The following is a 406720-nucleotide window of genomic DNA, read 5'->3' on the forward strand; positions in this document are numbered from 1 at the left end:
CAATAATCTCCACTTAGTAAAGCAGATTGTGAGTCGCAGATATAATATTCCAACTTGCCCGTACAGATGCTAACAAGTGCTTCACCTGGAAGGAGTGTTTGCAGGTAAGGGCTGTTACTTTTGGAAAAGGAGTTGAACATTTTATGATCACCAGCAATAGTCTGGTCAATGGTGCAAAAAAAAGCCAGTGCAAAGTCTGATATTGCAAAGGGAGAATGTGGAAAGATAGAAATCCCATTGTCTGGAGAATGTACAGTGAGCATGTTATGGGATATAGAAGAGTAGTCAGAGAATTTTTTGAATGGAAGGAGGACACAACCGTGGCTGACAAGTGAAGACAGAGCCAAAGCAAAAGCAAAAGAGAGGGCATACAAGGAAGCCAATGCTAGTGGGAAAATAGAGGATTGGGAATTTTTTTTAAACTTGCAGAAGGAAACTAAGAAGCTCATTAGGAAGAAAAAATGAATTATGATAAGAAGCTGGCGACTAATATCAAAGAAGATACTGAAAGCTTTTTTAAGTATATAAAGGGTAAAAGAGAGTTGAGGGTAGATATAGGACCAATAAAAAATTATGCTGGAGATATTGTAATGAGAAATGCAGAGATGGCAGAGGAACTGAATGCATATTTTTCATCAGTCTTCACAGTGGAAGACTTCTGCAGTACACTGGACATTCAAGGGTGTCAGGGAAGTGAAGTATGTGCAGTGAAAATTACGACTGAGAAGGTGCTCAGGTCTGAGGGTGGATCTATCTCCTGAACCTGATGGAATGCACCCTCAAGTTCTGAAGGAAGTAGCTGGAGAGATTGCGGAGGCATTAACAATGATCTTTCAAGAATCGATAGATTCTGGCATTGTATTGGATGATTGGAAAACTGCAAATGTTACTCCGCTATTTAAAAAGGATGGGAGGTAGCAGAAAGGAAACAATAGACCTGATAGCCTGACATCAGTGGTTGGGAAGTTGTTGGAATCGATTGTTAGGGATGAGATTATGGAATACCTGGAGGCATATGACAAGATAGGCCAAACCCAGCATGGTTTCCTGAAAGGAAAATCCTGCCTGACTAACCTACTGAACATTTTGGAGGAAATTACAAACAGGGTAGACAAGGGAGATGTAGTAGACGTGGTGTACTTGGATTTTCAGAATGCCTTTGACAAGGTGCCACACATGAGGCTGCTTAGCAAGATAAGAACCCATGGAATTACAGGGAAGCTACTAGCATGTGTGGAGCATTGGCTGATCAGCAGAAAACAGTGAGAATAAAGGGATCCTATTCTGGCTGGCTGCTGGTTACCAGTGGAGTTCCACAGGGGTCAGTGTTGGGACCACTGCTTTTTACAATGTATGCCAATGATTTAGACTATGGGATTAATGGATTTGTGGCTAAATTTGCCAGTGATACAAAGATAAGTGGAGGAGTGGGTAGTGTTGAGGAAACAGAGAGACTTAGATAGTTTAGGAGAATGAGCAAAGAAGTGGCAAATGAAATAATGCTGGAAAGTGTATGGTCATGCACTTTCGGTGGAAGAAATAAACAGACAGACTATTATTTAGATAGGGAGAGAATTCAAAATGCAGAGATGCAAAGGGACTTGGAAGTCCTTGTGCAGAATACACAAAAGGTTAACCTCCAGGTTGAGTCGGTGGTGAAGAAGGCAAATGGAATGTTGGCATTCATTTCTAGAGGTATAGAATATAAGAGCAGGGATATGATGTTGAGGCTCTATAAGGGACTTATAGAGTATTGTGTGCAGTTTTGGGCTCCTTATTTTAGAAAGGTTATACTGACATTGGAGAGGGTTCAGAGAAAATTCATGAGAATGACTCCAGGAATGAAAGGGTTACCATATAAGGAACGTCTGGCAGCTCTTGGGCTGTATTCCCTGGAGTTCAGGAGAATGAAGGGAGATCTCATAGAAACATTCCGAATATTAGAAGGCCTGAACAGATTAGATATTGCAAAGTTATTTCCCATGGTAGGGGAGTCTAGGACAAGAGGACATGACTTCAGGATTGAAGGACGTCCATTTAGAACAGAGATATGGAGAAATTACTTTAGTCAGAAGGTGGTAAATCTGTGGAATCTGTTGCCACGAGCGGCTGTGGAGGCCAAGTCATTGGGTGCATTTAGGGCAGAGTTAGATAGGTTCTTGATTAGCCAGGACATCAAAGGGTATGGGGAGAAGGCAAGGGAGTGAGGATGACTGGAAGAATTAGATCAGCCCATGATTGAATGACAGAATGGACTCGATGGGTCAAATGGCCTACTTCTGCTCCTATATCTTATGGTCTGATGATCTTATACCCAGTTTTAGTTTCTCCAGAATCACTCAGCTCCAGAGCACATCACAAGGTTGGCCCAAATACTGACCACAGAACTGAATTTCAGAAATGAGATGAGGATGGCAGCCTTTGACATCAAGGCAGCATTTCACAAAGTGTTGCATCAAAAGCACTTAGAGAAATAGCTACTGAGTGGAAAACATTCAGAATCAGATTTATTATCTCTGAAATACATCATGAAATATGTTCTTCTCCAACTGTACAGTGCAAATACATAAAAATTACTATAAATCACAAAAGAATATATAACAAATAAATAGTGCAAAAAGAGAGTAAAATGTGAGGTGGTGTTCATGGGTTCAGGGACCATTCAGAAATCTGATGGCAGATGAGAAGAACCTGTTCTTAAATTGTTGTGTGTGTTTCATCAGGCTCCTGCACTTACTCTTTCATGGTAGTAATGAGAAGAGAGTATGTCCTGGATGGTGAGAGTCCTTCATGATTGATGCCACCTTCTTGAGGTACCTCCTTTTGAAGATATCATCAACGATGGGGAAGCGAGTGTCCAAGATGGACCTGGCTGAGTTTACAAACCCTTTTGAGCCTGTGCAATGGTGCGTGCATACCAGAGGGTGGTACAGACAGTCGGAATGCTCTCCAGAGTACATCTGCAGAAACTAGCTGGAATCCCTGGTGACAGACCAAATCCCCCCTAACTTCAAATGAAATACAGCTGCTGGCATGCATCCTTCGTAATTGCAACATTATGTTGGGCCTCAGATAGATCTTCAGAGATGCTGACACCCAGAAACTTGAAACTGCTTCCTCTTTCCTCTGCGGATTCTGATTGAGGATTGCTGTATGGCCTCCTGACTTCCTCCTTCCTGAGGCTCACAATCAATTCCTCTGTCTTACTGACACAGGCCACATGGTCCTTATCGTAGAACCACTCAACCAGCTGATCTATCTCGCTCCATGCCTTCTCATCACCATAGGAAATTCTGTCAACACAGTTGTTTCATCGGCAAATTTATAGATGGCATCTGAACTGTGCCCAGCCACGCAACCATGAAAGTAGAGCAGTGGGCTAAGCACGAATCCTTGAGACGTGCCTGTGTTGATGGTCAGTGGGGAGGAAATGTCATTTCTGATCCACACCAACTATGGTCTCCCGATGAAGAAGTCAAGGATCTAGTAACCATATAACCATATAACAATTACAGCACAGAAACAGGCCATCTCGGCCCTTCTAGTCTGTGCTGAACACTTACTCTCACCTAGTCGCACTCAACCCATAACCCTCCATTCCTTTCCTGTCCATATACCTACCCAATTTTACTTTAAATGACAATACCAAACCTGCCTCTACCACTTCTACTGGAAACTCATTCCACACAGCTCCCACTCTCTGAGTAAAGAAGTTCCCCCTCATGTTACCCCTAAGCTTTTGCCCCCTAACTCTCAACTCATGTCCTCTTGTTTGAATCTCCCCTAACCTCAATGGAAAAAGCTTATCCATGTCAACTCTATCTATCCCCCTTATAATTTTAAATACCTCTATCAAGTCCCCCCTCAACCTTCTACGCTCCAAAGAATAAAGACCAAACTTGTTCAACCTTTCTCTGTAACTTAGGTGCTGAAACCCAGGTAACATTCTAGTAAATCTTCTCTGTACTCTCTCTATTTTGTTGACATCTTTCCTATAATTCGGTGACCAGAACTGTACACAATACTCCAAATTTGGCCTTACCAATGCCTTGTACAATTTTAACATTACATCCCAACTCCTATACTCAATGCTCTGATTTATAAAGGCCAACATACCAAAAGCTTTCTTCACCACCCTATCCACATGAGATTCCACCTTCAGGGAACTATGCACCATTATTCCTAGATCACTCTGTTCTACTGCATTCTTCAATGCCCTACCATTTACCATGTATGTCCTATTTTGATTAGTCCTACCAAAATGTAGCACCTCACACATATCAGCATTAAACTCCATCTGCCATCTTTCAGCCCACTCTTCTAACTGGCCTAAATCTCTCCGCAAGTTTTGAAAACCTGCTTCATTATCCACAATGCCACCTATCTTAGTATCATCTGTGTACTTACTAATGCAATTTACCACCCCATCATCCAGATCATTAATGTATATGACAAACAACATTGGGCCCAGTACAGATCCCTGAGGTACACCACTAGTCACTGGCCTCCAACCTGATAAACAGTTATCCACCACTACTCTCTGGCATCTCCCTTCCAGCCACTGTTGAATCCATTTTACTACTTCAATATTAATACCTAACGATTGAACCTTCCTAACTAACCTTCCGTGTGGAACTTTGCCAATGGTTAGATGATATCTCATAGAGAACATGTTTACTGTGGTCATCAAAGGCATTAAAATTCTGAGCCACAGGCCATTACTGCAAACATTCCTCGATCTAATATCGTAAGACAGCCATCTTTCACTGGAAGGTGAGAAGTGGAGATATTTGCTGATGATTGCATGATATTTCATTCCATTTGCAATTGAAGCAGTCTACATTCTGCAAACAGCAAGAACATATTCATTATAGGGCTAATTAATATGAGTAATGAAAAAGTGTAGTCAAGGTTGCCGAGGAAATCACTGATAGTTATAAAAATATTCATTTAATAATAACATGGAAGGAATATACACTTTTAAAAAATTTATTGTCCCATCTTTTCAGGGTTTGTTACAGAATCTGGCATTCAACTCTGTTTTTGTCCATTACTACTTGGTTTCATTCTCCTCCATGGAAAAGGCTGCCTTTATGATGATACCATTTATAACCTTACAAATGCTTTTGGAATTGTAGTAGGTAGTTTTTTACTGCCTAGGTACAATCTCACGTTCTTCAATATCTATCTTCCTTAGTTTATAATTCATTAATTTAACAGGAATTTACACATTTTACCACAGACGGGTTTGATGTGAATTAATGTCCAGTCAGGCAAATGGGTAGATTGTGGTAGCTGCTTTCAACTACAAGAACGTCAGATCAGTCTCTTCCTGAGAACTGATAAATTTGTCAGATTTCTAGTACATCATCACAGAGTTATAGTTGAACTGGTAAAAGCCTAAGAACTGCAATGCAACAGAACAGATGGGCTAAATCCTGCCTGTCCTAAATAGAGTGGACAGAATCTAGGTCAAGTAAACACTTGAAGAGGCCTTAAGTAACTGACCTCAAACAAAAGCTTTCCTGCACTGGAGAAAAGTATTTGGGCCATGGTTTGTGGAGATGAGGTATGAATGAAAGGGCAGAGAGAGGAGTGCTTAGGAATATTGGAAGAAGGGAAACTGTGGGAAGCATTGGCTTCAGATGATGAAATGTCCTTGTCAGATAATGTAAGGGTTGGATGAGTCAGCGTCATTCTCAGACATGTGATTGGGTCAGGGTTCATAGGGTGGTTCAGACTAGCAGCCAGCAACTAACGTCAGCAGCCAGAAGTGGAACAAGATATTAAGTCATATACTTGAAAGAAGAGCTACCCACATGAAGATGAATGCCTTGTATTCCATGTTCAGGCATGCATTGTTCTCTCCAGCTAATATTAATGAGGTTTCACCTCTCCATTCAAGATCTGCTTCAGTGTATGGCTCACACCATTTATCAGCCTCAGATATGTATGAAGACCAGCTTGAGTCACTGTTTATCTGGCACACTAAACTCTAACTATGTATGAGTTTAAGAAATGATTGCACTTATGTAAGATTTGGGGGCACCACCGTGGTGTAGCAGTTTACATGGCACTATTGCAGCTCAGTGCTCCGGAATTTGGAGGTCATATCCATATCTGTAAGGAGTTTGCACATCCTCCCCAAGAATGCATGGCTTTCCTCCAGATGCTCTGGTTTCCTCCCATAGTCCAAAGACTGGTTAGTAGGTTAATCATCCTGTGATTAGGCTAGGGTTAAATAGGTGGATTGTTGGGCAGGAAGGGCCTGTTCAGCCCTTGTATCTCTAAATAGAATAAACATGGGCTTGTCTGTGTTCAACAACACTAAAGCAACCGTTCCCCTAATTAATCTAAATGAAATATTTACCGGTAGTTAAAATGCAAATCAGTGCAGGAAACATTTCTGCACACAGCAAAACGATGATTTTGTGACATCAATATTATTTAGCTCAGTGCCCTGGAGGAATTGTTAGTGAGTCACTTCCTCCAAGAAAACATCTCCCATTCATTTGTCACACCTTTGGAATTTTTATGTGTTCTCTTTAAAAAATGTAGAGATGAGTGGGATTCAATGTGATGAATTCTGATGAAAGAACAGCTCAGACATTTGCAACTCAGTTGGAAGTTGAAATTTCCTTATGTGACGTATGCCATAACTGAATTCTGAGAATTCAGTTGTAACTAGCAGAAAGGAGTCACAAGCAAGTTTCTGCTAGTGTACGTATTGCTGTGAAATTCCTATAAAGCATTGATAAGCAAATGAACCTTTGGGAAACCTGTTTGTCCTTTGAAAAGCATGATGAGGACCAGCAAAGTAAAGCAGAGTGGTAACTCTGATTATTCACAGATTACTTCACCCAGTTTGCAACAGGAATTTGAATATACACAAAGCAAGTTACAGTTACTCACCAGTGTCATCGGAAAACAGAAATAAGAAATAAGAAAAAAAACCAGTGAAAAATAAACAACGGTTTTCTGATTTTTCTTTCCTGGAGCCAACATGTTAGCTTGTGTTCAACCCACAATCCTTCTTTGACATTTATTTGCTTTATTTCTGCAGAGGTTTTACTTCTGTTTGGGATGCTGAGTCTATCACAGAGCTTGCATGTTAACGCTTCCTGTTATTGTTGATACCTTATTTCTCAAGGATTAAGACAGACCATGAAACAGGGACAAGAATGACTTCAGGAGGAGGAAGCTGGAGGGGCATAACCAAGTCTTCACTGGGGGATCAGAGGTGGAGAGGGCCAACAACTTTAAATTCCTCAGTCCTAACATTAGAAAAGATTTGGCCTGGGCCCAGCACATAAGTGCTATTATGAAGAAAGCTACTTCCTTAAAAGTTTGCAAAGATTCGGTATGTCATCTAAAATCTTGACGAGCTTGTATAGATGCATGCTGGAGAATATGCTGACTGGATGCATCATGGCCTGGTTTGGAAATTCAAATGGCCTTGAATAGAAAGTCCTACGAAGAGTAATGGATATGGCCCAGCCTATCATGGTTAAAGCCCTTCCCATGATTGAGCAAATCTACATGGAGCACTGTTACAGGAAAACAGCATCCATCATCAAGGGCCCCTACCACAAAGTTCATGCTTTCTTCACGCTGCTACCTTCAGGAAGAAGATAAAGGAGCCTCTACACCACTAGGTTCAGGAACAGTTATTACCCCTCAACCACTGGGTTCTTGAAACAAAGAGGATAATTTCACTTGCCCCATCATTGAACTTTCCCATGTCCTATGGGCTTGTTTTCAAGAACTCTTCATCTCGCAGTCTCGATATTTATCGCTTATTTATTTAGGTGTCTATCTGTCTGTTTGCCTGTTTATTTATTTATTGTATTTGCACAGTTTGTTGTCTTGCACATTGGTTGTTTGTCCATCCTGTTGGATGAGGTCTTTCAACAATTCTGTTGTGTTTCTTAGATTTACTGTGTATGTCCACAAGGAAACAAATCTCAGGTTTGTATGTGGTGACATATATGTACTTTGATAGTAAATTTACTTTGAACTTAGAGCATTTATCAAGTATGTGATGAAGAATTCATGGAGAGAATAAACATGAAGCTTGATGGCGTCTTGCCAATCTTACAATGCAGATACTGATGCACCATCAATAACTCTCGGAGACGTGAGGTGAGATATAGGCTTTTATTGGCTGGAAGAAAGAACAAGCAGCAATTGACCACCACACAACATCCTGGAGACTGAGGCCGGGGCTGTGTCTCCAATCGCCTTTATACCGGGGTCTGTGGGAGGAGCCACGGTCAGTGGGAGGAGCCACAGGAGCAGTCAGTGGGGGGTGGGGGGGGCGTGTCCAGACAGGTATATGTAGTTCACCACAGATACTAAGTTCAATCTTGTGTTCTTACCAGTACTTTAAATTAAGAGTGATTTTTTAAAAAAGCAGCTGCTTCTGACTGATTACTGTAAGATGTTAACTTGGCCTTGTTAATGGAATGATCTCTCTATGACTGTGATGCTGGTAACCACAACGAGCACAAGATAGAACAATCCCATAAGCATTAACGCAGAAGCATCTCACTTGAGTGAATCAGAGAAACAGGAGAGCATGTGGTGGGGCATCAATTGCAAGAAAATGATGATCAATATGGAGAGGAAGAGAGAGGAGCCCACTGTGGTACTCATGGAAACTCAGCTTAAAGGCTATACTGATTATAAGATATTGGAGCAGAATTAGACAATTTTGACCTTCAAGTCTGCTCCACCATTTCGTCATGGCTGATCCATTTCCCTGTCAGCCCCAATCTCCTGCCTTCTCCCCGTATCCCTTCATGTCCCGAATAATCAAGAATCTATCAATCTCTGCCTTAAATATACCCAATGACTTGGCCTCTACAGCTATCTGTGGCAATGAATTCCATTGGTTCACCACTCTCTAGCAAAAGACATTCCTCTTTATTTCCATTTTAAATGGACATCCCTCTGATCTGCAGCTGTGTCTTCTGGTCTATGATTCCCCTACCACAGGAAAAATCCCCCACCTCCACCTAGGCCGTTCAACATACAATTGATTTCAAAGAGATTCCCCCCCCCCCCCCATTCTTCTTAATTCCAATAAGTAGAGGCTCAGAACCAACAAATGCTCCTCATTTGATAAGCCTTTCAATCCTGGAATCATTTTTGTGAACCTTCTTTGAACCCTCTCCAATGTTAGCTGATCATTTCTTACATAGGGGGCCCAAAACTGCTCACAATACTCCATGTGAAGCCTCATCAGTGCCTTATAAAGCCTCATCATTACATCCTTGTTTTTATATTCTAATCCTCTTGAAATGAATGCTAACATTGCATTTGCCTTCCTCACTACTGACTCAACCTGCAAATTAACCTTTAGGGAATCCTGCAGAAGGACTTGCAAGTCTCTTTACACCTCTGATTTAAAAAAAAAATTCTCTCCATTTATAAAATAGTCTATGGTTTCATTTTTTCTGTCGAAGTGTATGACCATACGCTTCCTGACACTGTATTCTATCTGCCACTTCTTTGCCTATTTTCCTAATCTAAGTCTTCTTGTAGCCTCTTTGCTTCCTCAACACTAACTGCCCCCGACCTATCTTTGTATCAGCTGCAAACTTTGCTATTAATTCTGTCATCCAAATCATTGACATAATGGAAAAAGAATCAATTCCAAAACAGACCCCTGTGGCCCACCACTAGCACAGGCGGCCCACACTCCTTCCAATCAGCCACTGCTTTATCCATGCAAGTATCTTTCCTGCAATATCATGGGTTCTTAACTTGATAAGTGGCCTCATGTGTGCACCTTGTCAAAGCCTTCTGAAAATCCAACTGCACAGCATCAACTGATTCTCCTTTGTCTGTCCTGCTTGTTATTTCTTCAAAGAATTCCAACTGATTGATAGGGAAGATTTTCCCTTGTGGAAACCATGCTGACTTCAGCCTATTTTATCATGTGCTTCCAAGTACCCCGAAACCACCCCCTTAACAATCAACCCCAACATATTCTCAACCACTGAGGTCAGAATAACTGGGTTATAATTTCCCTTCTTCTGCCTCTCTCCCTTCTTGAAGAGTGGAGTGACATTTTTGATTTTCCAGTCCTCCAGAATCATTCCAGAATCCATTGATTCTTGAAAAATCATTGCTAATGCCTCCACAATCTCTTCAGCCACCTCTTTCAGAACCCTGAGGTGAAGACCACCTGGTCCAGGTGACTTACTGTGTGTGCCTTCAGACCTTCTCCCTAGTAATGGCAATTTCGCTCATTTCTGCCTCCTGACACTCTCGAACTTCCAAGACATTGCTAGTGTCTTCCAGAGTGAAGACTAATGTTCAGTTTACCTGCCATTTCCTTGTCCCCCATTACTACCTCTCCAGCATCATCTTCCAGCAGTCTGATATCTACTTTCACTTCTCTTTTACACTTTACACTTTATGCATCTGAAGAAACATTTGGTATCCTGTTTAATATTATTGGCCAGCTTATCTTCATATTCCATCTTTTCCTTCTTTATGACTTTTTTAGTTGCCTTCTGTTAGTTTTTAAAAGCTTCCCAGTCCTTTAATTTCCCATTAAATTTTGCTCTATCGTATATATCCTGTTTGACTTTTATGTACTGTACTGTCATCATCATCATCAGGTGTCATGCCCAGGTTGAGCTTTGACTGCCATGGCCCACACACTCCTGTTTCAGGTCAAGTGGATCAATTCATTGGTATTCATTTCCAGTTCTCTGGCTGCTGTCTCCATCATCATTTGTTTTTGCCTTCCTCTTGCTTTCTTCCCTTCAATCTTTCCCATAATTACCGTGCATTCTAACTCCTCTTTCCTAATCACGTGTCCAATGAAGTTACGTTGCCTTTTCATGATCTCACACATTACTTCTCTTTTTGTGCTTGCTCTGTTCATGACATCCTCGTTAGATATTCGTTTTTTCCATGATATTCTTTGCATCCTCCTCAAAAACCACATCTCTGCTGCTTCAATTTGTTTCCTCATATTACTAGATATTGTCCAACATTCTGAGCCATATAACATAACTGGATAAACGTAGCATTTCAGTACTCTGAGGCGGATTGTCATGCCTAGTTTAGTGTTGGTCAGTATATTCTTCGTTCTCGTAAAAGGGTCCTTTGCCATCCCTGTTCTTCTTTTGATGTCCATGTCGCACCTACCATCTGATGTCATCCAGCTTCCTAAGTAGCAAAAGTTCTGTACTTGTTTTATGTCTTCCCCATTTATTCTCGGCCTGCAGATAGGATTCTCTTTCTTTTTGGATATCACCATACATCCTGTCTTTTTGCAATTGATAGATAGACCCATGTTTGCACTTTCTTCAACAAGTATATCAATTAAGTTTTGTAGTTCTTCTCCATACCTGCAATTAACACAGTGTCATCAGCATATCTGAAATAATTGATGTTTTCACCACCAACGTTGATTTCCAAAATGTCTCTTATTTTTTGTAATATTGTTTCACTGTACACATTAAACAAATCAGGGGAGGAAACACACCCTTGTCTGACACCTCTCTTGATTTTCATAAACTGACTCACTTCTCCATCTATTCTTACAGCGGCAGTTTGTCCCCAGTACAGATTTCTGATTAGGCGGAGGTCTTTCTAATCTAGATCAAGAGTTTCCTGTAATATTTCAAATAACTTATAATGCTTCACTTTATCAAATGCTTTTATGTAGTCAATAAAACAACCAAATCTTTTTGCACTTGAATAGCTCGTTCTGTTAGTATCCTTAACATCAATATCACATTTCTTGTACCTTTGTCTTTCACAAAACCACATTGTTCTTTACCTACTTCAGCTTGTATCTTACTCTTACCTCTTGTCATCAAGATTCTTAGACGTACTGTATCTTGGTGATATGACTCATTAAACTGATGGTCCTATGTAATTCACATTCTATTGCTCCAGATTTCTTAGGAAGAGTGATAAATACTGATTTTTTTCATCTCTTCTGGTATTATTCCAGTCTCATAAATGTCATTGATTAAATCAATAAGTTTTTCAATTCCATAATCTTCAAGGCCGATAATTTGTTCTATTACTAATTCATCAGGACCTGCTGCCTTTCCTTTCTTCATCTTATTTATTGCAGTATGAACTTCAGATTTTATAATACTTGGACTTTCAATGTCTAGAAATAGAATCTGTTGAAGATGATAGCAATCATGTAGAAATGAAGTTTAACTCTCTAAGGGATGCCTTGGTTGAATCAGCAAAGTCAGAGATTCCTAAAACAGAAAAAAGCACAAAGAATAAATGGATGACAGATGAAATCAAAAATCTAATGGAAGAAAGGAAACGGAAGAAAGCAAATCCTATAGAATACAAGTCCTTAGATAAAAAAGTTAAAAGCTTATGTCAAAAAGCCAAAGAGGAATGGTTAAACCAGGAATATGAGCAACTAGAAAGAATCCCTATTACTGATCCAAAAAGGTTACTTCAACAAATCAAGAATATCTCCGGTAAAAAGCTCCTCCGTTCTTCAGGTGGATGCTTGAAAGCAAAGGACTTTTATCATGGAAAAAAATGAGATTATGATCAGATGGACTGAGGATATTCAGGAATTGTTTGAAGAAGATCAAGGCGAAAAACCAGAAATTAAGGAGTACTGTACTGTAGGGACTCTGAAAATATTCTGCTCTCGCCTCAGAGAATAGCAAACAATAGAAGGTATTTTAACTGAAAATCCTATCAGTTAATCCACTGGCCAGCCATGTACCACCTTCCCTTTCCTACTTTACCAGCGGCGCTGCAAGTACGTCTTACATTTTCTTTAGCAGCATCTACATTGTCAATATGAGGCTTGGTAACAACACCAGAAATAAATAGGATAGCAATTGGATCTCACAAAATGCCTGTAAAATGGGTGCATTGTAGTCCACCTCTATGGAGCAGTACATGCCTGTAAAATGGCTGACCTAATCTTGAGTACTGCCTAAAATATCCAGGCCTTGACAACAGACATGTTGATCAGTAATCTTTGAAGTAACTTTCTCCTTTTTTTAATATATTTTTCCTGTACACTCCACTACTTTGCTAATGCATTTAAAGAAACAGAGGTAATTTACCATGCATCAATTCAGGGAACAACATGTCCAATGACACTCCCTTACACTCATAACATAAGCTGTGTTATGAAGTCATAAGGTTTGCTTTTACAAATTGTTTAGTTAGTGTCACAGATTCCTATGGGAAATGTATAGAAGCAAACTCATTTTAATGTTTGTCACTGGGACATGTCAAAGCACATTGAGATACAAAGGCACACAAGCATTATTAATCTACTCAAGCCTTTACACTTAATTGAAAGCTCCAGGAAAAGCTTTTATTCTTCCAACATACTGACTTCTGGGATGTTACATCTGTTCTGACTCTTAAATGGCAGTGACTCATTCTTCCGTGAAGTACCTCAGCAGTCATATAATTAATATTATGGCAACAGCAAAGTTACAGAAGAACAAATTAACTCACTTTATTTGTCACAGCTTGAGAAATATACAGGTTTATGTTATTTGTTTGCAATAAACTACTTTAGCTTATCATAAATATTCTAGAATTCTCAGTCTGCTGCTTTCTAAAGAGGCAAGTCTCATTCCAAACTTGGCAAAGCTATTGTTGAATGAAAGCCAGTCTTTAAGTGTTATGAATAGCAGTGATCATGGGACTATAAAAATCTACAATTTAATTATTTTGTTATCAATAATGCAAAACAGTGTGCAATTATACAAGGTCCTAATTCTATTGTAATGTACAGTATATAATAATTTACATTAGAAGAATGTGCTTTGCCCTGGTTTATAAAATTCCAATGAGCTTTGTTCATTTTTTAGTCCAAATTATGTTTTCTCTTGTACAATTTTTGTATAATTTATGTATAATTTGTTTAATTTATGTTTTTTCTGAATATTATGCATCTAAAGCTATGTACCTGCAGCTTCCATTACATTTGCACATACATGCACTTGTGCACATGACAATAAACTCAACTTGATTTGAAATCAATGGAGAAGTTTTGCCAGGTGATGGCAAGCACTTCCATTATTAAAACAGGACAGCTAACTGTAATGTAGGGAACTACTTCTAGCACACTGACTCCCCTCAGTACTAATTATTGACTGGTAACTTGCCCATGCGGAGAGGTCTGCTGTTTTCTCCCTGCAAAGTGAATATACCGGTTAACCTCACCTCCACGTGCATGCTTTTATTTAGTCGTACAGACACAGCACTAACAATAAAATAACCACCTAAAGATTTTTGTACAGTTTCTAGATTTGGTTATTGGAGTTTGAGATTTGGAGCCCCATTCACTGCGCTTGACTGCTCATTTGAGGAGATGGAATTTCTTTTAGTACTGTATCCTATTTCGACCCCTAGCAATAACCAGAATAATTATCATCTTCCCAGTGCCTTTGTAGTATATGCCTGGGTCTTTATCTCTTGCATCAAGGTAGCTAATTAAGTCTGGAGTCCCTCACGTCATGCGATCTTTGAATGTGTAAGTGTGCACCATGCACCTCCCACAACCTGTTGCAGTACAATCACCTTCACTTCAAGAACTGCTGTGTGTCCCTGGATTGTGTCAACTATTCATAAACGTGGACCCATATTGAGGCTAACAAACAGAGCAATAACCCTGACTGCACGTGGCCAGTGTGTAAATGAACAGGCTGGGGTCACGAAGTTGGGGTCTAGTCTGTAATGGAAGCAAGACGTGGGTTCATTGCACATTATGATTGATGCACTGTCTTTAGAGTCTTTTCAATAGACCCACCGCGGGTCAATTCCAGCTACTTGTAAAGAGGATCACAGCCTACCTGAAAATGAAAATGAAGTGGTAATGAATCTTAAATTTTCACAATAATTTTCATGAAGTATTCTCTGACAATCCTTTATAAATTTGTTCATAAGTTTAATTTTATCGAAAAGCACCTTTTGTCAAACTTATATACTGTATAATTAAGGGAGAATCCTAAAACTTGGAACTGATCCTGTCATTACCTCAGGAAATGGTTTTGGAGAGTTAAACATGATTAACATTGTTTTGTTTTGTGTCCTACAAATATTCCCTGAAATACCGTTGGGTCATTTCTAACTTTTGCACTCCAGGCTCTTATACCTAAGATCATTCTCATCTAAAATAACATTATCCCTAAAGTAGATGCTTTAAATTTGTCTTGTTTTTATTCTTTGTTTTGTCACTGCTAATAATTAATCTTGAAAATGTTAACACATTCCTCCCCTTTAATTGTTCTAAACTAAAAACTTCTTTTTTCTCATTGCAATAGAACTATCCTCTCTGTGGCCTGAGAACCACTTGCAGAATTTACTTCCACTGGACTATCCCTTTTCTTTCAATCTACAAGCAAACTCTCAGTCTTATACTGATTCATCCAATACAGCACTGTCTGGGTTTCAATATTTCTCTCCAGCCGGTAAAACACAGAAGATGGAAGATTTTGTTAGAACCTGAATTTGGCTTAACATACTCTGACCTTGAAATTCCTTCAAATCAAGTTTACCCTTGTTCTAATTTGTCCTGTAGGCCTAACAGAGACAGATAAAGCTAAGCCAAGTGAAGTTTCAAATTGTGATTTTTTTCCCCCAAAGCCTTTCATGAATAATTTCTGAAATATTTTGTACTGGTTGGTGTTATCACCAATGATAAAATAAAATAAGATGACTGGACCCAGGGTTCACATACCCTTACGACTCAACCACACTTTATTTTACTTGTACACAAGGAGAACAGCATGGTTCCCCCATCACCATGCTGTTCTCCATCTTCCTTGCCTTGGCTCCCTGCACTCTGTCACTAGCCTGGGTATTATGTTAACCCTTGCCTCACTGCAGCTTCCACACTGTATATTTCCTTCACTAATCAGTTCAGGTCTCATTTATAAAAGCAGCCACGGCCCAGACAAATTCTGCAGGAATCTATTTGTTTTACTGGTTAGGGAAACATTTCAAACTGCACCAGTTACTGCGCACATTGTTAAACCAATCATATCAAAATTAAGCAACACACACAAATGCTGGAAGAACTCATCAGGCCAGACAGCATCTATGGAAAATGGTAAACAGTTGACATTTTGGGCTGAGAAAGGTCTCCAGCATCTGCAGATTTTCTCTTGTTTGTGATATCAAAAGTAACCAAGGTACATCAACAAGATCAATAAAGGTTTTTGAAACTCTCTTAACCATTATTTAAAATCAGTTTCCTCAAGAAATGGAGGGCTATACATAAGAGTTCTGATGAAGAGTCTTGGCCCAAAACATCGACTGTTTACTCTTTTCCATGGATGCTGTCTGACCTGCTGGATTCCTCCAGCATTTTGTGTGTGTTGCTTGGATGTCCAGCATCTGCAGAATTTCTCTTGTTTGTGGCTATACATAGAGCATGTGTTCTCAGTAACAATTGCTTTTTCAAGTGTATTAATTTATGTTAAGTATTATGTAAATCAACACTTGTCAAGTCAAACTTATTGTCTTATGCACAAGTACAATGAGGTTCAGGTACCAAGCAAACTTACTTGCATATCACAAACAACACACAGAATATTAATTATTAAAAATATACATAAAATTATATCATACTGTTAAAAATAGACACAATCATAGACAAGTCCATGGTAGTGCTGGAGGTGTTTCCATTTCTAAGGCAGGATTGGGTTTGTGCAAGCAGTTTCAAGAACCTGATGGTTGCAGAAATATAGCTGTTCCTGAACCTGTTGGTGAGGACTTGATACATCAAAAAAAGTTTAAATGCTCCTGCTGATTACTGGTAGATTTTAGACACGCAATGAAAAGCAATTTAAATTGAAACGAACAAAACAGAATTGCATTTGGATTAGTCTTAATGAAGGGTCTCGACATGAAACCTTTTCCTTTTTCCATAGATGCTCCCTGGCCTGCCGAGTTCCTCCAGCATTTTGCAGGACATGAACCTGAGCATTTTGTGTGTGCTGCTTGCATCTGGATTGCTGATTGAGCATATAGAGGAATCTTACTTCTCATCATTTTTATAATCTTTCCCTTAACTAAATCACAGTGCTTTTGCCCAACTGAGAATAGAGCTACATCCTAATGTGAAATGCTTGTTAAATGTCTGATTTTTCTCTATCAATTTGTGTATCATTCTCCTGCTGGAATTGGCTTTGTTACTTTTCACAATTGAAATATTCTCAGCATTGAATAATTTTTCTCATTGATGTTGTCCCTACCTTGAGACATGTTGTAGTAAAATAGGTGTGAGTGACAGACTTTGGCTGGAATAATAGTGGTTCTATCAAGAACTATTCATCTTGGGGAAAGAAAGAAATATACATATTAAAGCTATTATGAACTCCATGGAGCATGTGGGGATCTTCCGATATCCAGGCATTCTTTCCTTCTTTCTTTTTTTCTTCTCTTTTTTTCTTTCTTTCTATAGGGATATGTTAGGGGGGAGGGTTAAGGGGAGGGGGGAAGGGTTGATAATTTGAAAACTCAATAAAAAAATTAATTTAAAAAAGAACTATTTGTCTGAGATGTGTGAGGATGTCAATTTACCAATTACGTTAAAGTTTAAAGAATAAAATCATACAGTCGTGTTTTCTACAAGCTCTAGGTAACAAGCTGGTCTTCCTTAGGTATAAGGCACTGATACCCACTTGTTCTCCTATTTTTAATCTGAAGGCTTTCACCAGGAATTAATGACTGCAATCTAGCCAATCAGAATTATTTATCTTTTTTTTATAAAGCATTTACAAAATTGGGACAAAGTGATAACTAAAGTTACTGAAATCAAAGAACAATTTCACAACCCTTCGTCAGCCTCATCAAGAGAGCAGAACAAAAACTTTCTATTCTGAAATAAATTCCAAAGTCCAGGACTTTTATAATTTTAGTCTGTCTTTGCTTTTAATAACAATATTACTGGTCATTTCTGTTTTACTACCCCAAACAGAAAAGGAACTTGTTTTCAAGCAAACATTCATATAGTTCAATACCTTGCTAAAGTAACCTCATCAATCAACAGCTTAAGAACAATTACAATGACACTATGAAAGAGACAAAATCTGTCAGTGCAACACACAAAATGCTGGAGGAACTCAGGACGCCAGGCAGCATCTATGGAAAAGAGTAAACAGTCAACGTTTCAGGCTGAGACCCTTCTTCAGTGATGCACCATCAATAACTCACTCTGAGACATAGGAAACGAGGTATCGGCTTTTATTGACTGGAAGAATGAACAACACTACATCCTGGAGAATGAGGCTGGGCTCAGGCCTCAGTCGCCTTTATACAGGGGTCTGTGGGAGGAGCCACAGAAGCAGTCAGCAGGGGTCTGTGGGAGGAGTCACAGGAGCAGTCCAGACAGGTATATGTAGTTCACCACATTCAGACGGAGAAGGAAAGGGGAAGATGTCTGAATAAAAATGTGGGGGGAGGGTGAAAGAGGCTATCTGGAAGGTGATAGGTGAAGCCAGGTGGGTGGGAAAGGTCAAGGGCTGGAGAAGAAGTAATCTGATAGGAGAAGAGAGTGGACCATTGGAGAAAAGGAAAGAGGAGAGGATCCAAGGGGAGTAATAGGCAGATGAGAAGAAGTAAAAGGTCAGAGTGGGGAATAGATGAAGGGAATGGGGAAGGAGAAATCAATATTCAAATCACCAGGTTGGAGGATACCCAGACAATACACTGTATACAATAGATAAATACTTTATCGAACCCAAAGGAAATACTACAGTGGCACAGTAGTATTACAAGTGCACAGATATAAATATTAGAAGAGAAGTAGAAAGAATAAAAAAATGTTACAACGAACAGTCTAGCAGCAGAGGGTCATCACTTCCCTGACTATAGGTTGACTCATTACAGAGCCCAATGGCTGAGGGTAAGAATGACCTCCTATAGCGCTCTTTGGAGCAGCGATGTTGTTCCTTCACCCTGAGGGTGGCCCCATTTTGGCACAAGAGGAGGCCATGGACTGACACGTCGGAACGAGAATGGGAATCGGAATTAAAATATCTGGCCACTGGGAAGTCTTGCTTTTGGTGGATGGAGCAGAGGTGCTTGAAGAAGCAATCCCCTAATTTACGACGGATCTCATCAATGTGGAAGAGGCCACGTTGGGAGGACTGGATATTCTCTTCAATAGCTTGATAAAGTAACCTCATCAATCAACATTTTAAGAATGATTACAATAAATAATCCCATTAAAGAAACAATATGTACAAGTGAATAAACTTTATGAATTGTCAATACAGGAACCATTGAGACAGAAAATACTGTAATATTTATTTCTATCTGTTCCATGAAGTGATATCTTTAACAAGGAAAACATACTGTTCAGAAGAAATATTTCTTTACAGTATAAATTCTTCCAGCTATTCTAAATACATGGATGGGCATTAACTTGTTTCTGTCTTCAGCTCCATTAAATTCAATGGAATTGAATATGCAGAAATGAGAACATCTGTGATTAATTATCATCCATTTGGCACCATCAACCAAGGTCGAATTTCATCCTGAATATTATTAAGAAAAATATAAGAATATTCAAGTCTGAACATGGACATGGCTGTTTGAAGCATCTGGGGATTTTTGATGTGCCTAGTATACTCCTAGTCCCTTGCAGTAACATGCACTGGTTAAACCCAAATGGCAGCATTCTTGTTCAAGGTTCACTCCTTGGGTTGGGCCATTAAGGTTCAGGCAGATACTTCAGGTAGAAAACTGCAGCATTGAGGGTGCTGGTTTTCAGATCAGAGGTGAAACTGTCTTGTTTCTTTCAGAGGGGCATATGAAAAATAACATAAAATCTTGCATGGTACTAATTTAAAGAAGAGCTGTGAAATTAAACATCCCTTAATTCATTCCTTCGGCAGCATGACTAAAGCAGTTAATCTGATTATCATCACATTGTGGTTTGAGGAGGCTAGCTGTACATCAATTTGTGTTTCTTAAATTACAACTGTGAAAATATTTCACAATAGACATCACTGACAGTAATATATTTTGGGATGCCCAAGGTTGTGAAAGGCATAAAACTGAAAATTTATCTTTTAGTCTGCTGCCCAAACCATGCATTAATTATTCATATCTTAAAACCTTCTTCTGCCTAAATCTGAGTTACTTTCGGTATTATCCAGTGTAAACTTGAGTTGTACTAAAACTGAATGTAGAACTTATTAGCAGGGAGAAGCCAAAGAACACAGTTCTTAGCAATAGTAGTTCCCAGAACCTGAAGAAAATGCACAGGAATCTGTTTCTTCTAACTGCAGCACAACAGCCTCATTCTTATCTCCCAAGCTACTTCACCGTGAGCTTTGCACAATCCGCACTGAGATTCTCGTTAAACACTACATTCTGTTTTCCTCTTCAGTCCTCAAGGAACCCATGTGTGGAATGATCAATCTTGATGGCACACAAACAAAAGCTCTTCACTGTGTCTCGAGTGCATATGACAATAAAAACCAACCACCAACCAACATATGGTTTGTTAGCAAATCTTTCAATGACACAAAGAGCAGAAGTTGTTTTGTTTAGAGAAGTAGTACAAAAGTTTCAGGATCGTTTTAATCCGAACCTGTGAGACAATTATGGAGAGCCACAACTATAGGTTACAGTTAAGTGCTGGCAAATGCGTATCATAGATAGACAGCTTTTAGATGATCCAAAGGTCCAAGGACACACATTGTACAGAAAGGATAGGCAAGTAGGCAGAGGGGGTGAGGTGGCTCTACTGGTAAAAAAATAAATCAACTCCTTAGAAGAGGTGACATAGGATCAGAGTACATAGAATCCTTGTGGGTAGAGTTAAGAAACTACAAGAATAAAAGACCCGGAAGGGAGCTATATTACAAGTCAAGTTAAGTCATTTTTTATTTTGATTTTGACCATAACTGCTGGTACAGTACATAGTAGAAATGAGACAACATTTTTCAGGACCATGGTGTTACATGACACAGTACAAAAACTAGACTGAACTACGTAAAAAACAACCCAGAAAAAAAACTACTCTAGACTGTAGTTACACTAGACTCATGTCCTAACTACATGAGGTTTAGGAAGCAAGGATCAGATGGGTCTATTGAGGAATATAGGGTAGCAAGAAAGGAGCTTAAGAAGGGGCTGAGAAGAGCAAAAAGGGGGCATGAGAAGGCCTTGGCGAGTAGGGTAAGGGAGAACCCCAAGGCATTCTTCAATTATGTGAAGAACAAAAGGATGACAGGAGTGAAGGTAGGACCAATTAGAGATAAAGGTGGGAAGATGTGCCTGGAGGCTCTGGAAGTGAGCAATGTCCTCAATGAATACTTCTCTTCGATATTCACCAATGAGAGGGATTTTATGACGGTGAGGACAATATGAGTGAGGTTGATGTTCTGGAGCATGTTGATATTAAGGGAGAGCAGGTGTTGGAGTTGTTAAAATACATTAGGACGGATAAGTCCCTGGGGCCTGACGGAATATTCCACAGGCTTCTCCACGAGGCGAGGGAAGAGATTGCTGAGCTTCTGGCTAGGATCTTTATGTCCTCATTGTCCACGGGAATGGTACCGGAGGATTGGAGGGAGGCGAATGTTGTCCCCTTGTTCAAAAAAGGTAGTAGGGATAGTCCGGGTAACTATAGACCAGTGAGCTTTACGTCTGTGGTGGGAAAACTGTTGGAAAAGATTCTTAGAGATAGGATTTATGGGCATTTAGAGAATCATGGTCTGATCAGGGACAGTCAGCATGGCTTTGTGAAGGGCAGATCGTGCCTAACAAGCCTGATAGAGTTCTTTGAGGAGGTGACCAGGCATATAGATGAGGGTAGTGCAGTGGATGTGATCTACATGGATTTTAGCAAGGCATTTGACAAGGTTCCACACGGTAGGCTTATTCAGAAAGTCAGAAGGCATAGGATCCAGGGAAGTTTGGCCAGGTGGATTCAGAATTGGCTTGCCTGCAGAAGGCAGAGGGTTGTGGTGGAGGGAGTACATTCAGATTGGAGGGTTGTGACTAGTGGTGTCCCACAAGGATCTGTTCTGGTAACTCTACTTCTCATGATTTTTATTAACAACCTGGATATGGGGGTAGAAGGGTGGGTTGGCAAGTTTGTAGACGACACAAAGGTTGGTGGTGTTGTAGATAGTGTAGAGGATTGTCGAAGATTGCAGAGAGATATTGATAGGATGCAGAAGTGGGCTGAGAAGTGGCAGATGGAGTTCAACCCGGAGAAATGTGAGGTGGTACACTTTGGAAGGACAAATTCCAAGGCAGAGTACAAAGTAAATGGCAGGATACTTGGTAGTGTGGAGGAGCAGAGGGATCTGGGGGTACATGTCCACAGATCCCTGAAAGTTTCCTCACAGGTAGATAGGGTAGTTAAGAAAGCTTATGGGGTATTAGCTTTCATATGTCGAGGGATAGAGTTTAAGAGTCGTGATGTAATGATGCAGCTCTATAAAACTCTGGTTAGGCCACACTTGGAGTACTGTATCCAGTTCTGTTCGCCTCACTATAGGAAGGACGTGGAAGCATTGGAAAGGGTACAGAGGAGATTTACCAGGATGCTGCCTGGTTTAGAGAGTATGCATTATGATCAGAGATTAAGGGAGCTAGGGCTTTACTCTTTGGATGAAGGAGGATGAGAGGAGACATGATGGAGGTGTACAAGATATTACGAGGAATAGATAGAGTGGATAGCCAGCACCTCTTCCCCAGGGCACCACTGCTCAGTACAAGAGGACATGGCTTTAAGTTAAGGGGAGGAAAGTTCAAGGGGGATATTAGAGGAAGGTTTTTTACTCAGAGAGTGGTTGGTGCGTGGAATGCACTGCCTGAGTCAGTGGTGGAGGCAGATACACTAGTGAAGTTTAAGAGACTACTAGACAGGTATATGGAGGAATTTAAGGTGGGGGGTTATATGGGAGGCAGGGTTTGAGGGTCGGCACAACATTGTGGGCTGAAGGGCCTGTAATTTGTTGTACTATTCTATGTTCTGTGTTAGACTACAGACCTACCCAGGACTGCATAAAGTGCACAAAACAGAGCAGGCATTACAATAAATAATAATAAAGACAATAGGGCAGTAAGGTGTCAGTCTAGGCTCTGGGTATTGAGGATTCTGATAGGAAGAAACTGCTACATAGTCTGGTCTTGAGAGCCCGAATGCTTCGGAGCCTTTTCCCAGACGGCAGGAGGGAGAAGAGTTTGTATGAGGGGTGCGTGAGGTCCTTCATAATGCTGTTTGCTGGATGCAGTGTGTAGTGTAAATGTCTGTAATGGCAGGAAAAGAGACCCCGATGCTCTTCTCAGCCGACCTCACTATTCGCTGCAGGGTCTTGCGATCCGAGATGGTGCAATTTCCGAACCAGGCAGTGATGCAGCTGCTCAGGATGCTCTCAATACAACCCCTGCAGAATGTAATGAGGATGGGGGGGTGGGAGATGGACTTTCTTCAGCCTTCGCAGAAAGTAGAGATGCTGATGGGCTTTCTTTGCTATGGAGCTGGTGTTGAGGGACCAGGTGAGATTCTTCGCCAGGTGAACACCAAGAAATTTGGTGCTCTTAACGATCTCTACCGAGGAGCTGTCAATGTTCAGCGGGGAGTGGTCGCTCTGTGCCCTCCTGAAGTCAACCATCTCTTTTGTTCAGATTCAGAGACAGGTTGTTGGCTCTGCACCAGTCCGTTAGCCGCTGCACCTCCTCTCTGTAAGCTGACTCGTCGTTCTTGCTGATGAGATCCACCACGGTCATGTCATCGGCGAACTTGATGATGTGGTTCGAGCTGTGTGTTGCAGCAGTCATGGGTCAGCAGAATGAACAGCAGTGGACTGAGCACACGGCCCTGGGAGGCCCCCATGCTCAGTGTGATGGTGTTGGAGATGCTGCTCCCGATCTGGACTGACTGACGTCTCCCAGTTAGAAAGCTTTTTAAAAGCCAACAGAAGGCAACCAGAAAGCCATAAAGAGAGAAAAAAATGAAATGTGAAGGTAAGCTAGCCAATAATAGAAAAAAAGGATAGAAAAAGATTTACTTCAGATATATAAGAAGTAAAAGAGAAACAGAATGGATATCGAACTGCTGAAGAATGATGCTGGAGAGATAGTAATTGGGAACAAAGACGTGGCAGACAAACATAATAAGCCTTTTGCATCAGTCTTCATTGTGGAAGACACTAGGAGAATGCTCGATATGCGGGAGTGTCAGGGGCAGAATTGAGTGTAGTTGCTATTACTAAAGAGAAGGTGCTTGAGAAACTGAAAAGTCTGAAGGTAGATAAGTCACCTGGACCAGATGGACTACACCCAAGAGTTCTGAAAGAGGGAGCTGAAGAGATTGTGGAGTTACTAGTAATGATCTTTCAAGAAGCACTAGATTCTGGAATGGTTCCTGAGCACTGGAAAATTACAAATGTCACTCCACTCTTTAAGAAAGGAGGGAGGCAGAAGAAAGGATATTATAGGCCAGTTCACCCAACTTCAGTGGTTGGAAAGATGCAGAAGTTTATTATTAAAGTTGAAGTTTCAGGGTACTGGAGACACATGATAAAATAGGTAAAAGTCAGCATCGTTTTCTAACAAATTTGTTGTAATTCCTCGAGGAAATAACAGGCAAGATAGAAAAATGAGAGTTAGTACACGTTATTTATTTTGATTTTTAGAAGGGCTTTGATAAGGTGCCACACACAAGGCCGTTTAACAAAATAAGAGCCCATAGTGTTACGGAAAAGGAGACTAGTCTCTCCTCCTGTCTCTCTCTCTCTCCCCCCCACCCCCCGGCACCCCCCCATCTCTCTTTCTCTCCCCGTCTATCTTTGCAAAGAGTGGGATAAAGGGGTTTTTTCTGGTTGGCTGCTGATGACTAGTGGTGTGCCACAGGGTTTGGTGTTGGTTCTGCTTCTTTTTACGTTTATGTCAATGATTTGGATGAAGCCATTGATGGCTTTGTGGCCAAGTCTGTGGACTATATGAAGATAGGTGGAAGGGTAGGTAGAGTTGAGGAAGTAGGGTAGAAGCAGAAGGACTTAAACAGTTTAGGAGAATGGCAAAGAAGTGACGAATGGAATATAATATAGGCAAGTGGATGGTCATGCATTTTGGCAGAAGGGATAAAGGCATGGATTATTTTGTAAATAGGGAGAAATTCAGAAATCAGAGATGCAAAGGTACTTAGGATTCCTCATGCAGGATTCCCTAAAGGTTAACTTGCAGATTGAATAGGTGATAAGGCTGCCGGTAATGGTGGTGGAGACGGATATGATAGGGTCTTTTAAGAGACTTTTGGATAGGTACACGGAGCTTAGAAAAATAGAGGGCTATGGGTAAGCCTAGTAATTTCTAAGGTAGGGTCATGTTCAGCACAACTTTGTGGGCCGAATTGTGCTGTATTGTGCTGTAGGTTTTCTATGTTTCTATGTTTCTACAGATGGATTACACATAAATAAACAAAGTGCCTAAATTAAATTCTGTAAGGTACAGAACAGATTAACCAGTGACACTTCAAATGTGATGTGACAGGGAGTCCAGAAGCGTAATGGGGTGAGGGAAGAAACTTTCCCATCCTGGCCATTCTTGTCTTTATGCATCGGAGCCTCCTGCCTGATGGCAGAAAGTCAAAGAGGATGTTGGATGGGTGATTTGAGGGAAGAAGGCAAGAGTATGTTTTAGTTGTTAGTGCATTGATATATTAGGAGATCGCTCAATTATGGATAAGAATAGAAAGCTAAATCAGTTCAGACATTTACTATTAATAATAGTGAATATGTGTTGCTGGAAACTAAATAATATAAACTGCAATTGTGGATCCTGTTTGTAAAGGTTGCTTCACAATCATAAAGGTCAAGACTTCATCTATTTCAATGACATGATCAAATATAGAAGATAGAAACAAAATCAGTTGTTTTGTCAAGAGCAACACACAAAATGCTGGAGGAACTCAGCAGGCCAGGCAGCATCTATGGAAATGAATACAGTGTTTCAGGTCTAGACTCTTCATCAGGACTGGAAAGGAAGGGGGAAGAAGCCAGAACAAGAAGGTGGGGGAAGGTAGTAGGTGGAAAAGGTAAAATCTGAAGGCTTCCCTTCCAGTGAAGATGGGAACGGAACAGAAGAGATGGTTTGCACATAAACTGGAGGGGAACTAATAACCTTGCAGGAAGGTTTGCTAGTACTGCATGGGAGAGATTTGAACTAGAGTTACAGAAGGTTGGAGCCAGAACAGGTAGTGGAGTGGAGACAGATGCTGTTAAGACCTCAGACAAAGTCAGGAATCAAAAGGTTGAGCATGGTGGGACTAATGCTCTGATATTTCAATGCAAAAAGTATCGCAGAAAAGGCAGATGAGTTCAGGATATGGACCAACACATGGACTTATGATACTGTAGCTACTAGTGAGACTAGTTTACAGGAGGGGCAGGACTGGCAGCTCAATGTCCTGCAGTTCCGTAGAGTGGGATGGATTAAAGAGGGAGGGGTGGTGCTGCAAGTCACAAAAAGTGTCACAGCAGTGCTCAGTCAGGGCATGCTGTAGGGCTCATCTGGTGAGGCTTTATGGATGGAACTGAGGAATAAGAAAGGTATGACCACATTAACATTGCTAGATTATAGACCACCCAACAGTCAACTGGATTTAGAGGAACAAATTTGTAGAGACATCACATAAGGTGGTGATGGTAGGTGATTTTAACTTTCCACCTATTGATGAGACTCACATACTGTAAAAGGGCTGGATGGGATAGAGTTTTTCAAATGAGTTCAGTAAAGTTTCCTTAATCTGTACATAGACGTCCCAATGAGAGAGTGTGCAATACTTGATCTCCTGTTGGGGAATGAGACAGGGCAGGTGACAAAAGTTTGTGCAGGGAAACACTTTGCAACTAGTGACCATAATACCATTAGTTTCATGGTAATTATGGAAAAGGATAGATCTGGTCCTTGGGTTGAGATTCTAAATTGGGGGAAACTTAATTTTAATGAAATCAGAAAGAATCTGGCAAGCGTGGACTGGGACAGGCTTTTATTCTGGCGAAGACGTACTTAGTAAGTCAGAGACTTTCAAAAGTGAAATTTTGAGAGTACAGAGTTTGTATGTTCCTGTCCGAATAAAATGCAAGGATAATAGGTTTAGGGACCTTTGTCTTGAGGCCCTGGTTTAGGGAAAAAAGAGGCGTATAGCAGCTATAGGCAGGTAGGAAAGTATGAGGTACTTGAAGAGTATAAAAATGCAAGACAACGCTTAAGAAAGAAATCAGGAGGGCTAAAAGAAGGCATGAGTTTGCTCTACCAGACAATGTGAAGGAGAATTCTAAGGGCTTCTACAGATATGTTAAGAGCAAAAGGATTGGTCCTCTGGAAGATCGGAATGGTAATCTATGCTTGGAGCCAAAAGAGATGGGGGAGATCTTAAATGGATATCTTGCATTTGTATTTAATGGGAGATGGACACAGAGTTTATAGAAGTGAGGCAAAACAGCAGCGACATCATGGACAACAGATGACAGAGGAGGAGGTGATTACTGTCTTGAGGCAAATTAGGGTGGATAAATCCCCAGGGCCTGTCAAAGTGTTTCTCTCAGACCCTGCGGGAGGCATGTGCAGAAATTGCAGGGGCCCTAGCTGAGATACTTAAATCATGCTTTGCAACAGGTGAGGTACCAGAGGGTTGGAGAATAGTTGATGTTGTTCTGCTGTTTAAGGAAAGCTTTAAGAATAAGCCAGGAAATTATAAGCCAGTGAGCCTGACAACAGTAGTAGAAAGTTATTGGAAGGTATTCTAAAGGACCGGATGTATGAGTACTTGGATGGACAGGGACTGATTGAGGATGGTCAACATGGCTTTGTGCATGGTAGGTCAGGTCTAACCAATCTAATAGTTTATCAAGGAAGTTACCAGAAAAGTGGAAGGCAAGGCAGTGAATGTTGTTTACACAGGCTTCAGCAAGGCATTTGACAAGGTCCTGCATGGGAGGTTGGTTAAGAAGGTTCATTCACTTGGCATTCAAGATGAGGTTGTAAATTGAATTACACATTGGGTTAGAGGGTGGTGGTAGATTTTTCCTCTCTGACTGGAGGCCTGTGACTAGTGGAGTGCCACAAGGATTGGTGCTGGGTCCATTGTTGTTGTTTGTCATCTATATCAATGATCTGGATGATGATGTGGTTAAATTGATCAGCAAATTTGTAGATGACACCAAGATTGGGGGTGTAGTAGACAGTGAGGAAGATAATCAAAATTTGCAACAGGATCTAGATCAGGATAGATCTTACACGGTGTGCAGTAGAACACTGAGGAGTGTGGTAGAACAAAGGGATTTGCGTATACAGTCCATAATTCATTGAAAGTGGTGTCACTGGTAGATAGGGTCATAAGGAAAGCTTTTGGTATATTGGCCTTCATAGATCAAAGAGTACAGGAGTTGGGATGTTGTGTTGAAGTTGTATAAGGCATTGGTGAGGCCTAATTTGTAGTATTGTGTACAGTTTTGGTCACCTACCCACAGGAAAGATGTAAATAAGACTGACGAGTACAGAGACTGGACTGGAGGACTGAATTATAAGGAAAGATTGAATAGGTTAGATCTTTATTCCTTAAGACATAGAAGATTGAAGGAAAATTTGATAGAGGTAGACAAAATTATGAGGGGTTTAGACAGGGTAACTGCAAGCAGACTTTTTCCAGAGTTTGGTTGAGACTACAACTAGAGGTCATGGGTTAAGCGTGAATGGTAAAATGTTTAAAGGGAACATACGGGGAAACTTCTTCACTCAGAGGGTCATAAGAGCATGGAATGAGCTGCCAGCACAAGTGGTGGATGAGATTTTGATTTCAACTTTAAGAAAAATACTTTTAGAGCGTATGGTCCAGGTGAAGGTGAATGAGTCTTAGCAGTTTAAATGGTTTCAGCATGTACTATATGGGTTGAGGGTCTGTTTCTGTGTTGTAGTTTTTTTATGATTCAATGACTCTATATGGAATCTGATATGAGAGAACAGTGGATCATGGGAGAAAGGGAAGGAGGAGGGGTACCAGAGGGAGGTGATAGGCAGGTGAGGAGAAGAGAAGATAAGGGGGAGCAGGGAAGAGAGAATGTGAAATATTACTGGAATTTGGTGAAACCCATATTCATTCCATCAGGCTGGAGGCTACCCAGACAGAATATGAGGTGTTGCTTCTCCAACCTCATTATGCCCATAGAGGAAGCCATAGACTGACATGTCAGAATGGAGTAGGGGTTGGATTTTAAACCATTGGCCACCGGGAAATCCTGCTTTTGACGGATAGAGTCAAGATGCTCAGCAAAGTGAGCATCTTCATGTACATTGAGTCTCACCAATGTAGAGGAGGCCACATCTAGAGTACTAGATACTGTAGAGGACCTCAACAGATTCAAAGGTGGAGTGTTGCCTCACTGGCAAGGACTACTTAGGGCCTTGATAGAGGTGAGGGAGGAGGTGATTGGGCAAGTATATCACTTCTGCTATCAGGGATATGTGCCATGAGGGAGATTAGTCGGGAGACACAAATGAACAAGGAGAAACTACGAGTACACAGACAGAAAGCTTATGCCGGAAATTTGGAGCAACACGCTATTGACTGGATCTCTTGGAATCACCTATTGCCCACCAGGGCATTATTACCCTTCCCCTGCCATTTTGACCTGGCTATTTCTTCTCTTTCTTTTCAGTCCCGATGAAGAGTCTCAGCCCAACATGTCAGCTAATCATTTCCCTCAGTATATGCGACTGATGTGTGTTGCAAATTAAAGTACGAGTTGTTATCAGAACAGTGTTATGTTAAATGGGGTTTTAGATATATCCCACCAAAATTTTAGGAGAGTTTAATGTGAACATAGTGGGATTGTGAGTATGATGAATATATTACCAGAAGCATCGTTTATTGAAATACATTGCAGAGTTCATGACAGGTCTCCTATCTGTCAAGATTGCTGGCCCAAGCCATTGAAGAAACATTAACAGTGGAAGAAATTATCAAAGACACTTAAGTTATTTTGAGAAGGGGATAAATAGTCTTAAATAGTTTCTCAAAATGGACTGAGGTGGAAACAGAAATAATGTACCATTGAAGAATTGAGATCAATTTTAACACATCATGGCTAACCAGAAGATCATTGTCTGTCTTGGGGAATAACCTGCTTCATTCCTTTTTATTTAAGGGCACTATGAAATAAGATGGTATGAAGCAGAGAGTTATTTTACCATTGCATTCAGTGTCAGTTGCTTGGATGAAAAATATCACGGAAGAAACAAATCTTGCAAGGGTGCTCAAATTGAACAACAAATCATCAAAAGTCTTGCTAAACTACAAAATGACATCTCAATCTAAGATTATTGTGTGGAAGATTGAGGGCATGGTTGAACATACTTCAGACAAATAATGAAAGAATTGAGACAGAAACAAAATCATTCTCTTTCTGTAAGTTGTGAAAACAGAGAATTCAATCAATGTAGTACAACACCACCATCTAATAAATCTGATATTTGGCAAGTGAAACTTATAGGGAATATTAAGGAATAGCTCATCAAAATAGGAAGGAAGATCAGAAGCAAATGGGAACTATTTTTATTTACTGATTTGGTCATCAATAGCAAGGCCAGCATTTATTGCTTTTCCTTACTTTCCACTGAGAAGGTGTAACTTATTGAACCATCAAGGTCCTTCTGGTAATTGGGAATTCCTGGAGTGAGATCCATCAAATGACAAGATTGGATGGTGTGTAACTTTGAGGAGAGCAGGTAGGTGATCATGTTCTCAAGTGACCTTGTTACATCAGTATGCTCTTATTGACTACAGCTTGGCATTCATTACTATCATCCCCTCAAAAATAAATCAATAAGCTTCAAGACCTTGGCCTCAATACCTCCTTGTGCAATTAAATTCTCAATTTCCTCACTGGCAGACCCCAGTCAGCTGAGATTACCAACAACATTTCCTCCACAATCTCAATCAACACAGGTGCACAATGAGGCTGTCTGCTTAGCCCCCAGCTCTCCTTGCTTTACACTTACAGCTGCGGCTAAGCACAGCTCCAATGCTATTTTTAATTTGCTGATGATATCATTGTCGTAAGCTGAATCAAAGGTGGTGATGAATTAGCATATAGGGGTGAGGTTGAAAATCTGGCTGAGAGTTATCATAACAACAACCTCTCTCTCAATGTCAGCAAGACTATCACGCTGATTAATGACTTCAGAAGAAGGAAATTAGATGTCCATCAGCCAGTCTTCATCAGGGGATCAGAGGTGGAGAGGATCAGCAACTTAAAATTCCTCAGTGTTACCATTTCAGAGGACATGTCCTGGGCCCAGCACGTAAGTGCAATGACAAGGAAAACACGACATCACCTCTAATTCTTTAGAAGTTTTCAAAGATTTGGCTCTTTTCTCTCTGCTGCCATCAGTAAAAAGGTACAAGAGACTCAGGATTCTTACTACCAAGTTCAAGAACAGTTAATACCCCAATCATCAGGCTCTTGAACAGGTGGTGAGAACTTCACTTGCCCCATCACTGAACTGTTCCAACAACATAGGGGCTCACTTCCAAAGACTCTTCATCTCAGGTTCTCTGTTTATTGCATATTTATTTATTATTATTATTTCTTTTCCTTTTGTATTTGTATAGTTTGTTATCTTTTGCCCATTGGAAGTTTGTCTGCCTTGTTGAATGTAACCTTTTATCGATGCTTGGATTTGTTGAGTATGCCCGCAGGAGAACAAATCTCAGGGTTGTATATGGTGATATATTTATGCTTTGATAATAAATTTTCTTTGAACTTTGTTCTTCTTACTTATAGACAAGTGGGCTTTGGGGGTGCTATTGGAATAGCATAAGTGAGTAACTGCTGTGCATTTTATTGATGGTACATATTGCAGGGAATGACTATTTAAGTTGTTTGGTGGATCCAATCAAGCAGACTCTTTTATAGTAAATGATAGCATTCTGCTTGAGATTTTTTGGTATTGTACACAGTTAAGCAAGTGGATTGCATCACACTCGTGAGTTATGTCTTATAACTGATGAAAACAACTTATGATTGTCAGGACGTAAGTCACTTGATGCAATGTAAACAGTGCTGACTGTAATTATATGGTAGGTCCAGTTGAAGTTCTGGGCACTCCATAATATCACGGAATTTTTCCTCAAACCCCTGGGTAAAGCTTTGCCAGCAACACAGTTATACCTCAATGGATAAGGATAGGTTTAGTGATAGAAAATATCCAGCCCTACTTCGGTCATTGCATGGAGGTCAAGACATCTTCTAGGTAGGTCCTCTTGCTTCCTGCTTTTTCTTTGGTCCTGAACTATATTACCAATGTGCTCATGATTAACTATCTCATGAAACTACTTCCAATCCTCTCCCCGACCAACAACTGTTCCGATCCCAAACAATTCCCAGCCAGTGATTTCTACCTCCCTTATTAGTTTCCATCAATAAATCGCTTTCCCATAACTGACCCAGCATTCTTTCAGATTCTATGACAACCTGAAAGACACACCGTAACACACACAGTCTGCTATCTCCCTTCTGTCTCTAAGCTAACCCTCTCCCCATGAATATCCCACCGCAGTCCTTCCACTGTCCCAATCCAATGTCCATTTTATCTGCTCCACAATGTCCGCTCTTCCCAAATGACGGATTTTATGGAGAAGAAGTTTTTATGTGATTTGCTATCTACAGTATGACCTATTCTATCCCACAAGATATCATGAATATTGTGGGCAAAAGAATATTGTTCCTTGGGAGCCGCACTCAAAATTGCCCCTGTATTACTTGGTACTTCACCAAATAAGATTTTGGGAAGAAGTTAGTCCTTAGTCACTCAAACAATGCACAGCACACTAGGTTCAGTCTAAAAATATCTCTTTGTTCGTAATATATCTATAGAAGCTCTTGGGATTCTCTTTCACCTTGTCTGTCAGAGCAACCTCATGTCTTCCTCATTTCCTTCTTCACTGTTCCCTTGCATTTCTTACAGTCCTCTCACGCCTCATCTGTTCCTTGCTGCCTATATTTGCCATGCACCTCCTTCTTCCTAACCAGGGTTCCCTAAAATTACTGGCTTTGTCTTTTATTCTAACCAAAAAGAAACTCTGTTCTCTCAATATTTCACTTTTGAGGGCCCCCCACTTACTAAGCATCCCTGTCAAAAAAAAATCAAACCCTAAACACTCCTGCCACATCCTTTCTGATGCCATCAGAGGTGGCCTTACCCCCGGTTTAAAATCTCAACCCGAGATCCAGCCCTATCCTTCTCTGTAATTACTGTATCTTGAAATTAATGGCATAATGATTAGTAGTCTCAAAGTGTTCCCTTACACACACATCTGTCACCTACCCTGTCTCATTCCCTTATAGGTGATCCGGTATCACACTCTCTCTGGTTGATAAAGGAAACTTTACTGAACACATTTGACAAACTCTATCCCATCCACAGTATGGGAGTCTGGCTCAGTACGTGGAAAGTTAAAATCACCCACTATTACAACCTTATTTTTCTTGCAACTGTCTGCGATCCCTCTACAAATTTGCTCCACTATATCCCAATGACTATTGGGTGGTCTACAATTTAATTCCATTAGTGTGCTCATTCCTTTCTATTCCTCAGTTCGTCCTATATAGCTTCAGTGGAGAAGCCCTCACATCTGTCCTGACATTTTCCCTGACTAGTAATGCCACCCCTGCCTCTTTAGTACCTGCCCTTCTATTATTCCTAAAACAACGGAACCCCAGAACATTGAACTGCCAGTCCTGACCGTCCTGCAACTAAGTTTCACTAATGAATACAATGTCATAATTCCATGTGCTGATCCATGCTCTCAGCTCATTTGCCTTACCTACAATACTCATTGCATTGAAATAAGTGCAACTCAGAATATTAGTCCCACCACACTGAACCTTCCAGTCCCTGTCTTTGTATGTGGACTTAATATCTACTTTCCCCATAACCACTCCACAATCCGCCCTGGCACTCTGGTTTCCATCCCTTCGCAAATCTAGTTTAAACCCCCTGGAGCAGCAATAGCAAAATTTCCCACAAAGTCCCCTTCCAGTTCAAGTGCAAACTGTCCCATTTGTACAGGTCCTAGCTCCCCCAGAAGAGAGCCCAATGATCCAGAAATCTGAAATCCTCTCTCCTGCACCATCTGCTTCGCCTGTGTTCGGCTGTATTATCTTCCTACTTCTAGCCTCACTAGCAAGTGCCATGGATAACAGCCCTGAGCTAACCACCCTGGAGGTCCTTTAACATAGCACTTCAACTCACTTTGCAGTATCTCATCATTGGTATTGATATTGACCACCACCTCTGGCTGCTCACCCTCCCTCTTTAGAATGTTATTTATTAATTACTAACTACTGAAAATAAATTTTAATTCCATGATCTTTTCTCCAATTTTTTTAACAACATGCAGAGAGGCAATACACAAGCATCCTGAACAACTGCATCGCTGCCTGGTTTGGAAATTGCACCATCTTGGATCACAAGACCCTGCAGCGGATAGTGAGGTCAGCTGAGAAGATCATCGGGGTCTCTCTTCCCGCCATCACAGACATTTACACCACACGCTGCATCCGGAAAGCAAACAGCATTATGAAGGACCCCACGCATCCCCCATACAAACTCTTCTCCCTCCTGCCGTCTGGGAAAAGGCACTGAAGCATTCGGGATCTCACAACCAGACTATGTAACAGTTTCTTCCCCCAAGCTATCAGACTCCACAATACCCAGAGCCTGGACTGACACCTTATTGCCCTATTGTCTTGTTTATTATTTATTGTAATGCCTGCACTGTTTTGTGCACTTTATGCAGTCCTGGGTAGGTCTGTAGTCTGGTGCAGTTTCTTTTTTTCTGTGTTGTTTTTTACCTAGTTCAGTCTAGTTTTTGTACTGTGTCACATAACACCATGGTCCTGAAAAACGTTGTCTCATTTTTACTATGTACTGTACCAGCAGTTATGGTCGAAATCACAATAGAAAGTGACTTGACTTGACTAGTAAACACGAGGAAATCTGCAGATGCTGGAAATTCAAACAACACACACAAAATGCTGGTGGAACACAGCAGGCCAGGCATCATCTATAAGGAGAAGCACTGTCGACGTTTCGGGCCGAGACCCTTCGTCAGGACTTACTGAAAGGAAAGATACTAAGAGATTTGAAAGTATTGGGGGGAGAGGGAAATGCGAAATGATAGGAGAAGACCGGAGGGGGTGGGATGAAGCTAAGAGCTGGAAAGGTGATTGGTGAAAGTGATACAGAGCTGGAGAAGGGAAAGGATCATGGGACGGGAGGCCTCAGGAGAAAGAAAGGGGGAGGGCGGGAGCACCAGAGGGAGATGGAGAACAGGCAGAGTGATGGGCAGAGAGAGAGAGAAAAAAAAAACAACTAAATATGTCAGGGATGGGGTAAGAAGGGGAGGAGGGGCATTAACGGAAGTTAGAGAAGTCAATGTTCATGCCATCAGGTTGGAGGCTACCCACCTGGTATATAAGGTGTTGTTCCTCCAACCTGAGTATGGCTTCATCTTGACAGTAGAGGAGGCCATGGATAGACATATCAGAATGGGAATGGGACGTGGAATTAAAATGTGTGGCCACTGGGAGATCCTGCTTTCTCTGGCGGACAGAGTGTAGGTGTTCAGCGAAACGGTCTCCCAGTCTGCGTCGGGTCTCACCAATATATAAAAGGCCACACTGGAAGCACTGGACGCAGTATACCACACCAGCCGACTCACAGGTGAAGTGTCACCTCACCTGGAAGGACTGTCTGGGGCCCTGAATGGCGGTGAGGGAGGAAGTGTAAAGGCAGGTGTAGCACTTGTTCCGCTTACAAGGATGTGCCAGGAGGGAGTTCGGTGGGAAGGGATGGGGGGGGGGGGGGGGGAACGAGTGGACAAGGGGGTCGCGTAGGGAGCGATCCCTGCGGAAAGCAGAAAGAGGGAGGGAGGGACAGATGTACTTGGTAGTGGGATCCCGTTGGAGGTGGCAGAAGTTACAGAGAATTATACGTTGGACCTGGAGGCTGGTGAGGTGGTAGGTGAGGACAAGGGGTACCCTATCCCAAGTGGGGTGGCGGGCGGATGGGGTGAGGGCAGATGTGTGGGAAATGGGAAAGATGCGTTTGAGAGCAGAGTTGATGGTGGAAGAAGGGAAGCCCCTTTGTTTAAAAAAGGAAGACATTTCCTTTGCCCTGGAATGAAAAGCCTCATCCTGAGAGCAGATGTGGCGGAGACAGAGGAATTGTGAGAAGGGGATAGCATTTTTGCAAGAGACAGGGTGGGAAGAGGAATAGTCCAGGTAGCTGTGAGAGTCTGTTGGCTTATAGTAGATATCAGTAGATAAATCGTCTCCAGAGATAGAGACAGAAAGATCAAGAAAGGGGAGGGAGGTGTTGGAAATGGACCAGGTAAATTTGAGGGCAGGGTGAAAGTTGGAGGCAAAGTTAATGAAGTCAACGAGCTCAGCATGCGTGCAGGAGTTACTTGACTAGTAACTAGTTTTATCTTTGGAAAAGTAAAAGCCCCTAATCTATACCTATCATTGTGCATTTAATGGTGTGGATTAAAATATTTCCATTTTTGGAGTTACAATCAATCCCCAACTAGTTTGAATGCCTCTATCGAATTGCCCCACGTCTAACAATTTCTGAAGAGGCAAAAGCTCATATTTTAGAGAACCAACATTTAAGCTGCTATGGTTTCACATGGGCCTTCTCCAAATCTTTTCTATAATTACTGTATCACTTTGTTTATGAAGGAACCAAAACCGGATACAGAATTCAAAAGGGGATCTAAATATTGTCTTGGATTTTAAGAAAATATTCGGCTTTATTTTTACTGCAAAGGACAAAAGGAAATATGAAAAGGTCATTTTGGTTTAATGTGGCAATTACTATGCAAGTAATAAAGGCCTTTAAATTTATCAAGAGAAGGTGCAAAGTGAAAAGCTTACTTTTTCCAATTTCTTTCCCAGTGTATTCATACACCTGAAATTTTACTTGAATCAGTTAATACTATGTATGTAAATATGTGGTAGAAAACTGGAAAAATAAAATTCAGTACTCGAATAGTTAAAGTAGGTGTTTCAACATCAGTCCAAGCAAACAATCTACTTTTGGGAATTTACTGGTTCCTTTTTCTTCATGTTCATCTTTCATTTTCTATTGTAACTTGCAGCTTCCAGTATTTGAGAGGCACTGAATTTTTTGAGAGTTTGACATTTTAAAATTAGGGGATCATTTAGTTTACAAGCGCTGCTAATATACAGGGCATATTATTCATTTGATAACTTGTTATCCAGTTCTGTCCCAAAGCCTTTTGTGGAATCAAACACAAAAATGCATTCTTAATCAATGATATTGCTATTGCAAGATCAACTGTTCTGGTTTTGTGTTGCAACATTGGAAGAGGATCCGAAAAGAATTGCTTTGGGTAGACAGTTTGTCTACCCAGAACAATTCTTGCCCTCTTCTCCATGAATACAGAAAATGGGGACACATTTCCTTGTTGTGAGCTTTCTATTCTTACTCCAATAGAGAAGTAGGTATCCATTGCTGCTCTGTCAAAGATATCTACTTTGAACCTGTTAAAGGAAAGGCTGCCATAAATCCTGGGTAGAATCTGCTAAGTAATTGAAAATTAAAGTATAGCTTCTTATTAAAAGATCTTCTTGAAAGTACTGCAGGAGTTAGGAAGGAACTGTGTTTTACTCACCCAACACACCCACAGCTAGCTTTATGAATAAAACCTCATCTTATTTCCCAAGTAGGCATTGACTACAGCCTTCCAAATTAATCACTGAGTACTAATGAAGGGTCATTAATCTGAAAATGTAACTTTGTTTCTCTCTTTAATAGAGCACTACCCAGGCTGCTAAATATTTACAGCACCTTGTGACAAATTAAATAATTAGTTATTCCAGAAATTGCATTTTACATTTCCATTGCTTGTGGTTGTTCTTCTGGTAATTTCAAATAATTTTTCAACTTCTACCAGTCAAGTCTTCTCTTACTCACTGAACACCCTTATTACCTATTTTACATCACGCAATCACTCTTACTGTTGCTTAATTACTAATGTCTTCCACCACATAAAATACCAGCAGTTGTCTGCCTTCACTTCCCCTCCCCCCACATGGTCCACCTGCCTTTCTTCCCCCTGTCTGCCTCCAACTATCATCCAGCTGCTTCGGTCTCCCATCCCTACCCTGATTCCATCTGTCCATCATCCTTCAGCCGTCCTTATCTACCAATCTTCAATCAGCCGCCATCTCATAACCACCCCTCTCTGCTTTCTACTATCTTCCCTTTCCACTCTCTGTCCTGATGTAGGGGTTCATTCCAAATTGCTGACAAGTCATTTCATCCCCAGCTGCTTAATCTTCTGAGTTGTGCTGTACTTTCCCTTTGGCTCTCTCTTCCTTCTCCTCTTCCCCGGCCATTTAACAGAAAAGTTTTATCTCCAAAAATTCCTAGCCCTGAAGAAAAAGATATCAACTAAAATGTTAAGATTTCGTTTCTCTCTCCATCAATGCTGTCTGCTAATATTTTTGTTTCAGATTCCCAATATCTTCAGTAACTTATCACGGTAACTTTGCAAAATGTCTCAATAACCTTTACATGTCTTGGGGATGCCAACCAAAGTACCAGGCAAAGCACATAGTCACAGGGAATAGGCAATAATTTCACAAATGCAGAATAATAGGCCCACTTTGCCATCAATAGATGTAGGGATTAAATTGTGAATTTCCAAAAATGGGAGTTGGAATTTGTGGACACAAGAATCATGGGGCTTGATAGCTTAAAGGAAGGGATAATTGTTTCCCCTGAATGGGATATCTGTATCCACAAGATTAGCCATTCAGGATAGAGATCAGAAGAAATTTCTTCACTCAGGGGAATTTGTAGCCAGACTGCTGTGAAAGCCCAGTTGTTGAATGTATTCCAGATAGAGATTGATATGTTTTTAGCTTTAGAGGAAACAAGGCATATATGGTTAGTTCAGGAAAGTGGAATTCAAGAAAAAAAGTCAGCTAAGGTCTCATTAATTGATGAAGTAGCCAAATGCTTGTCCCTGCTTCAATTTATATTCTACTTTTGTTTAACCTACCCTTATTTTGATTCAAATGCATGCATCAAAGTGACTTTATTGTTGTAGGTTGTAGCCAGTATAAAATGGATCAAACGTGTGTTTAAAAGACAAAAACCATGTACAAAATTAAAATTCACATCATTCAAATGGTTCAATTTAATATCAGAGAATGTATACAGTACACAACCTGAAATTCTTACTCTTCACTGACATTGACGAAACAGAAAAATACCCCAAAGGATGAATGATAGAAAAGTCAGAACCCCAAAGCCCCATCCCCCCCACGCACAAGCAGCAATACTGACGATCTCCCTACCCCACCCTTACTTGCGCCAGCAAAAGCACTGATCCCACCCCCCCACCACCATGCGAGAAATTGTAAAAGCACCCAAAGAGACCTTCATCTGGAGCCCATCAAAAAAAAACTACAAAGGTTGTAAGGTAACCAGGAGATATATGAAAAGGACTCATTAAAGGAAATTAGTATTAGTTTAAAATAGTGCTGCAGTAATTAATAAAACTGAAAGTCAATAAATCCCTCAAGCCTGATAATTTGCATTAGCGGCGTGGGCAGAAATAGATAGTTCCTGAAAACTGGAGGTGAGGGGTGGGGGGCAATAAGGTAATAGAGAAAAACCTGGGAGCTTCAGATCAGTATTAGGGAAACTGTTCAAATCCATGAAAGCAGATTGCAATTCTGAAAATGCCAGAAAAAATCAATGGGAAAAGTCAACATAGATTTATATTAGAAAAAAAATTGCTATTCAGCAGTCTGCTGGGTCTTTTTTTATGAGTATGCAACTGATAGACAAAAGACAAGCAGAGTATTTGAGGTTTCATTGGGTCTTTGGCTCTGTTTATGAATGTTTAGACTATAAGACATAAGAACAGAATTAGGCCATTCAGCCCATCAAGTCTGCTCTGCCATTTCATCATGGGTGATCCTAAATCCTGCTCAACCCCATACACCTGCCTTCTTGCCATATCCTTTGATGCCCTGGCCAATCAGGAAATGATTAACTTCTGCATTAAAGATACCCATGGACTTGATTTCCACCGCAGTCTGTGGCAGAGCATTCCACAGATTCACCACTCTCTAGCTAAAAAAAAATCCCTCCTTACCTCTGTTCTAAAAGATCACCCCTCAGTTTTGAGGCAATTCCCTCTAGTTCTGAATACGCCCACCATAGGAAACATCCACTCCATGTCCGTGCTATCTAGTCCTTTCAATGTTCAGTAGGTTTCAATGAGATCCCCAGGCATTCTTCTAAATTCCAGTGAGTACAGGCCCAAAGCTACCAAATACTCCTCATCAGTTAACCCCTTCATTCCCAGAATAATCCTTGTGAACCTCCTCTGGAATCTCTCCAATGACAACACATCCTTTCTAAGATACAGGGCCCAAGACTGTTGGAAATACACCAAGTGCAGCCTGTCTAGTGTCCTATAAAGTCTCAGCATTATGTCCTTGCTTTTATATTCTATTCCCTTGAAATAAACGCCAACATTGCATTTGCATTCTTTACGACAGACTCAACCTGTGAACTAACTTTCTGTGAACCTTGCATGAGGACTCCTAAGTCCCTTTGCACTTCTGATGTTTGAACATTCTCCCCATGTAGATAATAGTCCACACTATTGTTCCTTTTACAAAAGTTTATTATCATACATTTCCCAGCACTGTATTCCATCTGCTGCTTTTTTGCCCATTCTCCAATTTGTCTATGTCCTGCTGCAATCGCATTGCTTCCTCAACACTACCTACCCCTCCACCTGTCTTCATATCATCCACAAATTTTGTCACAAAGCCATCAATTCTATCATCCAAATCATTGACAGACAATGTGAAAAGTAGCAGTCCCAGTACTGATCCCTGAGGAACACCACTGGCCACAGGCAGCCAACCAGGAAAGGCCCCTTTATTCCCACACACCGACTACTACCTGTTGGCCATTCCTCTACCCATGCCAGTATCTTTCCTGTAGTGTCATAGCATTTTACCTTGTTAAGCAGCCTCATGTGTGGCACCTTTTCAAATGGCTTCTGAAAATCCAAGTAAATGACATCCACTGCCTCTCCTTTGTCCACCCTGCTTGTTACTTCCTCAAAGAATTCTAACAGATTTGTCAGGTAAAATTTCCCTTGACAGAAACCATGCTGATTTTGACTTACTTTATTATTAGTCTCCAAGTACCTTGAAATACCATCCTTAATAATAGACTCCAACACTTTCCCAGCCACTGAGGTTAGGCTAACTGGCCTATCATTTCATTTCTTTTGCCTTTTTTTCTTTCTTAAAGAGTGGAGTGACATTTGCAATCTTCCAGGACCATGCTAGAATCAAGTGATTTTTGAAAGATCATGACCAATGCATCTGTTATCTCTTCAGCAACCTCTCTCAGGACTCTGGAATGTAGTCTATCTGGTCCAAGTGACTTATCCACCTTAAGAGCATTCAGTTTGCCTAGCACTTTTTCCTTTGTAATAGCAATGGCACTCACTCCTGTTCCCTGACACTCACAGACCTCTGGCACACAGCTAGTGTCTTCCACAGTGAAGACAGATGCAAAGTACTCATTAGGTTCATCTGCCATCTCTTTGCCCTCCTATTACTAATTCACCAGCAACATTTTCCAGTGGTCCAATATCAACTCTCACCTCTCTTTTACTTTTTATATAACTGAAAAAAACCTTTAGTATCCTGTTTTATATTATAGGCTAGTTTGCCCTCATATTTCATCCTTTCCCTTCTTATAGCTTTTTTAGTTGCCTTTTGTTGGATTTTAAAAGCTTCCCAATCATCTAACTTCCCACTCACTTTTGCCTCATTATATGCCCTTTCCTTTGCTTTTATGCAATCCTTAACATCCCTTGTCAACCACAGTTGCCTACCCCCTGCCATTTGAGAACAACCTCTTCTATGGGACATATCTCTCTTGCATCTTGTGAACTACTCCCAGAAACTTCAGCCACCTATGCTCTGCCGTCATCCCTGCCAGTATCCTCCTCTAATCCAGCTGGGCAAGCTCCTCTCTGATGCCTCTGTCATTCCATTGTGATACTGATATATGTGACTTATGCTTCTCCCTCTTGAATTGCAGTATAAGTTCAATCTTATCATGACTACTGTCATAAGAACTAGAACTAGAGTTCCTTTATGTTAAGCTCCCCCATAAGATCTGTGTTTTTACACAACACTAAATCTAAGATAGCCTTTTTTCTAGTAGGCTCAAGCACAAGTTGCTCTAAAAATTCTTTTCATAGGCATTCAACAAGTTCCCTCCCTTGCAATCTGACACCAACCTGATTTCCCCAAACTCCTTTCATATTGAAGTCCCCTATTACAATTGTGACATTACCCTTATTACATGCCTTTTCCACCTCCCTTTGCCATCTCAACCCCACATCTTGACTAATATTTGACTAATCATATATAGATATGATTCACTTAATGGTTCTTTTACCCTTGCAGTTTCTTAACTACACCCACAAAAATTCAATGTTCTCTGACCCTATGTCACTTCTTTCTAATAATGTAATTCAGAATCAGAATCAGGTTACCAACTCTTACCAACAGAGCTACACCACTGCCAAAACCTGTCCTTCCCATACAAAGTATATCCTTTGATGTTAGGCCCCTAACTATGACCTTCTTTCAGCTATGACTCAGTGATGTCCACAACATCATACTGACCAACCTCTAATCACACAATGAGTTTGTTTGCCTCATTCCAAATGCTATGTGCATTTAAATACAGCAGCTTCAATCCTGCATTCTTCGCCCTTTTGAATTCTGCCTCTGTGGTACAATTGAACTGTTTGCTCTGTCTGCATTTGTACCCAGTCATTGGCTTGTCCTTCCTTACATTCATGTTATATCCATCACTTACTTGTAAACCTGCTGGCTCATTCTCAGCTCTATCATACCAGTTCCCATCCCCCTGCCATATTAGTTTAAACCACTCCCAACAGCTCTAGTAAACCTGCCTGTAGGAATATTGATCCCCCTTGGATTCAAGTGCAACCCATCCCTTTTTTACAGGTCACACCTGTCCCAGAAGAATTCTTAAAGCATTTACAACAACAAAAGTATTGGCATGGGTATTATGGAAACATGACTATGGAGTGAACAAACCTGGGAACTGAATATTCTAAGGTAGTGGATACTTAAAGGACAGGCAAAAGCAAAGCAGAGTGGCATAACCCAACTGGTAAGAGAGGAGGTCAATGCATTGATGAGAAATGATTTTGACTTGACAGATAATGATGTAGAGCTAAAATCAATCTGAGTCAAACAATTACAAGTATGATTCACCCAGTCTATATACAGGTTAAGGTCTGGCACGATTACTGTATTAGTCTATTTCCTGATGTACACAACGCTCAGTAATACAACAGCTATTTGGTGGTCTACAGATAACACTTCTTATTTCCCAAACTCCAAAGAGTACAGACTGGTTCAACTTTTCATCATAACTCAGTCCCTCCAAATATGAGATTAATTCTGGCGTACCTGGGCGGTGAGGGCCCCTGATGATCGATGCTACTTTCCTGCAACGGTGCTCCTTGTAAGTGCGCTCAATGGTGGGGAGGCCTTTACCCGTGATGGACTGGGAAGTATCCACTATTTTTTGTAGGACTTTCTGTTCAAGGGAATTGGTGATTCCATACCAGACTGTGATGCAGCCAGTCAATATACTGTCCACCACACATCTTTGGAAGTTTGTCAAATCTTCACAAACTCTGAAGGAAGTAGAGAGGCTACTGTGCTTTCATCATACTTGCACTTATGTGCTGCCCGGTGAACCATGGTGCCATTCTGCAGGCTCCATACAATAGTTCCTAATAAAAATTAGTATCCAAATCAGGTTTAATATTGTCAGCTAATGTCTTGAAATTTGTTAATTTGTTAACTTTATGACAACAGTACAATGAAATACATGATAAATAAATATAGAGAAAAAATAAATAAATTAAAAAATATATATAGTAGTTAAATTAAAGTAAGTAATGCCAAAAAAAAGTGGGCTAATGTTCATGGGATCAACGTCCATTTAGAAACAGGATGGCAGAAGGGAAGAAGCTGTTCCTAAATCACTGAGCATGTGCCTTCAGGCTTCTGTACCTCCTTCCAACAGTAACCATAGAACCATAGAACATTACAGCACAAAAACAGGCCTTTTGGCCCTTCTTGGCTGTGCCGAACCATTTTTCTGCCTAGTCCCACTGACCTGCACCTGGACCATATCCTCCTATACACCTTTCATCCATGTACCTGTCCAAGTTTTTTTTAAATGTTAAAAGTGAGCCTGCATTTACCACTTCATCTGGCAGCTCATTCCACACTCCCACCACTCTCTGTGTGAAGAAGAACCCCCCCAATGTTCCCTTTAAACTTTTCCTCCTTCACCCTTAACCCATGTCCTCTGCTTTTTTTTCTCCCCTGTCCTCAGTGGAAAAAGCCTGCTTGCATTCACTCTATCTATACCCTTCATAATTTTATATACCTCTATCAAATCTCCTCTCATTCTTCTAAGCTCCAGGGAATAAAGTCCTAACCTATTCAACCTTTCTCTGTAACTCAGTTTCTCAAGTCCCGGCAACATCCTTGTAAACCTTCTCTGCATTCTTTCAACCTTATTAATATCCTTCCTGTAATTTGGTGACCAAAACTGCACACGATAGTCCAAATTCAGCCTTATACAACCTCACCATAACATTCCAACTCTTATACTCAATTCTTAGTTTATAAGGCCAATGTACTCTCTTTGCTATCCTATCTACAATGTTTGTACCTGTGACGCCACTTTTAGGGAATTTTGTATCTGTATTCCCAGATCTCTCAGTTCTACTGCACTCCTCAGTGCCCTACCATTTACCTTGTATGTTCTACCTTGGTTTTTCTTCCAAAGTGCAATACCTCACACTTGTCTGTATTAAACTCCATCTGCCATTTTTCAGCCCATTTTTCCAGCTGGTCCAAATCCCTCTTCAAGCTTTGAAAACCTTCCTCACTGTCCACTACACCCCCGGTCTTTGTATCATCAGCAAATTTGCTGATCCAATTTACTACATTATCATCCAGATCATTGATATAGATGACAAATAACAATGGACCCAGCACTGATCCCTGTGGCACACCACTAGTCACAGGCCTCCACACAGAGAAGCAATCATCCACTACCACTCTCTGGCTTCTCCCAGTGAGCCAATGTCTAATCCAATCTATCTTTATCCGTGATCAAGTTGAAACTAATGTTGTTATGATCACTGGAACCACAGTGTTCCCCTACACACACTTCCGTCACCTGTCCTAACTCGTTTCCTAATAGGAGATCTAATATTGCATCCTCTCTAGTCGGTACCTCTATATATTGATTTAGAAAACTTTCCTGAACACATTTTACAAACTCTAACCCATCTAGACCTTTAACAGTATGGGAGTCCCAATCAATATGTGGAAAATTAGAATCCCCTACTATCACCACTTTGTTTCCTGCTACCTCTCTGCAGATTTACTCCTCCAATTCTTGCTGACTATTGGGTGGTCTATAATACAACCCCATTAATGTGGTCATACCTTTCCTGTCTGTCAGCTCCACGCATATGGCCTCGGTAGACAAGCCCTCTAATCTGTCCTGCCTAAGCACTGCTGTAACATTTTTCCCGACTAGCAATGCCACCCCCCACCCTTCATCCCTCTGCCTCTATCACATCTGAAACATCGGAACGCTAGAACATTAAGCCTCCAGTCCGCCCCTCCTGTCGCCAAGTTTCACTAATGGCTATAACGTCGTAATACTATGTGTCAATCCACGCCCTCAGCTTGTCAGCCTTCCGCACGATACTCCTCGCACTGGAATAGATACACCTCAGAAGATTATTACCACCACACACAACCCTTCTATTTGTGGCTTTACATGAACTTTTAACATCATTTATTTTCACTCCCACTCCACTATCTGCTCTGGCACTCTGGTTCCCATCCCCCTGCAAATCTAGTTTAAACCCCCCCCCCCTCCCCCACCAATAGCACTAACAAATCTCCCTGCAAGGATATTGGTCCCCTTGTAGTTCAGGTGTAACTCGTCTCTCTTGTACAGGTCCCACCTGCCCCAGAAGAGGTCCCATGACCCTGAAATCTGAAACCCTGTCCCCTACACCAGTTCCTCAGCCACGTGTTCATCCGCCAGAGCATCCTATTCTTACCCTCACTGGCACGTGGCACGTCGCAATCCTGAGATTACCACCCTCGAGGTCCTGCTTTTTAACTTCCTACCAAGCTCTCTATACTCACTCTTCAGGACCTCCTCACTCTTTCTTCCTACGTCGTTGGTACCGATGTGCACCATGACATCTTGCTGCTCACCCTCCCATTTCAGAATGATGTGCACGTGATCAGAGACATCCCTGACCCTGGCACCCGAGAGGCAACAAACCATCCGGTAGTCTCTGTCACGACCAGAGAACCTCCTGTCTGTTCCTCTATCTATCGAGTCCCCTATCACTACTGCTCTCCTCTCTTTCCACCCTCCCTTCTGCATTGCAGAACCAGACTCAAAGCCAGAGTAACAATGAGAAAAGGTCATGTCCTGAGAAGTGCGGGTCCTGTGGTGAACTACATACACCTGTCTGGACACGCCCCCCCCCCCCCCCCGCTGACTGCTCCTGTGGCTCCTCCCACAGACCCCTGTATAAAGGCGATTGGAGGCACTGCTCCTCCCTCAGTCTCCAGGATGTTGTGTGGTGGTCGCTTGCTGCTGACGGTGCTTTCTTCCAGTCAATAACAGCCTACCTTGACTCATGTCTCCAAGAGTTATTGATGGTGCATCAGGTCCTTAATAATGGATGCAATCTTCCTTAGGCACCACTCCTTCAAGATGTCTTCAATACTATGGACGCCATGATGAAGATGACTAATTTTACAATTTTCTGCAACTTACTTCAACGTCGTGCAGTAGTTCCACCCCTCCCCCACCATACCATACAGTGTTGCAGCCAGTCAGAATGCTCTCCACAGTACATTTGTAGAAATTTTGGAGTGTTTCAGTTGACAAACCAAATCTGCTCAAACTCCAAATGAAATATAGCCACCATCTTGCCCTCTTCATAGTGGTATCGATATGCTGGGACCAGGTTAGATCCTCAGAGATCTTAACACCGAGGAACTTGAAACTGCTCACTCTCTCCACTTCTGATCCCTCTGTGAGGATTGGTTTGTGTTCCCTCGCCTTCCCCTTCCTGAAGTCCACAATCAGCTCTTTGGTTTTGCTGATGTTGCGTGCAGGGTTGTTGCTGCAACACCACTCAACTGGTACATCTCACTCCTGTACACCCTCTCATCGCCATCTGAAATTCTGCCAACAATGGTTGTATCATTAGCAAATTTACAGATGGCATTTGAGCTATGCCTAGACACATAGTCATGAGTGTAGAGAGAGTAGAGCAGTGGGCTAAGCACACATGCCTGTGGTGCATCACTAGATTTCCCAAATACCTGCTGTAGCTTCATGCTAGCACTCTGTGTTTATTGTGCAAGGAATCCCGAGTACCTTTGAGCTGCAGTCTTAAGAGATTATTTAAATAATCATCTTTTAATCGTTCTCTTTTCTAAACCAAACAACTTCATATTTTCCCACAGTATTCTTCTTGTGCCAAAATTTTTGCCACTCTCTTAATTTATCTCTGTAAACTGATTCCTCCTCACAACTAGTAACACGTGGTGCATGTGCAACAGAACAGAGAGGGTAAAGAAGAGGAAGAAGTTAGCCATTATTGTTTCGCTGCAATGTATGAGAAGAACCCATGAGAGGGAGATGAGGCCAGAATGAATCCTATTCCGTCTAGTCACTTTCTGCCTCATCCCTATATCCAATTCACAACTAATCAATTGCTTCTTCATTCTCATGCACCAATCTATTACTTTTGCCCAGTGCACCCAGGAATATTAGTATGTTCCACACATGGGGCCATGAATTGCATGATTCCAAGGAAAATCGCTCTACCATTTCGAGGTGGTGGAGAATGGGAGAGAAATGGGCTTGGAATGAGGATGTTGCATATTCTAGATCAGCACCACTGACTCATCAAGGAATTATGAGCCAGGAGATTTTTTTTCCTGGCGAGTGGTTTCAAGTGAGTGTTACCACCTCCCTGGATCTGTCCTGGGCCCAACATATTGATGCAATTACAGAGAAGACACAACAGTGGCTGTATTTCATTCCGAATTGATATGTCAGCATGGACACTCACAGATTTGCCATGGAGAGCATGCTAACAGATTTCAGCACTGAATGGTATAGAGGGGACACTGCACAGGATCAGAAAAGGCTGTATTCAGTTGTCATCTTAGCCAGCTCCATCATGGGCACTGGCCTCTCCAGCATCCAGGAAAACTTCAAATGGCGATGCCTTGTAACGGTAGCATCTATCATTAAGGACCATCAACCAGAACGTGCTCTCTTCTCATTGCTACCATTAAGGAGGATGTAGAGAAGCCTGAAGACACACACTCACTTTTCAGAAACAGCTTCTTTTCCTCTGCCATCAGATTTTTGAATGGACAATGAACCCATGAACACTTCCTCAGAATGTTTTTTTATTCCCTTTTTGCACAACCAATTCAATTATGTTTAATGTATACTTCTCACTGTAATTTATAGTTTCTATTATTTTGTGTTACAATATACTGCTGCTGCACAACAACAAATTCCTTGAAATATACCAGTGATATTAAACCTGATTCTGGTGCTGACCTTTTAACCAACTCCACAATAAATACAACGCTCCCCTCCTATGTAACCCATAATCCTCCATTTTTTTACATCCATGTGCAGATCTAATGGTCTCTTAAGTGTCCCAGTTGTATTAATCTCTACCACCAGAGCTTCATTGCACTGGCATGTTTGCAAAGAAATTCTTGTTCCAATTTTTCTGAAGTGCCTTTGAGAGGGTAGTCCCTGTCACAGAGAAGACCCTGCATCCATGATAAATGCTGGGATTCCAGGCTCTCAAAATGTAAAGGATTTCAAGAGCAATTTGGACTACCAGAAATGCTGGAAATACTAAGTTTCCAGCACTAAATTTACTCTTCTGCAGTCTAAGGATTTATTCAAGACATAATAACCAGATTCAACACCACATGACTGGAAGAAGAAAATAATGATACAGAAGTATTAAACTTTTGTATGGGAGACTTTTTCTTAATATCCTAACTATTAACAACCAACATCAGTGAAACAGTTCACCTGGTCATTTCCTTGATGTTTAAGGGAGTTTGTAATGCATGAACTCTTACATTATGATGACAGCAATGAATGAATACAGTTCATAAAGTACCAATTAACTAGAGAGCACTTCAGTTCTCTGGAATTGTGTATGGTTAGAGATCCATGCTGCTTTTTCACAATTAAATAATAGATAATTAAATGAATATAAGCTAAACAATTAATAGAATTAATCTTTCACCTTACTGGGTTAGATTTTTCCCTGGTGAATGTCTTAAGCCAATAGCTTCCAGGGTGTAACAGCAAGCTGCCTGGCCCTTTCCTCCTCAAAAACATGCTAAGATTTACCTTTGGGATCCCCTTTAGCAGTACCTCATCTAGAAGCAGTCAGCATCACATTGACGTAACGAGTGGGGTACTTGTATAACAGAGAACCCGCGTTTACAAAAGGGATTTGATCAGACACTCTGGGCACTCAATCACAGGGAACACTGCTGTGTCCAGAGTAACATGTCCATGCGTAGACCCACCCCTGATAGACAGCTACGTGAGTGATCTTCTCTCTCTCACTTGAAATCAAAACACGTTGGTTTAGTCTAATGTTTGCTAAACCATGACTGATAGCCTTGAGTCAGCTGTTTTCTGAGCAATCTAAAACATGCCCTTTAAACGTTTTTGCTGAAATGAGGTTCTTGGAGTTTACAGCCCACTTCTCGCAAAGCTGATGAAGATTGGAGTGACCTGGAGCAGTGGTGTTCTGAGCTGCGAAGATAAGCATGGTGTTTGATGCTCCAGCTTTAATGGTATCTGAATTTTGCAGAGAAGGCTTTTGGAATTTTGTCACTTGCACCTAACACCTCCCAGCTTCTGACACTATTCCCACTCTTCTTTTCCCCATCTGCGTATCACCCTCCACCGCACACTTTCTGTATCCACCTATCATCTTCCAGCTCTTGCTCCATCCCTTCCCTCCACCTCTTTATACTGGCTATTTCCCCTCCGGCTTATAGTCCAAATGAAGGGTCAAAATCCAGAATGTCCACTGTCCACCTCACTCCACAGCTGATCCACTGGGTCCACCAGGTTTGCATGTGTTACTCTAGGTTTCAGCATCTGCAGTCTTTTGTGTCTTGACGTTCTTAGAACCTCTGACGTAGGAAAATGTGATTTGCTTTTCATGTGACTTCACATTATGTCACATTCTGTAAAAATCTTGGAGTTTAGACTGAAAATGATTGCGGGGAATCACAATTTATAATTAGCCTTCACTTATAGATTACATTGTATGCACCATGCCAAATTTGGGCAGCTTTCTCATGTAAGTGATTGCCTGAGTATAGCCATTCCGTCCGTAGAATAATTGATATTCCTTGTAGGGCATTGTGAAATACCCTTAGAGAGTAAGACCATATATTTTGGATATATACCTCAAGAATGGTTGAAAAGAGATAAATATTTAATGAATATACTGTTGGTGGCTGGTAAAAAGACTCATACTAGGAAATGGTTATCACAGGAGAGCCCAACTTTAAATACATTGATGGAAATTACAATGGACATTTACAAAATGGAGAAGATAACAGCATCTGTTAATCATAAGCTGGAACAATTTGATTCATACTGGGAAAAATGGTTTAACTACATAATGCCTCATAGGCCTGATTTTATTCTCACAAATCAATGAATCTGTTGTAAAAAAAAAGATCACTGCCTACTTGTACATAGTTCTTTCTTTATGCTTGTCTACTCTTTTCTATAAGTGTATACCTCAGATAAATACTTTGTGGAGATCTGTGATATATATGATTATATGATATATATGTACAATGTCTGAAATACATCTTATGAAAATGTTTGTTTGATGAACTTCAATAAAATAATAAATTACCAAAAAAAAAGAATAATTGATATTCCTGAAACCAGACCATACCTTTTAACTGGAAGGTGCATTGTGTCTGCACCAAAAGCAGACATGCATTCTGGAACTCATTCTAACAGTTGAAGAGAGGTAAAGTAAGAGCTATGGTTTTATTACATGACTCTAATGCAGGAGAGCAGACAAGTTTTTGTAGAGGGCCAGCAGGCAAGCATGGAGATACCTAGAATATCCAGTAGATCTAAAGACATTTATTAAAAGTTGAAAACTGTTTGACATTTCAAAACAGTTGGTCAAAGGCATCTCAAAATCATATTTTAATATTACATTCTGTCAACTGCAGTACAAGCCCCAGGTACAAGCCAAAGTACATACAGTATATAACATATCTTGGCTACTAATAATCTTGATCAATTGTTTCTCTTATTCTGCCTTCACATGTCCCACCATATTTCAAAGCTTTCACATATTGCCAGTTATTCAACACTGGCAAGCAACCACTCATAGATTCTTCAGTGCGCGTACTTGTGTCAGTCCTGTAGACGCAGCTAACAGCAGATTAAACATCAACATCACATTCCCACGAATGTCGTGGTGTTTATTATCATCAGCATGCTCAAAGCTCAAAGCTCAATCACTATAAAAGAATCAATGAAAGACCACACCAGCAGGGTGGACAACCACCGTGCAAAATTGTGCAAAATGTAAATTGTGCAAATACAAAACAAAAGAAAAATAATGATAATAATAATAATAGGAGAATGCATGGCTCAGAGTTGAAGACATCTTCCCAGAAACAGAACAGTTCCCTGCGGCAGTACAGGACCAGGTGGTTAACACAGAAAAATATCAAAAATACATAATAAAAGACCAACAAATTCAAGATGATAAATGTATAAAATGCCAAGAAAAATACAGAAATGATACAACACCTTACAGGATCCTATAGTAGTTTAACACAATCTGATTACAATGAAGTGGCAAACATCATTTGACAAAATCTTGCTTTAGAATACAAATTCATAAATGAAATCTCACTATACCATAAGTGCACAACTGATCCAGTTATAGAATCCAAATCCCACAAATTACATTATGATAGATCTGTTATTACACATAGGACAATCCATAATAACCATCTGGATATAATATTGCAGGATAAACAAGTAAGAAAGACTTACTTAATAGATATAGTCATTCCAAACACACATAGCTTACAGAAATAAGTAAGTGAAAAGCACCAGAAATATGCTGAATTAAAAGAAGAAACTGAAAGACTTTCAAACCTGAACAGGGTATACATAGTCCCCATATTAATATCAACAACTGGTATCATTCCAAAGGCACTACACAATAGCATTAAACAATTAGGGGTACACAGTAATATCCTTGTAAATCTTCAGAAAACCACAATACTAAACATCAATAGAATTGTCCAAAAGTTCCTATAATTGAAAAACAAACATGTTTGGTCATGCCTGTACCACAGGTTTTACCAGCTTCAGCTGAGAAAAAAAAAAAAGAATAACGATAAATAAGGAATAAAGAACATGAAGTGTCCTTGAAAGTGAGTCCATAGGTTGTGGGCACAGTTCAGTGATGGGGCAAGTGAAGTTAACCCCTCTGGTTCAGGAGCCTGATGATAAAGTGGTAATAATTATTCCTGTACCTGCTTGTGTGAGTCAAGAGGTTCCTATACCTTCCTCCTGATGGCAACAGTGAGAAGAGAGCATGAGCTAGGTGGTGGCGATTTCTGATGATGGATGCTGCTTTCCTGAGACAACACTCCGTATTGAGGTGTTCAAAGATGGGAACAGCTTTACCCATGATGGACTGGATCATATCGTGACTTTTTGTAGGATTTTCCGTTCAAGGGCATTGGTGTTTCCATGTCAGGCTGTGATGCAGCCAATCAATATATGATCCACCACACACCTATAGGAGTTTATCAAAGTTTTAGATGTCTTGCTGAATCTTTGCAGACTTCTAAGGAGGTAGAGGCACTGCCATGCTTTCTTCATTATTGCACTTACATACTGGGCCTAGGACAGGTCCTCTGAAATGATAACACTGAAGCGTTTTAAGTTGCTGACCCTCTCCACTTCTGATGCCCTGATGAGGACTGGCTCATGGACCCCTAGTTTCCTCCGCCTGAACTCAATAATCAGCTCCTTGGTCTTGCTGACATAGAGAGCACGGTTGTTGTTATGGCACCACTCAGCCAGATTTTCAATCTTGCTCCTATATACTGATTCATCACCACCTTTGATTCAGCTTACGACAGTGGCGTCATCAGCAAAAACTTAAATATGGTATTGGAGCTGTGCTTAGCCACACAGTCATAAGTGTAAAGCAACCAGAGCACAGGCTAAGCACACAGCCTTGTAGTGCTCCTGTACTGATGGAGATTGTGGAGGAGATGTTCTTGCCAATCCAAACTGACTGGGGCCTGCAAGTGAGGAAATCGAGGATCCAATCACACAAGGAGGTATTGAGACCACAGTTTTGAAGCTTATTGATTAGCTTTGAGTGTATGATGGCATTGAATGACAAGTAGTAGTCATTAAAGAGCATACTGATGTATTCACCTTTCCTGTCCAGATGTTACAGGGTTGAGTGAAGAGCCAATGAAATGACATCTGCAGTGGACCTGTTGTGCCAGTAGGGAAACTGGAGCTGATCCAAGTTGCTTCTCAAGCAGGAGGATATGTCTCATCACCAACCTCTCAAAACACTTCATCACAGTGGATGTAAGTGCACTGGACGATAGTCATTGAGGCAGGTTACCATGCTCTTCTTAGGCATCAGTATAATTGAAGCCCACTTGAAGCAGATGGGTACCTCACACTGCTGAAGCGAGAGGTTAAAGATCTCAGTGAGCACTCCACCAACTGATCAACACAAGTCTTTAGTATTGACCAGGTACCCCATCTGGGCCAGATGCTTTCCAGAAGGATACTCCCACATCAGCCTCAGAGACTGAAATCACAGCATTATCAGGGGCTGTGGGAGTTTGTGATAGTTCCTTCGTGTTTTGACAGTCATTGAACTCATCTGGAAGTGAAGCACCGTTGTCGCCTATTTTGCTTGATTTCACTTTGTAAGAGGTGATAGCATTCAAGCCTTGCCACACACAGCCATCGAGCATCTTTCATTGATTCAAGTTTACTCCAGAGTTGCCATTACGCCTGTGAGATGGCTTTCCAGGTCATCAATCGTGGACCTCTTGTAGCTTTCTTGGTCACCAGGCTTGAACGCCTTAGATCTGGCCCTCAGCAGATTGCAGATCCCATGGTTCATGCAAGGCTTCTGGTTGGGGAAGACTTTGAATGATTTTGTAGGGATCTGTTCATCAATGGCATGCTGGATTCATGCATAATTCTACTCCTTGCATCTAACTCTTCCTGAGACAGCACTTTCTGCTTTTATTTACAGATGTATAACTTGAAATAAATTGAGATATTAACCTGTTACAAACTTATCTGTCATGAAATAAAGGCAGGAAGTGCTGGAAAAGTTCAGCCAGTCAGGCAGCATCTGTGAAAAGAGAAACAGAGTTAACATTAACCCTTCTTCAGTAGAGGGAAAGTAAGAAAGTAAGTTGTAGGGTGTAGAGAGGGTAATGGTGGTGGGGGAGGACAGGTAGAGAGCAAATGATAGAGCTGTGAAAAGATGACTTTTGGATTGCCTGGGTTTCAGAGACATCTAGTTGATAAGAGTCGTAAAAGCAGGAATGGGGAGAGAAAACAGGCAAAGGAGCATGCATGGCTGTGAAACGTGGATTGGAGTCATTGCTGATCCTTGACACAAAAAGGGAATTGCCTAAAATACCCATCAAATCAGAAACTGTCTGCAGAAAGAGAAAAGCAGAGTTAATGTTACAGATTGATAACTTTTCCATAGAACTGACTAGTTCTGTTACGTGTAAATCTTGAATTTATTATTGTATTTCAAAGGCTACAGCATATCCAGATTGAAGATGAGGTACTATTCCTTTAGCTTAAGCTGGGATAACTGGAACATTAGAGGAGGTAGATAGGTCAGAGTGGGAATGCAGCAGAGAATTAAAAGAACTATTGGCTGTCACAATCTTCACCAATTGGATATCCTATTCAGCATTCATCCATGTTCCTCCATATCTCACAGCTTTCATGTATTTCCAGTTCAAGTTGATCTGTCTGTACATATATACAACTAAACAAAACAATATTCTTCCGGACCCCCATCGTGCACCTACAAAACATATAACACATATAGCACATAAAACAAAATATTACCATCAATATGCTAATAAAATTCAAAATGCATGTAGTGTACAGCACAGGAAAAGAGTAAACACCTAGTGACGAGACCTCGGTGGTGGCAGGGTATCCATTAGTCTCACAACCTGAGGGAAGAAGCTGTTACACAGTCTGCCAGTTCTAATCCTAATGTTTCTGTACCTCCTTCCTGATGCTAGTGGGTCAAAGAGATTGTGAGAAGGGTGACAGGGATTCTCAACAATGCTTTGGGCACTTCAACTGCAAAGCTCCCAGTAAATGTCACAAATAGGAGGAAGGGGGACCTTGGTGATCCTCTTGGCAGTTTTTACTACCCTCTGTAGCATCTTGCAGTGTCTGTGCCAAACAATGATGCAACCAGAAAGTACACTCAATGGTGCTCCTATACAAAGTTGTTAGAATGGGACAGGGTGCCTTGCATGCCTCAGTCTCCTCAAAAATGCAGACACCGCTATGCCTTTTGACTAGTGAGGAGGTGTTGAGGGTCCATATTCGATTATCTATTATGGGCACACCAGGGAACTTAGTGCTCTTCACTCTCCCCACAGCAGAGCCATTGATGTGCAATGGAGATTGGTCGACCCATGCCTTCCTGAAGTTCACAATCATCACTTTTGTCTTGTCCATGTTGAGACTCAGGTTGTTGTTCTTGCACCATTTGAGAAGCCTCTCTACCTCCTCTCTGTATGCCAGCTCATCATTGTTGCTGATGAGGCCGACCACTGTGGTGTCATCAGCGAACTTGATGTTGCGGTTTAAGCTGAATCTGGCAGTGCAGTTGTGAGTCAAGTGGGCACCAATGCTCAGCGTGACAGAGCTTGAGATATTGCTGCCAACTCGGACAGACCGGGGTCACTCTGTCTAGAAGTTCAAGATCCAGTTACAGAGTTGCATCCCAAAAAGGAACAGTTCACCCACCAGCCTCTGAGGGATGGTCTTGTTAAATGTCAAGCTGATGTCAATGAACAACATACTGGCATATGAGAATTCATTTTCAAGGGGGGACAAGATGGAGTGGAGAGCCAGGACTATGGCATCATCAATGGATTGGTTTGAGTGGTAGACAAATTGGAAAGGGTCCAACGTAACTGAAAGGTGGTATTTCATATGATCCATTACCAGCTGCTCAAAACACTTCACGATTGGTGAGGTCAGTACCATTGGGCAGGAATCGATTAGGCCAGTTACCGTCACTCTCTTGGGCACCAGAATGATGGTGGCTGTCTTGAAGCCTACATGGACAGTGGACCATATGAAAGAGATATTAAAGATGTCCATCAAGACCTCTGTTAGCTAGACAGCACAGTCTCTCAGAACCCACAGCTTGGTATGGCTTTACCTTGAGCTTTCCAAATAGAAGCTCAAGAATCCTCCTCTATACTGATAATGGGTATTCTGCTAGGTGCTAGAAGAGACCACACTGTACTCTAGATTAGAAGAGTATGGGTGAATTGCTGCCTCATTTGGAAAGATTGCTGAAACGTTGAATGGATGGAAGGTAAGAGATAAAAGGGTAAGTGTTGTATCTCCTGAATTTGCATGGGAAAGTCCTGCAAGAAGTGAGAAGGTAGGGTGGATCACAAAATTGGAGAAACTTTCTTCAAAACAATGGAAGGGAGGGGGGAAGGGAAGATGTGTCTAGTGGTAGAATCTTATTGAAAGTGAGTTAAGTGGAACTGGGAGAATGGAATGCTCACATGAGATCTGATGGGAGAAAGTATACATAGAAACATAGAAACCATGCATGCATGGGATGACCCCATGCACCCCTCATACAATCTCTTTTCCCTCCTGCCGTCTGGGAAAAGGCACCAAAGCATTCGGGCTCTCACGACCAGACTATATAACAGTTTCTTCCCCCAAGCTATCGGACTCCTCAATACCCGAAGCCTGGACTGACACCTTGCCCTACTGACCTGTTTATTATTTATTGTAATGCCTGCACTGTTCTTGTGCACGTTATGCAGTCCAGTGTAGGTCTATAGTCTAGTGTAGCTTTCTCTGTGTTGTTTTTTTTTACGTAGTTCAGTCTAGTTTTTTGTACTGTGTCATGTAACACCATGGTCCTGAAAAACGTCGTCTCATTTTTACTATGTGCTGTACCAGCAGTTATGGTCGAAATGACAATAAAAGTTGACTTGACTTGAAAATCTACAACACATTACAGGCCCTTCGGCACACAATGTTGTGCCAACCATGTAACCTACCCTAGAGGTTGCCCAGAATTTCCCTCCCGCTTAACCCTCTATACTACTGTGTGGTGCAGACAGCTGTGAGAGTGTTGGCTTAAAGGATTTAAACAAAGAACAGGACAGGCCCTTTGGCCCACAACATTCTGCCAATATTAAAGTTACATGGCCTAAGTATACTATTCCTTCTGCTTGCACACAGTCTATGTCACTCTACTGTTATTATTAGAGATACAGCACAGTAAAAGGCCCTTCCTGCCCACCGAGTCCGTGCTGCCCAGTTACACCCACGTAACCATTTAACCTACCACCCCGTACATCTTTGGAATGTGGGAGGAAATCGGAGCACCAGAGGAAATCCATGTCGTCGTGGGGAGGTCATACAAACCAGCGTGGCTGGCACTGTAGTGCTAGTTGTCCATCGATTTCGGTGATGACGATAGGAACCTATGCAGAAAAGCTTTTAAAGTGGAAAAGCTGCTGCATTGGGGCAGTTCCACTCTCTCAACCTCAGAGGCCCTATTCCAGTGGTATAAATAATCATTGCAACCAGACCTCTTTGGTTGCAGTGGATAGAGCATAGAAATCTACTACCTATTACAGGCCCTTCGGCCCACAATGTTATTCCAACCATGTAAGCTATTCTAGAAACTGCCTAGGATTTCTCTACTGCATAGCCCTCTATTTTTCTGAGTTCCAAGTACCTATCTGAGAGTCTCTTAAAAAACCCCATTGCATCCCCCTCTACCACCACCGCTGGCAGTGCATTCCACGCCCCCACCACTCTGTGTGTGAAAAAACTTACCTCTGACATCCACCCTGTATCTACTGCCAAGCACATTAAAACTATTCCACCTCCTGCCCTTGACAGAGTCATGCCGACTGTCCTTAATCAGATTATGTCTCTCCAAATGCTCAAAAAATCCTGCCTCTCTGGACCTTCTCCAAAAACTTGTCCACCACTGAAGTAAGACTCACTGGCCTATAATTTCTTGGGTTATCTCTACTCCCTTTCTTGAATAAGGGAACATTTGCAACCCTCCAAACCTCAGGTACTTCTCCCGTCCCTATTGATGATGCAAAAATAATCACCAGAGGCTCAGCAATCTCCTCCCTCGTTTCCCACAGTAGCCTAGGGTATATTTCATCCGGACCCGGTGACTTATCTAACTTAATGCTTTTCAAAAGCTCCAGCACATCCTCTTCTTTAATGTGTATATGCTCAAGCATTTCAGTCTGCTGCAGATCATCCTCTTAAATACCAAGGTCCTTTTCTCAGGTGAATACTGAAGCAAAGTGTTCATTAAGTACCTCCACTACCTCCTCCAACTCCATGCACATGTTTCCACTATTGCACCTGATTGGTCTATTCTCACACGGCTCATCCTCTTGCTCTTCACATACTTGTAGAATGCCTTGGAGTTTTCCTTAATCCTGCTTGCCAAGGCCTTCTCATGGCCCCTTCTGGCTCTCCTAATTTCATTCTTAAGCTCCTTCCTGGCACCCTTGTAATTTATAATCTAAAGCTCTAACTAATTCTAGTTTCTCGAACAATTTGTAAGCTTTTCCTTTCTTCTTAACTAGATTTTCTACATCCTTTGTATGCCTTGGTTCTTTTACCCTACCGTCCTTTCCCTGCCTCGATGGAACACACCTATGCAGAACCATCGCCATGATATCTTCTGTGCCTCGCCACGTCCTTCACTCTTCATGGAACATTGCAAAACTGCGTTCACGGCCACTGGACCTCACTGGTGACCTCATCCTCCCAGTCCACCAAAACTGACTTTCCGTGCTTGGATAGGCATATCCCTATCTCACCAGCGTTTGAGGAAAACTGGCTAAGCTCATCTTTAGCCTGCCTGTTGAAGCGGTGTTCCAGGGTACGGCAGTTGTTGCATGCAAACAGCTACTTGGAGCCACAGGTGAGAGCTGAGTGTCAGGTGAGGACTAAAGATAAATGAGCTGTCCCCTGAGGGACAGGACATGCCCTCTCATCAGAGGTGCTACCCATACATTCCAACAATGTTACACCGTCGTGGTGTTATACTAATGCTACACTATTGTGCCACTCACAAATGCGCCTATCTAGGAGTCTGTTAAATGCCTCTATCTACCTTCACCTCCACCCCTGGCTGCACCTTTCAGGCACCCACCAATCTCTGATTAAAAAAAGGTCCCAGACATATCTTTTTATTTTATCCCCTCTCACCTTAAATAAATGCCCTCAACCATTAGGCATTTTAATCCTGGGAAAAAGTTACCCGCTGCCCATCATAACTTTGTAAACTTTTATCAGGTTTCCCCTCTACCACTGCTACTAGAGGAAACAACCCTAGTTTGTCTAACCTCTCCTTATAGCACACATGCCCTCTAATCCAGGCAGTATTCTGGTAAACCTCTTCTGTAGATCTCCAGAGCCTCTACATCCTTCCTATAATGGGGTGACCAGAATTGAATATAATAATCTACATGTGGCCTAACTACAGTTGTATAAAGCCGTAACATCCTGGCTCTTGAGCTCAATTCCTCGACCTATCCCTTAGGTGGAAAGATCCAGAAAAGGAAGTGAAAGGACTGTGTGCAAGTGAGAATGGGGTGTGGCTGGTGAGTGGAAGGGGTAGTGGTAATTGGCAGCACAAGCAATGTCAATTTTGAATTCTGTATAAGCACAGAAAGCAGCACTGATCCATTTATCAATGCACTGAAACAGGAGCTGAGGGAAGTGGTTTGAATAGGACTGAAACTAGGACTGCTTCATACATCCCATGAAGAGACAGGTATAGGGCCATGTGCGTTCCCTGAACCAATTAGACCGTAAAAAGGGAGTGGAGCTAAAGGAGATGTTTAAAGTGAGGACACCCTGTTGGTACAGGAATATTTGTTGGACCTCTGTTCAAAGAAGAAGCAGAGGCCCTCAGACCATCCTGGTGTGGGATGTTGGTACGGAATGATTCTAGTTCCATGGTGAAGATGAACTAGCTGGGGCTAGGAAAATGGAAATTCTCAAAGCGTCAGAGAACAGCAGATATATCTCAGATGTTCAATGGAGCAAGGGGCAAACCTGAAAGAAACTTTTTTAATGTTTTGAAACACATTTATTCCCAACTCATTATAGGTCAAGAGCGTTGATTCTCACTATAGGTGAGAAAACAAAATTCGGAAAAGAGGAATCTAGCTACAGATTAAATATTATGTGTTCAGTAGACTTCGGTATTAGTGAAATGGTTAAAGATTTCTGAGATGCTGCACACAGTAGCTCTGGATGCTCAAATCTTGTTATCTTTGCAATTTCTTCAGCCTCAAAAACTGCACAAAAACCACAAGTTGGCTTGTGGTATTAATGTATGGTCTGCTGCACATTAAAAATAAAACTCAAAGAAGACAAGTGAAACAGAAAACTACAGAGTGATAAAGACTACTAGAAACCATGTTTTAAAAAAACACTTTCTCCCCTTAGTTCAGTGCAAGCCCCAGCTAGTGAAATTTCTCCTGTTTACAGAATAAAGATGGGGCACAGCCTAACCGCAGTGAATACATCTGAATAATTTTACAGTTACATTTGATTTTATCTCCAGTTTTCTGTGATCTGCACAAGTGCGCGTTCTATAGATTCTCCTACCCCCAGGACATGCCCATTCATCTACACCAGAACCAGAATCACAACCAGAATCAGAATCAGGTTTATTATCACTGGCATATGTCATGAAATTTGTTAATTTAGCAGCAGCAGTTCAATCCAATACATAATATAGAAGAAGAGGAAAAAAATAATAATAAATAAGTAAATCAATTACAGTATATGTATATTGAATAGATTAAAATAGTGCAAAAAACCAGAAATAATATATATTAAAACACTGAGGTGGTGTTCACGTGTTCAATGTCCATTTAGGAATTGGATGGCAGAGGGGAAGAAGCTGTTCCTGAATCGTTGAGTGTGTGCCTTCAGGCTTCTGTACCTCCATCCTGATAGTAACAGTGAGAAAAGGGCATGACCTGGGTGCTGGAGGTCCTTAATAATGGATGCTGCCTTTCTGAGACACCGCTCCCTGAAGATGACCTGGGTACTTTGTAGGCTAGTACCCAAGATGGAGTTAACTAGATTTACAACCCTCTGCAGCTTCTTTCAGTCCTGTGCAGTAGCCCCTCCATACCAGACAGTGATGCAGCCTGTCAGAATGCTCTCCACATTACATCGATAGAAGTTTTTGAGTGTATTTGTTGACATACCAAATCTCTCCAAACTCCTCACGAAGTATAGTCGGTGTATTGCCTTCTTTAGAACTGCTTCAATATGTTGGGACCAGGTTAGGTCCTCAGAGATCTTGACATCTAGGAACTTGAAACTGCTCACCCTCTCCACTTCTGATCCCCCTATGAGGATTGGTATGTGTTCCTTCATCTTACCCTTCTTGAAGTCCACAATCAGCTCTTTTGTCTTACTGACGTTGAGTGCCAGGTTGTTGCTGTGACACCACTCCACTAGTTGGCATACCTCACTCCTGTACGCCCTCTCATCTCCATCTACCAACAATGATTGTATCATCAGCAAATATATCATTGGTATTTGAGCTATGCCTAGCCACACAGTCATGGGTATAGAGAGAGTAGAGCAGTGGGCTAAGCACACACCCCTGAGGTGCACCAGTATTGATCATCAGCGAGGAGGAGATATTATCACCAAACCGCAGAGATTGTGGTCTTGTGGTTAGGAAGTCGAGGATCCAATTTCAGAGGGAGGTACAGAAGCCCAGGTTCTGTAACTTCTCATTCAGGATTGTGGGAATGATGGTGTTAAATGCTGAGCTGTAGTCGAATGAACAGCATCCTGACATAGGTCTTCGTGTTGTCCAAGTGGTTTAAGGCTGTGTGAAGAGCCATTGAGATTGCATCTGCCATTCACCAGTTGTGATGATAGGCAAATTGCATTGGTCCAGGTCCTTGCTAAGGTAGGAGTTCTGTCTAGTCATGACCAACCTCTCAAAGCACTTAATCACTGTAGATGTGAGTGCTACCGGGCGATAGTCTTTAAGGCAGCTCACATTATTCTTCTTAGGCACTGATATAATTGTTGCCTTTTTGAAGCAAGTGGGAACTTCCACCCATAGCAATGAGAGGTTGAAAATGTCCTTGAATACTCCCACTAGTTGGTTGGCAGAAGTTTACAGAGCCTTACCAGGTACTCCTTCGGGACCTTCCGCCTTGTGAGGGTTCACCCTCTTTAAAGACAGTCTAACATTGGCCTTTGAGACAGAGATCACAGGGTCACCGGGTGCAGCAGGGATCTTCACAGCTGTAGTTACATTCTCCCTTTCAAAGTGGGCATAGAAAGCATTGGGTTCATCTGGTAGTGAAGTATCACTGCCGTTCATGCTATAGGATTTCGCTTTGTAGGAAGTAATGTCTTGAAAACCCTGCCAGAGTTGTCATACATCTGAATGGCCTCCAACCTCGTTCAAAATTGTCTCTTCGCCCTTGAAATAGCCCTCCACAAATCATACCTTGTTTTCGGGTACAGACCTGGGTTGCCAGACTTGAATGCCACAGATCTAGCCTTCAGCAGACGATGGTTCATCCACGGCTTCTGGTTTGGGAATTTACAGTAAGTCTTTGAAGGCACACACTCATCCACGCAGGTTTTAATGACTGTAAATGCATTGTATTCACAATTGAATAGAACTATTATAGTTTCTCAAAGATCTTCTGCAATTTAGGTCAATGCATTCCTTCAGGATTTTGTTTGACAATATGTGTGAAAGCAGTGTTGTAAGTAATTGCTGTGAATTATTTTGTATTCACTGGCAGTTTCACTGAATGTTTACTATCTACCCAGGCTGCTAACACTCCATCCAATAATTACTTTCATTCCACTGGTACTCTGAAGCTCAATCTGCTGGCAACTAATGATCTCTCTGAGTCTTCAGCTTCACTTACAATTTTCCCATTTCCCTGAACATGAGCACGTTTCTGTTTGTCAGCTACACTGACATAGCCAACTGTCAATAGCAAAGCGCTCAGTAAAGTCCTTGCTGCTAGGCTGAACCAAAAGATGAACCTATTTGGGATGTTTGGTAACTTGGTGGACTAGAGTCAAAAATTTGTAGATGACAGAGGGTAGCCATGGAGGGGCAAAACCTAGAGCAGTACAGCACAGTGTCTTTGGCACACGCCAAACACCATGCCAAATGAAATAAAGTCTCTTCAGCCTGAACATAATCCATGTCCCTCCATTTGTTGCAAATTGATGTGCCTATCTAAAAGGCTCTTAAACACTACTATCATACCTGCTTCCAGTACCGTCCCTGGCAGCCTGATCCAGGAACTCACCACTCTCTTGTGTAAAAAAAACATGTTCTGCACATCTCCTTTGAACTTTTCCCCCTCACTTTAATCACATGTCCTCTAGTATTTGATATTTCTATCCAGAGGAAAAGATTCTGACTTTCTATCCTTTAATACCTCTCATAATGTTCTAAATTTCTATCAGATATCCCCTCAGCTCCAATGTTCCAGATAAAACAACCCAGGTTTGTTCAGCCTCTCCTTTAAGCTAATGCCCTCTAATCCTGGCTGTGTCTTTTCTATGTTTTCCAAAGCCTTCACATGCTTCCTGGGATGCACAACTGCCGTCTAAGAAAGTTCAACTTAATGGCTTCATGACTTTCTTACTCTTGTACTCAATGCCCATCCAGTGAAGATAAGCATTCCATATGCCTTCTTTACTCAGGGAGCTATGGACTTGAACATCAACACTGTTAAGGATCCTGCCACTAACTGTATACTTTCCAGATACATTTTACTTCATGAACTACAACACTTTACACTTGCCCAGATTAAACTTCATCTGCCATTTTTCCACCCATATCTGTAGCAGATCTATATCCTGCTGTATCCCTTGACAACCTTCTTCACTGTCAAGAACTCCCACCAATCATTATGTAGTTTGCAACCCACTTGTCTACATTTTCATCCTTGTAGTAAGGTAATCCTTGTGTAGGCCACTGCAAGTGCCTAGCTGACACTTCTTTGAGAGGATGTTCAGTAGAAGTAGAAATTTGTTTTATTCTAAGTTATGTGGAAAGAATGAGAGAAGGAGAAGTAATAAATAGCATCATCAGGAGACAAATGTTAGGGCTTAATTGAACATTGACTGAAGGAAGTAGGTATGACAAACTTTTGAAAGTAGCTTAGGAAAGAGTAAAGTACATCTAAGCTTCACCATCCTCAGTCAAAGTTTCCCACAGCTTCAGCATCATCTTTGAGGACAAGGAAATCCCTTTTCTCATAATCCACCCACCCTGCATAAATCCTAATTGTGAAGTAATTATTATCACCAAGCTCAGGTCTAAGAACTGAAAATGCTAGAAAGACTCAGCAGGTCATTTGTGGCAATAGAGAGAACGTTAATGTTCAGAACTGGGGGTCTGACCACACAATCTATCTCGCTATGACCTTGTACCCCCTGGTGCACCTGCACTGCATTTTCTCTGTAGCTTCTTATGCTTTTCTGTTATTGGTTTAACTTGTACCACTTCAATGAACAGTGTAATGCGTTGATCTGTATGAACAATATGCAAGACAAGCTTTTCAATGTACCTGGCTCCCAGCAGCTTGTTACTAACTTGTCCCTCCCCCTAGTTAAGACCAGATGTTCTGCAGTCTTCTGTACTATCCCTCCATTTTAGCCATTCTCATATCAATGTCTTATTCCTAAGCAATCTTCTCTGCATTTCTCATACCGACCTCTGCAAGCCTTGCTCACCTCAGTACCTCTTGGTCACATTATGCCAGCATTACTTTGGACCACACAATAGTTCTTACAGGCTTACCAATTGTTTCCTTTCCATCACGGTTACTTCCATCAGTGTCACAAAAAAAACCACCCCTACTTTCTCTGATTGTTAGCCAGACTAGCAGCAACAATAGCTTCTATACCACCCTCTAATTTCACCACTGGAATTTCTCAATGACATATTTCTGCTGTCTTTGATCAAGAGGATTAGATTTCAGAGTTAGCCAGAGCTATGCGTTAATGCGGCCATTTCTGTAATGCAACCTAAGCACTGGCTGTGAGTCACTGCTTTGTGCAAAAATTCACATCCGATCACCAGTGCTAATTTTCAAAGTTCATCACCTGTGTGAGATCACACCCTCATTCTGAAACGTTCACTCTACTTCTATCTCTGCAGTCTCAGAATAAGGGATTTGCATTTTGGCTAAACCCGAAGACATTTCTTGGCTCGGAACATACTTTATTGTCTGGATTTCTCTACCCAAGAAGACTGTGGAAACGGAGTATATTCAAGAAACAGATGAATAACTTTTAAAGTGGCAAGAGAGTCAAGGGTGACTGCAGGAGAGTGGTACAGAGGAAGATCAGCCATGAGAAATAGAATGTCCAACTCCTTCTTCTTTTGCTTATGTCATATCATTTTATGCTCTCCACAGATGTCATTCAAGAACTTTCATTATTCTCCGTAAAGTGTAATTTTCGATATTATCGTCAACCACATTACAAGAATAACATCTTGGCAGGATAGACACACAGCACCATCTAGTGAATGCAATTTTTTCCAACATATTGTCCCCTATTGTCTGATCTGAGCATTGAACTTTGAGGGTGACTTTATTAAGTTATATAAAATCATGAAGGACATATTAGGTTGAATGTTCACTGTTTCTTTCCCCATGGTAGGGGGATCTAGAACAAGAGGGCACAGGTTTAAGGTGAGAGGGGAAGATTTCAACAGGTTCTGAGAAGAAAGCTTCTTCATACAGTGAGGCCTTCAGAATGAGCTGCCAGGTTAAGTTTTAGAGGCAAGTATAATTACATTTAAAAGACATTTGGACAGGACCATAGATAGGGAAATTTTACAGTGATATGCAACAAATGCAGGCAAATGGGATTGACTCCGGCCTGGACACGCTGAGGTGCTGCAATGCTGTATAATTCTCTGATTCACAATGACTGAGCCTTTTGGTGAAATTGAGGCTAGTGTCTGCACAGCTCCCACACAAGGTCCCAAAGCAACATCAGGAATCCAGTCCACAGTTTCCCCTCATTTACTCCAGCAGTTCTTCTTCAGGCACGTACACAGGAATGGTTCCACTCCCTCCAGTAATTCCTGATCAGCCATACCAACTCGTTCATCTGCCATCTGAACTGACCCAAAAACCCATTCCCAGCATCTGACAGTTCCCCAGATTGTTAATCCCAATCCTCAACTGCCAGTTGAGCCCTCCCAAATGACAACACCTCAACCTGCTCATAACACACCGAGCTGTAATTCAGGAGCCCGATCAAATACTCTTCACTTGCCACAAGGCCAGCTCCAGAAATACTAAAGAAATTTGATCCCTTCCCAGAAAAGGCAGCTCATCCAATGATCTCAGCATTCATTCCACCCTTGGCTTCAGAGTACACTCACTGGGTTTATTTTCCAAGGCCAGTGTTTGTTGCCCATTCCTATTTAATCTTAACAAGTGGATGATGAGCCAACTTTTTGACCTGCTGCAGTCCTTTTTGTGACAGTGCTCTTACAGTATTCTTGGGTGGAGTGTTCCATAACATAGATCCAATCACGATGAATGATTGGCAATGTATTTCTAAGGTCCATGACTTCGAGAGGAACCTGCAGATGGTGGAACGCTCGTACGCCTGCTGCCTACGCCAAATTTAGTGGTGGAGGTTGCAAGTTTGGTAGGGACTAGGCTTGACTGGAGTATAATTCGGGTGGTAGGGTGGAGATACGTCTCTGCCAACGGAGCTGTAAGGTGCAAACTCCACCACTAAATTTGGTCAAAAGAGATGATGAGCAAAATTAAATAACGTATACAGCTTTCTTGTGACAGCATGGTTCTTGAAGCAATCAGTACTTGTCGAAAAACAAGTTGAGCCACATCTTGAAAACATACCACTTGTCATGAAGTAACCAGGCTGTAATCTCAGTGTGGTTGATGGTGGAATGAAGGCACCATAGCTACTGCAAGGCAAATAGCAGAGCCTTGCGTTAGTTGAGTGTCTTCTGGGTGCTGAAGGTGTAGTGTCACTTTCAGTTTACAGGAATACATGGATGGATCGCAAGATAATGCGCTCTGTCCTGTACTATTTGTAGCCTTGGGGAGGTGTGGACCACAAATCAATATTACTAATCAGCTTGCCTACACATGATCACATTACCCAGTGGCACGCAGCAAGCTTCCACAAGTGTCTGTGTATCTGCTGCAACACCTCTAAAGTATTCAGTTGTCTCTGCAGAGCTTTGGGCTATCCCGTAAGACACATTTTAGTTGTTTCCTTTCTTCATAACTCAAATCAAGAAATTTGCTTAGACACATGACCAAATTCAATCGTATGACAATATTTTATTATTAAATGTATCAAATGCAAACCTCAACTATCACAGTGTAGAAAAAATATTAGAGCACTCCATTTAAAATTCTTTAGTACTTGTACTGTACATACACGCTTAGATCCTTTCGTAACATTGCTTTCTCTTCTGAAATTTATGTAATACGCTCATATAATAACATTCTGAACGAGTGTAAGTGCTTCAGACCAGAGTAAAAAGCTACAAAGTATAGAGTCACACGGTCTCAAAAGTAACAATACCACAAACACGGCTGGCATGCTCGTACATGAACTGGGCATCAACAGCAACAAAAGACAATACAAGGCATGACGCCTGCGTCACTAATAAAAAATAATTGTGCAGCCTAATATCAAGGCAAGAGAGTAAGTGTTTTTTTTCCTCCCAGTTGCGTGCAGTTTATATGCAGGGCTTTTCCAAGTTCAACAGTTATTGAAACAGATGACATCCATTATGATGAAAGTGCAAAGCTCTTCTGGCTAATGAAAAGTCCTTCCTTAGCAAGACAGTAATGTAATAACATTAAGCTGTTCCTGTTCTTGGTTCTGGCCGGGAGACAGCCTCTGGATCTAGGATCCATTTCCTTTAGAGTTTAATTCTGTAGTGTTCCTTCTTTGATCTGTTGAATGAAAAGGTTTTTCTCATCGTCTGGAGTTCTCCCATTCTGAGCTCGGACTATACACGTAGGCCTGTGCAGGTTCAGCATGTAAATCAGCTGCTGCTTCTCAGTTTTGAGTTCCTCTATTTGTGCTTTCAGTTCTGCGTTCAAAGATTCCAGTTTTTCAGACTCCTAGAGACAAGATTTTCCTGAGTTAGGATTCTTTATGTCAATGAACAAAGGCACTGTTTTAAAAGTTATTCTTCAAAAGATACAATTTCAATAGACAGCCACAGTGGTAAACAGACATAAATGGAAGTGACAAAACAGTTATTGAAGGTTGTATGAGTACAATGTAAAGAGTGTTTGGCAACTTGGAGTGACTTGCAAGTGGCGTGCCCATCAGTGTCCAAAGTTATGGAAAGACTGAACAATTTCCCAGATTGTGTTCAGGGATATAGTCACTGACTCTTGAAAATCAAAGGTTACTTTCAAAGAAATATTCCATTAACTCCCAGGGATTGTGTCAAAATCATTATAGAGAGAAGAGAATGTAGCCATTGTATTTTAAAAGCAGTAACAAAACAGAAAAATAGTGTTTTCAAAAGTATAGTTCAGTAAGCCAATTTCAACTGCTAGATAAAATATGAATAGGTTGTACTGAAACAGCGTTAGGAAACAGGAATGTGAAGTGTTCGAAGCAGGTTGACAATGCTTCTTTTGGGGCTGGTAGTGAGGTGGTATAGACAGAGGACTGGCAAACACCTCTTACATTTCAGAAATGCTGCAGTGGACGGATAACTGGAGCCTTTGGCATTTATATAGAGAACTTTAAAAAAAACACCATCTATGAGAAATAAACACGATTAATTTGTTTCCGACTTGCATTGTCGAATATGTGGCTCCAATATCAAATCACATAGCATAACCACCATGAATTTGGAGGCAAAAAATGGTCAGCTGAAGGTTGTGCCAGTGCTTTAGATGTTGTGAGTGCCTTATTGCCTGATTGGTGATGGATGTAGAATACCCTTTAACTGTGTAGAAGAAACTTTGTGTACTTTGAAGTATAACTCAATCCAAAATGGCAATTTTTACACAATTATATGGTCTTGAAATAAAAAGTGGAAAATGAATTTTGCATCATGCTTGCATAGACTCAACTTGGCTTAAGAAATTGTCTATTCAGCAAGAGATAATTAGAAAATAATTGGTCACATATAATAATTAGACACCCACAAAGAGGGGCAAGAATCGTGCATATAAATAGTCTTAGATTGTTCACTACTTCAAGTTTACATCAAGGTACCACTATCTTGAGAGGTGCAATAACAGAACCAAGAGCTAACGGTGGTGGCATCACTCAGATTTACTCCAGTGCAATATTAATCCTATACATCCCAACATAAACTTCAGTTTTTCCCCTAATCTCTCAAAGATTTAACCCAAAGGAATTAATTATTTAATTGCAACATTTCCACAAAAGCAACATCAGCCAATTAAAACCAGAATTTACTGTCTTCATATTCTGTCTAATGTCACAGGACAAAGTTATTCTATTTGAGGAATAATACCTGTGATCAAGGATCAGCTTTCAGACCTTAGTCACTCTCACAAACATGGCACATGTTTATACTATCTGATCAAGTAGCGCTACTGCTTTGGAAAATAAACATTCACTACAGCAGTTTTTGGCCACATCACTGACACCAGCTCAGTTTCAAAGCAGAGTAATGCAGCATTCATACGTCAGAACAAATGGAATGTACTTATTGATTTGCACACGGACTTACTTTTTGCAGTGTGTCTGTCCTTTCCTTCTTTTTATTTCGACACTTAGCTGCTGCTATTTTATTTCTTTCCCTTCTCCTTCTTCTCCTCTCATCTTCTTGTGGCGTCATCTGCAAGAATGAACATGCAAATTAATTTTCTAAGAGGTGCCTGATGGATGTAATGCCGAAACATCAAACAAGATCATCTGTGCTGGTCATATTTTGACAACAGCATTGACTGTATTGTAGACTTACTTTAATACACTGAGATACATGTCTTTTTTAAACATACCCGCCTTTCCACTGTGTCACTCGAGCTCTCACTTCCCATCACAAATTCCATTGTTGGTGCTCCATTTGATATCCGTTTGCTTTGAATGGCAAATCGCAGCTCTTCCTTGACCAAAGGCGTAATGTTCGTAAAGTCATCAAATACCAAAGACATCGAGGGTGAGGTACATGGAACAACCGCTGCTGTACTGACGTCTGATGCAGATCCTTGTCCAACGTGTTGGAGCATGTTGGTTTTGTCTATTCAAAAGAATATCGAAGATTAAATTACTTTGTGCAATTTAGTTAATGTTTCAAATATTTGTTTCCCTTTCCCAGTTCTCTTTGGTTACATCCCATACCTCCCTGTTATATACCAAAGTAGCTAGTGGACAAGTACTTCAACTTGTATCCACTCCAAACAAAAGTTAGAACTGAAAACTCTTGATGGTTTTCAATTGGATAGGGCTTTGGGGATTCAAAAACCACAGGCCATAGATCTGGACTTCACCCCAAAATGCAACAATTCAAGATCTTTTAAGATGATTACCACAAACTAGGTAGCTTTTATGAAGCAACTCAAAAGAAGCAGAGGTGGAACTGCTTAGGAAGAAAATTCCAGAGGTTAGAATCTTCACTTAGCCACCAGTGATGGAGTGAGTAAAATGAAGGAGCGATCACTGAACAGAATGGGAAGAGAACGGACATCCAGAAAGCTTGAGGAAATTACAGAGAAAGCAAGGGGCCAGGCCATAAATGTGAATAACAGGGTGATTGATGTTGATTGATCAAAACAGAGTTGTTGTTAAACCAAGAGTATGATACTTGAATAGAAACAACTAAAATAGGGCATGGGGTTGTGAATGGCACAAGTTTGGACAGAAATCTAATGAAATAGTCAAATTTGGAAAGTAAAAATGCATGAATGGGGATTTCTGTAGATAAAATGAGATGGGGAGAGAGACAATGTTACCCCTGAGGTAGAAATACACAGTCTCATTGATGCTGTATATGTTGCAAAGCTTATCGTAAAATGACAATATTATAAATGATTTGAATTTATACAATTGCCAGAAGGAGATATAGTATTGGTGTCCAGGGGTCAGAGTTATGACAAGCTCAAAGCCAAAAGTTTTGATCTTCCCAATACACACTCGCCAATGTGCTGGACTGAAGCTGTGGCTTGCAACTGATGGGCTCCTGGACTGGGAGTGACTGGCTTCATGGCTGTGTACTCAATTTCGTGAACTTCATTTCTCAATGTTACTTGCCTACTTTTATTGTTTGCACAATTTGTATTTTTTCCCCTACACATTGGGTGTTTGATCTTTATACACTAGAATGCTGAAATCAAGAAATACTTCTAACCCATTTATTTTGAAGAGGTTAAAACCTCTGTTGTTACTACACAAGCCCTGGCCCAGTATGCATGGTGCTCTAATCTAATACAATTATATGCTTAGATAGAGGTTTGTAAGATAAATAATTTAACAGGTTATGCAAAGCAGCTAATTTCTTTTTTGCAACAAAATGTTCTTAAGGTCTTTGTATGATTTATAATGCAAGTGATTGATATCAACATGGGAGACTGAAATGGCCCATGGACACAGTTGCAAAGAGGACTAAAGAGGACCTAAATTGAATTTAGCTTGGTGAAATCATATGGTGTGTCCTACTGTGGGGCACAAGTTTAAACAACCATTTTACGGGATTTACAATCTCAGCCTGCCACTGTTAAACCCTCTTTGTGCGCAGGAAGGAAAAAGGACAGAAGTGATCCGTGACCAAACAGCACTCACTGTATGGTGATTTGCTGTTCTGTACAACTTTTCTATGGAAAAGAATAAACAGTCGACATTTCGGGCTGAGTACCTTCAACTGTTTACTCTTTCCCATGGATGCAGCCTGACCTGCTGAGTTCTTCTCGTGTGTGTTTCTTTGGCTTTACAGCCTCTGTAGATTTTCTCGTGTTCAACTTTTCAGTACAAACTGCAAGACTCAATTCCGAGGGCCCATTTTAGGAACGTGCACCTGGCAGTAATCAACAATTTCCCATCCATTAAAATAGGCAAGATCCAGTTTTATGTATCTAATGAGCACGGATGACCTTGAAATGTATCAGAAATAAGTCTTATAAAGTTCAATTCATATTCCTAATAATTTTTTCTACAGGGAAACAGATCTGTGTTCAGGTATAGTTATCGTTCAATCAGCTACTAATAAAAGCCCCTACAGAGATTGGTTTAGAAATCCATTCTCCAGTTCTATTGTTCAAAAATATTTTTTATATATGAACCTCAAAATTGAAAATCATTCTCCCTTTACACGTTGTTGCTTTTTATAGCATAGGGTACTGAGGCAATTGCCGGCATAACGAATTTCATTACAGACTGAAATCAGGTTAATAAGCACAGAGCAGAGACTCCACCGTTCTATGTTTCAGCTGTTTCTTAGATACAGTCATGCCAGATAACAAGAGAGCATACGGATAATGAAACTGGAGCAATGATGGATGGAAAAAATAAAAACTATTTTCAGTATGAAGTGCTTTCCATAGAGTTTTCCTTCCCACTCTAACCCTTCTCAAGATACTTCCATCATTCCAGTGTATATTGATGGAACCTGCACTAGTTCTAAAAGATGAAGTACAATTGCACTGGAGTCTACCAATTCTGCCAGTGGGTAGAGTTATACTTTAGTCTCTAATGAATGAAAACCTTTTCCAGCAGATGTTGCCAGTAAATGAATTATACTGGAACTGACATCATGCAAATCTGTCAAAGGACAATCTAAAGAATGTTGTATACATGCAACAGAGAGTTGTCAATGAAGGAATGTGATGTCACACCACAAGTGGTTTTATAAAAATCTAATATAGCTAAGAGATTAGAAGACAGCTGCTCGTTGACAGCTCAACATGAACATTTGCTGGATGTAGCCCTGTCATCACCTCAGCAAACAATTTATTACTGTTACACAAGCACCTAGGAATGTTTAGTGCCAGAACTCAGTGTTCCATTCAGTACATAGCACTTTAACCTCCATTCTTAACTATTACAACCACCAATTATCAACTACACCATACACAGCAAAAAAGTGTATGTCATCCCCCTTATTTGTGTCCTTATTGGAAATCCTTGGAATAGAAATATGGATACTTCATATTCCAAGGAGAATGGGGTTGAGTGGGAAAATAAATCAGCCAAGATTGAATGGTGGAGTAGACCATAGATGAGCCATAGGGCCTAATCCTGCACTTATGTCCACGGTCTTACATTGAAAGACGGGGGATAAAACACGGAAACAAGCACATTTTCTTACTGTTTACTTCAAAATAGAGGGATAACTCATTCAGCATTTCTGTAAATAACCCACAGCCACTGAATAAAAAGAGAAAAACACCCCCTACAATGCACATCTTAAATTTGTGGAAATAACAGGCCCATATGTTTTATTGTATGTTTACTGTATTACACAAGTAGTATCATTTCATTAAGTGATATTCATAGCAACACTAAGTATAGACAATGAGAAGAATATTTGGGATGCATCTCCACAGATCTCTAGAGGTAAAATGGACAGGCAGCACAGAACGTTGTGCACTAAGGCCTTTATTGGACAAAATACAGAGCCGTGAAGTCATGCTCAAATTGCACAAAACCTACTTAGACCATCATTAAGAGTTTAACACGTATCCTGTAATATATGATCAGAATACAAACAAAAGCACCTAATATGGTGAAGAGATTTATAAGAACTACCAGAGCTGAAGAATGTTAGTTATGAAGAGAAATTAGATAGAAGTTCCTTCCATTGATACAAGAATAGAGACAAAAAGGACATTTTATTAAGGTATGTATAATTAAATATGCGTCAGGTCAGGCAAGAGGTAACTATCACAAACAAGAGAAAATCTGCAGATGCTGGAAATCCAAGCAACATACACAAAATGCTGGGGGAACCTAGCAGGCCAGGCAGCCTCTGCAGTAAAGAGGAAACAGTCGACATTTCAGCCGATGAAGGGTCTCAGCCTGAATCGTCAACTTTTTAACTCTTTTCCATAGATGCTGCCCGTCTTGCTGAGTTCCTCCAGCACTTTCTGTGTGTTGCTTGAAGAGGTCATTAGTGTAATGATTGGAGGATTCTTTTTCCCTCAAAGAAAGGAGAACTCTCTACCTGGAAGAATATAATTAGAAACCAATTTTTTTTTTTTTTTTAAAAAGGTACCTGAATGAGCACTTGAAATGTCATAGCCTGCAACACTATAGGCTAAAGTAATGGATGTATTCTGGAATGCACTGGTCAAAGTTGGATCACTGACAGCATTTAAGAGGAGTGTAGATGAACACTTGAATCTCTTAGGCACAGAAGACTGGAGGATGGGATGTGTCCATTCTGTATGATTCTGACTAAAAGCTAAGAAATGGGATTTTCTACCTTCCTTTTGGCTTAGAAAAATGCAAGTCCCCTTCTACACCTTAACTTCTAAATTTCTCCCCAATCCAGATGTTGCCGAAGAGGGGAAAAAACAGGCAACAGGAAGGTATCTTTATGATTTGGCTTGTCTGTTGACAGAAGAGATGAACTGATAAAAATATTAATATCAAAATGAGCAGGCTGGAAAATAAAACAATGCAAGATGTTTTTTTTAAAATCAATTTCCAGCTGGGTGCCAGGATTTGCATGATTATGCTCTTTTAAACGGCATTGAAAAGGGCATGGAGGTGGCAACTGAGAGGAACAAAACCAGTGGTGGGAATAGGTGGAGATTACATTTAGTATAGCCAAAAGACAAGCTCCTGCCGCTCATTGTAATTGTCATCAAATTGGCTATCTGGCAGGTAACTGTTAAAGAGTAGTCAGGAATTATGTCAATATAGCAGATATTAATCAAAACAAGAACCAGACTTCAGTTTTTATTGTAAATTGCAATCAGTAGATTGAAGTTAAAAGCACAAACTGACCCAGTAAGAAACTGCATGTACCTCAGCTGAACATTAAAGAATGGAGATGTGCTAATTGGCCTGCATCAATCCAGACGTCTATGGATTTATGTAATTTGCACCATTGTAAATAAGTTCAGAGAACAATGTCATTGTATCAACTGAAACTGTGTTGAATTGTCTATTGATCTTAAGGGTATAAATATGTTATATACTTTTGAGTTTGGGAGATTCTACCAAGTCACCACCTTCAGTGTCTCTCCAGTGACTTTGATGACAATACCAATGTACTTTTATTAGATACATGTGGATCAGATGTCTATTAAAATTGGGAATGCTGTTCCTAGAGCATTGTTGCATAATGGCTTATGGTAAATAAATTAGGTAATTACAACGATCTACTGAAACCTCTCAGGCAAGAGGCTTCCTCAAGAAGCAAGGGCAAGTGAGTTACTCTTGTTCTTCATAATCCAAACCGGATTATCACAATGCTCTTGTTCTTCACAATCACTATATCCTGGATACATGAAGCTGACAGCTCTCCAATCTCTGTCCGTGTCAAAAGTTGGAGAGGTTGTCAGCTTTAAGAGTTTATAAGTTAGACTGAAGTTAGGAATCAGATCAGAGAATGGTAGAAATTTGGAACATGTATACAAATGGTAATTCATATTCATTACATTTATAGATGTTAATAGATGGTCATAGAGAAGTACAGCACAGAAACAGGCCTAAAGAACATCTAGTCCATGCTGAATTTAAGCTGCTTACTCCCATCAACCTACACCAGGACCATTGTCCTCCATAACCCTAATATCCATGTACGTATCCAAACTTCTCAAACATTGAAATCAAGGTCACATACACTACTTGTACTGGCAGCTCATTCCACACTCTCATGACCCTCTGAGTGAAGAAGATTTCCTTCATGTTCCCCTTAAACTTCTCACCTTTCACCTTTAACCCATGACCTCTGGTTGTAGTCCCAACTAACCCCAGTGGAAAAAGCCTGCTTGCATTTATCCTATCTATACCTCTCATAATTTTCTCAATCTTTTATGTTCTAAATTAGTGGTTGCCAACCCGTCGATCGCGATCGACTGGTCAATCTTTGAGACTTTCCCCAGCAGATCCCAAAAAAAAATAAATACACAAATACATTATGCCTGACAAACGTTTTGATGCAAATATGTAGTAACTTCTACTTTGAAAAAGGACTACTCGACAACTTCATGCCCAAAAGGAACAACTTTATCTAGGATGGTAAAATGATATTCGCATACAGAGGTTTTCACTAATGCGCACTGGGCTGAAAAGACCGGAAGGAAAACCCTGCAACCCCAGAAACAGTCTCTCTTTACAAACAGTTTCTGTAGCGGGAGTATTGCTATATTACCATGATCCTAATTGGTATTAATTTATCCTTATACTCACATTATAAACCTTCTCCCCCTTTAAATTCCAACATTCCAAATGTACAAGAAATAGGAAACAAAAACAGTGGTGTCATTAGCTTGCGTACCCCTGAAACTTATACTAGTGTCTCAGTAAGTTTACCAATACCAGGAAAGTTAAGGAGCTGAAATCGGGGTTGAAGGCCCAGCAAACATGCTGCTCAGAGGACGTGGATCGACAAGTGTTAAAGGACTTGTCACTCCGTGAATATTTTTTCACGACAGTTTGATGAATCCCTGGATGTAATGCAAACAGCTCAGCCTGTTGTATTTGTCAGAATGGCTTTCCAGGATTTTACAAAAAAGGACTTCTTCACTCTTTTGCACTTAAAGGAGAGAACGAGAGGTGAGGATATTTACAATGAGTTTTTAAAAAAGTCTGTGAAAATGACATCCCCATTCATAAACTGGTGGCAATTACTACAGATGGGGCCCCAGCAATGCGCGGTGTGCGCATTGGTTTTTATAGCACTGTACCGTAATGACTCTGATTTTCCCGACTTCCTGGATTATCACTGTGTGATTCATCAGCAGGCCTTGGCTGGGAAGGTCGTGGACTTTTCTCATGTAATGACACTGGTGGTCAAACTGATAAACTTGATTCGAGCAAAATTGCTTCAGCACCGCTTATTCAAGGCGTTAATGGATGAGCTCGATGCCGCTATGGCCTGTTCAATATGCTAGTTACAGTGTTTTCTTGGTTACATTAATTTGAAAGTCTGACAAAAGCATTTTATGTAATTAAATACAATCAGCCCAAATAAAGGGCCTCAAGTTGGAAGCACAATCTGAGCTGTTTTCTCTCTAAGTCGAGCTCTAGGTCGATCTTGCCTTTCACTAAGGCGGAGGTAGGGGATCTTGGGCTTAAAAAGGTTGGCGACTACTATTCTAAATAATACACCCCTAACCTGTTCAATCTTTCCTTATAGCAAGTCTTCAAGACCTGGCAACATCCTTGTAATATTTGTAACCCTTTGTTCTACCACACTCTTCAGTGCCCTAGTGAACACTGTGCAAGACCTACCCTGGTTGGTCCTATCGAAGTGCAAAACCTCACACATGTCTGCATTAAGTTCCATCTGCCATTTTTCAGCCTGTTTTTCCAGATAGTTTAAATGCAGTCAATTTATTTTCCAATGTTACATGTTTAAATTCAAACCTTAAAACACATTTAAAACTCAGAGTACTTCTAACTTATAAGACTTTCAAATTGAAAATCATTTCTAAAACAAAGGATTTCCAAAACACAGAACAATTTCTATAAGCTAAAAAGACATACCCATGAGCTGCAGACAAACCAGTTGTCTGTGGCAGAAAATGAAGGCATCATTCTGTTAGCAAAATTTAGTTTTACTGGTAATCTCATCAACTGAGAAGGTAAAACCTGTACTAAAGTCATGCTCAGGGAAATCAGCTTGGACTGATCTCACGGTGCTCATCAGTTTTTTTAATAAACCTATTATTTTGAATGCCAAATCTGCGTGGCCGTTCAGTTTGCACCTACAATGGCATTGAAGGAAACAGGAAATGTGGACTGCATATGAGGTTAAATCACAGACCAATCTTGATCTTGTTCTACTAGGAAATGTCAGAATTGAAGGTTGTGTCAAAATCTCACTGATCAGTATCACGGGGAACATAGGCTGTCAGTTCAGTACAGTTGATGCTAGGGTTCAGATGAAAACTGAAATAAAAAGAGATCTTACTGACTAATCGAGTAGGGTTTGAATAGGGTATACCTTTCCCAGTGAATCCATTTCCAGTATTAGTCTGTGGTTTGGTTAAATTTGAGATCAGGCATTCCTGCTGTTGTCATCGAAAATTAACTCAGTATTTGCCAGCATATTAGAATGAAAACAGACTCACAATTTTCACCCTCCTAGGCATTACCAATTTGTCATGAAAGTCCAAAATCCTCTTTAAGAGGCACTTTTCCATCACAAGTAGCCAGTTACAGAAGTGAGGTGTATACATTAACAGGTAGCTATTGCAATCATATCCCAATCAATTGAGTATATCTTTAAAAAACAGAAAGTTTTTTAAAAAGTGAAAACGTCACTGTTTGTGCAAAGTACAAGATATAACCACTACAGTGACATTTTCTCGGAAATGCTCGACACAAGCTTACAGGAAGAATCAGTTTGTACAGTATCAATATTTGATTTGTTCATGAACATTCACACAGCAATGAGGCAACACCTAAAAATGTTGCATCATCAGGCAAGATCAAACAGATGGATGGCAATGACTAGCATGTACATTGTAAAAAGGAAATTAGGAGAGCCAACGGGGACATGAGAAGGCCTTGGCGGGCAGGATTAAGGAAAACCCCAAGTCATTCTACAAGTACGTGAAGAGCAAGAGGATAAGGCGTGAAAGAATAGGACCTATCAAGTGTGACAGTGGGAAAGTGTGTATGGAACCAGAGGAAACAGCAGAGGTACTTAATGAATACTTTACTGCAGTATTCACTATGGAAAAGAATCTTGGTGATTGTAGTGATGACTTGCAGCAGACTGAAAAGCTTGAACATGTAGATATTAAGAAAGAGGATGTGCTGGAGCTTTCGGAAAGCATCAAGTTGGATAAGTCACCGGGACCGGATGATATGTACCCCAGGCTACTGTGGGAGGCAAGGGAGGAGATTGCTGAGCCTCTGGTGATGATCTCTGCATCATCAATGGGGACTGGAGAGTTTCCAGAGGATTGGAGGGTTGTGGATGTTGTTCCCTTATTCAAGAAAAGGAGTAGAGATAGCCCAGGAAATTATAGACCAGTGAGTCTTACTTCAGTGGTTGGTAAGTTGATGGAGAAGATCCTGAGAGGCAGAATTTATGAACATTTGGAGAGGTATAATATGATTAGAAATAGTCAGCATGACTTTGTAAAGGGCAGGTCGTGCCTTATGAGCCTGATTGAATTTTTTGAGGATGTGACTAAACACATTGATGAAGGAAGAGCAGTAGATGTAGTGTACATGGATTTCAGTAAGGCATTTGATAATGTAGCCCATGCAAGGCCTACTGAGAAAGTAAGGAGGCATGGGATCCAAGGGGGCATTGCTTTGTGGTCCAGAACTGGCTTGCCCACAGAAGGCAAAGAGTGGTTGTAGAGGGGTCATATTCTGCATGGAGATTGGTCACCAGTGGAGTGCCTCAGGGATCTGTTCTGGGACTCTTACTCTGTGATTTTTATAAATGAGCTGGATGAGGAAGTGGAGGGATGGATTAGTAAGTTTGCTGATGACACGAAGGTTGGAGAAAGTGTGGAGGGCTGTCAGAGGTTACAGCGGGACATTGATAGGATGCAAAACTGGGCTGAGAAGTTGCAGATGGAGTTCAACCGAGATAAGTGTGAAGTGGTTCATTTTGGTAGGTCAAGTATGTTGGCAGAATATAGCATTAATGGTAAGACTCTTGGCAGTGTGGAGGATCAGAGGGATCTTGGGGTCCGAGTCCATAGGGCACTTAAAGCAGCTGCACAGATTGACGCTGTGGTTAAGAAGACATACGGTGTATTGGCCTTCATTAATTGTGGAACTGAATGTGGAAAGGTAATGTTGCAGTTATATAGGACCCTGGTCAGACCCCACTTGGAGTACTGTGCTCAGTTCTGGTCGCCTCACTACAGGAGGGATGTGGAAGCCATAGAAAGGGTGCAGAGGAGATTTACAAGGATGTTGCCTGGATTGGGGAGCATGTCTTATGAAAAGAGATTGAGTGAACTCGGCCTTTTCTGCTTGGAGCGACAGAGGATGAGAGGTGACCTGATAGAGGTGTATAAGATAATGAGAGAGAGGCATTGATCGTGTGGATAGTCGGAGGCTTTTTCCCAGGGCTGAAATGGTTGCCACAAGAGGACACAGGTTTAAGGTGCTGGGGAGTAGGTACATTGGAGATGTCAGGGGTAAGTTTTTTACTCAGAGAGTGGTGAGTGTGTGGAATGGGCTGCCAGCAACAGTGGTGGAGGCGGGTACGATAGGGTCTTTTAAGAGACTTTTAGGTACATGGAGCTTAGAAAAATAGAGGGCTATGGGGAAGTCTTGTAATTTCTATCGTAGAGACATATTCGGCACAATATGGGCTGAAGGGCCTGTATTGTGCTGTAGGTTTTCTACGTTTCTATGACTGGCAGTGAGATATTTCTGATTAAATGGGTGAGAAGTTAGAGCCATCACTTAATACAACTGCTGTCACCTACTGCACTTGGCATTAGAACTGAAATTAATAGAAAAATGAACCATGGCACAGAGACTGAAACGTTCCTTGGAGCATAACTCGGATAAGGTTTTTTGAACAGATTTATAACAATTTAAAAGCTGAAACACCTAACTTGTGTTACTACATAATCTAAAACATTACAAGGTTTAAATTCAAGGAGCAAAAGCCATGACACCACACAGACATGAAAATAAAAACTTTCTGATGACAGTTAGAGCTTCTGCTCAGCCTTCATCACGGAAATACAGTAGAAGTATTCATTAAATCTAGTTTGAAGTTCTGCCCCTTTCATTTAAAAAAATCTTCCACTTTACTTACTGTGGGGAAACTTGTCAAATTCTTTCCAAGAAAGTTGACAGCCACATGGCTTTTAGGGTTAGAATAGTTTGCACTGAAAAAACTTGCTGGGTTTCAGTGACATAACTTTGATGACAATGTCACATTAACTCTCATTGCAGGCACTATTTGCCCTTATTTCACAGGAGACAATAATAAAGACCTGCTCTTAATCAGTTCCATTACATCAGTGAAGCGGTCTGGCTATCAAAGTCTCTAGAACCTTCGGTAGAATAATCATGATTATTTGCTTTCATATAATGACATTGGACCTCAGCACTGCAACTGCATAAAAATACTCACAGCTTCTTTAAATAGCAGAATTTTGCAGGAAGAAAGTTAAATTTCTTCTGTGCAATACTTTAGATTAAATGTTTCTGAAATTAATTCAGAAGTTCGGTCTAAGTCTTTTGAATTCCAAGATTAATACATTGAAAATCAATAGACACATTTAACCAACAGAAATGCATTGATTTTTTTCCCAGTAACATCCTACCCTAATCATATAAACATTGCCGATAGTGGTGCTCTGAGTGTAAGACAACAAAAGCAGCACTCTCAATATGGTGACCATTGGGGGACCTCTTTAAAGTTCTCATCTTATTGGGTCCCATCCATAGCAAAGCCACATTTGCAGACAATTTTTGCAAGCTGTGTGCTATTGAGGTTACTTCACTGCTAGATTTACCCTATCAGCCAGGTTACTCAACATCAACAAAACAGTATCTGAGACTAGCCTCAAATTATTCCAAACCCTACACTTCTGGGGCTGATAGAAGCACATCCTGCTCCAGGTAGGACTACAACTAGAAACCTTAGTTTCTGCAAGGAATTCTGACCATCAAATCTTTTCAGCCTCTTTGCCATTGGTGCACATTTGGATCATGTGATTTCTTCCCAAAAGAATTTAGTAAACTGTCACAAGTTTTCTGTTAAATAACTCTTTTAATATTGAAAACAATGCTTCTAAAATGGAAAATTGAGGACAGTTTGGGCATGTGTGAAAGGAACAAAGCCTTTTGCTGAAATGTGGCCAGATAACCATGATGACTAATGTGCCTGTGAATACAAATCGTCTGACATGGCCTCTGATGAATAATTTTCTTCCTGGAAAGCCCAGTAAATTCCATTTCCCTTAAGATCAAATGAATGTCTTCTGTCAAATAGTATGTTTAATGCTTGTACAAAATGAAAATTCAACAGTTTTACAAATTCCAAGAAAAAAATTTAATACATTAAAAAGCATTTTAAGGGTCAGTTGCCATACTTTGTTAATTTTCCTGCTGCACAAAATAACAATGTTTACAATTCTTAAGTTTAAGATTTCCTCATACAAATAGGATCGATTTGCGCTTATGTTTCGAGATATAAAATTGTAAATGAAAATTACAGATAGAAATAATTTTGCAGGGTTTGAAATGTTAATACCCTATTCCTGTGGAGGTCCAGCCCATTATGAAATTGTCTACTGTTTCCTCCCAAACAATGCACAGCAATAGCCACCACATACCGTCAGGACATGCACAGGTAGCATTCTAAAACCACCCCTAAATAGAGAGAGAACCATAATAACAATTTCTTAAAGCAAGTATGTCCTAACTTTACAATTTTTACAATGATTTCTGATTTGGCATTAGCAGAAAGTATAAGAGATTTATCAGACAAAATAAAGGCTAAATCAAATTTCTAAGTGGAAAAATAATTCAGGATAGCTCAATTGTGGTGATTAGATGACGAACATTAAATTTTGATTTTGTCCCAGTGCAGGAAGTGAAATAGCCAGCCGGTAGTGTAGTGGCAACTGCAATGGACTTTGAGGCGAGTGGTCCCATATTCAAATCTGGCCGACTCCTTGCTTGCTTTCCATCCTTACTGGATGGAACAACTTCTTTACAGTTATAAGAAGGAAACATCTACACATCAGTGTAGCCACATCCAGATTAATCAAGTATCAAAGGGATAAAGGAATAATAGCAAGAATAAGTGGAAGAAAAATTCTTAGATGGAATGGCCCATTTCTCCACTATAACTTGTGCTCTCTGCAATAGTCTTAATGTTATTGCTGCAGAGTATCACGTGGTCAGAAATTGAATGTATTCGAGTTGCTCATATAAGCAAGTTACACGAACAAACTTGTATACATTTGTCAGCGTGTTGACACACCATTGTTAAAAATGTCCATGCCTTAAACTCAGGACTTCAGGACAAATACCTTTTTGACACCAAGGGCATATTGGAATAAAAGCTTGTTGCTAAGGCTTCTCAGTCAGGTGGAGGAACAGATTTCAACAAAAAGGTCAAAATTTTAAACCTACAAGTTTAAGATGAACTTTAATGCACAGGATATTTTTGACAGATACGCAGGTTTCATCACATTTGATTTCTTCTGCTGAGTAAACAGAAGTTTCTTCAAATGAGAGTCAGAAACAGAGTGGCTTAATATTTGATCACAAGAAAACATGTGGGCTGCTTTGGTCCTTTACCATTACGGTGGTCTTTCCCCCAACTATAAATACACATTTTACCTCCCACCCATGCATCCAAAAGCCTTAAATGCCTTTGTTTTTAAAGTAATATCGAGCACAAATGTTAAAGCTGTCTATTTCCATTTGAAGAAGAATTCCACACTTCATTGAAATTTACCACCTGAGGAAGTTATTCGATCATGGGTTTGCTACTAGCCAACAGTGAATGGACTTTAGATTAATCCCACCTCTCATCTCATAGTTCATCGCTCCTCAAGTGCATGTAACAGTGGATCTTCCAACTCTTGCCAGAAAGGTATTGTTTTTGTCTGTGTTTAACAGGTAAAATAAGAGAAGGAAAGCAATATCTATCATATACGTGAGTATTTTAGCCATAGCATTACAATAAAAATATTATGAATATGAAATATGAAAGCTTGTTGCTAATGCTTCTCAGTCAGGTGGAAGAATTAATTTCAGCAGCAAGAGTGAAATTTTAAACTTACAAATTCAACATGAAGTTTAATGTACAAGATATTTTAGGCAAAAAACAAGAGATTTCATGATTCTCCAACTGAGATAGCAAGGCACTATAACTTATTATCTTAAATGTTCACTTTTCACTTTCTAGCTTAGTGCAACCCAAGAATGACTAAATAAATTGGATTTTCCTCTTATTTTAATCCCAAAATGGTGATGACTATACGTTGTGGAATTTCCTCTTGAGAACAAATAGCTAAATAGAAAATAGGCACTAGTATTTATCATCTTTAACAATGACTAATCAAGATTAACCCTTCTAAAAAAAGTGATGCCAGTCCCTAATTTTAATAATCAAATCTACATTACAAGCAATTAACTATATAGTTTTTATATACATGTGTAGACTTAAAGTGGAGATTCACCCTCCTGCCACTTACCCCTGCAAATTAGCCCAAGTGCTATACCTACCCATTCACCTCCTCCCTCACCTCCACTCAGGGCCTCAAAAAGTTCTTCCAAGTGAGGCAGCACTTCAACTGCAGACCTGCTGGGGTTGTCTAGTGTGACCTCCTCTGCAATAGTGAAACCCATGGTAAATTGGGGACCGCTTCATCGAGCACCTCCGCTCCATCTGCCAAAAGCAGAACTACCCGGTCGGTAGTCAACATTTTAATTCCAATTCCCATTCTGATGTGTTGGCCATGGCCTTCCCTTTTGCCAAGCTGAGGCCACACTCAGGGCAGAGGAGCAATACCTTATATTCCATCTGGGTAGCATCTAACCCAATAGCATGAATGTTGATTTCTTCTTCTGGTAAATTTTTTCCCCTCCTCTCTTCTATCCCCACTCAGGCTTTTTACCTCTTCTCACCTGCCTATCACCTTCCCCTGAGTCCCCTCCTCCTCCCCTTTCTCCTATGATCCACTCTCCTCTCATATCAGATTCCTTCCTCTGCGCCCAATTGGATTCACCTATCACCTTCCAGCTATCCTTCTCCCCTCCCCCATGCCTTTTTATTCTGGTGTCTTCCCCCTTCCTTTTCAGTCCTGAAGAAGGGTTTTGGCCCAAAATGTCGACTCTTTATTCATTTCCATGGGTGCGACATGCCCTGCTGAGTTCCTCCAGTATTTTGTGTGTGTTGCTTTAGATTTCCAGTATCTGCAGACTCTTTCATGTTTATGAGTTTGTTATTGATTTTTTTTCCTGTTCTGCTATGTTGAAAGCAAGAGCTTTGTATTACATTAATTAACTCCACCATGGACAGTCGCAAGCCCAGCTGCAAAAGGAAGAGGGTTGGGCATGGGGCTAGCAACCGCAGCCCGTAAAAACAATGATAAGGAAACACCAACGGCAGTTCCAAAGACCTAAACCCTGGGACAGACAGGATCCACCAAGAAGGTGGGCTACTCCTAGAGACAACTTGCAAGACTGACCCAGGACAGAGGACTCTGGCAAGGTGCTGTGGGCTACCTGTGCCCCAAAGGTGAAGGGACTTAACCACTACATTGATTATATCAGACCACTTCCCAATTAAACTTTCTCCAAAATGTACTACAATGACTCTGCAATTACAATTGTATGGTAGTATCTAAGGTAATGACCATTCCCAGCCCAACCCATGCAATTATTTCATTATTATTTAGCCTGCTCATTCTCAACACATATTAATTAACTGAAAAGAAATAAAGAGATGCTATACACATCAAAATATTGCTTTGGAAGTCTTTGATGATATTTGAATACATGTTATTTTCAGTATAAATTTGGTATCAATAATACAATAAATGAAACTCATTATGTACTCTCAGAATACTTAGTAAAAATATTTACCACTCTTAACATACTATTGAAACTTTACAGTTTTTACAACCACCAGTTTCTACATCCACGATTGCCAAATTTGAAACTCAGAAACTCTAACAGGAGTAAAGTCCAATCTAGAAAGGTTAATGCACCCTAATGGTGCATTGAAATGGTGGAGATGCAGTGGAACAAATCAGCATTACAACTTTCATACACAAGATGTGCTTTCTTGAACTGATATCCTACATTAGTGGCTATTGATGATGGCAATGGGCAAGGAAAACAATCAAGAAATTGATGACCACTTGAGATGGGGAGTGGAGGGAAGCAGCATGGCATTTGGTGTGAGAAAAGGAAGATTTGCAGCATTTGGTGAGGAGATGGACTGTAGTGGGGAGTGATTGTTCAGGAACCCAAATGTTGGATTGGTGATCAGGTTACTAGCTATACATTAAGGAGAAAGGAAGGGAGTTAGTAGATTTGGAGAAGGGGAGAAGGGGACAGTAAATTGATAGGGGAGGACCCTCCCCCCCCAACTTCCCTAATGATTTAGCCAAGAATTTTATTTACCAGCATAACTCCTGCATCAGGGTTGTGGATCTAACTCTGTTAATCCAGCATTATGCTGCAACAGGCACTCCCAAAACAACTACGCTTCAAGTTGAAGACGCTCCTCTTCACCCTATCACATATACTCCCTTTGTTCTCTCTGCAACCTGTAACATGAACGCCTTCCCCTTCTTCCAATTCTGACGTGGGTTCAGCAATCTGTAACATTGCTGGCTGACCTACTGAAGAATTTGAGTACTTTGTATTTTCATTTTCTAAATCTACAGTAAGTGCCCGGTTGAATTTCACAACTGGCATGATTTGACATGAAAGCAGTCCAAAGAAGAAAGGAACACTCCTGGTTCACTCAGTGTTCAACTGCATACCGCTAAAAGTCGTATGATTTGAACTTTTAGGGAAAGTGAAGTACCAAATAGAAAGCAGATGCACATTAAGCAATTAAGGGCAAAATGATACTAAGCTGAAACATTACACAATTCAATTAAGCCATTTAAATATTTTGCATTGCTGCTTTTCCATTACAGTGCTATGCATGATTACATATTTATAAATGTATATGGCAATAATATACACATAAAATACCACAATGGAAAAGTGATCTACTGTCATGGCTCTTAATATTTTAACTCACTACACAGGAAAATATTGCCGATCTAAGCATGAGGCAAGATTTTTTTTGCCTTGAGAATACAGAATGTATCAGTCATTCTTCCTGTTATTCATGTTGACACAATGAAAGCCATCAGCCCCTTGACCGAAATAACAGGACACAACTTTAAAATCTCTATTTTGAAAACTGATGTCCAATTCCTAAGATATAAGACACTAAAGATGAGAATGACCTCTGGCTATTTCTTAATGGAAAGTAATGGCTCTTTTGCATTCTAGCCCACTCACATCTCAACACAAAACACCCTTTTTGAACCAAGATTGCACTTTCACAAGAAAAACAATCATTTAAGCTATTCATCTTTGAATTCCTACCTCCAGAAAGCTTCTCCCTTAAAATCTGCACTTTAAACATGATTTATTTGATAAATCTTTCATTTCTTGAGCACATGGTCTCACATAAACTTGTCCATCACTGACTTTGACCCTGAGGAGCACTGATTACATGTTTATATAGATGTCAGCTCTTCACCCAGTTTTCCTTTCCACAGATGCTGCCTGATTTGCTGAGTTTTTCCAGCAGTTCTGCTTCTATTTCAGCTTTCCAGTATGCAGTTTACTTGCACATGTGGTCTCATCATTAGGAATATTGAATGCTAATCGGTGGGTTGCTAAATGTTTGAAAAATTCCTAAAGAATAGTCCGGGCCTGAAAAGTCAAAACAATCATTGCCATAGATAACACAAAAAGTACACTGCAGATGCTGTGGTCAAATCAAAACGTACAAACAAACTGGAGGAACTCAGCAGGTCGGGCAGCATCCGTGGAAACGAGCAGTCAATGTTTTGGGCTGAGACCCTTCATCAGGACTGAAGGAGGAGGGGGCAGGGGCCCTATAAAGAAGGGGAGGGGGCAGGGGCCCTATAAAGAAGGTGGGGGGAGGGTGGAAGGTACCAGGTGAAAAACCAATCAGAGGAAAGATCAAGGGGTGGCGGAGGGGACGCAGGGAGGGGATAGGCAGGAGAGGTGAAGAAGGAATGTAAGGGGCAAGCACTGTGGGTAGTAGAAGAAGGCAGAATCATGAGAGAGGTGATAGGCAGCTGGATGAGGAGGCAGAGTGAAAGTGGGATAGGGGAAGGGAGAGGGAGGGAATTACCGGAAGTTGGAGAATTCGATGTTCATTGCCATAGATGCTGCCTGGCCTGCTGAGTTCTGCTGCATTTTGTGTGTGTTGCAACTGATCCAGAGAACAACTCTTAATCCTGAGCAACACACAAAAATGTTGGATGCATTAAACTTAAGAGCACATATGGAATTTATTAAAGGGAGAATCTGTTCAACTTTTACACTAACCCTAGCAAGCATCTATGGAGAGGAATAAACAATCGACATTTCCGGCTAAAATCCTTTAACAGGACAATCTCGTGTCTAATTATTCACAGATAATACAACTAACCACATCCAGGAGCTACACATGGGTCAATATATTTACGTAAGAGGAGTACATTTGGTAGTTATTTGAAATGAGGAGGACGTTGTGAATAGGCTTTCTGGAAGGGACTATCTCTCCAGGAGGCGAATAGGTTTTACTGAAGCCTGCCTTGTTTGGGATCTTCTTGATGAAGCTTCTCCCGTATGTCTGGTCTTAGTGGCTCTGTTTGTCAGTCAGAGTCAAAGGTGGACAAGTTCTCAGTTTAATAAACTCCACGCCTGCTCTTAAATGTACAGTAATGCAACTAGTTTTGATAGGCAAAGGGCACGGTCAGGCATGAAATGGTACATAATCATCACCGTGGGACATAACCCCCGCTCTCGTCTACCGCCCTCACACAACGTCAGATCGGACATCCTCAGTGTTTCCATCATGCGAGTAAATGGAGGCACTGCAACTTCAGAACTTTGCAACTAATTGCAGCAAGGCGGAGATTGGAAAACTTCGGCGCTTTTTACAAGAAGCTCTGCCGTGTCATCTGACAGTGACGCCGCTTCTCGGTGCTCTGACTAAGCAGATCTCGACTGTTGGTTAACCCTGTACGGGTTGCGGGGTGGAGGGGTTGCCCGATCGCGAAAATCATGTTGCTTTTACAAGCGGTGATATTGTTAATGGGGCGGAGGTGAAGGAAGAAGGCGGTCGGACGTGAAGAGTCGCCATGATCACACTCATTCAATAAACTCTACAGGCAAAATAAGACCATTGTAGCGTTTCAGCGGGACCCTGTAGGCAGCAGAAATGTTCACAGCAGACCTTCTACCGCCCTGAGGCGGCTGGAAAGGTCGGGCAGTAAGCCGACTCCGGGACGGGATGAATGATTCTCCGGACCCGGACGCGGTTGGGATTCCAGTCGGGCAGTGTTTTTGGGATTAGGCATCAAACCAAACAAAACCCGCGGGGAAGTAGCGTGGCCCTTTAACAAAGTCTCAAAGCCGAACCAGTCGGGGGCAAACCGCTGTAAGTCTCCCTGAGAAAAGCGGGCTCAGACAGCCGAGGCTCCCTGGGCCGACTTACCTCCGGCGCTAACTGGCTCCGAACGCGGGCAGACGCTGCTTCACTCTGAGATCAGCGGCGCTCTCTCGGCGCTCGGCCGCCAACCTGTGCAGTTTCCGAAAAAGTTGCGGAACACCGTTTGAGGTTGCATCACTGCCCTTATATAGTGAGTCTGAGCTTTGGTATTTACAAGCCTTGGCAACTGACGTCATTCTATTTATAGAGTGGGGAAGCTTTCCATGTGATGATGCAACCAGCTCCGCTCCGAGGGAACTGTGAGCTCTGCTGCGCACCATAACAGGATCATATCAGTTTGATTAAACCCAGGGATGGCAGAGTAGTGAGCAAATGTGGCTCCGAACAACGAAATGACCGTAGACAGCTGGCATCTGATGAGACAAGGACCCCAACTTCGATGCTTAAGCTGTTTGTCTAAAATAGACAAGTCATCTTCAGGACATCTTTTTAAAAAATGTATCTCATTTTGAGAAATACAAATTATATATTGGTGCCAACTGTGCTGGCTTTGATATGGATGCTTTTTCCCCACAAAAATTAAACATATACGTAATTATTACCAGTCATTAGATGGACAAATCGATGCCAGAAAGTTCACTGTCGAAACTGGTATCGCCGATACTCTTCAAACAAAATCCAAAATTAACTCAGGCTAGACAAATTCGACTGTGATGTTTGGTCTTGAGAAATAACGAACTCTTACCGAAAGTATAGAACAACTTATTGATAACTTCATCCCTGGAAGTCAATATTATGTGTAGTCAGATAACTTAATGCTGTAGTTTAAACTTACGGCATTGTTAATAATATAGCTTTCAAGCTTGCTATATCCTATAATCAAATTGCTTCGTTTCTTGGTAACATTGTAATATATTTCGTCGATCTGCCATTGATCGAATGACTACCATAATCCTCAAAATGTACTTGTTTGCTTCAGACATGAAAGTTGAAATAATCATTACTCGAGAGGAACAAATTGCTGAAATTTATTATCTCGTTGAACGCCGAGAAGTAGAAATATGACTTCGGGCGCATCAAGTAGGCGCCAGGTAAGAGCGGACCATCCGCCAATCATGGACAAGTTTGAATCTCTTTAATCCTTATTCATAGGTTTTAAACACATAAAAATATAAATGTCAAATGATTGTAAGTAATTGGCATCCTGTGGCCAGTAATGCATTATGCGATCAGTGAATTAACTCGTTTTCGATGACTACGAATATCGGAATTTGCTTCACGGTGTTATTCTCTCAATCACTGCCCTGTTATTAGAGCATTTATTCAGTGGCCAGATTTGTCTCACACAATAAATTCACCCACTCTTACTTGGCTTAACGAGGGCTCTCCCTGCCTACGCGGGACCACAAAATTGACCACCGATTTAGCTGTCTCGATACTTGGAAGAAGTTATATAACATTGAATCGCACCGATGTGAACCAGTATTGTACTTTGAAATCCCCGAATACAGCAACGCTGGTAATTGACGTTTGGGAGCTGCGTAAAAGATGCTTTAAAACGGGAAAAGAAACTTGAAGCTTTCACCTTTTCGGATCCTTCGCACGTCAGGTTGGTGATTGGTTGGTGACATGTTTTCCACCCAAATGAGCTTTAGCAACTTCTTTATGTACATTGGGTATAGTATTTTCAATTTGTATTTCTTATTCGAATGACTATAATACTTGAATAGAGCTTAACATTTCCTGGTGTAATTTTGACGTTATTAGCAGCATAGGTTATAGAGGTTTATTTTAGTTCACATAAGAATATAAACTGAACGGACATTTGATTGGAAGTATTTTCATTGGAATGCTGTTCTTTTCCCATATGTGTCTTCATGAAATAACGTCCTAAATGTTTGTAGCTCTGAAATCACTTAAATGTTTTCGTTTTTCTTCTGTAATACAGAAACTTTAACTTCTCAGCTAATCGATATAGGGAACAGTGGCTGAGTATTGAGCAAGTAGAGCAGTCCCGTAAATTGGTTTTGTAATTAGGATCAAAATCAATGCGTAACTAGTTTGGAACCGATGTGATGCAGCTGAACTTTGTCACAGAACTGAAAAGAAAGCAATACCATAAGGGCAGTAAACGTATTGAATCATAAATTGTAAGATTGCGCAACATAAATAATATTAACAATTCTTCATAACAAGCTTCAGAAATCCATAGATCTGGCTGACTGATCTTCTAGATAAAGTATACGAGATACACTATTAGAAATTTAGCCCAGTTTTAGGCAGCTTCGTACTATATTCTACCCGAGTATCGCTCTCCAAGAACATGCGCATATATTCCTCAAATTCTAATTTCACCTAGTCTTCTTCCAATCATTTCCAGTCCTAAAAATTCTACCAAACCTCTTTCCCATCTTCTCTTTGCCTTCAAAAACTCTTTAAAACTTGTTTTATGATTATATTTTTTCATTAGTTCTTAAATCATTTATCTTCCTAATCATGTTCTTATTGATAGGCAAGACATATTATTCAGTAGCCAAATATTAAGACCAAATATAGCCAAATACATATTATTCAGTAGCCAGTAGGCTGTCAATTGAGTGTTAGAATCTAACGAACCTACCCTGGCAAGTTCCCTTTAGTTTATGTGTAGAATAGATAAAAGCATTGCCTTCGAAAATATCTTTTGCATGCTAGCTAATCATATTAACAGAAATTTCAATTAAGTTCCAAATTACCCAGATTGGAAATTCAATACTTTTATAATTATAGAACAATTTTATATCATGGACTGAGGGTGTGTTAAAACAAGCTATAAATTTAAGCTAAGCCATTCTGTAAAATATTGGGTGGTATCACAACAAATGAGACATCCCAAAAATAGTCACTGTAGATGTTTCCTACCTTTGCACAAGTAGTCTGAAATCCAAGTTCAAGTTTATTACAAAAACAAATGCAGAATAATTTTGGAAAATTTTTGTCATTCAAAGGAACCCTTGGTGATGTAACCTGGATTATGCACTTTACAGCTTTCACTGTATAAAATTAAATTTATCTTCTCATATATATTCTGCATTAAATTAGATAGTTTCATGTTCTGAAAATCAGTTTCCTTAAGGATTCACTAGGGCTAATGTAGATTTCCAAATCAATTAATTAAAATTATTAATATTTTCATTGAAATAAAGACAGGATTGGGTTCAAGACTAATTTTATACCTTCCATGATTATACACTTTGACAACAGAGACTAAAAGTTAGATGAGTTCTAAATTTTGCCTTCCATCCATTCCCCTAAACCTCTACTCTAAGTAATGTGGGAAAATGATTCTTTATGGGAAAATGGTAGAACATTGTTTTCTATTTCTTCCTTTCTTTATCTTCACTCTGAGTTTAAAACTAATTGTCACACTTGAATGATGTGTATCTTGATGAAGGGTCTCAGCCCGAAACATCGACTGTTTACTCCTTTTCATAGATGCTGCCTGGCCTGCTGAGTTTCTCCTGCATTTTATGTGTGTTGCTTGGACTTCCAACATTTGCAGATTTTCTCTTGTCTGTGATACACTTGAGTGAGTAGTTTGACAATTCCACACAATTTTATTGGTATATTTTTGGAGAAAAGCCACAATACAGACATTCTAGAAAACTAAGCAACATACTCAAAATGCTGGAGGAACTTAGCAGGTCAGGCAGCAACTATGAAAATGAACAAACAGTCAACACTTTGGGCTGAGACCCATCTTCAGCACTGAAAGAACTAAGTTTTGAACTTTGAAAAGTTGAAAACTTAGAATACAGCCTATCATTTTGAAGTTCCAATAACACTAGCACGTATTCATAATTAATTTAACATGAATCATTATAGGATGGATACAATATAGAAGAGATATCCAACTCACTCACATTATCTTAATCACAGGTTCCAATGGTGAATGGAACAGATACACGGTATCTTTTTTTTACAACTTAATGCATGCTCTATTGATGAAAAATTATATAAGATTTTACATTAGAATGTCTGCATACTCAAGAATTCAAGACATACCACTGTCTGAAAACTGCGTCAAAAAAATGTGTAGGTACCTACACTTTCCAGATGTTCTGCAAGGAAATTGTACAACATTTCCTGGAATTGCAATTTAATTTTAGAATATTTCCATATACTTCGAGTATTCAAAGTTTCATGTAAATTTATTATCAACGTACCTATGTGTTGCTATCTACCACCTTGAGATTTGTTTTCTTGTAGGCATTTTAAGGAAAAAAAGAAAGAGTTTCACAATAAAACTGCATAGTACGTAAACAAAGACTGACAAACAAGCAGTGTGCAAAAGACAAACTGTGCAAACAAAACTAAATAATACTGAAAACAAGGGTTGTAAAGAGTCCTTGAAAGTGAGTCTGTAGATGGTAGAATCGGTTCAGAGCAGTGGTGAGTTAAGTTGTCCCTGCTGGTTGAGGAGCCTGAAGGTTGTAGGGTACTATCTGTTCCTGAACCTGGTGGTGGGAGACCCAAGGCTTCTGTACCTCCTGGTAGTATCAAGAAGACAAAATAGCTTGGATGGTGGGGGTCTTTGATGATGGATGCTGTTGCCTTGTGGCAGTGCTCCAGTTAAATGTACTCAATAGTGCAGAGGGCTTCACTTGTGATGGACTGGGCCGTATCCATCACTTTTTGTAGCCTTTTCTCAGTTTGCATTCATTTTAATAAATAGCATTCAAGTAAAAAGCCATAGGATTCATGGCTACAAAATAGCAGCAAAACAGAATAATTTGTGTAATTATAGTAATATAAATTAAACTATTTTTCCTATCCTCTCACCTGCTGAAAACATTGATAGAGTTAAGGAGATTATTGATTGGATGTTAAAGTAGGTGCAACTGGGAATCCCTAGAAAAGTGGATTGCTAGCTTTGATGAGCTCAGTATTCAAGACTACTTCGAGAAAGAGATGGAAAATTTGGATTTGTATATTGAAACATTTTATCTTGCAATGTGTAGTCTAATAGAAAATAAGTATTAGTTGTGATTCTAACTGTGATCCTGCTTTCATCCTTCATTTTGTTTCTCATTTGACTGACCATTTTCTTGATGGCACAATGGGAATAATACAAACACGTCAGTTTTGTGCCTACCAGAACATGGAATGATGGTTTAACTCTACCAACCCGTATATTGTTGTTTCACTGAGATCTGGCAGACCCCTCTGACAGAGTCATCAGATCTACTGGACAACATAATACTTTGGAGAAGATCTTACCTTCTTTAATCTGTGAAACAAATCCAAATTTTCCATCTCTTTCTCGAAGTAGTCTTGAATACTGAGCTCATCAAAGCTAGCAATTCACTTTTCTAGGGATTCCCAGTTGCACCTACTTTAACATCCAATCAATAATCGCAACTCTATCAAATACTTATTTCTATTCAAGTGTACACAGCATATACATATCAGACACTGCTAATCTCTACGTTTCCTCTTTCAGGGGTTTGCCTGCAGTGCACCCCTTAAGTTTTCATCACTGGTGGAGACAGCTTGTCTAGCCAGCAGCCCTGACAGTTCATACACTCCGTGGTCAATGCCCTGAGTTTGGGAGTTCACAGTGATCCCTGCAAGGACTGTTTTTGTGATAGGGCATATGCGTAACACAAGGCCTAATCAGATATTTTCTAATGGACACTTTTGGATGTTAGGCCAGAGTAAATAAATCTGTTGATTTTTTTACCTCCTCCCTATCCTGAGGTCTTAAAGTACTAATGTAGGATAATGTAACTTAGCACAGTCTTAACACTCCTGTACAGCTGGAGAGAACAACATACACAGCTTTATCCACTTGTTCACTTTGAAACTTTACATATATTTACTATTACCTCCATTTGATATTTATTGAATTGAGTTTTATTGCTTACGTTGGAGCGGGGAGGGAAAGAATGGAATTATGTAACTATTCTACAAATAATAAACTGAGCACATCAAGCTGATACTTGAATAGAATTACTTGAAAGAATTATAGATTCTTCTAAAATTGTTAATAGGAACCATCCTATGACTTTCATTTGTGGTAGCAGAAACAACACTTTTGCAAGTGAATCAGAGAGACAAAATGCAATTGATTTAAAAGAAACCATGTCTGCACATCTATGAGATGAATCAATTGGTCATGGGTTTTCAATTATAAGCTGTGGTTAGCACACTGTTCTATGCGGAGTGCAAAATGACTCCTGAAGGATAGTGAAGGTATTGTTGACAACTTTGATGATGGTTCTCTTATTCACCACATCAGTTCCCTTGGCCACCACCACATGGACAACCACAAAGAACTAATGCCAATGAAACTCACACATGCAAAGTATTCTGACAAACCAGAGAAATAGTTTTGCTATATATTTTAATCACTTTTTTTAGATGCTATTAATTAACATTCTACAATGATCTTTTAAGTTGCATTCCAAAATACATCTCTGCTGTAAAATATATTTGATGATTAAATACAATATATTTGTGAAGGAAAATAATCATGAAAAATTGTTACAAAAGAAAAGCATTACAGTAATTACATTGTGTATTATTAACTGTTACAGGTAAAAAAAAACAGGTAACATTGCTTTGGAAGCTGAGTTTTCCTGTTAAGAGTCATGGAACAGAAACAGACCTTTTGGCTGATCAAGTCTGTGCCAAACCATTAATCTGCATGGTCTCATTGACCTGCTCCCAGACTATAGCCCCCCATACCATTCTCATCCATGTATATATCCATTTTTTTCTTAAATGTTGAAATCGACCCTACATCCACCACTTTGGAAGTCTTCCTCGCTGTTCACTATACCCCCAATCTTGGTGTCATCCACAAATTTGCTGATACAGTTTACCACATTATCATCAACAATAGACCGAGCACTAGCAAGCCTTCCCACTAGGATGTTGTCCCCTTCCAATTCAGGTGCAAATGATCTCCTCTGTATAGGTCACACCTACCTGGAAGTGAGCCCAATCGTGTAAAAATCTCTGGCTGCTCACTCTCCCACTTAAGAAGACTGTAGACTCGACCTGAGATGTCCCTGACCCTGGCATCCGGGAGGCAACAAATCATCTGGGAACCTCGATCTCATTCACAGAACCTCCTTTCTGGTCCCCTAACCAACAAGTCCCCTATCAGTACAGCTCGCCTCTCCACCACCCCTCCCCTTCCCTCTGAGCCACAGAGCCAGACTCAGTGCCTGAGACCTGCTTGCTGTGGCTTCTCCCAGGTAGGTCATCCAGCCCCCAGAAGTATCCAAATTAGTATACTTATTATTGAGGGGAACATTGTCGTGGTTTCTCTTGCCCCACAAATGACCAGGAGACGGAGAAGATTCTTCAAGAAGGGTTAAACTTTAATTTGCAAATCAAAGCTGAGACGGTCATTGAGCTAGTCGCTGATTGCCCACCGATCCTTTGGACACAGCATTTTTTATAGCAATCTCCTGGTCCAGTTGCATTAGCATATGTAATTGGTCTATAGTTGCGTATCACAGGTACATCCTGCCACTATTGTTTCTACCCATTGACTTAATCATGTTCTAATCTACATCTCTTAGCTACCTCCATTAACATACCATTGTCTTCTACATTCTTAAGATTTCGTGACTTAATCATGTTCTAATTTACATCTCTTAGCTACCTCTCATTAACACACCATTGTCTTCTACATTCTTAAGATTTCATTCTCCTACTAAATTGGATACATGCAAAGCAAATAGCAAGTTTAAAATTTATACTTTTATACTCCAATAACATCCACATTGGTACTCTGCATTAGCTGCCTATTCCCTTTCCCTCTTTTGATAATCATCCAGGTTCCTGTCCCCTGCGACTTAGGGGTGACTACCTCCAAGTTCTTGTCCTTGGATTATGCGTATTCCTATTGAGACAAAGTACAAATATTAAAGAAAATTAACTTCATAGTCTTACCCCATCTCCCTTACCATCCATCCTAGCAGAAATTCAAGTAATTTAGTTAAGCAACCATTATTCATTTCTAAATGATGACCATGTAATTCAGCAGGCTAGAAGACCGCCAACCACTCAGCTCCTCACCTTTGAGCATACTACATTCAGGAATTGCCAGAAAGCATTTAGGACAGGAACCAATCAAACCACAGTAAACAGCATCTCCATCAAAATGAGGATCAAAATGAAGTAGCTGGATCTTAAAGTTGGATATAGAATTTTCCAGATTTGGAATAAATAGCTGACTCATGTCAGAAGGGACTGGATTTTGGACCCCAGCTATTCAAGATCTGTTTGGCTGGGGAACAAAATGTATGTTCTCACGCTTGCCAATGTTATTAAAACAGATGGGATTGTGAGTATGGTGAAGGATATGGAACAAAATGTGGTAAAATGTGAGCCCATTCACCCCGATGCACAACAGGAAAATATTTGTTAAACGGTGATGAACAGTGTAGAGCTCAGGTGTGCTTATAGACAGGTCATTGAAGGTGAACCTAGCAATCAATAGAGGGTAATAGTAATATAATATAATATAATGGTCTTTAATACAAAAAGGTTTATAATTGCATGAGTCAGGGAGTTTTATTGCAATTGTACTGGATCTTATTGAAATTTCATCAAGAGCATTGTAAATCTCCTCACCTAAGAACAAATGTATTTACCTTAAGGGGACTGCCCAAAATGTCAACTGTATTTTTTCCCCATAGATGCTGCCTGGCCTGCTGAGTTCCTCCAGTATTTTATGTGGGTTGTTTGGATTTCCAGCATCTGCAGTTTCTCTCTTGTTTGTGCAGCAATTATTCAGTAGACTTGTTTCAGGTGTGGTAGATTTTCCACATGAGGAGAGATTGAGCAGTTGGACCGTAATGTGTAAATTAGAACGATATTTCTCTGCTAAATGTGCTTTAAAGTTCAGTAGTATAAGGTGAGACCTCAACAAAACTTCGAAAATTCTGAATTGCTCGACAATCAAGATACAAGAAAGATTTTCCCTCCAACTGAGGAATCTGCAGGTTTTTTGACACAATATGAGAGTAAGGAAAATATGGAAGAGAAATATAAATCATTAAGGGGGTCAAAGGAAGCTGGAATGACACTGAAGTGGAAGATCAGACATGATCTTGATGAATAGCAGAATAGACTTTAAAGTTTGTATGGTTAGAGGTACAGAAGCCTTAGGTTCCACATCACCAGTTCAGGAACTGTTATTACCCATCAATTATCAGGCACCCGATCCCAGTGGGGGTAACTTCAATTGCCACTACTCTGAACTGATTTTATGATCTACGACTCACTGTCAAGGATTTGTTACACTCATGGAATTTACTGCCCCAGAGAGCTGTGGAAGCTACTACACTCAATAAATTCAAAACGGAGATAGACATTTTCCTGGATAAAAATGGCATTAGGGGATACGGTGAGCGAGCAGGTAAGTGGACATGAGGCTAGGTTTAGATCAGCCATGTGATCTCCTGGACCAGTTTTCGATAGCCTGGATGGGTCGGAGAGGAATTTTCCAGATTTTTTCTCCTCAATTGGTAACTCGGTTTTTTTCCCCCGGGTGATCACATGGGTTTGGGCGGGATGAATAATAAAATAAAATGGGCGGCATGGTGCCCTGTTGGTTGGCACTGTTGCCTTGTGGGATTCGGTGAAAACTAGAGTTAAGATTGGATCAGCCATGATCTTGTTGAATGGCGGAGCAGGCTTGAGGGGCCGATTGGCCTACTCCTGCTCCTATCTCTTATGTTCTTATGTTTCCAGCATCATTTTTATTTGCACAGATTGTCTTCTTTTGCACATTGGTGTTATATAGATATCCATATAGTTTTGTAAAATAATATTTAATTTTTTCCCTGTATATGCCAGCAAGAAAATTAATTTCAGGGTAGTATACGGAAACATATATGTACTTTGATGAGAAATTGACTTTGAACTTTGCTTCTATTTCTTATCTCCTTAAGTTAGTTTTGTTTCCACCCCACCCACCACATACACCCAAAATGAGTAAAAACATTTTATTTTTACATATTGAATCAAACCCTTCAGAAGTTTAAAGAGACCTCCAGCATATTCAGCCCTTGCTGACAGTGGTAATATCTGCACCATCACTGTAGTCTTTATTGCATTATTTCCACTGCTTCTACATCTTTTTTTATAATATGTAAATAAGAACTCTACCCATCTACCAAAATGTGCTTTGAAGAATTCTGTACATTGAATGCAATTTCTCTTCATTTGTATTCCTTTAGAATTGAATCCCAATGGAGCTTTTCTTTTCTATGGCCCTTTTAAACCTGTTGTCTTGCTTTTAATAGCCGTCGAACCTGTACTCCTACATATCATTGCCCTGCTGCTCAATGTAGACTATTATCTTCTGAGTGAAAAGAGCAGCTCATACTGATTGACAACAGAACCTCCTTCCTTCTCCTTCATCCATATCTAGCTTTAACTTCAATGTTAGAAACAGTTAAATAATTATCATTGGAGAATGGAATCAGACATTAACAAATACATTATAATGGAAACAAATTTTGTAAGAAACTATGGGAGAATTGTTGTCATGAACGTTATTGTTTATTACTCTCCCGAGCAAGTCATCAGAATGAGAATCACTTGCAGGGCATGTAATCTGTGAGAAAAGAACTATGATGTTGAGGTTTCCATGATATCTCACGTGTAATCACAGAATTACTCCTTCATATAATAGTTCACCAACATCCTTCGACCTGTAAAGGACCTCTGCTCTACCCTATCAAAACAAACATTCAAACTTAGTGATTGCATTTATTATATAATAAGTGAGGTAATGCATTAGATTCAGACAGAACATGTGGCTGTGTTTGACATGAACATTAGGGTTTTAAAGGCACTGCCTACATATTTGTGGTGTAAAAAAGAATTCAGTATTACGCTTGGGCTCTCATTTTGCTGCTGATCTATTTTTGTTAAGACCTCAATTGCATTGAAACACAGCAACAAGATTCATTAATTATTTCCAAGGCAATGCACTTAAGCAATTTACACGCTGAGACTTTAAACTGACAGACTGAATATTCCAGACTCTTTGTGACTTGGCTCCAAATTTACCAGGCCATATGACTCTGCTGTCCAATAACATCAGATTATGAACAAACACATGAATACAGAGGAAACAGTATATATAGAAACGTAGAAACTAGGTGCAGGAGTAGGCCATTCGGCCCTTCGAGCCTGCACCGCCATTCAGTATGGTCATGGCTGATCATCCAACTCAGAACCCTGTAAACCCTATACCATGTAAAGATACCCCTCCATTTTGAATAATGCTGCATACTGCATCAGAAATTCACTGTAACATTATTTAAACGTAATAAATGCTGTATCTAAATGTCTAAAAGTGTTCATAATTGAAACAGAACATTTGCAACATTCCAGAACATTCCAGAGCAATTGCAAGGAAGATACATAAGTGATAGTTCGTTGGAGCACAAACAAAGCTGAACATAACAAATATATGAAAATAAGAAAAATACACAAAACATAATAAGTGAGAAAAGGGAAGATGAAGAAAACGGTGAAGGGAGGAGAATGGGTAGAAAAATGGAAATGGGGAAAGAAGAGAAAATTTAGAAGATGAGAAGCATGAAGTTATTAAAGTGTGCAATCAGGAGTAGTTAGACTAAAGAGAAAATTAAAATAAGTACAAACTGTATGGTTGGAAAGGGAGTATGAAATATTGGAATATTCAATATGGCCCTGAATAACAACCTAGTAAGGATTCCCTGGAAATGTCCAGCCAGCTGGCATGAAGCTATATACACAAACCACAGTTGTTGTTTGAACCACTGTCTATAATGAACCCATACTCAAGAAAATGGATTTAGACAACTGCAGGAAAGTGATAATTAGCAAAATATTTTCTCCACTAAAATATTATTTTAGTCCTGCTAAAAAAAAGGTAAGTTTTAAAATAGAGTGAGGTAACAAGGTCCCATGTGAATGTAAGCTGTAATTTCAAATGCTCAGGTGTCAAAAATAGATTTTCTAAACTGCATCATCCATTCAATCCTACATCTAACTTTTCATTAGTCAAAATATCTCATCAACAATTTTCATTCCACTTGGTGTACTGTCTGCATTCTGATGATTGTTTTCCATAGCATTTACTGCCAGTTTCCCATAGACCAATTGCAAATATACTGACCTGTTTGAAATCCTTGAAAGTCATTTTATCTTCATCACTCTAATTTGGACTAGGGAATTCGAGCTTGGCCTCAGAATTTTTTATGAATTAATCCACTATTACATCCTGTTGAAATCTTTCAGAATCAACATTTTCATGATGGCATTTCTTTAAAGGAGCTGGATGAAGCAATGATAACATCAGGAACTGATTCACAGAGATGCCGGACTATTTTACTTTGAATTAAAATTATGTCAGTGCTAAATATGCTTTTTCTTAGCTATAGATGAAAGCATTGGAACTTAGCAATTAGGTGTTTGAGAATAGGAATTATAGACTGTTAAAGTACTATTTGACAAGTGTAAATCAAACCCTTCAGGAGCATTTACATCAGCAACATATGGTAGAAGAAGCAAGTAATGCAATCAATTGTAAAAGTATAAAGAAGTTCTTAATATCTAAAATAATGGTGCAGTTGTTATTTAACATGCATCAATCATTGTTACATCTTTGCTCTATGAAACAAAGCACAGGTTTCTTGTCCTACCTCTTTCATTCAAAGAGAATGAACATTGGGAAACCAAGCAACTAAGTTGAGTTGGCCATCTTACTGTACTGCCGATTTAATGGTTGACTCCAGAGTTGACCAGCTAAGGTGTGGCTGCTGAGCAACTGATTTTTCTTGCCAGAGAGCCAATGGGAACATAAAGAAATTGGATGAAAATGCCAAACAAAGATCATTTTTAAAACAATGACTTTTTAAATGGCTTTTTAAAAAGCCTTCTTTTCAAAGACATGTTTGTCTCATGTTGTTATTCAGCTCCTCTCTGGGACCTAAACCATGAAATGCACATAGCACCACTTTTTAGATATATCCTAAAGTAAACTTCAACCTTTCTCACCTCTTTATTTTCAGGTCATGAAAATACCGGTAGTCTAAAAATTGCAAAGATGCCCCAGGAATAGCAAAACAACAGAACAATGCACAGGCTTAATCAGTATAGGAAAACCTTTATACCGAGTAGCCTAATGACATAAACTGAAAAGTCTTTGTAGCCTTTACATCATATTTAATGTTCAAAATGATTGTTGTGGTGTGGTTACTGAAGATAAATATTAAGCCTATATCTTTTAGTATACACATCTCTCTGGGTGTTGTTTTATTTCTAGCAAGTTACAGATGACAGGGCTAATGTGATGATGCTGAAAAGTGTTTTTAAAATGATTCAGAGCAGAAACAGGCAACTTATCTGTCTAATTATGAACGAGCTGTGGTATAGTTGGTTTCACTTTCCTGGAACAAGAGGGCTGTCCTATCACAAGTAGCTAAAGGAACTATTCTTCAGAGTTTAGAAGATTGAGAGGTGATCTGACTGAAACATATAAAGATTCTAAAGGGATGTGACAGGATAGATGTTGAGATGTTTTCATTAGTGGGAGAATCCCAGACAAAGTGACAAAGTCTCCAATAGTTTGAGGAAGAAGAGGACTGTTATCCTCAAGCCCTAGCTAATACTCATTTAGCAAATGCAAAAATCAGTATTTGGCCATTATCACATTACTGCTTATGAGAGTGTGCTATGCACAAATTGGCTCCCATGATTCCTACAAAATAAAACAACTTAGGACCTTTTGAAAGGGGTCAGGCTTACACAGGCAGGCAACTCAAAGTCTCCAGTTAATGGGAGTCACCTGCCACTCATTACCTGCAGCCTATTTAACCCCAACCCTCATCCATAGTCCTTGCTCACCAATTAGCTGCTCTTAATCTTCAGTTACCATGATGCCTATTATGTTTAGTATCTGTTGTCTCTTGTTTTGTGGCCCCTCCTGGCTTGTTATTTTGTAGTCTGTTATTAAAGTTATCATTCACTGCTGAATTACTTCCACTGCTCTGCTTTTTGGTCAAGCCTCCTCTACATTTCCTGACAGGATGAGTGAACTTAAATAATAGACTGCTAAATAACAGACCGCAAAAGGGACCACAAAACAAGAGACTAAGCACATTAGGCAACAAAGTAACTGAAGGCTAGGAGCAACTAGTTGAGACCGGCTGGGTCAAAGCGCGAACAAGGACTGTGGATGAGACTGGGGTTAAGTAGGCTGCAGATGATGAGTCTGAAATGAGGGACAGATGAGCTGGGAGGTGCCTGCCTGTGTAGGCCTGACAAAAGGAAGTGAATGCTACTATTTGAATGCAAAAGTTTGACAGTAACATTTTGTGAACAGTTTGATTCACAGAAGCAATCATGAGCTGATTAGCACGGAGGTTAAAATGTAAGCTCTCGTGTACCTACTATAGTGATATTGCAATAATAATCAGCAGTGCTTCATCCACAAGATTACTGCAGTAGGCTACATTACTGTGAGGGAAAACCATCAGAGTAATTTCAGCAACACATTCCTTAGTACTCTTTGTGAATTGTTGTTTCAATTTGTGAAATCCTAAACTCTACTTAGAAGAAAGAAAACCACTGCTACAAGCTGAACTTCACTACTTGGAAGTAAAAATTTAAAAAAATTACAAATCCTGGCAAGACCACTTGGAATGTATTATGCTACTTAATCCAAAAATGGGATTGAAAGTGCAGATCCTCTCAATAAAGTCAGCCCACTTCTATATCCATAACACTCTTACCGTAGCCCATCAATTGCAGAACCCACGGGCAGAGCTTTTGTTGCCGGCAAATTTGTTTGATCTACTTCACTCTGACTTGCCTCACAGACAGACAGACAGACAGACATACTTTATTGATCCCGAGGGGAAACCATGGGCTCACCCAGCCCATGTTGGAAAAACTGTCCTCATCCACGAATGAGCTGCAGAATTCTGTACTACACCTGTACTATCGCCAATTCTCTTTCTGAGGACATCTGACCATTGTCCCTCAGTACCTCCAAATCAAATACCACTTTCTCTAATCTCCTCCATCCAAAGAACCATCTACTGTCTGTCCCAAACTCAAGGGCACAACAAAAACTGTACTCTTCATTTTCCATCTGAACAGAGTTATACTCTGCTGCACCCTGCACCCTCACTTGGGAAGCGAGTATAACTTGAAATCCATTTTAACAGTATGAAGGGCTGAATGGTCTCCTGTGCTATAAAATTTCACAATTCAATGATCTCTGGTTTCTAGGATGGCTGCCTCTGCACATTACCAAGAGTGCCCAACTAAGGCCTCACCACCTTCCTGCTTTAACAGTTTGCTCAAAACCTATGATTTTTGACATTTGTTTCATGGCCTTCATATTATACACAGGATCTTTTTGTTTTGAATTGCCTTGGCGATCTTTCCTCCCTTAAAACCATTGCTATACAAAGTCTAGTTGTAAATTGGTACATTATTGTCACTTATACCAATATACACTTAAATTATTATCATTCATGCAGATTGATTAATTTTAACAGTGGATTAAGATTGTACAAGTTAAAATACTGTAACAGAGTGCAGAATAAAGTGTTACATTTACAGAGAAAGTACAGTGCAGGTTGTGAGATGAAGAGTTCATCTTATACTTTGGAACTCTTCAATAGCCTTATAACCAGGCACCTTGAGCCTGGTGATACATGTCTCTAGGCTTTTGTATCTTCTGCCCAATGGGAGGGGGAGAGGACAAAATGCTTGGGGTGAATGGGGTCCTGGTGAAGGGTCTCAGTCCAAATCATCAACAGTTTACTCTTTTCCATAGATGCTGCCTGGCCGGTTGAGTTCCTCCAGAATTCTGTGTGTTTCTTTGATTATGTTTACTTAGGCAGCAAAAAGAATAGAGAGAGAGAGTGAAGGGGAAGCTGGTTTCTGTAATGTGCTGAACTGTGTCCACCATTCTCTGCAGCTTGGATGGAGCAGATGCAATCCCAAGCCCTGGTGCATCCAGATTGGATGCTTTCTGGGAGCATTGATTAAAAAGTAGCGAGGGTCAAAGGGGACGCGCCAGATTTTGTCTGCCTCTTATATAAGGTTCATTCCTTGAACTTTGAACCTCCCAACCATGTCCACCTCAGTACCTCCGCCCCCTTCCTGAAGTCGTAACCTTCTCTGTAATTGTAAGGCTGGCGTTTCACGCGGTTGCAAAAACAAACAGGAAGATGACTAAGGAAAACACGCATACACATAGGATCTTCCGATATTGCAGAAAAACTGCATTTTTATATTATTAGATTCAGTGCTCGGATTTGGGGCATGGTGATGTTTTCAATTACTGTATTCGCCGAACTGCTTACTAATAAAACAATGATTTAAGACCTTCATCAACTCGTGAAATAGTCACGTAATTCCAGGAACAGCATGCATTCACTTGGGAAATTGTCGGCAAGTAATAACGAAATGATTTACAGCGATAATCGAATTCCCACTTTCACATGATCTTTACATTTAACGAAACTGATAAGAAACTGGGAGCAGAATAAACCAAGGATACGACACCCCTCCTACTTTCGAGACGACACGCAGATTTCCCGTAAAACGGATTACTCATCCTGCGCTGAGCCCTTTTTCAGATGACGCAACTGCAGCCTAGTGAAGGCATTGAGATCTGTTGTATTGATCCGTAGGCAAGGCCGGGAACGAATGTTGTCATGGATCAAATCGAAAATAACAAATAAAGTATTAAAATGCAACAAGGAACGATGCCACGTGGTGCGGGGAGACCGTGCGTGCTGTAATCGAACAGATGGACTTTGCCAACGTTCATTAGACAGTTTTACAGATGGGGGGAATCAGTAAAACACTGGCTTTAGAAAAATCTAAAGATCCAGATTTAATGGCGAATGATGTAACTCCACTCAGAATAATATTTCGGTGTTCATCAGCACAGGATTCAGAGATTCCACGTTTATATGTGAATATTATTACTGAAAATTTTATATCAATATAAAATTACTTATCTTTGTTTCTTTCAAGGTGTACTGGTATTAACTGTTACCAGTCAGATTACATCAGAAGCTTGCTGACTCACTGTTTGTGTTTCCACGTGGTATTGACATAAACCGAAACTGTGAAATATCAGATGACTTTTACGCCTCTGATTAATCTCTCAAGAGTAAACAACTTAACGGTGAGATGAGTATGTGTTCTAATGGTGCTTCAGGAATATTCTGGAAATAAGAGAATATGAAAATGTTGGAAACAAGTTTGACGATAATTGTTTCAATGTTGCAATGACAGAGGGAGCATGTGGTTTGAATTATGTGGTAAACTTTGAAAACAGACTCCTGTTATTTATGATACCAGAGACAGTATTCGCCTTAGATCGAGTATGTGCAAAGTATTCATGGCAAGGACTTGCATTCTGGATATAACATAATCCAATGTTTTTTAAAAAATCATTGGAGGTGGGCATTATGGGAAGATCGGTGTTTATTGCCCATGTATGATTATTTTTCCAAAACCAGACTTTACTTGACTTCAGAAAAACTATGAGTCACACACACACGCACGCACACACACACACATGCACACACAGTGCTGGAGGATCTCATTGGTCCTGGTGAAGGGGATCCTCCAGCACTTTGTGTGTGTAACTCTGGATTTCCAGCATCTGCAGGATCTCTTACGCTTATGGTTTACTGAGCTCTGCTTTCAACTCATTGGATGGAGTCTCACGGTGCTTGGGTATGGGTAGATGGTTGCAGGGTTTTGGCCAAATAGCTAATTTCATGTTGTGACTGGGAAGGGAACTTTATTGTGGCAATATTAGTCATAGAGTCACAGAAAAGTACAGCACACAAACAGGCCATTCATCCCATCCAGTCTGTGCTAGACCATTTAAACTGCCTACTCCTGTTGACATGCATCCGAACCATAGCTCTCCATGCCCTGTACCTATCTATATCCATGTACCTATAGAAACTTAAATTAAGCATTGAAATCAAGCTCGTATGCTCTACTTGCGCTAGAATCTCATTCCATACTTTCATGACTCTCTGAGTGAAGAAATTTCCTTCATGTTCCCTTTAAACTTTTCATCTTTCACCCTTAACCCATGACATCTAATTGTGATCCCACCTAACCTCAGTGGAAAAAGCCTGCTTGCATTTATCCTATCTTTACCCCTCATATGCCCCTATCAAATCTCCCCTTAATCTTCTATGTTCCAAGGAATAAACTCCTAACTTATTCATTCTTTCCTTTTAACTGCGATCCTTCAGACCTGGCGACATCTTTGTAAATTTTCTCTGTACTCTTTCAACCTTATTTACGTCTTTCCTGTAGGTAGTTGACCAAAACTGCAAACAATACTCCAAATTAGACTTAACTAATGTCTTATACAACTTCAACATAATATCACATCCTTTGTTCTCAGTAGTTTGATTTATAAAGGCCAGTGTGCCAAAAGCTTTCTTTATGATCTTATCTATCTGTGCTGCCACTTTCAATGAATTATGTCCCTGTATTCCCAGATCCCTTTGTTCTACCGCACCTCTTTGTGCCCTACCATTCACTATGTAAGACCAACCCAGGTTGGTCCTCCCAAAGGCCAACACCTCACACTTGTCTGCATTAAATTCCATCTGCTATTTTTCAGCCCATTTGCCCAGCTGGTCCAGGTCCCACTGCAAGGTATGATAGCTTTCCTTGCTGAACACTACACCCCCAATCTTGGTGACACCTGCCAGTTTGGTGATCCAGTTAACCACATTGTTATCCAGATCATTGATATAGATGACAACCGATCCCTGTGGCACTTCACTAATCACAGGCCTCCAGTCAGAGAGGCAACCATCCACTATCACTCTCTGACTTCTCCCACAAAGTCAATGTCTAATCCGATTTACTACAATCTTGAACACCAATTGACTGAATCTTCTTAACCAACCTCCTATGTGGGACTTTGTCAAATGCCTTGCTAAAGTCCATGTAGACAATATCTACTACCGTGCCTTCATCAAATTTCCTGGTAACTTCCTCCATATGGTAGGTCATGCATGAAGCTATGCTGACTATCCCTAATCAGCCCATGTGTACCCAAATACTCATATATCCGGTCCCTTAGAATATCCTCCCATAACTTTCCCACTACTGATGTCAGGCTCTCCTGCCTATAATTTCCTGGTTTATTTTTAGAGCCTTTTTAAACCAGTGGAACAACACTAACTACCCTCCAATCTGCTACTACCTCACCTGTCACTAAGGATGATTTAAATACCTTTGCTACCTTCAGTTTCTGCACTTGCCTCCCATAGGGTCTTAGTGAATACCTTGGGATTTATGTACCCTAATTTCAAGACAGCAAACGCATCCTTTGTAATCTGTATAGGCTCATGACCTCGCTGCTGTTTTACCTCACTTGTATAGACTCTCTGTCCACTTCCCAAGTAAGTACAGATGCGAAAATATACAACTTAAGATCTCCCCATCTCTTTTGTCTCCATGCATAGATTAGCATTCTGATCTTCCAGAGGACCAATTTTGTCCCTTGTAATTCTTTAGCTCTCAACATATCTGCAGAATTCCTTAGGATTCTCCTTCATCTTGTCTACTAGGGCAACCTCATACAGTACCTTCTTTCAACCCCCCTGATTTCTTGCTTAAGTGTTCTCATGTATTTCTTATGTTACTCAAGTATTTCATTTGTTCCTACTTGCCTATACCTTTTTTTTACTTAGCCAGGGCCTCAAAATCTCTAGAAAACCAAGGTTCCCTAAACCTGTTATCTTTACCTATTATTCGGACAGGCACATGCAAGCTTTGTACTCTCAAAATTTCACTTTCAAAGGCCTTCCTCTTATGAAGTACACCTTTACTAAAAACCAGGCTGCACAATCCACACTTGCAAGATCCTTTCTGATACCATCAAAATTGGCATTTCTCCAATTTAGAATCTCAACCCACGGACCAGACCTGTCCTTTTCCGTATTTACCTTTCATGTTTCATGGCATTATGATCACCAGATACAAAGTGTTCCCCTACACAAACTTTTGTCACTCCTGTCTGATCAAATATCACACACACACTCTTGTTGGGACTTCTATGTACTGATTAAGAAAACTTTCCTGAATACATTTGACATATTTTATGTCATCTGGTCCTTTTATAGTATGGGTGTCTAGTCAAAATATGGAAAGTTAAAATCAATTAATGTGACAACCTCATGTTTCTTGCAACAGTCTGCAATTTCTCTATATATATTTGTTCCTCTACATTCCACGGACTGTTGGGTGGTCTATAATATAGACCAATTAATGCAGTCATACCTTTCTTATTTCTCGGTTCTGCCCATAAAGCCTCACTAGACAGTCTCTCTGGTCTGTCCTGATTGAGCACTGCCATGACATTCTCCCCAACTCGTAAAGCCACCCCTCCCCATTTAATCCTTCCTGTTCTGTTGTGTCCTAAACAACATCCAACAGCTGTTGTTGGGAAAGTGCTGGAATCCATTATTAATTGGTAATTGCAATATATTTGGAAAATTGAAGGGAACAAACCAACAATCAACCTAATTTGAAGAGAAGTGGGGTTTGAAAGATTTAATCATGTTCTTTGAGGATACAACAAACAGATTGAATAAAAGGGAATCGGTAGGTACAGTAGAACATAGAACATGTAACATCACAACACAGTAAAGGCCTGTCAATCTAATGTTTCTCACCCACATAGCTCTCCATTCTTTTTCATCCATATGCCCTTCTAAGAGTCTTTTAAATATCCCAAATGTACCTGCCTCTACCACCAGCCCCAGTTCCACTTACCACTCTCTGTATAAAAAAAACTACCTCTGACATTTCCCTATATGTTCCTCCAACCACCTTACAATTATGCCCTCTCATACTAGGTGTAGTGTATTTGGTGTTTCACTTGACTTTTGATAAGGTGACACCTATAAGGTTACTGCACAAAATGGCCTGGGTGATCAATTGACATAAATAACAGAAAACAGGGAGTCAGGATGAATGGGTCATTTTCAGATTGGCAGACAATACAAAGTTGGGTGCAATAGGAAACAGTGCAGGGACTTCAACTATTTATAATCAATATTAATAACTAGAATGAAGAGACTAGGTGTCCTGCAGCAAATTTGCTGATAATACAAATAGGTAGGTTACTAAACTATGAGGAGGATATAAGAAGCCTACAAATGGGCATCAAAAGGTTAAATCGGGGGTTAAGAAGTTGGTAGCTAGAGAATAAATGTTGGAAGATTGAATTAACTAACTAAATCTAAGAAACAAACCTCGGGGTTGTATATGGTGTCATACAGTATATATACTTTGATAATAAACTTACTTTGAACTTATTCCACTTTGGAAGGAATGATGAAAAAAAGCACAAGTGATTTTTTAAATAGAATATGTTGCAGGATGAAGTGATCTGGTGCCCTGATACATGAAATAAAAAAGGCAGCAAATAATCAGAAGGGATAGTGGAATGTTGACCATTGTTGTAGGAGATTTAGAACATAAAATTAGGAAGGTATTGGCACAACTTTGGAGAGAACACTGACTAAGTAACTCCTGGTGTTACATACAGTTTTGATTTCTCTTATTTACATTGGAGACAATATAGAGTAGGTTCATTAAATTGAATCCTAGGATCAGGGCATTGATATTTAAGGAAAGATGGGAAAGGTTGCACCTAAATTCACTGAAATATTGGAAAAATAAGAAGCTTTCTTACTGAAACATGTAAGATTCTGAGAACAATAACAGGCAGGTGTTGAGAGTATGTTTGCCCTAAAACCAGGGACACAAGTTAAACATTAGGGAACATTCATTTCTGGAGTTTAGAAGAATGACGGTGGATCTCATTGAAACCTATCAAATGTTGAAAGGCCTAGATAGAGTGAATGTTAAGAGGATGTTTCCTTTGGAGGGAGAGTCTAGGAACAGAGGGCATGGTCTCAAAACAGAAGCATATCCATTTAGAACAGAGATGAGGAGAGTGGTGAATTTGTGGAATTCATTGCCACAGATAGCTGTGGAGGGAGGGTCTCTGAATGCATTTAAGGCAAAGATTGATAAGTTCACGATTAGTCAAGCTGTGAAAGGTTGTGGAGAGAAGGCTGGAGAATGGGGTTAAGAGGGAAATGAATCAGCCACGATGAAATAGTGGAGCAGACAAAATGGGTCAAATGGATCATTCACTTCAGATGGAAATAAAAATGAATATCTTCTCTCAGAGGGTCATGAATCTTTGGAATTCACTAATCCAAGAGTTTTAAAGGCCAAGCCACTGAATATAAGCAAACACAGATTGTTCATTGCATTTAGGTGTCAGGGTGTCAACAGGCAGGAGAGAGAGAGGGAGAGAGGGAGGGAGAGAGAGAGAGAGAGAGAGAGAGAGAGAGAGAGGGGGGGGGAGGGAGAGAAGAGAGAGAGGGAGAGAAGAGAGAGTGAGAGAGAGAGAGAGGGAGAGAAGAGAGAGAGAGAGTGAGAGAGAGATAGATATGTTGAGGCCAGGAGTGGATTTGGTGTTATGTTATCAAATGGCACAGGCTAACCAGCCTTCTCGTGTTCCTGTTTCTTATGTTCACATGTCCCCATGCACCTGCTACATCGTAAAAACCTTAACACTGGGAGGTGCTACTGAAGATTGAGGGAATTTGGTATACAATGAAACCACAGCTTGTTGTTGGTGGATGGAGGAACTATTGACTGTTTAAAGGTGTGGGAGGATTGTCGAGCAGGAGAGATGCTTGGTCTAAAATCATGATAAAAACTTTGTCTGATTAGAACTGCACAATCCTAGGCAAATTTGAAGGGTTTCACCTCCTACCCTAGACTCTACTGCCTATCCTATCACACTGAAAATTTGATTGAAAATCTGGCTGAGTGGTGCCGCAACAACAACCTCTGTCAATTTCTCAAGACCAAGGAAGTGACTGTTGAGGATACTGGAAATCCACGAGACAGTCCTCATTGGGAAGTCAGAGGTGGAGATGGCAAGTATCTGTAAATTCCTCCGTATTATCACTTCAGAGGATCTATACTGGGCCCAGCACATAAATGCAATTATGAAGAAAGCACAGCAGTGCCTCTGCTTTCTTAGAGATTTGCAAAGATTTGGCATGGCATCCAATATTTTGACAAACTTCTATAGATGTGTTTGGAGAGTATATTGACTGGTTACATCACAGCCTGGTTTGGAAACACCAATGCCCTTTGATGGAATATCCTACAAAAAGTAATGGTTACAGCCCAGTTCATCAAGGGTAAAGTCCTCCCCTCCATTGAGCACATTTACATGGAGTGATATAGCAGGAAAGTAGCATTTATTATCAGGAGCCCCTGCCACTGAGGTCATGCTGTCTTCTCATTGCTACCATCAAGAAGAAGATACAGGAGTCTCAAGACACACACTACCAGGTTCAGGAACAGTTATTGCCCCTCAAGCATCAGGCTCTTGAAGTTCATTCAACTTCACTTGCCCCATCACTGTACTGTTTCCACAACCTATGGACTCATGTCCAAGGACTCGTCATCTCAGGTTCTCAATATTTATTGTTTATTTATTTAATATTATTATGTTTTTCTCTCTTTTGTATTTGCACAGTTTGCTGTCTTTTGCACATTGGCCTTTGTCCGCTCTGTTGGGAGTGATCTTTCATTGAATCTGTTATGATTTAGGGATTTATTGAGTATGCCTGCAGGAAATCGAATCTCAGGGTTGTATATGTACTTCGGTAATACATTTAGGCCAGAAGATAACCTCAATAAGTTGCTGATGAGTTAGCAGTTAGTCTGTATCTTGGTCTTTGAAGTGCATTAGTAGGCATTTTTCTGCTGTTGCTGGTTTAGCTGGATATCTCCTGTCAAGATGTCTTATAAGCACTGTCCAGCAGGTATCAGAGTGTGGCCTGGTTGGTGAAAGGCATGTGCATCCCTGCAACATACAGTGAATCTCAGCAATTGCTGCATGCCCTCTTGAAGATGTAGAGGCCACAAGGCCACCTTTCACTTCCTGTTGACCGACACTTTGAGTGAAAGAGATGTGCTAAAATCTAAACTGATTCATCTCCAATAGATCGATTCAAACTGGACTCTATACTGCAGAGGCTTTTTTTTGGGGGGGGGGGGATGTTTTCTGTAAAGACAGCAGACCAAGTCCTCCAGTCTACCCAGAATACACTGGTAATCTGGAAGGTGGTTCTGCCCATGGTGGAGTCGTACCAACTGCCAAAGAGGATGCACTCAAGCAAGCTGAAAAGGGAGCAAAAGAACAGAAGAAGGGAAAGTCAGTTCATACGAATAGAGATCAAAAGGGACAAACAAACATGGAGGCATAGAATGATCAGCTGAATGCAGATCAAACTTTAGCCTAGGACAAAATAAACAGCAGTAGAACTCACTCGTTAAACCTTTTGCAGAGTATTCGATAAGCAAGTGAGCACAATGAAAAAGTACTGTTTGGGCAATTGTATGAAGCAGCAGATGTGAAGATCCGTGGAAAGTATATCTACTCTTATGGGATGAATAACAGTGTTTTCTGCCGAAAAGCTAGCAGTAAGCCAGTGGTAAAGTGTTTTCCCAGATGCAGGTGAATGGAATGCTGCCACCTGGAATACCCCAGGCTGCAGGAGCACATGCTGAGGGATGAACTAAAGCTTGGTACAGCCAACGCAAAGATTATGCGGAGAAAAGGCACGGTCTAGGGTCCTTTCACTACTGCATTGAGGAGCTGAGTGTGATGGGGAATCCTCTCAGGCACTGGAAGGGTGTATCACCCCAGTGGGCTAGTGAGTTGCAATGGTGTTCGATAATAACATCTCCTCCTCACTGACAATCAACACAATGTCTTGGTCCACTCTCTCTACACCCATGACAGTGTGGCTAGGCACAACTCAAGCACCATCTGAAAATTTGCTGATGGCACCACTGTTGTGGGTAAAATTTCAGATGGCAATGTAGGGGATTACTGGAACGCAATAGATTGGCTGCTTGAGTCTGTCTCAACAACAATCCAAACTTATCAGCAAAACCTTCTCAATGGGCAAGTCAGATAAACACATTCTCGTCTCATTGAGGGATCGGGGTGGAAAGGGTGAGCAGATTGAAGTTTCTGGACATCAACATCTTGGAGGATTTATGCTGGGCCCAGCACACCAATGTAATCATAGAGGAAGTGCATTATCACCTCTACTTCGTTAGGAGTTTGAGGAAACTTGGTACATCACTGAAGACTCTTACAGATTTCTATGATGGAGAGCATCGTGACTGGTTGCATCACAGCCTAGTATGGAGCCTCAAGTGCACAGGATCACAAGAGGCTGCTGAGCCTTCTAGCTCCATCATGGACATAGCCCTCTGTACCATTGAGGATATCCTCAAGAGGCAATGCCTCAAGAAAGCAGCATCTGTCATTAGGACCCTCACCATCCAGAACAAATCCTCCTCTCATTACTAATATCAGGGAGGAGGTACAGGAACCTGAAGCCTCACTCTCAATGTTTTAGAAACCGCTTCTTCCCCTTCGCCATCAGCTTTCTGATTGGTCCATGAACCCTGAACACTACCTCATTATTCCACGTTTTGCACTATTTATTTACATTTGTGATTTATCAATTTATGTCTTTTCACTGACTAACTGGACTCTGAAAACTCACACCCATTCCCCAATCATAATTTACTTTATCTGTGCACAAGGATAACAGCATGTCACTATACTGTTCGAAAATCTGAACAGGTAAGTGCCATTTTTATACAGAATTGACTAGCGATTACAGATTTTAACCATTTGGTAAACTCTATGTTTTAATTCCTTACTTGCGCGATCTATCATCATTCGCAACACAGGTGTTAAAAGTCAGAAGAAACTATGAGCTGACAACTGATGATACTTTGATGTTAGTAAAGTATTATCCTTTAGTTGTTGTGTGTAGCTTGGATCTTTCTGTTATAAGGGTGAAGGGGGGAAACTTTAAAGGGAATATTGGGGGGGCATCTTCACGCAGAGAGTGGTGGGAGTGTGGAATGAGCTGCCAGGTGAAGTGGTGAATGTGGGCTCACTTTTGACATTTAAGAAAAACTTGGACAGGTACATGGATGAGAGGGGTCTGGAGGGTTATGGCCCAGGTGCAGGTCAGTGGGACTAAGCAGAAAAATGGTTCAGCACAGCCAAGAAGGGCCAAAAGGCCTGTTTCTGTGCTGTAATGTTCTATGGTTCTATGGTTCTATATTGTCTTGTCTCTGTAAACAAAATGTCTCCAACTCCCTTGCTATGCTCTTCAAAGTCCTTTCTTGCCTGGGCTGCCTGCACTCGATATGCAATCTATTCATTATGTTAACCCTTGTCTTGCTGCAATTTCCAAAGGACTGCTGCTACAAAACAGCAAGCTTCACTTCAGATCTCAGTAATAATAAACCTGGTTCTGATTCTGATTCTGGTATGTACAGAATAAAGATGTGCCAAAGCTACTGACTCTATTGGCCAAATGACACTAAAAGTGTAAAATCATTTGCCTTGCGTTTCATCTTTTATTATTAAGGATAAAGTTCATTTTGAATTATAAAAGCTGTTTGCATCTTATTTACATTTGGTTTTATAGAGCTTTTTGGAAAGACTCTTGTGGAAGGTCTCCAAGTCACCTTTGCATATGATGCACAAGAGGACTTAGTTTATGTGGTATCTTTAAAAATGTGTATGATACAGAATAAACTGATCATAAAATCTGTAGAACATTATCTATTAACCATGCAATTTTCCATGAACAATAGTTACGCGTTTTCTGTGAATATCACTATTTTACCAAAATTAAATGTTTTTCAATGTAATTCTTAATTCCAAAAAGCCTTGTGGTTTAGAAGTAAATTGCGTATAGGAAGGCAAATACTTATTAAGTTCTTTCTATGGTTGATCATTGTTTTGAGAAACACTAGTGGTTGTGTTGAGACCACCAGCCTACATTCTTTGAGGAGTTTTGTTGTAGAAGGCTAATTTCCTGCAGTTTGGCAGAGTATGTTGAGCCAATGCCATATTAGTAGTCCATTCATAGGCATGTGGAGCAGGTTAAGTGACTTAATCATTTTCAACAAAAGGGAACTGCTGTGAGGGAAAGAGCTAAGTCATAGTTAATTAACATCTTCTTTCATTCAAGTTAATGCATTTAATTGTTTGGCTATTTCTGGTGAAAAATTATAACTTGTAGTTTTATTTCGTCAGTAGTGTAACTTATTTTAATAGTTTTTGAATGTTGTTGAATACTTCCGATTTGAACAGTTTTGATACCATTTTATCCGGGGTGGGGGGGGGGGGGGATGCCTTGTCTGTTGCTGTTTTCAGTGGGAGTGTGCTATGTGTCATGGGGATGGGGACTCTGGTGTCAAGTCAGCTGGATTTGCAGATGAGATCAGTCCTAATATAATTTATTATGTACATGGCAAGGAGGGAAGCAGTGGGTGCTGGAAGTGCATCATATCCAGGAAATACCATGACAACAATTTCAATTAAATATAAAGCTTCATATTTTAATATAAGAGGATAGAAGTCATGTTGAAATGGTAGAAAAGAACCTGCAATTATGAGGCCTTCCATTGGATGGGGTTGACCATGGATACTGTGCCAGAGCAGTACGATACGGAGAGCAGGCTGTTGTCCACGCAGCAGGTTCCCCCTCTCCATACAGCTGATGAATCCAAAGGAATGGCAGAGACCGATATAGTTTGGCACTGGCGGCGCCACAGGAGTCGTCAGTCAGCAGTGAATTCAGAGTAGGACTGCCTCAGGGACTCCAGCTCTGAATTTTTCCTTGCGGTTTACTCTGGAAGCCTTCCCCGTGAGTGGGTATAGCTGCAAGGCAGCGGAAGTTTAAGATCAGAGTATTCCTTCTCCTAGATGAGCTGCCAACCTTGGCTGACGATTCCCATCTGCCCGAAGTGACCGGTGTGAACCTGCCTTTCCCCCTTCAGTAGAAATGGTTCCACCAGGCTTAGTAGCTAAGCCACGTATGAAAGTCAAGACCTGGGCTTGGTTACTTGGCATCTACACATGCATGCTTAAATCTAGAACTTTCCACCCAGTTCCTCACTGGATGCACTGTTGCAGTCTTTGTGGAAGATCCAGTAAACATCCTTAATTTGTCCTGTGATTCAATTATGAAAGCACTGTGGTTGCAATGCAATCATAAAATTTAAATCTTATTCAGTCATGAGTAAGCATAATTATGGCTGAGCTATCTATCTGGCTCTGAAAAGCTGATTCTAGAGCAACACAGAAATGGGAGATTTTTAATTAAATAATTTTTTAAAAATTGTTTGTTTTTCTCTTTTTGTCTCTTCCTTGGTATGAAATGTTTGTCCATATTTGCATTTTACTTTCCAAACTAGGATTTAAATGTGTTTAATATTTTGAGCTATTTATTTGCAGTTTTCTCATAAATGGGAAGGTTTTATTCTGATCAGCCAATCAGCCTCCATGTAGGTTCACAGCAAGGATCTCGTGGTTGGTGATAAATATTCTATAATATCAGAATTGAGAAATAAATTCTAGAGTAAGTTTTTTTTTAATACAGCAAAGACCCTTTGCCACTGAATATAAAATCTAGGCCAATATTTTTACATCAAAAATACAAGTTCATAAGTCAGAGTTTCATATCTTAGAGTTCCTCCAAACCTGATATTCAAATATAATATTCAATTTGCTTATTTAATGACAATGGAATTTTGCTCTTTTAAAATGAGAAAAAATGGAACAACAATGTTGTCTAAATTTTTGAGCTGGGCACAGCCTTTCAAATTTGTAGAGTTTTCTGGAATTACAGTTGAAGGAATCATGTATTCTAATTAGCCCATTAGAAGCTTAATAGAGAAACACTGAAGTTTTTTGTTATGTTTAACAAATGTGCACTTGGATTATCCAATAAAGAGGTGACTGAATGTTATACCTTAACAAACACAGTCAATGCTTCGTGAACTCCAGGAGATAAGGTATCATCAAAATCGAAAAAGTAATTAATATGCCACATTAACAGGAATCAATTGATTCTACCCTGGCATTAGTCCGCTCTGTGATAAATGCAAGAGGGGCGTGGCCTCTCTCATCCATATGTACTGGCTCTGTCCTAGCTTGGAGAAATTCTGGAAAGATGTCTTCACTACATTATCGGGTATTCTGAATCAGCACCTAGAACCAAACCCCTTAATTGCTCTGTTCGGTTTTTGGGGCGAGACAGATTTATGTCTGGGTCCGACCAAATGCCGAATACTATCCTTTGCCTCTCTCCTGGCTAGACGCTTGATCCTCCTTAGATGGAGAGATGTTGCCCCGCCCACTCATGCGCAATGGCTTAACGACATTATGGCCTGCTTGGACCTCGAAAAAATTCATTATTCAGTTCTCAATTCAGATCTAAAGTTCCATAAGGTCTGAGGACCTTTTATCGAGTACTTTCATAACCTTCCTCTTGACTAGGGTTTTTTTTTCTTTTTTTTTTCTTCTTTTCGATCCCTTGCTTTCAGCTCCCTTTTTTTTCTGGTAGTAGGCATTATTATCCTCTGTTGCTAAGTGTATTCACAGTCTGGGAGTTTGACTGTCCTGACCTATACTCTTTATATTGTGTTGTGGTTGGTCTGGAGTTGTTTTTTTTCTTGTGTTGTGGGGCTTGGGGAGGACACTAAGCTTACTTGTCTTTAATTTAGGTGCTTTTTTGTTAAATTCTCTTCCTTTGTAGCATATTGTTATTGTATGCTTAACCTTGCTCTGTATTAATGCTCCTCATTGGGATTTGGGGTTTTTAATTTATAAAATGTTTTGAAAAACTAATAAAAAAAAATTTTTTAAAAAACAAAAACAAAAAAACAGGAATCAATTAAACCATTTTTTTCCAAGTTTGTTATGAAGCAGTAAGTGAAATAAAGAAATCTATAGAAACACATTGGTAGCTATTTTGTTTTTACAAAAATATACACTCATTTATTAAAAAATAAGCACCTGTGAACAATTGGGAGCACTTAGAAAACACAGCGAAATGAACCTCAGATAGAGAATGTAGGAGTTCTGAAGTGCACAACAGAGGGGAAATTCCAGCAGGTGAGCTAGGCACGTTCTCTGCTGCTAAAGAAAATGGAAACAAAAATGTGGGGAAAAACAATAAAATCTGGGCCTGTATTCATAGGTGACTGAGTAGTACAGGCAGAAATCAAATTAGCTGAAGTTGTAGAATTGAAGATTAAATCCAGAAGGCAGAAACGCCACTCCCCAACTCTACCCCATATTTCCACCCACCAGTCCCAGATCTCGATCATCTTATTCCCTCAGATTCCAGCTGCATCTCTTGGTATGTCTTTCAGTTCTGCATTTGCAACTCCTACGCTTGTACATCTTTATTGTCTGTTTTCACTCCCCCTCTGCTCTCATATTCACTCAGTGACCAGATGCTCATCCCATGTTCACTCCAGTTTTGCACTATCAGAGACATCTCTTACAATTGCTAAAGGTTTATAAAGAATCTGACATTACCATGCTTACTTTATTTAGAAATACAAATGCAAATCCAGTCTTCGATCATCTCAGGAAACAAATTTTGGACATCCATGATTTTAGATCTGAAATCTGGCTGATGGCTTACCAAAACATTGTGAACCCCTTTTTCTCCATGGAATGGAGACATGAACAACTTTCAGCAGACTTCTCAAAGCAAAGAGCAGTGTCATTAAAGTTATACATGTATGATGTCAAATATATTCAGAAAACAGGCGACCCATTGTGATCATTCTTTCCCATGAAAACATTACAAGCATTAAAACAATGACCATCTAACATCATGCTGGAGGAACACAGCAGATGAGGCAGCAGCTATGGAGATCCAACATCAAATTCAAGCTGAACTGTAGATACCCAAACCGTTTTTCTCACAGCTCAGTGGAGGTAGAGAAAGCATTTCAAGGACAATCTCAAGGAAAACATAAAGAAGCAAAAGTGAGCTGTGGGAGACCATCATCCTAGACCAATCCAGATGGGCTTCTGCGAGAATCTCAACACAGTGGAACACTGAAGAGCAACAGGACATGGAGAAGTGAGAATGACAGAAAGTATTTGTGGAGGAGAACAACAAACCAACCCAACCTATTCCATTCAGAAATAGTCATTTTCAATTTAGTAGAATCTGCTGGCTTCAGATTGGACTCATCCATCATCTTTGGACTCAGTGTTTAATGGTTTAACTTTAAAAGCCTTTAAAAACAAACAAATCTTCCACTTTGAGGGATTGTCAATGAGTAAACAATTGAAATTAAGTGGCAATGGAATTTTTTTCGCTTTGATAAAAATTTGGTTAAAAAAAGTACAATACCAGATTCAGTGTGAGTAACATCACAGGGAATATAGTATTGTTAGAGGTCTCTTAGAAGTGATAGTTTTTTGTTCCCTGTTTTAACTGTGGGGGAAAGATAAGAGATACCTTCGCATTGCTATGACCAAACTAAAGTTCTGCCTAAATTATCCGAATTGCATTTTGTTTATTTTTGTTGCTATAATTAGTGGCCACACAAATATGCACATACTATTTTTGTAATGTGGGTAACTGAATACAGTATTGAGATCCATACATGGCATTCAGAGCGTGTGCCTTCAGTGTATTTTCTGATTGGCTAGTGGAGATATTAATAGGGACAAGTGGCAGGAAGCTGTTTCTAGGTAACCACCAAATACAAATACATACAAATGTGCTCAGTTACGTAAATGCCCTGATGCACAATTTTAAAGGAACACTCCAGATTTTAAACAATGTGTAAAAAGGACAACATGCTTTTCAATTTTTCATATTAAAAAAGTTTTGTAATTAATGTAACATATTACTAGTAACATATGAGAAAACTGGGGTTGATTTAAGGTGACATTGGAGTAATATCAACATGGCTCTAATTATCTTGTGGAATGAACTTCAAAACTTCCAGTGAAGACAGACAAAATTATAGAAAATTAGTACTTTCTTTCTTTCCAGTTGTCAACGATTGGTTGGTAGGCCCATAGCAGACATCGACCATAGCCAGTTGGCTTTGCACCATACTGAACAAATGCCCATGTTTAAGAGCCTGAACCCTCTGTTTTAACTTTATTTTGGTAGTTATTTCCTTTGACCTTAGTGTCTCAGAAAGAAAGAAAACATTACTATATCTTATAACCCAAGCAGTCGACTCCATAACACCCACAAAAAATGCTGGAGGAACCCAGCAGGTCAGGCAGCATTCGTGGAAGTGAATAAACAGTCGATGTTTTGGGCCAAGACCCTTCTTCAGGACTGAGAAGGAAGGGGGAAGATGCCAGAATAAAGAAGTGGGGTGGGGGAAGGGAAAGGAGGCTAGCTAGAAGGTGATAGGTGAAGCCAGGTGCATGGGGAAGGTGGAGAAGAAGGAATCTGTTTGGAGAGGAGAGTGGACCACGGAAGAAAGGGAAAGCAGAGGGGACCCAGGGAAAAGTGATTGGCAGGTGAGAAGGGGTAAAAGGTCAGAGTGGGGAATAACACATCTTTACTATATCTGTCAGTCTTTCACCCTCTGCCCTACATAGTCGTAGAATTCAGTGGCTTGAACTTGTTCGGAAAGCAAGAGCCAATGCGTGCCATGACTAGTCTCTCTAAGCACTTCATGATGATAGATATCAGAACTACTGGGCAGTAAATGTCTAGGCATGTTACCTTGTTTTTGTTAAGTACTGGGATGACAGTGGTCTTCTAAAATTGGTATTCAAAGGAATTTTTGAGAAAGGGAAGTGATATCATGAGACATATATGGTCTGGAGAGGAAATGACATTACGTTCATGTTGATGCAAAACTACATTGGAAAGTGCATTATGAGCAGGAAGCAAAGAAACATCAGGCTGAACTCAGCTGTTATTGGGGGAAATGGTCTCTAATATAGAGGCGTTGTTAGGTCAAATAGAAACATTGCTGAACTAAGTTGTAAATTTTTGAGTTTCCTCTCCCCAAGGTGAGATGTGGCCACCAAGTAATTGAGTGTTTTATGGATTAGATTGATAAATATTTGGATAAGGAAGACATCAAGACATGTGGTAATTGGGTGGGAGAACAAATTGAGGTCCAGGATGAGCTATTGTGTTATTTATTGGTGAAGCATGCACAAAGAATTATGTATCCCGCTCCTGCTCCTTTTTCTGATGTTTTCAAGATATTTCTGGAGAAATTCCTGAGCATTTAGCACTGATACTTTAATACTTACCGTATGTTACTGCATGAGCATGTAATCGTTGAAGGTCATGGTGCCTTATCTGTCTTTTGCTGTTCATTTGGCTGAAGACAAGTGAAAGTAAAAGTGTCCTTCTGTCCAGTACCTGGTCAATGGAACTGGAACTGAGAATGCAGTATTTCTGCATTGTTCAACATCTAGTCCAACTAACAGTGTTTCTGTGGTTCCTCTTGTGGTACATCCAGCAGCAACCTTGCCGTTTCTTTAGACATTTGTCTGGTTTCTACAAGGCCAAGTTGATAGCTTGACGTACAACCCACCACAAATGGAAAACGTGTGAGGAGCCAGCAGGATCCAAACCTGGGACCACTTGCCTCCTCGAAGTTCTGCGCAGATGCCGCGACACCGCCAGTTGGGATTGATCTGTATTGATCCCAATATTCAGCAAAGTCAAAACTGAGTGAAAAAAATAAAAGAAGGAAAAAATCATTTTAACTCAAGGCAATGGATCTCTTTGGAATTTTTGTCTCTGAGCTTTCTCTAAGATATTTTTATATTTTTGTAAGTAATTCCGCTCCCACGGGCAAGCAAGTGCTTAAATGAAAAAAGAATCTCCGAAAATTTTTGAGATAATAAGAGCTGAAGTAAGGCAGTTAGATGATGTTATAATAGTTCATCTAATAACTATTCTTCTCTACCAACAATGACTAGTAAAAATATAAAATTATGCCTAATTTAATCATTTTGCTGGTTTATTCCCTAAAAATATTATTTCATCTCATTCAATTGATTTGAAAGATGCCTGTTTGGATATTACATTGTCTTTACAAAATATATATCTCTTTCTAAAAAATTACCAATAAATGTAACCATTGCCAATAAAAATAAAAGATAGAACTCCAGTTGTAAACATTAATGGTTGTTCACATATAAATTGCTGCCAGTACCATAACCTTATCAAAGATTCTCCAGAGCTGTTGTTGAAAAGATGTATTAAATCTGGGAATAATTTAAATGATTATTGCCAGGTGTAAGACTGAAACCTTTCAATCGTTTTAATGGTTAGTAGATGTCAATGCAAAATTTAAAACAGTTGTAAGCAGTTGCTCATGGTCTAGGTGAGAGGAGGAAGAGGAGTGAAGATGGTGGCTGCTGGGAGTTAGGAACAACAAGAAGGTGATTCATATGAAATTGGAATTGGTTTCTTATTCTGAGATGTACTGAGATACAGTGAAAAGCTATCTTGCATACTGTTTATACTGATCAGATCATTACACAGTGCATTGATATAGAACAAGGTAGAACAATAACAATGCAGGATAGAGTGTAACAGCTATGGAGAAAGTAAAGTGTAGGTAAACAGTAAGGTGTAAGATCGTAACAAGGTAGGTAGTGAGGTCAAGTGTCCATCTTATCATACTAATAACCCAATTAATAGTCTTATAACAGCAGGGTAGAAGCTGAACGAGCTGGTGGTATGTGCCTTTAAAGACCTTTAATCGTATTGAATGAAAGTGGGTTAGCTGTTCATCAGTGTGAAAGTGACTGTATAAGGGTGTGAAATCTCTGTCTGATATCTATATGGCTGAGAACCAACTGGTGTGGGATGCTCAACTCCTGCCAACATTTCAAACTTTGAATAGAATGTTTTTAACCCAACAATCGTGAATTCTAGCCATTTACCCAAGCATGCATGCCATAAATCTTTTTTGTGTGACCTTGTTGTTACTCAGATACATTTACATCAGCAATCTCCAAACCATGCAATGGTCTGTGCAGACACCAGCTTAAAATAAAAGGCTGATCTGTCTGAGGCGGGTTTCAGAAACTCCCAAGCTGGCTTAACTTTGAAGCACATGACCCCGCTGTTCAAATGTAACTGGTAACTTTACAGTAAATACAGTGGAAATTTAAATGTGATTACTTACATACATTAAAAGTGTAGGTCAACATTAATCAATTATCAGTTAGGTACTGGGATGGTTATTAACACTATTTCTTTCTGTCCTCGGTGGCCCTTTGAAATTGAGGAACGATTATTTATGGATTGATTTCTTATTGATGTGGACACAACCCACCGTTATTTAGCCATGAGGTGAATTAGCTACAGTCAGTGAAGACTGGAAAACTGAATATGAAGATGTTATTTCAGAACTCAGATTTTACCACCAGTTTTCATATTAATAAGCAGAGCTCTGCATTCAGCAAAGGCTCCCACCTAACACAGGGTAGACTTCAAAGCCTTATCATTTCAGCAGCATCCGAATAGTACATGATCTGTGGTGACTTTCATATCATGCTGAGTTGAACTGACTTCATTACTTCACAAGATCACAAGACAAAGGAGCAGAAGTAGGCCATTCGGCCCATCGAGTCTGCCATGCCACTCCACCATGAGCTGAACTATTCTCCCATCTAGTTATAATTTCCGGCTTTTTCCCCATATCCCTTCATACCCAGACTAAATATAACAATCAATCACAGCACGGAAACAGGCCATTCCGGCCCTCCTAGTCCGTGCCGAAAATACCTATCAATCTCCTCCTTAAACACCCTCAATGATCGGGCCTCTACAGTTGTATGTGGCAACGAATTCCATAAATCCACGACCCTCTGGCTAAAAAAAATTCTCCTCATCTCTGTTTTCAGTGTTAAAGTTTAAGTTAGAGTCTGTCCCGAGCCTTCAGGCTCAACAGGCCAGTGCTTATGCCGGTTTCTGTGGCGTGAAGCGACTGAGAGTACGAGACTCCCTCCCCCCGCACCGGATAGGATGCCAATCCAAATCAGCCAATCCCCTGGTGGGCTTATGGATAAGCTGCTCCAAAAAGCCATCCCGTAGGCATTCTACAAACTCCCTCTCCTGAGATCCAGTACCTTCCTGACTTTCCCAATCCACTTTCATATTAAAATCCCCCATAATTATCTTGACATTTTCCTTCTGACACGCTTTTCCTATTTCCAGCTGTAACTTGTAGTCCACATCCCGACTGCTGTTTGGAGGCCGGTATATAACTGCTATTAGTGTCTTTTTACCCTTGCCATTTCTTAACTCGACCCATAAGGATTCTACCTTCTGATCCTATGTCCCTTCTTTCTAGCGATTTGATATCGTTGCTTACCATCAGGGCCATGCCACCCCCTTTACCTACCTTCCTATCTTTCCTATACACTGTGTATCCTTGGACATTCAGCTCCCAATCACATCCATCATTTAGCCATGACTCGGTGATGGTCACAATGTCATATCTTTTAACCTGTAGCTGTACAACAAGGTCATCCACTTTATTTCTAATGTTGTGTGCATTTAAGCACAGTACATTTAGATCAGCATCTGTTACTGATTTTGCTATATTTCTATCGCACAGCAGATTACCCTGTCTATTCACCTGCCTGTCCTTCTTGTCATCTTTGCTGCACAGTATCTTTGACTTATTTCTATTTTCCTCTTCCTCGACCCTAACATCCTGGTTTCCTTCCCCTTGCCAACTTAGTTTAAACCCTCCCTAACAGCTATATTAAACAATCCCGCCAGGATATTAGTCCCCTTTGAGTTCAGGTGTAACCCATCATTTTTGTATAAGACATACCTCCCCCAAAATAGATCCCTGTGATCTAAGAATTTGAAGCCCTGCCCCCTGTACCAGTTACTTAGCCACACATTCATCTGCTTAATTCTGCTATTCTTACCTTCATTAGTGCTTGGCTCCAGCAGTAATCCTGAGATTATTACTCTGGAAGTCCGGCTTTTCAATTTTCTTCCTAGCTCCCAGTAATCTTCCTTCAGGACCTCCTCTCTTTTGCTGTCTATGTCATTGGTACCAACATGTACCAAGATTTCTGGTTGCTCGCCCTCTCTCCTCAGAATACTCTGGACCCGATCTGAGACATCCCGTATCCTGGCACCAGGGAGGCAACACACCATCCGGGTATCCTTGTCCGGCTCGCAGAATCTCTTGTCTGTTCCCCTTACTTACATCCGTCATATACACGAGGAGTAAAAATCTTTACATTACATCTCTATTCAAATGTGCAATGTGCAATTAAAGTAATTTATAACAAATACTATGTACAACAGGACAGTCAATATAACATAGAAATACAGTTGTGTCAGCATGAATTAAGCAGTCTGATGGCCTGGTGGAAGAAGTTGTCTCGGGGCCTGTTGGTCCTGGCTTTTATGCTGTAGTACTGCAACCCAGATGGTAGCAGCTGAAACAGTTTGTGGTTGGGGTGACTCGGGTCTCCAATGATCCTACGGGCTCTTTTTACACACCTGTCTTTGTAAATGTCCTGAATAGTGGAAGTTCACAACTACAGATGCGCTGGGCTGTGTGCACCACTCTCTGCAGAGTCCTGCAATTGAAGGAAGTACAGTTCCCATACCATGCAGTGATGCAGCCAGTCAGGATGCTCTCAATTGTGGCCCTGTAGAAAGTTCTTAGGATTTGGGGGGCCATACCAAACTTCTTCAACCGTCTGAGGTGAAAGAGGCACTGTTGTGCCTTTTACACCACACAGCCAGTATGTACAGACCACGTGAGATGTTCGGTGATGTTTATGCCAAGGAACTTAAAGCAGTTCACCCTCTCAACCTCAGATCCACTGATGTCTATAGGGTCCTGAAGGAAGATTACTGGTGTCCACAACCAGCTTCTTTGTTTTTATGATGTTGAGGGAAAGGTTATTTTCTTGACACTACTGTGTCAGAGTGATGACTCATTATTATTTGAGATTAGACCAATCAGTGTTGTGTTGTCAGCAAATTTAATTAGCAGACTGGAGCTGTGGGTGGCGACATGTGTTGGTGAGGTAGGAAGTGAAAGGACAAGGGTTCCAATATTTGCAAGAGAAGGTGCCACCAGGGACTGAGTGCAGTGGACTGGGGGGGACAAACAGATCAGGAAGTCATGAAGAGAGTGTTTCCTGTGGAAAGCAGGAAGTGTTCAAAGGGGAGGAAATGACTTGGGGGTGGGTTCATGTTGCAGAAGTTTCAGTACTATTAAAACATTTAAACAAAAGCACCTCTGGTAAAGTGGCTCAGTTTCCCAAGGTGTATCAGTAACATCTGTCTCTATGGTAAAGGAGTCTTTTCACTGGCCTTGCAGAGGAATTCAAGTGTTCTAAGGTGAGTCTGTGGATGACACTCAAAGACTTCCGTGACAAGACCATCAGTAACGCAGCACGGACCTTATCAACTGGGCGGAAATGGACCCCAGTTGATGTGGTTCAGCGAGCAACAGCAGCCCTTAGAGATAGAGACTTTGTGGGGCAAGTCCGACAGGGCAGGGGTGGCAGCAAGTGGACCCACCTGACACGAGGCCACAATTCCAGAGCGAAGGAAGATGGTTGACGATGAAGTGCAGTGACAAGGAGACTCAGAGAGAGGTGCAAAGGCGGTCCCCTGGCTAAGCAGGGACAATAGATGCGGTGGAAATGCATTGAGAGGAGAACAGTCGTCTGGAAGGACATATGGGAGATGGAAGCAAACAGACTGAGCTTTCTCATCAGAGCTACATATGATGTGGTTCCCTCACAAAAAAAGCCGCCACCAATGGTTCGGTGAGGACCCAGCTTGTGCCCTGTGCCTGATTCCAGCAACCCTCAAGCGTATCCTGGCAAGTTGCAAAACCAGCCTCACACAAGGCAGATACGTGTGGTGTCACAACCAAGTCTTGAAAACTCTGGCAGCGGCAATCGAGACCAAGAGGATAGTAACCAACTCGTTGTCCCCTAGAACGACTAAAGTTCTGACACCAGCAGCATTCATCTGGGTAATCTTCCTCCTAAGCCAGAAACAGGACAGATGAACATGGCCCGTGATTGGAAAATGCTGGTGGATGTCAATAAACCACTCACCTTTCCACCGGAAATTGCTACCACCAACCTTAGGCCAGACTTGGTTCTCTGGTCCAATTCATTACAGATCGTCTCACAGACCCGCAGGAGGATTCAGTGACTGAAGCAATGAATGCAGATCTAGCACCTGAAGCTCAGCAACAGGGCTGGAAAACCAAAGTGTGTCCCTTGGAAGTGGGCTGTAGCCACATCCACCATCAAATTGCTGAAGGGGCTAGGGATCCATGGTCAAACTCTGTTGCAAACCATCAGAGAAAGAAACAGTCACTGGCTTTGGATCAAGTGAAAAGACCTCTCCTGAGCTCCATCGTCATTGAGCCCTCTGGAGAGGTAGTGGGTTAATCGATGAAACATCGAGGAAGCAAACCCGTGTCTCAACCTTGTCCCACTCCCAACATCAAGGCAGTCTCGAGCAAGTGTTCACGACCCATTGGCACGAGGGATATTAACATCTTATCCTGTGTTTTTTGTCACATTGTCGGTTGCAGGAATACCAATCCCAAGTCACTGTTCCTGCAGAAATTACTTCTGAATTTTACAGTTCTCTTTCAGCTCCTTCAGGTGGGTTTTGGTTTCCACCTTACTGATAGGCAAGCAATCAGTAACTCTTTAGCTACAAATGCAAACTACATTTTTAAAAAGATAAATAAATAACTGAACCACTTCAAACAGAACATATGACAGAACGCAGAACGTTTCCGGGCTTAATGACTCAATGACCTAGTGAGCTCTTTCACTTCTCCATTCCACCCCCAGCTATCTGGCTCTGAGAGCTGGTCTTCATACTCATAAACTCCTTCCCCCACTTAGCTTGGTCACATACAGAGATTCACATTTTTGCCATGTTTCCTTGTAGTACAGGATACCATTTTGGCCTCTTAAATCAAGGCTAGCTCAGAGTGCGGAGTTACTCTATTCTCTCCACACTCCAATCAATTCCTCCAGATTGCACCACTTACCTGCAAGTGTGGGGCAATTTATACTGGCCAATTAGTGTCAAAGAACAATACAGCATGGATACTGGGCCTTCAGCTCAACGAGTCCATGTCAACCACAATGTCCACCTAGCTAGTTCCAATTTCCTACATTCATCTCATATCCCTCCAGGCAAGCATCCTTCATTACCCTATCCAAAAGCTTCTTAAAGAACACCACTCTACCTGCCTCAATCACTTCCTCTGGGAGCTCATTCCATATACTCTGCAACCTCTAGCCGAAAAAATTGTCCTACATATCTCTTTTAAATCTTTCCACGCTTACCCTAAACCTATGTCCAGTATTGTTAGAATCTCCTACCCTGCCATCCACCTTACCTATGCTTTTCACAATCCTAGCATGACCAAGAACTCCCTCTAACTCAGGCCCCTTAGTCGAGGCAGCATTCTTATTAATCATTTGTGCACTCTTTCCAGTTTAAATAACAGGGTGACTGAAACTCCAATTGTGACCTCATCAACAACTTGTATAAAAATAAAGCCAAATTAATCTTGTTACATACTCAAAGTTTGAACGGGACAGTGGGATGATGTAATGGTCTTGTGAGTGGGATGATGTAATAGTCTTGTGAGTGGGATGATGTAATAGTCTCATGACCGTGGGGTGATGTTACATCACGTGATGGCATGTTCCAAATGGTATTTAAACCAAAGCCGCGGTCTGTGACACAATTCTTATTTTTATTTTTGTGCAACGTTGTTGTTGCCGGTCGGAGGTGCGGAGGCTCCACCTGTTTTGTTTGTCGCACGTTTATTTTTCCCTTACAGTCCGGTATCGGAGAGTGAAGGCATTACCGGAGTTATCCGAGTTCAAAGGATTGGATAAAGTTAATGTTGTTCCGCGTCTTGGGAATGATCGACCTTTTTTTAAAAAATTCGTTCAGGAATTGTGGCGTGCACATTTGGGTTAAACCCCTGCAAAGTCGGGAAGGTTTGTGCAGTGACCACCCTCCAGTCAAAAGGTCAGTTCCTTTTATTTCCTCGTGATTTCTGCGAACAAGGCATCCCTCGGCTGTGGGATCGGCAGATAGTTGTTACTTTGAAGGAATCATTGTTTCAGGGAAGTCTCTCCTTAATGACTGTATAAATCACATGGACTTTTGAATTTATCACTTTAAGTCTGTGCTTGGATGAGAACTCGTTAAGAACAGTTTCTAAGTTTGACTGTTTGTTAGATATTGCCGCCTAACTGTTAACTTCCGGTTAATTTAGTCGTTTGTTTACTTTTCTAAGTTTTGAGCAGAGGTTAATAAATCTTGCTATTTGTTTTAAACCGTCTCAGTTTCATATTCATTGCTGCTGAATTCGTAACAATCTAAAAATCCGCATTGGCTTTGGGTGAAGGAAGAAACCCAAGAACTCAGAAAAAACCACAGGGAGAACACAGAAACTCCACTTTGTCAGCACCAGAAGTCAGGATTGACCCCAGATTGCTAGAGCTGAGAAGCAGCAGCCAATATGCAAAATATATTCTTTACGCATGTCAGCATCTTGATTCTTCCTGCCGGCAAAAACTGGGATGCGAGACAGGTGGCAGAGAAGGTGTGCTAGGGTGGGTCATTGCACGGGTGCAAACACACCCAGGCCTGAGACACCAGGCAAGGTCATTTGATTTCAAACAATTAATTTATTGATTATTACAGAATGTCTCTCTGGTGCTTCCCACTCCCTCACCTCTCCCTTCCCCTTTTCCCAACTATGATTCCTTCTCCTTGCCCCCTTCCCACTCTCAGTTCACAACAGAGATCCATGAATCAGGTTTACATTCATTCACATAAGTTAAGAAATTTGGTTTTTTTTTGCAGCATTACAGTGCAATACATAACATTACTACAGTGCTGTACAAATGTCTTGGGCACCCTTGCGATATACTGTATATGTGCCTAAGAATTTGACACAGTACTGTGTGTTGAACACATTGACCTTTGACACACTTTCCCTGGTTGTTAGGATATGTCCAGTTGTGATCAACTTCATCAAGACCTCTGAGGATGAGTTTGTGCCTTAGAGAGCCTCCCAGACATACCCAAACCAAAAGCCGTCAGTGAACCAGGAGATTCACAGTGTGCTGAGGGTTAGATCTATGAGATTTAAGACCGATGATCCAGAACTATACAAGAAATCCAGGTATGACCTACGGAAGGCTATTTTTAGAGCGATAAAACAATTCTGATTGAGGTTAAAGATGGAATCGAATGCATATCAGTTCTGGCAGGGTTTGCAGGCCATTATTTCCTACAAAGCAAAACCTAACATCATGAATGGCTGTGATGCTTCACTCCCAGATAAGCTCACTTTGAAAGGGAGAATAAAACTACATCTGTGTGAATCCCTGCAGTATCTGGTGATCTTGTAATCTCTGACTCAGAGGTCAACGTCAAAATATCTTTCAAGAGGTTGAACCCCCACAAAGTATCAGGCCCCGTTGGTGTAGGACTCTGAAAACCTGTGCCAACCAACCGACTGGAGTGTTCAAAGACATCAATCTCTCACTGCTGCAGTCGGAGGTTCCCATCTGCTTCAAGAGGGCAACAATCACACCAGTGCCCAACAGGAGCCGGGTGAGCTGCCTCGACGGCTGCCCAGTTGCACCCTCATCTACTGTGATGAAGTGCTTGAAAGTATGGTCATGGCTAGAACGAACTCCTTCCTAATCAAGGACCTTGTCCCACTGCAGTTTGCCTCTCTCCACAATAAGTTCACAGTGGATGCAATTCACTGGCTCTCCACTTGGCCTTGGATCACCTGGACAATAGTTAAACCTACAATGAGCTGTTGTTTATTGTCTACGGATCAGTGTTCAAAACAATCATACCCTCAATTCTAATCACAAGCTCCAAAACCTGGCCCTTTGTACCTGCCCCTGTGATAGGATCATTGCCTTCCTCACTGGGAGATCAGTCTGTGTGGATACTGCTGGCAGAATTTCAGATGGTGACAAAGAGGCGTACAGGAGGGAGACAGATCAGCAGGTTGAGTGGCATCGCTACATAAGCCTTGCACTCAATGTTACTAAGATCAAGGAATTGACGGTGGACTTCAGGAAAGGGAAGTCGAGGGAACACACACCAGTCCTCATTGCGGGATCATCAGCGGAAAGAGAGAGCAGTTTTAAGTTTCTGCTTGTCAACATATCTGAGGATCTATCTTGTGCCCAATATATTGATACAATTACTGCACCAGTTTTAAGGTTCTCTGCCCCTGACGGCCCTGAATGAATCTAGTCAAATATCTCCAGCACAATTGCAATGCAACTGACTAATGCCCCCCCTAAAGTAGGCATCAGTCACACGCTGGGGCTTTCCCTGCTCTACCAGACCTACTAGCACCACAATCCAGAGTTAGCTCATTTGTCATGTGAAGGTCATTTCAGCTTTCTTACAAAACTTGCTAATACTAGGCAATTATTCTCTGATTGGAGGAGTGAATCAGTGGACAGTCATATAAACACAACATTCCCCAGACTAATCATAGATCATTCTTACATAACACCTTAATACTGCAAAGCCATGAAATAAATTACTCATCAGTCTCCTAAAAACACCAGGAAGATTACCTAGATTTCTTTATTAGTTCCTTCGGAGATGTATTAGTTCTTTTTAATTTGGTTATGTTCCTATTTTGTACTTTTTTGTCTGGGGGGATGTAGGGGAAATGAAGTGGATGAATGGGGCCACCCTGATTTCAGTTTTTAAAGATCTCAATACCTTTTGCATTTGGAGAAATGCCATTTCTTATGTTTAACACTTCTCATGGAAACAGTGGCCAAGTGTCCTAACAGCTTTCAATACAAATTTCTCATTCACTGAGCTGTCCTATGATTATGATTTCTCAAGGATCTAAGAATTTTGTTTATCAACTGCTTCTATCACATCCTTCTGATACCACACAGAGGATTTTCCCAATATCTAACCTTAAAACAAATTCCTCGTGTAATTCAACTTGAAACGTTCAATGAAGTGGCTCTATATTGCATGTAAATCCCACAATAACTTAATATTTACAGATAATAATATTGTATATGTGAACATATCCATTCAGTTTGGAAGATTTCATCTCATTCATTAAAAATCAGGTTCATTCCTTCTTATTTAATTTTATTTATCAGTGTTAGTGGGTTCAGGGTGAGACATTTAATTAGGGGGAAAGTTTTCCCTTTGGTCACTGAGAATCAAACAAAGTCCATAAATATTCAGAGAGAAATATTAAGGAGCTACACATATTTCACTCAATAGGATGAAGGAAGTTTATAAACAAGAAATTATTTAGGTGTTGGAAATCACACACAAAATCCTGGAGGAAGTCAGTAGGTCAGGCAGCATCCACGGAAATGAACAAACAGGTGACGTTAAGGGCTAGGCGCTTCTTCGGGACTGGATAGGAAGGGGGAGGATCCCAGAATAAAAAGGTGGGGGGAGGGGAAGAAGGGTAGCTAGAAGGTGATAACGAAGCCAGGTGAGTGGGAAAGGTAAAGGGCTGGAGATGAAGGAATCTGATTGGAGAGTGCAGCATAGGGGAAAGAGAAAAAGGAGGGGCACCAGGGGCAAGTGACAGGCAGATGACAAGAGTAAGAGACCAGACTGCAAACTAGAAGAAGAGGGGAGGGGTAGGGAAAAAAATTACCGGAAGGAGAAATCAATATTCATGCCATTGGGTTGGAGGCTACCCAAATTGGGTCATTTAAGAAACAAGCCGTGGGAAAGATGGATAGTATTTGTGACTCCTTTAAAATTTCATTTTCACCATCATAACCGATAATATACCTGCCGTATTTTTAGAAAGCACGGAAAATTTCTGCCAAAATCCTTTTCTTCATTCTGCCTTGTAGAAAAAAATGGATGTAGCCCATCAATTCATGTCAAACTCTCATATCCTAAACTTTATATTTCCTTCACTGACATCTACAAAAAATTTACAAATGAACAAAAGTTTTACATTAATCAGAAATAAATCTTGATTTCCACATGCTTTTTAATACACTTTTTCAACCCTGTGCACAAGGATTCAAGACTTGAAAGCTACATATTAGACAACATTTTTAAAACTTTCATCTTGAAATAGGATGGCAGAGTTGTGTAGCTGGTAGAACCCCAGCCTCTAATGTCTAGTAACCCATGGTCAGTCCTGAACTGTAATGCTGTCTGGGTGGAGTTTGTCTGTTTCCCTTGTACCTGCTCACACATGTGTTTTGGTAGCTCAATTTGTCATTAAATTGCACATGGTATGAGTGAGTGGTGGGATTAATGTGAATATGCATAGGTTAGGTTACAAGAAACACCATAAAACATAGTAGCAGAATTAGTCTATTCAGTCCATCAAGTCTGGCCCACTATTTGATCATAGCTGATTTATTTTCGTCTCATCCCCATTCTCCTGCCTTCTCTCCGTAACCTTTGATGCCCTTATTAATCAAGAATCTATTTACCTTCAGGTGTAGTGTAGAGGTTAGTGTGACATTATTACAGCTCGAGGCTTCAGAGTTCAATTCTGATGTCTTCTGTAAGGAATCGGTACATCATCACCGTGGAATGCGTGAGTTTTCTCTGGGTCCTCTGGTTTCCTCCCACAGTCAAAGGGATACCAGTTGATAGATTAATTAGTCATTGTAAACTGTCCTGAGATCAGACTAGGGTTGAATCGTGGGTTGGTGGGTAGCATGGATTGAAGGCCATAAGGGCCCACTCCACACAGCATCTCTAAATAAATACACCTAAAGACTTGGCCTCCACAGTCGTCTGTGCCAATGAATTCCACATCACCACCCTCTGGCTAAAGAAATCCCTCATCTCTGTTCTAAATATATGTCATTCTATTCTGAGGCTGTGCCCTCTGTTCCTTGACTCTCTCCTTATTCAAAATAACCCCTCTGTGTCCACTCTATCCCGGTGTCTCTATATTCAGTAGGTTTCTCTGTGATTCCACCTCAGCCCCTCATTCTTCTACACTCCAGCAACTACAGGCCCAGAATCATCAGATGCTCCTTATAATACTTTAAACCTTTCATTCCCAGAATCATTCTTGTAAATTTCCTCAGGACCCCCTCCAATGTCAGCACATCCTTTAGATATGGAGCCCAAAATGGATCACAATGCTCCAAATGTGGTGTGACCAATGTCTTATAAAGACTCAGCACTGCATACTTGTTTTTATATTTTAGTCATCTGGAAATTAATGCTAACAACGCATTTTCCTTCCTTGATACTGATTCAACCTGCAATTTAACTCTTGACAATCCTGCACTTGGACTCCAAAGTCCCTTTTCACCTCTGATTTCTGAATTCACTTGCTTTTCGGAAAATAGTCCTTGCCGTTATCCCTTCTAACTCCTACATCTTTATTCCTTCTCTTCTGATTCACAGGCATCCCTAATACGTTGTGGGAGATTGGGATTTCTCTTTAAGCCAGTAGGGACTCAATGGAATAAATAACCTCCAAATGCCATGCTTCTAATCAAACTGACACATAGCACATTTTTTTGTCAGCTTGTCTTCTTTCTCTAAAAATAACTTTTAATATTTCTTTTAAGAAACAAAGAATCGAAGTAAACTTGATCAGTTCCTATTTGGGTTAAGTGAATGCTTTACTCCCTCCCATTAGTCAGAAGATACAAAAGCCTGAAGACACGAACTACCAGGATCAAGGCCAGCTCCCATCCTACTGTTTTAAGACTAGTGAACAGTGACCTAGTACAAGATAGACTCTTTACCTCACAATTTATCTCATCATGGCCCAGCATTTTATTGCCTGCCTGCACTGCACTTTCCCTGTTATCTATAACATTTTATTCCGCACTCTTACCTTGTACTACCTCAATTCACTGTGCAATGAAATTTTCACTACCTCAGCATATGTAACAATAATAAGGCAATATATAGTTAATCCAATAGATGTATTTTTTCTTGTTTTTCTTATTTGCTTGTTCTTTAGAATGGTAGGCAAAACTATCCCTTTTCATTGAGAAAGACGAGCCAATAAACAGGGGCTCAAAGAGCTACAACATTAAGTAATGAACTCCAGCCAACAGTGGAACAGGAGTGTTCACTCCAAGGAGGCATTAAGGTAATGGAACATTCTGCCTGTTTTTGTATATTTTGCCTGGACTTCCTCATTCATTACTGGCACTGCATTTCAATAATTGTTTGATGTTAAGTAACTACCCCAGCAAGAATGGATTATACATCTAGCTACATAACTGAGATTATTACATTTTTCAATGTTAATAGAGAACTTTTAAAAGCAATTTATTTTTTTATCATCCACTTTACTGTTAAATGTTAGATACAACTCTCACCTGAATGTCAGTGGTTTTCAAGATTTTTACAAACAAAAACGTTAATGAACCATATGGTATCTACTACGTTGGTTTGATAGGTATATTCAACATAAAGGCATGTGACTTACAGAAATAATTTATACTACCTTTGAGATACCACTCAAAAATTATCCCCAAGCTGAAATAGCAATATCAAGTATTAGCAATAACAATTGTTACTTTTTCCCCCTTCTTGGCACATTGTCAATGCAGCTGACAGCATATACATTTGCCACTCCATGTAGAATATAATAGTAATGACCAGCCACTGATAATTTTCACAAGTGAGGACATCAGAATTTAAAACTGAAATTTTATTCAAGAATTTTGACCTTATCTACAAAACGTTGTGCATCACATAAAATCAAAAGAAAAATTCCAAAACCTGTCAACAATTTAGTGAAAATTAAAAACTAAAATTGTGAGGCTGAAGAAGTATTCATTTCCTTTGTAATTACTACAGTAACTTTCCTCAGGTGCAATATTGCATGTTACCTGACCAACTCACCTAAATTGTTGATGTTGAAAACTGGATGATCACCTGCTTTCAATTAATTCATAAGAATAAATAACCCCTCCCTCTGTAAGATCCTACAGTGTGGTAGATTTTCAACAGACCAAACCAAAAGGACAGCAAAAAGCATTCAAGGCGAGCCATGGAAATGATAATTGGGAAACACAATCTGTGGAAGGGGACAAGGCCATCTGAACGGCAGTGAAAATACCTCAGAGCTCAGTGCAGTCCATTGTGAAAAAGTGGAAAAAATGTGAAACCACAGCCATGTTGCCCCTGTAAAGAGAAGAATGGCACTTGTCAGAGAGGCACTGTGATGCCAACAGTCATTCTGAGTGAGCTGCAGAAGTCAGTGGCTGCAAATGGAGATGACGTTCATGGCTCCACAATCTCTAAGCCTTGCACGAAAAGGGTATTTATGGAAGAGGAGCAAGGAAGATAGATAGATAGATAGATAGATACTTTATTCATCCCCATGGGGAAATTCAACTTTTTTTCCAATGTCCCATACACTTGTTGTAGCAAAACTAATTACATACAATACTTAACTCAGTAAAAAAAATGATATGCATCTAAATCACCGTCTCAAAAAGCATTAATAATTGCTTTTAAAAAGTTCTTAAGTCCTGGCGGTAGAATTGTAAAGCCTAATGGCATTGGGGAGTATTGACCTCTTCATCCTGTCTGAGGAGCATTGCATCGATAGTAACCTGTCACTGAAACTGCTTCTCTGTCTCTGGATGGTGCTATGTAGAGGATGTTCAGAGTTATCCATAATTGACCGTAGTCTACTCAGCGCCCTTCGCTCAGCTACCGATGTTAAACTCTCCAGTACTTTGCCCACGACAGAGCCCGCCTTCCTTACCAGCTTGTTAAGACGTGAGGCGTCCCTCTTCTTAATGCTTCCTCCCCAACACGCCACCACAAAGAAGAGGGCGCTCTCCGCAACTGACCTATAGAACATCTTCAGCATCTCACTACAGACATTGAATGACGCCAACCTTCTTAGGAAGTACATTCGACTCTGTGCCTTCCTGCACAAGGCATCTGTGTTGGCAGTCCAGTCAAGCTTCTCGTCTAACTGTACTCCCAGATACTTGTAGGTCTTAAACTGCTCCACACGTTCTCCATTAATGATCACTGGCTCCATATGGGGCCTAGATCTCCTAAAGTCCACCACCATCTCCTTGGTCTTGGTGATATTGAGACGCAGGTAGTTTGAGTTGCACCATATCACAAAGTCCTGTATCAGTTTCCTATACTCCTCCTCCTGTCCATTCCTGACACACCCCACTATGGCCGTGTCATCAGCGAACTTCTGCACATGGCAGGACTCTGAGTTATATTGGAAGTCTGATGTGTACAGGGTGAACAGGACCGGAGAGAGTACGGTTCCCTGTGGCGCCCCTGTGCTGCTGACCACCGTGTCAGACCTACAGTCTCCCAACCGCACATACTGAGGTCTATCTGTCAAGTAGTCCACTATCCAATCCACCATGAGAGTCTACTCCCATCTCCGTTAGTTTGTGCCTTAAGATCTTGGGCTGGATGGTGTTAAAGGCACTAGAGAAGTCAAGGAATGTAATCCTCACAGCACAACTGACCCCCTCTAGGTGAGAGAGTGATTTGTGCAGCAAATACGTGATAGCATCCTCCACTCCCACCTTCTCCTTATATGCAAACTGAAGAGGATCCTGGGCGTGCCTGGTTTGTGGCCTCAGATTCTGTATTATCAGCCGCTCCATGGTCTTCATCAGGGAAGAAGCCCTGGCTAAAAAAATTCACATCCTTGCCTGAAGCATCACTTTGAAAATACTGTAAAGATGTGGAAAGCGGCCAGTGAGTGAGTGGGCCAGTGAAGGAGTGGAGATTTGAGGCTTTGACTCAAGAGATTCTGGCAGTTTTGGCAGTTGGACTGTGCAATCAAGTCAATCAAGATTTGAATAGCTCAGCAGAAAGTCGTTAATTAGACAATCAAGATTTGAATAGCTCAGACTCAGCAGAAAGCAGCTGATTGGGCAATCGAGGCTGAGGATGAGCTTCACTCCAAGTGAGGTAAGGCCGGGTAAGTTCCTTTCGAAGGAGAAAGTTTCAAAAATTGAGGCAAGTATTGGGTAGGTCATGGCAGCTGAGATCGGCCCCGTGGTTTGTTCATCCTACAGCATGTGGGAAATCAGGGATACTTCCAGTGTCCCTGACGACTACGTGTGTGCAGGAAGTGTGTCCAACTGCAGCTTCTGGCAGACCGCATTGAGCGTCTGGAGCTGCGATTGGATTCATACTGGAGCATCCGCGATGCTGAGAAAGTTGTGAATAGCACGTTCAGTGAGTTGGCCACACCACAGGTAAAGGCTACACAGGCAGAAAGGGAAGGGGTGGCCACTAGACAGCGTATTAGTAGGCAGGTAGTGCAGGAGTCCCCTGAGGTCATCTCCCTCCTAAACAGATATACTGTTTTGGATACTGTTGGGGGAGATGTCTCATCAGGGGAAGGCAGCAGCAGCCGAGTTTATTGCACCATGGGTGGCTCTGCAGCACAGGAGGGAAGGAAAAGGAGTGGGAGAGCTATAGTGATAGGGGATTCGATTGTAAGGGGAAAAGATAGGCGTTTCTGCGGCCGCAAACGAGACTCCAGGATGGTATGTTGCCTCCCTGGTGCAAGAGTCAAGGATGTCTCTGAGCGGCTGCAGAACATTCTGGAATGGGAGGGTGACCAGCCAGTGGTTGTGGTGCACCAACGATATAGGTAAAAAACGGGATGAGGTCCTACAAGGTTAATTTCAGGAGTTAGGAGATAAACTAAAAAGTAGGACCACAAAGGTAATAATCTCTGGATTACTACCAGTGCCACGTGCTAGTCAGCGTAGAAATAGGAGGATATTTCAGATGAATACATGGCTTGAAAAATGGTGCAAGGGGGAGGGATTCAAATTTCTGGGGCACTGGAACCAGTTCTGGGGGAGGTGGGACCGGTATAAACAGGACAGTCTGCACCTGGGCTGGACTGGAACCAATGTCCTAGGGGGAGCGTTTGCTACTGCTGTTCAGGAGGCTTTAAACTAATGTGGCAGGGGGGTGGGAACAAGTGCAGAGAGACAGAGGGGTGTAAAATGAGGGTAGAAGCAAAAAGTAGTAAGGTGAAAAGTAAAAGTGGCAGGCAGGCAAATCCAGGGCAAAAAGCAAAAAGAGCCACTTTTGTATAAGGGCTAAGAGTGTTGTAAAAACAAGCCTGAAGGCTTTGTGTGTCAATGCGAGGAGCATTCATAACAAGGTGGATGAATTGAATGTGCAGATAGTTATTAATGAATATGATATAGTTGGGATCACAGAGACATGGCTCCAGGGTGACCAAGGATGGGAGCTCAACATCCAGGGATATTCAATATTCAGGAGGGATAGACAGGAAAGAAAGGGAGGTGGGGTCGCATTGCTGGTTAGAGAGGAGATTAATGCAATAGAAAGGAAGGACATTAGCCTGGAGGATGTGGAATCGATATAGGTAGAGCCGCATAACACTAAGGGGCAGAAAACGCTGGTGGGAGTTGTGTACAGGCCACCTAACAGTAGTAGTGAGGTTGGGGATGGCATTAAACTGGAAATTAGAAATGTGTGCAATAAAGGAACAGTAGTTATAATGGGTGACTTCAATAGATAATAGACAATAGACAGTAGGTGCAGGAGTAGGCCATTCGGCCCTTCTAGCCAGCACCACCATTCACTGTGATCATGGCTGATCATACACAATCAGTACCCCGTTCCTGCCCTCTCCCCATATCCCTTGACCCAGCTATCTATAAGAGCTCTATCTAACTCTCTCTTGAATGCATCTAGAGACTTGGCCTCCACTGCCATCTGGGGCAGAACATTCCACATATCCTCCACTCGTTGGGTGACAAAGTTTTTCCGCATCTCTGTTCTAAATGGCCTACCCCTTATTCTTAAACTGTGGTTTAAGTTTAACTCTAGTTCTGGACTCACCCATCAGCAGGAACATGCTTCCTGCCTCCAGTGTGTCCAATCCCTTAATAATCTTATATGTTTCAATCAGATCCCCTCTCATCCTTCTAAATTCCAGTGTATACAAGCCCAGTCGCTCCAATCTTTCAACATATGACAGTCCCGCCATTCCGGGAATTAACCTTGTGAACCTACGCTGCACTCCCTCAATAGCAAGAATGTCCTTCCTCAAATTTGGAGACCAAAACTGCACACAATACTCCAGGTGGGGTCTCACCAGGGCCCTGTACAGCTGCAGAAGGACCTCTTTACTCCTATACTCAATTCCTCTTGTTATAAAAGCCAGCATGCCATTAGCTTTCTTCACTGCCAGCTGTACCTGCATGCTTGCTTTCATTGACTGATGTACAAGAACACCTAGATCTCGTTGTACTTCCCCTTTTCCTAACTTGACTCCATTTAGATAGTAATCTGCCTTCCTTTTCTTGCCACCAAAGTGGATAACCTCACATTTATCCACATTAAACTGCATCTGCCATACATTTGCCCACTCACCCAACCTGTCCAAGTCACCCTGCATTCTCATAACATCCTCCTGACATTTCACACTGCCACCCAGCTTTGTGTCATCAGCAAATTTGCTAATGTTACTTTTAATCCCTTCATCCAAATCATTAATGTATATTGTAAACAGCTGCAGTCCCAGCACCGAACCTTGCGGTACCCCACTGGTCACAGCCTGCCATTCCGAAAGGGACCCGTTAATCACTACTCTTTGTTTCCTGTCAGCCAGCCAATTTTCAATCCATGTCAGTACTCTGCCCCCAATACCATGTGCCCTAATTTTTCCCACTAATCTTCTATGTGGGACTTTATCAAAAGCTTTCTGGAAGTCCAGGTATACTACATCCACTGGCTCTCCCTTGTCCATTTTCATAGTTACATCCTCAAAAAACTCCAGAAGATTAGTCAAGCATGATTTTCCCTTCATAAATCCATGCTGACTCGGATTGATCGTTCTACTGCTATCCAAATGTGTTGTAATTTCCTCTTTTATAATTGACTCCAGCATCTTTCCCACCACTGACATCAGGCTAACCAGTCTATAATTCCCTGTTTTCTCTCTCTCTCCTTTCTTGAAAAGTGGGACAACATTAGCCACCCTCCAATCAGCAGGAACTGTTCCTGAATCTATAGAACATTGGAAAATATTACCAATGCGTCCACAATTTCTAGAGCCACCTCTTTAAGTACCCTGGGATGCAGACCATCAGGTCCCGGGGACTTATCAGCCTTCAGACTCAACAATCTATCCAACACCGTTTCTTGCCTAATATAAATTTCCTTCAGTTCATCCTTTACCCTAGTTCCTTTGGCCACTATTACATCTGGGAGATTGTTTGTGTCTTCCCTAGTGAAGACAGATCCAAAGTACCTGTTCAACTCATCTGCCATTTCCTTGTTCCCCATAATAAATTCACCCGTTTCTGTCTTCAATGGCCCAATTTTGGTCTTAACTATTTTTTTGCTACTCACATACCTAAAGAAGCTTTTACTATCCTCCTTTATAGTCTTGGCTAGTTTACCTTCGTACCTAATTTTTTCTTGGCATATTGCCTTCTTTGTTATCTTCTGTTGCTCTTTAAAAGCGTCCCAGTCCTCCAGTTTCCCGCTCATCTTTGCTATGTTATACTTCTTCTCTTTTATTTTTATACTGCCCTTTACTTCCCTCATCAGCCATGGCCACCCCTTACTCTCCTTAGGACCTCTCTTCCTCTTTGGAATGAACCGATCCTGCACCTTCTGCATTATTCCCAGAAATACCTGCCATTTTTGTTCCACTGTCTTCCCTGCTAGGGTATTGTTCCATTGAACTTTGGCCAGCTCCTCCCTCATAGCTCCATAGTTCCCTTTGTTCAACTGTAATACTGACACATCCGATTTTCCCTTCTCCTTCTCAAATTGTAGGTTAAAACATATCATATTATGGTCACTACCTCCTAATGGTTCCTTTACCTTGAGGTCCCTGATCAAATCTGGTTTATTGCACAACACTAAATCTAGAATTGCCTTCTCCCTGGTAGGCTCCAGTATAAGCTGGATATACACATACATATACAACCTACATATAGATTGGGTGAACCAAATTGGTAAGGGTGCTGAGGAAGAGGATTTCTTGGAATGTATGCGGGATGGATTTCTGAACCAACATGTCGAGGAACCAACTAGAGAGCAGGCCATTCTAGATTGGGTACTGAGCAATGAGGAAGGGTTAGTTAGCAATCTTGTCGTGCGAGGCCCCTTGGGTAAGAGTGACCATAATATGGTGGAATTCTTCATTAAGGTGGAGAGTGACATAGTTAATTCAGAAACAAAGGTTTTGAACTTAAAGAAGGGTAACTTTGAAGGTATGAGACGTGAATTAGCTAAGATAGACTGGCAAATGATACTTGAAGGGTTGACGGTGGATATGCAATGGCAAGCATTTAAAGATCACATGGATGAACTACAACAATTGTTCATCCCAGTTTGGCAAAAGAATAAACCAGGGAAGGTAGTGCACCCATGGCTGACAAGGGAAATTAGGGATTGTATCAAGTCATAAAAAACATAAGTTAGCAAAAAAAAAAGTGGCACACTTGAGGACTGGGAGAAATTCAGAGACCAGCAGAGGAGGACAAAGGGCTTAATTAGGAACGGGAAAAAAGATTATGAGAGAAAGCTGGCAGGGAATATAAAAACTAACTGTAAAAGCTTTTATAGATACGTGAAAAGAAAAAGATTGGTCAAGACAAATGTAGGTCCTTTACAGTCACAAAAAGGTGAATTGATCATAGGGAACAAAGACATGGCAGACCAATTGAATAACTACTTTGGTTCTGTCTTCACTAAGGAGGACATAAATAATCTTCCGGAAATTGTAAGGGACCGAGGGTCTAATGAGATGGAGGAACTGAGGGAAATACATGTTAGTAGGGAAGTGGTGTTAGGTAAATTGAAGGGATTAAAGGCAGATAAATCCCCAGGGCCAGATGGTCTGCATCCCAGAGTGCTTAAGGAAGTAGCCCAAGAAATAGTGGATGCATTAGTGATAATTTTTCAAAACTCCTTAGATTCTGGATTAGTTCCTGAGGATTGGAGGGTGGCTAATGTAACCCCACTTTTTAAAAAACGAGGGAGAGAGAAACCAGGGAATTATAGACCAGTGAGCCTGACATCGGTGGTGGGGAAAATGCTAGTCGGTTATCAAAGATGTGATAATAGCACATTTGGAAAGAGGTGAAATCATCGGATAAGGTCAGCATGGATTTGTGAAAGGAAAATGATATCTGACGAATCTTATAGAATTTTTTAAAGATGTAACTAGTAGAGTGGATAGGGGAGAACCAGTGGATGTGGTATATTTAGATTTTTAAAAGGCTTTTGATAAGGTCCCACACAGGAGATTAGTGTGCAAACTTAAAGCACACTCTATTGGGGGTATGGTATTGATGTGGATAGAGAATTGGTTGGCAGACAGGAAGCAAAGAGTGGGAGTAAACGGGACCTTTTCAGAATGGCAGGCAGTGACTAGTGGGGTACCGCAAGGCTCAGTGCTGGGACCCCAGTTGTTTACAATATATATTAATGATTTAGACGAGGGAATTAAATGCAGCATCTTCAAGTTTGCGGATGACACGAAGCTGGGCGGCGGTGTTAGCTGTGAGGAGGATGCGAAGAGGATGCAGGGTGACTTGGATAGGTTAGGTGAGTGGGCAAATTCATGGCAGATGCAATTTAATGTGGATAGATGTGAGGTTATCCACTTTGGTTGCAAGAACAGGAAAACAGATGATTATCTGAATGGTGGCCGATTAGGAAAAGAGGAGATGCAACGAGACCTGGGTGTCATTGTACACCAGTCATTGAAGGTGGGCATGCAGGTACAGCAGGCGGTGAAAAAGGCAAATGGTATGTTGGCATTCATAGCAAAAGGATTTGAGTACAGGAGCAGGGAGGTTCTACTGCAGTTGTACGAGGCCTTGGTGAGACCTCACCTAGAATATTGTGTGCAGTTTTGGTCCCCTAATCTGAGGAAAGACATTCTTGCCATAGAGGGAGTACAGAGAAGGTTCACCAGATTGATTCCTGGGATGGCAGGACTTTCATATGAAGAAAGACTGGATCGACTAGGCTTATACTCACTGGAATTTAGAAGATTGAGGGGGGATCTTATTGAAACATACAAAATTCTAAAGGGATTGGACAGGCTAGATGCAGGAAGATTGTTTCTGATGTTGGGGAAGTCCAGAACGAGGGGTCACAGTTTAAGGATAAAGGGGAAGCCTTTTATGACCGAGATGAGGAAAAACTTCTTCACACAGAGAGTGGTGAATTGGTGGAATTCTCTGCCACAGGAAACAGTTGAGGCCAGTTCATTGGCTATATTTAAGAGGAAGTTAGATATGGCCCTTGTGGCTAAAGGGATCAGGGGGTATGGAGAGAAAGCAGGTACAGGGTTCTGAGTTGGATGATCAGCCATGATCATACTGAATGGCGGTGCAGGCTCGAAGGGCCGAATGGCCTACTCCTGCACCTATTTTCTATGTTTCTATGAAAGTCATGTGGTCAGATGAGACTAAAGCTTTTGGCATCAACACTAAGCGGTAAATGTAGCGTAAATTTAATACTGCGCATCAGCAATGTACCACCATCTCTACTGTAAAGTGTGGTGGAGGTAGCATCATGCTATGGCGATACTTTTCAGTAGCAAGGACTGGAAATCTAGACAGGATTAATGGGAAGATGAATGCTGCTAAGTACAGAGAGTTCCTGGATAAAAACCTGCTAGCCTCTGCCAGAAAGCTTCATCTGGGGAGGACGTTCATCTCTCAGAGGGACAACGACCCAAAGCACATTGCCAGAGCAAACATGGAGTGGCTTCAAATGAAGAAACTTAATGTCCTTGAGTGACCCAGTCAGAGTCTTGACCTTAACCCGATCAAACATTTCCAGCAAGACCTCTGCTCTCCAACTAACCTGGCAAAGCTTGAGCAATTCAGCAAGGAGGAATGGGCAAATCTTACTCAGTCAAAATTGTGCAATGCTAATATAGGCTTATCAGAAAAGACTACTGACTGAAATAGCTGCAAGAGGTGGTTCAACTAAGTACTGAGCAAACGGGGATGAATACTTTTGGATTGCCAATATTTCAGTTTTTGAATTTTTAGTTGTTCACACTTTACAATTTTCCCTGTTTTTTGGTCTCTACTGTAAAAAAAGAGTAAATAAAAATCATCAGTTAAATTGATCAAAATCCCTAATATTCATTTCTGTAAACAAATAGTTGGGGGCTGAATACATTTATAAGGCACTGTGTTTAAAATTTTTGACTTTCCAGTCTGATGATGTTCCCAGATAGCACCATTCATTAGTTCTTCAGTTCCAAAATTCTGTATGTGGTATCAGCCATTACTGACTGCTTAGTGGATAAGATTCCATAGTGCTCCCAAAATCTGTGGTTCTTGCTGCAGTGGTTAAGGCTCTTGCTAAATAGCTAATTTACAGCTTAGTTAAGCTACTTTTACAGCTCATTTTTGCCTTGATCGCATGAGCACATGATTCATCCAATGTCCTTCACAAAGAGCTTTCTTGTTTTCCCTCACTTTCTCAAATTTCTCTGGATTTGGCTGATACAGATGGGATTAATTATCTTTCATTTGATCAAAAGAGCTTCCCCTGCATTCCCCCATTGTGATTTATGTTTCAAGTTCCTTTTCCATTAATCACTCCTAATAATTAATTTTTGACAGCTCACATCCGAATTCTGCCCTTTACCAGTGCATCCTTCTTCAGCTCAAATCCGCTGCAACAATTCTGACCGTCAATTACAGAAGAGCACACACAAGGCTAAAAGACTACATTGTGTTGTCTTCTATTGAATGATTGTGATTCATAATCATCAGTGCTCATCGGGCTTTGTGGAGTTTAATCTCCCTCTGCCCCACACACAGCATTATGCCATCTGACATGCAATTGGAAAACCGAATAAAACATGCAGTATTCTGCAGGGGGGCCTGGTTTCACTATATTCCCCAGCTCCATTAGATCATGAATTGTAGATTTATACTGGATCATGAAGTACACAATATCTGCTAAATATACTATATTGAGATCTTGTAAAAAAAAATGGTCAGCACACCTGACACACTGCATTCTGTAGAAATGGAAGTTCAAAACAATCATCAGTGTAACATAGAACAGTCCAGCACAGTACAGGCCCTTCGGCCTGCTGTGCTTTTTCAATTTATAACCTACTCAAATATCCATCTCATCCTTTCCTCCCACATGGCCCTCCAGAATCAGAATCAGGTTTAACATCTCTGGCTTATGTTGCAAAATTTGTCATTTTGCAGCAGTGAATAATTTAAAAACCTATACATTACAATGTTGGCACATGGCCAAGTGTTTAAGGTGTTGGTCTAGTGATCTGAAGGTCGCTAGTTCGAGCCTCAGCTAAGGCAGCGTGTTGTGTCCTTGAGCAAGGCACTTAACCACACATTGCTCTGCGACAACACCAGTGCCAAGTTGCATTGGCCCTTGACCTTCCCTTGGACAACATCGGTGGCGTGGAGAGGGGAGACTTGCAGCATGGGCAACTACCAGTCTCCCATACAACCCTGCCCAGGCCTGTGCCCTGGAAACTTTCCAAGGCGCAGATCCATGGTCTCTCAAGACTAACAAATGCCTATTACGATAAGCATATAAAAGTAAGTAAATAGTGCAAAGAGAGAGAAAAGATAGTGAGGTAGTGTTCCTGTGTTCATTGTCCATTCAGAAATGTGCTGGCGGAGGGTAAAAACCTGTTCCTGAAACATTCAGGCTCTTGTCAATCCTTCTTGATGGTAGTAATGAGCGGAGGGCATGTCCTGAGTGATGTGGGTCACCACCTTTTAGAGGCATTGCCCTTTGAAGGTGTTCTCAGTGCTGTGAGCTAGTGCCCATGTTGGAGCTGGCTGAGTTTACAACTTTTGCCGGTCCTGTGCAGTGGCTCCTCCTTACCAGGCGGTGATGCGGCCAGTTAGAATGCTGTCCGGGGTAAAATCTGTAAAATTTGCGTGTGTCTTTGGTGACATATCAAGTCCCCTCAAACTTTTAATGAAAAATAACTGCTGCTGTGCCTTCTTAACTGCATCAATATGTTGGGCCCAGAATAGATTTTCAGAGATGTTGCTACCCAGGAACTTGAAACTCTTTCATCCATCTGCCTATCTGAGAGCCTCTTAAATGTCCCTAACATATTGCTCTCAGTGGCAGTGTGTTCCACACACCCATCACTCTCTGTGTAAAATACCTACCCTTAACATTCCTCCAATCACATTAAAATTAAATCATCTAGTATTAGTCATTTCCACCCTGGTAAAAAGTTGCTGGCAGTCCACTCTATCTATGAATCTTATCAGAGAGAAAAGCCCTAGCTTGCTCAAACTATTCTCATAAGACATGTTCTTTAATCCAATGCAACATCCTGGTAACTTTCCTCTGAACTCTCGCTAAAGCATCCACACCTATCCTAGAATGAATGTCCAGCACTGAATAGAATACTACAAGTATTTCATAGAGCTGTAAAAGTGCCTTATGGCTTCTGAACTCATTCCCCTAACTAATGTAAGCCAACACACCATATGCCTTCCTAACCACCCTATCAAATTGCAAAGGCAACTTTGAGAGACCTATAGACCCAAAGATCCCTTTGTTATTCCACACTGCTGAGACTCCTGCCATTAACCCTGTACTCTGCCTTCAAGTGAACATCCAGGGTGTATCACTACACACTTTTCGGGATTGAACTCCATCTGCAACTTCTCAGTCCAGCTCTGCATCCTATCAAAGTTCCATTGTAACCTACAACAACACTACCCAGAACACCACCAACTTCCATGTCATTTGCAAACCTACTAACCCACCCTTCCACTTCTTCATCCTAGTCATTTATAAAAATCTCAAAGAGCAGGAGTCCTAGGTCAGTACCCTGCAGCACACCACTGGTCACCAACCTTCAGGCAGAATATGCTCCATCTATAACCACCCTGCGGGCAAGCCAATTCTGAATCCATGCAGCCAAGTTTTCCTTGATCCTAGGTGTCCTGCTTTTCTGAATGGGTCTGCCGTGGAGAACCTTGTCAAACGCCTTAGTAAAATCCATATGCACCACATCCAGGGTCCTACCTTCATCAATTTGTTTTCTCACTTCCTCAAAGAATTTGTCTAGGCGTGTGAGGCAAGGTTTGCTGCTCACCTGCTGACTATCCTTAATCAGACAATGCTTCTCCAAATGCTTCTAAATCCTGTCTCTACAAATCCTCTCCAATAGTTTGCCCACAACTGATGTAAGACTCACTAGTCTATGATTCCCAGCATTATGCCTATTACCTTTCTTGAACAAAGGAATGACATTTGGCAATCTTCACTCCTGTAGCACTACACTTGTGGTCAGTGAGGACGCAAAGATCAATGCAAAGGTGCATCAATCTTTCCCCTCGCTTCCTGTAGCAACCTGGGGTATATCTGATGAAGCCCTGGGGACTTATCTATCCTAATGTTTTTCGAAAGCTTCAACACATCCACTTGCTTAGTCTCTCCATTTTTCCACCTACCAAACTGTTCTACACTGCCCTCACAAATGTCACGGTCCCTCTCACTAGTGAAAACTGAAACAAAGTATTCATTAGGATCCCCCCTACTCCAGCCATTTGTTTCCACTTCTATCCCTAATCATCCTATCCTCACTCTAATCATCCTCTTGTCTTTCACGTACATGTAGAATGCCTTGGGGTATCCTACTTGCCAAGTCCTTCTTATGGCCTCTTCTACCTTTCCCAAGTCCCTTCTTAAGCTCCTTCCTGGCTACCTTATAACTCTAAATAGCCCTGTCTGATCCATGATTCCTAAACCTTAAGTCTGCTTCTTTCTTCCATCGGATAGACGTACCACATCTCATCAACTATGATTCCTTCCCCTGCCTCAATGGGACATACCTATCTTGAACCTTCACATTTCAGTTGTGCATTCTCTTAAGCTCCTGCCTAATAGCATCATAATTTGCCTTACCCCAGTTAAATGCTTTCCAAAACTGTCTGCTCTTATCCCTGTCCAAGGCTATGGAGTTGTGGTCACTGTCTCCAAAATGCTCACTCACTAAGAGATCTGTCACCTGATCAGCTTCACTCCTGAGTACTAGATTCAGTCTGGCCACACACACTTCTATCCATCCGGGTGACTACAGTTATGCCCTATCCACTGCCTATTCTTCCTCACACTCTTTCTACATTTACACCCAATGCTCCTTCCACTGACATCCCTCCGGCTCCCCCAAACCAGGTTAAACTCTCCCCACACCTCTAGCAAACCTCCCCACAAGACTATTAGTCCCCCTTGAGTTCAAGTGTAACCCCCTTGCTTTTGTACTGGTCATATTTTCCTCGGAAGTGATCTCTTCTGAGGAAGATATAACCTGTACAAAAGAAACGGGATACACTTGAACTCGAGGAGGATTAATGGTCTTTTTGAAACCCTGCCCCCTGCTCTGATCCTTCAGCTATCCTATTCTTACCCTCACTGATGTGAGGCACAGAGATTACTACCCCTGACATCCTGCTATTCAACTTCTTCCCTGCCTCCCTATATTTTCACTTCAGGATCCCTCCCCTCTTCCTACCTACACAATTGATTCCAATAGGTAACACAGATTTTGCCTGCTCACTCCCCCCCTCAGAATGCTGTGGACCTGATCTGATGAGCCTGTGACTCCGGGAGGCAACACACCACCCAGGAGTCTCCTTTACAACCACTGAATCCCCTATAGCCACCACTTTCATCTGCTCCACCTGTTTCTGCTCTTCCCTTTTAAGACACAGGGGCAGACTCAGTGCCCGAGACCTTGTCACTGTATGCTGCTACAAAAACAGGTGGAGGGGTAGGCAGAGCTGAGGAAGCAATGCAATTGCAGAGGACATAGACAAATTGGGCAAAAAGTGGCAGATGGAATACAGTGTTGGAAAATGTATGATAATGCATTTTGGTAAAGGAATAATGGTGTGGACTATTATCTAAATGGGGAGAAGGTTCAAACATCAGAGACGCAGAGGGACTTAGAAGTCCTTGTGCAAGATGTCCAGAAGGTTAATTTACAGACTGAGTCTGTGGTAAAGAAGGCAAATGCAAAGCTGGCATTTATTTCAAAGGGAACAGAATATAAAAGCAAGGAGATAATGCTGAGTCTTTATAAGACACTAGTCAGGCTGCATTTGGAGTATTGTCAACAGTTTTGGGCCCCATATCTCAGAAAGGATATGTTGTCATTGGAGAGTCCAGAGGAAGTTCATGAGGATGATTCCAGGAATAAAGGGGGTTAACATATGAGGAACATTTGTCATTCTCCTAATTTCCTAATCTAAATAAGTCCTTCTGTGGCCTCGCTACTTCCTCAAAGCTACCTGCCCCCTACCTATCTTCGATCCTGCTTTTGCCAATGTTCAGCCAGAAGCTGAAACAAGAGGTGGCCATTGTTAAAACCGTCCGCTGTTGGTCTGGCCAGTCGGCCTCCATGTTGCAGGACTGCTTCGATGATGTCAACTGGAATGTCTTCCATGTTGAGGATGTCTCCGAGTTCACAGATGGGGTCACATGCTTCATCCAGAAGTGTATCGACGATGTTGTCCCCCAGAAGTTGGTCAAGGTCTTCCCAAATCAGACACCCTGGATCAATAGTTCTGTGCCAGCAGCACTTACCACGCGACACAGAGTTTATGCTGCCGGCAATCAGCAGGAGCTCTAGAAAAGCAGCTAAGACCTGCGTAAAGCTATCAAGGCTGTGAAACAATACAGGGACAAGACTGAGTCAAGATTCACAATGAATAGTACCCTTGACTTGTGGCAAGGGCTGCTTAGCTTCACAGACTTCAAAGCCAAATGTAGTGGCACTACCAACATCGTGGCCTCTCTCCCAGATGAGCTCAATCGCTTTTATGCTTGATTCGATGTTGCTAACTCTGAGCCTCCGAGGAAAGCCACCGCCTCAACCTGCAACCTGATCATCTCTGAGGCTGAGGTACGCAGATGTTTCCAACGAGTGGACAGTCGCCAGGCTACAGGGCTGGACAGCATCCCAGGGAGAGTAGTCAGGATGTCTGCAGCAGAACTGACAGGTGTGTTTACGGATATTTTTAATCTCTCCCTCTCCCAGTATAGAGTGCCCTCCTGCTTCAAATTATCCACCATTGTCCCTGTACCAAAAAAGACCAAGGTAACATGCCTGAACGACTGGTGTCCTGTCACACTCACCTCAATAATAAGCAAATGCTTTGAGAGGCTGGTCAAGGATTACATCTGCAGCTTGCTACCACCCTACAGTAAATGCAATAGCCACTGCCCTACATACCGTCCTTATACATCTGGAGAAGAAGGATGCTTGTGTGAGAGTGCTGTTCCTGGACTACAGTTCAGCATTCAACACCATAATTCCATCCGGGCTCGACAAGAAGCTCAGAGACCTCGGCCTTGACCCTGCCTTGTGCAGCTGGATCCTGGACTTTCTGTCAGATTGCCGGTAGGTGGTAAGAGTGAGCTCCCTCACTTCCACCCCTCTGACTCTCAATACAGTAGCCCCTCAGGGTTGTGTACTAAGTCCCCTCCTTTACTCCCTGTATACCCATGACTGTGTCACCACCCACAGCTCTAACCAGCTAATTAAATTTGCCAACAACACTACATTCATTGGCCTTATTTCAAACAATAATGAGGTGGCCTACAGGGAAGAAGTCATCTCTCTGACACAGTGGTGTCAAGAAAACAACCTCTCCCTCAATGTCACAAAGGAGTTGGCTGTGGATTACAGGAGGAATGGAGACAGGCTAACCCCTATTGACATCAATGGATCTGGGATTGAGAGGGTTAACAGCTTTACGTTCCTCGGCTTCAATATCACTGAGGATCTCACATGGTCTGTACACACCAGCTGTGTGGTGAAAAAAGCACAACAGCACCTTTCACCTCAGACAGTTGAGGAAGTTTGGTATGGGCCCCTAAATCCTAAGAACTTTCTACAGGGGCACAACTGAGCGCATCCTGACTGGCTGCATCACTGCCTGGTATGGAAACTGTAATTCCCTCCAACGCAGGACTCTGCAGAGAGTGGTGTAGACAGCCCAGCACATCTGTAGTTGTGAACTTCCCATGATTCAGGACATTTACAAAGGTGTGTAAAAAGGGCCCAAAGGGTCATTGGGGACCCAAGCCATCCCAACCACAATCTATTCCAGCTGCTACCATCTAAGAAACAGTACCACAACATAAGAGCCAGGACAAACAGGCTCCGGGACAGCTTCTTCCACCAGGCCATCAGACTGATTAACTCATGCTGATTTGAGAGTATTTCTATGTTACACTGACTGTTCTATTTTTTATAAATTACCATAATTGTACATTTAGGTGGTGACATAATGTAAAGATTTTTAATCCTCATGTATGTGAAGGATGTAAGAAATAAAGTCAAATCAATTCAATGTTGTCTGCAAACTTTGCAACAAAGCCATCAATTCTGTCATCCAAATCATTCACATATAATGTAAAATAATTGGTCCCAACACAGACCTCTGTGGAACAATACTTGTCACTGGCAGCAACCCAGAAAAAGCTCCCTTTTCCCCCACTCTTTGCCTCCTGCCAATTAGCTACTGCATTATCCATGCTAGTATCTTTTCCTGTAACACGATGGGAGTGTAGTTTTTTCAGGAGCCTCATGTGTGACACCTTGTCAAAGGCCATCAGAGTATCCAAATACACACCACCAACTGATAGTCCTTTGTCTATCCTGCTTGTTATTTCTTCAAAGAATTCCAAGATATGTCAGGCATGATTTTCCCTTGAGGAAACCATGCTGGCCACGGCCCATTTTATCATGAGCCTCCCAGTACCCTGAGCCCTCATCCTTAATAATCAACTCCAACATCTTCCCAACCACTGAGGTCAGATTAACTGGCCTACAGATTCCCTTCTTCTTTCTCTTTCCCTTCTTGAAGAGTGGAGTGACATTTGCAATTTTCCAGTCTTCCGGAACAGTTCCAGAATCTTGTGATTCTTAAAAGATCATTACTAATGCCTCCATGATCTCTTCAGCCACCTCTTACAGAACCCTGGGCTATACACCGTCTGGTCCAGGTGACTTATCTACCTTCAGAACTTTCAGTTTCCCAGGAACCTTCTTCCTAGCTATGGCAACTTCACACACTTTATGCCCCCGACACCTGGAGTTCCAGCATACTACTAATATCTTCCACAGAGAAAACCGACTCAAAATACTTATTCAGTTTGTCTGCCATTTTGTCATCCTCCATTACTACCCCCACACCCAGGATTACGGCTGCACAGGTGGAAGGTCAACTGAGGAAGATCTGTACCAGCAAGGCAGCTGGACCGGATGGAGTTTCCCCACGATTACTGAGGGCCTGTGCGACTGAGCTGGGAGAACCACTACAGCGCATCTTCAACATGAGCCTGGAGCAAAGAGTACCCAGACAGTGGAAAACATCCTGTATTGTCCCGGTACCGAAGAAACCACAACCATAGGAGTTGAATGACTTCAGACCTGTTGCCTTGACGTCGCACGTGATGAAGACCATGGAGCGGCTGATAATACAGAATCTGAGGCCACAAACCAGGCACGCCCAGGATCCTCTTCAGTTTGCGTATAAGGAGAAGGTGGGAGTGGAGGATGCTATCACGTATTTGCTGCACAAATCACTCTCTCACCTAGATGGGGTCAGTTGTGCTGTGAGGATTACATTCCTTGACTTCTCTAGTGCCTTTAACACCATCCAGCCCAAGATCTTAAGGCACAAACTAACGGAGATGGGAGTAGACTCTCACATGGTGGATTGGATAGTGGACTACTTGACAGATAGACCTCAGTATGTGCGGTTGGGAGACTGTAGGTCTGACACGGTGGTAAGCAGCACAGGGGCGCCGCAGGGAACCGTACTCTCTCCGGTCCTGTTCACCCTGTACACATCAGACTTCCAATATAACTCGGAGTCCTGCCATGTGCAAAAGTTCGCTGATGACACGGCCATAGTGGGGTGTGTCAGGAATGGACAGGAGGAGGAGTATAGGAAACTGATACAGGACTTTGTGATATGGTGCAACTCAAACTACCTGCGTCTCAATATCACCAAGACCAAGGAGATGGTGGTGGACTTTAGGAGATCTAGGCCTCATATGGAGCCAGTGATCATTAATGGAGAATGTGTGGAGCAGGTTAAGACCTACAAGTATCTGGGAGTACAGTTAGACGAGAAGCTAGACTGGACTGCCAACACAGATGCCTTGTGCAGGAAGGCACAGAGTCGACTGTACTTCCTAAGAAGGTTGGCGTCATTCAATGTCTGTAGTGAGATGCTGAAGATGTTCTATAGGTCAGTTGTGGAGAGCGCCCTCTTCTTTGTGGTGGCGTGTTGGGGAGGAAGCATTAAGAAGAGGGACGCCTCACGTCTTAATAAGCTGGTAAGGAAGGCGGGCTCTGTCGTGGGCAAAGTACTGGAGAGTTTAACATCGGTAGCTGAGCGAAGGGCGCTGAGTAGGCTACGGTCAATTATGGATAACTCTGAACATCCTCTACATAGCACCATCCAGAGACAGAGAAGCAGTTTCAGCGACAGGTTACTATCGATGCAATGCTCCTCAGACAGGATGAAGAGGTCAATACTCCCCAATGCCATTAGGCTTTACAATTCTACCGCCAGGACTTAAGAACTTTTTAAAAGCTATTATTAATGCTTTTTGAGATAGTGATTTAGATGCATATCATATTTTTTTACTGAGTTAAGTATTGTATGTAATTAGTTTTGCTACAACAAGTGTATGGGACATTGGAAAAAAGTTGAATTTCCCCATGGGGATGAATAAAGTATCTATCTATCTATCTATCCTTCAGTGTAATTTTCCAGTGATCCAATATCCACTCTCACCTCTTTTACACTTTATGTCTTTTAAGAAGCTTTTGGTATCTTCTTTAATATTATTGGTTACTTTTGCCGTCCATCTTTACCTTTTTAATGACTTTTTTTAGTTGCCTTGCTTTTTAAAAGCTTCCCAATCCTCTAACTTTCCACAAATTTTTGCTATATTATTTTTGCCCTCTCTTTGGCTTCTATGTTGTCTTTGACTTCTCTTGTTAACCATGGTTGTGTCATTTTTCATTTAGAACACATCTCCTCCCTTGGGATGTATAATGCCCTGTGCCTTCCAAATTGCTTCCAGAAATTTCAGCCATTGCTGCTCTGTCATCATCTCTGCCAGTGTTCTTTTCCAGTCAGTTCTGGTCAACTCCTCTCTAATTCCCTTTACTCCACTCTGATACTGATACATCTGACTTCAGCTTCTCCTTCTCATATCATGATCACTTACCCCCAAGGGTTGTTTTACCTTTAGCTCTCTAATCAATTCTGGCTCATTGCACAACACCCACCCAATCCGGAAAAACTGATCACCTGGTGGGCTCAACCATGAGCTGCTCTAAAAACCCATCTCAAAGGCACGAGTTTAAGAGAGATCTCCATTCTTTTTTCATCATTTTTAAACGATTGAATGACACTGCTGGACATTAAGAACTTCAAATACTGGAGGTCTACCCCATCAGCGAGTAGCATGTTGGAAGAGGAGCCGAAACTGTAGATCATGTTGCTGCCTGGTCCAGAGAGGCATGAGAGCTGGTTTGCAAAGGCACTGTTCAGTCTTCTTGTGATCGCAAGGCCCCGTTGGACAATGAGAATGTGGAACGGTGCAAGTCCAGCTGACTGGTTTATTGGTGGCCTCCCTTATAGCGATGATTAGGCCTTTTGCATGCTTGCAGCCTCCCAGGCGAGAGCCACTGGAGTCCGTGCCCAGAGGAAGTGTGGCAGGGTTCTATGCTGTCTTCCAGAGTTCGCTCAGTGCCAGACCAGCTGGAATGTTTTCAGCTGCAGCCTGACAACACTCATGGACTTCCAAGATATTATTTGTGTGACCTTGTGTTTACTGCTATTTTATGTGCGCCATACGTGCCTTGCACCGTGTATGACCGTTGGTATTGTGTTTTGCACCTTGGCCACTGAGAAACATTGTTTCGTTTGGCTGTATGCATGGTTGAATGACAATTAAACTTCGCACCTTATAATAGTCCTCAAGCATTTCAAAGGGCTTGAAGCACTGATCTTGAATAGACCAGACCCATCTCTGATTTGTGTATTCAAATACACATTTTAATGAGTAATATGTTGATCACCTGAATTCCCAGCCTATGAGTCACCTTGTTAAAGCTGATGGATAGGCCACTGGGATTGGCACTGTGCTTGATCCTGCCGCTTGCAAAACTTAATAGTAGGAATACAATGTCCCCTTCACATATCTAGATATTCCGGCACGCTTAGAATAACTGAACTGTATATGCTGATAGTAATGCCCAAATACTCCAGTCTACTGCAAAGTTATGTGTGTTGTAAGTGTCAGTCCATTAAACCTGACCCTTATGATTTAGTACTTTCTCTATCTGGTCAATCAAATCAAATGAAGTTTAACTGTCACTCAAACCGTACGTGGATACAGCCAAATGAGACAGCATTCCTCAAGGGCCAAGGCGCAAAAATGTACCCGCCCATTCAACATTAACGAGAAAGGGGAGGAAAAAAACATGGTTATGTAACAAAGCCAAGTTCCTGAGTTGCAAATTCCAAGTCCTGCAAATTAATGGTTCCTGGCAGTCCAGCCTGTACAAACCTCTTCATGCAGTCCTGATTTTTTTTAAAAAACAGAATTATTACCAAATTCTTGCAAAATACATTCACATGGAAACATTTCCTTGGCTCAGGAGTTGGATGTCTCCTGGCAAGCCCCATTTACGAAGCCTGAGATTTTACCTTAATCCCATACATTGACTAAACAAACATCTAGAACAGCTCAGTAGCCACCCATTTAAACCCTGAGTAGGCAAATGTTGAGAACTCATTTCATTTGGAAATTACACACCCTCCATTCAAAATATTTAGAAGACGTAAAAAAATAAACAGGCAGTCAGCTCCATGGGTCCTTCAGTGACTGAATAAACAGGAAGTTATAACGCTTACCAATACTAAAGCAGTTGTGACAGTTCACTTTCCAAATACAAGAAAATATTTCAAGCAGTACAAGGTTAAAACTTTCCATGCTATGTGCTGTATAGTGCTGCAATGTTGCAGCTAAAGGTGTTTTTTTAAATGGAGGTATTAAATGTCTCACGGTATCTTGAAGTAACTTAGCTGTGCACAAAGACCAACAAAAGCTGCATTCATATTGTGAATGTACAGATTTAGTATTCTGCCATTTGTTTTCAACCTTCATGTTCTAATGAGACAACTAGTTTAGTAATTTGATAAATAAAATTGATCTGTGGCTAAATTTTTGAAAATAATCTAAACCACTTGGGCAAAGCTGTTGGATATTATCGATGTGTAGATGAAAACACACACTGCACTTGAGGCGCAAGAGATTCTGCAGATGCTGCAAATCTTGAGCCAACACACAAAATGCTGGAAGAACTCAGCAAGTCAGGCAGGAGGGAAATAAACAGTCGACATTTCGAGCCCTGATGAAGGTCCCCGCCAAAACCTCAACTGCTTATTTCCCTCCGTAGATACTGCAAGACTTGCCTGGTTCTTCCAGCATTTTGTGCGCGTTACTAGATTTCAGGTTTCTAAACTGACCAGATTGGGGGAAACTATCTTATCCAGGCTCCATGTCAGCTGTAGGACATCTCACATATAGCTGGTCAAATTATCAACTCTGACATGAATGTAAAGAGGATGACTTATGGAACTCACTAACTAACTTGAAGAAATTAAACCTCAAGCTTTGTGAATAAGAGACCATATTGAAGGAAAACAGCAACACACACAAAATGCTGGGAGAACTCAGCAGGTCAGGCAGCATCTATGGAAAGGAGTACAGACAACCTCTTGGATTGGAACCCATTGTCAGGACTGGAAAACAGTGTAGTTTAAACTGAGAAACTAACAGTATGTTTTACATCAGAGGAAGAGGACTAAAGATGTCTGTGTCAAACACAGCAAACATAATAAATTCATTAGGGTGTAAAAGCTATTATAGCAAATGCAAGAACAAAATGAAACTTGTCAAAGCACTCCACCTCAATGCACACACAAAGTGTTTCTAATTAACAAAGTATTCCAGGGTTATATCCCACTGATAGCAATTTGGAACATAAAGCAAAACAAAGGAAAAGGTGTCATCTTTAATTCCTTGGTTGTGGATCGGAAACACTGGTGGAAAATAAACCATGGCTCTATTTAGATACACAAATAGCTCTCTAATTCCTAACAGTAACTCCCTTTTCAGACACAATGAATGATCTTTACAAAAGGTCATTTCAAACCAAATAACAAAACAAGCATTTTAAAAAATACAAAGAGAGATTTAATATCTCACATATATGGACATATCTGATAAGATTCTTCTTGCAAAAGATTGAATAATCATATATGTGAGTAAATACAATTTAAAAGCCATTAAATCTTACAAAGGCATTTGCTTCCAATACACAATTAAACAATGTTCTTATTTTTTTTACATTTAGTACTAGATAGTGTATCATCTTGCTACTATACTTTAAATACAAAAAAAATGGAATATACTTTTTGAATGCAAGGGGGGAGGTCATTAAAACTCATCTTTGATGTTGAAGTGGGGCTGATCTTCAGGTTTAAAGTCTTTGTTGGGGCTGCCATCTTCATTAAGAATTCGACGTGCAGTATAGCCAACAATAGGATACTTGGTCTTATATAAACTGTTGAAAATATTATCTAGAGACTGCAGCTCATCTTCAGTGAGTCCAGTCTGTGAAACAATGGAAAAAAGATGTCATAAATACTCTATGTATATAAGAATACAAAATACAATGACTGAAAGGAGCTAGTATCTGGAAATAGAAAGAGAAAGATTCAACTCTGGTTGCAATGCAGCTGAAGTGAGTTGGTACCAAGTGAAATTTTACAGTGTGACCTAGCATAAATTATAGTAGCAAATCATAAAGACCAAGAAATTCTGCAGATGCTGGAAATCCAGAGTAACACACAAAATGAGGGAACTCAACAGTTCAGGCAGAATCTATGGAGAAGAATAAAGAGTTGAAGTTTTGACCCAAAACGTCAATTCTTTATTCCTCTCCATAGATGTTGTTCAACCTGCTGAGTTCAGGTAACATTTTCTACAAATTGAAGGTAACTTTTGATTTGTACACCTTCTGTAACTTGACTAAGGTAGCAAAAGAAACACCATTCACAGACAACTTGCTAGATAGAATGAGATGATTGTTGAGGCTTTTTAAAAATCAATGCCACATTGAAATTGAAGAACATCTGTGGAGCTGGGTTTTGCTCAGTTTATGTCCCTCTTCTTCCTTACTAGCTTTAAGCACATAATTTCATTACTTATGTGGTGGGCAGTAGGGCCAAAATGAAGCATTTAAAATCTCAGGACTATAAAGAATCACTTAAAACAGTACTAAAAAATCTCATTTCCATCAAAAGTAAGGACTCTACACAGATACACAACTGAGGGAACTGTGGACTTAAAGGGTACATGGTTGAACAAAATGGGTACGAAAAACGTGATGGGCAAAGTTATGTAACTGAAAAGGATGGGGAGTTTTTCTTTAAACTATAAACATGTTATCACAAGCATACGTCATATACATAGTTGGTGAGGAAATTACATTCCTTTGAGTTGTGCTTGTTGCAACGAGTTGAGAGAGGTTACTAAACAAAATCTAGAGCAAGTAAAACAAAAATTGATCAGAATTACTTCTTTACGTTTTGAAGAAATAAGAATAGCAGATATTAAAATGTATTTACTATAAGTGAACATTACAAATTTAATGCACAATTGCTGTGAAGGTGAATCTAAAGAGTACAAATATGAATATACAGACTACAATTTACCTCATTTCATTAGAAGCTAGAAACAAGTAATTCATTCCATTTTATTTTGGACTGACAAAATATGAGCCAAAATGATCAAACGGGGAAGAGCAACACAACTGAGTATTTAAGTTTGTTTCTTGTCAATCTGGAGCAGTGCACCAGATCATGCAGCACCACCTAGTGGCATTACAGGAAATAGCAAAAGATCAGGGTTTCATGAGGTTTGTCTCATTGGAGTGCCTCCTGCAGGTAGTGTATTCCTCACACTATATTTGCTTGGGTTTTGGAAATTCACAAATCACTACCCCAAAAGTGTAAAACCAATTTTCAAGAAATAAATCAACTTTTTTTCCCCCCCACAACTTGTACTTCTTGATAGGGCTTGAGTAATGAGAATAAAATCAGAGAAGCCCACTTTCTAAGAACACACTTCCCATAATGCAGGAATCACCTGTTATAAAATTTTGGGCCAGCATCTGCATGCTCTGTAATCTTGCCTAGTGCAATCCAGGTCCCTGGAAATGAACAGCATGATCTCAGCAGTAATATGGGCTTGGAGCTGCTTTGGGTACCTGCCTCCTCACTGCTCCTGCCAACAACCATCCAGAGATCCAGGTCCAACACTGCAAAGGATCCAACAGGTGATCACCATTTCTCCATGGCCAAAAAAATATTAAAACAATGCCGTTTGTCTTGAAAAACAGAGGAGTGCCAATAGGATCAGGTTTAATATCACCAGAATACACCTTGAAGTTTGTTGTCTTTGTGGCAGTATTACAATGCAAGACTTAATAATGGAAAAATTTTCACAGTAAAAAATACTGTAACAGTCAAATTAAATAAGTAGTGCAGAAACAGAGATGAAAAAGTAGTCAGGTAGTGCTCGTGGGTTCAATGTCCATTCAGAAATCGGATGGCAGAGGGGAAAAAGCTGTTCCTGAATTGTTGAGTGTGTTCCTTCAGGCTTCTGTACCTCCTTCCTGATGGTAACAATGAGAACAAGGCATGGCCTGGGTGATTTGGGTCCTTAACGACTGATGTAGCCTTTTTGAAGCATTGCTCCTTGCATACGTCCTGGATGCCATGGAGGTTAGTGCCCATGATGGGGTGACTAAGTTTACCACTCTCTGCAGCTGATTTCAATCCTGTGCAGTAATTGCCCCCCCATACCAGACGGTGATGTAGCCAATCAGAATGCTCCATGGTATTGTAGACGAGATTCTTCACACAGTGGCATGCAAAAGTTTGGGCACCTCTGGTCAAAATTTCTATTACTGTGAAAAGCAAAGCGAGTAAAAGATGACCTGATGTCCAAAAGGCATAAAGTTAAAGATGACACATTTCTTTACTGTTTTAAGCAAGATTATTTTTATTTCCATCTTTTAGTTTCAAAATAACAAAAAAGGAAAAGGGCCTGAAGCAAAAATTTGGGCCCTGCATGGTCAGTACTTAGTAACACCCCCTTTGGCAAGTATCACAGCTCATAAATGCTTTCTGTAGCCAGCTAAGAGTCTTTCAATTCTTGTTTGGGGGATTCTTGGGTCGTCTTGCATGCAATGCTCTTTTGTGGTCTATCCACAGATTTTCGATGATATTTAGGTTGGGGGACTGTGAGGGCCATGGCAAAACCTTCAGCTTGTGCCTCTTGGAGTAGTCCATTGTGGATTTTGAAGTGTGTTTAGGATCATTATCCTGTTGTAAAAGCCATAATCTTTTCATCTTCAGCTTTTGTTTTTATACAGACAGTGTGATGTTTGCTTCTAGAATTTGCTGGTATTTAATTGAATTCATTCTTCCCTCTACCAGTGAAATGTTCCCCATGCCACTGGCTGCAACACAAGCCCAAAGCATGATCGATCCACCCCCGTGCTTAACAGTTGGAGAGGAGTTCTTTTCATGAAATTCTGCACCCTTTTTTCTCCAAACATACCTTTGCTCATTGCGGCCAAAAAGTTCTATTTTAACTTCATCAATGCACGGGACTTGTTTCCAAAATGCATCAGGCTTGTTTAGATGTTCCTTTGCAAACTTCTGACGCTGAATTTTGTGGTGAGGACACAGGAAAAGTTTTCTTCTGATGACTCTTCCATGAAGGTCATATTTGTGCAGGTGTTGCTGCACAGTAGAACAATGCACCACCACTCCGGAGTCTGCTAAATCTTCCTGACGGTCTTTGCAGTCAAACAGGGGGTTTGATTTGCCATTCTAGCAATCCTATGAACAGTTCTCTCGGAAAGTTTTCTTGGTCTTTCAGACCTCAACTTGACCTCCACCGCTCCTGTTAACTGCCATTTCTTAATTACATTACTAACTGAGGAAACGGCTACCTGAAAATGCTTTGCTATCTTCTTATAGCCTTCTCCTGCTTTGTGGGCATCATTTATTTTAATTTTCAGAGCGCTAGGCAGCTGCTTCAAGGAGCCCATGGCTGCCGATTGTTGGGACAAGGTTTGAGGAGCCAGGGTATTTATAAAGCTTTGAAATTTGCATCACCTGGCCTTTCCTAACGATGATTGTGAACAAGCCATAGACCTAACAAGCTTACCAAGGTCTGAGACCTTGGTAAAAGTTATCCGAGAGCTTAAATCTCTTGGGGTGCCCAAACTTTCGCATGGTGCTCCTTTCCTTTTTTTCACCCACTCTAAAATAATACAAAACAAAAATAATACACCAATCGCTTAAAATGTTGAAAAGAATGTTTCATCTTTAACTTTGACTTTGAGATCAGTTCATCTTCTACTCACTTAACTATTCACAGTAACAGAAATTTTGACAAGGGGTGCCCAAACTTTTGGATGCCACTGTTATTTTAATTTCCCCTTTTTCCATTTAAGTTATTAGTTAACCTTTCTACAATGAGATTTAATTGAATATTATCATCTCAAATATTCACTCTTATTGGGCCTAGCTTTGTGAAACAGGGAAACATGGTGTTTCAGCATTTGTTGCTACGACCTAACATACCTGTCTTGCAACACACACAAAATGCTGGTGGAACGCAGCAGGCCAGGCAGCATCTATAGGAAGAAGCGCTGTCGACGTTTCGGGCCAAGACCCTTCGTCATACCTGTCCTGTCCTTGCTGGCTGCGTGGATGACTGATTGAGCTTCTACTGTGTAATGGTTTCCCTTCCACATCCCAAAAATGTTTTTTTTAAACTGCCTATATATGCCTTACAATAGACAAATGAGACAGAATGAGTTGCAGGACAGCATTGCTCCACTGGAATGGCATAGGCGTGATCAGCCAAATGGCTTCCTTCTTATGCTGTAATCACATCAAAAATCAGCACAGGTTACAAAATGATGTTTTTAAAAAGTATTACTGAATAACTGAAATAATATCAAAAGTGAATAAATGTTGGCCTCTATAAATTAATACAACCCCAATTGGAAATTCAAACCCCTGACTAGTGGACAATAATCACATTTGACCAACTACATCAGTACACATACATTTAAACTAGACAATTTTACCAAGTAGAAAATGCAGTATGTCAGAATACGGCAAACTCAAATGCCTTATCACAGTTTAATCAAAAGTCTCTCATTCTTGCCGCTCATACAACTTACAGTATCATGTGTGAGGTCTTTGGGATCCAAAGACATCTTTGCTACAGCTCTTGTTGAGTCCTTCCCCACTAGTACATTATAAGGGGCACCTTTGCCATAAAATTCTAAAAGAGAGAAGGAAAGGTTTTCAATGTTACAGGTAATTCACTGACTGTACAAACAATTGGACACAATATTTGCAAAAGCATAGCTCTACCTTCGCATAGGAATCTGTGGTGGGTAGGGATGAAAAAGGAAAGGGAATGTGCCCTCTTGAAATTTTGTCCCAATTATGCAGCTGCCCAATTAGTTGACGTTTCATGGAAATAGTTAAAAAGGTATAAAAACATAAACTGAGTCAATCAGTGCAGGCACCTAATGCAGATAATGGCTGCCTTCACTTAATGCTATTATTGACTGCTTCCACCAATTCATCATTTCATTGTGACATTCAAGATGATTGTCGATATCTTCAAATTCTTCACAGTTCACAACTTGAAATTATTTCATTTGCACTCACGGCCGTTTCTGGCATTTCCAAGCCTGAATGCTTGAAACTGCAGTCAGTACAACAGTTCTGAATTGTCTTGCTGCTTATTTTCTCAACTATCAGTGCCAAAACTCATTGCTTTTTGAATGCAAACACACACAGCTAATGCTATTTAAAAACTGTTTGCTCTAGGCATGGTGTAGCGTTGACCAACTATGCAAGAGCACAGGACTGACACTAGATCAGCAACCGTCTCCGGCCCCAAGTAAGCAACACAGTGTCTCAAACAAACAAAGGGAATCCCAGCAATTTTTCCCTCGATTCGTTTTTATTCTTTAGGAGTTGTCCCAATCAAGCAGCTGTCCTGATTAGCAAAACAGCCCAACTAACCAAAATCCTCTGTATATATAAAAAGCTATGCTGTGTAAACTAAACACAGCCTATAAGATGAATACCAAAAAGGAGCAGAAAATAACTTGCTGAACAATCACTTCAATATCTTGAATTTAGGTTTAATCCAAATAAGGATAAGGAATCACAAAGAATGTACAAAAAAAAAAGCAGAAGTTTAGTTTCATGATCACATTTGATAAACAGATTCAACACTTCTGATCTTTTAAGCCCTTTTATCATGGATTTTTAATAAAGAGCGCCCCCTCCAGGCCCATCAAATCTATGTCAATCAAATAATGGTTACAGTAAAACTGATAATCAAAGTTCAAAGTAAGCTTATTACAATCTTGACATTAATTTTCTTGCAGGCATTCACAGTAGATACAATCACAATAGAATCAAGGAAAGACCACACCCAACAGGGCAGGCGCCCAATGTGCAAACAACAAACTGTGCAAATAAAAGAAAGAAAGAAGAAATAAATATGAAGAACCTAACATGAAGAGTCCTTGAAGGTGAGTCAGCGGGTTGTGAGAACAGTTCAGTGACAGAGAGAGTGAAGTTATCCCCTCTGGTTCAAGAGGGTTAGTAACTGTTCCTGAACATGGTGGTGTTGGTCCTGAGGCTCCTACACCTTCCTCCTGATGGCAGCAGCGAGACGAGAGTGTGGCCTGGATGGTGGGAGTCCATGATGATGGATGCTGCTTTTCTGCAACATCACTCCTTGTAGATATGTTCAAAGGGGGGAGGGCTTTACCTGTGATGGACTAGGCTGTATCTAATACATTTTGTGGGATTTTCCATTCAAGGGAATTGGTGATTCCATACCACCCCAAGCTTCAACCAATCAATATACTCTCCACTATATATGTTAAAGTTTCAGATGACATTCGAATCTTGGCAAATTTCCAAGAAAGTGCTTTCTTCATATGGCACACAAGAGCTGGACCCAGGACAGATCAGCTGAGCTGAAAACACCGAGGAATTTAAAGATGCTGACCCTCTCCTCTGATCTCCCAATGGACTTCCTGTTTCAGCCTCCTGAAGTCAATAATCATCTCCTTGGTCTTGCTGACATTGAGTAAGAGGTTGGTGTTATGGCACAACGCAACAAGATTTTCTGTCTCCCTCCTATACGCTGATTCGTCCCCACATTTGATTTGGCCAATGACAGAGGTGTCAGCAGCAAACTTAAATATGGCATTGGAGCTGTACTTTGGCAGCAGAGCGGGGGGTGGGGAGCACACCGGTGCACTTGTGTGCTGATGGAGATTGTGGAGGAGACGTTGTCAATCTAACTGACTGGGGTCTGCCTGTGAGGATCCTGTAGCACAAGGAAGTATTGAAGCCTGGGCCTTGAGCTTATTGATTAACTTTGAGGAGAAAGCAGCATTGAAGCTGTAGATGATAAAGAGCATCTTCACTGTTCGGAAGTTCCAAGGTTGAGCGAAGAGCCAATGAAATGGCGTCTGCTGTTGACCTGTTTTGACAGTGGACAAATTGGAGTGGATCCAAGTCACTTCTCGGGCACGACTTGATATGTTTCATCACCAGAGTCCTGACATTAACCTGATCTAACATTTCCGGCAAGATCTCAAGATTGCTGTCCTCTGCCGCTCCCCAACTAACCTGGCACAGCTTGAGCAATTTTGCAAGGATAAATGGGCAAATCTTACTTTGTCACATTGTGCAGTGCTAGTAGTACTAATAAAGACTTATCCAAAAAGACTACTACTGGCTGTAATACCTGCGGGAAGCAGTTCAACTAAGTATTAGCAAAGGGGGAATGAATACTTTTGAACGACTAACATTACAGTTTTTTTTAATTTTTAGTTTTTCCTACCTTTGTAATTTCCCTTGTTTCTGGGGCTCTACTGTGAAAAAGTGAGCACAAATAAAAATTCTTTGTTAAATTGATCAAAATCTCTGGTTGCAATACTCATTTATGTGAACAAAGGGTTGGGGTCTGAATACTTTTACAAGGCACTATATGTTAAGTGCACAGCAAAGTAAGAGAGATAAATATGCACATAATGTTTATATAATGTTTACCTTTTCCCAATGAGACATCAAACACCACTCCCTTAACTGCCATGTAGATCGGTTGATTGTCCTTGGAGAAGGAAAAGAAATAATTTAGCACTAAAAAGACACCCAGGCAAATAGGTACAGAAATAATTGAAAGGCAGAAGTAAATACCACAGAGCACAAGCTAAAGCCTAGGACACTGCCCATTTCAGTCTCTGCTGCTAAAACTCTTGCCCACTGGAAACTCCACGGTTCTTAAGCTCATCAGCAAGTCACCATCCTCCTTTCCAGCTCATCTGAGGCTTGATTGACCGGCTTCCCAACTAACCTACATTGGGATCTAGTTGCCTCCCTGTCACTGATCACAGTTTACATGGTGTCTAAGGCAGATGTTACACAAGCACTCGATGTATTGAGTGCTACAATTAGCAAACAAAAAACATTCAAATCATTGCCAGCAATTTCAATCAGGCTTGCTTGAAGAAATCTCTGGCCAATTAGCATCAACATGTCACCTGCAACACCAGGGGTCCCAACAAACTCAACTTCTGTTACACTATGATCAGAAATGCCTACCGTTGTATCCCTAGTTGTATTTTGGGAAATCTGATCCTGTCAGAAGGCTGTCCTCCTCCCGCCTGCAGAGGCTCAGACAACAATGAGGTGGTCCCGGGAGGCAGAGGAGTGGCTGTGGAATTGCTTTGAGTCGGTGGACTTAGCCGTGTTCAAGAACTCAAAAGATCTAAATGATATCAACAGATACCGGGGAAGGGATAATAAATCAGACATGATGGAATGGTGGAGCGGACTCAATGGGCCAAATGGCCTAATTCTGCATGTCTTATAGTCCAAGGACATGGTACCTGCCTCAACAACTATCATACAGTGGCACTCACATCCACTGTGATGAAACACATCAACTCCTGCCTGAGGAATGATTTTGATCCACTCCAATTTGCCTACCATCACAACAGGTCAACAGCAGATACAATTTCATTGGCCTTCACTCAACCCTAGAACATCTTGACAGTGGTGATGCACACAATAGGATGCAATTCATTGACTACAGCTCTGCAATCAACCATTTCATACCTTCAATACCTCCTTGGGCTACTGGATCTTGGATTTCCTCACTTGCAGACCCCAGTCAGTTCAGATTGGCAACAGCATCTCCTCCACAATCTCTATCAGCACAGGTGCACTGTAAAGCTGTGTGCTTCCCTCCACACCCACCCCCCACCCCCGCTCTACTTGCTAAGTACAGCTCCAATACCATACTTAAGTTTGCTGCCTACACCTGTCATTGGCCAAATCAACAGTGGTGAAGGATCAGCATATAGGAGGGAGACTGAAAATCTTGTTGCATTGTGCCAGAACAATAGCCTCTCACTCAATGTCAGCAAGACCAAGGAGCTGATTGTTGACTCCAGGAGGAGGAAACCAGAGGTCCATGAGCCAGTCCACATTGGCAGATCAGAGGAGAAGAGGGTCAGCGTCTTTAAACTGAACACAGATGGCACCTTGGATAGCCTCACAAGAAATGCCTTATCTAAACTAAAAAAGTAGACATCTCCTTCCTCTGAATTATGAAAATCTACACTGTGCTATTTCTAAAATCCTTAGTTTCTTTATTAGTGAGAGAGAATGAGCTTCAACACAAGTAAACACTACTGGCCATCTCTTATCTTCTGGTGTTGTTTGCAAGTACCTTATCAAACAGAGTCATCCGTCTGCACTACCAGTCTTCCTTTCACCATCCACACCTCCTCACCATATATCCAAGGCATGTTCTCTGTTCTCCTCCCGATCTGCTGAGAGTTCCTACATCCCTTTAAGATTCCCTTGACTATGCAGTAGCTGAAGATCGCATAACAAACTTCTAATTATCTCCATGGATTACAACATGGTCCGCTGCTTGACTTTGTGTCTGAAGACACACGGTGGGACACAAGTTTAAGTTGCCAGTAACAAGGAGGTGGTCACATCACTTCTCTCAGGGGTCATCGGCTCATTCTCAAGTTGACAGCAAGACAAGTTGTTTTCTTTAAAATTGGATTGACAATTGGCTGTTCGTCTTGAGATCTTGCCCCTTTACAGTCCTCCTTCACATTGCATATTTGATCAGATTTACAGAAAAATTTCTGATCAGCTAGAATTGGGCCACTCTGAATTTGGAAGTTCTGCTTCAGCTTATCAGAATGAAACCTGAGGGGTTGCTGATTTCATGTTGGCGCTACCTGTTCATTCTGGGCACAGTTCTGAGATAACCCCAGAAAGAGGCAACAATCCTGAATAACTTGGCCTTAGCTCCTACTAAGTGGTTGCACAAGGCTTTTCTCATTCCACCTGTCGATCAGAAAACTACTGAGCCACATTTTTCTTGTCCAGGACCAAAGTAACCTGATTGGCCCTCTTGTCTCGATCATAGCAGCAGGTGACACTCCAAAAAATAGCAACATCAGATCAGGCAAACAACTGCACATCAGCCTTGCTATCACCATAATGATTTAAACCACATTTCATGATTGGCCAAATACCCTTTATCTCCTGTTGGCAGTTTGCAACACAGCCTTGCATCACGTACTAGTGTCCTGCCTAATCAAATACAGAGAGGCTTGCTCCACATCATAACGGTGAACCACATTGTCATGCCATCCTCTGGAAAAAGCACCCTCTGGCATACACTAAACAAATTAATTCCTCTAGACTGCTCACATTTACATCACAAATATTCCACATCAAAGTTAATGACAGCAGCATGGCCCCCTCTGCTCTAGGGTGCATACCACCCAATTCTGGTTGGACATTCAGATAAATTCTGGCAATGGAAACACTATCCAAAACCCATAAGGGGAAACATTACAGATTTCCATTTTCACAAAGAACTAGCAGCCCAGAGACACACCCAACCCTCTTGTGTAATATTTCCTTGTTCACCAGCATTAGATTTAAAAGTGAGACAATGTAGGACAAAAAAATTTGCCATTCAGTACTTTCAAGAATGTCAAGGCTGATCTGTTACCTCAACGTCACTTTTCCATACTAACCCCACATCCCTTGATTCCTTTAACATCAGAAAATCTATTTCTTCCTAAATATTCCAGGCAATTGAGCCTTCACTACACACTCATTCTTCTACTTAAAAGGCATCATCAGACTGGCTGTACAATCTCTTCTGATAATCCTGGAGAGGAAATACTTGCAAATTACTTCAAAAATAAATTACTTGAACAGAAGCCAGTGGTGTTGTTTATACATGGCTTTCTTCATGGAAGAACCAACTTATCCACGTCCTTAAAATTGGGAACAAAATTGGACCAACTTGTCTCTACTTGGGCAAATTTATTCCAATTTGATTGTTTTTATTGCAACTCAAGAAAAAGTGGCTTGCCCAAGTGGAGACAAAAACAGACTGCAAGTGACTGCATTCAACAAAAATGTGTACATATAAATCACTTGGAAGGCAAATGTCTACAGATGCTTAAAGTTTGAAATAAAATCAGAAAATGCTTATAATTTTTTTAAAAGGCCAGGAAGCATCTGCAGAGAGAGAGAGATAGGGTCAATGTTCTAACTTCTCACCAGCACAGTACTTACAGCATGTTTATTTTTTAAAAACTCAAAATGAACTAGAAAACAAACTGAAGTAGAAAGAAAATAATGCAGTAATTTTCACAATTAATTTTCATCTTAGAAGTATATATCACAGAAACAAGTTCTAGCAAGATCACACTTGGAGCTTTGCATGCAGTACGGATTATCCAGCTATAGGAAATTTTCATTACACTGGAAAAGGTGCAGGAAAGTCACAGGGATGTTACAGCGACTGGGGGACTCTCCTCTCCCCCCCCCCCCCCCCCCCCCCCCAGGAGAGAAGCTTCCGTTATGATGAAATATTTACTTTCCCCCGGAGCACAGGAGGTTGAAGGGTGAGGTTTATAAGATCACAAGGATGCAGATAAGGTGAATGGCCGTATTCCTTTTCTTAGATAGGACGTCTAAAGATGAGAAAGGATTGAAAACGGATCTTGAGGGACAACTTTTTCCATGCAGAGGGCGGTGAGTAGATGGAACAATCTATCAGGGAAAGTTTAAAAGTCATTTGGATACAAGATAGAAGAGGCCAAGAGAGGTGTGGGCCAAACACAGGCAAATGGGACTAGTTCAGATAGCCATCTTGCTCAGCATGGAAGAATTGCGCCAAAGTGCCCGTTTCCACGTTGAATGACTTTTCGCATCTACATTTTTATCGCCCATCTACACTAATCCTGTTTGCCAACTTGAAGATAGTCCAAACACAAAACACACAAATATTCCATAATTGTATTTAGAATGTTCATAGCAGAGCTTTGTTTGTACCATTAGGCCAATTTCAGGATGCTTCACCTCATTGTGTGCCCGTTTATTCACTATTAACCGAGAATGATACCCACCCTAATGTGTACAGCATAAGGGTGGATACAATTTAAATTAAATACAACCACATTTTTTGCTGCATCTAGTACATAATTGCAATGTACTCCAAGAATGCTGAAATCGCTGAATTATGCACTTCGGAATTAGATATTAGTTTACCGATGGTTCAGTAAACATTTTACCCACCTCTTCCCCGTTGTATTTAGACAACTCCTCTTCGGTAAACAAACGCACAGCTTTCTGTGGAGAGGGTGAACGTTTCAATTTAACTTCATCAGCGAGCAAGCCACTTAAGCTAATTAGACTAATGAAAATAACCCAGATACATCTCTCTAATCTGCCCGCCGACATTTTACTCCACTTCCTCGAACCCTGATTCCTGGACTCACAGAGCAGGAATAGTTATGCACTGACTACACCTACCCGGGCTCCGGGATACCGCCTGTCATTCAAACGCATCAACCAATGAGCAACAGCCTAACAAGGAAACAGCTTCTCTTTGCTAGCGAGTATACTGACGTCGCATGAATTCTATAATCAGCCAATAACAATTATTAGAGCCAACCAATCATAACCACTGCAAACGGACAGCCAATGTCAGCCAATCATATAATCTAGTGAGCCAATAGTTGCCTCGTAATCATTGCAGCCAATCAATGATAAAAGGAACGAAAGGGAACACGGGGAAAGAATGTTCAGTCCGGAATTCGTTGAGTCAGTTGGGAAGTACGCAGCAGATCAGACAACATTTGTGGGAATTTAATGCTTCAGAGTCAGTATAGTCGCCTTTAGTGGAAATGATAGGAAAGTAACTGAAGATTAGACCAAGCAACACACAGAAAATGCTGGAGGAACTCAGTAGGCCAGGCAGCATCTTGCTTGAAGATTAGACCAAAGTATGTCAGGTGTAAAGTACTAAATCCAGCTGCTTGGACGGGTTTGCAGGGAAAGGTACAGGTCCTGATGCTGGATAAATGCTGCAACGCTTTTGTGTCCATGAATTTGAAAAGGGGTCTGAATTTGTCCAACATAACAGATGGTCTCAATAAAGCCTAATAATTTCAAACAAAAAAAAACCCAAGTTGCTGTTGTAACTCGCGGGCAAAAGGGTAGTTAACCTTTCAGCTTGAGATCCTGCACCAGCACTGAGAATGTAGAGGGAATATAGAGGTGAGTAGTTAGAACAGAAGCTGTTATCTGATGGCAGAAACTAGGTGAGATGGGGTTGATGGACAGAAGGGGTGGAAGAAGGGGGTATTTTGGGACGGAGGCTGGTGGATGCTAGGTGGAACCAGAAATACCCCTCATCATCATCCTTTCCTCTACACTCTTGAGAGTAGGATACTGCTAGTGGGAGACTTCCATTTTATTGACTGGACTACCTGGAATGCAAATTCCCTGGAAGGGGCTGAATTTATGTGTTGTGTTCAAGGTAGTTTCCTTGTGCAATACATTAAGGAACCTAATTGAAAAGGAGCAAAACTGGACTTCTCTTTGGTGGATCAGGCAGAATCTAGCTGGGGTTGACTGGGTAGCTCTATCTAAAGGCAAAGGAACAGTAGGGTGCTTTTAGAAAGGATTATATCAATAGTCCAGGGGAAGTATGCTCGTGTCGGAGTAAAGGGTAGACTTATCTAAATTCAGTGAACCCTGGCTGATGAGAGATATTGAGGCTCCTGTCAGGAAAAAGAAAGAAGTGTACATTGCTTTTAGACAGCTGGGTACAAACGAACTCTTGACAAAGTAAAATTAAGAGCAGGCATAAGAGGGGAAATAGGAGGGCAAAAAAAGGAAATGAGATGAATTTGTCAGGCGGGGTTAAAGATAACCCAAAGGTACACATAACATCCCATTTCCTGTAGTCAATACTTTGATTTATGAAGGCCAATACAACAAAAGCCATCTACCTGTGCTGCCATTTTCAATGAATTATGTTCTTGTATTCCCAGATACCTTTGTTCCACCACGCTTCTCAGCTGTGGTGTTCACTGTGCAAGACCGACCCTAGATGGTCCTACTGAAGTGCACTTGTCTGCATTAAATTCAACCTGCCATTTTTAAGCCCATTTTTCCAGCCGATCCAGATCTCACTGCAAGCCATGAAAGCCTTCCTCACTGTCCCCTACACCCCCAGTCTTGGTGCCATCTGTAACTTCGCTGATCCAGTTAACCACATTACCATCTAGATCGTAGATACAGTTGACAACAACAACAGACCCAGCACTCTTCCCTGCAACACTCCATAAGACACAGACCTCCAAGCTGAGAGGCAATCATCTACTACCACTCTTGGGCTTCTCCCTCAAAGCCAATGTCTAATCCAATTTACTACTTCATCTTGAATGCCGAGCAACTTTGAACATTCTTAACCAACCTCCCATGCAGAACCTGGTCAAATGTCCATGTAGACAACATCCACTGCCTTGCCTTCATCAACTTCCCTGGTACCTCTTCAAAAAAAATTCTATAAGATTGGTTAGACATGGCCTACAATGCACAAAGCATTGCTAACTATCCTTAATCAGTCCATGTTTATCCAAAGCTTATATATCCCGTCCCTCAGAATACTTTCTAATAATTTTCTCACTACTGATGTTAGGCTCACTAGCCTATGATTTCCTGGTTTATTTTTAGAGCCTTTCTTGAACAGCGGAAGAACATTGACTATCCCCCAAACCTCTGGTATCTCACCTGTCACTAAGCATGATTTAAATACCACTTCTAGGGCCCTCATGATTTCTTTCTTAACTGTTCCCTTGCAATTCTTGCACTCCATAAGCCCCCATTTGTTCTTACCTGCCTGTACCTACTAAGCACCTGCTATTTACTTTACCAGGGCCTCAATATTTCTTGAAAACCAAGGTTCCTAAACCTGTTATGTTTACCTTTTATTCCAACAGAAACACACAAGCTTTGTACTCTCAATATTTCACTTTTGAAGGCCTCTCACTTACCGAGTATACTTTTGCCAGAAAATAGCCTCTCCAAATCCACACTTGTCAGATCTTTTCTGATTTCTCAGGGCTGAAATGGTTGCCACAAGAGGACACAGGTTTAAGGTGCTGGGGAGTAGGTACAGAGGAGATTTCAGGGGTAAGTTTTTTACTCAGAGAGTGGAATGGCTGCCAGCAACGGTGGTGGAGGCGGATATGATAGGGTCTTTTAAGAGACTTTTGGATATGGAGCTTAGAAAAATAGAGGGCTATGGGTAAGCCTAGTAATTTCTAAGGTAGGGACATGTTCGGCACAACTTTGTGGACAACCATTTCAGCCCTGGGAAATCAGAAAAGATCTGGCAAGTGTGGATTTGGAGAGGCTATCTTCTGGCAAAAGTATACTTGGTAAGTGGGAGGCCTTCAAAAGTGAAATATAGAGAGTGCAAAGCTTGTATGTTCCTGTCAGAATAAAAGGTAAACATAACAGGTTTAGGGAACAACGCACACAAAATGCTGGTGGAACACAGCAGGCCAGGCAGCATCTATAGGGAGAAGCACTGTCGACGCTTTGGGCCGAGACCCTTCGACAGGTTCATTTAGGGAACCTTGGTTTTCAAGAAATATTGAAGCCCTGGTTAAGAAAAAAGCAGGTGCTTAGCAGGTATAGACAGGTAAGAACAAATGGGGCACTTATGGAGTGTAAGAAATGCAAGAGAACAGTTAAGAAAGAAATCATGAGGGCCCTACAAGTGATATTTAAATCATGCTCAGTGACAGGTGAGATATCAGAGGATTGGGGGGGTAGTCAATGTTCTTCTGCTGTTCAAGAAAGGCCTGTATTGTGCTGTAGGTTTTCTATGTTTCTATGTTTCTATTTCTGATCTTGATCACACATTGTGGTATGTTTGTCTTTCTGGAGATGACCATTCTTTCTGTCTTCTTGATGTTGATTGAGAGGCCTCAAGATATTCAGATATCTTAGCAGCCAAATAACAAGTGCTGGCAGGTGTGACACAGATATCAAATACAGAATATAAATGGCAAAAGAAGCTTTCCAGAAAATGAAGACCATATTAACAGACAGAAAGTTGTACACTAAAAACAGAATACTGCAGTGCCACATTTATTCTGTCCAGACTTATGGAAGTGAATGCTGGACCATTTCCCTAGCAATGGAAAAGAGACTCGAAGCAGCTGAATTATGGTTCTACGGGAGAATGTTAAAAACATCATGGACCACACACACTTAAAATGAAGGAGTTCTCAGAAGAGCCCAAGCAGTTAGATCACTCATACCAACAATAAGAGAAAGACAACTCAGATTCGTAGGACACATCATGCAGAAAGATGAACTCATACTCTCTGGAAAGATCGAGGGGAGCAAACCTAGAGGAAGACCTCGGCCTATGTACATCAAAAGCCTAGCCAGGTGGCTACACATCGAGGAAGTGGAAGTCATCCAAAGAACAAGGGATAGATCTGTATGGAAAACATGGTCACCATAGTCCGTATCGGATATGGTACCTAGACAGACAGACAGATGTTTCTACACCATCAAAATTGGCTTTTCTCCAATTTAGAATCTCAACCCGCAGACCAGACCTTTCTTTTTGCATATTTACTTTAAAATTAATGGCATTGTGATCACTTGATACAAAGTGTTCCCCTATACAAATTTCTGCCACCTGCTCTGTCTCATTCCTTAATAGCAGATCAAGTATCACACACTTTCTTGTTGGGACTTCTGCATATTAATTAAAGAAAAGTTCCTGAACACATTTGGCAAACTCCATCCTATCTAGTCCTTATATAGTATAGGAATCCTAGTCAATATATGGAAAGTTAAAATCACCATCTTTAACAACCTTTTATTTCTTGCAACAGTCTGTGATCTCTCTGCAAGTTTCTCTGGACTGTTGGGTGATCTGTAATTTACTCCTGTTAATGTGGTCATATGTTTCTTATTTCTCAGTTCCACCAATAGCGATTCACTAAGATGAGTTCTCCAGTCTGTCCTGACTGAGCACTGCCATGATGTTTTCCCTGACTAGTAATGACACCCCTCCTTTAATCCAAAGATTAAACAAACATTTAACATTTTTAAAAGAGATAACAAAAGGGACAGAGGAGGTTGGGCAGTGGATGTTGTCTACATGGATTTGACAAGATCCTAGCTCTTATTGGGATTCGGGGGTGTGGGGGGATCTAGTGAAGGAAATTCAAAATTAGCTCAATGATAGGAAGCAGAAGGTGATGGTTGAAGGTCAATTATCCAACTGGATGCCTGTGACTAGTGGGGTGCATCAGAGGTCAGTGTTATTCATTATTTATGTACATTATTTGGCTTGAATGCTCATGGCATGATTAATGAGATACTAAATGAGGGAGCCTTGTTGATAGTGAGGCAGATTACAATGAATTACAAAGAGATCTTGATCAGTTAAGGGCTGAGAAATGACAGTTGGACTTCGGTAGGTTTCAAAGGTACATTTAATGTCAGAGGTATGTATACAATATACATCCTGAAATTATTTTTCTTCACAAACATCCATGAAAACAGAGAAATGCCCCAAAGAATGAATGACAGTTAAATGTTAGAACCCCAAAGCGCCCCAACTCCCCCCATGCATAAGCAGCAACAAAACAAAACCCTACCTCTCCCACCAGCAAAAAAGCATCTGCACCCTCCACCGAGCATGCAAGTGTGCAGCAAAGCTTAAATAATGACACAGACTTGCAGTATCCCAAAGACTACTCGTTCACCTGGTAATTCGACATCTCTCTCTCTCTCTCTCTCTCTCTCTCCCCCTCTCCCCCCCCCCCCTTTAATAAGGGAAAAAGAGATATCCCCATTTCACAGCAAGAGGGGAGGGATAGCAAAACAACTCGCTGATTTACAATGTTAAAAGTCTGTTGCATTGCTTTTTCCGAGCTCTGTGCCCAAAGAACTTGGGTCCCTGGGCACACAGCCAGCAGCCAGCTCAGATAAAAATGAGGTGATGCGTTCTGGGCATTCAAATCAGAGTAGGACCTATAGAGTGAATAACAGGCCATTGACAAGTATTGTGGAACAGAGGAACCTGGGGGTACAAGTTCACAGTTCACTGAATGCGGCCACACAAGTAGACAGTGGTGAAGAAGGCATATAGCTTGCTGGCCTTAATCAATCAGGGCATTGAGTTAGGAGTAGGGATATTATGTCGCAGTTATGTAAGTCACTGGTGAGACTGCGCTTTAGAAACATAGAAAATAGGTGCAGGAGTAGGCCATTCGGCCCTTTGAGCCTGCACCACCATTCAGTATGATCATGGCTGATCATCCAACTCAGAACCCTGTACCTGCTTTCTCTCCATACCACCTGATCCCTTTAGCCACAAGGGCCATATCTAACTTCCTCTTAAATATAGCCAATGAACTGGCCTCAACTGTTTCCTGTGGCAGAGAATTCCACAGATTCACCACTCTCTGTCTGAAGAAGTTTTTCCTCATCTCGGTCCTAAAAGGCTTCCCCTTTATCCTTAGACTGTGACCCCTCGTTCTGGACTTCCCCAACATCGGAAACAATCTTCCTGCATCTAGCCTGTCCAATCCCTTTAGAATTTTATACGTTTCAATAAGACCCCCCCCCCCCCCCACAATCTTCCAAATTCCAGTGAGTATAAGCCTAATCGATCCAGTCTTTCTTCATATGAAAGTCCTGCCATCCCAGGAATCAATCTGGTGAACCTTCTCTGTACTCCCTCTATGGCAAGAATGTCTTTCCTCAGATTAGGGGACCAACACTGCACACAATATTCTAGGTGCGGTCTCACCAAGGCCTTGTACAACTGCAGTAGAACCTCCCTGCTCCTGTACTCAAATCCTTTTGCTATGAATGCCAACATACCATTTGCCTTTTTCACCACCTGCTGTACCTGCATGCCCACCTTCAATGACTGGTGTACAATGACACCCAGGTCTCTTTGAGTGCTGTGTACAGTTTTAGTCACCCTGTTTTAGGTAAGACATTGTCAAGTTGGAGAGGGTGCAGAAAAGATTTACAAGGATGCAGCCTGGACCAGAAGGCCTGACTTATGAGGAGAGGTTGGCCACACTGGATCTTTATTCATTGGAGCATAGAATGAGGGCTGACCTCTTGAGGGGTTTGGATAAGGTAGGAGTCACAATATTTGACCCAGGTTTGGTGAGTCCAAAACTGAAGAGCACAGACACAAGATGGGGGTGGAGAGATTGAAAAGAGAAAGACCTGCGAGACACAGAGATTAACGAGACTAGAAGGGAGGCTGCTGTGGTCAGCAAAGACTAATTGGGCTGAAGGGTCTGCTGTATTACTCTTATGACTCTTACTACTTTATGATTCTCAATTTTTGATCAATACATTGACCAGGCCTTTTGCTCCACAGATGCTACCTGACTCTAGATCCTCTCTAAATGAGGTCTCACCAATGCCTTATAAATCCCCCGCATTACCTCTTTGTTTTTGTATTCTAAATTCCTCAGGAAGTCAAAGTTAACATATTTGCCTTCCTTACTACTGACTCATGCTACATGTTAACCTTTAGGGAGTTCTGCACCAGGATTTCCAAGTCCCTTTGCACCTCAGATTTCTGAATTCACTCCCCATTTACAAAATAGTCTATGCCCTCATTCCTTCTACCAAAGTGCATGACCATACACTTCCCTCCACTGTATTCCATCTCCCAATACTTAGCCCATTTTCCTAATCTATCTAAGTCCTTCTTGAGACTCCCTGCTGCTCCACCTATATTTGTATCGTCTGCAAACCTGGTCTTCAATTTCATCATTTAGATCATTAACATATAATGTGAAAACTAGTGGACTCAAAATCTGTTCCAGAAGCCAATCATCCCCCACGTGGAAAAGATGTCCCTCTCACCTTAAATCTATGTTCCTTAGTTTTAGGCTCCTCGACCCTGGGGAAAACACTAATGGCCAGCTACCTTATCTACTACCCTCTATATCACTCCAGAACAGGGCTTCCCAATCTCAGGTCCATGGACCCCTTGGCTAATTGCATTCAAAAGGTTGGGAACCCTGCTCCAGAAGATCTCTCTCAGCTTTCTGTGCCCCAAGTGCAGAAGTCCGAGCCAATCCAGGATCTCCTTAAAAAGTCAAATTCTCCAGTCCTAACTAAAATAAGAGGTGATCCAGCTGTTCTGGCTGTGGGAGGGGCTGAGCACTGTGGGCAGTAACTCTGGCAGTGTGTATTAATAATGCAGCTGAGGCACTGGGGGAGAAGATGAGATTCGACAGTGAATGTAGAAGTGGAAGTCCTCCAGTGTGAGTAGTGATACAGTAGAGAGGCAGGGGGTGAAGCTGTGGTGTAGCTGCCTGGCTGGACAAAACAGTTCATCGAGAACACTAACAAAGTAGTCGTGGCTGAAGAGCGCTGGTACAGCTGCCCCTGCAGTGAAGCAGTGAGCACTGCCATGGGTACCCCGCTCAGGGGAGGCCTCTGGCTCAGAGACTGTGAGCACTGGCATGAATCAAAGGAGGTGACGAGTCAGGGAGACTGAATATTTGGTTGAATAGTACTACAACAACAATCTCTCACTCAAAGTCTGCAAAACTAAAGTGCTGATTATTGACTCCAGGAAGAGGAAACCATAGATCCACGAACCAGTCCTCATCAGGGGATTGGAGTTGGAGTGGGTCAGTAACTTGAAATTCCTTGATGTTATAATTTTAGAGGATCTGTTCTGGGACCAGCATGTAATTTCTCTAGGAATTTATACAGATTCGGCATATGATCTAAAATTTTGATGAACTTCTATAGATGCACAGTGGAGAGTATTCTCATTGGTTGCATCAATGCCCATGAATGGAAAAGCCTACATAAAGTGATTGATACAGCCCAGCCCATCCCAGGCAAAGCCCTCCCCACCATTGTGAACCTCTATAAGGAGCACTGAAACAAGAAAGCAGTATCCATCATCAAGGACCCTCAACATCTCCTCTCGCCACTGCCATTGGAAAGGAGGGAAAAGAGCCTTAGGTCACACACCACCATGTTCAGGAACAGCTGTTACTCTTTAACCATCAGCCTCTTGAACTAACATGGATAACTTCACTCACCTCAACAGTGAAGTTGTGGACTTACTTTCAAGGACACTACAGTTCATGCTCCCAATACATGTTCTGCTGAAGGGTCTTGGCCCAAGACGACGACCGTTCTCTTTTCAGTGGCTGCTACCTGGCCTGCTGAGTTCCTCTAGCATTTTGTGTGTGTGTTGCTTGGATTTCCAGCACCTGCAGAATTTCTCTTGTTTGTATCTCAATACTATTTATTTATCGTCTATTAGGGTTTTTTTTTGTATTTGAACAGTTTGTATTCCTTTGCGCGTTGGTTGTTGGTCCATTTTTGTGCGTAGTCTTCTATTGATTCAAAAGTATTTCTTGGTACCGACGGGACTGTCGGCAAGAAAATGAATCTGAGAGTAGTATATGGTGACATGTGCCTACTTTGAACTGTGACAGGTGCCCTGTTGGGGGAGGCAGTGAGCACTGGCAACGCAGCCAGACCGAGTGGCTGGCGGAGGGCAGTGGTTTGTACCCCGGCGCTGCCTGCTCTTCTCCTACATCAATCGATTTTCCGCTCTGCATTCACCGCCGCTTTGCTGGCCAGTTCCGGATCATGTTTAGCTCAGCTCCACAGTGCATGGCCGGGCCGCTGACCTAGCTGTTCTGAGACTTCGGCAACGATGAGAAGAGAAATCACCGGCTCTTATCAAGAGGTAACCGGCTGAAGCAGGGTGCGATCCCAGGGCTACGGGCTGTTTGCTGCCGGTAACCTCTGCCTTTCAGCGAGTTAATTAGACTCAAGTCTCTCCAGTTAGTTGCCAAAAGTTTGCTGTTTTGGGTCTTAATTTAGTTTGAAATAAGTGCGTTTTAAATAACACTGGGCTTTATGCATTGCATGCTTCTTTCCCACCAGCAAAGTGTATTTTCATATACTTTTGTTTGGGTGAAATGTCTGTCTCCGGCTCTGTACAGCACAGCGAATATAAATGCCGGAAACTTGCTGCCCGGGCAGGGGGTGGGGGAGAGTAACTGCTGCCTCTCAACGGCACAAAGGATCCACCCGCTTTCACATTACCGCCTGAATTACAGAGGATGAAGATCGGGTTTCACGAAAGCAGTAGTGTTGGTGCATTGAAATACTGGTTTATTTTCTCGAGTTGAGCTCTGACCTCTGTTTGGCAACCTGTAGGAAACAACCGGAAGTATAGTTTCTTTATTCCCAGGGTGTATTTTCTCTGAACCCTCAGCTATATAAATGCCTATGAACTCCCGATGGATGGGGACTCGCCCCGAAACGTCATTTCCCTCTATAGATGCTGCGTTCTTCCAGCGTTTATTTTGTATGTATATAATTCCTCTCTGTCGTTGTAAGGGTATTTGTCATAAATTCTACAGTACTTCAACCATCATTGTTCCCTTTATCACACTGCGCATGCATCCATTTAGTTTTTTATATCAAGTGTAACAATCTCACCTCACGTGGCTACTTACGCATGTGACAACCCGCCCCCTTCCCCCCTCCCCCCCCAACTTACTTATGAACATAAGCACCCACTGTAGTTAAATTACTCTCTATCTGTGTATCTAACCCGGTGTCGTTTTTAAAGCCTCACGTTAGCGCTCTTCTTCCGTTAAATGGGTTTTAAGCTTTCTTTAACAACACAAAGTCAAAGGGCCGCACCCAGCTAGCCTGCCATCTATCCACTATATTACAGATCCCTTCTGTGCCAGAACTGCCCAAGGCATCCCATGAACATTCCCCATTCCCTTTCTGTGCTGACTTGAAATTGTACTACTTCTCACTAATTGGCAATAATCTAGACATAATTATCTACTGATCTGACTATTTCTTCTGCAGTTGCTAAAACTGTCCTTCATCTCAGCCCCTACACAAGGACTCCAACTTCAGGGAAATTATTTGAATGTGTTCCAGAAAGCACACAATTATTGTGGTAACTGCGACCATCAGATTACTTGGGGTGTATTTTGAATGTCCATTTACATATTTCCAAAGTACAAAGTAAAATTTACTATCAGAGGACATACATGCCACCACATACAACCCTGAGATTCTTTTTCTGTGGGCATACTTAGTAAATCTGTAGAACAGTGACTGTAAACAGGATCAATGGACAGCAAACTGTGCAAACTATGGAAAAGAAGGAAAAAGTCCTGTTAGTCCTGCTGAAGGGTTTCGGCTGGAAACGTCAACTGTATTCTTTTCCATAGATGCTGCCTGGCCTGCTGAGTTCCTCCAGCATTTTGTTTGTGTTGCTCAGATTTCCAGCATCTGTAGAATTTCTTGTTTTTAAAAATTGGCTTCTTCATTTAAAATATCAAAATACTGGATTAGTTACTTTTATCCATCTGTGAGCTGAAACTACAGCTCATTGCTTAAATTTGGCATCAAATACATCTTTATTGAGTTCCCACAGAGTGTTGCTTTAAATATTTAACTTAGTTGCTTTATTTTCCTATATTACAATAATGGCTGGACTTTAAAAGTTCTTCTCTAGCCGTAAGATGATTTGGAGCATTCTGACATCATGGAAAACTCATGGATATCAATGCAATCTACTCACAGTAATTACTGCCAGATCTACTGAGTCTTTCTAGCATTTTTGTTTATTGTTTCAGATTTCCAGCATCTGTGAGTCTCTGGCTATCTTTTAAGTCAATAGACGTTCATTGTTCAGTAATATACAACTCTAAAAAGTGAGCTTATTTCTACTTTTGAGCTAAGTGTGAAATTGCCTCCCTATGAAAAGCCTTGCGTTCAAAGTTCAAAGGGGCGATGCATTTAAACTCGAATTGCAGGTAGATGGGAACCAGAGTGCCAGAACAGTTAATGGAGAGGTTGTGGAGGCAGGTGTTGGTAAGACCTCAGACAAAGTCAGAATCAGAAGGTTGAGCAGGGTCCTGAGCTGTGTATATTTCAATGCAAAAAGTATTGTAGGAAAGGCAGATGAGCTCAGGTCATGGATCAACACCTGGAATTATGATATTGTAGCCATTTAAGTGAGACGGTTGTGAGGGACAGGACTTGGCTCGGTATTCTGGGGTTCCATTGTTTTAGATGTGACAAAGCGGGAGGGCCTCGAAGAGGTCCGCAGCCTTGTCGTGGTTTGGCAGCTTCCATTCCTCATTGACGTGGACAGCTATGTTGCCTGGAGTCAGGGCTTTGTGCTTTTCCTCTTGGTAGGATCACCCATGACAAACAGTTCGAAGGGTAGAGGCCGGAATAAGAGTTCCAGGTTCAGGGGTTCAGCTCAGGGCTTGCATTGCAGCCCTAAACACCAGCAGGTGTAACGGGCAGTAGGTAAGTAAGAAGAAGTGGGAGGAGGGGAGGCGTTAATAATCAAGGAAAATGTCACAGCAGTGCCCAGTCAATCGGCAGAGACTGGAGAACTTGTCTAGTGAGACATTATGGGTAGAAGTGAGGAATAAGAAAGGTATGACTATGTTAATGGGGCTATATTATAAACCACCCAACAGTCCAGAAGATTTATAGGAACAAATTTGTAGCAAGATCACAGACTGTTGTAAGAAACATAAGGTTGTTATAGTAGGTGATTTAGACTTTCCACATATTGACTAAGACTCCCGTATTATAACAGGACTATACGGGATAGAGTTTGTCAAATGTGTTCAGGAAAGTTTCCTTTATCAGTACATAGAAGTCCCATCTGGAGAGAGTGCGATACTAGATCTGGTAATGAGACAGGACAGGGGACAGAAGGGGAACACTTACCTTCTAGTGACCAAAATGCCATTAGTTTCAAACTAGATGTGCAAAAAGATATGTGCGGTCTGCAGGTTGAGAATCTAAATTGGAGAAAGGCCAATTTTGATGGTATCAGGAAGGATCCGGCAAGTGTGAAGAACCTGAGGAATGAAAGATAACCAATGCTGTTTGACTGTTTAAGAAAGGCCTAAAAATAAGAAAGGGAATTATAGGTCCGTGAGCCTGACATCAATAGTTGGAAAGGTATTGGAAGATATTCTGAGGGACCGGATATATGAGTATTTGGATAGACAGGGTCTGACTGGGGATAGTCAGCATGTCTTTGTGCATGGTAGGTCATGTCTAACTAATCTTTTAGAGTTTTTCAAGGAAGTTATCAGGCAAGTGGATGAAGACAAGACAGTGGGATGTTGTCTACATGGATTTTAGCAAGGCATTTGACAAGGACCCCCATGGGAGGTTGGTCAAGAAGTTTCAGTTCCTTGGAATTCAAGATGAGGTAGTAAATTGGATTAGATAGGATTAGACATTTGTTTTGTGGAAGAAACCAGTGAGTGGTAGTAGACGGTTGCCTCTCTGACTGGAGGACTGTGACCAGTGGAGTGCCGCAAGGATCGGTGCTGGATCCATTGTTGTTTGCCATCTACATCAACGATCTGAATGATCATGTGGATCAGCAGATTTGTGGATAATACCAAAATTTGGGGAGTAGTGGACAGTGAGGCAAGCTATCATGGCTTGGAACAGGATCTGGAAAAATGGGGTGAATATGGCAGATGGAATTTAAAGAAGACAAGTGTGAGGTGTTGCACTTCGGTAGGACCAGCTAGGATGGGTCTTCCACAGTGAACCATATGGCTGATGAGTGTGGTTGAACAAAGGGATCTGGGAATACAGGTCCATAGTTCATTGAAAGTGACAGCACAGTTAGATATGGTTATAAAGAAAGCTTTTGGCATGTTGGCCTTCATAAATCAGAAAAGAACAGGAGATGGGGTGGTATGTTAAAGTTGTATAAGACATTCACCCACCATCCCTCCAGCCTCCACGTCCAACACATAATTCGCCGTAACTTCTGCTATCTCCAACAGGATCCCACCACCAAACACATCTTTCCATCCCCCACACTTACTGCATTCCGCAGGGATCGATCCCTATGTGACTCCCTTGTCCGTTCATCTCTCCCCATTGATCTCCCTCCTGCACTTATCCTTGCGAGTGGAACAAGTGCTACACCTGCCCAGGTGCTCCCGGCATGGCCTCCTGTATATCGGTGAGACCCGATGTAGATTGGGAGACTGCTTCATCGAACACCTACACTCCGTCTGCCAGAAAAAGTGGGATCTTCCAGTGGCCAGCCATTGTATTTCTACTTCCCATTCCCATTCCAATATGTCAGTAAATGGCCTCTTCTACTGCCGCGGTGAGGCCATGATCAGATTGGAGGGGCATTCTGATATTCCGTCTGGGTAGCCTCCAACCTCACAGCATGAGCATTGATTTCTTGAATTTCTGGTAATGGCCCCCCTTCCCCATTCTCCAATCCCATTTCCATCTCTCAGCTTTTCTCCTGACCTGCCCATCACTTCCCTCTGGTGCTCCTCCCCCTTCCCTTTCTTCCATGTCCTTCTGTCCTCTCCTATCAGATTCCCCCTTCTCCAGTCCTTTATCTTTTTCACCAATTGACTTCCCAGCTCTTTACTTTACCCCCCCCCCCCCCCCCACACCGGCTGGTTTCACCTATCACCTATTACCTTGTATTTCTTCCTCCCTTCCCCCACCTTCTCACTCTGACTTATAATCTTTTTTCTCCAATGCTGATGAAGGGTCTCGGCCCAAAATGTCGACTGCTTACTCTTTCCCATAGATGCTGCCTGGCCTGCTGAGCTCCTCCAGTATTTTGTGTGTTTTGCAGACATTGGTGAGACCTAGTTTAGAGTACTGAGTACAGTTTTGGTCACTCAACTACAGGAAAGATTGGTAGAGGTTGGTAGAGTATAGAGACATTTTACAAAGATGCTGGGTCGAAGCACCTGTGTTATAAGGAAAGATTGACAATGTTATGACTTTATTTCTTGGAATGTAGAAGATTGAGAGGAGATTTGATAGAGGTATATAAAATTGCCGGGGATATAGATAGAGTAAATGCAGGCAGGCTTTTCCCACTGAAGTGGGTGGGACTGTAACCAGATCTCATGGGTTAGGGTGCAAGGTGAAAATTTTAAGAGGAACATGAGGATACATTTCTTCACTTAGAGAGTCGTGACTGTGGAACGAGCTGCCAGCACAAATACAGTAGTGCATGTGAGCTTGATTTTAACGTTTAAGAAAAGTTTGGATAGGTACTGGAATGGTAGGAGTTAGGAGGGCTGTGGTCCCAGTGCAGGATGATGGGAGTAAGCAGTTTGAATGGTTTGTCATGGAATAGATGGGCCAAAGGGCCTGTTTCTGTGCTGTACTTTTCTATAACTCTGACTAATATTTTTTTACATGTCAAAATGTCAAAGAAGTAAATATCACTGTCAGTCTGTGATTGGGAGCTGGAAGCTTGCTGAATTTTGTTCATATATTAAAACTGACTTGTATAGCTATCAGCAGTTGAAACCCTTTATTTTCAAGTGACATGACTATCTGACAACAAGCAGATCACAGGTCAATTGCATCATACCAAGCAACACTGAAAAGCATTTGTAGATTGGAAATCGGATTGCCTCTCTGAGACAAAGTTGTCTGATACATTGTAAAGAGAGTTGGACTTGGGTGTGCTACCTTCCAGGGTGTTAAGATAATCAAGTAAATGAAGAGTGCCACAAGAAACAGGTGCATTTCATGCTCCTATGATTTATTATCTGAGTACTTTCATAATTTCTTTCCACTGGTGATATGTAAATATATTTATGTGTTCCAGTCTCTCTATAGAACAAAAGAAAACAGCCATCATTATACTCCTTTTCAAATTCATCTCTAGCTGTCTACAGACCAATTGCTTGCATGCATAGCCAGCCTGGTGTCCAATGAGGTGAGAGGAGTTAGTTTTAACCATTCTATGGATATGGGTCATTCCATGATGTTGACCACTCACCCTGTTCACTGTCCTGAGCCAGAACAAAGAGTCAAATATTCAATGACCATAAGACATAGGAGCAAAATGAGACCATCTGGCCCATCGAGTCTGCTCCACCATTCAATCATGGCTGATCCTTTTTTCTTCTCCTCCTCAACCCCAGTTCCTGGCCTTCTCCCATAACCTGTGATGCCGTGTCCAATCAAGAACCTATCAATCTCTGCCTTAAATACACCCAGCGACCTGGCGCAAATTCACCACCCTTTGGCTAAAGAAATTTCTCCACATCTCTGTTTTGAAAGGGCACCTCTCTATCCTAAGACTGTGCTCTCTTGTCCTAGGCCCTCCCACCATGGGAAACATCCTTATCTACTCTGCCTAGGCCTTTCAACATTCAAAAGATTTCAATGAGATCCCCCCCCTCATCCTTCTGAATTCCAGCAAGTAAAGACCCAGAACCATCAAACGTTCCTTGTATGATAAACTTTTCATTCCTGGAATCATCCTTGTGATCCTTCTCTGGACTCTCTCCAACACCAGCACATCTTTTTTAAGATGAGGGGCCCAAAACTGTTCACAATACTCAAGCTGAGGCCTCACCAGTGACTTATAAAGTCTCAGCATCGCATCCTTGCTCTTGTATTCTAGACCTCTTGAAATGAATGCTAACATGGCATTTGCCTTCCTCACCACCAACTCAACCTGCAAGTTAACCTTTAGGGTGTTCAGCACAAGGACTCCCAAGTTCCTTTGCTTCTTAGGTTTTTGGATTTTCTCCCCATTTAGAAAATAGTCCACACATTTATTTCTATTGCCAAAGTGCGTGACCATGCGTTTTCCAACATTGTATTTCATTTGCCATTTTCTTGCCCATTCCCTAATCTGTCTAAGTCCTCCTGCATCTTTCCTGTTTCCTCAACACTACCTGCCCCTTCACCAATCTCTGTATCGTCTGCAAGCTTAGCAACAAAGCCATCTATTCCATCATCTAAAACATTTCTATACAGCATAAAAAGAAGTGGTCCCAACACTGATCCCTGCAGAACACCACTAATCACTGGCAGCCAAGCAGAATTGAATCTTTTTATTCCCACTGACTGCCTCCTACCAATCAGCCAATGCTCTAACCATGTTAGTAACTTTCCTGTAATACCATGGGCTCTTAACTTAGTATGCATCCTCATGTGTGGCACCTTGTCAAAGGCCTTCTGAAAGTCCAAATATACAACATCCACTACATCCCCTTTATCTATCCTACTTGTAATCTCCTCAAAGAATTCCAACAGGTTCAACAGGCAGGATTTTCCCTGAAGGAAACCATGCTGACTTTGTACTATCTTGTCCTGTGTCACCAAGTACTCCATCATCTCATCCTTAAAAATTGACTCTAACATCTTTCCAATCACTGAGGTCAAGCTAACTGGTCTATAATTTCCTTTCTACTTGCCTTCCTCCTTTCTCAAATAGTGGAGTGACCTTTGCAATTTTCCAGTCCTCTGGCACAATGCCAGAGTCCAATGATTTTTGAAAGATAATTTCTAATGCCACCACAATCTTTAAACACTACCTCTTTCAGAGCCCTAGGGTGCATTGCTTCTGGTCCGGGTGACTTATGTTCCTTTAAGTGTTTCAGCTTTTTGAGCAACTTCTCTCTTGTAATAGCAACTGCACCCACTTCTCTTTCTTCATACACTACAACGTCATGCATACTGCTAGCATCTTCCACAGTGAAGACTGATGGAAGATACTCAGTTAGTTAATCAGCCATCTCCTTGTCCCCCATTATTATTTCTCGGCCTCATTTTCTAGCAGTTCTACATCCACTCTCATTTCTCTATTATTTTTAACATACTTGAAAAAACTTTTACTCTCCACTTTTTACAATAGCTTTGTCTTCCCTTGTCAGCCACAGTTGTACTATTTTACATTTTGAGTATTTCTTCGGTTTTGGAATACATCTGTCCTACATCTTCCTCACTTTTCCCAGAAACACACACCATTGCTGCTCTGTTGTCATCCCTGCCAGCAACTCCTTCCAGTTTACTTTGGCCAACTCCTCTCTCATACCACTGTAATTTGCCTTACTCCCCTGAAATACTGCTACATCAGATTTTACTTTCTCCCTGTCAAATTTCAAGTTGAACTCAATCATATTGTGTCTGCTTGCTGAGGGAATCAGGCCCTCAGTCCTCGGAGTCGCCTCATGCCGGTAGCCGGAGGTGGGGACAGCGGAAGCGAAGCGAGCAGGAAGGAGTCATTGCCAGGAGAAAAGCAAGCCCTATCCGGCCGGCTCTCCCGTCCATTCTGCTCTCCAATGGACATTAAATTGGACTACATCTGTGGCAATCTCGGCGGGAGTACAGAAACGGGATGGAATCCCGGGCGCCACCATTCAGCTGATTATTTATGTAACAGATTTTCCCCCAAGCCATCGGACTACCAACCTACTGCCCTCTGCTGTGCCTGTCGTCTTGTCTATTGTTTATTGTAATGCCTGCTGTAAGTTCTGTGTACTTTATGCAGTCCTGGGTAGGTCTGTAGTCTAGTGTAGTTGTTGTGTTGGTTTATGTAGTTCAATGTAGTTTTTGTATTGTTCATGTAGCATCATGGTTCTGGAAAATGTCTTGTTTTTACTGTGTACTGTTACAGCAGTTATGGTTGAAATGACAATAAAAAGCAACTTGAACGTGATCACTGCTTCCTAAGGTTTCCTTTACCTTAAGCTCCCTAATCGCCTCCAGTTCATCACATAACACCCAATCTAGTACAGCTGATCCCCTGGTAGGCTCAATGACAAACTGCTCGGAAAAGCCATCTCTCAGGCATGACTGGGAATATTTGGCTCAAGCTACCTCAGTACTGATGAGGGTGGTCTAGCTGATCACTTTTTTCTATAGCAGAGGGGAAGAAGCTGTTTCTGAATCGCTGAGTGTGTGCCTTCAGGCTTTTGTACCTCCCACCTGATGGTAATAATGAAAAGAGGGTGTATCCTGCATGGTGGGATCCTTAATGATAGACACCAGCTTCCGAAGACACTGCTCCTTGAAAATGCTATGGAGGCTGGTACCCATGATGGAGGTGACTAATTTACAAATTTCTGCAACTTACTTTGACCTTGTGCAGTTTCCTCACCCACCCCCCCCCCTCCGTCCCCCATAACAGACAGTGATGCAGCCAGTCAGAATGCTCTCCACGGCACTTTTGTAGAAGCTTTCAAGTGTTTTAGTTAACAAACCAAATCTCCTCAAATTCCAAATGAAACACAGCCACTGCCTTGCCTTCTTTGTAGCTGCATCAATATGTTGCATCCAGGATAGGTCCTTGGAGATATTGACACCCAGGAACTCGAAACTGCTCACTCTCTCCACTTCAGATCCCTCTGTGACAACTGGCTTATGTTCTCTCGTCTTAACCTTTCTGAGGTCCACAATCAGCACTTTGGTCTTGCTGATGTGGAGTGCAAGGTTGTTGCTGTGACACCACTCAACTAACTGGTATTTCTTGCTCCTGTGCACCCTTTTGTCTGCATCTGAAATTCTGCCAACCGTGGTTATATCATCAGCAAATGGTGCTTGAGCTATGCCAAGCAACACAGTTATGGGTGGAGAGAGAGTTGATTGTCAGTGAGGTGGAGATGTGTGACCCTCTTCATTTTGTAGTGTGTCAGTTTGTGCATTTCCATTTATTTACCAGTTGTGATGATGCTTCTGCTCTGGCTACCTCCAATAAAGGGGATTGTAAACCAGTTGCTGGAGTGATGTAGTGGCTGAAGGAAATCCTGCAGCCTTGCCTCCTCCCTTGCTTTGTTACGTGTCCACAAGTAGTTGCCATCCCAGAGCAAGAGTTAACATTCAGTTCTTTCAGGAGCTAGGAGCTAATAGCTGTGGCTTAAGCAAAAAGTTCTGAAGTTTTTCCTCCCTGCCTTATCTCTACATGGACTGTGCCTGGCATTGTTTGCGCATTTAAGATATGAAAGATTGAATTTGTCCACTCTCTGGCAAGGATTGCAGTAAATAGTACAGGTAAAATATGAAGCTAATCCATCTTTTTTTTCCACTTCTTAGGCAAAGTACAAGACTGAGGTCTCTGTGTTCAGTTGAATTACAGATTATAAATTTGATTTATTATGTTCAAAATGGAGTTAATCAATTTTATTCTGAATCCAGACAAATTACTCAGAAATGAATTGGAAAATCCAATCAGAAGTAGTTGTTGCAATTTTTATACATAAGGCTGTCTGGAAAGGTAGACATAGTCTTAATTAAAAACTACCAAACCACACCAGATGATATAATGATATATAGTCGTGGCTTGGTAGTTTGCATGAGTAATAGACTCCCGACAAAGGTGGAGTCATTGTGCAAATCCATCTCTTGCCTATTATAAATGTAGTTTCATATTCTCACGGCTGCTGCAAATATGAAGTTGATGGGCGTGATCTGCTAAGTGAATGATATTTGCTCACCAATCTGCAAACATTGTTGAATAATTGCAAAATTAAAATGAACATACAATATATATGTTTACAAGTGGACAAAATTGTTCACCAGTATTCTTTCATATCTTAAATGTGCAAACAATGCCAGGCATAGACCATGCAGAGATAAGGCAGGGAGGAAAAACTTAAGAAAAATTTGCTTCAAGGTTGCAGACTAAGTAGATAAAGCAGTTGGGAGACTTACGGGGTTTTGGCACTGTAAATCTGGACTTTATAATCTTTGGCTTTAGCAGGGCAGCTCGTTTCTGAAAAATATAACAACATAGAGGGCTTATGATAAAGGGAAGAAACTTGCTTTCCCTCGAACAAATATAAAGGGAGATCTGACTGTCAATAATGTTTGATAGAGCAGCAAAGGTGACACTCTGATAAATGATTTGCTAAATAAGCTCCAGATGCTAAAGTTATCAGGAGGTTACTTTCTTCTACAAAGGAAAAATATAAAAGTCGTTTTGTGGAATAGTGAAAGCATGTTCTTTGGGAACATTAAAGAAGTCACTTAATGTGAAGAGGACTGACTCTTGGAATTTTGGGATAAAATTTGGGTCTGGGATTAAATGGAATAATTTTTTCAAAGAGCCAGCAGGAGGGGAGGTGGACTGTCCTTCTATGGCCCCCATTTGCACATTAAGATTCTAAGATAACCATCACCCATATGAATGAGGTAACAAGTTTTTAAAAATCTCCTTGATAGAAAGAAAGCCAAGCTGCACACGGTGTAATAATTGGGTTCTGCCCCCTCTTCTGTCTTAATAAATATTGCAGATACTGTATTGTTTTCCCTGAGCACACAATGGACCACGTAAAATGTTGTTAACAGGAAAGATTATATCAGACTCCCCAAAACTTGAGGTGGATCCGATTCTACTTAATCCAACTGTAGGATAACTAATTCTGAAACATTTGCTGCTTCCAGTTAGGATGTTTGAAGTGTTTGGATCTCCTCAGATTTCAGATCACCAGACGATAGCTGTTACTTAAATCGAACCTGCTTATAGAGTGTTTACTCCTCTCTGTAGCTTTCAAATGATGAAGCAGAGGAAAGACGCCCAAGTTCTGATCTCGGCGATGAGAATAATGCAGAAGAAGAGGATATGAACAGCCCAGTGTTACAAGGTAATAATGCTTTGTGAGAACTGCACTTTCCTGGCTGGTCCAGCTTTCCCTGGGGGAAGACATTTGATCCCTATTTCATACTTTTCCAATGTTGCGCAGTCAGGTAAGAGGTTACATTTGATCTGTTTTACATTTGTTTTAATGTGGAGGCCAGGCCGGGATCTGTTATGTTTTGTATCTCCAGAAACTAATGGAATTAAGAACACGGGAGCCTGGGGATACTCGTGTACATAGTTTTACTGTAATGAGGTGTCATTCATGTACTTCTTACATATAATCCGTAATGAATTATGTAAGCAAAGAAGGCTTAATCAGACAATATATTTACAGTATTAGACACATACTAATGAAATATTAAATACAGTGCAGACTCATTATTAAACTAAGTCCAGCACTTTCTCTATGTAGTCTATCTTGTATTGACTGCAGGGAATGGTCAGTAAAACTGAATAAATTTTGATTTTAGTCCCAGTTGTGAAATTACTTCCTCTGTTGAATTACTGTGGTGGGGGTTCCTCAGCTGTCAGGTTTTCTGAATTCCATGATTCCTTTTCCTGTCAGGTTCTTTTTTCTGATTCCATTTTAAGTTTCTACAGTGAACTTTATTTTATATATAGATATATACATCAGAATGATACTGAGCACAGATGTTGCTTCAAAGACTGAATTGGCTTGTCTAGGTATGAAACTGTTCTAACTAAATTCTTCCAGTGCAATTTAAATGTTTATTTTGTTTTTTAGCTTTCAGATAAATTCTATATTTAAGTCACAAAATTGCAGTTTTATCTATATAAAACTTAACAATTTTATAATAAAAATCTAGTTTTTATTATAGTGTGTTCACATGTACTTAGAAACAGGGCACCGGAAGCTGGAAGTTAATTTTTCCACCATGATAATGGCGTATAATGTCAAGGATAGGTGGTTAGACTCTCTCTGGTTGAAGATGGTCATTGTCTCACACTTCTCTGTTGCAAACCCTCCTTGCGACTTTTCAGCCATTCCTGCAAGTCTTTCTGTATGCAGGGAGAGACTGCTTTACTTACTGTGGAGTTACAAGTGGAACTGAATTTTGTGCCATTTTGCGAGTACAGTTATGGAGATTTTCCATCATGTTGCTGTTTCTGCAACATTTGACAAACTCAGCCTCATACACTTAGCACAAACGTTCCAAGATGGTGCTTTAGGTTCTTTGTCACTATCCCACTTTAGCAAGAGCATCTGTGGACATGGAGGTCAGCTTCCACGTACTAATGATATCTAGCTGTAACTCTGCCTTTTACTTGCCACTGGCCTCACAGTCACCATTGTGCTGTTGACAGCATTGCAAATGAGATAAAATTTCTTTCATTGTCACCGGTTGGCTCATCAAAAGCTCTGCATGCTGGCTCCCAAATTAATCCTCATCAAGTCATACAGCACAAAAAAACAGTGTCTTTGGCCTACCATGTCAATGCTGACCATAAACTACTTATCTATACTAACCCCTTGGTTCACAGCCTTCTCAGCAATTCAAGTGCTCATTCAAATTTAAGTTCAAAGTATATTTATTACTAAAGTAGATATATGTCACCAGGTACTACACTGAGATTTAGTTTCTTGTGGGTATTCACAGTAAATACAAAGAAACACAATAGAATCACTGAAAAACTACACACAAGATGGACAATCAGTGTGCAAAAGACAACACACTGCAAATTCAAAAAGAAACAAAAAAAACCCAAAATAATAAATAAAATAAAATATTGAGAACGAGATGAAGTCTTTAAAAGTGAAAGTCACACTTGCTGTAGACTTTACTTTTTTTCCTACTTTTGACCTGTCGTTCCCATCTCTCATTGAATTACACTGAAAATTTTGTGTCCAATTCTCTCAGTTCCAACAATTACCCTTCTTTTTCCTCTTCCTTCACTTTTTTTTTATTGGTAGGCTTTTCAGATCAGGCTCTGCAATTGCCCCTGTCTTTCTACCCCGTATCTCCCTGCAGAGGGTTCACTATAGCCGTTTGCTTCAAGATTATACTTAGTCATTTTCTGCAAATGTTCATGTACTTAAGCCACTGAAGCCTCTTGGGCACTTTATCATTTTAAGAGCACTGAGGAAATAAGGAGAATTGCAGACTCTGCATATACCCAGCAGGTCAGGCAGCATCTGGAGAAAGAGACTAATCTACAGGAGTGAGCTGGAGCTTCCGGTTTTGCATGTCACTTTCACGCACCATCCCACTCCCACTCTGACCTCTCTGTCGGTGTCCTCCTGCACTGTTACAATGCGGCACATTGAAAGCTTGAGGTGCAACATCTTGTCCTCTATTGGGAACATTCCAGGTTTCAGGACTCATTGTTGAATTCTCTAACCTTCCTCCCCTTACTTCCTTTCTGTCTGTATCAGCACTGACTGTTCCTGCCAGCCATTATGTTGGCTAAGTTTCCCTTATTCTGTTCATATGGCTTAACCCACTGGCATGTCCCCACTGCCTGAGAATGAAACTATAATACATTTCCCAATAAAATGAAAATAGCCAAGGTCATTCCAATATACAAAGCTAGAGATAAACATGTATTTTCAAATTATAAACCAGTTTCTTGGCTCTCAGTTTTCAAAATTATTGGAAAAATATTTGTAAGAGGTTTAAATGATCTTGTAACAAAACATAATATACTCTGTGAACAGCAATATGGTTTCAGGAAAAACAGAACCACTACAATAGCATTAATAGATTTTGTAGAAAAAATATCAAACACTATAGAAAGAAATGAATACACTGTGAGAATATTCCTTGATCTAAAAAAAGCATTCAACATCATTGACCATAAATTATAATTAATAAATTAGAAAGATATGGTATTAGAGGGATGGCACATGACTGGTTAAGTAGTTGTTTGGAAGACAGGTATCAGTATGTACGTATAATTAACTCAAATTCAAAACTTTTGAAGGTAACTTGTGGGGTTCCACAAGGTTCAGTGCTTGGTCCATTGCTGTTCATTTTGTATATAAACGATATATGTATGGTTTCTCAGACATCAAAATGTATATTATTTGCTGATAATACGACTATATTTTGTAGTGGGGAACATCTCAAACAACTTTTGGATACAATGGAGAAAGAACTAAAAATTATAAAGTAATGGTTTGATACTAACAAATTATCACTGAATCTAAGTAAAACTAAATTCATAATATTTGGAAACCGTGTACCAAACTTATATAGTAAACATAGAATAAATGATGTTGAAATTGATAAGGTATCTGAAACAAAATTTTTGGGAGTGGCAATAGATAATAAATTAAGCTGGAAACCACATATAAATTATGTCAAAGCAAAAATGTCAAGAATCTATTGCAATACTGTACAAAGCGCAAGATTTCTTAAATCAGGAATCTTTGTATACATTGTATACTGTTCACTTATAGTCCCATACATGACTTACTGTGTAGAGGTATGGGGAAATACATACAAAGCACATACAAACTTGATTTTCTATTCTACTCCAAAAGGAAGTAAATGAGACAAATTATTATGAGCCAACCAATCCACTATTTATTCAACTAAATAAAATTCAGATATTTTGTAGATTTTAAAATAATACAAATTACGTATAAAGTAAAAAATGGATAGTTACCACAAAGTATCCAAAGGTTGTTTAAAATGAGGGAAAGTCAACATGATTGAGAGGAACATGTATATTTCAAAATCAAAGAATAATAACAAATGTAAAAAATCATTGTATTTCAGTCAGAGGGGTGAATCTATGGAACAGTTGTAGTGAGAATTTAAAAACATGCACCACACTTAACAAGTTTAAAAAATTATTTAAAAATAATTTAATGAACAAATATAAAATCCATGATTTAAAATGAATAGGAGTAATATAAATAAATTATACTTGGAACTGGATTTTGTGTTAAAAGATTAGGAAATTTTTTGTTTTTGATGTGATGATTGACACCAAATATGTTGTTGTACAAGTAAGAGGGGTAGGTGTAATAAACTGTAGCTTCAGCCTATGCCCTTTTGGTCTGCTTTAAAGATTTTTATTATTTAATTTTGTCTTATGAAATCATTGTTATGAAATCATCCTTGAAAATGATGCTTTTTGTTATGTTTGTACTGACCAAAAAATAACAATTTTATTCATTCATTATACTGACATATCACTGTCGTGTGCAAGTTACTGTAACCATTAAACAACGCACACAAAATGCTGGAGGAACTCAGCAGGCCAGGCAGCATCTGTGGAAAAAAGTACAGTCGACGTTTTAGACTGGAACTCTTTAGCAGGACTGGAGGAAAAAAAAGCTGTGGAGTAGATTGAAAAGGTGGGGGAAGAGGAGAGAGAAACACAAAGTGACAGGTGAAGCCTGAAGGGTGGGGGAATGAAGTAAAGAGCCTTGAAGTTGATTGGTGAAAGAGGCAGAGGGCCATGGAAGAAAGCAAAGGGGGGGGGGGAGGAGCACCAGAGGGAGGCAATGGGCAGGCAAGGAGATAAGGTGAGAGAGGGAAAAGGGGATGGGGAGTTCAGAAGGAGAGAGAGGTGGGAGCCATTACCGGAAGTTTGAGAAATCGATGTTCATGCTGCCAGGTCGGAGGCTACCTAAACGGAATATAAGGTGTTGTTCCTCCAGCCTAAGTGTGGCCTCATCAAGGCAGTGGAGGAGGCCATGGATAGGCATATCGGAATGGGAAGTGGAATTAAAATGGGTGGCCACTGGGAGATCCCACTTCTTCTGGTGGCCAGAACGAACCTCCGGATGGCTGTGGACAAAGAGCTGTGACAAAGCTGCTAGGACAGAAGCGGGGGTCTGGCCAATCCTGGCAGGGGTGTGTGATGCTGAAAGGCCCAGAACACCCAATGACCCCAGGTTACACCACTGATCTGTCCCGGAGCACCCCAGAGTGTATCAGCACCATGGTAAGAATATGACTGACTGTTTTAAAGGATAGAGATGATTTTAAGTTCCACAGTTGTTTCTATGAATACATTATTACTCTGATATTTTAGTATGTTAAATCTGATCAACATAATCATATTAAAGAAGGGAAGGAACTGATTTTTTTCCCCCTTTTCTAGACAATGATATTGGCTCAACAAGTCTTCCCTTTATCTTCGGTAAAGCCTGCCTGAAGAACACACTTTCAGTAATTCTTATATTTATCTATCTGCTCTTGATGTCGGTGGCAGTGTTCCTGGCGTATCAGACAATCACTGACTACAGAGAAAAGCTGAAACATCCCGTCATGTCCGTCTCTCTTCAGGAAGTTCAGCAATATGATGCTCCTGGTGAGAATGTAGTTATTTTCTTATAAACTTGCTGATGTAAGTTATTTCTTAGCTTTTCTTGTATCTTGAAATCTCTTGATATTAATTATTCTAATTACTGATACTGAAAGCAATCTGATAATACATTTAATTAGATTCAAATTTCTGTGGCTCACTATATAATTAACATAATTTGAAGCAGCTGTGCTTTGCAGAATAAATTTTTAGTTACTGATATTATTTCCTTCATTACAAATTTAGTTTGCTTGGCTTAGTATATGAGTAAGTGCATGTAGGTGAAAGTTAGATTGTTCTTTGCTTAACATTAAGACCAAGAACGTGATCCCAGGAGGAATTATTGGCATCTCATGACCTGATACTCAACTACCCATTGCAGGCCGCAAAATCGTACTGTATGTCACTTTTTTTTCATCTTTTTTACCTTACACAGTAGGCTGAATGAATAATTGAACTTTCAATATCAAGATTAATGGCTTGTTTTCTATAGTGTAAAGCACTGCAACGTTCAGGGTAGGCACTTCCACTCAGCAACAATTTGGGGGACCCTCTCTTTATCGATGCTGCTTCATCAACTTTTCCATTAACTTTTCTCATAACACATAACGTGTGTTTAGTTGTGCACATGGAATGTCTAGTCATACAAAACTAGACAATTGTTCCATTGTCAGAGGTGCACTGTTAGACGTGTGAAAGAGATGTTAACGTCAGGGCTCTTTTTGAAAGTACATAGCTTTTTGATGAAGAACCTGAGAATTCTGTCTGTGGAGGAGATGACTCTCAGGGTTGTATACGAAATACATACTTTGATAATAAATGTATTTTGAACTTAGAATTCACATGATAAGATGGTCCAATATGCATTCACACCAGCAAAAACAAATTAATAACTTTTATTTATTTGCAAGTTTTTGTTCTTCCTGTGCATGTTTAACTGGACCTCAACAAGAATTGCACTTTCAAAAGAAATGATTTCATTGGCTGTGATGTGTTTTGGAACAACCTCTTGCCACCTGAGATTGTCATTAAAAAGAACATTGTACTTTCTCACTTATTGTTACTTATCTTCGGATTCCTAAATTAATTACTTCAATTCTTTTCAACTTAAAGGAGTGCTTTTAGTCTACTTAAATATGGTATAAATTGAGTACCTCCTGTGCTGTCATGATATTGTACCTTAAGTGCTAATCTGGCTCCTGAACATGATGAGTGACATGGGTTTGGTAACACAATGACATTCCAGAATTGGTAGCACATGAGATGAGTCATCTGTTTTGATATTTTTATCCTAAGTTAGTCATAATCTTAATTACAGTTGAGCGATTTATATTCAATCTCAGGAACTCTTGTCAAACCTTACATAACACAGCATTGATTACCTGTTCCTAATTGCCTTTGAATTCAACAACAGAAACAAAAACAGTTACTTTTTCCAAGCGGTAGGGCTGATCAACACCTCCACCCACTAACCCCTTCTCCCAACCACTACTACGCTATCAATTCCTGTCAGAGTCACCTTATGTACAGACACTCCTGTGCCTAGCGTCACTTTATGGACAAACAACCAATCCATGTCTGCACACTATCTCATGTATTTATATTTATTGTGTTTTTTTATTACTGTGTTTTTCTCGTAGTGTTTTTTCTTTCTCTGCTGCATCACATTGGGAGTAACAGTGATTTTGTTCTTCTTTATACTTGTGTACTGGAAATGACATTAAACAGTGTTGAATAGAACAATACAGCACAGTACAGGCCCTTCAGCCCACAATGTTGTGCCGACCCTCAAACCCTGCCTCCCATATAACCCCCCACCTTAAATTCCTCCATATACCTATCTAGTAGTCTCTTAAACTTCACTAGTGTATCTGCCTCCACCACTGACTCAGGCAGTGCATTCCACGCACCAACCACTCTCTGAGTGAAAAACCTTCCTCTAGTATCCCCCTTGAACTTCCCTCCCCTTACCTTAAAGCCATGTCCTCTTGTACTGAGCAGTGGTGCCCTGGGGAAGAGGCGCTGGCTGTCCACTCTATCTATTCCTTTTAATATCTTGTACACCTCTATCATGACTCCTCTCATCCTCCTTTATCCAAAGAGTAAAGCCCTAGCTCCCTTAATCTCTGATCATAATCCATACTCTCTAAACCAAGCAGCATCTTGGTAAATCTCCTCTGTACCCTTTCCAATGCTTCCACGTTCTTCCTATAGTGAGGCGAACAGAACTGGACACAGTACTCCAAGTGTGGCCTAACCAGAGTTTTATAGAGCTGCATCATTACATCGCGTCTCTTAAACTCTATCCCTTGAGTTATGAAAGCTAACACCCCATAAGCTTTCTTAACTACCCTATCTATCTGTGAGGCAACTTTCAGGGATCTGTGGACAAGTACCCCCAGATCCCTCTGCTCCTCCACACTACCAAGTATCCTGCCATTTACTTTGTACTCTGCCTTGGAATTTGTCCTTCCAAAGTGTACCACCTCACACTTCTCCGGGTTGAACTCCATCTGCCAATTCTCAGCCCACTTCTGCATCCTATAAATGTCTCTCTGCAATCTTCGACAATCCTCTACACTATCTACAACACCACCAACCTTTGTGTCCTCTACAAACTTGACAACCCACCCTTCTACCCCCACATCCAAGTCGTTAATAAAAATCACAAAAAGTAGAGGTCCCAGAACAGATCCTTGTGGGACACCACTAGTCACAATCCTCCAATCTGAATGTACTCCCTCCACCATAACCCTCTGCCTTCTGCAGGCAAGCCAATTCTGAATCCACCAGGCCGAACTTCCCTGGATCCCATGCCTTCTGACTTTCTGAATAAGCCTAACGTGTGGAACCTTGTCAAATGCCTTACTAAAATCCATGTAGATCACATCCACTGCACTACCTCATCTATATGCCTGGTCACCTCCTCAAAGAACTCTATCAGGCTTGTTAGGCAGGATCTGCCCTTCACAAAGCCATGCTGTCTGTCCCTGATCAGACCATGATTCTCTAAATGCCTATAGATCCTATCTCTAAGAATTTTTTCCAACAGCTTTCCCACCACAGACGTAAGGCTCACTGGTCTATAATTACCTGGACTATCCCTACTACCTTTTTTGAACAAGGGGACAACATTCGCCTCCCTCCAATCCTCCGGTACCATTCCCGTGGACAACGAGGACATAAAGATCCTAGCCAGAGGTTCAGCAATCTCTTCCCTCGCCTCGTGGAGCAGCCTGGGGAATATTCCATCAGGCCCCGGGGACTTATCCGTCCTAATGTATTTTAACAACTCCAACACCTCCTCTCCCTTAATATCAACATGCTCCAGAACATCAACCTCACTCATATTGTCCTCACCATCATCAAATTCCCTCTCAGTGGTGAATACCGAAGAGAAGTATTCATTGAGGACCTCGCTCACTTCCACAGCCTCCAGGCACATCTTTTATCTCTAATCGGTCCTACCTTCACTCCTGTCATCCTTTTGTTCTTCACATAATTGAAGAATGCCTTGGGGTTTTCCTTTACCCTACTCGCCAAGGCCTTCTCATGCCCCCTTTTTGCTCTTCTCAGCCCCTTCTTAAGCTCCTTTCTTGCTACCCTATATTCCTCAATAGACCCATCTGATCCTTGCTTCCTAAACCTCATGTATGCTGCCTTCTTCCACCTGACTAGATTTTCCACTTCACTTGTCACCCATGGTTCCTTCATCCTACCATTCTTTATATTCCTCACCGGGACAAATTTATCCCTAACATCCTGCAAGAGATCCTTAAACATCGACCACATGTCCATAGTATATTTCCCTACAGAAACCTCATCCCAATTCACACCCGCAAGTTCTAGCCTTATAGCCTCATAATTTGCCCTTCCCCAATTAAAAATTTTCCTGTCCTCTCTGATTCTATCCTTTTCCATGATAATGCTAAAGGTCAGGGAGCGGTGATCACTGTCCCCCAGAATCTTGAGAAGCTTTGTCTAGCAATGTGACACGACTTGCTGGGCTATTTCAGAGGGAACATACACGATGCGCAGATGCTGCCTGACCCACAAGTGAGCAGTCAATGTTTTGGATTGAGACCCTTCATCTAAAAGCAGGGGAGATGGCTATTGTAGCAAGGTGGAGGGACAGGATGGAGTGAGAGTTGGCAAGGGGTAGGTGACTCTCAGCAACGAGAGGTGGAGGACAGATGGTGGAGAGGGCAATGGAAATAGCACCTGGAGCTGGGAGGTGATATGTGGAACGACAGAGCTGAAGATGAAAGATTCTGATAGGAGATGAAGATGGAATGTGAAATCACATGCAGCAGGTTGGGAGTAGTGGGGAGAGCATAGATGATGGGCAGATAGTGAAGAAGAGGAAAGAAACGGGGTGATGGGTGCTGGGGTGAGTGTAAGAAGAACTGGGTAGTTCAAAGGAGAGAAAAGGGGCAGAGGGAAAGCAGCTTAACAGAAATTGAAGTATTAATTTGTGGTGCTGTAAGACTATAGACCACCCAGGAAGAGTATGAAATGCAGTTCCTCCAGACAAAATGCAAACTGGGTGACAGTTCACGGAGCACATGTGCCCATCTGTCAAGGTGTTCTGGAGCTCCTAATTACCAGCAATTTTAATTATCCCCATTCCCACACAAACATGTTTGTCCTCACCCTCTTCCATTGCCAGGATGAGGCTATATGCGAAGTCGAGGAACAGATTTGCTACAGATTCTGGCACTTGCATTGTCTTATGTCTCCATCCTACAGTCTGTTTTCTGGAGGAACATAGTATATTCAGGCAATGTAGGACATTTTGGCTCTTGGGCACTGAGTTGCTCCTCTTGTACCTGGATCAGAGGAGTATTGGTTGAAATAGGTAGGGAGAAGAGTATAAAGTTTGAATCATTTGCAGTGACCTCCTAATGCATGTGTCTCAATCTGTCTTACAGGCATAGCTTTTTATCTTGGTGAGGCTGAGCTCCTGAGTTGCAAGCATCATTTTCATGACAGTTTTAAGTTTGTGGTGAATCCAGGCCAACCAGGGGAAGTAGACTGCATCAAGGAACATGTCAGTTACTTGGACCCTTACAGAAACCAAACATTGGTAAAGTACTTTATGCACCTTTCAATTATCGTTCATCTGCTGTACTCCATTTCCTGTCAAGTCTCCTCTTAAAGTTGTATTCCTTGATTAAATCGCAAGATTAGTACATATAGAACGAATGAAAAACAAGTGGGAAGTGATGCATTGTGGGAAACCAAACTAGGGTAAGAGTTTCTTAGTGAGTAGTAGGGCCCTGGTGAATATTGCAGAAGGGCCTAGGTGTACAAATATGTAGTTCCTGAAAAGCTGTGCCACAGGCAGACAGGATGATAAATACAGCATTAGGCAGCTGGCCTTTAACAGTCAGAGCATTGATTATAAGAGCTGAGACATGTTAAAAAGATATTTGAGAAGTCGCACCTACAGAATTGTGGGCAAATCTTTCTGACTGTTCTGATTTTGCTTCTGTCTGCAGCAGTGTGTTCGATGGGTACAGCACTGTAGCAATGTTTGGTAGAAACCGGTGGTAGTAGTTTACAAGGCCTGAGTATGACCTGAGTTATAACACACTTTCTGGTTTGGCTGTCTGCAACACTGTTTTAATCTTCTCTTGTGACTTATGTAAGCCGTGCTTGTCAATGACATGTCCACGATATGAGATTTCATTTCTCTCTCTTTATGCCAGACCATACTCGCTCAGCCTGGTAAGCACATTACCAAGGTTCTGGAGGTGTGCTTCATCATTTTTGCCAGTCACAGTGATTCCATCAAGGTTACATTGTGTTTCTGGGATATCTTGGAGCACTTGGTCCATTGCTCTTTGCCAAATTGCTGGAGCTGATGCAACGCCAAAGACGAGATGATTATACTGCAACAGTCTCTTGTGAATGCTGATCGTGAGGAATTTACTGCTTGACTCCTCAATCTCCATTTGCAGATAGGCTTGTGACAAGGCAACCTTTGAAAATCTCTTCCCATCTGCCAAAAACATCTTCTATTCATGGCAGGGGCAACACTGGGTCAATGCTCACCTTGAAATCCCCACAAATGTGAATAGCACCAGCCTTCCTTTTCCTGATCACCAGGACAGTAGTCGTGGTCCAATCATTTCATTCAACCTTGGAGAGAATTCCAGGCGCCTCCAAGTTCTGCAGTTCAGCATCCACTTTAGAACATAGTGCGCAAGGCACTGGATGCACTTTGTGGAATCTTGGTGTTGCTGCTTCATCCAGTTCAATTCTGGCCTTCATGCTTTTGAGTTTACCAATACAGTACCCTTCTCAAACACCTTCTCATTAGCATTAAGCAGCTGTGCCGGTCTTCGGTCAGTGCTACCGTTTGGGCTGCTGTTGCCTATTGATGTCACACTGAGAGCTTTGACTGAGTGCCAGTTTAGTTGGATTTTTCTTAACCATTCATGTCAGAAAAGTTCTGGCCCGCCACTTTTCAATACATAAAGCTCTATCTGTTGTGTTTGGCTTTCATTTGTTAGTTACATTTACTTTCTATTTGCCTTTGGGAGACACTTCTTCACCTGTGTATGTCTTTAACATCACTGAGGTCTTCTCTAACGGCATCTTAGAAAACAGTCTGTTGTCATCAGCCTCTGGAATTATGGACAAAGCTGACCCCGTATCCAGCTCCATTTTCAGTTTTACACCAGACACATCTGTTGTGATCCAGATGATTTTGTGATCTGCTTCAGTAATACTACGCAGTTCTAGGCATGGCCTTTGTCAGACTCTATGTTGTCTGATTCTGTGACATTCAGTAACTTTATGCATTTGCTTAGTTTTTTTTGTTTGAGACTTTTCACTGGGTTGTGCTTTTTGTCTGCCTTGCACATTTTGTATGTGATCTTGTCTGTAACACTTTCTGCAGACTTTTTCTTTGAACCAACAGTCATTTGTATCATGAGAGGATTTGCCACATCGATACCATCTTATGCTTTTTGCATCATTCAGGGACATTTTGTGTATTCCATTTTCTAACCTTTCCTGTAATTCTGCGGCATCTGTAGCTGCAGTCTCTAACGATGTTGCCATGGTCAATGCCTGTGCTAAGGTTAGGTCTCTTTCAGACAGTAGCCTCTTTTGAGTGCTTTGACAATGCATGCCACATACAGGCCTTTCCCTTAATGCATCAGAAAGTATATCTAAAGTCACAGTACTGAGAAAGGTTACGCAGTTCTGCGATGTATTCAGAAATGCTTTCATCTTTTGACTGGTTCTTTTTGTAAAATCTAAATCTTTCAGCTATTGCCAGCCATTTAGGGCTCAAGTGATTTTGTAAAATTGTAACTATTTCATTGAACGTCCTGCTTGCTGGCTTTTCAGGGATTACTAGGCTGCATAAGAGACTGTATGTCCTTGAACCCATTAAGCTAGGAAGTGCAGGGGCTTTCTTTAACTCCTCCACATTGTTTATGTTACAATATAGTTCAACCCTCTCAATATATGACTCCCTATCCCCCGGTTTTCATTAGCACTATCAAATTCATCAACTTTCTCAACTGAAGCTATCGCCAGGTTATTTTCACTTTAAATTCAGCACGTCTTCCACTGTGTACCATGCTGTACTCGTGCCTTTGTTAGTGTCCGTGATGGCTTTCTCGTGCTGCTTAACTCTCACTGTTTCATCCTGCAACTGTTGATGCAGTTCATGATGTATTCAGGCATTCAAGTTTGTAGTCATCGCCAATTTGTTGTGTCTGTGCAAAACTACATATCGATTAAATGAAAGCACACGTGCAGGAGATGGCTTTAACTGGTGTATTCACATTGCAGTGAGAGAGAGAGAGAACAATGTGCATATGTAGACAACAGCGCATGCACAGACAACAGATCAATACATAGTGCTAAGGGGTGAGGGGGGTATCATTGCTCTAAAAGAAATGGGTCCATACATCACAATCAGTGGCAAATGAAACCAGCTTGCATGGGCACTGATGAATTGGGCCAACGGCCTTTCTTTGTGCTATAGTACTGTGTGACTCTGGCATATTTGAGCTTAAGCATGATGGCTACCACTGTTCATCTCTTCCCCAACTTATTCTCCTATCATATGCCAACTTATGCTGCTTGGAAAATTTGGCAATTTTGAATTCAATTTGTCGTGTTTCTCCTCATTTGTAGAAATCAGCCCTGGTTATCCGTGGACCCCAAGATGTGAGAAAGAAGGAGCGGGTGTTTTTGCAATTCCATCTCAATGAAACAGAAGAGTATTTCAGTGCAATTGGTTATCTCTTATTCGCTTCATTTGATGAGTTTCGGGAGAGGTGAGAACTTTAATTTTATGGACTGATGTGGCTGAGTGAAAAGACCTAATACTTTGCTGGTGCCTATTGATTGTTACATAAAGCATTTTAAGTGAAATAAATGTTTATCACACAACTGTGTGATCAGGTTCTGCTCTAACTTCTACAAGTTTGCAAATGACACAACCATAGTGGGCTGAATCTCAAAGAACAACGAGTTGGAGCTCAGGAAGGAGATAGAGAGCTTACTGACATGGTGTCATGACATAATCTTTCCCTCAATGTCAGGTATACAAAAGAGCTGGTGTCTGACTACTGGTACGGGGCAGTGCACGTGCTGCTGTTTATATCAATGGTGCTGAGCCGAGAGATTTGAAAGCTTCAAGTTCATATGAGTGAACATCACCAATAGCCTGCCCCAATCCAACCGCATGGACACTCAGCCAAGAAAAGCCTACTTCATCAGGAGGCTAAAGAAATTTTGCATGTCCCCTTTGACCCTTGCCACTTCGTCTAACACTTCATACAGCCAATGCAATTAAAGACCCCATACATCCCAGGCAATCTCTCTTCACCCCACTCCCATCAAGCAGAAAATACAACAGCCTGAGTGCAGTACCACCAAGCTCGATATGAGCTTCTGTCTTGCAGTCAAAACTATTGAAAAGTCCCCTACTATGATAAGCTGGACCCTTGACTTCACAGTCTATGTTCTAATGACCTTGCTGTTGTCTGCCCGCACTGCAGTTTCTCTGTCACTGTAACATTTAATTCTGTATTCTATTGTTTTATCTTGTACTCACACAATGTACTGTGATAATAAGTTGATCTGAATGCAAGCTAAGTTTTTCACTGTACTTCAGTACATGTGATAATAATAAAGTGATTTACCATTTTAAATTGTAAATCAGTGTTTGCCTTTCATGCAAAATCAACTGGACACTTTAAATAAAATCAGAAAATGCTGGACGTCTCTTCCTTTGTAGCATATTGTTATTGTTTGCTTAATCTTGCACTGTATTAATGCTCCTCATTGGGATTTGGGGTTTTTAATTTTGTAAAATGTTTTGAAAAACTAATTAAAAAAATTAAAAAAAGAAAAAGAAAAAAAAAGAAAATGCTGGACGCATTGAGTTGATCAGGCAGTATCTCTGTGAAAAGATGAACAGGGTGATAGTTTAGATCTGAGGCCTTTCTTCAAAATTGGCAGAAAGGATACACAAAAATGGATGGATCCAGGAAAAAGTAAGCTCAGTGTGGAAAAGGGATGCTGAAACAACAGGTCTTCTGAGAGACACTTGCTTGTTGTTGGCAGTCAGCAGAAAGAAATGGGCGTATGGGCTGGGGGACTACAGAGGTAAGATCTCCCAAAGAAGTGAGGCTTGTGACGATCTGGGAGTGGTGGAGGGCATCAGAGGGGTTATGGATGTAAGTGGAAAGGAAATTTAAATGTAGTTACTCAAACTCATTTCGTTACCTGGTTACAAATACGAATAGTATTCATCAGTTTAGTATTAGCAGATGACATGGAAATTCAAAATCTGTGTTGCCATTTGTATTATTATTGGAATTTAGATAATTCAGAAACTTCTCTGTTTTGGGACATTGATGGATAGATTGAAGAGAATTACATAACTTATATTGCTTAGAAATGTGTTTATCTGGCATACTGGTCAGTCCTACTTTTAATTCACTACCCACTCCAACTTTGCTAATCTCATCAGTATAACCTTTATCCCTCATGTTTAGATACAGCTTCCACTTAAACCTTTTAATGAAAATGCTGCCTATGATCGGTGTAGGCAGGGCACTGTCAGCTGTGCTACTGTTTTATATTAAGAGCAATGCTGATGCCTGATCACTGACACTATTATTTCTGTTTGGTGGTCGAATGGTATCTTTTATTTGCCAAATTATTATTATCAAATTTAGAAGTGACAGTGTTAATCTTTTGCAACAGCGTTGCTGAATCCTGATGTTCTGCAATATTTTGCATATGATTATACAGTAACCCATTTTGAAAACCAAACGTTGACATCTGGCATTTGTCTTTCAGTGCTGACAAAGCACAGTTCATGCAGGACTGTGAACGTTCTTACTCCATCTGGACTTTTTCTGGTGGTTTCCGAACATGGGTCAAAATGTCTCTGGTAAAAACGACAGAAGAAGATCGAAGTGAATCGGTGGAATTCAGACAAGAGGTATGGTGAACACTGTGAAGGGCATCTATATTGCAACAATGCCACAGACTGTTACCATTTCTTTGTGGGGTTTTGTTACATGGATAAATGTGTAACTTATTTCTTGACTATAAATCGGTAAAATAGATTGTAACCATCTTCCTTTCCATTTTTTGTCTGAAATCTCCTTGACAACCGATTATTATGTAGGGGAGTGGTAATTATTAATAAAATGGTATATTTAGTCTTTGCTATGTGCCCTGTAAGGAAAGAAAAGTCACTATGAGGAGAAAAAACTTGAAAGTTAACCAGCTGAAATTAGCAGCTATCTAACTGATGAGAGAATAGATTGAGTGTGGCAGAATAGGAGGAGCTGATGGAATTAATAATCACATGATGTCAGAATAGCTTTAAGAGGAAGGCAGACAAGTTGGGATTGTGAAAAGGGAAATAGTTCTGGAGTGTGACAAAGCATAAAGCCAGGAGAAGAACGTGCACATCCAGATGGAAGGCAGGGCATGAATTTGGATATGGATTGTGAGGGTTTACAAGGGTTTTGTAAACAGGCTTGAGGTGACCCAGAACAGCAATTTTGAAAGCTGAGGGAGTAACAAGACATTAGTAATGGTTTCAGTGGTAAAGAGAAGAAAAGTGAGAATAATATTTGAAAATACATTTTCAGACTTAGACAATAATACCAAAAGATAGAGGAATAGAATTAGATAATTCAGCTCACAGCTTATTTTTTCCCTCAGCCCCATTCTTCTGCCTTATCTCTGCAACACCTAACTCCGCAAGAACCTATCAATCTTTGTCTTAAATATATTAAATGACTTTGCCTCCACAGCCCTTCATGGCAACAAATTCCCCAGATTCACCACCCTCTGGTTAAAGGAATTCCTCCTTATCTCTGTACTAATGGGACATTGTTTTATTCTGTTGCTGTTTTGGCTTCAGATCTTAAACTCTCCTACTAGTGGAAATATCCTTTCCAAATCCACTCTACCTAGGCTTTTCAGAATTGCCTGGGTTTCAAAAAGATCCTCCCTCATCCTTCTGCCTTCTATTGAGTACAGGCCCATAGCCATCAAACATCCCTCACACACTAAACCTTTTATCCACAGGATTATTCTTGTAAACCATCTCTGGACCCCCTTCAGGGCAAGCACAACCTTCCTTAGATTCCTTGGGGCCCAATATTGCTCGTGATATTCTAATTGTGGTTGACTGACACCTTATACAGCTTCAGCAGTACATCCTTGCTTTTATATTCTAGTTCTCTACAAATAAATGCAACATTGTATTTGCTGCCTTTACTATCAACCAAACCTGAAAATTAACCTTAAGGGAATGCTGAACTAGGACTCTCAAGTTCCTTCATGCCTTCAATTTCTAAATTCCCTCCCATTTAGAAATTAGTCTACACCTTTATTCTTCTTCCCAAAGTGTCACACCCAACATTTCTCTATGCAGTACTCACCTAGCCTAAGCCCTTCTGTAGAGTAATTGCCTCTGCATCACTACCTGTCCCTCTGTTTGGTTCCCTTGGGAGTCCTAGACTTAGTGAAGATGAAGAGGCTCCTATATTTTCCACAGAAGCTGGCTAACCTGCTGAGTATTTCCAACATTTTTTGTTTTATTCCAAATTTACAGCACTTACATGGTCTTCCTTTTAGTAAACATACTTAAACACACTTTATCCAGATGTGTTCGTATTTTGATATATAAAATCAAAAACCTACAGAGGCTGGAAAAAAACAGAACATGTTGAAAAACAGAAAATAGTCAGCAGGTCAGGCAGAATCTGTAATAGGAGAAAGAGTCACTTTATTGGGTCCTCAACACTTAGGGAGCTTTCCAGCATTTTTAATTTGATTTTTATTCTAAACAACGCTTTTGATGTTCACACAGTCCACTCTTGTGAGATATAACAACCGTCAGCATGGTTCTGAACAGAATGACCAGTGGTTCTTCATTGTTTTTGAATGGAAGGATCCGTTCATTCAGGAAGTCCAAGATGTAAGTGGGATTATCTTTCTCTGCCGATCTTTGTATGTTAATTGACTGAGCGACTGCAGAACTATGTGATAGCCCCACACTGTACCAGTGTGGTAATACATTAGAAAAAGCTGACAAGGACCACCTGGGTCATAGCAATGTTTATATTGTTTCTACATTTAAGTATCTCCTCCTTTAGATAAGCAGAGGGGAAAATTGCCTCTAAATTATAGCTTAATTAAGATAAATATATTATTGTTTCAATGATAAAAAAATGCAATCAAATAATTTCTCAAGGGGTAATGGATTGATACAGATCAGCAGATGACTTGGTCCTGTGATATGTAAGGTACAGATCTTCCATTCATGAAATGTGAGTAGTGTATTTTCCTGTACTTTATGTGGTTAATAATCACAAATATACTCTAAATCTGAACTTGTTTGGATTAATTATCCTTTGACCATTTGCAGATAATCACAGCCAATCAATGGAACATAATTGCTATTCTGTGTGGTGTTTTCTTGGCTTTATTCAAGGCGGCAGAGTTTGCAAAACTTAGTATTAAATGGATGATTAAAATTAAAAAGAGACAGCAAAAACGCAAGGCCCAGGAACTGAACCGGATAAGTTGAACAAAGGCTCCAATTTGATCCCTTTGAAGGTATGCATTTCTGATCCATTCTGTTCTCTCCACCCAGTATTTCATCGTACATTGTGTGAAAGCTAAAAATTATGACTGCCACCAGTTTATATGTGATTATAATTAATATGATGGAATTGGACACTTTAGGCTTGTGGAAGTAAAACATTTTTTTCATTCTCAAATTGTCTGAATAGCAGTACTTGGGAAATCACACAATAGCATACCACAGCATTGTACATATAAATTCCTTGAGTCTTTTTTTGGAGTGTGGTTCTCTATGCATTAAAATATATTTCTAAGACAGTTATGTCATTGGGCAAATGTTTTTGTCTAACTGTGCAACTATTGTCTTATTGATTCTTGACCAGTGCCTGACGTCAGCATTCACTGTTGACATTCATGTTATTGATGTCAAATTCAAGGCAATGCTCAGACATTGCGATATACTTGAAAGTGGTGGCAGTAAATAAATTGTAAGGGGTCTGTGCAAAATTACTATTTATATGCTGCTAGTAATTAGTGTATGTGCACTGTAGTTTTCAGTATACGATAAATGGTTGCTGAATTCATCTCGAACTTTATAAATAAGCTTAGTTACATCTACAACTGCCAATAACTTAAAGTTGCCATTTTCTATGTCAATTGGAAATACAACTCAAGAATGGGATCTATGTAATTTAGGAACCATGACCATTTTAAGCAGTTATTAGAAGGAATTGAATATTTTGGTAAAAGGGAAATGCAATTTGTGGCACAGTTATTGTAAACACTTACCTGTGAAACTTAGCTCATCTTGGATCCATCTGGAAGATCCCTACATTAATAAGTTCACTTACAAATATTTTGAATAAAATGTGATGTAAACAATGAGATGTTAAATTCTTCACAGCCGTGTATTATGTGTTCATGTGTTAATGAACTTATTCCTGTTTTGGTTGTCTTCCTTTCATTTGAACAAGAATTTGATTAAAAACTTAATTTCAGGGGAATTTTATTTCATTTCTTTGACAATTTATAAATATCTGACTCTGGCATAAATATGTGGAACCCCATTGATGAAACTATCTACTTGTCTCAGATCAGGGCAGGATTCCTGATTAAGACACTACGATGGGAAGCTATGGCACGTATAAGCCTCAACAGGCTGTGTTGACCACCTGCTCCGTTGGAGGGAAGCAGACAAGAGCCTGTGCATTTCCATCTCTCCCCTAAATTGTCAGCATACTGAAGGTACAGTGCTGCTCTTTAGCGGGGAAAAAAAAAGCTTATAAAAGATCATAGGCATTCAGTGCAGAACCCAGGTTTGGTTTTAATTGGGTTGCATTCAATTCCCTTAAACAGTTTTGCACTCTGTGCAGTCATCAACTGTTCAAACTAATGTCAATGCAGTAAAATTGTAGAGGTTCTTACCTGTGGCAAGATAAATTGTTGGTTATTAAATATCAAAAGACATGCCTTTGTTAAAAGGGAATTTAACAACTGAGTTCTTCAAGGAAATGACAGAATTAATGGAGTAACATTGCTGTGCATATGGATTTTTGAGGCATTTTAGGGCATTTAATTGATTCCCACAGATTAGGATTAATGGGATAGTGATAGAGTAAAATCAAAGATTAAGAAATTAACAGCTAACTGGTGGTTGTTCATCAGGTTGGAATGAAGTTTACAGAAAGTTTAAACTCAGGTAAGCATTATTGACAAAAGGTAGAGAGCCAGTTATAGGCATGGATTTGAGTATCCAGAATATATATGCAAATAATTTACAATTTGGAAATGCCGTTAAGAATAGAAGTAGACTTCTACGGGACATACAAACTGATGAAATGGACAGATGTATGGCAGATGAAATTAGACAAATAATGATATTAATCACTTTGGAAGAAAAGCTACTATTACACTGTACAATTTAAAGGAGCCAAAGGACAAAAACTGGAGGATTACAGACACAAATATCTGAAGATGGTAGTAAAGTGCTGGATTGAAGTGCTGTTATGATTTCAATATTCTGGATTTCCAGTTAAAACATTAGAAAATCTAGAACTAAATATTACTAGAAATTTTTAAAAATTCCCTTCAATAACAATTTAGTGCTAAATAACAAAAATGTCAAAATGCTCTTCAGTAGTGAGTTCATGCCAAACTACATTTGGTACTAGGGTGGATGAACAATTGCCTCGAGGTGGTGAATTTTAGGGAAGATCTAAAGATAACTGGGAGGAAAGAAAGTAGAGATATTTAGGAAGAGAATTCCAAAGCTTAGGGCTTGGCTACTGAATTAAGTAACTTAATCATGCACTATCCTACAAATCTTATTTTATTGGTCTCTTTTGCTAGATAAAATTCAAGCTTTGGCAATATTTCTGCTGGACAATATTTTCATGTCAGAACATTAATAAACATTTGTGATAGATTCTACTTAAGCACTGTGTTTACAGATACTTACATCTGGGCACCAGAATCTGTATTTTCACTTTATCATGATAGTATTTATTCAATACAATTATGGGAGTAAGTTGAAGGTACCATATAATTTTAAGTTATAAACCAGTCACATTGGATTTTTTAATTTACTCCCTGAAAAATAGAATTAAAAATTAACATTTCTTGATGGGCTCTTTTATAGATTATCAAAGTACATTAACTATATTTATTTATTTAGATATAAAATGCGCAATAGCCCGTCCACCCCTTTGAGTCACAGTGCCCAGCAACCCCTTATAGCCCTGATTTAACCCTAATTTACAATGACCAATTAACCTATCCAGTAAGTGTTTGGACTGTGGGAGGAAACCTGAGGACCCAGAGAAAACCCATGTATTCCACGGCGAGGATGTACAGAGACTTAGAGGTCACTGGGATTGAACTCTGAACGCCAACTCCTCGAGTTGTAATAGCGTCATGTTAAACAGTGTGCTGCCTTGGCACCCATGATGTGATTCATCATACACTTATCTGTTGCCATAAGTCAGTACACTCGGTGGTCTGTTTATTAGGTGCCTCCTGTACCTAATAAAGTGGCCACTGAATGTTTGTGGTTTTCTGCTGCTATAGCCTATCCATTTCAAACTTCAGCCTGTCCATTCAGAGATGCCCTCTGCACACCACTGTTGTGAAGTTACTGTCGCCTTTCTGTTAGCTCGAACCAGTCTGGCCATACTCCTTTTCACCCACAGAAATGCTGCTCACTGGGTGTTTCCTTATGTTCATTGCACCATTCTCTGTAAACTCTACAAGAGTCTGTTGTGTGTGAGATCATCAGTTTCTGAGATACTCAAACCACCCCGACTGGTAACAACAATCATTCCACGGTCATAGTCTCTGGGTTCACAATTCTTCCCCATTCTGATGTTTGGTCTGAACAACTGAACCTCTTCTTCTTAAACTGCTTTTTATTGGTGGTTAGCAGACTAACTGCATTACTGCCACCTACTGAACTGGAGTGGGAGGAGGATTCAGGAGAGTGATCCGAACACCTACCACCTCCTCCCCCAAGAATTAATACTTATAAGGATGATATTAACTCAATAAATATATAAGCACCTGATGCTATTGACTTAAATTGTATTAAATATCCTAACAAGTTTCAAGAATTTAAATACATTCTTATGCTTCTCACATGCCCATACCTAACCAAACGAACAATATTGCTTCCCAGGGTCTGCTTTCTCTCCCACTCATATGTCCTATATTCCAACAACACATATGAGACTGTCTCTGGAAGTTGACACGAACTACATTTACCTTAAGTATATTTACCAAGTCTAAACAATGTGACATTTAAACCAGTATGGCCAAGTCTAAGCAGAGTAATTCCTCCCTTCTGAGCCCTCCTCTTCGCCAGAGTGCCTTTTTCTCAATTCTATATAAATCTCTCCCCTTTATTTGTGTGTCCCAGTCCCTGCCAGATTGAGAGAACATTGTCCTTAATTAAAAGGTTTGTCTTCCCTTTACTTATATGAATATCAATAGCACTGACTTTCATAGATTGTTTAGCCAACCTATTGACTTTTTCATTTCCTTCCACCCCTACATAGGATGTGATCCATAAAGGCATACACTCTTAAAATATTGCAGCCATAATGTTTGTCTGACTTACAGCAAAATGTCTGGACAACTATTGGACATACCCACTTTAAGACTACATAATAGAGAGGGAATAGAATTGCCACCCAGATAGGCTGTACATCTTCTATACACTGCAATGCAAGAAATATTGCCACCATTTCAATTGGATAAGCAAAGTTTACTAGATAAACTTTTTCCAATTGACACCTGGAAGTCTGGGACATAGACCGCTACGATACATTGGGTTTGTATCTGTAAGCACTGGAACCATTCTATAATATTAATGATGCATGTATAGAGTTCTTCAGTTACGCACTGGGCACATTCTGCCAGTCTCTCCTGAAGAGTCAGATCTACCCTACATAAAGGAAATAGTCAAGGAGCAATAATGGATAAAGCTACACTAACAGCATAGGTTATATTAGACAGAGCCATGTTCTCAGCTTGACCATTTCCTTCCCACCCAAGACTACATATCCTGCAATCCTGATGCTCCCAACAGTTTTTCAATATATTCGTTGAATGATCATCCACATGACTACTGAGATATACCCAATACATCACAGCCATCTGCAATCTTGGCAAAAACAGTGGCATCTGACCCATTTCCATCTGCAGAGCACAGATAGACCGAACAGCATCACAACACAGGCGTAAAGCCTGGACATGAATAACATCCAGCGATTTCAAAAGTGAGAAGGCAGCAGACCTGTATGCGGACGGCTCTAATCAATGCATAATACAAAGTAATCATGGATACCCTAATAGCCCCACTCCCCTGTCATATCCCACCAAACACATTAAGGACAGCCTTGCATCTCTCAAGTATTTTATTGACATGATGCCTCCATATAAGTTTCACATCCATCCATATACCAAGGAACATAATCACTGACAGCTGTTCCAACCTTTGTCCATACAAGTTTAAGGTCAACAACAGGCCTATTTATCTATTTTTTAAAACAAATAACCTGAATCTTTGCTGAAACCTGAAATCCCCACTATTCACCCCATTTCTCCACTTCCTGTACAGCAGCCTGAACCTTATTAATTGCAAAATTTAGATTCCTTCCCTTTTTCCAACAGTCCCATCATCAGCATATAGGGACTTAAAAATGTCAGGATCAGCTTCAGAAAAAAAAAATCACTATTTATGATAATGAACAGAACAGGACTACAAACACTCCTATGTGGAGTACCATTATCTTTAGGATAAATTTCAGCATACTCCTTACCCACCCTAATCTGCATGGTCCACTGAAACAAAATTTATTTTAACCCAGCTATACATTTGTCCACCAATCCCAAGACTTTCCAGCTTTATCAATGGTCTCCTCCATTCCAAAGCATATCACAAGCCTTCTCAATTTCAAAGAAAACTGCTACTACAACCTCCTTAATAACCTGTGCCTTTCTAACATCAGATTCCAGACAGCGTATTGTGTGCATTAAAATCACACCAAACTAGTCTCTGAGTCAACAGACTCCAACACTTTCAAGGTTAATCACAGGGATTATAAAAATTAATTACCACTGTTTTCCCAAATTCATCCTATACTTCTACCACAAGCTCGTAAGATTCGCCTACCTGTCCCACCCTATACCCTATTTAATGTTTGACAACAGTAGCTACACCACACCGACACCCCGATCCCTCCGTACTACATCATATCCTTGTAATACAACTGAGATTTCAACCAAGTCTCTTGAATACAGATAACATCTGGGAGAGAAGCCAAATCTTCCACAAACTTTAAATTCCTGACTATTAACAATCAAATTCCTGGCATTTCACTGTAAAATAGTAAGCAGCATTAATCAAGAGACTTTCAACTGACAGTTCCATCTCTTCAACACCTCACTTATCATCTCTAACAAACCTGCAATACCAAGATATTTGCAGTCTTCAAAATAATTTTTTTTTTCTGTTTGACTCTTAGCTTGAGAGGTACAGTTGACTACATCAGCCATAAAGGACACAAATCCTACCTTATCCACCATCAAAGTTTCATTAGGACTAAATGAGTGAGCTGAACAAACCATTTCTTGTTGCACAAGGTTTCTGGGTACAAACCTCTCATCCTCATCAACTTCCTTGACCTTCTGCTGGATTTCAGTCTCATGTGCTGAACCTCAGCTGCTTTTTCATGAATTACACACCCTCCATATGCAGCATTACGTTCCCCATCACATTACAACAGTTCAATTTATCGCCATCACATGCTCCGTAGGCATGTTCACCACCAAATGAACTTGCTGGCCACGTCTGCATGCTTCATGCATTGAGTTGTTACCACATTAAGGAGCAGATGTACTTAACCAAGTGGCCAGTGAGTGAATACTTCTCTCCCCCCACCAACAAGCGTGCTTTCTCAATTATACTCCCTTTGCTAGCTTGTCTAATAAAGCCTGTACTTACCATTTGAGGACAATGACATAGAAATCCACCATTTCAACATCCTTTAGCTTAATAAAGTATATTACCACAAAACAGTTCAATACAGGAGACCAAATTTATTGTGGGTTGTGTTTGACATAGGTTTAGAGCTGTGTGAATAAAGATGATCAAACAGGATAGTAAAAAATTAAACAATCTCAAGCATATAAATACATTGTCTAAGATCAAAATTGTCTCTAATATTTCCCTTGTTTAAAACTGATGCATCCATAATACAAACCTATGTTCATATGTATGGATGGCAGGGAAGAGGATAGCCTGGAGATCATCCTTGGGCAAGGTGTAACACTCGCTTCGCTCCCCCGATCAGGGTCACGTGTAGCCATGGGAGTAGGTGGTGGATGGTCATATGAGTAGCTGGCAACTATCACAATTCCTGATTATGCGACCCCTGACGCCAGCAGAGAATCTTTGAAGAGATAATGGCTAGGGCTACGTCTTATAAAGACGTTGCCCAGAAGAAGGTAATGGCAAACCACTTCTGTAGAAAAATTTGCCAACAAGAACAATTATGGTCAAGACCATGATTGCCCACATCATAACGGTACGGCACATAATGATGATGTTCATATGTATTCTGCATGCTCAAGTAGAGCTAGCTGGAGATTAAGAATCCTTCACAAATGTCTTATGGTCTTATTGCACTCTCCTATTAAAATAAAATGTACCCTGTAATCCAGTTTTAGAAAAGCATCCTGACTTTCACTGTCTAGAAAATTTACATTTGAGTCTGTCTTCAGTTACTTATGTTAATGATGTGCAAACTCATCCGAAAAAGATGATAAACAAAAACTGAAACACTGCTCTTTTCAACAAATGAAAGTCTAGGAATGGATATTTAACCTATATTATTCAAGATATCCAGTTGAGATTCATCTAACTCCATCAGAAACTATATATCTTCCATTGTAAAACAAAAAAAGCTAAAAATGTTGAAATCCAAATACAAATATTATGTAGACTTTATTGAATGTTGCTCAGAACCCCAAATAAGGTATCTTATTACAAAAGAGCTTCACACTGCCAAAAATTTACAGAATGGAATGGTTCTCTGATGTAACATCAGAATAATTAGTTGAAGAAAAACATACAATATTTTATGCTTGTATTTCTAATGTTTTTTTTCTGTAGGCATAACTTGTTCCCTTTCAGGTCAATCAAGGTCCATAGCATGTGAGAAGCACATATAAAATAGGAAAAATCTATATTTAAATAGCTGACTAATTTTCTATGTGCAGCACAATCAAAAAATTATTTTTTTCAAGTCATAATTCCACCAATTATTTTCACTCTGGCCACAAATGATAAATTCATTTATTCTCTGAGAATTCTAAAAAGTGACATAATAAATTCATGATCAGACAAAGTTACAAATATTGTGGTCACACAGTAATGTTCAAAGTTCATATCTTTTCCTTTTAACATAGTTTACAGCTCATCAAGATAGCTGGTCAGTTTTGGAAGTATACTGCTGAAGGTTTGTCTTGTGTATGTATTTTGTCCACACATATTCCAAAATATGTATGAAATACCCAATCACTCTGCAACTATATGTCAATGCTGGTCATTTGGCACTTGATTTATTGTCTTGAGTATTTTGTGGATTGTGGGTATCATTCTGTACTTCAGAAAGTTTATGACTCCTTTGGAGCCGCAACTCTTCAAGATTTTTCCAAAGTTCCTCACGCTCTTGTTCCTTTTTCTTTTCACTGCAAATTAAAATAAAAATATTTGTTAAGTAATACACAATGCAATGCTAGAACCAATATTTCATAATTTGAGAGCATTTTAATAATTTGTATTTTGTAGACTTTTGTAATTCCTCTTCTATTACAACTGCTGTTCTTTTCATCAGGTGGCAACCTTGCTGTTTTTTTTTAGATAGATTAGTAGATCAACTCTTGTGAATAATTCACAAAAATATTAAATGTGTATTGTTTGTATAAAAGCATTTTACTTTTTCTTATACAATAATCAAGATAATAAATATTAAAACAATTGTATGACTTAAAGTGGACATTATGGAAAATAAGGCTACATTTTTTATGGCACAAATGTTAATCAGCTGTAAAAAAAAATGACTTCTAACTTCAGTGCAGTCATACTGTTACTGAGTTCCACAGAACCATTTGTGGAAGCAGGTGAATAATTTACATGTAAACGTTCAATGTTTGCTCTACAAGAGGCACAATCATTAGACTGTGGAATACATAAAATAATTAATGAAACGTGATTGCATACCGCTGTCTTTCTGCTTTATATGATGCTGTAAGTTCATCAAACAGTGCCCCATTCATCTCCATTAAAGTTTTTAGTACGTTGTAAACAAGTGCTACAATGGTTCTGTAAAACAAATTTTCATTTACTTAAATGCACAAGATAATTACATTTACGAAAGATTTAAGAACTGTACAACATAGATTAAGGTTAATAATATATTAATAGAAGTTGTTTCCGTCAACTATCAAGTGTAAATCAAAACTATATACCACATGTACAAAGTCTAATCTGATGCAGGATCCAGCAGCAAATTCCTCAGGTACTGCACCATCTGAGCAAACAGCTTCCCATCACTGAACTCTGAAAAGGTCCAGTAACACAGAAGAGCCAAGAAAAGGCACACAAATTTGAGATCTAAATGCAAGTTTTGAAATATCCCAGCTCTTACAGGAATATATACTGGTATAATCAAATCTATTGCCCGCAGAAAAAGAATCTTAGGGTTGTATGTGGTGACATACATGTACTCTAATAAATTTTACTTTGAACTTTATTGTCAAATATAGAATACAGCCATCGATTTTATTTTCATAATAGTCAATGCATATATTTTTAAACATTCAAAGTACTTACGAGTTCCAGTGTTCCTTGGAGATTCTGTATAAACTACCAAACATAATTGGTAGAATTTTCTCAGAATTATCTTCAATTAGGCTAAGAATGTATTCATTATTCCAGAAATATAAAGCTCTTTCTGCAACCTGTTGAGGCAAAAATTTATCTGAGAATACATAATTTTAAATATAAAAGATTTTGAACTCCAAAAAAAAATCACCATTTCATACCCACAGTCAAGATACTGGACAGTTAACCAGGTTCTTTCTCAGCCTCTTTGTATGTATGTAGTATAATTTGCCATGCTTTTCTTGATCAATTGCTGAGCTGCCATTATAGCGCTAACCATTAATAACAATGAATCTGCAAGAGCTGGTGACAAATGAAAAATTAAAATGCCTCCAAGCAAATAGCACCCTCAACGTTGGAAGTCTTTCTTTTTTGTCAAGAGGAGTATTCGCTCCTGTGCCTTAACTATTTTCTGTGTGACTAGAGCTTCTTGAAAGTGATAACAAGTGGATAAGGTGGGTAATGAAGGCATATAGCATGTTTGTCATTGTTGATCAGGACAATGAGTGTCAAATTTGGCAAATTATGTTGTGTCTGTGTAAAACTTTGGTATGGTCACAGGTAGAGTATTCTAGGGTACTACTCAACAGCAAGGCTATGGAGACTTTGGCGAGGGTGTAGAAGAGGTTCACAAGGATTTTGCCGAGATAGGAGTGTATAAGCAATAAGGAAATGTTGAATAAACCTGTTTTTTGTTCCTCTGGAGCATCAGCGATTAAGGTGCGATCTGATAGAAATATATGAAAATAAGAGAGAGACAATAGTAATTTTTCCAGGGTAGAAATCCCAGAAAATACAGGGCATAGGTTTAAGGTGAAAGGACATCGCGTGAAGGCAGAAAGGTTAGTTAGACATGGTGTGCCTAAAAGCCTGTTCTTGGGCTCCTGGTGATATGTGTAATGCAAATGAAAACTGTAGTACTTAAGGTACAAATTCACCACTGCCCTGTAATGTATCAGATCTTCTCTACTTTTTACTCCACAGCTCTTGTAATACATTCCAGTAGCTTGCCCAAGTACTTTCTCCACCTGCAAGCTAACTTGCAAGTGCAACAATTGCAACAGAGACAGAGTACTGGACAGCTACTGGTCAAGATGCAACCAGTGATTGACACTTCTTCGGGCAACATTTTCCAGATAGTCCACAAATCTGTTTATTTTCCTTTTTTTATGTCTTATTTTAAATGTTTTTCTAGTACTGTTAGAGCCTGCAATTTACAGTTTGAAGATTGATAGAGGGATCTAGCACTTGTCTGCCTCTGAGAAAATTCCAGCAGGTGAGTGGCCTTGAGGTGAAAAAGCTAGGGATGGGGCGTGTGCCCATGTTCGAATCCATTTCTTGCAAGTTAAAGTGTCAAGGAAGATTGAAACATGAAGATGGTAATGAACGAGTTTTCCGTGCCAACTACCTGCCTCTCCCTCATTTCTGCCGCAGAAGGCAACTGTGTATGATGGTCTCTCCCTCTGTCAATGCCATTGGAAGATGTTAGCGAAGTTCTGCGATTTCTGGATTGGACCTTGGTTTTTACATTGTGTTTTTACCTGTTCTTTCTTGTTGCGTTTGCGTGATTTGAGAGTTTTTTTTGTGGTTTTTTGTGCATGGGGGGGTGATGTTTTCTTTGAACGGCTTCAATGTTTTTCTTTGTTTCATGGGTGTCTGGAGAAGATGAATCTCAGAGTTGTGTACTACATACACAACTTGATAATAGTGTACTTCTGATCCTTTGGAATAGCAAGATGCATTTGTACAGCATCAATTTTTGTAGTATTACTGTTTATACAGTATTTTGCATTCTCATTGTATCTTCCAAAGTGAATTATTCAGAGTTTCCCACATGATGCTCCAACTTTCAGTCTACTCATTCATGTTACTTATTGATACCCTCTTGCAGGAATTTTATCTCCTTCCCTCAAATTGCTAGCTGTTGTATCATCAGCAAATTCAGCTGCAATGCACTTGATCTCTTCATTTAAGTTATCAATAAAGATATATATGGAGATTCATGAGACTAAAAAGTATAAATTGTTCATTCATTGGAATCCTACTAGTTATCAACTACAAATACAAAAAATGACCCCAACTCTGTTTTCGTGCACTCTTAACTATTAAATGTTTTCTGTAAATCCAAAGAAGAAACTACTATTTTCAACTTTTTCTTTTAAGAATGTTATATGGTTCAGTGCTCATCATGGTGACAATCTTTTATAACTGATATTAAGCAAAGATTCCATCTTCTCTCCCTCTCAACTACACAAACATCTTCATGGCACTATTTTGAAGAGCAGAGAACTTAATGCCAGTATCCTGATTATAGCATGTCTAACAAACAACATAACTAAAAAGCAGATTAATTAACCTTGCAGTTTGGGGGATTTTTTGGTGCAAAAACAAGCTGTTATTTTCTACAATTATGAATGCACTTTGAAAGTAATTCATCAAGGTTTGGGATTTCCAGGTAAATTCAGGTTCTTCTTCCTTCAGGTTTTGTAATTGAATTTCAGTGTTACAAAAGCTGATATTTAATGTGTTACAGGGAACCTCTGATTACAAAGGAGTTGTGTTCCTTGAAAACTGTCTATATCACAATTTTCTGTTATGCAAAATCCTATTTCCTATGTTATACATGAAGATGCATTCCTACATACGTTTTTCTCTCAACAGTAATATTACCACTGCTGCTGACTTGTGGTTTATCATGTCAGTTTCTGAAATAAATAGCTAAAATGGCCAGCAATTGTGGTTGAACATGCAAGTAACTGTAAATGTAGCAACCCACACAGATTTAGCTATTGCAAAGTTTTTCTCCAGCATCAAACCTTTGTAAAAAATCATTTTTTTCACATCCACTGCTATTCTTTTACATGGTTATTCAGGTTTATAGCTTGCACTTAACCTTGTTGGCCCTGTTTCAGACATTTTGAATGTAAATAAAATAGAAAATGTTAGAGAAATAAACTGTTCAACAGCGAGTCCAGATGAAGGGTTTCGACCTGAAACATTGACTGTCCATTTCTCTTCATGGATGCTGCCTACTCTACTGAATGCCTTTTATGTGTTGTTCTAGACTCCAGCATCCACAGATCTCAGGGATTAGCAAGATGTATCTATCATGCTAGAAAAAAATTTGCTAGATTATCTGCATTTCCATAATTGCAAGATGAAAATCCTGAAAATAAACAGTGAAAATTTGGTTTCTTCAGCATTTTGTCCTTAGTATTTTCTCTAAATGAACACCATAGGACCAAATTGTGCACCTTGGATTTCTTTGTATAGATTTGTGAATTCCATAATGGTGAATTTCCAGAATCTGAATGTCAGCAAAGTAAGGGTTACCTATATTTAGTTTTCCTGATATTTTACTAGAACTCAATCCTAGTTCAGCATAAAAAGCCTATAAAGATCTATCATACCTGCCATGGTTCCCTGGTCACAAAGGAAATGAAATGCAAAGAAAAACAGCTTTGTTCATCTGAAATTCTTTACCTGGAAGTGTGGGTTTGACACACACTTAGCTATTTGCTTGAATAACGGCTCTTGGATCTTTTTGAACTGAGAAGGTTCTATCACATCCAAAATTTCTTCTACTTCACCCAAAAACATAACCTGAAGGGAGATAATTGAATTACAAATCTGAAAAATGTTTCAATTAAAGATGTACATCCTCTATATAATACATAGAAAAAAAGTACATTTTTATCATTTGGTATTTTTTTTCCTGAAGAATGCCCTCCCCTCAAAATGTACCAGAAACCCCAAGTCTACCAACACCTTCCCATGGCAATAGTTAGCATGGATTGCAGACAACACCTATGTTCAGAAAAAAAAAACAATAAAATTATAATACAAGGTTATGATAAATCAACCAGTTAAAAATTTGACAATGATACAAAAATAGCTCAAATAATCCAAGTGCAGGCTGCAGAAATTTCCATTAAAGCTGCAGATTGACAACACATAGCAAATGGAATTTAATTTAGAAAACTGAGAGTTAATATATTTGGGAAGAACAAATACAGAAACAATACACAGCAAATTACAGAAAATGTCAATGACATAAATAAAAAGTGCATCTTGGAATGCATATCCACAGATCCCTGCAAGAAACAGGACAGTTGTTTTAACCACTTTAAATAAAGTGGCTAAACAGCACTATGGATACATACATGCCTTTATCAGCAGAAACACAAAAATGCAGGTATGTCATTCCAGAATTGTTTAAATACTAAGTAGGCCACAGCTAGAGTACTCTGTGCAGTTCTGATCACAATACAGAAACTATGTGATTTCATTAGGGAAGATACAAAGACATAAGAGTACGACACAGCACTGGAGACATAATCAAAGGTGAAAGTTATAGATAATGCCAGTATATGAGAATAGCTCTTTTCTTGGCCAGAATGAACTCAGACAGATTAACATCCTTCTGTATCATAAATATTATTGATTCCATGCCTAAATGAACATTGTTCATGCCATTAATAAACAAAGCTCACAGTTAGAGCTTGTTTAATCTGTTACCCTTCCTCTCCTTTAGTTTCTCCCACTTCACATTTTCATGGAGTGGTGGAATTTTTGAAATACTTTCAAATTGCCCAGATTAAATAGGAATGTATAATAATTATGCAGATTCATTCTAATTTTGTCTTCACTCATTAACAATGATACCTACACAAATCCAGGGAAAGCAACAGGTTGTGAGTAAATTTAAGAAGAAACATGGATAATCTCTTCTCCCTTTCCTCCTCCCACCTCAAATCTCATCTCCCATTGGTTCATTAAACACCTATCCTCCTCCAAACCCACCTTTAAGCTAGGGCTAAAGAAGCTGGTTGAAATGAACTTAACACAGACAAGGTTCAAAGCAGTAATCTTTAAACCACAAAACTTATTCAATGTTGGTCATTTCAGGAACTCAATCCCGAAATGCTTGCTAGCTTGTTAACATAGAATTCTCACAGAACATTCGCTCCTTTCATTTTACTTTACTGTTTGCATTTATAACCAAATTTTAAAAAAACAGGTCTAGAGACAGAAAAGGCTAAAGAAGAAAAAGATAACTTACCTCTTTTTGACTTACAGTTTTTGGCCAGAATTTTAGTAATCCTCTAATGACCTAAAGAAAGACATGAAAATACATTCATTACAGTAATACTTGAATTTGTAGTAGAAGAAATTATAATTAGAATGCTTCCCTTTATTAATTTAAGGATTATTTTCACAGAAGAATTTTGAACACTATATGCAGATTATGCAGAGAAAGGTAGGGTATATAAAGTAGTTCTGGATTATGAGGTAATTATAAATAAATGCATTCTGGAAAAAAAACATTATTTGAAAACAAACAATTCCTTTAAATAAAACCTTGTATGTTATATTTCAATTAAAATTTATGTGAAGTTTAGTTAAAATTAGAATATTAATTAGCCTTTCTCATTATTCAAAGATTATTATTTCGATCTCTGGACCACCATGAACTTAATGGGTACACGAAGAATAAGCTAAATGAATTTATTTTCATGGTATATTGTTTTAAAGAATAAAGGGATCCTTCAGAAGCAACATTGCAGCAAATATCACTTACACACTCAGTACAAAGGTCAGCTCCTAGCCCTCTATGAACCAAAACATAAACTAATACCCAGAACATTAAACTATCTGGCTTAATCTATGGCTACTCTGTACACCCATTATTGCAATTTACTAATTGAAAATATATGAATTGGATATGAGGTTTTTTTAATGTTGAGAATATATTAAGAATCACTTGGACCTAATCAGTGTAGATAAGAACCACAATAAGGCAACAAATCAAGCTGAAACATGGCTGGTAGTTCCAGGAATCACTGAGTTTCAGCTGCTTCCAGTGAAGAAAAGTGACACAACAAACTAATGGGGCAATATCTTTTCTGGACTAGACTCTACGGTTTAAAAGATGGTTGCATTAACCCCAATTTTCCAAAAATTTCTTAATTTCTGGAAGGGTGCCAGCAGCCTGGAAAACCTGCAAATGTAACACCCATTTAAAGGCAAACGGTAAATAAAAATTAAGTTATCCTAACATTTGCCATTAGAAAATTATGGAATGCATTATGAAGGGAATTTATATATGAACAGAGAAGTTAATATGATCAAGCAGAGTTTTGTGAAAGAAGTATCATTCCACTAATTTATTGGAGGTTTTGAGAATGCAACAAATACAGTGAATAGAAGGGAAATATGGATTTTTCTTCTATTCAGCATATGGATTATATGGATTCCCAAATTATACTAATTGTTCTAATGTGTTGTACATATGTTTCACCAGAAGACCTACAGTTAACATGCATGGATATATAACAACAACTTGCCACATAAAAGGAAAAGGGAATACAAGATGCGTGGGATCAATTTTGGTTGTATGTTAATTTAAATTTAAATTAAAGTTTTTTTCTGTATCTTAGTTTTATATGTTTTCCTGTCATGGGATGGCTGTGTAAATATGCTGTACTGTATCTACTCTATGATATGCTGTGCTGCTTTGTAAAATTAGAATAAATAATAATAAAAATTTGAATTACAAAAAAAGGAAAAGGGAAGAGAAATCTGGATTAATTCTGAAAAATACAGACTAGTGAGCAATGTTCCCTCTAAGTTATAATAACCAGTGTCCACAAAAATTTTGTGCTGTGCAATTTTTTTTGCCCAGTGAGAACAACATGTACACACTGAATAGATATCTTCAATAAAAACAGTACTAATAAAAACTAGTTCTAAAATCTGCAAATCATCACAAACTCCACATTGTCAATACCGTCCACATCAGAAAGCAGAAAAGGAAATGTGATTGCTTATGATTGTGAAATATACTTAACATACTAATAATGTAGAGGGTGACAACCTTTTGTGTGCTATTAGCAAAAGATGTAAGTGCACGCACACGTGCATACCTTAGACGGAACATTCCCAGTGAGCACCACAGAAGGGAATTTACTGAGGGACTTTTTAGGGGTAGATTTATGAGCATTTGGAAAATTAGGGACAGTTAACATGGCTTTGTGCAGGACAAGTTACGTCTTACTAAATTCACAAAGGTGTTTGATGAAGGTAGAACTGTAGCTACTCTTTACATGAATTCCAGTAAAGCATTTGACAAGGTCACTCATGGAAGCTCATCCAGATTAAGATGCATGGGATCCATGGTGAATTGGCCATCTGGATTCAGAACTGGCTTACACATGTAAGAATGAGGGTCATGGATGATGGGACTTATTCTGGATGGAGGTCTAGTGTTCCTCAGGGATCTGTATAGTGTTGATGTGCAGAGTAATCTTGGGATACAAGTCCATAACTCCCTGAAAGTGGCTACACATGTTGATATGGTGGTAAAAAAGGCATATGGCCTGCTTGTGTTTATTAGTCAAAGAACCGACTTCAGGAGTCAGGTGGTTATGTTGCAACTTTATAAAACTCCAGTTAGGCTACATCTCTGGTTGCCCCTTTACAGGAAGGCTGTTCAGATTTTGGAGAGGGCACAGAAAAATTTATCAAGATGCTGCCCGGAATGTCTAATACCAGAGGACATGGTGATGGTGGGGAGAGGATTGTTCTAAGGAGATCTGTGAGGCAAATTTTTATTAATACAGAGAGTGGTTGGGGTCTGGAATGTGCTGCCTGGGAAGGTGGTGGAGGCAAATACGATTGAGACATTCAAGATAAGCACATGAATGTGCAGAAAATGAAAGGATATGAACATTGTGTAAGCAGGACGAATTAGTTTGCTTTAATTACTAATATAACTAGTTCAGCACAACATTGTGTGCTGAAAAGCCTATTCCTAAGTTTTTGCATAAGGGTAAGGATTTAATGCATTCTAAGTTAAATATTAGTATGGATAGACAATCGTCTAACTTACAGAAGAAGAGTGAATAGTTATAAATGGGTCATTTTCAGATTGGCAAGCTTTAGATAGTGGGGTACAATGTCTATTTACAATTTATATTAATGACTCATGCAAGGATATCAAGTATAATGTAGCCAAACCTGTCCATGATACACAAGTAGATGGAAAAGCAAAATATGAGTTGCAAACAAGTACAGATAGATCAAGTAAAAAAAACTAGCAAATGGAGAATAATGTAGGAAATGTGAGATCACTCACTTTGACAGGAAGAACAGAAAAGTAGAATTATGTTTACATCAAAAAAATTATAGAATGGGGTAAATCCATGCCAACAATGTGCAAACTCCTCTACACCATAAATCACAAATGTACCTAAGTCGCTAGTGCTGTGAACATGACTAGTTACGCCACTGACATTGAATTTGGAAGAGCTATGGTTTAAATGCATGAATAAATAGTAATAACTTTTGGTCATATAAGATCTTTAACAGAGTTAAAGGACACAAGGTCTTCCACATCAGCATGTGATGTTGGAACAGATATTGGAACAGTTAGCAAAAAACTCAAAGTAACAGGCTTTAAGAGCATCCTGAATGAGGAAAATTGAACAGGTTTATTTCTTATTGTACACACCTCCAGGAAGTTTAGCAGAACAAAAATTATAAAACTGGCAAAACGGTGCTTAGTATATTTCTGTAAGTGGAATGAAGCAAACATCTTTATCCTTTGAACAGATTCTCACAAATAATCCTTTCCAGTAAGTACAGCAGAGCACTGTGAATGGCACCAGTAAAAGATAACTAGCTGGTTCACTGATCCTTCAATGTAGATCACAGTTAGCACCTGCTCACTAGCTCTCTAATGATGGATAGACTACAAAATAATTGGCTTTCTTTACCAACTGCTCTGCCTCAGAAATGACTAACTTTCTCTAGATGAGACCATGTTGACACTGATTCACACCACATACAGATCCTCATCAGGTTATAAATGCTTAATGTCAGTGCAGCCATACATATAAACAAACATTTGGGAAACTAGTGGGATGGATTTATTGGCTGCTGAGGAATGCAGACACCTTTTGGTGTCTAGAACTTAATCCATGGCCACATATCCGACTTACAAACCAACGGTGTTTTTTTTTTGTTAAATGTCTTTTTTACAATCGCAAGACAATGCAGGACTCCAAGAACTGCGGATACTGCAGGTCGATCCCATCAGTGAGCTGCTCGTAGGCAAGGTGCTGGACTGGGTACAGACCATGTTGCTGCCTACTACAGGAAGGCATCGGAGTTTGTGCGCAAATGCTGTGTGCAGTGAAACCATGGGTGACCCCTAGTTGTAGCAAGGACTTGCCTGCTGTTGAAATCCAGAAGAGATGCTGGAGGTGATGTAGTGTGTCGTCTATGCTCGGTTGGGGGCTGGCCTCCCGTCCGTGCTGCCCTCCAGTGTTCAATCGGTGGAACAACAGGCTGGATTGCATGTGTCTGCACACTGCCAGGCACTGCACCATCAATTTGCAGGACTTGGGCTATATTTTATATATATATATATACACACACACACACACACACACATATATTCCCCCCCCTTCTTTTTCTTGCTATTTTGAATGTGCTGTGCATGTTTTGCACCTTGGACCCAGAGGTACACTGTTTTGTTGGGCTGTCTTCATATATGGTTGAATGATAATTAAACTTGAATTTGAAAATGTCCAGGTTATGAACATAACCGTGACCTGGGGAGCATCTGTATATTCACTTCAAACTGAAATAGCTTATAGAACTCACAACAGTGGTACATATGCATTTAACAAAATGATCAAAATCAGTCATATATCACTAACAAGAAAAATCTGCAGATGCTGGAAATCCATTCAACATACACAAAATGCTGGAGGAACTCAGAAGGCCAGGCAGCATATGTGGAAATGTTGACAGTCATAGACAGTCATATATCACTATTAATTTTATTACTTTGTCTACAAGTGCACATATGCAATAATGTTGTGAAAACAGTAATTATTAGTAGTAATAATTTTAAGGTATTAATAATGATCTTTCAAGACTTACTAGATTCTGGAAAGGTTCCAGAGGACTTGAAAATTGCAAATGTCACTTCTCCTTTTCAGAAGGGATGGAGTCCAAACAAAAACCCAGGGAAATTATAGCCCGGTTAGCTCGATTTTCATGTTATACATTAATGATGGAATTGATGGCCGTGGCCAAGTTTGCAGATGATACAAAGAAAGGTGGAGAGACAAGTGGTATTGAGGAAGCAGAAAGTCTGCAGTAAGGCTTGAACAGATCAGGAAAACGAGCAAAGAAGTGGCAGATGGAATGTAGTGTAGGGAAGTGTATGATCATGCACTTTGGTAGAAGGAACAAAGGAATAGACTATTTTCTAAACAAAAGGGACTTGCAGTAGGATTCACTAAAATTTAACTTGCAGATTGCATCAGTAGTAAGAAAAGCAAGTGCATGTTAGCAATTTTAGCATTTCAAAAGCACAAAAATATATAAACAATGATGTAATGTTGAGGCTTTATATGGCATTGATCAGACTGGATTTGGAGTACTGTGAGCAGTTATGGACTTCATATCCAAAAAAAGGATGTGGTGGCATTGGAGAGGGTCCAGAGGAGGTTAATGAGAATGATCCTGGTAATGAAACAGTTAATGTATAAGGAGCATTTGATGGCTCTGGGCCTGTACCTTCTGGAGTGTAAAAGAATGAGGGAGGGGAGATCTCATTGAAACAAAGTGAATATTGAAAGAACTAGAGAGTGGAAATGGAGAGGATGTTGCAAACTGACAGAGTCTAGGACTTATTATGGAATTGATTTGTCTTATAAAGAGTACTCCTCCAAAAAGCAAAGTTTTTTCTGTAAACCAAGTAGGATATTAAATGCACAATACACGACAATGCCCATAACTAACTATTCTAGATAAATGTTATCCGTTAATTGAGAATTTCCATGTCTTTTTGCATTCTCTAGGACACCAAAAGTAAAAGCAGACTAAACACCTTATGTTATAATTTATGAATCAGGCTCATTAAAAGTAAAAAAAAACAGCTAAAATACAGAGGAAATTTAATTTTACAGCTTCTCACTTCACAAAATACTACATACTTTGTTAGGTGGCTCAGCAATGAACTGAAATTAGTATCTGCATTGCGCATTCAGAATCTGCAATCAATGAAGTGAAATTTAGTCAGATGATCCATATTACCTGCTGGTTGATGAGGGTGCTAACCACCTGGGGTATCTTACTCTGCACCCATCACCCCCAAAGAAACTGAAATCTTTTAAGTGAATATTTTTCTTGAGTACACAGAGCCAAAAGTAGGAGGGGAAACAATAGACTAAGTGGACATACCCGAACCTAATTACTACACAGTGTATTTTTTAGTCAAGATCATCCTCTGTCCTCTTGTTACCAACCCAAAGGTAAAATCATCATATTCCATTTAGGCAGATCCAATGTTTTTCTTTTGGCAAAAATGCCTTAAAACTATTTTTCAAACTGATATTTATAAACGAAACAAAATGTAAAAACTATCACCACAGAACAGTCAAGTTTGAAAAAACAATTGACTCAATTAAATAATTAAAAGTTACAGTTCAATAACCACATTTGATCTGACGTACACATGATCAACTAGAATGCATTCAAACTCCATATCTGACAATGTCCAGAATTACTAAATATCGAATTGAATTGAATTTCAGTTTATTGTCATTTAGAAACCACAAATGCAATGCAGTTAAAAAAAAGAGACAACGTACCTCCAGAATGATATCACACACAAGCACATGCCAAAACAGACTACACCAGAAAATCCACATAAAGTTTGGCAATCCCCAATCCAGAGTCCGGAGAGGCTGCTGCGTATTAATATCGCGCTACCATCTTATCGCGTTCCCCGGAAAGGAGCTCCAAATCCACCAGACAAAACAAGACTACCCAGACACACCAAGTCAAGAGACCAACTCTACCATCCAACAAACCAAAGGCTAAAGCTACAAGACCTACACAAAACTACATAGTTACATATAATTATAGTTAACATATAGTTACAATAGTGCAGACAATACCATAATTGATTAAAAAAAAGACCATGGGCACAGTAAAAAATAGTCCAAAGATGTTAAAAGACTGTAAGTTCGAAAGAAACCACCACAGAGTTTCCGCAAGTTCTCAGGGTCCTGATAGACTTGTCATCCCACGCCGGTGGCAGAAGGAAATACCCCCGCTATGGACTTCCAAGGTGTCACCGGACTCCAAAAATATGACATGGAATAAATAAAACTGATCTGAATGACATAAATCCTGATTCATTTGTTGTGTCTAGCTCTAAATACAGTATATTCACTTTAAATGGGAAAAGGCAAAGATCTCCAATGAGTTATGCAGGAGAGCTCAAGAAAATGCCATTTCCCCATTTCCAATCCCAGCAATAGTATCAACTGATAGCATCTACTTGGAATTATGATCTTTTACAATAGTCAACTACTTTGGAGTAAAATGGTTGTACAGTAAGAGAAACAGACAAGCAAAATAAATAGTTGGTAAAGTGTTGCAAAAAGTACCACAAGCTGAGCCTTTTCTCTAGCTGGACATGACTGTATTATGACAACATCCTTGGCATAGTAAGAGTACTGAAAATGGAAATGATTGTTTACTTCTTGCTGGTTCCACTGTCCTGAATAATAATAATTTGCCCTTTTAAATATTCCTATTTACACCATTTACAATATTTAAGTTAATAACTGATTTATGTGCTATATTACATTAAGCCCTGTGAGATCATTTTTATATATTAAGATTTCTTAAGGTTGTTATAGCGGGGGTGGTAGTGGGGATGAACTCCTGACCTTCATGTATGGTTTAGATACAAAGCCCTGCGGAACCATATCTTCTGACAGAATGGACAAAGGTTACTGGCGCCTTTAAAACCAAGTGCTTGGGCAGATTGGGCATGTCAGCTGCAGTTGGCAGCTCCTCTAGGAGAAGGTAAACTCTAATCTCAAAACTCCTTTGCTTAGCCACTCGTGGGGAAAGCCTTGGGAGTAAAACCCTGAGGAAAAATCTGGATCTGGTGTCCCTAAGGCAGCCCTACACAGTGCTGACTAGGAACTCCTGCAATGCAGCTGGTGCCAAACAGTATCGGTCTCTGCAGTTCCATTGGATTCATCAAATGTGTGGAGACAGGGGCGCCTGCTACATGGCAACAGCTTGCTCTCCATATCGTGCTGCCCTGACTTATGTATCACATCGACAGCAAAATCCATGTTCGGCCCAAACCAACGGAGGTCTCGAGAAAGTTTATTCTTCCTGGCATTCCTAGGTTTATTGCAGAGTAGTACAGTGTGTTTACTGACAGCAAAAAGCTTAAGACACTATGCCCAAAATGAACTTCAGTCATAAATAAAATCATATTTGCCTAGGCTGTTGAAAAAAAAATCCCATTTCTCAGCTGTTCTGCGGCCTATACTCAAAACAAATCCAGAGGAATAAGCTTCTGCTAATGATAATCAAGTGGAAAGTATCCTTGTATCTTATAGACATAACCCTTGTATCTTATTTCCAGTAAAATGGTGGCACACTCTGACGCAGTGGCCTCTTGAGGGTCAACAAAAAGTGTTTTTATCTTTTTTTACAGTCAAAAGACAAAGCTGGAATTTAAGAACTTCTGGTTCTGTAGGTCTAAACCATCAGCGTGCTGCTCACCGGTGGAGGAGAGGACCGTGTTGCTGCCTACTCTAGGATGGCTTTTGAGTTGGTGTGTGAAGCAGCTTGCAGTGTAACAGCAGGTGATTTTCTTGGATGTTTCTCTTGCAATAAATACCCACCCTGGTGGATACTGATCATGTAAGATGCGGCAGGCCCATTTCCTTTGTTTGTTGATGTGACAGGCGGCAGGAGAGCTGCATGGCCTCGGTTGTAGTGAGGACTAGGTCACAAGCCGCAGGCTTGCCTGCTGCTGCAGTCCTGAAGAAGATGCACTGGAAATGGAGTAGCGTGGTGTCCATGCTCATTTGGGGGCTGCCCTTTCCCATCGGTGGAATGACAAGGTAGATTGCGTGTGTGCGTACACACGTTTGAATACAGACTGCTGGGTACAGCACAATCTATTTGTGGGACATGCTACTCAGGGACTTGGTCTATATATATTTTGCATGACTGTATGTTTGCTTTCTATCTTGAATGTGCTGTGTGTGTCTTATTCTGCAGTGTGCTGTGCATGTTTTGTATCTTGGCCCAAAAGGAATGCTGTTTTGTTCAGCTTTACTCCTGAATGGTTGAATGATAATTAAACTCAAACTTGTTAACTTGTATGGAGAAACATCAAATACCTGGTATCCTCCAGATTCTTCATGCTAATAACTACAACAAAGGCAATCTCATGGTTCCAATTTCTGGATCAAATAAGAATGTATTTGTCCTAGAATTGGTGCCTTTAGTGGAAACCATGACTTGTTTAAACAGCAATAACTGCTTGGGAAAATCTCTTTAAACTTTGGGAAAAAAAACATCATTTTCAAATCTTCTCTATTCAACATATTATCTAAGAATAATCAACATTCTATTTGAGTACACAAACTTGTAAATCATGGATTAATCTTGAAATCCAACAACACTGATACCCACACACACCCCCACCTCCATGCTGATTGTTCTTCTCCAGGAAGTATAAGCAAAAACAAATAATTTAATTTACAAACCTGTTGGTCATTTTTGCAGTACAATGGAAAATTCTAATAACTATTTAAAACTGTAGTGCTATTCGTTGACACTATTTACAACAATATCTTATTTCCAAAATAAAACAAAGACTACGTAGAAAAGTGGATTAAAGATTCATTGAATCCAAGTTAATTTCAGTTAAAAGAAGCAAGTGTCAAATATTTCAAGTCTTTCACTTATGGATTTTCATTCAATGATTTATTCCATCAAAGCGAGGTGAATTTTATATAATCAAAAGTATTTGAAAATGTTTATGGTATCCTGTTTTGTTTTTCCTTATTCACTTTCCACACACAATATAAATAATTTTAAAAAACAATATTCACAAAATTATGATTACATATTAATAAAATTTGAATGCCATCAGAAATCAGAAAATTTGAACTTTTCTTCTATCACATTTGCCAGCTGACCACAACTAACCGAACAAATGCTAAATATATATTATGTGAACTCATAAAACTTACTGGTTCTGTAAGAGTTGCATCTTTTTCCAAGAACTGTACCACACAATAAGCCAACTAGAAAACAAAAGACACAGTAACTGATTACAAACTATAATACTCATGGAAATAAATATTAACTTATCATTTACAATAGAAACAAAGTATTTCCTGGAAACCAGCACAATTACCTCTCTATACATCATGTGGAACAATAGGAAAACCAACAATGGAAGAATGAAAAAAGTGGTTCTGCTAAGGGAATTTGAAAACCTAGAGACTAAATTAAAATCCAGAACCAAAAAGATAATTGCCAGTCGGACTTTGAGGCAAGTGGTCCCAGGTTTGAGTCTGGCTGGCTCCTTGCAAGCTTTCTGTCTGTGCTGGGTTAGGCATCGAGCTAGCAAATCACAAAATGCAAAAGGAACAGCAAAGTTGTCGCCCAGTGCACGACAAGGCATGGAGAGGAATAACAACTAAAAATGTAATAATCTCTGGATTGTTACCTGAGCCACTGCAAGTTGGCACAGTGTTAATAGGATCAAAGAGTGTTAAATGCATGGATCAAAAATTAGTGTGGGAGAAGTGGGTCTGAATTTGTGGGACACTGGTACCAGTATTGGTGAAGGACAAATACTGAAGTCTCCAGAATAAAGAATAAATTTATAAATGGATAACTTCAGCAATATGAAGACAAAATTGAAAAGAAAGGTGCTAAGTACAGAAATGAAAATGTTATATTTAAATTCACGCAGTATACAACCAAGATAGTGCAATTGGCAGGTATGATGTGGGCATCACAGAGTCGTGGTAGAAAGAAGATCAGAGCTGGGAGCTTAACATCCAGTGAAACATATCATATTGAAAGGACAGGCAGGTGGGCAGAGGGATTGAGATAGCTTTGATGGAAAAAAATGAAATCAAATCTTAGAAACAAATTGACATAGCATCAGAAGATGTAGAATCTTTGTGGGCAGAGTGAAGAAACTGCAAGGGCAAGTAGACCCTGACAGAAGTTATATACTGGCATCTGAACAGTAGCCTGGATATGGAGTATAAATTTTAACGGGAGATAGAAAATGCATGCCAAAAAGGCAATGTTGCAACGGTCATGGGGGATTTCAATATGCAAATAGATTAGAAAAATCAGGTTGGTACTTTATCTCAGGAGAAAGAATTTGTAGAATTCCTACCAGATGGCTTTTTAGAGCAGCGTATGGCTAAACCCATGAGGGAAAAGTCAATTCTGGATTGGGTGTTAAGTAACGAAACAAACTTGGTTAGGGAGCTTAAGGTAAAGGAACCCTGAGGAGTAAGTAATCATAATGTAATAGAATTCACCCTGCAGCTTGAGAGGGAGAAGCTAAAACTATTGTATAGTTATTGCAGTTGAGTAAAGGTAACTACAGAGGTGTGAAGAAAGAGCTAGCCAAAGTTGATTGGAAGGGGACATTGGATGTGATGACAGTACAGCAGCTATGGCTGTAGTTTCAGGAAGTAATTTGTAAGATGTAGATCAATTCATCCCAAAGAAGGAACACCATTCTAGAGAGAGAATGAAGTAACCTGAGCTGACAAAAGGAAGTCAAAGACAGCATAAAAGCAAGAGAGGGCATACAGTATAGCAAAAATTATTGGGGAATGAGAGGACTAGGAAGCTTTTAATAAAAACAACAGAAGTCAACTAAAAAGGCAAAAGGAGAGAAAATATGAAATATAAAGGTAAACTTGTCAATAATATAAGAGGATACCAAAGGGTTTTTTCCCCCCAGATATAAAGAGTAAAAGAGTGGTAGGAGTCAACAATGGACCACTGAAAATAAAACCTGGATAGGTAGTACAAGGGAACAAAGAAATTATGGATGAACTCAATAAGTATTTTGTGTGAGTCTTCACTGTGGAAGACACCAGCAGCAAGCCAGAAATCAAGAGGCAGAAGTCAGTGTGGTTGCCATTACTAAGGTAAAAATGCTTGGGAAACTAAAGGGCCTTAAGATAGATAGCTCACCTGGACCAGATGGACAGCACCCTAAGGTTCTGAAGAGGTAGTTAAAGAGATTGCGGTGAACTTTCAAAAAGTACTAGATTCTGGAATAGTTCTGGAGGACTGGAAAATTACAAATGTCACTCCAGTCATTATGGGGGGGGGGGGGAGAGAGAGAGAGAGGGGAAGAGAAAATTTTAGTCCAATTAGTTTGCCTTCAGTGGTTAATAAGATATTAGAGCCATTTATTAAGGATGAAATTTTAGAGTACCTGGAGGCACATGAAAAAATACGCAGGTTAGCATGGTTTCCTTAAAAGGAAAACTTGCCTGAAAAATCTAGAAAAATACAGCAAAGAAACAGGCCCTTTGGCCCATTTAGTCCATGTCTAATCATTTAAACTGCTTCCTCACATTGACCTGCAATCGGAGCACAGCCCTCCATACTCCAACCATCCACGTACCTATCCAAACTTAAATGTTGAAGTCAAACTTGCATACCCCACTTGCACTGACAGCTCATTCCACATTCTCGGGCCCCTCTGAGTGAAGAAGTTTCCCTTTATGTTCTCCTTAAACTTTTTACCTTTTACTCTTAACCCAAGACCTCTAGTTGTTGTCCCACCTAATCTCACTGGAAAAAGCTGGAGTTATAAGGAAAGACTGAATAGATTAGGACTTTAATCCTTGGAACATAAAAGATTGAAGGGATTGAGCTTGCACACCCCTCATAAATTTGTATATCTCTGTCAAATCTCTCTTCATACTCAGGCACTCCAGTCCTGGCAACATCCTTGTAAATTTTTTCTGTACTCTTTCAACCTTGTTTACATCTTTACTGTAGGTAGGTGACCAAAACTGCAGATAATACTCCAAATTAGGCCTGACTAACGTCTTACACAACTTCAACATAGCATCCCATCTCTTGTACTCACTACCTTGGATTTATGAGGGCCAATGTGCCGAAAGCTTTCCTTATGACCCCATCTACCTGTCGCACCACTTTCAATGAATTATTGGCCTATAATCCCAGATCCCTTGACCTAGTTAGGAAAATAAGCTGAGGGATAGTGTCAGTAAATGAACATCAGCATATTTTTAAAGAACTGGCCCTTAACACACAGCAGGAATTAATCCCAATTTTTAGAAAGATGAATCCCATGATAGGATTCCCAATGTATGGTTAACAAATAAAGTCAAGGATAATATTAAATTAACCTTTGTTGTGGTCAGCACAGACATGCTAGACTGTGGGGCCTGTTTCAAGTGCTCTACGAATCCATGAAAAGTCAGGAAGACAAAATGTCAAGGGCTGGTGGTAGATCAGGGATGTAGGAAGTTTTTAAAGGGCAGATGCCAAAGACCAAAGGAGAAAATTGATTTTGTTTGAAATTTACATGTTATAAGGACCAGTAAGTGTTTCTGTGGATATACAAACAGGAAGGTCGTTAAGGGAAATGTGGAACCTCAAGAGAATGCAGCAAAGGAAAACACAGTTGCAAGAAAATGCTTGCAAACCCTTTACCTGGTTTTCTGCATTAATTAATCATAAAACACAGTCTGATCCTCAACTAATAACACACACATTAATTGAATTTATGTCTTTATTGAACACACTGCTTAATCATTCACAATCATTGCTTAATCAGTCCCGGCTGGAAAAAGTATGTGAACCTTTGCATTTAATAACTGGTAGAACCTACTCTAGCAGCAATAACCTCTACCAAACATTTCCTGTAGCTGCTGATCAGACTTGTACAATGGCAAGAATGTAACAGAACACAATGATGAAGGTAGAGCAGTGGATGTAGTGTATATGGATTTCAGTAAGGCATTTGATTAGGTTCCCCATGCAAGGCTCCTTCAGAAAGTAAGGAGGCATGGGATTCCAAGGAGAATTCCAGAATTGGCTTGCCCACAGGTGGTTGTAGATGGTTCGTATTCTACATGGAGGTCGGTGACCAGTGGTGTTCTGCAGGGATCTGTTCTGGGACCCCTCCTCTTTGTAATTTTTACAAATGATTTGGATGAAGAAGTAGAAGGGTAGGTTAGTAGGTTTGATGATGACACAAAAGTTGGGGGTGATATGAATAGTCTGGAGTGTAAACTTAAATTTGCTGGACCAAATAACCACAGCACAAAAAGATCGTTACTTATCTTTTCACCAGTTTATTTCTTCGAGCTCGGCCGGCAAGGGAACTTGGTCACAACATCGGGGGGAGAAAAGTTCTCATCCCTCTGGCAGTTCAAACAAGTTCACTGCTCGACTTCCACAATTGTTACAATTTATAAGGCCACCGATACAAAAGAACAATCAGTTCAATAGACTTTCCAGCTACTCAAATAGAGCAAAACTTAACTTAGATCAGAGACTCCACCAAATTTAAGCTTTAATTAAGAAACGAATGTCCTGCCTTATCTCTATCAGCAACCGCTTTTTGTCGAAACCAAAAGGTGTGAAAAATCAGGAAGACACCTTTTGTAGATCTGTGTGAGCTTTAACCCTTATCTCACTCCAAAGAAAAAGCTGTGAGACATCATCTTAAACATGTTGTAGCCACTCACAAACCAGAATACACAGACATAGTCAGTACTCAACCTTAACCCGTTATTTACTGGAATCTGAGTATCCCCCAATTCCCTTCAAACTTTATCAGGAGGGTTGTCAGAAGTTACAGCAGGACATCAATAGGATGTAGAACTGGGCTGAGAAGTGGTAGATGGACTTCAACCCAGATAAGTGTGAAGTGGTTCATTTTGGTAGGTCCAATTTGAAGACAGAATGTAATATTAATGGTAAAACTCTTGGCAGTGTGGACGAACTAGAGATCTTGGAGTTCGTGTCCATAGGACACTCAAAGCTGCTGCACAGGTTGACGGTGTTATTAAGAAGGCGTATGGTGCATTGGCATTCATCAACCGTGGGAATGAGTCCAAGAGCCGTGAGGTAATGTTACAGCTATACAAGACTTGGGGTACTGTGTACAGTTCTGATCACCTCACTACAGGAAGGATGTGGATACTATAGAGAAAGTGCAGAGGAGATTTACAAGGATGTTGCCTAGATTAGAGGATGTACCTTATGAGAATAGGTTGAGTGAATTTGGCCTTTCCTCCTTCAAGCAACAAAGGATGAGAGGTGACCTGATAGAGGTGTATAAGATGATGAGGGGCATTGATCATGCGAATAGCCAGAGGCTTTTTCCCCAGGGCTGAAATGGCTAACACGAGGAGGCATAGTTTTAAGGTACTTGGAAATAGATGTCAGGGGTAAGTTTTTCCACACAGAGAGTGGTGGGTGCGTGGAATGCACTGCCAGCAGCAGTGATGGAAGTGGATGCAATAGGGTCTTTAAAGAGCCTCTTAGATAGGTACATGGAGCTTAGAAAAGTAGAGGGCTATGTGCTAGGAAAATTCTAGCAGTTTCTAGAGTAGGTTACATGGTCAACACAACATTGTGGGCCAAAGGGCCTGTAATGTGCTGTAGATTTCTATGTTCAATGTTCTGTGAGGAATTTTAGACCATACAAAACTGTTTCAGTTCATCAGTATTTCTGGGATATCTTGCATGAACAGCCTTCTGCAGGTCTTGCCACAGCATCTCAATTGGGTTAAGGTCTGACTTTGACTTGGCCATTCCAAAAGACAAATTTTCTTCTCTTTAAACTACTCTGTTGTTGATTTACTCTTGTGTTTCAAATCATTGTCTTGTTCCATCATCTAACTTCTATTATGCTTCAAGTGATGGACTGCTACCCCGACATTCTCCTGTAAATGTCTTGATATGATTTTGAAGTCATTGTTCCCTCAGTGACTGCAAGCTGTCCAGGCCCTAAGGCAGCAATGCAGCCCCAAACCATGATGCTCCTTTCACCACGTTTCAAAGTTAAGATGAGGTTTTAGTGTTGGTGTGCAGTGCCCTTTTCCCTCCAAACATAGTGGTGTGCAGCATTTCTGCTAAAATTTTCAACTTTTGTCTCTTCTGTCTACAGAATATTGTCCCAGAACATCCAGGTGGTCTTTTGCAATGTTGTTTTTTGGAGAGCAGTGGTTTCCACTGTGGTATCCTTCCATGAACACCATTCTTTTTCAGTAATTTTCTAACAGTGGACACATGAACACAAACCTTAGCAAGTTCTAGAGATTTCTGCAGGTCTTTTGCTGTTCACCATAAGTTCTTTTTCACCTCCTTCAGCATTGCATGTTGTGCTCTTGGTGTGATCTCTGCAGGACACCCACTCCAAAGGAGAGTAGCAACAGTAATGAATTTCCTCCATTTATAGACAATTTCCCTTACTGTGGACTGATGAACACTCAGATCTTTAGAGATGATTTCTAACCTTTTCTAGCTTCATGCATCTCTACAATTCTTCTTCTAAGGTTCACTGCAAGTTGTTTTGTTTGAGGCATGGTGCACATGAACAGATCTTTCTTGAGAAGAGTAGGCTCTGTCAGTAACCTGACTTTGTGCGTTTATATAGGGCAGGGCACCTCTACAACCCGCTCCTCCAATTTCATCTCATTGATTAGAATACCTGATTCCAAATAGCTTTTGTAAAAGGCATTATCCCAGAAGTTCACATACTCTGTGATTGCATAAATGGTGTACACAGTATTGATGAGAAGTACAACTGCTTGTGCGTTATTAGTTTAGGCAGATAGTGTCTATTATTGTGACTTACATGAAGATCAGACCACATTTTATGAGTAATTAATGCAGAAAACCAGGTAATTGCAGAGGTTTCACAAACTTTTTCATGCAACTGTACATTAAAGTTACCTTTTCCATAAATCTTCATTATGATGGACACTGCACATATCCAAGATAGCTGGACTAATTTCAAAAAACAGTGGGAAACTTGGAAAAATCTAAATTAAAAGGTATGAAGGGTTAGAGGAACCCAAGGAACTAAAACCAGACAATTACCAGGACCTCAAAGCCTGTAGCCAAGTGTTTTAAAGATAGTGGCTGCAGAGACAACATACTGATTGCTTGATATGCTAAGTTCCAAAAAGATTGGAAACAATGAATTTGACTCTCTTGTTCAAAAAAAAGACAGAAGGCATGGAAATATATGCCAGTTGGGTTAGCACCTTGACAAGATGCTACAGTCAATAATCAAAGGAGAAGTAACGAATCATTTAGGAAAGGCAAATATACCGGTAATCAAATCACGTTAACATGGTTTTACAGAAGGTGAATTATGTGTGACAATTCTTTGAGGATGCAACAAAATGAGTTAAGAGAGAGACATGAAGATTAAGTGCATTTAGATTTCAAAAAGGCATTTGGCAAGATGCCATTAAAAAGGCTGCACAAATTAAAAGCTCAAAATATTGGATAAAACATTATTATAAACAGTGGATGAAAATTAACTGTCACATCAAGAACAAACAGTTGGAATAAATGGGTCCTTTTCAGGTGGAAAGGTTGTGAAATAACCCAAGGATTGGTCATGGTCTTCCACTGTTTATTATTTGCATTAATGGCCTACAGGTTTAAGCAAAATGTAAGGCTACCAGCTCTGATGATGATACCAAAATAGGTGGAAGGGCATGTTGTGAAGAGGTTATAGGATATAAACAAACTGAGTGATTGGACAAAAATCTACCAGAGTTTAATGTGGAGAAATGTTCAGTCATACACTTTGGTAAGAGGAATCAGAAGTGGTATTATTATCTAAACAAAGAGAGTCTACAAATGGATGAAGTTCAGAAGGATCTAGATATTCTACTGCATGAATCACAGTAAGTCAGCAAGTCAAAAAATAGCAAAGATGACAAATGACACATTGGCCTTTATTGCAAATGGGGTTAGAGCTTAACCACAGGAATGTGTTGTTAGGTTGTACAGGGTTTCAGCAAGATCACATCTGGAATACTATACACACAGTCTAGCTCTCCCTATCTAAATAAGAATATTTTCATATTGATGGCAGTCCAAAGGAGATTCACCTGAACTAATTCCTGAGATTAGAGTGTTATCCTATCAAGAGAGGTTAAGCAGGTTAGAAAAATGAATGGTGACTTTATTTAAATATCTAAGATCCTAAGGATGTTTGATATGGTAGTTATTGAGATCTTTTCACCAGTGAAAGAATCAGAAACAAGAGGGCATAGTTACAAGATAAAGGGCCTATCATTGAAAATGGTGGTGCATAGAAATTTCTTCTCTCAAAAGGTATTGAATCCCTGGAATCCTCTGACCTTGAGGATGGTGGAGGCCAGATTATTAATACATTTCAAATGTAGATAAACATTTAATCGATCAAAAAAAATTGAAGGTTATGAGGAAATGGCACAAAGAGAAGTTAATCATTGTACAGTTATAATATCTAACTGTGGTGGCATCCATCACTAAGGACCCTCACCATTCAGGACATGCCCTCTTCTCATTACTATCAGGGGGAATGTGTGTATCTTCAGAGCCTGAAGTCACACAATCATCGTTTTAGGAACAGCTTCTTTCCCTCCACCATCAGATTTCCAAATGGTCCAACCTCATTATTTTCTTCTCTTTTTGCACTATTTACTTTTTAATATTTCTTATTGTAACTTAGTTTCTTTATGTATTGCACTGTACTACTGTACTGATGCTGCTAAATAATACATTTCACAACATACGAAGGTAATAATACACCTAATTCTGATTTACTAGTAAAGAGGCCAAGTTGCTGAATATATTAAAGAAGGAAATAAGATAAACTTAAAGATACAAAAGGCATGGTATGGATAAAGACTGGGAATACTGTATTGCAAGAAAGTATCAGTATGATTACATTAAATGGTGGAGCTGATTCCAAGGTTGAATGTTCTAATCCTGCTTCTATTTTTCTATGTAATTTCACTTAAATGTGTCAAAAATGACACGGCACCCTCTGTAGGTGACACAGACCTGTGACAAAGGCAAGGAAGTGCGTAGATCAGTAACACACGTGATTGAAAGGAGTAATTTAGAAACATTTAATAGGATAGAAAAACCTATAGCACAATACAGGCCCTTCGGCCCACAAAAGGATAGAGTGCAAAAAAAAACAATTGATAGTAAGAGAAATAAAATCAAAGAAAGAATTGGAAAAATAATCCAACAAATACTAGAAATTAAAGGAATGATTTTCCATAATTATAGTTTGATTAATTGTTCAACAATTATTGACTTTCATGTCATTAATATTTATCTACAGTAACAGGGACAAGCCATAACATTTCTTGTAGTACATGCTACAGAAATAAGTTTAATATGCATATAATTACAGAAGAGCAACAACTACACTGCATTCTATGTATCTTAATGTCACCTTTCATGGTGGAATACCATTATCACTACGTTATTTGGACAATAATGTCCTGATTTCTGCAATTAAACTTGTATGCTGCTTTCCAACTTAAACACTAATCAGTTCAAAGTACATATATATTATTCAACCTTGAGATTTATCTCCTAATAGGCAGCCACAAAACTAAGAAACCCAAAAGAACCAATTAAAAAACATTCCAAACTCCCAATGTGCAGAGATTTAAGAAAAAACAAACCTTGAAAACAATAACCACAAACAAATATTGTTCTGAATTGAAGTCCACAAAGAGAATCCAAGACCCATAGTTCAGCACAGAGCTGAGTAGATCTCGCAGAGCAGTAAGCTGAACCTTGCCTCGGGCCCCGACACCCTGACCTTTTCAATGTGGTCTGGTGACTAAATCAATGTCCAAACACTGCCACCATCTGCTCTGGTACACTGGTGAACAACTGTTGCTTCTAAACAAAATCTAGTCCATTAAATTTCTCTCCCCATTAATCATGAATCCAAAATCAAACCACAATTAAAAGAAAGAAATAACATATACCCAGAGTTTGTGCAAGGGCTTTGGTTTAAGTCATCTAGGATTTGATCACTATTATACTTTTGAGCTACACAGATAGAATACAGTAATTGTTTTGGGCTGCCGACTTAATGTCAAAATAAATTAGATTAAATATCTTTAAACAATTAACTCTGTACACAGGCACTACATTTATACTGAGTTTGTTCATAACTACTAAAGAAAATCTCATTTGAATCATTTCAAAGACTGCATGGTTTGAAAGAGCACACTTAAAACAATGTATCTGAAATCTAAGAAAAGGGGTAATCACATGAAAGAAAGCAATTACTTTATAATCAGTCAGGCATATTAGCAGATTCAAAGACTTTTTAAAATATATCTCTTTGGCAAGGGAAAACATGAATTACAAACGTAATTAAGATTCTGAAGAGGAAATGAAAATGATTGATGAGGGTACATAAATTATATAACAAAAGTATATAAATTATAAGAAACATGAACAGGATCAAATGGTGAGATTCATCTTCCCAGCATGATAATGTCTAATTGTAAAGGGTATAACTTTAGGGTAGAGTTTCCTAAACTGGGGCCCAGAGAACCCTTGCTTAATGGTGTTAGTCCTTGGCATTAAAAAAAAGGTTAGGATTCCGCTTTAGAGTGACAGGGGAAAATTTAACAAGATGCACAAAGCAAGATTTCTCCCCCCACTGATAGTGGTTGTGCCTGCAATGCACTGCCTGGGGAAATAGCGGAAGCAGATACTGAGGCAACAATTAAAATGCCGTGTAGACAGATACAGGAACAGATGGAATGGAGGCAGATATGCAGTTTAAATTGGTATGATCAGCATAGCTGATACTACCAGCTGAAAAGCTTGTTCCTGTGCTGTTCTACACTCTAATGTGTAGACCCTCCCAAGGCATGTTTTATAGAATAAACCACTAAAGTGAAAGTAAATTTAAGCAATGTGCAGTGTTTAAAATTAATTAGTTTAACAACCTGAATATAATTGTACCTAAATATTCCATGGAGGATTTCACAATATTATCCCCAAATCATATATGTAAATTTAAAAACAAAGCTTAATACTGAAGCAAAACACAGTAATTAGCTTGCAAAAGCAATTAATATTCTTTAATTACTTTGACTGTTCATAATGAAGTTGCAACAAGAGAGACAAGAGAGTGTGAACAATAGCAAGATCAGTAGTAGGTGACAATTCCAGCTTCAGTCATGTGGTTGGAAATAAATGGGAGGATATGGCTTTGTGCAATGCCAGCACAAATATTAGTATTCATGGTCATATTTTGTAAATGTATTAAGTAGATGACATATTTCAGCTCTCTTCTTAAAGGCAATAAAGGATGGGAGTGGAGGAGAAGTGAGCTGTGCTGCACAAAAGGAGACGGGGGGGAGGGAGGAGGAGAGTTGTACAAGTGAAAGGGAAGGACAGCTACACAAGTACAGAAGGCAAGAGAGAAGGGAGTGAAAGCCACAGGAGGATGAGAAAAAGAGATTTGTGAGAGAACAAAGAAATAAGAGAGAGAAGGAATAAAAAGTTAGTTAAAGTCTGTCCCAAGCTTTATAAGGTCATCAGGCCAGTGCTTACGCTGGTTTCCGTGGCATGAAGTGACTGAGAGTATGAGACTCCCCCCCCCCCCCCCACCCCCAACTGGTTAGGATGCCAGTCTATTGCGAAGTTAACCCCCAGCATTTTGCCGGTACCCATTTTCAGCTTTGTGGACTGGAGCAATATGTGGTTAAGTGCCTTGCTCAAGGACACAACATGCTGCCTTGGCTGAGGCTCACACTCACAACCTTCAGATCGCTAGTCCAATGCCTTAACCACTTGGCCACACACCACACAGAAGGAATAAAGAATAAAGGCGTAGACTATTTTCTAAATGGGGAGAAAATTCAGGAATAAGAGGTGAAAAGGGAGTTGGGAGTCCTCATGCAAGATTCTCTAAAGGTTAATTTGCAAGTTGAGTCGGTAGTGTTATGACCTCAGCCCCCTCCTTTGGGAGAATTGCAAGAGAGAGAGAGCCTTACGGTCTGGAATGTGGATTGGCCGCTCAGCAAGACAAAGCCTTGGACACAGCCATTGTTTTGGGAGGCACCTTTTGTGGAATAAGGACGTGGGCTACGTGCAGACCTTCAGGGCCATGTGAGATAGGGAATGGGGGAACGATCGCCTCACCACCCCCCCCCCCCCCAATTGACATCTACAACCCTGCCAGTCCAGATAAAAAGGTGGGCTGCCGAGGCGGGGCCTCAGACGCACCAAGGAGAGACACAAGGAAGACACAATAGTGCTTCCCGTCGGAGCCGGACGCCATTCTGAAGGAAGCCACGTGCGTTAGACTCCGGATCGGGAGTCTGTGGATGGAATCACGGACAATCGCTTTTAATTAACAACCGGGAAGCCTGCTCTTCTGATTCCACGGCGGTGCTCCTTAGGGACCCGGGCAGGTGAAGCTGTTTAATGACATCTCTCTCTCTCCCTTTCTAACAAAAGTGCACCAACGCGACACCACAACCGACAGCGGCTGGTGGAACTGCAGTGATCTAAAAGACTTTTAGATATCCAGCAAACGATATATATCTACATTACCCCTAGACAACTGTAGAGCTTATTTCTGATTGATTATTACTATACCTGTGCTTTAGATTGAGTTGTGACGACGTATATGATCTGAATGTTTTGTATTAACCATACGTTTGTGCCCCTTTATAAATAAAAACGTTTGAAAATAGTAGCATCAGGCTTCGGTGGATCCATCTATCTTTGCTGGAAAAACTACCTGGTTACTGGGGAACGTAACAGTAGTAAGAAAAGCAAATGCAATGTAAACATTAATATCGAGAGGACTAGAAATATAAAGGCAAGGATGTAAAGCTGAGGCTTTATAAGGCATTGGTCAGACTGCATTTAGAATGCTGTGGCGGACTTCCGGTAAGATGGCGATTGCTTAGCTGCTCCAAACTTTTGTTCCGTTACTGTCGCTATCTTTGCACTAAATGTCTCCATTTTTTAAACCTTAGGAACTTTTGGTTTCTTTTACTTGCCTGTGAACACATCTAACTTACAATGTCTAGCAAGAGTTCTAAATCTGGGAGAAAGGAAGCTACGGCTCCCTCAGACGAGACCTGGGCTGCGTTCGAACAGCTCCGTGACGAAATTTTAAAGGAATTTAAAACCGCTTTCAAACAGTTGGAAGACAAACTGGATCAGATCAACGATAGAGTGGACAAACATGCTGAACACTTATCTCGCATCGATTCGACTTCTGAAGATTTAGAAAGTCGTGTTCGATACTTGGAGACTCTCTGTTCCAGCTTAGAGGAAAAATGTAACAAACTCCTTTCCAAAATGGTGGATCTCGAAAATCGCAGCAGACGCTGCAATCTCCGAATTCTTGGGTTGCCAAAGGCCACTGAACGGGGATCAACGGTGAAGTTTTTCGCTGAGTTTCTCTGTGAGATATTCGGGAAAGATTTGCTTCCGAACCCGCCTGAGCTCGAACGGGCACACAGGGTCTACGTTCCCCCCGGAAATCTGGGCTCCCGCCCGCAACCAGTAATCTTGTGCTTCCATCAATACCAGGTAAAACACCGTCTGATTATGGAGGCACGTCGCAGAGGCTCTTTTACTTTCCAGGATACAATCATTCGCTTTGTGGAAGATTTTGCGCCCCAGACCTTAAAGATGTGCGCTGAGTTTAAAAGCGCAATGAAAGTGCTTTTTGATCGTGGTTTTAAACCCTCCGTTCGCACTCCTGCCGATTTATGAATCAAGCTTAATACTGGAAAATATAAGTGGTTTAAGTCAGTGAAGGAAGCTGAAGCATTTGTGGCAAGTCTTCCGGCTATCCAGTCATCTTTGGAACCCGATCGGACCTCCTAAAATGGTGGATAAGTACTTCTCGCAGTAAAATTACTTTTTCTGGACACAGACTTTACTTGAATCACTCAGACATTATTCACTGAAACTCTAAGGGCTGCTGACAATCTCTCCCTGGATTTGGTGTGTCTTTTTTAAATAGACATTCTGTGTTTAATGTTTCCCTATGGACGTTTAAATAGTACTTGTGTAATCTATTTTATTCTTGTATAACTTTATCTACAGAGTTCTACAACTGACTCTAACTTGTTTTGGAGGTTTGAAGTCTTTAGTGAAGGCCTCCCTGTTTGTTGGTTCACAGTTTAATTGCTGATTTATCTTTCCTTTTTTTAATATTTATTTATTTTTTTCCTTTTCTTCACCCTTTTTTCTAATCTCTGATTTTTTTTCCTCTCTGTAAATGGTTGATAAGTACTCTTCTTGAATTTATCATTTTCCCCTTCCTCCCCTTTTTTCCCCCTTTCTCTTACTTTATTCTTCTATAATTTTTCGCGGGTAAGTTAGTTTTGGTTTTCTTCCGATTTTCTCTGTATTAAGTTTTATATTTCTGCAGAAGATGTTCTAATTTGTAGTTATGCTTTCTAGTGCATAAACTAGTTACTATTTGCTATAGTATTTATACGGAACTGCTGTTAATGACACAGATCTGGAAGTTGTATTTGGGTTAATTTTTTTGGTCGAGCTAGCTGCTTTTTTTGGTAGCCGTCTAGTTTTGGGTTGTGTGGGTGGGGTGGGTTTTCCAGTTTCAACATCACTCACTGTATTTATTGTTTTTCTTTATTGCTCAGGACATGTATATGTTTTGACTTTACGAATCTATGCTTACATCTCTGCTCCCAGACTGCTATTGTACTGCTTGACTTTTTATATGCCTGCTGCCTTTTATGCATTAGTAATTGATAATGGCTAGTGCACTTAAATTCGTGAGCTGGAATGTAAAGGGATTGAATCACCCTGTTAAAAGGAGGAAGGTATTCTCACATATCAAACAACTCAAAGCTGACATTGCTTTCCTTCAAGAAACTCATATTCGTTGTTTTGATAACTCCCGGCTTCTGTCAAAGTGGGCGGGTCAGCCTTTTCATTCATCCTTTGCCGCTAAAGCTAGGGGAGTCTCCATTCTTATTAACTCAAAAATTCCTTTTGAACTCCATAATAAAATATCTGATACAAATGGCCGTTTTATTATTGTTTCTGGTAAACTATATAACACTAAAGTTGCACTAGCAAACCTGTATGCCCCCAACTTTGATGATGTTAACTTTTTTGAACGGTTTTTTTCCTCACTACCAGACTTAAACTCATACTCTTTTATACTGGGTGGTGACTTCAACTGTTGGTTGGATCCTAATCTGGATCGATCGTCCTCTGTTACCAGATCACCTACTAAATCTGTCTTAGCTATCCAATCGTTTCTCTCTAACTTTGGTATCTCTGTTATACGGCGTTTCCTTCATCCTACTGAGAGAGATTATTCTTTTTTCTCACATGTTCACCATACCTTCACTAGAATTGACTATTTCTTACTCGATAACCAACTTATTCCATTTGCCCACTCTTGTGACTATCAGAGTATACTGATTTCTGACCATGCCCCAGCCCCCTCCTTTGTGAGAATTGCAAGAGCCCTAGTGAAAGGGGGGTCAATGACCCGAGAGAGAGAGCAAGAGAGAGAGAGAGTCAGGCTGAATGGACACAGGAAATGGAAAGACAGCGACGTGCTGGGTACCGCATTCCACTGGGACAAAAGCTGGCGACTGTGGCATTGTTCTCAGGAGACACCTGGGAACTGCAGACGTGCCAACTCGCAGGGACATTGTAAAGCCCTCGGGCAAAGTGGGCTGGTTGAGAGAGAGATTGTATCACCTGCAACCTGATTGACACCTGAGATCCCGTGAGGCAGTATAAAGAAGGGTCTGAAAGAGGACGACCCTCAGACGCACCAAGGAGACACCAAGAAGCACGATAACGCTTCCCGTGGGAACGGGAAGCCATTTTGAAATAAGCCACGTGCGTTAAATTCCGAATGCGGGGTTTGTGGCTGGAACCAACGGAAGATCGCTTTTAACTAACAACGGGGAAGATCGCTCCCCTGATTCCACGGATATTTCGGGCAAGTTTTTCCGTTTATCTCTCTCTCTCTCCAACACGTGAAACCAAAAGGGAAAAGCCTGCAGACTTCAGAGTGACTCTTTATATTTCCAATTGGACTCAGTATTATACCCTAGACAACGAAAGAGCTTATTTCTGAGTGATTATTAATGTACCTGCGTTTTAGATTGAGTATTGACGCATGTTATCTGAATGTTTGTATTAACCTTAATTTTTGTGCCCCTTTATTAATAAAACTTTTGAAAATAGTACCATTGGACTTCAACTGACATATCTATCTTTGCTGGTAAGTGAAACCAGTTACTGGTTTCATAACACTAACTTTGGTATCTCTGTTATACGGCGTTTCCTTCATCCTACTGAGAGAGATTATTCTTTTTTCTCACATGTTCACCATACCTTCACTAGAATTGACTATTTCTTACTCGATAACCAACTTATTCCATTTGCCCACTCTTGTGACTATCAGAGTATACTGATTTCTGACCATGCCCCAATTACTCTCTCTCTGAACTTTCCTGGTCTCCCTCAGAGGAATAAACACTGGCGGTTTGATTCAACTTTATTATCGGATGATGATTTTTAAAAATTTATTAAGGATCAGATAACCTTTTATTTTAACACTAATACATCACCTGAAGTGCCATCCCAGATTGTCTGGGATGCCATGAAAGCATATCTGAGGGGGTCAAGTAATCTCTTACACAGCAAATCTCAACAGAAGATCCTGTGCAGATCGATTAGACCTCATTAACCAAATTAAAGAATTGGATCAAATATATGCTCAAACTAAGAACCCTGAATTATACAAGAAGCGCGTGGAACTCCAAACTAAATTTAATCTTCTGTCTACCCAACCTGTCGAACGCCAACTTCTTGAAAGCAAGAGTTGCTTTTACATCCATGGGGATAAGTCTGGTAAATTCCTAGCCAATCAGCTGAGGCGTTCCAAAGCCAAACAACATATTACAAAGATCCGGAAGGAGAACGGAGACTTTACATCGGATCATTTAGAAATTAATGACGCATTTAAAAATTTTTATTCTCGGCTTTATTCCTCTGAATCTTTGAATGACAATATCTCTGTTGATCAATTTTTACAGAATCTGAATATCCCTTCACTTTCATCTGATCTTAAAGCCAAACTTAATGCGCCTATATCATCAGAAGAAATATCTTTTGCAATTTCTGCACTGTCCTCAGGGAAATCTCCTGGACCTGATGGGTTCCCTGTAGAATTTTATAAATCATTCTCTTCACTTCTTTCTCCTCAGTTACTTTCAGTATTATCTGACTCGTTTAATTACGGCAAACTGCCACCCTCTTTCAATGAGGCATCTATTATTCTTCTATTAAAAAAGGGCAAAGACCCAACAGAGTGTTCCTCGTATAGGCCGATTTCTTTGCTCAATGTTGATGTAAAGATCTTAGCTAAAGTTTTGGCTCATAGATTAGAAACCGTTATTCCCTCCATTATCTCTGATGACCAAACAGGCTTTATTAAAAACCGTCTCCCTTTTTTTAACATTCGGCGTTTATTTAATATCTTATACTCACCTCCAACTGGGATTCCTGAATGTGTTATTTCCCTCGATGCGGAGAAAGCATTTGATCGTATAGAGTGGAACTACCTTTTTGCAGTCTTAGAAAAATTTGACCTCGGTCAAAGTTTCATCTCTTGGATCCAATTGCTGTACCTGTGTCCTACTGCTTCTGTTTTAACTAATTTTCAGAAATCCCAAGTATTTAATCTCAAACGTGGCACCCGTCAGGGATGCCCCTTAAGTCCCTTTCTCTTTGATTTGGCTATAAAACCTTTGGCGATAGCATTTCGAAATTGTCCTGATTTGACCGGGATTTGGAGAGGGGGTGTTGAGCATAAAGTTTCTCTTTATGCTGATGACTTATTACTCTTTCTCTCAAATCCGTCTACATCCTTACCTCTAATGTTTTCACTTCTTAACCAGTTTAGCCAGATCTCTGGCTATAAACTTAATTTACATAAGAGTGAACTTTTCCTAATTAATAAAGAAGCACAAGAACTAACATTTCATGATCTCCCTTTTAAAGTAGTCCATAATCAATTTACTTATCTTGGAATTACAGTCACAAGGAAGTTTAAAGATCTCTTTCGTGAAAACTTTGCCAATCTTTCATATACTATAAAACAGAGTCTGGTACAATGGTCACCTCTATCTATGTCTTTGGTAGGTCGTATTAATGTTGTTAAAATGTATGTTCTCCCCAAATTTTTATACTTATTTCAATCTATCCCAACTTTTATTCCTAAATCTTTTTTTGATTCCTTAGACTCTATTATTTTGTCATATCTGTGGAAGAATAAGCGCTCTAGAATTAATAAAATCCATCTCCAAAAATCTAAAAAAGAGGGTGGCATGGCTTTACCTAACTTTCGTTTATATTATTGGGCAGCTAATATACATTGTGCTACCTTCTGGTCTTTCTTCCACGGCCAACCCGAGTGCCCTAATTGGGTGGCAATGGAGTTGAGCTCCACTAAAGAATTATCTATCTCTGCACTTCTTGGCTCTGCACTCCCTAGTAGTCTGTCCAGATCAATAGCTAATCCTCTTGTTAGACACACTTTGTGTATATGGGCTCAGTTTAGGAAACGCTATGGTTTCCATGGGTTTTCCGTTTCCAGCCCTGTCGCACATAATCACCTTTTTTTACCTACTACGTACGATTCAGCATTCCATGTTTGGTATAGGAAGGGCATTAGACATTTTGAAGATCTTTTCATTGATAATCGCTTCGCTTCTTTTCAGCAGCTCTCTGTTAAGTTCAATCTGCCCAACGCTCATTTTTTCAGATATCTCCAAATCAGACACTTTATTGTTCCTTTAATTTCTAACTTTCCTGAAATGCCTGCGAAAAATGCTATGGACCTATTTCTTTCCATTAATCCACTAGGTAAAGGTTTAATATCAATTATTCGAGATAAATTAGCAGCCTTACGACGGGCCCCTGTGGATAAAATTAAAATGGCCGGGGAGCAGGATTTAAATACCTCCTTATCCGATGAGAGCTGGGACTCAGTTCTCAAATCGGTTAACTCAACCTCTCTTTGTGCTCGCCATTGCCTTTTACAGTTTAAGATTGTTCATAGAGCCCATATGTCTAAATCTAAACTATCTCGATTCTACCCTAACATTAGTCCGCTCTGTGATAAATGTAAGAGGGGCGTGGCCTCTCTCATCCATATGTACTGGTTCTGTCCTAGCTTGGAGAAATTTTGGAAAGATGTCTTCACTACGTTATCGTGTATTCTGAATCAGCACCTAGAACCAAACCCCTTAATTGCTTTGTTCGGTTTTTGGGGCGAGACAGATTTACGTCTGGGTCCGACCAAATGCCGAATATTATCCTTTGCCTCTCTCCTGGCTAGACGCTTGATCCTCCTTAGATGGAGAGATGTTGCCCCGCCCACTCATGCGCAATGGCTTAACGACATTATGGCCTGCTTGGACCTCGAAAAAATTCATTATTCAGTTCTTAATTTGGATCTAAAGTTCCATAAGGTCTGGGGACCTTTTATCGAGTACTTTCATAACCTTCCTCTTGACTAGGGGTTTTGTTTTTTTTTTCTTCTTCTTTTCGGTCCCTTGCTTTCAGCTCCTTTTTTTTTCTGGTAGTAGGCATTATTATCCTCTGTTGCTAAGTGTATTCACAGTCTGGGAGTTTGACTGTCCTGACCTATACTCTCTATATTGTGTTGTGGTTGGTCTGGAGTTGTTGTTGTTTTTTCTTGTGTTGTGGGGCTTGGGGAGGATACTAAGCTTACTTGTCTTCAATTTAGGTGCTTTTTTTGTCAAATTCTCTTCCTTTGTAGCATATTGTCATTGTATGCTTAATTTTGCACTGTATTAATGTTCCTCATTGGGATTTGGGGTTTTTAATTTGTAAAATGTTTTGAAAAACTAATAAAATAAAAAAAAGAATGCTGTGAACAGTTTTAAGCCTCTTATCTAAGAAGAGATGTGTTGACATTGGAGAGGGTCCAGAAGGGATTCATAAGAATGATTCTGTGAATGAAAGAATGTATGTATTAGGAGTGTTTGATGGCTGTGGACCTGTATTCCATGCAGTTTAGAAGAATGAGGGGAGATCACATTGAACCTATTGAATAACAAAAAGCCTAGATAAAGTGGATGTGAAGAGGATGTTTCCCATAGTGGGTGAGTCTAGGACCAGAGGGCAGAGCCTCAGAATAGAAGGACAACCCTTTAATAAAGAGATGAGGAGGAATTTCTTTAGCCGGAGGGTGATGAATCTGCAGAGTTCATTGCCACAGATGGCTGTAGAGGACTAGTCACTGGGTGTACTTAAACCAGAGTTTGATAAGTTCTTGATAGTTAAGGATATCAAACGTTGGCAGGAGAATAGGATTGACAAGGACAATAAATCAGCCATGACAGAATGACAGAGCAGGCTCGATGGGCTGAAAGGACTAATTCTGGTCCTATGTCTTATGGAAAGAGAATAATGAAGAGAGTTTGGAAAAGAAAGACCATATAACTGAAGCAATAACTTCATTTTGGGATAAACACAAACATCCCTTTATAGTATTTGGCTATTTTCTGTTTTTGTGCAAATAAACAGATGAATCATCTTTACCCCTTTACTGCTCCTATGGTTTGATTTATCATTCTTTGATTCAAAACAATGAACTAAGTATTTCAAACATAAGCCACAAGGGTACCCATCAATTCTATGGCTTGTTTTACTCCCTTTATCTGGAACTGATTCAAATGCTTTCAAGATGTTATATAAACGGCATTGAAAGGCACTCCCCCATGAATCATACGGTATTTTGGCTTTGGTATTCTGAATCCTCATCCAATATGCAACTGTAACAATTAAACAGCTTTCTTTTGCATGAAAATAATTCAATTTCATTAGTTTAAAAATTGATACTGATGAAGTCAGATTTAATCAGAGCAGTTTATATCATGTACAATCACAAATGCATTCCAAAATAGTTCAAGGTGACTTTACACCTTCCTAAAATTTAGCAACTAAATGTTCACAGTGTCATACAGCTGAACTTGGTCACCTGTCCACCTCCCCATGTCATTAAGTTTCAGGCCAAACAGAAAATCCAGCCTTTCCTCCATTTCCTACAAATTTCAGAAATAGGTCTGGATTTAGCTAAGTGGTGACCACTATGCACAACTGCAGCTTAGAAGACCAATTGACTCACACTTAACTAATTCATAATGTCCATAACATTCAGAAGTGTTCAAAAGCAATTAAAAGTGATTAGACCATATACAGTAATTTACCAATCTTCTCCCCATCATGTGAAGTATGCCATTACAGACAATAAAATTGTTATTACTCATTTTACTGAAAATACAAAGGTACATTTGGATATAAAATGTTGATTCCAATATCCAATGTTGATTTGTGAAACACTAGCTTTTTAGTATCACAAAAACAGTACAGGTCCTTTGGCCCAAATGTTGTGCCAACCACTTAACCTACTCTAAGATCAATTTAACCCCATCCTCCCACACAACCCTCCATTTTTCTTTTGTCAATGTGTCCAAGAGTCACTTAAATGTTCCTAATATATCTGCCTCCATCACCATCCTTGGCAAATCGTTCCACACACCCACCATTGTCTATAAAAAAAAACCACCACTGACAACACCCCTACAATTTCTTTCAACCACCTTAAAATGAATTAGAACATAAATAAAAATATATGAAGACAAAAATGATCAATAGCTGCATGTCAGATCTACCTTGGAAATCATTCAAATCTAGCTCCAATACTTTAAAAACAAAAAGACAGATTGATGTGTGACAAACTGCAGCAAATTAGGCCAGCAGAATACATTTCAGTATATTCATTAATAAATTATAAATCAGGCATTTGACAAGGAACAATAGCCTACCTGTGCATGAAAGAGAGCTAAACCTTTAGCAGTGTGAAGGGGAATTAGCACCTTCATAAGAAATTGTTTATGTTCTGCTTTCAGTGGCAGTGCAAACCCATTAATAATACTGAAAAAGAAATATAGAAATTAATCTATTAATATGCAAATCTACTGCAACATTTTTAATTATTCAAATTACTTTAGAACAGTGTTTTACAGTACATAAACATACTTTCAGTGCTAATTAATCTATTTAAAAATCTAAAAATGTTTCATAAGTGTGTTACCCAACAGAATTAGATACAGAGGCACAGAGATATTGGACAGTTGGATCAAAGAGTTGTGTTTTAAAACATGCCTTAAGATAATTGCACTGGAGATTAGGAGAGAATTTATTACAGCAACTCTAGAACACACAGCCCTGGCTGTTGAAGGGATATTACAAAGAAGTTTTGGGACTGGAGACTATAAAATTACGGAAGAGCAAGGTTTAAAGGGATTTGAAAACAAAGATGAGAAAATCAACAGATTAATTTAACTGGGAGGCAATGTAGATTAGCTAGCACAAAACTGATGTCTTAATGGAACATGATTAACAGCAAGGAGCAGAACTTGGGTGACCTCAAGCTGGTAAATCTAAGTCCAGGAGTACATTCCAGAGGTAATAAGGAATTCCATCAGCAGATGATCAATGGGTGATCATGGACAATGGGTGGCAATGCAGAGATGTTGGGAATACTTTATTCAAAGAGCCCCCTGGGGTACCATATATTATGGTTTAGTCTTGGCATTGTCAGAGAATGAGATAGAGACTAGAGACAAAGCTTACAGCACAAAAAAGTAATGACAGTGGACTGAAGATGATAACTGCTTTTTTATTCTGAAGAAATTTATACACATTCATTACTGTTAAGGGTCAAGACCAAAGGGTCAAAAGTGACACTTCTGATTTTTTCTAAATTTAAACAAGATATAATTTGGGAAAACCATTGGAATGAAGTAGGAGGATTAATCTCTTTCCAATTCAATAAAATGGATCTTCTAGCCATTAATGTTACAAATGCAATCATCCGACGAGCTGAGGAGGATAAATAACTATGTTCCATCATCGGCAAACTAAAAATTGTGGTAATAGGCTGAGGTTGAAATAGTATCAAAAATGTCTTTCCAAGACCAGAACATATGAGTCAAAGAAGCTACTTCAGAATGACATCTACCACACACAGGACTTATATGAGAGTAAAAACGAGCTAGCTTGTCTTTAGACATGTGGGCCCTGTGCACCACCTTAAATTGTATCAACGCATGTTTAGCACATACAGAGGAAGAGTTAACTAATTGGAGAATTTCTCCCATTTCTCTACAGGTAAAGAAAGTTGAAGTTCCCTTTCCCATTCATTCTAAATTTTATCAGATATACCTGGATGTATTTTCATAATCATTATCATAAATAGTTGCTATTAAACCCTTCTGATAAGGGTTTAAACCTAAAAAAATTTCTGTGAAATCAGTTGGATATGAATTCGGAAAAGTAGGTAGTGTAGTACTCAAAAAGTTTCTAATTTGTAAGTATCTAAAAAAAAAATGGGATCTGGGCAAATTATATTTATTAGACAACTGTTCAAAAGACATGAAACAGTTATCCAAGAATAAGTCACGAAAACATAATATACCCTTCATTTTCCATACCAAAATAGCTTGATCCATAACATAGGGTTGGAAAAAGAAATTAGATATAATAGGGCTTGATAGAATAAATCTGTTCAAATCAAAAAAATTACAAAATTGAAACCATATTCATAACGTATATTTAATTATTGGATTATCCATTTGTTTATTCAATTTAGAAAGAGCAAAGCGAAGCGAAGTCCCTAAAATAGAAACCAATGAAAATCCTTGTACAGACTTAAATTCAAGGTTTACCAATTGTGGACTTGGAATTAAATCCGAATCCTGTGTCCAAAATATTAAATATCGAATATTAATTGCCTAGTAATAAAATCTTAAATTTGGCAATGCCAAACCACTATACTTTTTAGACCTCTGTAAATATTTTTTTTACTTAACCTAGGACTTTTATTCTGCCATATATATGAAGATACTTTAGAGTCAACAATATCAAAAAAGGATTTAGAAATAAAAATTGGTACCGCTTGAAATAGATATAAAAATTTAGGTAAAATAATCATCTTAATGACCATCGACCAATCAGTGACAAAGACAATGGGGAGCATTTAGTAAGCAATTGTTTAACCTGATCAACTAAAGGTAAAAAATTAACCTTAAATAAATCCTTATGCTTCTTAGTAATTTTAACTCCCAGATAAGTAAAATAGTCTGAATGGTGAACGTCTCTAAATTGGAACCTGGATACTTAATGGGAAGAGTTCACTTTTATTAAGGTTCAGCTTGTAGCCAGAAAAGCTACTAAACTGAGCAAGCAGGGATATTACTGCAGGAATGGATTTCTCAGGGTTAGAGATATATAGTAACATATCATCTGCATATAGTGATAACTTGTGTGTCCCATTCCCATGGGTAATGCCAAATATATTAGGTGAGTCACAAATAGCAATAGCTAAGGGTTCCAAGGCAATATCGAATAATAAAGAGCTAAGAGGACAGCCCTGCCTAGTGCCACAAAACAACTGAAAAAAGGGAGATCTTTGATTATTGGTAAATACCGAAGCTGAAGGGGTATGGTATATCAATTTAATCCAAGATATAAATTTCGGACTAAAATTAAATTTCTCAAGTGTATTGAATAAATATGCCAATTCGACTCTGTCAAATGCTTTCTCAGCATCCAGTGAAATGACACATTCTGGAGTTCTAGATGAAGAAGTATAAACAATAATCATTAATCTAATATTAAAAGACAAATAACGATTTTTAATGAATCTAGTCTGTTCGACTGAAATAATTTGAAGCAATGCATTCTTCAATCTAGTTGCCAGTATTTTAGGAAAAAATCCTGGAATCCACATTTAGCAAGGATATAGACCTATATGATGCACATTCAGTAGGATCCTGATCTTTTTTAAGAATTAGGGAAATAGAGGCTCCGTAAAAAGATTGTGGCAATTTACCTATAAATAATGCATCCTTAAAGATTCCACATAACCAAGGAGAAAGTATAGTAGAAAAGGATTTTAAAAATTCTACTGTGTAGCCATCCGGACCAGGTGCTTTACCTGAATCCATCGAAGAAATAGCATCCTTTATTTCTTCTTCCGTAATAGGTGTACCTAATGTTAAATGATCATTAGGTGGTAATTTCAGGATATTCATTCCTTAAAAATTCATGCATTATAGTGGGGTCATCAGGAAATTCTGATTGATATAAAGAAGTATAAAATTCTTGAAAAGATTTGTTTATCTCATCATGATCAACCATCAGAGTACCATCTCGTTTACGAATCTTGATAATCTGATGTTTAACTGAAGCAGTTTTCAATTGATTAACCAGTAATTTACCAGATTTCTCACCATGTATACAAAACTGACTCCTAGTTTTAATTAACTGATTTTCAATCAAGGACGTTAATAATAGACTAAGCTCCATTTGAAGTTTGACTCTCTTTTTATAAGGCTCCTTACTAGGAGCAATAGAACATTTCTTGTCAATTTCTTTAATCTTGTCAACCAGCATAAGTATTTCATTATTAATACATTTTTTCAATCCAGCAGAATATGAAATTTGTCCACAGATATATGCTTTAAATGTATCTCATAATACCCCACCTGAAATTTCTTCCGTAAAATTTGTTGAAAAGAAAAAATCAATCTGTTCCTTAATAAAATTAACAAAGTCCGAGTCCTGAAGCAGAATAGAATTGAACCACCACTGTCTAGTACTGGAAGATGTATCCATTAACTTGATAGATAGTTTCAAGGGTGCATGGTTGGAAATGGAATCATAATTGCAGTCAATAACAAATGGAATTAAACGAGAATAAAAAAGTAGTCAATTCTAGAATGATTGTGATATACATGAGAAAGGAATGAAAACTCTTTATTCTTAGGACGTAAAAATCTCCAAATTTCTAAAATTCCAGAATCAACCATAAAGGAATTTATAAAAGTAGCCGATTTGTTCGGAAGTGCCTGATTAGACACAGATCTATCCATCAAGGGATTTAAACAGCAGTTAAAATCTCCACCCATTATCAACATATAATCATTTAAATTAGGAAGGGATGTAAATAAATGCTTAAAAATTCAGGATAATCAACATTTGGAGCATAAACATTAACCATAACAACTTTTATGTTAAAGAGTAAGCCAGTAATTAGAAGAATCTACCATTCAGATCTGAGATTGTTTCATAATGAACAAATGAGATTGAAGAATCTATAAAAATAGAAACTCCTTTCACTTTAGCCTGAGAGTTCGAATGGTATTGTTATCAGTTCCAAAACCTGAAAAAATGCTGATTATACTCTTTCCTCACATGAGTTTCTTGTGCAAAGATGATATCAGCATTCATTCTATGGAATATTTTAAAAATTATTTTCCATTTAATCGGATGGTTTAAACCATTTGTATTCCAAGAAACAAAATTAATAATCTTATCCATATTACTAGAATCAGCCACATGGTACGTAAAGGGTTAACCAGAATACAAACTCATGAACCCGGAAGAGGGAAAAAGGTTCAAAGAGGAACTGGAAGTTACGACATTTCGGACATTTTAGTAGTTTCAAGTCATCCCAGTTGAAAAAAATCTAAAAATAGAAATAATCCCTTTCCTACCCACAAATGCCCAAAAAAAGGCCAAAGAACAGCCTGAGAATAATCTAGCACTAGATCTAACCCCATCTCTCCTGAAGGCAGCCCAAAAGATACATGTTTTTTTAAAAAAACACTCATAGACAAGAAAATTTAAAAAAGAGATTACCCATAAAGGGAAAAAAACTGCAGCGATTAGTGACAAAGTTTTTTTTTTAAATGCACAGAATTTAGAACATAAAACAGAGTACCACCTTACTAACATTTCAAAAAAAAGAAAAACAAGCGCCGATTCATATACTGAGTTATTTTCAAACACAAACGATTGAAAATGACGCACCAAAAAAAATAAGGTCCCGGGGAAGAAGAAAGCAAGATGACATCTTGAAATGTAAGAAAACAAAAAAAATACTTCCCCATTAAAATTTCAAAGAAAGAAGAATCAAACACCAAACCTTCTACTTAATTACTTTCAGAAACAAAAGATTATAAGTAAAAAGAGCAGAATCACTAAAGGAAGAAGAAAACTTTTATCTAGAAATACGAAAAATACCTACACTACAAACCAAAAGTGAAAACCCTCAAGTTATAAAAGTCCAGATCTGTAAGCTAATTAGCTTAAAAAAACAAATAAGAACAGAGATGTTAAGTACATTAATTAATCCGTAACAGACGTACGCTGATCATCAAGAAATCTTTGAGCTTCGTTTAGAGAATTAAACAAACGGTGAGAATTATTGGAAAGGATAATTCTCAAACGCGCTAGGAACAACAGAGCTGGTTTAAGGCCTTTTCGATGGAACTCGAACATCACTGATTTAAAAGACATCCGTTCCCTCAGAACTTCAGGACTAAAATATTCAACGATGCGAAATTTGAAATTCGATCATACGGGCATTTTGTATCAAACGATCCTTGATGTGCGCATAATGGAAATGAATTATAACGGGTCTCGGCTTAGAATCTTTGGTAGGCATAGGTCGGAGAGTACGATGTGCTCGATTGATCAATGGAGGGGTGTCCAGAACTTCTGAACCAAACACATCCATTAGAATTTGAGAAAAGTATTCAATAGGATCACCCCTCTCGACGTCTTCTGGAAGCTGGATATCCGCAGATTCTGTCTCCAGGATCGATTTTCGAGGTCGATAACCTTGGATTTCTAACGTTCCAACAATTGAGATGTCGAAGATAGATTTTTTTCCAGGGTTTCAATCCTTTGGTCTCTCTGCCAAGCGGCTTGTTGTAGTTAAAATTCACGTCTAAACGATTTAAGAGTATCTTCAACCATCTTTAAAACTCCTTCAAACGTGGGGAATCTTTGGCTGAGTTTTTCATCTAGAAGCTTCGACATTGTTTCAAAAGTAAGAGGAACTTGCTTGGATGATTTAGGGTCACCATGTTTTTTTCCCATTGCCGTCGGGGCCTTTCCCATTTTTAAATTCTCATGCTCTGGAATGCATTTCCAGCAGTTCAAAAATATATCTGTGGTATAAACCCTTTAGTGTAGATATAAACAAAATAATTAAGGGTAGTTACAGGTAAAAGAAGTAAAAGAAATGGAGCGAAGCCACAGCATGTCTCACGCCATGAGTGCCTCCTGGAGAGTCCCACTGATCTCGAAATCCCGTCTCTGATCACTATGTATCTGCCTGGGAAGGCCATAATAAATGAAATACTTCTCCCATAACACTTTGGCCACCGTGGATGCCCTCTGGTCCTTGGTAGGAAAAGCTTGCTCGTATCTAGTGTAGTGGTCCGTGATGACTAAGACATTTGCCGAGTTCCTGGCATCAGGTTCTATTGACAGGAAACCCATACATATCAGGTCTGGGTATGGATTTCCTGTCAAATGAACTCTGCAAGTGGGACAACAGAGCTGCCTGTGTAGGCATTGAATGCATGACTTGCAGTATTCTTCGACCTCTGACTTCATCCAGGTCCAGTAAAACTGGTCTCTGAGCAACCCATAGGTCTTTTCCACCCCCAAATGTCCAGATTCATCATGAAGTTACTTACAACGCAATCCTCCAATACTTCTCTGGCAGAACCAGCTGGTAACGGTCCGGGGGTGACATTAACTCGTACAAGATCTGGTTCTGCAACTCCAACTGAGGCCACTCCCTCAGTAATGGAGGCACCGATGCGTGGTTCGTCTTCTCCGCCTCATCCATGTCTCCCTTTTTGACTGCTGACCAAATGGTACCAATGCTCCGATCATCTCGCTGAGCAGCTGCCACTTCCCCAGAACTCAATTCCAGCAGCTGATTTGTCTTCAGAGCAGTCAGATTACAATAAACTTGTGGGGTAGTGTCATCAGAAGCTCCCAATTGATCCACCACTTGATCCTGCCTCTCCTTTCCCTCTGCCCTCATGGTGATGGCAAACTGACAAATGGCCTTCGCCCCTGGGGCAGGAACGCTCACACACTCTTCGTCCCTCTCCAGTCCCTCATGCACCCATCGGGACGAAGCATCAGCATCGATGTTCCAGCTTCCTGGCTGGTACCTCAGGCTGAAATCATAGGCAGACAACACCGCCAACCACCGATGGCCTGTGGCATTCAGATTCGCCAAGTTCAGTATATAAGTTAGGAGGTTGTTGTCTATCCTCACCTCAAACTTGGCCCTGTAGAGGTACCACTCAGCTTATTCACCACCCCGCCCATTTCAACGCCAGAAATTCCAACTTTTGCATGGGTTAGTTTTTCCTCAGAGGGCGATAGACTCCAGCTGACAAATGCAACGGGTCTCAACCTGATGCCCTGATTCTGATACAGGCCACCCCCCCAAGCCCTCTCAGCTGGCATCCGTGTGCAGTACATATGCCAAAAGTCAGCACCAGTGCCTGGGTCAGCGGCTCCTTCAACGACTGAAAGGCCTCTTCACATCTTGCATCCCACCTCGGTCCAAAGGGTTCTGACAAACTAAGACACTCTCCACCTTCTTGTCCTTTTCTTCCCTCTTTCTTCCCCAACAGCGGGTAACCACACAGAAGCTAATTCAATGGGTGACTCATTTTTGCGTAGCCTTTCACAAACCTCCGATAGTAACCACAGAACCCGAAGAATGAGCACAGAGCGCTCACAATCTGGGGTCTTGGCTAAGTGGTCACCACCCCTATCTTAGCCAGATCTGTAGCTACTCCATCCCTTGAGACTATGTGCCCAACATAGCTAACCGATGTTTTGCAGAACAGGCGCTTGTCCAGGGGAAGTTTTAACCCTTCAGCTTTCATGCGACAAAGCACCTTCAGTAGCCTTGCTTCATGTTCCTCTATGATGGATCCAAACACTATGAGGTCATTTAGATACACCAATACCTCAAGCAAGTTCATATCCCCCACCGTCTTCTCCATGATCCGCTGGAAGGTTGCAGGGGCTCCCAATATGCCCTGGGGCATCCTTTCAAACTGAAAAAATCCCAGGGGGGGCATTTAAATGCTGTCTTCTTTTTGTCGGTCTCACTCATGGGGATCTAGTAATATCCTCTCCTCAAGTCCAGCACACTGAACCACTTCGCACCACTCGAGACAGCCCAGCGCGTCTTCAATCCTTGGGACCATATATACTGGTTGGGGACGGTGCGCCTGTTCAGAGTCCTATAGTCCAAGCACACCCATATCTTCCCATTCTTCTTTCCACCCACTACTATTGGGGACGCATAGATGCTTCGGTAATCAGTGATGATCCCAGCTTCCTTCAACTTACACAAATGTTGCCGAACGTCCTCCACCTCTGCAGGGACCAGTTTCCGTGACCTCTTCCTAAATGGGGTGTCCTCGGTCACCTGGATAGTGTGATGAGTGCTCTTGGAACAACCCATATCGAATTTGTCAGTGGAAAAGACACCTTCTCTACCAACCTCCTCTTCCAACCTGCAGGAACCAGGGAGTCCCAGAAGTTGAATGACTCAGTGGTCAACTTTCTCCCTTTTTCCAACAGTTTCTCCCGGGCTTTTCTCAGAGGGACACTAGACATTACCGTCACCGGGAACAGATGCACGAGGGGCATCCCCCGCTTGAAGGTGACCTACCACTCCGTAGTGTTCCTGACAATCACTGCCATCCTGTTCGCCTGTAAAACCGAGGGCTTCTGCAATTTGGGTCTCGCCAGTACCCCAGCAGGAAATCCCAATTCCCCTCGTGGTCTTCCAGAGTGTCCACTAAGAGGGCCTTGCCCTCAGACACTATGGGAAATTTGGGCTCCCAATCATTCTCACTACTTCCTTGGGCTGTACCACCATTGACTTTGCCTGGGTGAACCACATACAGTCCCTCATCTAAAGTCGGTATCCGGCCCAATGCATCTACGCACTTCCTCAAAAGCAGCTCGAAACACCAGGTGCACGGACAATGTTCCCAGAAAGCTCTCCCCAGCTTCTCCTTGCAGGCCCCCCCATGAGCCTGCTCACAAGAGGTGTGTTGGTCCTCACCAGAAATGAAACACCGCCCTTCTCAACAGGGTCCAGAGAAAACAGCACTAATGTATCCAGGACCTCAGACACTCCCACATCGGCCTCCAAAAACTCCAGCTTCACTGACAAATAACTGTCAGATGGATAATCACCAGCACTAAGTCCCCAGATCTCCAGTGCTCCGAATGGTGTTAATGGTAAATGCTTCAGATACCGGTAGTAAAATGAACAATGTAACAACGTGACCTGCGACCCGGTGTCGAGTATGGATTTAGCATAAATACTCTCTATCCATAGCAACACACTGGAGCATAGTCCGACTAAGCCTTCAAGAATAGGGTCTCTTGCTTTCGGAAGTTCCTTGGTATATTGCTGGGAACGTGTTCCCCCAGAGACACCAGGCCGTACCCTCACTGGGTCTGCTCTACGTTTTCCCAACGACACTCTCTGCTTAGGTACCCAGGGGCTCACCCTTCTTCTCACGTGACATCGGCTGCCAGCAGCCCTCTGCATTGTTCATTCCCTTAGGGGATCCGCTCTCTCCCCCCCCCCCCCCCCAATCAGCTCCATCATATGGGACGGGTCACACCCATTGATAACAGTTGGGATACCTCAGTTCTCAACTCTGCCACAATCTCCTCTACTGCTCCCCAAGGCAGGCTATCTGTGGTCACTTCACCACAAGGGGCTACTACCGAGGTCTGTACCCTGCTGATGGAGCCCTCCTGCGCCTCCGACGTGTCCTCCTCTGATCAGCTCAACAAAAGAGAGAGGGGGCGCGTCTTACGAGACTGTTGGAGACCCCAAGCAATCAGGTCCTGGGACTGGGCACCCTTTGCTATCTGGTCCATTCTTAACTGATCCACCTCAGCCACCTGAATGACCCTTCTGCACCACAAGCAATTTAGCTGCCTCTCTAGCCGAAAAACTGTAAGCAGAAAGCTTCTCCCCTTTCTCCTGACACATGTTCTGAAACCCCACCATGAGCTCCAGTAGGCTCCCTGTCGTACCGAAGGCGCTCTCCAATGCGCCCAAATAATCAGCAATGATAAAGATTGTTGTGCTTTCACAGCTCTCAACACATCACCAGCCTGCCCACTCAAACTTTCAACCAATCTCTGTCGCTTTACGTCCTCAGGGCCCTGCCAGTCATCTTACAACTGAGAAGTCTGCTCCGCCCAAGTCTCATACGATCGGCCCTCCTTATCCGCGAGGGTTTGGTTCCAAGACCCCTTGCAAATACCAAAAAAACATGGATGCTCAAGCCCCTTATTCAACCTGTCTCAATGCGGTGGACCTTAAGACCCAGCGGAACCCCAGACCTTATTTAACCTGTCTCAGTGCGGTGGACATTAGGACCCGGCAGTGGAGCTCTGAATCCGCAGTGTTTCTGTTCACGAAAATAATCACGATCACAATTGAAAATAAAATGGAAATAATAAAGTGATCGGAAAGAGGTGAAACGCCATCGGTCATTGGAAAAGCGTTAGGCTACAGTTGGTCAACTATCGAAACAATTTTAAAGGATAAAGTGAGGAAGGCCCCCAATGAAAGCTTCAATTATTACTAAGCAACACAGTGGTGGGGGAAGGGTCTCGGCCCGAAACGTTGACAGCGCTTCTCCCTATAGATGCTGCCTAGCCTGCTGTGTTCCACCAGCATTTTGTGTGTGCAGTGGTTTAATTATTGGGTTTTGGGGTTTTGGGTTTTTGATACTCCACATCAACCAGGCATCTTGGGAGAGCGTGCTTGGGGCAATCTGTCACTGGATCGAACTTCCGTTCCTGAGCCCGGCGCTGAAACATAAGTGTTTTATTTTAAAAATTAAGTGTTTTATATGCACAGAAAGGTAAAATATATACTATATACTACGACAAACGTAGTATGTTGCTAAATAATACCAGATCTACCTGTTCCAACCTACTTAGTAAGAGAACCCATTTATTTCAATCCCAATCCACAATAACCTACGCACATCCTCCCGCATACTTTAAATCATCTCTAGATTAATGATAATACCTACTATAATGTAAATGTTATGTAAAATAGTTGTTATACTGCATTGTTTAGCGAATAATGACAAGAAAAAAAAGTCTGTACATGCTCGAACAACAAGTGCTGGAACAGCACTTCCGGGTTTTCTCGATTGGTTGAATTCGCGCATGTGGAACTTGCGGATAAGGAGGGCCAACTGTACTCCTCTTCCCCTTCAGGGGTGGGCATTATTCCAGAGAATAGGCGAAGCCTACCATAGCAGACAGTTTGAACCTGGGCATTTTTCCATTTATTTGCCAGAGAGGTAAGGGCGGATACTACCTCAGAATTCTCACTTTTCACTGGGGGACGGGGACTAATTACACATTCCAAATCTGACCAGTCCTTCCCTTCACTCCTCAGAAATGACAAAACCCTGTCTTTTAAGTCTCCGCCCCTAGCTACAGGAAGCTCTACTTGTGACTCGGACCGCTCCGCTACATTCTTCTCCTCCCTGACAGAATGGACAGGCCATGGCCCTGCCTCACCTGGGGCACCGATAGAAATGGGCAGTTCCACCACCGTCACGTCAGCACTAGTCTGAACTAAAACAAGATCTGAGCCCGCCATTTTATCAAGCCTCTGCACTACAACCTCAACTTTACCAACAGCTTTAACCATACACAAAAATCAAATTAACAATTCATCTGGGGTACGAATATCCACCCCACTCAACACGCACACATTTAGTTACCGGTAACCCCATGGAGGCACACCAGTACTCCGCCCTGCCAGCATAGACTTAAACACACAACCCACTGGTTCAATGCTCAGGGCAATCACACAGCATCCAATGGAATCAATCCCAAACGATACCCCACAATTGTAACCCTGAGGTTCGGCCAGCACACATTTGTCTGGGGCCTACGTTTAGCGCAGCCAAACGTTCAAATCTCATTTGTGTGGATGCTGTGTGATATGTTGAACCACAAAATATCAAACAGCACACCATATGCAATTAAACAATTGAACTTAATAAATCTTAATCTGACTATAGGGTTAGTAAAGAAAATAAAAAGAAAAAGGGCCCATTTTAATGAAGCAGTCTAAAGTGCACATTAGAGCGCACAGAATCGTCCATTCGACTCCCATCGACCTCCTCCAAGCGTCGCGACCATCGGACCCTCGCTCCAAGTCCACTCCATCCGGCGGTCTACCAATTCTTTCCATTTGTGTTGTTTCTCTTTGTCTCTCGCCGACAAAAGACCATGAAATCCCAGCTCCCAGACCCACAAGAAAGAACTACGTGCCTCTCATTGGCTAGCATACATTCCATTGCTTCTACAGAGAAACTATTACTTTAGCAGTGAAACATTACAGAGAGGCCATTACATTAGCAGCAAAACCTTACATGTATAAGAGCATTGGTGCCTCCATACCAGGCTGTGATGCATCCAGCCAATATTCTCTCCTTCACACATCTATAGAAGTTGGTCAAATTTTTAGATGACATGCCGAATTTTCATAAACTTCTAATAAAGTAGAGGCACTGCCCTGCTTTCTTCATAATTGTACTTATGTGCTGGACTCAGGACAGATACTTTGAAGTGATAACACTGAGGAATTTAAAGTTGCTGACCTTCTCCACCTCTGATCTGAAGAGGACTGGCTCAAAGACCTCCGGTTTCCTCCCCTGAAGCCAATAATCATCTCTTTGGTCTTGTTGACATTGAATGAGAGGTTGTTGTGACATCACTCAGTAAGATTTTCCATCTCCCTTCTATCATCACCAATCTTGATTTGGCCAATCAGAGGTGTCTTCAGCAAAACTTAAATATGGCATTGGAGCTGTGTTTAGCTTCACAGTCATAAGTATACAGCAACTACAGCAGGAGGCTAAGCACACAGCCTTGTGGTGGCATCTGTGCTGAAGGAGATTGTGGAGCAGATGCTGTTGCCAATCTGAACTGACTGGGATCTGCAAGTGAGAATATCAAGGATCCATTTTCACAAGGAGGTATTGCATCTAGGACTTGAAGTTTATTGATTACTTTGGAGGGGATGATAGTATGGTGGTTGAGGGTGTGGAGGGGTGGATTACTTGGTGGAAGTATTGATCAATCTTACTGCTTGTGGAAAATAACTGTTGTTGAGTCTGGTGAATCTGGTGAGGATACTATGCCACAAATATTTATAAATGAGGAAATGAAATCCAAATGCAGTCTGGAACTGGTGTTGCATTTCTCCAGGACTTTGAAATGGGTATTTTAACACTGCAACAGTTGTTTTCTTATTAAGTTATAAGCATTTAAATGTCCCATAATCAGATGATTCATTTTCAAAATGGAAAATCAAAGTGATACGGTATAACCGTTGAGTGATCAGATTGTAGTTATTAAAATTTACCCATCACACTTTCTACACCCCTTTCAAAGTCCATTTAATTTTGGCTTTGGTTGCATTTTTGCAGCTTGTGGGGAGTTACTATATTTCAGCTGTCAATTTCTTGCCCAATCATGACCAGTATACATCCAAATGAAGCATCTTTGCATACAGGTGGTCTGCTTATCCAACTCACTGCCACAGCCCGTATCAATGCCAGTTGCACTCTACTTGCCCTAACCTGAAAATGATCATTTATTCTAACCCCTCCCTGTCCATTAACACTATAAACCAGCATGCACAAATAATATTTCTGTAGCACTTTATCAAAGATCTTCTGAAAGTTAATACACAGCACAGGCATTGCTCCTTTATTATCTATTCTGCTGGAAACAACCCAAAAATCACCAAAATATTGGTCAAACATGATTTTCCTTTCATAAATCAATGTTATTATTATTTCCAGTGCTCTGCTGACATTGTCTGATTTAAGCACTCTCCCTCCATTTGATATATAGTGTTCTTGTCGCTCTTCTTAAGTAGCTTTTTTAAAAAATATTCAATCCATGTGAAATATTGATGTAATTTTCTGATCTTTTTTGTTACCCCCTTCAAATGTTAGAATGTGGGCCATCATGTCCAGCAGAAGATTTAACAGCTTTCAATCCTGTTCAATCCTCAATTTTTCTGATGAATTTCTTTCAGCTCTTTAGTCACACGATTTGCATTTCCTTATTTCCCAATATAGATCTCCTTTCAGTCTGCTAATCTTTCCCTTTAAACATAAATATCTGTATAAATTTCTGCTCACAGAAGGTAGATTATTTATTTAGAGATACAGTGTAGAATAGGCCCTTCCAGCCCTTTGAGCCATACCATCAGAAGCCTAGCAATTTAACCACAGCCTAAATAAGGGACAATTAACAATGACCAATTAACCTACTAACTGGTATATCTTGGGACTGTAGGAGGAAACTGGATCACTCTGGAATTTACTGTCTCATTGCATGTGGAGGCAGGATCACTTAAAACATTTAAGGTGATAGTGTATAAATAATTGATAAACAGAGGAATAAAGGCATTGGGAGAAACAGTAGAGAAGAAGAGCTGAAGCCAGCATAGATCAGCCATTGAATACATTAAACAATGGGACAGGCATGAAAGGCCTGATGCACCTGCTCTTAACTTCCTGTGTATAGAAAAAATTTCAATCATCTTTATTTCCCTTTCAACTGCTCGTGTATTATGCATTCTATTTCTTTCTGAATATCCTGGTTCCCTAGATATTGTGAATTTATTCCTTTCATAAATTGTGAAATTTGTAGGTTTACTTTTTTTTGTGTTTTTCCTTTATGATCTAATATTATTTTCTAACTCCTCTCAATAGCTGCGGCTAATTCACTTTCCCTGTTTTATAGGAGTTTACCTTTGTTGTAAAGTACAATTGAAGTAAGTTGCCTACTATCATATCTCAATGCATTTTCAGTCTACTATAGCCAACTCACACCTCATATTTCATAGTTTCCTATGCTTAAGATCGTGGATGCATATTCAACTAATTTCCTTTCAAGCTTCCTATAAAATTCCATTTTATAAAAGTACATAAAAACCCCCTCTATAGAAAAATGATCACTTAGCCTTCAGTAGTTGCAAAATTCTAAAATGCCCTGAAAATTAAAAAGCTAAAAATCTGGGAACAGAGAATGCTGAAAAATCTCAAGTCAGGCAGGTATTGCACCTTGAACGGGGCTTACAGTATGGGGTATCTTTATTCAAAGGAGCATAATCTACTCAAAATGGAAAAAGGATACTTTAGTGAAGATACCATATATGCAGGAAACTAATTCAAATAAAGTTCTTTATTGTGCATCAAAACATCAATCTGCATACAAAATATATGGAGAAAGAAAATATTCTGATCTTGATTATCTATAATTCCACTGGCAAAGAGTACGAAAAAAGGAACAAATTTTTGCTAAGGATTCCATTCCATCTTCCAATAAATTGAATATATTTTAAGTATAAAATCATGTTCTGATTTAAAGCTTTATAACCTTTGGACGTCTGCTGTTCAGTTCATAAATATATAATGGCCACCTGAAAATGTTATTAAAGTAAGCAATGTTTGTGGAACCTTGTCCAACTAATGTAGTCAATAACTGAAACAAAAGAGGGGATCACTGGCAACCTTACCTGGACCACCTGTAATCTACAATCAAGTAGGCAGTTTGTCATTAAATTAAAACTGTATCTCACCTTCCTAATATCTCCAGCAGTTCTGCAACTCCATTAAAGTGATCAGTTTCATATATAAACCTGCAAAAATAATTGTCAGAAGCATTAATTACACCATTTGAAGTTTCAAAGAAACCATAATTGAATTCCTAGCCAATTATTTTTATTTAATATATTCAACAAATAATCTATAAACCTTTGTACAGTTACCACAGAAATGACTTCCTCTTTCAAATGAATTACAACATAGATCTTTAACCTGTAAATTTAAGCAATTAATAAAAACAAACATTCTGAAATATCACAGAGACTGCAGCAACATAATTATATTAAGAATACCTATCAATAGCACACATTTATAAAAATTTTCTTAAATGCTATTTATGACTCTAAAAGAGTAAGGCACTCAGCCCCTCAAGCTTCCTTCGTCAATCAATGAGATTGTCACTGAACAGATTGTATCTCAACTTTGTATCCCTGCCTATCTGAGCAAATTTCTTGCTCATGGGAAATCCATCTATCCCTGTATAAAATGTTCTGAACTGCAGCTTCCAGTACGCTTTGAAACTCACAACTATATGGAAAAGTCTCATCTGCCACTTATTTTAAAAACATTGACACTAATCCTAGATTCTACTGCAAGAGGAAAAATACTTTACATACCATATCTCAGGATTTCAACCAAGTCCCTGCTTATCTTTCAAAACATTAGTCCAGCCTGTTCAACTTTTCCTTTTAAGACAACTATACAGGTGTTATATAGTCTATAACAACTATACAGTCTAGTTAACCTTCTCTGAATTGTTTCTAATCCATCAATGTCCTTCCTTATACAAGGATACCAAAACTAACTGAAGGTTTGCAATCAAGCATATATTAATTTAACACGAGTCTATTTAGCATCCTGCTGACTCCTTAGTGTTGCAACCCATAAAGGATTCCTGTCTTTTTAAACATCAAATATCAAGCCATTTTTTCTTCATGTACTTTTCTAACAAATCAATTCATGATCTCAGGCAAGGAAATAGTGCTATACAATTTTGTCTACTAAAACTCTTCATAATTGCTAAGAGTAATATGCTTTTGCCTTATTTCTGTGCTCTTCAGGAGTCTTGGGTAAAACTTTGTAATAACCGTGATGATCAACCATATGTCCAAAATATATTACTCCAAATTCCAACATCTGTAATCCTGTGTAATATGAGTTGGTAACAAAAATTGGTAATGTTCCAATTTCTGGCTCTTTCTGATTTCTAATATTAACTCAACTTTTAAGGTTTGGGCCTTTTTTGCAGATAGGTATTACTAAGTGAAATGATTATATTGAAAAAGACTGCCTCTTGAATCATGCACAAAGTAATTCACTGTGAAAGTCTGAATTCTCCTAATACAGTACAGGGGCCTGTCACAACTGTAAACATTCCCTTAATAGATCTTCATTGTAATAAAGGTCTTTTATTTCACATGTCACTTAACAAAGTTTTTGTCTGCTACAACAATGGCTTGGAAACACTTTCAAGCATGGAGATATTTAATAGTCTTTTTTATTGTATTTATGGAAAGGAATGTTAATAAACTTAAAAATCTAAAAAGGAGAGAAATCTCAAACACTTGTGCTCCTCCATTTGGCAAAAGTGAATAACTTATACATATCAGCAATAGTTTGGTTTTGATTTACTGAATCCTCACTGAGAGAAAACAGACCAGCTTCTAACTTATCATCCACAGCAAGTGGTATTCCTCATAAAAGACAAGACTCTCTGTATCTTCTGCTGACCAAATTTTCACAGAACGTAGGTTTTTTTGTTAACCTGGAACACCATAGCTTAAACCTCCAAATACTTCCATAAGGCTAAAAGTTCCCATACTGGAATCAACTTGGTGTATCTATTCAATATAACATAGTTTTAATGCACAAAACATGAAACATGCCAGCTAATATTTTGCACCAACATGTAATTACTTTATTTTCCCTATGCATCTTTGTGAAATTCAAGGGCATGCAAGAAGGTATCTGCAATTATCATGGGTGAATTTAATTTGCATATTGATTGCAACCTAATCAAATTGGCAAGGTTAATGTGGAAAAGGAATCTGTGGAATGTGTCAGAGATAGTTGCAGCAGTGTATTTTAGTATTTATCCAGGAACACAAGCTATTTTAGATTTGGTTGCTTCTAATGAGCCACAATAACCAAGAAATAAACAAAATGTTTAGGGGTTCTCCAGGAAGTGGTGTTTGCAAAATGGTAGAATTCCAGATTCAATTTGAGAACTAATACCCCAGATACTTAAGGGCAATTACAAACGTATAGAGATGTCTGGAGCGGACTAGGTACTGTAAATAGGCTAAGGGCTAGTTTAGTGATTGAATGGTGATACATATACCGGTACTTAACCAGCTAGTTCCTAATGCTGACAAAACATTATCCTAAATAATAAGTGGGATTCCATGAAAATGATGTTCTATCCTTGGCTAACAAAGGAAATCAAGGAAAATATTAAATCAAAAACTTGACCATATAAATTTACAAGGGACATTTTTAGGCAAAAGACTGGTTAGTTTTCAGAAACCAGAAGAGAGAAGGCAAAGCTAATAAAGAGGGAGAAAATTGAGTGAGAGAAAATTAGCAATTAAATTAAAATAAATGGATATATGAAAATAAAGAAAGCAGTCATGATAAGTGTGCAATCCTTAAAGAGTGAAATTAGGAAATTAGTAACAGCAAACAAGGAAATAGTAGATAAATTTAAAACACTATTTTGTGTTAGTCTTCACCTTGAGGGCAATACAAAGATCCAATAGACAACAGAGGGGTGAATTTTAAACAGCATGAAGAATACATAATAATACATAACACAAGGAACAAGGTATTGTAAAAAAAAACTAATGGAGTAAGGGAAGACAAGTCAACAGAAATAATGAACTATGAAAGTAAATGTTTGCAGATAGCAGAGCTACTAGTTGAAGGTTTTTCAAAACACATTCCAGGAGAGAACTGGCATACTGGAAAAGAATATATGCGAGTCCATTGTTCAAAAAAGACAAAAAGTGGGAAAATATAGGTCTGCTGGCTAATGCTTATTGTTGGCAAAATGCTGGAGTCCATGGTCATCTAGAAAAGCTTAATGCAGTCAAAGCAAGTCAATGTGGCTTTATGAATGACAAATCATATTAAATTTGCTGAGGTTCTTTAAGGATGTAACATGCCAAGTTAGATTGGATCCTGTAGATACAATTATTTTTGAGTGTCCAGGCATTTGACAAGATGGCACAAGTTATGAAGTAATCATACTGACAGAAGTGTGTTAGCATTGATGGAAGAATGGTTATCACATGGAAAAGTGTACTAGAATAAGAGTGTCTTTTTAGTATGCACGGATATAACTAATAAACTGCCCAACTAGCAGCTCTTGGCCCTTCGTTGTCTACTTTTATATTAATGAAATGGAAAAAGAGGCAGCGTGCAAGGTATGTGTTTACTAATTATACTAAAATAGATAGGAATTCCAATCTATTTGGACTCTACAAGATATGTTTACCTAATGGCAACAATTTGGGAAAAAATGGAATCAAATGGTAAATTGGAGGGGCAGAGTTTAGGATGATGGTGCCTGACTGCGACTTCTTTGCTTGCATCTTCAGAAACAGCTGGGTTTCTATCTTTAATAACTCTTTTTTCCCCTTTGAAGACCCTGACCTGCAGTTACATGCTGACTTCGGTTCTTTGTGGAAATGGGACCTGTTCTCAGGGACCGGCTGCTTTTCGATAGGCCAAGGACACGGCCTGGAAGACTAGTACGCCTTCAGGGTGCCAGATTTTCGTGGTTCTGGAGGCGGACAGATGCGAGGCTGCTGCCACCACCTGTCGTGTCATGGGAGTACACAGAAGAACGAAACCAGCAAGCTGATTCTGGCTGTGTGCTCAGAGACCCCAAGTTCTTTGGGCATAGAGCTCGGAAAAAGTGATGCAATAGATTTTTAACACCATAAATCAATGAGTTGTTTTGTTACGTCTCTCCTCCCACTGTGAAATGGGGACACCTCTTTTTCTCTTATTGGGGGAGAGAGAGAGAACCTGTGGTATGTCGAATACTGGGTGAACAAGTAATTTTCGGGGTATTGCAAGTCTGTTTCTTTACTGATGTTTTGCTGCATGCTTGAGTGTTCGGGTGGAGGGTGCAGATGCTTTTTTGCTGGTGGGGGAGTGGGGGCCATTGCTTTGCTACTGTGTATGTGAGGGAGGAGAGAGCTGGGGAGGCTTTGGGATTTTAACATTTAACTGTCATTCATTCTTTGGGGCACTCCTCTATTTTCATGGATGTTTGCGAAGAAAAAGAATTTCAGGATGTATATTGTATACATATCTGACATTAAATATACCTATTGAAACCTTTTGAAATTAATACTGAAATGGAATGAAATTGCAAATGAGGAAGGTTTAGACAGATTTTGGTATTATTGTGCATTTCAAAAGGTTTGGCATTTATAAACAGGGGAATACAGGGTGTTGATTTAGATCATATTTGAAATGCAGCTTTGAGAGTAAGAGCTGTCTTATAAGGGTGGCACATACTTGAAGGTGGGGGCAATATGAGTTCCTTCCCCAGTCATTTAAAACTGAGGTACATCAGAATTTCTTCTCCTGGTGGGTGATAAATCTCTGGAATTCTCTTATTAATGATAGAGGAAGCTGAATTATTAGAAATATTTAAAGAGATAGATAGATACATGTTTGAATGATTGGAGAATGTGAGAGCTATATTAACCAGCTTAAAAGAGTTGAGACCCAAGGCATATGAACCATGATCATATTAAGTAGCAGGGGAAGTGTAAGGGACCAGGTGGCTGATTTCTGATCCTATTTATGTAGGTGTCTAATTTTTTTTAAAAATCCTATTGTCAATCCAATATATACTAAGGCCATAAATGAATCCAATGTTTTTAATGCACTCAACAACAATAACTCATCATTTCATAACTTTTACTCAACTTTTCACTTATCCCTCTTATACCGCTGTTGTGAATTGTTGTCAGGCAACCTTGTATCATCCATGTATTATGTTACTTATCCACCTACCCACAGTACATTACTGAAGCAAGAGTATAAGACTATTTTCCAGCCTATAAGCACATATGAAAACAACTGCAACCATATCCTCCATGATTTGCTTTCAACAATGCTGTCTTCTCTTTTTATTAAAACCAGGTTTCTTTTCTACAGTTGGCACCATTCACTGTCCCATACTTTATTCAGAACCATCTTGGTCTTAGTTTCAAATCAAGAAAACAAATAAAATTTTAACATCAGTAGCATGGCTTCATCCTCCATATTTAAATTTTATCTTTCATTCTTCTGGATGGTCAACAGGTCCTTGACTGATCTTGTTATTTCCTACAGAATAATTAAGGTTTTCAATTCAAAGAAGAAGACAGACATGATCCCAGAAAGGGCAATGACTAAAATGAACCAGATAAAAAAAGTGTGGGAGAAAGGAAGAAGTGGTAGTGGAAAGAAACTTAGGCTTGAATTTTAGAAAGGTATGGGTAGAGCACTACAAAGGGGAGACAACATGAAGAGCACTGGAAAAGGACAAGGTCTCAAACAGAGGCCTAAACTTGTGAGTTTATGAGAATCTTAAGTGAAAAGAATTTTTTAAAAGTTATATGTGATGTTACAGCAATATGGTGGGCAACAGTTAACTTAATTCATCCATTACAAATTAAATCAAGTAATTAGTTCTAATATTGTTATACATTTAATTAATAGTAATTTTTAAAGGTTGAATTTAATAAATAAAACAAAGTTACATAGCAATGCAGTCTAACAGTTCATGGATAGGTGTCACAGCAGGTAACATAGCTGGAAGAATGTTCAATATGCTGATATCGAATGGAGTATGTAAACCAAACGCTTTGGTCGAAGACATGGTCATACCCCTTAGATTAGCTGCAGGTATAATTAGTAGTCTAGAATTCATGGTCTTTGTTTTTATTCAACAGAAACAAGGCCCCCCCGTCATCTTTTTGGAAAAGAACAAAGATTTGGGTGCAGTGTAGAGAGAGATATAACATTCAATCAATTGGCAACATTAAAAGCAATGTGTTAACAATTGGAGGAATAGTACTATTCTCCATCCAAGTCTAAAAACACCTGCCTTATTGAATGAGTTTATGAATAATTTATTCTGTATGTTGAAAGAACAGAATAATGCCAACTTGAAAACATCAAAGCGAGCCAACAGTCAATATGACAGATGGGAAAATTCTGAACATTTCATTCAATTTCAAAACTTCCTACCTTTTAAGTGGATAGGAAGATTATGTTATATTGGTCTGTCTGGCTGTTCATGGTTGTTGCAACTACTTATAGTTCCTTGTCACATAAGTACAACTTATTAATAAACAGAAAGGAAACCATATACTATAGATTACCGTAGAAAAATATTATTGATCTGTTTCCTGATGAATGCTCGAAGTCCAAGGAATTTTCCATAAATACGATGCAGAACCGTTTTCAAAAAATCACGCTCACGTGGGTCCTCACTATCAAATAAGTCCAAAAGCTGGAAACAACAACAACTTATGTTTGTATTGCGCCTTAAATACAACAAAACACTTGAGGCTTTTCACAGAAATATTATCAAACAAGATAGGACACCAAGGCACACAAGAGATATATTAGCAAAGATGACCTAAAGCATGGTCAAGAAATTATGTTATAAAGAGAACCATAAAGAAGGAAAGAAAGGCAGAGCTTTAACAAACAAATTTCAGACCACAAGGCCTTGAGACATGAAGGCAACAAGGATGAAGCAATTAAAATCAAGGTAGTGCATAAGCTAGAAATGAAGAAATATTACAATAGCATAAGGCTGGGGGAGATTATAAATATTGGAAGTGGCAAGTCAATGCAGGAAGTTAGAGACAAGAAACAGAATTATAGAACTGAAGGACTTCATCATGAATAATTTTAGGTGAGTGATGAATAGGATATGGTCCTTTTCAGGTTGGAAGCACTTGCCCCCAACAATCAATTCTTGGCTCTTAGTCACTTAGTATTTATATTAATGACCTGGAAGTGGGAAGAGAATAAAATATACAAGTTTGCCAACTAAGAGGGAGGCATGCTGACTATATTTGGGGCTCTGCATACAGATATAGATAGGTTGTCAGAGTGGGATAAACTTTAGAAACTGAGTATTAATTTGGGCAGAATGTGAGATCATACACTTGTCAAGAGGAATGAAAAGACAGAATATTAAGAAAATGGAGAAAAAAAGAGCAAATGAGTGACTTACAAAGAAAACTAACTTCATATGAATCACAAAAAAAAAGAAAGCAACTATAGCAAGTTGTTAGGAAGACAAATGGCATATTGACCTTTATTGCAATAGATTGGAATTTAAAAATAGGTAAGTAATGTGACAAATATATAGGCCTTTAGTGAAACTACACAAAAAGGGCACAGAATTGATCACTTTATTTAAAGGCTGTTCAAAAGAGATTAATTAGGCTAATTCCTGAGATGACACTGTATCCTTTCACAGGTAGTTAAATAAGTTAGATCTATATTTCATGGAGCTTAGAATAATGAAGGATGATCTTAATGAAACACAAGATCTTAAGGATCCATACATGGATTCTCAAACAAGCAAACACAATTACAAGGGAACAGGACAGTCATTTAAAAATTAGATGCATTGGAACTTCTTCTCACAGAGGGTGATGAATCTCTGAATTCTCTATTTTAGTTGGTGGTGGAGGCTGGATCATTGAAGGTATTTAATGTTGAGACATAACTTTTCTTTAAAGTTCAGGAAAATAGCACAGATGAGGAGTTGGAGCCTTGGGCAACTTTGCCATGATCATTTGAAATAGCAAAGCATGTTCAAGGGGCTAGGTAGCCTACTCCTGTTCCTACTTTTTAAGTTTGTGGTAGTGCTAACAACACAAGAGGTTTAAATGTGAGAAGCCAACCATACATGTTAGAATAGTTGTATCTATTTTCAACAAAGGAATGCATGACAGTGCAGGCAAGAGTGGAGTTGGCTGATGTTATGAAAATAAGTAGAATTAGTGTTGGTACAGACATTGCTCACAACATCATTCTGAGGGCAAATATAGCCACAAGACTGCAACAATCTCAGCAGCTTCAGCCAGAAGGAATTGATGTCTAAGCAAAAGAGTTGCGTGGCAGGAGCAGAAGACATTGTTTTTAGTGTGCTTTAATGTTTTAATTCAAAGAACCTTCAGCTTATTCAGTAATTTAAATCAGACTTTCACTCACTTACAGGCAATGGAGAGGGTCTCAACTTGAGACTCTCAAGAGATAGAAGTAACAGAATCTGTTAGAATTATTTTTAAAGAAATTAGGCAAGGTATTCAATTAAAGCAGGAATGAATAATTCATAAACCCTTGTATAATTTTGACAGAATGAAGTTATCTTTAGTAAAAGTTAAATAAATAATTCAATTAAGCTTTCAAGCAAAATCTTTTAACTTCTTTAAAAAAGCCACCCATGAAATTATATTGCCATGACAAAGTTGAAAAACACAAAACATACAAAAATATTTTATGAATAATATATTCAAGAATAACATTTTTAAGAATAATATATTAGAAATATAGTAAGGAATTCAATGAATATAATTTGTGGATTTCTTGGAACAGAGTAAGGATTACCACTCTGCAATGAGTGCCAATACTATTTCATAAGGAGCATTAATGTTAGCAAAAGCAAGACTGATGAAATAAGTGCAATGACTCATTGATATCGGACTGCATAATGTATAGTTTATTTACCATTATTTATAAAAGTTTGCTTTACTCATAAAACTACGTGAAGGCGATCATATTAATTGTCCCATACGTTCAAATTACAATGAAATGGATGACAAATTTCCATGGGTCTTGTCTAATCTACCATATAGAGTTTTTCAAAGAAATCCTCATCATCAGGAAAGTTGATAAAGGCAAGGCAGTGGATGTTGTCTACATGGACTTTAGCAAAACCTTTGACAAACTCCTGCATGGGAAGGCTCAGTTGCTTGGAATTCAAGATGAGGTAGTAAATTGGATTAGATATTGGCTTTGTGGAGAAGCCCGAGAACGATGGTAAATGGCTGCCTCTCTGACTGGAGGCCTGTGACTAGTGGCATGTTGCAGAGATCAGTGCTGTTTGTCATCTATATCAACCATCTGGATGATAATGTGGTAAACTGGTTTAGCAAATTTGTGGAATGACACCAAGATTAGGGGTGTAGTGGAGAGCAAGGATCAGAGCTTGTAGCAGAATCTGCACCAACTGGAAAAATAGGCTGAAAAGTGGCTATGGAATTTAACGGAATGTGAGGTGTTGCACTTGGGAGGACAAACCAGGGTGAGCAATAGGGCAGTGAGGAATGTAAATTCATAATTTTTCGAAGGTGGTGTTACAGGTAAACATGGTTGTAAAGTAAGCTTTTGGCACATTGGCCTTCATAAATCACAGTATTGAGTACAGGAATTTGGACATTAAAGTCATTTAAGACATTGTTGAGGCTTAATTTGGAATACAGTCTGCAGTTTTAGTCAACTACCTACAAAGCAGAGATGTCAATAAAATTGAAGAGTACAGAGAAAATTTATAAGAATGTTGCTAGGATCTGAGTTATAGAGCAAGATTGAATAGGTTAGGATTTCTGGTCAGATGACAGCACACATTGATGCAGCGGGCTCTCCAGGGCTCCAGGGCTCTCCAAGGCGTTTTTGTCTTTTTTAAGATTGCAATACAATGCTGAACATTAAGAACTTCAAGAGCTGCAGGTTGAAACCATCAGTGAGTTGTTTGTTAGCGGAGGAGCTGGACTTGGCGTGGACCGTGTTGCTGCCTGACACAGAGAGGTGCTGGAGTTGGTGTGCAAAGGCAGTGTGCAGTCTAAGAGCGAGAGACAGGCTTGGATATTTTTCTTGTGATCGCAAGACCCTGTTGGACATTGATAATGTAGAATACTGTCAGTCTGGTTCACTGGTTTATTGGGGAAACCGATGGCAGGGGAGCTGCATGGTTATAGTAAGAACTGGGCCTAGTGCCATGGTGTCGTCTGTTGCAGCCGCCAGGAGGGAAGATGCCAGAGATGGTGTGGTATAACATCCATGTTGGATTGGGGCCAGGCCCAACCCATCAATGCTGCCCTCCGAAGTATGCTCATTGGAAGGTAAGTAGGATTGAATGTGTGCATCTGTCACCGAACTGCTGAGGATTTATTCTTGCCGACAACATTCATGCTCCATCAATCTATGGAACATATCACTTAGGGACTCAGGGCTATATTATATATTTTTGTGTGATTGTATGTATACTGCTATTTTATATGAGTTTCCTTGTGCTGTGTATGACTGTTGGTACTGTGTTTTGTACCTTGGCCCTGGAGGCATGTTGTTTTGTCTGGCTGTATTCATAGTTGTTCATGTATGGATGAATGATAATTCAATTCGAACCTTATTCCCTAAAGCGTAGAAGAATGAAGGGAGATTTAATAGAGGTTTATAGAACTATGAGGGGTACGGATAGGGCAAGGCGTTTTCCAATGAGGATTGGGGAAGACTAGAACTAGAGGTCATGGATTAAGTGTGAAAAGTGAAATGTTTAAAGGGGCCCTGAGGGGGAACTTCACTCAGAGGGTGGTAAGAGTGTGGAATAAGCTGCCAATGGAAGTGGTGGATACAGGTTCAATTTCATCATTTAAGAGAAATTTGGATTGGTACATGGATGGGAAGGGTATGGAGGGCTATGGTTTGGGTGCAGGTTGATGGAACCAGGCAGATTAATAGTTTGCTACAGAGTAGATGGGTCAAAGGGCCTGTTTCTGTACTGTAATCTTCCATGAATCTATGACTCTAGATGCTACCTGACATAGTTTTCCAGCATTTTCCTGCACTTCATTAAGCCTTGCTCCATCATCAAATCCATTTTAAAAAATGCAAGTATTATGAATATCTGGTCAAAATCACCAGATGATGCTTTTTACACTCCAAATTTATGCTCCCTTAAAAACAAATATTGTGCTGATACAAAATCTGAAGGAAAATCTAAAAAAGAGGAGTAAGCCATTCAGTCCCTCAAGCCTGCTCTACCATTCAATATAATTAAGGCCGATCTTAGCAAAATCCAGCAAACATAGATTCATAATTGGAATACACTATTTACAGCACATCCAGTTTCATAACATAACTATATAAGTAATTTAGTCATCATTCAGTCTCCCTTCAAAAAAAGAATCAGCTCTCTACTTTTGAGTTTTCTCCTGCGAGATCATTACATTCTTGGAAGATCAAGAAACTAATGATGATTAAGGAAGATCATCACTTGATTTTCCATTCAAAGCCATCTGTTCAGACATTGACACTGCATAATTTAACAGATATCTTTGAATAGCAATTTGTACATAACATGCCACTGAGCATGAGGGAACTGCAACCATGAAATATATCAAGATGACATGGGTTACACACCCGATCTATTGCAAAAGATACAGGTAAATACTTTGACAGTGCACATTACAAATAAAGTCTGTATACTAAGGAACGCCCGTGTCATGTAGAGGAACATGAAAGAGTCTGTCGCCAACTTTGCAAGGCTCTGCTTGGAGCCCATACTGTCCAATGTGAAACATGTTGCAAATACCTAAACTATCATGATTGTGTCAAGATGTGATGTTTCAACTATTATTGAAGCAGCTGATGTCTGAGCATGCAGTGGGAGTTCAGACTATTCTTAAACATGCTCAGTCTTGCTCTTGTGACTCCAAACACTTGTGTTCTAAGAGGGGTACAAAGTAATGCAGCAATCTGCCCTTCAAAAATTGCTCAGATTGCAGAAACATTGGAGTAAGAGAATGACAGCAACTCCATGGATCATTAACCGACATACTCTATTATACACCCTAAAATATCCAACCTGGCACAACTACAAATAGCAGTTGAGGAACCTGATAAAATTATTTGAAGAGCTGAGCAACACACACAAAATACCGGAGGATCTCAGAAGGCCAGGCAGCATCTACGGAAAAGAATAAATAGTTGATGTTTCAAGCCGAGACCCTTCATCAGGACTAGTAAAAAAGATGAGGAGGTAAAGCAAGAAGGTGGAGGGAGGGGAGGAAGAGGAAGAACTACAAGGTGGTAGGTGTTGGGTGAAACCAGAAGAGAGGGCGGGGTAAAGAGCTGGAAAGTGATTGTTGGAAGAGATAAAGAGCTGGAAAAGGGGAAATCTGGTAGATGACCATGGAAGGGAGAGGCGCACAAGAGGGAGATGATGGGCAGGTAAGGAGATATGGTAAGAGATATGGGAATGGTGGGGGTGGGTTGGGGCAGGCAATTTCCAGAAATTCGAGAAATCAATGTTCATGCCATCAAGTTAGAGGCTGCCCAGACAGAATCTAAGGCGTTGCTCTTCCAACCTGACTGTGGCCTTGTTGCAGCAGTAGAGGAGGCCATGAACTGACATGTTGGAATGCAAATTGGAAGTAGAGTTGAAATGGGTGGCCACTGGGAGATCTAACGTTTTCTGGCAGATGAAGCATAGGTGCTCAGCAAAGCAGTCTACTCTACGTGGGGTCATCTCACCAACATACAAGAGGCCACACCAAAAGTACCAGATACAGTTGATGACCCCAACAGAATCACGGGTGAAGCGTCACCTCACCTGGAAGAACTGCTTAGGGCTCTGAACAATAGTGAGGGAGCAAGTTTAGGGGCAGGTGTAGCATTTGTTCCGCTTGCAAGGATAAGTTCTAGGAGGGAGATCAGTGGGGAGGGATGAATGAACAAGGGAGTCACGTAGAGAGCGATCCTCCTGTATAATGACGAGACCCAACATAGATTGGAAAACTGCTTCGCCAAGAACTACGGTCTATCCACCAAAAAAAAAGCAGGATCTTCCAGTGGCCATCTACTTCAATTTTACTTCCATTCCCATTCCGACATGTCAGTCCATGGCCTCCTCTACTGCCACGATGAGGATACACTCAAGTTGGAGGAACAACGCCTTATGTTCTGTCTGGGGAGCCTCCAACCTGGACAGAAACATCAATTCTCAAACTTCTGGTAATTGCCCCCCTTCACCATTCCCTTTCCTATTTCCCTCTCGCCTCACCTCCTTACCAGCCCATCACCTTCCTCTGGTGCTCCTCCCCCTTCCATTTCTTCCATGGTCATCCACCCTGTCCTATCAGATTCCCCCTTTATCTCTTTATCCGTTTCACCTATCAGCTTCCCAGCTCTTTACTTCACCCCTTCCCATCTCCCATTTTCACCTATCACCTTGTATTTCTTCCTCCTCTCCTTCCACCTTCTTGCTCTAACCTCATCTTTTTTTTCCAGTCCTGATGAAGGTCTCAGCTTGAAACATCCACTCTTTTCCATAGCTGTTGCCTGACCTGCTAAGTTCCTCCAGCAATTTGGGTGTGTTGCTTGGATTTAGCGCATCTACAAATTTTCTCATCTTTGAAGAGCTGACTTCAGTTATTTGGAGAGTATTTACAAATGTTTTCATGAGAGCCTTCATTAGTTTAAATACAAGTATGAATCTGAATTATTGACCAGGTCTGAAAATTGGCTTGGGAGAACCGAGGAATGTGCTTAGCAAATTCCTGAAAGGATAAATAGTTGGGCTACAATTATTTAACCTATGCTGACATAAATGATTTAGGTAATGAAATGGAAGGCCACCACTTCATGTTGGCTGGTGATAAAGATGGGTGACTGTATATAGTATACTGGAAACAAATTTCAAGAAATTTAATAGTTGAGCTTAACTATGGGAAATGAACTTGAATGTGCTGTAGATAAATTTGATCATCAGCTTTACACCTTGAAAAAACAAGCGTACCTTTAAAACAATGAAAAGCTAGAAACAATGGAGATTAAAGTACAAATTTATCAGTCCATGACAATATTTTTCTTCAAAAAATTATGAAGACATAAATAAAATAATTAAAAAGGATAGTGGAATTTTGCATGCTACACATCCAAATTTTGCAGGGACTCATTTTAAACTTAGTAGTGGCTGATATTTGATAAAGTATGACCACTCCTTTAACAAAGTCCAAGCTAGCTTCAGATAGTTTATTACTTAAGTTTTTTTTGGGCTTCCAGTGGGGAAAGCTGAAAAATGGCTAATTCGGGCTACTTGTATGTCAAACCTACAGTGGTGTGATCTTGACAAGTGCTTACAAAGCTCGTCAACCAAAACTGTGCCCTGGAAGCACGGATAAAACAAAAATCTTCAGGGTGAAAGCATCATTTCAATTTTCATGCTTAAAATAAAAAAGTTTTTTTTTAACAAATTACCATTGGTCTAGCTCATCTTAGACTAAGCAGCAGATGGGTATCTAAAATTAGCTGTTAAAACTTGGATTTCTGACTGGAGGGGCATAAATCATCCGGGAATTTCACACCGACAGTGATCCAACTAACAATTATGTAAACATTTAGGTTTCAGATAGGATGAGGCACAGCCATTGCCTAAGGCAGAATAACTTAGCAACATTTTTGTACGTAGCAAGTTCTTGGTATAAATCAATATCCACGCAGGAATCAGGAAACCCCTATAGAATTCAAGCCTGAAAGCACAAATTACCTTAAGTTTTTTTCTGATTTACAGAAAGTGTTCAATTTTTATAGTAATCATAGAAAGTGTTTTATTAGTGGAAACAGTAGATGTTGCTAACAAAATTTCTAGCCCAAACTATGGCTTCAAGTGATCCCAATTTCCTTCCCATTAGGGGTCTGTCAGTGCATAATACAAATAAATCAGGATGTTCGCCTCAATACAGGTTAAATATTTACATAAAAATAGAATCCATCGCACTACCTTTGTACGAAGATCACAGGAAACATAAATCAAAATCTAGCCAACAGACTTTTGTTTGTGATAGATATTAATATTTATTTGATCTCTATTTGTTCAAAGCCTGTAAAGATTTTATTTCCTAAACCTGGCATGTTGTGCTCCACACCAGAGAGCTATGATTAAATGTTTCTTAATCTAGTTAAATCAATTTATGTGCAAATTAAACTAAAACAAATTGTTGCACTGACTACTTACGGAATATTAAAATATCTCCCTAAAACCTGAATGGGAAAAAAACAGGGCAAAAATTATGAAATGTAAAGTACTCATAGCTCATCGTTTTATCTTTACAACATGAAAAATTAAAAGGAGCACTACAGTACTAAAAAGGTACCTGATCTACAATTTAATAACATTTTCTATGTTGCTAAGCATTTCAGGTCATCAACTGTAAATAATATGCCTTTCTTAATACTGTATCCTTAGCAACCAGTATTCAATTCAGGGGATTCTAGTTAAATGAGCCATCGGTTAATTGGGGCAGTCACTTATTTAGAACAAAAACTAATTGAGAAAATAGCTAGGATTCCCTTTGTTTATTTGGGGTACTATGCCACTTAATTGGGACAGGAGACTTGCTGAACAGTTTCTAACTGTTTAGTTGCATTCACTTGTGTGTGGCCATTATACACCACACCATCCTTAAAAAGAACAGTTTTTAAATAGCGTCGGTTGTGTGTATTTGTGTTCAAAAAGCAGTGATTCTTGTCACTATTAGTTGGCTAGAAATAAGCAATAAGACACTTCAGAACTGTTTTGCTCACTGCAATTTCTAGCATTCGGCCTTGGAGATGCAAGAAATGGCTAGGATTGAAAATAAAATAATTTCACTGCAAGTTAGGAACTACAACGAATTCATAGTTGAGGGTTACAATGAAAATGAAGATTTGGAGGATGCAGTCATCTGAAGCATTGTATGAAGACAGTCAATTATCTGCACAAGGTGTCTGCGATGGTTTTGTTAATTTATTCAGTGATTCCAAAGATCAAGACAGCGTAAACTGGATGAATTTCGCCAATTGATAATTATTAGGAACTAATAGAGTTGTACAGTGTTGGTACTGTTCTAATCTGTTCTGCATTTCATTTCAATACATAATTTGTTACTCAGATAAATGGTAGTTTTTCTTTTCTATACCTTTTTAGCTATTTCCATGAAACTTCGGATATTTAGGGCAGCCATTTAATTGGGCCAAAATGTACTGGTCCCGATGTGTCCCAATTAACTAGAATACACTGTATATATTTATATGGTGGGTGATCATTCTGTTCTAATATCCTGTATGCAATTAATTTAAACATTTTCCAATTATCTTAAAACTACAGAATGAGCAAAGCAGATCAGGGATTGGACTAATATTTTTGGGAATCTACCAATTAAATATTTTAACTTAAAGCATTGTACAGTTAATATGAAAGTATACTGGTTTAAAAGTCTGAGCATACTTACCTTATTTTTTAATTGTGTTTAATGGCCTCTTAAGATACCTGACACTGTTCACAACCTACCAGACCTAAGAATCATTATCACTGTACTTAGCACAAAAATGCACGCTTAAATCACTAATTCGTCCCCAGTAAATGTAAGTAGTTAGGTTTGAGTCATAATTGCCAGGATTTTCCCTTGTTAGTATGTCTCAGAATGTTCTGCTTTGCTTCATTTTCTGAATAATGATGAAATGTCTTTCAATATCTTTGGACTCTGTCTAAACACAAAATGTAAGACTTTATAATGAACACCCAGATTATAGGATATTACTGCCATAGCAAAAGTCAGCATCATTCTAATTTCAATATTTCTTTGCTACTAATATAGCAGGAAACCCATATGGAACATGGTAAATAACAGGAGCATATACTCCTACAGCAAGCTGTGGAGCAATATAGAGCTCGGTGTAGCCAATAGCCAAAATGCAAGTGAATATGTGATACTGAATATAAAACTGTTTATTGGCCTAGCAAGTAAGATAAAATTGAAGGTACTCACCTGAAGTACAAATTTCTGATCAATGAACCTTTTTGCAACACTAGGCTGGAAGTCTGGACACTCCAGAAACCGCAAGAAAAATTCATACACAAGCTTAAAAGAAAGTGACAATTAACAGAAATTATTTCCAATTGTACAACAGATTGAAAATGTGGATATACTTGCATAAACTGTCTTCACATCAGAAATAGGAGCTGAATTAGATGATAAATGCTATACCAAAATATTCAAAAGGGTCATAGTTGATTTGATTTTGGTCTCAGCTCCACTCATCTGTTTCTTCTGCATTGCCCACAAAATGACACTACAACCCAAAATCTGTCTGCCTTGAATTAATCACTAACTTGATTGTATTCAACAACTTGCCTCCATGGCTTTCTGGATAGGCTGCAGACTCTCTATTTTAAATGGATGATCCATCACTCTGAAACTATGCCTCCCAGTTCAAGTTTCCCTCAAAGGGAAAGAACTCTCAGCATCTTACTAGTCCATTCTCTTTAGAATGTTTCAAAACACCACCTCTTTTCAAAATTCTAATCAACAGGTGCAACCCAACCAAAAATGTTATTCCTTACAATATAATCTCCATCAACCAACAGTTTAAAATAGTGTAGTCTCTGAATTGCTTATAAATACAATCATGTTTAAGGTGGTGGAAGGGACAAAGACATGTACCTCTTACCACTATCTTAATTCAGTGCCCTCTAGTTTTAGACACCTCTTCCATGGGGAAAGGTTATCTACATTCCTCATAATTCTGAAAGACCACCTTCTCAGTCCTTTTCACTCCAAAAAGAAACTAATCCTGGCTATGCAGAATTTAAAAAATGCTTATTCCAGGCAATATCCACTACATCTCCTCTGTACCTTCTCCCATGCAATCGCATGCTTTCTATAGTATTGTGACCAGGACTACACATAGTATTCCAGCTATAGCCTAACCAATGAGTTATAAAGCTGCGTCATAACCTTCCTGATTTTTTTCTATGTTCCAACTAATGAAGATAGGCACCCTATATGTCTTCTTTACCACCTATGCTGCCACCTTCAGGGATCCCTGGTCATATACTCAACGGTTCCTCTGTTCCTGCTGCCCCTAAATATTCATTGTGTATCGGGTACCTTTATCAGTCTACCCAAATACATCAGTTCAGATTTGTCAGAATAAAATTCCATCTTCAGTTGCTCCTGCCCAAATTACCAACTGGTCAACATTGCTCTGTAGTCTAAGACTGCCCAGCACACTATCAACATCACCACAACGAATTTTGATGTCATCTGAAACTTGCTCACAATAGCTCCTACATTTACATCCAAATCATTACCTAATGTAATGAACAGTGAGGATCCCAGCAGCAACCCCTGGATACACCACTGGTCATAGGCTTCTAATCACTAAAACAACTTTCAAACACCCTGCTCTGCCTCCTATTATCAAGCAAAATTAAATCCAATTTACCAACTTTCCTTGGATCTCATGGGTTCTAACATTTAGGCACACAGCTTTTGGCTGAACAAACAGAAACCTCCTTCCAGTTGTTTTTAAAAAAAATGCAAACTATTTACTACAAATGATAATAAGTCCAAGAGATTATTTCATAAACAAATTAGAGAAAACTTCAACACTTGCGCACTGACCATACACGAAGTAAAATCCAGTGATATTTTTTGATTTCCCAAAGTAATAGGAATATCTAAACATGCAACTAGGGATTTAGGGTAAAAAAATGTGCTTTTACTTTGTCTCAAGTTTGTTACCTGCATGTGAGGCCATGCTGCTTCTAATGATGGTTCATCTTCTTCTGGATCAAAGTCTGGATTATCACTGGGAGGAAGAGTTCTGAAAATATTACAGGTAATCTGCAACAAAATTATAGCATGAATAAAGACTCATTAAAGAACAGTCTATATTTGTAGTCTTAAGAAAAGTGTTTGGCAAGTTAAATGAAATGGGCAATTGAAATATCTATTTTGGTTTAATTTTGCAAATATAGTTGTAAACTTTCCCATAAATTTGGAAAAGCATAGCTGAAGCTGACCAAAACTTTAAAGCTTAAACTTCAACACTTTGATTCCAAATAAATGCAAAATTTAGCATTGATTTTTGTCAAATTTTACTCAGGTTCTAAAACAACCTTTTATTCTTTTCCATTAGTAAAACTGCTGCACTTGAAGGCGATCAAGATAAAAGTGAACAACATGCTAATTCTAAATAATCCTGTGCCTAAATTGCTAAAAGCGGGAGATATAACTGAATTGGTAGAAAGAAATTTAAACCAAAGTTAGAACAATAGCTAAATGGATCAGAACAGTTATAATGCTGCCAAAGTACTGTTGTGACATTATCTAGTAAATCTGGATCTATTTCTAAGCAGAATTAACAAAATCTTTCAAAATATAGATGTGCTTCTACATAAATTTTCTTAACTGCAATTTAAAAATCCTATATGTGATATATGTTATAAAATATATTTTAAAAACTAATAAAAACTCATTACACAGGCAGCAACACACACAAAATGCTGGAGAAATTCAGCAGGTCCTGAAGGAGGGTCTTGGACTTAACCAATGACTGATTATTCTTTTCCTTAGATGCTGCCTGACCTGCTGAGTTCCTCCAGCATTTTGTGTGTTTTGCTTTGGATTTCCAGCACCTGCAGACTTTCTTGTGTTTGTAATTTACACAGGCAGCATTTGTTCCAATAATTATTCTTTTTGAAGAACCACCAAAGTCAATTTCATAAATGAGCCACTGTCCTGAAAATTCATAATTACACTATAGTGCAGGTAAGTCCAACAAGTTGCATTTTAAGTACAAATCCTTTTCTGTTTCATTTATGAAAGTTATGCAAACTCTGAGTTTCACAAATATCTCATTAAACAGGGTGAAGATATAATACTTAAATGTTTTACCATTTTACTAAGTCACATGTAATGGATCCAATTTTTAACTGATTCTTTGGGCCTGCTTGTGTATCCTTATAACATTAAAACAATAAACTTAATTACAATAAAAATGGTAATTAAGTATCTGTGAGAAACAACTAGCAGAGCATTATTATATACTGGATAAATCACCAGATCAGAGAAATTGATGGCATCAGCAGGTACCATGCAATATAGTTCGATAGTACATACAATTATACTTTTCATTATTTGCACAGAGACACTAATTGCACCACTCTAATAACATTTTTGTGCAACATTTCGAATATATGCAAGGAATATACAAAAATCAAAAATGAAGTATAAGTTTTTCTTGAAATGCATTAAAGATAATACAAATGTTTGTACAATACCACGTTCATAAAATTTAACTTCAAATAATTATCACAAATATTACAAAAAATTTGTGTTTGTGCGCTTTACCATTGAAGAACAACTTACAAATTAAAATGAAAAGGCAGATGATTGGAATTGAATTGAATTGATGTTCCATAAGGTGCTCATGAACTTAATGGACTCTCTTAGTTGTTATGAATTCTATGGTTAATTTCAATTCCAAGGTAGATTTAAATATGAATAGTTTCTTCATAAAAGGTAACATCACTTAAATGTTAAAGGAAGGTTGGTGCTCTGCTTAAATTAATGAACTGGCAATCCAAAGCCTATACTAAGAATTGACGGTATTAAGCTGAAATGCCACTGTGGCAGCTGCAGAATTTAAACCCAGTTGATTAAAGTTAACAAAAAAATAGAGAGATAATTTAAACAAATAGATAGTCATGTAATGGTAACCATGAAACTGCTAGATTGTCATAAAAACCCACCTGGTCACTAATGTCCTTCAGGGAAGCAAACTGTGTCATCTTTAGCTGGTCTGGTCCATATGTGACTCCAGACCCTCAGCAATGTGACTGATTGCCCTCTGAAGTCGCCTACCAAGCCATTCATTCAGCTGTATCAAAAACTCTACATTGAAACACAGCAAGAATTAAAATCTGATAGACTAACTAGTATTGACCGTGGCATTGGATTCAGGTATAGCAACGTCAATCACAGCCCAATGAATCTGGAACAGTTCTACTAATACGTCTGGGACCAGTGTCAAAATTAGAATTGGCGTCCTATGGACTAGCCTGGCAGCACACCAACATAGTCACACTTACGGAATTATATTTTACAGCCAATGTCTCAGACTCCCCTTTCACTACCCCACAAGTGATGGTTGAAGAATAATTAACAAATAGGAAGGCAAGGATCCTTAACATTGCCATGACACCTACTGAAGGCTAGTGATATCAAATCAAATACGAACAAGTAAACCACTTTATATCTACCTAATTGTTTAGTTGATGGATCAAGTGTTTTTTTTCCTGTGTTGGATAACCCTTTGGATGTGCATGGAGGGTAGAAAGGGCACACACACCATCCTCATTAAGCTACCTATTGCAAATACAAGTGGCCCGTGATAGGAGTGTTACCACCACACGTCACATAAATAAATAGCTCACAACATACATAATAATTTAAAACCAGCACTTATAAAGTGCTATGAGCACTCAGTAGCAGAATTATATTTCAACATAATTCATAACTTCATACTCAATCACTACTACTGAGCCAAGAGACCAAGGTTCATGCCAGGAGTATTATCAGGCACAGCTCTAAAGTTCAGTTTGAATATCAGTTCAACTCTAGACCTCATTAGACCTCTGGTCCAAAAGTGAACAAAGGAATTGCAAGAGTGGTATCAGGAAACCATGGTAAGATTCGTCAATAGGAAACAAGGGGAAGGGCACACTACCTGATGGAATAATATTCCACACAAAGAAAAGACAGTTGTATTTGTTGAAGGCCATCAATCAGTGGAAAATGGCATGTTTCGAATAAAGGGAAGTGTACAGTAGTCTTTCCACACAGAGTGATACAAGGACAACCACTTTCCTTAATGTAGATTCCTGGTTTAGACTGGGTTGAAGAGTTCACTAATTTCCCAATTTATAGATAAAACAAAATATGAAGGGAAAGTGATTTTTGAATATGACTAATACTCTTAATAGACATTAAAAATGATAGACATAGATTGGGGACATTGGTGGACAGTAAAAATGAATTTTGAAAAATATGAAGCATTACATCTTAGTCGACAAGATGAAACAGCATAAATGGTGACATAATTCTATAAGGATTCAAGAGAGAGATTTCATGTGTATGTTTCTTTGAAAGTGGCAGGGATGTTGAGAGAACAGCTTGAAAAATGTGTACAGTATCCCAGTCTTCATAAATGCACTAAGTATATGAGCAAGGAACTGGTTCAGCAGAACTGGATTATTGCACTAGTTCTCTGACCCACACATTTGCAAGGTTTTAAAGAAGGTGACAGATAACTCAATGCAAATAATTCTAAGGATGAGAGGTTCTAGTTCTGTTCACACAGTGGTAAAGATGGAGTTGCTGATTTAGAACAAAGGTATCAACAAAAGCATCAGAGGAAGATGGAGATTAAAGAGCAGCATATACAGAAAGTTTTTTTTAAAAAAAGTAACTGATCCCTTTGGTGAACAAGTTACACACATGAGAAGAAAGAATGAAGGTCATTGGCAAAAGAAGTATTCCAATTGTGCAGCCTGAGAAATACAACAGCATGCATGATGACAAGCTCCTTTGGATGTAAATGATTTTTGAGCTGGCCAGAATTAAATTAGAAACTTAGTATAAAGTCAAATAAGCAGACATTGTCAACAATGGAGCCAAATGAAAACAGTGGAAAGGGAATTTTCTTCAGGACCTGAAGATAATGACTTTTATCATCCTGACAGTTTCAGATAAACTCAGACTGAGAAGACAGCATGCACATGGTGCTACCAAGTTAGCAATCACTTTATCAAAGCTGTCCTCCAATGATCAGTCCTGGCCATTGCTAATCACTGTCGTTATTTATAGATTGGACAGATTGAAATATGTCTGAGACAACACCAACATTAGTATATGGTAAGTCAATTAAAGAGCAATCATTTACAAGAACATTCAAATGTTCTAAAGTGGATCACATATCAGCAAATGCCATCCAGTTTACATAAACAAAATGCTTTGCATATTTTCTTGAATACACATAGAGTATACGTTTTTTTTAGAGATACCGAGAGATAGGAAAGATCACAGCGTTATAGTATGGACATCACTGAAAATTCACGAAGCTGTAGTTAAAATAATCAGCTTGCAAGTCACAATGAATTTGATCTCTGCTTGGATCTGGTCCCCTTAATGTGGTTTTATGGCTTTAGGAGAAAGGATTAGAACTCCACAAGAATGTCCTCCTTTTAAGTTCCTCACCTCCTTAAATAGGACCAGAGCTTTCTCCGTTCCATTTAGAGCTGTAGAGATTTAGAAATGATTTGATATAAAACTACAAATGAATTAAAGGTGATGCTAATTTTTCTGATAGCATAGAATCCCAGTGAAACAGATTAGAGAAAACCAAGGAAAAGAGCTTAAACTATAAAATAATAGAAAAAAAAACATCAGCCGTTATTTTTCTAGATTAGAGAATAAAGTATTAGCAATTGTGGTAAGTGGTGTATTTCCACACCTGTTCAAGGAGGAACTGCAGCACTTATTAACTTGGACAGGCTACTTTGTATCAAAGATAAATATCTTCATAAACAACACTTAAACAAAGTCACAGAAGAAAAAAATAGTATTCCATTTATACCATCCACAACCCTATTCCTTTTAGTGGCCAATGATTTCTTACTTTAATGATCTCCCAGCACTTGCAATGAATGAATAAATTAACTATACCCCATGCATTAAATCCTACATCCCTCATATTTAGTATATTGAAGGGACGTACAAGGAAATGTCTTAGCTATCATAATATTAATTCAGTGTTACTTGAATCTGACTCAAAATTATGTTGAGTATATTAACTTAAATATTTAGTTAGTGGTAAGGAAGGCAAATGGAATGCTAGCATTCATTTCAAGAGGACTAGAATATAAAAGCAAGGATGTAGTGTTGAGATTTTATAAGGCATTAGTCAAATCGCTCTTGGAGTATTGTGAGCAATTTTGTACCCCTTATCTAAGAAAGGATGTGTTGGCATGGGAGACGATCCAGAGGAGGTTTATGAGAAGGATTATTTGATGGCTCTGGGCCTGTACTCAATTGCATTTGTAAGAATGGGGGGATCTTATTGAAACCAATTGAATATTGAAAGGCCTAGATAGAGTGGTTGTGGAGAGGATATTTCCTACTGTGGGCAAGTCTAGGACCAGAAGGCACAGCCTCAGAACAGAAGGGCATTGCTTTAGAACAGGAATGAGGAGGATTTTTTTTTTAGCCAGAGGGCAGAGAATCTGTGGAATTATTTGCCACACACAGCTGTGCAGGTCAAGTTATTGGTTATATTTAAAATGGAGGTTGATAGGTTCTTGATCAGTAAGAATGTCAAAGGTTATGGGGAGAAGGCAGAAGAATAGGGTTGCGAGGGATATTAAATTAGCCATGATTGAATGGCAGAGCATTCAGTGGGCCAAATGGCCTAATTGCACTATGTCTTATGTCTAAAATAGTGTAAGTTAAAGTACAGTAGGCTGGTGTTCAGCAGTGAAAGCCTTCTACTTCTTAGGAAATCCCTTAATATTGAGGAATGACATGGCTACCCCAATATAAACAATTGAATGCATCTAGGGCCTCAATGAACTATAAATGCTACCATGGGAAAGTTTGACAACATTGGTTTGCAGTAGACTGTGGAATGCCCTCTTCAAATTTGGCTGGAATTAGTATCCACCTTGTATGCTTCATGACAGCATGCATACAATGATACTAATGCATACAAATGTCCTAAAATAGACACAATTCTTTTTCGGTTTTCTCACTGAAAGTTCATCAGACAAGGCTATCACTGCCCCAACACTTTTCTCAACAGTTCTCACTCAACACTGCACCTCAATCTGCAATAAATCTCAGCCTGTAATTGAGCTAATCTTCATAACTATTGGGAAACTGTTAAATGTAGTGTGACCGCACTTGAGAATCAAGGTCATCTGAACTTCATTGGTCAAGCTAATGTTTGCATTTACACGGAGATAGAGATTGCAGACATTATTCAGCAAATCACACAAGAGAATGGGCCTCACTCTCAATATCCATGAAACAAAGATCCCGACTCTGCTCAGTACTCTACCTTTTGATGATTAAGCCTTATGACGAGACCAGGTAAACTTCCCAAGTCTCAGAAACCATTCTCAGAGAAGGCAAATTGAACTCAATCAACAATGTATTACAGCAAGGTCCAGAATATCATGCTGCACTGAGTCACTTTGAAGGTGATACAGGACTAGCTAGCTATTTTTGAATCCCTGAAGTGGATTAATTTAGATTAATTATACATACAATTCTAGCATTCATACTTGTCAAAGCAAGCACTTTGTAAAATAGTATTTATAAAGGAGAACACTACAGTAGGTCACATTTTTATTTAAAGCCAAATGCCAGCGGAATGTAGGAGAGGAAGGATGTTTAGGAAGTAACTTAATGACAGTAACAGCTGTTCAGTACAACTGTTACCTAAGATGCAGGTTCTTGTATAATAAATTTTGCATGACTCTATATCATTCACATGGAACAATATCAAATTAGAAAATTATATACTGCCACATCTTAAAGTAACAGAACCGTAAAATGCTTAGGTAAATTTGTGGGCATGATCACAAACTATCATCTCTACTGCAGAGTACTAACCCGTTTCATTGAACACTTAAAGTGGAAGTTACACAAATACATTTGCACTTGTCGGCAGATAATATTTTGAATGTTGACTGCTGTGGTGATGATCTACACCACTAGTTGAAACAAAAGTAAATATGTGCAAAGATGTACAAAGGATTTTGTTTGAGTAATATGAATGTGTTGAATTACATTACTCAACTGACAAAATAAATCCTTATGTAAAATGTTATTATATTTTTTAGACCTTAATAACACACAATAAATTCAGATGGAGTCTGAAGTAACCAGAATTTCACTAAAAATAATTTAGTGTTATGAGTGACTATTCAAAATAGGTTGACTGGGTTAGGATATGGTCATGCAGGGAAAATATCAAATCAATTTATAGGAGAATGCTACAAATAATTAAAATAGTATAAGTCAGTCTGACTGATCAATGGTTACTTTCTACATAAAGTTCCTTATTAATCTGTGGGGTTATGGACTGTTCACACTCCAGATGTATTTCTGTCAACTTTCAAAAAGTGAATTCTATACCCACTACTTTTGTCGCAGAGAAGAAATTCTGCAATCACTTATCTTTTCTTTCAAATAAACTTATACCCATATCCTCAGTTATTATGCCCTCAGGTAATGGGAGTAGGTTCTCCCATCATGCTATCAAGAAATTCCAATTTTATACACTTCAATTAAATCTTAGCTTTGTTTTAGAAAAACATAACACCAAGCTGGTCAATCTTCTCCTACAACTACAATCTGCACCCCACCAATGCTGTTGTAAATCTTCCCTGTACCTTCTCTGATGGCTTCACAGATTTCCTGTACTATGGTGACCAGAATAGTATTTTAGTACAGTAGATTCTGATTAACTGGGTCATCAGTTAATCAGAACAGCTTTTTTTTTGGGACAACTCCTAAAAGAACAAAAACTACGGTAATTGAGAAAATAGCTGGAATCGCCTTAGTTTTATTTGGAGCACTATACTGCTTAATTAGGACAGGAGATTTCTGTCGAACAGCTTCTAATTAGCTTCAGTGCTGTGCACTTGTGTGTGGCCATCAGACACTACACTGTCCTTGAAGCAGACAGTTTTTAAGTAGCATCAGTTGTGTGTATTTGTGTTCGAACAGCAGCGATTTTTATCACTGATAGTTGGCCAGAAATAACGAGTAAGACAATTCAGAACTGTTTTGCTCACTATGGTTTCAAGCTTTCAGACTTGGAGATGACAGAAACAGATGGATGCAAAAATGAAACTATTTCACTACTTCGACAAGTTAGGAACTACAGAGAATTTCAAGTTATTGACAATCAAAGTTCAAAGTAAATTTTATTATTAAAGTACATATGTGTCACTATATTCAACCCAGGGATTAATTTTCCTGTGGGCATACGCAGCAAAGCTACAGAATAATAACTACAACATGATCAATGTAAGATTAACCAAAGTGCAAAAGACAAACTGTGCAATGCAAATAGAAATAAATAGTAATAAATCATGAGATAAAGAGTCCTTACAGTCAGATCATTGGTAGTGGGAACATTTCAATGATGGGGTAAGTGAGGGATAACTACAAAAGCCTGGAGGTAGTAACTGTTCTATAATCTGGTGGTGTGAGTCCTCAGACTCTTGTACCTTCCACCTGATAGCAACAGTGAGAAGAAAGCATGATCTGGGTGGTGGGTATCTCTGATGAAGGATGCTGCTTTCCTATGACAGCATTTCATGTAGATGTGCTCAGAGGTTGGGAAGGCTTTACCCATGATATACTGGGCCAAATCCACTACCTTTTGTAGGATCTTCCATTCAAGTGCATGTGTTTCCATACCAGACTGTGATGCAGCCAGTAAGTAGATTCTCCATTACAAATCTGTAGAAGTTTGTCAAAGTTTTAGATGACTTGCTGAATCTCCACAGACTCGTAATGAAGTGGAGGCGCTGCAGTGCTTTCTTCGCAATTGCACTTATGTGCTGGGTCCAGGACACTTCCTTTGAAATAGCAACATCCAGGAATTTGAAGTTGTTAACCCTCTTCACCTCTGATCTTCTGATAAGGACTGGGTCATGAACCTTTGTTTTACCTTTCCTGAAATCTGTAATCTGTTCCTTGGTCTTGCTGACATTGAGTCAGACCATTGCTATTACACCACTCAGCCAAATTTTCAATCTCCCTCCTGTATGGTGATTCATCAGTACCTTTGATTCGGCCCACAACAGTGGGGTCATCAGCAAACTTGAATATGACATAGGTGTAAAGCGAGTAGAGCAGTAGGCTAAGTACACATCCCCGCCGTGCGCCTGTGCTGATGAAAATCATGGAGGAGATATTGCCAATCCGAACTGACTGGGGTCTACAAGTGAGGAAATCCAGGATCCAATTGCACAAGAATGTATCAAGGCCAAGGTCTTGGAGCTTACTGACTAGCTTTGAGGGGTTGATAGTATTGAATGCCGAGCTGTAATCGATAAAGTGCATCCTGATGTACACACCTTTGAAGTCCAGATGCACCAGGATTGAGTGGAAAGCCAATGAGATGGCATCGGCTGAGGACCTATTGCTCCAGTAGGCAAACTGTAGCAGATCTAAGTCACCTCTCAGACAGGAGTTGTTTCATCAACAACCTCTCAAAAACACTTAATCACCGTAGTTGTAAATGCAACTGGTTGATCCATTGAAGTAGGTCACAATGCTCTTCTTTGGCCCTGGAACAATTAAAGCCTGCTTGAAGTAGGTGGATTCCCCTTGACTTACAATGAAAATCAATATGCCATTGTGTACACTGGATGAATTTCTCCATCGATAAATATTAGAAACTAATACACAGTTTTATAGTACTGGAGTAGTAGTGTTCTAATTTGTTCTGTATTTCATTTACATTAATAATAAGTTGTTACTCAGTTAAACAGTAGCTTGTCTTTTTTATCTTTTTAACTCTCCAAGAAACTTCAGCTAATTGGGGCATCTGCTTAATTGGGCCAAAATGTACTGGTCCCAATGTGTCCCAATTAACCAAAATCCACTGTATTTCAAGCAAGGTCTCCCTGCTCTTATATTCCCTTTCTCACAAATGCAAACAATCTTTATGTCTTCTTGAGCATTCAGCCTACTTTTTTTTAAGGAATCCATGTACTATTCCAAAGGCCTGTTATTTCTCTACACTCTTAGCAATTGATCATTTATCATGTGTTCTCTTGCCATCCTCCCCAAATACTTAACATCACACTCACCAAGATCAAACTACAATGTTTAGTATCGTGCCACTAACCAGTGCATTATAATCTTCCACAGCTTCAAGCTTTCTTCCTCACTACTAGCCAAAATTACGGTGCTATCAGTGTACTTCTTTTCCCTTTCCTTATTCAAGAATAAGTCATTAATACTCAAAAAAGAAACCAACCTAATGCTAAACCTTGTGGTGTCCATTACATATAGCCCTCCAGTTATGGAACTCCTGTTGATGATCATTTGTTTTTCACAACCAACCCTGTCACTTCCCCATTAATTCTTTTTTATTAATTTTTTAATAAGTTTCTACACTACAACAGAAAAAAAAACCGCCAACAAAATGGAGATTTATACAATGCTAAACCAATGCATCTAATATACAATTCATAATATAGAAAAAGCACCCAAAATGAAATCATATAAAGTTAGTATCCTCCCCAGCCTCGCACTACAAAACTCCTAGCCAATCATTTCAATGTAAAGAAAAGTTCATCAGAGCTGTAAATAGAGTTAGGTAAGATAGGAGAAAATATACCAGAAGATTTTATATATAAATGGGAATCCAAATGGATACGGGAAAAGAAAGAATCTCTTATATTAAAACATTTGATCGATTTATGGAATAAGATAAATGTGGATGATGAGATAAAGAAATCTTTATTAGCAAAGAGAACCCTAATTCAAAATAGACTTATTCCTTTTACAATGGATAACCAACTTTTAGATAGATAGATAGATAGATACTTTATTCATCCCCATGGGGAAATTCAACTTTTTTTCCAATGTCCCATACACTTGTTGTAGCAAAACTAATAACATACAATGCTTAACTCAGTAAAAAAATATGATATGCATCTAAATCACTATCTCAAAAAGCATTAATAATAGCTTTTAAAAAGTTCTTAAGTCCTGGCGGTTGAATTGTAAAGCCTAATGGCATTGGGGAGTATTGACCTCTTCATCCTGTCTGAGGAGCATTGCATCGATAGTAACCTGTCGCTGAAACTGCTTCTCTGTCTCTGGATGGTGCTATGTAGAGGATGTTCAGAGTTTTCCATAATTGACCGTAGCCTACTCAGCGCCCTTCGCTCAGCTACCGATGTTAAACTCTCCAGTACTTTGCCCATGACAGAGCCCGCCTTCCTTACCAGCTTATTAAGATTAAGTTTATATAACTGGTTTCAAAAAGGGATCATATATATAGGTGACTGTTTTGAAGGAGGTATATTGATGTCATTTGATCAATTAAAGAATAAATATAAAATATCATATAACACTCTTTTCTGTTATTTTCAATTAAAGGCCTATTTAAGAGATAAACTGGGTCAAACAATGTTAATGCCAAAACCTAATGAAATAGAAACCTTAATTCAAAAGGGAAAAATTTAAAGATTTACGTCTTGTATGTATAATTTGATTCAAAAACAAACAATTAAACCAGGAATTCATAAGTCAAGACAAAAATGGGAAACTGATTTGAATATTAAAATCGATGAAAAAAATTGGTCAAGACTATGTCTTGATAGTATGACAAATACAATAAATGTCTGACTCAGATTAGTACAATACAATTTTTTACATCAATTATATATTACACCACAAAAAATAAATAGATTAAACCCAAATTTATCTGACCAATGTTTCCGATATAATCAAGAAATCGGTACTTTTTTACACTCTACTTGGTCTTGTTTTAAAATTCAACCTTTTTGGATAAATCTAAGACTTTTACTGGAACAAGTTATTGGAATACAACTTCCACATAGCCCAATATTATTTTTATTAGGCGATATTGAAGGGATAATACCGAAACCTAAATTGAATAAGTATCAGAAAAAATTTATAAAAATTGCATTGGCAGTAGCCAAAAAAGCAATTGCAGTTACTTGGAAATCAGATTCATACTTAACTATGGACCGTTGGAATAATGAAATATATAGCTGCATTCCACTTGAAAAAATTACTTGTAATTTAAGAAATGAATATGATATATTTTTGAAAATTTGGCACACTTATTTACAAAAGTTAGAATAAAATATATAGGTCCTTTGAAGATAAAATTATTAGTTATTTGGGGGGAAAAAATAAAGATATATACTAAAGTTATTTTGAACTCCATGGAGCATGTGGGGATCCTCCGATATCCAGGCAATCTTTCTTTCTTTCTTTCTTTCTTCTTTTTAAGACAGGGATGTTAAGGGGGGGAAGGGTTAAGGGGAGGGGGGAGGGCTAATATTAATTTTCATTACTCTATTATTCTATTCATTTTATGTAATTCTCTTAAAAATTTAATTTAAAAAAATATAAAAATAAATAAAACACCCCCCCCTCGAAATCCCCGTCAATTCAGCACAGCTACGAAACGCAATCGCCAGTGGCTCTATGGCCAGATCAAAAAGTAAGGGATTTAAGGGGCACCCGCCAAGGGTGCCACATTTAAGATTAAAGGGCTGGGATTGCTGAGAACTAGTTAAAACAGAAGCAGTGGGATATGAATATAGCAATTTAATCCATGTAATAAAACTTTATCCAAAATCAAATTTTTCTAAAACCGCAAAAAGAATATTCCATTCCACATGATCAAACGCCTTCTCCGCATCAAGAGAATTGACACATACAGGAATCGCAGTTGAGGGTGAATATAAGATATTAAATAAACGTCGTATATTAAAAATAGGAGGCAATTTTTAATAAAACCAGTCTGACCTTCAGAAATAATTGAGGGTACAATCTACAAGCCAAAACTTTAGCCAAAATTTTTGAGGCGAAAGCAATGAGGAAAATGATTTATAAAATTCAGCAGAAAACCCATCAGGTCCAGGAGATCTACCCAACTACAGTGCAGAAATAGCTGAAGATATTTCCTCTAGTGATAATAGCTCAGTGAGTTTTGCTTTAAGATCAGAAGAAAGCAAAGGAATATTTAAACTATTTAAGAATTGCCAACAGAAATACCATCATTTAAAGATTCAGAGTTATAGAGTCAAGAATAATAAATCTTGAATGTATCATTAATTTTAAAATGGTTCAAAATGATGTTCCCATTTTCCATTTGAATTTTTGTAATTTGTTGTTTAGCTTTAGTGCGTCTTAATTGGTTGACAAAAAATTTACCGGATTTATCACCATGAAAATAAAACCGGCTCTTACTTTCAAGAAGCTGACGTTCAACTGGGTGAGTGGAAACAAGGTCAAATTTAGTTTGAAGTTCCACTCGCTTCTTGTACAGTTCCGGATTTTTGGTCTGGGCAAATAGTTGATCTGTTGCTTTAACTTGACTGACCAAATCTAATTGCTCTAACTAGGTCTTTCTTTTCCGATTCACAGTATATGAAATTATTTGACCCCTCAGATATGCTTTCATGGCAATCCAGACAACCAGAGATGAAATTTCAGATGACATATTAGTATTTAAAAAAAAGTTATCTGGTGCTTCATAAATTTTACCAAATAATTATCCGACAACAAGGTCAGATTAAAGCACCAATGTTTATTCATTTGAAGGAAACCAGGAAAAATTATATACAAGGTAACTGGGGCATGATCCAAAATCAATATACTCTGATAATCACAAGAGCTAACAGATGAAATCAGCAGGTTATCAATTAAAAAATAATCAATTCTAGTAAAAGTATGATGGACATGTGGAAAAAAATGAATAATCTCTCTCACCTGGATGGAAAAACTGCCACACATCAGAGATACCATAGTTAGAAAGGAAGGACTGAATTGATAAAGCAGATATACTTGGTAGTTTAGGAACAGAGGACGATCGATCCAAAACTGGATCTAATCAACAATTAAAATCACTGCCCAATAAAAGAGAATATAAACTCTGGTCAGGCAATAAAGAGAAAAAATACGATCAAAAAACTCCACATCATCCGAATTGGGAGCATACAGGTTAGCCAAGATTCCCCTAGTATTATACAATTTCCCAGAGACAACAATAAAACCACCATTTGTATCAGATACTTTGTTGTGAAGCTCAAAGGGAACATTTTGACTAATAAGGATTGAGACCCCCCCCCCCACCCCGGCTTTAGCCAGAAAGGTAGAGCGTTAGTGCTGTCCAACCCACCTTGACATGAGACGAGAATGATCAGAACTATGAATATGTGTTTTTTGCAAGAAAGCAACTGCAGCTTTAAACTGCTTAAGATGTGAAAACACCTTCCTTCTTTTAACAGGATGGTTCAATCCCTTAACGTTCCAGCTTATTAAAATTCAATAGACTAACCATTATCATTTAAAAAAACATAGAGGGTAGTAAGCATGAACAAAATCAAACTTTCAAACAACAGCTTTGGGGCAAAAGTGTAAAACAAGAGAATCAGGACAAAAATATGTCCTGAGTAACAAAAAAATAACTAAAGGTTTTATAAATGCTATTGGCAATAGAGATCCCTCCCCCCCCTCCGAATCCCACAACAAGAAAGCTACCAAAAATCAGCAGCAAGCTCTTCAGAAAAATAACCACCCCAAAAACCAACTTCCAGTTTCTTATTATCATCATAAGCTCCACTTAGGTAACAATTCAAAAACCAGAAAACTTATGCACTATGAATTAAAATTATACAAGGAAAGAAGAATGATTCCACAAAAAAATATTAAATTTAACTTGAAGTAATAATCCACAGTAACCTACCCGTGAAAAACTATGAAAAAAAATTCACTGACTTCAAAAAGAGCAATCAAGAAAAAAAAGTACTTACGCGCTGTTTTAATTAATCAGACCAAGTCTGAGGAAATCGAAGTGACAGGGAGACTTTCATAAATTTCTGAGTTTCTGTAACTGAATTAAACCACTTTTTGTCTCCGGTACTAAGAGTTATTCGGAGACGAGCTAGAAAACTCAGAGGGCCTGAATCCGCGATAATAAAACCTTTTCATAACTCTTCTATACTCGGCATGAAGGCTCAGAACTTGAAGAGTGTAATCCTCAACAATACAAGTAGAATGACCCTTGTAATCCAACTTTCCTCTCCAATGTGCTTCCATTATCAAAAGGTCTTTCACCTTATAACAATGAAAACACAGAATTACTGGGCGTGGTCTGTGGCCCAACTCCGGTTTAGGCGCCAAGGTACAGTGAGCTCTGTCTAACTCAGGTGGGGTCAGAAGAATGTCGTTCCAAAAAGTCTCACAGAGTACAGTAGAAAAAAATTCAACGGGAGATCCATGTTCGATAGCCTCTGGCAAGTCGAGGATTCGTACATTATAGCGTCTGCTCCAACATTCCAGGTCAGTGACTTTGGATGTGAACTTGCTGTTTTGTTCTCTCAGGCTGGAACAAGCGGCTTTCAAACCGTGAAAACGGAATTCTAAATCATCAGTAGCGAACTCAAGATCAGAAAGATGTTCAGCATGAGCATCCACTTTAAAATGAATTTGATCCAATTTGGACTCCAATGAACTGAAAAAAGACTTAAATTCCGATTATTATATCATGTCGATTCTGTTCCAAAATGGAGACAATCTCAGCAGAGGAACCCGTCACAAAAACTTTTTTTTCCCCGATTTGGTAAGCTTTGAAGCCATTATAACACAGACATATACGCAGACAGGAAGGAGAATAAAAAAATTAATAATCTGGAGTAAAAAAAAGGACAGAAGTGTGGAGATAAGAAATAAAACGGAGCGACAGTTTAAAGCGATTAAACCATCGCCATCTCGACCGGAAATTAATTCTATGTTTTATTTTACTTTATAAACTAATCTCCCAGAGATGGTCTACATAGATTTCTAAAAGATGTGTGACTATGTCCAATAAGCTACCTTAATTCACCTCCTGACACAGAACATTTTGATAATGTACCCTCCAGGCATCCTAACATGCACTGAAGACCTTGCTTTTTACCCAGACACATTACCTAGTTTTGCCTTCTTTTACAGAAAAACAGCCGTTTGCACCTTGACTACAAATCATTGACACTCAAAATGCAGAACAAATCAATTAAACTGAACTTAACAACTTTATGTCTGTATTAGGTTTTAAATTTGATCCCCATATTTCAAATCTCAAAATAACAAAACAAAGTAATAAGCAACATGTCAAGCTATCAAAAATAACCTACATTCAAAAATATGTTTATTAAATACTTCATTCAGTGATCATTATTGATATAAAATTAAGCATTGCCATTGGAAATGAAAACTAACCTGAAATAGTCAAATGCGTATATGGTAAACATGCGGCACATTCTGACAGAAAAGTCTTTACACCACAAGAATTTAAATAAACAGGTGCAATAAAAAACAGACAGAAACTCATCATGTTAAACTGAACAGGACTGCTTGTGGCATGAAGCTCAGGTTAAGAACTGCTTCAGTGTTGTTCCCATTTGAGTGTTTTGACAGAAGTGTAGTCTTAATCCTTATTATATTGTACTACAAGACTATATTTTTAAAAAATGAGTCAGACTCTCAGGCCTGCTTTGCCAAGTTAATACCAAGGCTGATTTTATTTTCCTCATCCAGTTTTTTATTTTATATCCATGACCCTCACACCCCTACTGATTAAAAATTTTATCTCAACTTTAAATATATTCAGTATATTGTTTTCATGGCTTTCTATGGCAAACAGTTCCAAAGACTTGCAAACCCTGACTGAAGTAATTCTTCCTCATCATAACTTCAAATAGCCACCTTCTATCCTGAGATTATGTCTGCCAGATTCTCCCATGAAGGGAAATATTCTCTCAGCATTTATCCTGTCCAACATTTTAGGAGTCTTACATGTTTCAATAAGACCACTTTTCATTCTTCTGAACTGCATTCAAAGTTAATACCTTATAAATAATGGGACTAAAAATGTCCACAATATTCCATAATATGGTCTCATTGGAAGTTTTGAGAGGAGGGGATTTCAATCAGGTCTGCTGCCCAAGTAGAAAAGGCAGCAGCAGCAGCAGCAGCAGGTCACTACAGTGAGAAAGAGTTTTCACCAGCAACCTATCCGGACATCATTAGTTTTGAGAGGAGGGGATATCAATCAGCTCCACTGCCTGAGTAAAAAAGGCAGCAGTTGGTTGCTAGAGTGAAAAAAAGGGCTTTGATGAGCAACCAATCAGCATTTGGGATTAATTAGCAAGAACAAATTAAAGGAAGGCAGGGACAAGTGTGGCAGCATTAGTCTGAGTGAACAGAGTGGCGATCTTGAGACTTTAGCTCTTAGAGGCTTCAGTTAGAGAAAACAAATGAAAGAAAAGCTCAAGGTTCAGTTTTTTTGTCTCCTTTATATCTGTTCAGCTTGGACAGTAGAGATGCCAGGCAGGCTTGTTGAATGCTCTTCTTGCAGGATGTGGGAAGGCAAGGAGATCTCCAGGGTCTCTGACAACTACAACTGTGAGAAGTGCATCCAGCTGCAGCTTCTAACAATCCACATCAAGGAGTTGGAGCTGCAATTGGATGGACTCTGGATCATTTGGGAGGCTGAGGGGTTGATAGAGCAGGTATAAAGAGAGGTAAAGACACCCATGAGGCAGGACACAGGAAGGGGAAAGGGGTTAAAGAGCCCATGCAGAGTACCCCTGTGACCATCCTCAACAAAAGGTATGTCATTCTGGATACTGTCAGGGGGGGGGGGGGTTGACCCAACAGAGGAAAGTCAGTGGCCAGGTCTCTGGCACAGAGTCTGCCTCTGTGACTCAGAAGAGAAAGGGACTGAAGCAGTACGCTGTGGTGATAGGGGATTAGGGGAATGAACAGGAAGCGCTGTGATCAAGGATGAGATTCCCAGATAGTATGTTGCCTCCTGGGTGCCAGGTTCTAGGATATCTTAGATCGCATGCTCATCATTCTAAATGGGCGGGGAACAGCCAGAAGTTGTGGTCCATGTAGGTACCAATGATGTGGGTGGGATGAGTGATGAGGTTCTGCATAGGGAGTTCAGGGAGTTAAGTGCTAAGTTAAAGGGCAGGGCTCCAGGGTTGTGATCTCAAGATTGCGACCCATACCATGTGCTAGAGAGGCCAGAACTAGAAGATTATACAGTATAATACGTGGCTAAGGAGTTGCTGTAGGAGTGAGGGCATAAGATTGTATCTTTGGGCTCTCTTCCAGGTGAGTTAGGACCTGTACAGAAGGGATAGTTTGCACCTCAAATGCAGGGGAACTAATATCCTAGTGGGAAAGTTTGTTAATGCTATATGATGGGGTTTAAACTGGAGTTGCAGGTGATGGGAATCAGAGTGCCAGAATAGTTACTGGAAAGGTTGTGGAGGCAGATGTTGCTAAGACCTCAGACAAAGTTAAAATTCAAAACGTTGACTAGAGTCCTAAGCTGTGTATATTTCAATGCAAGAAGTATCGTAGGAAAGCGGATTATAGTGCTGAAGAGAGGTCGCTGGTTTACAAACAGAGGCAATATGTAGTGAGGAGAGGCTGTTGATAGGGCAAAGTTACAGTCAACAGGATGGTATCAACATAAAAGGTGGACAAAATCAAAAAGCGTGAATACAGGAATGAATGCATGCAGTATATGGAATAAGGTAGATAAACTTATAGCACAGTTACAGATTGGCTGGTATGATGTTGTAGGCATTAATGAATCGTGGCTGAAAGAAGATTATAGCTGGGAGCTTAATATCCAAGGATACACATTGTATCAAAAGGACAGGCAGGAAGGCAGAGAGTTTGGCATTGCTCTGTTGGTAAAAAGAATGAAATCAAATCATTAGAAATAGGTGACATTGGGTCAGAAAATATTGAATCATTGTGGATACAGCTAACGATGTACAAGGGTAAGAAGACCCTAATGGGAGTTGTATAAAGACCCCCAAACAGTAGTAAGGATGTGGTCTAGAGATTACAACAGGAGATAGAAAATGCATGCCAAAAAGGCAATGTTACAATAGTCATGGAGGATTTCAATATACAAATAGTTCGGGAAAATCAGGTTGGTGCTAGATTCCAGGAGGGTGAATTTCTAGAGAGCCTAGTAGATGGCTTTTTAGGGCAACTCGTGGTCGAGCCCAATAAGGGATCAGCTGAATAAGTATTTTACATCAGTCTTCACTGTGGAAGACACTAGCAGTATGGTGGAAGTTCCAGGAATCAGGGGTCATGAAGTGTGTGAAGTTACCATTACCAGAGAGAAGATTTTTGGGAAACTGAAGAGTCTGAAGGTAAGTAAGTTGCCTGGACCAGATGGTATACACCCCAAGGTTCTGAAAGAGGTGGCATAAGAGATTGTGGAGGCATTAGTAATTATCTTTCAAGAATCACTAGATTCTGGAATGGTTCCAGAAGACTGGAAAATGGCAAATACCACACCACTCTTCAAGAAGGAAGAGAGGCAGAAGAAAGGAAATTATAGGTTAGTTAAAACAACACATGCAAAATGCTGGTGGAACACAGCAGGCCAGGCAGCATCTATAAGGAGAAGCACTGTCGACGTTTCCGGCCGAGACCCTTCGAAACATCGACAGTGCTTCTCCTTATAGATGCTGCCCGGCCTGCTGTGTTCCACCAGCATTTTGTGTGTATTGTTTGAATTTCCAGCATCTGCAGATTTCCTCGTGTTTGCTCTTTATAGGTTAGTTAGTCTGACCTCAGTGGTGAGAAAGATTTTGAAGTTGATTATTAAGGATGAGATCTCAGGGTACTTGGAGGCACATGATAAAATAGGCTGTAGTCAGCATGTTCTTTTCAAGGGAAAATCTTGCCTGACAAATCCATTGGAATTATTCTTTCAAGAAATAACAAGCAGGATAGACACAGGAGAATCAGTTGATGCTGTGTACATGGATTTTCAGAAGGCCTTTGACAGGGTGCCACACATGAGACTGCTTAACAAGCTACATGCCCGTGGTATTACTGGAAAGATTCTAGCATAGATAGTGACTGATTGGAAGGAGGCAAAGAGTGGAAATAAAGGGAGCCTTTTCTGAGTAGCTGCTGGTGACTACAGGCAGTCCCCAGGTTACATACGAGTTCCGTTCCTGAGTTCGTATTTAAGACAGATTTGTACGTACGTCGGAACAAGTACATCTGGTATTATTTAGTGTCAGTCAAACGTTTGTCTTAGTATATATTTTACCTTTCTATGCATATAAAACACTTAAGAAATGTATGTATTCCAATAATTAAACCACTGCATTGCTTAGTAATAATTGTAGCTTTCATTGGGGCAGGGCCTTTCAAATACTCCATTATTCTCACTTTATCGGTTATCCTTTAAAATTGTTCTGATCGTTGAGTGGCTGTAGCCTAACGCTTTTCCAATGACCGATGGCATTTCACCTCTTCCCAAACGCTTTATTATTTCCACTTCATTTTCAATCGTGATCACTTCCCGTCAATGGAACAGAAACACTGCAGGCGTTGGGTCCCGACCTCTGCCAGCTCCCGAGGTCCGCTGGGTCTTAAGGACAACCACACTGAGACAGGCAGAATGGGACAAATGGGGGCTGTGCTGGGTTTGCGTATTTGATCATCCACAATATTACGCATGGGAATTTAAACTATTAAGAGGTCGAGCTGTGAGCTCGATATCAACCCAGCACGGATGGTATGGGAGTCACTGAATCGACATCAACCTGGCACAGAAACCTCCGTTCTCCAGCCCGGTGCTGATCTCACTGCACCACCAGCCGACCGGAATTGGGGGGGTGGTCAGGGTGAATCTTACTAAGAAAATTTTAAGCCAAATACAAAGTTAAACACTCAAACACAGTGTCAACGGCAACGACTGAAAATAGCGGATGGTGTCGGGATCCGACTTAAAATGGCGGACGGCGTTCTCCTTCCTCGGTTCATAAGTCCAAGTTGTCCGTAAATCGGACGTTCGTAACTCGGGGACTACCTGTAGTAGTCTTCCAAAGGGGTCTGTGTTGGAAGGGATTCTTTTTACGTTAAATGTCAATGATGTGGATGATGGAATTGATGGCTTTGTTGCAGGGTTTGTAGACAATATGAAGAAAAGTGGTGGGGCAGGTAGTTTTGAGGAAGTAGGGTGGCTACAGAAGGACTTAAGACAGATTAGGAGAATCAGTCAAGAAGAGGCAGATGGAATACAGTGCTGGGAAGTGTATGGTCATGCACTTTGGTAGAAGATATGAAAAGGTTGACTATTTTCTAAATGGAGAGAAAATATTTTTTTTTAAAGTGAGGCACAAAGGGTCTTGGGAGTCCTTCTGCAAGATTTCCTAAAGGTTAATTTGCAAGTTGAGTCTGTGGTGAGGAAGGCAAATGCAATGTTAGCATTCAGTTGAAGAGGAATAGAATATAAAAGCAAGATGTAAAGCACTAGTAAGGCCTTACTTAAGAGTATTGTGAGCAGGTTTGGGCCCCTTATCTTAGAAAGGATATGTTGAAACTACAGATGGTTCAAAGGAAGTTCATGAAAATGATTCCAGGATTGAAATGGAGAGCATTTGATGGCTCTGGGCCTGTATTTGCTGGAATTCAGAAGAATGAGGGGTGACCTCATCAAAACCAATTCAGATGGTGAAAGGCCTTGATAGAGTGGATATGGAGAGGATGTTTCCTATGGTGGGAGAGTCTAAGACCAGAGATCATAGCCTCAGAATATAGGGCATCCTTTTATAATGGAGATGAGGAGGAATTTCTTTAGCCAGAGAGTGGTGAATCTGTGGAATTCTTTGCCACAGGCAGCCATGGAATCCAAGTCTTTATATATACTTAAGACAGAGGTTGATAGATTATTGATTGGTCAGGATGTGAAGGGATATGGGAAGATGGCAGGAAATTGGGGCTGAGAGGAAAACTGGATCAGCCATGATGAAATAGCAGAGCACAGCAGACTCAATGGGCGAAATCTACTCCTAAATCTTATGGTCTTGAGTGTACTTTGTAAAAGTTGCAGTAACAATTCCCTAATTTTGTATTCCAATTCCTTAAACAGGCTTGCATTTTATTATCTTTTCCAATTACTTGCAGAACCTTTATGCCACTTATGTGATTTCTCCAGCAAGCCTCACACCTCTTTATTACAGTTACCAGAGTCTTTTTCCATTTAAACAAAAATGTACTTTATCAGTCTTCAAAGTGAACAACTTTGCTTCTTCTCCACTCTTAGTAATTATTAGTCAAGGAGCACCATGGGGGCAGGATGGTACGAAGGACCATTGATTTTTTCCAAGGAGACCTAGAAAACTTCCGTCAGTTATTCCTTCTCTTCAACTAGTGAAGATGCCATGACAAAGCATGAGTGTTTGTTTCGGGGCCTGGTGTCAACCATGTAAACAAATTGGCCCACCCACTGGTATGTACTAGATGCAACGAGAGTGTCACTTGTACCTTGAGAGGCAACTGAGGGCAACAAGAAATAGCATCAACATGATCCATTGCAGGAGGAAGATCCTGGGCTTCAGAGGCTAGAACCACCTGGACTGTTATAGTTTCCTTCATGGGTGAGAATCCCCACACAATAGTAAAAGATGAATTTCATTATCTCACAAAGTATGTCAGGTACATCCATCAACTGCAATTTACCCCACTGAGCATAAATACTCAGAAAATGTACTTTTTTTTTAATGGAGTGGTTCAAGTTCTTTAAGTGGCATGCTACTAAGCAGGCTTTCCGATCTTCAGATCTTTTTGTTGCTCTTCCTCCAGCAACAACTCCTATGGTTTCCTGCACAATGTGGTTTCTACACACACAGGTATGCTTGTATGTGTAGAAACCACATTGTTTTTACACATACTAGGCTGTTGCAGCAATATAGAGAGGGCTTTACAGGAGTGAAATATGCCAACTAGTGGAATGGTGCCACAGAAACAACCTGGCACTCAACGACAGTAAGACGAAAGAGCTGATTATGGACTTCAGGAAGGGCAAGACAAAGGAACACATACCAATCCTCATAGAGGGATCAGAAGTGGAGAGAGTGAGCAGCTTCAAGTACCTGGGTGTCAAGATCTCTGAGGATCTAACCTAGTCCCAACATATCAATGCTGTTATAAAGAAGACAAGACAGCAGCTATACTTTATTAGGAGTTGAAGAGATTTGGCATGTCAACAAATTCACTTAAAAACTTCTATACATGTACCATGGACAGCATTCTGACAGGCTACATTACTGTCTGGTATGGAGGGGCTACTACTGCACAGGACCAAAAGAAGCTGCAGAAGGTTGTAAACCTAGTCAGCTGCATCTTGGGTCCTAGCCTACAAAGTACCCAGGACATCTTCGGGGAGCGGTGTCTCAGAAAGGCCACTCCCAGCCCATTGCGCGGGCCGCCCCCTGGAGGGGGTACTTTCTCTGTCCTTCCCCTCAAGGGGGGGGGGGGGGGGGGGTCCCTACTCCCCTGGGACCCCTCGGGTTTCTTGGTCCTCCACCCGGCCACCACTTCCCATATCGCTGAGGATTGCTCCCGGTGGCCTGAGCCCCTTTTCCGTCCCAACGCTCTCCCTTCCTCCAGCATCTCTAAACAGCTGCCCGAATGATAGAGGGGGGCCCTTTCTATAAGACTGCCGGATACTCCACACGACCTCATCCTCCTCCAGAGAACCACTGAATATCTGACTCATCCTCACTCTAGCCACGTTGGGCACCTTAACTACCCCCCGGCGCCGCAACCCCGTAAGCATTCTCCCTATCCGAAATATGTACTCGGAGAGCTTTTCCCCTCTCCATTACTCCATGTGTTGAAAAAAGCAGCCAGGGATCCCCTGACAACCCAAACGCTCCCTCCAAAACTTCTATACACTCCTCCACTGAAGCCCCGGGCTTTTCAACTTTCAACTCCCGGACTGCTTTGGCCGTCGCACCCCTCAAACTTCCCACCAATCACTGTCTCTTCTCCTCATCTGAGCCTGGCCACTCCTCTAACATCAGGGACGTATGCTCGATCCAGGTCTCATAGTCCACCTCCCTGTCCAGAGTAGGCGTGGCTCCTGAGAACGCTCCCAGCTTCAGCCGTGGTCTCTCGGCCACTCCTACCAGGGAGGTAAGGTAGGAGGGTGGGGAGGGGCCTGGCCACGCCTCCCCACTCCGACCCCCCCCCCCCCCTTTACTGGTGATGGGCACCTCCCCGGGGGTCAACTCTAGCTCCTCCTCTGGTGTCTCCTCACCCTCATCTTCCGAGAGGGTGTGGAGACCCCACGGCCCAACCTCCCACTGGACGTTGACTGTCGCTGGCAGTTCCCAACATCCTGACGTCAGCACTCGTACGAACCAACATCCAGCTTCCCTCCATCTCTTTCCCGCACCTCCTTGCTACTAGTTCTATCGACCCCATACCTTTGACCAAATTCAACCACCGCACTAACGCACCATCCGAAACCCGAAAATCCACCCTGCTCACCACACACACATAATGCACCTGTACATATTCTAAATCGCACCAGTTTACAAGCCTATCTCCGTCCATCTCCGCACTACTGGGCATGCACGATTCCACAGCTACTGAAAATTCCATCCCAGATGAGCCCCCACAAATGTAACGCTTACGCGACAGGCTGTTATGTGCCTAGGGGGAATGTTCCAACCACCCGCCAAACCCCGCCTCCCGTATACGTAGATACTGTGGAATACACATTAATGCAACGTCGCACACACAATATCATGCTCACACCAGGTACGGTTACAGAATACATTTTATAAATCTTACTAGTATATATGAAGAAAAAGAAAATAAAGAAAAGGCGCCAGAATTTATCAGAGTTCAGTCAATTTAGTGCAGGTAGTTGGAGCACAACCATCAAACCGTTCGACCTCTCTTCACTCTCCTCCGACCTCCATGACCCCGCACCTGGGACCACCCGAAGTGATCAACCGAGCAGTGCGGCACACGTCCGCCTTCTTCACCGTCTTCTCCCCAACTCCCGAAAAGACCGCAAAATCCCAGCTCCCAGACCCACAAGAGAAGATAACATCCAACCCAATTGGTTAACAAATGAATACAATCCCTGTTATCAGCAACTTTAACCCAAACAAGCTTCGAGAGTGCTCTGCAAGAAAACACTCCCTCACCACTTAGCATAACAAAGAAGCAGTTTTACTTTTAACAAACAAAGAAGCCATTTTGATTAACATACGCAGTACAACTGTATATAATTTCAACAATACAATGACTTCTCTGATGCAGCAATGAGTACAAATCTCGGAAACACAGCAAGGGTCTGCTGTGAAAATCCTTTGACAAGGGAGTTGAAAATCAACATGATCAGACCTACACAGCAAGAACAATACAGGAATGAGAGTGTGGCCAGTCACTTTTCCATACCATATCAACAATAGAAACACTGGAAAATAGAACCTGTGATTTTATTTTAAAATCAGAGAGGTCTAGGCAGGATGTGCAGTCTCCTTGAACTGTCAGTATACAGGACCTTGACTGTTGATAGGGTTGGAGGAGAGAAACTAACAAGGCTAGTGTGTCCTTACATACAGAGAAAGCAAAATTTATAATGGGGAATAAGGAAATGGCAGAGCAATATATCTGCACAGAAGACACACAAACTGATAAGTCTGAAGATCAAGGATCTAATAAAAATTAAAAACTGAAAGAACCAAGTATTAGTCAACCATTAATACTATAAATATTGGCAAGCTTGAAAACTGATAAATCCCAAGGATACAATGACCTACAGTCCAGAGTTCAGAAAGAGGCAATTTTAGAGAAAGTACTATAGTTTCTGGAATTGTTCACACTGTGACACTACTATTAAGAAAGGAAGGCGAGAGAAAACAAGAAACTACTGACTTACAGGCTTGATGCCAGTTATTGGGAAAATGCTGAACTCTATAATGAATAATTTAATAATAGAACACCTTTAAAAGAATAATTAAAATAGTATTTGAAAGAAAAATATTACTTGACTAATTTGAGCATGAAACAAGGAGAACAGATATAGAGGTATCAACTACCGTATATTCTGGAGTATAAGCCAACCTGGAATATACACCAACCCCCATTTTCAAGGTTAAAAAAGTGACTTTTTCATGTTACCTTTGTATAAGCCGACCCCTTTTGTAGAGAATTTTGATTTAACCAGAAAAGATCACAAGATCTCACATGCCGGTACTCAGCTTTGCCAGATCCGGAACCTGAAAATTTTGTGAACCAGTACCTGCTAAGAAAACAGGTCGACACATTGTAGAGTGTTATAGATGAATTCTTAATAAATAAATCAGGGAGAGAAATTTTGGATTAGGTTTCCAATGGAAAGGAATCCTCTGAAATGTAACCCCCGTGAAACCACTTAGCGTCCATCATAATCTCGTTAAAACATAACACGGGGTAGCGGGATCAATACGTGTACTCAGTATAGAGTTTGCGACCACCATGTACAGAAGATTGAAACAAATGCGATAGGATGCTGGCTTCAAGCTGAAGGTTTTTGATTTTGTTAAAGGAACAAATAATTCTGCAGCTGCTAAGAAGTTTAGTGTAAACGAGAAACAAGTGAGAGAGTGGAGAAAGGCAGAGGACACACTGAGGGAAATGCCAAAGACAAAATATGCAAATTGTGGGAAAACATGCCAGTAGCCAGAACTGGAACAAAAAGTTTTAGAGAGCAGGAAAATCACCAGCGATCGTCTGGATATATTGTTACCAGAGAAATGATTTGAGTTCAAGCATTGAAATGGGATGATAAACACCGTGAGGTCAGCGAAAATTTCAAAGCTACGTGAAGTTGGTGCACCCGATTTATGAATAGACGTGATCTTGTGTTGAGACAAAAAACAAAGATTGTTCAGAAAATTCCCGCAGGGTGTCATTTACATTCAAGAACGCTGCTAGATGGACGAAGCAGGTTGCTTGAAGTGGGTTAAAGAGGTGTGGCGTCGACCTCCCGAAGGTTTCAGGAAGGAAGTCACTACTTGTCTGGGACATGTTCAAAGCACACTTGTCAGGAAAGACAAAAGCAGCATTAAAAGCTGAAAATACAGACATTGCAGTCATCCCCGGTGGTTTGATGTCCGTGCTCCAGCCACTAGATGTGAGTTTAAACAAACCATTCAAAGAATTCATGCATCGACAGTGGAACGAATTTAACTCAGAAACAGCCAATAAATATGACCTGTCTTCCGTGTATTCGTTTTCCCAAAGTTGGCACCCTCTGTATAGCTAACCCCCTAATTTTAGGGCCAAATTCTCAGCTTATACACCAGAATTTACGGTAATGTGATGCATTTGAATTTTAAAAAGGCTTTCAATATATCCCAGCAAGAAGCACAGTCAACAAGGTTGGAGTAGATGGAATTGGAGGTAACAAAACTGATGAAGATTAGGAATTGTCAGACAAAAAGCAAACATCGGGAATAAACAGATCTTCTCAAGCTGGCATATTCTGACTAGTGCCACAGCAGTAATATAAGAGATCAATGTGTGGACTCCAGCTTTGCACAATTTAGAACATAGAAATTTATAGCACATTCCAGGCCCTTCAGCCGCCAATGTTATTTGACCATGTAAACTACTCTAGACTCTGTCTAGAAATTCCCTAGCACATACCCCTAAGCTCCATATACCTATCTAAAAGGCTCTTAAAAGACCCTATTGTATCCACTTCCACCACTGCCGCTGGCAGTGCATTCCACACACCCACCACTCTGTGTGAAAAACTTACCCTGACATTCCCTCGGTACCTATTTCCAAGCATCTTAAAACTATGACCCCTCATGTTAGCCATTTCAGCCCTGGGAAAAAGCCTCTGGCTATCCACACGATCAATGCCCCTCATCATCTTATACACCTCTATCAGGTCACCTCTCATCCTCCTTCGCTCCAAGGAGAAAAGGCCAAGTTCATTCAACCTATTCTCATAAGGTACACCCTCCAATCCAGGCAACATCCTTGTAAATCTCCTCTGCACTCTCTCTATAGTATCCATATCCTTTCTGTAGTAAGGTAACCAGAACTGAACACTACTCGAAGTGGGGTCTGACCAAGGTCTTATATAGGTGTAACATTACCTCACAGCCCTTGAATTCAATTCCACAGTTGATGATCCTCCACAATATTCTGCGTGGGAATTTAACCTGGAGGTGGCAGTTTTTTTTTACGAGGTCGAGTTGCAAGCTCGACATCAACCCGGTGCGCTTGGGAATGGTCTGTCACTGGATCGAACTCGGGAACCTCTGTTCTCGAGCCCAGCGCTGATCTCACTGCACCACCAGCCGACCGGAAAGGGGGGGAGAGTCAGGCAACGACTTAAAATGGCGGAAGACGTCACGATCCAACTTAAAATGGCGGATGGCGTTCTCCTTCCTTGGTTTGTAAGTATGAGTTGTTCGTAAGTCGAACGTTCGTAACTCGGGGACTACCTGTACACTATACGCATTCTTAACAACACTGTCCACCTGTGCAGCAGCTTTGAGTATCCTATCCACACGCACCCCAAAATCTCTCAGATCCTCCACACTGCCAAGAGTCTTCCCATTTACATTATATTCTGTTTTCAAATTGGACCTACCAAAATGAAACACTTCACACTTACCTGGGTTGAAGTCCATCTGCCACTTCTCAGCAAAGTTCTGCATCCTATCGATGTAACCCGCTGTAACCTCTGACAACCTTCCAGACTATCCACAACACCCCCAACCTTTGTGTCATCTATATCTATGTTTTTAGCTAAGTCACCAAAAGCCACTTTCAAGTTGCTGATGATTTTAAGCTAACTACAGTGAAGACATAAACAGGTTTTATGGCAGGGGTTCCTAACATGGGTCCACAGACTCCTTGCTTAATGGTATTGGTTCATGGCATAAAAAAGGTTGGGAACCCCTGCTTTATGGGGACAACGACAAGCTAAGTAAGCAAATGAGAACATGGCAAATGGAATGAATTAAACTTGGAGCTTGTGCACTTAGATCTACATAACAGAAAAGCAGAGTACTATATAGCCAGAAACTAGTGTTGATGTTCAAAAGGACATGGATATGCTTGTCAACAGTCACTGAAGGCCAACATGCAAATACAAAAAGTGAATGTGGGCATATAATCCTTCCTTCCCATTCTGACCACGATGTTCCAATCTTTATAGTAATTGTTATAACTTTTAGTTTCCTCTTCAACAAAAATAACTTAAATAACCTGCATTTAGCAAGATAAATGTCATGGCACTCCGAAGGACAACACTAGATAATTTTACCTAAAATTTGATCAAACAATTGGTATTGAGAAGAGTTTTAAAAGAAGAAATAAAAAGTAGAGATAAATAAAGCTTAGGGAGGAATTTCAGTGACATTCATAAATTCAGCAATGGTGAGATGCAAGTATTTTGGAAAGACAAAAGTCATTATTACAATGTCTACTACATATTTCATTCCTTAGCCAATGCCCTACTTGTTCCCTGGGAATGATCTAAGTTTAAACCAATCTACAAGAATATGTTCAAGTGCTACAGAAGTGGAGTAGGTTTAATTAAAAAAAGCATCATGGTAACAAAACCCAAGATAAAAATATTAAAATTACAAACCTGCTAAAGCGGCAGTTAATAGTAATCAAAAAAACTAATGAGTAATGGTGAATAGTAATTGATGAAAATGCAATCATTGGATAGTTCACAGATATAATATCATACTTCAGCCATGGTAGGAGATCAATTGGAAAAAGTAAATGAGGTGAATAGACAGTCATATTGATGGCATGGTCAGAATTGCATTTGTAATTAACTACCTACTCTAGTTGCAAATAAGATTCGTGTCTTCCATTGCAGCCTTCTTGACACAGCATCGAGTACTCCAACTTTAGATAACATTACCTTTTTCCCCCCTTGTCTCTATTAGAGCTGGGTATTTCTGCCTGTAATTGTTTTGGCTCCTTATGTTTCTAAACAAGTCTTGCCTTCCAGACATATCCTGTACATAGTCTTGCAATTAACAACATATTACACAGATAAAACAGCATAATGAACTTACTGTAAATGATACATTAACTCATCTGGTGTCACCCTGTCAGAAATATTCCTTCAGTTCTACCCATCCCTCCCCATTCCTCCTTGTTACTAATTCTGATGGAGGGTCTTAGACCTGAAATGTTAATTGTTCCTCTTCCCGCTAATCCTGTCTGACCTGAGTATTTCTGGCATTTTCAATTCACATTTTAGATTTCCAAAATTTCCTGGAGTAGACGATGGTTAGACAATGGAGTTCATGGTGGACAATGAAACAATACTATGCACATTCTAACTTCATACTTGTTTGTGAACCTATGTTTGCTGCAAGTAGAGAATAACCACAATGGTTTGATCTTTGCAATATTTAATTGGGAGGAAATTTCCAAAACACTATAGCAGTAGGTATTTCAGGTGGTTCATTTCATTTCAATTCTTTTCAGGAGATTCCTGGGTGACAACTAGATAGATACAAAAAAGGGCATCAAAATATGTAGGAACATTGGACAATAGTGGAGAGAGAAGTGTTGGGAGAGAATGGTGTGGTCAGCAATGTCAAAGGTTGTAGACTATGTCAGTAGTTGAAGAACGAGGAATGGTTTACCTTTGTTAATCATATGGATGAATTTTCTTGAAACATAGGAGTTCTAAGAACAAACAAGTACTAATTTCATAAATTGGATTTTAAAACTGATACACTGTAGAGTTGTATTCTGTAATTATAGATCTAAGTATCTGATATGTTCTTATCAATTTTGCTTTATTAAGATTCTTCTCTATAAACATCCGTTGTAGTTTTATTTTCCAATGAAAGACAACCTTACACAAAAAGACACTAAAGAATGGGTACTGATCACGTACCATTTTCACTATTTCAGGATACACTGGTTCAAGAAGCACACCTCTGTTGGATGTGAGGAAATCCACCAATTCATTCAGTGTTGCTCTTTTGACCTCTTTACTCTTTAGATCGGTAACTGAGTCCATGAAATCAAAAATAACACAGCACTGTTGTAGTTTCTGACAGAACAGATCGTGCTGATCAGCATTTGGAGCATCTGTGAAAAGAATAAATGATAATATGTTTACATTTTATTCTTCAACATCAAAACTACTTCCTACAAAGGACAAGAACTTCTGTTACTGTTACAATTTTTAAAGCAAAAATAAACTTTGCAACATTTCCTGTATTAATGAGGTAGGGTAAAAATAAACTTGATTCTCATTGCTCCCCATTCGCCAGAGTCATAGAATTATAGAGCATGGAAACTGGGCCTTCTAACTTGTTCACCTGATCTTGTCCAATTTGCCTGCATTTCATCCATATCCCTTAAACACTTTTTATCTACATACCTGTCCAAATGTCTTTTAAATACTGTACTTGTACCCATCTCTGTAACTTCTTCTGGTAGTTCATTCAAGTTAAGAGAAGTTTTGATAGGTTTGTACACGGATTAGAGAGGTATGGTCTGGGTAGATGGCACTATGCAGAAAACCACGCCAATAAAGACTAGATGGGCCAAAGGGCTAGTGTTTTGTGCTGCAGGACTCTGTGACTCTCTTTACTCTGCTTTATGTGTACAAAAATTTTGCTCCTCATGTCCCTTTTAAATCTTTCCTCTCTCACACAACATCCTCCTTTACCCTGGGGGAAAAAAAACTGTGACCTCATGCGCCCTTCATGATTTTATGAATCTCCATAATGTCAACACTCAGCCTTCAATGCTCCAGGGGAAAAAAACATCCTAGCCTATCCTATGCCAGTCCTGAAGAAGGGTCTCAGCCCAAAGCATTGACTATTTATTTCCCTCCATAGGTGCTGCCTGACCTGCTGAGTTCCTCCAGCATTTACCTCTCCTTACAACTTAAGCATGGTGTCACCAATAATGTATACATCTGTTAAGTTAACACCCAAACTGCTGTCCCCAATGCCCTGACCAATGAAGGCAAGTATACAGAACATCTTCTTCAGTGTTGCTGAATTGGACTGTATAATCATTATTTTAATTGCAGTTGAATTTCTTATGCTTGTTTGTATTTTATATAATACCACTTACACCTCACACAAATGCAATACCTCAGACTTGTTAGTTAAATTGCACCTGCCACTTTATGGCCTACTTCTTCAGTTCATCTAAGCTTTGTTAATATTAGTTGACCTTCTTCACATCATCATCAATTTTGGTGTCATCTGCAAAATTACTAACCATGTAAACTACTCTCCCATCCAAAAAATTAATACAAATGACAAATTATCAGTAGACCTACCATTGTAATACACCAATGGTCACACACCCCCCCAACCTGAATAAAAACCCTCAATTCAAAAGAACTCAAATTAATTTTGAGAGACTCAATTTTCCCCTTTACAAAGCCACTCTGACTACAGTAGGCCCTCTTTATCCGCGGGGGATTGGTTCCCGGACCTCCCGCATATACCAAAAAACACGGATGCTCAAGTCTCTTATTTAACCTGTCTCAGTGCGGTGGACTTTAAGACCTGACGGAGCTCTGGACCATATTAAGCTGTCTCAGTGCAGTGGACTTTAGGACCCGGCAGAGCTTGGGACCCACCACCCACAATGTTTCTGTTCCATTGATGGAAAACAATCACAACTGAAAATAAAGTGGTGTGGCGACCCACTTTCTGCGCAGGCGAACCAGCTCACAAATAACCAACGCACGGGGGGAGACTTTGGTAATGCACCTCTGATGTCATTTCCGCCTGGAGAGGGCAGGCGCTAGGGATTAAATGCCAGCGCTGTGAAGTTTGAATAAACTAGTCTCAAAACGACTTACCGAATGCGTGTCGTTATTTCAGTGCTGTGTGTAGCACATCGCTACATTGGTGACCCCGATGGTCCAAACGGGATTTGGACCAAAGATGACCGACTCTTCATCTGTTCACGCAGTTTCGCTAAAACTGCCGACTTTCTGGACGCTGCGACCACGCACGTGGTTTAGCCAAGCAGAAGCCCAGTTCTATATTCGGCAGATATCTTCTGATTCCACGCGTTACTACCACGTGGTGAGCGCCCTTGACCAGGAGACGGCTGCCCAGGTTGCGGATTTCATACAGTCGCCCCCGGCAGAAGGCAAATATGAAGCATTCAAAGCGCTGCTCATTGGGACCTTTGGCCTCTCACAGCGTGAGCGGGGTGCCCGCCTGCTTCACCTGGACGGTTTGGGAGACAGACTGCCGTCAGCATTGATGAATGAGATGCTGGCCCTGGCTGATGGACACAAACACTGCCTCATGTTCGAGCAAGCGTTCCTAGAGCAACTGCCCGAGGACATACATCTGCTGCTGGCCAACGCAGATTTCAGCGACCCCCGGAAGGTGGCGGCCCGGGCAGACGTGCTGTGGAAAGCCAAGAGGGAGAGCGTGGCATCCATCAGTCAGATTACCAGGCCACGCGCCCAACAGCGGACCAGACCATGCCCGGCAGGGGGTGAACACAACACAGAGGCAGGAGTGAGGAGGACAGTGAACAGTGGTGTTTCTACCACCAGCGGTGGGGCACAAAAACCCGCCGTTGTCGCCCGCCCTGCAAGGGCCAGGGCCAGGGCCAGCTGCCGCTAATGACTATGGCAGCTAGCCACCAGGAAAGCCTCTTGTACGTCTGGGACAAACAGTCGGGACACCGATTCTTGGTCGACACCGGAGTGGAAATCAGCGTCTTGCCCCTGACGAGGTACGACACCCTCAACAGGAAGCCAGAACTCACCCTGAGGGCCGCAAACGGCAGCACGATATGGACCTACGGCACCTGCACAGTGCAGCTGCAGTTCGGCGCCAGCCGGTTCACGTGGGACTTCACACTGGCCGCGGTGGCCCAACCACTCCTGGGGGCGGATTTCTTGCAAGCTCACAGCCCGCTGGTCGACTTGCAAGGGAAAAGACTATTACATGCTGAGACTTTCCAGACATTCTTGCTGGGTGAAGCCAAGTTGCCGGCCCCACACCTGGACTCCATCACGCTGTCGGACAACGAATTCACCAGAATCCTGGCGGACTTTCCATCAATTCTGGCACTGCAGTTCACGGCAGCCATGCCCAGACACGGGGTTTAGCACCACATCCCGACCCAGGGACCACCCCTCCAAGCCCGCGCACCAAGGCTCCCCCCGGAAAAGCTCCGCCTGGCGAAGGAGGAGTTCAAAAGGATGGAGGAATTGGGGATTGTATGGAGGTCCGACAGCCCATGGGCCTCCCCCCTGCACATGGTGCCCAAAGCAGCTGGGTATTGGAGACCATGCGGCGACTACCACAGACTGAACGAGGCTAGAATTCCAGACCGCTACCCCGTGCCGCACATACAGGACTTTGCAGCAAACCTGCACAGGGCCAGAATATTTTCCAATGTAAACCTCGTCCGGGGATACCATCAAATCCCGGTGCACCCTGAAGACAACACTCATCACCTCATTCGGCCTGAAGAATGCCGCACAGACGTTCCAGCGGCTAATGGATGCGGTGGGACGCAACCTGGACTTTGTGTTCATCTATTTGGACAACATCCTTATAGCCAGCAGTAGTTGCCAGGAGCATCTGTCCCACCTCCGCCAGCTCTACTCCCGCCTGAGTGATTTCGGCCTCATGATCAACCCGGCCAAATGCCAGTTTGGTCTCGTTACCATCGACTTCCTGGGCCACAGGATTACCAAAGATGGGGCAACACCTCTGCCTGCCAAGGTAGACGCGATCTGCCACTTTGCCAGCCCAACACGGTCAAAGGCCTGCAGGAGTTCGTTGGTATGGTGAACTTCTATCACCATTTCCTCCCCTCAGCAGCCCGTATCATGCCCCCTTTGTACACCCTGATGTCAGGTAAAGGCAAGGACATTACTTGGGACGAGGAGGCCGCAGTCACTTTCGTTAAAGCCAAGGAAGCCTTGGCAGATGCCGCGATGCTGGTGCACTCCAGAACGGACATTCCGACCGCACTCACGGTGGACGCATCCGACACAGCAGTCAGTGGGGTGCTGGAGCAAATCATCAAGGGGCGCTGGCAACCCCTGGCGTTCTTCAGCAAGCACCTACGACCACCCGAATTCAAGTACAGTGCTTTCGACCGAGAGCTGTTGGCACTGTATCTGGCAATCCGGCATTTCAGGTACTTCTTAGAAGGCGTTCACCGCATTCACGGACCACAAACCGTTGACCTTCACGTTCACGAAGGTGTCCGATCCCTGGTCGGCTCACCAGCAGCGACATCTGTCCTACATCTCCGAGTACACGACGGACATCCAGCATGTCTCGGGAAAGGACAACGTCGTGGCGGACGCACTCTCCAGACCAGCTGTCCAGGCCCTGTCCCTGGGGGTGGACTATGCAGCACTGGCAGAGGCGCAGCAGGCAGACGACGAGATGCCCAGCTACAGGACCGCAGTCTCAGGTTTGCAGCTGCAGGACTTTCTCGTAGGCCCAGGTGAGAGGACCCTCCTGTGCGACGTGGCTACCGGCCAACCTTACCCCATCGTCCCGGCAGCCTGGAGGTGGCGAGTTTTCAACTCCATACACGGTTTGGCGCACCCATCTAACAGGACAACCATCCGGCTGGTCTCCAACAAGTTCGCATGGCACGGACTTCGCAAGCAGGTCAGTGAATGGGCCAGAACGTGCGCGCAGTGTCAAACAGCCAAGGTGCAGCGGCACATTAAAGCCCCGCCGCAGCAGTTCAAACCCACCCACCAGAGGTTCAACCACATTCATGTGGAAATCGTGGGCCCTCTACCAGTGTCCCGAGGGGCGCAGTACCTCCTAACTATGGTAGACCGGTTCACAAGGTGGCCAGAGGCGGTCCCGCTCACCGACACATCTGCCGATTCCTGTGCCCGAGCACTGATTGCAACCTGGGTAGCACGCTTCGGGGTACTGGCCCACAATACCTCCGACAGAGGCGACCAGTTCACCTCCAGCCTGTGGTCGGCTGTGGCCAGCCTGTTGGGAACGCAGCTGCACCACACAATTGCCTATTACCAACAGTCGAACGGACTGGTGGAACGCTTCCATCGTCACTTGAAGTCGGCTCTCATGGCCCGCCTGAGAGGACCTAACTGGGTGAACGAGCTTCCCTGGGTCCTACTTGGAATTCGCACAGCGCCCAAAGAGAATCTGCACGCCTCGTCGGCCGAGTTGGTATACGGCGCACCCCTGGCTGTCCTGGGAGAGTTCATACCAGCCCCAGGGGGCAAGAGGAAGAACCCGCAGCAGTCCTGGACAGACTACGCGAAAGGCTCGGCAACCTGGCCCCCGTACCGACTTCACAGCACGGACGGACCCCGACCCATGTATGCAAAGACCTACAGAACTGTAAGTTTGTGTTTGTATGAAGGGGCGGACACCGGGCACCGCTACAGCAGCCGTACGAGGGGCCATTCAAGGTGATCACCAACAACAGGTCCACGTATGTTCTGGACATTGGTGGGAGAGAGGAGGTTTTCGCGGTGGACCGACTTCAAACCAGCCCATGTGGACTTGGCGCAGCTGGTCGAGGTTCAGGCACCGTGGTACAGAGGCAGACCTCCCAAACAGAGGCTGATCCAGACTGTGAACATTGGGGGGTGTATCGCCGGTTCTGGGGGGGGGGGGGGTTATGTGGCGACCCACTTTCTGCGCAGGCGAACCGGCTCACAAATAGCCAGCGCGCGGGGGGAGACTTTGGTAATGCACCTCTGATGTCATTTCCGCCTGGAGAGGGCAGGCGCTAGGGATTAAATGCCAGCGCCGCGAAGTTTGAATAAACTAGTCTCGAAACGACTTACCGACTGCATGTCGTTATTTCAGCACTGTGTGTAACACATCGCTACAGTGGAAATAATAAAGCAATCGGAAAGAGGTGAAATGCCATTGGTCATTGGAAAAGTGTTAGGCTACAGTCGGTCAACGATCGGAACAATTTTAACGGATAAAGTGAGAATAATGGAGCATATGAAAGGCCCTGCCCCGATGAAAGCTGCAATTATTACTAAGCAACGCAGTGGTTTAATTATTGAAATACATACGTTTCTTAAGTGTTTTGCATAAATAGAAAGGTAAAATATATACTAAAGACAAACGTTAGACTAACACGCTAAATAATACCGGATCCACCTGTTCCAACTTACTTATAATACCTACCGGTAATACAAAGCAAATTCTATGTAAATAGTTGTTAAACTGTATTGTTTAGGGAATAATGACAAGAAAAAAAGTCTGTACATGCTCAAACAACAAGTGCTGGAGAGCAAACTTCCAGGTTTTCCTGATCCACGGTTGGTTGAATCCTCGCAAGCGGAACCTGTGGATAAGGAGAGCCGACTGTATTTCATATTAGTCCTTGCTGTTACAAATGCTGGTAGATCCTGTCCCCCGGAATCTCCTCCAGTAACTTTGATTATCTCACCCACGCTGTATGATGATGTAAATATCTCTTCCAGGGGCCATGCATTTTCTTCCCTAGCTCTTCAAAACATCTTAGGATATACCCGATCAAGTCTTGTCGATTTATCCACCTTACTATACCTTATGATTGAAGACTGCAAGCATCTCCTCTGTTGTAATGTTCCAGTACAATATGATTTATTTGACTTAATTCCTTAGCTTCTATGACCATCTGCGCAGTAAGTACATGAAAGAAATACTCTTAACACCTCACTCATCTATCTCCACAGGTAGATGACCACATTGATCCTGAAGGAGACCTTTTATATTCCTAATCACCCTTTTGCACCCACCCCCTCTGTTCTCCTAATACATGTATTCCTCCATTTATTGTACTCAAGGAATTTACTTGATCCAAACTGCCTTTAACTACGGTAATTTTGCCATGTTGGATCATGGATACTCCAGAATCTAGCTGCAGCTCCAAACAGTCAATGTGGTCAGTCAAGAGCTATAATGAACAGTCTCCTAACAGGTGCAGTCACTGCGAACATTGTAATTTCTTCCACCCCTCCCGCCCCCAACCCAATTCTGAAAAAATTGTGAAAGTCTGTTCTATCTCTCAAATTAAATTTTTTTTAATGAGTTTTGGGAATACAGTAATGGAATCAGCCAATCAGATTTTGATTATATACAATAATGGTTCAGATAGTATTTCTTGAAAATTATTATCACTTCCAGAGAGTGAAAAAACTTCTATTTCTATCTTTTGTTATTTAACTAGTTTTGACAGCATGTTAAGTGACATGCGCATCTAAAATAAACGCTTAAAATAATTACATTTTATCCACATAACAGCACTATTGTCCAGTTATCATTTTGCCCTATATAAAATGTTTAATAGTTCTGCACACAAGACTGTAATCCATACCTACAAAGTTTCTGAACTTTTGAAAGCAATTGACATAACTGCTTTCTCCCAGTACGTGGATTGCTACACCAGGGGTAATAGGACTATTGACCTACTGTATGCAAACGTAGAGGAGGCATATAGTGCATCCCCACTGCCTTCATTGGGGAAAGCTGATCACAACCTGGTTTTGTTACAGCCCAGATATAAATCAATTGTGATGAGGCATCCCACTACCACACGCTCTTTTAGGAAGTGGACTCCTGAAGATGAACAGGCCCTGAGAGACTGCTTCGGTACTACTAACTGGGATGTACTGCAAGGGGGGCTCTGTGGGGGCGTTGAGGAGGTCACTGAATGCACAACGGACTATATTAACTTTTGTGTGGATGCCGTTATCCCTGTTAGAACTGTTCGCTGCTATCCCAATAATAAGCCCTGGATCACTAGTCACATCAAAGGCCTCCTAAACCAGAAGAAGAGGGCCTTTAAAGATGGTGATCGGTTGGAGCTTAAAAGAGTTCAGAAGGAACTCAGAGTACAGATAAGGGGGGCAAAGGAGCAGTATAGGAGGAAGCTAGAACAAAAGCTGCAGAAAAAAAGCATGAAGGAGGTGTGGGATGGGATGAAGATCATCACCGGATGCGGTGCAAAGCGGGGGGCGAACATAAGTGGAGATGTGGGGAAAGCGAACCAGCTGAACAACTTCTTCAACAGGTTCGACAGCTCAATCTCATCCTCACCGCAGAAATCCACACCAGGCTTACTTCCCTCACAGGAAAATAGCCACTCACAGGAGACCTTGCCCATGCCCAGGATTACGGCTGCACAGGTGGAAGGTCAACTGAGGAAGATCTGTACCAGCAAGGCGGCTGGACCGGATGGAGTTTCCCCACGATTACTGAGGGCCTGTGCGACTGAGCTGGGAGAACCACTACAGCGCATCTTCAACATGAGCCTGGAGCAGAGAAGAGTACCCAGACAGTGGAAAACATCCTGTATTGTCCCGGTACCGAAGAAACCACAACCAAAGGAGTTGAATGACTTCAGACCTGTTGCCTTGACGTCGCACGTGATGAAGACCATGGAGCGGCTGATAATACAGAATCTGAGGCCACAAACTAGGCACGCCCAGGATCCTCTTCAGTTTGCGTATAAGGAGAAGGTGGGAGTGGAGGATGCTATCATGTATTTGCTGCACAAATCACTCTCTCACCTAGATGGGGCCAGTTGTGCTGTGAGGATTACATTCCTTGACTTCTCTAGTGCCTTTAACACCATCCAGCCCAAGATCTTAAGGCACAAACTAACGGAGATGGGAGTAGACTCTCACATGGTGGATTGGATAGTGGACTACTTGACAGATAGACTTCAGTATGTGCGGTTGGGAGACTGTAGGTCTGACACGGTGGTCAGCAGCACAGGAGCGCCGCAGGGAACCGTACTCTCTCCGGTCCTGTTCACCCTGTACACATCAGACTTCCAATATAACTCGGAGTCCTGCCATGTGCAGAAGTTCGCTGATGACACGGCCATAGTGGGGTGTGTCAGGAATGGACAGGAGGAGGAGTATAGGAAACTGATACAGGACTTTGTGATATGGTGCAACTCAAACTACCTGCGTCTCAATATCACCAAGACCAAGGAGATGGTGGTGGACTTTAGGAGATCTAGGCCTCATATGGAGCCGTGATCATTAATGGAGAATGTGTGGAGCAGGTTAAGACCTACAAGTATCTGGGAGTACAGTTAGACGAGAAGCTAGACTGGACTGCCAACACAGATGCCTTGTGCAGGAAGGCACAGAGTCGACTGTACTTCCTTAGAAGGTTGGCGTCATTCAATGTCTGTAGTGAGATGCTGAAGATGTTCTATAGGTCAGTTGTGGAGAGCGCCCTCTTCTTTGTGGTGGCGTGTTGGGGAGGAAGCATTAAGAAGAGGGACGCCTCACGTCTTAATAAGCTGGTAAGGAAGGCGGGCTCTGTCGTGGGCAAAGTACTGGAGAGTTTAACATCGGTAGCTGAGCGAAGGGCGCTGAGTAGGCTACGGTCAATTATGGAAAACCCTGAACATCCTCTACATAGCACCATCCAGAGACAGAGAAGCAGTTTCAGCGACAGGTTACTATCGATGCAATGCTCCTCAGACAGGATGAAGAGGTCAATACTCCCCAATGCCATTAGGCTTTACAATTCAACCGCCAGGACTTAAGAACTTTTTAAAAGCTATTATTAATGCTTTTTGAGATAGTGATTTAGATGCATATCATATTTTTTTTACTGAGTTAAGTATTGTATGTTATTAGTTTTGCTACAACAAGTGTATGGGACATTGACAAAAGTTGAATTTCCCCATGGGGATGAATAAAGTATCTATCTATCTATCTATTTATCTAACTGAAACTTATTCAAACTCCTGAGATAATCGGATACTAATTATCATGGACAAATCACAGTATCCATCATAGTACCTTTCATTTCTCCACTTTCCCCAGTGGCATGAAATTACAGAGAAAATTAAACCACACAGAACATTTTTGGACACACGAGATATTGAATTTCTGAACCAGGGCGTCATTCAGAAGGGCCAAGCCAAGAATCACCACAGTTAAATTTGATTTAATACCTTAACTCCTGGGAAAAAATATAGCATACTGGTTTTTGCATCAAAGGTATTAAAGAACAAAAGTAAATCTTATCTTTGGAGAAACTTCATTAGGATTAGTTAGAGCAGTTTTGCTCTCCTTGTTTAGAGGTTTATGAACTTGGAAGTCATTGCAATATTAACATGTCGTATCATTTGATGTTTTGTCTTTTATATAATCATGACATAATCAGTATAAACAATCAACTCTGCTCTGCATGTCTGTGGCCAAATTCTCCAGTTAATTCCATTCTGCTACTCCTTCCCCACAATACTACAGATTTCTCCTTCAAAGCATCAATTAAATTCTTCCTTAGAAATTAGTGCTGACATTATTCAATTAGCTCATACCATCCTTTTAGGGAAAACAACTGTCACATCAAAAATATTTCCTGATCTTCTGCTTCTTTCACCAACTATGTGCATGGGACCATAACCAGAGGTCATAGGTTTAGGGTGAAAGATGAGAAGTTTTAAGGGGAACATGAGAGGAAATTTCTTCGATCAGAGAGCTGTGAGAATATGGAATGAGCTGCCAACACAATTTATGCATGTGAGCTCGATTTCAATGTTTAAGAGAAGTTTGGATAGGTACATGGATAATAGTGATATGGAGGGCTATGGTCCTGGTGCAGGTAGCTGCTGGGAGCAGACAGTTTAAATGGTTTCAGCATGGACTAGATTGGCAAAAGGGCCTGTTTCTGTGCTGTACTTCTACGACTCTATTTTCAATCAGTGCCCTTTGGTTACCAACAGTTCTGCAAAATAATTTCTCTTCATTTGCTATGTCATAACTAAGTTCCAACTACCTGTTTTTTCTAAGTTTGCTAACAGTCAACATGTGGCACCTTATCAAGTGCTTTGGACAGTACAAATTCACAGCATTAACCCCTTTTGCCACTTCATCAAAAAACTTAAAAAATCAATGAAAGCAATGTGATTTTAATAACACAGGTGAAAAGCCAGCCTGCAATGCTCATATTCATAACGGTTTTAGCAGAAATATGAGAAAATCTGCAGATGCTAAAAATACAAGTTCCTCCAGCATTTTGGTTGTGTTACTTCATAACAGTTTTAATCTATTAATAGTAACTGAATAACAAAACAAAACTGGTCCAAGGTACTTCAGGATACCTTCGAGCAGTACTTCGGAGGAGAAAGTATAAATGTAAAATAATTAGCTTAATTTTCAACAGGAACCATCATTTTCAGACTCTTGCATCAGTACTGTAGGCATCTGCTAGTCTCAAGAGACCATGGATTTGCGCCTTGGGAAGTTTCCAGTGCGCAGGCCTGGGCAGGGTTGTATGGGAGACTGGTAGTTGCCCATGCTGCAAGTCTCCCCTCTCCACGCCACCGATGTTGTCCAAGGGAAGGTCAAGGGCCGACACAGCTTGGCACTGGTGTTGTCGCAGAGCAATGTGTGGTTAAGTGCCTTGCTCAAGGACAAAACACACTGTCTTAGCTGAGGCTCAAACTAGCGACCTTCAGATCACTAGACCAATGCCATGCGCCACATCAGTATTGTAGCTCACCCTCAAGTTATCAATACCCCACTCAAAATAGTGAAAATTATTAGCTTAATTTTTCATACAAATTAGGAATATAAGTAGGCCATTCAGTCCCTTAAACTTATTTTGCCATTAATAAGATTATGATTTGAATACAGGTGTTCCCCGTTTTTCGAATGTTTGTTTAACAGCACCTCGCTGTTATGAAAGACCTACATTAGTTACCTGTTTTCGCTAACAGGTGTTTTTGCTGTTACGAAAAAAGGCAGCGCGTGAAAAATGTAGCGTGTGAAAAAAGGCAGCGTGCGCACTGAGCCGCCAACCTCCTCCCCCCGGAACTGCATTCTAGCCAGCATTGCTTAAACACATGCCTGTGAATATCTGTGCTTTATGTCAATTTATTTTGTGCATCCATTAGCAAGATGAGTTCTAAGGTTTCGGAAAAGCCTAAAAGAGCGCATAAGGGTGTTACACTTAGCGTAAAACTAGACATAATAAAGCGTTCGATCATGGTGAACGAAGTAAGGATATAGTGAGTTTGGCTAAGGGTTTGTGGAAGTTGACGAAGATGATGTTCAAGAGGTTTTGGCATCACATGACCAAGAACTGACAGATGAAGAGCTGATGAAGAGGAAAGGGTAACAACTGAAATCAAACGCAGTAGTGAACGCAGAAAGTGAAGTCCTCCAGGAACTGAAAGTGAAGCAATTGCATGAGATTTTCGCTGCGATTGACAACGCTGCAATGATTGCAGAAAAATATGACTTTAATTTTGAAAGGGTACACAGGTTTAGGGCATATTTGCAGGATATTTTGAGTGCTTACAAAGAACTGTATGATAGAAAAATGCGCAAGGCTAAGCAGTCAAGCATACTGTCGTTTTTCTAGCCTTCCACATCAGCCACAGCAGACGATTAAACTCGACCTTCGACATCGAGGCAGGCAGACATTGAAGATGACCTGCCTGCCCTGATGGAAACAGATGACAATGAGATGACACCCCAGTCTCCTCTACCTCCCACCACCTCAACCTCTGACGACTCAGCCTAACACACCATCATCAGTGTGCTCACTGTCTTCCCGATTTTGGTAAGTGAAACTACACTGGACGTACATTATTTCTACTTTATATAGGCTGTGTATTTTTATGTGTTATTTGATATGATTTGGCAGCTTCATAGCTTAAAGGTTACTGGATTGAGTGCTTCTGCCGAGAGCGCTTGCGCCGTGTGTTTCTGCCAAGAATGCTTGTGCCGAATGCTTTTGCTGCGAGTACTGCCGAGAACGCTTGCGCTGAGTCTTTCTGCCGTGAACCCTTGCGTGAGATTTTCACTACGGTGGACAGTGCCACAATAATTGCAGTAAAGCATTTCTACTTTATATAGGCTGTGTATTTATCAGATCATTCTTGCTTTTACTATATGTTACTATTATTTTAGCTTTTATGTGTTATTTGGCATGATTTGGTAGGTTATTTTTTGGGTCTGTGAACGCTCACAAATTTTTCCCATATAAATAAATGGTAACTGCTTCTTCACTTTACGACATTCTGGCTTACAAACCATTTCATTGGAACGCTCTACCTTTGAATAGCGGGGGAAACCTGTATAACCTAAACTCCACATTTGCATAAATATTGCAGTCTTTCAGTTTCTTATTTTGAAAGCTAATAATCCACCTACTTTTGTCTCCAAAATATTCAAGATTCTACTTCTACCACCCTTGGAGGAACTGTTCAGATTCTCATGGCCCTTAAGTAAAAAACAAAATCTTGCTCCATTTCCATCTTAATGGTGACACTGTTTTTACATAATGTCTGCAACTTCTAGATTTTCCTATAAATGGAAATATCTTTCGTATGTTCATCATGGCAAGATCCCAAAGACCAAGTACATTTCAATCAAGTCAATAAGCATCTCTCATAATGACTTATATCAAGTAGTAATCTAGTAAACATTCTATCAACTGTTTCCAATGTACAGTGGATTCTGGTTAATTGGGACACATCAGGACCAGTAAATTTTGGCCCAATTAAGCAGCTGTCCCAATTAGCCATGGTTTCATGGAAATAGCTAAAAAAGGTATAAGAAAGACAAGCTACCATTTCAATGAGTAGCAAATGGTGTATTTAAATGAAATACAGAACAAACTATAACACTACCAATACTACTACAATACTATAAAATGGTGTATTACTTCCTAATAATATTGATGGAAAAATTCATCATTGTACAATTGTTGTGTTCTTTTGATTGACTGTAAATGAACAAAATTTGTGCAGACTTCGGCTAATGTCTTTTCTGGCATCTTAGCAAGGTTCTGAAATTTCTTTAAAAACAGAAAGCACGGTGTAATGTCTAATGGCCACACAAGTGCACACAAGTGACACTAGTCAAAAACTATTCAGCAACAGTCTCCTGTCTCAATTAAGCAGCACAGTGTCCCAAATAAACAAAGGGAATCCCAGCTATTTCCTCAATTAGTTTTTCTTCTTTAGGACATGTTCCAAATAAGTGGCTATCCTGATTAACCAATGGCCCAATTAACCAGAATTCACTATATTTAGATCCTGCCTTGAATAAAATCAATACTGTACATAGTCAGCAGATGTCATCTCACTGAACCTCATAATTGAAGCAGTACCTCTTTAGTTTACTAATCAATTCTCTTTGCAATAAATGATAACATTCTGTTAGCTTTCCTTATTACTTGCTGTTATTTTGTTATTGCCTATTGTGAATTATACACAAGGAAACTGAGATCCCTTTCCAACTCAGTGCACTGCAAATTCTCACCATTTAAATAACATGTATTTTTAAAATTCCCCTTGTCAAAATGAACAATTTCACATTTCACTATATTATACTTCAGATCTTTGCCCACTCATTTAACCTACAACTTTCTGCTCATTCTACGTTCTCTTTGCAACTTACTTACTTTTCATCAGCAAATTTAGCAGCTAAACATTCAGCGCCTTCTTCCAAGTCAATCAAGTCATACAACATGGAAAAAGCCCATCAGTCCACCAAATCCAGACAATTACCTGCTTGTAGTAATATTTCATTCCTCCTACATTCCCATCTTCCCTCACATTCTATCACACCTAAATACTGAGGGCAATTTACACCAACTAATTGATCTATCAACATATGTCTTTGGAATGTAAAAGGAAACCAGAGCACCAAGGGAAACTCATACATACACAAGGAGAAATGTGTAAACACTACACTGGCAGAACCTAGGGTCAGATTTGAACTGGTGTCCAGATGGTCACTGGAGTTGTGAGGCAAGAGTGCCACTTGTGCCACCCAAGTCACTGATACTTGGTCCATCTCGGACACTTCTCTCCCCTTTCTCGATCTCTCGGTCTCCATCTCTGTCCACTGACATCTTCTATAAACCCACTGACTCCCATAACTAACTTGATTATACCTCTTCCCACCCTGCCAAATGTAAAAATGCTATTCCCTATTCCCAGTTCCTCAGTCTCCGCCACATCTGCTCCCAGGATGAGGTTTTCTGTTCTAGTACTAGTACATCTCAAATGTTGGGGAGGAAGCATTAAGAAGAGGGACGCCTCACGTCTTAATAAGCTGGTAAGGAAGGCGGGCTCTGTCGTGGGCAAAGTACTGGAGAGTTTAACATCGGTAGCTGAGCGAAGGGCGCTGAGTAGGCTACGGTCAATTATGGATAACTCTGAACATCCTCTACATAGCACCATCCAGAGACAGAGAAGCAGTTTCAGCGATAGGTTACTATCGATGCAATGCTCCTCAGACAGGATGAAGAGGTCAATACTCCCCAATGCCATTAGGCTTTACAATTCTACCGCCAGGACTTAAGAACTTTTTAAAGCTATTATTAATGCTTTTTGAGATAGTGATTTAGATGCATATCATATTTTTTTTACTGAGTTAAGTATTGTATGTAAGTAGTTTTGCTACAACAAGTGTATGGGACATTGGAAAAAAAGTTGAATTTGCCCATGGGGATGAATAAAGTATCTATCTATCTATCTATCTATCTATCAAATGTCCTCTTTCTTTAAGAATCATGGTTTCCCTTCTGCTGTCATCAATGATGCCCCACACCCGCATCTCCTCCATTTCCTGCACTTCGGCCCTCACCCCATCCTCCCGTCACCACAACAGGGACCGTGTTCCCCTTTGTCCTCAACTACCACCCCACCAGCATCCAGATCCAGTATATTATCCTCCGCAACTTCCGCCACCTTCAACAGGACCCCACCACTAAGCACATCTTTCCCTCTCTACCCCTCTCTGCTTTTCGCAGGGATCGTTCCCTCCGCGACTGCCTGGTCTACACATTCCTCCCCACAGATCTCCCACCTGGTACTTATCCCTGTAAGCATAAGTGCTACATCTGTCCCTACACCTCCTCTCTTACCACCATTCAGGGCCCCAAACAGTCCTTCCAGGTGAGGCAACACTTCACTTGTGAGTCTGTTGGGGTCACCTATTGCATCCGGTGCTCCCAGTGCGGCCTCCTCTACATTGGTGAGACCCGACGCAGATTGGGGGACCGCTTCGTCGAGCACCTCCGCTGTCCGCCACAACAGACAGGATCTCCCAGTTGCCACCCACTTCAACTCTGCTACCCTTTCTCACTGATACAAAATATTGAGGCAACAGCATCAGTCTCCAAGGCATACTACTAATTATACGTTGGCAGCAGTTAGAAGACACATTCATACCCACTAATTCTTGGTAGTCAACCAATATTCTTTGCTCACAAACATATTACCTCCTTATCAAATGCATTTTGAAAATTTAAGTATATTACATTCACTTTTTTCCTTTATCCACAAGGCATGTTAATTCTTCCAAAAAAAAATTCAACAACTTTTGCTGAATTACTTATAAATTTTCTGTTCAGAAAAATTAAATATGCATTTATAGATAGTACAGTTATTACTATCATGAAATGGATTCAAAGACAGAATATCCCAATTAGATCACAAATCTAATAACATCAAAATAGCTGGATGAGGCACATATTAAAAATAAGCCTCCCCAACCCTTCTCCAGATTATGAAGAAAAACCTCAGGGCTGAAGTTTAAGGAAAAATTCTAGATCTCATTCTGCAATATGCACTGCTGGAAAATTAATCTTTCTACAGATCCCTCAAGCAGAGTTTGAACTTGCATGACAAAAGAAATATTTTTTCAAATTAACAGAGAATGCATGAATAATTGAATTTCAAAGGGCTGTGGATGACAATATCAAAAGGTAAAACACCATTTGTTTTTCTTCCTTCTAATATGAGTATTTGAAATTCTGTTCTAAATTGGATGGTCTCTTGCAATATTAATCACAGTATCTAATATTTCCTTTGAACTATATCCACTCAATATGTTTATGTGAAGCATCTGATACATTTTCCACATTCGATGAAAGATGCTATTTTGACACTAAGATATCTTCAAGTTTGGCTTTCAGCTATATCACAGGAATTTAAGTTGAAAATTTGATGTTAAGAATGAACACATTCAGTGTCATTCATTTAGGAAGAAAATTCTGATCGGTTTTCTGCTGTGAAGTGTAAATTCTGTCTTTTGTAGTTATCTAAATATAATCCCTTTGCTCTATGGTCAAAAGTAAGTAGAATGAGCCACTTAATTTGCAATTCCAAAATGTCTCCATCACTAAAACATTCCCACATGAGCAATCCCTAATAGGAAGGATTACATTCAGTTTGCAAAATTATACTAATACTGCACCAATAGAAGTCAATATCATTCTAGTGGGCAAAGGAGTGGCACTAGCTGAAGAATATACTTCCCACATGCGAAGCAGAGAGATTCACCTCTACCCAAAAGATATTCTTCAAGATATCACTTAATATGAAGAGTATGATAAACCAATTTAATGGCAGATTAATCATATTTGATAATTCTTCTTTGAGGATACAACAGCGCTAAGTATGTCTAATGTGTTTTATTCAAGATCCGGAGTTAATGCATACTGGAACAGTTTCCATGTTTGACGCAACTTGAAGAAAATTCACCATGTCGTAAAGTTTTAAAGTTTAATTGAGCAGTCTTATAAAAACAGAAGTAAAAGAATAATTTTATACCAAGCCACTACTACAAAATTTTGCCCACATACTACTCAAAGGTGTCTCATGACTTCTAAAGGTAGGCGCACAGCAGTTTGAAAATGCCTATTCCACAAGTATGAACATTTTTTGAACAGCACTTCCTAAATCAAAAATGTTACCAACTCAATTAAGACCTACCAGTAAATGGTACAATTTTTAGGTTTTCCTTCAAACCACACATCATTCTGATGAAGTTGATTATTTCTTCATTATTGATGGATTAAAATGACACAGAGTGACCTAAAGAGCCCTTCAAGGTGAGGCAGAGGTTCATTGGCATCTGCATTCAAAGTTCAGAATGTGACCATCTTTACAGTGTGCAGAGTGTACAGACTGGGCAACTGTTTTATGGAGTACTTGTGCCTTGCCTGCAAATGTTACCCTGAGCTTTTAGTCACATGCCATTTTAACTCCCACTCCCAAACTGACCTGTCATTTTTCACCAATTCCATTGTTGCAGTGAGGCCAAATGAAAATCATACAATTTTCAGCCCAACTCGTTCATGCTGACCAAGTTGCCCAAATAAACTACAGTCGGCCCTCCTTATTCGCGGATTCCGTATGCACAGATTCAACCAACCGCGGATCGGGAAAACCTGGAAGTTCTCTCTCCAGCACTCGTTGCTTGAGCATATACAGACTATTTTTTCTTGTCATTATTCCCTAAACAATACAGTTTAACAACTATTTACATAGCATTTACATTGTATTAGGTAGTATAAGTAATCTAGAAATGACTTTAAAGTACAGGCAGTCCCCAGGTTATGAATGAGTTCCATTCCTGAGTCCGTCTTTAAATCAGATTTGAAGTCGGAACAGATACATCCAGTATTATTTAGTGTCAGTTAGTCAAACGTTCTTCTTAGTATATAGTACATATTTTACCTATGCATATAAAACACTTAAGAAACATACGTACTTCAATAATTTAACCACTGCGTTGCTTAGTAGTAATTGTAGCTTTCATCAGGGCAGTGCCTTTCACATGCTCCATTAAAATTGTTCCGATCGTTGACCGACTGTAGCCTAATGCTTTTCCAATCACTGATGGCGTTTCACCTCTTTCCAATCGCTTTATTACTTCCACCTTATTTTCAATCACAATCATGATTATTTTCGTGAACAGAAACACTGTGGATTCAGAGCTGTGCCACCAGGTCCTAATGTCCACCACACGGAGACATGTTAAATAAAGTTCGGGGTTCCGCTGGGTCCTAAAGACCACCACACTGAGACATGTTAAATAAGGGACTTGAGCATCCGCGAATTTTGGTATCCACGGGGGGTCCTGGAACCAATCCCCCGCAGATAAGGAGGGCCGACTGTACTACCATTTGCCTGTACTTGGCCTATATCAAAGGATTCAAAGTACATTTCTTATCAAAGTATGTATGCGGCATACTTTGAGATCCCTCTTCTCCACTGACTGTCATGAAACAAAGAAGAACCATGGAAACCGTTCTAAGAAAAACATCAACCCCCCCACCCCCATACTCAAAACAAAAAATAAATTGTACAAATGGCTACAAAAATTAGATCTAAAAAAAATATAGAATACAAAAGAAAAAAAATCAGAAGACATATTTCAGTGCAGCTCAGTGTTCCTTATCTGCAGGCCGTCCCAATTCAAAACTGCCCAAACTAGCAACGAAACAAAATAAAGGAACAACCAGAAAACACATCATTAGTGAATTAGAGTTCAATTTGCCAACCACGTCAATTAAACTTTGCTCTGACACCATCCTCCGACAGCATTGAACGAGAGGCTAGTAGTCAGCACTGAATACTCGCTCACCCTCTGCACCCACCTCGACAATTTCAATCTTTCTCAGTGCTTCAATCAGTGAGAAATGGAGTCGATCATAGGTCCACACACCATCTCCAGCCTTCCTTACCTTGTGAAACCCTATTGGAGACAGCAAAGCGCTAGATCACTCGATGGCCCGAAAACACACTGCCAGAATGTAGAACACAGGCTCCAAAAGCAGCAGAACCATACAGTTGAAGTCAGAAATTTACATACACTTAGATTGAAGTAATTAAAACTCATTGTTTAACCACTCCGCAGATTTCATATTAGCAAACTATAGTTTTGGCAAGACATTGAGGACATCTACTTTGTGCATGACACGAGTAATTTTTCCAACAATTGTTTACAGACATATTATTTTACTTTTAATTGACTATATCACAATTCCAGTGGGTTAGAAGTTTACAAACAAAATCAAAAGAAATCAGCAACCAAGACCTCAGAAAAAAAATTGTGGACCTCCACAAGTCTGGTTCATCCTTGGGAGCAATTTTCAAATGCCTGAAGGTACCACGTTCATCTGTACAAACAATAGTACGCAAGTATAAACACTGCAGCCGTCATACCGCTAAGGAAGGAGATACATTCTGTCTTCTAGAGATGAACGTACTTTGGCACAAAAAGTGCAAATCAATCCCAGAACAGCAAAGGGCCTTCTGAAGACTCTGGAGGAAACAGGTAGACAAGTATCTATATCCACAGTAAAACAAGTCCTATATTGACATAACCTGAAAGGCTGCTCACAGCAGGAAGAAGCCACTGCTATAAAGCAGCCATAAAACAGCCAGACTACAGTTCGCAAGTGCACATGGGGACAAAGATCTTTTGGAGAAATGTCCTCTGGTCTGATGAAACAAAAATTGAACTGTTTGGCCATAATGACCATCGCTATGTTTGGAAGGAAAAGGGTGAGGCTTGCAAGCCGAAGAACACCATCCCAACCATGAAGCATGGAGGTGGCAGCAACATGTTGTGGGGGTGCTTTGCTGCAGGATGGACTGGTGCACTTCACAAAATAGATGGCATCATGAGGAAGGAAAATTATGTGGATATATTGAAGCAACATCTCAAGACATCAGCCAGGAATTTAAAGCTTGGTCACAAATGGGTCTTCCAAATGGACAATGACCCCAAGCATACCTCCGAAGTTGTGGCAAAATTGCTTAAGGACAACAAAGTCAAGGTATTGGAGTGGCCATCACAAAGCCCAGACCTCAATCCATAGAAAATTTGTGGGCAGAACTGAAAAAGCGTATGCGAGCAAGGAGACCTACAAACCTGACTCAGTTACACCAGTTCTGTCTGGAGGAATGGAGCAAAATTCCAGCAACTTATTGAGAGAAGCTTGTGGAAGGCTACCCAAAACGTTTGACCCAAGTTAAACAATTTAAAGGCAATGCTACCAAATACTAACAAAGCGTTTGTAAACTTCTAACCCACTGGGAATGTGATGGAAGAACTAAAAGCTGAAATAAATCATACTCTCTACTATTATTCTGATATTTCACATTCTTATTGTGAAATTTCACATTGTGATCCTAACTGACCTAAGACAGAGAATGTTTTCTAGGATTAAATGTCAGGAATTGTGAAAAACTGAGTTTAAATGTATTTGGCTAAGGTGTATGTAAACTTCTGACTTCAACTGTATATGAAATAAAAGGAAGACACAAAAGAAGTGAAAGTAGCTCCATAAACCATCTTGAGAATGTTGCCCTTGGTAACACTGTTCACTTACGCCATCTTCTTCCTAAACCTTTCATATCCACATACCTGTCCAAATGCATTTAAAATATCAGAATTGAACCTGCTTCTGCTACTTCCTCTGGCAACTTATTCCATATATGCAACATACTCTGAGTGATAGTTATCCTTTAACTCTCTTTTAAATCTTCACCCTCTCACTTTTAAACCTATGACCCTTCAACCCTGGCTATTCACCCTACCTATGCCACTCATAATTTTAAAAACCTCAGTAAGGTCATCCCTCAGCCTCTTATATTAGTCTTGCCCCTATCGAAATGCAACACCTCACAATGATCTGAATTAAACTCCATCTGCCATTCTTTGGCCTATATGATCAAGATCTCATTGGAACCCTAAATAGCATCTTCACTCACCACTTAACCACCAATTTTAATGCTATCTACAAACTTGTAGTTGACTGTCATATCCAACAATGACTAAATTTTATAGTGGAAAAGCTGTTGCACTGGGGCAGTTCTACTCTCTTAACCTCAGAAGTCTGGGTCCAGCAGTACAAGTAGTCATCACTAACCGGGGATTTCTTTGGTTGAAGTGGATGGTCTTGTCCTTCGTTCTCCACGAAACATTGCTGAAATGCCTTCCTGTCCATTGGATGTCACTATTAATCTCATCTGCCCAGTGCACTGGAGTTGATTTCACATGCTAGGACAGGCATGTCCCTATCTCATTGGGGTATGAGGCCGCTGACTACCTTCACCTGGTTTAGCCTGCCTGTCGAAGTAGTGTACCAGGGTATGGCCACTGTTGCATGCAAACAGCTATTTGGAGCAATAGATGCAAGCAAAGTATCCAGTGGGGCCCAAAGGTGAGTGAGCTGCCCCAGAAAGGACATGACAAGCCCCTTCACCAGAGGTGCCACCCCCTTCTGGACACACCATACACATTCACAAACTTACCAATCAAGCTACTTACATTCTCATCCAAATAGTTAATAGATAAACAACAGTTGTTGCAGCACTGATCCTTGCAATACAGGCAGTCCCCGAGTTATGTACGAGTTCCGTTCCTAAGTCCGTCTTTAAGTCGGATTTGTACGTAAGTCGGAACAAGTACATCCGGTATTATTTAGCGTCAGTTAGTCAAACGTTTGTCTTAGTATATAGTATATATTTTACCTTTCAATGCATATAAAACACTTAAGAAATGTATGTATCCCTATAATTAAACCACTGCGTTGCTTAGTAATAATTGTAGTTTTCACCGGGGCAGGACCTTTCACATGCTCCATTATTCTCACTTTATCCGTTATCCTTTAAAATTGTTCCGATTGTTGACCGACTGCAGCCTAACGCTTTTCCAATGAACGATGACGTTTTACCTCTTTCCAAACACTTTATTATTTTCACTTTATTTTCAATCGCGATCGCTTCCCGTCAATAGAACAGAAACACTGCGGGCAGTGGGTCCCGAGCTGCGCCGCCTCCCGAGGTCCGCTGGGTCCTAAGGACCACCGCACTGAATTCCCTGGGTCCTAAAGTTCATCGCACTGAGACAGGTTAAATGGAACAAGTGGGAGTTGTGCTGGGTTTGGGTATTTGATCCTCCACAATATTCCGCGTGGGAATTTAAACTGGAGGTGGCAGTGTTTTTTTTATGAGGTCGAGTTGCGAGCTCGACATCAACCCGGCACGGATGGTACGGGAGTCACTGGATCGACATCAACCTGGCACGGGAGCAGTCTGTCACTAAATCAAACTCAGGAACCTCCGTTCTCCAGCCTAGCGCTGATCTCACTGCGCCACCGACGGACAGGGGGCGGGGTCAGGGTGAATCTTACTAAGGAAAATTTAAGCCAAATACAAAGTTAAACAATCAACACAGTGTCAACGGCAACGACTTAAAATGGCGGACAGCATTGCGATCTGACTTAAAATGGCAGATGGCGTTCACCTTCCTCTGTTCGTAAGTACGAATTGTCCGTAAGTCGGACGTTTGTAACTCTGGGACTACCTGTATATCACTGGTCACAGGCCTTCAGTCTCAAAAACAACCTTCTAACACCACCCTCTATCTCCTACTCTCAAGCCAATTTTGTATCCTATTAGCAAGCTCACTCTGGATGTCATCTGATTCATGCTGGTAGATTCTGTCTCTCAGAATACCTTCCAATAACCTACCACCACAGACAATGGTCTCACATGTCTGTAGTTCTCAAGCTTTTCCTTGCTGAGCTTCTAAAATAAAGGCACAACATTGACCACCATTCAGTACTTCACATATGTGTTATTGATAACACAAATATCTCCAGTAAAGGCTCTTCAATTTCTTTCCTAACCTCCACAATGTCCAAGGATCCATTTGATTCAGTTTTGTAGATGCAGCTACCTTTATATTAAGACCTCCAGCTCCTCTTCTCTACTACAGACTCTCTTCAAGAGATCAGTATTAACTTCAACTTCCCTAATAACACAGTAAAAAATATTTATTTAGGACCTCACTAATCCCCAGTACCTCCACACACAGATGGCCTTGTTAATGTTAAGGAATATCCTTTTGATCTTCAAGCGAAGATATGATAATTCCACTTGGGTCGATTACAATCCAATAATACAAATATACTGACTCGTCGACATTAGGTAACTTGCATTACCTGATGTTCTCCTCCTATAGTCTCTCACTAATCCACCTAGTTTTCTTCTCTCTTTGTTCACCTCCTCACATCTCGCTCCTTCTGTCATCATCCCCTCCCCTCTGGTTCCAAGTATCACCACCAGCCTGTATTTTACCATCCTTTCATATTGGCAATATTTCCTCTTCCTTCCCTAATGGAAGAATCTTCATCTGAGATACTTCTTTATAGCATTTGCCTTCATATTCCGCTTGACCTGATGAGATGCTGTGCCAGATTCCATCATCTGCGTTTTATTTTTGTCTTCAGGATCTTAAACATCTCATGAAAATTATTACCACTCATTGTTCTAAGCCCTAACTGGTATATCTTGAGTTCTTTTGATTGCTCTTCATAGGACAATAAGGTATAATTGAGGAACTGCACTTTATATTCCATGAGTGTGTTGCAACCTGTAGGGCTCAACATTAAATTCGACAATACCAGACAACTTACTTCTTTGGTTTATGTTAAAACTGACCAGTTCTGCTTCTTATATTACAGTTCCACTTTCACAATCTCAGGTCAAGTTTTCTCTCTCCATAAGCTCTGCTCTGCATGTCATTTCCAGCATACTCCTGCAGCATACAAAATGCTGAAGAAAGTCAGGCAGCATCTATGAAGGGAAATAACCAGTAGACTGTTCAAACTAAGACCTTTCATCAGAACTGGAAAAGGGGCAGAAGCCAGAACAAAAAAAGGAGCACAAGCTAGCAGGCAACAAGTAAGTCCATGTTTGGGGGGGGGGGGGGGGGGGGGGAAGAGAGAAAGGGAATGATGTAAGGTGCTCAGAGGTTTCAGGTGAAGAGGCAAAGGGCTGAAGAAGAAACATTCTCCTTTTGGTTTGAGATTTCAACAATAGTTCTGACCTGCATTTTACAGCTCTTACATGTACAGTATTATTGATAGTTTTCTCTCTCTAGCTGCCTTTATTAACTCATCAATCAACATTTCTGTAAACAGCAAAATTACTTCACCAACCCTGAGCTCACCTCTTCACATAACCAGATCTTATGAAGGTTCTATAATCTATTTCCATTAATAATAGACAACTTGATGAGCATTTCTAGTGTTTAATGTTCACATTTTCTTACAATATTTTCTATTTCCCACATTTTAACCATTTACTTAACCTATGCTCTTTTACAACAGTTGTGTCCTCCTCACAGTTCACTTTCTTCTCTTCTCAGTCCTAAAATGTGGATCTCTGATCCATCCCTCTTCATATCATCAAAACGCAGAGCTTTATGTCTAACTCGTGCATAAAATGTGAATAGGTAAGGTCCAGTATAGATTCTTGAGACTTTCCACTAGCAAAAGTATTGCATTAATTCTCATTCTGCTGAAAGAAACCGAATTTTCTATCCATGCAAATTTGTCCAAACTTCATCAATTCTTATTTATGCATTTTTAATGCAGTGCAAGGAAACATGATGAATGTTTTCCCAAAACCTACTTTTACAAAAAATATTTACAAAATGAACATTATAAGCAGCTTTATAAGTGAATGATGTAATATTATATCAAGACAGATATCATATTAATGGTAAGACTCTTGGCAGTGTCGAGGATCTGTGAGATCTTAGGGTCCATGTCCATAGGACACTCGAAGCTGCTGCACAGGTTGACAAGTGTTGTTACAAAGGCATATGGTGTGTTCGTCTTCGTCAATCATGGGATTGCGTTCAAGAGCCATGAGGCAATTTACAGCTATACAAGACCTTAGCTACACCCCACTTGACAGTAGTGTGTTCAGTTCTGATCACCTAATTACGGGAAGGATGTGGATGCTATAGAGAGAGTGCAGAGAAGATTTACAAGGATGTTGCCTGGATTTGAGAGCATGCTTTATGAGAACAGGTTGAGTGAACTTGGCATTTTCTCCCTTGGAGCGACAGAGGATGAGAGGTGACCTGATTGAGGTGTATAAGATGATGAGAGGCATTGATCGTGTGGATAGCTGGAGGCTTTTTCCCAGGTCTGAAATGGCTAACACGAGGCAGCATAGTTTTAAGGTGCTTGGAAGTAGGTACAAGGGGGATGTCAAAGGTAAGTTTTTCACAGAGAGTGGTGGATGCATGGAATGCACTGCCAGCAAAGGTGGTAGAGGCAGATACAATAGAGTCTTTTAAGAGACTCCTAGATAGGTACATGGAGCTTAGAAAAATAGAGGGCCATGTGGTAGGGAAATTCTAGGCAGCTTCTAGAGTAGGTTACATGGCTGGCACAACATTGTGGGCCGAACGGCCTGTAATGCGCTGTAGATTTTCTATGTTCCAAGACCCGTGAGGAAATAGAACCTTTAATAAATCTAGTCTAATCAGCATCAAATTACAGCTTCATTCCATATTTGTCAGTGCAAAATGAAGATAACTGAGAAAGGATTAAACGCGTCCTATTCCAACAAACAATGCCATTAGAATACCTTATAAAACAATAAAACCATAGATTAATATTAAACATCTGATCGATGTTACAGTTTGTGTGCTGTGAATAAACTTAACTGCATGAGTTATTATGTTAGGATAAACATACTGGCTACAGGCCACTGAGTATAATAAAATAACAATGTCACCATGGTTACAGTGACATAGCACAATATAATGGTTCATGTTTAGGAGGAAGTTCATATATTTATTTAATAGGGAAAAAGAAAGTTTTGTCAGTTGAGATCAAAGACCCATAACAATGTCCTCCTCACTTTTGGGATCCCTCTGTTAAGCTTACTGAACTTCTAGAGTAGATTGAAGCTTGCTTCTACTGGTAGATTCTACATTGCTTGCCAGGATCAATGCATGCTTCATCTAATGATACTTGATTCTAGCTTAATGCTTACATTAATTAGTTGTTTTTGAGAAACTGTTAGCTTCAGAGTTCATTCTGTATCTTGTTTCTTTAAATATCATTTCATATTTCTTGACTGCCCTTCCACAAACTTTCTTTGCGGCTTGACCTTCACTAATGTTCTGGGTTAAACCTGGTCCATGAATGATTCTCTGTCACCATACATTGATAAAGGGGCTGAATCAATTTCCGAAGTTTGGTATTGGAAATGGTTCCAAAGATTTTATTGCTACCTGGGATGCCAGTCATCACCAAGTTGCATTTTCACTGATCTTAACACCAAAAATTCACAAAACCATTGATCAGTTTTCTTCATTTATGTGCTGAATTGTACTCAATGGAATCAATGCTTTACAGCTGGATCAATTGGTCCATATTAACAAAAGACAGACCAACTTAGGCAAAAGCCACTTCCCAGCTACCCTTGAAGTAATTATCGAAGTGTTCTCCTATATAGCCTTCCATTTTTCAATCATCTATGTGCTTATCTGAGAGTCTCTTAAATGCTTCTAATGTATCTGTTCTCTACCATCATTCCACTCACCCACTATGCTAGATGTAAAAAAAAACTTACCTCCAACATTCCCCTATACTTTCCTCCCATCACCTTAAAATTATGCCCCCTCATACTAGCCATTTTCATCCTGGGAAAAAGTCTATCCACTTATCATCTTGTACACCTCTAACAAGTCACCCCTTATCCTCCTTCACTCCACAGAGAAAAATCATAACTCAATCTATCCTCATAAAACATGCTCTCTAGTCTAGGTAGCATCCTGATAAATCTCCTCTGCACCCTCTCTAAAGCTTTCACATCCTTCCTTTTATGAGGTGAACATAAATGAACACAACATTCCAAGTGTGGTCTAACCAGGGTTTTATAGAGTTGCAACATTACTTCATGGCTCTTGAACAACAAATTAAGGCCAACACACCATACATCTTCTCAAAAACCCTTATCAAATTGCACCGCAACTTTGAGGGATCTATGGATGTGAACCCCACACATCACGCCTCTCTTCCTCCACACTGTTAAGAATCCTATCTTCAAATTCAACTTTCCAAAATGAATCACTTTTCCAGGTTGAACTCCATTTGCCACTTAGCACAGCTCTGCAAACTGTCAATGCCCCACTGCAACCTACAACACCTCTCCAAACTATCCAGAACTCCATCAACCTGAGTGTTATCTGCAAAATTACTAATCCACCCTTCCACTTCCTCATCTGTCATTTATAAAAATCATAAAGAGAAGGGATTCCAGCATAGAACCTTGCAGAACACCACTGGTCACCTACTTCCAGGCAGAATATGCTACATCTAAACTACCTTCTACCACCTATGTGTAAGCCAATTTTATATCTACAGAGCCCCAAGTTTCCCTGGATCCCAAGACTTCTACTTTTCTGAATGTGCCTACGAAGGGAAACCTTAATAAAAGCTTCACTAAAATCCATACACACATCCAATGCTCTACCTGTTTTGTCACATTCTCAACAAATTCAATCAACTTCATGAAGTACAGTATGATCTGCTCCTTACAAAGCCATGTTGACGACCCCTAAATCAGACTATGCTTCTCCAAATGTTCATAAAACTTGCCTCTAAAAATATTCTTGAATAATTTGCCTACCACTGAAGTAAGAGTTACTGGCCTACAATTCCCAGGGTTACCTTTGCTCCTTTTCTTGGACAAGAGAATAACATTTTACCACCCTCCAATCATCTGGTACTACTCCTGTGGCCAGTGAGGACGCAAAGATCACTGCCAAAGACACAACAGTCTCTTCCCTCGCTACCCGTAGTAACCTGGGTTATATCCAGCTCAGCCCTGGGAACCTATCTATCTTGGTGTTTTTCATAAGTTCCAACTCTGCTTCTTTCCTAACCTCAACAATTTCAATTATATTAGCCTGTTTACACTGTCCTCACAAATGGCAAGATCCTTCTCACAGGTGAATACTGAAGCAAAGTATTCATTAAAAACCTCCCCACCTTCTTCTGATTCCAGGCAAGTTTTCCCTACCATTTCTGATCAGTCCTTCTCTCACCCTAGCCATCTTCCTGTTCTTCCCATACATGTAGAACACCTGGGGGAGTTTTCTTAGTCCACTCATATCCACTTTTAGCTCAAATCCATTCTTCAGCTCCATTTTGGCTATCTTATAACTCTCTAGAGTCCTGCCTGATCTTCGCTTCCTAAATCTTAAGAAGTTTCTTTCTTTCCATTGTCTTGATGTTCCACGTCTCTTCTTAACCCTACTACCCTTTCCCAGCTTCAATGGGACAAGCCTATTCAGAACCCCATTTAGTTGTTCCTAAACAAGCTCCACATTTTAGTTTTGCATTTTCCTGAGTACGTCCATTCCCAATTTATTCTCCCCAGTTCCTGCCGAATAGCATCAAATACTTTCCCAGAGCATCTGTTCCGATCCATCTCCAAAGTTATAATAAAGGTCAGGGAGCTGTGGTCACCATTTCCGAAATGCTCACCAACTGAGAGATCCAACACCTGGCCTGGTTCATTTTCTAACACCAGATTTAATATGACCTTAGGATTGACTACCTCCCTGTAGGTTTTATATATCATCTCCTCATTCTCCTGAATGAACTGCAAGTCATCTAGCTGCAATTCCAGTTCCCAAACACATTCTGGAAGGAGTCACAGCTGGATGCACCTTATATAGATGTAGCTATCGGGGAGACTGGAGGTCTCCTGGAATTTCCGAATCTAACATGAAGCACACATCAGTTACCTTGGACCCATTTTCACTACACTAGCTAAGCAGTAATAGAAAAAGAAACATATCAGAAACTTTACATAGCCTTCATCTCTTAAAATCTCTTGAGACAAAGCCTCAAACCCTCCACTCACTCACACATTAGTCACTCTGCTTAAACATGATTTATTCTTTATTGGCTCTTGCCACATGCCCAATGACCCCAAAATCTCAAGAGGACAAAATCTCCCAAATGGCCCCAGTCACTTTTTACAAATTATCGCTCCCACATTATACATGCCAATACAAACTCTTGCTTATGCATGGGAAGAGAGAGCTGGGGGGGGGGGGGTGGTTTGGGGTTCTAACATTTAATTGCCATTCAATCTTTAGGGCACTCCTCTGTTTTCCTGAATGTTTGCGAAGAAAAATAATTTCAGGATGTAATTTCAGGATGTCATTTCTCTGACATTAAATGTACCTATTAAAACCTAATGAAATCAATGGCTCCCTGTGATCTCCAGTGCACAGAATGTCCCAACTGGCCCCACTCATTTCTTCAACTCTTGCTCTCACAATACACTAGCCAAAGGCGCCTTAGGATCTCAAGCACGCAGACTGATTACAACTGCAGTATGAAGAATGAATCTCCTCTCAGAATTCTATGCCTCAGTCAATAATGGAAAGGTATCCAATAAAACTGATCTCCAGCACCTCTGATTTGTAGACATGCACTATCAAGATGCAAATAAGTATCCTAACATTTATTGCTAATTTCCTTGCTCTGTTTGACTCTCAAATGCATTATCCCTAACTTTTCTGGACTAAACACTATTTGCCATTTTCTGGTAACCTAACCAATTAATTTATAACTTCCTGCAGGCTACAGTATTATTAACCATGTAAACAATTTTGTTATCGTTTGCAGACTTGTTAATTGTGGTTTCTATATTTAAGCCCAGAACATTTTAACTTTTATGTTCAAATGCTAATGATTTGCATACAGTATATTATTAAAGGAAGAAACCTAATATCTGCAAAAATCCCATCATAAACAGCCTTAAAAAATCACTGAAATACTCCTCATAATTCTCCTTTGCTTCATGTCACTGAGTCAACTTTCCACTTTCCCTTCATGCTTATGGAATTTTACTTTTCTGACAACCAATCTGTATAAATTAAATGGCACACATTTAATGTGGCCCTTGCTGACATACTGGAGTGGGAGAGGTGTAAAAAGAGACCAGATGGCAGAGAGCCAAACAGGGCAGAAAGGGCCACACCTGTCATATCAAAGCAGCCTAAACCCAATCTGCTGCAAACTGCCAAATCATGAAAGATGAGGGTTGACATGGGGAGGAAGCTGCAGTGGTACAAAACACACTTCCACCAGACATTATACTGTGGTGCACCAAAGACAAGAAAATCATCCTGGTGGAGCTCGCAGTACCATGGGAGGAAGGGTGTGAGGAGGCTCATGAGAAGGTGGTCTTAAAGTACCAGTCCTTAGTCCAGGAGTGCAGGGACAAAGAATGGCCTGCATGGCTATTCCCATGGAGATCAGTAGTCGAGAGCTCCCGGCAAGGTCAGTGTGGAATTGCTGTCTCCACTGGGCTTTCATGAAAGGAGCAAGAACTAAGCAGCTCACAGGATGGGGGAGGAAGCAGAAAGGGCCTCTTGTTGGATATGGAGCAGGCGAGAGGAGTTGAGCTGGAAGTCAGGAGCAGTTGGCAGTGACTTGGCCACCACTGCTGACCCGTCAACTGGAGAGTGTAGTGGTTAAGAGTCAAAACACCTCTAGGAAGGTTGGGCACTACCTGACTCTGCTCCTGGCCAAAGGCTACAGATACCTCATCCGTTAACTGTACAGGACCCTGGTGTACGATGCAAGCAACATCTGGTTCGCCAGTGACTTCCAGGAAAGACTGGGTAGCAATCGAGAAAGGTCGGTGACACTGGAAAGACAGCTGACCTCCAAGAGAAACCTAGCAACTTTGTGTGCAGCACTCGCAAGAGGGCACCATACAAGTTAGGGATGAACTAAATATGCAATACCCACAGAGTCTCCCAGGAGTGGTGGGGGGGGGGGGGGAGAGTGGGTGGAGGTTGAGAGATTCAGTAGGATGGAGATAGTGGCAATGTCAGGACTGGAAATACGATAATCAGAAGGCTCAAGCAAACAACACTGACCAGGGAAGCATTCACTGCAAAGTGCCATTGCGGTAAAATCTGCAAAAACATCAAAGGCCTCAAGATACACCAAAGTAGGTCCAGCTGCAGAACAAAGGTGACTCAAGTGTAACACACAGACTCAACAGCTGGTGAGACAATGGAGAACTCAAGCCAAGAAGCACCTCACAGAGCTGAAGATCTCTCTGCACCTGAGCAGCCCCAGTGCCAAAGAAGAGACCAAGTGAGTGTTCCTTCTGACACCCTAATCCATTCATCAAGTAAAGAGAAGATCATATAGTCTAGATCATCAGACAATGTATCTTGGAAACAGTTCGATGAAGACCTGGATTGTACCTTGGAAGCTACAACGGCAGGACCTGTCTACAAGAAAATCGACTCCCTCACAGCCATTATGTTCAACTGTGCTAAAGAGTGATTCAGTCCAAAAGAGGAGAAAGGGGATCTTAAATCATCATGGCAACCAAACAGGAGGGAAAGGGTGATTTACCACCTGAGAAGTGAGATAAAGACCTTGAACAACAATTCAGAAACAGTTCACCTGACGAAAAAGGTGGTGTCAAAGACCTAACCAGCAAACTGCAGGAACAACTGTGCAAGCTCGGGAGGGTGAAGCAGCAGTTAAAATGAAGAAGGTAGAAAGAGAGGAGAGTGTAGTTTGTTAAAAACCCATTCAGGTTCACCAGGGCTCTTCTCAACCAGCAAAAATCTAGTACCCTAACCAGCTCAAAGCAGGAGGTGGAAGAATTTCTGCGGGAATCACATAGCATTCCTCGTAGGAACCAGGGACTAAAATTCAATCCAAAAGTCCCTCAACCAAGAATCCTAGCAACTGAGCTCAATGTGGCAGAGCCCGCATCCAACAACCTGTAATGTGGGGGTTCATGGATGACATCACAGTAACCATTGTAACCCATGTCCAAACAAGATGGATATTGGAAACCCCGGACAATGTAGCTACTTGGGCTAGGACGACCTTCAAGGCCAGGAAATCCAGGTGCATGGTAATCAAAAAGGGCAAGGTTACTAGCAAGTTCAGTCTTCAAGTACAGGGAGAAGTCATTCCATCCATAGAGGACAACCCAGTAAGGTGTCTTGGGAGTGGTTTAATGCAGCAATGACAGATAGCACCAACAACACTGACACTGTAAAGCAAACTCAAGAGTAGCTGAAGAAGACTGACAAACTCAGAATCCCTGGTAAATTTATGACACAGCTGTACCAACATAGTTTTCTACCGAACAACGCACACAAAATGCCGGTGGAACACAGCAGGCCAGGCAGTATCTATAAGGAGAAGTATTGTCGACGTTTCGGGCCGAGACCCTTCGTCAGGACGTCTTGGCCCAAAACGTCGACAATGCTTCTCCTTATAGATGCTGCCTGGCCTGCTGCGTTCCACCAGCATTTTGTGTGTGTTTGAATTTCCAGCATCTGCAGATTTCCTCGTGTTTGCTAGTTTTCTACCAAGTCTGCGCTGGCTTTTCACAGTGAAGAAGTTCCCCATGACCACTGTAGAAGGCATCAAGAGGAAGGTCAACAATCCCCTGAGGATCACCCCCCCCACCAAGTTTTTCTTCAGTGGGGCTTTAAATAAGATAAGGCCAGCTACAGCTCTCGTTGTCATCGGTAGTGGAGGAGATCAAGGTGGCAAAGTGAAGAGCCGTTTTAACACTGAGGGAGCTGAGGACAAACTAATAAAACGAGCAGAAGTCACAACAAGATCGGGCCGAAAGTGGGCTGCCAACTCGGCCACAGACTAGACAGTAAGCTCCTTGCAATTGAGAGACATCAGTGACAACCCATGCCTGGGATGGCAAGGCCTCAGCTTAGCATAATTCCAACAATGGGGGAGTGCAAGTGCAAGGGATAGGTGCGACATGGTCCAGGCAGAAGTATGGAACTGTGAAAATGAAAGAGGGGTATCGAAGGCAATGGAGTTGGGGTCACAGGATTCCTGGATGAAATGGGATCTTCCTAAGCACAAGATCACTTAGGCAGAGCTTTGGAGACTGAAGCCCTTCCACATTTCCTTCCTCCCGCGGTCGATGTATGGCACTATCCCTACACCATCACAGCTGTACAAATGGGATCTGAGAGAGGACCCTAATTGCAAGTTTTGTGGTTAGCAGGGTTCACTGGCACACATAGTATCAGGAAGTAAAACAGCTTTAACAGTAGGACAGTATAGGTGGTGCCACAACAAGGTCTTGCTGACTTACTGGAGCAGGAGAGGTATAAAAAGACCAGCTGGCAAACAAAACAGTCATTTTCAATCAAGGAGAGGGCCACGCCTGTCATATCAAAGAGGCCTAAATTCAATTCTAAATGAGTTGAAATGTAACACGGAAGCAAAATCGAAAAGCGTGATGAATATACCACTAACGGTGTTATATTTGAATGCATGTAGTATACAGAATAAAGTAGATTACCTTGTAGCACAGTTGGAGATTGGCAGGTATGATATACTGGCCATCACTGAGTCATGGTTGAAGGAAGATCATAGTTGAGAGCTTAACATCAAAAGGACAGGCAGGTAGTTTCAGGGGGTGTGGTGGTTTTGTTGGTAAAAAATGAAATCAAATCTTCAGTTGGAGGAGACATAGGATCAGAAGATGTAGAATCCTTGTGGATAGTGTTAAAATACTGCTGAGATAAGTAGCCATGATGTAGGATACAAATCATCCAAATTAAGACAGGAGGTAGAAAAGTCATGAATAAAAGGGCAATGTTATGATTTTCATATGAAGATAAATAGGAAAAATCAGGTTGTCACCTAAGCCCAAGAAATGGAATTTGTAGAATGCTTTACAAAATGGCTTTTTAAAGCAACTCGTGGTTGAGCACACAAGGGGAAAGGCAATTCTTGATTGGGTGTTGTGTAATGAAACAGATTTGATTAGGACACTTAAGGTAAAGGAACCCTTAGGAGCCACTGATCACAATTATGATAGAATCCACCCTGCAGTTTCAGAGGAAGAAGCTGAAGTCAGACATATCAGTGGAGTTCACTGCCAACTGCCAACAGTTCTGCTCTGAATATTTTCATCTCCAACTGCCGATGGGACATCCACTGTCTCGACTTCAACACTCCTCTCTCCAATTCCAACTTCACTCCTTCAGAACGCTCTGCTCTCCACTCCCTCCACACCATCAAACCCACAGATAAGGGGGCTGCTTTAGTAGTCTGGCGTACTGACCTCTACCTTGCTAGGGCCCAGCACCAACTCTCAGACACTCCCTCTTACTTACCCCTTGAACAGGATCCCACTAAGAAGCAGCAGCCGATTGTCTCCCATACCATCACCAACCTCACAGTTCCCACACCCCATGTTTCCACCTCCTACCCAAGAACTACAAACCCACTTGTCCAGATAGACCCATTGTTTCAGCTTGTTCTTACCCCAATGGACTCTTTGCATACCTCGACTGTTTTATTCCCTCTAGTTTAGTCCCTTTCTACATACATCCATGACACTTCACTCGCTCTGGATCTTTTCAATGACTTCAGGTTCCCTGGCCCCCATTATCTTATTTTTACCATGGATGTCCAGTCCCTGTACACCTCCATCCCCCACCAGGAAGGCCTAAAAGCTCTCCATTTCTTTCTGGAAACCAGACCCAACCAGTTCCCCTCCACCACCACTCTCTTCCGCCTAGCAGAACTAGAAGAAAATAATTTCTCCTTTGGCTCCTCTCACTTCCTTCAAACAAGAAGTGTAGCCATGGGCACTCACATGGGTCCCAACTATACCTGCCTGTTTCGTCGGCTACGTGCAAACAGTCTATGTTCCAAGCTTACACTGGTGACCGTCCCACACTTTTCTACACTACATCAACAACTGCACTGGTACTGCTTCCTGCACCCATTGGAACTCATCAACTTCATCTATTTTGCCTCCAACTTACACCCTGCCCTTAAATTTACCTGGTCCATTTCCAACACCTCCCTCCCCTTTCTCGATCTCTGTCTCTAACTCTGGAGTCAGCTACTGATGTCTATTACAAACCCACAGAATCTCACAGTTACTGGACTATACCTCCTCTCACCCGGTTACTTGTAAAAATGCCACCCCCTTCTCTCAATTCCTCCATCTCCACTGCATCCGGTCTCAGGATGAGGCTTTTCATTCCAGATTGAAGAAATCCTTTCTTCAAAGAAAGGGGCTTCCCTTCCTCCACCATCAACACTGCCCTCAACAGCATCATTTCCATTTTGATAACATTTGCTCTCACCCCATCTTCCCACTACCCTAACAGAGATAGGGCTCCTCTTGTCTTCAATGACCACCGCACCAGCCTCCGTATCAAGCACATAATTCTCCACAACTTCCACCATCTCCAATGGGATCCCACCACCAAGCACATCTTTCCCTCCCCGCCCACCCACCTCCCACTTTCTGCTTTCAGCAGGGATTGCTCCCTACTTGACTCCCTTGTCCATCCATCCCTTCCCAATGATCTCCCTGCTGGCACTTATTCTTGCAAGCACTTTTCAAATGTTAAACCCACCCCTACCTATACTTCCTCCCTCACCACTATTCAGGACCACAAACAGTCCTTCCAGATGAGGCAACACTTCATCTGTGAGTCTGCTGGGTTCATATACTGCGTCCAGTGCTTCCAGTGTGACCTCCTGTTTATCGGTGAGACCCGACATAAATTGGGAAACTGCTTCGCCGATCATCTACACTCTATCAGCAAAAAGCAGGATCTCTCAGTGGCCACCTATTTTAATTCCACTTCTCATTCTCATTCCGATATGTCTATCCATGGCCTCCTCCACTGTCATGATAAGGACACACTCAGGTTGGAGGAACAACACCTTCTACTGATGTTCCTTCCCCTTTTCCTTTCTTCAATGGCCTTCCATCCTCTTCTGTCAGATTTCCCTTTCTCCAGCCTTGTTCACCAACTAAACTTCTAGATCTTTACTTCATCCCTCCCCCTTCAGGTTTCACCTATCATCTTGTGTTTCCCTCTCCCCAGCTTTCAAATCTACTCCTCAGCTTTTTTTTCCTCCAGTCCTGCTGAAGTGTCTGGCCCCGAAACGCCGAGTGTACTCTTTTCCACAGATACTGCCTGGCCTGCTGAGTTCCTCCAGCATTTTGTGTGTGCTCCCTATATCAGTGGAGTAAATGGAATTGCAGAGGCATGAGAGGGGAGCTGGCCAATTTTGACTCGAAAGGGACACTAGCTGACAAGGAAAGTCAAACACAGCATAAAAGCAAAAGAGAGGACATATGATATAGCAAATATTAGTGGGAACTTCGAGGATTGGGGAATTTTTAAAAGCCAATAGGAAGCAACTAAAAAAATGACATGGAGAGAAAAGATGAAATATGAAGGTGCTAGCCAATAATATAAAAGAGGATACCAGAAGTGGTTTTTCCCAGATATATAAAAAATAAAAGAGAGCCTACAGTTGATATCGCACTGCTGAAAAATGATAGTAGAGGATGTAACACGGGGCAAAGAAATGAACTAGACAAGTATTTTGCATTGGTCTTCATAATGGAAGATACTAGCAGTATCCCTGAAATTCATAGTATGTATCGAGGACAGGGGTGCAAGATTGAGTGTAGTTGCTATTACTACAGAGAAAGTACTTGCAAAGCTGAAAGTTCTGAAGATAGATATAGTTGCAAGAAACAGTTTGTGAACCCTTTGCAATTACTCACAAAGAGTGTTCTGATCTTCATCTACGTCACAATAATAGACAAACACAATCTGCCTAAACTAAAAATACACAAACAATAGCACTTCTCATCAATACTGAGTATACCATTTAAACAATGACAGCCTAGGTTCTAAAACATATGTGAAGCTCTGCGGTAATGCCTTCTACAAAAGCGATTTGGAGTCAGGTGTTCCAATTAATGAGATGAGATTGGTGGTGTAGTGTGCCCTGGCCTATCAAAAATTCACACAAAGTCAGGCTATGACAGAGCTTGCTCTTCTCAAGAAACAGTTGTTTATGTGCACCATGACACAATCAAAACAACTTTCAGAGAACATTAGAAAAATTGTATAGATGCATGAAGCTGGAAAAGGCTACAAAAACATTTCTAAAGACCTCAGTGTTCATCAGTCCACAATAAGAGAAATTGTCAACAAATGGAGGAATCTCAGTACTGTTGCTACTCTCCCTAGGACTGGGCATCCTGCATAGAACACAATGCTGAATGAGATGAAAAAGAACCTGATGCACCATTAATAACTCTCAGAGACAGGAGGTGAACGATAGGCTTTTATTAGCAGCAAAACAGAGCACGGCATCTTGGAGACTGAGGGAGGAGCAGTGCCTCCAATCGCCTTTATACAGGGGTCTGTGGGAGGAGCCACAGGAGCAGTCAGCAGAGGGGCGTGTCCAGACAGGTATACATAGTTTACCACATTCACCCCCCCCCCCTTTGTTTTAAAAGAGAGTCCCCACGGGGCAAAGTTTCTTACAAGTATATTTACAGGTTAAGTCTATCAGGCGGTCGAGTCTGTCGCTGTGATCTATGTAGCACCGGTGGTGATTGCACTGGTGACGGTGGTTGTGCTGGCTCCGGCCTGACTTGAGGTGCCAGCCCGTTAGGCGTCAGTAATCCCTCATGCATGTGCGTGGCAACCGGTATGGGAGTGTCGTGAGGAGTCTGTGTAGGGCTTGGTGTGCGCGGTGTCTCGTGGGTATATACATCGGTGGGTACGGGTTTCGTAGTCACCGTGGAGTGTTCGGGGTAGGGGTCTGGTGCTCCTGCAGGCGCCAGGTCGCGGACGGAGACCGTGTCCTCCCGCCCATCAGGTAAGACCACGTAGGCATACTGGGGGTTCGCATGAAGTAGGTGAACCCTCTCAACCATCGGGGAGTATTTACTGCTCCTCGCAGCATGTTTCCGGAGCAGCACTGGCCCTGGGGACGTCAGCCAAGCCGGTAGGGTGACCCCAGTGGCAGACTACCTGGGAAAAGAAGAGAGTTGCTCATGAGGGGTGGCATTGGTGGACGTGCATAACAGGGAGCGGATGGAGTGGAGTGCCTCGGGGAGAACCTCCTGCCAGCGAGAGACCGGCAATCCCTTTGACCTATGGGCTAAGAGTGTGGCCTTCCACACAGTGGCATTCTCCCTCTCCACCTGTCCATTCGCCCAGGGATTATAGCTCATGGTCCTACTAATAGCAATGCCCCTAGCCAGCAGGTACTGGCGCAGCTCGTCACTCATAAACGAGGACCCTCTATCACTGTGGATATAGCAGGGATATCCGAACAGAGTGAAGAGCTGGCGCAGGGCTTCTATGACGGACGTGGCAGTGGTATCTGGGCAGGGGATGGAAAAGGGGAACCACGAGTACTCGTCGATTATGTTAAGAAAGTACACATTGCGGTCGGTGGAGGGAAGGGGGCCCTTAAAGTCGACACTCAGTCACTCAAAGGGGCGGGTGAGCTTGATAAGTTGTGCCTTTTCAGGACGGTAGAAGTGCAGTTTGCACTCAGCGCAGACTTGACAGTCCCTGGTCATCGTCCTGATTTCCTCAAGGGAGTAAGGTAGGTTCCGGGCTTTCACGAAATGGTAAAGTCAGGTGACCCCCCGGGTGGCAAAGATCTGCATGGAAGGCGTATAGCTGGTCGAGCTGCGTGCTGGCACATGTTTCCTGGGATAGGGCATCAGGGGGCTCATTGAGCCTTCCAAGCCAGTACAGGATTCATAGTTGTAGGTGGAGAGTTCTATTCTCCACCTCAAAATTTTATCATTTTTGATTTTGCCCTGCTGTTGGTTGCTGAACATGAATGCAACCGAGCACTGGTCGGTCAGCAAGGTGAACCTTTTGCTGGCGAGATAGTGCCTCCAGTGCCTTATAGCTTCCACTATGGCCTGGGCTTCTTTCTCCACCGCGGAGTGCCGAACTTCAGAGCCTTGAAGGGTACAAGAGAAGAATGCTACCCGCCTTCCTGCCTGATTGAGGGTAGCAGCCAGCGTGAAGTCGGAGGCGTCACTCTCTACTTGGAAGGGAATGGTCTCATCCATCGCATGCATCATTGCTTTAGCAATGTCCCCTTTAATGCGGCTGAAGGCCGCGCAGGCCTCAGCTGAGAGGGGAAATGCAGTGGACTTGATCAGGGGGCGGGCGGGCCTTGTCTGCATAGTGAGGGTCCGACCCATTGGGCTTAATATGAAAAGAAGCCCAGACACCGTTTGAGGGCTCTGAGGGTGGTGGGAACAGGGAGTTCCAACAAGGGGCGCATACGGTCGGGGTCAGGACCAATGACCCTGTTCTCTACGACATACCCAAGGATAGCAAGTCGGGTGGTTCCGAACACACACGTGTCCCTGTTATAGGTAAGGTTAAGAGCTTTGGCCGCTTGGAAAAATCGTTGGAGGTTGGTGTCGTGATCCTGCCAGTCGTGACCGCAGATGGTGATGTTATCTAGATATGGGAATGTGGCCTTCAGTTGGCACTGGTCCACCCTCCGGTCCATTTCCCTCTGGAAGACAGAGACACCATTCGTGACACTGAAGGGGACGCACAGGAAGTGATAGAGCCTGCTGCCCACCTCGAAGGCAGTGTAGGGGCGGTCCTCCGGGCGGATGGGGAGCTGATGGTAAGCGGATTTCAGGTCTATGGTCGAGTACACCTTGTACTGAGTTATCTGATTGACCATATTCGCGATGCGGGGTAGGGGGTACGCATCAAGCTACGTGAACCTATTAATCGTCTGGCTATAGTCCACCACCATCCTATTTTTCTGCCCGGTCCGAACAACGACCACCTGGGCCCTCCAAGGACTTGTGCTTGGCTCAATGATCCCCTCCGAGTAGCCGCTGCACCTCCGACTGAATGAAGGCCCTGTCCCCCGCGCTGTACCTCCTGCTTTTAGTTGCCACAGGTTTACAGTCGGGGGTCAGGTTGGCGAACAGCGGTGGGGGAGGGATCTTGAGGGTGGAGAGGCTGCAAGTGGTGTCAGTAGCGCGGCTGTTGGCATGGTGTTGGGTGGGATGTGCGGGACGGTGTGTGTGTGTGTGGTCAGTAGCGGGGTATATGATGAAGTCCCACAGAACTGAGGATTTCTGACAGTGATTGGTGGGTGGGGCCCGCCATACTCCATTGTCACACTTTTCAGGCGGCTCTGGAAGTCGAGCCCCAATAGCACAGGGGCACACAGTTGAGGCATGACCAGTAACGCAAAGTCCCGATATTCTGTGCCCTGCACCACCAGTGTCGCTACACAACCCCCCCGGATGTCTGTGGAATGCGATCCAGAAGCCATGGTGACCCTCTGGCTTACCGGCTGTGTCATGAGTCCACAGCGTTGCACTGTGTCCAGGTGAATAAAACTCTCAGTGCTGCCCGTGTCAAACAGGATGCTAGTCCTGTGCCCCTCCACCAGGATGTCCATCATTGACCTTGCGAGCTGGTGTGGAGCGCTTTGGTCGAGGGTCACGGAAGCCAGAGTTGAATCGCCGTCTTGGTGCCCGGTAAGCATCCGTGGGTCGGAGGCGGGGCGAGTTGGTGCCAACAAAGATGGCCGCCTCCATGCTTCGCGCGCGACGGGCAGGCAAGATGGCGACCCCCATGCCTCGCACGCGATGCTGCTCGACCCCGCTCGTGGTTTGGACTTACAGGCCTTGGTGAAATGGCCCTTCTTGCCGCAGCTGGAGCAGATAGCTTCTCGGGCTGGGCAGCGTTTTCGGGGGTGCTTCTTGAGTCTGCAGAAGTAACACTGCACAGACTTGCAACTGGCAGCAGCCGTGGTCGACTCGCCGACGGGTTGCAGGGACTTCACGGACTCGTGACTGGCAGCAGCTGAGGTCGATTGGCCGGGTGGCGGAGCCTGCAGCATCCACGGGGCCGGCGGGAGATCGCGCAGCTGGACAGCGTCAGCATCGTGCAGAGCGGCCTCCAGCGTGTCGGCCAGCTCGATCGCCAAATGTAAGGTAAGATCGGCGTGTTCCAGCAGCCGCTGGCGCACGTACACTGACCTGATCCCCGTAACAAAGGCGTCTCTTACTAGCAGCTCCGCATGCTGTTCCGCCGTCAGTCCCCTGCAGTCGCAGGCCCGCACGAGTGTCTGTAGGGCCCGGACAAACTCAGCGCTCAACTCTCCAGCCCGCTGCCACCATGTCGCTAAGCGATGTCTTGTGTAGACGGTGTTCACCGGCCGCCGGTATTGTCTTTTGAGGGCATCCATTGCACCCTGGTAGTCCGTTTGGTCTCTGATCATGGAGTAGACCCTTGCACTGACTCTGGAGAGGAGAACCCTGCACATCATGGCAGGGTCGGTCACATGCATCTCCTCCAGGTATGATTGGAAGCATGCTAGCCAGAGTTCGAAAGCGTCGCCGGCTTCCTGGGATTGAGGGTCGAGATCCAATCTGTAGGGTCATAAAATGCTCTCCATGTTTTAAAATTGCTGCTAATAAAATTGATGCACCATCAATAACTCTCGGAGACGGGAGGTGAATAATAGGCTTTTATTAGCAGCAAAACAGAGCACTGCATCTCAGAGACTGAGGGAGGAGCAATGCCTCCAATCGCCTTTATACAGGGGTCTGTGGGAGGAGCCACAGGAGCAGTCAGCAGAGGGGTCTGTCCAGACAGGTATACCTAGTTTACCACAGAACCCAAAGGTAACGGCAAAAGACCTTCAGAAATCTCTAGAACTTGAAGTCTCCGTTCATGGGTCCTGAACATAAATGGAGTTCATGGAACAATACCACGAGGAAACCACAGCTTTCCAAAAAAAAAAACATTGCTGCAAGTCTCAAGTTTCCACAATACTTCTGGGATAATGTTCTGTGGACAGATGTGACAAAAGTTGTGCATTTCTGCCAAAAAGTTCACCGCTATGTTTGGAGAGAAAAGGGTACTGCACACCAACACCAAAACGTCATCTCAACTGTGAAGCATGGTGGAAAAAGCATCATGGTTTAGGGTTACTTTGCTGTTTCAGAGCCTGGACGACTTGCAATTGTTGAGGGAACAATGAATTCAAAATTGTATCAAGACATTTGACAGGAGAATGTCAGGGTAGCGGTCTGTCACATGAAGCTTAATACAAGTTGGATGATACAACAAGACAATGGTTCGAAACACAAGAGTAAATCAACAGAATGGTTTAAAAAGATTCATGTTTTAGAATGGCCAAGTCGAAGTCCAGACCTTAACCTAATTGAGATGCTGTGGCATGACCTGAAGACGGCTGTTCATGCAAGGTATCCCACAAATATTAAAACTGAAACAGTTTTGTATGGAGGAAAGATCTAAAAATTCCTCATCGTTGTGAAAGCCTGATCAGTAGCTACAAGAAACATTTGACGGAGGGTATTGCTGCTAAAGGAGGTTCTACCAGTTATTAAATACAAGAGTTTACATGCTTTTTCCAACCTGGACTGATTAAACAGTGATTACGAATGATTAAGCAATGTGTACAGAGGTTCACAAACTTTTTCTTGCAACTGAAAGTCAACTGGACCAGATGGACCAGATCCCAAGGTTCTGAAGGAAGTTGTTGAAGAGACCGTGGAGGCATTAGTAATGACCTATCAAGAATCACGAGATTCTGGAACGGTTCCAGAGGACTGGAAAACTCCAAATATCACTTCACTCTTTCAAAAGGAAAAGAGGCAGAAGGAAATTAGTTAGCCTGACTTCAGTGGTTGGGAAGATGCTGGAGTTCATTATTAAGGATAAGATTTCAAAGTACTTGGAGGTACAGTATAAAATGGAGCAAAATCAGCAAGGTTTTCGTAAGGGGAAATCTTTCCTGACAGATCTGTTGGAATTCTTTGAGGAAATAACAAATACGATAGACAAACAAGAGTCAATGGATGATATTTATTTTGATTTTCAGAAAGCCTTTGTCAAGGTGCAACACATGAGGCTGCCTAACAAGGAAACATAGAAAACCTACAGCACAATACAGGCCCTTCGACCCATAATGCTGAGCCAAACATGTACTTACCTTAGAGATTACCTAGGGTTACCCATAGCCCTCTATTTTTCTAAGCTCCATGTACCTATCCAAGAGTCTTTTAAAAGACCCTATTGTATCTGCCTCCACCACCGTCACCGGCAGCCCATTCCACGTACTCACTACTCTCTACATTTAAAAAAAGCTTACCACCCTAACATCTCCTCTGTAACTACTTCCAAGCACCTTAAAACTATGCCCTCTCATGTTAGACATTTCAGCCCTGGGAAAAAGCCTCTGACTATCTGCATGATCAATGCCTCTCATCATCTTAGACACCTCTATCAGGTCACCTCTCATCCTTCGCTGCTTCAAGGAGAAAGGCCAAGTTCACTCAACCTATTCTCATGAGGCATACTCCCTAATCTAAGCAATATCCTTGTAAATCTCCTCTTCAGCCTTTCGATAGTTTCCACATCCTTCCTGTAGTGAGGTGACCAGAACTGAGCACAGTACTCCAAATGGGGTCTGACTAGGGTCCTATATAAGCTGTAAAATTACCTCTCTGCTCTTAAACTCAATCCCATGGTTGATGAAGGCAAATACACTGTATACCTTCTTAACCATATAGTCAACCTGTGCAGCAGCTTTGGGTGTCCTATGGACTTGGACTCCAAGATCCCTCTGATCCTCCACAATGCCAAGAATCTTACCATTAATACAATATTTTGCCATCATATTTGACCTACCAAAATGAACCACCTCACACTTATCTGGATTGAACTCCATCTGCCACTCCTCAGCCCAGTTTTGCATCCTATCGATGTCCCGCTGTAACCTCTGACAACCCTCCACACTATCCACAACACCCCCAACCTTTGTGTCATCAGCAAATTTACTAACCCATCCTTCCACTTCCTCATCCAGGTCATTTATAAAAATCACGAAGAGAAGGGATCCCAGAACAGATCCCTGAGGCACTCCACTGATGGCTAACCTCCATGCAGAATATGACCTGTCTACAACCACTCTTTGCCTTCTGTGGGCAAGCCAATTCTGGACCTACAAAGCAATGTCTCCTTGGATCCCATGCCTCTTTACTTTCTCAAGCCTTGCTTGGGGTACCTTATTAAATGCCTTGCTAAAATCCATATACATTACATCTACTGCTCTACCTTCATTAATGTGTTTAGTCACATCCTCAAAAAATTCAATCAGGCTTGTAAAAGACGATTTGCCTTTGACAAAGCCATGCTAACTATTCCTAATCATATTATACCTCTCCAAATGTTCATAAATCCTGCTTCTCAGGATCTTCTCCATCAACTTACCAATCACTGAAGTAAGACTCACTGGTCTATAATTTCCGAGGCTATCTCTACTCCCTTTCTTGATTAAGGGAACAACACCTGCAACCCTTCAACCTCTGGAACCTCTCCCGTTCTCATTGATAATGCAAAGATCATTGCCAGAGGCTCAGTCATCTCCTCCCTTGCCTCCCACAGTAGCCTGGGGTACACCTTGTCTGGTCTCGGTGTCTAATCCAACTTGATGCTTTCCAGAAGCTCCAGCACATCCTCTTTCTCAATATCTATCTGCTCAAGCTTTTCAATCCGCTAGTCATCTCTACAATCGCAAAGGTCCTTTTCCCTAGTGAATACTGAAGCAAAGTATTCATTAAGTACCTCTGTTATCTCCTCTGGTTCCATACACACTTTTCCACTGTCACACTTGATTGGTCCTATTCTCCCACATCTTATCCTCTTGCTCTTCACATACTTGTAGAGTGCCTTGTGGTTTTCCTTAATCCTGCTCGCCAAGGCCTTCTCATGGCCCCTTCTGGCTCTCTTAATTTCATTCTTAAGCTCCTTCCTGCTAGCCTTTTGTAAGCTTTTCTTTTCAGCTTGACTAGATTTATTACAGCCTTTGTACACCACGGTTCCTGTACCCTACCATCCTTTCCCTGTCTCAATGGAACATACCCATGCACAACACCATACAAGTATCCCTTGAACATTTGCCACATTTTTTCCATACATTTCCCTGAGAACATCTGTTCTCAACTTATACTTCTAATTTCCCCTTACTTCAATGAAATGTTTTCCTGACTTGTTTGTTCCTATCCCTCTCCAATGCTATGGTAAAGGAGATAGAATTATGATCACTATCTCCAAAATGCTCTCCCACTTAAGAGACTTGACACCTGACCAGGTTCATTACCCAATATCAGATCAAGTACAGCCTCTCCTCTTGTAGGCTTATCTACATATTGTCAGGAAACCTTCCTGAACACACCTCTAAAGCCCTTGCTCTAGAAATGAGGGGAGACATGTCATGAGAATCCACATCCACATGGATTTAAGAGGAATAGATAGAGTGGACAGCCAGCACCTCTTCCCTAGGGCACCACTGCTCAATACAAGAGGACATGGCTTTAAGGTAAGGGAGGAAAGTTCAAGGGGGATATTAGAGGAAGGTTTTTTACTCAGAGAGTGGTTGGTGTGTGGAATACACTGCCTGAGTCAGTGGTGGAGGCAGATACACTAGTGAAATTTAAGAGACTACTAGACAGGTATATGGAGGAATTTAAGGTGGAGGGTAATATGGGGGGGGGGCAGGGTTTAAGGGTTGGCACAACATTGTGGGCCAAATGGCCTGTACCGTGCTGTATTGTTCTTTGTTCTTCTTTGAAACACTTTGACTGTACACAGGTGATCTCTATTAACTAATTATGTGATTTCTAAAACTAATTTGCTGCGCCATATTAAAGGGGGTGAATACTTAAGCTGTCAATTACTTTGAGTTTTTATATTTGTAATTAATTTGGATTACTTTGTAGAGATCTGTTTTTACTTTGACATGAGAGTCTTATTCTGTTGATCTGTGTCAAAAAATCCAAATTAAATCAGCTGTGATTCAATGTTAAAATAAAACATGAAAACTTCCAAGGGGGTGAATACTTTTTTATAGGCACTGCAAGTATAGTGAAATGGGATGAGTATAAATGGGTGCTTGATGGTTGGCTGAAGGGCCTGTTTCTGTGTTCTATGCTTTTATAACAGAATGGGGGGGGGGGGTGTGTGTGTATGTATATATATATATATATATATATAAAATTTTAAAGAATTTTTGCAGGATCCTTGCAGGTAGTTAAAATCAGTATGAAACCTCAATTGATTGACCAACAGCTCTAATCTTTTTGTAGCCTTCTAAGTAATAAAGAGCTAAGATACATCAGCCATTTGGTAAACAGCTGCAATAACAACAATTTTTATTACTCCTTTCATTGCACAAAATGCCTCAAGGACATTGCATTAGAACATCATCAATTACAATTTTAGATACCAGGCTGTCAAAGACAATTTTGGATTGATCAAGAGCTTGATGAAAGAGGTAATTTTCAAGAAGTACCTTGAAAGAGGAAGTGTGTGCAAAGATATTTAGTGATGGTGACAGAGTTTGGCAGTTGAACACCTGGTTGCCAGTGGTCGGATAATTTTTGCTTAGTGGCTTGCCTCATTTACTATAATGTAAAAAGTGATTCTGGGTGAAGGGAGATGCATTTTATAAAGAATATTAGCATGAAAAGAGCATGGTGGAATATGGGATAAAGAAATATGACAGTGGATAATGGATGGGGGGAGGTGTCAGTAGAAGAAATAGTGGTAGATGCAAATTGATAGTTCTGACTTTGAGGGAGACAATTCACCATCTCTTCACACTTGTCTTTAGAGATGAGGTTTGCAGGAGTGTAGTTGGTTGTGGGCAAGTGGATTTGATGTTACAGCTGAAAGGAAAGAAACACTGATGTGTAATGACTAAGCAAACTCTGGCATTGAATGACAAACATCTGTCAGGTTCCTTGCATTTTAAAGATCTGCAGTTTAAGAGAATGGCAATATGGACATATCGGCGAGACAAAATAACCACTTCACAAATAGATGGTCCAACATAGGAGGGCTAACACCTCAGGTCAAGACTTGGATGTATATCTACACCTAAAGGACAAGGAACACTCCTTTGATGATAACAATGTGCACATTTTAGACAGGGATGATAGGTGGTTTGAAAGAGGGGTTAAAGAAGCCATCTTTGTCAAACTGGCAAACCAATCTCTGAACAGAGGGGATGGAGTACAACATCTCTATAACAGTTCACACCTCCATTCATGCAAAGATAAGACTAAAGACCCTCACATTACCTGTACAACTCTTAACGACCCTCATGATTGCTATACCTTTAAATAACTCAGAGTTTATAAGCCGGAAAAATACCCACCAAGGATCAGAACAGAAGCAGCCTCTCGGATGAGTGGCAAAATATCTTCTGGACAACACAGCAACTCCACTTGCCTTAATTTACTACTGCTTGATATACTTGAACATTGAACCATTCTTGTGATCCTTCTCTGGATGCTCTCCAATGCCAGCACATAATTTCACAGATGAGGGGTCCAAAACTGCTCACAATTCAGATTCAGATTCAGTTTATTGTCATTTAGAAACCACAAATGCAATGCAGTTAAAAAATGAGACAACATTCCTCCAGAATGATATCACAAAAGCATATGACAAAACAGACTGCACCAGAAAATCCACATGACGTTTGGCAATCCCTAATCCAGAGTCCGGAGAGGCTGCTGCGTATTAATATCGCGCTACCCAGAAAGGAGCTCCAAATCCACCAGACAAACGAGACTAAAAACTAAAGCTACAAGACCTGCACAAAACCACATAGTTACAACATATAGTTACAACAGTGCAAACAATAGCATAATTGATTAAAAAAAAACAGACCATGGGCACAGTAAAAATAGTCCAAAGATGTTAAAAGGACTATAAGTTCAAAAGAACTCCCACACAGTTTCCACAAGTCCCCAGGGTCCCGACAGATTCGCCATCCTATGCGGCGGGAGAAGGGAATACCCTCGCTATGGCCTTCCACGGGGCCGCTCGACTCAGCCTCGCAGACGCAGCACACACCGAAAGCGACCTGACTGCAGCGGACTCCAAGTCCATCGAACCTCCGAGCCGACGACCATCCCCTCCAGCACAGCTTCTCCAAGCACCATTTTCTGCCGAGTGTATTAAGACGGCCCCGCCAATGGCCATCGGCAACGCGACCCCGAGGATTGGGGGCCTTTTCTTCCCAACAGAGTCCTGGACCTCACAGAAGCAGCAGCAATGAAGGTGGTCTTCCTGGAGATTTCCAGATGTTCCTCCGTGCTCCCACGTCCATTTTCAATCAATTATGATTGCGCACGGCACCCCACTTCACAAATAACAAATAATCAGCTCCAGATACTTTCAAGTACAGTCTGACCAATGCCTTATAAAGCCTCAATATTACATCGTTGCTTTTACATTGTAGTCCTCTTGAAACGAATTCTAACATTGCATTTGCCTTCCTCACCATTGACTCAGTCTGCATGTTAACCTTCCGGGAATCCTGTATGAGGACTTACAAGTCCTTTTGCACCTCTGACTTTTGAATTTTCTCCCTGTTTAGAAAATAGTCTACAACTTTATTCCTTCTACCAAATTGCATAACCATGTGCCTCCTTACACTTTATTCCTTTGTAGACACCCTGCTTCCACAACACTAACTGCCCTTCTATCAATCTTTGTACCAATTGCAAACTTGGCTTCAAAGCCATCAATTCTGTCATCCAAATGATTGACATTTAATGTGAAAAGAAGCAGTTCCAACACCGACTCCTGGAGAACACCACTAGTCACTGGTAGACAACCATACGAGGCCGCCTTTATTCTTCATTTGCCTCCTACCAGTCAGCCAATCTTATATCCATGCTTGTATCTTACCATGGGCTCTTAGCACGACTGCACAGGAGCGTGGATGTCAGCGAGTTAGACCGGCAGGAAGAACTTAAAAGGAGATAATTCTTTCTTCAGTGGTTTGATCAAGGCATGACAGCAGAGGCATGTGGATGTCAACGAGTTAGACCAGCGGGAAGAATTTAAAAAGAAGACAGCTTTGTAGAGCAGGTGTTGGGGTTAAGGAATTTAGAGTAGGAGGGCTTTGGCTTAATGGGCAGCGATAATGGAACAAGGTGAAATAAGTTGCTTGTGAAGAATAGGATTAGGAAGTATGTCTGCGAGGCCAGTGATCCGTATTGGGTGTCGGATGTGGGATGTATCACTGATGGCCACATTTGCACCAGTTGTGTTGAGCTGCAGCTCCTTAGGGACCAAGTTAGGGAACTGGAGATGCAGTTCGATGACCTTTGTCTGGTCAGGGCAAGTGAGGGGGTGATAGATAGGACCGGGGCCTTGGGAGACAGATTAGTAGGTAACAGTCAGGAAAGCGAAGGGCAAGAGTCAGATACTAGAGAGTACCCCTGTGGCTGTCCCCCTTAACAATATCATTCCTGTTTGAATACTTTTGGGGAGGGTGGAAATGACCTTCTTGGGGGAAGCAACAGTGGTCGCGCCTCTGGCACAGAGTCTGGCCATGTGGCTCAGAAGGGCAGGGAAAGAAAGAGGATGGCAGCAATGATAAGGGACTCTAATATAGTTAGATGGTCAGACAGGAAATTCTGTGGATGCAAGAAAGAAACAGATGGTAGTTTGCCTCCCAGGTGCCAGGGTCCAGGATGTTTCTGATTGCATCCACAAAATCCTTAAGTGGGAAGGTGAACAGCCAGAGGTCGTGATACATATTGGTACCAACAACAGAGGTAGGAAAAGGGAGGAGGTCCTGAAATCAGATTACAGGGAGTTAGCAAAGAAGCTGAGAAGCAAGACCACAAGGATAGTAGTCTTGGGATTACTGCCTGTGTAATGCGACGGTGCGTAAAGGAGTAGAATGAGGCGGAGGATAAATGCGTGGCTGAGGGATTGGAGCAGGGGGTAGGGATTCAGATTTCTGGATCATTGGGCCCTCTTTTGTGGCAGGCGTGACCTGTATAACAAGGATGAGTTGCACTTGAATCCGAGGGGGACCAATATCCTTGCAGGGAGGTTTGCAAAGGCTATTGAGGAGAGTTTAAACTAGAATTGATGGGTGGTGGGAACCAAATTGAAGAGACAGAGGAAGGAGCGGTTGGCTCACAAATAGAGAAAGGTAGGCAGTGTGAGAGGGAGGATAAGCAGGTGATAGAGAAGGAATGCGTTCTGACTGATGGTTTGAGATGTGTCTGTTTTCATGCAAGGAGTATCATGACAACGCAGATGAGCTTAGAGTGTGGATCAGTACTTGGAGCTATAATGTTGTGGCCATTACAGAGACTTGGATGGCTCAGAGGCAGGAATGGTTACTTAGCGTGCCAGGCTTAGTAATAATTATAGCTTTCATTGGGGCAGGGCTTTTCACATGCTCCATTATTCTCACTTTATCCTTTAAAATTGTTCCGATTGTTGACCGACTGTAGCCTAATGCTTTTCCAATGAAGATGGCGTTTCACCTCTTTCCAAATGCTTTATTATTTCTACTTTATTTTCAATCGCGATTGCTTCCCATCAATGGAACAGAAACACTGCAGGCGGCGGGTCCCAAGCTCCGCCGGGTCCTAAGGACCACCTCACTGAGACAGGCTAAATGGGACAAGTGGGGACTGTGCTGGGCTTGGGTATTTGATCCTCCACAATATTCTACGTGGGAATTTCAACTGGAGGTGGCAGTGTTTTGTTTTTTACGAGGTCGAGTTGCGAGCTCGACATCAACCTGGCATGGATGGTACGGGAGTCACTGGATCAACATCAACCCGGCACGGGAGCGGTCTGTCACTGGACCTCCGTTCTCCAGCATGGCGCTCATCTCACTGTGCCACCAGCTGACCGGGGGGGGGTGGTCAGTGTGAATCTTACTAAGAAAAATTTAAGCCAAATACAAAGTTAAACACTCAACACAGTGTCAACGGCAACGCCTTTAAATGGCGGACAGTGTTGCGATCTGACTTAAAATGGCGGGCAGTGTTCTCCTTCCTCAGTTCGTAAGTACGAGTTGTCCGTAAGTCAGACGTTCGTAACTCAGGGACTACCTGTAGCCATTTAACTATCAATACACCTTTTGTTCGGGCATAGGAGTAAATGGGAGCACCCAGAGGAAGTCCACTTAATTGACAGTCATTGTGTGAGTTTCACAAAGTCAGCACCGAACATTAGGATTCAAAAACATGAGAAATTCTGCAGATGCTGGAAATCCAAATCCACACACACAAAATGCTGGAGGAACTCAGGGGGTCAGCAGCATCTATAAAAATGGATAGATAATCAACGTTTTGGGCTAAGACCCTTCTTCAGGACTGAGAAGGAAGGGGGAAGATGCCAGAATAAAAAGTTGGGGGGAGAGGAGGAGAAAAAGGCAAGCTGGAAGGTGAAGCCAGGTGGATGGGAAAGGTCAAGTGCTGGAGAAAGAATCTGATAAGAGAGGAGAGTTGACCATAGGAGAAAGGGAAGGAGGAAGGGACCAAGGCAAAGTAATTGCAGATGAGAAATTAAAGGTCAGAGTGGGAATAAAGCAGGTGGGTGGGATAGATTTACCAGAAGGAGAAATCAATATTCATACCATCAGGTTAGGGGCTGCCCAGATGGAATACAAGGTGTTGCTCCTCAAACCTGAGGGTGGCCTAATCTTGGCACAAGAGGAGACCATGGACGTCTCTCCTCTCCTATAAAAGATTCCTTCTTCTCTAGCCCTTAACCTTTCCCACCAACCTGACCACCTATCACCTTCCAGCTAGTCTCTTTCCTCTCACTCACCTTTTTATTCTACCATCTTCCCCTTTCCTTCTTTGTCCTGAAGAAAGGCCTCAACCCAAAATGTCAATGATCTATTCATTTCTTTAGATGCTGCTTGACCTGCTGAGTTCCTCCGGCATGTGCATGTTGGTTAGGATTCAAACTGCATCACTGAAATTGTGAGGCAGCATCTCTTGTAGCTTTACCACTTTTACAAAAATGATGCAGATTTGTATAATTAATCTTGTTCAAATTTTTTGGCTCAGAATTCACACTGGAATTATCACTTTTGTACATACTTTCATGTTTCTGCTGTAATACCTTCCCTTTGTTGTTTACCAATACTAGTCTCATTTTGGCTTCTATTTTTTATTACAAGAGTAACCATTACAGATTCATTTGTGAACTCAACTCAAACAGAAATTGCAGTGAGCAGCTCATCTCTGGGACAGGTAATATATTATTTTCTATTTACTGCCACCAAACATGAATTTCAACTGATACATTTCCTATGGTCAGGCCACCCTGACTGTTCTTCATGAATTAAGTTTATGCGAAGAATATGACTGCACAACACTACTAGGAAATGTTTGGTAACTCTTAGTGGTGTAAGTAACTCCATTAACTTTTATAAATTAATTTATGTGAAATATGTATTACTAGCTGGACCCCAATTGCCACAATAAATTTAAAATTATCATGTAACCCAGATTCTACACCTATGTCTTGGGGTTTTATTAAATCATCTCTCTAAATAAAGATAATCATCTACCTTTGTATGACACCTTTCATACAAAATACCAAATATATTTGCTCCCAACAAACAATTCAATTTGTTAAGCCCCCTAAACAGAATTTGCATTTTGTAACCACAAATAAAATGCATTTCTCTCACCCAACACAATTACCTTCTCCAACAGTAGACATCAACTCCAATTTTATTAAAGGACTATTCATGTCATTCAACTTCTTTGGCATTTATCCCATCACAGATATGTTTTAGTTCTCTCTACCTCTGCTTTTTATCTGGTGTACTTGTAAGAATCATTGAAACATTGATGTAAACATTTAACCTTATTAAGTAATAAATTACATGTATACCAAGTTATAGAAAGAGCTATACAAAAACAGGCCCATCTGCTTACTATGCCTATGCCAACCATCAAGAACCTATCTATATTAATCTCACTTACCAACACTAGGTCAATTACCTCTATACCTTGATAATTCAACTGTTTACTTAAGTTATATTTCCATTGTCCCCGATTTCAACCATCCTGAGAGTATAAAAAAAACTCTTGAAATCCCTTCTAAATCTTTTATACCTTATACCACGACCTATGGCCTCCAGATTTAGGTATATCTACAATGGGCAAAGGTTTCTTGTTATCTACCCTAGCAATGCTCCCAATAATTTTGTACAGCCAGATCACACCCCACCTTTGCGAAAAGGTAAACACAGCTGGCTTATCAAGACTTTCCTCATAAATAAAATGCTTCCCCCCCCCAGTCAATAGCCTGGTGAATCTCCTGTGCACTATATCCAATTTAATCACATCCTTCCTATAATGTGGTGATCAGAATTGTACCCTCGTTGTTTCCTAACCACTCCCAGATCTATGTCACTGCTAACAAACACAAGCATCTCAAAACCTTTCTTTGCCATCTTATCTGATTGTACTGCAACTTTCAGTAAACCTTGGACTTGTACACACTTGAGATTCCCCTGTGCCTCTCTGCTCCTTAGGAACCTATGTTCATTGGGTATGTCAGCCCTTATTGGACCTTTCATATGATCCTCCTTGTAACTGTTATTTGCTTCCAAAATGAACTGAGTTTTCACTTACATAAGAAATACTGCAGATTCTGGAAATCCAATTGAACATACAGGTAGTCCCCGAGTTACGAACGTCTGACTTACGGACAACTTGTACTTACAAACCGAGGAAGGAGAACGCCGTCCGCCATTTTAAGTCGGATCGCGACGCTGTCCGCCATTTTAAATTGTTGCCGTTGACACTGCGTTGATTGTTTAACTTTGTATTTGGCTTAAATTTTTCTTAGTAAGATTCACCCCGACCACGTCCCCCACACCCCGTTCCGGTCAGCTGGTGGTGCAGTGAGATCAGTGCCGGGCTCGAGAACGGAGGTTAGATCCAGTGACAGTCCGCTCCCGTGCTGGGCTGATGTCAATCCAGTGACTCTTGTACCATCCGTGTCGGGTTGATGTCGAGCTTGCAACTCGACCTCGTAAAAAAAACACTGCCACCTCCAGTTTAAATACCCACGCAGAATATTGCTGAGGATCAAATGCCCAAACTCAGCACAGCCCCCACTTGTCCCATTTAGCCTGTATCAGTGCGGTGGTCCTTAGGACCCAGCAGACCTCGGGAGCTGGCACAGCTCGGGACTGTTTTTTACTCGGAACAGTGTTTCTGTTCCATTGACGGGAAGCGGTCGCGATTGAAAATAAAGTGGAAATAATAAAGCGTTTGGAAAGAGGTGAAATGCCAGCAATCATTGGAAAAGCGTTAGGCTACAGTCGCTCAACGATCGGAACAGTTTTAAAGGATAACGGATAAAGTGAGAATAATGGAGCATGTGAAACACCCTGTCCCGATGAAAGCTACAATTATTACTAAGCAATGCAGTGGTTTAATTATTGGAATACATACATTTAAGTGTTTTATACGCATAGAAAGGTAGAATATATACTATATACTAAGACAAACGTTTGACTAACTGACACTAAATAATACTGGATGTACTTGTTCCGAATTACGTACAAATCTGACTTAAAGACAGACTCAGGAATGGAACTTGTATGTAACTTGGGGAAAATGCTGGAGGAACTCAGTATATCAGGCAACACCCATGGAAATGAATAAACAATTGACATTTTGTGCCAACAGCTTTCACAGAATTGGAAAGGAAGGGAAAAGATGCTAAAATAAAAATGAGGGGAAGGAGGATAATTAGAATGTAATAGGTAACAGCCAGATTTTCAATCTCCCTCTTATATGCTGATTTGTCACCACCTTTGATTCAGTCAGCTACAGTGGTGTCATCAGCAAACTTAAATATGGTATTGGAGCTGTACATATCCTCACAGTCATAGGTATAAAGCAATTAGAGCAGGGGACTAAGCACAGAGCTCTGTGGTGCACTCATGCTGATGGTGATTGTAGAGGGGATGTTGTTGCCAATCCAAACTGATTGGGGTCTCCAAATGAGGAAATCAAGGACCCAGTTGCACAAGGAGGTATTGAGGCCTGGGACTTGGTTTATTGATTAGTTTTGAGGGGATGATAGTGTTGAAAGCAGAGTTGTAGTTAGTGAAGAGCATCCTGATGATTCATCTTCACTTTCCAGATGTTCCAGAGGTTGAGTGAAAAGCCAATGAATTGGCATCTGCTGTTGACCTGTTGTGACAATAGGCAAATTGGAGTGGATCCAAGTCACTTCACAGGCAGGAGTTAATGTTTCAAAGAGTTACCTCTCAAATCACTTCATCACAGTGGATTCAAGTGCTCCTTAATGATAGTCATTGAGGCAGTTTAACTTGTTCATCTTCAGAACTGCATAATTGAGCTTGCTAAGACTATGCTGGAAAATCTACCCATGGATTCTTTGCCAAGTCTAACCTGGCACAAGATGCGTAAGTCCATCCATTATAATGGAAAGTCTCAAGTGCAAAAAAAATGTGTACCTATAGAAATGATATTAATTATTTAAACGAATGAGGATTTAATTATAAGACAATTTTATTTACAAATATTCCAAATATATTTCTTGTTTAGTTATAATGGAATGCTTCTCAGTGTCTCATATTTTCATAAACATTGCAGAAATTTCAGGTAATAATTATACAGTGTCCAATGTCATGGGCTAGGCTTGTTTTGACCCACCAATGTTAATTGGATTGTATCCTGCAAAGCCTTGTGTGATGCTATTAAGTTTAAGCTGTTCTGGAACTTTCAGTCTCCTGGGTGATGCACATTTATCTAACTCAAGTACAAGCAGAACTCCCTCAATAAAATTGAAATGTATTAAAACAGAGTGACAAAAGGAGAAATACAAGACAATCAGAAGGGAGTACACATGCACAAGTCTGGCAGGCAGCTAAATACCAATGAAGTGCTATACTATTCAGTGATGTTAAATGTTTAAAAAAGAATTGAAAAGAGGAAGGAACTCAGTACCCAAGGCAACACACACAAAATGCTGGAGGAACTAATCAGGCAGCATCCATGGAAATGAATAAACAGTCAATCTTTCGGGCCAAGACTCTTCTTTAGGACTGAGTAGGAAGGGGGAAGATGTCAGAATAAAAAGATGGGGGGGGAGGGGAAAGAGGCTAGTAGAAGGTGATAGGTGAAACCAGGTGGACGGGAAAGGCAAAGAGCTGGAGAGGAAGGAATCTGATAGGAGAGGAGAGTGGACCATAGGAGAAAGGGAAGGAGGAGGGGACCAAGGGGGAAGTAATTGGCAGGTGAGATGAGGTAAAATTTAGGAAATGGGGAGGGAAGGAGGAGGTGGAAGAAATTTATATACCAGAAGGAGAAATCATGGTACCAGATTGGAGGCTACCCAGATGAAATATAAGGTGTTGCTCCTCCACCCTGAGTGGCCTCATCTTGGCACAAGAAGAGGCCGTGGACGACGTGTTGGAATGGAAATGGGAATCAGAATTAAAATGTTTCGCTCATTTAGAAATTAATGACGCATTTAAAAATTTTTATTCTCGGCTTTATTCCTCTGAATCCCTGAATGACAATATCTCTGTGGATCAATTTTTACAGAATCTGAATATCCCCTCACTTTCATCTGATTTCAAAGCCAAACTCAATGCACCTATATCACCAGAAGAAATATCTTTTGCAATTTCTGCACTGTCCTCAGGGAAATCTCCTGGACCTGATGGGTTCCCTGTGGAATTTTATAAATCATTCTCCTCACTTCTTTCTCCTCAGTTACTTTTAGTATTATCTGACTCATTTAATTACGGCAAATTGCCACCCTCTTTCAATGAGGCATCTATTGTTCTTCTTTTAAAAAAGGGCAAAGACCCAACAGAGTGTTCCTCGTACAGGCCGATCTCTCTGCTCAATGTTGATGTAAAGATCTTAGCTAAAGTGTTGGCTCATAGATTAGAAACCATTATTCCCTCCATTATCTCTGATGACCAAACAGGCTTTATTAAAAACCGTCTCCCTTTTTTTAAACATTCGGCGTCTATTTAATATTTTATACTCTGTTCCAACTGGGACTCCTGAATGTGTTATCTCCCTTGATGCGGAGAAAGCATTTGACCGTATAGAGTGGAACTACCTTTTTGCAGTCTTAGAAAAATTTGACCTCGGCCAAAGTTTCATCTCTTGGATCCAATTGCTGTACCTGTGTCCTACTGCTTCTGTTCTAACTAATTTTCAGAAATCCCAAGTATTTAATCTCAAACGTGGCACCCGTCAGGGATGCCCCTTAAGTCCCTTTCTCTTTGATTTGACTATAGAACCTCTGGCGATAGCATTTCGAAATTGTCCTGAATTGACCGGGATTTGGAGAGGGGGTGTTGAGCATAAAGTCTCTCTCTATGCTGATGACTTATTACTCTTTCTCTCAAATCCGTCTACATCCTTACCTCTAATGTTTTCACTTCTTGACCAGTTTAGCCAGATCTCTGGCTATAAACTCAACTTACATAAGAGTGAACTTTTCCCAATTAATAAAGAAGCACAAGAACTAATATTTCGTGATCTCCCTTTTAAAGTAGTCCATAATCAATTTACTTATCTTGGAATTACAGTCACAAGGAAGTTTAAAGATCTCTTTCGTGAAAACTTTGTCAATCTTTCATATGCTATAAAACAGAGTCTGGTACAATGGTCACCTCTATCTATGTCCTTGGTAGGTCATATTAATGTTGTTAAAATGTATGTTCTCCCCAAATTTTTATACTTATTTCAATCTATCCCAATTTTTATTCCTAAATCTTTTTTTGATTCCTTAGACTCTATTATTTTGTCATATCTGTGGCAGAATAAGCGCTCTAGAATTAATAAAATTCACCTCCAAAAATCTAAAAAAAGAGGGTGGTATGGCTTTACCTAACTTTCGCTTATATTACTGGGCAGCTAATATACGTTGTGCTGCCTTCTGGTCTTTCTTCCACGGTCAACCCGAGTGCCCTAACTGGGTGGCAATGGAGTTGAGCTCCACTAAAGAATTATCTATCTCTGCACTTCTTGGCTCTGCACTCCCTAGCAGTCTGCCCAGATCAATAGCTAATCCTCTGGTTAGACACACTTTGCGTATATGGGCTCAGTTCAGGAAATGCTATGGTTTCCAGGGGTTTTCCGTTTCTAGCCCTGTCGCACATAATCACCTTTTTTTTACCTACTACGTACGATTCAGCATTCCATGTTTGGTACAGGAAGGGCATTAGACATTTTGAAGATCTCTTCATTGATAATCACTTCGCTTCCTTTCAGCAGCTCTCCGTTAAGTTCAACCTGCCTAACGCTCACTTTTTCAGATATCTCCAAATCCGACACTTTACTGCTCCTTTAATTCCTAACTTTCCTGAAATGCCTGCGAAAAATGCTATGGACCTATTTCTTTCCATTAATCCACTCGGTAAAGGTTTAATTTCAATTATCCGAGATAAACTAGCAGCCTTACGACGGGCCCCTGTGGATAAAATTAAAATGGCCTGGGAGCAGGATTTAAATATCTCCTTATCCGAGGAGAGCTGGGACTCAGTTCTCAAATCGGTTAACTCAACCTCCCTTTGTGCTCGCCATTGCCTCTTACAGTTTAAGATTGTTTATAGAGCCCATATGTCTAAATCTAAACTATCTCGATTCTACCCTGGCATTAGTCCACTCTGTGATAAATGCAAGAGGGGCATGGCCTCTCTCATCCATATGTACTGGTTCTGTCCTAGCTTGGAGAAATTTTGGAAAGATGTCTTCACTACATTATCGGGTATTCTGAATCAGCACCTAGAACCTAACCCCTTAATTGCTCTGTTCGGTTTTTGGGGCGAGACAGATTTATGTCTGGGTCCGACCAAATGCCGAATACTATCCTTTGCCTCTCTCCTGGCGAGACGCTTGATCCTCCTTAGATGGAGAGATGTTGCCCCGCCCACTCATGCGCAATGGCTTAACAACATTATGGCCTGCTTGGACCTCGAAAAAATTCATTATTCAGTTCTTAATTCGGATCTAAAGTTCCATAAGGTCTGGGGACCTTTTATCGAGTACTTTCATAACCTTCCTCTTGACTAGGGTTTTTTTTCTTTTTTTTCTTCTTTTCGGTCCCTTGCTTTCAGCTCCCTTTTTTTTCTGGTAGTAGGCATTATTATCCTCTGTTACTAAGTGTATTCACAGTCTGGGAGTTTGACTGTCCGGACTTATACTCTTTATACTGTGTGGTGGTTGGTCTGGAGTTGTTGTTGTTTTTTTCTTGTGTTGTGGGGTTTGGGGAGGACACTAAGCTCACTTGTCTTTAATTTAGGTGCTTTTTTGTTAAATTCTCTTCCTTTGTAGCATATTGTTATTGTATGCTTAATCTTGCACTGTATTAATGCTCCTCATTGGGATTTGGGGTTTTTAATTTTGTAAAATGTTTTGAAAAACTAATTAAATTTTTTTTTTTTTTTTAAATGTTTCGCCACTGGGAAGTCCTGCTTGTGATGGATGGTACAAAGGTGCTTGACAAAGTAGTCCCCCCAAATTAGGACTGGTTTCAGCAATGTAGAGGAGGACACATCAGGAGCATCGTACATGATAGGCAATCCCACAGCAGCTGACAGGCGAAGTGTTGCCTGAGTGCCCAAATTTGTAAACGTTATAAAATTAGGTGTGGAAGTACACATGGAATCAAAATTGGCAGGTATTATTTATTAGGTGTTGTTAAGAGATCTGGCAGGTATTTCAGAGATTAGAAGTAAAATAGCATCATACTTAAGATATTAGAGCAGAAACTTCTGAGGTTTTACTCAGGAAATTATAGACATAAAATTTTGATTCCAAGCTGGTTTCAAATCCATTTGTGACAGAGCTTATATGTCCATAGGTTTCTATCTCTACTCTGCCCCTCAGTCTCATCTTTGTCACCTTAGCAGATCATTCTTCATGAGCACTAACATCTAAATGACACGCCAAATAAAAGTCAAAAGTTCAAAGTAAATTTATTATCTAAGTACATATATGTCACCATATACAACCCAGATGTGTTTTCTTGCAGGCATACTCAGTAAATACAATAACCATAATAGAATGAAAGACCACACCCAACATAACAACCAATATGTAAAAGATAACAAACTGTGCAAATACAAAAGAAAAATATTAATAATAATAATAAATGAATCATCAACAAATATCAAGAACATGAGATGAAGAGTCCTTGAAAGTGAATCCATAGGTTGTTTGAACAGTTCAATGTTGGGGCAAGTAAAGCTGAGAGAAGTTATCCCCTCTGGTTCAGGAATCTGATGGTTGAGGAATAATAACTGTTCCTGAATCTGGAGTTGTGAGTCCTGAGGCCCATGTACCTTCTTCCTGATGGGAGCAGAAAGAAGAGTGCATGGCCTGGGTGGTATCAGTATTCCAAAACGAGAGCCTTTGTCAAAATATCCTGTTCTAATGCCTATTTCATCATTTCTTGCATGTTGCCATGTATATACAGGAAACATGTGTTCTTCCTCCATTCTTATCACCATTTATTGACCAAAATTCTCCACCCAGGACAAACAATTCACTTGTATTTCCAACATAAAATGTGAAACACACTAACCCTGTATAAGTGACCCTGAAGTTCTAATGATTTGTAACTAGCCATCTTCCAGAGTTTTATTTTCCTGTTCTCGCACTATTCCAGCAAAACATCAAAGCATGTCATCCTCCTATCACTAGGCACTTTATTCACTGTAAGGAAAAAAAGCAGTAAAGATTTTAAATCTAAGCTACTGCTCCTATTTACATACAGCAGCCAACATAATCAAAGACCATACTCACCCAGTCATTCTTCTTCTCCCCCTCCCATCAAGATACAAAAGCTTGAAAGCACATGCCACCAGGCTCAAGGACAGCTTCTACCATACTGTTATAACATGACTGAAAAAAATGGTTCCTTAATGAGATAAAATGGAGCCTTAACTCCACAATCTACTTTGTTGTGGCCTTGCACGTTACTGTCTGCCTGAACTGCACTTTCTCTGCAACTTCAAAACTTTATTCTGCATTTTTTTCTTGTTTTCCCTTGTACTACCACAATGCACTGTTGTATTGAAATTATCTGTACTGATGGCATGCAGAACAGTTTTTTTTACTGTACCTTGGCACATGTGACAATAATAAAACAATTTACCATTACTTAGCAGGGACTGACACCAGAAATCACTGAGTGGAAATGCTTCCACTAACACATTAAATAGTTTGCATGGTGGGGTTAAATTTGGTGAGATTCAAGAAGAGATCTAATTCAAGAGATAAAACAGAATCTCATCAATAAATTCAGCTATATTGGAAAATGACTGACTAAATGAACCAAAAACTACAGTTTAAAGCCATTAACAAGGATTTTGAGTTAAGTGGAGAAGATTGCAACTTTACAAAGCATGGTACCCATTACTATTGCATTGTGACAATTGGTTTGTTAAATGAATAGTTACTAGAAAACAAACATTGATCTGTCTGCCAAAAGACCTAAATGTAAATCATTTACACAATCTGTAAAAGATCTTTCTACATGAAATTGCCTTAAAATATACAAATGTACAATCACCTTACTTTCCTATGAACATCTTTTGACAGCACCCATCTCCATCTTTAATTTCCATGCCTTCATCATATCATTATGCACACAAGGCCAGGGTGTCTCAGGGAGCACATCAGAATCCCACCACATTTGCCACAGACAATGCAACTACTTTGTAGTTAAAAAAACAAAACTTCTGTTCCAAGAACCATACCCTTTAACTGGAATGTGTTGTTGTTAATAAGGAAACACTACAACAGAAATATTTAAAATATATATACTTTCACTTCATTTCATATAATATTTAATATACAACGATTTCATCAAGAACTCCACACAGTGCCTTAACAGAATTATAACTATAGTACTGCATGGATATATTACAAAATCATTTTTCAAAATAATATCAAATAAATGGCAATATAATATTTTAAATGTGCTTTGATAGGTTCATTCAATCATAAAATCAAGCTAACAAATTTAGAATCAGAATCAGGTTTATTATCCACTGATATACTTCATGAAATTTGTTGGCTTGCAGCAGTAGTATAATGCAATACATAAAGATAACTATAAAATACAATGTATACTAAAAAATGTGGAAAAGAGAGCAAAATGGTATAGTGATGTTTATGGATCATTCAGAAATCTGATGGAAGAGCGGGAAGAAGCTGTTCCTAAAATGCTGAGTTTGTATCTTCAGGTTCTTGTACCTGTACCTCCTCATTAATGGCAGCAATGAGAAGAAGACATGTCCTCAATGGTGAGGGTCTTCCATGATGGATGCCACCTTTTTGAGGCATCACCTTTTGAAAATGTCCTAGAGAGTGTCCATGATGGAGCTGGTTGAGTTTATAACCCTCTGCAGCTTTTTCTGATAATGCGCATTGGCTTTTCTATGCCAGACAGTAATGCAACCGGTCATAGAAACATAGAAAATAAGTGCAGGAGTAGGCCAATAGGCCCCTCGAGCCTGCACCGCCATTCAGTATGATCATGACTGATCATCCAACTCAGAACCCTGTACCTGCTTTCTCTCCATACCCCCTGATCCCTTTAGCCACAAGGGCCATATCTAACTTCCTCTTAAATATAGCCAATGAACTGACCTCAACTGTTTCCTGTGGCAGAGAATTCCACAGATTCACCACTCTCTGTCTGAAGAAGTTTTTCCTCATCTCAGTCCTAAAAGTCTTCCCCTTTATCCTTAAACTGTGACCCCTCATTCTGGACTTCCCCAACATCGGAAACAATCTTCCTGCATCTAGCCTGTCCAATCCCTTTAGAATTTTATATGTTTCAATAAGACCCCCCCCCCCCAATCTTCCAAATTCCAGTGAGTATAAGCCTAGTCAATCCAGTCTTTCTTCATATGAAAGTCCTGCCATCCCAGGAATCAATCTGGTGAACCTTCTCTGTACTCCCTCTATGGCAAGAATGTCTTTCCTCAGATTAGGGGACCAAAACTGCACACAATATTCTAGGTGCGGTCTCACCAAGGCCTTGTACAACTGCAGTAGAACCTCCCTGCTCCTGTACTCAAATCCTTTTGCTATGAATGCCAACATACCATTTGCCTTTTTCACCGCCTGCTGTACCTGCATGCCCACCTTCAATGACTGGTGTACAATGACACCCAGGTCTCGTTGCATCTCCCCTTTTCCTAATCGGCCACCGTTCAGATAATAATCTGTTTTCCTGTTCTTGCAACCAAAGTGGATAACCTCACATTTATCCACATTAAATTGCATCTGCCATGAATTTGCCCACTCACTTAACCTATTCAAGTCACCCTGCATCCTCTTAGCATCCTCCTCACAGCTAACACCACCGCCCTGCCCAGTCAGAATGCTCCCTATAGTAATTGCCTTTGGTGACATACCAAATCTTGTCAAACGCCTAATGAAATACAGCCGCCACTATGCCTTTGTTATTGTATTAATACGTTGGACTTAGGATAGATCTTCAAAGATGTTGACACTCAGGAACATAAAACTGCTTAGCCTTTCCACTGCTGAACTCTTAATGAGAACTGCTGTATGTTCTCCTGACTTCTTCTCAAGTCCATAATCATTTCCTTGGTCTGACATTGAGTGCAAGGTTGTTGTTGACACCACACAAACAGCTGATCCATCTGCGGATCATAGACAGCTCTAGGAAGTGATCTCACATACAGATACAGAAAAAACTCAGCATAAAGCAAAAAATGATTCAGGGGTTCCCAACCTGGGGTCCACAGACCTCTTGCTTAACGGTATGGGTCCATGGCATAACGAAGGTTGGAAACCACTGATAGATCATGTATTGAAAGAGTGATTTCACCAGCCTTGGAATGAACATATACCACTTAAGGGTATGCTGATCTTGAAAAGAAGCAAAGATCTATTATGACGAATGGAGAATTAAAGGAAATTGTGAATATTCAGTAGGCTGGTTGCAAAAAAGGCACAGCATTAAATTTTTAAACATTTGTGGTGATAAGTCACCTGCTAATCATGAAACAGCAAACTCATTGATGAGGTTGCCAAGATCATTGTTGATGAAAATCTAACATACTGAACGGCTGCATCAGTACATATGTGAGATGAAAAAGTACAAGATAAAGATTGATTACCAGTAGCACATAAATCCAGAGTGAGTAATGATGGCGATGCCAAACAGCCACTTACTGTCCACCTGGGCAGCCGAGGTGCTGATAGCTTACCTTTTGATGGTTCAATGTACTCATTATTGTTTCATGCACAAAATTATTAAAATATTATATAAACTGTAAATTTAATGTAAATGGATTTTATGTTTAGACTTGGGTTCCTAAGGTATCTCATTATATAGCTGCAAAAATCTGAAACACTTCCTGTCCCAAGCATTCTGGATAAGGAGTGCTCAACCTGTACTAAAGACAGCATTTGCATTAACTGAACATCACATATCACAAAGTCTTTTTAAATATTTTTGGTACTTCTTAAACTGGTTATATTTTAAATTACTTAACAAATCTACTGGTAACAAGTTTCACCGAAGTATTTTCCAATATACTGTAAAGCTGTATCTACAGTAAATTGCATTTATTCAAGCCCACAGCATGAAGAACAATTTGAATGGACAAGGGAGTCATGTAGTGAGGAAGGGAAAGACGTGTTGCACACAGAAGCACATCAAGTGGTAGGTCAGATAAGGGGAACTCTATCCCTTTTATGACAGTGGGGGCAGTGGGGTGAAGGGAGATGTGCAGAAAATGGAGGAGATGCAGGAAAGGGCAGCACCGATGGTGGTGATAAAACAAAAACCTGTTTTGTGATATCCTTAGAATGGAAAGCCTCATCCTGAGAACAGATGAAGCAGAGACCAAGGAACTGAGGGAAGGGAATAGCTTTTTAACAAGTGACAGGGTGTGAAGTGGCGTAGTCAAAATTATGAGTCAGTGGTTTGTAAAAGATGTGAGTAGATAGTCTTGTCTCTGAAGATGAAGACAAATCAAGAAACAGGAGAAAAGTGTCAAAAATGGCCTATGTAAATTTGAGGGGATGATGTTGGAGGCAAAATTGATAAAATTGACAAATTCAGCATGAGTACGAGAAGCAGTACCAATGCAATAATCAATATAGTGGAGAAAGAGTTGGTAAGTGTTACCAGTGTAGGCCTAATGATTCCCGTGCTAACACCTATCCCCAAGACCATCACAATTGGTACATCTGCCCCAATACCTCCTCCCTCACAATCATTCAGGGCCCCATACAGTCCTTCCAGGTGAGGCGATGCTTCACTTATGAGTATGTCAGGATCATATATAGAATCTGGTGCTTCTGACATGGCACCTCATGACGCATGATGCATAAGGGAGACTGCTTTGTCGAGCACCTTTGCTCTGTCTGCCACAAAAGACAGGATCTCCTGTTGGTTCACCATTTCAATTCAACATCCTAGTCTCATATTGACATGTTTGTCAATGGCCTCCACTACTGTCACTATGACACCAAGCTCAGTTGCTTCTCCAAACTGATGTCACAAACATTGATTTCTCTAACTTCCAATAATTACTGCCTCCTCCTCCCACCCAAATTCTCACTTTTTCTATTTCCCATTCTGGTTACCCTCTCACCTATTCTCTTCCGTCCTCTTGACTTTCCATCACCTCCCTTTGATTACCCACCTCCTTCCCTTTCTTCCATAGTACAATGTCCTCTCCAATTAGATTCCTTCTTTTTCAGCCCTTTAACCTCTTCCTCCTATTATCTCCCCTGCCTTACCAACCTTCCCCCTCACTTGGTCTCACCTATGACCTGCCAGTTTGTTCTCTTTCCCCATCCCCCAACGTTCTTATTTTGGCTTCTCTCTTCCCCCTTCCTTACTAATCCTAACAAAGACTCTCTTGCTGAAACATCTACTGTTTATTTCTCTTCATAGATGCTGCTTGAAAAATGATCTGATATTTTCTTTTTGTAATATAGCAGATTAAAAGAATTTTGTAGTATAGTAGATTAAAAGGTCTGTTTTACAGAATATAGTTTTAAAAAGTTACACTGCTGTTTTCCATTATCACTCTTGCAGGTCCTCTTACATTCATGCTCTTTTTTATAAATATAATCCATCCCCTCCAAAAAAAATCACAATAAACAAAGATATCTGAATTTTATGTCAATTTCATAACAAGCCTCTGCACTGCACAGAAAAAAAACATTTGACTTTAAATAAACCACACTCCATTAAAAGAGCTGACTATGTTTTTACTCCAATCTAGCAACAAACTGCAAACACAACCAATCTAAAATTTAGCTATTTTGTGCAAAACATTATAAACAAGAAAAAAAATCAAATCATTGGCATGGACTTTATCTAAACATGAGGTAGCAACCCTTATAACGGATCTTACAAAGGTGGTACCACTCAGTCAGCTTGAATCGGGATCATCACAATTACAAGTGGATGCTATAGGAATTGGCGATAGAATACTGAGAAGAGATTATTATGACTACTGCAGAATCAGAATTGGATACACTGTACCATATTGATCCAGCAGAGGGTAGTAAAATGTATGATAAAATCATTAAACTTTATTTTTTAAAATATGCAACCAAGGACAATTATATCCAGATTATAGGGAGTAATAGAATGCTGTGAATGCTAATTATATTATAGGCACTGATAAAATGACAGGGATATCTTTAATACTGAAATCTGAAATGTTGATAACCTTGATGTAACTAGTTCAGAGCAATCTATGAAGGCCAACTGCTGCTAATCTTATCAATTATACAAGTTAGTGATCTGATGCCATCCTATTTACTAAGGCCTCGATAGGCTGGATGTGGAGAGGATGTTTCCTATAGTGGGGGAATCTAGGACCAGAGGGCATTGCCTCAGAATACGAGCATATCCCTTTAGAACAGAGATTAAGATTTCTTTAACCAGAAGGTGTGGGATTCACTGCCACAGACAGCTGTGGAAGCAAAGTCACTGGGTGCATTTGAAGCAGAGGCTGATAAGTTCTTGATTAGTAAGGGCATGAAAGGTTTTGGGAAGAAGGCAGGAGAATGGGGTTGAGTGCGATAGTAAACCTGCCATGATTGAATGGCAGAGCAGTCTCAATGGGCTGAATGGTCTAATTCTGCTCTTATGCCTTATGGTTTTAATTATTTTCTATGGCAGCTGATTTATCTCGTGAATTTCATATGAATTTCTGCTTTTTTATGTGGATTACTTGAGGATAAAGATTGAGAGAGGCATACCAGGCAGAAAGCGAGGAAAAAGAAATGGAAAACTACATGTAGCAGACCAGAAGGAGAAAGAAACTATTCTGTGCCAAATGAAGAAGATCATGCAAAGATTTAATATTATCACATGAAATATAGCAACAGAAAATTTAAAAGGTTTATAGCTTTAATCATTTTAAAGGCATTGCAATTTTTTTCTTGATAGCAGAAGTATCAATCCCAAATGCATAATACAGCCAAGATATACTATTAATCATACCTTGTTAAAGGCTGACATTCAATGAATGAATGCTAATTACACAAAATAATGATGAGCTCACTTCATTTTAGGAAGTTAACTACAGAGTAAGTTGCAAGGAATGGTTTGCCATGACGCTACAAAATCTGACAACATTCTGAACATTTTAACTTTTTCTGCTAAATAGTATTATATTCCACCCAATGTTAAATGTAACAATCTCAATATTATCCTATATTAAAAGATGCATTTTAAGTACATGCACAAAGACTTTAAAAATACATAATGCCCAATATGGATTAATATTCCTGCAAACCAAATGATTCTATGAAATACAGTAATCAAATTACTACTAAATTCGATTGCTGTATATATCTAATATTACATTTGATTAACAAGATATTTTTGCCTTGGATGTATTCCAAAGCTATATTAATCCATGTACACATCATTCTAACTTTGGACACTATAATATATCCACAATTTACTTAGTTATATTGTACAGAAATTCAAATATTGAATGAGAAACAAATTAAACAAAGTAGTACACAGCCATTGTAATAGAATCTTCAAGGCACTTCACAAGGAGACCAATGTCATTTCAAAGGGGAGTTGGGAATATAAGATGATTTAACATTTATTATTTGAAATAACAACAGGAAGAGGGAAAGATTAACTTTCCACAATTGTTACGTTAATTGATTATTCTGATGTCACCATCCCAGATATTTATACATGGGAGAAACTATACTGAACATACAAACTTGTAGAGCAGAAAGCTGCGAAACAAAAAAAAAGTTTGAGAACAAATGCCTACAAACTTGCAAATAGTTCTCCAACATCAGGATTCTGCACTACAAAACCAGATTTTATTTCATAGTAACACACAAAATGCAGGAGGAATTCAGCAGGCCAGGCAGCATCTATGGAAAAGAGACCCTTCATCAGTATTGGCAAGATAGAGAAGACTGACTTCTCTTTCTTTCCAGTCCTGATGAAGGGTCTAAGCCCGAAACATTGACTGTTTACTCTTTTCCATAGATGCCATCTATCTTGCTGAGTTCCTCCAGCACTTTGTGTGCATTGCTTTGGATTTCCAGAATCTGCAGATTTTCTTCTGTTTGTTTTTTATTTCATGGTACTTACAAAAGCCGCTCTGAAATCAGTTAACTAATACTTCACGAGACCAAGTTATCAAACTTCTCTGTAGTGAACTGATGCAGCCATAAACATTTCTGTAAATAACTAAACATTGAATTGCTTTTAATGCTATTCTCTGAACAATGCCAAATTTTAGCAACATGCTGTTAGGACATAAAATTAAGAAACCATCATTATATTTTACGTCTCTACCTTAAATAATTTTTGATCGTTTCACAGTACTAGCTTAATTTTTAAGACCTGTAAATTAGTGTAATATCTGAATGTTCATGGTTTAAGTGCAGAGATATAAAGAAATTCAACAGAGTAAGACTGAAAAGACAGCTTTTTGAACTTATTTCGATACTGTCAATGGCTGGAGGGATATGATTAAGTATCTGAACTTTGAAATTTCTGAGCAAATGTGAGTTGAAGTCCAGAGTTCTGCACATTCTTGAGGAATTAGGGACAAAAATCAGAATCTTTTACACTTTTCAAGCTGAGTGAGAGCTAACGTTCTGGAATTGATATTACTGGAGAGAAATAGGACCAACTTGTATATAACCTGCTCGTAAAAATGCAAACTCCATCCATTTTGAAATTCTTTCATCCATTTTCAAAAGCAGTTCCTCACACAGGGAAATTAAATTCCAGTTGCACTTCACCCAAGTAAGAGTTTAATTTTTTCACCCATCCTCCTCCCCCATACTGCAGTAAGGTTATGATGCAGAAATCCCTTTAATAACTCTGGCTGTTTTCCATGGGTCAGCATTTGAATAAGCATGTCATTCCTCTTGCAAACATAACAATCAGCAGTAACTCTCAAAACACACAAGTCAGGTTTTAAAATATATAAGTGAATAGACTACAATAAGTTTCCTAAATGTTCCAAATTTGCCACCATTTATGTAACTTCCAGTTTGGTATTAGCACTATAAAGAGCACAGAAAAACTGCCAGAAGCCTGATTTCAAGGCACATTAATCGTGAATGGCAGTTAATGAATTATGATGGCCACAAAAGCCTCTTCCAATGCCTCTCCAGTCAGCAGATTTTGTTTCAATCTATTTAGTCATAACTAAAACAATCTGCAAAAATAAGGTAAATTGTTTTTGAACATCAACTATCTTGATCTGATAATGGTTAAAAGAAACAATTACCGTATGTATTTCAAAGGGCAATTTTGCCTTTGTTTATGGGACATGAAGATCATTGGCAAATCCAACATTTAAAGTACCATTTTCTAAATCTCTTCAAAACTGTGGTGACACATCTTAGTAGTAAAACTTACTTATGACATGTCTGTAGCATCTCCAGGTTAAATATAATTTCCAATGCTTAAATGGAATCACTCTAATAAATAAGGAAGTGTCACAAGCAAGCAGCATTTACTCTCTCATATGCCCACTAGCCAGGCCATACACTCTTCTAGCTACTATCCTTGGACAGGAGGTATAGCAGCCTTGGGTCCCACACCACCAGGTTCAGGAACAGTTATTATTCTATAACATCAGGCTCCTGAACCAGTAGGCTTAACTTCATTCACCTCAACTCTGAACTGATTCCACAACCTACACACAAGTATTATTAATTTTTTTAAAATTTGCACATTGGATGTTTGTCAGTCTTTAAGTATTGTTTTCATAAATTTTACTGTATCTGTTTATTTTCCTGTAAACATCTGCAAGAAAACGAATCTCAAGATAGTATATAGTGACACAGTAATTTGATAACTCAGACCAGAAAGCACTACCCAAGTTCTGGAATTCACACACCCCAAGCCTTCCTGCTTTGCATGTTTGTTTCCCAGCTGTAAGATGCTCAGGACCCAAAACAAAATGCTAGAGGGAAGTGGACAGGCGATGTGAAAATATTTTGGTCAAATTCCGTCAAATTGTTATGATAATTCTACGACGACGCATTTTAGGATTAAGCTTCGTTAACAGTGCTATATTTGGAAGTGGGGGAACCGAATGCAAGTCCAGATGTATTTGAGGTCCTACAGACACTCCAATCCTCGGCATGTTTTCTTGCGAATGCGCGAGGGATCGTTACTGGGATGCCGATGGGTGAATTGGGGTGGAGGTGGGGGGGCAGGGGAAGGGTGGATTGGGCGAGGTCTTTGATTAGTCACACTCAGAAAGGCGAAAGGTGTGTTCTTCGAACCCAGATACATACATAGTTAAACGTACAAGGCTCGTCCCAGAACCTAGGTACCTTTAAGGGGCGGGAGCAGCTGGATCTCAACCGGACTGCTTCGACTCCTGAATTGCGACGATCCCTGCGATCGCTTCTGCCTGGCCGCCTTCCGCACGGATTTCCTGGTGAACCCATCCACTTTTTCCGCCGCTGTCACCACAGCCGTTGCTGCCGACATCTTTTTCCTACAGGCGAGCCACCACAGCGATAAGAGGAGCGAGGGGACGATCGGTAGGGCGTGTGTGAACCAGGTCCAATAAAACAAGTCACCCAAGGGAGGAAGGAGGCAAAATAAAACAGCGTGCGCGGTGCAATATTTAGAAGTTAACGTTGCGTCGAGGGCCGGAGCTCCTTCCCCAGACCCCCGGGGCCTGCTCCAGTCCCCCCCTCCCCTCCCCTGGGAGTGGCTGGCGACCGTCTCCAGCCGACGATCTCCACGGAGCCTGCTAGCGCACTGTCATTCCCCGCGACCTGCCCCCGTCGTCTTCACTCGCAGCCCGTCTTCAGCCTGTCCATCAACGAGCGCCACCACGGCTGCCTCCCGCCCTCGCTCCGCCGACAGCAAAACGATGGCAATTTTTTCCTTCTGCCCTTTCGACGGACCGAATCACCTGAAGGTCGACCGTGATTTCAGGTGTATATTTTTTTTTTCGGACGCTGAAAGAAAACGCCGGAGAAAGCCAGCAACTGACGCCTCCTTGCTCGCGCGCGCTCCAAAACACAAAACCAATTGCGTGGGGTTCAACCAATCTCACTGAGCGGAAATGTAGGGGGGCTCTGATTGACGTGGGCTTCGCCAATCGGAAAGCGAGATAACGCATATCCTCGTGTGCGTAGGGGCAATGTTGTCGTCACATATCAAGAAGGGCCCAGAGGCAGAACATCCAAAATCAAGTTTGGTTGGCGCAGGACCTTGTCCTAAAAAGCAAAGGATTATATTATTGACTACCGGAGTGTGATAGGGAGGTGTGGGTATGTATAGGTATGTGGTCTATAAAGAAACGACTTTCCTATGTTTTAATTTAAAATTAAATACTTTATCTACATTATTTGGAATTGTTTAAGTATTCTGCACCCCATTTATAAATAGATATATTTTTATTTCTGGGAGCGGGAAAAAATGCAGCTACCGGAAACCTGAAACAAAAACGGAAAATGCTGTAAGCATCAGTGGGGAGGAAAGCGAAGTTAACGTTTCAGGTTAAGGGCTCTTCAAAAGAGCTAGAAGAAGCAGTAGCGGGGAATACAATGGCTGTCTGTTTAGTGGCAGATCAAAAGTAGTCATGGTAACCAGTTACTTTAAGCGAAAAAACCTGGCAATTGTTGACTGGGGGAAAAAACAAATTGAAACCAAGAGATAAAGCAATATCTGGGGGAGAGAGAGAAAGAAAAATTGAATGGCTACCTGAAATTTGTCAAATTCAGTTCTTCACACTAAAGATCAAAGTACATGTATGTCACCATATACAACCCTGAGATTCATTTTCTTGCAGGCATACTTAATAAATCCAATAGCCATAATAGAATCAATGAAAGACTGCACCACCTAGGGCATTTAACCAGTGTGCAAAGGCCAACAAATTGCAAAAATAATAAAGAAATAATTTTGAGACCGTGAGATAAAGAGTCCTTGAAAGTGTATCCATAGGTTGTGGGAATATTTCAGTGATGTGGCAAGTGAAGTTATTCCCTTTGTTTCAAGATGGTTGCGGGGTAATAACTGTTACTGAACCTAGTGGTGTGAGTCCTGAGGCTCCTGTACCACCTTTCTGATGGCAGCAGTGAAAGGAGAACATGGCCTCGATGGTGAGGGTCCCTGATGATGGATACTGCTTTCCCGTGTCAGCACTCCATGTAGGTATGTCAGCGGAGGTGAGGGCTTTATCTGTGATGGACTGAACTGTACCCACTACTTTTTCTAGCCTTTTACATTTGAGAACATTGGTGTTTCCACACCAGGCTGTGATGCAGCCAGTCAATATACTTACTGCTGCACATCAATAGAAGTTTGTCAAAGTTTTAGATGTTGTGCCGAATCTTCACAAACTTCTGAGGAAGTAGAGGCACTGCTAAGTATCTCTGGAGTTACACCTACATGCTGGGCCCAGGATAGGTCCTCCGAAGTAGCAACACTGGGAAATCTAAAGTTGCTGACCTTCTCCACCTTTGATGTACCAATGAGGACGGGCTCGTGGATTTCTGCATTCCTCCTCCTGAAGTCAATAATCGGCTCCTTGGTCTTGCTGACATTGACTGAGAGGTGGTTGTCGTGGCACCATTCAGCCAGCTTTTCAATCTCCCTCCTATATGATTCGGCCTACAACAGTGGAGCTGTCAGCAAGCCTGAATATGGTATTGAAGCTGCGTTTAGCCACACAGTCATAAGTGTAAAACAAGTGAAGCAGCGATTAAGCACACAGCCTTGTGGTGCACCTATGCCGATGGAGATTGTGGAGATGTCGCTGCCAATCTGAACTGACTGGGGTCTGCAGGTGAGGAAATTGAGGATCTAATTACACAAGGAGGTATTGAGGCCAAGGTCTTGAAGCTTATTGATTAGATTTTGAGTGGAAGGTGGTATTGAATGTTGAGCTGTAGTCGATAAAGAACATCCTGATGTATGATTACTTGCTATCTGGATGTTCCAGGGTTGAGTGAAGATGGCATCTGCTGTGGACCTGTTGCTCCGATAGGCATAATGGAATGAATTAGAGTCACTTCTCAGACAGGAGTTGATCACCAAACTTTCGAAACACTTCATCACTGCAGATGTAAGTGTTAATAGACAATAGTCATTGAGGCAGGTTAACATGTTCTTCTGAGGCACTCGTATAATTGAAGCCTGCTTGAAGCAGGTGGGTACCTCAGACAGCTGAAGCGAGAGGTTAAAGATCTCAGTGAACCCTCCAGCTGGTTGATCAGCGCAGGTCTTTAGTACTTGGCTAGGTACCCCCTCTGGGCCAGATTTTTTTTATTGGTTCACCCTCCTGACTGTTTCGGTAGCATGGTAGTGTAGTGGTTAGCCCAATGCTTGTGCAGTACCAGTGACTCAGGTTCGATTCCCACCTCTGTAGGAGTTTGTACGTTCTCCCTGTGATTGCGTGGGTTTCCTCTGGGTACTCCACTTTCATCCCACAGTCCAAAGACCTACCAGTTGTTAAGTTAATTGGTTATTGTAAATTGCCCTGTGATTAGATTAGAGTTAAGTCGGGGTTGCTGGGTGGCATGGCTTGAAGGGGGAAAGACCAATTCTGTGTTGTATCTCAATAAATAAATAAACTTGTCTTCATCTGTCAACCTTCTCTACTCCACTTCTTTAGATATACAGACCCAAACTTTATACAAATCAAAACTATCCTGATTTTGTAGTTTGCTATAAAATGCTGATATTCTATTATAATGCTTACCTAGTAACATATTTTACCTTTCTTATTTTTCATATTACTGCCCCAGATCTTTGTGTTCTGCAATATTTTGTGGTTTCAATCTGTTCAAATATGTTTTCATTTTTATGAAACAGATAACTTCGGATTTTTACACATCGTGCTCCATCTACTAATTTCTTGCTCACTCACTTTAGCTTTCTTTATCCTTGTGTGGGCTCTTTGGATCCTCTTCACAAATTACTTATCCATCCATCTTTGTATCATCTGAAAGTTTGACTGTAGTACACTTGGTGCCTTGATCTAAGACAGGGGTTCCCAACTTTTTTTTTAATGCCATGGACCCCTACCATTAACCGAGGGGTTTGTGGACCACAGGTTGGGAACTCATGATCTGAGATATGCTTGTAATTAATAGTTGAGGACCCAACCAATGATCCTTGTGGCACCACTGTTTCCATATCCAAAAATGTGTTTTCAATTAGGCAGTTAACTCCTTATTCACGGGAATATACATACTCTAATCCAGTGTCCTTTTACCTTGTCAATAGCATTTTTCATGGCACTTTAACAAATGCCTCACAAAAATCCAAATAATCTACATCTATTGACTCTCCTTCATTTACACTGTTACATCTTCATAGAACTTTGTTAACTTATAAGTTTCTTTTTCAGTTCTGATGAAGAATTTCTGACCTGAAATATTGACTCTATTTCTCTTCCCATAGATAAAGCCTGACCTGTTAAGTATTTCTAGCATTTTCTGTTTTTCTTGTTTTGTGCTGAAATTTGTATAATTCCTGAAGCACGTGTGTATGGGACTGTTTCATTTGTTGAAGATTTAATAAAATGGAATTGAATTGTCAATTGAGATCTCCATTTTTGACTATGATAGAAAGAAGGCAACTGGAGTCTGTTAGGCTTGGCCATCAGCTCAAAGAGTGATCACCTACAGTGATTCCTGCAGCTGTAATGATTGACCTCTGTGACCATAATCATCGTCCTTTGAATGACTCCAGCAATAAGAGTATTATCTCCTTAATAGGCCATTGAGTTTTATAGGGGCTTCTTGATGTCATGTTTCCCTGATGCCAAGGGCAATAACATAGTCAGTGGTGGTAAATGATTAAACAGCTAACAGGAGGAGGAAGTATCCCCATCCTCCAGGGCCTAGGTCAGATTCTGAAAAAAAATGTCATACTCATCCAGAAGTGTCAAATGTTAGTTTCTTTCGGAGATGCCATCATCTGTCTGTCTTCAATCCGTTCATTTCACACTGTGATATCAGAATCAGCATATGTTGTGAAATTTGTTAACTTTGTGGCAGCGGTACAATGCAATATGTAATTAAAAAACTGAATCATAGTAAAAATGCTGTGTATATGTGTGTATGTATATAATATACATAAAATGTATGTGTGTGTGTATATATATATAATGTGTACATGTGTGTGCATATATATGTGTGTGTGTGTTAATATATATTGTATATAAAAATATAAGTAGTGCAAATAAATAGAAGTCTTAAAAAAGTAATGAAGTAGTGTTCATGGGTTCAATGTCCATTCAGAAATCAGATGGCAGCGGGGAAGAAGTTGTACCTAAATTGTTGGGTGTGTTCCTTTGGGCTTCTGTACTTTATTTCTCATGGCTAAGAGCATGGGGCTCAGACAAAATCCCAGTGTAGTACTGAAGGCCTGCACTCCAAAACTGGCTGTACAAGAACAGCCTAGCTCTTAGTTTGCTTATACAATTCTATTATCAGTCAACAATGTGGAAATTACCCAGGTGTGCCCCGTTGATGAACTGCAATAGATTTTTGACTTTCAATTTCTCATTCAATGTAAATGACCCTATTCCCAGTCTAATGGCAACTCTCGAAACAAGCAATCTATTTTTAACTCTGTCACAGGATAATAGTCAGAAATAGATAGAAGAATAGATTTGGGGGGGGGGGGGGTCCAGTCCCTCCATCCCCACCAGGAATACTTCAAACCTCTCCGTTTCTTTCTGGGCACCAGACCCAACCAGTTCCCCTCCACCACCACTGTCCTCTGTCTGGCAGAACTTGTCCTCACACTCAATAATTTCTCCTTTGGTTCCTCCATCTTCCTTCAATCAAAAGGGGTAGCCATGGGCACTTGCATGGGTCCCAGCTATGCCTGAATTTTTGTCGGCTACATCCAACAATCTATGTTTCAAGCCTACACTGGTGTCACTCCCCTACTTTTCCTACGCTACATCAACAACTGATTTGCTGCTGCTTCCTGCACCATTGTGGAGCTCATCGACTTCATCAACTTTGCTTCCAACTTCCACCCTGCCCTCAAATTTACCCGGTCCATTTCCGACACCTCCCTCCCCTTTCTCGATCTCTGTCTCTATCTCTGAATGCAGCTTATCTACTGATGTCTATTATAAACCCACTGACACTCCTCACAGCTACTTGAACTGTACCTCTTCCCACCCTCTTACTTGTAAAAACGCCATCTCCTTCTCTTAATTCTTCCAGCTTCACCGCATCTATTCTCAGGATGAGGCCTTTCATTCCAGAACAAAGGAGATGTCCTCTTCCTTCAGAGAAAGGGTTTCCCTTCCTCCACCATCAACCCTGCCCTCAACCGCAACTCTTCCATTTTGCACAAGTCTGCCCTCACCCCATCCTCCCGCCACCCCACCGGGGTTAGGGTTCCTCTTATCCTCATCTACTACCCCACAAGCCTCTGGATCCAGCACATAATTCTCTGTAACTTCTGCCATCTCCAACAGGATCCCACAACCAAGTACACCTTTCTCTCTCCAACCCTCCCCCCCACTTTCTGCTTTCCAAAAGGATCACTCCCAATGTGACTCCCTTGTCTGTTCGTCCCTGCCCACTGCTCTCCCTCCTGGCACTAGTCCTTGAAAGTGGAACAAGTGCTACACTTACCCCTGCACCACCTCTGTCACTACCATTCAGGATCCCAAACAGTACTTCCAGGTGAGGCAACACCTCATCTGTGAGTCTGTTGGGGTCATCTATTGTGTCCAGTGCTCCCGGTGTGGCCTCCTGTATATTAATGATACCTGACGTAGATTGGGAGACCACTTCACTGAACACCAATGCTCCATCCATCAGAAAAAGCGGGATCTTTCAATGGCCACCCCTGTTAATTCCACTTCCCACTCCCTATCTGACATGTCAGTTCATGGCCTCCTCTACTACTGCGACGAGGTCACATTCAGGCTGGAGGAGCAACACCTTGTATTCCGTCTGGGTAGCTTCCAAACTGATGGCATGAACATAGATTTCTTGAACTTCTGGTTATGCCCCCAACCTTTCCCCATTCCCATTTCTCCCTCTCACCTTATCTGCTTAACTGCCCATCAGCTCCCTCTGGTGCTCCTCCCCCTTCTCTTTCTTCCATGTTCTTCTGTCCTCTCCTATCAGATTCCCCCTTCTACAGCCCTGTATCTCTTTCACCAATTTACTTCCCACCTCTTTACTTCATCCCCCCCCCCCCCCCCCATTCCCAGTTTCTGCTATCACCTTGTGTTTCTTCCCCACCTTCTTACTCTGACCTAATTTATTTTTGGCCAGTCCTGATGAAAGGTCTCGGCCCAAAATGTTGTCTGTACTCTTTTCCATAGATGTTGCCTGGTCTGCTGAGTTCCTCCAGCTTTTTGTGTGTGTTGTTTTGAGGATATTGTCAAAGCTTTCTTGAAATAATTAAACATCCCGATTCACTCCTGGGGAATCTCTGGCCAGAGACTGCTCAGATTGGAGAGGAAGTATTTGGAATGGCATCATGAATCTCCATTTCTTGCACTGGGAGTTTGCAAAAACACAGCATCAAGAATGGAAGGAGTATATCAGCTTACAGCCTACTCAACTGCCTGATACACCTCTGGCCCCACTTTTGCTAGAGTCAGTTTGTTACACAATCAGTGACCTCAAAATTCAGACCTGGATTTGAAGCAGGATATTCTTAATTCTGGGACACATTTTTTTCTGTCCTCTAAAGAAAGACTCAAGATATTTGTTAAATTTCTCTGCAACAGTTTTATTCCCCAGTATAATTTCCGTTGTCTCAATGGGAAGGGACCTATATTAAATTCCGTTAAGTTTTCCTTTCCATAAAACATGAGTGAAAGATCTCGAGTAACAGTCTATTGAGGACATAGAGGGGTGTGCATTGTTAGAATATCTATGTTTAGGATGAACATAGAACAATATCATTGGCTCTGTCAGAATGATATTAAAGATCTCACAACTGTAAAGAGCAGGGGGCTTCCACCAGGTCTGTTTAGCAATATCTATCCCTCAACTGATATAATTTTGTCATCATTATCTAATATCTGTTTTTGAAAGGTTGTATAGTATGTGGATCGCCGATCAGATTTCTTCCACAACAAACATCAAAAGTATTTCATTGGCAATGCAGAAATTTGATTCATGTGTACTTATTAAAGGCCCATGCTAATACAAAGTATTTCTCTATGATTCAATTTGTACAAGAAAGAACCTTCAGTTGATTTTTTTGGCAATGAGTTTAGACTTAACAGTGTCTTCTTTGAAGGTATAGGGTATGTGAAATAAATAGGTCATTTGGATAACTTGTAATTTAAGAGGAAAATACATGGTTTGGTAAGGAAGTATTTCAAATTCATCATTTTTAACATTTGAGGCCAAATTTCAGAAAAGATGTCATCATGAAACATTAATCATTACTTTCTCCATATAAGCTGTTTGACCTCCTGAGTATGTCAAGGATTTTATTTTTTGTTTCAAAATTTCCTGTATCCACAGAATATTATTTTATCCTATTGCACCAACAAGGAGAAGGGACTGAAAATGCTACTTTTCAACTTCATGTTCCTTGATCCTGATTTGGGAGAACATATTTGAAATACTTCTCTTAAAAAAAACTTGAAATTGATTTTACACTCAAAAAGGATACTAAAATCACAGCAACACATGCAAAATGCTGGAGGATCTCAGCAGGCCAAGCAGCATCTATTGAAAAAAAGTACAGTTGATGTTTTGGGCTGAGACCCTCTGGCAGGACTGTACTTTTTTCCATAGATATTGTCTGGCCTGCTAAGTTCCTCCAGCATTTTGTGTGTATTGCTTGGATTTATAGCATCTGCAGATTTTCTCTGGCTTCTACTCAAACAATGAGTTTATTATGTTAAGTTCACAACTTTTGAAATAATAGGTGCAGATAAAAAAGATTATATAAAATTAGAGAAAAAAATTTAAGGCCTAGAAATTGTTTGTTTAACTCAATATTTTACATGATAAGTGATGGAATTTTATCAAAAACAAAATAACCAGATGTTGTCATATACCAGTAGAGTATTTCCAAATTATCTGTGTCCTGCATGTGTGGATACACATGCACCAAAGCGGCTGGTCAAGTGCCATAAAGTCAAATGACTCATGGCTTAAAATCTATCACATCAACAAGGCTTCTGAATGCCTTTAAAACTGAAATGGGTTCTACTGGGCAGATTGAAGACAGCTTCAGTGTTAGTTAAAGGGCCCAACCTGATCAAGACCTCTGCTGAGGAGACCAAACCCTCCCTACAGTACAGCACAGGAACAGACCCTTTGGCTCATGATGCTGTGCTAACTAATTAAGTTAATGATCAAATGCCCAAGAAAGCTAATCTCTTCTGCCTACACAATGTTGATATCCATTCCATTGTCTGCACATTCACATGCCCGTCTAAGAGCGCCATAATATCCCGAGCGCATTTGTCTCCACCACCCCCGGAACCATGAGCACATTCCAGGCGCCAACCACTCTCTGTGTGGAGGAAGAGAAAACAACTTCCTCCACCCATCTCCTTTGAACTTAACCTTTCTCACTTTAAATGTATGCCCTCTGGCATTAGACAATTCATCCCTAGGGGAAAAGATACTGACAGTCCTCTTGTGCCTCGCAAGATCTTATAAACCTCCACCAGATCATCCACCAGCCTCTGCCATTCAGAGAAAAAAACCCAAGTTTGTCCAAACTTTTTGTGCGAAAAATGAGGAAAGTGCAAGACAGGTATATTCCAAGCAAGAAGAAATTTTCAAATGGAAGGATGGATTGTATTTGGTAAAGAAGGAAATTAATAGTACTTAAAAAATGGACTTATTAATAAACAAGATTCAAAATTTTAAGGTCATCAACCTTTTTAAAAACACAAAATGATGGAAACACTCAATATCTGGGCAGAAATAATTTGTTTGGGTTGATTACCTATCTGAACATTGACCTCAGAATTTAAAAAAGAAAAACCGTATACCATTGCTATACATACTACTCAGCAGGTCAGGCAGCATCTATGGAAAAGAGTAAACTGTCGATGTTTCAGTCTACGACTCTTTTTCGGGATTCATTACCATTACACCAATTAGGTAAAGGAACTAGACAATCTATATTTTAGTATCAACCTGATATGTTTGGGAGAATGGCCTTCACTTTCCTATTTCTAAACTGCACATACATACCACACTGACTTCTATGGATGTGACAGGCTTTGGTTTTAATAATGCTGCATGCATATACACAACATTGATTCTTAGCAAATATTACATTGAAGTCAATAGTAGATATTACTTTGAAGTTACATGTGTGCTGCCTGCCTGAACCATAGTTTTATTGACACAAGATCAATCGGGACATGAAGAAACACATGTATGCATTTTACTGTATACCAGCAGTTTAAGACAAATGCAAATCATTCAAATATTTTTGACAACAAAAGGGAAAATGTTGTTGATAACTACACTATAGGACTATAAAAAGCAAGTATATGCCAAAATGCTGTATATGCTGGAAGTCTAAAATGAAAACATCAAAATAAAAATACTTGAAAAACAAATTAAAATATCATAAATAATGTTCAGGGGAAATTAATACTAAACATTAAAAAGTAAGTAACAATTGTGTGAATAATGATAAATATTAACTTTAAAGCAGTCACTTAGCTTTTTTTTTGCTCCTCATTCTCAGGTTTACAGTGCTGGTTGAAATTGATGAGGTTTTGGATCCTGTACCATATTTAACATGACTTGATTTGAGAAATTTTCCCAGCATTATGTTGGAAAATGTCAAGCAAAACTGCTCTGCTGGTAGAGTCCATGTGGAATTCAGCAGCAAGCTTACAAGTTAAAATGAAGGTACTCTTCGGATCAAGGTGCCAAATGTAATAAAGCTATTGAGTTTAATTACAATCTAATAATAGCCTTCCATTCCAATAATACCTACTGAGGGGAAGAAATCTTACTTCATCACTGGAAACAAATATTCAAGAAATAGTCTCTCTGTAGCTAAAGGGAAGCTAGAATGTTCAGTTGCATACCCATAAAATGCCAATGCCCACTGACTTCTGGGCACTTAAACCTGCTGCTCCTCTGTCTTTACTTGGCTCTTTGTTTTTTTGTTCTTTCGAAGTCTTGGGTAGCTATTTTCTTCCTTACGATTCAAAGTAGAGTAACATCTTGTGTTTAAAAACTGTAAGACACAACAAAGGAGCATTACCAAACATAATTGTTCATCAAGCCAAATGAGACCATGTAAAGAACTCGAATCAGGAGGCCAAAAATGGAACGCTGGAGATATCCTGGAAACTTGGTGGCCAGAAGCAATTTGAAAATGGGGCTCCTTTGCATCCCACTTTCCAATGATACCAATATTGAAGAACAAAGGCGGGTGAAATATTGATCAGATGAGCATGATAATAATGTGTTCAGCACATTGAACATGGATTACTTCTCGTACCCAGATGAAATACTGGCTTTTAAAACAAAAATAGCATCAGTGGAAATTTCAGAGGTTCTGACAATTGTCCCTGTCTACCAGACTGATGCCAGAGGATTACATGTCTGCTAATGTTGCAGTATTGATTAAGTCAGGAAGGGATAAACTGAGTAATTACGGGTCAGTAAATTTATCTTTGTTGCTGGGTAAGTTATTATGACAGCATATATTTGCTAAGTGAGACTGAGGAAGTAACAAGGAGTGTTGTGCGAAGAGCATTTGATGTAGTCTAAATGAACTTCAAGGGTTTGGCAAGATTCTTCATGGCAAATTAGCTCCAAGGCATCAAATTGAGAGTGGCAAATTG

At 40.6% G+C, this 406720-nt stretch overlaps 4 protein-coding genes across 8 annotated transcripts; 1 reads left to right on the forward strand and 3 right to left on the reverse strand.

Annotated features, from left to right (window-relative positions):
* Nucleotides 1–68007: 68007 nt before the first annotated feature.
* On the reverse strand, nucleotides 68008–90206 carry atf3 (activating transcription factor 3). Its single transcript, XM_073050877.1, has 4 exons — nucleotides 90059–90206; nucleotides 70695–70933; nucleotides 70424–70531; nucleotides 68008–68822 (listed from the first exon to the last, which is right to left on the reverse strand). Exons 2-4 carry the CDS (start codon nucleotides 70920–70922, stop codon nucleotides 68625–68627), a joined length of 534 nt encoding a protein of 177 aa, XP_072906978.1. The 5' UTR covers nucleotides 70923–70933; nucleotides 90059–90206; the 3' UTR covers nucleotides 68008–68624.
* Nucleotides 90207–160157: 69951 nt separating this feature from the next.
* nenf (neudesin neurotrophic factor) lies at nucleotides 160158–173182 on the reverse strand. Its single transcript, XM_073050879.1, has 4 exons — nucleotides 172929–173182; nucleotides 168351–168411; nucleotides 165437–165540; nucleotides 160158–160779 (listed from the first exon to the last, which is right to left on the reverse strand). Exons 1-4 carry the CDS (start codon nucleotides 173091–173093, stop codon nucleotides 160603–160605), a joined length of 507 nt encoding a protein of 168 aa, XP_072906980.1. The 5' UTR covers nucleotides 173094–173182; the 3' UTR covers nucleotides 160158–160602.
* A 9011-nt stretch (nucleotides 173183–182193) lies between these two features.
* On the forward strand, nucleotides 182194–228569 carry pacc1 (proton activated chloride channel 1). 5 transcript variants are annotated; one of them, XM_073050884.1, is made up of 9 exons: nucleotides 182194–182433; nucleotides 194047–194143; nucleotides 199219–199428; nucleotides 204354–204508; nucleotides 207583–207725; nucleotides 209761–209905; nucleotides 211796–211903; nucleotides 212354–212544; nucleotides 222938–223607. In XM_073050884.1, the coding sequence occupies exons 1-8, from the start codon at nucleotides 182401–182403 to the stop codon at nucleotides 212513–212515; spliced, it is 1053 nt and encodes a 350-aa protein (XP_072906985.1). In that variant the 5' UTR covers nucleotides 182194–182400; the 3' UTR covers nucleotides 212516–212544; nucleotides 222938–223607. The 5 variants fall into 5 exon arrangements, with proteins under 5 accessions (XP_072906985.1, XP_072906984.1, XP_072906986.1 ...); XM_073050885.1 differs by lacking the exon at nucleotides 222938–223607 and adding an exon at nucleotides 228258–228569 and having other exon boundaries at nucleotides 182195–182485; XM_073050882.1 differs by lacking the exon at nucleotides 222938–223607 and adding an exon at nucleotides 228258–228569 and having other exon boundaries at nucleotides 182195–182433.
* ppp2r5a (protein phosphatase 2, regulatory subunit B', alpha isoform) lies at nucleotides 219086–395992 on the reverse strand. Its single transcript, XM_073050881.1, has 13 exons — nucleotides 395253–395992; nucleotides 323959–324155; nucleotides 293136–293237; nucleotides 291378–291470; nucleotides 280929–281059; nucleotides 274515–274574; nucleotides 258775–258883; nucleotides 237052–237105; nucleotides 227016–227066; nucleotides 225437–225556; nucleotides 221903–222030; nucleotides 221291–221392; nucleotides 219086–220758 (listed from the first exon to the last, which is right to left on the reverse strand). The coding sequence occupies exons 1-13, from the start codon at nucleotides 395410–395412 to the stop codon at nucleotides 220614–220616; spliced, it is 1452 nt and encodes a 483-aa protein (XP_072906982.1). The 5' UTR covers nucleotides 395413–395992; the 3' UTR covers nucleotides 219086–220613.
* Nucleotides 395993–406720: the final 10728 nt, after the last annotated feature.

Source organism: Hemitrygon akajei, chromosome 7 (assembly GCF_048418815.1).
Source record: "Hemitrygon akajei chromosome 7, sHemAka1.3, whole genome shotgun sequence".
Taxonomy (NCBI): domain Eukaryota; kingdom Metazoa; phylum Chordata; class Chondrichthyes; order Myliobatiformes; family Dasyatidae; genus Hemitrygon; species Hemitrygon akajei.

Coding starts and splice junctions, on each gene's coding strand:
- atf3 (XM_073050877.1), bottom strand. CDS start 70,922: ATGCTCCAACACGTTGGACAAGGATCTGCATCAGACGTCAGTACAGCA. Junction 70,532..70,694: donor GTGACACAGTGGAAAGGCGG/GTATGTTTAAAA, acceptor TCATTCTTGCAG/ATGACGCCACAAGAAGATGA. Junction 68,823..70,423: donor GGACAGACACACTGCAAAAA/GTAAGTCCGTGT, acceptor TCTTGTCTCTAG/GAGTCTGAAAAACTGGAATC.
- pacc1 (XM_073050884.1), top strand. CDS start 182,401: ATGAGAAGAGAAATCACCGGCTCTTATCAAGAG. Junction 182,434..194,046: donor TCACCGGCTCTTATCAAGAG/GTAACCGGCTGA, acceptor TCCTCTCTGTAG/CTTTCAAATGATGAAGCAGA. Junction 209,906..211,795: donor CGGTGGAATTCAGACAAGAG/GTATGGTGAACA, acceptor ATGTTCACACAG/TCCACTCTTGTGAGATATAA.
- nenf (XM_073050879.1), bottom strand. CDS start 173,093: ATGTCGGCGGGCAGATTAGAGAGATGTATCTGGGTTATTTTCATTAGT. Junction 168,412..172,928: donor CTAAATACAACGGGGAAGAG/GTGGGTAAAATG, acceptor TCCTTCTCCAAG/GACAATCAACCGATCTACAT. Junction 160,780..165,436: donor AAGACCTCACACATGATACT/GTAAGTTGTATG, acceptor ATTGTTTCACAG/ACTGGACTCACTGAAGATGA.
- ppp2r5a (XM_073050881.1), bottom strand. CDS start 395,412: ATGTCGGCAGCAACGGCTGTGGTGACAGCGGCGGAAAAAGTGGATGGG. Junction 324,156..395,252: donor GCTGCTCCCGCCCCTTAAAG/GTACCTAGGTTC, acceptor TTCTTTTCACAG/ATGCTCCAAATGCTGATCAG. Junction 227,067..237,051: donor ATGCAACTCTTACAGAACCA/GTAAGTTTTATG, acceptor GTCTTTCTTTAG/GTCATTAGAGGATTACTAAA.